This window comes from Dasypus novemcinctus, chromosome 14 (assembly GCF_030445035.2).
Source record: "Dasypus novemcinctus isolate mDasNov1 chromosome 14, mDasNov1.1.hap2, whole genome shotgun sequence".
In the NCBI taxonomy this organism is placed as follows: domain Eukaryota; kingdom Metazoa; phylum Chordata; class Mammalia; order Cingulata; family Dasypodidae; genus Dasypus; species Dasypus novemcinctus.
Window position 1 is genome coordinate 60,896,523 of NC_080686.1, and position 576,716 is coordinate 61,473,238.

The following is a 576,716-nucleotide window of genomic DNA, read 5'->3' on the forward strand; positions in this document are numbered from 1 at the left end:
AGCATTTGGGACAAAGCCTGAGCCTGTGTGACTCCCTTCCTTGTGGATGGCACACTGCCCAAAGGAAGATGTGACCTGACCTGTAAGTCACTGTTCATTAAGGAGAGCCCCAGCTGCACAGAATTTCAAACCAACTCACCTTCAAGGCTGGCTTCCCTTATGCCTGGCCTACCTTTGGTTGTCTTTAATTTGGGTCCAATTTAATTCATAGTCCAATTTGAGCCAAGTAACAGAGCTAATTTTACTGGATGCTTTTGGTAGGAACTCAGGCAGTTCCACATAGGGAGAGCTTTTTGAGGATGTTTTTCTTACCTGGCTTGCATCTAGATTTCTGGAAAGTCTTAAAAGAAGGAGTAATGCCCTTAACCCCTTCTCTCACCCAGCCACCGGGAGCAAGAATATGATGGAGCTCCTGCAGCCATCTTAGAACATGAGGATGAGATATTCTCAGGAGAGGTAGAGCAGAGAACTTGGAAAAACTGCGCTATTGGTGATTTCATTGAGCTGCCGCCGAACAGACTGTCAACCTCTAGAGTTGTTTTGCATGAGAGAAATAAACCACTGTTATTTGAGTTATCTGTTAAATGCAACTGAACGTTTTCCTCATTGTTATAACCCCACAAATTCCAATTCATCCACATTGACCAATCCTGGGCTCTTTCACCTAAAAACATCATCAGGTGGCTTCCTAACGTGCATCTACCATGAAGTGACTATGTTGGTATTGGTGCCAGGTATTATCTTTTCCAGGAGTGTCAGTGTTTTAAGAGGTATTTTCTAGACACTCATTGCCCTTGACCTAAGTAATTACCTTCCGTGGTGGACACACTTTTCTGTGAAACATTCATTCTCTCTTGCCCGCCAAGTGCCTATTTGTTCTGGTTTCAAGTGTCTAGGGTGAGCTGGGATTCTCATATTCTCTCTCTGTCTCTCTCTCTATGGTTTCTGATATCTCTGCATTTTTCTCTCTCTCCATTTTTCTCTGCACAAATATGCATTTGTGTTCTGTCTGCATATCTGGCCCATTCTTCTTTCCCTGCAGTTCAACTTTCTTAGTTTCCCCTTGCATGTGGCAGAAAATGGCTTTGCCAGAGATCCCCAATTAACTTGCACTCAGTTATAAACACAGAGTCTAGCTTTTTCTGAACCACAATTCTAACTAAATTCCTGGAGAGAGAATCTCTTGGCTTAGCTTTGGTTAGGTGCAGACTGCTGATCCAATCAGTTGCATCTAGGGAGGACTGTGTATCACAAACATGAGAGCTGCTGGGGCCACCTTTGAATATGTGGTTTGGGTGTAACACTCAGGGAAGGGGTGCAGGGATTGGGCAGACACTTCAAGAGGATCTCTATTATAAGCTTGACTGCAGTTGATCTAGCCTGGCTTCCCCATTTCCATGGCTACACTCCCAGGGCTGTGATCTTATTGAGGCTAGGGCCCAGAACGGTTGCTGACTAGCACAGATACCAGAAAAGGGCCTCCACAATTATGTCATCTGGATGGGTAGTTTGATATCCATCAGTGCCACTTGCCAAGTCTTCCTAGCTGTCTGTCTTCTGGGCAGGTAGGATTTCATTTCCCGGACCCCTGAGTTTGGATGGCACCGTGCAGCCAGTTCTGCCAAAGAACTGAGAGCATTTAATTGCAGGCGAAAGGCCTGTCAGGATGGTCTTTTCCTTCTGCCAGGATCACTGACAATGTTCAGAGAGCAGTTGCTCTATCAGCTGGATCCTAGAGTGCATCGTATAATGCGATGGACCGGTGATGGGCATGTAACATAAACGAGCCCGCAATGGACGCGTAATGGAAGCAAAAATAGGTCACTGAGATCCTGGGGGTGTTTGTTACTGCATGCTATCCCATAATGACTGATATCATGGAAACTGGATTGGGATCAGCACCAGTTTTGGAAAAGGCCACATAAGCCTCTAAGTCACAGCACAAAGTCTGTCGCACAGACTCTTCTTTCCTGCTCTGTTCTGGGTCCTCCATGAATGTCTCATCCCCACCTAAGAAACAGAAATGTTATTTCCTAATTGTGAAGCCACCAAGAAATAATGCAGTGGGAGCTTTTCTCTCGCTTGGACACGGTGGTGCCCAGGGGTGTGCACGTGTGGACAGAGTTTAGTTAGGGGAGTTTGGCGTGCAATCCAAACTCAGAAAGGGCTGGGTTTCAGAAGGATAGGGCTCAGGGCGTGGGGTGCAGCACGACCCCAAACCAGCAGGGAAGGATCCTGATATTGTCCCCCTTTCTGCAAGTCATAGAAGAGAGGCCTAGGAGCCTGGAAGGCTGAGCTGAGAGCAGGGGGTGCTCCAGCACACGCAGATCCCAAATGTGGGAATGCTATGTGATGATTTTATGAAATATAAAAGTCAAATGAATTTTTCATGAAGAAGTTATCTTCCCAAGATGCAATAATGGAAAATTCCTTTCAAGAATGGTGTTTAGACCTCACAAAAATGCGCGGCAAATTGCATTGTGATTTATTTGTCAATGTTTTTATAGGTTAGGCGTTACTTTCTACCCCACAGCTGGAGACAATTTTTAATATTTAAAAGTGGAAAGAAAGCAAAACCTAAACACATCCAGAGCTGTCTGTTTTAGATTGAGCCTTTCCCAAACAGGGCTGTTTAGAACTGAACCCTGAGCATGGTCGGTCAGCAGCCAGCTGGCACTTACTTTCTTGCAACATAGAATTAAAATATCTGGGACTGGGCAGATTACATATAAGACCTCCTAAATTGTAGTTGGTGGGTCTGGTACTCATAACCACTTTCAAATGCACGTAGCCTGTCTGCCCTATCAACTGAAGAAGGAAAGAGACTTTGCTTTTTTTTCTGGGTTTCCCATCATGCCCCAGACTAACGGTGCCATGAACTTAATTTTCAAGTCCAGTGGTTTCTTCCCCCTTAGATGGATGGCTTACAAGATGGTCTCCTTTGTGATTTCTAGCACATCCACCAACTACAGAGAAGCAAACTGGCCTCTCTGAACTTTGATGTCCATGGAAGCTAGACTGGGAACTTCCCAGGGCCCATCCTCCTTGGACCTGGAAGTTGGGGTGTCACAGCGAGGATTCAAACCACAAAAAAGACTAAACCTTGAAGTTTAATCCCATAAGTCATTCCCTGGAGCCAAGTCTCTAGACTCTTACGGAGGCCCCGTTATATCAAGTGACAAAGAACTCACGAAGCAAGACTGGGTCTCTGCTCTCGGGAACACCACAGAACAGCATTCATACCCCCGTACACGGCACAGTCACACTTCATGTCCAATTGCCTCCACTGTTTAAGCCTTGAGGCTGGCACAGGCAGTTCCTAAGGCTGCCATGCCTGTACTTACCAACAAAGGATTCTGTAACGCACAACATCTGGAGGGAGGAAAAACAACCCTAATTGGGTCAGGCATAGTCCCTTTGGGTAGCATGGTTGATACCCTTGCAGTGGAGCGGGTGTTTCTCTCTGCCCTCTCCTTCCACTCCCTGCTGATCACTCTATAGCCAAGACCCACAGGAGGAGTTGACCCATTTCCAAATGTGTGCATTGGTCCAGCTGAATCTGCCAGTGGAAGGCCCTTGAGGCTGCTGACAACATCCCCTAGTCAGGCTTTGAGAAGCACCAACCACTTCACAGAGACAAGCTTTGGGTTAAAAGGAGCCTCAGCAAACCATGGGGATGTCAGATGTGCAAGAATTTGGGGCTCATCTTCAGCTACCTGGCCTTTCCCCGAGAAACATGCTCTGGGCCCTGAGCAGGGACACCAGCATCAAGAGAACAGCTTGGGCAGCATCAGCAAACGAAGAGGTAGGGGAGGGCAGCGATTATTCTCCATCCCAAAAGGATTTCTCGCCTCACAAAAAAGGATTGGCCATGGATATCCTTTCCCAAGTGCACACCCGAAACACACTCGCCGTGTGAGTCACTTTAATGCACAAATTTCCAGTAACACACCCATGCATAAAGCCAGGCACACCACCGCGGGCGCTGAGGCTCAGCAGAACTGCAGGCAGAGCTTGTCCCGTGGTTCAGGCTGCCACCACAGGTCCCCTAGTCGCCCACCCATTTCCAAAATAAAAACACGAAGGGGCTTGAAGAGCCCCTTCCAAAAGGACACAGACACCCAGTGGCTTTGTGCTTTACCCCGAAGGCAATGTGGAATCACTAGAGGAGTCTCAAGAGTTGTGAGGAGTTGCAGAGCCATCCTCTTCATCCTCTTTCACCCAAAGCTTCTGACTTCTGGGGGGGCAGATATTCAGAAATGATGTTCCCTGCATTTTCAGATCCTCTCAAAATTCATTACAGTAATAACCCATGATCCAAATACTTTCCAGGGACCAGGAGCAGGTTCAAGCTCAGAGGCATTTCTCAGGAAGTGTTTAGCTTTGTTTTGTCGGGGGCTGGGGGAAAGGAAGCCAAAGTTTAGGGGGAGGGGAAGGAGGTGGGAGGCAGAGATGCTTCAGTGTAGCTCCGAACCTTGAGGCAAGCAGCTTGGCACCGAAAAAGTGCTGTTAGAAAGTTAATGGGCAAGGCCTTCTGAGAAAGGGGCTGGGGAGATAAGCATCAGGAGGAAACGGCACTGTTTTAAGTTTGCCTGGATCCAGGAAACCAAGAAAAGCAGAACCACCCCAAGAGCTGAACTGCAGTGCTCACACGCACACATGCACGGGATCCAAACCCTGTCCAGAGACAGACATCCCACAAGAGCAAACAAAGAGGGACTTTTCTGAAGAAAGAACTGGGGAAATGGTATTTCCTTCCTGTGCTAAGGAACAAAGCCATGATATTCTCAGGCAGAGAGATGAGCTCCAGAGGGCAAGCCCCGGCCACTGTCACATCGTTCCTGTTGAATATTGACTGGACAAGCAAATTTCTTGACTTCAGGAGTTCCAAACGGCAGAGGAACCCAAGGGAAAGGAATGAAAATGAGAAATGAGCCTTCTCTTGAATACTGTATATCAGACGTCGGGCCACTCTGTTCTCCCGCCAGTATGACTGCAGCAGCCTCCTCCTGCGTTCCCTGCCTCCCCTCTCGTTGCCCCTTCCCCGTTCAACCTCCATAGTGCTATCAGAAGGAGCTTTCTAAATCTGATCTGCAAATTTTAGAAGTCTTCAGTGGCTCCCCCTTGCCCTCAGGAGAAAGCCCAGCTCTCAGATATAAATTACAAAACCCTGCACACATCTCTGAGGATAGTCTCTGAATCTCACCTCTTGCCCCTTTCCCTTCTTGCCCTCTCTGCTCTGGACATTCTGAAAAATCTTGTAGCCCTCTGCATGTGCCTTGTTTTCAGTGGCATAGGAAGGGTAAATGGGGTCAGGGACACTGTAAAGTACTCTGTCTCCTCTCTCCTTACATTGCTAGAAATTGCCAAGACTCACATCTTGGAGGGCTCCCATTGCCTGGGACATATGGTCGCTTCTGCTTCCCCTTTGAAGAGTAGTTTTTATTTTGAAACAATCTCAAACTTATAGGAAAGTTGCAAAAATGATTCTGTACTGAGAAATCCAATATAATACCACAGCCCCAGATACCTAGATCCACAAATTTTAACATTTACCTTCCTTGCCTTCTGTCTGTCTGTCCATCCATCATCCATCCATCCATCCATTCATCCATCCATCCATCCATCCATCCATCTTCTGAACATTTGAGAGGAGGTTGCACACATCATATTCCTGAATACCTAATTCTTCCATGCACACTTCCTAGGAACAAGGATATTCACTTATGTAATCACCTTAAATGCAGTTATCAAGTTTAAGAAATTTCACATTGATATAAAACTTAAATTCTATATTCCCTTTTCTTCTTATAATGCCCTTTTGAGCTGTTTTTTCTCCACTCTTAGATCCCAATTGTCATTGTCTCTTTAGTTTCTCTTTCTTTCCTTTTTTAATTGTGGAAACATATATACAACATAAATCTTCCCATCCCAGCCCTTCCCTAGCATACTATTCAGTAGGATTAATCACATTCAAAATGTTGCAGTACCCTCATCATCACCCATTATTAGAATTTTCTCTTCACCCCTAATAGAAACCTTATACTCATTTTGCCTTACCTCCCCATTGCTCCTATCCAACCCCTGGAAACCTGTACTTTACTTTCTGTTTGCATATTCTCTGATTTGTGTGTGTGTGTGTGGTTACCATGGGGATTAAATTTAACATTTTAAATCTGTAACAATCTCATCTGCTTTCTTCCAACTTAACTTCAATAGCATGCATAAACTATGTTCCTATACCCTGCATTCCCCCACCTTTAAGTAGTGTTTGACATGAATTATTATATATACATTATGAATCCAAAACCACTGATTTTTCATTAGTTTATGCAGTTGCCTTTTAGATCCTGTAGGAAGTAAAAAGTAGAGCTACAAATAAAAATTACAATAGTGTTAGTATTTATCTTTACCTGAGATCTTTATTTCTTCATGTGACTTCAGTCAGTTGTCTAGTGCCCTTTCCATTCAGCCTGCAAAACTCCCTTTAGCATTTGTTGTTGGGCTGGTCTAGTGGTAATGAAGTTCTTCAGCTTTTGTTTATCTGGGAATATCTTAATCCCTCCCTTACATATTATATGCTGTTTCTCTCTTGTGGCTTTCAGAATTCTCTCCTTACATTTGGCTTTTAACGTATTGATTATAACATGGCCCAGTGTTGTTCTATTTGTGTTTATCCTGTTTGGAGTTCATTAAACATCTTGGGTGTGTATATTCATGTCTTTAATTAAACTAGGGAAGTTTTCAGTCATTATTTCTTTGAATATTCCCTCTGTGCTTTTCTTTCTTTCTTCTCCTTGTGGAATTTCCACAAGTGTATATTGGCTCTGCAAGCTCTGTTTACTTTTCTTCATTATCTCTTTTCTGCTCCTCAGACTGGATGATTTCAATTGTCTTATTTTCAAGTTCACAGATTCTTTTTTTGCCAGCTCCAATCTGCTGTTGAACTCCTCTAGGGAATTCTGTGGTCTTTGGCTCTGTTTGTTTCCTTTTCATAATTTCCATTTCTCTATTGATAGTCTCTTTGGGTTCATTTATCATTTTCCTGATTTCCTTCAGTTGTCTATGATTTTCTTTAGCTCTTTTAGTATATTTAGGATCATTTTTAAAAGTCTTTGTTCGGAATATCCCAGATCTGATCCTCCTTGTTGATGGTTTAACCTGCTTTACTCTTTTCCTCTTTCTAGGCCATCACTTCCTATCTCTTTGTATGTTTTGTAATCTTTTGCTGAAACCTGGAAATTTTCATATTTTGGTGTGTTATCACTGAAATTTTGACTCTGAGGCATCTGTTCCTTAAGATTGTACCAAGCTAGTGTTATGACAAAGCTTTCTCTGAATGCCAGGAACAAAAAAAAAAAAAAAAAGAAGAAGAAGGAAAAAAAGAAAACACCTTTCTCAGTCTTTGCAGAATGACCTGTGCAAGTGTTCTCCTTCAGAGCTTCTCTATACAAAGAGTTTAGAGAATAGCTCCAGGTCAAACCTTTCTGAGCATATATCTTATTTTGGGCATGTGCCTGTGGCCCTAGGAATTCCCGCACTTACATGGATACAAATGTCCCTCTTCCCTAGGAAACAAGTTTCCTCACTGTCCAGGGCATTGCACTGTTTATCCTATGGCCAGCAATCCCTTGCCATAGGCAGTCACTTGCTGGCTCTCCATAGTGTTCTGTAGGGGAGCTTGGTGAATTGCCTTCTATACGCAGGGCAAGTTCTGAGATAGAAGTCTCTCAGGCCACCACAGACATACACACTCCTGACCGTGCATGAGGGTTGCTCTGCTCGCTCTGGAACCACTATGCCATGGAATCACCATGCCAAGCTGGTGAGAGGTCATGGAAAGGCCAGCCAGGGCACCAGGAGATCCTACTGCTTTTAAGTGACCTTTTTCTTGTTTTAGTGCTTGCCCTATTACTGCAGTCCTTTAACTATTGTATGGCATTTTATGGCGCTTTAAGAAAGATGTTTCTGCTAGTTATTGCTTGTTGTTCAAGCCTTCTTTTGGGGATGGAGATCTGACACTTCTCACTCCACTGTCTGGGTTGGGAAGGGGCTCCCCCTGTGTAGTTTTTATTCTCCCTCTGTGTCTTTGTACATGCCTGGGGAACTCTTTTCATCCCTCCCTCTCCTATTTTGTTTTTCAAATGTTGCATTAGGTATGATTTCATTAAGGAAATCTTTCCTGACCCTCCAAGTCTGGGAGGGGGGTACGATGCCTCCCTCCCTGTGGCTGTCCCTTTTGCAGTGCTTGCACACTCTGAGGGAATTACCTATGATCTGTCCCTTGTCCCTCCCAGGCTGTGAGCTCCACTAAGGTGGGAACTTAGTCACTGCTATGCTCCTGTGTGTAGTCCGAGTCTGTCATTCTGAAGGAGCTCAAATATTTTCTGAAGGAAAACATTCCTTTCTTCCAGACTATCAAAAGGCTACCTTGGTTTTTTGGTCTAAGTTTTTCTGACCAAGTAGGATCTGTTATTAATGATACCTCAGTTTGGCCTGTGAATCCACTGACAGATGCATCTGGCTGCTTTGTTTGTATTATAATGAATATATCTCCTTCCTTGAGAGTTAGTTCTCTTTTGCAGGCACTTCCACTACTTTAATATTTTATTGTGCATCCATTTTGTGGGGGTATAAGGGCTCTGTTTAACTGAATTCAGGGTCAAGGCTGGTGCTTCACTGGGCCTTCCTGCAATTAGAAAGCTTTGTTAAAAGGCCTTTTGAGCTGAGGCTCTGTGATTACATGCTCTCAACTCTACTTTTACGCAAAATGATGTGTGAACACAGAGAGATCAGAGAATACAGGGACATTTTCCAGGTATGGCAGAGGGCCACTACAACAAATGTTCCGTTCCCTCTCTTACACTCTCCACACCTATGAGCAGTCATTATGAGGGTCCCAAGCTCTGCAAGATTCTGAATCCCAAGACCAACATTTTGATCTCATCAGTCTGATAATCTGCTATTGTCTGACTCCTGTAGAATCAAAAACCTGTGGGATGTGTATAACCAGAAGGATGGATTACCCCAAACACACCATTCCCAACCTGACTGGGCAACAGAGAGTTGGAGTGTTTGACTTTAATGAGGACTCTAAGATGGCCAAGACCCTTGAAGGCTGCAGAGCAGCTGCTGGGGAAGGTTCCAGGCCCACACATTCTGCAGCCCAAGCCCAGCCCACAGTGTAGGGGCAGTGACAGCAGAGAGAAGGCTGCCAGGCTTGTTTAAAACAGGCGTGACTCCACATTTATAACAGTGTTTTAAGAGCATAGTCTCCCATGCTAGGCCACCTACCTCTCTTATCAGCTTTGTGAACCTTGGGAAAGTTACCATATGTGTCATTGCCTCAGTTTCCATATCTGTAGAATGGGGATAATAATAATACTTAATTCTCAGGCTCTTGAAGTACTTAGAACAGTGTGTTACACAAAGGAAGCATCACAATAAATGTGAGATGTGATTATATCTTAATGAGAAGTGTGACAGACTTTACTATCTGTTTGAGTTGCCTTAAAGCCATAAGAGTTCAAAATGCCATCTCTAACTCCCCTGTTGTTTGACAACAATGAACAACAAAGCAGCATACATTGTGTGAAAGGTATATATTCCCCTGGGACACCGGGTGCTTTGAGCCTTCCATGCTGGCTGTTAGAAGGGACCTAGGAACGAAGTTGTCTTGCTTGTCTGAGCTACAGGCCAGGCTTCCAGAATGTGGCCCTGCAACTTTAGAGCAAGAGAACTGCAAGGGAATTCTGTTGTTTCCAGGCTCAGTTCACAGAGCATTTTGAGCTCAAGCCAGTCTCAAAGACTTGGTGACCTCAGTTTAGTCCTTGCTGCCAGGCTGAGTCCTCTGTAAACCAGACCTGGCTTCTCAGATGCTGCACAAGTGCCTTAGTGGAGCCAATTAGGTTAGATTTTGGGGAGTGAATGTCCCTCTGCACAGGCTTGGGCAAAACTGTCCCTTCCTTATGGTGTGTTTGAAGGGGGTTGACCCAGGAAAATATGCACTTAGAAGAGAACAAAGGAAAATGATATGAAGAGGATCCAGAGCCCCTCTAACAGTCAGCAGATCCTTTGGGAGAACACTGAGATGAGGTTGGAGGAAGGTAGCTCAGACCAGGGGTGGCAGAGGGGAGATGGAGGGAAATGAACAGGTTTGGGATCTTCTTTGGTGGCAGCACTGATAGGACCTTCTGGAGGATTAGAATTGAGAGGGAAGTGGAAAGGGAGTCAAGGATCACTTCAAGGATTTTAATTTTTTGAGAAACTGAGTGACTGATGGTGCCGTAGTCTGTGCACCCCCTTTCCAGGTTGAGCTAGGGTGGCTGTGACTGCCCTGCCGGTCCCTCCTCCATCATCCTTCTTATCAACCCCACCCCAAACCCCTCCCCATAAGTCAAGGATCCAGGGTGATAGGAGACACTCTGGGGTACTTTTCTCTGGCGTCAAGTCTTCATCCAGTCAGCAAACTCTCTGTGCTCATTCCCCAGGTGACATCCATCCCTCTCCAAATCTAGAGCAGAGGTTGCCCATGGGAGGGGGAGCATCAGTGTCTTCTGCCTCCCACAGAGTTTCCTATACTGGAGTTTTAGAAACTGGGGCAAGAAAGACCAAAAGTGTGGCGTTTCTGCCTGAACTTTCACAGAATCACGGCTAAGCCCAGGGCTGGGCAGGAGAAGCGGCTCTTCTCAATTCCCTGGCTGCACCTGCCCGCCTTGCTTGCTCCTGCAGCTGGACACCTCACCCGAGAAGGATACTCTGCAGGTCTAATTTGGGTTGGCAGATTACTATTTGAAGAAAATAATTTCAGATCTGGCAAGAGTTAGTTATCTGTTTCTAGAAAGCCTCTACACAATCATTATCGGTCTCTCTCACATACAGTTTTGTTTATAGTCTAGGAAAGGCCCAAGCATTCTGAATAAATAATCCACCTTCCCCACAAACCACTGTAAAATTTGAAAAACCTACACAACTTGTAAATAGATCACCCTTAAATGGAGCAAGATCTCTGAATACCCAGTGAGTCATGCAGCTAAAATGTCCCCCAGGGAGCTTGACTTGGCAGCACACATTTTCCTATTAAAAAATGAGTTCAGCGCTTACCGTGGCATCCAGCTCAATGCCAGGAAGAGCCCATCTGAGTTTTTGGGGAAGCCAGCAGTCAGAAACCTGTGAGGCCAAATGTTATGCCCTTCACCTGGTGGAAACGCTTCCCTGAGAAGTCCCTTAGCAGGACAGTGAAGAGACAAGGAGAGTCACACTGTCACAGTAAAAGGTGCAGTGGATGAAGAATTAAGGGACTGAGGTCCCAGTACCGGCTCTGCCCTCACTATGTCCGCAGGGGAAGAAGCCTACTTTGGCTTGGCCTTGGTTTGCTTATCTCTTAAAGGAAGGGAACTGACCACATTAAATTCCCCACAATCACAGAGTACCTGGTATGTGCAAGGAATGTTCTGTGGGAATGCAAAAAAGAACCACATTTGCACTCCCCTTCTCAAGGAGCACAGAGTCTAGTGGATGGATACCATGGTGCTGCATGGTTAGGGCGTGGGGTCCAGACAGGCTGAGTGACAGCCCTTTCCAGAAGGCTGAGGTGGTGCACCTCATCTGAGACCTCCCTGGTTTGAGGAGACTTGGGTTGGGATGAGTGGGAGCCACTACAGAAGGATCAGCCAGAGGAGGCCCCATGGACTCCTTCTCCCCTTCCACTAACAGCCATTGCTGAACTATGGAGCCTCTAAATCTACACACCCCCAGGAGGCACTGGGAAGTGCTGACGTGGGCAGGAGAGGAGTTCAAAAAGACCAGGCCTGGGTTCTGGTCTGTGCTGCCCCTCAGTGCTCTTGTTTCCTGTGTCTCAGGCAGGCAAACAGAGAAGGCCTAGGTGGAGGGAAGTCTTCTTAATGAGCTCATGGGTGTCACTTTGTCCACAGAAGGGCCCCCAGGCTTCCTGGAGGCATCTCTAGTCCACCTGGAGCCTGGTTTATGGTCTTGGAGGCAGATCCTGCAGATGCCGGGTCTCACACCAGGTGCCTTCCCCTCCCACTCATCCGCTTTCCATCAGCTGCCTGCTTCTTTCCACATCTGTGTTGTCACAACCATGGCTACCTACGTGATCCCACATGGAAATGGAAGAAACAGATGAAACTTTACAGCCACTGAACTGCCAGTTCCCTCTGCTCCTACTTTGGGGCCCCCATTGCCATCCTTTTCCTTCCATGCAGGTCTCCTGAGTCCTGCCACCCTCTCTGCCTAGAGGATTCAGCAAGGGCTTAAATTCCAAGCCCCGCGAATTCCCTTTCCTCTCTGGTTTCCACTTCCTTAACAGTGACTGTCTCCCAGGGCAGCCTGGCCCAAGTCCTTGCCTCTCCTTCCGTGCTCCTGACCCGTGTGGCTATCACTCGCTTGACACCAGGACTTGCCATCTCTTAGTCTTGGGCTGGTTCCTTCCCATTTGTACTTCCTCCTCCTCAGATCCGTCCTGGGCCCTGGGAGGCTGACCCCAGTGGACTGCGTCTCCAGAAGCCCTCGTACGTGACTTACACCAGGTTCAGTCCAAGGGAGGCACCCGCAGGAGACCTGAGGCTGGGAGGAGAGAAGTCAGGGAGTCTCTACCACTCCGGCTTGAGGGGCCCCCTCCCAACAGGCGGTCCCTCCTCTGGGTTCCCCCCGTTGGTAGGTCCTGGTCCTTCATTGTCCCCTCTGTGTCCCCCCACCCTCCCCACACCGCTGTAGTCCTTTCATTCACCTCTCAAAGCCTTTTGGGGTGAATTCTGTTTCCTGTTGTGACTATAATCCAATAGTCCTCTAGCTTTTGTTTCAGAGTTTGAACTTTAAAAATATTTTAAATTTCCTAACAGGATAACTTGAGTTGGATGCTTTGTTTTCAGTATCACAACTACTAGAGCTCTAAATAGGCTGGATTCCTTGATAAAGCCATGGGCCCCGGGAAGAAAACGTACTGTCTCGGTGACAAAATCAAAAGTTCTCCCCAAAACGGCAAGAAGTTGCTCCTGTGATTGATGAGACTCCTGGCACTTTACTCTGAGGAAAAGGAGTGAGGGGAGCGCTAGGCTCTGGGAGAAGAGCTCTAATAAGAAGAGTGGCCTCAGGTCTGCTGATTTTTAAGGAAAAACAAACAAAAAAGCCCTGGAAGAATCCAGGAGCCTGTCACCCCTAAAGAACAAATGCTACTTTAAAATGTTACTTTGTCTTCATATAAGGAAACGAGACGTTACAGAGTTAAAACACCCCCAGTTCCTCACCCCAGTCCCATTCCTCCTCTTCTCTTCCCAGAGTCACTATCACCATGTATAACCAGGCCATATTTTTGTACTTTTAAAATTTATACAGTAAATGGTATCATCATATACATAATATTCTGCAACCAACTTTTATCCTTTAAAATTGTGTTTTGTATATCTAGCTCTATTGATACCTACAGATTGGATCTCTGCATTCTAATTGCTGTAGAGTATTGCCTTGTATGGATGCTCCAGGATTTATTCATTTTATTCATACCCTCACTGGTGGGCATTTTGTGGTTTTCAATTTTTGTTGTTGTTGTTGTTCCTATAAGCAACGAAACATGTGCAAGAGTTTCTCTAGGATATATCCTACAAGCGGTATGCTCAGTCATTGGGTATAGCATTTGCAAAAAAAAAAAAAAAGATTTTGCCAAAATTGTTCTCCAAAATGTTTTTACCTATCTGCTAAATTCCTGTTCCCTATGTTTTCTCCAATACTTTGTAATGCCTTCTATTTTTACAAAGTTAAAAATGTGAAATTGAATTTCCTTATTTTCATTGATTATCTGTGCTTACTGGAGAGACCCCGCTTCACGTGCATTTTGGCCATTTGAGTTTCTTTTGTGAATAGTGGATGTATAGTCTTTGCACATTTTCTAGTCAGCTTTCTGTCTTTTTTTTAAAAAAATTGATTTAAAGAACATCCTTATGTATTTTGAATATTGATCTTTTTTCTATAGCTGGTCTTTAACCTTTTCTTTTCTGAAGTTTTAGATTTTGACTTTTCCTTCATGATTTCTATTTTTGTGTCATAAAAAATAAATCCTTCCTATCTCAAAGTCATAAAAACATTCTCCTAAGATTCAGATCTTTAAACCACAATTCTGTCTCTCGAGTGTTGGTGGCACTCCAATTCTATTTTCTAGCTTTCAAGGTCTCCACAGTCTGGTCCCCATGTGAATCTCAGAATCCTTCCATCTGTAAAATGAGAACATAAGTCCCCCTCCTCAGAGAGTTGTCATAGGATTGCATGTGATTATATATGTGAAAGCATTAGCCTAGCACATAGTAGGTACTCAATAAACACCAGTAAATTTGAGAAAGAAGAAGGCAGCAGTTACTAAAGTCTTTCTAAAAATCAAAGTTTACCCCAGCCCTCTTATCCTGGCTTTAGAATCCCAGGGAGTGAGAGAATGATTCCACGGGTAGAAATCATCTGTGCATAGCTTCCCCCTCCACTCTGCTTGCCTGGGGTTAGAGCAGGGTTTCTTAACCAGAGGTCCATGGACCCCTGAGCTTGAACTGAAATTCTGTGAGCTTGAATTGAAAATTCAAAACAACAACAACAAACAAAACCACATTATTCTTGTGGGGACATGTTAGTGTGGGCATGATATATTTATTAAATAATACACAGTATAGTGTGAACTTAGTAAGGAGTCCGTGGTTTCCACCTGACGGGCAAAGGGGTCCGTGGAACAAAAAAAAAGTTAAGAACCCCTGGGTTAAAGGCTCCTGGGAGCAATAGGAAGACAAGACTGGGGAAAGCTGGCGAGGATGGGGTGGCCTGAGAAAGTCTGTTGATTCCCCGCTGAACCCCAGGGCTGAGGGCCAAGAGCTGTACACTCCAGCTCTGGGCTTGCACACCAGGCCTGGCTATCAGATGGGCATCGTGACCAGGTTGTCACATCCCCAGGCACCCAGAGCTAAAGGGAGCCTCATCCTGCACCGCTTGGACTGCCCGGGCTCAGGCTACAGCCGGAGTCCCCATCCCTTCAGTGATTCCCATGGCAACAAGGCAACTGCAGGCCTCTCTCAGGAGAGGCAGGCGAAATATGACAGCCCTTCCCAGGCAGCTCTCTGGCTAATGGGAAACACATTGACGATGGAAGCTGATTGACTTGAAATATCCAGTGCCAGCAAGCGGCTGCCTTTAATGCTGGCGGATTATGGTCACTTGCAATTTTCCTGCTAATTGAAGTTTTCATAGGCAAAGCAAACACTTACATGTACGTGTATGTATGCATTTCTATACCGATTCTATTTCAGAAGCAGTGAGCTGCACGCCTTTGTTACCAACTTTCTTTGACTCCACCACTCACATCTGCACTGTGTCAGTGACAGCTGCAGTCGCAGTCCCAGGACACTCTGCAGAGGTCAGGATAACAGAGGAAAACAGCAGTGGGGCGGACAGTGCCCTCTCTCCCTCATTTATTTTGGAAATCCTGCCTGAGCCTTGCAAGAAGCAATCTGCTGGGTCCTAAAAGAGGTTAGAACATCAGGTTACTAAAAGAGAAACCCAAAAGGGCTGCAGTCTACTTTTTACGTGGTGCAGAGGGAAGGGAAACAGTCAACCTGTTGTGAAGATTGCAGAGCTTTGAAGGAAAGCAGTCCATTTATAAGGATACCAAGGAGCCCGTGTTCCTTGACATGACAACCTGTTAGCACACGGTTCCCACCCTGTATCTGCTATCACACCCACTCACACCCACACCCCAAACACATGGCAGGGGACATTTATATGTACAAAACATTTCCATAGACACATCCAGGATTAGGGCAATTCCAGGGTGTGGCAGCTGCAACCACGCCCGTTTCGCTTGCCTTTGTGAAAGCCTGTCAGAATGCAGGTGAGTCCCAGGGAGGTGCTGGAAAAGGAACTTACTACGTCGTGCTTCATTGTTTGTAACAGGTGATTTGTGAGGCATCAGTTCTGACGGATGGTGCCATCTTGGAAGCAGAAGACCTGATTTCTGGTCTTGGTCGTGGTCCTAGCTTGATGACCTTAGGTAGGGTACTTTTCTTATTTTCTAGACCAAGCTCCTTTTGTACTTTGTGTCACTGGGCATGCCCGAAGTCTGGAAATCCAGGACATACCAGAATTTCCAGATCTCTGACCAAGTCTGCTGGGCCTAGTAACCCTTCGACCATGGAAGTTCCCATTACCCTCTGCCCCTTTGACTACCAAACTTCCTCCTGGTCTCCACTCCCTCCCCTAAAATTCTGCCCTCAGGAAAGGATGTGATTATTGCTCACATACAGGTGGTGGTGAAGGGTTTTGGGGTTATGTAGGGGGGGTGGTATCAATTAGTAAGGGGGGAGGAGAAGTTGCCTTTTAACAGAAGAATGAGACTTTACGCCAAAGGAGTAAAGCTCTAATTGCAGAATTTTAGCTGGAGAGTTGAAGGGGGAGATGTTTGGGAAGGAGGGCCATCCAATTGCTGGTGCCTAAAATTCTACCATTAACAAGTGAGTCCTTTTGCTAAAACTATTGCAGTGAATCCTTTTGCTAAAACTACTGAGGGTCTCTTCACAAAAGCAATGTGTTATAGTTCACAAGAGAATGTTTTCATATTTGTTCTTTTAACCACAGTCCATCTTCTACCACAGGATTCATGTGTTATACAGTCCCATGCTTTGTACAATCCATTTAAAGTGTACACCCAGTGGTTCTCATTTTCGTCACAGAGTTGCACTGTCATCACCTCAGTCAATTTTAGAACATTTTCATTACTCCAAAAGGAAAAATCCCAAACCCTCTCATACCCCTCTATTATTGTCCCTTAGAATTGATATAATATCTTCTTTGCCACTGCTGCAAAAATATTACAATGTTACTGTTAACTGTAGTCCAAAAGTTACATTAGTTATAATTTTCCCTTATGTCACCATACCCTTAACAAGTATATAATATTAATACAGGGTGTCATTAACCAGGTGGATTGGGGGGAAAACACACCAAATGTAAGATTTTGGCTATGGTCAGTAGTAATGTTTTGGTGATGCTCTTTCATAATTTGTATAATTGTTTCACACCAATGCAAGGTGTTGGTGGTGGGGTGATGTAGGGGAGCCCTGTGTGATGATAGACATGTTTGTTTGCAAGTTCATACTTTATACTATACACTTATTATTTACGGATATTAATATATGAATGATAAAGTTAAAAACAAAAAAACTCAGTCTATACCAAAATAGAAACCTCTTTGATTAAAAAAGGAAAGTAATGTGTTAAGCTTCAGCAGTCATTTAGGCCTTGATGAGAAGAGGTTTTTCAGATCCTTTTTTCAGTGCCTTCTTAATAAGTTGGGGGTAGGGGTGGGCAACGAGTGTTGGAGATAGGAGGGAAGGCTAGGAAATGTGGTAGCTAAGGAATGTGAGGGAAAGTCCCAAAGGGAAAAACCCAAAGGATAGGCTTGCGACTCCAGAAAATAAACGTCACAATTTTGCCGAGGGGCTGCCCTGCACAAGGAACACCCCTGAAGGAGAAGGAAGGGAGCCCAATGGAAGCTCCAGAAGAAGGAACTTCAGGTATGTTGCTGTAGCACAGGCCCTGGAAATAAAACAAGAGGCCGTGTTGTAGTCACTCCACAAAAGCAAGATGAATCCCTCCTAAAATTTGGTTCAGCCATCGAGACTGATGATAACCACACATGCACCAAGAGGGTATGAAAAGTTTGTTATTTACATAATGAGTATTTCTGGGATGAGCAGGGAAGGCTCCCAGGCAGATCCAAAAATGGCTTGAGAGGTCAGGGAAAGGAGACTGCTTGGGGCTTTATGGTATTAGGGACAGTGCTAAGGTGAGAATTTTTACGAGAAGGCCAGAGTTTGCATAGTTGGAACTTCCCATCAGTCCCAAAGGAAGGAGCACCCGGGCTGACCCCAGAACCTGGTATGTGGGAAGTCGGTGCTCAACTGCTAAGCCGCATTGGCTCCCCTGAGTTGGCTTTCTCACTTGTTTGCTTGTTGCCTTTTTGTTGTTGTTCTTAGGAGGCACTGGGACCCAAACACGGGACCTCCCATGTGGAAAGCAGGCACTCAACTGCTTGAGCCACATCTGCTCCCTCTGCGTTTCATTGATTCTAGCTTTTGGCACCCAAGGCCTTCTCTTTCAGTTTCTGGGTTCATCTCTGTCTCTGCAGGTTTTTTCTATATCTGTGGCTTTTTTAAAAACATTTATTTATTTATTTTTCCCCTCCCCCTCCCCCCACTCTGCTGGTTTTGCTGTCTGTGCCCATTCACTGTGTGATTGTCTGTATCTATTTTTCTCTTTGTCTTCTCATTTTTCTCCTCTAGGATTCACTGGGATTCAATCCTGGGGACCCCTGATGAGGAGAGAGGTTCCCTGTCACCTGCACCACCTCAGTTCTTGGTCTCTGCTGTGCTTCACTTTGACTCTCCCCTTCGTCTCTCTTTTGTTGTGTCATCATCTTGCTGCGTGACTCACTTGTGCTGGCATTGGCTCACCATGCAGGCACTTGGCTTCCCTGCAGGTACCAGCTCACCACGCCCAGGCACACTTCCTCTTTTTCTTTTTCATCAAGAGTCCCCAGGAATTGAACCCAGGTCCTCCCCTATGGTAGGCGGAAGCCCTATCACCTGAGCCACATCTGCTTCCCTCCATGACTTTTATTACTCTGTTTATAAAGGACTCTAGTAAGAGGATTCAGACCACTCTGGGTCACACAATCTAATCAAAGGTCCTTAATGGAAGCAATTTAATCAAAAGTTCCCACCCTCGATAGGTTCACACTCACAGGAATGGATTCACTTTAAGAACAGGATTTTCTGGGGTCCGCAAAAACGTCCAACTACCACCTAGGTCTTCAGCACTCAAAAGGAGCTGAAAAGATGTTCGCATTCTCAGGCCAGTAGACCAGGAATTTTCATTCCTTGAAGAGTTAGATATTGTCTGACTCCACAGATCTCCCGGGCCTGCAGCAGGCATGTGTGTGTCTTTAGAGAATATGCCTTAACACTGACCGCAGGCTCCAAGTCTTATATGATGAAATGACTGGGCGTCAGTCAGAACGGTCTCAGTGTGTGCTCAGGGCTTGAAATATGCCCCAAGAGGACAGGATGGCAGCTCCAAGGCAAAGTCTGCCACCTCAGAGCCGTGTGTAAACACACGTCATCCAGAGTGAGTCTGAGGAACACCAGGCGGACGTGCCGGAGTGTGCACTCAAGTGTGTGCCATCTGCTGGGATTGAATCGTGTTCCCCACATCTTAACCCAGGCTCCTGTGGCTGTAAACCCATTTGTAAATGGGACCTCTTAAAGATATTGTTAGTTAAGATGTGACCAAACTGAATGAGGGCAGGTCTTAATTTGTGTGACGGGAGGCCTGATAAAGAAAGGACATTCAGACACAGTCAGGGAAAACCACAGGAAGAAGCCAGGAGTCAAAAGAAGCTAGAGAGGAGAACGAGATCGCCACTGAGGGAGCACACCACTGCCAGAACGCCACTGATGCTGACAGAAAGCACGGCCTTGCCGACATCTTGATCTAGGACTTCTGGCCTCCGAACTGTGAGCCGATAAATTCTTGTTGTTTAATTCAGCCCTTTGTGTGGTATTTGTCATGACAGCCCCAGAAAACTAAGGCACGTCCTTCCAAGAAGGGCTCGAAGGGGCCACACACCATCCAGAAATGCTGACACTGCCTCTCTTGCTCTTGAAACCAGCTCCCTTTTGGGTGAGGCTTTAGATCCAGATTAAAATTAACCTTGTTCCTTTAGAGCCACAGTTTTAAAATGGTAACTGGTAACCATCAGAGACTAGGTCTTTGGATCCAAATAGGCCTGGGTAAATCTCACCTGCAAGATTTTCCTTGGTTTCTTCACATGTGGGCCTCAGTTTCCTGATCTGCTGTGTGGGGATGCTAAGACCATACAGAATGTAGTAAGAATTAGGGTTGCTACATGTAAAGGACCTTGCATAAAGTAGGACTTAATACTTACTATATTTTCACTTGGTTGTGGGTTCCTAGAGGACAGGAATTGATCTTATTATTCGTTCTATCCCCAGAGCCCCACACAAAGCTAGATGTCTATGGGAAGCTCAGTAAGCATTTGTTAAGTTGAACTGGGGAAGTGGTAACTGGTATATCCATCCCTCTGATCCCACCTAGGTAAGGACAGGGAAAGGAAGGAAATGAAAGTTTATTGAACCCTTATTATATGCACTTCCTTTTACATTGTATCGTTTAATTCTCACAACTCCTGAGGTAAGCCCTGATGGCCCCATTTTGACAGATGAGGCAAACTGAAGCAAAACGAGGTGAAATAGTAGTCCTGATGTTAAACAGAGAGTGAGCGAGGAGCTGGGCTTTTACTTAAAAGCCTGTGTTCTCTCCACACTGCCAGACCACAGCAGGCAGTGCAAGGACCAGGCACCAGAGAGGAGCGGCCAGGCGGGACTACTACTTGGACTTTTTTTTCCCCAAACTTTTAACTCTCCTCAACAAAAACACTTCCCAGATGTTTCTAGATCCTGGCACGTCTTCAGTCACAAAGCAAGGTTTGGCCTCCCCACCTGCAGGAGAACAGAACTATATAGCTCAGCCTCTCTACATCATGCTTTTTAATTTGTCCAATGACCACTGCGTGGTACCCTTGTCTCAGATGCACTGAGGCAGCAAGCCTACCCTACCCAAGTGCTAGGCCGTGGTGGGATCTTCCGGGCAGCCTCCACATTCCAGAGCCTGGCACTTCAGCCCTCAGCTGGGGAGGCCTTTAGGTCCCACCAGCCAGGACACCATGGCTACCCGGCCCTCTTACCCCCATCCCCTGAGACCGGACACTTCTCGCCTGCGGAATTTTTACTCCTCAGCTTTTGGTTCAGAACATTCTTCATGGATTTGAGAAATAATACAAACAATTTTCTGTTAATGTAACATCTTTGCTACTGTTTATAGACATACCCAGAGTATTGATCTGCCAAAGGGGAGCCGATGCAAAAAAACCCAGAAATCTGTTGGTTTTTATGAAGGGGGTTTATTTGGAATAAAAGCTTCCAGTTCCAAGGCTGTAAAAAGCCCATCTCAAGGCACCATAAGAGGTGCTTTCTCACCAAAGGCAGTTGCCACATGTTGAAGCAAGATGGCCGCCAATCTCTGGCTGGTCTCTGCCTCCCCCTCCAGGCTCACCCTTTTCTCTTGAGTTTTGTGGGTCCAGGCTCTTGAGGCTTCATGCTTCAGTGATCCTGTAGTCCTCTGTCTCCTGGCACAGGGCTTGTTTCTTTCCAGGCTTTTTATATGTCTCAGCTGTCCTGCTCGCTTCCCAATCTCAGCTGTAAGCTATCAGGCAAATGGCTCATCCCCAGGCCCTCTCTGTTTGAGCCTCCTCCTTTCTGTCATATGGCAGGATAAAAAATGACAGAGCTTTCTCTTCTTGTGTCTGTGTGAGCATCCGTTTAAATCAGACCCAGCAAGGGGTGGGGACTCAACCTGAGTCATGCCCATTGACATAGTTGAATCAAAAGCCCAAAGCGATCTTATCGAATAATCTAATCCAAGGCTCTGGTCCCTACTAGCTGTGTGACTTCAAGGAAGCCACTTAATTCCCAAGTCTTGAGGTCCCCATGTATAAGATAAACAATACCCACACCGTGGAGTTACAGTGAGGATTACATGAGATAATGCATGTACTGGCTGATGTATAGAAAGTGACTGATAGATATTATTACTATTTTTTTCACTCTTTCCATTTATTTAGGTCTTCTTTAATTTCTTTCAATTATGATTTTTAGTAAATTTATTACTATTACTTTAATCTCATTGTTATTATTTCATCTTTATTATAAGCTTCTCTGAAATGGAATAGCCTACACCATGAATTACAGCATTATAAGAAAGGAGAGGAGAGTCAGAAATGAGCCGAAGGAAATTGATTGAGTTGGCCATCCAGCTCATACTCCCGTTTTCGAAGAACTGTCCCTCCACCATAGTTGCTGCTCAGTAAATGGCAGTTAGTATTATTACTTTTTATTATTGTTTTGTATGAGGTCACATGTCTGAGCCAGATTCATGCCCTCAAGAGCTCCTTCCTCACCCCAGCTAGGGTCAAAGTCATCGCCGCCTGGGGTAGGTTGGACCATCACTTCCAGCCTTCACTCCCCTGTAGTAGGAATACATGTCCTTTCCCACTTGATTTGCATTTCCTGCCACTGTGGCAGGAATATGCTTTTCACAGGACCTGCTTTGACTGGTGCAATGTCAGCAGGCGTGACCTCAACAGAGGCTTACTGCCTGCCTTATGGGCTTGTACTCCTGAGCATCTCTATCAAACACTTTGCTGGATACTGTTTTAAGCTCTTTACCTGCATTATCCTATTGAATCCTCACAATTTGTAAGGTGGGTATGATTTTTGTCCCAATTCTTACAGATAAGAGAACTGAGACCCAGAGTAGTTAAGTAACTTGTTTAAACTCACACAGCTATGACGCACCATTGAACTCAGGTCATGTGGCATGCTTGGTCTCTACATTACACTGTGCCACCTCCTAACCCTAAGAAGGCAGTGGCAGGCGCTTCCATCACAATGTGCTAGACACCGTGCTATGTGCTCAATGTACCTTGTCCCTTCATCCCTGGGTTTTAGAGATGAGGAAACTGAGGCTCAGAGACTGAAGTGACTTGCCCAAATCACAGAGCTAGTAAGCAGCAGAGTTGAGATTTGATACCAGTTCTTGAATGTCTGACCCTGTGGTAGTCTGGTATTATTTATGAACTCCAAAAATAGATATTGGATGGTGTTTGTAAACTGGTTGGTTCCTCTGGCATAAGAACCTTTTTTAAAAAAATTAACTTATTTTTTTATTTTAGTAAATTTTTTATTGTCTTTTTTTAAAAGATATGTAGATCACACAAAATGTTACCTTAAAAAATATGAGAGGTTCCCATATACTCCACACACACCCCCCACTCCTCCCACATCAACAACCTCTTTCATCATTGTGGCACATTCATTGCATTTGGTGAATACATTTTGGAGCACTGCTACACCACATGGATTACACTTTCAATTGTAGTTTACACTCTCCCCCAGAGAGTTATGGGTTATGGCAGAATATATATTGTCCTGCATCTGTCCCTGCAATATCATCCAGGACAACTCCAAGTCCCGAAAATGCCCCATATCACACCTCTTCTTTCCTCTCCCTGACCTCAGCAACTGCCGTGACCACTGTCTCCACATCAATGATACAATTTCTTCCATTGCTAGAGTCACAATAGTTCTACAGTAGAATATCAGTAATTCCATTCCAATCCATATTTTATTCCTCTGTCCTGTGGACCCTGGGATGGTGATATCCAGTCCACCTCTATGCTGAGAGGAGGCTTAGATTCCACATGGCTGATGGATGCAATTCTCTTGCTTGCAGTTGTAGACTCTCTCGGTTCCCTGGTGTAGTGGTTGACCATCCTTGCCTCCTTGTTAGCTGACCTGGGTAAGTCCAATGAACTGGAGAGCAGGTGCTACAACTCTGCTAAGGCTCAGCACCCAGCTGGCACATTGAACAATCCAGAGATTCAAGTCTCCTGAGCATTCACCCACCCCAGCGCCAACCACAGGTTCAGTAAAAATGACAGAAGAGGCACGTGTAGAGAGGTCGCATCTGAGATTCAGCTAAGACGTCTGATCAAATTATTTTAAGATTAGGGCTCTGATGCAATGAAGTCATTAGAGTATGGCACAGTGTTGAGTCCCAGCTCCCTTGGGGATAAAATAGACATTCACATGGAAGTAAACACACAGAGAAGGAGAATACAGAGAAAGAGAGACAACTCATTAGAAGGATCTTGTGGCCCTGGGAAGAAAGATGACCTTGTGAAGAGAATAGAGAAGTTGAGCCTGGAAAGAAATGAGCCCCAGGAAGAAAGATGAGTCTTATGCCAGCTACAGCAGAGATCAGAAGAAGCTGAGACCATAAAGCTTTAAGAGGAAAGAAGGCTGAACCCTCACAGACATTGCCTGCCATCTTGCATCAACACGTAGCAACAGACTTTGGGTGAGAAAGTACCTCTTATGGTTAACTTGAGTTGGACTCTTCAGGGCCTTGTGACTGTAAGCTTCTACCCTAGATAAACATCCTTTATAAAAGCCAACAGGTTTCTGGTATTTTGCATCAGCACCATTACCTAACTAATACAGACCCCCAAATCTGGGACTTTTTCCATTTTCCCACTATACCACATCGTGTCCTCCCTGAGCATCTAAGTTACGGTACCTAAAGTGGACCACTCAGGCTAGAATCTATAATCCAGGTCCTTCAGCCATATTAGAGGAGTGTAGTGAGAGAAGCAGCAATTGCGTCTAGGCTCACTCAAGTGTTTGTTAACCGAAAGTTTGTTTTGTATTTTTCAAATACATGGGTAATTTTCAAATACATGGGTAATTTTCAAATACATGGGTAATTTTCAAATACATGGGTAATTTTCTGGGATATGGGAACAATTAACAAGTCTTAGGCAGGGCAGAGGGTTGAAGATAATGAAGACTAAGCGTTGAAATTAAAATGCATCCTGGAGAGAAGTATGTCAAGGAGATGTGGACATGTGCTGTGCCCAACAATGGAGTCAGGGCTGAGGAGCCAAGGTGTCCTGGCCGTGGTACAGGGAAGTCTGTCTAAGCCAGGTGCCAGCCTTGGTATCTCATGGCTTCACAGAATGGACAGCCAGGGCCCATGGGGGTACCTGAATTCCCTACCAACTCTCACTAAAATGAAGCTATTTATTCTGCAAATATGTCCCAGATAAGCCAGATAATCTGAGACAGTAGCAGTTAGAATCTGAGCATTTATTGTTGGCAGTAGCTAAGCCTTGGCACAGTAGCTAAGCTTTGTGTACCGTGTACCTGGCTCAACATTTCAGCAAATGAACCATTTCTGTCCCTTGGGTGCAGTCAATTTTGAGGACAAATCCTTCTTCCTCAAGGACTTTGCATACAATAAGTGAAAACCATCAGCTAAACTGAATCTAAGGCTGCAACTAAGCCTTTTCCCAAAATTTAGGAGCCAAAAGGCAGCTCTCCAAGTGCCCATATGGGAAGAGCCCCAGGATATATTGTTTGGTACGGTATAGACTATAAATAGTAATGCTTCTATGAGAAAGGAGGGGAAAACAAAAATTATATTCACATTTGCTTATATTTACATAAAGAAACTCTGGAAGAATTCATGAGGAACTAGTGACAGTGGATATTTCTGGAAAAGGGGAAGGGTAGGAACGAGGTAGAAGGAGATGGGATGGGAGGGAGACTTTTCATTATATACTTTAAAATCTTTTGGTTTTAAATTATTACACAGTAAAATTCACTCTTTTTTGAGAACTTTTTGTATAGTTCTATAAAACTTTGATGCATGTGTAGATTCATATAATACTCTCATAATCGGCGGCAGACTTGGCCCAGTGGTTAGGGCGTCCGTCTACCACATGGGAGGTCCGCGGTTCAAACTCTGGGCCTCCTTGACCCGTATGGAGCTGGCCCATGCGCAGTGCTGATGCACGCAAGGAGTGCCGTGACACACCAGGGGTGCTCCCCCTGTAGGGGAGCCCCACTGCAAGGAATATGCCCCATAAGGAGAGCCACCCAGCATGAAAGAAAGTGCAGCCTGCCCAGGAATGGCACCACACACACGGAGAGCTGACAAAACAAGATGACGCAACGAAAAGAAACACAGATTCTCGTGCTGCTGACAACAACAGAAGCAGACAAAGAAGACACACCAAAGAGACACAGAGAACAGACAACCGGGGTGGGGGGAAGAAGGGGAGAGAAATAAATAAATAAATAAATAAATCCAAAAAAAAGAGAGAAAAACTTAAAAAAAAATACTATCATAATCAGGATACTGAACAGTCACACCACCCAAAAGAACTCTCTTGTGCTATTCCTTCTAAGTTACTGCCTCTTCCTACTCACAAATCTGGGCAACCACTGATCTGTTCTCCATCCTTACAGTTTTGTCTTTTCGACAATATTATATAGATGACATCATGTAATAGATGACATCATGCAGTATGTAACCTTTGAGATTAGTTTCTCTCACTCAAGTTAATATCTTTGGGATTCATCCAAGTTGTTATGTGAATCACGTTCATTCTTTATTGTTGAGTGCTATCCACTGTGTGGCTGTAACACAGATCTCTACCCTCTCCCCTCCCCTCCCCACTCACCTACCGAAGAATATGCCAGTTGCTTCTGGTTTTTCAACAATCATAAATAGAGCTGTTATAAATATCATGTACAGGTTTTGTGTGGATATTTGTTTTCATTTCTGTGGGATGGATATGTAGGGGCAGGATTTTGGGGCACAGTGAATATTTAACTTAATAAAAATCTTTGAAAAATGTTCACTGAGGCTCTGCGTTTTGCATTTCCATCAGCAATGTATGAGAGTTTTATAGCTTCATTTCCTCCCAACACTTGGTATTGGCAGTAATTTTAGGCTATTCTAACAGGTGTGTAGTGATATCTTATCATGGTTTTATTTTATTTGCATTTTCCTAATAGCTAATGATTTTTTGACATCTTTCCACGTGCTTATTTGCCATCCTTATGTCCACTATGATGAAATGTCTGTTCAAGTCTTTTGTCCATTTTTAAAGTGGGTTGTTTGTTTTATTATGGTTGAGTTTTGAGAATTCTTTCTATATATTGGATACAATCCTTTTGTCAGATATGTGATTTGCAAATATTTTCTCTAGTCTGTAGTTTCTCTTTTCATTGTCTTACCAGTGTTTTGCTCAGGGAAAATTTTTGAAAGTTTTGATGAAGTCCAATTTATCTTTATTTTTTAATGGATTGTGCTTTTAGTACCATATCTAAGGACTTATCACCAAACCCAAGGCCATTATAGCTTTTCTCCTGGGTTTTCTTCTAAGAGTTTATTAGTTTTATACTTTTAATATAAATCTGCAATCCATTTTGAATTAATCTTTGTTTAAAGTTTAAGGTTTAGTTTGAGGTTCATTTTTTTTTTTTTTTTTTGCATATGGATTTCCATGTTGTCTAATTCTTCCAACACTATTTGTCGAACAGACTATCCTTTCACTAATGAATTACTGCTGAACCTTTGTGAAAAAAAGTCATTTGGCTCATTTGTGAGTGTCTGTTTATGAACTTTTCTATTCTGTTGCATAGTCTTCACTTCTACCCCTTTGCCAGTGCTACATTGTCTGGATCATTATACAGTAAGTCTTGAAGTTGGTAGTGCAATGTCTCCAAATTTATTTTTCTTTTTCAAATTTGCTCTAGCTTCTCCAGATTCTTGGCCTTTCCACATATATTTTGGAATCAGTTTGTATATATCTACAAAAAAGTTCTGGTAAGGTTTTTATAGGAATGGTATTAAATCTATAGATTATTTGGGCAGAATTGCCATCTTTATTATGTTGAGTCTTCCAAAACAGTATGTTCATCAATTTATTTAGATCTTTGATTTCTTTCATCATCATTTTGTTATTTTTGGCATGTAGATCCTGTACATGTTTTTTTTTTATTATCACCCCCTGCAGCTTTTTTGTGCTGTCTGCTCTCTGTGTCCATTCACTGTGCGTTCTTCTGTGTCTGTATGTATTTTTATTTATTCCCCCCCCCCACCCTTGTGGCTTGTTTGCTGACTGCTCTCTGTGTCCGTTGGTTGTGTGCTCTTCCTGCGTTTTTGCTTGTCTTCCTTTTTTTGTTGTGTCACCTTGCTGAGTCAGCTCTCCATGGCACTTGCAGGCCCAGAGCTGCAGCGTGTGGGCAAGCCTGCCTTCACAAGGAGGCCCTGGACGCGAACCCAGGGCCTCCCATATGGTAGGTGGGAGCCCAACTGATTGAGCCACAGATGCATCCCCCATACATATTTTTGTTAAATTTATACCTAGCATTTCATTCATTGGAGTGATTTTAAATGGAACTATTTTAAATGTTAATGTTTCCCTAATTTCAGTTTCCTGTTGTACATTGCTAATGTATTACCATACAGTAATATACAGTTTTCTTCTTTAAATGTTGACTTTCTACCCTGCAACCTTGCTAAACTCACATATTAGTTCTAGATTATGTGTGTATTCCTTGGGATTTTCTAGGTAAATAATTATGTCATCTGTGAACAGGGAGAGTTTTAGTTCTTCTTTTCCAATACATATGACCTTTACTTTTATTTATTTTTCTTGTACTAGCCAAGACTTCCAGTACTATGTTGAATAGGATTGAAAGTGAACCTTCTTGCCTATTTTCAACCTTAGGGGGAAAGAACTCAGTCTTGTACCATTAACTATATTTTAGCTAGAGGGTTTTTTGTAGAGCCCTTTATTAGGTTGAGGAAGTTCCTTTCTGTTATATTTTGGATGAGTAGATACCATATTTTGTGAATTTATTTTCCACTCCTATTGATACGATGATGTGGCTTCTTTAGACTGTTTATATGGTGGATGTTCAGTGTTCAGATATCAAGCCAGACTTGCATTCCAAGGATAAATACCTCTTGGTCTTGGTGTGTTATTCTTTCTATATATTGCTGGATTTAATTTGTTAATATTTTGTTGATGATTTTTGCATCTATGTTCATGAAAGATACTGGTCTATAGTTTTCTTTTGACTGGCTTTAGTATCAGAGTAGTCGCTGGCCTCAAAAAATGATTGAGAGTGTTCTTTCTTCTATATTATGGAAAAGATGTGTAGAATCATTGTTATTTCTCTTTAAATGATTGGCAAAATTTTCTAGTGAAACCATCTGGACCTGGAGATTTCTTTTTTGGAAAGATTTTAACTACAAATTCAAGTTCTTTCATTGTTATAGGACTCTACATATTCTCTCTTTCTTCTTCAGTATATTTTAGTAGTTAGTGCTTTCAGGGAATTGGTCCATTTCATCTAAGTTGTTAGAATTTATGAGCACAGAGTTGTATGTGCTATGCCCTTATTATCCTTTTAATGTCTGCATGGTCTATAGTGGTATCTCCATTTTCATTTCTGATATTTGTAACTTGTGTCTTCTTTCTTTTTCTTTGTTAGTCTTTGTAAGGATAGTCAGGTGTGGCAAGGATGAGTGACACCAGAGAAGTATGAAAGGAAAGTTTACAGGTCCTAGAACTGAGAAGAATAGCATGCCTCATAGGATTGCACTGGGAAACATGTCAGGAGCATAGGCTCAACCCAGCAAGTGGGGGGCAGACGTTATAGTGGACCTGGAGACTGTACTTCTATAATGTTACATGGGTAGAGCTGTTGGTTAAGCAAGAGTAGAGAATGGGGAGTTTATATTTGACTCCTTTGGGGGTGTAAACCTGGGAAGAACTCAGGGTGGAGAGGGAGATGCTGTTTATTTTATATAAGCAGGTGTCAGGAGAGGTCACTGAGGGCCTAACAACAGGGTTTAAGATGTTCAGCATTATACAACTGAGCAGAGTCAGAGAGACAGATAAAGCAGATACAACCCCCAGATATTGGTTCCTTTGAGGGCTAAAGAGACCCATGGGAGTTATGGTCATGGCCGATGGGGTTAACTACCAGGGCAGATGGCCCCTCTTTGGAAATGGTGTTTATGTGTGATGAATCTGGACTCAGATGGGATCTCCCTTCATAAGACTTTCATGCTAATGTGCTGGAGGTGCAGTTAATGTTGGGGTTTAAGATATATTTAGGGGATTTGAATCTCTGGACTGACAATGTGATAGCCAGATCCTGAGCCTCAACAGACTCCAGCACCTACAATCTGATTTATTGGACTTACCACACTCAGCTAAGATGGAGGTGAAGAAGGACAACCACCACACCATGGAGCCTAGAGTGATTACAACTGAAAATGGGAGGATTGCATCCAGCATCCAGGTGGAATCTGAGCCTCCTCTTGACATAAAGGTGCAATGGACACAACCAATCCAGTGTCCACATAGAAGAGGTGGCATTGGATTGGGAAAAGTGGACATAATGGACAAAGGGTATGGGGAAAGGCAGGAAGAGATGAGAGGTGGAGGCGTCTTCGGGACATGGAGCTGCCCTGGATGGTGCTTCAGAGGTAATCACCGGACATTGTAAATCCTCACAGGGCCTACATGATGGAATAGAGGAGAGTATGGGCCATGATGTGAACCAATGTATATGAGGTGCAGAGGTGCCCAAAGATGTACTTACCAAATCCAATGGATGTGTCATGATGATGGGAACGAGTGTTGTTGGGGGGGGGGGAGAGGGGGGGTGGGGGGGTGGGGTTGAATGGGACCTCACATATATATTTTTAATGTAATATTATTACAAAGTCAATAAAAAATAAAAAAATTAAAAAAAAAAAAAAAGATGTTCAGCATTATAATAGTGCAAGAGCTGCTATGTTACTATTAACAGGGCCAGAGATGCCCAGGCATCGTGACACATGAAAAGTCTTTATTTTATTTTAATTCACCACAGTATCATGAGAATTTTTTCAATTTTAATGATTCTTGCAAAGGACCTTTTAGTTTTACTGATTTTCTCTATTTTTTTACTGTTTTTTATCTTATTGATTTCTACTCTCATCTTTATTTCCTTCCTCTACTTGATTTGAGCTAATTTTCTCTTTCTAGTTTCTTAAGATGAATGCTTAGGTTACTGAGTTGAGACCTTTTTTCTTTTAGAGCATAGGTATTTAAAACTATAACATTTCCTCCAAGCATTGCTTTAGCTGCACCCACAAATTTTGAAGTATTATAGTTTTATTTCATTCAATTCAAAACATTTTAAAATTTCTCTTGAGAGTCCCACTTTGATAGATAACTTAATTGTGTGCTATTTAATTTCCAAGTGTTTTGAAATTTTCTTGTTATCTTTCTTTTATTAATTTATAGTTTAATTCTAATTATATTCTGAGAACATATTTTATATAATTAAACTATCTTTAATTGGTTAAAGTTTGTTTTATGGCAAAGGATATGGTGTATCTTGGTGAACATCTTATGTGCCCTTGAAAAGAATGTGTATTATGCTGTTGCTGGATGTAATATTCTATAAATAGCCTTTAGATTCATTTGGTTGATGTTGTTGTTCAGTTTTTCCATCTCTTTAATGATGTTCTGTTTGTTCTATTGATTTCTGAGAGAAGAGTGTTAAGTCTCCAAGTATAATTGCAGATTATTTCTCCTTTCATTTCTATCAGTTTTTCTTCACATATTTTGCAGCTCTGTTTTCTGATATACCTACTGTGGTTGGCTTGGAGCTATGTACCCTGGGAAAACATGTTCATAATCTTAATCCATTCCTGTGGGAACAAACGTATTGTAAATAGAACCCTTTGATGAGGTTACTTCAGTTAAGTTGTGGTCCTCCTGAATCAGGATGGGCCTTAATCCTATTAAGGAGGTTTTATAGAGAGGGCTACAGAAGAGAAGTCACAGGGAGCAGCAAGAAACTGGAAGTTAAAAAACCTGGAGGGGAAAGAAGACTCCACTATATGCATTGCCATGTGACAGAAAAGCCAAGGAACCCAAAGATTGCCAGCCAGCTAGAAGACAACCACCCTAGGAGAAAATTAACCTTCTAACCTCTGAAATGTTGAACAAAAAAATGCTTGTTGAAACCAATCCTTTGAATGATATTTGTTTTAGCAGCTGGGAATCTAAAACACCTACATTTAGGATTTTATGTCTTCTTGGTGAATTTACCCTTTAATCATTATCTAATGTCCCTCTTTATCTCTACTAATTTTCTTTGCTTTGAAATCTACTTTGTCCAATATTAATATAGCCACTCCAGCTTTCTTTTTGATTAGTACAGTAGGAACTTTTTTTATGGGAGTTCAACACATACAAATTCACTCATATGTGATTGGCAATTGACAAAAATAAAGGCAGAGAGAATTAAAAATTTTTTCCATATAATGAACTTTATTATTAAAGTAGTTTTAGATTGCAGAAAAGGTATGTAGAAAGTATAAGTGATTCCCATATACTTTACACCTTTCCCCCTCACATTTTCCCCTAATAATAACGTCTTATGTTAGTGTGATATATTTGTTACAATTGATGAAAAAATATTGAAGCATTGTTACTAACCAAGGTCTATAGTTTACATTATAGTTTACACTTTCCACCATACAATTTTATAGGTTTTGACAAAATGTGTTAATGGCCTGTATCTGTCATTGCAAAGTGTAGAACAATTTGAATGCTCTAAAAATGTCCTATGTTCTACCTATTCTTTCCTTCCTCTCCACTCAGAATCTCTGGTAACCACTAACTTTGTATCAATGTTACAAGTTCTTCTGTTGCTACTATAATAATAAGTCTACTTTGATTCATGGTTGCATTCCCTCCTTTTGTCTGTTCAATCCTCAGTCTTAAGGATTCCAGGATAGTGATGCCTTCTCTACTTCAGATTGAGAGGGGCTTAGATCTTATGGGGCAGATGGAAGGAACTGTTTTGCTTGCAATTGTAGGTATTTTTGTTTTTTGGAATGGGAGTTGTCCATTAACACCATTTTGTTTGTTGTCCTGGGCAACTCAGATGAACTGGAGAGTAGATGTTGGTTGCAACTTTGCTGAGATTCAGGGCTCAAATGGCATTTGAACACACTGAAGATTTAAGTTTCTGGGACATATATTTAAATAGTGTAGTGCTAATTATAGGTTCAATAAAAGGGGTGGAAGAATCACATATAGAGCAATTATAAATGAGTTTGACTGTTATATTAGGGAAATAGGTTGTCATATATTCCAAGGTAAGGTCCACCAACAGGGTACTGATTTCACTGGGTTGTGTGCCTTGCCTACAGTGTCCAGATGTCTCTAGAGCGCTCAGGAGCACCCCCATTTTAGGCTTTGTTTACTGTGGCAGTCAATGAGATCTGCCTGAGATGTACATAAGTGTAACCTCTGGAATGACCTCCCAAATCACTTTGAAATTTCATAGTCATGAAAACTCTTTTGTATTTAATGTGCCCCCCTGTAGCAGTTTGGTGTAGTTATGAATTCCAAAAATAGATATTGGATTATGATTGTAAACTGGGCTGTACCTGGGCATGATTAAATTAGGATTTTGATTGGGCCATGTCAGTAGGGTATTGAGTCCCTGCTCCTTTGTGAGTGGGGACTCATAGTTAAAAGGCATGGCAAAGGGCAGAGTTGGAGGCTTTTTGATGCTGGAGTTTTAATGCTGGAGTTTTATGCTGAAGTCTTAAGCTGGAGTTCCGGGAAGTAAGCACACAGAGGAAAGAGAAGCAAGCCCTGGGAAGAGAGCAACCCTGAGCCCAGAGAGAAGCAAGACCCAGGAAGAGAGGAATCCTGAACCCTCGCAGAAGTTGGCAGCTGTCTTGCTCCAACACGTGAAAATAGACTTTGGTGAGGGAAGTAATTTATGCTTTATGGCCTGGTATCTGTAAGCTCCTACCCTAATTAAATACCCTTTACAAAAGCCAAAAGACTTCTGGTATTCTGCATCAGCACCACTTTGGCCGACTAATACACCCCCTTTTTGGTCAAGGTTGGTGCTTGATATTAATCCCTCGGTGCCAGCGAGGCTCATCCCTGGTAGTTACGTCCTTTGCTGGGGGGGAAAGGTAGTGAGTTTATTTGCTGAGTTTGTCTTAGAGAGGGGCCACATTTGAGTAACAAGGAGGTTTTCAGGAGGTAACTCTTAGGCAATAGTTAGACTAAGTTTCAATTTTACAGGAATAAGGTTCATAAGTACAAGCATCAGTAGTGAGGGTTTGGCATATTGGTCTGTTTTCCTTTATTAGACACTGTCTATATACTCCAGAGATTCTTGCCACTCTATCTGAGAACATAGAAGGACTCCTCAGGATGGGAATTTAATATCTTGTTGGTTATTGTGTGGATCTCCACCCACTAAGATAATATCCTGTGGTCGCATGAACACATTCATATTCCATAGAAGCAGAGAAGTGCACCCTTCCCCACACATCCCACCACCACCAACCCCCTGGACCAGACCCTCCCCTGTCATAGTTGCCAAAAGAACACTCCCACAATTGTATCCTCAACCACAGCCTCCCCAGAGTTCAGCTGTCCTCCCCAGCCCTCTCCCAAGCTCTATGGAGAGCCCCCCCAATTGCACTCACACTCACACTCCAGCATTGTAAACCCCACTCACATGGTTGCTCAACCATCACCCCCATCCACTGCCAAACCACCCCCACCCACCTTATCATAGATTCTGCCCAGATTGAGCATTGGCTTACCACTCTACTCTCTTTCTCTCTCCTGGTAACTTATCTTTCAGAGTCTACCTCGTGAGTTTGCTTAATATCCTTAGTTCATATTGGTGAGATCATGCAATACTTGCCCATTAGTGACTGACTTACTTCACTCAACATAAGGTCTTCAAGATTCATCCGTGTTGTTGTATGTGTCAACACTTCAGTCCTTTGTACAGCTGAGTAATATTCTATCATAAGTATATATCACATTTTGTTTATCCATTCATCTGCTGAGGGACACTTGGGTCATTTCCAGCTTTTGGCAATTGTGAATAATTTTGTGATGAACACTGGTGTGCATATATCTGTTCACATCCCTGCTTTCGATTCCTCTGGGTATATTCCTGGTAGTGGAATTCCTGGATCATATGGCAATTCTCTACTGAGCTTCCTGAGAAACTGCCAAACTGTTCTCCATAATGACTGCACCATGATAATTCCCACCAGCAGTGGATGCTCCCTTTCCTACACATCCTCTTCAAACCTTGTAGTTTTCTGTTGTTTTTTTAAAAGAGCAGACAGTCTCCTAGGTGTAAGATGATATCTGATTGTAATTTTGATTTGCATTTCCTAATAGCTAAAATTTATTTATATGATTAATTTTGTTTACTTATTGTTACTAGAGTGTTCATTTGCCTTATTTATAAAAAATGTGGGAGCAGATATGGCTCAAGCAGTTGAGCTCTCACTTCCCACATGGGAGGTCCCATGTTCAGTTCCTGGTGCCTCCTAAAGAAAAAACAAAGCAGACAATGTGCAAAAATACAATGAGCAGACAATGAGCACAACCAACAAGCAAAAACAACAAGCAAAGAGACAAGAGAGCCATCTTAGGGGGTGGGGGAGAAGTGTGTGATAGGTAGGTTCATATAAGAAATATTTATTAAATAATGGGGTTTAATTTTATGCACAATTTTCCATTTACACAAATTATCTTGGAAGATATTGGTTGCATAAAATGAGGTCCTACTGTATTTGCCTGGTAAATCTTCTTCCGTCCTTCTACTTTTTATTTTTTATTTTTATTTTTATTTTTAAGGAAGCTTTAGATTATATAAATATTACATAAAAATATAGGGGGTTCCCATAGGCCCAATTCCCTCCCCCTCCACACTTTCCCACATTAACAACATCCTTCACTAGTGTGGTACATTTGTTTCAATTAGTGAACACATATTGAAGCATTGTTACTAACCGCAGACTATAGTTTATATTATAATTTACACTCTATCCCACATAATTTTGTAGGTTATGACAAAATATATAATGGCCTGTATCCATCATTGCAATATCATGCGGGACAATTCCAATGCACTGAAAATGCCCCCATATTACACCTATTCTTCCCTCTGTCTACACCAGGACCTCTGGTGACCACTGTCTTTATATAAATGATAAAAGTTCTTCCATTACTAGAATAATAATAAGTCTATAATAGAATAATGGTACGTCTACTTTAGTCCATTGTTCATTCCCCAATCTTGAGGATTTGGGGATGGTGATGCCCACTCTTTCTAATTGAGGGGGGACTTAGATCCCATGGGGGCAGATGGATGGAACTATCTCTGTTCCTTGGGATGGGCTTTGTCCATCATTATCTCCTTGTCAGTTATCCCTGGGTCGAGTCCAATGAACTAGAGCATAGGTGTTGCAACTCTGCTGATATTCAGGGCTCAACTGGCACATGAATACACCTAAGATTTAAGTCTCAGGGACATCTATTAACAAGTATAATGCTAATTATAGGTTCAAATAAAAGGGCCGCAAGAGCCATGTGTAGGGAAATTAAAATGAGCCTAAGTCTGTTACACTGGGGAGCATTCTTTTAATTTAAAAAAAATTTTTTATCCCCCCCCCCACCTTTGTGGCTTTTTGCTTGCTGTCTGCTCTCTGTGTCCATTTGCTGTGCATTATTCTTCATCTATATTTATTTATTTTATTTCCTCTCCCCCCTTGCAACTTGCTTGCTGTCTGCTCTCTGTGTCCATTTGCTGTATGCTCTTCTGTGGGTTTTTTTTGTTTGTTTGTTTCCCTTTTTTGTGTGTGTCACCTTGCTGAGTCAGCTCTACAGTGCTTGCAGGCTGGGCAGCCCTCCACAGCATGCGGGCGGGCCTGCCTTCACAAGGAGACCCTGGGATATGAACCCAGGGCCTCACACATGGTACATGGGAGCCCAACTGATTGAGCCACAGCCGCTTCCCCATCCTTTTACTTTTAACCAACCTATGCCATTATAATGAAGTGAGTTTCTTATAGATGGCTACTTTAGCTTCCTGGTTTGCTTAAGAGTTTGAGACCGTGAAAATGTCCAAATTCAGACATCATCAAGGCTTTCCTCCTGAAGCCCAGCTGCTGGTGATCCTTGGCTCTCCTCTGCAATACGGCAAGACACACGGTGGTGTCTGCTGGTTTCTCCTTCTCTGTCAGGTTTCAATGTTTTTAGCTTCTTGTTTCTGTGGTTCTCTCTCTTTCTGTTTATTCTATTAATAAAGGATTCCTTTAAGATGATTAAGACCCATCCTGATTGAGGTGGATCTCATCTCATCAAAAGGCCCCACTTACAATGGGTTTCCATCCACAGGAATGGATTATATTTAAGAACATGTTTTGGGGGGGATACATACAACTTCAAATCATCAGGACAGCACATAGTTGGGTCGTTTCTTTTTATCCTTTCTGGCCATCTTTGTCTTTCAATAGTCATGTTAAAACAACTTGCACTTAATGTAATTGTTGATATGTTTTGTTTTAGGTCTGCCATTTTATTATTTGTTTTCTGTTTGTTCCCTCTGCTTTTTGTTCCTCTGTTTCCCTTCCCTGCTTTCTTTTGGATTATTTGAACTTTTTTAGTATTCCATTTTAATTTATCTATTTGATTTTGACTATATCTCTTTATAATTCATTTTGAGGTATCTCTAGGGATTACAAAGAATGTACTTAACATTTTATTTAACACATTATAAATCTTTTTACCTATGCTCCTTTATGCTTATTATGTTTTTTGTATTACATCAACACCCACTGGAAACTCATCAGACAGTGTTATAGTTATTTGCCTTCAACTGCCAAATATATTTTAAAGAACTCAAGAGTAGAAGAATAGTATACTATATTTACCTAGATATTTAACATTCCTGTTGTTCTTCCTTCATTTCTTGGTGTTTCAAGTTTCCTTCTGGCATCACCTCCCTTCTGTCCAAAGGGCTTCCTTTAGCAATTTTTTTTAGAGCAGGTCAACTAGCGATGAATTTCTAGTTTTCCTTCATCTGGGAATGCCTTTATTTCACCTACATTTCTGAAGAATATTTTCATCAAACACAGAATTCTGAGTTAACACTTCTTTTCTTTCAACATTTAAAAATGTTGCAGGTATTCCTTCTGGCCTCTATGGTTGTTTTGTTTTGTTTTTAATGTCAAGTATCTTCTGTATGTTCTTTAATTGTCATCATATTCTTTGCATCAAGATACAAAGCAATGATAGGAGCTTTGTTATTAAAGCTTAGTATTAAATATTAAATATCTTTACTCTGCTAAAAAAAAAAAAAAGGAAATTAAAGTTCTAGTTATTTGAAGCGTAGACATACTTCTGTGATTAGCCAGGTGTGTAAAAGTTGGTGGCTTTGTTCTTGCCACTGTGTTTGTAGATCCAGGCCCTAGAAAGATGGGACCAGGTTATAACTGTTTTTGAAAAGGTTGATACAAAAATCGGTGGTCTGTTATAAGCTAGGCTACAGAGTAAGGACAGGAGTAAGGGAGGGACATTTTCTTTCAGAAACCATTTCTGAAGACTCTCAGATCATCATTTTTTTTCCCAAAGTGTTTTGAGGAGAGGGTAAAATCTCAACATGAGCTCCGTTTCATAGCTGCCTTGCTGAGGAGGGGCCTGGCCAAGCTAGCACATCCCCTCCCTCCCCAGCTAGGGAAATGCAGATGGAAAGCTTGTTGCCCGCTGGGTGTGAAAGTGGGCTGAAACTTCGTTGGCGTAGAATTCTCTAAGGTTTCTTCTAGAAACAGACAACTCAGACTCTTTCTCTCCCTTCAGCAAAGAAGCACTTGGGAAGCCCCTTGGCCACCCCTCTGGTGGGAAGTCTTGGAGAAGGGAGTCACCAGTACACCCACCTTCTTCCTTTGCCTGGTCCTCTAGCCAGTACTAAAGAGAGTCTCTCAAACTCTCTCTGCTCAACAGTGCTCACTTCTGGGTTTCTGGATGCTTTGAGTTTAAGTCATAGGATACCAGAGGTAAAAAACAGGGTGAACTCACCACCAATTTGGTGGTACTTTGAATTTGGTGTGTCTTTCTTAATCTGCCAGCTGCCATTTACTTCTCAGGTTTTATAGTTGCATTCAGTGGGACAAAGGGGGAAGCACACTGACTTCATCTCACTTGAAACTGGAACTCATTATACATATATACATACATCATTTGAATATAGTGCTTGCTCAAAATTTAAATTTAAAAAATAGTCGAACCATTAAAAACAACAACAACTTCTTCACAATTTATGTATGCTGTTAAATCAACAGGCATTATGAGAACTGAAAGGTGATTTATGAGTCCCTGTGGCCCATTCCCTCTTGTGGGCCAAGAGGCTTAGGAGCCTACACTCCACCTCACTGTCCTGAGATAGCGTCTTCCCTTGCCGAGCTGGAAGCTGCTCTAGCATCTTACCCATGGGTAACCAGTGGGAACATTGGCTAGGTCTGGGCCTCAGGGTGCTTACAGCCTCAGCCACTCACTCACAGTTGAGGCTTTGCAAAATGTGTACCTGCAACCTCAGAGGATTGTGTCTGGGGGTGGGAGGGGGAGGGAAGTCATTGACTCACAAGTGGAAGCGTGGAGCCAGCTGCCAGTTTACTTCCCAAGAGGAATCTTATGTAGCAGGACCACATAAAACCACCCAACTCCTCCAGATCCTGAGAAAAAACAGAGAGGCCACGGGCTCAAGAATGAGCTGCCTTCTCTGAGCAGAGTAATTCCAGAAAAGGAAATGTAGCGTATGAAGAGGCCAATGGGAGACGATGGGCCGAGCACCAAATCATACCCAGCTGAGGCATCTGCCCAGAACTGTCCATTGGCTTGCAAATGGGTCCACTTGCTCTGCAGCCAAGGGCTGAACAAAGACCTCCACTCTTGGTATCCTAAAGCTAATTTGCATTTTTATAAATGTCAGAGTTAGAGAGCTTGGGTCCCAGAGTCTAACAGACCTGGATTCATATTTTAACTCTGCCACGTACTACCTGTGTGACTCTGGCAAGTTATTTATAATTCCTACACCTCAGTTTCCTAACCTACAAAATGGAGAGAAGAGTAGTGCTTGGGTTGTGAGGATTATATTAGGTATTGCGTATAAAGCACTTAGCCTACTGCCTGATGCGTGGTGCATGTGCTCAGTCAGCGGTCACTATCTTTGTCGTTGTCATCATCATCATTATGGTTTATTTCAGGCTCCAGCTTCCTTAGCTGGCCTATTTAGCCTTGGGAGGACCCAGGCTGGGAAAACCATGGACTGGGGACCAACTGCAAATATTGATTGCAACTCTACAAAGGACAATCCTCCACAAAACCCCCTCTCTGCAGGGTGGGGCACCCCTCCACCCGATGGGCTGTGGCCTCTTTGACCCCGCTGGCCTTTGGCTATCCTTTCAAAACATAGAGGTTGGTTAGGAGCACTGCAGAGTTTTGGGGTGGGGTGGGGTGGGATGGGAAAAGGAAGGAGCTGGGGCTCAGGTCTGGTTCACTGGGTACTGGCCTCAGCTAGTCTGCTCCTCGCCTTGCTCAGGCAGGGGCTTGGGGGAAAGCATGACTTGGACAAACCAAGTTGCTCAGGAATTAACATTTGAGGAGCCTCTAGAAGCATTAGAGGGTGTGGGTTCTCAGCAGCTGAAAAGCTCCTACCCAGAAAAATATACTTCATGAAAATATGTTCAACTCAAAAGTCAATTTGGGGTTTCCCCAACAATGGACTGATCTGTTTTAATAACTTATTTAAATGCAGCCACTATGTTACATCAGCACTAATTGGCCTTTAATAGTTTGCTTAGAACTACTACTAGCTTAAAAATTACCCTTAGGCTCTGTAATATTAGATAATGCAATCACTCTACGCAAAAATTTTGTTCTTTAATAGTGTTACCTCAAGTCAGCCAAATACCTTCACCAGACCTGGCCTCCTTGGTTGGCATTGGCAGTGACCTGCGGTGCCACTGGAATCTGCCCCCACCTCCTTCCTCCTTCAAGTGCTCCAGAACTCGTCACCTGGAAGCAACAGCTCCCAAAGTCACCATTCATATTTTGGTGTCCTCTACCTTTATATATATATATATATTTAAAGATTTATTTATTTCTCTCCCCTTCCCCCCTACCCCAGTTGTCTGTTCTCTGTGTTTCTTTGCTGCATCTTCTTTGTCTGCTTCTGTTGTTGTCATCTGCACGGGAATCTGTGTTTCTTTTTGTTGCATCATCTTGTTGTGTCAGCTCTCTGTGTGTGCTGGCACCATTCCTGGGCAGGCTGCACTTTCTTTCATGCTGGGCTGCTCTCCTTACGGGGCGCATTCCTTGCGCGTGGGGCTCCCCTACACGGGGGACACCCCTGTGTGGCACAGCACTCCTTGCGCACATCAGCACTGCACATGGGCCAGCTCCACATGGGTCAAGGAGGCCCATGTGGTAGATGGACACGCTAACCACTGGACCAAATCCGCTTCCCTTGTGTGATTCCTGATCCTTCATTTCTGAATTATCTGTCTATGTCTATTTTCCATTTTTCCATGGGATATTCATCTTCTAGACTTATAAAGGGCACAGCATATAATAAGGAAGTCAAAGCTGTATCTGTCATATAAGTTGCAAAAGTTTCTCTCAGATTGTTGTATGTGTTTCAATTTTATTATCTTTTTGACCCACATTTTTTTTACCCCAGGGTTGGGCTCCTACTTGTTCCAGTGCCATCTGTAGATTGGCTTCACTGATCTCTAAATAGCTCTGGGTCGGTTTCCATTTCCATGTCCAGTCCATGCATTCACGAAGGCACATGGCATATCTGGGCTGGGTGCTAAAGTGTATCCCGGGAGGCTGAGGAGAAACCATGTGGTAAGAACTAGTATTTAGTGAATGTCTGCAGCATGCCAGGCTCTGTGCTGGGCATTGTCTACTTTTTGTATATTGCAGATGAGTCTATGGCGGCCCAAGGCTTTCCTAACATCACCCAGTAGGTAAGCAGCAGACCGGCATCTTTGTCTGAAGCCAAAGCCCATGCTTTCTGCCCGCTTCTACACAGGCTCTGTGGAAGGTGCCCTTCACAGGGCAGGCGGGTGAGGTGGGTTGTGCAAGTGCAGGGTCAGGTGCCGCCTTTATGTAAAATGTGGATGTCGCATAAGCCCAAATGCCACAGGATTTTTTTTCATCATGGATTTTTGGCATTAATTTTGATTTTTAAAAAATACTGCCTTAAAATATTATTTATCTTGATTATTGAATTTTTCAGCCCTCCTTAAATTTTGTGCACAAGTGAGGGCCTTGCTTACTTCACCCTAAAGGGAAGAAACTCCATCCTTTTCTACAAAAGAACGGGGGGGATCTGGAGAGGGGTGAGACTGTGAATTGAGCACCGCCTGGCGCCAGGGGCCTGGGCTCGAAGCCGCTCCACTGTGGCTCTGTGTGGCTGTGAGTGACAGACCCGGCTTTGCTGTGCCTCTCGGGCTGTTGGCTGCGGGTAGCTTCTCCCTATCTCAAAAGCATGACTGGAACATGACCGCGGTGCCCGTGTACCCGCTCTTAGAGTCCCTGAGAGGAAACATGCTCCACATAAACACACATGATTCTAACATTTGGTGATGAGCAGCATTATACCTCATCCCTGTATACTTTTCATTTTGTCTAAAAGGCACACTTCCTTTGCAGCCCAGGCCCCTGAGAGGCAGGGGAGGTCAGACGAGGGGCTTCCCGGCCCAGGGAGTTAAGGGAAAAAGGCCTCCGACTTCAGGCCTTCCTCCTCTAGTCCAGAAACCAGCCTTCCCCGAGGGGTCTGTGTTTCTAAGGCTGGAGGGAGAAGGGTCTGGCTGGGGTTGGGGCAGGAATCAAGGGGAGGCTGCTTCTCGCTTCTCTGTCCTGAGAGGCCTCCTCGAGCTGCTGGCTGAGGCGGGGTCTGCCCGGGTCACCCAGGGCTCCCCACGACCCACTCATGCCCTACAGTGCTTCCTGTCTGAGACTCACTCCCATTCCCGCTGCCTGGAAGGCCATCTGACAGCTTATCACATTCCTGCCTGCTTTGCCCACTGCAGCAGCCCCAGGTCTGAGGGGAAATGGCAAGAAACAAGACTCCTGAACCTGGGCCCAACTGATAGGGGCCAGTTCCTGTAATCACAGCAGAGAGGTGGCCGGCTGGCTGGAGGGGGAGGCAGGTGGCCTTCCCAGGGCTTGGGCTCCATCCTGCATGGCGGGATTTCAAAGTCCACGCAGGCCACCACTGGGCTGCCGGCATCCCGGAGAAGGGTGAAAAGAAATCCAGTCCCCCAGGGAGCCTGCCCCAGCCCACAGCCAGCAGGCTCTGTTTGCTCCAGACTTCCAGGGCAATCCCTCCTCTCCTTCAGGGTACATTCCACCAGATCAGAACTGTTTGTGCGCCTGCTTGCTGGTCAGCGGGGAAATGGTCTTACTCATCATTACTAGTCATAGCGGCCACTTGCTAAGCCATTCCTGTGCATTACCTTATTTGGTCCCCACCTTGGGACGCAGGCACTATTGCCATCACCATTCGACGGATGGGTGAGTGGAGGCTTCTGGAGAGGACCTTGTCCAGGATCACCGGTAGGTGGCAGAGTCAAGATTTGACCTGCGCCTGTTTATTCCAAAACCCGTACTTTGAATCACCAAGACAGGAGTTTCAGATGCCAAGGTCCACAGGGGTAGACCAGAAGCGTAAATGAGAGAGGTGGGGCGGGAGGGGTCCCTCATAAACTCAGAGGCGCGTGTCCATCTGAGGAAGCAGGCTCTCCACCTCTCCAGCCGATTTGGCCATGTGGGAAAGCCAGCCCTAGGTGGCCAAGTGGAGTTTTCAAGAAAAGCTTGAAATCCATATTTTTAAGTGAAATTTCCTGAGTTTTAAATTTTGGCAACTGCTTAAAATTAGTTAAAATTTTAGCTAATCTAAAATTAGTTAAAATTAGCTTAAATTTTAAGCTGGTTGAAATTAAAGCAAAATAAAACAAAATACTCTCTGCAGGCTAAGCAATAGAAATCATTGGGCCTGCTACAGCCCGTGAGTTAGCTCTTTACAGCTTCTGTACCACACAGTTGCAACACACAGGACTCTGCACATGGGACACGTGTAATAACTCTTTTTCACATTAAATGGAAAGCAAACCGGCCCTACCTTTAGGGCAGCTGTATCTGCAGGGGATGGGAGAAGTTGGGGGTGTGGGGTGGAGAGTAGAATCTCAGATATACCTAAAGATGCACAACATCAAATGACGTAGCTCAGGTGTTGCCTGCTGGGAGAGCAGGGGGACAGTAATATGCACGTATAGACCAAGCTGGTAGAAGCTCTGAAAGTGATCCTTCTCCCAGGCATCCAGGGTGAGATAAAAAGGGACATGTTTACACGTTGCTTGGCTCTGCAAAGACTTGACCTCTTTTTTTCCCTTTCTCCCACATGTGGAAGCATCCAAAGACTCAGCCCTGAGACTTCAGCAATTCTCTCCAAATCGTCTTCCAGAAAGAAGGGATCTCAGCCTCTCACTTGACTTTGACTGTCACCTCTACAACTCACCCAAATCTAAAGCCAAGCTCACTATCTTTCTCCCAGAATCAGCATGCCATTCTTCCAGCTGGCCCCATTTCAGGCATTTGCACTATCATTCTTCTGCCTAGGCAGCTCCAAATTCCAGCCTCATTCTTGAATCCTTTCTCCTTCTCTCCTTCATCCATCAGTCCCAGACCCTCGGCCAATATCTCATTCCATCTCTCAGCACAGAGCACCAGGGTCATTTTTCCATGCTCCGAAGTATTGTAATTGGGATAAGTTTTTGAGATATTAACAGAGGTAGCCCCCTACTTTTTCTCCTGTTTAGAAGCACACACCACCATTTATGAAGTATTCCTCCAAAAATAAACCTGAATGGAATCAAGCCTCAAGATCTAAGTACCTACCAGTGTCCAGTAAATACAGGAGACAAAGAAGCACATTAAATGACAATATTGCGACAAAGTCTGCAAAATCCAGATGCTGTAAATAAGCTGCTAGGGGGGAAATGGGGAGTGAAGAGAACCTATAGCTTAAAAGACCTAAAGGATGTATCAGCTAAATTCAGTGTCTAAACCTCATGCTTAGGACTTCCCCTCCAAACCCTCTTTTCTCAGACTGCCCCATAATTAACTTATCTAACCCCTTGGGATCCAGGGATCCCTATAGAAACTGGAGGTTGGATATTATCTGAGGGAACATAATAAAAGTTTCTACCCCTTCCATCTGACTGAGAACAGGACTCGTCTCCTGGACAGGGTAGATCTGTCTGCTGGGTGGGCTCTCCATCCCTACTCCTGTCCCTGAAACCAAGTGTCTCTTCTTGGGTTTTCTCTAGGAGGTGAGGAACAGATACTGACTTCAGCTGCATATGTGGAAGGCGATCTGATCCTTTTCTATTACCTCTGGGGCTCCCCTTTTCAGTTTAGATGTAGGGCCAGAATGAGCCTTGATCACAGAAAAGTCAGGATGAACCCAGCACCTGGGGCAGTCAGGGCAGGGCAGTGCCAGCCTCAAGCAGAGCCCAGGGCAGCCATAAACAACCGTGGACCTCTTCTGTTTGCTCTTTTCTTCTGGTTCCTCCTCTCTTTTTCCCCTTCCTCCTCTTCATTCTTTCCTCCTTCTTATTCTTTCCTCTCCTTCCACTCCTTCTGCCCTGCTTTTCTTCCTCCCTCTCTTTTTCAGTCATACTCAAGAGGCACAGAATGCAGCCATATCCTGAGGGGAAGTGCACACAGGAGCAACTGGCTTGCTTTTGGCAGTCCTGGGGATGTAACCTCAGCCAGTGGGAAACTAGGAAGGAGAGAGCTGCTCAGGAGGATTCTAGAAGAGCCCCCATTTCCTGATAAACTTGAGCAGCCACATCGAGGCCCCTTCACATTCCTTGGGCTCAAGTTGAATTTAGACTGTGTTCCCTAGTTCAGGCATGTCTGAACATGGCTCAAGGTCCACAGACCAGAAATGGGGGCAGAGGTGATTTCTGAGTGAGCCTGGACCTTTCAGGGGACCCCTGGTCCCCATGGACTCCCACCTTAATTCTAAGAAGTGGTGGAGAGTTACAAAACGGCTACAGCCCTTTACTCCTCCTATATCCATACCCTTTCCATTGTGACTTTGTAGCTCCTCCCATTAAGAGGTGGAGTCTATTTCCCATTTGCTTGGTTTTGGGCTGATCCTGCAGCTTTATTTGGCTAACAGAATGTAGTTTAAGAAATGTTGCCATTTCTGAGCCCAGGTCTTAAGGGCTTTTACACACTTCTGCCCTTTTCCTTAGGAATTTTGCTTCATCTATGAACAAACCGGAGCTAGCCTGCTAAAGAATAAGAGACCATGTGGACCAGAACTAGCCAGCCCAGTTAGCCCAACTGAGGCACATATGAAAGAAACTAGACAAGTTTGGCCCTCACCTGGCTGTAGACATGTAAAGAGCTATTTCTCTACCTTTTCTTGGGACATTGGGAGTGCAAGGTTTTAGTGGTAGCACTCAGCTGACAGAGAAAGGAAAGGATGGGTGTGATGGCTAGCAAATGTACAAATATGTTTGGGACACTGCTGCTGTTTCTGAACTCAGCGGTAGCAGGAATAGCCAGAGAAGGAAGAGGGTAGAATAAGCAGGAGCCTAAGGGGCCAGCCAAAGAAGTACTCTTAAAATTATCTCCAGGGTTCCAGAAATATTTCTGAGACATATGAGGGGGCTGGAGGTCTTACAGAATAGATGTGGTTGGAGCTAGAGAGAATAAATTCAAATATTATTTATTAGGAAACTCTTGTTGAAATTTTTTTTATGTCAAATAAGAAATTTTCACTTTCTAAAAGATTTTTAGGAATAAGATATTTTCCTAAATTTATACCCATGAGTTCTTCCATACAGTGAAAAGAATCACTAGATCATGATTATTTTATTATTTCTTAAAGGAGTCTATATTTTTTTCTATATTGCCAACTCTTTGGGAATGTGAAGAATGAGAAATGAGAAATGTGTACGAAGACTGGCAGCATTTATCATATATTCTTTGTAAATAAACCTGGAGAAGAAAAAGTGCACAATAACAAATACCAGTTATTGTGACAGAGAAGATAGTGTTCACCTATATTTGGTTCTCTTCTCTTTCTAGGCAAGCATGAGGATTTTATGTCTCTGCTCGTCTTGCAATTGGCCACACGAATAGTTCCGGCTACTGAGTGGTGAAAAGAAGTGATCATGTCATTTCTGAGCTGAAACGTTTACTTTCTGGTACAAGGCCTTCCACCATTCTTGCTTGCCACATTGACTGAGGAGGCTGCAGGTTCCGGTGGTAAAGCTATAGAACAGTGAAGCATCTGTCAGCCTGGAATGCTGGGTCACCCATGGAGAGGAGCTGCCCTAGAAATCACTCAGATCCGCAGTGGATTTTGCATGAATGTGAAATCAATTCTTGTTGTGTTAAGCCATGGAGATCTTGGAATCATTTGTTATTGAAACATTACCTGGCCTATTCTGGCTAATACAGTATTGAAAAATTGAAATCTGGTTTTTAAAAAACTGTCAATGCTACAAATAAATTCTAAAAATGAGAAAAATTTGTTGTTTAAAGCCGATTATACATGGTTTAATTTTTGATAAACAAGATCTAGTGCTCAGAGGAGCATCCAAGAAACTTTATGAGCATGAACACAATAATGGGAATTTTATCCATTTGGCAGAATGCAGAGCAAAATTTGATAATACTATGGCAGAGCATTTATGCATAATATAAATATTGACACCAAATATCTTTGTACTATTTAAGGGGATGAAATGCAAAACTAAATAATTAAAAGTACAGCAGATACAATGAATGAAATCAGACTAAAGTAGGAAGAGCTAATAACTCTTTTTAATATTTGATATATATAGAACAGATAACAATTTTGTTAGATTTGTGAATCCCAAAATGCAAATATTTCTATATGTAAACATTTTGGGGGAATTTTTCCAGTATATGACACAACTGGAAAAGGATTATAAACAGTAGATCACTTACAAAAACAAACTAGAAAAAAATAATTTGAGGGACCATGGATATCACAATGTTGCAAATATGTGTGGAAAATAAGATTAAAACGCATGATTGTAAAAAATCATTCTAGGGCATTTTTATCTTCCTTGATTGTGGATTTTTCAATCTTGGTAGTGAATGGTGCAGCAAACATCTCTATTATAGACACCACTGAATTTTTTTATACCATCCAGTTTCTATACAACAGCTTTTCAGCTTCAGTGAAACATTGTTGTGTATTAAAAACACATTTACCAAACATAAATTTGAAACATTGTCAAGTGCATGATAGGAAAGTTGACTTGATGCCATAATGGAACTAAAAACTCAATTAGAGACTCCATGCAATTCTTTTTTAGAAAATTTTGGTATATTAATAAAGGCTTACATTGCGGGATTCTAGCCAAAAGTAAGCTTTTGAAAACACCCACCACTGAATTTATTTGCTTGGGACTAATTTGGCAAGATGTTTTAAGTAAAATTAATGCTATATCCAAAATAATATAGGAGCTGAAGTTCAATGTATTTCCCTAGGAAGCATCCAAAGAAGTTGAGTACCTGCAGCGGCTTGTGATATTGCCTGGGAGCTGGGAGAAAGTGTGGGAGTTTCCTCCTGCTGGCCCTAGGGCAGGTTGTTGGGGTGCAGAGGGGGTGAGCCTGCCTTGCAGCATGTAGGCAGGAGCACAACCAGTTGGGGTCCTTGTCGAAGGGCCTTTGTCATTGGGTTCCTGGAATTTTCACGTCTGATGTCCAGTGGTCGGTGTGCTTTCCTGCACAGACCTTCAGCCAGTTCAGACCTTCAATAAAACTTTGTCAAACTCCACATCCTCCACTTGAGTTGACACTCAAAGCAAGAAGCGCAGCTTGTCCATATCAACCTAGGAGGCAGTGACCAGGCAGCAAGGAAGAATGAGAGATGCAGTGAGGTGAAGTGGGAACCGCTGGAGGAGGTGACGAGCAACCACAGTTCTTAGAGTAGAGCTTCCCATGGTTTGAGATTCTGGTGAAAATAAAGAACTTGGGACACTTTCTTACTAGGCAATGTAATATCTGTTTGACTTAGCCATTTTATTCCCGCTTCATACAAATCAAAATAATATTTTTGAGTATTTACTATGTGCCAGGCACTATTAAAAATTCTTTATGTGCATGAATTAATTTCATCCTCACAGGCAGCATATCATTGTGCCCATTTTGCAGATTAAAAAACTGAGGCCCAGAGTGTTTACAATACTAACCAAAGTAAACTTAAATGGCAGCCAGCTTCTTAACCCAGGTCGTCTGGCTCCAGAATCTACACTCCTAACCAACTTGTGGTTATATAACCAAAGGGGTCATTCAGTACAGTGTTGTGAATTTTTACCCCTAAAAAGGAAAAAAAGAAACCCTTTTCTTTTCCCCAGAAATAAATCCAAAACCTGCTGCTGGCTTAAAACTAGCTTGAATACCATTGGGAGTTTTGACGTCCAGCCTCAGAAGCCCCCACTCCAAAGCGTCACACGGGCCTTCCAATGACAGCTGCTACTGCTTCTAGTCTGTCTCCCCACGCAGATTGGGTCCTCCAGATGAGGGCTGCTCTACCTCTCAGGGTGGACTAAGAGCCTGTCAACAACGGGCAGGAAAGCTGCTACTACCCCCTTAGCAGAGAGAGGAGGGCACAGTGTACACAGGAAGCCTTCCCTGTCTTCCTTCCGTGTGGCAGGACTTCTGACCATCCCTTCACTCTTCCAGTGGCCTTGGAGGCTGGGGAATCTTTCTTCCCAGGACCTGAGGCTCTGCAGCAGCTGCTTGGAAAGAAAGAGTTCAACTCCCATCCCAACCCAAAGCTCTGGCTTACACCTTAAGGCCTGACTTGCCAAAGTCAAGGGACACCAAAGTTAGGGTGACCAACTTGTCCTGGTTTGCCCAAGACTTTCCCCACTTTAGCATGGAAACTCTCTCACCCCAGAAGCCCCCTCAGTACCGAGAAAACCCAGATGGTTGGTCACCCTGACCAAAGTTAGAAATCAAGGGAAACTCTTTCCGCCTTGCCTTTGAGCCTGGAAACACAAAGCCCCACATTTCTCCTGTCCCACGGAAGCCAGGAGGCCCCCAAACCTTCACCAAGGGGCTACAGACTGGTCCTTACTTCCCTTAGTTCATGGCGACTTGACATGTCCTCAGAGAGTTGAAACAAGGCATTGAGGACACAGGCTCAAATTCCATCTGCATGTTCCTACCTCCCCAGGGGCTGCAAGAAATTGGACACACTGGGAGTAGTAGATGTTTGGCGGCTGGAGTCACTCCCAGCCTCGGGCATATTTTCCAGTCTTTTCCATCTTTGGATGAGATGGCAGTATTCCCCCATCATTTCAGATCCACATGGCCTGGTATCAAAGATTCAGGGAGTTGGCCAAAATGCCTTTCTCTGTGATAAAAAGACCACAGAGTCCTATCCCATGAATTAATCTACAGGTAACAAAACACTTCACCGGATTTGGTCTGGACCAAAAAGAAGCCATGACTATTTCCAAGGTGTTTCCTTTCCCTAATTGACTTGCCAATGAGGTCTTAATCTTCATCGCAGCTACAGACTTTCATTGTATATAATCCAGACCCCATCTGATGATATAAGTAAATAAACCCTGAAAATTCAGAGAAAACAAATCACCAATCCATCAAAATACTTCGGGTAAATTAGTTCAGCAGACTGGACCAGAGACATGCTCCATGACTCACCCTCACCCAGAGTAAATAAGTAAAGATTAAGGCAACTTGATTGAATCATGCTGAAGCTTGGCATAGCTCAACAAACAGATCAGCCTGAAATCTCACATTAGGAACACATAATCTCATAAAATTTATGACTGTTATTGCTCACCACATATGTTTCTGGGTTACTGTGTGCTGGGCTCAGAGCAAGCTGCATTGCTGGGGTCTTGAGGGGCCTGCCTGCTGATCCATAACGTATTTCAAGAAAGAAGACACATTCCTGGTTGACACCCTTTGGCACGCTCTTCGGCATGGCCTGGCCACTGCAAGGAAGGGGACCGGAGGGAGGAGACTGGCGAGGGGAAAGCAGTTTGCATTATGCCCCCAGTAGGCCCCTTTTCAAGCTTTATTTGAGCTGCTGGTGGGATTGGAAGGCAAATCTTGTTCCCCCTTTCTAGGCCTCAGTTTCCTCATTTGTAAAATAAGAGAGTAGAATTAGATCATCTCTAAGGCCTTCTCAAGACTTCATGTTAGAAGCATCTATGAAAGCAGGTCAACGGGACAGAAGAGAAAGCAAGAGGAAAAGTGCTGATCCACTGCTCCTCACTCCACAGGAGCCAGAACAAAATGAATTGGCTGATTGAGATGTGTGGAGTCTGAAGGTGTTAAGAGACGTGGATATGGCTTATTAAAGGTAGGCATGGGTAAAAGGAGGTTATGAAATGCTAGCTCCAAAAATCTGGGAGGAAAGTTTAGATGACCAACTGTTTTAAGAGGTTTGCCCTTGATCTTGCTGCCCAGAGCCAAGAAGGGTCAGGAAATTTTCTGAACTTATTTCAACACTCTGTCTACCACTTGATCGAGGCCTTCTGTCCCTCGAGCCCGAATGCAACTTCATGATCAGGAAAGCCACAGCCCACCCGTCAGATCCAGCGGGTGAGAGAGCTGTTTTCTAACTTGAATGACCCAAAGCTTTCTCCAAGATGCGGGATGAAGGATTCAGGGTCTGACTCTAGTGACTAAGGAGGCAGAGCCAGAGAACACTAGAGCAACGTGCGAGGGAGTGATTGCCCCATGGGGAAGGGCCTGTCTTTGCAGGAGAGGGTCGCTGAGGTCAGAGCCCAGGGACTCCAGAGATGTAAGAAGCCTAGTGTTCATCAATACCAACCCTTAAGCCCTTGACTCACTTGCTGGAGCCCCAGTGTGGCAGGGGACTCTTGGGCCCTGGAGGCCATGCCACCCGGGAGCCACCACTGGGGCAGATGTGTGGAGATGAGTAGGTGCCTGAGTTGAGGTTCTTCTCCCTCGTCTCTTCCCTCCCCGGCCACCCCGGGCACTGTCCAGTTCATTTCATCTCAGCAAACTCTATCACACTGATCTCGTACTCCCTGCCAAGAGCTAAGGTCCAACCCTCCTGACCCTTGGGCCTTCTTCCAGGCTTTTCTTGTTCAATTTTCAGCACTGCTAGCTCCATCCAGAAAGAGTTTTGAACAAGAAAAGCAACACATTTCTTTCTGGGTCCTTCATTTTCCTTACGATTTTCACAGCCAATTCCAGTAAATCTGTTATAATAAAAGTCCCTATGCATCATCCGTGTTCTAAATACTCCTAGATTTGGTTTGAAGTCTACTTCTGTTAATACTTTGCCCTTTTTTCTTTCCAAAAAAAGAAAAAACAAAGAAAGAAAAATAGTTTTATTGTTTTTTTCCTGATTATAACTCAGATATCAGCTGGGAGTCATACTTCCCCTCAAGATCTTTGAAACGTTTTGTGGCAGATTGTATTTTCCAAAAACGGCCACAACAGTATTCTCCATCCCACAAGTTTCTCCAGAACCTGGCCACTCCCATCAAAATTTGGAGTCAAGGGAGCAGGTGTAGCCCACATATGAGGTCCCGAGTTCAAACCCTGGTACCTCCTGAAAAAAAAAAAAGAGAGAGATGGAGTCGGTGTTGCCTCCCCTTGAAACCAGGTGGGCCTTTGAGTGCTTTAACTAATAGTTAGTGGAAGTGACTCTGTGTTACTTCCAAAGCAGAGTCCTCAAAGACTTAGAACTTCCACTTGGTTTTTTCTCTGAACACATGCCTTTGGAGCCATGAACAACCATGTAAGAAGTCCAGTTACCCTGACACTGCTGTGCCAGACACCAGGCAGAGAGGCCCATGGAGATAGAAAGAAATTCCCAAAGACCCCAGCTGGGCCCAGATGCCTGCCATGTGAGTAGGGGGGACTTTACTTGGACTCCTCCTGAAACCACCATCTGACTACAACCACATGAGGGACCCCAAGTGAGAACCACCTAGGCGAGCCCAGTCAACCCCCAGAACCACGAGGGATCATTATAAATGATTGTTGTTGTTTTATGCCACTAAGTTTGGGATATTTTGTTAAGCAGCAATAGATACCCAGGACAATTTGGATCCAGCTCTGGCAATTCTATGCCCCACGGAACTCAAAAGTCTTCCCAAGATTTCTGCTCATTCCTAGAGGAATAGAATGGATTGTCCATTTAAGGATTGTGTATCTTCATGTGCTTCTTCTGTCCTAGCCCACATTAACTCTTATATGAAGTTTCTCACCGATTTCAGTTCCTACAACAAAAATCACTCATACCAAGCACTTGTGGGGAGCAGGAGACATCACAGGAAATTTGAGATCACAGTGCTGACCACACAAGTTTCTGTCAACTTGTCGGGTCTTTGTCCTCACCTTGTCCTTTTCTCACTCTGCCTCTCAGGTTGTTCTGGGAAATGCAAGTCTTATACCACTGTAACCTGGCCCTGCATATCCTGAGCCAGATCCCGCACCTGACTACCATTTCCTCTTTGGGAGGGCCAAAGACTCAGAACTCCCTAGACCCCATGGTCAGCACGCTCTCCTCCCTCTCTCTGCCAATGTCTCCCCTATTCCATTTGTCTGTGTGTGGGTGTGTGTGGGTGTTTCTCTCAGTAGGCAGGGCCTTAGCTGATGCACGAAGAGCTATATTATTTGGAAAGCTCTGGGCAGCAAGTTACAGAAAACTCCACCCTAACTGGCTTTGCAGGGCAGTAATCTATTATTTCATGTTATAGGAAGTCCAGAGGTGGGCAGGGCGAGACGGGGTGCAGCCAGGAGTCCGGTTCCATTTCCCTGAGCTTTTCCTGGCTCTGCGCCTACTCCGCCTATTGGCCCAGGCTACGCCCCGCGTGCCTGGATGACTGCAGGGGTGTCAGGCTTAACATTTAGACACGACCACAGGGGTGGAAGGTGGGCAATCGGGTCTTACATTTAAGACTGAGGGAAATGTCCCTGCAGCTCCTCACAGAATTTCTCTCACATTTCGAAGAACTGGATTATATCATTTGTTGATGCCTAATGCAATCACTGGCAAGGGGAAGGAAATACCCTGATTCACCCGCAGTCGTTACGTCCTACCTATGGGGCCTAGGACTGGGCAGCCCCGATGGATCCCACAGCCAGTTGGTGGAGGGTGGAGACCTTTGCAAAAGGGGAAAGAGAAAGAGAAAGGGGGCAGGGGATGGATACCGATGGATACTGGGAGGCAGCCATTAGTGTCTCCTACAGCAAAGATGAAAAAAAATTATCCTAACAGCTGACACTGTAATTCCTTTTAGAGAAGAAATTTATTTTTGTTGGAAAAATGTCTTAATAATCCTGTAGGAATTGATGTTAGCATGTTCCTACTAACAGGGGAATAGAGGGAGGTAGCTGCTCTTTATGTGGAACACGGGAAGAAATCTGTTGTTTTGCTCCAGGAAGGCAGGCAGAAGAGAATGGAAAGAGAGAGGAATCAGTGAGCTGGAGGAGGCCTCGACCGGTGAGGACAGGAGCAGCGAGAGTCCCCACAGGTGGAGGGATTAGAAAAATGGCCATCGGGCGTTGTTACTGTCGCCTCTATGTAAACCCTTGCCCAGCTTTCATCTCAGGTCTTAAGAAATGTCCACGAGACTCAGAGCTGCTGGGATTTGGGGTGTGAAGTTGGTTTTTCATCCAGGATACAGTGGAAAGGGATAGAGAAAGCCCTGAGAGGTCGTACCCAGCGGGAAGATGACCTCCTGCGATTCGCAGAAATCTTGGCAAGGGTTTGCCCTTCCTTGAGCAATGGATTTGGTAAAGTCCCGGGGAGTCCAAAGCCCAGCTCTCACCTGGTCCCAGGCTCATTGGATTGACCCACTTTGGGGGTACAGAGGACTTTGGGCTCATTTGCCCAGGGGGGCTGAATCTCTGGGAGGAAGGGAAGGTCTGAGCCCCACGTGATGGGGGCAGAGGTGAGCCAGATAAGCTGCTCGAGAGGCCTGCACTCCCTCCATGTCTGTCGAATCGAGAGGCTCCTGCTGGCCTTAGCATCTGGGGACAGCCTCCAGTCAGCTCAGCATGAGTGTCATCTGCCTCTCCCTCCCCAGGAGCATTTGTCTTGAGTCATGAGGATGCATCTGTGCAGGGCCAGCTGGGTGAGGAGGACATGCCTTGAGGGCAGCCTTTGCTTATTCCCTTTGCCAGGTGGGACTTGATCTTCCTCAAGAAGGCACACAGTGTGTTCTCTGTCAGGTTCACTGAGCAGCACATTTTCGCAGCAGAGCCCTGGGAGATGAACATCTGCTCTGTCCTGTCCCACAGGGAACCTGGGCTGGCGGCTGAGCTAGGAGACCGCATGCTGAGTGTGCTGTCATCCTGGAACAGGAGCAACCGCCTCCAGGGAGGGCCTGACCTTGCCTTTGACAGCTCTCTCGGGCCTGGACTTAATTGTGAAGGAGAACTCAAAACTATCAATCTGTCCCCCAGCTGTTTCCCACAGCAGCTGACACTCGGGGGAGGTTCAGGGCAGTGAGCCTAACCTATCCTCTGAGCTCACGCAGCCCTCTTCCTTGCTGGGGGCCCCCTTTGACTCCAGAGGCCATCAGACACTCAGGTCAGAGCGGGAACTAAGAAGCCAGGCTTTGGATCCAGAAGCCCCAGGTTCAAATCCTGCCTGCCCACTTACCAACTGGTCGATCCTGGACAATTTGCTTAACTTCGTGGAGCGTGGGATTCCCCGCCTTTTTTATTTGGTTCCTGTGCCTCAAGACGCACACCCTGAGACATGAATTCTAGTGCAAGTAGCTTAAGTGGGAGGTGAGCCTAAGGAACCAGTAGGAAGAGGAGAAACGAAACAAGGGAGTGAAGTGAGATGATGAAAGATGCGGTAACAAGCAAGCTTCCACTGCAGGCAAACTTAAAGCATAATCCCTCTGGGGAACTTGCAGAAAGGGTGTACAGCAAATGTCCCAGAATTACTGCCACCACTCTCAGGGTGTTCAATTCTCATCAGTCTTTGCTTGAGGGCTGCTCTGGGAAGGGGGTCAGGGACAATAATTCTGTGGCTCTCTGGTCTGCCCCACGCACAGACTGAGTAGCCTCCAGCAGCCGAAGAAAGCCGTTCGGGAGAGTCCCAGGTCCTGGCAGGCAGGATATGGTAGGTGCCAAGGGGGTTAGGGCAGGGCACTGACAGCCTCTGCAACCACCTCGCAAATGACGGAAATGACACCGACCGCTCAGGGTGGTTGCATCGACGTTGGGTACTTCGCCAAGGCACGCAGTAAGTCCTCAGCGGATGGTAGCCAGCATCATTAAATGAAAGGTCAAGGTAAGGCCACACTTCTTTTTTATGGCACAAGCCTCACTCCTTAATAGCTAGAAACAACCACTCACAGTGAGACCCCTACCAAAGCAAATGCTCTGAACCTGGCAGCTGGGGTCCCCACGAGGCAGCCGCCATGCTCTTCCTCTCCCTCTGCTGCTTCCGCCTTTACCCACACACCATTGCCAGAGAAGCGACACCATTTTCACTATTCTTTGTAAGAACCCCAATGGCTACGCTGCAGGCAATGATTGAGCAGTACTGGAGGACTAGGTTCCACGCAGAGTGGTAAAAATCTCTTCCTTCCCACTTGGTGCAGCATTTTTTTTTTTGGAAGAAAAGGGAGTGTTTTTATTCTCAATCATCTAAGGGTTTACAAACTTAAAAAGTGACAGGGCAATACCGGTGGCCTGAGAGAGGGTCGTGGGCCAGTGGGCTGGGCCCAGGCCACCCCAGGCCCCTGCCTGCCCAGTCCACCCTCTGCCCAGATGAGAGGGATGGCTGGTGATGGAGAGGGGAGGATGTGGGAGAGGCAGGGATGTAGGGGAGGCTCCTCCAAGGCTCCCACTTTACACTGAGGGTGGAGGGGCAGGAGGACACACAAAACAGAAAATAAAGTTAAATAAAAGTGAAATCAGGCAGCTCGGCGTCGGGCCTGTGCTGACCCTGGGACCAGCCAAGCAACCTTCCAGCTACCTGCAAAAGCCCCATGGCTGGAGGGCAGTGCGGGTGGGAGAGGGGGAAGACATGGTAGTCCCCACCCCGTCCCTGTCCCCTCACAAAGGGGACACAGGGGCAACCCCCTGGGGAAGAAGATGACTTGTAGGACTTTTAAAACATGTGGCATTTCGAGAAAAGTGTAACGACTGAGTACGATAGAGGACACAGCAACACCTGAGCCTGTGTTGCTTCAGCTACAGCTAGCCAGGTTCCTCACCTTTGGTGTTGGTTGGTTGGTTGTTTTTTCCTTTTTCTCTCATCATCTTGTTTCTTTGTTCACTTGATTTGCATGCATCATGGACAAAAGGAAATACCCCCCTTCCTGCTCTGGCCAGAGCAGCAGGTTCCGAAGGGCACCACAGCCTGGCCTCATCTGGGTTGGGGGCTGGCCAGCTCTGAGTGCATTGGGGGCTCTCTGGGGGCATACCTGCCTCCCACTCCCACCACCCCACCGCGGCCTGGCCTCCCCACTTTTGCTCGCCTGCCCCTCCTCTGTCCCTGCTGCACATCCTCAAACCGCTGCATCCCCTGCCAGTATCCTCAGTCCCCGGACTCCTCCAAGCCCCTCCTTCATTGGTGCAGCAATGTCACAGAACACACTTGTCACAGAACACAGTGCCATCAGTGCCTGTCCTCTCCTCTATTCACAGGAGCGCAAACTTCAGCCAGAGAGCTGGATATCTCATCCCATCAAGCCATCCTCCTCTGTTCTCCTGCTCACTCTGTAGTCCATACAATCTAGCTACTACTCCTACTACTCTAGCTCCCTATTGCTAAAGTTTTTTGTTGTTTCTAATGTCTTGCTACTACAAGCAATGCTATAGAAATTACACTTAAACATATGTTTTTGCATACTCATGTGAACATATTCTTAAGAAAAATTCCTGGCCATGAAATTGCTGTATTATAGAATCTGTGCACTTTTCTGCTCTTCATTATTTCTATCTTTCTACTTATTTTTGGCTTACATTGCCTTCTTTTTATAGTTTCTTAACATGGAAACTTAGGTCATTGAATTTAGACCTTTTTTCTTTTCTAAAATAGTCGTTTTAAAGCTATAAATTTCCCTCTGAGCACTGCTTTAGTTGCATCCTTCAAATTCTGATATATTTTCACGATTATTCAGTTCAAAATATTTTCTAGTTTACCTAGAATTTCCTCTTTGAACCATGCATTTTTAAAAAAATTTTATTTACTCCCCCCCTTGCAGCTTGCTTGCTGTTTGTGCTCTGTGTCCCTTCATTGTGCGTTCTGTGTCTGCTCGTCTCCCTTTTGTTGCTTCATCTTGCTATCCCAGCTTTCTGCGGGCACAGGCCACCAGCTCTTCACAGGCGTGGGCCAGCTTGCCTTCACAGAGAGGCCCTGGGATGCAAACCCAGGGCCTCCCATATGGTAGATGGTAGCCCAATCAATTGAGCCACAGCTGCTTCCCTGAACCATGGATTTTTCAGAAATCTGTTGTTTTCCAAATTTTGAGATTTTTCTAGATATCTTGTTATTGATTTCTAATTTAATTTAGTTTTGCTCAGAAAACATACTCAACATGATTTCATCTTTTAAAATCCATTGAGACTTATTTCATGGCCCCACATATGGTCTATGTTAGTGAACATACTATGTACATTTGAAAAGAATATGTATGTTGAAGTTGTATGCTTTATAAATATTAGTTTGGTCAAGGTGTTGTTAGTGTTATTTAGATCTTCTAGTTAATTTAATGTTATTTTAAAAAGGCTGTTAAAACCTCGAGCTATGAATGTGAGATTTTCTGTCAATTTTTGCATCTGTATTTTGTAGCCCTACTATTGTGAACATACTCATTAATGATTGTTATGTCTTCCCGATGAATTGACCTTTTTATCATTAAGAATTGGCCTCTTTATCTCCAGTAATACACTTCACTTAAAAGCCCATTGATCTGATATTCACATGGCCACTCCAGCCTTCTTTTCTTTTTTAAGATTTATTTATTTATTTCTCTCCCTTCCCCCTCCCCAGTTGTCTGCTCTTTGTGTCCATTCGCTGTGTGTTTTTCTGTGTCTGCTTGTATTCTTGTCAGTGGCACTGGGAATCTTTTTATTGAGTCATCTTGCTGCGTCAGCTCTCTGTGTGTGCAGCGCCTCTCCTGGGCAGGCTGCACTTTTCTCGTGCAGGGTGGCTCTCCTCATAGAGCACACTCCTTGTGCATGGGGCTCCCCTATGGGGGGACACCCCTGTGTGGCACGGCACTCCTTGCGTGCATCAGCACTGTGTGTGGGCCAGCTCACCACACAGGTCAGAAGGCCCTGGGTTTGAACCTTGGACCTCCCATGTGGTAGGCGGACGCTCTATGTGTTGAGCCAAATCCACTTCCCGTCCAGCCTTCTTATGGTTACTGTTTGCATGGTCTTTTTATTTTGTACATGCACTTGAAAGTTTATGTTCAAACAGTCTCTTGTAGGCATTATATGGTTTAGTCTTTGTTTGTTGTTTTAAATTATTTTGATAATCACTTTTTTTTTAAAGATTTATTTTATTTATTTCTTTCCCCTTCCCTCGCCCCAACCCGGTTGTCTGTTCTCTGTGTCCATTTGCTGCGTGTTCCTGCTTTTGTCCGCTTCTGTTGTTGTCAGTGGCACAGGAATCTGTGTTTCTTTTTTGTTGTGTCATCTTGTTGTGTCAGCTCTCCGTGTGTGCAGCACCATTCTCGGGCAGGCTGCACTTTCTTTCACGCTGGGTGGCTCTCCTTACAGGGTGCACTCCTTGCGTGTGGGACTCCCCTACGTGGGGACACCCCTACATGGCACGGCACTCCTTGCACCTATCAGCACTGCGCATGGGCCAGCTCCACACGGGTCAAGGAGGCTGGGGTTTGAACTACAGACCTCCCATGTGGTAGACGGACACCCTATTCACTGGGCCAAGTCTGCTTCCCTGATAATCACTTTTGATTGAAGTGGTTAGTCCATTAACATTTAAAGTAAAAATTGATATGGTAGGATTTTGGTCTACTGTATTACTGTTTGTTTTCTGTTTATCCTCTCTGATTTGTTTGTTTCTCTGTTCCTATCTTCTTTTGGACTATTTGAATATTTAAAACATTTGTTTTTAATTTAACTATTGCCTTTTTAGCTGTACCTCTTTGCACTATATTTTTAGAGGTTTCTCTGGGGATTACAATATATATTTTCAATTTTACGCAGTTCACCTGGAGTTAATATTGTATTGTCTCGTAAATTGTAAAAGCGTTGGGTCCATTTACAAACCCCTCCCCATCCTTTATGCTGTGGTTGTCAAATATATTACACACATATATGTTATGAACCTCATAAAATGTTACAAATTTAGTTTTAAACAGACATCTATGTTTTAACTAAACCAAGAGGAAAAAAATTAGTCTTTTATATTTACCCAGATATTTATCATTTCTGCTGTTCTTCTTTGCTTCCTAAAGATACAGGTTTTCTATCTGGTGTTATTTCTCTTTAAGCTGAGGAACTGTTAGCATTTCTTATAGTGCAGGTCTTCCGCTGTGAATTCTCTTGGTTTATGTTTATCAGAAAATGTCTCTATTTCACTTTCACTCTTAAGGGATATGTTCACTGTATATCTAATTCTGGGTTGACAGGCTTTTTTCTTTTTTAGAACTTTTAAGACATTTTTCCACTGTCACCAAACTTCCATTGTTTCTGATGAGAAGTCAGTATTAATTGTGTTATTTTTCTCTGGCTGCTTTCAAGTTTTCTTTATCTCTGGTTTCAACAGTGTGACAATAATGTGTCTAAGTGTGGGCATTTATCCAGGTTGGCGTTTGCTCAGCTTTCTGAATCTGTACATTTATGTCTTTCATAAAATTTGGAAATTTGGGGTCTTTATTTCTTCAAATATTTCCCTGTCCCATGCTTTCTCTTCTCTGCTGGAACTCCAGTTACATGTATGATAGATGTTTTGACACTGAACTACAAGTCCTTGAGGCTCTGTTCATTGTTTTTCAAAAATTTTTTCCCTTTGTTCTTCAGATTGGATAAATACTATTGATCAATCTTCAAGTTGAGTGACATTTTCCTCTGTCATCTCCAGTCTATTCAGTGAATTTTTTTCAGATATTTTTCAATTCTAGAATTTTCAATTAGGTCTTCTTCATAGTTTCTATTTCTCTGCTGACATTTCCTATCTTTTTGTTTATTGTGAATATGTTTTCCTTATGTCACTGTATTAGCTTTATATTGCTGCTATAAAAAATAACCACAAACTTAGTGGTTTGAAACAACACGAATTTATTCTCTTATAGACCTGGGAGGTCAGAAGTCTTAAATGTGTCTTAGGGGCCTAAAATCAGGGTGTTGGTAAAGTTAGTTCCTTTTAGAGGCTCTGGGGAGATGTGTTTCTTGCCTCTTCCATCTTCTGGAGGTTACTTGTGGCCTCTTCTTCCACCTTCAAAGCCACCTGGGTAGCATCTTCTCTTCTCTCTCTGACCTCATGCCTCCCTCTTGTGAGGACTGTTGTGATTACTTTGACCCACTTGGATGATCTCAAATGATCTCTGCATCAAGATCATTAAATTAATCACATATACAAAGTCTCTTTTATATTCTAAGGTAATATATTCACAGATTCCAAGGGTTAAGATGTAAACATCATTATGGAGTGTGTGTTATTCAGTCTACGACAGACAGTAAGTGTAGTTACAATACTACTTTAACATTCTTGCCTGCTAATTCCAGCATATGGGTCATCACAGGACTAATCTCTGTCTCTGTTGATTGTCTTTTTGTCTTGAGAATGGGTCATCATTTTATGTTTCTTTGCATACTGCATAATATCTTGGATATTGTGAATAGTATGTTTTACTGACTCTGTTTTCTGATATAGTCCTTTAGCAGGCAACTAACTTGGTTGAACTCAAACTGCACACCATGTCTCTAGGTGGCAGCTCAAATCCCTGCACGTGCATGGTTCAGGAGCAGTCAGAGATTTGGGCAGGGTTCATATGCCGTATTTGGGGCTTACCCTCTCTTGGTTGTTTCTTTCAAGGATGTCCCTTCCATTTCCAGTGATTATAGTTGTCTAAAACACTATCTTTTTGCTAGGAAGACTATATTTTTTTTCTCAGAGTTCTAGCCACCCCTAATGGCACAGTAAATAGACTTGCTTATAATGCTCCTACTAGTGGTTAAAGTTGACCGTGAGTGTGCATTCTGCTTAGACAATAGGCTGGATAAATAAGCACTCGTAACAGTGTTTAGAGATCTAATAATATAAAACCTGCAATCAAGTTAAGGACCAGTCCTGAATTCAGATAATCTATCCCATTGCTCAACCATATGAATGTTCAGCTTTGAAAAAATATATATCCCATTTCTTTTTTTTTTTAAAGATTTATTCATTTATTATTTCTCTCCCCTTTCTCCCCCCCTGCCCCCAACCCCAGTTGTCTGTTCTCTGTGTCTATTTGCTGCGCATTCTTTGTCCACTTCTGTTGTTGTCAGCGGCACGGGAATCTGTGTTTCTTTTTTTTTGCTGCGTCATCTTGTGTCATTTCTCCGTGTGGTTGGCGCCAATCTTAGGCAGGCTGCACCTTCTTTGGCGCTGGGTGGCTTTCCCCACGGGGCGCGCAATCCCTGCGGGTGGGGCTCCCCCATCGTGGGGGACACCCCTGCATGGCAGGGCACTCCCTGCGCGCATCAGCACTGCGCATGGGCCAGCTCCACACGGGTCAAGGAGGCCTGGGGTTTGAACCGTGGACCTCCCATGTGGCAGACGAACGCCCCAACCACTGGGCCAAGTCCACCGCCTATCCCCTGTTTCTATGTGGTGTTTCTGTATTGTGACCTTTCCTAGATATCAATACCCTAGGGTTCTTTTTTCTCATCACAATTTCCTCATACAAGAACTCTTGTCACTAGAAAGTCTACTAACCCCATAAATTTATCCCATTTCTCTTACCCAGCAAAACTTTCTGAGACTCCATAGCTGATGGTGCCCCTAGGAGAATGCTGATCATTTTAGATGAGGGAGGCAGATGCTATCTTACAGAATTGTTATAAGGATTAAATGAGCTAATATATGTCTGGCACACAGTCAGCCCTTGGAGAGTGGTGGCAGCGGCAGTGGTGATAATGAGCGCTTTACTTCTTGGTTATAAACTTCATGAGCATAAAATAGGAACTCAATCACTATGTGTGGACTTTGACTTAAATTGAAAGACCTCCGCATGAGGTATGCCCTCAGTCATAGCCCAGAACTCAGAGCCTAAGCAGCAGTGAGTCAGACAACACAATGCCCGTCACGAAGATGGTGATAATAGGGTGCTCAGCTCAGTGTCGTCTCCACCAGGAGGCCTTCCTTTTCGTTTGAATTCAGAGTCTTCCTCTGTATGCCCATTGCATATTATTCTTGTTCCACAATAGCCTGTAGGCCATGAGCAACCAAGTATTTGTCTTCACTCTCTGTACCTCCAGTGCCTGACAGTAAACAGACCAGAAGTGTTTGCTAACTGAATGTTTGCTTACTTATCTGCCTCCCCTGCTAACCTGGGTCTTAAGTGTTTTAGTGTTTTGTGTGGTGCCTTCCCCACAGTCGGGGCTTAGAGGTTTGTTACCTCTAAGTATAAAGAGCATGGAGGGGTATATGGGAATCCCCCTATGTTTTTGATGTAACATTTATGTAATCTAAAGCTTCTTTAAAAATTAATTTTTTAAAAAAATTTAGAAACATGGTATGTAAAATGAGAATACAAGCATCTTTAGAGGACTTTGCTATATTTATTGATCTAACTAAAATTGTTCAAACTCCCTCCAAAAAGGGGGGCATGGATTTACTTTATTACATATAGGTGAAAGAAACCTACTTTATTCCCTCTAAATCTAATTAAATCTGACTTTAGGCCTCACATGCCTAAGGGAGAACTGATTTATTCCACACCCAATTCTAACCACCTTCTCTTTTATCTGCTTCTGCTATAAAGGCTAGAAAAACTAAAATACTCTTTTTTCCCAGCATCCCTTGCAGTTAGGTGTGGCCATGTGACACAGTATGGGCAAATGAGATGTAAGCAAATGTTTTCTAGCAATGTTTCCCTTTTCCTTCTTCTTCCAGTCTGATACACAAACAATATCTGGAGATGCAGCAGTCCTCTTGAGACCACGAGGTAACTGTTCAAGGAAAGTCACAAAAGCATCACTGAAACAATCACAGAGAAGTCAGTCTTGGTTTCCCTGAGCCGCAGACCAGGGCCTGCAGATATCTACCTTCAAGCGATTTGTTAACATGACTTCAGTTATGTCCGCTGGTGTTTGCAACTGAATCAATTCCTCACGGAAACAAGATGGAGTGCCTTTACCTCTTTCCTCAGCAGCCTGCTGATAGGTAAATAAGCATGTTTAGCTAGCTATCTGGCCAGTAATGAAAACAGTTCTCTCAGGTAGCTTAAATCCAGAATTTATCCTTCCGCAAGGGGAAGGGTTGGACCAGGTAATGACAAAGGGCCTGTGAATCCCAGCCTGTTCCTGTACTGCATTTCTCTCAGGCGACTGTGGCATCTTCCATCAAACTTTCAGCAAAAGGGCCACTGGATAGGAGGTGAGACCCCTCACACACCCTTCAGAGTCGGTCCTTGGCAATGGAGGAGGCAGAAAGCTGCCTCAGTCAACAGGCACACGTGAGAACCAACTGGAAATGAAAGCCCAGGACTTGAGTGGGTTAGAAGGTTTAGGTCTGAAGACGGTTTGCCATGAATGGGGGGAGGCAGTAGGAGGGGAGGTTTAAGCTGCTTTTACCGACCTGAACAGTAACAGATGGGAAAGAGAGGTCTTGGGGCCTTCCTTTTAACCTGCTGTAGATGTGAAACTCAGAGAGGAGCTGGGGGGCAAGTGGATGTGTGGACGTGTGTGTGTGTGTTTGTGCGTGCACGTGCACGTGGTGACAGCTGGCCTCTTGCCCTCCAGGCTGGTTAAGGGGAAAGCTTTAGGCTCTCACATCTCCACCCCAGTGGGATTCAGACCTTCCCACAATCACTGAGAGGTACGAGGAAAAGGGGAACAGCGAAGCACCACCACATGTCAAGTGCTGTGCTGGCCCCCACGTATACATCATACTCACGGCAAACCTGCAAGGTAAAAATCATCAAACCTACTTTACAGACTGGCAGAGTCACGTATCCCACTTTCTACTGCTTTCCACTGAACCAGCAGCAGGGCTCAACATGAAAGAAGAAATAAGGAGAGACCCAGTCGGGACTCCCCTAAATCACCCCTCAGTGGGACCTGCTGATATTTCAAGGAAAGCAGCACCAGGGTGGTCTGTCCTTAAGTACTTATTGGTACTTACAGAAAGCTGAGGTTACCTGGCCACAGGTAGTGAGACGGCCAGACGTTCACTTGAGCATGTCTGCCACGAGGTAGCTGCAGCTCTTCGTAAGTTTGTTTCCCTAATACTTAAGGACGGACCACCCTGGCAGTTAGTGCCCCTTTCCTCAGAATCTCCACAGGCCCCACTTGTTGGGCAGTTTGGGGCTGTCCTGGCTGGGTCTGTCCCTATTTCTTCTTTTGGGGTGAGTCCCGTTGCTGGTTCAGTGGGATGCAACGCTTTTGCCTCATGACCATAGGCAAAGCACCTAACATCTAAGAAGCTCGATTTACCCATCATTTGTATTATGCCACTCTGCTTAGTTCTCAGTGTTAGAGTCAGGATGAAATTAAATCACACTGGTGATTCTTTTAAAAATCGTCAAACGCCATGACAATTAATGGATTGTAATTATTTTCCACAACAATAATAATAATCTAAATTTGATTCTGGCATAAAAAGGCAAATAGCTGAAATTCAATGACACAGAACAGATTACTTTAGGAAAAATTGTACTCCATCTACATTTCACAAAGCTAGTAGAAATGTACATTGCCTCAGCCATGAGGAGGACCAGAAGAAGAGACAGGGTCATTAATTCAGTACGTCTACCCAGTTCCTGTTGACTCAAAGGCACACAATTTATTCATGAATAACTCTGCCCAGCTTTGGGGAAGACTCAAAGATTAAAATACATTCTGAAAGCCTTTAAAAGAGTTTAAGCAATCATTCGTATTCTAAATAAGTCTCAACTGACACAACCACCTTAAAACGTTAGATCATGAAAAATCCAAAGCCGGAGACTGGCAGGCAATGCTCCTGCTGGTATTTTAAAGTCGACTGTGGATTCCCATTCTGCTAAAAACGATAGGCGGGATACGTAAGCACACATAACCAGAGTTTAGGGATTCTAATCAAATGAAACCTTCAATCAAGTTAATCTGACACTGGTGTTTTAGTTTCTTTGGCTGCTCAATCATACAATATGCGACATCAGCATAAACAATGGGCATTTATTAGCTCACAGTTCTGAAGCTAAGACGGAAGTCCAAATCCAGGCATCATCAAGGCTATGCTTTCTCCCTGAAGACTGCGGCACTGAGGCTGACAGCCTGGGATCCTTTGTCCTTAGCTTGTCACACAGCAAGGCACAGGGCAGCATCTCCTGGTCTCTCTCTTCTCTTCTTGGTTGTGCTGATGTTCAGTGTGATGGTTTGAAGCTATATCGACCCCAGTACAGTTAATCCAGTCCTGGGAGTGTGGACCTATTGTAAGAAGGATCTTTTGGTGAGTAGGATCTTAACTTAAGATGTGACCCACCTCATGCTGGATGAGTCTTAATCCTCTTACTGGATTCCTTTATATGAGAAAGAAATTCAGACAAAGAGAGAGAAAGTTACAGAAGCAAGAAGCTGGAAGCTACAAAGAGAAGGGAGAGACCAACAGATGCTGCCATGTGCCTTGCCATGTGACAGAGGAGCCCACGATCACCTGCAGTTCGTCTTCAGGAAGAAGGTATCATCCTGATGATGCCTTGATCTAGATATTTTTACAGCCTCTGAACTGTAAGCTTGTAAGCTAATAAATCTCCATTGTAAAAACCAACCTATTTCTGGTATACTGCTTTTGGCAGCCTAGCAAACTAGAACATTCAGCGTCTGGCTGCTCCCTCTGTGGCTTTCTCTCTGTGTTTGACTTTCATTCCATTTATAAAGTACTCCAGTAATTGGATTAAGACCCATCCTAAGTCACCTCATCAAAAGGTCCAGCTTACAATGGGTTCACACCCACAGGAATAGATTAAGTTTAAGAATATGTTTTTCAGAGGGTGCAAACAGCTTCAAACCACCACACACTGCTTTGACATTTTTTCTGGGACATTCCTGAATTCAGATAATCTGTCCTATTATCTGACCGTGTCTCCCACCATATGACCCAGTTTTTAATTTAGAAGAAAATGTCCCCTGCTGCGATGTGGTCTTTTATTATTTTTGTAACACAGCTTGACCTTTTCAAGCCTCATAAACACCAATTGCCTGAGACTTTCTCTTATTGCCCTCATTTTCTCACATAGGACTCCTCATCTCTATGTCTACTAAGCCTCATGCCCTGTTCACTCTGCTGAAGCTTTTTAGTAATCCACTGCTGATGATGCCCCCTAGAGAATGCTGATGATTTGAAGCTTCCGAGGTTGCCAGCCCATGAGATGCAAGTGCAGTGTTGAGTAGAAGAATGGTGTCTCCCAACTCTGGCCCATGTTTTGTCCCCAAGCTCCAAACAGCCCAGCCTGTGCACAGAGTCTCCTCAACTTCTTCATGAAAACAGCCCCTTTGGCTTTCCTTCTAAACCTTGTCTGTACTGGGCTGGGGGCAGTGAGGGACTGACTGCCTGCCATTCCTTCTATCCTTCAGCCTCCCCCTTCTCCCCAAGGCCCCTGTGCCCTCCAGTCAACAAAGGCCCTGTGTGTATCACTTCGTGGAAACAGGGATCCAGGATTTCACAGATGGACCATCAGGTCAATGCACAGCAAACTTCCTAACCCTGCTTTGGACTCTTCTATAACACCCTGCAACATGTATTTTCTGATTCCAGATTTTCTGTCTTATTGTAACCAGTGTGTCATACCATGTGTTTCCATTTTAAGACTTGAAAAATATGGTCAACATGACTCTAGGGCCTTGTACTGCCCTTAAGTCCCTTCTGACTCATTCTCAGATGTCTTCAGGCTCAGGACAATCTCCCACACCTTCCCTGCCAAATGCCTTCCAGGCTTGGATGGATGATAGAAGGAAGGTCTTTATCTCACAAACACCTTCAGTGGTCCCTTTCCTCAGCCAGAGGCCCATGCATTCAGGAGTAAGGAACTGACCCAAGTCAGAGCCCAGAAGTCAGATTTTGTTTAGGGTATAAAGCTATTGAATCAGTCTTATTTATTTTCTTTGCACTTGTGTTTCCTAAGTTTTTCCACATTATTTCTAATTTGGGATACTAGAATGGGGAAAAATTAAAAAACTACTGATCTAGAGATAATGGAATATCTTGGTGATTATTGCATTAAACACCAGCCAGCTAAATGGGTCTGGAAGATCTTAGAAGGTAATATGTGACTCAAACTGTACAAGTCAAGGCCGGGAGAGGCCACCGGCCACAGAGCAGCTGAAATCACAGAAGGAACTGCCTCATTCCCTATGAAAACACATGTGACAGCATGTGAATGCTGTCCTCCCTCCTCCATCTCCTCTGAAATCATGAGATATACAGGTTGGACTGCCCTTTGGATTAGGGACCCCAGATATCTCTAACACAGAGAACTACATCTGTCTTTTATCTGTCTATCTTGCTCAAAGCTGTATTTCCTGAGTATATAGTAAGGCATTAATGAAAATCTGCTGAATAAATGAGTAAGTGGAGGAAGGTGGAATTGGGTAGAACACACTTCAGCTACCTCAAATGCTTTTTTGGAGATTCAGGCATGCATGCATGAATGGACAGATGTCTGGATAAATAAATAAATGAACAATCAAATTGTCACTCATTGAGTGAGATGGATGATGAGAATGCCCATACCATTTATAGTTCTCACTCTCTCTGTTTTCTGACTACATATCATTGAATTAATCGTGGGTTTTTTTGGTTTATTTTTTATTTTCAGAAGTTACCAGGGAATGAACCCAGGGCCTCGTACATGGGAAGCAGGTGCCCAAACACTTGAGCTACATCTGCTCTCCAATACTGGTAAATGAGTCTCTGACATGACTCCTCTCTTCTCTTTTCTACCATCCCCCCTACATCTTACCTCACCGCCAATATAAGCCCCTTACAAACACACACCCCTATCAAAACAAAACCATTATTTTCAAATGGGACAGGTGCTAGGAGGAAGAAGGAAGACAGTGAGTGGAGTCTAAGTGCTTCTTTTCACTTAGCAATTTACACCAAGCTGCATAGGCACTTTGGTTCATCTCAAATTTCTAAGACTGGGAACAATTTCCAGTGGCATATTCTTTACAACAACATTTCATTATCACAATGAAATAAGTGCTGACAAAGTACCGACCCACTCCAAAAAGGAAAAAAAAAAAGTTTGGCTAATTGGTTTTAATACTTAGATGAGACTTATTTTCAATTGGCCATATCCATTTGTGTATGAACAATCAATGTGCCTTATAATGTAACCTGCATAAATTTGAGTGCCCTTATGGCCCTCTCTGAGCTTTCATGTCAAAAGAAATAAGTGTTCAATCTGAAATCCTTGAAGAATAACCATGATTTGGGGATGGGTTTTCTGGATGCAGTGTTCTCAGGAGAAGTGTGCCTGACCTATGCTCCATTCCTTTGGAATTCAATTCCATAAAATCCTTCATCTTCTTACAACTTTTCCAAAGCCAACAAATTGCACAGCTTCCTTTGAGAAGTAAGTAAAAGAAGCCGAAATATAATATTGACTTGTGGCCAATGAGTCCCCTCCTCACATTCCACCCTCTGATGCAACCCAGATTCTCCTTTCTTCTTTCACTCTTAGGCAGTGTGGAGACACTGGGGTTTCAGGTGTGGGCATGCTGTACTCACAGTAACTCCTCAGCCCACCCCAGCCTCACCCGCCACACCACATTTCCTCACACAGTTATTAGCTAAAATGTTTCCTGCCGCAAATAAAACACACACGTCACTTTCTCCAATGTTCAGGGCAGTCTGGGGGTTCCACAGTCTCACTCATGCTGGGGTCTGAGAAATGCCTTACATGTGGCCAACATGGCCTGGCTAGGAGAAAATTAGGGGGCCCGGCTTCAACCCGAGCCCCAGGCTGGATCTAGGCAAGCTGCGCTCCCATCTGCCTTGCTTCTCAGGCTGAGATGCGTTGGCCCACAGATCCTCCCTGGCTGTCCTGGTCTGAACTCCATCACCCAGTCTTGCCTCTTTCTGCCCTCAGGATTGGTTGGCTGCACCAGCAGAGGGAATTCAGGGGTCCCCACCAGTTTAAGGTCAGGTCTCTAACTGCTCAGCCACACATCACTAAAGTTGCTGATCTTTCTCCCGCAACCATCAATCCAGATGTTTCATGTTATCCACACTAGCTTTTATCACTTTTTCGGGTTGCATTGCTCCTCCTGCCCCAACATAAGACAACATTTGTGCTCAGTGGTGGATTCTGAGCTATGAATTCAATATTCAAACCCAACTACTCTCCACCCTACCCTCTACTTCTAAAGCAATGAGGAGGTCTGAATCTGACCTCTGGTGGCACTGGGGTGGCAAATAACCTTCACCATTTGGTACCTTATCTGACAAGGCCTTTTCTCTGATTCTAGTGCTTGCCATCCCTGAACTCCTCTAGCAGTAGCACTAACCCAACTCAAAGCTCTTTCCATCGCTTCCTTGCAAGGAACTTTCTTTGAATGTCTTGGGTTTCTAGTAGCACGCAGCTTGCATGTACACTTTCAAAGCTGACTTACTTGCAAGTCTCACAATAGCAGTCATGTTCCAGGGGAGCTGGTTTCAGCTAGAACAAGGCAACCATTTTGAACTAGTCTACGTGTGCTTAGCATTGGCACATATAAGATTCTTATTTCTTAAAGTTAGATGTCTCTGACGGCTGGATTAAACTTGAATGTCCCATTTGCAACCTCAAGAGAGAGTTTTTGTAGGCATCCTCAATTTAATCACCTTGCTAGGACCTTGTGTTGGTTTGATTTTCTCTGTGATACAACCTGCCCTAAAAACCACATTTCCTCTAAAATCGTCATTGTTGATGTCATAGTAGGTCCTGCCATTTCTTACAGGCTTTGTAGCACCATTCAGAGTTTATCCCTGATTCGCCTGTCCTTGTTTGTATTATAATTTCAACAATTTGGCAATACCCGGGGAGGTATACTGTGGCTCAGCCCTGCGATTATTATTTTCACCTATGAAGCAGAAAAGTGTGTCTTAGGCAAAATTCCACTCAGGCCCTCCAAATATAACCCACATAAGCTAAGTCTGCTTGTGGCTTTCTGTATGGAGTTACATTCTACAAGCTGGATCAAACTCAATTTTAAAGAATGGAGACCTTTAGAGATGCCAACTGGCTAGCTGTTCACCAGCCCGACTCCTCTCCTTCGCGGCCACCCAGCTGGATGACATTTCCCAGGCTCCCTTGCTGGATGGCCATGTGACTGATTCTGACTAGTGCAATACTAATGGCTCTCCTGAACCACTTCCAGACTTAGGCTATAAAAACATCCATGCCCATTCTCCACCCTCTTTCCCCTGCTCTTGGCTTGATGTAGATGAGCTCTGCAACACTGGAAGGATGTGTTGAAGATGGGAAGGAGCCCAATTCTCTGAATCACCACTTGTAGGAGAGCTGCCCACCAATTTAGAACAAATATTTTGGACTTTGTATGAATAAGAAATAAACTTCTACCATGTTTGAACCATAATATATTTGTTGATTATAGCAGATGGCATTACCTTAACTAATACAACTTAAGGAGGGTTCTTTTTTTTTTTTGGATGGGGTTACACATCACACAGCAAAACTTCTAAAAATTCTTTTTCAGACATCTCATCAGCTTCCTCTTCTCCTAACCTACCACTCAACCACTTTCCCCTTCTAAAAATCTGTTTTCCACCCATGAAGCTGCCCACACCCCAAACCTATTGAGAGAGGTAATCTAGCTCTCTTTCTGACCACTTTTCTTTTTTTTTTTTTTTGCATTTTTATTTTTATTTTTATTTTTTTTATTGACTTTGTAATAATATTACATTAAAAAAATATATATGAGGTCCCATTCAACCCCACCCCCCCCACCCCACCTCTCCCCCCCCAGCAACACTCATTCCCATCATCATGACACATCCATTGGATTTGGTAAGTACATCTTTGGGCACCTCTGCACCTCATTGACCATTTTTCTTTTGAGGGACTGCCTTTCCCCCTACCCTGGAACTTGGGTGACTTGAAAAACCTTCCTGTTGACACACAAGTCTTGCTTAAATAGGTTAAATAAATTCTCTAATGATCTTGTTTAGATGCAGCAATAGTAAAGTTCATCCCGTTCCAGGCTGAACTTGACAAATGATTCTTGAAATTCCAAAATAACCTAATACAAAATAATTAAAATAATGTGATTTTATTGTGCAATGATAATGAGTATTAATCAGGATAGGAGACACTCTGCTGTCTTCCAGCGATGAAGCTCAAGCAAATTCTCTCTCTCAAACCCACAAACTCCATTTCAGATCCAGGTCACTCCAGGGCAGCTGTGCCACACGTGGTAGCTCAGCAAGACAGGTGACTTCCATCTTGTGGCACTATCATCTCAACATCTACTTCCACAGCTGGGGAAGAGCTGACTGGAGGCTCTCACACTAGCCAAGGCTCTGGCCAGATGTGACATATCATCTCCAGTTATAGCCCACTGGCCAGAACAAATCACAAGGTCCCTCCAGATTTGGAGAGGGAGGGGAATTGTAATTCTTCCATATGTCCTGTGGAAAAAGGGGTGGCTATGGGTATATGTAAGCCACAGAAAGACTCTACCTTGACACCTTTGCTATTGGCTGCTTATTATTTATTCCATGAACTGCAGGTAGGTCCAAATGTTTCTCAAAAATAATCCTATAAACAAAAAAATTTTTTTTTCACTAGGTCATTTGGACTTTCCCTTTACAGCCCTGTTAGTTAGAAGTAGTTTAAGGAAACCTTTCTCCTTTCATAAAAACAAAAGCAAAGGAAATCACAATTCCACAAGAGGATTGCACCTTCTCTCAGGAGACGTGCTCAGCGGGGCAGGCTGGGAGACAAGTGGGCTGGGAGATGGCCAGGGGAGGAGGCGCTCGTAGAACATCACGGTCCCACTTCTGCTTTTCCCAAATCATGCAGCTTTCTACCACGATAAAAATATCTGGAGCCTCTGTCATTTTAGCAAGATTTAATTAAAACTGCCCTAAATTAAGAAAATCTAGTCATTGTTTGCATTCCTAGATGCCTATGTTTAGTTGAATCGCACGTAAGCAGAGAAATGAAAAATTAGCTTAATTTTTTGGCTGCAGGGCAGAGTGTGAATTGGTTTTCTGTCACTTGGGGGAACATCTTGTGTCTTCCCTCAGGGTTTCTCTGACGGGATTGATTTTCCCACCCTCCTGAATGGCTGAGGACAAGCTGGAGTTTGGCTCTGACCTAGGGAAACTACAGAGCCCACAGGCAGACCAGCTCCGGGTGGCCAGAGCTGGGGTTCCTCCTGAGAACAGCTGGGACCACCCAGTCCTCTGAGCAGCTTCGGGGGGGCCCAGTGTGGAAAGGGGGGAGGGGTTCTGCTTGTGTATGGGCATTTGTCACCCTAGAGCAGAGATGAGTGCTGAGAGGTGTTCAGGAATCTCCTGTCTTGAAAAAGTGAGCCAGGGAATCATTCGGGAATCCCCGGGTAGAGGAACGGCTGCAGAGAGGTCAAGCACACAGGCTTGCGCACACGGCCTAGGGAGTCAGCGCATCTTGCTTGGAGCCCAGCTCTGCCACTGACTAGCTTTGAAATGCTGAAGGCATTCCTGGACCTTTCTGAGCCTGTTTCCCCCTCAGGTAATCTTAGTTTGTACCCTACAGGGTTGCTGTGAGAATTAGCCTAGTTAATAGAGGTTAAGTCCTTGGAAGAGAGTCTGATGTACAGTGAGCGCCCAATATCTGTTACCTTTTGTTATTATTACAAAGGGTCGCTCCCTCCCAAGTACCTCCCTACCTTTGGAAACTCCCATTTTGTTTCCTACTGCAGCCTCCCAGCTATTTGCCTTCTAAAGTGCCTCTTTGCCTAAATCCTGGAGAGTTGGGGATTATATTTCAAATCCAGGAAGCTGATGACTCTGATCAACTACAGCTGGGGGTTGGGAGAGTGGTAAGAAGGCGGGACCCCACATTCAACCCAGAGACTGAGTCCAGCAGCAAGTCTGTCATAGGGAAGAGCCTGGCGCTGGAGAATCTTTCAGCAACCCCCAAGCAGACTCAGGCCCTGAAAGTAACCATGGAAACAGGAGCCCACAGCCGCATCCAGGGTGTGGGATGGGTAGGTGGGTGGATCGATGGGCAAGAGATGGTTAGATGGGTGGGTGGATGTCACCTCCACAGCAGAAGGGGGCATCAGCGTGAGCACCTCCAAGCTGGGGGAGGCTTGGGGAGCTGGGAATGTGTCTTGGGGTGGACAGCTGGGCATGAAAAAGGAAAAATGGGTTAAGGCAGAAATCTTTCTCTGAGCAATTTCCCCCAAGTTCCCACCCTAGGAAAGGTCAAGAAGGGAAGTAAGTTTTTAGAGCAGGGTTCCTGTGCTTCTATGCTATGTCCATGTGGATTCTGCCTCACCTAGACCTCGGCACATTATGCTCCACCTGCTCACTTCCTGCCACCAACTACTAACCCAGCATTCCCAAGCCACTATCTCAGGCCCCACTCCAACACAGCCTGGAGTCACAGCTGAAGCATGAAATGCAAGTCCCGCCACTGAATATGGCAGCTCCCAGGCGCCCCTCCCACCTGCCATTGGTGCCCACTGGGTGTACTGCCCAACACTGTGGGACTGGAGCACCCTGCTGTGGGCAGTGTGAGAGTCCTGCCTCTGCAGTTTCCAAATCTGGTTTCTGGTCTCAAGAGTATGTGAGCTACCCAATAGCCTTTGTTACAATCTTCTTCTGCCAAATTCCCTGCTGCTTACACCTAGAACCTGGATTGACACCCTTCTTCAGACATGCAATGTGAGTAAGTTCAGAGCTGAAACCATTGTTCTGTGGAAAGGGAAACAAAGCCCCTTCCAAGGCTGAGAGGCCATCCTTTGGTTCCAGCTCCAGGGAATCCTGGCCTGTGTTTCTGGAGTTAAGCCCTTCCGGCTGGGATATCTTCAGTCAACTCATGGCAACTGGGGACTTTCCTCTGCTCCTCTTCCCCCACCTTGGGAAAAATGGATTCAGGATGTCTACCAGCCTCTGCTCATTCAACCATTGACAGCAGGTAATGTTGGTACACCCAATTTTTGTGATCCTCTTCTTCTATACCGCCTCCCATAGCCCAGTGGTTACACGGGGCCAAAGAAGTGTGGGTTGAGGTCTGGCCAAAGAAGTGTGGGTAAAAGTGAAGTCTGCCACTACTTCACCTGGCCTTGAAAGCATCTCACTCCTTCTTTCTCTTCCTTCATCTCCTAGCTTGATGCACAGGATCCCAAGGGAAGGTTCCGAAGTTCTAGAAGCTGGAAGAGCTCTAGATGGAAGGAACCTGGATCCTGGAACCATCATGTGGAAGGCTGTTCCCAAACACCCAATCAGACCGTAACATGGGTGAGAAATAATCCTTTTATTATGTTAAGACATTGGGGTTTAGGGGTCTGTTACAGTGATTAGGCCACCCTGATTAGTACTGCACCTACCTGAGATAGATAAGGCAGATTTGGGAACCAGGGAAACATATTTGAGTCTAAGAACCCCACTTGATGGACACTGGTAAAATGAGGTAGATGATAGCACCCTAGTGAGAGCAAGAAGCAAGCAGAGAGCTTAGCACAAGGGTGAGCAACATCATAAGTGCTCAATAAGTGTTACTAGTCACGGTTAGCAGTTTAAGCACTTACCATGTGCCAGGCCTTGGTATAAGCTCCTTAATGCTTCTTCTAATCCTCACAACAACCTTATGAGTTAGAGATGATCCTAGGTTTTACAACTGAGGAAACAAGGCACAGAGAGAGCAAGTATTTTGGCCAAGGCTGGAGAGCTGGATGGGGGCCCAGGTGCTCTGGCTGCAGGGCACACACCCAGCCAGCGACTTTCCTCTTCTTCACTCTGCTTCATTCTCTCCTCCACCTTTACCTTCCCCCGCCACCTGCCCTGGTGGAGGGCTGCCGAGGCTCTGCCCTTCCTGAAGACAGGTGAGAGCTTTGAGGTGGAATGTCCTGATCTAGGTGACCTGCTGGGCCCAGTGGGAGGGCCAGGGGCTTCTGTTCAGACACTCACCAAGAGACAGTCTGGAGACTGGAGGCAGCAGAAGTCAGAGGTCAGTCCTGAGGCAGATGGAGAGCGAGCTCCTGGGCCTCTGGGCCTCACACGCCACACTTTGGGCTTGAAGGAAGGCCTGTGGTAGAGGGGAAATATAGCCAGGCCCCTGAGGCAGGTGAGGTGAGGCTGGAAGGGGCCTCGGGAGGGCGGCGGCTGCCTCTGCTTAATGAGCCATGATGTTCTCTTGTTCTTTTCCTTGTGGGGTCCCTAAGTTTAAATTTAATCAAGTTTCTTTAAAGAGTTCCAACGTCACCCCAGGGTGTTAGAGGGAATTAAGTGGAGGGCCCCAAGGGAGCAGTGCCCAGTGGGGCTGGCTGGGTGGCTCGCCAAGAAGAAGGCACTTGGAACAGAAGGCACAAAAGGTCAGATCGCGAGAGTCTCCCAGTCTCTATGCATACCCATGGGGAAGATCTGGTCTTCCTTCCTTTCTTCCTTCCTTCCTCCCTCCCTCCCTCCCTCCCTTTGATTTCTTTCTTTTCTTTGACTTCTTTCTTTTCTTTCTTTCCTCCCCCCTTTTTATTAAGGACTCAGAGAGGTTCTTTATGGACTCTCAGGGACCCCTTGAGAAACAACACTTTCTCTACATTTTCAACCTCCAGGGGGCACTTAGAGATGGGGAGAGACTTGTAGTAGCAGAGCAGGGTGACCTCTGAGATGAAGCTGGTGAGCCGAAGACTCACAGACAAAAAAATTCAGTCTGGTCTCCAGAAACAGTGCAAAATATATTTAAATGTTTATGTCAGCCTTTTGAGAAAACATTTAATAAGGGCTTTAACTCATAATGTGCCTAAAGACTTCGTAAAATTCACTGTCTCCCAATTTCTCTCTCAAGCTCTCCCCAGAGTCTCATACCTCCCCAACCCCACACCTTATCTTCCCAAGGCTCAAACCCAGTTTCCCTGGGCTCAGGACACCTATGCCCTCATCTCTTGAGCCTGCCTCTGTCCCTGGAAGCTTCTCTGTGCCTCTTCTATCATAAATCCATCCAAACAGCACTGCTATACCTCCCTCGCCCTTGTATCCACTATCACTGTCAACATAATGAAGGCCCAGGAACTGACCTTCCAAAGAAAGAGAAGAAATGGAATATTCTTCAACAGAAATCTGTTTCAAAGGTAAGTGATTTTGAGGGGGAGAAGGTACAAGGCACCCTTCAGGAAGTCAGGGATTGAGGAGAAGCGAATGACCAAGGCACCAAGCCTTTATGAGGCTCCAGCTCTGGGTAGGTGCCCAAGGGTTGGGGGGGGGAGGGAAGGTGTATCAAGTAGAGTAGAGGTTCTTAACCAGGGGCTCATGGACCAAAGTAGAGCAGGGGTCTGTGAGCTTGAATTGAAAATTCAAAAAAATATTACTCTACTGGGGATCTGTTGGTGAGGGTGTGATACATTTATTAGCTAATACACATTATAGTGCGTACACCTCACTGGCAAAGGGGTCGTGTAACAAAAACAAAAAAACAAAACCCTGAAGTAGAGACGGTTCCGCCCCTGTCCTTGGTGCTGACTTCAGGGCTGCAGATCCAGAGGCAGAGTTCCATGTCTGCACTCCCCAAAACAGGCTGCTCAGGTCCCAGACTTGGACTCCACATTGGAATCAGTTAGGCAGCTTCAGAAAAACACTCATGCCCAGGCTCAATACCGGATATTCTGATTTTGTTGGTCTGCAGTAAGGCCCAAGCCATCTAGGGGCATTGGCAGTTTTAAATGCATCCAAGTGAATCTAGCATGCTGCTAGCAATGGGATCCTTAAGGCTGAACAATCACTCAGGCTAGCACCCCAGAGCCTGGGGGTCTCTGAGTAACAGCCCCAGGCACAGCCCGCCCCAACTCACTCCTAGATCTACCAGGAGGAAGAAGAGGTCAGGCCAAGACCCTGGCTAGCACAGAATAACTTAAGATAGCAGCAGGAGCCTCATGCCTTCATTTCAACCATGTATCCAGTAACTAATATAAGTTCTGTGAAGAAAATGATGGAAACTGGGCACCTCAGAGGGAGTGACATTTCTACTGATACCTGAGTGAAATGAAGAAACCTGGCAGGGGAAGCTGCCATGACAAGCAGACAGAAGAGGAAGCACAAAGGCTCTGCAGAGGAGTAAGGTTGGCATGTGGCTGGAGCGTAAGTGATGGAGGGGAGAGGGGAATGGGATGGAGTCTGTGAGATGGGCAAGAGCCCGTCATGGATGGTCTTGTGGGGAGGGTCGGGATAACATTCTTAGGGCGATGGCAAGCCACAGGGGAATGGCCGGATTTGTGGGGATTTTTAAGGCTGTGGTAGGAGCGTGGCAGGATGAGTAGTCCACTCCATCGGGTGGGCGGGCATCCCCGTGTCCACATCCCCAGGGGAAGGACGAAGACTCAGCTCTTCCCTGCCATGGGAAATGTAGGTCAGGCAGCCTGGTTCCCTCAGCCAAGCCGCTGATGCAGCCCCCTCGCCTGTCAGAGGAAAAAAAGCCAAGTCTGAGATGTGTGGGCTCAGCTGAGAGATCAGCGTTGGCAGGGAAGGCAGAGCTAATAGTCGCCCAGGTGCAGAGATCTGGGACACCACCTGGGGTCCCTTCATTCCCCTTCCCAGGGTGCCTTACCCCCTACCCCTGTGATCCCTAAGATCTCATGAGCGTGTCAGGCTAGCTCAGGGACAGGCCTCAACATGTGCCTGGAGCAGGTGGATATATTTTAAGATCAGGGCTCAGACCTTGAAATAGACAATAAACAAAGCCATCTTCCCCAGGACAGAAGGAGGGAAATGGCTCCATTTCTTTTCAGTGCAGGCTCTGGGAAATAAACAAGTGGCTCAGCCTGTCACATACACTTAACCCTCGGCAAAGGCATCTGTCAGACCTCCAGCACTTCTGCCTCAGCCTTTCCAAGAAATAAGTGACGTGTCCCCAAATCAGGCTTCTTCCTGTGGGTCCCATGTTCACCATTCCCTTCAAGGAGAGGCAGGCCTGGGGTCTTATCCCTGGCACCAGCTTCACGGGAACAGCTAGCAAAGGGCAGTTCCAGCCACCAGTTCCAGCATGGCCAGGGGCATGTTGGCACAGCTCTCTCAACTGGAACAGGGAACAAGGGAGAGAGAAAAGAAGGGATAGTGAAAGGAAAGGTGGAGAGGGATTTGCAGGAACAGGGGGCAGAGCTGAGTGAGGCATGGAGTGGCCCCTCTTAGAGAGATGGAGAGAGGTGAGGGGCTCTGGAGCCTGAGCAGGGCCCTGGCAGTGTGGGAGAAACAACAAAGAGAAACAGAAGGCAGAGGGGCGCTCCGTCACTATGGGTGAAATCTCCCACAAACACAAAGGAAGAAGGAATGAGCAAGAACAAAAACAGACAGGAACAGAAGGCGACAGGCTGATAAATAAAGCAGGCGAGGGAAGAAAATCCCAGAGTCATCAAATCCAAGCATTTCTTGGGGGAGGAACTAGTTCAGTGTCAGGGGTCCCTCCAAACATAGAAGGAAAAGGTGACTGATGCCTGAGCTAAACCAGAAGAAGCGTCAGGAGCTGAGGCCGAAGGAAGGGGAGTGGCTGGGAATGGCGGGCAGAAGCCTCACAGACATGTGGCAGTGAAACAAGAGGAGGACTGTGAGCGAGAGGATGGAGTAAAGGGGAAGAAAGAGCCACAGGACCCATGAAGCCTGCCCCGCAGCTGCTGCTGCTCAGGACACCTGCAGCAGGGAGACTCCAGCCTCCCCCTCCCCCGAAGAGGTGGGGAGGATGCTGGAAAAGAGTGAGAGAGGCAGCAACACAGGGCTTATGCACGCACTCACTCACAAACACACGCACACAGCCAAGGCTGGTGCACTCTTGGCAGCACTCCCATGGGGATAAAGGAGACCCAGGGGCCCCCGAATGGCCGGCCAGCCAGGTGTGGGAGACCCCCAGACTTCAAATGATAGGTCCAGCAGCCCTAAACGGGACTGAGGGGAGCCTACTCAGCCAAAACACAGACCCTGAAAGAAATGGGGATGGAGATAAAGACAATAAATACTGGATTCCCGGAGTCCCCCCTCACATACCCACACACACAAAACCCTTTTCAAAAAGGAAGCCAATGTACCCTCAACCTTTACTCCTGTTTCCCTGGAATTCCCTGCATCTTGCAGAGGCCTGCAGTGGCATGGGTGGGAGCCTTCTGAGCAAGCACACCTGCCCACCCACCCACCCACATAACCAGAGGCAGGCAGCTGGCACAGGGATGGGTCTCCTCTAAGGAAAGCCTGGCCTGGATCCAGGAGCCCTCATGAAACCAAATCAAGTATCCTCCCCGGGCCTCCAAGGGGGACCAAAAGACTCTAGAGCCAGGCAGAGGGCCCGTTCAGCTGGGGTGGCACTGCCAGGGCCATGTAAAGTAGAGATGTACTTCCCACCATGCCTGTGGGGGCTGCTTCATGAGTCCAAAGCCACCCCATCAGGGCTTTCTCAGGACTTCTGCCCAAAACATGGGGCCCACTGGCTCCCTGCTAAGTGCACACGCGTAATGGTGTTCCAGCCATTCTTAGCAAATGGGGGCCAAGGGGCTGAGACAACAGAGGGAGGGGACTCACCAGGGAATGTGGGTCGATTCCCAGCTCAGCCCAGCAGGCAGAGTCTTGAGGACAGTCCTAGGAAACCAATAGCTCAGATCTGGTCCATAAGGAGGACACAGGCACTAGCACATCTGTGCCAGACTCACACCCCACAGAACCCCCTCTGACCCCATGTGCATGGTTATCTTCATCTGCACACACTGTCACTCTGGCACAGTGTCGCGAGCACCACACTGTACACAGCACATTGCACAAGCAGCTTGCAGCTGTATCCCCACACCACACTGTCCCCTGTACTGTCACACTGTACTCATCCGGCCGCCCCGAAGAGGTCCCATTTTATGCACACCAACACTGAAGATTCTTCCTGCACTCCCTACACACGCGCACGCAAACACACAGAGCTCCATGCAGCCTGCACACCACACGGGCCTGTGCACACACGGCGCCCACACAGAGCTCCCAAACAGAACTCCGTGACTCTCTTCCGCGCCAGTGGGCCTGCTCCCGCCCTGCCCCTCCCCCCGCAGGCTAAGCTGAGCTCGACGTCAGGCTTCTCCTGCCCCCTCTTCTCCCCCCCCCCCCTTTCCTCGAGGACCCCCAGGCTTCAGGAAACTTTTCATCTGGTCCCTAAAAGGGGAAACCGGGAATTCCTTGCGCCCTGCCCTTCCCCCGGACCTGTGCAAGCCACCCCCCATTCTCCAGCCTGGCTCCGGCGCCAGAAACCCAGAGGGAAAAAGTCACCGTAGGCAGCCTGCACCCTGGGGATAGCAGCCGTAACAGCTGGCCTCGGGAGGCCCGTGTGGGGTTGGGAAAGGTGTCGGCCCCGCGCCTATCCGGGGGCGCCAGGGGGTCTCCGTGACCCGCCGGAGGAGTGCTGAGAGGCCGCCGTGGCGGTGGCAGCCGCGGCAGTGGCAGCAGTATCTTCGGAGTCCCGGGCTGCGGCCGCGCCCGGCGGCGGGGCTCGCGGAGCTGTCCGTTCAGCACCACAGAGCCGCGCCCCGCGGAGGGCCCGAGCCAAGGCGCTCCGGCTCCGCGGGCGCTCCCAATTCCGCAGGCGCCTATGGCGCGGGTTCCTGCCCCTCTCCCCGGCTGAGGGGCAAGCGATCGAAAGAGGGGGCGTGGGAGGAGCTCCGCGAGCCTCGGGGTCACGCAGCCACCTGTGAGCCACCTACAACTGCGGGCGGCCGCGGTGTCCCCAGCCGGAGACAAGAGGAGACGCTCGGCGGACCCCGCCCGCCGGCCGCCCGGGCGCACACACAGGCGCACACACACTCGCACCCGCGCGCACACGCACAGCCAGCCGACAGCGGCGGCCGCCGCGATGCTCGCCAGCTGGTCGGGGAAGTTTCCCGCCGGCCTCGGCCGCGGGCCCCCGCGCTCCCAGGTAAGCGCTTCCAGAACGCGCAGGGCGAGCCCCGGCCGCTCGGCTGGATAAGGCGCGGCGCACGCGGCTCCGGGGCGCCGCGCCAGGCGGGCGGGGAGGCTCGGGGCGGGGAGCTAGGGGGCTCCAGTCGAGGTGGCTGGACGCAGGGGACGTCAGGCCGGCCCCCATCCCCCCAGCCGGGGCTTACAAACCCGAGCGGTGAATTTCCCCGCCCCCCCCCCCTTTCCGAAAGCTACGCGCCCCCCATCTCCGCCCAGCCCTGCCCGTGCGCATCCCAGCTCGGGTCCCGCCTGTCTGCGGCGAGCGGGCGGGGGCGTCTCCTCCGCCCGCCCACGGGCAAGGTTAGTCCGCAGCTCCTGGGCTCTCAGAGTCACGTGGGAGCGACCCGGGTAAGCGTAAAACGACTGCCAGGACCCCCGGGGTGGGGGCGGGCTCGGCTATCCTAATGGAAGCATACTCTCCCCCATGGAAGCCCGTCCCTGGAGACGTCCAAACCCCACAGACCCGCCCTCTCCCCTACCCCCCCCCACCTCCGTGCTCCTCAGCACCCGGAGGCCCGCCCGGAGAAGTCTGGGTCTGCCCGAGGCAGGTGCGGAGGAAAAGAGCGGCGTCCCGGCCCTGAGCGCCGGGCGCCCAAGCCGACCCGTTTGCCTTTGCCTCTAGGTGTAGCTCCCCCGCGCGGTGCGGGCGGCTGGGCGGGTCCAGGATGACCGGCCAGAGCCTGTGTGACTCGTCGGAGGCCGACGTCGAGGATGGGGAGATCCGCATCAACGTGGGCGGCTTCAAGAGGCGGCTGCGCTCGCACACGCTGCTGCGCTTCCCCGAGACGCGCCTGGGCCGCCTGCTGCTCTGCCACTCGCGCGAGGCCATTCTGGAGCTCTGCGACGACTACGACGACGTCCAGCGTGAGTTCTACTTCGACCGCAACCCCGAGCTCTTCCCCTACGTGCTGCATTTCTACCACACAGGCAAGCTGCACGTCATGGCCGAGCTGTGCGTCTTCTCCTTCAGCCAGGAAATCGAGTACTGGGGTATCAACGAGTTCTTCATCGACTCGTGCTGCAGCTACAGCTACCACGGCCGCAAAGTGGAGCCCGAGCAGGAGAAGTGGGACGAGCAGAGCGACCAGGAGAGCACCACGTCCTCCTTCGATGAGATCCTGGCCTTCTACAATGACGCCTCCAAGTTCGATGGGCAGCCCCTGGGCAACTTGCGCAGACAGCTGTGGCTGGCTCTGGACAATCCCGGCTACTCCGTCCTGAGCAGGGTCTTTAGCATCCTGTCCATCCTGGTGGTGTTGGGGTCCATCATCACCATGTGCCTCAATAGCCTGCCAGACTTCCAGATCCCTGACAGCCAGGGCAACCCCGCTGAGGACCCCAGATTTGAAGTCGTGGAGCACTTTGGCATCGCGTGGTTCACGTTTGAGCTGGTGGCCAGGTTCGCCGTGGCCCCCGACTTCCTCAAGTTCTTCAAGAATGCCCTAAACCTTATCGACCTCATGTCCATTGTCCCTTTTTACATCACGCTGGTGGTGAACCTGGTGGTGGAGAGCACACCCACCCTGGCCAACTTGGGCAGGGTGGCCCAGGTCCTGAGGCTGATGCGGATTTTCCGCATCTTAAAGCTGGCCAGACACTCCACTGGCCTCCGCTCCCTGGGGGCCACCTTGAAGTACAGCTACAAAGAAGTAGGGCTGCTCTTGCTCTACCTCTCCGTGGGGATTTCCATCTTCTCCGTGGTGGCCTACACCATCGAAAAAGAAGAGAATGAGGGCCTGGCCACCATCCCCGCCTGCTGGTGGTGGGCCACCGTCAGTATGACCACTGTGGGGTATGGGGATGTGGTCCCAGGGACCACGGCAGGGAAGCTGACTGCATCTGCCTGCATCCTGGCAGGTATCCTAGTGGTGGTGCTGCCCATCACCCTGATCTTCAATAAGTTCTCCCACTTTTATCGGCGCCAAAAGCAACTGGAGAGTGCCATGCGCAGCTGTGACTTTGGGGATGGAATGAAGGAGGTTCCTTCGGTTAATTTAAGGGATTATTATGCCCATAAAGTTAAATCCCTCATGGCAAGCCTGACAAACATGAGCAGGAGCTCACCGAGTGAACTAAGTTTAAATGATTCCTTACATTAGCCGGGAGGACTTGACATCCTCAAACCCACATTGCTAAGCTGCCTCATGTGTCTCTCGCACAGCCCAGGCACCTTAGGGTTTTGGTGTAAAGGGTATACCCAACCTCAAAGGGGAGAGATGTATGGGATATGGGCCCGGGTAGCTGTTACAGCATTTAGAATTGTTTTTAGAGGGTGGTGTGTCTGACACTGTGTCTTTGCACCTTTCAATGAAACGACACTCACTGGTTTTTGGATCATGGGCATAAAATGTTCCTTTCTGCCAGATGACCACCACCCAGAATGCTAATTTCCTGTTCATTGTGTTCACTCTTCTTGTGCTCGTAGTCCAGTGCTGTCTGTGAGTTGTTTGTGCTTCTGTTATTGAGGTTGTCATGTGAATTCTGTACAAAAAGCCTCCGTAAGTCTGTCCAGTGGAAACACATCTGTACAGTCAGCATGGATATAACGAGATTTTGCTCACAGTCATGTGAAAACAAAATCTCAGGTCTTTATCCATGGCCTTCATTAGTTTTAACTCAATGCAAAGCGAGTGTGATGTGAAGTACATATCACCAGCACAAGTCTGTGAGTTGTTCTTATAAATGATCTGTTGCCATGTGGCTTGCATGGGTGCACTAATCACCTTCAGAATGAAGTATGCTGATACTCATCTTGTAAATGTGGCTCCTTAGAAAATGTTACTCAGTTAAACACACAGTGAAATTTGAAATTTTTTTCCCTGAGAACAGATGCTTTTAGGACAGGGGGTGCAGCTAACAAAGGCCTAATCCCAGGATGCTTAAAGCAGAGTCAGCCCCAGCTGCACCCTTTCCTGCAAGGGGCCATAGAGACATTTATTTCTGACCGAGACTCCTGGTCTAGGTCATTTGATCAAACTTTGCTTCGTCTTAAATATTGGCATGTTTTTAAAGTTATTTATTTTTAAGATGTCTAGGAATAAGGTTGTGTTGTCTTTCTTAACTAAAAAGACGTTTGCTGTTGTATTGTCTCTCTTGGGTAAATGTTGTTGAATTGTTATCGAGGGCAGTAGCTTAAAAACTTTTGCTGCCAGCCCTGAAAGCTCATATAATGGGAATATTTTTCTTTCTAAGCAGAATTTACTTAGGTAATTTTGCTTCTAGTCTATAGTACGTTTGATATGCTGCTATGATAGCCCTGGATTTCCTGCTGTGATGTGGATATCTGGTGGCATGGAAGCATGTACTCAAAGTATAGAAATGCATGAAGGCTGAGTGGTTTGTCCAGGATGGAAGCACTACAGTTCTTATTTCCACTTCATCTGCCTTTTGTTGGTGGGAAGGGGGTAGAGGTCAGGAGAAAGGAAAGAACTGTCAAACAAAAAATTAAGACTTCATAAAATGTCATAAATAATTGCAAACTTCTCAAAAAGTTTCATGCTATTTAGAAGACCTTTAAACTTCTAGGCCTGTGTTGAAGGGAGAGAATTATTTCCTTCCCCAATGTGTTCTCCCTCCTCTTCTCCAGTTCCCTAACTCAGAGAATTACGCAAGGGAGCCTCGGTCTCTTTGTCAGATGGTTCTTCACCATCATCTTCTAGGCAGTCAAGTGCTTTCCCAGGTGGCTTCCATTATTGTTCAGTTTTTGAAAAAGCTGCAGAATCAGGGATCTAAGCGTGGAGCTAGCAAGGTTTTCTATCCAGGGCTCAGGCCTCTCCTAGAGATGTCCGTTTTGTGTCTTAGTTGGTGGTGGATAATACATGTCTCCTGGCAGTGTGGTGAGGACCTAGTCAGAGAGTAGGTCTACGTGTAGTTGCCAATGGCTACTACTGCACAGACGATTTGTTGGATGAATGCACTGGTCACTTATGCCCTTGAGTCCTCACTTCAAATGCTCCCACCGTGCTAGAGCCTCGTAGGGGACAGGGAGGCAGCCACCTCTTAGTGCCTGGTGGTCTATGCCTGTTTCTCAGCAACATCAGGACAGGTGAGATGACTTAGAGGAAACAGGTCACGAAGAGAGAGGAACAGGGGTATTTTTCAGAATTTGCACATGGGACATGTGACCTTGATTGCTGTTTCCAGCACTGGAAGGCTGAGAATTTACAAAACCTCCCCTGCAGGCAGGCAGTGGTACACACTCGCAAGGGCTGTACACTTTGCCAAGGCTGAAGGTCTGGGGTCACTGAGCGGGGGGTTCCTGGTCACTGACCCGGAAGCCTACGAAGAGTAGCAACAAGGAAGGAAGCAGGATAACGCAGCCACTGTCACGAGTGTTTTCTAAACAAGGCAGGTTTTAGCACACACAAAAGAGGTGCCCCTAGTGGCCACCCGTTGCAGATGTGAAAGCTGGAAAACTTGACGTTTCATTTTGGTAATGACTTGTTTTTATCTGGTGCCTTTTATTGGGGGAATCCCAAAGTGCTTTAGAGACTGTGTTTTAAGCATCTCTTGTACATACATATACTTGTAGAAAGTATTACTTGCCCATCCTGGAACTTCACAGTCACTTCTGGGCATAAGAATGGCCTAATCACTTTGAGTTTTCCAAGTGGTGATTTCAGACAAGAGGGAGAGAGAACAACCCAGCTGCCTTGAACCATGGAGTTAATTCCCACAAAGGATGGAAACTGAACTGTGACCCAGGGAAAAGTAATCTTCCTCCCTCTACATCACCCCCCAAAATAGAACCACCTAAGTATTAAGTTCTCATATACTCTCAAGTGGGTCTTCAACTGACCCTACTAAAGAGCATCTTCTGTAGCAATTTCCTCCAATCCCTGAAGCTAAAAGGAGGTCTGGAGTGAAGAGCAGTATGAGGTGACATCGTTGGCCACCCAGGCCATCAGACTGACCACACACCTCTTTTAGGGGGACACAGCAGAAGCTGGAGATCACTTATCTCAGGCTGTTCATTTGGGGACAGCCTCACTCCCAGCATTTGAAGGTTGCATTTTTCAATGCCACTGGGACAAATATTTGGGCTAAGTTTCTCTCACAATATGCACAATGAACGTTTTGAAAGTGCTGGGTCTGGAAGTGACACCATGTCTTTATTGCATGGGTTCATATTGGCTATAGGTTTGTGTTTTCCACCAAACCCCCACATTTCCTGGGTTTGCTGCTGAGGAGGGGCATGTTGTAATGCCGAGCTGATTTGTAGCTCATAAGGTAGTAATTGCTGTTTAATATTTGAATTTGTTATTTCTACTTAGCTTATTTACTCAAATAATTGAGCTACCTGCTAATCTTGCTTCATTTCAAAGAAAATGATTTGCTATGCACTTTGGGATAGCAGTGATCTGTACAGGATGTGTGTTGTCTACTTGAAGGCTTAACTGGTATTTCTTGTATGTTGTAACAGCATGACTTGTTACAGAGTTGTAATTTTAAAAATTGAGAACGCTGTATTTGCGATGTCAGTTTTAGCTCATTAACACACTACTGCACAAGCACTGGCGCAGCTGTACCGTTATGTCTGATTGCTACACTTCAATCTGCGTGCCTCGACTCAGGAATAAGTAACACCGACACACTCGAGAATCTAGCCTCAAAACGTAGGCAGATTAAATAGATTTTTAAATTATGGAAGCTTCCTTAAAGCACTTCAGTTACAAATGGAGTGGCAAACACAATAAGGACATTCGAAGTTGGGCACCAGACTTTCTGAGAAAGGCTGGGCCATTTGAGCTGTTGTTGGGAAGGGAAAGCTGATATTTATTCTTCGCAGATACATAGAGATGGAATAGAGGTGAAGTCCTCTTCCTCCCTCTCTTCCTTCCATCCTTCCTTCCTTCCCCTCCCCTGGAATTTAGAGCCACCACCCTGCTTGTAGAAGAAATGGTCATTTATTTTTGGAACCCCCATGAAACAGCCTCATCTTGCAGGTGTTTTCTCTTCCGCACTGACTTCCTGAGACCCACTCAGCTCAGCACCTGTCATGGACCTCCTGGCGACCTCCCACCTCTCCCCTTCCCCCGGGATGCCATTTTCCCTGCTGCTGAAGTACCTTCCTGACAGTAAATTAGGTCCTGGGTAGCCCTCAGTGTCCTGGCTTGTTTGGGCATGAATATTGCTGAGGGTTACCAGGAACCAGACCTTAACACCTATCTATCCTGGAAATGAAGGCCACGGGTCAGCGGGAGGGTGGCTGGGCTAATGGGGCCCTGCTCCAGTTTGCCTCTAACCACGTGATCTTAAGCCAACTGCCTGGCCTCTCTGGGCCTCAGTTACCACTGGTGCAAAATGAGAAGGTTGGATTAGATCGTCCTTAAGGCCCTGCCCAGCTCTTCAGGTCACTGGAAGATCCTACTCGTCTCTGACCTCCCTGGAGCAGTACACAATACCCTTGTTTGATTTTAAGCAGGGCAAAGGGACTGCTTACAAACAACCTTCTATCTGGTTTCATTCCCCTCTTCAACAGCCGACCTCAGTGGACAACAGTTTCAGGGACAATAGTGGGGGAGAAACGTCTGGACTGGGATGTAATCCAGGTGAACAGAGTTTTAAAATCGCCCGTGAGTGTCCCCTTTGGGCTTTAAGCTATTTACACCTAATCTAAATTCCTGCTACAAAAATCATTACACGGAGAGGAAAATCACACTGACCCGATTCGGCTTCAGGCCGGGTTCTCGGCCCATTTAAGCTCATTGCCTTCGTGAAGGCTGGCAGAACCCTCGCCCCTTCCCCAAGTCCTGGGGTCCCCAAGAGCGCTAGGGCAGAGGAACGTGCACTTGACTCCCACCGAGGCGTGGGGGCCTGCAGAAGGGTGTGGGGCCTGCGTGCCTTGCCTGTGGGCTCACGAGGTTCCCCTAGGGCTCCGCCTCCCTCCAAGGCTGTGTAGCTTGCTTCCACCCTTGAACTGCTCTCCTTCCGCAGGGGTTAAATGGATGTGCCGAGATATTTTGGGGCCAGGATGCCTTGTATCTTAAAATGAAAAAACAAACACCTCCTCTTGAGGGAAGAGCTTGAGTACTGCACTCACGTGGTTATTATTGCCTCTTATTTTTAGGAGAACTTTTAACTTGCATTTCTACCTAAGGACCCCCTATTGGTGTTACAGCCAATTGATACCGGAGATCTGAAACTCTGCAATGTTTTCCTTCTTCTGAGCCTCACTTATCAATATCATCATCCTCCAGGCTAAATTCCTCAAAGCAAGTGACTGTGCCCACAGCTGACAAGCCCACACGTTCAGAAGAACACAGACGAGGCTCACAGACCTGGCCACAGGGGACAGATTTATACCTGAGGAGGAGGAGAGGACACACAGCAGAAGGGAAAAGGATGGGAAGAAGCCGGGTGAGAGTGGAAGAGAAAAGAGAGAACAGAAGAAGAAAGCAAATAAAGGAAAAGGCAGAGAGGAAAAAAGGGAAGGAGAGCAGAAAGTAAATTGGGGAGAATAAGAGAGGTGACGTTTAAATATTTTATTACCTGACTGTTTAGTTACGTTAGGCCTGTGTTGAATTCATTTTATTTCCAGTCAGCATAGCAGGTTCTTAGCCCACAGCGCCCTCCGAAAAGGTGGCTACTGCTGGAGACAACTCCTGGCCCTGCATTCTCCAGCCCCCCAAGGTTTCACAGACATGTGGCGTCTACTAAAAGTGATTAGGGTGAAGAGGGCAATGGGAACACAAAGAAAGAAGGGGCAAAGGCTTCCTCCAGGAAGGAGGAACTTTTGAGTGGCACAGGAAAGAGGACCAGGTGCTGGCCAGGTGCCAGGCAGAGGATGGCGGCGGGAGTCAGGGACGGAGGAATGACGGGAAGGGAAGGGGACACAACCTCTGTGAGTGGGGCCTGGACCAGTGAGGCCGGGAGGCAGAAGCAGCCCAGCTACGGGGAAACCACGTGGGGTCGGTGTGGGTGAAAAGAAGCCTGGTGTGAAAATGGTCCAGAGCAAAGCCTGGCGGGCCCATGAAAGAACTTGAATTTCACTATTTCACTGTCAGAACATGACTCTGAGCAGCTTGGAGGTGTGTAAGGGGCCAGGCAACCTTTCGGGGGCCTTGCCTCAGTGCGGGCCAGATTTGAAGGGAGTCGGGGTGGAGAGGAAGGGCACAGCAGCCTGCTAGGGAGGTGGACTCCCCTGGACCTGGGCAACCACTGGCTGTGGGGAGGAGGGAGCGGGAGGGGTAGGGTGGCTTCCAGGTTTCTGGCTTGGGTAGGGTCTTAGTTTCCTGGCGCTGCCCTAACAAACTCCCACAAACGGGCTGGCTTAAGGCAGCCAGTATTGCCTCAGAGTTTGGGAGGTCAGAAGTCCAAAATCAAGCTAGCAGCAGGGGAGAGATCTGTAATCTGTGGAGAGAATCCTTCCAGGCCACTTCCGGCTTCTGGTGTTTGCTGGAAATCCTTGGTGTCCCTTGGATTGTAGAAGCTTCTGCCTTCACACAGCCTTCTCCCCTGGGCAGCTCTGGGTCTCTTAGCTTCTTATAAGGATGCCAACCATATAGGAATTAAGGGCCCACCCCATTCCACCTCATCTTAACTAAGTCCCTCTGCAAAGACCCTACTTCCAAGTAAGGTCCCGTTGGGAGGAGCTGGGTGTTAGACTTCAACTTATCTTTTGGAGACTGGGTGGATGGTGGGCCACCAACAGAGACAGCAACTACTCGGATCCCTTCCCAAGGTTTCCCGAAAGCCTGTGATACACACAGATGGAGGTGTGCGGTGAGAGAAGGGGAGCCTGGGGTGGAAGTCACCGCTTAGAGATGGAAGTTGAAGCCATTGTTAAGATCATGCAGGAAGAGCACAGACAGAAATGGAAGAAAGGGAAGGGTGGGCCCTAGCTGAAGACGAGCATCTCAGGCGCAGCCACAGGGATGGGTGAGGCCCAAGACCTTGCTTTTCTCTGCCCATTAACTATCAACTGATTTCTCTCCTTCCCCCTGAGGAATCGTAGGGTGTGTGATGCCTACTAGCAGCCTCTGCTCTGCTCTCCATGATCTTATTTTCTCTCTGTAATCAGCATCTGTTCCTCCCACTCTTTTGAAACTGCCCCCTTGAAGGTCATCACTACTTTCCTAAGACCTAATTCTGTGGCCTTTCCTCAATTCTCAAGTGCCCCCAAATTCTTTGACCCTGTTGACCACCCTCTATGCTCTTTGCACTCCCTCCTCTCTGATGTTTGGACACTACCCATTGCAGGTTCTTCCATGCATCCTGCCTCTCCCTTTAGTCACCCTGCTGGTTCTTCATCCTCCTTCTGACTCTCTTTGTCATGCATTTCCCTCAAGGTTCTGCCCTTAACAGACAGCATGGCCCTTCGGCCAGGCCATAGCCTCAACTAGTGTGCACATGATTCCTTGTCTCCTTGCATGACCCCCTCTCCCCTGAGCCCTGTGCACATGTTACTGCTGCGTTTGGAAGTCAGCATATCTCAAACTGAACTAACCACCCTCACTCCAAACTTGCCTTCCTCCTGATTTCCTCATTTCTGTTCACAGGATCGCAGTGACCTTAGCCCCTCAGGTTGAAATTGCAGTCCTCTGGGAATCATTCCCATTTACATATTGATTCATTTTCACATCATACCAATCATTTCCTGGTAGCTAGCAAGTTGCCAGATATTGTCCTAGGTGTAAGGGAAATAAATTTCAAGGACATTGCTCACAACCCTTAAGCACGAGAAACTTTAGAACCACGCCACTGTGCACCACAATCTTCTAGGCAGCTATGGAATGATGTAGATTTCTGGGCCCCAATCCTTCTATGCAATCAGACTCTTGGGGGTGAGACTCAGGAATATGCATTTTAAAAAGCTCCCTAGTGATTTTTCTTCTCTCTATTTTTAAAAATGTTACATTAAAAAAATATAAGTAGTCCCCATATACTCCCCACACCCCACACCCCACTCCTCCCACATCAACAACTTCTTTCATCATCATGGGACATTCATTGCATTTGGTGAATACATTTTGGAGCACTACTGCACCCCATAGATAATGCTTTACATTATAATTTACACTCTCCCCCAGTCCACCCAGTGGGCCATGGCAGGACATACAATGTCCAGCATCTGTCCCTGCCGTACCACCCAGGACAACTCCAAGTCCTGAAAATGCCCCCACATCATATCTCTTTTTCCTCTTCCTACCCTCAGCAGCTACCGTGGCCACTATCTCCACACCAATGCTACAATTTCTTCCATTACCAATCACAATAGTTCCATAGTACAATATCAGTAAGTTCACTCTAGTCCATACTCTATTCCTCCAGCCTGTGGACCCTGGGATTTTGATGCAAGTGGCTCTCTGACCCCTTGTGGAGAAACACCATCTCAGGGATGCCCCTTGCAATCAGCACATTCTTCCTCATTTCCCACACCCAGTTAACAGGACACCAGATTTTACCTGGTGTTAGTCCTATGCTATCCATTCTAAAGGCTCTCACCCCACTTCAGTCCTTCTTGACTCAGGCTTTGTTAATTCCCAACAGACTCACACTCAGGCTCTCGCCTCCAATCTGTCCTTTTCAGCAACCAACCCACCAGATTCATTTTTCCCTCTTCTTAGAACTCCCGGTGACTTTCTTTGGCCACCGCTGGTGCTTATGCTGGATGCAACCACAAATATGACAGGTTACAGCTGAAGAAGTGACAAAAATCAACCTGGGTTCATTAAGGCTCAAAGACAGGGAAGAGGGCTCATTCAGGAAAGAGTTGCCTATGAATGGGGCAACCAGGGGCAGGCGATAGGGACATAAGAGGTTTATAACAACACACACACTTGAAACATTGACAGCAAGGAGGGCCTGGCTGTCCCTGGCATCCAGCAATGTGGTATAAGGCGGGCAGACTGGGGGAAGATGGTAAGTTCAGAATTGGGGTTCTCAAGGAGTTTTTTCCACTTAAACTCTTTTTGTCGCCTACATCTCTAGACATTTAAAGACTTCTGAGCTATTTTCAGACCTACTATGAAAAGAACTGAGGTGTTAGCAGTCAGACACCCATTTAGCCGTTTCCTGATGGGAGAGCTGCCATGACTCACTTTTGCTCTGTCAGCTTTGTATTGATGCTTCTGGCAAAGTTTGTGGGTCTGAGAAAGGCTGACACCACTGGGAGCGGCTGAATGGTACCCCACTGAGCTCTGGGTCAGTGAGTACAAAGGCCTCTATCACAGGATTATAACCTGAATTTTTTTTGTGGAGAGTGTGGGAAGAGAAGAGGGAAACCACAATGCACAAACCCAAGGGTGTCCCTGGACTGGGCTTTCCCGCTGCTTGTGAAAGAAGCCAGCCTGCCTTCCTCACGCCTCCCCCCGATTCAAGGTCTGAGCACTGCTTCGGGAATGAGGCACTGGTGGGAACCGATGGAGCCCCAGCAGGACAATTCTGGGCTCTTCCTCATGGTGGGTGAAGTCCCCCACTTCCACTCTGCCTTTTGCGCTGCCCTGGGAAACTAGGAGCCAATGATTTGAGGTTCAGAAGGGAATGGTGATGCTTTCCGTGCAGCATTTAAAGATACTGCCCTTTCCCAATATGCATGTTATTTCCCAATTTTAAAGCGTGCAGTCACTGATTATTCAGGAGCTTCCCCATTTTTAAAAAAGCCCTCGTGTTAAAAAATAAAAATTTCCTGTCGAACCAAAATATCCTACTGACCTTGACATTTACCTGAAGGTTTTTTTTCCCTTCCCAGTGGGAATATGTAAATGTGTGCGGAAGGAAGCTTTAGAAGTAGCAGGAAGCGCCTGAGTCCTGACGCTAAGGGACACCTTTGTGCTGGCATTTCAGGGATGAGCTTGGTGCCTGGAGACTGGAGTGTGCAGATGTCACATACGCAGAGAGACGGGCGTGGGGCTCCGTAAACAGTGTCGGACGAGGACCCGGGAGGCAGAACCGAGTCAGCTGGCAGCCGTCATTTCGCAGGGTGCAAAGCCATTGGCAGAACCCTGGGCTGGGTGCAGTGGGAAGGAAGCTCCTCTCTACAGCTCAGCCCCCAGTGCTTTCATATGGGTGCCCCTGGGTGGCAAGGCACCTCAGGAGCAGGTTTGGGATGTCACAGGGGTGTATGTGCCTGTGCATGTGTCTTTGTGCCTGTGTGATGTGAGTGCACGAGTGTGCACCTGCCTGTGTGTGTCTATGGGTGCCTTGTGCCTGCGTGTCTGTGTGTGAATCTGCATGTCCACGCAGAGGTCTCTGTGCCTGTGTGTATGCATGTGGTATGTATATGGGTGTGTTTGTGCCTCTGTGTGTGTGAGGGGTGAAATGAGAGGGGGCAGCCTTACCCTTTGGGAGAAGAAGGAGGTAGAAAAAGCCCCTCCTCTGGGATTCTGATTAGATGTTACTCCCAGTGAGAGGCTTTCTCTGCCCTGACCCCCAATTTCAACTTATGCTTTCCTGCCATTCCGTGTCCTCTTATGTTGTCTTGCAGCATCCTATTTGTTGCATTTTTAGCTCAGACTGAAACATGTCATTTTTGTTTCCTGGGTGATGTCTGTCACTGCCACTCACCTGGAAGCTCCATGAGGGCAAGGGCATTTATGTCCAAAGTCCAACACAGCACCTGAACAGGGTAAATGCTAACAAATAACAAATGAACCGAGGGCAAAGGGGCAGTGTGAAGTGCGGAGTGAAGGCGCTCTCACTGTAAGGGACGCTGGTAAGTCACATGTCCTTGGGGAGCCGATTTGACCTGCCATGTAACTGAAGCAGAAGTCGGGGGGCTCCGTAAAGGAGTTTTATTACATCAACATCCTTGGCAAAGCCTCTGAGGCTGGAGGCCTATGACATGCTGGTTAGACAATGCCACCACCAACAAGATTGGAAGGGACAGTCTCCCTGATTGCCTATTTCTCTATTAGCTCCAGAATCGGGCAGCTAGAGCAGTCCCATTGGGTAATGACTAATGCATGAACCAGTCTGTAGGTGAATGACAACAAAACAGATCATTGGCAGGGGCCAAGCCACTTAAAATATCAGTGCAAAGGTCACCCACATTGCTATGCATTAGGATATGCCAGCTGTTGGGATGGCAGGTCTCAGCTTAACATTAACTACTGCTCCATTGCTGAGCCTCTGGTAAAATAAGGAAAAATCTGATCCCTTCTTCATATTTAACTGTATCTTCTTTGTGGTTAGCCAAGTCGATCACTATCTGCATACTGATTTCGACCTGCGTTTCACCCAGAGAGACTTAGAGGGTGATTCATCACAAGTCAGGCACTGGCTGTGAGATGTTGGGCACAACATGGCACCTCTCTGGCCTTCAGAGAAGAGATGGCATCTGAGCTTGGAGTACTGGTGAGGAGGCCCCATAGAAAGAAGAACACGAGCTCAGATTCCCAGAGGGCAGGATCAGGGTGGGGCTAGCACCAGCAGCAGCTCCAAAAGGTCAAGAGGCACTGGAGGGGGCTGAGGGAGGGGCCTGGAGGCTGCTTCTGGGGCCCCACGCAGCCTGGACAAGGGCTGGGTGGGCAGAGAAGGATGGTGGTGGAGGTGAGGAGAGCTGCAGGAATCCAGTGTGGAGGTCATGGCCAGAGGCTCTGAGACCTTCCAGCTACCTTCCAGCTACCACTCCAACTCCTGGGCTGGTAGTCATAAGGCAAATTTTTCATATTCAGGTTTATATTCGGCTTGTGTGTCTGTGTGTGTTTAACTTACCCAGGGGTATAATGGAAAAACTTGACAATCAGAGCTGGGTTTCAATTCTAGGTAAGACATTTACTAGCTGTGAGAACTTAGCTAAAATATGAGAGTAATGATGATGATGATGTTAGTGTCTAACCTTTGAGCCCTGCTTCAAGAACTTCACATGAATTAACACATTTCATTTTCCCAACAACCCTATAAAATACGTTCTATTACTACTGCCACTTTATAGGTGGGGAACTAAAGCACAGAGAGGTTAAATAACTAGACATGCATAGCATCTACCTTATAGAGAGGGTCGTTGTAAACAAAGTGCCAGACATTGAGAGTTGATGCTCAGAAATGTTGGTTCCTGTTGTCTTTATCAGGAGTCCTGACAGGTATCATGTTTATGGTCAACGTAACAAGAGTTTCCTTAGTGTGAGGACTGCCTCACTTTATTGTCATGATCTCATTTTAGCTTTAATCACAAGACTAGAAGGTAGTTATTTTTATAGTTGTTTTAAAATATGTTAATTTGTAACTGTATAAGCAATAGTTGAATACATTTGTCATTAAAAAAATTGGGCCTTATAGGGTGAGTTCAAAAACTCCCTACACAAGACTCTTCTGTCCTACTTGAACCTATAGTTGGTGCTGGAGTTGGTAGGTATATATGCAAGAGACTTAAATCTTTGGGGTGTCCAAGTGCCAGCTGGATCCTGAATCTCTATGGAGTCGCAACACCTACTCTCCAGTTCACTGATCTCACCCAGGACAACTAACATGGAGGTGATGATGGACATTCACCATACCAAGGAACCAAGAGAGTCTACAACTGCAAGGAAAAGAGTCCCACCCATCAGCTGTATGGGACTGAAGCCCCCTCTCAATTAGAGGTGGAGTGGACAACACCATTCCAGAATCCTCAGGACTAGGGAATGAACAGTGGACTAGAATAGACTTACTGATATTCTACTATAGACTTATTGTGATTCTAGCAATGGAAGAAATTATATCATTGATGTGGAGGTTGTGGCCACTGAAGGTTCTGAGGGCAGGGAGAGGGAAAAACAGGTGTAATATGAGGGCATTTTTGGGACTTGGGAATTGTCCTGAATGACATTGCAATGACAGATAGAGGCCATTATAAATCTTGCCATAACCTACAGAATTGGGTGGGAGAGAGTGTAAGCTACAATGTAAACTTTAATCCATGCTTAGTGGCAATGCTCCAAAATGTGTCCATCAATTGCAATGAATGTACCACACTAATGAAGGATGTTGTTAATGTGGGAAAATGTGGGAGGTGTGGGGAGAGGGGCAAATGGGAATCCCCTATATTTTTTATGTGACATTTGTATAATCTAAGTATCTTTAAAAACACAAATAAAAGCAAACAAACAAACAAAAAAATCACTTGATCACTGCCCTCCAATCTCAGTTCCCTCCCCAGAGTAAATGCTTTTATTGCATTGGAGTATATCCTTCCAGAACTTTCTGTGATCCTACATACAGATCTTTGTACCTGGAGAACTGACGAGGAGTTTTATAAATTGCTCCATTCTGGAAACTCCTCAATAACACTAAAAAATTCTTTTCATGTCAGTTCATAAGGATCAATCTCATTCCTTTTCATCTACTCCCCTATCTGACAACAGAAGACTTCATTTCCAGATCTACCACTCTCATCCAACTGCAGGCTCACATATCTAACTGTATCCAGTTGTCTCAAAGCCATCTAAAACTCAACACAGCCACACCTGAACTCACGTCCTAGCCTTCAAACCCACTCCTATTCCAATGACCTGTATCACTATCCTCTGGTGGCCCAGAGCTATCTTTGACCCCTTCTCTATTTATCCCCTAGATGTATTTAGTCAACCAGTCCCACTGGTTCGATCTCCTAAATAGTTCTTAGATCCAGCCCTTCCTCTCCATCACCACTGCCCTGTCATGTTCAAGCCCTCAGACCCTTCCCTGGAAGAGCACAAACACCTTCCCTCATCCCAGTTCTCCTAGCTCCCAGGGCACTTACCGACTCCTCTGTTAGCTTCATCTCAGAACTCTGATGTCATATGTATATTCCGATTTGAGGCACAGACCATGTTCCAATCCTCTTGATATCTCCGGCACAGAAGCATCAAGAACATGGTTAGTGTCCTGCATGCTTGCTGAGTGAATGTTAGCATCTCTGTGACAGAAATGCTAGAGCAAACCACCAAGAAGCTGTGCTTAAGGTCCTCCACTTTTATAACCCTGGCTTTGGGAAAGAACAGAAATTAGGGTAAAGCAGGATCTCTGACTCCTTCATCTGAATGTGCAGTTGAGCTGACTAGCATTATCTAAATGTTAAAATCAACCCTCAGTTTCGCAATTTAGGAACATTACAAATAACAGGTTTTAAATTACTCCTTTTTCACTGTCTTCGTGTGGTGGTGATTGTTTGTCATCATCCCTTGCATTTTTCATATTAATCATATCTATAACATATTTATAACATAAGAAAATACAGCTGGTAGAAAAATATATATTATTTTTCTAACTTCACTGCATGCAATAAATTTTTTCGTTTTTCAACACATTGACTGAATGTTTATAAAAAGTATAAAGTACTTTTCATACTGTGATTGGTCCTCCTGATTGTAGGAAGCCCTGGGACTCTTCTGAAAAACAAAGATATTCATTACGTTTTGCTCAGATTTCTGTACCAATGACAACAGAAATATAGGAACAAAAATTAAACTGTCTCACAGGTAAAGCAAAAAAGGGGAAGGAGAACATGAATCTCTTTTTCTTGTTTTTGTGAAGCAGATGTGAGTCATCAGTCTGTTTTCTAGGTATTAAAGGATCTAGACATTTTTGAAGAAATCCAGAGATGTGACCATTTTCATTAGATAATGACAGTAAAGGTCATTTCTCTCCCTTTAGAAACAGGGGTGAATGCATTCAGGATTCACAATGTAGTGGGAACCAGAGAATGCAGCTTTGTTTGTTACCTGCATTTTCACCTTCAATTGGGTAATTATTTGTTCAAGGCCAAAACAAATGTTTCCCAAAGTTCCAGGGTTTTGGATACTGAGTAATCTCACTCAGGTGTGGGCAATGACACTGATATAATTTTGTGAATGTCAGGCCTTATTATCAAGCAAGCGTTTTGTTTTCAATCCATTTCACTCCTTTGTTTTTGTTCATTAATTCATTTATCTTTCCATCCAGCAGATATGCTCACCAGAGACAAAACATATCAATTTCCTGACACCATTTACTTCCGGTGGTTACCTTGAGTCTTGACTATTAGAAGCGTCCATAATGGGTCAAATCTTTTATAAACAGATTGTGTATTACGATCTTGCTGCAGCCATAGTGCAGCTCCATGTTAACTCTGCAGACCAAATCATTTGCATCTGGCATCCCTTTACCACCCCATGACATGCGGCTTTTCTGCATCAACTGCAATTGTTAAGAATGTCAATATGCAAGAAGGAATAGAAAACTGATACTGTTTTAAATAATCTGCAATTAAGAAAATTTTTCTTTGAGATACAGTGTACTGTATGTTTCAGATAATTCTAGAACAGAGTATAATAAAACTAGATGTATAATAAATGCTTTAAATCATTGGTAGGTGTACAAGTAGAAGTGAAGCACTTCCTGGACAAAGTAATGGTACTTTAACAGTTGCTTGCTTGTGTGTCACCACGCTGTGTTAAAATTTGCTTCCTTACCTTGCTCTTTGATACATAGTGTTCATCTTTCTGTCACTGTAACTATTATACTGACAAGTTTTCATCTTACTGCACAATCAAAATGGCATTGGTGGAATGAATTCCAGAGGCTGGGCTGGAACAGGGAGGTGGTCGTGCAGGCCTGGTGCCGGTCGTCTGGCCCGCACCTCTCCACTCATGCCCTATCTGTAAAATACATGCTATGCCATTAAATGCTTTTAAACTGAAAAAAAAAAAAAAAAAAAAAGTGACATCAGAGACCCAATTGTGAGCAAAACAGACATGATCCTTGTCCTCATGGAGGCAAGCAAGGGCAGTTAGCACTTAAAAAATTGGGCTCTTTTTAACTATTTGCCTAGATCCAGAAGTTAAATCACATCTTTCACCGGTGACTCATCCACCATCCAACAGACATTTATCCAGCACTGCTATGTTGGACCCATGCCAGTAGTACAGAGGTAAGGAAAATGTGGGCACTCTCCTGGCCATCGGGCAGCGCACAGTCAGTGGGGAAGATAGAACAATACACAACATAATACAATATGGAAATGCAGTGACCTGATCTATGGGCACACAGGGGGGGGTGTCCCTGAGCTGAGCCAACAGGATAAGTAGGAGTTGGTTCCTTCAATTTCTGGAGGGACAGGCCAGAGTTGAGGCAGACATAGGTCACTGGAAAGTGACAAAGAGAGCCCTGAGATGAAAGGAGAGAGGAAGGCAGAGCCTCATCCTAGATTGCCAAGTTTGCTTTGATGAATTTTATCTTGAAATCGATTGCATTTTGGATTCATCGAGCAGATGGGGGAGGTTGGATTTGATGGAGCAGAGGCATCAGTTAAGGGGCTGCTGCAGTCATCCAGCCATGATGAGGCCCTAACAGTGGAGGGGAATGGAGATGAGGACACAGATTTGATGGCTATTTGGAAGGCTGAATGGGCAGAGGGATGGAATGGTGTGCAGGTGAAGGACAGTGAAAAGCCAAGGAAGACACCCAGGTTTCTAGCATTGGTGACTGGAAGGAAGTTAGTGGCACCAACTAGACAGGAAATACAGGGAGGAGAGTGTTTTGGAATAGGGAGAAAAGTGCGGTTCATGTGGGACTTTAAGAATGCCTAGACATGGAGTTTTGAGAAGTCTGGGCTGAAGATGGGAATTTGGGAGTCTTTAGCACATAGATGCTCGCTGAATTGAGTGTGATGCCTTCAGTGAATACTGACAATACTATAAAAGACAGATTGCAAAACTCATCCCTGTGTTTACTCTGAGAATACTGATAACTGAGTAATTGAATATTTATGGTGTGTTTTCTATAAATTTGCCCTTAGAGAGACTTCTTCTAGGTATTAGGGATGATTAGGTTTCTTCTGATTTTTTTCTTTCCCAAAGTTCAAACACTTCTATTCTTATGATTATCAAATAGCTAATTAGAGTGTCCATTTCTTAAAATGTACAATTCAATGTTTTAAATATGTTCACAGAATATATTCAACCATTACCACCATCAGTTTTACATTTTCACCATTCCAAAGAGAAACCCCATACCTACTAGCAGCCACTCCATATTTTCTCCCAGCCCTGAACAACTGCTAATTTACTTCCTGTCTCTACAGATTTGCCTGTTCTGAACATTGCATTTAAATGAAATCATGCAAGATATGGTTGTAATGGCTTCTTTCACTAAGCATGTTTTCAAAGGTTCATTATGTTGTAGCATGTATCATTATTTCATTACTTTTTACTGTCAAATAATATTCCCAGGTATGGATATATCAGATTTTATTTATCCACTCATCAATTGATAGGTACTTTTATCTCATAGACTAGCACGTCTAACAGAAATATAATGTGAGTCACATTAGTAATTTTAAATATTCAAGTAGCCACATTTTTAAAATGTAAAAAGGAAGAGGTGAAAATAATTTTCATAATATACTCTTAACCCTATATATTCAAAATATTATTACTTTAACATGTAATAATAAAAATTGAGATATTTTACATTCTTTTTGGTACTAAGTCTTTGAAACATTATGTCTATTTTACATGTACAGCACATCTCAGCTTTAACTAGCCGCATTTCAGCTACTATAGTTGACAGCATGTTATAGACAATGTGAACTGTTTCGGGTAGCCTTCTTCACTATGGCTTTAAGAAGCTTAGGCCAAATTCACGATAAGTGATTTTTCCATTGCCATTCCTGGTACCAGATTGCTTCCCCACTTTGTTCTACCCTTTGTTTCATCTTTCTCACTCGTTCTTTTTCCCTACTTTTTCTCAATTTATGTTACTTTGTTATTCTTTATGCATCTTCTTTTGTAAATTGCTTTAAAGTTGGAAAACTCTGCTGAAGGCATTCAGAAGAGAACTGCTGACACACACACAAAAAAGATAAATATTCCTCTTAGGGCATTCAGCTAGTGAACTTATTCGAGTAGTTGAATTTAAACCTATTTTCTTAGATACTGCTGCCAATCCTCTACCTCTCTCTCTCTCTGGTCCCTTCACCCCAACACTCAACCTCAGCAAACTGTTCTCTGCAGACATCATTTCTAGACACTTAGTAAATAAAAAAACAGTAATGAGTATGACTGCTTGCAACTGGTAGATATAGGCACCAGGAAACAGACCAGAATATTACTTGGAATTAATTTATCTATAAAACATTCAGTAAATTGAAAAAGAAAAAAACCCACATTATTCTATGACCTCTCCTAAATTGCAGGATAGAGAAAGGAAGCAAGACAAATTACCCTAAATACATTTTCACTAAATGCTTTGTACTTTTCCATCTAGCTGCATTTACATGTGCTGTGCCCCATCTCCACAATGCCCTTTTCCCTCTCCTGCCTCCCTATGTCTCAAGACCCAGTTCAAAGGTCTCTCCAGTGAAGCTTCCTCAATCCCTGCTCCCTAATGCTTTATGTCTTTCTTATTGCATGCCTCACACTAATCTATCTATGCCCTGGACCAGGCTGTGATCACCAGCTCTTGGGCAGGAACAGGTTACCTTCCTTTCTGTATTTTCACACTTAGCATAGAAGCTGGCCTGTTGGTGGTGGTCTTTGCACACCAATGCTCCTAGCAACCCAAGTGTCTGTGAACAGATGAATGGATAAACAGAATGTGGTACATACAGAATATCATTCAGTTGTAAAAAGGAATGAAATCCTCATGCATGCAACAACATGGATGAACCCTGAAGACGTCATGTTGAGTGAAATAAGCCAGACAAAAGGGGAAATATCATATGATCTTACTGATATGAAAGAATTAGAATAAGCAAAGTCATAGAATCAGAAAGTAGAATACAGGTTACTAAGAGCCAGGGTGAGGGTAGGGAATGGGGACCTAATGCTTAAATTGTAGAGTTTCTATCTGGGGTGATGCTGGTGAAGTTACACAACATTGTGAAAGAAATTAACAGCAACAAATTACCTGTTTGAACGTTGCTTAAAGGGGACATTTTAGATTGTATATGTTATTGGAAGGAAAAATTTAAAAAGAAACCATAGGACTGTACAACACAGTCAGTGAACCCTAATATAAAGTATAGTCTAATTCATAGTACAAATATAATATTCTCTCATTAGTTGTAACAAATGCACCACACTAATGCAAGGTGTTAATAATGGGGGGGGGAGGTGTAATATGGGAACTCTGTATGGTTTTTCTGTAAACTTACAACTACTCTAATTTTTTTAAAAGAAGATGTTTGTTGATGAGTAAAGGAAGGGTAAGTGACAGAGCTCATTGCATGCCAAGCATGTGTATCTTCATACGTGCATCTCATATACTTTTCACAGCCCTCTGAGGTTGTCTTCTCTGTTTAATAAAGAAGCTGAAAGTTAGAAGAGGGGTTAAATGCTTCAGCCAAGGCCACACATCAAGTTAGTGACAGAACTGGAAAATACCATTTGAGTTTGAAAAAAAAAGTTTTCTTTTTATAACAACCTTAAGAACTGAAGAAATGAATTCGCTTCGAATTGGACAGAGTAAGGAATAGGTCTTTTCTGACAGGAGTAGTTGTTGTTACCTTTTAGTTAAGGTAGAAATCACTGTCATAGACAAATATTTGCATATATTTGTCTATCACTGTTTTGAGTAAATGTGGGGGGATCACACAAGACATCAGGATTCACCAAACGAGAAGAGAAAACTAACAATGCATTAGGTTTGTGTATAATTAAAATAATTTTGCATTAAGAACTTAAAAAATACTGTTTGGAATTCTATGACTGCCCGTCATTCAAAGTCAAAATATATCCCCCCAAATCACCGCTTGTTAAAGCAACACATTTAATCTCAAAATTGAAGAGCTTTGCTGAAACTTTTTAAGGCCCAGAATCATTAGGCCATTAATATCAGGCCATGATATCAAGTATAATTTTCAAAGATCAGATACTAAGCAGGTAAACCAATTTATGGCCAACAGCTGGTGTGTTTTTTAAGTAAACTGCTATATACTTATGAAAGGTCAATAGAAAATGAACTCCTGAATTTGCACATTGAGTCATTAATAATGAAACAGTTCTACATTTCAGATTCCTCATCTTTTTTTTTTTTTAACATCAAAGACCTCTATTCCAAGTGCTATTATGTCTTCTCATTTGAATATTTTTGCCAAGAATATTTTCTTTTTAAATGGGAAAGAAAGCTGTCATGGAATAAATGGAAAGGCTGAAAAATGCACAGCTGCAGGATTGCCTCCACCAGCACGCTCTGTATACACTGGAACATTAGAAACAGAATATTTAAAAGCTGAGAGCTTTCGTATCAGGTTTTATTTAGCTTCCACTCAACTAATTACAGTTCACCTTGGAAAATTCTACAAAAATTTAAAAGACAACTAGTTGTTTGGTTTAAACCTAGATACTGGATTTCTAGTAAAAAAATTCTACATCTCATTAGCATTTAGTGCTTTCTCATAAAATGGAACAGACTTGCTTTTCTATTGAGGAAATGTGGGATATGACACTATTTTGTAATTTTTGGTTAAAAAATGCCATATCATTCTAAAAAAACCCTGTTTCTTCCTGCTCTCCTCTTTTTCTTTTTCTTTTTTTTCCTGCATATCCTTCTTCCATTGGGAACATGAAGTGGAAAAATAGAAAGAGGTAAAAATAGTTTTTGGGGGTGAATTCTCATATGTTGTCACCCGGCACTGGCAGGTGCATTGTTTGACTAATCAGCCTAAATCAGTTTTTGTGTAAACCTGGTTTGAAGAGGTTACTGAGGGCAGGTTTGAGGGCCAAGGGCAGTGTTCTTCACCTTGGCTCCCTCCAGAGGGGTTATTTCACCCTTTAGGGCCCTCCCACAGAGGTAATACCCTAACAAATCACTGTTCACACTTATTACCATGCATATCTATCTTAAGAACCTGATGAGCAGATATAAGGATTACAAATTATGGGGAACTAGATCTTCCTAAGCAGAGTGGAGTAATCATACCTATAGATAGTTCCTTTTATTTTTTATAATCTTTTCAGTTTTTTATAATTATAGGGCCAGGAAAATATAGACAGGAGATCATAGGCTCATACTAAAATAAATTTGAACTTCCTGCATCCAGAAGTAATTGGGAAATGTAGTCACTTATATAATTCATATTTGTAAAGATCAAGAGAATGCTAAACTTTAGCAAATAAAATAATAGGGAAATAAATTTGGAATTTCCTGATATATCTTCAGAAATGGGGCAACAGATGTTGGTTTTAACAATATGCTTACAACTGAAATAACAGTATTAGAGAGGAAAGTTTAGCTTAACGTAAAAACTTACTTTGCTCTATTAGAAATACAGTAAAAATTGAATATGATAGATTTTCCCTAGTGCAAATCACCGTCTGAGATTTGGAGTCTCCTGGGCTCTAGGAAGTTACATTAACTTAATGTAACATAGAAGTTACATTAAACTTGCTTTCAATGAGGAATAGAGTCTCCTTCTCCTTATTTGTGCCAAGCAATGCACTAAACTGAAACGGTTTAAAACTTTTAAAACCAGTATCCATGAGCCATGTGCCAGGCACTTGGTTAGATACTTTACTTTATTAGGTCATTTGATCTTCACAATAGCTGCTTTATTAAAGATGAGGAAATCAGTACACAGATTGGTTGAATGGTTATCTTGCTGGGATTTGAATGGAAGTACTTTAACTTCCAAGGTTGTCCTCCTTCCATGATGCTGATTAACAGCTCTTTAAAATTCTTTTTATCAAAGAAAAAGCCTTTGGTAACGGAGAAAATGAAACATATTTTAGTTTACAAAAAACAAACAGTTTTCAAGGCACAAAAACTCCACATATTATTGGGATAATGAAGGAAAAATATTTTTGTACAACTCATCTTGGAAGCTTAAGTAATGCACCCTGTATATATATATTTAACATGTAGAAAGGATGCCATTTCAGAAAAAATTAGATTCCACTGAAATGCAAAGAAGGTACAAATCAGCCAACAATCATCCTGTCCCAGTTTTAATTGAAAAGGGAGTAGTTGGTTCCTCTTAGACGGCTTAGCAGACAGGCTTAGCAACCCTGTCCAACATTCTAAAGCCAGGCCTCCCATGTTTACTAAGCAATGTGCTGTGGTGGATTAAAGCATAGATTGTGAGGTCAGATAGACTGGAGTTTAAAGTGCTGACTAGCTGTGTGCCCTCCTTCAATCTCTCCAAGCCTTTGCTTCCTGAGAAAAGGAATATGTACCTTGTGAAGGTTAGAGGTAACCTATCAAAAGTGTATGGCTTTGTAGATGTTCAAAAACCAGTATTATTATTGTTGTTACCCTGATCACCCGGATGCTAAGGAGACAGTCTGTATCACTGATGTGATAATTCCATGTCTGGACTGATTGCATCCAAATGAAACTTTAAATACCAACTTCATCTAATATACTGGTAGGCACTATGGGGAAACAAGATGGATAAACATCAAGTCTCTGTTTTGCTTCTTTTTATAAAGTAGAGAGTTTGGAATCAGTTTGCTTTGGTGGGAGAAAAGGCTCACATAAACCACAGAAATGCAGGTCTTGAATGCCAGGAGGCAGAGTTCATTCTTAATTTGGTAGGCAAAGTTCTGCGAGCAGAAGAGTGACAAAAAAATCAGACTTTAAATTTAGGAAACTGAAACCTGGCTAACGATAGAAGAACATGAACTTTGGAGTGATTTTTCAAAGACAGGAAGAACTGAGTTGTTTCATCTCCATTCTCTCTTCAAGTCTGTAGCAGTTTGATATGGTTCATGAATTCCAAAAATAGATATTGCATTATGTTTGTAAACTGGTCTATTACTGGGCATAATTAAATTATGATTAAGGCTTTGATTGGGCCGTGTCAGTAGGGTGTTGTGTCCCTGCTCCTTGGTGGGTGAACTCAGATAAAAGACATGGCAAAGGAAAAAGTTAAAGAATTTTGATCTGAACTTTTGAGCTGGGGTCTGGGAAATAAACACACAGAAGAAAACACAGAGGAATAGAGACAGCTCCTTAGAGACAGCAGAAGCCCCAGGGAGAGAGACAGAGCCAGTTGCCTGATAGTCTACAGCTGGCTTGTGGAGAGAGGCAAAGCCTAGAGAGCCTCATAATCTACAGCTGACCTTTTGGAGAAAACAGAGGAGCTGAGCCTGGAGAGAAATGAACCCCAGGAAGAGAGGAACCCAGGAAGCCTGAACTCTTGCAGATGTTGGCAGCCATCTTGCTCCAACACGTGGCAAAAGACTTTGGTGAGGGAAATAACTTATGCTTTATGGCCTGGGAACTGTAAGCTTTTATCCCACATAAATGCCCTTTATAAAAGCCAACTGATTTCTGGTATTTTACATCAGCACCCCTTTGGCTGACTAATACAAGGTTCTTTATATCCAAGGAAGCAGCTGGCTGAGGCTGAAGGTATTTTGTGTTGATGTGGAGCAGGGAGAAGCTGACTGACATGCTCGAGTACAAGCCACCAACCACTCAGTGACAAGAGACTACCCAACTAAGGCATACAAAGCTTCCTTGGATCCAGGTCTTATCAGAGCGCTCAAAGAGGAAAGAAAAATAGTTCTCATTAAACCCCAGATACTCAGCCTTTCCTGCCAAAAAAGAGTATCTAGTAATCCAAACTAGCATTTTGATGAAATAGCTCATTAAAAGCCTATGCCTAGTAACAGTTTAGTAAGGCGTTGTAACTCCAATTACTTTTTTTAAATGATGTCCTATTTAGAATGTTATGTCATTAGTATTTTCAGGATTTATTTTAATCGTTAATCTTTAACATACAGGATAGGAAACGAAAATAGCATTTCTATTGAATAACGTGTCAGTAATTTGGAAAGATTTCCTGTGACTAAGTTAAAAGCATCTTATTAATGTATTATATAACTTCCATTTAGAGAAGCTACATATTCTTCAGTGATTATAATAAACTCTGGGGATGTGATTCAGTAAATAAGCAGAGGAAAAAATACATAAGCATGCAAGCAATGGATGTAAGGTTACTTATCACAGTGTCTGACACACATAAGTGCCCCAAATAGTATGTGTTATTATTTTGAAATTCATTTAAATAGTTTATTCTCCAATTTATATTGGCCAAATTAGCTCATATTTTGAACATAAAACTATGTTAAAATAATCTGTTTAAGTGTATTCTAAGCCAGTAGAGATGAATCATCTAAGTTCAGTAAATCAAAGAAAAACTCATCTACAGGACATTTACAATGATGCTGGGGTTTGACTCATTAGCTTCAATTACATTTATAATACTGTATTTATTAAGGGATGGGGATTACAGAAAGTACATTCATCTATTTTTGGAAAGTTTTCAGCATCAAGGTTAAAAAACGTTTCTTTGTAAGCTTGTTAAAATAACTAGAAACTAGAAAACTCTAATTACTAGCTAAAGCTTGAGTAATCAAGGATTGACTAGAAGGTTTCTTTCATAACTTTTGGTTCTTCAAAATTTATCTTAAGTTTCGCTGTTGTTTTTTTTTTTTGATTGGTGCTAGGTAGGGAGTGGGAAAGAAGGACACATTTTAAAGTAGAATGTTTTGGAGCTCCCTAAGGTTCTAAAATAAAACAATGCTGATAGTTCTTAATTTTCTTAAATATCTTTGTGAGTGTGTGTGTATTTTAAAAGAGATATAACCATAGGTTACAAAGTCTATTTAAATAAAAATTGATACAATTGAAACATTCAACATTAACTATTAAAAGGAGGACTTCTGTTGAGACCGAATTAGAAAGAGTGGTTAACAGGCTTCATTGACATAATTTGCATAAATTTTCTAATTGAACAAACTGGAGAGAAATCATCTTCAGAGGTTTCTTGCCCATTTTACACAGGTGGTTTTGCTTGGATGACAGCAAATCGGTCATTTGATTCCATCAAACCACGCAAGGTACTATGCTAATTAGTGAAAAGAAAAACAATTAACAAAGAGAAAAAAAAAGGTGGGGTGTTTTAGTTGATCAACTCATCTGACTCCCAAATAGACCACAATAAAGTTGTAGCTGAAGCAGATATTACAAATTCAATCTTAAAGATTTTTCAATATTTACCACATTTTTACAATCTTGTAATTTGCATCCACTGACACAATTTATTATTCATAAGGACTCAAAAGAACAGAGACAAAGGCCACATCAAGCTACTACATAGGGTACAACTGCCATTTTAAAGAGGAATGGAGGCTTTCCAGGGATGACATACCTTCTGTGGCAGACATCAGTGAACTCACCAGCATTTCCAGCTCTCTCCCCTCCAGACACATGGCAAGGCTGCCCTTCCCTGCCTCCTAGAAACTAGGAGTGGCTACGTGACTGGCTCTGGACACTGGTTGTGGGCAGTCGTGACATGTGCAACTGCTAGCTGGAGCTAGTATGAGACTCTTCCCCTGGCCCCTGCTATGGTGACTACCCATGTTGCAGATGGTAGAGGCTCCATCAGCAGGGTCCCTGGATGACGATTATAGTTGCAGTCATCCTGCCACCCTGGGATGGACATGGAGCAGGAGTGAAAAAATAACTTACATTATGTTAAGTCACTGAAGTTGAGAGTTGTTATCATTGCATTGTCAAGCTTGTCCTACTAGACCTTCTTGCTTGGAAAAGAGTCCAGGTACTAAAACGAAATGTGCTGGAAGGCACAGTAAAATTTATTTGTCTTTATGATTTACATGGAGTAATTAAACACACAAAAGAACAAACATTGTCAAAATGGCCCTATGTAGCTTAGGAAATAACTGGTCCCAGTTTAATCATACAAATGTTCATTAAGCTTAGAAATGAGCTTCTTTTTAATGGTTTTAATCTTTTTTTTTTTTTTCCAGTCCCCAAGGCTTGCACAGTTGAGTAAAAATGTTTTTGCTATTTTGTTATCATCAGGCACATGATGTTTACCAATTTCCCAGGAAATAAACGAAAATCAACACAAAATCCTGTGACAATAGAGCACATTTCTATAGAACCAAATGTGAGAAGCTTATTACAAATTTGATAGCTTTTAGACCTACACATGAAACATGAAACAATATTAATAAGTTACATTTATCTTCAGTTTAATTTCTTTTTAAGTAATTACCACACTTTTTTGTGTATGCAAGGATTCCACTGAATTCTTTGGCTTTGAACATTATAGCTCTGTTTAACCTAAATAAATATAGTTCTATTTGTACCAAACATCCAAAAAAATTAGATAAAATTTCAAAAGGTAAAAATGTAATTATTGCTTCAGTATAAAAACTGTCTGGCCCAGTTGGGTGCTATTGCTATTACTGCTTTGCTTCTACTGGAAAACTATCCTGGAAGTCAAGGACTGTACTCCATAGTTCCCTGGTCCAAGTATAAAGTGGTTATACAGCTATTAAACGTCACCTTCTTTCACCAAAGCTATCCTGATCTTGCCCTTAAAAAAGAAAACAAAGTGAAATAGCATAAATAAATAAGTTTATCTAAGGGGATAAAATAAATAGACTACTATATAGGAATAAAGAGTAAGAGAAAGCCTTTGGTGCTGTACAATTAAACCACAGCTTTGGATTTTCAAGGTCTCTGGATACAGCCTTCATTTGATAATCCAGTTTCATTGCTGGTATGCAGCTGACAGATAAAGAGAAGAATACATTTCTGCTGTTTTCATCATTTCATTTAAAAAATGAAAGCACTGTGGATAAAGCTGTAAATTCTGCCTTTTATGAATTCACCTGGGTATGTACCATTGGTTTCTGACCTTTGCCCCATTGTACAGCCCAAATCTTAGGGATTAAAAACAAAACAAAACATGATATTTCTTCAATTCATAGTGGTTTCTTGGTCTCCAGAATAGCTATATATTTTTAAAAAGGAAGAAATTAAACTCAAAAATTTTGCTGTCTTCTTTTCTTTGCATCCATTGCATCCAGAATGGGCTGTCTTTTTGCAGTGTATCTCTGACGGAGCTCTTCTATTTCTCGTTCCATCATGGGGTCCAATGCTTTTAACCGCATCTGTAGTTCTTCTAAACTTAGATTTTTTAACTGGAGATAGGGTAAAAAAGAAAATATTAATGTAGTGGAATTATTATCTAGTAAGTCTAGTAAGTTTTACCATGACAATTTCTGTAAACTCTTTACATCATCTTTGAAATATGGTTCAAAAGTTTTATACAGGAATTCTTTCATTGAAGAATCCAGAAGCCAAATCTTGCAAGAACCTCAAGTGACTTGTGACATAACAATCAGAAACTTTGCTTTTAAAAAAATGCAAATGAGAAAAAGCTGAAGACCCGTACATTCAAAAAAGACGGAAAGACAAACCCACCACAGCAAACCAGCTTTCAGGGTATGTTCTGGATACATTCACTCTAACCTTTTACAATCTTGCCACTATGGAGAGCTCCAATAATCATGAACACATGCAGTCATCATCCAAGAATTTGACAAGATTGAATGCAGGTTACGTTAACCGTCCTATCCTGCATTTTACTAAATGGTTAAATTTTAAGCCCTCTGTTAACCAGAAAATTCAATTAACCAGAATATTTTTACCCCCAAACATTTAGATAAATTAGGGTTCTTAATTTTTGATGTAAGATCGACCATACCTGATACAAACAAGCTTTTGTAAGGTCTAATGTGGGTTGGGTCAATTTGAAAATGAAATGCCTGTCAAATTTTCATTGTATACATTAGAGTTAACCCCCCAACTGATCATTTTAGCTTCTGCAGACAGTAATAGCATATCCCTTCCTGTTTTTCTGTATGATGGTAGGAGAGAGGCCTCAAGTCATGTGTTCGCTATGGCACCCTAAGCTGCATTTTATTTATTTGTCTGGTAAAACAGCAAGACATGGATTATTTCATGAGAAACATATTTTAGGGATTATCACCTCAGGGCTTATGGGATGCCCTGAAATAAATAAATACACATATACACATTCTGGGCTTTTATTTTATTTACATTAAAATATTAAATTCTGCTTCCTTTATAAAATTTAGCATTAAACCAATGGTGGTATGCACCTGGTTTTAAAAAGTTATGAAATCACAATGATCTACAGGATGTTTTAATATAGTCAGCATCTTGGAAGGTCCTGTAGGGAAAAGCAAAGCAGTACTAACCTATCTTCTTGCCATTACATTTATAAATTAGTGGACCATTGACCATGAGGTGCAGCAGTGCTCAGAGATATATTCACCAAGTGCAATGAATGTCTCATGATGATGGAGAAAGTTATTATGGGGGGAGGAGTGTGAGGGGGGTGGGGGGTATATGGGGACCTCATTTTTTTTAATGTAACATTAAAAAATTAAATAAAGACAAAAAAATAATAAATAAAATGCCTTACAATTTGAAAAAAAAAATTAGTTGGAAGGGTAACATTAACAATTACAAACATTTAAGACTGATGCAAGAATCTACATAATTAAGTCCTGTATTGTGTGGTACAGATTATACTGGGAGGTTCTTTCTTTTTTTTAAAGAGGTACCAGGGATTGAAACTGAGATCTTGTACATGCTAAGCAGGCTGTCAACCACTGAGTGTGTATATCTGCTTCCCTATAGTGAGAAGTTCTACACTCAAGTTCATGAATAAGCATCTCATGTGCAAAATTCTGCCTGTACATGTTCGTGTTCTCCTGGGGAGAGAGTCTGTTATTTTTGTTGTGTTTTTTTAAACAGATTCTCCAAGAAAAGGAAAGGAGTCTCTATATAAATTCAATGCGGATGCAGGGAGAGAAGAGATTCCCTTCAGGAGGTAGGGGCTCTGCTTCCAGAGAGGAGGGTACCTCAGAGCAGTGAGTAGGGCACCCCAAGGAGGAGGCCCCTGCATGTTAAGGAAGAAGGACTAACACCAGAGACCTAAAGGCTCAGAGGAGGACTCTGTGGTGGGGGTGCAGGAAATAAGGCTGGAGAGGCCTGAAGGAGCCCCAAAAGCCAGGCAAAGCAAGTTTGGACTTCAGTGTGGCATGATCAACTCCAGAGCAGGAAAATTATATGCCAAGGTAATCCAGAACTTGGTTTTAAAATGATAAAATATGCATCTTATTTCTTAAGATGGTAACTGTCTTTAGAATTACTTTCTGAGCCAAGCCAGAAACACTCTCATCACTTTACAATCACATCTGAATTTTAACCCAAAATAGCATTTCTCAGCTTGGTCATCCACTTTACTCACCACACCTGGCCCTAAGTGACTTCTGCTTCCAAAAATCAAATCCACTGTCAACAGAAAAGAATTTGTCACCACTGAGCATACTGAAAAGAATGAATCACAGACTCTGAGGGAAATTCAAAAGATACCAGAAATATTTTGAGGAATGGCAGGAAAGAGAACACAGATTTCTACCACTCACTCTGGTGTGTAAGAAATTCTGGTATGTATAAAATCTGCCCTGCTATTTTTTAGTCATATATCACCAAAAGAAATTAGCCTATTATACTATACTATCATATATGTTTACATGTAATACATAGGCTCATATTATACACATTAGTCTTTCTTCACTAATTTTTAAAAAAAGATTTATTTATTTCTCGCCCTCCCTGCCCCCCCCGACCCGGTTGTCTGTGTCTATTTGCTGCGTCATCTTCTTTGTCCACTTCTGTTGTCAGCGGCATGAGAATCTGTTTCTTTTTGGTGTGTCATCTTGTTGTGTCAGCTCTCCGTGTGTGCGGCGCCATTCCTGGGCAGGCTGCACTTTCTTTCACACTGGGTGGCTCTCCTTACAGGGCGCACTCCATGTGCATGGGGCTCCCCTACACGTGGGACACCCCTGCGTGGCAGGGCACTCCTTGCACGCATCAGTACTGCGTGTGAGCCAGCTCTACACGGGTCGAGGCCTGGGGTTTGAACCGCGAACCTCCCATGTGGTAGATGGGTGCCCTAACCACTGGGCCAAGTCTGCTTCCCTCTTCACTAATATTTAGTCCAAGTATTAATCATGCATCTGTTATTTGCTCACTACTGTTCAGATCACTGAGGGGATAAGAATAAACTAACAAGGAACCTCAAAAATTTTCTGAATTGTATAAACAGGGGCTGATGGATTAGAAGGGCCAATGGAGCCCATACAGAGCACCATTCACTTTCCTGAAAACGACCTGCCCAGCCAGTCTACAAAGGATCCAATTCCACTTCTGCATTGTCATGACATCTTCTCTATTTCAACCCATGTTAATCACTTCCATCTCTGAATTTCTATGTAACAGCCATAATTTTAAAAATGTAATTTGGCACCTGGTTATATAATAATGTATTATCTTATAGTTGATTTTTTTGGCATGAATTTCATGCTCTCATTTCAGATATTCAAAAAAAATGTTTAGACTTTAGAGACTACATACATGCCTAAAAACTATTCAACTATACAGCTAAACAGCATGGCATGAAGGTAGGTATTTAGATGGGAATACAGAAGGTGAGGAGAAATAATATCAAACAAAGCAAACAATTATCATTACTTTAAAATTTTTACATTAAGATATTCCTGTAAATATCTTTTACCACCTTATCTGGGGCAAATTGCCAACAGTTCATAAATATTATATTACAGTAACAAACTAAATTCAGGGAAAAAAGCTACTTAGAAGAAAATTTTCCTCCTCTGACAGACCTTTATATTTTCAATATGTAAAATCTGTAAAAGGTCTGTGAATGTTGAGGGACAATTATTTGGTATCATAAGGGAATTAGGTGTTCCACATAAGTGATTTCATGAAGTATCTAAATCATAGTTCTTTAAAGGGATAAAACCATTTCAACCATTTTGAGTGGAAAATACTTAAAAATATTTCACAGAATATGCTGCTTTCTAAAGCAGATAGACCTAAACCAACCTTTCCTTGGTGATGAGTCATCATAAATTTCTATTACTGATCTGTGCTGCATATCAATTTTGTTTCTTCTTTTTAACTTTTTAATCTTAATTTAAGGGGAAGCTGTCAGCTCCTTTCCATGGCTTTCATTGGGCAAATACCCGTCTACCTCTATTAGAGGTTTGCTAATCTGTTGGGAATCACGAAAGAAATTAATCTTTTAAGGCATTGAGTTAAAAATAAATATGTTTTGAGTGAAGGCCTAAGGCTGTTTTTTTTTTTTTAAAGATTTATTTTATTTATTTTCCTCCCTGTCCCCCACTTTTTCTGCTCTCTGTATCCATTCACTGTGTGTTCTTCTGCGTCCACTTGCATTCTTGTCAGCAGCACCGGGAATCTGTGTCTCTTTGTTGCATCATCTTGCTCTGTCAGCTCTCCATGTGTGCGGCGCCATTCCTGAGCAGGCTGCGCTTTTTTCATGCGGGGTAGCTCTCCTTACAGGGTGCACTCCTTGTGCGTGGGGCACCCCTATGCAGGGGATACGCCTGCATGGCACAGCACTCCTTGCGTGCAGCAGCACTGCATGTGGGCCAGCTCACCACATGGGTCAGGAAGCCCTGGGTATCGAACCCTGGACCCTCCATATGGTAGGCAGATGCTCTAAGGGTTGAGCCATGTCTGCTTCCCCTTAAGGCTGTTTTAAGAGCACATTTAAGTGTATGGCTTTAGTGCTGAAGCCTATTATACCTATTCCTATTGCTTATATATTAATTTATTGAAGTATATCACTCATACATAAACATACATAAACAATAACTGTATAATAATAGTTGTGAACTTATAAAACAAACACATATAACATCGTACAGGACTCTCATAACTCACCCTACCACCAATAACTTGCATTGCTGTTAAACCTTTTTAACTAACAATTATTGAGCATTGTCAAAATATTACTACTAAACAAAGTATTTCCCCCCAACCAATCCTATTATCTTTATATCACTTATAAATGAACATACATAAACAATTAAGTATAATAAAAGCTGTGACCTTACAAAGCAAACATGCATAATATCATACAGGGGTCCCTCCACCAATACCTTGCATTGTCATGAGATGTTTGTTACAAATTATGAAAGAATATTATCAAAATCTTACTACTAATCATAGTCCTTATTTTACATTTGGTGTGTTTTCCCCAAACCCACCCTATTATTTTTAAAATATATTTTTTATGACAGAAGTTGTAAACTTATAAAACAATGATGCACATGTGCAGAATTTCCAAACAACACCCCTCCATCAGTATACCACAATGTGGTGTGTCATTTGTTACAGATGAAATAATATCATCTGATTGTTACCATGTCCATAGTGTACATTTGGTTCACATTTTCCATACTGCCTCAGTATCAACACAGTACATCTTTCACATAGATGCAAGAATATTATATTACTACTACTAATCACAGTCCATAAGTCATTCCAGCTGTATTTTTCCCATGCTTCTCCACATTTCACATTCCCAACACCCTGCAGTACTGATATATATTTGCTCTAGGTAACAAAGGACACTCTTGCATCTGTACCATCAACCACAATTCTCATTCACCTCTTGGTTTACCGTGCTATTCAGTTCCTAGATTTATTCTCTAGCAGTCTTTCAATTGGCATTTACATAACTAGACTACTATTTTCAGTCACATCCCCATTTATAAACTAGCTGTTACTCCTACTGTGTGTTACCATCCACTCTATACATTTCCATGCTTTTACAGTAAAGCTAATTAAAACTTCTACATACATTAAACATCAGTAGTCCACTCAGTCCTCCTCTTATCTCCTTTAAGAATCCACCACATACCACAAGGTCTTGAAGATACTTTCCAATAATTTCTTCTAGAAGTTTTATGGTACTTGCTTTTATTTTTAGTTTTTTGATCCATTTTGAGTTAATTTTGGATAAGATGTGAGATAGGGGGCCTCCTTCCTTCTTTTGGCTACAGATATCCAATTCTTTCAGCACCATTTGTTGAATGGATTGTTCTGCCTGAGCTGTGTGAGTTTGACAGGTTAGTCAAGAATCACTTGACCATACCTGTGAGGGTCTGTTTTTGAACCATAAATTTGGTCCCATTTGTCTATGTGTCTGTCTTTATGCCACTACCATGCTGTTTTTACCACTATAGGTAGGTATTATGATTTAAAGTCTGGAGATGAGGGTTCACTTTTCCTTTTTATGATGATTCTGGCTATTCAGGACCCCTTACCCTTCCAAATAAATTTAATAATCGTGTTTTCAATTTTTTCTTTAATGCTGGTGGAATTTTTATCAGGATTACATTGAATGTGTATATCAATTTGAGTAGAATTGACATCTTAATGATATTTAGTCTTCCAACCCATGAGCATGGAATATTCTTCCAGTTATTTAGGGCTTTTTAAAAATTTGTTTTAACATTGAGGTGCAGTTTTCTGAATACAAGTGCCTTACATCAGTGGTTAAGTTTATTCCTATTTGAGTTTTATCTGTCATATTTTATTTTCACCACTCTTTTGACACTTTCAGTTACTTTTATTGATATAATCTTCATTTCTAGACTCTCTTCCAGGCCTGTCTCTCCTGTCTTTTCTTTTCAGGCTCTAGCAGATCCTTTAGTATTTCCTGAAAATCTGTTCTCTTGCTTAGAAATTCTCTCAGTTTCTGTTTACCTGTGAATATTCTAATTTTGCCCTCATTTTTGAAAGACAGTCTTGCTGGATATAAAATTCTTGGCTGGAAGTTTTTCTCATAGTATCTTAAATATATCAGACCACTGCCTTCTTGCCTCCATGGCTTCTGGTGAAAAATTCAGTACTTAATCTTATTGGGTATCCCTTATACATTATGCATTGCTTTTCTCTTGCTGCTCTCAGAATTCTCTCTTTGTCTTTGGCCTTTGATATTCTGATGAATATGTGTCTTGGAGTTGGTTTATTTGGATTTTTTTGGATGTGAGTACGTTGTGCTTCTTGGACAGGGATCTATGTCCTTCAATAGGATTGGGAAATTTTCTACCATTATTTCTTCAAATATTCCTTCTGTCCCTTTTCCCGTCTCTTCTGCTGGAACACCCATTACACATGTTTGCATGCCTTTTGCTGTCATTTAGTTCCCTGAGACCTTGTTCAATTTTTTCCATTCTTTTCTTCATCTCTTCTTTTGTATGTTCAGAGGTCATTTCTTCAAGCTCACCAATCCTTTCTTCTGCCTCCTCAAATCTGCTATTATATGATTCCAATGTTTTTAAAATTTCATTTATTGCACCTTTCTTTCCCATAAGATCTGCCATTTTTCTATGTATGCTTTCAAATTCTTCTTTGTGCTCATCCTTTGTCTTCATAATATCCTTAACCCTTTAGCCATCTCACTGAATTTAAGGAGATTTGTTTGAACATCTATGATTAGTTGTCTCAACTCCTTTATGTCATCTGGAGGTTTATCTTGTTCCTTTAACTGGGCCATAGCTTCTTGTTTCTTGGTGTGGATTATAATCTTTTGTTGGTGTCTTTTCATCTGGTTTACTAGAGTATTTTTTCTGGGTGCAGTTTTTCTCTTTAGTTTAGGGCTTCCTATCCTTTCTCCCTTGCTGGTTGTGCAGTAGGAGCCAAGCATGTAGTTGGTGCTATAAGCTGTGGAGGCTCAAGCTGCCCTCATTGTGCCAGGGACCAATGAAGCTTCTTCCAACTTTCTCCTTTGCCAGGGGTAGGGACAGAGTCACAGCTATGTGGAATAATCCAAGTGCAGGCCTAGACTGTAGTTGCCCAGAGAGACTGATGAAACTTCACATCCCCTTCTCCCCTGCCTGGGGTAGGGATGAAGCTGCAGCTGTGGGCAGCAATCTATGCAGTGCGGGTCCAAGATGACTGCAGTTGCCCTGGTAGACTTCTGATTTTCAGTCTATGGCAGCCAAAGTTACCTGCAGTTATCTGTATGGGCTGGTGCAGGGCTCCTCAGGCTCCTCCCCGCCAGAGGAGGCTAGGCTAGGCTAGGGCTGCAGGCTGATCTGCATGAAAGAAACTCGTTCCTGACGACACTGAGAGTTTCAGTCAGCCCGGCTTCCCCTCAGGCTGGGGGCGGAGTCAAAATAGCAGCTACTGGCCTCTTTCTGACTTGGGTTGGTTCATACCCCAGCTGTTCCCAGGGTTATATCTTAGCCACCCAAGTCTACCAATCAGTAGCTGAAATTGGCAGCCAACCCTCTCCTCCTGTTTCTGGGAAATGGAACTTCCAATTCCAGCCACAAAATAGCTCCTGGGGTGGCTTATGCTGCCAGAGTAGGATAGTCACCAGCCTCTGCAGCTCGACTGGTAATTTCCCAGAGAGGCTGGTGTAGGTCCCCGCAGCTTCCTCCCTGCTGGAGGTGGCACTGGGGCCTAGGCTAGAGCTGCAATATGATCTGGATGGAAAGAAGCCGGTCCCCACCAGCACTGGGATTTTCAGTCTGCCCCGCTTCCCCTCGTGCCAGGTGCAGAATTAAGATGGCGGCTCTCGGACTCTTTCTGACTTGGACAGGCTCTAACTTTAGCTGTTCTCAGAATTATACTGCAGCCCGCTGAATTTACTAATCAGTAGCTGAAACCGGTGCTCAACGGTCTCTTCCTCCCCCATTTTTGGGAAGTGGAGCTTTCAATTCCAGCGGCAGAACAGCTCCCGAGGCAGCTTGTGCCTCCAGTGGAGGATGGGCACCGGCCTCTGGTGCGTGGAGCACTCTATTTAGGAGTGTTCTCTGCAGATGGGCAGTCTTCTCCTTCTATTCCTTCAAAGATGTGGCAGGATGCTCTTTTGGTCTCCTGGAGCCCCCAGACAGGTGCTTCAGCTAGCTCCAGAGAGCTCTGGGTGTTTGCTAACTGCCCTGTAGCAGGAGCTGACTCTAGGAGCTCCTTACTCTGCTGCCATCTTGCTGGTTCTCCCCTATTGCTCATATTTTTAAAAAAAATCCAATTTCAAATTTGTGGCTTTGTAAGGTTGGGATTAGGACCTCTGCCTAAACTACATATATAGCTATTTTTCAGGTGGGCTGCTGGAGAACTACAGAGAATAATACTATGTATTCATTTATTAAAATATTTATTGAGAATGTCTATGGACCAAGCACTATAAATACAGGGATGAATAAAACACTCTTGTCCATCGCAAAGAGTTTATAGGTCCAAGCACTGCTGTCAGTGAAGGATGAATATTCTGAAAAAAAGAGGAGTAGGAGAGAGGAGAGGGAAACAGCAAGAGCAGAAACATACAAGGTACCCAAATGTATGGCATCTTTGGATATGCCTGTCGGACTGCACAAAGGGTCCAGTGGGGTGGAGGGTCAGGAGATGAGGCAGAAAAGAGGAGGTCATGGTGAAATTGCTAAGGGCCTTGAGTATGTTGCTACAAACTTTCTGTTGGCAAGAAAGAAATCCTAGACAATTTTGAATATAAATGGTAACATGATCAGCTATGAGCTTTAGGAAAGTAACTGAAAGCAAGTTTGAAAATGGATTGCCTTGGGGGGAAAATGAGGCGGGGGAAACCCCTCAGTGAGAAGTATGGGGCTTGAACCAGGACAATGGAACAGCAACTGAGGAGACGGGGAAGTTAAGAGATCTGAAAGTAGAACTGATAGGGCTTCCTTAGCTGACTAATTATGAAGGGTCAGGAAGACAAGAGGGTTAAGGATTATTCTGGTTTCAGGTTTAGGTGATGAGTAGATATTTGATACCATTAAGGAAGGTAGTTAATGAAATTAGTTTTAGTCTTGTTCAGTTTAAGATATAAGCAAGACATCAAGATCAAGATATCAGATATTGATATCTTGTGGTAATTTGGGGTACTGGAGCTCAGGAGAGAGTACCAAACTAAAGATACAGATTTAGGGAACCATGAGCAAATAGGCTTTAAGTGGAGCCTTTGATGGATAAGGTCATACAGGGAAAGGCGGCTTTCTTTCTGATCTTACAATCCATTATGGTATTCAACAGAAAAAATTCCTAAACCTTTGCATTTGTGGTTAGAGGTTCTACTCATTTTGTTAATAAAATAATATCAGTAGGTTTCTAAATATCTATAGATTATGGTATTGTATAAACAAAAAGTGAGTGAGGTTAACTGGTAGTATTTTTTATTTTTTACACAGTTAATATGATTTATAGGCATAAATTTCTGGATAGGTGTTGATTTTTGATAAAGTTCTAATAATATATATTTAGCTTTCAGTGTTTTGGTAGCTATCAAACCTCCCACAGGCATGAAAATGGTTTGGGGAGAGAAACATGGCAGAGGCGGCTCTTCTAAATCTCTTGGAAAACAGTACTGCTGCTCAATGGTTTAGTAGCAAAAAGGATTCATAAACCAGATAAAGTTTTATGGAGGCTCACAGTGAGAAAAAAGGCCCTACAATATCATACAATCTATTACCAACCATTTAACATGCTAGTCTAAATTAAAAGTCTTTGTGCTAATAAAGATAATATCAGAAAGAAAAATTGAGCTTCCTGAATTAGTGACGTGTCCTTCATTGCAATCATGTATATTGGTTTCCTGAAAATCTATATAAGGAAAGGAAATCACTTCCAAATCGTTATGTTTACGGATCAACAGAGTTTGTGGTAAATCAACTTGAATTCACATATTTTTAATACAGAAAAGAAATGTTACTTATGAACCATTTTTCTACCATATAAGAAACACCAAAGAGATATATCACCATGGGTATATGTTCCAGGTTATTAATTCCAAATGTAATATGGAGGTAAACTAGGAGTTGGAGTATCCTTTCTTTGATCTACATCTGTCAGAGTTTGTTGTTTGGTAAGTCAAATCAGTAAACAGAAGAATTTTAGAATAATTTAGAATACATTTTAGAATATACTGAATTTAGAATACACTGGAAACAAATGAAGGAAAATGAATAACTCATCTGGAAATGGCTACTATGTTTTAGGCTAATGCTATTTAATAAAATTTAGTTTTGAATGTAACGATAAACTATAACTTGCACAACTAACAATGGTTAAAAAATCTTCAAGCTTAACAATGTCAAAGAAGATTGTAGTTTTAAAATCTTTACAAACATTAAGGACACATACTTGATTAAGTGAATAAATGAACTGATGTGTAGTAAGAATGAATGCAAAGACAGTGGAACACAACTTTGAAAATATATAGTCAAAGTAAGAGATGAATTTCAGAACAGTATAGCTGTATCAACTGAGACTTTTCCCCCTATTTACAAGAAATGTCACATTTCCCATGACAAACATCAGGGTGTGCATGACATATTAATAAAGGTAGAAAATAAAAATCAATTTCCATAAAAGATTTAAATTGAGATAAGGTGAAATTAGTTGTACAGACCTGAAAAAACAGGTTCTGAAATCTACAATTGTTTTAAAACAAAACAAAACAAAACATTGTGTGACTAAATTAAGCTATTTGTTTAACAGAAGCAAAAACTATAAAGTCGGGTTATAAGTTAAGCCTTTCTGGAATCTTAGCATCTTAGTGCAAAAAAGAACCTTAGAATATATGACAAGGGTTTGATTTCCATGTTATATAAAAAGATCACACAACTTAATGACAAAACAATAAGCAACCCAGTTTATAAATGGGCAAAAGACTTCAGAAAAGACATTTTTCTGAAGAGGAAATATGAATAGCCAAAAGGCACATGAAAAGATGCTCAAGGGCGAGCTGTATCCCACTCCGAGAGGAGGCGACCCGGAGGAAGGCACATGCTTACAGCTGGTGGGCCAGGCATGTGAAGCGATACAGGACAACCTAGTAATAATCATCATTAATCAAGATGTAATCAGCATGTGAGCCCACAACCTTTAAAAATGAACCACCCGAAGAGAAAGACTTTGGAAACCCAGGCCTCAGAGGAGTTCGCACAACAACTTTATTTCGAGCTGTGAATCCAGAGCTTTTCATTAAACCTAACAAACCTGTAATGGCTTTTGGATTGATAACCCTTTCACTTTGTGTGGCTTATATTGGTTATCTACATGCAACACAAGAGAATAAAAAGAACCTCTATGAAGCTATTGATAGTGAGGGACACAGTTACATGAGGAGGAAAACATTTAAGTGGAACTAATAGTACTGGTTATTGAAGATGCAGCTTTAATAAGGGCTTGGAAATCTTCAAATGAGACTTCATGAGTGCACAGTATCATGCTTCTTGTTATAGAATATATTACTGAGGAAAGAGACAGCATTTCCAACCAGACCACTGTATTAAATTTTGTCCTTTCAAAGCTGTAGCCGTTATCTCATTCTTTTTCCAGAGTAAGAGTTTCTCAGTATTTTTCTTTTATTAAATTCTCTTGCAAAAATGCCATGAGAATGAACTTTTTTTCTCAAATAATAAAGTGCTGTATAAGAAAAGTAAAAAAAAAATATATATCACTAGCTATTAGGGAACTGCAGATCAAAACTACAATGAGATATTTCACACCATACAGAATACCAATATTAAAATAACAGAAAACTACGGGTGCTGGAGAGGATGTGGAGAAATAGGAACACTCCTTCACTGTTGGTGGGAATGGAGAATGGTGCAGCCTCTGTGGAAGGTTCTTCAGAAAGTGAAATCTACAACTGCTATATGATCTGACAATCTTGCTACTAGAATATATTTGGAAGCTAGGATGTGAACAGTTCTTTGTACACTGATGTTCACAGAGGCCTTGTTTACAATTGCCAAAAGAGGAACCTTGTGGACATTATGTTAAGTGAAATAAGTCAGATACAAAAGGACAAATAATGTATGGTCTTACTGAAATGAATTAAATATGCTGAGTAGATTTATGGAGTGTAGGCTGGTGGGAGATGGAATGTGGATTGAGAATGGGGAGTTGATGCTGGATGTATGTACAATGTTTAATAAGGTCCACTGTAAATATGTGGTAAATGGATAGAGTTGATGGTAGCATATAATAATGAGTATAACAAACACTGCTGATTTGTGATTTGAGGATGTGATGTGGTTGTGGCTGAAATAAGTAGTCTAGGGAGGCTAATGGCAATTGGAGGACAGTTGGAATATTGGGAATGACTAACAGTGATTTTGGTGGTAGCTGAGGATTGTGGTTAATATAAATACAGGGATGTTCTTCTAACACAAAATGTTAAGAATGTGGTGATACCTGGGAAAAACATAACTAATTTAACATACTATAGTTAACAACAATATTGTAATATTTTTGTAGCAAAAGCAAAGAAGGTGTTACATTAATGTTAAAGTTAAAAAAAAAAGAATATGGGGTTTGGTTTTGTGAGAGATGAAGATGATTAAGCATTTTTTTCTTTTTCATTTTCTTCATTAACAATGAATCCTTGATTACGTCATTTATCTAGTATGTATTCATCTCTGTATCGTTCTGAACACTGGAGGAACAAATAAGTTTGGTTTTGGGATTAGATGAGATAAAAGTGCCTTGACAGAATTTTTGGAGTAATGCTTCCAAATGTTGAGCTACCTTTTTTCTGTTATTTTTTTTTTTCAATTCAAAATAAAGTTTGAATTAAAAAAAAAAAAGAACCTTAGAGATAACCTACCCTAACATTCATATTTTAGATGAGGCAATGGGTTAGCTTACTGAAGGTTATACTGCTGGTTAATGGCAGAGACATAACTTCTAGATCAATGTTTTCATTTATTTTTTCTCATTATGCCATATTGTTTATTGGCATTCAATCACTTTATCGTACTAACAAGTTTGGGGGAGAAAATCCTCCACTTACCTTTTCAATTCCCATTTTAAAAATTTGTGTGTACCATTTTTCCCTCTGCTGTCTCACCCTAACCTGCTTTTGTTACTGGCAAAACACTATACTAGCAGTTGGGGCAAGAAAAACAGCAAATTTATTAGCTTCCTACAGTAAAGAGCAAGGCTCTGCATCCTTATGTAAAGAGGGGCACTAGATTTGAACCTCAATGAATTCAAGTCTATGAGCTAGGAAGTTTTAGAAAATAATGTGGTATTTCAGGTACATGACCCTTCTCTCTGGTTCAGAAGGAAAATAAGACCTACCTTCCAGTCTGACTCTTGTATAATCTTTTTTTTTGGGGGGGGGTGATGGTGGAATGGGGTGGCAAGGGGGTGTTCACAATATTCTCATAGTAGCTATTTCTGACTATTAGATTTCATTGATTTAAACTGACAAAATTTTGTTCTTTCATTAAAACCTAATGTTTTCTGGTGGTTTTAAAGCAGGAGAGAGAGAAGAGAATGGAAGGCAGAAGAGAATGCAAACATGGCAACTACTTCTATCAGAAGACAAACATACTCTTACTTCTGCAAGCTCAAATACTTAAGTAATAGTCTAAAAGAAACTTCACTGGAAACTTGATTATGTCTTCAAACAGTAAAAGTTATTTGGATAGAAATCCAAAGTGAGTAAGTCTGATATTCTTAATAGTGTACTGCCAGAGAGTTCAAAATGCTAAATCACCACAAATAGAGTATGGTGCTCAGGAATCCTCAGGCTCTCTAAGCTGAGCTGAAAGGAAAACGGTGTTTAAGTGTTCAGCTCCAAAGGCCAAAGTGACTAGAAAACCTGCATAATATTATCACATTTCATGTGAGAGGTAAAAAGATTACACATCAATATCCAAAAATATTACATTTTTTCTGTATCTTTAAAAATAAGAAAATTCAAGTAAAAGAACTATGCAATTTAATAACTCACTCACTATATCTTAAATAAAACAACAGCACAAACAACTTAGTGATATGAGAAGGTATGATGGAAAATAATACTAATCAACCCTTCACTGATAATTCTGACAGTTCAAACTTTTAATAATTAGAATTATTTCTGAACTCTATGGAAAGTATTGCAAGCATACTTATTACTGATCAGAAGGAAGAGTTGCCAGGAAAGTTAGAACTTTCTTTAAATTTACAAGTATACAAGTTTACAAGTTTAAAGTATATTATGTCCTACAATCTCTCATGTAGAGATTTTAAAAAAAGTTTTAATCTCAAAAAATGGAAAAAATAGGTTTATGAAGTTTTAAAATGAGTAAATGTGACAACATTTTCAGACTTAATGGGTCTATAAGTTGCTGGTACAATCAGTCTGGCAAAATAAATGAGACTCTACCACAATAAGGCAAATGGTCTTATATGTTAATATTAACATATTTAGTCAAATAGTCAATGAAGAAAATCTTGTACAAGTTTGCTGTATTTACTGGGAAAACAAACTCTTCCTAGCAACTGTTTAAATAAATCTCACAGATGCTACAGACCTTATTAATAAGTGGCCTGTGATTAAAAAAATATGGATTGCTAATACTGTATTCTGACTCATCTACTTCCCCATCTGCTAACAATTCTTACAATATGAACTACCTCAACAGAATGGCTAACAACAATAATTTTCTATGGCAATTCTGATGCTGAATTGCCTGTAGCATTTTCTAAGATTTAGCAGTGCATGCTTCAGACTGTCCTGAGTTGTTTGTGGCCTGGAGTATCACACTCTCTTCCCCTTAATATTCCATTTTAGCTCTTACTTTTACTATGCTGAACAGAATCTGGTTTGGTTTTACAAAACATTGTTCAGGAAGGCTGCCACACTCATTTTACTAACAATGAGAGCAGGAAACACACCAAAATACCAGCAAAAATCCAGTTAAGTCCACTCATTAGTTTAGATATTAAAAAACAGGTAAGAGGTCTTCTGCCAATAAGACTAATAGGGAAGTAGATGTGGTTCAGGTAATAGGGCCTCTGCCTGCCATAGGGGAGGATCAGGGTTCAATCTCTGAGGTCTCCTGGTAAAAAAAGGAAGAGAAAGCATGCCTATGTGGCAAGGCAGTTCCTGTGTGGCGAGTTGAGAGCCTGAGCAGTGAGCCAAATGCCCACGCAGTGAGCTGACTGCCTGTGTGGCAAGCTGAGAGCCCATGCAGTGAGACGAGTGTCCATGTGCATGCCTGTGTGGTGAGCTGAGAGCCTGCACAAGTGCCCTCGTGGTGAGCCAGTGCCTGCATGGTGAGCCAGTGCCCATGTGGAGAGCTGAGTGCCTGCGCAAGTGCCTGCGTGGTGAGCTGTGTGCCAGCACCATGAGCCAGTGCCTGCGCAAGTGAGTCATGCAGCAAGATGATGATACAACAAAAGAGAGACAAGTGAAGCGCAGCAGAGACCAGGAACTGAGGGTGCAAATGACAGGGAAGCTCTCTCACCTCACATCAGAGGTGATATAGAAGATCACACAGCAAATGGACAAAGAAAGCGAAAAAAAAAAACAGCAGGACAAGGGACAGGGAGGGAAAGAGAAAGAAAAAAAGACTGAGTAACAGGAACAACAGGAACTACTTAAATTAAAAAAAAGTAAAAATTTCAAAATATTAAGGCATTTCCTAGATTTCATTTTTGGCATTGATAAAACAATAAAAGAGCTTTTAAGCCAATCCAAACTACCACAAAATCTGCTCAAAGAAAACCTTACACATACATTTATAAAACATACATTTTCAAAAATAATGATTTCAGGTACTTGACACATTGTAGGAGAAAAGCTGAATTCCTCACTGTAAATCTCTTAAAAAATGTGCTCTTACAAGTTGCATTAACATCAAATCTACAGGGAAAGTCCTCTTTCCCAATTATACATTATTTACCTATCTGTATGGAGGATTATATGGAACCCTGTTCTGAGCTGAGAGTCCATGTTTTCAGTTGACTGAGTAAATGACTATAAATATTCTAAGATTATAACTGGAAACTGGCAAAGCATTTTCTTTTGGCTGTTTTAAACTTCAGACAATCTAGAGGAAACGTAAGACATTTAGATTTCATTTAGATTCCTCCTAAAGAAAAGGGAGTCATATCCCATTTCTTGTAGATATCAATGGGGGAGAAGAGGAAAGGACTACTTATAGATCCTTTACGCTGTGTTAGATACTCTATTAAGTCCTGGGCTTGAAGTCATTCGATCCTAGCAATCATTGTATAAGATAGCTATTACCAATCCTGTTTTACAGGTGAGGACACCCAGAGAGACTAAGTGACCTACCCTAGGTCACACAGCTGCAGCTGCTTTTGCAGGGATTCAAAGACAATATAAAATCCACTAACTTAAGTTTGGATTGGAGCCTAAGGAGAGCTGTTTTTGAGGTTTCCCAAGAAATACAAAAGCATCTCAAAGTCCAATTATTACATGAAACAATTGCTAACAGACTGTATATAGATTAAAAATAGGGAAATATTCTTTTTTTAAAAAAAAAGTCCCATCTCTCCTCCCAGATTGTACCTGGTGAGGTATTACTAGACATTAATGTACTTTAGCCACAGTGGGCCTTCTGAAATAAGTGCATATATGCTTATTAAACATTATTTCTATTTAAGCAGCTCTAATGTAAAATAGATACATTTCTGCATCTCCCTTTGGTATATATGCCATAATTTTATCAATAACAAAAGATAACCCTTAACAAAACGCTCTTTTCATATAAGAGAGCTTTTCCCAGTTTCTGTTCAGACTGTCCCGTAGTTGATTTGGTGCTTGCTGGTTAATGTAAATATACCAGATGAGTGGAAAGCTGATGAACATAACTACAACTATCTTGTCCTAGAGAAATCTGAGTTTAAAAGTTTCTTGGCTTTTATTGGGGCCTGTTCAAAGTTTCAGTCATAAAAAGTAAAGGTGAAAAATCAATGTAACACTAAATGAAAATTCTAAATTCTTAAAATACGTAGATGAGCTTCTGTGAATTTAGCTAAGAAAAGCAACTTCTAGATTAAAGTTTGAGACAAATAATATAACTACTTATTTAGTATTGCATTTGTTAGGATTTAACCCCACTTGGGAGGGGAGCAACTTAATGTTGGGAGATAAAATTCCTTATTAAATAGTTGAAAGATTGATTATTTAGATTTACAGAGTATTTTCTAGGCATCTCTATGAGGTCATCATAGGGGAATGCTTCTATCTGTAGTTATAGATCTTTGGGTTGACAAGCCTAAATTGAAAGTCTAAAGAACTTGTCGTTTTCATTGTTTATCTGCCCATATGGCCTAGACTCATAAAGACTGGTCCTTTTCTAAGGATGGCACTAGTAATTACATAATGATGTGAATAATATAAATTGTGAATTTAGTGGAAAAAACACTGGATTGTAAGTCAAATGTCTGAATTTGAGGCTTAACTCTGCCACTTAACTAGCTCTGTGACCTTAAGTAAATCCTAGATTCTAAATGAAAACCAAGAAAAAAAAAGGTTTCTTGGCCATTTAAAAAGGAATGATGAAATTTTAGTTGCATTTTTCAATTGCAGTTGAACATCCATTTCCTTCATGCTTCCTGGTATTCTAGTAAGCTAAATATATCAGGAAATATTAATTCATGCAATTCTCTGTTTTATGGTAAGCAGCTCTAAAATTCTAGGCTCAGGTCAATGAAATCTGGATAACTTGAACCTAACAAATAATAAAATCTTTCTGGATATATATTAAGAGGCATATTAACTTTCATTGATATCTTATACTCAGTAATTCTGATTAACACACTTTGAATATTTTATAGCACTGATAGTCATAAATGAGGGATTAACAAATTTAAGTGATTAAATTTCTTTATATATTCCAATTTTCAAAAATATTAACTATTTGACTAATATTGGTTATGAAAGATAAAGATTTTTTTTTAAAAACCCACCTTAAAATATTATCTGTAAGTAGCTTAATGGGCAGCCAAATCTCTGTGGAGTTATTATATAAACGTAAAATAGCTTTACTTTTCTCCACTCACTCTTTTTCAGCCATTCTATGCCAAATTTCTCTTGCACAACCCTTAAGAAATCTTAGGCAGATCTCAATGATTTCTGGACACTTTTAGTTATTCAAAGTCCAGACCAATCATACATTTCAATCTCATATTAAATATAAATCTTGCCCTTCCCCTCAATATATGCTTGTGCAAACTTATAATGGGGGAAGAGTGTATGGTTCTGGATGCCTTCTCCCATCTTTTTTTTAATTTTTATTTTTTTAAAGATTTATTTTTTATTTACTCTCCCCCTCACCCCGTTGTCTGCTCTCTGCATCCATTCGCTGTGTGTGTTCTTCTGCATCCGCTTGGATTCTTGTCAGCAGCACCTGTAATCTGTGTTTCTTTTCGTTGCATCATCTTTCCGTTTGTGCAGCAACACTCCTGGGCAGGCTGTGTTTCTTTTGTGCGGGGCAGCTCTCCTTACGGGGCACACTCCTTGCGCATGGGGTTCCCTATGTGGGGGACACCCCAATGTGGCATGGCATTCCTTGTGTACATCAGCACTGTGCGTGGGGTAGCTCATCACATGGGTCAGGAGGCCCTGAGTTTGAACTCTGGACCTTCCATGTGGTAGGCGGACGCTCTATCCATTGAGCCAAATCCACTTCCCTCCCATCTCTTTTTAAGACCTAACCCCTCCAGTGTTGGGTGCTGGGAAGATGTGGCATCTTACCATATGACTGGTAAACTGTCAGTGGGGGAAAGATTTCCCTGGTTTGATTTCAGCTGGTTTGTGCTCAGAAGCTATGAGTGTGGTGTGGTGGCCTGTACTGTCCTGGTGCCCACTTCTCTTGGAGAGAGGGATAGCCCAGCATCTCCTCCTCTGGGTGGGGGCCTGTCTTATCTGGCCTGGCAGCCACCTGGGCAGCCTTACTACTTCTGACCTCCTCTTTTAAAGCTGTACAGATTGTGGAGCTCTTCAGACTCCCCAAGGAACACCAGGACCCAAGGCAAGAGAGGGGTCCCTATGTTTCTTCTTTCCCAGCACATTCTACACCATTGTCCTTACCTTGTTGGCCTTGGATGCTACCTACAGAAATCTTTGGGAGAGAAGCAGGCATCAGTGTCTATTTTGGCATATCCTCCAAACTCCCAGGAACTTATTCACTGAGCTCTGCTCTAGCAGCAGCCTTAGTGAGTCTAAAGGTTAAATCAGCTCAGAAAGCAGCTGGCTGGATATCACATGCCAGTCTTCTTTCCACCAGTCTCTGTGAATGGGTCTCTTCAAGACCTCTTATTTGACTTTATTCTTGGTAAGAGGAGAACTACCTTTTTTCTCTTCCACTAGATTGAAAATTTCATTAGGGACTTCAGTAAATAGCTGTATCCCCAGGGTCTGACACATAGTAGGTACTTAATAAATATTTACTGAATAAATAAAAATGAATAACGGAAAGAGTTGGGCTCCTAGTAATCCCTGGAGAAGGTGTCTGGCCTCAATGCTGGTGGCTCTTTAGAATGTGGAGAACTCAATGCCTGCTGTTTTTATCTGTGTACTCTAGCACCAATTCTGCAGGCAAGAAGAAAAGTCCCTCTCAATATCTTAATATGGTACATATGTTTGTGTAGGAGCATTTGCAACTAAAGTAAAACAAAAAAGAATATCTGAGAAAATCAGGGCATTTTCCAGAATATTTCATTTATTTCATTAAAAAATAATTCCATACTCCATTATGTTTATTCTGCATGTCTGATACTATATTTATTTTGATCTCCTCATCCATTTCTTAGAAAAAATGGCATCTGTCAAAAAGTCTTCAAAATTATAATAAATGCCACAGTTTACTGCTTGGGAGGGCATAATTCTTACTAATATCACTGAGTATAACCATTCAATCAAAAATTTTTTGAGGTACTGGGGAACAGGGATTGAACCCGGGACCTTGTATGTGGGAAGCCAGTATACTCAATCACTGAGCCGCACCGGCCTCCCCGAGTTGTTTTTTTTTGTCTGCTCTGCTTGTTGTTTGTTTTTCGCTTTTCAGGAGGCACCAGAAACTGAACGTGGGACCTCCCGTGTGGGAGGTGGGTGCCCAACAGCTCGAATCCACATCTACTCCCCATTTGTGTGATTTTTGATTGCAGTGACTTCACAATACTTATTCTGACCATTTAAATTATGACAGTCATCAACATGTTAAAATTTTGCCTTGCCAAATTTACTTTGTCAATTCTATAAAAATAGTTTTGTTTTTTTCCTGAGGTTCCGGGGCTGGGGATTGAACCTGGGACCTTGTATGTAAGAAGCTGGTGCTCAACCACTGGGCCACAGTGGCTCCCCCTGAGTTGGTCTCCTCACTTGTCTGCTTGTTGCCTTGTCTTTAGGAGGCACTAGGAACTGAACCCAGGACCTCCCATGTGGGAAGCAGGCGCTCAACCACTTGAGTCACATCTGCTCCCCCAAAATAGTTTTAAAATAAAATAGAGGTCAGCCGAGAACCACAAATCATGAAACTCAGATTTTAACACAATTTCTTTAATAGTAAAGCAACACCTAGAAATGAACAAGACTACTGATACTTTAGTTTTGAGGCATCTAAATCTGTAGTTCTTTTAAAATATCATAGAATAGAATCATGGTCTGATAGCTATTTATAAAACAATATGAACTCAAAATATGACAAAAAATTTTTTTTAAACTTCAAGAGTGATCAATTTAAATCAAAGTTCTTTATCTTCACTTGCCAGATGAGCTTTAAAAATTAAAATTACCAAAAAGGAAACATTTTAGCATTCTTACTAATTTTAGAACGGTACAGCTTGTGGATGCAACAGTATTTTTAGTTTCCTAGCTATTAAACAACAAATGTACAAATTCAATTAAAATCCTACAAAGAGATTCAGGAACTAAAAAAGACAGCAGGGGGGAAAAAAAAGGATAGGAGGAGCTCCTATGAAAAAGAACAAAACATAAAAATTTATGCCTGCTTTAATAATAAAAAATAAGAACTGTGCAAACTTAGAAGCAAAAACATAAAACTAGCTAATTATTAACTTAAATATATCTTATGGAAGAGGCATCAACTTTCAAACATAAGCATTTCAAACTCTGAACTTTCTGGTTTGGGGACAACAGTGTTTGTAAGTTATGCCATCTTAGACTAGGCAGCTAGTATGTATGAAGTACTGAATATAAAGATGAAAAAATAATATACTAGCAAACCAAATAGCTTACAGTAAAAATTTATCACAAAATAAAAATTCACACTTAGATGACTATAGTAAATGAATACACCTTAAAGGCTCTTTTCTAGGGGAAAGGAGGGAATGAGCTGAGGATGATATCAAATTAATTTTAAAAAACAAATAGTGGTTGATTTCACTTTGTATCTACTGGGAAGTTAGGAGATTGTGGTCATTAGTGGAAACTTATGGATCAGAACTTGAGCTGTGGTTTAAATAATACATATTAATATAAAGTAGTTTTGCTATTAAGTCTCTACATTTCATTTTTCAGGATGAAATTTCAGCTCAGTCTAAAAAAAGCCCATTTAAATAAGGACAAAAGGAAAAAATGCATCTTTAATTACTGACCAAATGAAAGACGTATTTTCGGTTTACCTCCTGTGGAAAAGGTAACAAAAAAGCAATGTGGCTGTTAAATTCAATGTTCCTCTTGAGGAACTTTTCATAAGATGTTGTGACTGACATACACTCTATATTGTTATTCAAAGAGTAGTTTATCCACTAGATAATTATTTTGAAATTATCTTGTATTAACATACAATATCATACAATTCTCAATTCTGAATAAATGATCCAAAAGATCTAGTGTTTACTACCTGGTAACAAAAGATACCACAATCCTCCAAAATATTCTTAAACAAAAACATTGTGTGTGAAATTTCCTTTGCCTTATTAGATTCAGAGTGGAGACGCAATATGGGAAGGATAAACTAATTTTGAAAAATACTACGTACAAAATAATTAACTTCAAACTGATTCAAATACTGCAAGCTGGTCTATACAACACTGCCCATTTCTCAATACCCACAATTTACCACTGCTCTTTTAGCCTAAGTTCCGTTAGAAGTATTCATTTGAATGAAGTTCTTTGTACTACAGTTTTTTTAACCAAAGGACAAAGTACATGATCTTGTAACTCTGTCATGGTCTATCCCCCCTGCCCTGGAGCTACCAACCCACTCACTTCTTTTAATTACCCCCAGCTATGAGAAACAGGCATGGTCTTGATAGCTGTTTTCCTCTCACAGTTATGTCACCGCTTCATCCCATCACCACTGTAGGGCCTTTTTAAGTTGAACACCCTCAATCTCAATGCCCAATTTTACTGTCAGGTGTGTTGGACCATGCTATCAAAAGAAGGGAGAAAGCACCCTTTCAAAACTTTAAAAAATAGATCTTTTTATTCCCCACCCCAGATGGTTCCCTTGTCTGTCTGTCCGTTTGTCTGTGTCTGCTCACTGTCTGTTTATTGTGTGTGCTCATCTTCTTTAGGAGGCACTGGGAGTCAAACCAGGGACCTCCCATGTGAGAGGCAGGTGCCCAACTGCTTGAGCCACATCTCCCTACTTGTGTCTTCTTGTTTGTCAGTTCATTGTATCTGTTTGCCTTTTTTTAAAAAAAGATTTATTTTTAATTTATTTCCTTCCCCCCCCCCAGCTGTCTGCTCTCTGTGTCCATTTGCTTTGTGTTCTTCTGTGACTGCTTCTATTCTTATCAGTGGCACTGGGAATCTGTGTTTCTTTTTGTTGTGTCATCTTGTTGTGTCAGCTCTCCGTGTGTGCTGCACCATTCTTGGGTAGGCTGCACTTTCTTTCATCCTGGGTGGCTCTCCTTACCGGGCACACTCCTTGTGCATGGGGCTCCCCTTCGCGGGGGACACCCCCGCATGGCATGGCACTCCTTGCGTGCATCAGCACTGCGCATGGGTCAGCTCCACATGGGTCAAGAAGGCCTGGGGTTTGAACCGCAGACCTCCCATGTGGTAGGCGGACGCCCTATCCATTGGGCCAAGTCTGTGTCCCTGTTTGCCTTCTTTAGGAGGCACTGGGACCCGAACCTGGGACTTCTCATGTAGGAGGTGAGTGCCAAACTGCCTGAGGCAAATCTGCTCCGCAAAAGTACTCTTAAATATGAGGTGGTTGTAGATTTTGTTAGCCATCTCCCGATTTTTAAATAAATTTCAATCACCAGAAATTGTCACCAGCCTTTCCTCAGTAACATCCAGAATTATTCCAAATAATATTAAAGGGGGTATATTTCCTACTAAGCAGTTCTGCTAGATTAACAGCAGTAGAAATTTCTCCATCCCCTGCAAATCTCTGCTCTGAGTATATATAAAAAAGAATTAGTTTGATTCTTTTTTTTTTTTAATTATAAAAGAGAGACATGGAAATTATCTACATGACGGAAGATTTCAGAACTTCAGTGAACTGGGCAGCTTCATATGACGCCATTTCAAGAGTGAGCTATTTCAGTCTACATATTTCCTAAGAATGTCACTATTTCTAAATAGGAAATAATCCTTGTTATCTAGAACTATTTTGGTGCCTCCATATTCTGGGAAAAGAACTTTATCTCCAACTTCCACATTAACTGGTTGAATATCTCCACCCTTTCCTTTAGATCCTAATCCAACAGCTACTATTGTTGCCTGCAATACCTTCCTTGAGATTTTTCTGGAAGCATAATGCTTCCTTTGGTTACAGTTTTGGCTGTACTCCTTTCAACCAAGACTTGGTCAAAGAGGGAAAGAAACTTTCTAAATGTCTATTCTGCCATGGTTCTGGATGCCATAATTCGTACTCTGCTCCTGTTTGTTGATTCTTAAGAGGTGGTGGGTTTTTAACCTTGCTGAGTGACTAAGTGCTGAATAATTAGTAACTGTTTTGTAAAATCTTTTAAACACCATTAACTTACAGAATACCTCAAAGATTGCAGCAAAAGTGGAACCAGTAGGATAGAATAAAATTATATCATTCTAAGTCAACTGAACTGTAACCAAAGTGGCTTCTGAATCAGCAGGCTTCTTCTGCAAAGAGTGGGGGTAAAGCTGAACAGCTGATTCAGGGAGTCTCCAGTCTATAAAAGATGGGAATGGGTTTCCAGCTTGATTCCTGGTTCCTGAGAAGTCAGGGAGACCAGACATTATCAGATCAATGGTATTTGGGACCAAGAAAATATGAGGCCACTGAGCCCCAGGGAAACAATCTTGAGGGCAAGAGCTCAACCTCCAGGGAGGGTGAGGTAGCCAGCTATCCAGCACCCTCTGGTGGCCAGGTTTGGTCCACAGATTTTTCTCACTTTTAATAACCAGATATTTTCCATTTTTAAGCACAGTACATTTCAAAATATTTTCCAGTTAAGGAAGAAATCACCAACAGCACTTAAGGGCCATGGTTAGGTAGGAAACTACTTATTATGTTTAAATTTGGTACCCAAACAAGTAAGCTGTTATAATGATTCCAAGAGGGAATCCTTTGAATGTATTTAAAATACCACGGGTGAAGCTACTTAAATGAAAAAATCTGGTCAGTACTTAGCTATTTAAAATTTAATTCTTTGCAGGCACTTAGTTTATAGAAAATATTATTTTGTATATGTATTTATATTTCTATAAATACCATACAGATAATATTTAACAGGTATTGAGTGCTTACCACTGTCAGGCACGATGCAAAGTGTTATCTCACTTAAAAGGTAGCAATCTTAGGAACTAGTACTATTAACACTACTATTTTTCAGATTCAACTTTCTAAGGCACTGAGTGTTTAAACAACTTACCTAAGACATTTAGCTAACAAATGGTGTAGCCAGGATTTGAATCCAAGACAAACTTATTTTACAGCTGGCACTTTTAAGCATTACACTATAGAGATAGAAATACATATTTTATTAGACATAATATATATTTTATATATTATATATTATATATATATATATATATATAAAGAAGGGATGAAACTTCCAGCAAACCAGGACAGCAGCATAAGACATCCAGGATACTGTTCCCCCATAGAATCTTGGAACAATTAGCAAAAAAATAGCAGAGCCATATTCTTCAAAACTCCAGAAAGCAGTCAAAGTGTTGCAGTAAATGGGTGTGTGCCAAATCAATAAAATGAAGCTTTCAAAATGGTAGGAGAACCTTACTTTGCTCCTTTCTCACCCCTCCCTGGTACAGTGTGCCCCAGCCTGTGCTCCCATTTTGAGTCTCTGGCTCAGTTCCTATGTGCACACTGGGATGCCTATATGGCAGTGCCAATCTATTGGATGGCAGCTCAAGGACTGAACTAGGAGACTCTTCTCTGCCCCTACCCACCAGCCCAGAACTTGCCCTGCAGGCCAATGTGGCTTAGAGACAACTAAAGCAGTATAAGAAACAATATAAATCCAAGTGGCCTGGGGTTAAAAAAAAAATCACTAGCTTTAAGAAATATGATAGCATACCCAGGAAAGGGGGTGGTGGTGGTATATTTCATTGGGAATAAAAGGGGCATTCATATTCATGTAAATGGAGGAATTTCTAAGGCCAGGAGTGCATGCCCAGAATAAGATGCAGTCTCAGAAAAGACAGAGAGGACCCCAACTTCTGCTTCAGGCTAATCATCTTGGTAGGAAACCTAAACTCCAAAGCAGATTACCAGCCAACACAGCGCTCATTTGCAGACTCTGAAAGGTATCTTTTGCTTTGGTTTCTCTGTTTTTGTTAAGTCCTGGCACTCAAGGAAATCTCTGTCATATCACTAACTGGATACAAATTTAAGGAATAGACAGGTCAGAGACTAAACCCCAGAGTTAACACATTAAAATATGAAAATGTAATCTTGAAAGATTACAAGACAAAGAAATAATTATGGCTCATTCAAGGGAAAAGATAAAAATTCAGAAAGCATCAATGAAGAAGACCAGACTTTGGACATACTAGATAAAGACTTTGAAAAAATAATCTTCAGTATGTTCAAGGTGACAAAGGAAAACATAGAACAAACTAGAGGAAATTAGGGAAATGCCAAATGAACAATATGAGAATCTCAGTAAAGAGAAAAATTTAAAAGGAACCAAAAAAGAAATACTGGAGTTGAAGACCACAGTAACTGAAATGAAAAATTCCCTAAAGGGTTTCAACAGAAGACTGGAGGTTGGCAGAAGAAAGAATCAGTGAACTTGAAGATAAGACGATTGAAATTATTCAGACCGAGGAGCAGAAATTAAAAATAATGAAACAATGTCAACAGAGCCTAAGAGAACTGTGGGACACCATCATGTGTATCAATAAACATATTATGGGAGTACCAGAAGGAGAAGAAGGAAAGGGGCAGAAGGAACATTCAAAGAAATAATGGCAGAAAATTTCCCCAACTAAGCAAAGACTTGAAAATATACAACAAAGAAGCCCAATGAACCCTAAACAGGATAAACTTGAAGAGAACAATGCCCAGATATATAGTAGTGAAACTATCTAGTGCCAAGAGCAGGGAGAGTTCTGGAAGCTGCAAGAGAAAAACAACTTTTGTACAAGGGAATCCCAATAGGTTTAAGTGCCAATTTCTCACCAGAAACCATGGAGAAAAAAGGCAGTGGGGCAAAATACAGTACTCAAAGAAAACAACTTCCAACCAAGAATTTTATATCTGGAGATACTGTCTTTCAAAAATGAAGGAAAGATTTAAAATTCTAAGATAAAAAAATAAGAGGGAGTAGATGTGGCTCAAGCAGTTGAGCAACAGCCTCCCACATGGGAGATCCTGGGGCCTCCTGAAAAAAAAAAAACAAAACAAGCAAAACAAACAAAAAAATCAACTCAGGGAAGCTGATATAGCTCAGTGGTTGGGCACTGGCTTCCCACATACAAGGTCCTGGGTTCTATTTCCAGCCCTGGTACCTCAAAAAAAAAAAAAGGAAGCAAGTGAATATATCACCACTAGACTGGCCCTATAAGCAATGTTTGTTTGTTTGTTTTTAAGGATTTGTTTGTTTATTTACTTATTTCTCTCCTCCCCCCCCCCCCACCCCAGGGGGATTTGCTGTGTCGATTTGCTGAATGTTCTTCTTTGTCCACTATTGTTGTCAGCAGCACGGGAATCTGTGTTTCTTTTTGTTGCATCATCTTGTGTCAGCTCTCCGTGTGTGCAGAGCCATTCCTGGGCAGGCTGCACTTTCTTTTGCACTGGGCGGCTCTCCTTACAGGGCGCATTCCTTGCGTGTGGAGCTCCCCCTTTTCTGGGGACACCTCTGTGTGGCGCGGCACTCCTTGCGCATCAGCGCTGCGCATGGGCCAGCTCCACATGGGTCAAGGAGGCCCAGGGTTTGAACCGTGGACCTCCCATGTGGTAGACAGACGCCCTAACCACTGGGCCAAGTCCGCTTCCCTATAAGCAATGTTCAAGGGAGTTCTTCCAACTGAAAGGAAAGGACACTAGACAGTGGCTCAAAGAGATATAAAGAAATAACGACCCCTGGTAAAGGTAACCATATGGGGAATTACCAAGTCCACTATTACTACATTGCATTTTTTAAATTACGTAACTCCACTTTTTCTTTCAGATTCTAAAATGTAAATGCATTAAAAAAATTTGGGAAATCAATGGTTTTGGAATATTATGTATAAAGATATTATTGGTAACAAGTACAACAGAAAAGTGGGGAGATGGAGTATAGAAACAGTATTTGTTTATCTACTGAATTAAGTTGGTATTAAATCCAACATGACTGTTATATATTGAGGATGTTTAAATTTAAGTTCCATATTAACAACAATGAAAATATATGAAACTATACGCAGAACAAAATGAGAATGGACTCAAAATGGTACACTACCAAAAAAATCAAATAAATATGAAAGTAGGCACTGATGGAAGAACTGAGGGACAAAAAGGGTGTAGACTTACAAAGCCCAAACAGCAAAATGGCATAAGAAAGTTCTGTATTATCAGTAGTTACTTCAAATGTAAATGGCTTAAACTTGCCTATTAAAAGAGATTGGCATAGCAGATTAAAAAAAAAAAAATGTCCCAACGATATGCTGTTTACAAGAGATTCAACTTTTAAATTCAAAGACAAAAGTATGTTGAAAGCGAAAGGATGAGAAAAATATATAGACTATGGAAACAGCAACCAAAAGAGAGCTCGTGAGGTTACAATAAAATCAGATAAAACATACTTTGTGTAAAATTGTTATGAAGGACAAAGTAATTATATACTGAGAAAGGGATCAATTCAACAAGAAGAAGTAATAACTATAAATATATATGGACTTAATGGCAGAACCCCAAAATATATGAAGCATATACTGACAAATTTTAAGTGAGAAACAGAGGGTTCTACATTAATTGTAGGAGACTGTGATACACATTCAATAATGGATAGACCATCTAGACAGAAGATCAATAAGGATACAGAAGACCTGAATACTAAAAATCGTTCAAGTATTATTCAATATTAACAATATCAGCTAGACATGATATATATATGCAAATATTATGAGATTTATTATATTAATGCCCATGGGGGTTGGCAAGTCTAAATTCCATAGGGCAGGCCACAAGTTGGGAACTCAGATGAAGGTTTTGATAAATTCCCCGGGAGAAGCTGGTTGGCTGAAGTAGAGATTGAAATTATTCTTTCTGATTGTTGAAATCATAATTAAGGCTTTCAAATGATTGGATGATACTTCTTTCACTGCTGTAGGCAATCTCCTTTGTTGACTGTAGGTGTAATCAGCCATATATGCAAATCAATTGATTAATGCTTTAAGTCCACAAAATACCCTCACATTAACAATCAGGCCAGTGCTTCTTTTTTTTTTTTTTTTAAAGATTTATTTATTTTATTTAATTTCCCCCCTCTCCCCTGGTTGTCTGTTCTTGGTGTCTATTTGCTGCGTCTTGTTTCTTTGTCAGCTTCTGTTGTCATCAGCGGCACAGGAAGTGTGGGCGGCGCCATTCCTGGGCAGGCTGCTCTTTCTTTTCACGCTGGGCGGTTTTCCTCACGGGCGCACTCCTTGGGCGTGGGGCTCCCCCACGCGGGGGACACCCTTGCGTGGCACGGCACTCCTTGCGCGCATCAGCACTGCGCATGGCCAGCTCCACACGGGTCAAGGAGGTCCGGGGTTTGAACCGCGGACCTCCCATATGGTAGACGGACGCCCTAACCACTGGGCCAAAGTCCGTTTCCCCAGGCCAGTGCTTCTTGACCAAACAACTGGACACCATAACCTAGCCAAGTTGACAAATGAACTTAACTATCACATTAATGATGAAAGGCTGAAAGCTTTCCCTCTAAAATCAGGAACAAGACAAGGATGTTCACTGTCACTATAGTTAATCAACAATGTACTGCAAGTTCTAGTCATTAGGCAAGAAAAAGAAGTAAAAGTCACTGAAATTGGAATAAATGAAGTAAAACTTTCCCTATTTGCAGATGGTCCTATATATAGAAAATCCTGAAAAGTCCACAACAAAGCTCCTAGGGCTAATAAATGAATTCAGCAAAGTGGTCAACATGCAAATAGCAGTAGTGTTTCTATATCCTACTAATGAACAATCTGATGAGGAAATAAAGAAAAAAAATCCCATTCATAATAGCAACTAAAAAAATCAAATATCTAAGTATAAATTTAACCAAGGATGTAAAGGACTTGTACATGGAAAGCTACAAAGCTTTGCTAAAAGAAATCAAAGATGACCTAAATAAATGGAAGGACAAAGTTCTAACAGCCTTCTCTGCAGAAACAGAAAAGCCAAATTCATCAAATTTATATGGAAGAATAAAGGGGCTTGAAAAGCCAAAGCCATATGGAAAAAGAATGAAGTCGGAGGTCTCACACTTCCTGGTTTTAAAATTTATTACAAAATCACATTAATCAAAATAGCATGGTACTGGCACAACAATAGACATATAGTCCAATAGAACTGAATTAAGAGTTCAGAAATCAACCTTCACATTTATGGTCAACTGATCACCCCCCCACACACACACCCCATCCCCACCCCCACTATTTGGATCCTTTATTTTTTTAGTGTGTCTTTTTTTAAGGAGGTACTGGGGATTGAATTCAGGGCCTTGGACATGCAAAGCAGGTGCTCAACCACTGAGCTACACCTGCTCTGCAATGGCCAACTGATTTTTGACAAGGGTGCCAAGCCCACTTAATTGGGAAAGAATAGTCTCTTCAACAAATGCTGCTGGGAAAACTGAATGTCCATATTCAAAAAGGGATGAAGGTGGACCCCTACCTCATACCATATAAAAAATCAGCTCAAAATGGAGCAAACACCTACCTATATGAACCAGAACTGTAAAACTCCTAGAAGAAAACATAGGGAAGCATCTTTAGGCCCTACTGTTAGGCAATGGTATCTTACATTTTGTACCAAAAGCATGAGCAACAAAAGAAAAAATAGATAAATGGAACTTCATCAAAATTTAAAATCTGTGTGAATCAAAGGACTTTATCATGAAAGCAAAAAGACAATCTACAGAATGGGAGAAAATATTTGGAAACCAAATATTTAATATCCAGAATATATAAAGAAACCCTACAATTCAATAGCAAAGAGACAAACAACCCAATTAAAAAACAGGGAAAACACTTGAACAGACATTTCTCCAAAAATATACAAATGGTCAATAAAGCACATGAAAAGATGCTCAACATCATCAGCCATTAGGGAAACTCAAATCAAAATCACAATGCAATACCATTTTTTAAAAAATTAAAGTTAACAGATCACAAGGAATATTACATTAAAAAACATAAAAAACAAAAACATGAGGTTCCCATATATCACACTCCCCACCCCCCACATTTTTGTAAATTGTGTTTTTTTGAAGATATATACATCACACAAAAAAATGTTACACTAAAAAATATAAGAGGTTCCTGTATATCCCCCACCTTCCCACCCCACTCCTTCCACACCAACAACCTCCCTCATCATTGAGGCACATTCATTGCACTCAGTGAACACATTTTGGGGCACTGCTGCACTACACGGATAATAATTTACCCTTAGTTCACAGTCTTCCCCAGTACATTCAGTGGGTTATGGCAAGATTTATAAAGTGCAGCATCTGACCCTGCAATATCATTAAGGACAACTCAAAATCCCAAAAATGCCCCCACATCACATCTCTTCTACCCTCTCCCTGCCCTCAGCAACTACACACACTAGAATGGCTATTATTTAAGGTAAAGCATAAAATTAGTGATGGAGAGAATGTGGAAAAATAGGAACACTTGTTCATTGTTTGTGGCAATGTAAAATGCTGCAGTAGCTGTGGAAATTGTGATTCCTCAAAAACTTAAATATAGAATTACCATATGACCCAGCAATCCCATTTCTATATACCCCAAAGAATTGAATGCAGGGTCTTGAACAGATATTTGCACATGGATGTTCACAGTGGTATTATTCACAATTGCCAGCAAGTACTTACATGTAAATTTTTACTTAAACCATTGGGGGAGAAAAGGCTAATGTTCCATGTGTATTCACATAATAGTGCCTTCTGCTTCTTTTTTTCAGATAATTTGTCAAAACCAGAGGTATGGAAGGAAGGCAAAACTTATATAGTGATTTTCTAACAGCCACGAACACTTAGGAGCACCTTAGTCCAGTGCAGGGAGTTTTATTGCCCTATGACTTGAGTCATAGTAGACTTGAGTATACTGTTAGGTGATGAAAGGTCCAAGGTAATTACTGGACTAATTAGAATTGCAAAGGGAAGTAACATGAAGTCATTGTAATAGGTTTATGCTTTATATTTATCAGCAGTCTTAAATGACTACAGGAAAATGTTCTGGCTGTGTGGCCCCCTGTACCCAGGATTTTCATTCTAACAGAAAATAGGGGAAAAGATTGATTCCAGGTGGGAACACTGTTGACTAAAAAAAAAAAAAATTTTTTTTTTAAATTGAGAACTGACAATTTTATTACCAGCAAATGAAAGTGGCAAATGCATGAATAGATTTTAGTGTTGCAACAAAATAAGAAGTACCAGAAAATCAACAGGGCAGTCTTTTAATGACATGAATAATAGATAGTGGGCAAGTGATGATTATGCATAATTAATTTCATTTCAGAAATAGCCATAACTAAAATTATTTTTATACAAATTCCAATTTCCCCCAAATTCTCTACCATCTAAAAATTAAACAACTGTTGACAGTTTCTCCTACCACTATCCATGGTTTAATAATTTTTACACATACAAGTCCTTTAAAAGGCAAAGGTCTTAACTCCAGTTCCCTAGCAGCCAATGTGTACCCTCAATGTACCCTCAACAATCAACAGTGTGTATAGGGGAGTAGCCCCAGCAACGGATGGTAGTGCGGGGAAGAGAAAGTACAAAGAAAAGGCTCTAGGAGTTTTCTCCAGTGTTTCTCAACCTCAGCACTACTGGCATATTGGACCTGGTAAGTCTTTGCTGAGGTCTTGGGCATAAAAACGTATGGAGTTAAATCAAATACAGCAGAGTGAAGGATGTGCATTCAGACCTCTGAGCTATGTGTGGAAGAAGCTAGGGGCTCTTGGTCACATGCTTCTCTCTCTGCCTGAGCATTACTCAGACAGACTGCTAGCAGCTGGAAGTTCTAAAGTGAGCACAAAGACACAAGTACTAGAGGTCAGAGGAGATGAGAATTTTATAAGGAAGAATTCTAACCCCAAATAATCTGTCCCTCACTGACAAGGTGACCCTCATTTGTCTTCTGCTAAGTACTCATACTCTTGTTTTACAAGGCTCTGGTTTGCAAAGTCCATCAGGAAGCAGATGGGGGCTGAGACTGAGGGGTTGGGGGAATGGGTGAACTAAGGGGTTGGAGAGTGGGGGAGCAGAAGGAGAGAGCAGGGAGTAGCCAACTCTACCAAGGCCAGATGCCTGAGGTTCTTCTTCTGGAAGATGGGAGAACCTAGAAAGACCCTCACCACTCCCCAGTGTTTCCAGAAGGACTCCACACTAAAACTAGCTTTAGGAAAGCAAAATGATATTTTCTTTTCTGCCAGGTCATTTATTCAGCTGTGTGACTTAGAGCAAATCACCTGAGTTCTTTGTTTCAATTTCTGAGCCTCTTAAATACAATGGAAATATTGCAACTCATTACATAGGGTAGTTCTGAAGATTACACGAGACCACTTTTGTTAAAGGGTCCAGCACAAAATTAGGCACAGCTGGCTCACTGCCCTCATAACTCCCCTTCTTATAAAATCCTCTTTCCCTTTCAGCTCATATACATATGCCCACATCTGTGTCAGCTTCCATCTGCTCTAATTTATTTCCCAGATTCTGTCATCATCTTGTTCTGGGATTTCCCTCTCTCCCTATGTTCTTGATGGGGTGGCAGTGGTACTTGTTGCTAAATCATCTCTGGTGACAGAAGAATGTCTATCAGAGGTAGCAATAGGAAGGATGCAGGAAAAAGGATGCCAGTTATGAGGACGGCAAATTCCATCTGTATCAATGTTCTGACCTAGCACCTCTGATCGACTTCACCTGTATAAAAAAATAAGGGGATTTCTTCCTGTGTGGTAATTCAGGCATATAGTTTAGTAGGAAACTGAGAACAGTTACAGGAGAAAGAAGCATCAGGAGTTCAGCTTTTGTAAGCTCTTAATAAACTCTTTCACAGATAATTTTAAACTGTAAACAAAATATAAGAAACAACTATTGAAGGCTCTGGAAAGTGAACAAAAGAAGGCAGATTTGGGAGCAGAGTTGAAGATCAACAAGGAGACCAGTGCAGCTGAAGCAAAGTGAGCAAAAGAGTGGAAGGAAATGAGATCAGAGAGCAGATCAGGGACCAGAACAGGAATGGTATCAATTGGCCATGGTAAAGACCACTGGTTTTATTCTGAAGGTGCTGGTATATTTGAGCAGGGGAGTAGCAGAAATTGTTTTACATTTTAAATTAATGAATCTGGCTCCAATGTGGAGGACAGAGTGTAGGGAAGTAAGAATGGAAGCATGGGGAACAAAGTGCTTGGCAGACAAACTGGCTGTTACCAAATATAACTCATCATAAGAGGAAAATAAATAATTTCTTTTAAATACTCTCCCCCCCAACCCACCTTTAAAGGTAGGAAGACATAAGGATAGGAAGTAAATATTGTACACTTATCAATTACTGAGGCTTAATTACCAGCTCCTGTCAGCCTGGGTAAGGAAGGAAACATTTTCTAAAAAAAATTGTTGGTCAGAATACATTTGGAATTTTTAAAATGATGGTATGAAGTTTTGATGAAATCAAGTTTCTCCTGTACTTATCACTTAGTAACCTTCCATACTAAAAAAACTAAAGTCATTGAAGTATAACATTTATTCAACTGAAGATAGTTCCACACATTTTTCACACAAACCTTGAGCTAGCATCAAAGATTAACTTAAAAGGTCATGAAGGAATTCAAAATTTTTCCTGCCTGCCCCATTTCAGCATTTTAAAATAAATGTAAACATATATTAATGTTATTTCAACTCTAGCCTTCACCTTTCCAAGAAGAAAATACCCTATAGGTGGATTTTTGACATGCAAGTTTTGCAGATAAAATAAATATAGCATTCTTACAGATAAGTTATACACTTTTAAAATATTTTTTCTACTTCAACAAAAATATATCAGAAAAACTGGATCTTAAGTGCAATTAAAGTCAGCTAAAATTTTAAATAATGAGAAATAAGAGACAAATGTGTTATGAATATTTTAATAAAATTATATAAAAATGAAAAGGAAATACACATATAAAATATAATAATTTACAAATAAGAGCAGGGGCTAGAATAAGTAAGGACTCTTTTACTGGCATTTAGATCCTTGCATCCTAAATAAGAGAGTCCCAGGAGTTAAGTCTCAGCATTTGCTTAGCAGCAATTCAATGACCAATATTCAAATAGTCTCCCTGAGAGACTGTGCCTGACCTCTAACTACTTAGTGCCTAACTCTCCACATATGTCAAACAGAGAAAAATAATTGCTAGCTACCTCCCAGCAATTCTGGAAGATTTAATGAGAAAGGGAGCCAGACCTCCATGGTGAGTCAATTATTCCCTGGGTGGATGTTTTATTTGTGAGGTGCTATAACTCTATGGATAACAGAGTATTGTGCAGGCATTACAAAGAGCTATTTCTTAATTCCCCAAAGTGTTTACATTAAAGCTTTCAGAATAATGTACTCACCTGATAACAAATGGTCCAATGTTTTTACAAAAGTTTAAGTTTGAGGGAACGAAATCATCATGCAGATTTCATGTTTCTTCTTTCTCTATTGTTTCTCTTATTTCTTCTATTGATAAGAACTAGGACACCAATCTCTTAGGAGAAATGGGTTTAACGGAATAGATACGTAAGGAGGAAGCTATCTAATGGAATCCAGACCTACAGAAATGGTCTAGTATGAGAACTAAGTATTTCATTAGTCAAGTCCAGAGTCCACTTTAGCTTGCCCATGGCAATGTTAGGATGCTGTGCTTATAAGAAAAGATAAGGATCTGCTGATGATTCAACTCTTATAAAAGAAATGTGGTCTAATATTAACTTTCATGATTAATACACATGAATAAAATAATAACAAATACTTAAATTTGGATTAGAGAAATCACCGGCTCTTTAAACAGTCCACACAGGATTGTTATGCTCTCATAAGTTAAAATGGATAAAACTGATTTTCTACACCAGATTAACCACACAATATTAATCACATAAAAAGTTTCCCTGAAAGTCTTGGCACTAAAATGGGCCAATGTGTTCTGTTGTGGCTATTTTTTTTTTCCAAAGTAAATTTAGATGGGGGAAAAAACTTTAGAAAGCAATCACAAATTTCAAAATCAATAAATTCAAATTGTTTTAAGGCAGTAAATACATAGGCTTACCAAATGCAGCAGGAAATTGATGCACAGTCTGTCTGGCAGCTGGACCATGTGAAAAATCTTTAAGAACGACTTAAAATAACCAACACTCTGAAGCCTCAACAAAACTTGTTTTAGTAAGACCATTTTGCTGGGTCACAAAAACAACAAGGAAGCAAGGAATGGGGTAACCAATTTAATTCAGGGTGTGATTAATTATCTTGGGTATCTTAATTTGGTACTTTCATTTGCGCCTGGGCTCTGAAGAAATGGTTTACTATGGTCATTAAGATAACCAGCTGCTAGGTGGCAGGGATTTAAGCTATCTAACAGAGCCCAGGGGGTGTTTGAAATCAGGGGGTAAGACAGTCTCCAAAAAACTAAGATTGCCACCTCCGTTCAGTGAAAATTAGTTTTACTACTGGCTTTTAAGAGTTGCCTTCATGGATCTGGACTGGAACATTAATTGATGGAATGAGAAGATCTAGTTTTCCAAAACATGTGCTACCATGGCTTAAAGACTTATGACAATTCTACTTGATTTCTAAATCCCACAATTCTTCAAAGGACCAGACCAGGATACCATTAAATAATAAAACTCAAAACAATTTCTTTCCTACAAAAAGTGGGGGTGGGGTAGGGGCAGAAGATGCCACCTTTTATTATTAAAAATAGTTCTGGTTTGATATAAAATATCTTTAACACTTGAGGAGAAGCACTCTCACTATACTATTTTATAGTTTGCTTAAAAATTATAAAAGTAGTATACATTTAATGAAAAATTAGAATAATTCCAATACAAAAAGTATTTAATAATACCTTTACTAACTCTCCATCCCTGAACACCAAATTCACCAGGGAAACCTATTGTGATTTTTTGTATCACATCCAGACCTTTTTTTCTCTCTGTCTCTCCCTCCTCTATTTCACAAATATGCATATACACACCTGAATTGTCTTACAAAATGGAGTAGATTTTTCTGTCCTGTAATTTGCTTTTATTTCACTAGACAGTGTATCAAGACATTCTTCCACATCTGTACATATACATCTAACCCTTTGCTTCAAATGGGTGTGTGGGCATCAAGTTATACATAATTGTAATACTAATATACATAATTGCCAATTTCTTCCATTTGTTCACTCATTATTCATTCCATAAACATTTAGTGAATGTCTACCAGGTTTCAACTACAGTGCTAGACTGGATATGAAAATAAAACAAACCTGCAGATAATCTGAATATGGATGGGAGTGTGTGTGAAGGGGTGGTTCAGGGAAGTTTTCCTCAACAAGGTATACCTAAGATGATCAGTCTTGAAGGGGACATAAGTGTCAGGTAGGTAAAGAAGTGGGGGAAGAGCCCACATTAAATTAGAATATGGTAATGCCAAGTATTTGAACTTTTTATACCAATATATGTACTTTCAAGGTAAACAAAACTATTTCACCATATTTTATTGTTTGTTTTTCTTTCTTCAAAATAAACAAATAAAATAACACTGGAACTAGATTTTCAATAGTGCAGTTAATGATTAGTGCAGAAAAATATTTTATATAATGTACAATATAAGGTTTAAATTTTCAACACCTTTTTTTAATTAAACCACTATATATGCATATGTACAATACATGTGTATATATACACAGACCCACATACACAAACTATATATTATGGCACACTACATATTGCAGAATAAAATAAATTTGGTTCTTTGGTCTTTCTGGTACTCTTGACAAAAGCAAACAGTCATTTGATTTAACTAGAAAAATTTATTTATAACTCCCATGTTTTAGTGGCAGGCCAGGAGACAACCCATAGACAATTAATGAATTTGAATTTTATATAGAACCATTACTGTTACCCTAGAAGTCAGATCCATTTTTAAAGTCATCCACAATTTTGCTGAGTGTATTTTATAGACAAAGCATTGTATCAAGCTCTAGAAAATAGTCAACTGAAGACTGAGCCCTAGCTCTTAAAGAGCTTCCAATGTATTATCAGGGGCATAGACAGTCACAAATAGTTATAATACAAAAGAAGTGCACAGAGAAAAAGATTAATTCCAAATGGGGGGAAATGCAGAAGGTTTAATAGAATAGATAAATTTAAGTTGGATGGGATTTCAACTAGCAAAACAATGATGAAGGTCATGCCTATCTCAGAAAATAGTACAGGTAAAGAAGCAGGATACTGCCATGCACATTTAGAGGATAGTAAATTAGGCAGAGCGAGGCTAGAGTTTAGGGTACGAAGAAAAGGCAAGAGATGGGGATAGATTATGGAGCAGATTAGCTATATGCCCAGAAGTTTAACCTTTATCCTATAGAAACTGAGGAGCCATCAAAAGGGTTTCTCAAGGGGAGTGACATGATCAGGATAGGAAGCATGAGCTAGAACAGATAAAATGACAATAAACGTAGACAAAACAGGCAACTATGTCAGAGCTCTACGGAAGAGGTAATTAAAAGGTGATTAAGGAGGGAAGCAGACTTGACCCAATGGATAGGGCATCGGCCTAGCACATGGGAGGTCCCCAGTTCAAACCCCAGGCCTCCTTGACCCGTGTGGAGCTGGTCCATGCGCAGTGCTGATGTGTGCCAAGGAGTGTCATGCCATGCAGGGGTGTCCCCCGTGTAGGGGAGCCCCACGTGCAAGGAGTGCGCCCCATAAGGACAGCCACCCACCGTGAAACAAAGAGCAGCCTGCCCAAGAATGGCGCTGCACACGTGGAGAGCTGACACAACAAGATGACACAACAAAAAGAAACACAGATTCCCAGTGCCACTGATAAGGATAGAAGTGGTCACAGAAGAACACGCAGTGAATGGACACAGAAGAGCAGACAACTGGTTGTGGGGGGGAGGGGAGAGGAATAAATAAAAAATAAATCTTTGGGGGGAAGGGGAGAAAAAAAAATAAAAAATAAATCTTTAAAAAAAAAGGTGATTAAGGCAAGAAGAAGTGGAAATTGGAAGGAGGCAATGGACAAAAGGACAATTTCTTGAAGCAGAATCGTATAGGGAAAAGAACTTGGGATTCAGGAAGCCCTGGGTTTGAATTCTGGCTCCTTGTTTTCTGTTCTTGGACAAGTAACTTAACTCTTTTAAGTTATAGGATCCTTATATATAAAAAGGGAATATAGGAGCAGACGTGGCTCAAGCAATTGGGTGCCCACCTTCCAAATGGGAGGTTCCAGATTTTGTTCCTGGTGTCTCTGAAAGAAGATGAACAGATGCTGCAACAAACAGACACCAAAACCAGCAGACATCGCAACCAGCAGATGCTGCAAGTGCCGCAACCAGCAGATGTCACAATTAGCAGGGAGTGGAAATAGCTCAAGTGGTTGGGCACTTGCCTCCCACAAGGGAGGTCCTGGGTTTGGTTCCCAGGCCCTCCTAAAGAAAATGAGCAGACCATGAGCAGACAGATGAGGAAGCCATAGGGGCAGAGAGGGAGTTTTAAAAAAAAGGGAATATAAAGGGAATTTGCACATACCTGTGTTTGACTACCTAAGACTGTCAACTGTAAAAAACTAAATGAAAAACATCAATCAGGCCCAGATGATCTGTATTTAACAATATATAATTATACAAAGAAGAATAAAATGTAGCCTTTACCTGGTTGGGAAGACAGATACATACAGCTAATGACAATAACAAAACATGATCAGTGCTATACAAGGAGTAAGATCAAACACAAAAACCCATAGAGAGGTTGTATAAGGATACTAAAGACTGTACAAAGTGGTGAAGGGATTCAAGGAAGTGCTCACAGAGGTGACATTTGAACCAAAATACTCACAGTTTGAGGTGTTTCATTTTCACTTTGGATTACCTGGTTCTCTATCACTTGGTTTCCTACTTCACCATATAAATTACAATATACAACACATCTAAGTCCCTGCTGTGCCATTTGAATTTTAGAGGGTGAAAGAAGAGTCGAGAGAAAGTGGTTGGAAAAAAGGTGGGGTGGTTGGAGAAAAGGGAGAGGAAGAAAGATTAGAGGAATACAAATGAATTTTCAGCAAATACCCTTTTAGAAAACAATAACTGGAAGAAAGCTAGATAATATTTATATACCTAGTGTGATACAATGTCAAGGCAGCAAAATTCAAATGAAAGATTCTAGTAAGTTCCAGGTGATTGTTTAGTGGATTTTATTCAGTAGGTGAAGCTGAGTTGAGGTGGCTACTGTTAGTGTCAATGTTGTTTGAACAAGTTTTAATTTAATTTCAAGCAACAAAAACAGCATCAAATACAGACTTCTGTTTAAACTGCATGCATCTGTCTACTGCCAATAAGATCCAAAATAACCCTTCTACTGAGAAAAGGAGAGGAAAATATGGCTGCAAAAATGTTTATTTTTTAATCTTTTCATGCACTAAGTAATTTTGTTTGGTTTATTCAACACTTATTTACTAAATGCTGATACTATGTAAGTCAGTTGGGCATACAAGAGTGATTATGCCACAGATCTTGCCAAAAAAGTTCAGAGGCTCATAAATAAGTTCACTATAAAGAAGAAAGTAATAAAGTCAACGAGAAGTACCAATAAAACACTACATGGTACAAATGAGAGGAAGGTTAATGTTGAGTTGGGATGTGACAGTGGCATTAAGGCTGAGGGAACTATGCTGTGCTATATTCATTTGACAAACATTTACTGAGCACATACAACATGCAAAGTTCTTGCTTAAATGAAATGAGACTCTGAAGTCATTTAGTCCAACTCCTTTACTTAATTCACTAGGAAATGAAAGACTTAAACAGCTGTAATAATTCAAGGCTCAGGCAGTAGTGAAAGGAGAATTGCTATCTCCAGGCTGCAAGTTCAGTGCTTTCTACTACTTCACTGTCTCCTCTAACACCCTTAAATCTAAGTATTTTGTGATGGACAATCATTATTTCAAAAGGTATCGGTTCCATTTCTGAATTAAGTCTAATTTGTTGTAAAATGCATCCTCTACCACTTTAGGCAAAATCTGCCTTCCTTTCTAACCAACTGATTTCCTATGGAGCTACACAGAACATAACTAATCCTGGTCCATAGGAACAACCCTCACATATATAGAGACAGTTCTTATATCCCCACTAATTTTCTCATATAAGGCAGGAAATACCACCACTCTATTAGAGACTCAGTGTATCACCCTGATTGGGGGAAATAGGCATTGGAATTAGAGACCTAGATTTGAATTCCACCTGATGACCTATGCAGATAAAGCTACTGGCAACCCACAGGGCACAGTTTTATTGAGATAACATATAAGGCACGAATATGCTTTTTTTGTTGTTTTTTTTTTTGGATTATAAAGATTCTGAAGGGTAGATTCAGATATAGTTTTATAACTTGAACGGTGCTTTAAGTGCATTAAAAAACAAAAAAAAATGGTTCAAGGACTAGTCCCTCTATGTTCATAAGTTCTAAAAACAATGCAGTACAAAAAGCTGACTGCTTTTCCTAGTTACTTGGGAAGGGTGGAGAGGGAATGGGAGGGGAGAAAAGCTTCCAAATGTTATAAACCAGCTGGTAATGTTTAGTAGCAATAACCTCATCTACTAGGCACAGCAACTAATTTCCCATATTTGGGTAGGAAAAATGTATCATGTCTCAAAGAATGACATACTGACAGGGAATTTAGTGACTGACACTAAAGGTAGATATGTTGCTCTGGGGTGTAAGAAATTAGCCGAGAAAGGACTCGCCTAGATGATCTAGAGATTGAACACATAGTTTATGAAAGTAGAGACAGAATGAGTCAGTGTTCTTAAAATAAGGACAAAACAAAGAAAAGGGATAAGAAAATGCTGAGGAGGGGTAGTGTGGCAGAAATTGACAGCATCCCCTAATATCTGCTCTACCTTTCTTCCATAGTAATATCATGTTTAGCTGGATATATGGCCATTCAGAATAAAGAAAACATTTTCCAGTTTCTCTTGCAGCTAGGTGTAGCCAGGTGACTAAGTAGCAGCCAATAACTATGGAAGTTCTAGACACCTTCCTCAAGGTGGCTGGGGCATGCCCTTTTGCCACTCTTTTTCATCTCTTTCCATCCTGTTGCCTGGAAGGCAGATGACCCACATTAGATCATGATGAGAGCAGCACCCCAAGGACGGTGTGGTGAGCCTGAAGGAATAGTCACTAAACATATAAATTGTTTCCTATTTTTATAAGAAACAATGGCTTCAAAAATACCCTTAAACTATCTTTTGCACACATTTATTCCTTAGATTACATTCTTGGAAGTGGGTAAAAAGATATGAAAACATTCTCAAGTTTTTGATACACATAGCCAAACTACTCTCTGAAAGTTTAGATTTACATGTGCTGCCTCCTCCCCAGCCCAGTATTATATAAGTGATGCCCTGAACTGTCATCAACTCTTTGCCAATGTACTGCTGGACAATAAAGATGTTTGTTATAATTAGTATTATCTTACTAAGTTGACTTTTTTGTTTCAATATGTTTATAAGACAGATGGCCTTTTGTAGTACTTCTTTAATAAAATATTTGCTGAATTTACCAAGTATTTTTATATTGGGAGTTACTCTTTTTATCATTAATTGGTAAGAGTTCTTTTTCTAGGAAGGGTGTGGGCACCATGTCAGAAGTACTTCTACCTAATTTATCTGCCTTTCAATTTAACTTACTATTTTGTTTTTGTGCAGAAGCTTAAAATCTTTATGTAGTCAGATCAAATTATTTTAAAATGGTTTCTGCCGTTACTATAATACATTAATAAATCTTCCACATCAAGCTTATATACAATGTTCACTATATTTTTTTCTATTACCTTTCTTCTTTCATTTAATCTTTACTCCACATGAAATTTATTTTTCCACACATTTAATGACTGTACCAATACCAGATTCAACACATTCAATAACAGACATTTTTAAATATTATCTTTTCCTAATAATTAAAAATTCTACTTTTATTGTAGCTTTATTTTTTGGAGTTAATAACAGATTGTTTTAATTACTGTGGTTTTAGAAATTGTTTTTTTTTTTTTTAATTTTTTTATTTTTTATTGACTTTGTAATAATATTACATTAAAAATATATATGTGAGGTCCCATTCAACCCCACCCCCCCACCCCCCCTCTCCCCCCCCCAACAACACTCGTTCCCATCATCATGACACATCCATTGGATTTGGTAAGTACATCTTTGGGCACCTCTGCACCTCATATACATTGGTTCACATCATGGCCCATACTCTCCTCTATTCCATCATGTAGGCCCTGTGAGGATTTACAATGTCCGGTGATTACCTCTGAAGCACCATCCAGGGCAGCTCCATGTCCCGAAGACGCCTCCACCTCTCATCTCTTCCTGCCTTTCCCCATACCCTTTGTCCATTATGTCCACTTTTCCCAATCCAATGCCACCTCTTCTATGTGGACACTGGATTGGTTGTGTCCATTGCACCTTTATGTCAAGAGGAGGCTCAGATTCCACCTGGATGCTGGATGCAATCCTCCCATTTTCAGTTGTAATCACTCTAGGCTCCATGGTGTGGTGGTTGTCCTTCTTCACCTCCATCTTAGCTGAGTGTGGTAAGTCCAATAAATCAGATTGTAGGTGCTGGAGTCTGTTGAGGCTCAGGATCTGGCTATCACATTGTCAGTCCAGAGATTCAAATCCCCTAAATATATCTTAAACCCCAACATTAACTGCACCTCCAGCACATTAGCATGAAAGTCTTATGAAGGGAGATCCCATCTGAGTCCAGATTCATCACACATAAACACCATTTCCAAAGAGGGGCCATCTGCCCTGGTAGTTAACCCCATCGGCCATGACCATAACTCCCATGGGTCTCTTTAGCCCTCAAAGGAACCAATATCTGGGGGTTGTATCTGCTTAGAAAATGTTTTAATACCTGTTCTTCCAAGTAGTTCAAATTATTTTTTTGTGTGCAAAAGTCATATTTATTCTTTCAATTGAACTCTAGAAATACTTTATCAAGCTCAGCAAAAAGAAAACAAACTTGAAATTTTCATTGGAATTGTATTAAATTATAGAGAGTAATTGAGAAAGAACGTATGATTTCAAAACATCAATTCTTTCCATGCAAGAACAGGGAATATTTCTCCATTTATTAAAGTCTTTTTTTTATGTTGCTTAGTTAAGCTCTATAGTTTACTTCCTATATATTTATATAATTCTAGGATCTTCAAAACGCATTATTTTTGCTGGTATATAGGAAAGCTATTAATTTTTGTATATTTAATTTATAATTGATCATCCTACTGGTATACTTTTAATAATGCTCATAAATGTTCATTGATTATCTTGGATTTTCTAAGTATAAAATATTTTCAATGTCAAATAATGATGGTTATTTCTTACCTCATTTGCAACAGTTATTCTTCATTTTATTTTTTTATTTTACTGCATTAGATAGAACTTTCAGAACAATGAGAAATAAAAATAGCAATAGCTAGACACACTTAGCTTTTCTTTCAGACTTCTCAGGGCATTTTTCTGTTCACACTACCACTGTCATTCATCCCTATACCCATGCCCAATTATATAGTAAGTTCCTTGAAGGCAAAACTGTGTTCTGCTAACTTTATAATCATTGTAGTACCCAGGCATGGTGACTTGCTAAACTAGTGGTTCTCAAACTGCATGGATCCTTGCAATCCCAAGGAGAGCTTTGAAAAACACCAACTACCAGGTTTCATAAACAATTTTCAAATTGCAGATTCCCCTGTTCAACGGTGAGGGAATCTAGATGTTTCGAGCTCATCTTGGGTGAGCCTAATCATCAACCAGGTTTCAAAAACCACTGGTGTAATATTTTACCATTCCTGGAGATTCTGTTTCTGACCACCAACCTTTTTTGTTGTTGTTGTCGTTATTTTTCAGTTAGGCCAGTAAAAAGAATTTATTTAGACATGGGGGAAAAGAACAGAGCTTGCTGAGAAATGGGAGAGAAAGTTGGAAACATGCACCAGGATTTGATGCAGGCTACTCTAGGCAGAGAGAGCAAGCTTTGGTTTGTGTGGTCACCTTTAAAGCTATTAATTATTCCTCCCCTTGCTAATGCTAAGGGGGAGGTCCCAGCTGTTACTGGTTACCCCACTAATGGTGGGTGCCAATGGTGAGGCCTGTTTGAATATCCAGGGTCTCCCCCTGGCCCAGGAAAGAGTCCCAACTGGGACCTCAAGGTCAAGAGTGACTTGCTTTTTAATAAATCTACCTAGATGATTCTGATAGAGGCAGGTTTGGAGATCACTGATTTAGATGGTTGTATTAGTTTCTTGAATGCTAAAACAAATATCATAAAATGGGTTGGTATAACAGAAATTTACTGACTCACACTTTTGAAGACAGAAAACTCCAAAATTGAGGCATTAGCAAGGCAATGCTTTCTCCTAGAAGATTGGTGTTTTGGGGGTGGCTGATGGCAAATCTTGGTCCTTAATTTTTCCATTGCATGGTAGTGAAGATGGCAGCATCTTCTCCTTTCTCTTCTGGGTTCCACTGATGTCCAGCTTCTTACTTCGATGTCATGCTTCTTACTTCCCGTGTCTAATTTCCTTTGCTTATAAGGACTTCAGTCAAATTGGGTTAAGGTCCAACCTTATTCAGTGTGAGCACACTTCAATTAATAATATCTTTAAAGCTCCTCTTTACAAATGTGTTCACAGCCACAGGACCAAGGGTTGGGACCTCAACATGATTAAATCCCCAACAACAGTAACCCAGAGTAGGGATCAGAGTTTTATTTTTTACTTTATGTTTTTGGTATTTTATATTTTCACATACAAAAGTGAAAAAGTAGAAATATATATAAAGAAAAAGCTAATCCTCTCTCCCACCTCTACCTCCTTAAAGTAACAGTGATAATTGTGTAGCAATATACATCCACACCTTTTCCCTTGCTTATACAAAAGAAACACAAGGGTGCATATGTGTGTAGTTTTCTATTTATTTGTTTGCTTTTACCAAAACAAAATAATATTATATCCATTATTTTTAAACTTGGTAGTATGTTTAAAATACGTTATTTCAAACAAATGATAGCAAACTTTCTCAGGACCATTTAGCATACTTATTAATAAAATTTAAAAAATGTTTTTTCATCTATTATAGACTTAAAAATAGCAATTAGTAGGGAATAATCTTTTTTAATTCTTTGGAAGGCATAAGGACAATTTTGGGAAACTCAGCTAGAAAGTCATAAAACCAGAAAGAAAGTAATATACCAAAGGATATAGGTTGATAGATCAAAATAGCAGCTTAAAAACCATGGGAATGGGTTATATAGGAATGCTAAAAGTGGCACATAAGTCTTTCTTTTCTACACAGATTAAATAAAGTAATTAAAAACTACAAAGAGAAATCCTATTATAGATGCTTCTGATTAGCTATTACTCATCATTTAGATAAAAGCTATTTTTAATATACAAGAGGAACTAAGGTTCAAATGACCTCTACTTGACATGCTTTAACCTAACATAAAAGGTAGCATTCAAATGTATGCCTGAAATAAAATCTTCTAAAATAGAATTGCTAATAAAAGGAAAAACATGAATTATTGGCTAAGACAAAAAGGTTACATTCTAAAAGACTAAGTCATGCATTTGCTGAAATCACATTACTCATTTGTTATTACTGATTTTTATAAAGCTTCTTCTCCAAAGACTCAATGAAACTTACTAATGGCTGTTAAATAGTACAAATGAATTTATCAAAATTCTCCAGTACTGAAAATTAGAAGACAGTGTGGGAGAAGAATGAGAGAGAGAAGTAAAACCAAAAGCACTAAGCAAAATAAGTAAGATATCTTCTCATCAAAATAAATTAAGTTGCAATTTCTGATTGACATCATAAGGGTCTTTCTGGAAAGACAGGAAGTAAAGAGAGTTTTAAGAAAATGGGGTTTGTTAGGAGTATATTCAATTCTGTAAAGTTGGAATGGAAGCGAGAACACAGTGAAAAACTACGTTAAACTAGAAGAGGTGTGAGCTTGGAGAAAAGTCTAAAAATCAAATGCAGGTATGCTGAAAATAATTTTAAAAAGGAAATAGTATTGAGAAAGGAAACAACTTAGTGCAATGGTTAAAGGAAGTGATTGTAAAGCAGTTTTTTATTATTGTTTTGGCAGGAATGGAATGGATTTTGTGGGTAGGGAAATTAGGGAGATCTATAATGGCAGTTTAGATGTGAAGTTGCTACATATTTGGCAGAGGAATGATAAAAGGAGAAGGGAGTAATTATTAGGTAGCAGCTCCAACTGCCACGACATTTATAATCCCCTAGCTCTGCTCTCACTCTAATCTCTAATTCCTCTGACCCAAAATGACACTTCCTCCTCCCATCCAGACTTGGTCTCTATGCTTTGGGTCCCAGCCCCTCCTCTTTGCTTGGGTACTTCATTCTATCCATTAGCTTTAGTCACTCCTTAAACTCCAGGTATTGGCCTTTGTATTTTAGCATATAAAAACCCTACTAAAAGTTTCTTCTGTCTAAAACCAAACCAAAATGAAACAAAATTAAGTTTCCTTAGCATTATATCCTCCTTTAACTATCATATTTCTTTTCTTCTCTTCTTTTCACAAGCAACTCCAAGAACAAAGAGTGTCTACTTCTCCCCTTCGGTTCACTCCTCACCCTGAAGCAATCTGCTGTTAGGCTTTACCAACTTCACTTAAAAGCAACACTGTAACCCTTCTGTGATCCGAAACGTCTTCAAAAGTGAAGTCAATAATATAGCCAAATACAATTAGTAATAAAATGATATAATAACAATGGTTTTAAAAATAAGAAATAAAATACAGAAACATTACAAATTTAAAATTTTTTTAAAAATGGGGGATAATAAAAAAAATAATTTTTTTTAACATTTTGCCTTTCGTCACTGTAAGATCTGTTGTCCTATAGGCACAGTGACATTTTCTTCCATTTATTCCCCCAATGTTTTACTTTTTTCATTTTGTTTGCTTCAAAGAAGTTTTAGGTCACAGCAAAGTCACATACAGAATATAGGGGACTTCCATGTAGCCAACATCCTGCCCCCTTTCCCCCTTCCCGTATTAACATTTTATATGTGGATAGTATATTTGTTACAACTCACCTTGAAGTCTCTTTAGCCATATAAACTCATTTGTCTTTACCTTTTCCCCCTTTTGGTCAAGGTCTTTTCCAATTGCATTGCTAGTTGGTGGTTGGCAGTAACCCTTCAATGACAAGGAGGCTCATCCCTGGGAGTCATGTCCCACGCTGGGGGGAAATTATTACATTTATATGCTGAGTTCAGCTTAGAAAGAGGCCACATTTGAGCAACAAGGAGGTTCTCAGGAGGTAATGCTTAGGCAACCTATAATACTAGGCTAAGTTTCAATTTCAAGAGTAAAGGTACATAAGCATAGTCATCAATATCAAGGGCCTATCAATGGACTATTCTCCTAGTCATTGTCTCTGTACTTGGGGTTTCTTGCTGTTCCATTAGAGAATGTGGCAGAGCTCCCCGGATGGGAATTCAATATACTTCTGGATATTGTGTGACTCTCTACCCACCATGACAATGCCCCATGAACATCTGAACACATTTATATGCCTTGTATGTATGCCCAGGTGAACCTCCTCTCATGTATCCCCCATCACTGACACCTCACACAAATGGTCCTCCTCTGCCACCTTGACCAAAAGGGGGAAAAGGTAAAGACAAATAAGTTATTTGGCTAAGAGACTTCCAAGTGAGGTCGGAGGTCATTCCAGAAGTTATGCTTAGCACATCTAAGCAGGATCTCATTGACTGCCACATTAGACACTACCACAAATAGTGGGGCTCCTACTGGCTCTGGTTAAGACATACAGGCAGATAGCTCATGAGTTTGATGTCTTGCCAGTGGGCCCTACTCTGAGGTTTGTGCTCCCTAATGTAATAGAACTGGACTTAGTTGTGGTTTCCCAACACATGTCTTCTGTCTCTTATATTTGAATCTATAGTTGGTGTTGGAGTTGTTAGGTATATGTCCAAGAGACTTGAATCTTTGAGCTGTCCATGTGCCAGCTGGGACCTGAGCCTTAAAGACTCTCCAGTTCACTGGACTTACCCAGGACAGCTAACAAGGAGGTGATGATGGACAACCACCATACCAAGGAACTGAGAGAGTCTACAATTGCAAGCAAAAGAGTCCCATCCAGGGAAGCGGACTTGGCCCAGTGGTTAGGGCATCCGTCTACCACATGGGAGATCTGCAGTTCAAACTCCGGGCCTCCTTGACTGTGTGGAGCTGGCCCATGCACAGTGCTGATGCATACAAGGAGTGCCCTGCCAGGCAGGGGTGTTCCCCGCATAGGGGAGCCCCACGCACAAGGAGTGCGCCCTATAAGGAGAGCTGCCCAGCGTGAAAGAAAGTGCAGCCTGCCTAAGAATGGCGCTGCCCACACAGAGAGCTAACACAACAAGATGACGCAACAAAAAGAAACACAGATTTCTGTGCCGCTGACAACAACAGAAGCAGACAAAGATGATGCAGCAAATAGACACTGAGAACAGACAACCAGAGTGGGGGGGAAGGGGAGAGAAATAAATAAATCTTTAAAAAATAAATAAACAAGAGTTATAAAAAAATTTTTTTTAAAAAGCCCCCTCTCAATAAGAGGTGGAGGGGGCGTCACCATTCCAGAATCCTCAGGATTGGGGAATGAACTACAGACTAGAGTGGACTTACTGTATTTTACTATGGACTTACTGTGATTCTAGCAATGGAAGAAATTATACCATTGATGTGGAGGCAGTGTGCACTGGAGGTTCTGAAGGCAGGGAGAGGAAAACAGGTGTAATATGGGGGCATTTTTGGGACTTGGGAATTGTCCTGAATGACACTGCAACAACATATACAGGCCATTATATATCTTGCCATAACGTACAGAACTGTGTGGGAGAGAGTATAAACTACAATATAAACTATAATCCAAGCTTAGAGGCAATGCTCCAAAATGTGTTCATCAATTGCAATGAATGTACTACACTAATGAAGGATGCTGTTAACATGGGTAAATGTGGGTGGTGTGGGGAGTGGGACATATAGGAATCCCCTCTATTTTTTATGTAACATTTATGTAATCTAAATATCTTAAAAAAATAAAAAAAGCAACATTGCCTCCTATACACCAAATCCAGTCTCCAACTTTTAGTTCCCATATGATTTAATCTTGCTGAAGGTTTTTACAAAATTCACCTCTTCTTCTCAAAACACTCTTTGCTCAGTGTTTAAGGCATTGCATTCTAAGATACTCTAGCTGATAGTCCAGAAGGATTTGTCCCAGTCCCACTCTGTACTACTCTCCCTCCTATTTAGTACTTCAACCACACCAGTTCCAAATCAACCCACAATTCTGAATCACTAGTTCAGATATATCTGTGGAGCTCAATTTCTAGATATGTTTATGAAACAGCTCTTTCTGAATGTCTAACAGTATGAACATGCCCCACACTGATTCATCATGTTCCCTTTTAAAAAGTCACCATTCCCTAACTCAGTGAATGGAGCCATCACACACCCAGTTATTCAAGTGAAATACCCGGGAATCATCAAAAATTCTTCCCTCACCCTTCTCCTCAGATCCAACACGAAGGACTAGAAAGTCTCTCAACACTGTCCCCTCCTATCTATCCTACAGTCATTGTTCATCTCTCATTTAGACTACAGAATATTATAACAATCTCCTCACTGAGTAATATGCCTTTAATCTCAATCCCCTCCAATTCAGTTTCTACAGGACATTTGTTCATGTAATTTTCCAATGGTTTTCAATTATCTATGAATTCTTTGTATGGTATAAATGCACTGCCTTCTTTGTACGGTATAAATGCACTTCTTTGTATGGTATAAATGCACTGCCTACTCTCCAGTCTCACTCCCACCACTTCTCAACTCAACTTTACCACTTCAGCAAATACGTTTCATGCTTTCCCTTGCCCAACTCTTCTGTACATGCTACACCATTTTCCCACTTGTCTGCCTGGTACATTCTTACTCATTTCTAAATCTCAATTTAAATGCTAACTTTTCTAACAGCATCCCTATAGTCTCTGTCAGATGGATTTAGGTGTTCTATATGCATTCCCAATTGTAGTTTTGAAGATTCTTCCATTAAACCAATAGCTTATTATAACTGTTATCATGGGCATCTTAACTATTTAACTGGTTCAGATTAGGAATTAAAATAGATTTTGCACACCAGATCAGCAGTTATCAAACTACTTAAAAAGTTCTATTACATATTTCAAAAGAAAGCTCTTTTAATTAATTTTAAGCTATTTCAGGTTAAAGAATAGGAGACTCATTATTTTTGTCTTCTCATGGCCTAGTACAGTGCCTAGCACACAGATTTTTAAGAAATGTTTATTGATTTGAACACTGATTTACATTAAAGATCTATACCATTTACCTAAAAAGTATTTCATTATTTCAATATTCCAATTTGAGCAACTACTATGAACCAGAAACTACCCTTACTGCTGGGATACAGTGTTAAACACAATAGTCATGATCTCTCTCCTAGAAGAACTTAAAATGTGGAGAAGACAGACAGTTTAAAAAGTAATTCCAAAAATGTATAATAAGAATTTGATAAGAGACTAACATTTACTGGAAGACCTAACCTAACTTCTTCCCTGGGGAAATCAAGCTTAAACAGTGCCTGGCCGGCAGGCAAGAAGACAAGTAATTGAAAATAAGGGTGGCTGATGGTAGAGAAGTCCAGGGAATCTGGAACACAGATATTGTAAAGGGAAGAACTGTGAGAAGAAGCTTGAGAGGTACCAGTGGCCAAACTATGTAGTGACTTCTAAGGGAAGTTTAAGTTTTACACTCCTTGCAACCAATTAAAATTTTCTCCATGAATCAAACCACTAAATTAAACATGATTTCTAAAAGCTCTACATTCCTATACAATAAAGAGAAAAGAAAATCTTTCAAATGCAATTCTTTCCAGTTTTCCAAAAAGGAGAAGGAGAAGGAGGAGGAGGAGGAGAAAGAGGAAGAGGAGGAAAAGGAGGCGGAGGAGAAGGAAAAGAGGAGGAGGAGGTGGACGAGGAAAAAGAAGAAGGAGGAGGAGGAGGAGGAAGAAGAAAAAGGAGGAGAAACAAAATTCCTTGGCACTCTCTGTTACTAAGCATTGAGGAAATAGATTAAATTAGAAGTGTTTTTTTTGCACATCTCCAGGTGTGTGAAAATAAAAACAATAGAGACTTAAGACTCAAAAGGTATCGCAAAAAACTATAAAAGGTTATCAGAGTTCTAACCATGAACTCAAGAGCACCAAGTAACATATTAAAAGTTCACTTTTCAAACAGAAGGGGTATATTTTTCCTGTTCATTAGGGATAGAAGATTAGATTCTAATCTCTTCTAGTTTTCCATTCAGATGCAGCATGGTAGGGAGATCATACTTCTATATTACAGGTACATTTTTCTGAAAGTCTGTGAATACTTTAATTGAAAAGCCATGGGCAGCAACCTAGAGGAGCTCTGACCATGCAAAATGTTTTATAAATAGTTCCATGTGCACCATTCATCTGGAGTCTCATAGAGATGGATAATGACCTTGTATTTTATACTCATTCACTCTGAATTAGCCAAACCTTCTGTTTTTAATTACATACTTAATTCACCTAACATGGTCTAATTACAGAAAACAAAACATCATTTAAACAAAAGGTGACCTTGAACTTAATCTACCAAAACACCAGTTAGTTTTAAAAGTTTTCAGTTCTTAACAAACTGCCAAGACACGCAAATAGCAATTTTCCAAATGTGATCATACACTTTTATAGCAGATTTACTATGTAATCAAACATCTGCATATACTTTAAAAACTCAATGTGGTGTCTCACTATTAATGTAAAATCTGTTTAAATTTTGGTATTAAATAGATAGGCCTAGAAAATCTCAAAGATGAAGTTTATACTACACAATAATTTTAGATATTCAAGGTCATTTTGTCCTTCAAATGACAAGTTATCATAACCATTGTTACGTTTTTACAAAATGGTCCAGAGCTCTGTATAAGTTCAATGTGGAACGTTCCATAACCCCAATGTGAACTAGCAGCCCATCTCTCTGGGATACCGTAGCACCCTATAGATCTCACAGTATTTATGATGCTGAATTATTATGATTGGTTTAAAGATCTGTCCCCAACTATATTGTATACTTCATGAAAGCAGAGATTCTTCTGAAGCACAGTGCCTAGTACAGAGCAGGTACATATTTGCTTAATTAATGTGTTTAAATCCAATGCTATAAACTCATCTCTAAGAATGACATGATCTTATACTATAAAATCCTAAGGAATTGACTAAAAAAGTATTAAAGGTAATAAACGTGTTCAGCAAAGTTGCAGGATACAAGAGCAATACACAAAAATCTCTATCAAAATCTCAGCTGCCTTGTTTGCAGAAAATAACAAATTGATCCTAAAATCTATATGGAATTTCAAAGAATTCAAATTATTTTTTAAAGATCTTGAAAAAAAGAACAATCAAGTTGGAGGATGCACATTTTCCAATTTCAAAGCCAACCAGAGCTAGAATAGTCCAGGCAGTGTGATACTAGCTAAAGACAGGAATATAGATCAATGGCATAGAATTGAGAGTCCAGAAATAAACCCATACATCTATGACGAACACACTTTCAACAAAGGTACCATGACAAATGAATGAGTGAAAAAATAGTCCTTCACCAAATAGTGATGGGACAACTGGATATGCACACACAAAAGAAAGCAGTTGGACTCCTACTTCATACCATATATAAAATTTAACTCAAAGTGGATCACAGACCTAAATGTAAGAGCTAAAACTATACAACCTTTAAAAGAACACATAGATGTAAATTTTCTTGACTTTGGGTTAGATAGGCAATGATTCCTTAGATATGGCTCCAAAAACACAAGCAGCAAAAAGAAAAATAGAAAAACTGGACTGATGAAAATTAAAAGCCCTGTGATTCAAAGGACACCAATAAGAAAATAAAAAAGATAAGTCACAGAATTGGAGAAAGTATTTGAAAAAAATAGAATTCTTACTACTCAATTAACAATGGGAAAATGATCTAAATAGGTATTTCTCCAAAGAATATAAACAAATGGTCTCTTAAGGATGTGGGGGAAAAAAAGCTTGTTATCATCAGTCTTGGAGAAACACAAATAAAAACCACAATGTAACTCCTGTAATTTACAGACTATGGTTAACAACAGTAATATGTTTTGGTAGCAAAAGCCAAGAAGGTAATATATTATGCTGAAAAACAAACAAACAAAAAGAATATGGGGTTTAGTTTTATAAGATATGAATATGATTGAGCTTTTTTTCTTCTCCAATTTTCTTCATTAACAAGGAGACCTTGATTATGTCATTTAACTAATCTGTGTTCATCTGTGTCTCTTTCTCAACACTGGAGAACAAATGAGTTTAGGTAATAGTCTTCTAACTGGTCAGCTTGCTTCCAACCTTGCCTCACTAAATCAATTCTCAAATGTGGCCAGTGATCTGTAAAAAGTCAGTTATAGATACCATTATTTCTTTACTCAAATCCTTGAAAGGCATCCCATTTCTCTTAGCATAAATGCAAAAATCCCAATTCCTTCAAGGTCTTATAAACTATCCATTTCTCCTACCCTCCCTCCTCTTTGCCTGTATCTTATTCCTTGGATTTCATTTCATTTAGTGTCTCCAAACAAACGTGCTGCTTTGCTGTCTCCTCAACATACTAACGAGAGCTTCTACTTCAGAGATTTTGCAATGAATGGTCCCTCTACTTGGAATGTTCCTCCCCAGATACCCACATGGCTCACTCACTGCTTCATTCTTTATCTCCTTCAAGTCTTTATTCAAATGTTACCTTCTCAGTGAGGTTTCCCCCAACCACTCTATTTAGTAACACAAACCCCTTTCCTCCCCCTAACATTCTCTTCCTTTCTTTATCTGGCTTTTTCTTTCCATAGCATTTCTCATCTTCTATCATACTGTATGATTTATTTATTTATTATATTTTATTAACTGTCTTTCCCAAAAGAATGTAAGCTTTATAAGGGCAGAGATTTTGTCTGACTTATTTACTGACAGTATCTAGGACGAACCCACACAATATGTACAGACTAAACATTTTTTGTTATTCTTAATGCTTTGCAGTTCCATATAAATTTTAGAATCAATGTCAAGTGACACACGAAAAAATCATTGTGACATTGTCGAATGAGCATCTGAACAATGATGTAAGTTCATCACCTCCCTTCTCCCACAAAAACCTATGGCCAAATAGCTACATATGTTAAAATTCCAGTCATTCTGGAAGATTTTCACTGCTTAGAAATATATACAATTAATTCCACATCCCTGTATTTGGAAATACTATGAAGAAAAAGGCATTACAGACAAATTATTTTCAGAAATAACATCTATGTTCTATTTCATCTATTTCATCACCTATGTTCTATTTACATTTTCTTGACAACAGAGGCTTTATTTAATAGCTTGTCCAATTGAGAAAGTAGTTTGGAAAATGGATTAAATTTTTTATTAAATAAGGAAAAAACTCTCAATGAAGTGATATACCATGTGCATGAAGTAGAAGATTCAGAATCCATAAACATGTACATTTTCCCCAAACTGATCTAAAGACTAAATAGATTCCAACCAATTCCCCACAAGACTTTTCATGGAACTTGACATGCTGTTTCTAAAGTCTATAAGGAAGTGTGATGAACAAGAATAGCCAAGAGACTCTGGAAGGAGTTGATATAGGTGGGGAATTTGTCCTACCAGAGAACAAGACTTCTCTAATGAAGCTATAATAATTAAGACAGTATGGTACTGCATATTGCATTAAACAAACAGACTAATGGAGAAGAAGAGGGAACCCTGAAAGATTCTTTCATAAACAGACATTTATCTATGTCAGTGGTAGAATTTCATAAAGTGAAGAAAGGATGGACTTTCAATATGTTATGCTGGGACAAATGGTTATGACATTGGATCCCTGTTACACTCAAAAAATAATGTGAAAGGTAAAACTATAAAATTTTAGAAGTCGACACAAGAAAACATATTTGTCTTAAACATAATTCGGAAAGTGGAAATCTTAAGAAAGAGAATAATGATTTCAACCATATTAAAATTAAAAACTTTCGTCATCAAAAAGACACTACAGTGAAAAGAACAAGCCACAAATAGAAGAGTTGTTAACAAATTATAACTGAAAAATAAAATCAATATCTACATATATATAAATAGTTCCTACAAATCTGTAAGAAAAAGACAACCCCAATAGAAAACATAAAGATTTGGACAGCCACTTCATAGAAAAGGAAATGAGAATGGTCTCCCAAACCACAGGAATCAATGTTCAATCTCATTAGTAATCAGGCAAACATGAACTATAACTATAATGAAACACCATTTGACAGTCACCAATTGAAAATTGAAAGTCTGGCAATAGCAAATATTAGTGAATACTGAGCAATTAGAACTCAGTGTAAACAGGTATGACCACAATGGAAAACAATTTTGCATAATCTAGTAAAGCTGAAGTTGCAAATATCCTACTACTCGGTGATTTCTAAACACTTATTATGAGAATATGCTCTAAAGAAACTCTTGAACTTATACCCTGGGAAACATGTATGAAAATGTTCAATCCTTTAATGGAATAATATATAGCAGTGAAATGGAAGAACTGGTTTCATGCACCACCATGGATGATTCTCACACTGTCGAGCAAAATAATCAAATCATAGACGCATACAACATACATATATAAAGTTTAAAGCCAGCAAGATCAGAGCCCTGTTCCAATGAAGATGACAGAGTGAGACACTTCAGGGTTCCATCCCCCTGTAGAAGCTTTGAAAAACCAGCAAAAACTGGCAGAAACATCTGTTTCAACAAAAGGTTACAAAACACAAAGAAATAGGAAGCTGTGGCCCAGGTAAAGAAGATTAAAGCATTAGAAACTCAACGAGGACCAGAGCTGGGACATTCCTGATAAAGACTTCTTAAAAAATTGTTTTAAATATGTTCAAAGATCTAAAGGACGACATGTGTTAAAAACTAAAGAAAATCAGGAAAATGACAGAGGTACACAAAGATGTTATTAACTTATACTTAGCAAATTCCTAAGTCAAAGAGATGTTAACAGACATCCTGTTATAATCACCTTTCTAGCAAAAAGGTAGAAAACAATGGTTGTATCTCATATATGTATGACTCCATTTATATGACATGTCCAAAACAGACAAATCTATAGAGACAGAAAGTAGATTAATATTTGCGTAGGACTGGGGCAGGGGAAGGGGAACAGTGAAGGGAAATGGACACATACAGGGCTTCTTTTTGGGGTGATGAAAATGTTCTAAAATTGACTGTGATGAGAATTGTATTAGTGTATATAGTAAAAATCATTGAATTGTACACTTTAAATAGGTGAACTGTATGGTATATGAATTATATGAATAAAGGTGTTATAAAAATTCTTAAAAATAGTTGTGGCTGATTGTTTTGATTGATTAAAAACAAACCATAATTTGGAAAGTACTATGGGAAAATGAATTAAAAATAAAGTTCTTAGGAATTTAAAACCAAGAATTACTTCACAATTTCACAGAAATTACTGTGAACAAAATTATTGTTATGTATATGCTATAAAGCTTTCAATACATCTTTAGCTTACAGCCTTTTTCTCTTTTTAAATGAAAAAGAGTTCAGAAAGGTCAAAGTAGAAGTGTGCCCTAGAAAATAAGTAAACAACAAAAGCTCAGGGAAAAAGAAAGGAAGGGAAGGAAGGAGGGAGAGAGAGAGCAAGAAGGAGGGAGGGAGGGAGGCAGGCAGGCAGGCTGGCAGGCAGGCAGGCAAGGGTGGCTTACCAAAACTCATCCTAAATTTGCCTAATCAAGCATACTGGCTTTTCCTAAACATCTATGTCAGACTTTTTATTAATCTAAGAAGTATGTTTAATGATCTAACCTGCCCTAGAGTCAACATATAAGGAAAGGGAGCTTACAGAAAGTAAAATAATTGCAGAACAAAATTCCTGTCCTTAACATGGACAAAATATATTTACACAGGATTAAATAACAATTTCTTGGGTGTTTCTCTAAGGTTTTCTCAAGAACTCTTAAGATTGGTATTTTAATATAAATTCTATTTTACTTTCAAGCTTTTACAAATTATACATGTAATCCATGAGCCCAATACTCCTAATATGCTAACAATAATTTCAAATAAATGTGTGTAAAAATGTATATTTAAAAACCTAGATTCATAGCATCAAAACATGCTACCTTGTAGACAAAAATGTTTCACTTAGATGTCTATTATGCAGATTAATAGGTTGGTAAATTTAATGAAAACAACTTAATGGAATTCTTTTATTAAGGAAAATTAACTTTGATATACATTTAATTTTGATGTGAAAGAATCCTACTTAGTAACTGAATTGGTCTTTTAGCATCAAGGGTACAAAATAAATCATCTCACAAACCTAAACCTAGAGTTCATAGATTAAAACTTTTAAACCTCAAATTTACCACAAATCAAACTACTTACTGGGGAATAAAACAAATACAGAATGAGAAATATGGTGACTAACAAAGAGTCTTATTTTAATAAACTTTAGTAAGTAAACCTAAAGTTTATCAATATTAAATGACTCATCTACACATTAAAATTTTAGCCAGCACTGCATATTCAATTAAAAAAATTCTATTTTTCTACTTCTAGAAGTTAGCTCAATAATAAAATTGTATTTGAAAACTAACAATCCACTTTTTTTTAACACTTACTAAGGTTTTGTTTGAAATATAATCTCTCATGCTCATTAACCCTTTTTCAAACCACATATTTAATTAAAGCAAGTTCTCTACTTTGAAATTTTAGAGTTCAATATTAAAGTTTTTGTTAATGGTAACCTAGAATAGATTCCAAAGAAAGGTTTAAACAAGAAAGGTACTAAGCTTCCAAATGAATCCTATCAATACTGATGTCTAAGTTACCCACAAACATAAATCAGAGCAGAAACTGACAAAATGAAAGAATGACCTTAATACTCATTTCTGACAGTGAATTTCTATGATGAAGAAAGGATTACAAGGAAACCTAGATGTCATTTTCTTACGCTGCTATTAAGTATTATATTGAGTCAAACTCAATTTAATGCCTAACCCAGAGGCACACCAAAAAATGTGCAAGTTGTATTTCTGTCTATGTCAGAAGAGAGTTACGTATGCTATTTTCTCCTCTTCCAATTTCTTAATCAGTTTTGCAAATAATTTTTACCAGGCTAGACATCCCTGCATTCCCATCCCCTATCCACAGACCTTTCTTCTTTTCTTAGCCCCTGTAACATCAGTGGATTTTTTTACTGAAATAAGTCCTAACTAGTTATAAGACTTATTCATAGCTGCTGTCAATGATATCATGAACGAGTATACTTATGAACTGCTAATAATTCATTCAAGATATTTAAATCCAATTTTTCAGAGCCAGAATTCAAATTTCAGGAAACAAGAAAACAACAACCAGACTGAAGGTAAATTTATTACTTTTACAATTCCTTTTACAATTTGTTCTTCGTTAAGTTTTATAAAGGAGCTGGAAATTGTGGGTGATAGGGGGCTGGCAATTTTAGGTGGTGGGGCAATGTTACTTGTTTTAGTTTTGCAAGCATCTGATATGGCTGGCAGGCAAAACTAGATGCCTGTGTTAGACTCTAGCCTAAAAGCTATAAATTGATAAAATAGGAAATCCTGTATTGTGAGTGAGGTGAGAAGATCAGATCATAATATAGGGATATTTTGTAAGTGGTTCCCTTGAAAAAGGAGGTAAAAGGCAAATGAAGGATATTTACAGTGCTTTGGATGAATGATTTAATAAATGCAATATTAAAAACTGAAAAGGGGGGCTAGTTGTTGAAGCATTACTCTAAAAACAACCAGCTAAAACCAGAACATTAAGTATTAATTTATATTCAGCCAAGTAATCTCAAGTAAATCTCAAAATTCAGAATAACATGCTGATCTCAAAGTTAACCTTATAAATATTTTCTCATATTCCAGAAATACACATTAAAACAAAAGTGGCTAATATTGAACAAACGAATGAAATCAGATGAGATAAGCCTTTTTCATATTTGTTATACAGTATGTAGTAATTCGATTTTGTATTTTTTATACATTTTAAATATAACTATGTAAAATACTAAAGTTTAATAAAAGGAAGTAGCTACTGCATATTTTGTATACCCATGGTTATTTTTATTTACTAAAGATGCAAAAAAAATAAGTAAAATGTCATTCTCATCTAAAAATAAAAAAGATCTAATTACAATGTCACATTGAAGTATTTTAGAATATTTTCCCTTGAAGGAGAGTTAATTGATGCTTCCCTAATATAAAAAGCCAAATATATTAAGTACAATAAGAAACTTAGTAAGTGTACGAAGTGCTACATTTCTTGAACGCCTTTTCTTATATTGTTAAAATTTCTTTTTAGAGTTTATCATGAATTAAAATAATAACTCCCTAAAACTGATTCAGGAAAATACATGGGTGCCTAAATATATCCACCTTCCCCTGGAAACATTTTATCAATCTGAACATTATAATAGAGAGGCGCTAGAGTTTTAAAAATACCTCTACGGTAAGAAACTGCTTTTTTGGTTTGTTTTTTAATTAGAGAAGTTGTAAGTTTACAGAAAAATCATGCATAAAATAGAGAGTTCCCATATACCACCATATTAACACCTTCCATTAGTGTGATGCATTTGTTACAATTAAAATGCTAGTTTTTATTACATAGTGCTTGTTTTTCAATATTAATATAAAGCATATTTTCCTTAAATTATTAAATAAAAGTGACTTTAGAGCAATACTCATCTAACATAAAGATATGCATTAAATTGATACTAACAGCCAAATTGATATGATACTATTTTAAATGTTTTAGTTATAAAATAGACACTGGGGAAAATTCCCTATATGTCATATTTAAAAACAGCTTTTAGCTTTTAAGACATAAATATGATTTTTTTAAACTTTCTGAATAATAAAACTATAAATGGAGATGATGGTGTTTGACTCTCCTTGAATTTTTCTAAGTTCCTTTGTATAAATTCTATTTATATTTTCACAGTTAAACAATTTTTATAGAGTAAATAAACCAAAAAGTGATACAACCTTACTTTTAAGGTATAATTTTTAAAAGAAATCTCATTATAATATTCTAGCCCATATGAATCAGAACTAAATATATAAGTCAAATGCAACATGTAGGCAGAACCCACATGTTTTATTGGCATGAAGATAAAATTGGGCACTAAATAAAATATTTTATTGGCATGAAGATTAAAATTTTCTTAGCAAAAAGTTGGTAAAACTAGACTTTACCTTATTATCTTATTTAAATTTCTCTAAATTTAAACTAAATTTTAAATATAAGAATTTTCAGTTTGGACTACATGGTTGCTTATGTATGGTCCTATGTATCCAGGGGCACCAGAAATTCTACACTCTTTACATGAATTCTGCATATTGGTCAGACATTGCTGTTCAGTCAAAAATAATATCAATTACTTTTTAATGCATAGTTTCACATTTATGTTATTTTTGAGGCTATCCATTTCTACTACAATCTGATTTTTCAGACCAGTGGAATCTGGTCAGCTTATCTAAAGGTAAAATAATGAAGAGTGCATATGTCTATCCTTGTCAGCAGTATGGGGACTCCTCTGGGGCAGAAATTTGTTTAAATTACCAGTGCAAGGCACAAAAAAATGTTTACTGTATGAATGATGAATGGAAGAACAAACTAAAATATTTCTGTAGAGATAGAAACATGAAATGTTAGTCAGTAATGTATATTTTTATAAAGGAATGTTGACTGGGAATTTTTTGACTGCCCTTGAATTGAACACTACAGCTCACAATAAAAACCAAAGACCAGAGATGATGCACAGCACCACATTTTTTTTAAAGATTTATTAATGTATTTATTCCAACCTCCCCCCTGCCCCCCCCAGCTTGTGGCTTGTTTTTTGCTGTCTGTTCGCTGTGCATTTTTCTGTGTCTGCTTGTCTCCCTTTGTTGCGTCATCTTGTATCAGCTCTCCCCAGCGCACGGGCCATTAGCTCTCTGCTGTGTGCAGGCCAGCCTGCCTTCACAAGGAGGCCCTGGGACGTGAACCCAGGGCCTCCCATATGGTAGACAGGAGCCCAACTGATTGAGCCACAGCTGCTTCCCAGCACCACACATTTTGAAGACAGCTGTTGACCAAATGGGGGCAAACTGGTCACCCTGGGTTTACTAAGTACTAAGGACTGCAGAATGAGCCCCATGACCCCCAAATTATGTCCCTGGCCTACATAAGGAGATGAAGGAGGGTAAGGATGAATCAGGAGCATCAGGATGCTATGTTTGTCATAAGCACTTCCTCAACAAGTCAAGCTGGGGAGCACAAAGCAATTTAGTCATAGACATTGTAGGTTCCTGAAAGAAGAGGAGACTAGCAGCTCACTTTCCAGCTGGACTGATTACTGAATAGGGATCTGGCAAACTTGCCCTGGTATTGCCACTGGAGTAGAATTTAGCCAAGTAAAGTGTTCTTAGAAGACCCATCATGTGCTCCTGGAAGGGATGGAAAATGGGGAGAAACATATCAACCTAAAAACAGGACTCCTTCTTGCCTAGAGATTTCTGAAGATGGGAGGCTTGTTGGAGGAGCCTGCACCATCAGACCTAACAGAGTCACGGAAATAGCGTACTTGGAAGAAAAGAATACAGAGTATCTCCCACAATCCCCCTACTCAGTCACAAATTCCTTGGGACCTTAGAAATAGAACATCATTAATTCCATGGCTTCAGATGAGGGAACACAGAGATTAGACAAAGAAGCAAAGGGTGCTGGTCAAATGTATCCATGCTCTACTGTGGTAGTTTGAGGCTTTTATGGACCTAGAAAAGATCATGTTCTTAGCGCTAATCCATTTCTGTGGGTGTAAGCTTATTATAGGTGGTGTGATTTGGATGCTACAGTAGATGTGACCCATGGTGGGCCTTAATCCTCTTACTGCAGTCTTTTACAAATGGGATGAACACGGAGAGAGAGAGTAGCAGAGACAGAGAAACCTACAGAAACTGAAAAAGGAAGCCACAGAAACCAGGAAGCTGAAAGTAGAAAGATCCAGAAGAGAAGGGAGATGCTGCATGTAACTTCCCATTTGGCAGAGGAGTTCAGGATTGCCAGCAGCTGGTCTCTGGGGAGAGAGCATCACCTGATGCCTTGATTTGGACATTTTCGTGGCTTCAGAACTGTAAGCTTGCAACCTAATAAATCCCCACTGTAAAAGTCAATCCATTTTTGGTATATTGCTTTTAGCAAACTAAAACACCTACCTATAGAGGGGAGGGGTTTGTACTGGTAGAAGAGGAAATATAGCTGCCTGTGTCTGAAGGGTTCAGTAATAAAGGAGGGCCAGGTGAAACTATCACCCCAAGAAAACCACAGAAACTGTCCACATGAAAATAATGACATTAGCAGACATTCCAGATCATTCAAAACCAGATCAGATCAGAGTAGAACCCACCACCTTCAGATAATGATCTCTTCTTCTCCTGTCCTTTCTTCACCCTCCTCCTCTAGCTCTCCAAGAGCTGGACCCAGGAGAGGAGAAAGTACACCACCACCTGCCTTGGCCCATTCAGCTGGTCTGGCCTGTGAGGTAGGGTAGGGAAGGATCTCATGAGATTTAAATGAATTTTGAAATAAAAATTTTGAATTAGACTTTTACTAACCAAAAGTGGCCAGAAATTTGTGCTATTTGTCCAAGGTACAGTTAAGGGACAGAAATGGGAGATTAGAGAGATCATGGTAAATGTAGGTTTGGAAAAAAAAGCCTTTTAGGTATAAACCCAAAGAGTTTTTAACTGTTTAAAAAGTGCTTTCACATTTACTTATACCCACTACTACCTAGATGATTCCTCAAAAAACTGATAACAAAAAATATGATAACTGAAACTATTCTTTAAGTTCAAGCTGAGGCTAATATACTCCCTTTTCCATCCAACCCGCCACAAAAAGAACAAAATCTTATCCTTGGTAAATTCCCAGGCGACAGCTGTAACTTGCCAGTTATAGCTTAGTTCAATTTATATCCATGACTAGATAAAGCCAGTCTCCTCTGCTTACTGTTACTCCTCTAATTCCACTCTCTGTCTTAATCCACTTTCACAATTTCAACAGTCCTCCTAGGACTCCAATCTCTCCAATTCCTGTCTATGCTTTAATATGACAACGAAAAACAAATTTGATAGATACTCTTCAGATAAGAATTCTGCTCACAAGATTAGGGCTAAATATATGCTGGAAGCCTCAGCTTGGCAGTCAAGGCCTTCACAATAAGTCACTCCAGGAATATATCCCAATACTACTCTGTCCAGTGGGCACCATATCCTTTAGGACCTGTTCCCTGACCCAGGTGGAGAGTGTAGAAAGGCCTTATGTGTCACTGGCTGAGCTAATCTGCTCTGGATCCTGCACATCTGTCCGCCCCATGGCTGAACCCCTGTTTTATTCCAATGGTCTTCAGTTTTGCTTCTATCCAGAGTTTGGATTTTGTACCATGATTTACCCATCTCCTCTCTTTCTTGACTTATAGCTTTATTTTCAGACTCAAGCTAGCCTCCTCCCTAAGAGCTTAATAATAGTGTAATTGTTAAGTAGTATAGGTAGGGTAAACTCTAAAGCCAGATTTCCTGGGTTCAAATAAGCTATAAGCTGTATATGTGATTTTGGCCATCGAATGTAGTCTCTCTGTGCCTTGGTTTCCTCAACTGTAAAAAAGGGATAGTAATAGTACCTTTTGCAAAGGATCATTTTCAGAAAAGTGCTTTGAACAGTGCCCCATATATAGTAAGATGTGTACTAGTCATTATTTTTACTAAAACTTAGTAAAAGACAGAGGCAAAAGTAGAGAAAATTCTGAGCAGTAAAATTTTACATGCAGACAAAATTGCACATATTACTTTGAACTTAAGGAATTCAGTGAGTCAACAATCTCTGGGGCTGAAGTGCCAAACTTAAAGCAGCTTCCTATTGTGGGTCACAACAAAATGTGGTATAATAGCTCAAATTAATGGAAGCTGATAGTTTAAATATGAAATAAAGGAAAAAAAGTTCAAGTGATTATCTTCGTAAGAACTGTCTGTATTTCTGGGAAGAAATTATTTCCACTATTGAGAGACAAAATTACAATACAACAAAAAAACCTGTTTGGTTTTGAATCAAAAAATAACACTAAGGTCAAGGGGCGGGGATACTATAAAATCTTCACAACATGAAGAATCCAATCTAATGAAGGTTTTCTATTTTAATGAGTTCTCACTCATTAATGGAAATTAATTATGAATTAATTAACATATAGTATTGAAATAGGTGGCCAAATTAACGTCAGGACAGTAGAAAAAGGTGTCAGAATTAGTTCCGTCAGGCCCACAATTCTAACATTAAAAAAGAAGGAAAAACTTCTAACTGTAAACATGCTGATGGGGGTCAGTTATGGAAAGGTTTCTGATACTGAACTATATTGTATATTCTCAACACCTAAATTAAATATGGAAGTACAAAAATAATTTCAAAGAACTTTCATTCATGATAAAGCAAAAAATTATTTATCAAAATACAATCTGATATATACATTGCTACTAACATCGATTAATCCTAACAACTTATTTGAAATCTAACAGCTTATCTATTTCAGAAGTAAACACTGTAGGGCACAAGTCTTAAACATCCAAAATGAAGTTATGAACAGAAAGCCCACAGAATTGAAACACTTCCTTAGACATCCACAGTAGTCATAACATATGCTTGGAGTATGATATCTTTGTTTTAAAATGTAAATCAGTCAATTTTTCAATACAATCTTCTAAATAAATGGCATCTTAAGGAGAACAAATTACAATGAGGAAAGTTTGTGCTCTTTAGCACTCTCTTTTTGGTAAGTCATTTTTCTTTTTGCCATGTGCTTTAAATATCTTAATAAATTCCAACATGCTGACAAGAAACCACATACTACACCTGCGCTTTCTATCCTAATTAATCCAGTAAGTACAGGCCTGCTCATATTAATTTGTAAAGGAAATGATGATATAGTGAGTTTTAACTTAGGCTATTAATTACCTAAATTAGTAGAATTAGCTTAATGTTTCAGTAGACCTTGCCAAGATGCACTACCAAATAAAATTTCAAAAATTACTGAGGCCTTAAAACAGCATATTTAGGAATAAGAAAGCAAAATGCTCATTCTACTTCTAGGGGCCAAATGGATTAAGTTACTGAGGGAAAAACCAGTGTACCAGTTCTGGAGACACTAAAGGTTTTGCTGTCATTAACTCCTATAGAATCAACTAAATCCAGTTTAGTTGCCCACTCACTATTTTTTCTACTTGTATATAAACACTTACCTTTGAAGCAGCCCACTCACTTTCAAAATAAAGGTTATGACTATCTAAAATGCTTCAGTAGATTAATGGACAAAATTTTATAAAAATTCTACATGGACCTAGACAATCACATGATAAACTGTGCACACACCACACCATCTGTTGCATACAATTGCCAGCACAGATTTCGTGAGCTGGCAAAGGACTGAAATAGTCAAGAATTCTGCAAGTATTTTAAAGTGCAGGCTTCTCATTAATTTTAATTTCCTGTTGGCTCTACAAGGGAAACATGAGTAGTGAAAGCACAATGTGTCACATACACTCAAGTTCATGCCACATGTACACCTGTAATCATAAACTCTTATCCATTGGAACATTTGGGTATTTGTGTTTATTTCTTCAACTTACAAGAAATAAATCAGAAATATCTACAGTTATCTTTTCATACTTTGTTAATACTCTTGCAAACATCTGGAAATACTTGACAATAATCACTTAATTAATGCAAAGCTAATCGATGACAATATGCTTAAATACTTTATTCAACTGAAGATTTTCCTCAGTCCATAGAACTAAGGACTGAAGAGAACAAGAAGTTCTTTTGAGTAAGGAATGTATTATAAGTAAAACTTTTAGCCAACATTTCTTTAAAAAGCTAAAGATCATCTGTATTTAAACAGATAAAGCAGATCGCTTCATACTGCAACACTGATAAACACTGGTAAATGCAGGGCTAGCCTAAGTTTTTACCTTAAGGCTTTCTACAGAGCTGGTGTTGCTTATGGCTTTCTAAAGGGCTGGCATTGCCATCCTGTCTTCAGCTCCGTTATTACAACTTTACAACTGCTGGCTGTTCAAGGAGGGTGAGAAGATTCTGAGAAAGACACATTTATCCAAAACACGAGAAAATTTCTAAAATGACCATGGTGGCTCTAGCGGCAGGGTTAGTACCTTCTCCACATTTACTGTTTTCTGCATTTTGCAGCAGTGAGTTTTTTCCTATAACCATAATGACATGGCAGCCCAGGAATCAGAGAGGTACTGTAAAAAAACTAGGAAAGCTCCAGGCAAATTTGTACATGGTGAAGGCTTTTTTTTTTTTTTTTTAAATCTCTGCCAGTTATTGAGACTGTCCGCCAGTACTGCCCTGGAGGAATTTTGTGACCTCTAAGCTCAAAAGAACAACACAAGTTGAATTAATATTGAAGAATTATAGTAAGAGATATTAACTTATAGTTCACTTTGAGACAAAAACAAAAATGGCTGATTTACCTAATACATCTGATACTAGTAACTATTGTCAATACATTTAAAAAAAATGGAATCAACATAGTGGGCTAACAGATGGCTTTTAAAGTTTTTGTTCTTATTCCAAAATCTTTATGTTTCCTAAAATATAACTATTTAAATATCATACTGTAATATCGGCAAAACATGATCTACACGCCCTCTTTTTAACACCAAACAATCTGGATTGCTAAGCCTGTTTGGAAATAATTCTAACAAAAACTGAAACATTAGGCTAGTGCTATAATAAACAGATTTGCCTTTTACATTTTGTTTTAGAAATCTTCATAAGCACACCCTAAGCAGATTTTTTTTAGTAGAGTTAAAATAAGTGGTTCAATTTGCTCAAATATATTTACCTCCTTATCTTTATATTGTCCCAAAACTGATGGTATAAATTAGGTTCTCTTATCACCTCATTACACTCAGGAACATATCATGAAACAAACAACAGTTCACAGAAAACAGAAAACACAAATGCTAAAGATTTTAAATAAAATACATAAATTATATAGCATACAGGCTTTAAGATAATGTTTCCTACTCTGCACATCTGTTTAGCAGGTGCCTCTCTGAATAAGTTCCGCCCTTCACTAATCTGCTTTGAATACTACAAAAGACATGGAAGTGTTCTCTTTCATTTATCTTTCTTGAAAGCTGTTTTTTTTTCAAGGCAGAAGGAAAAGCCTTCTATGTTCTGCAAAATGAGATAAAAATAACTAGATTTTGTTTTAAGCAATTTCTATTAAATAGACTCAGAAATCACACAAAATTTAGTTCTCTTGGAAGACAGCCTTGAGATACATCATAAAGAAGAAAGCAACACATAAACCTTAATATACTTTACACTTTGATGAGTCACCTTTTTTAACATTCTATATCTACTATATGATAGAATGAGTAACACCGGATTTCCCTTATCATTACCAGCCGGTGTCTTAAGTGGAAATTTGTCTTTACTTTTAGTCCATTTCCCTACTTGATAAGCAAAGTACTGGTAACCAAACCATTTACACTTCACCCCATCTATGCTTCTTTCCCTATTCTCTCTTTACCCCTCTTCTACACTTTTCCTTGTCTTTTACCACACTCACTATTCTTTAGCAATCCTTTATCTCTATTTCATTCCCATTTACATTCTCCTTTGTGGCTGTTAGAAACATTTTCCTCTTTCCTCAACGTGATGAAAGGGCTGAGCTGTTCCAGTTGACAGGTGTAGTAAATGCTGAAGGAGGAGGAACTGTTTAGTCACTCTGTCCTTTCCCTCAATCCCTTTATAAGGATGCATGCCCTGTGTAAGTCAGGAAAAAAATAATTCTGCAAAAACTGGCTCAAATCATATGGTCCCTTGAAGGCCATTTCTACTAAGGACATTTTCCATTATTTTTTTTACTTTCACCTTGCATCATTTATCACCTTAAACAAAATAGCATTCTTCAATCTGATAAACCCATTATTTCAGTTGATTAATCTTTTCTAATGTTTCTAACATCTATGCCTGTGTTTGTCCATTTTAATTGGTCTATTAATTTAAGTCTGTGTCATATAACTGTTTTTACCTTACCTCTGATCCTTCCCTATCAATCAATCCTGCATGCTACCATCAAGATTATTATTCCTAAAATACTTTTCATGTCATTCTGCAACTTAAAAACCTTCAGTGACTTTTCACTATCCATGAAATAAAAGTTCAAACTCTGAAGTCTTAAACTCAAGGTATCTACCATCTGATCTGGACCTACCTTTCCATTTTAGTTCCTGTATTATTTCAAGTGAACTAAAATACATTTGAAGGTCTCTATTTCATTGTCAACCAATATATCTGCTGCTTTCCTGCCTCTACACACCATTCTTTTTCATGCCTGTCTTCCCTTCTCCTGCTATACATTTTTCAAAGCTTAGACAAAATCCCTTGTCAATTATGATTTCATAAACTACCTTAGCCTTCACGGATCTCCCCTCTAATCCCCAAAACACATGACAATGCCTGTATTATTGCTTTGAACCGCAACTTAACATTTTATTAATAGCTTGTCTTCTTACCTAAATTAGTATGTGCGCGTGTATATATATAATCTTTCACTCAAAATAACTATCACAATGCATATAAGAAAGCAGATACATAAACATGTTAAATTAGTTGAACGTTTTCTAATAAATTTTGTAAATCCCAAATAGGAGGACTCCAGAATCTATGATGGGCAGAAAATGTTACAAATGTTAACTTTATATGAGCAGGCCAATGAAAAAATTAATACTCTGACTCACAAACTAAAATGATCCTAAGAGGGAGAGTGGAAGGCTGCATATCAAGGGTTGTGCATGCATATGTGTTAAAATTAAAGACAGTAGGGCACTGAAATGGTCCTAATCAAACTCACCAATGACCTCCAATTTCCTAAATTCAATATTCTAAGTTCTGCTGAATGTTATCGCAATTTCTTGTACATTGTAATAAGTCATTCCATCCCTGCACACAGAGCCTTGTGCAATGTGACCTATTCTGTACTATTCTTCCCATCATGAAGGCCTATTTCCACATCTCCTGAATCTGGATTGGCCTTGTGATTTGTTTTGACTAAAAGAATATGGCAAAAGTGACATCATACAGATTCTGAGTCTAGGTCTCAAGTGGCCTGGAGACTTCTATTCTCATCCTCTTGGAAGGCTGCTACCACCACTTAAAAAACCCCAGGCTTGCCTGCTAGGGAAGCACTGCCCGGCCAACAACCAGCACAACTGCCAGACACATGAGTGACTAGATGGTCATCTTAAAGAGACCATCTAGTGAGTGACTAGATGGTCATCTTAGAGACCATCTAGTCCCACTCAAGTTGTCAGATGATTGTCATCACTATCAGGTGAAACTAGCACAAGAACCATACAGCTGAACTTACCCAAGCTGACAAACAAAATTATAGCGAACAAAATAGTCATATTAAGTCATTAAGTTTTGGGGTGGGGCAAGAACTGAAACAGAATTAAATCATTTTATTTGCTATTTCTTAACTATAATTATTTATTCATGACCTGGCACCTCATTGCAGATTGTTTTCTAGAGGCTATTAAGATTTATTCCAAGTGAGACAAGACAGTTCTTTGATGCTAAATACTCTTCATTATTTATCATGTTCATTAATGATTTAAAGCTTGAATGTCAGCGGTCTAAATAATTTATACATATATTTTAAAGTAGATAGCTTAAAACAAAATCCTGCTAGAACTACAGAAATAGAGATTTTATGTTTCTAATTCCTAACCTTAAAATTGAAAAACAATAAGCAGATAATACAGTTGTTTTCAGGCTAAAATTGCTAAAATTTGCTAGTAATTAGTGTCTAATCTATTTAGGAGAGATTTTGAAATTTTATTATGATTATTTAAACGCTCAATTTTAATATATGTAGAAAAGTACTTAATAAAACTTAAAATATTTACAATCCCAGAGCATTCAGAGGCATGTTGTCTAAGCAAACATGTCTGAAATTTATTTTATTTATAAACATTTATAAGTATAGCTATAAAGAAATATAGTTGTTTTATGTGGAAAAATCTTAAAGGATAATATGCAAAAGTAACACATTATTATTAAAAACATGCCAATGCAAAAATTTACTCCATAAAAATATTTTACTTTTTCTAAAACAATACTTGCTTTAGAATAGTTCATCTGTACTCTATGTATTCTTTAAAAGAATTACTAAGAAGTATGGCAGAAAATGTAACAAAATAAGCTATACATCTGCAGTTTTATACTGATATTTATATACTAACTAGACATAGAATAAGACTATTTCTTCCGACAAGCCAAGTGGAAATAACATTTACTCAAATAGGAACTAATTCAGTTAACTTTCAAAGTTAAGGTAAATTTCTCAAATCTACATCATAAATCTTCTCATTTATTTGGGGGTTACTAAGTTTAATAACTGTTGTATTTGCATTATTAACAATATCTTTGGAAACAGTTGTCATTTTAGTTTTTAAAAGTCCTAAATATTTCCCTAAATGTGGACTATGATTTATTGTTTATATTATTTACATTAGTCTGAAAGTACATTTCTACAAGCAAAATATAATTTTTGCTATTCACATACCCAAATATGTAGCTAAAATACTGAATATTAATATACAGCCTATAACTTTATATATATACACACACATACATATGAACTATACTTTTCAATGTGACAATAAAATAAAAGAGAAAACAGAAATGAAAGAATTAAAATATACTTACAAAGTCAAAATCTCCGTCTTGAGGAACCTTCCAGTTATCGGGAAAAGCATTTTTGGACATAGGGAAGGGTTCATGAATATTCTGATTACAGTTTTCAGGACTCTTGCTCTTGAAGTCCTGTTTATCAAAGTAGTCCATGAACGATGGTCTTTGTACTTGTGGTGAAGTTGCATTTCCTTAGGTAAACAAAGAACATAAGGAGGGCATAAGCTCTTACATTTAGTATGATCTTTACTGAGCAAGAGAATAAATTTGCACTGGTCAGATTCATGACAACATAATCAATTGCATAGAGAACGAAGGAAAAGAAAATAAAAATGAAAACCAAAATAAAACTATCCATCCAAACAAAATTCAAGGGTCTTTGATATGCAATGGTCCCAAATATCCTTCGATTATAGAAACATTTCAGGGTTTGGGCAGAGTCTTTATCATAATTTCATTAAAAATCATTTGAGATGCATTTCAAATTGGTCAAAGTCAATTTTAAAACCTTAAGTTTTTTTTTTTTTTTAACATGAAGCCTGCATAGTTACTGTCGTGTCCCACCATCTGTAAGGATTTCCTCAGCTTCCTCTTCTCTCTCTTTGTCTGCTTCCTCAAAGTCTTTTAGCTGATTTCACCTCCTCCTCTAACTTCCATGGCTTCAACTATCATGCTTTTAAGAGTCTCCCAACTCTATTACCAGCTCAGATCTTTCTCCTAAATTCTATATCTGACTTTTTAACTGCTTACTACTCCATCTGAGGTGAGTTTGAGTTACCTTAAACTTGACCATTCTAAAGCTAAATAAAAGATCTTTCCCTTCAAACCTCTCACATACCCTATCTCTGCTAAAGTCAGCATTATTTACTCAATCTCCAAAGTTAAACTTGATTATTAACCCAAACCCTTCACTTTCCCAATACCAAATTGATCATTAGGTCTTTTTAAATATATACAAATAAACAGTTCCCCTTCCCTTCTGCACTCATCCCCCGGTAACCTCTAATCTGCTATCTTTGCAAATTTGCTATTTCTAATCATCTCTTAAAAGTGATATACAATATTAGGTGCATTGCTCATTTCACTGAGCATAATGTTTTCAAGGTTCCTTTATATTGCTGTGTGTCTAATTTCATTCTTTCTTACAGCCAAATAATATTCCATTGTGTATATGAACCACATTTTATTTTACCCATTCATTTGTTGATGGACATTTGGGCTGTTTCCACTTTTTGGCTAATGTGAATAATATTGCTATAAACACTACTGTACAAGTACCTATTTGAGACTTTGTTTTTACTTACTTTAGGTGTATATTTAAAAGTGGAATTGTTGGATCATATGGTAATATTTAACTTTTTGAGGAACCACCACATTGCTTTCTACAATGATTATACTATTTTACATTCCCACCACTAGGGTTCCAATTTCTCTATATCCTCCCCAAAACTTGCCTTTTTTTTTTTTTTTTTTTTAAATAATAGCCATCCTTGTGGGTGTCATGTGGCATTTCATTTTGGTTTTAATTTGTATTTCCCTAATGGCTAATGAAGTTGAACACCTTTTTGTGTGCTTACTGGCCATTTGTGTATCTTTTTGGAGAAAAGTCTACTCAAGTTCTTTGCCATTTTGTAATAGGGATGTTTGTCTTTTTGCTTTTGCATTGAAGAAGTTGTTTATATATTCCAGGTATTAAGCCCTTATGAGATATAGGGCTTGCAACAATTTCTCCCATTCTGTTGGTTGTCTTTTCATTCTCCTGATGATTTTCTTTGATGTATAAAAGTTTTAAATTTTTATGAAATCCAATATCTGCTGTTTCTTTTATTGTTTGTGCTTTTGGTATCATATCTAAGAATCCACTGCTGAATTCCAGGTCACGAAAGATTTGCCCCTATGCTATCATCTAAAGGTTTTACAGTTTTACCTCTTATATTTAGGTCCTTAATTCATTTGAGTTGATTTTTGTAATGATGTAAGGTAGGGGTCTAACTTCATTCATTAAGTCTTTTAAATTGTACTATGAAATATAGCTATTTAAACCTAACTCTTTTTCTCTATCCATCATTGTCACTGTCAGTTTAGTTTCTAATCATATCTTGCCTAGGCCACTGTAGCACACTCCAAATTAGTCTCCTTACTTCTAGTCTCCTTGTTTTGATTGTAGTTTCCATACTGTCAACATAGTGACCTAAACACAAATCAGACCATGTCATCCTTCTGCTTATAATCTTTCAACAGCTGCTCATTTTCTATAGAAGGAAAAACAAACTTAAAAATCCATATAAAAATGGATATAAGGTACTTCATGATCTGGCTCCAGCTTCCAATTTCATCTCTTGCCACTCCCCCAAAGATGTATAACTTGACAGACTTACTTGCAGGTCCCATAATGATTCACTTCTTTATGATTCTGCCTATGTTCTTCTCTTCATATAGTATTTCCTTCAAACTCATATCAAGTACTATCTTCTCTGAGTACTTCCTCAGATTGTTCCAGGCAGAATTAGGCCTCCCATGGATATGGAAGACCTCTGACATGCCTCTCATTTAGAATTTATCACACTGAACTGTACACAGGGGTATTCAAGGTTCTCTTTTTTCCCCCACTATTTTGTGTACTCCATAAGGGAAGGGCCATTTTTTTACCATCCTTTTACCTTCAATATCAACAGTATCTTATAAAAAATAAGAAACAATGAGAAAATATACGGAATAAGAGGTAGTTATTAACTTTTGTAAGATATAATTTACTTCTATACAGTTTATCACTTTAAATCAGTTGTTCTTTAAGTTATTATAACACTGAGTGATTAAAGTAAAAATAAATATTCAGAATAATGAGATTTTTAATCTGTCTGGTATTGCCTTGATCAGTGGTTTTCAAACTGGATTCCTGAAAGACCTAGGGTTCCAAATAAATATCCTACAGGCCACCAGGAAGGCATTTCTTATACAATTCTCCAGACAGTAAGTTACTAACCTTTAAAAATTTCTGTGATGGAAAGTACTCCTCTCCACAAAAAGCCTGTTGGATAACTCTAAGTTACAAAAAGTGTTTTTTATGTGAACATAAAATCGGTTTGTCTACAATTTACATTCAGTGTTCCAAATAAATTCTTCTTTCATATACTAGTCCCTCAAATATTTGAGGACAGATATAATGGCTCCTGTTCTAGCTGTCTTTCAGGTGACCATCTCCTATTCCTTTCATGTGACCCGTTTTTAAGACTCATCATCATTTTGTTTACTTGCCTATGGAGGCATTCCAGTCCTTCAATGTTTCTCTAAAATGAAATGTAATCTTCCTAATGGTGATCTGGCCAATCTAAAATGCACTTTGGTATTTGAGGTTCTGGATGCAGTAATGGTATTAATGCAGCTTAAAACTATATTTACTATTATGGCAACTAAGTAACATTGTTGGCTCAGGGTGAGCTAAAGTAATTTTGGTTAAAAGAATGCAATACTAAAACTTTTATTTTTAGTCATTAGAAATATGAGATGAAACTTAACTGATGTCTACTCAATGTGGTGAACTGGCAAGTAGAATTCTCTAAATTAAAAAAAGGGGGCGATGAGGAAGACAAAGCTGTCAGGTAAGAATCCTATCTCTTCTTTCTTTTCTCCAGCTTTCAGGTCTCAGTGTGTATTAGTTGGTGGATTTTGGCTTTTAGGTGAGTTTGTTTTGGTGGAGATACAAAAGGGGGTGTTAACAATCCTGTTTGTTCATTAAAAAAAAAAAAACCTTTTTGAAATGAAATAATTTTCCTGTCAAAACAAAATTTATTTTGACTTCATACTGATTACATCTTCAGCTAACCAATTTTTAAAGTTATCCAAGCTTTTCTCTGTACATGTGCAAGCCTTATTTTGTAAGTGTTTTTAGTTTTTCATTGCTGTTGTTGTGGTTTTTCGGAGGCGCTGGGGCCAGGGATTGAACCTGGGCACTCATATGTTGTAAGTGGCACTCAACCACCAAACCACACTGGCTCCCTTTTTATTTATTTTTTTAAATACCTACTCAGAGGTCTTTTTCACTTTCTTATGGGGATTTTGATGGTCTGGCCTAATCAAAGATCAAATGAATCATTACTATACAATGTAAACACATTACTAAAATAATTATATAATAAAACTAATACATACTTTTATTTTCTTCAGCCTATGAGTTATGTCTTTTAAATATGTTTTTGTCTGTTACCTTTCATTGAACTATAAGTTCCCTAAATGAAGGAACCCAAATTCTTTACCCAAGTAATTTCACAAATAAGAAAATAACTATGGCCATACATGAATGTTTCTGATTGTCTACCCAAATGATCAGTATCAATAGCCAGGAGAGGAACTAGGAAGAGAACATGTGGCCTTCAGCACTATTATTTTTTAATTAGTAGAAGCTATTATTATTCTATTACTAGCAACTATTACTGGTGATGATAAATTTGAGAAATTATAACTACTATGATTATGAAGAATCCATAGAGTCCAAAGGAATCTGATATTCAGAATACGAACACATTGGTGAAAAAATAAAGACTCCTCAATACAACTGTTTATATAAGGACTCTTCCTCCAATTAGAGCTGCTCAGGGTTTACACAGTTTAAAATAAGTACGACAAGACACTTGGGACCCAAATGGTACCCACCCGGCAAACATACTGAAACATTCCATTAAAATTAGAGTAATATAAACACCAATATTCATAGCAAACTTTTAGAACTTAAAACACCTTCATATTCTATGTACAATGCTCACAATAAAGGAACTCGTAAGGGTCAGTTCATTAAGATTAATGGCTAATGTTAACTTTAGCTTCCAGGTCAGAACACTCTTTATTAGTTAAAAATGAACAAAATATAAAGGAGACAAGACAAGGCATATTGTTTCAATGACCAATTAACGTTAAAAATTCTGTGTTTATGGAGTTTTTATCTTCAAGATTCTTCCCTGAAATTTCCTATTGTCAAAAAAGAAATTAGTTAATTTGGCAAGGTTACATTACTGACATCTGGACTCAACACATACATTCCATTAATATTTTCAACAGGTTTTAAGTACCCTTGATTTTTCTCTGGCCCATATCATTACAAGACATCTTCAGAACTGAAATGTGAATCATATAGCAACCTTTTATTTCAAAATAGAGTCCCGGAATTTAATCTCAGTTATTTGCCACCTCTATTTTTATGAGAATAAATAAAATATTTATATATTACAATTTACACAGATCTTCTACATAATACTTGAGTAAATCAAATCATACAGGCAGAGAATGAGAGGGGTGAGACATGATTCTTTAAAAGAATCCTTTGTTGAATATTTTTTCTTTTTTTTCAGAGTGGAATAATTACATAATAGGATTCCATATTTGTTTGTGTTTTAAGTTCCAGTTTTCATCAGATAGCCTTGATAAGAGTAACACTCAAAAAAAAAAAAATTCCCAAAACTTTAACATTTAGTGGGTTATCAATGTTTCTGTGGTAAAGCTGGAATCGGAGGAAAGGAAAAATGTTTTTTTGGGGGAACTAATTCTTAGAAAGTAAGAAACCCATGAAAGATCACCATTATTTATCAACTGCATTTGGTAAATGTATAGAAAATGTTTTGCTGAAGCAAACTTCTAGGTAACATTCTTTAAAAAGTAAGTTTAGTATATATAGGTGCTGTGGTTTTAAAACATCACATTTATGGTACTACTAATCCATTGAAGAAAGCAGCATTCCCAAAGATCCTAATCTCTGACCACTGTTCCTCCCAAATCCTCCTCCTCTCCCTACAGCATATCAGGCCCAGATTACTCTTATTACTTCTCCTTACATTCAGTAGTGGCCTCACTGCAGAGACTCTAGCCAGAGTCTTCTTTCTTCTCACTAGAATCTTTACCAATATTCTTGTGCTATAATGAAACAGTCAAGGACCTTTTGAGATATTGATAACTATCAATATCAATGAGATATTGATAACTATTAACCATAATTCAGACCTTTGTAGCTGAGAAAATTCACCCAAAGCATTCCAGGGACAAATGGAAGGTTAAGTTTTCCTACCAGAAACAATACACAGAGCTGCTACTCTAATACAGCCTACATATTAGGAGGAGCAGAATGCACTGAGAAGGAGAAGGAGAAAAATAAACTTCTAAAGTTGCTATTTCCCTATAGTGAATAAGGTGGGGAAAATTGTATTTATAAAAACTTCCACAACAAAAAGTAAGGCGAGAAGAGAACTTCCTTTAGAGATAGGAAGAGTAAGGAAAGGGTGAAAGACAAATACTATTCTTTCCGTAACAATTCAAAAAGAAATAAAATCCCAATCTCAAATTAGTAGTAGCAGAAAAGAGGGAAAAAGAAGACCGCTGCTTGTGGGTGGCTAAAGGAAATTGGATAGAGGTATCACTCCACTGCAGGAATCTATTCTTCTATCCCATGCCTGCTGCTAATCCCATTCCAATCAGGAGCTTCTATCCCAGGCTGTATGAGCTACCACTAATGTCCTAGTGACCCAAAGCTGTCTGCCTAACATCCAAAATCCCTCCCTTCTTTATATGGGATAAAATGTCGCCTCGCTTGTGTGTAGGATTGGCTATGTGACACAATTTTGGTCAAGAGATACACTAGATGAGGGTTTCTAGGAGAGTTTTGTTTTCTTAATATAGGGACCAACCACCCTTCTGTTTCTTTCTTACTCTTTCCTCCTGCCTTTAACACAGATTTGATGGCTGGGGATTTTGTCATTATTCTGTAAGAAGGAAATGAGAGTAACACCCTAAAGATGGCACCACAGAAAGAATCTCTGATGGCATCATGAAATCACTCTGCCAGTTCAGGACACTCTGCTTCTGGACATCTTATTAATAAATGAGGGGGGAAAAAGAGCCTATTTTGTTTAAGCTGTTGTTATTTGGATTATCTGGTATAGAGAGTCAAATTCAGTCCCTAAGTGATAAACTTCTATTCCCAAATAGAGGATGTAGGAAGAGGGAGAAGGAGAGCAAGTTTAATATTTACTGGAAGAACATCCCAATTTGAAATCTAAAATCCACTATTATGCAGAGTGGTTCAATTTTCATTGCATTTAAGAAACATTATAGTTTTAAGGGCCTTTTTAGGGCTACCCATAAACCGACTGTGTAGTAAAGAAGTGGGCTTAGCCAAAGAGAAGGTCTGGACTTTACTGTTGGCTTCTGGGAGGTAATCTATGGACCCTTGGTACGTTACACCTGATATAAGTGGATTTGTTTGCCTGGGGGCCTTGGGATAGTCTAACAATGCAATTTAGGGCAAGGGTTTGCCATTCCCATATTAGTCTTAGGATGGGGGCATGAGCCATGTGGTATTCAATAAGCCTGGAAACCAAGATCAACTACATGCGCAATCAATCGTTCATACCTATGTAAAGGAACCCAATAAAACTCTGAACACCGAGGATCAGGTGAGCTTCCCTGACTGACAATACTCCATGCATACTGTCACACATTGATGCTGAAAGAATAAGGTGGCCTAACTCCAGGCAGAGAATACTAGGGCAGTTCCACATTTGATAATTCTCTTGGACTCTGTCCTACGCTTTTGTCCTTTTGGCTGATTTTAATCTGTATCCTTTCCCAGTTATAAATTGTAACTGTGAGTATAATAGCTTTCAGTGAATTCCATGACTCCTGTTATCGAACCTGAGGTGGAGAGTTGGTCAGAGAGATCTTGTGAGGACTATATGCCCTCTAGCATCTTTAGAGTTCCTGTTCAAAAATTTGGAAAATAACCCATCCTTAAGTGGGAAATAAATGTTGTTACAGAGAGTTCAGAAAAGCCCAGAAATCAACCTAAATAAAAAAGGCAGTCTATTCCATTATAATTTTCTTTTCAAATGACTTTATAACAATATTTTACATATAATTTTAATTCAAATATGTGTTCTTATATTTCTAAATAATTTTCCTTGCTTAATTTTGAATCCAGCATAACATCTGGAACATATCTTTGTGAAAAAAAGGAAAATTTTAAAAATAATTTTTTTTGTTTAATTCCTAAGGAGAAATACTATGATTGTACTACTACGAACTAAATATATTGTGTAATCTCATGGAGTTAATAACTTGAATATAGGTCACCAGAAAATAGAATGAGATTAGAGAATGGAAAGCTGAGGGTTAACTTGTACAGATTGGTAAAAAGGATGAGTGTTAATCTTTGGAAATGAATAGAAAAGGTGAAAGCCCAACATAATGTTTGTAACTAGCAGTACTATTAGATAGGTATGAAAGTGGTTTGAAGGTAAAGTCTAAGGTCATGCATATCACTAAAAGGAAAGCTGAAAAATATAACATGGGAATATATAGCATAGTAATACCACATGTGAAATATAAATATGGGTAAAATTGCATATATAAGACGGTTTTTCTTTGAAACTGAACTAATATATGTTAATACTACAAGACAAGATGTTAATATCAGACCAAAAAAACATTATGCTAAGTGAAATTATGCTTTGTGTAGACACAAAGTACTATATATTGAATGATCCCATTTATATAAAATGTAAATATAAATCAATTTATAAAGATGAAATTAGATTAGTGGTTATGGAAGGTTGGGGAAGGACAGAGGGATTGAGAGATGACTGCTAAGGAGTATTGGGTTTTTCTTTTTTGGAGTAATGAAACTGTTCTAAAATCTTTTGGGGTGGTGCATGATTATACTACATTATGATTACATAAACATTATGATTATACTAAAAGGCACTGATTGTTATACATATCAGATAGATCAAATGATAAGTGAATATATCTCAATAAAACTGCTTAAAAATAAATAAATACAAGTATGAGAAGAGTCAGAAATAGCAGTTACGTATGGCAGGGGAAGCATATAGAGATTGAGAGGTGAAGAATTTTCTTACTTTTTTCGTCTATTATAGTTGAAATAATGAAAATGCTCTAATAATGATTGAAGTGAATGTACAACTATGTGATTATACCAAATACCACTAATAGTTCACTTTGGATGAATTGTCTGCTTTATTAATATGTATGAAGAGAAGTGATTTGTTTTAAAAAAAAAAAAAGGTTAATGGCAGAGGGCAGCTGTGATTGTCCAATAATGTTTACACAATATCAAACACATGCCTATAGTGTAGTCAAGTCTCCAGGGAGATGCATGCTCACAGAAGTGGGATCAGAGAGGATGATGTTTCTGAATTACAATGTACTGAATGAAGGAAAAAAAGAAAGAGAGAAAGAGAGAAATTAAATAAATAAAATAAATAAATGCTGGGCCCTTCAACAAGAAAGTGAGTGATGAAGAAATCTTAAGATAGTAACCATTGCCATATGTGATTGTGGTTGCTATGGCAAATACTTTTTTTAAACAGAGAAAGAATAATCACATAAAATTGACATCAATTCCTCCAGTGGCAGCTGAATTATGACTCTAGCTTATAAAAAATTATTTTGATAATAAATTTTAATGTTCAAAATGACCGAGTTCAATTTTTCCCCCAATTCTTTCAACTACTTGCTTGAAATGAAAAACTCATTTGCAATAAAGAATGAAATAACCACTACTCAGTCCCATTGTGCATGTAAAATTGTAACAAAAATGGCTGAGCTGTTTGTCCTTTCCTTCATGCATTCCCCAGAACTATGCAAGAATCTAAATTATGTGGAATATAGTACCTAAGGAAAATATGCAGTTGATCCATAATTATTCATAACTTTCTTAATTTGCAAATGAATTCTAAACAGGTGAGAAGTCTTCATGGACAATGAAATACAGAGAAGAATTTTTAAAATGCTTACTTTAACAAAATGTTCATTTTTTACTTTGAATTTTTCAGCATAATTACAACAAATATACTAAAGTGTAGAGAATGAAATAAATCATAACTTCAGCATAACATATTAAACATCAAAGTGGTTTACAAATACTATCTAATTTACTCTTCTATTTAAGAGGTAGATATTCCACCTGATTAATGATCTTGGAAATCTCCTTAAATTGTTGTCAGGAGTATAGTGAATGAATATATGAAAAAACAAAACAGGATGTTAATACAGAAGCTTCTGACATCCAGCTTTTTCTTAACTTCATCAGACTCTATTTTAAAACAAAGGAGGATACAAACAATGTGAAGAAGTTCTAGAGGTTTTTCATTAAAAAGATTAAAAGCTTAGAAAATAACACCCGCACAAAGTTAAAGGGTCTGAAATTGTTTAGCCAGGAAAAGAAAAGTCTGAGGAACAGTTTAATAAGTATCCAAGTATATATGAAAGGTTCTTGCATAGGAAATAGTGACCAGCTCTTTTCCATCTCTAATGAAGGCAAAATAAAAGCTAATAGACAAAGGGAAGCCTGAGTAGTTTAGTCAAATAGAAGGAATGATTTCCTGAGTATTGTAACAACCACTTGTGTGTCCGTGGAAAACCCCTTTCTTCAGAGGTCTTACAAGAAAGACAGATTTCCATTTGTGCAGGGAAGACTAACATTCATATGTTTATCTGTGCTTTGTGCTGGTTAAAGAGGTATACTACAACCAAAGTAACTATACCAACAGGCGCCCGCTGGGTCAGACTTCATTAAACATCCACAAGGCAAGAGCGCTGGGAAGAGCACACCATGCTCAGTGACCAGAGATTAACTCCAAACTACTGCAGCCACACTTTAGCTGGACACCTAGTACTTCTGTACAGGAATATGAAGAGTTCCTAACTGCCCAGAAATTATTATTATTATGGGTATTTGCATCCAATTGCATGAGGGACCTGAAGTTTACTGTTGCTACCTTTATTGTCATATTGTGGGCAAGATTAACCTTGACAAGTTAAGGAAACATCTACTTTTTCATGAAAGAATAGCAAGATGTCTGGAGAAGTGGAGAAATGATGGCCCTACACACCATCCTATCCTTCTTAACTGCTTCTTGGCCTCTGAAATCCTATATTTAGGGATTTATTCCTTTGGTTCAAGGCTTTATAATTTTGGAAAAGATGTAACTATTTCACGGACATTAAACATTATTAGGCATTTTATACCTTGATATGAAAAAGTATCCAATCCTTTTTAAAAATAGGTTTTGGGAGAAAGGAGGTTTATTAGTCAGGCAGCCAAAATGGTGCTGATACAAAATATTGGAAATAGGTTGGTTTTTATAAAGGGTATTTATTTGGGGTAGGAGCTTATAGATAGATACCAGGCCATAAAGCATAAGTTACTTCCCTCACCAAAGTCTATTTTTTACATGTTGGAGCAAGAAGGCTGCCGACGTCTGCAAGGATTCACGCTTCCTGGGTTCCTCTCTTCCTATGGCTCCAGCTTAAGGCTTCAGTAACAAACTCCAACATCAAAAACCCCTCCAGCTCTGTCCTTTGCCATGTCTTTTATCTGTGAGTTTCCACCCACCAAGGGGTGGGGACTGAATGTCCTACTGGCACAAGAGATTTACCTGATTACTTAATCAGATAAACCTCTGAATCCAATATAATCTAATATGCACAGAGGAAAAGATTGGTTCACAAACATAATCCAGTATTTCTCTTTGGAATTCATCAATAATACCAAACTGTTACAGGAGGGAATGGATGTGAACAAAAGCCAGGAGAGGAGGAGAAGTTACTAAGCAAATGACAGGGTAGAGAAGTGGATGCTCAGAGCAAGCTATCTCATACTTTCCATTTTGTCTTGGGACATTACATGAACTAGGGAGTGGGGATACCTAATGGCCAGTCCTCTCTTCTTGGTATTTCTCCTAACCCTTTCTTAATCAGTCTAGTATCTTTTTCTAAGATCTACTCCTAAAAATATGAAATATAACCTAATTTGCATTCTCTTACTAGGTTAGTGAAACTGCACACAAATTCTGTACAAAGTGAAACAATATACTGTGATATCTCTGAAAATCATTATGCACTATATGTATATACAAAGAAGAAATTTTTAAAAATATGTATTCTATTGAAAGAACTTAACCCCACATATAATAAATGTTGAACAGAGTTGTGAAAGGGAGAGATGAGGCAGAGGCCATGAGCCTAACACTTTAGTTAGTTCCTTCTGCTGAGTCATGGAGACAATGGTGTTTTGCATTTTTGTTTGTTTGTTAATACAGCAACATTCCTTCATCTAGTAACCAGCTTCACAGGTGTTGAGGCATGGTAGCAGTAGTTGTAGCTTCCTAATCCCTGACAGCAGGGGCACTTGATCTCAATCTGAATTACTGAACTCAATAATGTCAATAGCAGCCCATGGTTCACTACCTTCCTGATGGTGGCAGTAGTGTTAGTTCCCACATAGGGTTTCAAATTCTTCCTTCCATAAACATCAGGAGTTAATCTTGCTAAATTCTCTGTGACTTTAAAACACAGATTGCCTTCCCTTGGTTTCCAAAAATAGTTTCACCATTTACTTCTAAGGCCTCATAGAAAGTCTCTAATCTAGGCCTTTTCGATCAAGCATCTCACAGTTCCTCCAAAAACTACCCCTTACCGATTTATAAAACTGTTCCAGCATTTTGGTAATTGCAAAAGCACCACCGCAACCCTGGTTCCAGGTTCTCTAAGTCAGCCAAAAGGAGTGCCGATGCAAAATACCAGAAATCTTTTGGCTTTTATAGAGGGTATTTATTTGGGATAGACGCTTACAGTCACAAGGCCCTAAAGAGTGCAGCTCAAGGCACCATAAGAGGTACTCTCTCACCCAAAGTCACTGTCCATGTGTTGAAGCAAGATTGTGGGTGATGTCTCCAAGGGCTCAGTCTTCCTTCTTCCTCTTAAGGCTCTGTGGTCTCAGCTCCTACTGATCTCAGCTGTAGGCTGGCATAAGGCTCCTCTCTCTCCCTGGGACTTCTTTCTGGGCTCAGTGCTCTGGTCTCTTCTCAAGGTCAGCTGTAGACTATCAGGCTCATCTCTCTTCCCTGAACCAAAGGATCCTCTGTGTATCTTCTCTGTGTGCTCCTGTGTCTCTAACTTGCATGTGAGAATCTGTTTTAACAGCCCATAAAAGGAGGTGGGAACTCAGTCCTGCATACCATAATGTGGTCAAATCAAAGCCCTACTCTTGATTTAATAAAGTAAAAGCAAAACCTCTGAATTTAATACAATCAAAGGGTTATCACACCCAGAGGAACAGACCATTTTATGAACATAATCAAGATCTCTTTTCAGAATTCATAAATAATATCAAACGGCCACAGTGCTATGCTACTTATTTTGAAGATGACTGCTCTCTATGGAATCCCTTCTGGCTATCTTACTGAACAAAGAGAGGTAGAGCAATGTCTTAAAGGAAGCAGGGAAGGTGAGAGCAACAGTTTCCCTTGAGAAGGAAAAGGAATAGAGTTGCTCAGTGACTCAGCACCTCTAGTTCCAGGAAGATGAGGCATTTCTCACTGAAGCAGGGCTGGGAAAATCCAGGCCTTTCCAGATGCTCCAGTTTCCGAAGTCATTGGAAAGACAAACTAATAGTGTGGGCAGTTGAAGATTACTCTTTGTAGATCACCTACTATATTTAAAGCACTCTGCTAGGTGCTTTATGCATTTACATAAATTAATCTGCACATACATATAGACACATACACACAAAAACAGCAGGACAAATATACATCACTGAAGCTCAGAAACACCTACTATGAAGTAACACACAGTAAGTGGTCTGAATTCGAGTTCCATGCTCCTTTCCCTAAATCACTTCATTTGCTCAGAAAATATTTAATTTTTAACTATTATTATATGTGCTATTATAAGTCCTATAGTATTGAGACTACAATGGGGAAATAAATAATCACACACAAACAGGCAATTACATTACAGTATGACAGCTGCTATAAGGGTACAAGGGTGAGAAGAGGAACATTTTGGAGGGGTACCCATCACCAACCTGGGTTCAGTGGAGGAAACAACCTCTTAACTGAGCCTGAGAGTAGAGTATGAATACGAATTAGCTAAGGAATCTGGAACACAAACAGAGAGAACAGCATGGCAAAGGCCTAAAGTTAAGAAAGAATACTCTATGAGTTGAGGAACTGGAAGAAGGATAAGAGGGAACAATGAGGCAAGAGAAAAGAAAGGCACTAGACCATATACTGCCTTTTAGGCCATGTTAAGCTTTACCCTAAGAGCTAAAGGGAAGTTAGTGGAGGGCCATATGCAGGAGAGAGATAAGATTTGTATGGTAGGTAGGAGACCAAGATGGGAGGTGGGGGATAAATTCAGAGGTCTATGCTAGGGAAGTGCAAATAAGCAGAGAGATTTAGGAGGCAAAATTGATGAGACTTGATGTTAAGTCAACGAGGGGGTGAGGGAAAAGAAAGGTATTAAAAATGACTCATTCTTTTATCTTATCCCAAAGCCCATGTTTAAGACACCAATTTTCTAGGTTCTAGCGTATTAATATTTAATTTTTTTTCTATAAGCAGGAAGCAAGGTTATCTACTGAAACTGAGGGGAGATGGCAGGAAGGGATTTAGTGAAGGTCTAAAATAGTCACTTTGTAGAATGAGAAGAAGAAGCTGACTAGAGCCAACAGGAAAGTTCTGAGAGCCCAAATAGGGCTGAAGGTCATGAACTGGTGGTCATCATCAGTGCAAATATGAGATTTTTCTCCAGTAGCACTTGGCAGTGAGGGTGAAGATACAGAGATGACAGGCAATTAGACTAGTCCATAGTTAGAGTTCTGCCGGGAGGGGCAAGAGAGAAAGACAAAGAGCTGGGAATTGTGGAAAACTGAGTTACATACTCCAGAAAAAAATATCTTCTTAACCTTAACCCACACTCATGTGTGTTAACCCACTATAAATAGGGCTGACTGAAGTGTTATTTTTAGTTAAGATGTGGCCAACTGCATCAGGATGGGTCTTAATGGAGAGAAAGCAGAGGACATGGCCATGGTAGGAAAGCCAAGGAACCCAAGGATTGCCTGCCAGCCAGAACACTACTAACCACATGAGGAAGCAGGCCTTCAGCTCCCAAAACCATGAGACAATAAATTCCCACTGTTTAAGCCAACCCATTGTGTGGTAATTGTAATCACGGCTTAGCAAAACTCAGTCAGGGATGTTAGTATGAGAATGGCTGAAGCAATGAAACATGGCCTCTAAGCTGAACAGGAAAGTAGAGATTGGGTTTGCTAATAAAAAAAAAGCAAACGGGTCAAAGACTAGACAACATTTGCCAAAATGTGATTCCCAGACACTAATTATAAAGGATGCTAATAGCTGATATGCTCCTCATTAAAAGCTTCCCATGGTTAAGTAAGTTAAGGAAAATCTGGGTTATGTAAGTTTTAAAAATCTGGGTTATATAACTTTTAAACCAGTTTCTTTCTTGCAGTACTCTTAGTATTTAATATGCTAATAATATACACTATACATTAATTCTTCAGTAATTTATCTTCAGGATAAGCATGCATTTCCCAAACACTTTTGATTTTTGTAATTATCTTTCTATATTTAATAGAGAGTCACATTAGATGGGTATCTTAAGCAACACATTTTCAGAAGGTCTTCTCTATTACATTAAAGGAAAAGTAAAATATGTGAAAAGAAAAGTGGTTTGCCATGAGGTACAGCTTACTTTTATGGGCAAGAAGTTTATCTAAGCTTTCTCTTAGCTCTCAAAGCTATGAATATTTAAACCTACTACAAAAGTCAATACTGTAATTTAGTATTCATTCATGAAATCAATATTCCAAGAACATCTACTATTATGCGGCATAGGAGATTTACACAGCATTCTTACCAAGACACCCTCTCAATCTATTTGAGAAATAATACATAAACATATAAAAAATTAAATAACCTGGCTGGAGAAGAATGGCTCTTCCTCAGATACCAAAAGAGGCTATTTTGCCTCACGGCAACTAGAGCTATCAACCTGGTCCCAGCTCTGTAAGACCAGAAAGTTCTACCACAGACTGAGCTAACTGACCAAGATCTGAACCGAATAAGGTAAAGGACCCTAGCATTCTCTCTGCTGAAGCAAGTGTTTTCCCAGAGACTCCCACAATATAATAAAATTACCCCATCAAGTTGATTACAAAGAATGCTTGACATGGTCCTAATCTACTCCCCTTCAGGACAAAGTCCTAAGCATTGAGTTCCTTAATGACAACCAACCAATATCCACCATACATAATTTCAACAGTCATAGACCAGTCTGGGTAAAGGTAATATGTAAGGAAGTAGAAATACATGTATAAATATTTTCTGGTACCAGACCGTGAAAGGCATTAGCTATCAAGGTGAAGCCTGGACACTGCATGGGTTAAGGAGTCCAAGAGTATCTACTGGGAAGAGTGGGAGTGGAGGATAGAAGTTAATGCCATCACTGCTATCAACAGGTTTTGAAAGTTCTTCTTGGGATGTGCTATCAGAGTCCATGGACCACTTTGTGAAACCAATTTTAAAATATTTTTTGCCACTTCTCACCACTTCCCTTCAAATAATTTTTAAACAATTTCGCTTCCTAAACTCAGGTCACTGCATTTTCACAGGTAAGGGAAATAGGTCTGTAATTTCTAGCTTCACAGATAAAGGTATAAAAGAGAAAATACAAACATAATTTACAACTGACAAGAATGTTAAATCAGGCAACTCATTTGAAACTCCCATGGAAAAGGAGATGGAAATCAGAATCTTCAATACACAATAAAACATTCTAGAGACTCTAGAAAACCAAAAATAATATCTTGATGTAATCTTTTTAGGCAGCAAAAATGCTAAAGACACATTTACAAATGAAGCTTTGATTGATGTGACACAAGCTGAGAGTTCATACCAACTAATCTAAGAAGTTTTAAAGAAGATTTAGAGCATGAGCAAAAACAAAACTAAGAATAATTATGTGGTTTCAGGAAAATTAAGTCATGCCTCAATAACTCCTTCACATTCTTTACTATTGCTATACTATACTATGACAATCCCTGGGGGTAACACTAACATTGCTTGATTAAACACTGAAGTACTACCATATTAAAGGATGATGTTAAACTGCAGAAACTTAAAATAAATGGAAAGTTGGCTCAAGGATTTAGAACTTGCTGAAACATATAAAACAAGTACAACTATATAAATCACTATCTAGTCAACTTAAAATGGGCTTTCAATAAAATCTCTGTAACAAAAAAAAAACTGTACTTGCAGCATAAAATTATAACATATGTGGAATGACTTTTCTAGTTGTCAAAACCAAAAGTCACTATATAAAATCTGAAGAAAGCGACACTTTATTTTTAAAGTATGATGTCTGATAAATTATCATTCATGTCTTTTCATCAAATATAACAATCTAACAAGAATTATACCATGATGTGATTTTATGCACTCATTTTTTAAAAACTGGACATATATGCCAATGTTCAACTACATGACCACATGGAAAAAGTTGTTTAAATAGCTTTGTAAGAAACTCAGTAGCTCAACAGAGTTAAAACGAAAGTACTCAGTATCTTACAAAAGATCTACTTAGAATCATGAAGTTTGAGCTGGTAGAAAACAAATGCCACACAATGAAAGGAATGTGTTGTAACTGTCTTATCATAGGGTCTTTTTGATCTACAGTGTATATGACTTTGAGCTTCACCTAGGCTGGCTTTGGAGGCCATAAGAACACCTTATGTGGCTGGGTAAAATGTGCTGTGGGTATAGAAGGCCTATTATGGTCAGAAGGCCAGCTAGGAATTTCAGGAAATCCAAGAGACTTAGGTTACTTCCCTGGGAAAGGCTCAGGAGAGCCACTACTGGTGGGAGATAGAAAAATTCATACCCTGCCCCTCCTTAGGATTAACCATATAGAAATCTGTTTATGATTTTGTGCTTCATTACCTTCCTCTCTAAAAATATACAACCACAACAGGCTATATACTGGAAAATGTGTAGAAGCAGCAGCAGTAAGCCAAATGACTTGAAGCTATGAAGCAGGACACTGCTTATCAAGCAGCCTCACAGGGGGAGTAGCAAAAAGAGAAGAGTAAATAAAAAGAAAATAGGAAGGTTAAAGAAGAAATTCCTCTGTCCATTTTACAGTACCAGTAAATCATCTGATTATTTTTAACTTTCTAGGCTCTACATACTGCCATTGTGACATTTAGAGGCAGTACTGTATGGTGGAAAACAGCCTGGTGCTTACACATTGAAATTAACTGCATATGACTGAAGAGGCAGGGGGCAGAGAAAGGTCATTAAGTATCAAGAGAAATTAATCCATTTTTTTCTTATCACTGTGAAATCACAATGGCCTATACTGTTAAGTACAAGTGTCTTAAAAAGAGGGAGGGAGGGAAGGAAGGAGGGAGGGAGGGAAGGAAAAGAAAGAAAGAGAAAGAGAGAGAAAGAAAGAAATGCTAGCCTGTGAAAATCTATCTTTATTACTCTGTAAGTAACTAAGGTCAGAGAGAATGTCTTGATCATCATTTTAACCCTGGAGCATCTCTGGCACTGTACCTTACACATGGCAAGCAGTAGTAAAGATGCACTGAACTGAATTTTCTGTATGAGGACCCCTGTTCCTTGATCTTTCTTTTTAGTGTTACTTCTTTTCCTACTTCAGTCTTTATTTCTTCCCTTTGCTTGTGCCCCTCTGTCATTGTGGCTTAAGTGATAATTTGGACAACACGAAAATTAGGTTGTATTTATTGGAAGAATTTAAGGTTCACTTTTTTTTTAATTGGAAAAATAAATGTAAGGAATACTATATTTTTCTCTCTAAAATTCTTTACAAATTAAATTATGGGTTGGCCTTCAACAGAAAAAAGTTCTATAACTCTGAGTTAAAGATTTGTTGCTTTCTGCTGAATTAAAATACAAGAAAGTTTATTTGTGCCATATTCTTTTTTTCATTGCTAAACAGAGTCAAGAAACAAATTTTCCATTACTGGCTACAAAGAGTAACACAGACCCATCATCCTAGTTTCTACAAAAGTATACTTCCAAAACAGAAACCCAATATTCAATGGAAAAAAAGCCACATACTTTTCATAGTTCCATCATCTTCTTCTTCATCCTCACTGTTTATAACCATGGTCCCCAAGTCCGATTCTAGCATTGTGCTGTTATGTTCAATCATGGTCTGTGCCCCTTCACTCATTGTGCTTTGGGCCCGCATGGTACCCACACTTTCTGAACTAGTCTTCACCATGGTGTGGGAATCCAGCTCATCTTCATCCTGCAAGTAAAATATGGCAATGAAGGAGGCTCTTCCTAAGACAGCTGGACTTCTTAATTCTTAATAACTGTAAGAGTATATTATACTTTCAATAATGATAAAAACATGACTTTTACTACTACTACTAATTTTAATGTAAGGACAGACATATGTTATCCCAAGAGCTAAAATTATCCAAAATAACCTAAACTTTTAAATAATTCAAGGTCAAGCCAACAGAAAATATCTGATGAAATAGAAGGCTACTAGTTGCTTTTAAAATGAGGATTCAGGTAGGTTAGTTATCAATCAACAAATGCATAACAAGAAATATGGTGACAAAATATTTAAGCATATAAAAGAGCATATTAAGGATATGCTGGTACTTACTATTACAACAGGCATAATGATGTTTGTAATCTTGTGTAACAGCAATTAGCTTTTAAATATGGTTCACAAAATAATCAACTGAAAATTAATGTAAGTATGAACCAAAAAATGCTTTTTAGAACATTCACCAAAACATATGCTGGAATAGAGCCATAAAAATAAAGTAACAAATTCAGTTTGAGAGACCAAACAATCTGCTATTTGGATAACTTGATCACACAGTAAAATTCATTTTTATCTATTCCACTTTTAGTAGAAACTAACCAAAATCTAGACCAGGTAAAGGTGATTGTACAAATGTGGAAAACAAGGAACATCATCGCTGCATCTCAGCAACTTAACTGCTTTGACCTATCAGACAGCTGTCTGATACCCCTCCTGTTCCTAAACACGCAGGGATAAGTCTGAGCATTATCCCCCAAAGTGTTTTACTCTTTTCTCATTACCCTCTGATGTGCTATGGACTCCCAAACACCCTAATTTTTCTATGTCTTTACTTATTCGTTAATTATCCAATGACTTCTAAAACGCAACATTCCCAAATTGGACATCACTTCATTCATCTTCCTAGGCCCTCCTGTTCACCCCTGACACCGCCCCCTCCCCCGGCCCGCCCATCAGCAACAACCACCACCACAAAACACGGAAATCTTCACAGGTTATCAGTGAAGCTTCAATGTCTTAGAGATTTATTCTGTTTCATTCTCCATATACAATCAGTCAATACATTCTTCAAAACACTCTCTAAGCTCTATCTCTTCTATTCTCATTGCTATTACCTAAATCCTTCATTACCTCATACCTGGTGATATACTGGGCTACTGCAGTAATCTAACCTAATCTAGACATAAGATCTGTAGGCACCATGTAAATTTTCTTCTAATGGTGTTATGATGATTAAATGAGAAAAGGTAAGTAAAATGCCTTCATGCATGCTACTTTTAACAAGGTCACTTCCCACCTGCCTCAAAATACACAGTATTGTGATTATTTGTATCACAATATTCTTCCACCAAAAAATCTCCCTCTTCTTGCCTGTGTTAAAATTAAACATTTCTGCCTAGATTTTAATATCCTCCTTGTTTTTACCTTCTTCTATCTGGCCAATCATATCTTTCCATTGTTCACATTAGCCTCTGTCAGGCTGATCTTGACTGAATCTCCCTCAGCCATAAAACCATACCATGGTATGATCACTCTTTGCTCATGTCTTCTCTACCCAGGATGTCCTTCTTACTCTATCCATTTAACTAAATCCTACCTAGTCCCAGATGAAGTATCCATTACCTCTATGGTTAATTCCATCAATAAATTACCGTTCTCCAAACTTCTGTGGCAATTACAACCTATATTACATACATTTGCATTTAAATTTATGCATATTATGAGCAATTGTTTTGTAAAATCTTTTATATATGTAAGTACCTTGTAGACAAGAATGTCTCATAGTACTTCTGAATCCCCTATAGTGTCTCATTCACAATTCAGTGCACAGTAAGTATTCAATACATATTAATTTTTTAAATGGCACTAAAAAAATCATGGATATCTACACTTATAAAAACTCAACACCTCATTTTATATTTTTAAAAAACTGAGGCCATAAAAAGTAAGATTTCCCTAGGTTACAAGCCTACTAAAAAGAGCTGGGACTAAAAACGAATTCTTTTTTATCTTAGTTCATTATTCTACTAAATACATGTACCTTACATTTCAATTTTGATCTATTTCAATGCTCAGGGTAGAGGTCCAGGCTTACAATTATAACTGCTTATGTCACCAGCTCCTATCCTCAAAGAGTATTTTCTTAGTCCAAGCCACCATCTTCTTTCACTTGGACTATTAAAATAGCCTCCAAATTGTTTATACTATTTCCACTCTTGCCACACAACAAGGAAGGCAAGATATTTTTAAAAGATAAATAAGATCGTATTACTCCTCTGCTCAAAATCTTGCATTTGGACTCCCATCACACTTAGAATAAAATCCAAAATCTTTCCCATGGCCAAATGTGATCTGGCTCAGTAACATCTGCCAATCCTATCTCTTCTTGCTCACCAGGCTCCAGTCATGCTAGCCTCCCCTGCTATTTCTTGAGCATTTTAAGCACATTTCTCCTTGACCCTTTAAATTGTGTGATCCCTCAGCCTGGAAGCTTTTCCACAAGATAGCTTAATCTTTTCCTTAACTCAGGTCTCTATTTACATGTCACTTCCCCAAAGAGCCTTTTGCTGACCAATCTAAAATCGAAGCCTCCACTACTCTCTATTCTTTTATCCTTCTGTATTCTTTATAGCACATTTCATTACCTAGCCATATTTTACCTGTATATTTGTTTATTGGTTATCTCTACCACTATAATGTAAATTTGTTTAAGGTGGCAGACTTCCTTTTCACTGCTGAATACCCATTGTTGAGAATGCTTGGAACAAGTGGGTACTTGATATTTGTTTATTGAATCAATTAATTTACATTTTCACTTATTAATTCACTCAAAAGCACTTACTGTACATTGATAATGTGTCAAGGAGTGACCAGGCATCAGAGGTATGAAGATGAATAACTTTCATTCCATTTCATTTAAAGAGCTTGAGGTATAGGAGAAACTGAGTGATATTTAATCAATAAATTGTAAGAGAATTTGTTAAGTTCTACAAGAAGAGTGTTGACAAAGTACAGTAAGAGTATTGCCCTTTAGTTTGGTCTTAAGTATGAGTAGATTATAAAGGTAACATATAACCATAATCAGATCTTGTTAACAGATATATTCCTGGTATCTAGTGCAAAGCTGTGTTCTCATTATATAATCTCTTGAATGAATGCTAAAGTCCTCACTATGAAGTAGTGCTAAAGCAAAGAACCAAGGACAATGCTATGTGAGGTTCTAATGTACAACTTTATTCAAATCAACTTATCAAACATAGAATGGCTGTCAAAGAAACTTTGGAGGGGAAACTAATGCTATTAACTAGAATTATTCTGTTAATCATTCATTTAATAATGACAAAAGAAGTTACCATCAATATAAGCACTATGCTAAAGTATTTTTACAAGCTTACCCTTATGTAATCCTTTTATTAACCCTGTGGGGCATTATTATCCCCACTGTGCAAATGAGGAACCTGAAACTCGAATAGGTTTAATAATTTGTCCAAGGTGCTACAATAAATAAGTGGAGAAGCAAGGATTCTAACAGCCCAGGACCTAATTTCCAATTGTACAAGGCTTTTAAATATCTACCATATATTCCAAGTCTAATTAAGTTTATATTACAGATTAGCTAGAATACATACTGTTTTGCTAACTTAAAAATGAGGGAACTGACATACACATAAATTTACCCTTGGTCATAAAGCTAATTTTTAAAAATAGGATTTATTCTTCCCAGTAGGCCCCACTTGAGAAGGAAGGGGAAAATGTTGATTTTCTATCAGTTTCTCTTTATAAAATCTACTGCTCATTTAATATCTTACATTACCATGATTGTAACAAATTTATCTCTGAAACACTAAACCTAATTTTATATGTGTGAGTCATTTGCCTCTTATCCTTGTAAGATTCAATGCTGTACCTATTACATTTAACAAGAAACATAATATGGGATCAGTGTGAAATAGTACTTTTAGGCTTCCTATATTCTAAACAGGTGGAATCTATAAAGGTATCATGAAGCTTGCACCTCTGCATTCATACAACTGACTCAGTAAGATAATGAGTAAAATTGTAAAAACAGTGACTCAAGTTTGGAAGGAATTACTCTTAATATTATTTTACTTACATACTCACTTTGCTAAAGGATACTAATCTAAATTACAAATTGACACTAAGAAGAAATAGGAATGAAAAAAAGAGAGTGAACACTTAATTCACTATGAGAGGATGGCACCCAAACAGTAACTAATAAAGTACAGATGGAATGAGAACTAGTTCATATGAAATGAGAAAACTAAAACACTAATAATTTGGTGATGCTGTTGAAACTTTTCAGCAACAGTTTAAAAATCATTAACTCTGAAAAATTATTCTTGATATTTTAGATTGCTAAAATTTCACATGACACCTTTTTATAATAAAACATATTTCTTCAAAGTTATATTTCATTTCTATAAAGATTGTTATTCCTTACAAAAGAAAAGCAAAAGAAGAAGATGTTGATACTTTATAGAAAAGGTCTGCACAGCAGATGCTTCCCCACTGCAGAAAGCAGCCAATTCCAGTAAGAAATACAATAGCATTTTCAATCAGAGGCCATCATGTGCCAGGAATGCAAAACAGAGTACTGATGATAATCCAGTTTATGAATCATGAAATCCACAAGGAATACAAATATTTGAAAACATTATTAGGAAATCCTACTCCATTACTAAAACAGACTTACTCTCCCACAGTCTGAGAAATTATCTAAGACTGCAATAGGTATCCTGACATTTCCATTATCTACCACCTTAAAGGATTTTCAAAGTATTCAGTTACTATTTGAATGATTTATTTACAGGAGCATTTTGGAAAGTACTTGTCATCTGTAGCAATAATGACATGTTAAAAAGACTACTCCTTATTAAATAGATGTCCTAATTGGAAATACTCTGATTACTTTTCTTTTTTGAAATGATACTAAATACTTTATTGCTAGTGCAATGATATAATAGTATTAAGTACACAGCAGTGACTTTAAAGGCTTTGATTCAAATTAACAATTTTAACATGTATGCTATTCTACATGAAAACATTTTATTCTTCAGGGTGGAAAATGAATGTGTAAGATATCTAAGTGAACCAACTGTACAAAAGCTTGAAATATTATAATAGTCTGGATATCTTAAAAACTTCCTAGAGGTGTTAATGAAGGGATGGCACTGAAATACCAAATAATATATGTAACTAACTTACTACAAATTCATAACTGAGCTTTCAAGAGAGTAAAGGAAAACCCTAAGAACCCAAAACAGACAGAGTTGGGGGGGCAGGGGGAACTAGAGTGACAAACTAAATCTGACATTAGATCTTAGGGATGCCTTAGGGGCCTATGATGATGACTCATAATAAACAACAAACAACAGAATTAAGACTCCCTTGTGCCTTAGAATTAAGTTAGGCTCCTTAGATAGATGAACCTTGGGATTTTTTAAAAAAGCAGACAGAGGCATTCTAGATTATAGAAAAACAAGCAAGAAAGTACGAACATTCTGGCTACAATGAAAAGCAATAATGAGTGCTGTGTTAAGGAATGGTCTAGAGCTTACCAAGTACTTTAAATACTGGGAGGCAGCTTGGCAGTTGCTTGACAGAGGAATGATAGTAAATCCTGGAAACTAATGGACGACTCCAAAAAGGGAAAGACTAAAGAGACCAAGACAGAAGGCTTTTACTGAAATCCAGAGTTAAGGATTAGAACCTGGTAAAAAAGGGTCCTAAAGAATAAAAAATAAGTTAAATCTGAAAGAAGTCAAGAAAGAAGCATCAGCATGTTCTAGGAACTTTCTAGACAGTCAAATATAATGGATCAAAAATAATTCTAAAGTTCATAACCTAAAGAAACCAAACTGACTTTAAGAGAAAGTTGTGACTCTAATTTGAATGAAGATAGCAAACAAAATCGATAACACAAGTTATTTGTAACCAAAAAGTGAATTCATGGACTTTGCCACTTTATCACATGATAAAGGAATTGAAATCTATTCATTTGTGGTGAAAGAGTCAAAAAAGAAAGCAACAAGGCATGTGCAGTGCAACTGCATAAAGTTAGGCAAGTGTGGCACTTCTCCCTCCGCACATAAATAAATTGAAGGGTTGGTGATTACTCCATGCTAACCTGTGTCAATAAATAAATTTTAATTATTACTTAAATTAGTATGGGTGGAATTAGAAAGTAAGGGAAAAGGCAAAAATTAAAGGGTACTATTGTTGTTTATTGCTTGTATGTCTCACTTCATGGAGTATGCCTCACATGGTAGATGAACCCTATGTACCACTAAACTAAAAAGCACTCTTGCTAGAGCCAGGTGAAACTATTGATGGTCCCCAATAGAGCATTACCTTCAAATTGCTCTTCCAAATATAGTTAAGGAGGACACTGAGCTCTGATCCCATAGTCCCTGTTATCAAGGCACGGTCCTGCATTTCTGTTGAAATGAAGCCAACAGTGGGATCCACTGTTAACCTGGTCTCATTAGTACCATGTTCGACCCAAAAGAGCTAATCACTGAGAAAATATAAAAGTACTCTTCTTCAAATAGCTGCCCTTAAGCATTACTTCTTTTTCTGACAGGCTGAAGAAAGTAATAAATCGCTCTCCACCAGTAAAAAATTACTAAGATTTGCAATAAGTAGGCAGTCCTTCTGTTTCATGGCAAAGACAGCATAATAGCTTATACTGCTGCTGTCTTTGACATACCTGTCTTTAACAAACAGAAACTTCTGCCTGCATTCATCCTAATGTTTTGCATGTTCACAGTCTTGTTTTAAAGTTACATCAAAGCTTTCAGGATCTCCAAAAGTCATAAAAAATTTGTTCATCAGTACAAGTCTAATGGTGAGAAGGCGTGTGGGCAGTACTTCAGAGGTTCCACGATGCAAGACTGTACAAGTTCTTGGCATTATATTAAAAGTTTCCAAACAAAAGATTATCTTCCATCCCTAGTGCACAATACTAAGATACAATAGAATAAATTAAAAAGTAACAGCAACTTTAACCATGACTTTTCTTTTTTCTCTCACAGCCAAGAGCATGTCGAAAGATTAACAAAATATAAAGAAGCTTATAAAATCAAATATTTTAAAATAAGAGTAACATTTTTAAAAACTGTTGTGTTGTTACAAGCAGTTTATAAAAAAATCCACAAGAGGGCACCAAAGACAAGAGACTCAAAGAAATTCTATTAACTGGAGATTGTTACACAGACAAAATACAGATTATTATGTTTATTAAGTGTCGATACCTTTCAGAATAGACTAGTGGCCACTGATATTCTTTTAATTTTTTATTATATTACCAAAATATTTTAAAATGCCAAAACCAGTCATGTCAGAAATTATATTTTTATATAAGCAAGGCTTAGGTTTCTAAAGGACAATGGGTAGCTTCTATATTTGATAACTTCCACAATGACTTGCATATAATAGCAGGAACTCAATGAACAGCTGTTGATTCCACAAAATTGGTAGAAACACATATTAGAAAATAGTAAACATATTACTTTATCACTACATTCTAAATTGGTTTCATATAAAAAGATGTACGACCACCTATCTTATATTCCAAGAACAAAGATAACTAAGGGCTAATTTGTCTTTGAAAAGAATCCCTTTCTCTCTTTGTATTTTCTTTTATTTCTTTCCTGTTCCATAGTGTTAGTATTTAAAAAGCAAACAAGCTTTAATACACACTTATCAGAAGTATCACTTGCACAAACTTAGACATGATATTATGAAATGATTTTAAGAAATTACCTTCCAAAATGTACAATTCAGAAGATATTTGCTTGAAACACACTAAAATAACAATGCTGATTTTAGCATAGAGTTTACATTACTGAAGCTCATATACAAATGAATTTCTGGCGCAGAGGAGTTACAGGGTAGAAAAGAACAAGCCCATATATTTATCACAGATTGGGTTTAAGCATTGCCAAAGAAGTATGCACCAGTATCTATCTTATTTTTAACTGTAAATACATATTCTGTGTTGATAAACTTGTGGCACTGTGCTAAACAATAAGGGCAAAAGTCAGGTAAAAGTTATTATATAAAGCAGATTTATAAATATATTTGTTGATTCAATAAATATTTAATGAAAACTCACTGTGTGTCAGATGGTGTGCTGAGATACAGTCTTTGAAAATTGTACGGTTTAGGTGAGAAAATCAGATTATAGGCAAATAAACACAGGGAGATCAATATTCTCACAAAGCTAAACACAAGACATCATCCTGGGTGCACATACGAACACTCGCCTAACGAAAGCCTGGAGGACCATCATGCAAGGCTCCCTTCTTTCCAGGGAGCAAGTGATGGCTAAGATGACTCCCAAAAGATAGGGAGTTAATCAGGCTAATGGGGAACAAATGAAAAGTACTCCAGGCAGATACAGCAGCCTATGTTTTTCTTTAGACATTTCTTGGGCAATGTCATCTATGCTCACAGTTTAACCACCATCTGTGTAAGTCTGCTGATGCCCTAACAACTGCCTGATTTCTCCTTTCAGGTTCAGACCTGCATATCCAACTCAGGGTAAATTGGACCCATGGACACCTCAAATCAAACAAGTCCTAATGTAATCTCACATTATCCAGAAAGTGAACTTGGAGTGAGCACTCTGGAGAATATTAGAGCCACCATATAAAAAATGGAGAGAGTATGGATGAAATGAAGAAGCAAAGGCTCTATTCTATCACAAACTTAGGCTGTGAATGATTTGTTGCTGATTTCTCCCTGCCCTGAAGCAGACTTGGCCGAGTGGATAGGGCGTCCGCCTATCACATGGAAGGTCCGTGGTTCAAACCCCGGGCCTCCTTGACCCATGTGAAGCTGGCCCATGTGCAGTGCAGATACACACAAGGAGTGCCATGCCACGCAGGGGTGCCCCCCATATAGGGGAGCCCCACACACAAGGAGTGCGCCCCATACGGAGAGCCGCCCAGCGCAAAAGAAAGTGCAGCCTGCCTAAGAATGGTGCCGCACACCCGGGGAGCTGACACAACAAGATGATGCAACAAAAAGAAACACAGATTCCCATGCCGCTGATAGCAATAAAAGTGGACAAAGAAGACGATGCAGCAAATGGACACAGAGAACAGACAACTGGGGAGGGGCCGAGTGGGGAAGAAGGGGAGAGAAATAAATAAACCTTAAAATATATATATATATATAAAATTAAATGTTTGGCTGACAAGAACAGACTCAGAAGAAAGGGATAAGGTGGCTGACTAAAGAGGGTAGCAGAGAAAGGGCCTTAGAGGGAGGTAGGAAGTTTAAAATTGAGGAACAACATAATACTTAACATAAGAATTACTGTCCTCTATATCTCTATTGCAGCACTTGTTACACTGCATTACAATCAGTTCAGTTTACTTGTTGCCTCTCCCATTAGACTGCAGGCAAAGACACTGTCTTATTTTTCTTCTACACCAACAATGCAGGCAAAGATATTTCCTACAGACAAAGATATTTGTCTCATTTTTCTTCTATATCAACATCTGTCAATAGAAAAAAAGATATCTTCACAAAGAGGGAGAAAAGAGAAATTTGGTAAGGATATAGAAACATATTAAAGTTAAAAGTAAATTGAAGTGTAACTAGAGCAATAACAGAAGAATTAAAAAGTATTCAGATTAGAAAGGAAGAAATAAAACTGCCTTGATTCACACATAACTTGCATATGTACGAAATTCCAACAAATCTTTAAAAACAAACAAAACAAAAAAATGACAACAAAAAGCACCTGGAACTTAATTGAGTGTGGCAAGGTCACATGATAAAAGGGCAATATATAAAAGTCACTTGCTGGGGGAGCTGGTGTAGCTCAGTGGTTGAGCACTAGCTTCCCACAGATGAGGTCCCAGGTTCAATACCCAGGCCCAGTCCCTCAAAAAACAAACAAAACAAACAAAAAAAAGTTAATTGCTTTCCTATATATCAGCAATGAACAACTGGAATGTGAATTAACAGCAAAAAAAATCCATAATAAAGCCCTACAACACTTAGTTATGAATATAACAAAATATTTATAGGATCTGTGTGCAATGATGCAATGATGAAAGAAATCAAAGATCTTAATAAATGAAGAGACATTCCATGTTCATGGATTAGAAGACTCATTATTGTTAAGATGTAATTTTCAAGTCCTGAATATGTCCCCGTGTTATACCTGTTTTTCCCTTTCCCTGCCCTCAGAACCTCCAGTGGGCACAACCTCCACATCAATGATATAATTTCTTCCATTGCTAGAATCACAATGTGTATAGTAGAATACCAGTAAGTCTACTTTAGTCCACAGTTCATTCCGTAATCCTGAGGATTCTGGGATGATGATGCTCAATCCACCTCTAATTAAGAGAGGGCTTTGATCCCATACAGCTGATGGATGGAACTTTCTTGCTTGCAGCTGTAGACTCTCTCGGTTCCATGGTATGGTGGTTGTGCATCATTACCTCCTTGTTAGTTATCGTGGGTGAGTTCAATGAAATGGAGAGTATGTGCTGCAACTCAGTTGAGATTCAAGGACCAGGTGGCACATGGACAGCTCAAAGATACTTACTAACTCTAGTACTAATTATAGGTTCAAACAGAAGGGACAGTAGAGCCATGTGTAGGGAAACCACAACTGAATCCAACTCTGTCACTCTGGGGAGCATCAATTCCAAAATAGGTCCCACTGGCAAGGCATCAAATGCCTGAACTATCTGCCTTGACTACAATGTCTGGGTGTCTGCAGTGCCCTAAGGAGTCCTGCTATTTGGGATAGTATGACATTGCAATGACTGATACAGGCCATTACATATCTTGCCATAACCTACAGAATTGTGTGGGAGAGTATGTAAACTACAATGTAAACTATAATCCACGCTTTGTGGCAATACTCCAAAATGTGTTCATCGATTGCAATGAATGTACTACACTAACAAAGGATGTTGTTAATGTGAGAAAATGTGGGACATTCATGTAATCTAAGTATCTTTTTTAAAAATATATATATATAAAATAAAAACAAAAAATTAAAAATTAAAAAGATGTAATTTCCTCCAAACTTGATTTACAGATTAAGAGCAATACCAATAAAAATCCCAGCAAGCTAATTTACAAATACAAACAAAATTATTCTAAAGACTATTTGGAAAGGAAAAGGTCTTGAATAGCCAACAGAATACTGAAGAAGAAAAATATTTAAGTTGGAAGACTCACACTGTTCAATATCAAGATTTATCTATTCGTACTGGAACAAGTGGATATCCGTATGTAAAAAACAAAACAAAACAAAAACCCAGACACAGACTTTACAGCTTTCACAAAAAGTAACATAAAACAGAGATCATAGACCTAAATGCAACATGCAAAACTATAAAACTTCTAGAAGAAAATAAGGAAAAAATCTATTATGATCCATGATCCATTTTAAAAAAAAACCTAATAAGCAGGACTATGTACGGGGGGGATTTATAACAGGTTAATTAGTATACGTATGTGTATCTTCTGATTTTGTCAGTTGAGAGAGCTTAGAAGTAAAGACACCCTGCAGTAGCAACAATCACACTTAGAACCAAGATCTTGTTTTCTAATACCATTCTCCGATGAAAGGAATCAGGCTCTTGATTCTAAGAATGGAGTAGGAAACATACAAGATGAACGTGGAATATCTTGTGGTTGCTAGTAAGGAAGGAAGAGCTAAACACACACATATTGATGATGAGGTATGTCAAAAGGACAAAGGAGCCAAGTGAAAGAGCTCCCAATGGCCAAAGCTGGAACAATCTGAGCAACAAAATAGTGTCGGATTACAGCCCGAATGTAAAGTAAAAAACTCATGACTCAATACTGATATAAATGACTGAATAAATAAATGGGGAGAATAAACTAATTTCCATTCAGAAGAATTCCAAATGATTAATGTAGAGGTCTGCCCTCAAGGAAATGGAGCATAACTCACTGCTCCTTAAGGTGACCTGCATATTGTGACTTCCTTCCAAAAAGTACAACACTGAAAGGGAGAAAGAGTAACTTCACAGTGAAAAAGCCTGACAAACACTCCCAATAGCCAAGTGATCATGGTTAACACCATCAGCATTAAATCATTTTGGTAATACATACACTTGACATGATGTGGTAAGAGTAGCACTTTACCTCTGTGGCCTTCTTCTCCCAAACTCATAAGCCCAATCTCATCATAAGAAGAAAATCAAACAAATACCAATTGACCAACATTCTACAAAATACCTAAACAGTCCTCCTCAAAACTCTCAAAGTTATCAAAAAACAAGGACAGTCTGGGAACAGACTTAAACAGTCAAGAATAGTCAAGAAAAGCTTAAAGAGATACTGTAACTAAATGCAATGAATGGCTCCTGAAACAGAAAAAGGACATTATGCAAAAAGTAAGGATAAATGAAAAGAATATGGAGTTTAGTTAATAGTATGTATCAAAATTGTTTCATTAATTATCACAAATATACCTACTATATAAGATGTTAAACATAGGGGAAGGTGAATATGAAGTATATGAAAATTTTCTGTACTTTTTTGCAATTTTTCTGTAAATCTAAAACCATTAAAAATAAGGTTTATTTTTTTAAAAAGGAAACTCGTCATCTGTTAATATGAACAAATATTTATCGAGTATCTGTTACATCACAAGACCTAATGTTACAACCTACAGGTTAGTGGTTCTTATTCAGTCTACACATCAGAATCACCAAAAACTTTTATAAAAATTCTGATGTCTAGGCACTACATTAGACCAATTAAATAAAAATTTCCAGTAGTGAAAAAGCAAACTTCAAAACTCCCCCAACCCTCTTACTCCCCTGCTCTGCCCAGACTCTCTCAAAGTTCAAATATACAAATTGAGAACTGAATGAGCTAGCCATTTACTAAATATTCTACCAATTAAGTCTCACAAATGCCAAGAAATAATTTTCCATTAGAGGTAACTAAGGCATACAGACTTTAAGTGATTCGGGGATTCAACTTTTTGCACTGACAAGAACCAAAAAACTCTGCATTCCAGTATTTAACCAGAAAAATTTAAGTAGTCTCTTTTCAGAATAAGATACTTAGAAAACATTTAGCAAATTTCAATACGTAGGTATTTTTTAAATGGAATTCACAGAAGTGCATGCATTTTCAAAATGGCATCCTTTATTTGATAAAATATTTTAAACTCTTATATGGCAGAGATGATTTACACAGAGTTGCTTTACACTGTTTGACATTACAATAAATTTCTTGGTAAAACCAAAATGTTGTATTTTAAAATTGTATTGAATAAAAAGAGCAGCTCTGTTAACAGATATTCTTTAACAGGCAAACTTTCCATAGACAATTTAGATGTTTACATTAAATATGAATGAATATAGATGTATTTTGTTAGTCAACTCACACTAAGAATTTGGGAATATATTCCACTCACATTCAGAAAATAAATTCTTTTCTTACTATGTAATACAGTTGACCCATCTCATCATTAACTATATAACATATGCTCAGAAATGCCAAAAAGATCTGTCATGTTTAGCAATGTTTAAACTAACAAACAAAAAACAACAATCCCTTGATATTGGAATTCACCTGTTGCAGAAATTTCTGTTTACAATTTGCTTAATTTTTAAAATCTGCACAATTACCTCAGCACCTATCAAAACATGTCCATTTGTCAAGATGTATTCTCATCAGAAAAGCTTTTTTGTATAATAGGTATAAAAATAAAATCCGTAAGGTACTATTTCCAATCATGTTCCATACCTTTTTTTGAATAAAAGTATTTTGAGAGATTTGTTTGTAAAAGCTATCCAGGATACAAGTGTATAGCACTAAAATTTTTTAAATCAACATATCTTGAAATGGTTATCATACACTATTTCCTTTTCAAAAGTCACATGCAGAGTAGATGGAAATGTCAACTTGTCTTTAGGCCATTAAGTCTTCTCCACCTGTAATAAGGTTATATGAAAGTAAATTAAATTTGGAAGAAAAAAAAAGTTAATATTGGTATTACCCATAAATTCTCTTAAATTTCACTCACTCAGATTGGAAAAAGCAGGATCCGCAATGGGCCCACGTATTAATACTGAATATTGAATGAAAATATCTCTTTTAAAGTAACAAGTCAATATGGGAAATTTCACAGCTCTGGAATTTTGATATCAGAGAGAAGAATTTGATCTACAGTCTCTGAAATTTAGCTTAATGGAATTTGTCAATAGTCCAAATGCCAAACTAGTTCTGTCTCACACTGGTCTAGTCAAACAGTAAAGACCGATCCAGGGTCAAGCCTAAAAATAGCTGCTAAAAGGCTGCCAGACCATATAGTTTCTCTGTGCTAAAAATGAATGCAAAAGAAAAACTCTAACACAGATCCTCCAACATGCTGAAAAGACCTTTCATCTTTGGAAAGAATGAAAAGGGGAGGGAGGGAAGAATGGGAGAAAATCTCATCAAAACAACTGGAATACCAAAATATCCACTCAAAACCTTCTGCCAAGAAATGCAAATGGCAAAGAAACACATGAAAAAATGTTCAACATCACTAGTGATTAGGGAAAAGTAACTCAAAATTATAATGAGATACTGTTTCACACCTACTAAACTGGCCACTATTAAAAAGTTGGAAAACTATAAATGTTGGAGAGGATGTGAAGAGATAGGAACGCTTATTCACTGCTGGTAGAAATGTAGAGTGGTACAGCCACTGTGGAGGACTGTCTTGGCAGTTCTTAAGGAAGCTGAATATGGACTTGCCATGGGACCCGGCAATTATGTTATTAAGTATATACCCCGAAGAACTGAGAGCAGAGACATGAATAGACATCTGCACATGATATTTAAAGTAGCATTATTCATGATAGCCAAAAGCTGATAACAATCCAGGTGTCACCAGCCAATGAAGGTATAAACAAATTATGCTATATACACACTATGGAATTTTATGTAGTGGCAAGAAGAAATGAAATTGTGAAGTATATGACAACATGGATGATCCTGGAGGACATTAGGCTGAGTAAAGCCAGACACAAAAGGACAAATACTGTTTAACTGCACTATTATTAACTAAATATATTGTGTAAACTCATGCTGTTAATAATTAGAATATAGGTACCAGAAAATAGGAGGCGGGTAGAGAATGGAAAGCTGAGGGTTAAACTGTGCAGAACCGGTAAAAAGGTTGTTTGTAAATCTTTGGAAATGAATAGAAATGGTGACAGCACATCATGGTGTTTCTAACTAGCAGCGCTATTACATGGGTATGATGGTGGTTAAAAGGGAAAGTCTAAAGTCATGTGTGTTTCTAGAAGGAAAGCAAAAAACTGTACCATGGAACTGTATAAGATAGTAAAACCTCATGTAAAACACGATTAATAGGTGATATTGAATATATGACTGTTTTTACAAAATATGAATACAAATATACTAGAGTGAAGGAAAAAGAATAGCAGCTATGTATGACGGGAGAGAGATTAAGAGGTGATGAGTTTTGTTTGTTTGCTTTTTATTACTATTCTTTGAATAATGAAAGTGCTCTAAGAATGAAGTGATGAATGCACAAATATATGATTACACTGAATACCACTGATTGTACACTTTGGATGGATTTATGCTTTATTAATATGTACCAATAAAATTTATTTTTAAAAATAAATCTACTTAGAACCAATTTTCAACCAATAAACATAGACAAATCATTACTCCAAAAACAACAACAGCAACAACAACAACCTTCTACCAACTCTTTAGCCATTTAAAATTTGTTTTAAAATCCTTAAGAATAAAATTTGAATATATATTGGTTCAAATCTAACTAGTGGCATTATTTTGGTAGCTCTTAAGATTAGGAAAAGAGTAGCAATGGCAGCAACAACCACCAACAAAGAAAGCAAAAATTAAAACAATAACAAAAAACCTGACTAGTGTTATAATAGTAGCCATAGTTGTGGTATAAGTAGTTACATTAATAGAAATGATGCTAAACTTTATTAAGCGTAAGTGAAAGGTTAAGTAACTTGCCTAAGGATATACAGTTACTGAGGAACAGAATTAGGGTTCATGTTCAAGTAGTCTATCTTACTCTTAGATAAAATCTACCTCACATTTTAACCAACTGGATACATAATAGGGCGCTTGACTGAATTGAGCTGATTGTGGTCCTCTTCTGTTCTTTATCTAGTTCAAATGGTTCCCCGAAAGGTGGACTGATTTGAAACTCCCTACCGTGGGGCGGGAGATGGAGAGAGTGGGATCAAGAAATACTCACATAAGAGGCAATATCACCATCTGTAGGAAAGCGGGTTTGTCAGAGCACCTGGTATTTCTTCCTATACCCACCCTGAAAAATCCTGCTTCAATGAATCACATTTAAAGGGGGGATATGCCATATTCCTCAGACACCAAGGACCACAGCCTGAAAAACTTAGAATTTGGACCATAAAGAAGTCACAAGACAGTCCTCATTGTTTTTCCAAAGATAGGAGCTGTAAGACATAGGTTCAGTCCATAGCTTTCCTTTGAACCAATTGCTAAACTAATATGAAGTAAAATGACACCCTTATTTAAATAAAAGTGAAAATAAAGGACCTGATACATGCACTAAAGTGACACAGTGTCATAGAAGACTAACATCAAGAATTACCCTACTTTTTGCTTAACAATTCATTTAATACAAAATTCTACCATATCCATTCCTTAATTCAACTTCTGGGTTAATATTGTAACCCATATGGGATATGCCTGAGCTCCAGTGACAAAGTAATTCTTTTAAACTCCCGTCAATCTTTAAACCTACTTTAAAGAATGACCACTAGTGAATGGTGCAGTCTATTAAGTCTATACCTTATCTTATAAATTCAATGTACTAACACCATCCACTCTACCAATAACTAACCATCTAAGGGTACCAAGTATTGGGTGCCTGCCTTGTTGTTTTATTTAATCTTGGAAAAATGATTAATTGTTCAACTACCTGAGACTGCATACTGCTTGTGGTATAATTGATAAATTACCAAATACATGCTCACTGCTTGAATGCTATACATAAATTAGTATAATCCAAATGAGAATAAGATATCATATAGGCCAGACAACCAAAATTGATTTTTTAATGACTGAGCAAAATATAAATATAAATTTTTATAATATGAAAGATTATCCTTTAATATACTTCTTTTTGCCTTCTACTGAACATCAAGAGATGTATAATCTATGGGAAACTAGATACTTTATTTTAAAACTATTCTGTAATCTAATTTTAAGTCAATGTATAACGGAATTCCAAAGGAATGTAAAATAAAGGCAAAGTCCTTATTTAGTTAAGATTTGAACTTCAATGTGGAAAATGTGGATAAATATTTCTGAGAGAATGTGACTACTGCCTAAATAATGTGCTGCAAATGAATGTCAGGAAGCAGCTGTAACTCAAGCAACTGAGCTCCCATTTACCATATGAAGGACCCGGGTTCAATCTCCAGGACCTCTTGGTAAAAAAGAAAAAAGGCGTCCCAGACCTGCAAAGTGATGCACCAAAAAGACAATGACACAACCAGAAAGGAAGAATAAAAATAAAAATAAAATAAAATAAAAAAAGAAAGTGAATGGCAATGAAGGAATATACTTTTATTACAGTAAGACTTCAGATCCACTTTGCATCTAATTGTTATAAATGCTTGTATGTATATTATACATGTGTATGTGTGCACACACACACACCCCTACATATGCCTATATATGTTGGGATGGTTTGGAGAGACCAGCAAAACATGTTCTTAAATTAATCTCATCCTGTGGGTGTAAACCCATTGTAACCAAGATGAGGTTTCTTTACTTTGGTTAAGGTGTGGCCACCTCAAGCAGGATGGCTCTTAATCCTATTACTGGAATCCTTTATAAGCAAAATGAAATTCAGACAGACAGAGAGCCATGAAAAGCAAGAAGCTGAAATTCAATGGAACCATGCCAAGAATGGAGAGGCCAGGAGAGGCTGCCATGTGCACGGCCATGTGACAGAGGAACCAAGGACCAAGGATCACCAGAATGTCTGTCTTCACCAAGAAAACATTCCCTTGATTTGTACTTTTGCTTAGCCTCAAAACTGTGAGCTAATAAATTTCCATTGTTCAACTTAACCCACTGCATGGTATTTGCTTGAGCATCACCAAGGAAACAAAAACAGAGGTATATTTCATATTTAGGGGAACAACTGACAAAATGGAAGCTACTAAGAAAGTAATTTATTCATATCTCACCCCAACCCCCCAACTAGAACTTTTTTTTAATATACTTTACTTTTCTTTTTAAGATTTATTTTATTTATTTATCCCCTGCCCCTTTGCAGCTTGCTAGCTGTCTGCTCTCTGTGTCCATCTGCTGCACATTCTTCTGTGTCTGCTTGTCCCCCTGTTGTGTCATCTTGCTGCGCCAGCTCTCCCAGAGCATGGGCCATCAGCTCTCCGTGGGAGTGGGCCATCTTACCTTCACAAGGAGGCCCTGGGAGGCGAACCCTGGGGCCTCTCATATGGTAGACAGGAGCCCAATCGGTTGAGCCAAATCCTGCATGCTCTTCTGCATTTTTGCTTGTCTCCCATTTTGTTGTGCCACCTTGCTGAGTTGGCTCTCTGCAGCGCTTGCAGGCCAGGCAGCACTCTGCAGCACCTGGGTTGGTGGCCCCCGCAGTGTGCGGGCAAGCCTGCCTTCACAAGGAGGCCCTGGGACACGAACCCAGGGCATCCCACATGGTAGATGGAAGCCCAGCTGATTGAGCCACATCCACTTCCCTAGTGACTAGCTTTTAAGGAATATAATGTGACGGGAATGAAAGCTACATAATTTCTGAGACTAGGTCATAAAAAGCACTTATTTTCTCTTCTTTGGATCACTCTTTCTGGGGGAAGCCAGCTGCCATGTCCTGAGGCCCCTTAAGAGAAAAAGCTATCTCTGTTCCTAGCTAGCTATCCTGCCAATAGCTAGCTAGGAACAGATGTCTCCCTCCAACAGACATGTGAGCAAGCCATCATGGAAACAGTTCCTCCAGCCCCATCAAAGCTTTCAGATGACAGCAGCCCTAACCAACATCTAGTTGGCAATCTTTCTGCCCCTTTCTCTCTCTTTTCCTTCTTGGACCCCCATAATACATATGTTGGTACACTTTATGGTGCCCCACAGGTCCCTTAGGCTCTATTCATTTTCCTTCATTCTTACTTTTATGCTCCTCAGGCTGGATAATTTCAGTTGTTGTAGCTTCAAGTTCACTGATTTCTTCTCTTCTGCCTGATCAAATCTGCTATTGCACTCCTCTAGTTCATTATTCATTTTATCTACTATACTTTTTTGCTCCAGAATTTCTACTTGGTTCATTTTTTACAATTTGTATCTCTTTATTGATATTATCTGTTTGTTTATACATCATTTTCCTGTTTGTTTTTTAAAAATTCTTTGTCCATTGTTCCATTTCAGTTCTTTGAGCATATCTGAGGCTGATTTAAAGTCATTGTCTAGCAAGTTCAATGTCTGGGCTCCCTCAGGTATAGTTTCTGTTGGCTTCTTTCTTATCTTGTGAAAGGGCCATAATTTCCCATTTCTTTGTATGTCTTATAATTTAATGGAAAACTGGACATTCTGAATACTATAATGGAATAACTCTGAAAATCGGATTCTGCCCTCTCTCCAAGGATTGCATTTGTTGTTCATTGAGGGCAGCAGTAGTCTGTCTGTTTAGTGACTTTTCCAAACTTTTTGTTTGTTTAGTTTTTCAAAGACTGTATTCTATGTCACGTGTGATCACTGAAGTTTCCTGGAGTCAAAAGAAGGGAGTAGAGAGACCTCATCTAATTGCTGTAGACTGACTCGAAATTGGGTCATTCCTTCAACACGTATCCAGGCCTCCTACAATCTTACTAGCTTTCATCTCCTGCTTGTATAGAACCCAAAGACAGCCAGAGGTGCAAGCCTGAGGTCCCCTTATGTATTTTTTGTTGTTGTTCAAATATTTTTTATAACCATAATATTCTAACTGTAACTTCATTCTACATTTTCAAAAAACCCGTCAGCATAACATCCAAAGTATTTTCAGTCCTTCCTTCTTCACCCCAAAGAGCTACTGAAAATTACACAGAAGGTATGTGTCATAACTAATATGGCTTGATTTACAAAATTCTTTCCCAAGGAAAAGTTCAAAAGGTGCTTATGTGGATATTTAAACAATACTGGAAAAATCTGATATCTTTCACTCATCATTCCTATCATTAATGAATGACTTTGGCTTGCCCAAATGTTATTATGAAATCACACTGTGTAAAATGCACCTGTTATATTTTAAAAGAAGTTAAAACCATATTTATTTCTGGCATTGTTAAACATTGTACAAAACATTCAAGTGGCAAGCAATTATAATACAAGCCCTTGCATAGCAATCCAAGTTTACTGAACTACTGATGTTCAATTATACAAAACTGTACTACTTTCATTAAGGCTTTTAGTTTACATCTGGCCACCACAAAGTATTTGTAACATTAGGTTGGTCAATTTAAAGACTGTGGCTCCCTGATGGATAGACACACAATCTTTTCTTTTTTTAAGATTTTATTTTTTTAATTTATTTCTCTCCCCTCCCTTCCTCCCCCGCCCCAGTTGTCTGTTCTCTGTGTCCATTTGCTGTGTATTCTTTTTGTCCACTTCTGCTGTTATCAGCAGCATGGAAATCTGTGTCTCTGTTGTTGCGTCATCTTGCTGCATCAGCTCTCCGTGTGTGCAGCGCCATTCCTGGGCAGGCTGAACTTCTTTCGTGCTGGGCGGCTCTTCTTACTGGGCGCACTCCTTGCATGTGGGGCTCCCCTATGCGGGAGACACCCCTGTGTGGCACAGCACTCCTTGTGTGCATTAGCACTGCGTGTGGGCCAGCTGCACACGGGTCAAGGAGGCCCAGGGTTTGAACCATGGATGTGGTAGACAGACACCCTACCCACTGGGCCAAGTCTGCTTCCCCTAGACACACAATCTTTACACCCAAATGTTAATGCATTCAAAGCTACAAGACTTTGTTAAATAAAACAGCAATAGTTCTGTAACTTGGGCCTTGTGATCAAAAAACACATGATTAAAATTACTTCCCACATCCATTTCCACAGTACTCATCCACCTTTAACATCTCAACCAAAACATTACACATGTGAAACCATCACTAACAGGCATAAATACTAAACCTGCATATTTGGTATTGCAAATACACTTATGCATGAGTAAGCAAGGCATTCACAGTGAAAATCTACAGCTGGAGAAGCCTGAAAATGAGTTACAAAAATTGTTAAATCATTTAAAAATTGTTTGAAAATATACACTTCCTGTTGTAAACCCCCACTGTACACAAACTATAAACACTGTTCCCTATGTCACCAAAAAAGGAAACATAATAGGAGATTTGAAAGGTCTAAACATTTCCTTCCCAACAGATATTAAAGGCAATGTCTTACAACCAATCCAATGTCCACATAGAAGAGGTGGCATTGGATTGGGAAAAGTGGACATAATGGACAAAGGGTATGGGGAAAGGCAGGAAGAGATGAGAGGTGGAGGCGTCTTAGGGACATGGAGCTGCCCTGGATGGTGCTTCAGAGGTAATCACCGGACATTGTAAATCCTCACAGGGCCCACTTGATGGAATAGAGGAGAGTATGGGCCATGATGTGAACCAATGTATATGAGGTGCAGAGGTGCCCAAAGATGTACTTACCAAATCCAATGGATGTGTCATGATGATGGGAACAAGTGTTGTTGGGGGGGGGGGGGGAGAGGGGGGGGGGTGGGGTTGAATGGGACCTCACATATATATTTTTAATGTAATATTATTACAAAGTCAATAAAAAATAAAAAAATTTAAAAAATAAAATAAAAAATAAAAACACTTAGGTCTCACCTAAAAAATAAAATAAAATAAAAAAATAAAAAGAAAGCTTAAGAAAAAAAATAAAAAATAAAAAAAATAAAGGCAATGTCTTTAATCTAAGACATTTTAACAGAAAGGACTACCACATTTTAAAGACAAGAAAACTGTCTCCATGGGTTTTCAAAAAATTAAAAAATAAATATAGCTGTGTTAATCAAAAAGTGCTTATTTTTGAACAATTTAATGATAATGACCTTGAATTTCTTTTTAAAAAAATACAATAAGCCACAAGTATCTAAGAAGCAAAGTTATCTGGAATAGTCTATACAGGATATCTTTGGGCTCTTTTATTAAGCTAAAATAAGGAAGCGAATTGGCCCCGTAGATAGGGCGTCCATCCACCACATGGGAAGCCCATGGTTCAAACCCCGGGCCTCCCTGACCCATGTAGAGCTGGCCCACGTGCAGTGCTGATGCGCGCAAGGAGTGCCATGCCACGCAGGGGTGTACCCCATGTAGGGGAGCCCCACGCACAAGAATTGTGCCCCGTAAGGAGAGCCGCCCAGCACAAAAGAAAGTTCAGCCTGCCCAGGAATGGCACTGCACACACAGAGAGCTGACACACAAGATGACATAACAAAAAGAAACACAGATTCCCGTGCCGCTGACAACAACAGAAGCGGACAAAGAAGAACACTCAGCAAATAGACAGAGAGAGCAGACAACGGGGGCGGGTGGGGGGGTTACGGAGGCGGTGAGAAATAAATAAAAAATAAATCCTTAAAAAAAAAGAAGCTAAAATAGTAATGCTCTTAGGATTTACATTATTCTACTCTCCAATACAAAGATTATGGAGCATGTTAAAGTATACAATACACCATTTTCATACATGTGCAATATTGGTGGATGAAGAATGTCTCTTAAGTAGTAATACTGGATGTATCCTCTAGTTTTACCAGTTGCATACTCTAGGACTATTACGCAAGTAAAAATCTCTCGTGATACTGGAAAACGATTAGAATGTACAACCTGATGGAACAGCATTCATCCACCTCTTAAAAGGTACCACCACAGGAAAGTGCATTTAAGATGTTGACAGATTTAGCAAGTTGGAATACTGGCACTATTGAATTGGGCAACAATTCTTTAGACTTGGCTTGGAGCTACAATACATTTAGTATATTAAAGCAGCTGACATGTCTTTCTGAAGGCCATCCCAGGCACTGAGTTTTTCTGTTAATTTGCTATACTAGTTCATAAAAGACCTCATTAACATTTATATTTGGTTTTGCAGAAGATTCTAAGAATGCACAGCTATTCCAGTGTCTTGCTAGATTTAGACCTTGCTCCTTTCTTACATCTTTTTCATCCTCAAAGTTACACTTATTACCAACCAGAATCACTGGAACATCTTCAGTCTTTTATTCAAAGAATCCTATTAGATCTTGTAAATCTTTTAATATGGATTGTGCTTGATGAAATAAACTAGTACACAGCCTTATCCACTTATCATGTACAAATCTCTCATCACTGTAAATTGTTCGGTTCCTGAAATATCCAATATTCCAAGCATTATTGTTGTGCATTACTTCAACTTGTGTTCCATAAAAATCTTCTATTGTAGGATTACATTTTTCAACAAAAATTCCTTCAACAAATACACACCCAGAGCAGACTTTCCAATGCTTCCTGAGCCAAGAATGAGTAGCTCATACTCAGAAATGGTGTGAAGTTGTTGTCAAAATATAGTACTTCTTGCATTGGCACCAAGGCTACACAGCCAGCCTTGCACTCCCTCTGGGTCACTTTTCCTGGCGCCAAGGCTGTACTGTCGCTGCCACTGGTCACATGCCTGACTCTGGGTCCCTCTTAGGTCTTTTTTGAGCATAATTCCAGTCCTGCATATGTATGTTGCACACTTTGATTCCACAGTATACACAGTAGCCCTTTAAATTCCTTATTCCCCAAAAAGTTTGTCTTCTGCTTGCCTTTGCTCCAGGTGGCTATAGATGGTATCTGTCTTTAAATGCTTTGAACAGAGACCCCTAGGAAGCCACTACAGTCCAAGCTGGGGGGCAGGGGGGGTGGAAACAAAGGCAGCCTCTACACCAGTCCTTCAGGAAACCACCAGACAGGACAAAATGTACAATCAAAAATTTTTAAGAATAAGATTTATATCCCTATCCCCTGGCCTCTCAATCCTATCCCCTGGCCTCTCAACCCCACCTCAGGACCAACAAGCTGAATGAGGAATTCAAGATGCCATACTGACAGCCACTATTAGGATGGGGAATGGGAAATGGTATGAGGACAAGCAAAAATAACACATTTTCTCATCAAACTTCAGCTGCCTCTTTTCTTCATTAACCACGCCATTTGTTGCTGTACATTTTTAATCACATTCCAGAATTTCAAAAAAGTTGACTTTGTCAATTTTTGCTATTTTAAAGGTTTCTTCCTTGGAGGAACCAATTCTTGGAGTTCTCTACTTCACCATTTTCCATGACCAGTGTCTTGCTTTTAAGAAATAATAATGTGGTGTGAGTGACAGTATGTAACTACCGAGAAGAGATCATAAGAATCATTAAGACGTCCTCTTACCTTTCTCTTTCTCTTTTTGGATCTCTCACTTGGAGAGAAGCCAGCAGTCTTCATGCTGTGAAGACTCTAAAGCAGACCTATGGAGAGACCCACATGGCAAGGAACTGGAGCAGCCTGCTAAAAGCCATATGAGTAACTATCTTGGACTGAATCCTCCAGCCCTCTTCAAGCCTTCCACTAAATGAAGTTCAAACCAACACTTTGACTGCAATCTCATGAGAGGGCCTGAGTTAGACTCGCCCTCTCAAACCTCCCCTGAAATCTTGATCCTACAGATAAAATGAGAAAATAAAGGTATGTTGTTTTAAGCTGTTATGTATTAGGGTATATGATATTTAAAGCTGAGACCTAAAAGATGAGCAGAATCTAGTCACTGAAAGAGTTCTGGAGAAGAAGATTATTTTAAGCAAAGGAAATAGTACATGCAAAGGCTGAAGAAGGAAAAGGTCTTTGGCATGTTAAAAGATGAAAAATCTGAAAGAAGGAACCAATGTGGCTGGAGCACAATGAAGCAGAGAAAAACAGTGGAGAAAGGGATAACCAAAGTGGCAGAAAGTAACCAAAGTAACTGCATCAAGGTCTTAAAAACTAGTAAAAACTAGTAAAACCTAATTAAGTTCTGGAGAAGTCAGCAGTTCTCTATCCACCTAAAAATGGAAACCAGCCTGTAAGTATAGAAAGATTAGAACAAAGCAAAAATAATCACCTGTCCACTGGACAGCAAACTAAAGACAGACTACTAGTTTCAATTTATGAAGGTTGAATAAATCCCATAAAGGCAAAAGAAAAGTAGATGGGTACCAGACTTTTCTGAGAATACAACCCTGTTAGAAATAGCATAACTTTGATAAGCCATCGTTGCTCATTTTTAGAAGCACTAATATATATTTGACTGAAAAGAGAGCATAATGTACTAGTAAGGAAACATGGAAACAAAAGTAAAAAAGCTAGTTTTATTCTTGGTCCCTCACTAGCTTTGTGAACTATGGGAAATCACCCTGATTTCACTCAATTGCAAAATGAAATAATAATATACATGACTGATATTATATTTTTTAAAAATCAAGTGAAATAACACATGATAAAGTATTTTGAAATGCCAAAATGTTATAAACAGACTAATTGGAAAGAGATATGTATCTGAATATCTATCAGCACACAGTAACCCAGTATGAGAACTATAAAACCTCTTGAAACTAAGATCATCCCATATCAGAAACTAAATCGTCCTATATCATATATTTATGTTTGTATGATGAATGCACAATCTCAAGCTTATGAGAAGAACACCTTTAAGAGGAAGCCATTTATAATTTGAAACAATGATTTTATGATTTCACTGGTGAAAATTTTACATCTAGAATACAAAATTTAGATCATCAGTTTCACCTAGTAGTTTACAGTATCTGCTAAATGACTTTGAAGAACTGATGTAGCTATACAGCTAAATAAATTATTATAAATCAGCTCTGCAAGGATGCATATTTCTCCATATCCTGGCTACCATATGGCACAAGGTTTAGAGGCAAAAGAATTTAGAAAAAACTTCTATAGGAAAACACATACGACATCAAAGATATCTTAGTTAAATAAAAAATATCTGTATTTTCAGGCTTCATGACTCTCTTTCAAATGTTCATATCTTTATTTTTATCCAGAAAAATATATATAATCTAAAACACAGGGAAGAATAATTAGAAAGGGGCAGAAGATGCTGTAAAACATGGTCTATAAACACAATTATTTTACTTTGTCATTGAAATGCACTGAAACATTGTTTTAGTTTCCTCATTGCTAAAGCAAATAACATGCAATGGGTTGGCTTAAACAACGGAACTTACTGGCTCACAATTTTAAGGCTAGGAAAAGTCAAAAACTGAAGTGTTTTCAAGGCAATACTTTCTCTTAGGGGCCTTAGCTTTCTGTGGCTGGTTGCTGGCACCCTTGGTCCCTGGCTTTTCTGTCACATGGCATTGCACATGGAGGCTCTCTTGGCTTCTCTGGGTTCTACTGACTTCTTGTTTCTGCCTGTGTTTTTTCTTTCTGACTTTCTCTCTTTATATAGGACTCCAGTCAGTGATCTGGATTAAAGCCCAACCTAATTCATTTGGGCCACACTTTAATGAAGTAACATCTTGAAAAGATTTTATTTACAATGTGTACATACTCACAAGAACACATTGATATTAATTAACTAAATTGAAATTAATTAATTATATTAAAATTAAGATTAATTGATTAGTTTGCCAAAGGGTGCTGATGCAAAGGACCAGAAATGTGTTGGCTTTTATAAAGGGTATTTATTTGGGGTAAGAGCTTATTATAGTCCCAAGGCCATGAAAAGTTCAACTTAAGGCACTATAAGAGGTGTTTTCTCCTAGTCTCTGCCTTTCCCTCCAGGTTGTACTGTCTCCTGGAGCTCAGTTAAGGGCAACCAAGCATAGGGCTTGTCTCTTACTGGGCCTCCTCTCTCAGGCTCAGCTGCTCTGCTTTCTTCCCGACTTCAGCTGCAAACTGAAAAATAGCTCATCTTCTCCCTGGGGCCTCAGTTCCTTGAGCCTCTCCTTTCCATCACATGGCAGATCAAAAGTGGCAGAGCTCTCTCTTCTTGTGTGTCTCAGTTTTTTTATCAGACCCAGCAAAAGGGCAGAGACTCAACCTGAGTCCAGTTGAAAAAGGTCTCACATCCACAGGAGTGGACCAGCTTACGAACATATTCTTACTCTTACTGGGATCCATAAAATAATTTCAAAACTGCCACATTTAAGTACGTGCTTTTCTGGGGTATATAGCTCCAAACCACCACATACATCAAAATAGAAGTGAATGGATTGAACTGGTCTAAAATGGTAGCTCCTTTATGTCCTTCCTGCTTTGTCTAGTACCTATCCTTTACTGTAATGCTCTTTTAAAGTTGGAGCTCAGTTAAAAAGAAAGTTCCAGAAGATATGACACAAACTGGCCACATTCAAGATACTGATTCAACAAATACTAGTGAGCCCTGTGCAAGTCTACTTTATCAGCTTTACATTCTACCAATCACTACTTAAGATATCAGAAAAGGATAGCAGACACTTAACGCAAGAAAAATGTATTTTGAGATCTAATAAAGAAATGTCCCGCTTCGTTAAAAACACTAAGTGCTATTAATATATTTGAGGAAACAAAACAAAATTGTAGAAAAGTGATTCAGAAGACAGAAAATTAACTTTTTGAGGATGATTACAAACCGAATTTTCTTCTTCCTCTTCTAGTTCTCGCTGTTGTTCTTCATGTCTTTTTACTTTGATGTCCATAGCTTCTGTAATCAGGTCTCTTAAAATTGATACAGGTTTTGCATTCTTGATAAAAGGATGCTAGGAAAGAAATCCAATGGTACAAATTCAAGAAATTTCTCTAAACTTTATCTAGCATATGTTAAAACAACATGTAAATGTTAATCAGGATCACAGGCTTCAATAGCTGCTTTTTCATCTGGAATCAAAACCTCAGGCTAAAAAAAGAAAATATTTCATTTGCTTTGGAAGGAAAGATTTTGCTATTGGGTTTACTTGTTTTTTAAAAAACACTATTAAAGAATACACACAAAAATGCAACTAAAAAACAAAACTACATTATCCTTAAAGAAGTAATTGTCCCAAGGAAGTGTAGATTAGGTAGTAAGAAAACAATAGGTTGGTGTTTGTATCATATATGGAAATAAATTTACTCCGGTATTTAGTTACAGAATTTAATTAATCTTAACAAGATGACAGTCAAAATTAGTGGTCAAAAGGAAGGCAACTATTTTGTTACTTCTTATAGGTGGTTTCTATTTTATTATGTCTTGAATAATTGAATCATCTCTAATGGAGACATTTTAAAACAGCAATGAAAAACTAATTTTCAGAAAATGTTGCCTTATACCTAAACTATATATAAAACAACTTTTCATTTCTTTATTTATAATCACCCCAATCTAGCTAAAATATCTGAATTCTCTACAATTCTAACAAGCAGCAGAAGGGAGACTATCAAAATAGACTTGGGTTTTTGTTTGTTTATTTTTGGTAGAGAAGCATGAGAGAAAGTAGGGGGAGAAATTATAGGTATAATTTAAGAGCTAATTCTGAGCAGATAATCCAGCTTCAAAATTTAACTTTCATAATTATATGTCAATAGATACTGTCAGGTAAAAAGTAATCTGAGTTATTTTAATAAGGCTCAACAGAGCAAAAAAATATTCTTAAAGACAAAAAATTTTAGTAGTAAAGACAAAATTAGACATTGAAAGAGATTTTAAGATGATGAACATATTATTTGGGGAAAATTGTAAAAATTTACCACATTACAGAAATACTAGGATTGCTTTCAAAGAAACAAATAAATAAAACAGTTGATCTGATAGGATATCGAGAAGGACTCTGTGACTGATTATATATAACAGAAGACAGAGAGGACCAACACTGCAAAAACTGGGTAATTAGTAGTACATCACTTTGAAAAGGTCTAGAAATCTCTAATTGTTATTGTACTTTATCTTCTCAGGGATAGCTGTGAGCCACCCTCCAAGTCACTGGTTTATTTGCAAGAACTGCCAAAATATAGGTTTGGTTCATCCAGATTACTGCAAACTTGCTTTTGTGCAGTTCACTGTGAACTGACAACTGTGTTATGCTACCATTGGGCTACAGAGCTTAACATTCTTAATCTCAAGCTCTCAGTATGTCTGATTTCATTTGTATTCACATTTTCTCTACAAAACTGCTACAGAAATGATTTTGACCAACAAGGAAATACGAAGTTCAAAGTGAACTTAAAGGACAAGATCTTATTATTTTAGCGTTCTTTATAGTCTGAAAAGGCAAAGTTTATCAGATACACTGCCAGATTTTTAGAGTATATTTTTAAAGGTGTTTTAAAAGTAGCATACAGTAAAATTAAAACTGCAAAATGGCATAAAAAGAATGCAGAAAAAACAAGCTGACAGAAGTAAAGTGAAGAGTGTAAACTACATTGTAAACTATAATCCATGTGGTGTAGGAGTGCTCCAAAATGTATTCACCAAATGCAATGACTGTGCCACAATGATGAAAGAGGTTGTTGATGTGGGAGGAGTGGGGGGATGAGGTGTGGAGTATGTGGGCACCTCTTATATTTTTTAACGTAACATTTTTTGCAATCTATGTACCTTAAAAAAAAGACAACTTAACAAAAGAATAAAAATTAAAAACAGTAAAGTGTACCAATTATTACAGAAAAGTTATATGTAATTCTCCGACCAATGTAAATAAATGGTATTTACTTATTAAATAACATTTTAAATACTAAAATACAAAAGTCTCATTAATTCACAAAAATAAGATAAATTAAACTACATGCTTTCTACATGAAATATACTTAAAATAAATTCAACTCATGTTTATATAAGAGACATATATAACAAAAGAAGTTGGGTTAAAGTTGAATATAGGCAATAAAATACTAGTCAAATGTAAAAAAAAAAATTGCAACATCTTTAAATAGCAGAATTAAGAGAAAAAAAAAAAAAAAACACCAGTATATAATAAGTCATTTAGAGAAGCAGATTTGGCTCAACTGACAGAGCGTCTGCCTACCACATAGGAGGTCCAGGCTTCATTCAAACCCAGGGCCTCCTGACCCGTGTGGTGAGCTGGCCCATGCACAATGCTGATGCGCGCAAGGAGTGCTATGCCACACAGGGGTGTCCCCACGCGAAAGGAGTGTACCACTCAAGGAGAGCTGCCTCATGTGAGAAAAGTGTAGCCTGCCCAGAAACAGCACTGCACATACAGAGAGCTGATGCAGCCAGATGACACAACAAAAAGAGACCAAGATTCCCAGTGCCACTGACAAGAATGCAAGCGGACAAAGAAGAACACACAGTGAATGGACAGAGAGAACAGACAACGGGGTGGGGTAGGGGGGAGTGGGGAAGGGGAGAGAAATTAATTTAAAAAAAATTAAAAATCTTAAAAAAAAAGTCATTTAGGGAAGCAGATGTGGCTCAAGTGATAGAGCTTCCACGTACCACATGGGAGGACCCGGATTCGATCCCTGGGGCCTCCTGGTGAATAAGAAGAAAGAAAGCATGCCTGCGCAGTGAGCCAGTGCCAGCACAAGTGCCCGCATGGCGAGCCAGTGCCCGTGCGAATGCTGTACGGTAAACTAGTGCCCGCATGGTCTGCCAGTGCCCACACAAGTGAGTCATGCAGCAAGATGATGACCCATCAAAAGAGAGACAAGGAGAGCGTCAAGGTGAAGTGCGGCAGAAACCAGGAACTGAGGGGCATAATTTACAAGGACCCCATAGAGGTCTGCAGGATCGAATCCTGGTGAATCCTAGAGGAGAGAAAATGAGAAAAGAAGACAACACAAACAGCAAAAAAACAGTAGGGCAGGAAGGGGGGAAGAGAAAGAAGTAAATAAATCTTTAAAAAAAAGAAAAAGAAGAAAGAAAAGAGGAAGTATACCTAAAAAAAAAGTCATTTAATATTAAAAAAGGATGTAATAGAAAATGAAGATATTATAGTTATAAACTTGATCTATTTATGTAGTAGTATGATATGTAATAAAAACTATTGAGACATTAGAAGAAGTGGACCTAAAAAATAAGACAAGGGAGATTTTGAGTTTCCTTTTACAGACACAGAAATAAAATAGGCAAAAATTAAACAAAGACAAATGATCTGAATAATATCATATGAACAGAAAAATCAAACGTTATACTCAATAAACAGAAGGCCCATCTCTCTGTTAAGTGCCTACAGAAGCATATGGTAGCAGCATTAAGAACAGAGAGAACAATTAGAATACCAAGAAGCTGATTTAAAAATGGGTATTAAAAAACCTAACAATAAGAAAAGGATGAACACATTACATTCTGAAAGGGAACAAAGTTTCACTATTTTTTAATGCATCTAAAGTAAAAACTAAATTAAAAGAGAGTGTGGGGATTCTTAAATATTCTGACCTAATGAAAAAGCAGAAGGCACCCCAAATCAGGCTATCACATTCATGATCATGTATTTTAAAAATTGATGCTGACTAATTTATTTTTTAATATCTGAAATAGTTCCCATTACATTTTGTTCCTATTCTGTATTTACAATTTCTGAACTGACAGATTTCAAGTTAATGACAGTGTATGCAATGAAACTTCAAAAAAACACAAGAGTTTAAAGAGAACTGAAGAAGGGCTTCAGCTTCCAGACAGATGTAACCATACCTATACCTGCCCCTAAGCAGAGCTAAAACTCTGGGCATTATATAAAGCAAATATAAGAAGACTCTGGAAGGTAGAAAGAAGGCAGACTGACTAGGGATCAGGGGGCCTGAGGAAGGATATAGTTGTGCATTCCATCAGTTTTCTTTTTGCCTCAGATACCCCATTCTGGGTAATGGAAAAGCTGGCAACCTGGGAACGCCAATGGGCACAGATTTTAAAAAACGCATAAGAAAGCCTGCTCTCCCTAGCCACAGGACCAGTAAAGAAGCAGCCTAGCAAGAGAGAAAACTTTTAGACAATGATCATTTCACTCCAACCAAATACTTCAGAAAAAACTGTGGTCCCATAGTTTAATTCCACTCATGCTCAGGTTTAAATTGAAAAATCAGGGCGGCAGACTTGGCCCAGTGGTTAGGGCATCCGTCTACCACATGGGAGGTCCGCGGTTCAAACCCCGGGCCTCCTTGACCCGTGTGCAGCTGGCCCATGCGCAGTGCTGATGTGCGCAAGGAGTGCCCTACCACACAGGGGTGTCCCCACATGGGGGAGCCCCAAGCGCAAGGAGTGAGTCCTGTAAGGAGAGCTGCCAGCACGAAAGAAAGTGCAGCCTGCCCAGGAATGGTACCGCACACACGGAGAAGTGACACAACAAAAAGAAACACAGATTCCCCTGCCGCTGACAACAACAGAAGCGGACAAAGAAGATGCAGCAAATAGACACAGAGAATAGATAACTGAGGGGGGGTGGTGGAAGAGAAATAAATAAAATAAAATAAAATAATAAATTGAAAAATCAATCACCTGCCAAGAACCACAAAAACCTCCATTAAATGGGAATAGACAATCAAAAGACACCAACACCAACATGGCAGCTGTTAAAATTATCTGACAAAGATTTGAAAGCAGCCCTCATAAAAATGCTTCAAGTGTGCAATTACAAACTTGCTTGTAAACAAATGAAAAATTAGAAAGTTGTAACAAAGAAACAGAAGATATTAAAAAGAAAGAAATTTTAGAACTCAAAAATATAAAAACCAGAATTTAAAAACTTAATGGATAAGCAGAGATAACAGAGGAAACAATCAGTGAACTGGAAGATAAAACAACAGATATTAACACAATCTGAACAAAGGAGAGAAAACAGACTGAAAAAAAAAAATGAACAGAAACTGAGGGGTCTGTGGGACTAAACTAAAAGATCTAACATTCATATTATAAGTGAGGAGAAAAAGGATGAGGCTGTAAAAGAACTATAAAAAATAAAGGCTGAAGGGAAGCAGCTGTGGTTCCATCAGTTGGGCTCCCATCTAAAATATGGGAGGCTCTGGGTTCACGTCCCAGGGCCTCCTTGTGAAGGCAAAGCTGGCCTGTGCACCAAGGAGAGCCAATGGCCCATGTGCTGCAGAGAGCTGGCACAGCAAGATGACTCAACAAAAGAGAGACAAGCAGATAGAGAAAAAACACCCAGCAAATGGACATAGAGAAGAGACAGCAAAAGAAAAGGAACAAACTGCAAGGGGTGGGAGGAGAAAATAAATAAATAAATAAATAAATCGTTAAAAAAATAAAAAGGCTGAAAATTTCCCAAATTTGACAAGAGACAAAAACCTACAGATTAAGTGGAACAAACCCCAAACAGGATAGACCAATGAAATCCACACCAAGACACATCATAATTAAACTCTGAAACCTGAAAAAAAAGAAAAGGTCTTGAAAACAGTAAGTGAGAAATGACACTTTACTTTCATAGGTAAAACAATTCAAATGGCAGTGGACTTCTTGTAAGAAACCATGATGGCCAGAAGGAAGTAACAGAATATTTTTTCAAGTGCTGAAAGAAAACAGCTGCCAACCCAAAATTCTATATCCAGTGAAAATGTCCTTCACAAATAAAGGAAAAAAAGACATTCTCAGATGAAGGAAAACTAAGAGAATTTGTTGCCAGAAAACCTACCCTAATAATGGGTAAAGGATGTTCTCTAAACAGAAAAAATAAGAGAATTAACTTTGAAACACCAGGAAGAAAGAACAATGGAAAGACCAAAAATATGGGTAAATACAATAGACCTTCTTTCTCCTGTTGAATTTTCTAGATTTCGTTTCATGGTTGAAGCAAAAAGTTTAGCACTGATTTATTATCAACATATACAGAGAAAGTATTTAAGATAATTACATCATATTATAAATGAGAGCGGATAAAGGATGTTAAGGGTGGTATCTTTACTTCACTCAAACTGATGAAGAGTGAGTGAGTCACATGCCATGGGAGATTAGAGTGACCAGTTGATCCAGCCAAGCCCAGGGGGTAGTTCAAATAATGTCTGATCACAGTCAACTTCACCTTCCCATTGGAGACGAGGCTAAGGCAGAAGCAGACTTTCAGGTTCTAGAATGCGCAATGGTAGGTATTAGGATTTTCTTCATATTAGGAACTCTAGTGCCTTTAGACTGAACTATAACCCTGTCCCTTAATATCTCTGGGATAGTAACTTCCTCATCTTTCAAAAATTATGAGTTCAACCCAATGATATCAAAGGATTCTTTTAGTCTAGAAGTCCATCCTTCTTGTAAACTTACACAATTATCTGTGTCATAGAAAATCAATCACCATAAAAATCCAGCATGAAGTTCATTTTTAAAAAACGCTTATTTGTTTATAAGGCTCTGAAAACCAATACAGCATAATTTGTGCACGTAGGCTATAAGCATATGTCCACTAGAACTTGAAATTAAGACTGTCTTCTGAGAGTGAAAGTATAATTTAACTCATAATAGATAAGACATATACAAAACTCCTTTAAGAGACAGAATGGCTTCTCGGCTTCCAGCAAAATAAGACTCAAATGAATATGAGTCTAATGAGACTAAAGATAACATATCTAAGGGAAAAACCTTTAATCAGGACTTTATGTTAAATAAACATATACTGAGTTCAAAGCATGTATATTAAGCAGAAGATACTAGGTGTACAAAAGAGGTTCTCTCTCAAAAGGCATAGTAAGTGGCCTTGCTCTAACCTAGAACAAAGACGTAGAAATAAGTGATTTCATTCCATATGGTAAGCAGGATGCACAAGGTGCTACAGGAAGACAGAGGAAGGACAACCAGCCTAAAGGATGAAGGGAAGGCTTTCTGGAGGAGTATCTAATTTGATTTAGAAACAATCAGAAAATGAGTAAGAGGGAGTAAGCTGAAAAAGAAGCTATGGCGGAGGGCAGAGGGTTAGTGTGAGAAAAGGTACTGAGGACTGAGAAAGCATAATTTATACAAAAAACTAGAAGACTATCATTTCAGTATTATAAAGCAAAAAAATGGGAGGTAGTGAGAGGTCATATAAGAGGCCAGACAAGAAAACCTTATTATGACAGGGGACCTTAAATGGTTAACAAAAGTACAATAGAAAAAGTAAAAATCAAGGAAAGAAAGATTGGCTAAAAAGCACTATATAAAAACAGTTGCAGGGGAAACGGACTTGGCCCAGTGGTTAGGGCGTCCGTCTACCACATGGGAGGTCCGCAGTTCAAACCCCGGGCCTCCTTGACCCGTGTGGAGCTGGCCCATGCGCAGCGCTGATGCGCACAAGGAGTGCCCTGCCATGCAGGGGTGTCCCCCGCGTAGGGGAGCCCCACGCGCAAGGAGTGTGCCCCTAAGGAGAGCCGCCCAGTGCGAAAGAAAGTGCAGCCTGCCCAGGAATGGCGCCGCCCACACTTCTCGTGCGGCTGACAACAACAGAAGCAGACAAAGAAACAAGATGCAGCAAATAGACACAGAGAACAGACAACAGGGGGAGGGGAGGAATTAAATAAATAAATAAATCTTTTAAAAAAAAACAGTTGCTTCCTTGCCCTCATTAGGGAGAAGGATGCTTGAACCAAACCCAACTGGAAGTCAGAGTTAATAGAACTTGTTAATGTAATCCTTACAGGTGGACCTCCTAGGATAGAAGGCAGGGGAAAGAAAGGAGGAAGAGTGGGGCTAAGGAGAAAATGGCAGAATAAACACAATCATTTATTGACTGTGTAGGTCATTATAATTACTTCAGTAAGTGATTTAACCTTTCTGGGCTTCAGGACCCTTATCCACAAAATTAGGGAAATATATAAGAATATTCTAATTGCATCTCCATCCTAAAAACTAAGTTAAAAATAACAGAATTTCAGATCAGGGAGCTGAGGTGGTGCAAGAGAATGATTGCCTCTCTCCCACTCGGGAAGGTCCCAGGATCAGTTCCCAGAGCTGCCTAATGAGAATACAAGCAGACGCAGAAGAACACACAGCGAATGGACACAGAAAGCAGAAAATGGAGGGAGGGGGAAGAAATAAATAAATAAATAAATAAAAACAACCATTTCCTTTCTTAAAGAAAGAACAGAAAAGATTGTGAACAGAAACAATAGAAGTAAATACTGGTTAATTTATCCAAAAATCAGTTACCAGATATTACATTTATTTTTACACGTTAGTTCATATTTGTACATATTTTTCCATAGAGTAAATTCCTAGAAGTCAAATTGCTGGACCAAAGAATACATGGACTTTTATTTTGGACAGATAATCATATATTGCCTTCCATGAAAATTTAATACTAAGATACACTTTTATAACAATAAACATATTTAAGAGCCTGTTTGTTGACACTCCAAACAAATCCTTCTTAAAATGGCACCTGGAAAATCACTTTTTATAAGAACCATGTTTTGAAACCTTTTGTCACTTAACCAAAAAGAACCTTTTTCCACATATTAAGTTTTATTAATGTGAGACACACTTATTATCTCAGAGGTGTGAGCTTTTGGGTCTGTTGGGAAATGAAAGGCTCATAAAAACTTATATATAAGTATTATTTATATTTGCATTAAATTCAAGGCAGATTAAAAAAAAACTTCCTGATACTCTGGATAAAATGTCTACTTGCAAAAGGGATAATAAAACTCTTCATTCACATAATCTTACCAAATATATCATTTTCAAGGAGTTCAGGGATCTTGTATTTATATACCTTAGAGTGGAACAAAGAGTCAAAGGAGAAAAGCCCACTCAAGGAATACATCGGGGGGGAAAAAAACACGAGAAATAGTAACAATGGAGACAAGAATTCATTTCTGAAATGAGAAACTCTGCAAGTTTTCATCAGGGAAAAAAAAAGCTGGAGAAATAATAACAATGGAGACTAGAACTCATTTCTGAAATGAGAAACCTTTGCAAGTTTTGTTTTAAAACAACTTTAAGAGACAAGAGCTAACAAAAACAACCGGTAAGAAAAAAGTAGATTGGGTCTGGAATACAGGAAAGAGAAAACGAGACAAAGAGAATATACATGTATTAGGGTTCTGCAGAGAAACAAAACCAAACTGCTAGGGATTTTATGAATATACATAAGAAAGGTATGTGTATTTATTAATCTGTCGGTCTGTCTGCTTTATTAATCAATACTTCCTGGGGAGGTTTACATCTTAAAAGATCAGCTCTGAAACTCATAGCAATTCTGGTCAATTTAGAAAGCTAAAAGGTAGTGTTGTGGACTGACTCATGCCCCCCACAAAAGGCATGTTCAGGTCCCAACCCCTGATCCTGTGAGTGTGAACCCATCTGTAAATAGAGTTAGCCAAGGTATGCCCAAACTGAGTGAGGGTGGGCCTTAATCCAATACGGCTGAAGTTCTTATAAGCAAAGGAAACTGGACCTGGAAGATGTCACAAGAAGCAGCCAGACCTTGGAAGTCAAAAGATTTGGAAGAGAAAGAAGAACACAATACAAAGTGCACTGCCATATAATGGAAAAACCAAGGACCAAGGATCATATGCAGCAAGTCCTACAATGCAGAGTTTTCAGAAAGAAAACAATGCCTTGATGATGTCTTGATTTTAGACTTTTCCCAGCTACAAAACCATGAGGAGAAAAATTCCCATTATTTGAACTGACCCATTGTATGATTATTTATTTTAAATAGCTGGAAAACTGAAAACAGGTTGGATGAATATATCCTTCCCTTTTAGAGGAACAAGCACTGACCTGTAAAAGTTGTGTCGCAGTAGCTCTCTGCTCAGGATTCTTCACTAGGCACTTTTTAACAAAATCGGTAAAATCATCAGACCAAAGTTCTGGCTTCCTGAATGTTGGTGGCGGATTTGTGGGAATCATAAAAATAGCCTAGTAAAAATGAAATACCCAAAAGACAGTAAGAATCACAATGGCACAACCAAATAAACAAATCACTTTATCTTTTTATCATTATCTAGATCTGAAAAACAAATTTAAGCTGGTCTAGACTTTGTGGTAAAGTCCACCCATCTGCTACTAATGTAATCAGTCACATTAAATTTCCTCTATTTGAACTGCAGTTCATTGGGCACATCATTCTTTATTTTACCTTTTTTTTTTTCAATCAGGCTCCAGTGGAGACTCTGATTTCTGACACTTTTACCAAATTAAGGGAATTTCCCAGCAAGATAGTACTCCAAATTTTGCTATAACAAGGCAATCTTACTCCCCATTTCAATTATATATATCAATAAATACTGCTGCCCAAAATGGCTAGTAGCAGTCCAATTTGCTTCAGCAATCCTGGACACTTAAGAATAAATAAAATAATATTACTTGAGAGCTGACTTTTTTATTTCTCTTTCCAAATATTTGAGTCATGATTCCAAATGAAAAGGTGTAAAGGTAATATACCACTATATTTTTTGAAAAGATAATGCATACAGATAATTCAATATTCAAAAGCTATCAAATCTCCTTCCCATCCTTATACCCCTATCTACCCTGTCACCCTTTTCCAGCAAGACAATTAATCTCTAATGTTCTTAGGAAATTACTGTATGTGATAAATTAATTTCTCTTCTGGGCACCTAAAATAGTTCCTGATAAAATACCACTGAAACATAAATTTTCAATGACTGAAGTGATTAATGTACAGCTATGTGATTATACCAAATACCACTGACTGTATACTTTGTATGAATTGTGTTTATTAATATGTATCAATAAAATTGATTTGTTTAGAAAAAGCAAATTTTCCTTGAAAGTATATGTATTAGTCAGCCAAAGGGTGTTGATGCAAAATACCAGAAATCTGCTGGCCGTTATAAAGAATATTTATTTGGGGTAGGAGCTTACAGATACCAGGCCATAAAGCATAAGTTACCTTCCTCACCAAAGTTTATTTTCATGAGTTGGAGCAAGATGGCTGCCAATGTTTGCAAGGGTTCAGGCTTCCGGGGCTTGCTTCTTCCTGGGCTCAGCATTCCTCTCTTCCCAGGGCTTACTTCTCTTTCCTCTGTGTGCTTACTTCCCAGCACTCCAGCTTAAGGCTTCAGCATCAAACACCAACTTCAAAAACCCTCAAACTCTGTCCTTTGCCATGTCTTTTATCAGTAAGTTCCCACCCACCAAGGGGTGGGGACTCAGTGCACTAATGACGTGGCCCAATCAAAGCCCTAATCGTAACTTAATCATGCCCAGGTACAGACGAGATTACAAATATAATCAGTATCTATTTTTGGAATTCATAACCATATCAAACTGCTACACTCCACCCCCTGAATTCCAAAAAGATATTACAATATTTGAAAAAACCTTAAATCAGCAAAAATGCAAGTACTAAATCATATCACAATTTAAAGAAATACAGTTTGTCTTTGGGCAAAGTCTGCTACAGACCTCTGAAACTTACAAAACAATTTATCTGTTTCCAGTACACAAATGGACAAAGGATAAACATTTTCATTACAATAAGGAGAAATTGGGAGGGAAACATAAGTCATGGGTCCTCTACATTTCAGTAAACCTGGACATGCTTCATTAGATGTCAGTCTGAGAATCATTCTTAAGAAGATGGTTTTTTCTCCTTGGGGCCATATGGGGACCCACTCTTTCCACTGGTTTGCCCAATGGCCATTTTCTTGGTTCCACCTTCACCAGGCATCTTGGTGTCAACCAAACTCTAGACCTTACCCTCTGAGAGCATTGGGGTGATTGCCACACCTTACCCAATCTTTGGGTTAGAGTCTTAACTCCCTAGTACTGTGACATGAAGACAACATTCTCCCTAACTTTTGGCCAATAGGCTCAACCCACTCAGAGCAACAAATTGAACACCTGGCCTTCCCTAACCTTTGGCATGCAGGCTCAACCCTCTCAGAGCAACGAGTTGACCACCTGGCCTTCCCTAATCCACAGGGGACAGGTCCACCCCTCTCAGACCTGTGGGGCAGCAAAACTCTCCCAGAAGATCAGGTGGGAACATCCACCCTCTTCAACTGCTAGTGCAAACTCACCCTCTCTGTCCAATATCTATTTTTGGAACTCAAATTGCTAACAGTTATGGAAGATATTAAAACAAAAACTAGGTCTTTTTGCCTGCAGACTTGTCCTGCCCTCTGTGCACTGTTGTCGCCATTTTTCCTCTGCCATGTGGCCATGCAGGTAACCCTGGGGACTTATAAATTATAATGGGAAATTATAGCTTGTAAATTAGCCCTCTTCATCCCTTTTCATCCCCTTCCTCACTACCTGGGACCCCTGCTCTGTTATTTTCTGTTGTTTTCTCCCATTTCTCTTCCTTCCCTACCTGAATAAATTACTGGCCTAACTCAAAAAAAAAAAAAAAAACAAAAATTTAAATAAATGTATCAAGCACTCAATAAATACTACCTTCATTTCAACATGTTATAAAAAAACAAGGGGCAAACACAGTAATGACAAAAATTTTACAAAGCAAAATTAATTAGAGTATATTGTAACTAACTGTAGTTTAACAGGTAAGTTTACATAATTACGAAATCAACACAGTAGGTGAGATAAGGAAAAAAACAGCTTTCCTGGCCATCTTAATATATGTACATACAACATACAAACATAGTCCTCGCAAAACCATATTCAGGGGTATAGCATCCAAAAAACCCCTTTCTAGACTATGGAATTCTCTGATTTTCTAGAGAAGTGTCTGTCTCTGTTCTCCCCTTACTTTTACACTTGGCTTTTGGCAGTCTTCTCTCCATTTTCAAACAAATTTTTAACATTTATGAATTTCCCCCCCTCTACCCCCCCATTGTCTGCTCCCTGTGTCCATTTGTGTATTCTTCTGCATCCACTTGTATTCTTGTCATGCAGCACCAGCAATCTGTCTCTTTTTGTTGCGTCATCTTGCTGCATTACCTCTCCGTGTGTGTGGTGTCACTCCTGGGGAGGGCTGCATTTTCCTATTTTCTGCATGGGGTGGCTCTCCTTTCAGGGCGTACCTCTTGTGCATGGGGCACCCCTATGCAGGGTGTCCCCTGCGTGGCACAGCACTCCTTGCGCACGGCAGTACTGCGCGTGGGCCAGCTTACCACATGGGCCAGGAGGCCCTGGGTATTGAACCCTGGACCTCCTATATGGTAGGTGGACACTCCATCAGTTGAGCCACATCTGATTTCCATCTATGAATTATTATATCTGTACTCTTTAAATGCATAAAAAATAAAGATGGTAATTACTCAGAAACTAATTTTCTTACCATTGAGACTAATCACAGCTAATTTTAAAACTTGTATTCATATATGAAGAAACAGTAAAACTGTAGACAACATAAAATAATGTATTGCAGAGATTCCAATAAAACTTTATTTACAAAAACAGACAGCTGGCCCTCAGACTGAAGTTTGCTGATTTGCTTAAAATATCACATTAAATATTATTTACCTTGATTAGTGAGCTTTTTGGTGTCCCTTAATTGGGGGGGGGGTTGATCTTTATTTAGACATGGAATTTCCCTCCTTTTCATATAATTTATCTATTTAAAATATTCATCTTGGTAGTTACCACAAAAAAAGTAGCAAAGAAAATTTTATTTACATTTTGGGACCAAAATACAAAATGAAGAGCAGGATGGTACCTTGCTCCTTTCCTGCCCACTTCCCAGAAAGAAAGAGAAAGCCCCAAAGAAACTGCTCATTAAACCAAGGATCACAAAGGGTTAATCTGGAATTTGGTGATTTGTATATAGTGGAACAGGAAAAAAAAAAAACCCACACAAGTTTCCACAAATGAGACTAGAGGTTCAACATCATCCTGTGTCTGCTCTGCTGCCATTTCAATAACCCAGGTGAGGAGGTCATTTAAAAATTAGGTTTTTCCTCTTCCATCCTTACTCTTCTCACCAAATCCCATCCCTGATGTAGACACATTTGAAGGGGGCTGGGGAGTTAAACAAGAAAAGCCATGGCGCTATGTAAACAGGGGTGATCAAAAATCTTTATGTGCTAAAAATTGTTAATAATGTTGACATATGTGTGTCCTTTTCACCCTCCCTGGCTAAAGACTCCTAATAAAGAAACTTAAATCATACACAACTCAATATGAAATATGAAAAACTGGTTTCAAAGCCAAAGACTTAAACACACCGTAAAGAGACCATTCAGGTAGCAGACACTGAGAGGAAGCTATTCTACGCAACAGATATCTGACACCTGACCCAAATCTACATGTGGTTTCAGGTGGGAGGTTTCCTAACATCAGATGTGGGGAGCCGACAAAGGGAAAGAGTTGGAATGATAATATAAACAATCAAGAGAAATAATGCTTTATCCAATTCAAAAGTACACCACATGCAAACACAGTAATATTTGTGTACCACTACAAAAGGCACTTTGCATAGTGACCCACTGAACAATGCAGAGCTTTTGCACTCTTAGAAAACACACTGTAGAGGTTTCCTGGATTGCTCTGGAATCTTCAAAGCAGCCTGAAGACTCCCTCCAGGATGTTAACAAACAGTGGGACCTATACTCTGGGCTGAGAAACATTGTCGAAGGGACTGACTGCCAAGCTCCTAAGACTGTCACACTAACCATCCCCTCAGTTTGCTTCTCAGATATCTTACTAATGCCATCTCAAATTCATAGTGTTCACTTCTACCTGGTCATAACTAGTGAATTCCTACTAGATCAGTGTTCGATAGCCCTCCCATTTCTGTTCTTGCTCGTAAGTCAATTGGAAAGTGAGATCCTGCTTTCCTAAACTTGACGCCCAGTGGTTAGGGCGTCCGTCTACCACATGGGAGGTCCGCGGTTCAAACCCCGGGCCTCCGTGACCCGTGTGGAACGGGCCCATGCACAGTGCTGATGCGCACAAGGAGTGCCGTGCCCTGCAGGGGTGTCCCCGCGTAGTGGAGCCCCATGCACAAGGAGTGCACCCGTAAGGAGAGCCGCCCAGCACGAAAGAAAGTGCAGTATGCCCGAGAATGGCGCCGCACACACGGAGAGCTGACACAACAAGATAACGCAACAAAAAGAAACGCAGATTCCTGTGCCGCTGACAACAACAGAAGCGGACGAAGAAGAACATGCAATGAATAGACACAGAGAACAGACAACTGGGGTGGGGGCAGGGGTGGGGGCGGGGGCAGGAAGGGGAGAGAAATAAATAAATAAATCTTTGAAAAAAGAAGGCATTTGGGGGCAGTTGTATATGCCCAATCATGAGTAATAAAGAGTTCAAACTGAGATAGTATCTACGGAAATGAAATGCAAGAAATGAGGCATGAGATACTTCAAAGGAAGAACCAAGAGTGTGTGCTTCCAATATTGTTTTTGGAAAAAGGAAGAACTAAAAATTACCCCAGAATTCAAGAAATAAAAAACGGACACCTTAATTGCAAGGCACTCAGGTATTCTAAAAATTCACTATATCATTTTTTTAAATGCCCTCAGAACATGTAGCAATTTACTACAATATGTTATTGGTTTCTAACTTGGGAGGTGATCCAAAAGATTTTCCATGAACAAAGCTGTGATTTGACTGTTGATTTTGGGATAAGAGTGAATTTCTTTATCAGTATACACATCTTCTTTCAAATAGGACAAGTCCTTTAACAGATGAGAAAATTCTTAAACAACTTATATCATATTACACATTTTACAGCTAAGATAGTCCTTCAAAAGCAGTATAGCCAGTATTGTGACACACTATACAGCTCTTAATCAAACAAGTATTTATCTAGCAATTTTTGTGTGTTCAGAACTGTGTTCTAATAGAGAAGTAACAAACTGATAGGCCGTGGGCCAAACAGCACCAGTGGATGTATTTTTTTCAGGAGACACAGAGCTTACATTCCTACAAAGTTAAGAACCCAGTGGAACTAGGCTGATTTTACCCAGGATGTGTGTTCTCCTATGCAAGTGCCCTATCTAGCCTGGCCCAATCACCCATTTTACCTGATTGGTTCCTATAGGTAACTCACTGTGAGACCTGCTATTATAGATTTTAAAATAAGATACATATCCCTGACCCACAGAGCTCACAGTCAACTTGGAGAGGTAGGGGGGAAAAAAAACTAACACATATGAAACAAAGAGCAAATAATGGAGTGCCATATATTGAAATACCTTCTATAAATAACGGGATTAATCTCAGGCAGCTCCATAAATGAGGCAGAACCTAGCCTGGCTTTTTAAGGATGGGTAAAATGGGGTTAACAATAGGTGCTAAAAAAGGCACCCAAAACCACCTGCTACTTCAAATTAAAGAATAAAAATAAATTTGAATTCTCTTCTCTTCAAAAAAATTCAAAGCACCTACATAAGCCCATATATAGACTGACCTCAAACTGCCAGCAAATGATACTAGATTGTCTGGATAAATGTTGTTCATCTGCACTTCTGTTACAAATTGATGGAAAACAAGTCAATGAGTTACGTCCTTGAAGCCAATGCTCTCCTTTGAACTTTGAGCCAGTGAGTTGCAGTCTTATCTCAAGATAATCTTAATATATAAGGCTCACCTCAGCAGTAGCTATTAGAAACCAAGGATAAAAAGTTAACTCTAACTCTTATTTACCTAGAGCTATCATAAAGTGAACCTAAAATGTTCATATCCTATTCTCAAACAAGCAATGAACTGTAGCACACAGTTCAAACAAACAAGAAGTCTTAAAACATGATCTACAAAAATGTAGGGAATCTAAATTTTGCAGATAAACCATCACGCCTTTTATTTCCATTTTTTAAGTTCACTAAGCAATTACAAACTAATAGATCTTTTCACAGGCTTAAATTTGGTCAACTAATTAAACAGCCTACTCATTCATCATAGAGGATCCTCTTAAGAATCTCCAAGTTCTGTATGAGCTGATTTTGTTAACCTTAGACTAGCAGTTTGCTCCTTTCCTTGCCACCAAGCAAATCACATGGACACACATTACAACCATATAACTTATCTTATCTCAAACACCATTTTGGTTCAAGAATGTTAGTACAATAAGTGATATGATTATCCTTGTGTTTGTTTCTATACAATGTGTTGCTTAACTACATATTGAACTTCTGATTACGTTTTTTTTAAAAAAACTTCCCTGATCACAAGTAGTCTTAAGTTGTCAAAAAAATGTGTCTCTAAACAACTAATTATCTTCATGCCTGGAATTTCATGCCTTAGACTCCAAGAGCTGGAAAGAGCTGTGGTTGAAAAGCTACAATGCCTGAACTTTATAATCTCAGTAGAATGAGTCAATGTGTATGAATGAATTTCAGACAGTTGGATTTGTGAATATACAGAAGCAGTAGGCTTGCTGGAATTACAAAGAAACCCATGCCCTATTCAAGAACCTAAGGTATATGAGTTAAAGGTTATCTTCATAGCAAATAAATGAGATAAAGGATGAGAAAGCACTTAATAAAACTACAAAGAACTAAACAAACACAGCTATTTCCTGACAGCAAACATAGTACATGGATAGAAAGTTACTAAGTCAAATAAAAGCATATATATATTTTAAAAGGAAATATTGCAATAATTTTCAAAAGACCATTACAAATAAGATAGTGAACATAATGGAATGAAACAAGTACTGGACCCAAGTCAGATAAATAGCCTGAATGCTGCTCTTCAAGCACTTAGGCTCTGCGATGGGCCTTGTTCTTTCATATAAGTTAGGAGGCTGGACTAGATATTTTTCAGGTATCTTTTGTAGTTTAAAATACTATACCACTCTAATTAACTGCCTAGCAATCTAGGTATAAAATCCTAGCTAGACAAGTACTAAATTGATAGGTAGGCTATGGAGGTTAATATAAAAAAGTACAAATCTAGATTTTTAGCACACCTCCCTCAAAAGTGATTCAACATGAGTAGAGGAGATTTTGAAGACATACTAAAATCTAGAGTAACTTTCTCTTAAAATACAGTTTCTACAAAAAGCACAGGGTTAAAGTAATAGTAATATGACTTAACAGGTCATTCCAGTTCTAGTCAAAGGAACTTCAGGAATCATTTATCTGACCTTTATTGGTCAATATGTCTGCCAGGAATGGAAATGGTGGAAGATAGGAGGTAGGGGTGTAGTTGGTGTGCTCACAATGCAGAGAACCAGTTCTATAAGTCAGAGCCAGCTCTAGATGGTACTGGGTGGAATAACTTCTCCATGCCTTTGCTTCCATATCTATAATATGGGAATAATAGCAGTACCTATTTCACAGGGCTGATCTGAAGTTTAAATGGGTTCATACACGTAAAATACTTAGAACAGCACCTGTCAGATTGTAAAAGCTCAATAAGTGTTAGCTATTTCTAACCAAATTCTACCACAGAGGTTATAAGAGTGAACCAGCAGGAGCAGATGTGGCTCAAGTGGATGAACTCCCATCTCCCACAAGGGAGGTCCTGGGTTCTGTTCCTGGTACCTCCTGAAAAGATAAAATGAACAGGAGGCAAAACAAACAAAAAAGTCAATTAGGGAAGCCGATGTGACTCAGTGGTTGAGTACCAGCTTCCCACATACGAGATGCCAGGTTCAATCCCTGGCCCTGGTACCTCAAAAAAAAAAAAAAAAAAAGGTTAACCAGCTTATCTAAGGTCACATATCTAGTACAGTGGCTATCAAAATCAGAACTCAGGTTTCTGACTCACACTACCTTTATGTTTCTACTAAATTTCTGCCACAGCTAATTCTACCGCAAGATAAAGACTCTGTTATACATACTTAGTCTCCAAGGAAAAAAAAAGGAAAGGTACAGAGATATACAGAGATGATTACTACTTTACTTTCTATTAATATAACTGTGGAAAACTATAAACAAAATTGTCAAACACATGTATAACGGCTAAGTAAACTATTGTATATAAATAGTAAGGAGTAAATTACTATATATCAATAAGAACTGACGTGTGAATTTAAAAACCACAAAGAAATGTCTTTTTAATTAGTGAAATTGAGAACATAAATCAGTTTAGAACATTACCTCCACATAAAATTAAGTATGCAGCAATAAAGATTGAAAGATGGTATAGAATCTCAAAATTTCAAAATACCAAATCATAACAAGTATTTACAAGATTGCTTGAGATTCCTTTTAAATTAATGTTTCATTTTGTTTTTTAAATTTTTTAACTTATTTGCCCAATTTAAATCCTGACACCTTTGACTGCCTGAAGTTAAAACAATCATCTTACAGAGCTCCTATCTGGAACGATGGTAATGTTTTGGTAATGGAATGGTGGTGATGGTAGCATAACACTGTGAACGTAATTAACAGCACTGAAATACATATCCAAATGTTGTTAAAAGGGGGAAATGTTAGGTTGTATATATAGTAATAGAATAAAATATTTTTCAAAAATCCACGGAACTGCACTACACAGTGAACCCTAAGTTAAACCATGGACTATAGTGCAATTACAGTTAATAGTACAATTATAAAAATGTGTTTTCATCAATTTTAACTGTATCACACAAATGGAAGGTGTTAATAATAGTATGGTATAAACGAATCCTGTATTATATGCATGGCTGTTCTGTAAACCCACAACTTCTCTACTTAAAAAACAAAAACGATCCTTCAAGGTCGAAATATAATGCTCCCTAATAAAACTTATCAATATTCATAAAAACTTGGTTATAGAAGAAATCAAAGGTAAACAAAACAAGAGTCTGAAACTTCAGGAACTTTATTATTCCATTCTCTCAGATCCCACAAATTAAAATTCCTTAATCAGTTCACCTAACTTTTTTTGTGAGCACATAAAATGTACCCATACTTGAAATATAAAAATTTCTTCAGGAAGCTTAGAGTCTAGTTGGGTAGGGAAATGCATAATAACATCATTACAATAAAATAGTATAAGTGCTAAAAATAGATATGAGCAATGTGCATTATAAAATGACTTATCCCACACAAGTGTTCAAGGAGAAAATGAGACATAAAGAATAAGTGAGTTAGCAAGGCAGAGAAAAGAACCAAAATGTTGAAAGGCACAAAGAAGTCTAAAACCATGTGGTCGGTGAGGGGAACAGAATGAACTACTTCCAGTATGGGGCAAGGAAATTACAAAGTGAACTTGAAGTCTCTAGTTGGCTCATAAAGGAAAGAACCATTCAAAGGCTAATTGGGTTCTTGTCAAAAGAAGTTCAGAGACTGTAGAGCTCAGCCTCACCCCTCAAAGATTCTGATTTAATTGACCTAGAGTGAGGAATCGGAGCAGTACTGTTTATAAGTCTCCTAAGTGATTCTAATGTGCCGGGTGGTATAGAGAACCATTCTTTTAGAGTATAAAATACAAGACAAGTATTATCACTCTATATACCTCAACTTCAGCACTAATATATTTATAAAATTACAAACTAATTCTAAACTCTCTGGTTAACATGGCAGCTACTTAAAGGCACAGTTTATTATAAAGTCTTATATCCCCTACAGCATTAAGCATAATTATTTTTGTAGAGTAAAATCTAAAGTGACATTAAGAATGTTGATACAAAGACTTCCAGTTAATAAATATGGTGACTTGGCCACACTGATTTAAATGAATGCCTTCCCTAAAAATGCTACTAAAGGACAGGAAGAATTGGAGGGGGTGGGAAGTAAGGGGAGAAGACATAAACTCCAAAGAGAGAGGAACAACAGCAAATAAAGATAGCAATTAAATTTTCCTATGCAGATGAATAAATAGTAGCTGACTCAAAAGGGTTGAGAAAACTAAAATCTAAGCCTACAGGGAGAAAAACCAATCAAAGCATGTAAATTCCCAGCATAGAATCTAACAAAAAAAGGCTAAAAAATTGAAAGCGCCCACATACATCTATAGGTAGGGGAAACTTGCAGCAATGAATACACCCGGTACTCAGATGTTGGTTTCTAAATTACCATTTCCCACTAAAAGAAACCTTTGCTCCTTGAAGAAATGGCTTATTTCAGAATGGGGACAGGGAAATTACAAGGTGAGCCTGGGGAATCTCGTCAGATCTCAAAGATTAATGAGATCATGTCCAAAGGACACAGAACTAGTCAGATGTAAGATAATTTCAGCACTAAAACAACAACAATAATGACTATGATTATAATATACTGAATAAAATAAAAATCAACACAACTAGGGAAGCGGATTTGGCTCAGGAGATAGAGCGTCTGCCTACCACATGGGAGGTCAAGGGTTCAACCCAGGGCCTCCTGATCCATGTGGTGAGCTGGCCCACGCACAGTGTTGATACGTGCAAGGAGTGCCCTGCCACACAGGGGTGTCCCCCACATAGGGGAGCTCCATGCGCTAGGAGTGCGCCCCATAAGGAGAGCCGCCCCGTGCAAAAAACGTTCAGCCTGCCCAGGTGTGGTGCTGCAGCACACGGAGAGCTGACATAGCAAGATGATACAACAAAAAAGAGACAAATTCCCAGTGCCACTGACAAGAATAAAAGTGGACACAAGAACACACAGCAAATGGACACAGGGAGCAGACAACTGCGGGGGGGGGTGTGGATAAATTAATTAATTAATTAAAAAACACATTTATAGTGATATTTTTAAAAGGGGGAGTGTTTTTAAAAGCAGTTCTTTATATGAAAATGCCAACTAATAAACATACAATGAATGAAAAAATTAGAATATCACCATTTTTCACCCTGGAAGTAATGTAATGACCAACTGAGACAAGGATCACCAATGGATACTAATACAGGCAAAAGGGAAGAGAAGTGGCTCAAGTGATTGGGCTTCTGCCTACCATATGGGAGGACCCAGGTTCAATCCCTGGGGCCTCCTGGTAAAGGTGTGCCCACGTGGTAAGCCAGTAACCATGCAGGGGGCATGCAAGATGATGACACAATGAAAAGTGAGACGAAGGGGAGAGTCAAAGTGAGACGCAACAGAAACCAGGAACTGAGGTGGCACAGGTGACAGGGAACTTCTCTCCACATTGGAGGTCCCCAGAATCAAATATCAATGAATCCTAGAGGAGAAAATGAAAGAGAAGACAAAAAGAGAAATAGACACAGAAGGTCACACAGCGAATGGACACAGACAGCAAAAGCAGCAGGGCAGGGGGGAGGGGGAGAAAAAAATACAGGCGAAAGGTTATTGGGGAAAGGATACAAAAAGAATTACACAAGAGAAAAATGTATCTTTACAATAGAAAGATATGTTCATTACCTTAACTAAATGATGAAACTTAACAATCACTGAGTGAAATAGCCTGACAATAGTGACATATAGACTGCCACCCATGAAATTCTTCCCCAAAATATATAACCTGAATCTAATTTGTTTACTACTTGAAATGTGGCTAGTGTTAGTAAGGAACTGAATTTTTATTAATTTAAATTGGCACATGTGTCTAGTGGCTATCATACTGGACTGTGCAGATAGTGAACATTTCCATCATCACAAAGTTTTACTGGACAGCTTTGCTCTAGAAATAACTTCCAGAATACAGGAAATACAGGGGATACAAGAAAAAGTTAAATAAAGATCCTATTGAGGAAAAATAAAGCAAATCCATATTACGGGATACTTTATTTTTTAAAAAAGGAGTGTGCTCATCTATTTAAAAAACTAGTGTCATGAAGATGAAAGTACATTAAATCTATGTTTCTTGGGGGGGCAGGGCTGAACTAGATTAAGAGGCCAAATTCAAGGTGTGTCATTTGGTTTTTGAACTAGATTAAGAGACCAAAGACAAGGTGTGTCATGTGAATATGAACTAAATACCAGATGATATTTGAAAATCACTGTAAATGCTCTTAAATGTGATAATAGTACTCTGGTTATGCAAGAGTATGTCCTTATTCTTCAAGGATTCACACAGAAATAAATGTTCAGGGATGAAAAAATGGACGGATGGATGGATGGATGGATGGATGGACGGATGGATGGATGAAGGAAGGAGAAAAAGCTAGAGAGAAGAGGGGGAAAGGGTGGAAGGAAGGCAGGAGGGCAGGAAAGGATAGGTAGCTCGACAGTATGGTAGGCAAAATAAAGGCACTACAAAGTTGCCCATGTCCTAATCCATAGAACCTGTGAATATCTTTGTTTGTCAGGGCTGTTGTGACAAAGTACTACAGACTAGCTGGCTTAAACAGCAAGAATTTCTTATCTCTCAGTATTGGAGGCTAGAAATCCAAAATCAAAATGTCAGCAGGAAAGCAAGATAGCTCCATCCATCTGCCTCATGGTACCTAAGCCCATTCTCAATTAGAAACAGAGTGGGAATCACCATCCCAAAGTCCTCAAGATTGGGGAATGAACAATGAATTAAAGTAGGCATATTATTCTATTACAGACTTATTATTATTCTAGCAATGGAAGAACTTTTATCATTGATATAAAGGCAGTGGCCACCAGAGGTTCTGAGGGATGGGAGTGGGAAGAATAGGTGTAATATGGGGGCATTTTTGGGACATTGGATTTGTCCTGCATGACACTGCAGTGATGGACACAGGTCCACTGTAGAATCTGTTGTAACTTCAAAATTGTGCAGACAAAGTGTAAACTATAATGTAAACTGTAGTCCATGGTTAATAACAATGCTTCAATAGAGGTTCATCAATTTTAACAAATGTACCACACTAATGAAGGATGCTGTTAATGTTGGAAAGTGTAGGAGGAGGAAGGAGGGGAACATATGGGAATCCCTTATGTTTTTTATGTAACATTTATGTGATCTAAAACTTCTTTAAAATGAAAGATTAAAAAAAAAAAAAAGATGTCAGCAGGATCATGCTTTCTCTGAAGTTTATAGCATTCTGGTGGTAGCTTGATGGCAATCCATAACTCCATCTTTGCTTTCATCACACAGCTCTCACTCTCCCTGTTCTGTCTCCTACTATTATGTCCAAGTTTCCTCTGCTTACACTGTTACATTGGATTAAGGCCTGCCCTGATTCAGTTTGGCCTCATCTTCAATGATCCTATTTACAACAGAGTTCACATCCATAAGATCAGGGGTTAGGGCTTGATCATGTCACTGGGGGACATGATTCAACATCTTATACAGCATGATGGTGAGTTTTATGGCTCAACTTAGCAGGGCTTTGGTGCCCAGTTCTTCAATCAAATACAAATTTATGTATTGCTGTGAAGATTTTTTGTAGACTTGGTTAGCATTTACAATCAGGTGATTTGAAGCAAAGGTAATTATCTCAATAATGTGAGCAGGCCTCTTCAATATAAGTGGAAAGCCCTTAAGAGTAAAACTTCAGTTTTCCCTGAGGAAGAAGAAATTTTGCCTCAAAACTGCAACATCAGCTCCAGCAAAAGAGTTTGCAGTCTGCTCATCTGTCCTACAGATTTCAGACTTGCCAGTCCCCACAGTCATGAAAGCCAATTCATGAGATAAATCTCCTTATATATTTGTATGTATTTACATATATTTAGATATGCATGCTTATGTGTATATAATTTCTATTGGTCCTATTTCTCTGGATAACCTGAACTTATACACAAAACAAAAAAGTATTTCACAGATGTGACTGAGTTAAGTACCATGAAGTAGGGAGATTACTTTGGAATATCTCTAGGTGAGCCCAATGTAATCATAAGGGTCCTTAAAAGTGTAAGAGACAGAAAAAGAGAGTTAGAAGGAGATGTAACTATCAAAGAGTGGTCAGAGAGATGTAATATGGCCTTTGTAGATGGGGAAAGGAGGCCAAGAGCTAAGGAATGTGGCTGGCCTCTAGAAGCTGGAATGGCCAAGAAAAAAAAAATTCTCCCCATCTTAGCTTGTCAAAGGGCTGCTGCCAATGCAAAGTATCAAAAAATGGGTTGGCTTTTAGAATGGGAAATTTATTTGGGGAAAAGTTTACAGTTCCAAGGCACCATCAGAGATGCTTTCTCAGGGTCCTGGTGAAGCAAGACAGCCACCAATCTCTGCCAAGGTCCATTCCTTCCCCTCCAGAAGCTACAATCTCCCAGAGCTCAGCTGTGGGCAACCTGGCATAGGGCTTCTCTCTTTCCGGGCCTCCACTCTCAGCCTTGTCTGCTCTGCTTTTATCCCCCAGGTGCAGCTATAAACAATCAGATATATGGTTCATCTCTCCCTTGGCCCTGGCTCCTCTTGGGAGTCCTCTCTCTTACATGGCAGATGAATATAATATAGCATTCTCCCTTTTCCTGTCTCTCTGTCTATGTCTCCATTTATATCAGGCCCAGCAAGATTGGGACAGACCCTTGGTCATTCAAAAGAGTCTCATACCCACAGGAATGAATTAGTTCAAAAACATAATCTTTCTCTTTGGGGGATTCATAAAAGAATTTCAAACTGTCACGCTCCCCTAGCGCCCCCAGAAAAAAAAGCAACAAAGCCAACACTTCAATTTTAGCCCAGTGAGACCCATGTTTGACACCTAACCTATGGAAGTATACAATATTAAATTTGTGTTGTATAAGCCAATAATTTGTAATAATTTCTTACAAGAGAATTAGGAAACTAATCAATATTTTCCAAATATCGATTCACATTATATAATCACTTTTGGGAAAGAGCCACTCAAAGTGGTTCAATGGATTTTAATATAACAAAATAGGAACAGTTTATTACTATGAGTTTAGATTCCAATACCGAAACTAGGCTTTAAGAAATTACCACTTGTTGAGTTTTGCTATAGTATCAATGTGGTGTCTTGGCACTATGTACCCCAGAAAAGCATGTTCTTAAACTTAATCAAATCCTGTGGGTATGAACATTTGTATATAGGACCCTTTGATGAGGTGTGGCCCAACTCCATCAGGATGGGTGTTAATTCAATTACTGGAGGACTTATAACGAAGGCCTCAGAGGATAAAGACACAAGGAACAGCCAGAACCTGGAAGTCAATAGAACCTAGGAGAGAAAGGGGAAACCAGGAAAGGTCACCTTGTGTATAGGTAGCCATGTGACAGAAAAGCCAAGGACCAAGAATCACTGGCAGCCAGCCCCAGAAAGCCAGTTTTCTGGGAGAAAGTATTGCCTTGATGACTCCCTGATTTTATACTTCTCCCATCCTCAAAAAGATAAGTCAGTAAGTTCCCATTTTTAAGCCAACCCACTGCATGGTATTTGTTTTAGCAGCCAGGAAACTAAAACAATCAAAGAAGAATATCTTCAGTTATCAGAAAAACTATTAAAATAACTACTCTCCCTTATCCAAACTACTTATTTGTGTGAAGCTAGATTTTTTTCATATACTTCAATAAAAAATGTTATAAAACATTGAATGCAGAAACAAATAAGAAAACCCAATTGTCTTCAATGAAGCCAAGTATTAAAGAGATTTACAAAAATGTAAAAAGGTTACTCACTACATTCTTTTTGTAATATAATTTTTCATAAGTGTATTATTTATATCATGTAAATTAACAGGCTTGTTACTGTCCTGTTAAAATGAATTAATAATTTTAAATTTTTTTCTCAGTCTGAATTTTTAATATAAGAAATATCAAAAGGTAGACTCTAAATACATAAAAGTTCTTTGGGGTCCCAAATTTTTAAGAGCAGAAAGGGGTTCTGTGACCAAAAAGCCTGAAAAACACTATATACAAAATTACAAAAACTAACTGTATTATGTTCAAACTATCTGACTTACAACAAGAGTAATACACCAAAGTCAAACTTATTTCACTTTCCACTGTGCCCTCCTAATCTGTATTCTCATGCTTAAGTCATTTTATAAATCTGGTATCTTAGGAGCACACTAACACTAAAGAATGTGACTGGTCCTTGCAATACATTCATGAGGTAAACCTGGATGATCACAGCTTGATGAAGAAGCCAGTAAGATCATCCAACTTATTACCTTTTTCTGGTACTACATGTACCTGGCAGCTTTTTGAGGAAACTGTGTTCCTGAGGAAAAGTGACTTCAGGAAGAGAAATTATGATCAACAATTAAGAGATTCCCATTTGCTTGAGAGTTAAATATCTATTTTTAAAGTCATAAACTGGAATTCTGCTTTTTATAGCGGTGAACTTGGTTAATTTCATTCCACCCTGTGAGATAGTTCTATGCTGTTAGATCAGGCTTGAATGATAAATGCTACTCTCTGTGAAGTTGTCTGAATAGACAACTCATCTTCCTCAGAAACACACTACCTAACTAACTGCAAGCCTTATTTTGTGTATACTACATGTATTAGTCAGACAAAGGGGTGCTGATGCAAAGTACCAGGAATTCATTGGCTTTTATAAAGGATATTTATTGGGGGTAGAAGCTTACAGTTACAAGGCCCTAAAGAGTCCAACTCAAGGTCCCATAAGAGGTACGTTCTCACCAAATGGCTGTCGCCATGTGTTGTAGCAAGAGGCTGCCAATATCTGAGAGGGTTCAGCCTTCCTCTTTCCTCTTGAGGCTCCACAGGCCCAGCTTCTTCCAATCTCAGCTGTACGCCGGAAGGCTCATTTTTTTCTGGGCTCAGCAGTTCCTGTCACTTCACAAAGTTAGCTGTAAACTCTCAGGTGAACGGCTCATCTCTCTTCCTGGGCCGCAGGATCAAAGCTCACAAGTTCTTTCCTCTTCCACGTCTATGGATCTTTCTCTCTCTTCCTCTTTGTATCTTCTCTGTGTATTTCCTTCTGTGTTCTTGACGGAGCGTCCGTTTATATAAACCCTGCATACCCTAATGATGTAGTCAAATCAAAGCCCTAATCTTGATTAAATCAGGTAAACATAAAGCCTTTGAATTTAACACAATCAAAGGGTATCACACCCAGAGAAACAGACCAGTTTACAGACACAATTAATATCTCTTTTTGGAATCAATAAATAATATCAAACTGCCACACTACATATCACTAATGACATTGATAAAAGAAGACGGTCCTGCTAATAACAAAGCTGATTAAGTTACATGCTTTAGAATACTGTAATAAGAAATGTTTTTTTCAAGTCAAATCAATTTTATTGATACATATTAATATAGCATATAATTCATTCAAAGTATATAATCAGTGGTATGTGATATAATCACACAGCTGTACATTCATCACTTCAATCATTATTAGAGCATTTTCATTATGTCAGTAATAATAATAAACAAAAAACAGACAAACAAGAAAATTCTTCACCTCTCAATCGCTCTATATTGCCCCTGGTGTATATAGCTGCTATTTCTGGCTGTTGTTGCACAATCATTTATTTACTTATTAAGCAGTTTTACTGAGATATATTCACGTACCATAGGACTATCTAAAGCAGATAATCAATAGCTTTTGTATAATCACAATGTTGTTTATCATCAGAAAAAAGTTTTACCAAGAGTTGTGAGTAAAAATAAATAGTATATACAAATGTTAAGTCTGGAGAAAAGCCCCTTTTACACTTAATTTTAGAGTAAAATTGGGCATTTTAAATGGTCTGGTACCACTTCCAAAAATAGGTATTATTGAGCATTTTAAGTGGTCTGAAACTGCTTCAAAATTGGCTGCTACTTCACCCATTCAATTTTTATTTCAGCTATTTAAGTAGCTGATACTTTACATAAAATATATCACCTGGAATATAGTCAATATGTACTTTACTCTGCATTAACTGCAAAAATAAGGACTGGATCATAAACATTTACACTTTATAAAAGATCAAAATGAAATTAAAACTATGTAGAAAGAATGCTGGAACAACAACTAAAAGCTTGGGGGTAAAAATAGGAAAGCTTCCTCAAAACAAAAACATAAGTAAAAGAGATTAAACAGTAAGGCTGATAACTATTGGCCTGCATGAGTTCAAAAACTTAAGGAAAGATAAAATAATAGATATAACTGGTATAGAGTTACTCAAATTAATCCTATGTATTATCAAAAACAATTTCAGAAGCAAAATGAAATCTAAAGTCTGGAAGATATCTTGATAATAAATGATTGTTGGAATAAAAGAGCAAATTACATCAGAATTTTAAGAGGTAGAAGGAGAAATCGAAACTACTAATGAAAGGAACTGTTTGGAATGTACCAAAATGTTTCAACACAGAACCAAACAATACAATACAAACTGAAGGGAAGGGGAAGCTGATGTGGCTCAACTGATAGTGCAGCCATCTCCCATATGGAGGGTCCAGAGTTCAATCCCCAGGGCCTCCTAACCCATGTGGTAAGCTGATCCACACGCAGTGCTGCTGCCATATGCAAGGAGTGCTGTTCCACGCACGCTCCAAGGAGTGCGCCCGGTAAAGGAGAGCCGCCCCACATGGGGAAAAAAAAAAGCACAACCCACCAAGGAATGGCGCCACACAAAGGAGAGCTGATGGGGCAACAGAGAGCTGATGCAGCAAGATGACGCAAGAAGAAAGAGTTTCCCAGTGCCTCAGGATAATGCAAGCAGATACAGAAGAACACACAGCAAATGGACAGAGAGCACACAATGGGCAGGGAGGGGAGAGGAATAAATAAAATAAATCTTTAAAAAAAAAAAACTGAAGGAAAGTAACAAAAAATCTCACACATAAGATTCATGAAATTAACACTTACCATAGTATTTCACCAGAAAAATAGTGAAATAAATCAATCCTAGTCATTAGTAGCTTTCTATCTTCTGGTAAAAGAGTTCAGGAAATGAAGTTTCCACAACTACGAGATACTATTAAAAGTTTAGAATACTATATGTAACAGCAGTAGTGTCTGCTTTTATTCTACCAAAATGCAACAAAAATTCAAGTCAATCCAACATAAATCAGTAGCATTGATACCTACTGTCAGGCTCACTGCTACCATTTGTGGGGCCCAGGGCAAGAAAACAAAGAACCGTGACCTATGACTTAACTACCGTTTTTTCCCAACTGTGATTCCTGAAATACCCCTGCCTACATATCTTAGCTTCATCCCCGTGCCCTTCTGCCACATGCCACCCCTCCAATATCGTCCCTTATCTACCCATGGCCTACTGCAGTATGCCCTCTCATGAAGACAATCCTAGGAAGAGGTCTGCACAAGCACAGCATGATCTGCATAGAGGAGTCTGATATCCTGGGTACCCAGAGTGTGACGCAGGAGGGAAAAACACCAACTCTGGCACAGAGATGTAGCAGAACCAGAGCAGAGTCAGAGTGGAAGCCCTTTAAGGCACAAGCTGGGTCAAAGTCTCCAGTTACCTAGGTTTAGCATTATCTATGATCAATAAACCATCTTCAAAATCACCATAAGCATAAAATCACCATGCCTAGGGGGAAAAAAAAGTTGCAATTTATCCCTGAAGTGCAAAAACTGGGTTATAGTACCTATGATAGTTAATCAAGTAATCAAAATATAACTGAAATATGAAAAAGTAATACTGATTATAGACAACTCATCACTCAATCTCTAGTCATATCTAATAGAGATTGCGAAACTTCGGCAGTTACTTACATAAAGGCCAATGAACCCAAACAAATGCTAAAAACTAGGTTAAAGCTAAACAAGCAAAGGTCAAAATAGGGCTCTTGTGATTTAATTGAAATAAAACAATAAACTAGTCCTAAGGTTATAAGAGTGTCACGCAATAAATGAGGTTCTGGTCCAAGAAAAGTATAATGCCTGGTATAAATCAATTTTTAAAAAAGTAATCAATATAAAATAGGATTAAGAAAATTAATATTAACAACAAAAGATACATGAAGAACAAAATAAAAATACAATAGAAAATATGGGAAGTCTATAATAAGGAAGAAACAAACCTATTTCCAAATCCATTTTACTGTAAGTACAACTTTGGGACTAGTGTAAAAAACACCATTTTTAGAGGCTAAGAATTCATAAATTGAGGAGAGGGAGAAACTGTAAAAGCTCGTTAATTCAGAGGCCAACTCCAGGCAACACTATGAACATGCGTGTGTAACTCTATTTTGTACTGTTACTACTAAAAAGTCATTGCCATTTAAAAACTGTGTTAACTGCTGCTACCAGAAAGATAGAGTAGATATACTTTTCCCCATTCCACACACTAAGCACAACTGAAAACCATGGACAATACATATAAAACAGACAATACATATAAAACAAACATCAGACTATGAAAGTTAGAAAGAAAACAACAGACTGGCTAGGGACCTCAGAACCCAAAGTATGCTGGTGACAAGTTCCCTGGGTTTTCGTTTTCCTCACAGCTCTCAGTCTTGGAGCTGAAGAAGCCAACAATCTGGAAAAGCCAACAGGTGCAAACAAAAAGGCCCCAACAAAAGCCTGTTCTCTCTAGCCAAAAGTTCAGGAAAGAGATAACCCTGCAAAGGAAAAAAAAAAAACTTTAAGAAAATTTTAAAACTTCAGGCAAACACCACAGAAAAAACTGTGGCCAACCCCACCCATGCCAGCAAAAGTCAAGGTAACAGCCTAAACTTCAATCTTCATGAGACTGAAATGAGACACTGTAACACTTACCAGGGTACCCTTCCCAATAGTCTTCACTTCTACGCTCTTCTCTAAGCCTCTCTGGTCTTTTCTTTTCTGGCTCCCTTTAGAACTCCCTTTAGTGTTTCCTACAGAGCTGGATTCTTGTTTACAAACTCTCTTAGTGACTGTTTTTCTATAAATATTTTAAGCTCACCATCGTATTTGAAGGACAGTTTTGCCAGATAAAGAATTCCTAGCTGGCAGTTTTTCTCTTTCAGTACCGTAATTATTTCATATCGATACCTTCTTGCCTTCATGGTTCCTGAAGAGAAATCCACACTAAGTTTTGTTATTGGCTGTCCCTTGTATGTGGTGTTTTGCTTTTCCATGGCTGCTTTCAGAATTTTCTCTTTATCTTTGGCATTTGGCATTGTGCATATCATGTGTCTTGGGGTAAGTCTATTTGAATTGGAGTACATTGTGCTTCGAGACAAGTATATTCATTCTTCCATAGTTGGGAAATTTTTGGACTTTATTTCCTCAGATACTCTTTCTGCCACCTTTCCCTTCTCATCTCTTTCTGGAATTTCCTTAACATATGTTGGTGCATTTCATGTTATCATTCAACTCCCTGAGCCCCTGCTCAATTTTTGCCATTCTCTTCTCTCTGTTCTTTTCCTTCAATTTCAGTTGTTCTTTCCTTTATGTTGCTGATTCTTTCTTCCATGATTTCAAATCCGCTGTTGTGCGCCTTTATTGTATTTTCAATCTCACTTATTGTGTCTCTCATTCACATAAGCTTTGTTATTTTTCTAGCCAAGATTTTACATTTTTCTTTGTGCTGTCTTCTAAATTTTTTTTTTTAAGATTTATTTTTTACTTATTTCTCTCCCCTTCCCCCCCTCCAGTTGTCTTCTCTCTGTGTCCATTCACTGTGTGTTCTTCCATGACCGCTTCTATCCTTATCAGCAGCACCGGGAATCTGTGTTTCCTTTTGTTGCATCATCTTGTTCTATCAGCTCTCCGTGTGTGCAACGCCATTCTTGGGCAGGCTGCACTTTCTTTCGCGCTGGGCGGCTCTCCTTGTGGGGCGCACTCCTTGCGGGGCTCCCCTACATGGGGGACACCCCTGAGTGGCACAGTACTCCTTGTGCTCATCAGCACTGTGCATGGGCCAGCTCCACACGGGTCAAGGAGGCCTGGGGTTTGAACCGCAGACCTCCCATGTGGTAGGCGGATGCCCTATCCATTGGGCCAAGTCCACTTCCCCCAAATGTTTTTTATTTCTTTTGCCATATTGTCCTTCAACTCCATGATTTGATTTAGAAGAATTTTATGAACCTCATAAGTTAGCTGTTTCAAGACCTGTGTCTCATCTGGAGCTTTGATTTGCTCCTTTGCCTGAGTCATATCTTCCTTTTTCTTTGTATGGCCTGTAATTTTTGGCTGATGTCTGTATCTGATTCCGATGCTGAGTTTACTCTAATGTTCAGTTTCTCTCTCTTACCTAGGGATTTACTGTTAAGTAGCTATGTGCTACCACTATTCTTTGACTCTTGGCTCAACTTGTTCTAGAAATTTAGGTTTGCTCCTATTTTACTGTTCAAACCAGGACTAAGGACCCATTAATGGAGTGCTAGGCCAGTTTCCAAGAGCCTTGAAAAGGGTGGCATTAAAGGTACCTGCTTGCCTCTTTTATTCACTTATTATTTTTACTTTTTCATGCAGTCTCCTGGTCTGGCCAGCAGATGGTGATCTTTGGCAGACCTCTCAGGTCAGACCCCCAGTGTCAGGGGGAACTGCATTCACTATAACTCCTTAAGCAGGGAGGGGATGCAGAAGCAATGTCCTCAGGGCTGGCCAAGCCTCACAAACTTTCTTGGAAGCTGTTCTCTACCTTTGGCCAACCATGACCTACCCTCTCCCTCTGCCTCTTCAGCATTCAACCCAGGGCAGTAGGGTGTTGAGAAGACAAATTATCGTTAGCTCACTGCTGACTCTCAGGGCAAACAATGGGGCAGCCCCATCCAGCCTGGAAGTGTGTGACCCCTCCAATGTAGCAGACCAAGTTTGCTGGCCATTTCCAATTGGTTGGTTCTCTTCAAAATATGGCTAATTGTTCAGGGGGATGGGTGTCTTGGAGTTATATCTATTCAGACAAGGCATCAGAAACCATCTTATCACCTACTAACCCACCCACATCCTTTAGATTTCTTATTACCTTCCTAAACTGTTATTTTTTTTTTAATTCTATGATTCATGACCAGCTTTTTGATTTTCATTGTCTGCTGGCAAATCTTTTTCTTCTCTAATAGCTCTAATTCCAGAAAGATGGCTTTTGCTTTTCCTTATTTATGCTTAGATAAGATCTGACACACAGTAGGTGCTCAATGAATAGTTGTTAAACTAAAGAATGGACATATAAATGGGAAGTAAAGATGGCAGGAAATGAATAAAAGACACCAAATTGCTAAGCACGTTTGGAAAATGCCAAGTAATCTAGCTTGGTGGAGAAAAATAAACAGCCTATATTAGAGGAAATGGCAAGAGCAGACAGGAAATGGATAAGAAAGCAAGAACAGATTTTTAAGGTCCATCAAGAATTTGTACATTGAGATAGTTTTGGTACAGCTTGATGAACTTTAGTGGCAGCTTGTATCAATTCCAACTTCCCCCAATAACAACAGCTTTGTGACTTTGGTTAAATTCTTTCACTTTGAAAATCATCAGGTTCTTCATATACAAAATGAGACTATTACCATCCTTCCACAGGAATTGTTACTGAACATACAAAGACACTGTGATGGTTAGGCTAATGTGTAAACTCAGCCAAGTAACTGTGCCCAGTTGTTTGGTCAAGCAAGCTATGAACTAACTGTAATACAAGGGCACTTATGGACTTAAGTTATCAGTGAGTTTACTGCATAGATGGCCAATTACATCTACGATCAACTGAGGAGACTGATATCAGCAATGAGTGACACTTTATCCAATCAGTTGAATGCTTTAAAAGGGGAAGTGAATACAGCATTCAGAGAGAATTTCCCAGCTCATCTTTGGACAGCCAACATCTTCAGAAACTCATAAAGGACCTTCACTGAACGTTTTGGAGCCCCTGGTTTGCAGCCTGCCAGCAGAACCTGGATTTGTACAGGTTTCTCATGGTCAGGTGAGAGAATCTTATATAAAATCTCTTATTATTGATAAATATCTCTTGTTGATTTTTTTTCCTAGAGAACTCTGACTAAAATAGTTTATTTCACATGGGACATGGTAGTTGCTCAATAAATGTTAGTTCCATTTCCCATACTCATTCCTTTAGTACATGGGCTCAGTAGTGGTCCCATCACCCAGAATCTGAAGGAAAAATCAGAGGAAACTTAATAGGAAACAGTCATTTGCAGTTGTTATTTACCAATTTTTGAGCAGTGAAATAATCCATTTTTCAAATAAAAATCATATATCCATCACAATAGAAATATTTTTTAAATCCACAAGAATTGAAATGGGTGTGGAAGAATTGCAGGCCTTGCAAGTCTATCTTCCTTCCTCTCATATACAGTGATTCACCTAATCAAGTGCAGACAGCCTATTTTTAAAATGAACTTCAAATCAAATATGTGGAACCCCTAACGAAATGCTTCACAATATTGTACAAAAAAAATTTCCTAATCTAGAGACATCTAGGTGAAGTAATACAATTTAAACTCTCCCTTCAGGGAATTAATATGAAAATAATTGGTAGGGAGGAAAAGAAGAGATTGAAACCTAAAGATGGAAACTTGGTCATATTGTAATTGTCCTGATTCCAGATGTGGAGGGCAAAATATACAGTGGTGGTATTATAAAGACAGAAGCCAAGCAAATCTGACACATGGAGGTACAGAGGCAGGTACCCAACAAGCAAGATGATCTGTGATGGTAAAATGTGAGGTAGTAAGAAACAGCCTGGAGATGAAATTTTTCAGTTTTGGAGCTGCTAAGGCAGAATATACTTCACAAGATAAACTGGTAAATATCACATGCAATAATGGTTTCTTTCTTTTCTTTTTGGAGTGAAACACCTTTACTACAGATATGTTTAACTGCATTTTAGATTTTTGTTTTCCACTTGAGAAGTTACAGCCTAGCACAGTGTCACCAAAGATGACAATCAAATGATCCTGCACTGATAAAAATCAAAAACAATAAAAATTAAGCAAGTAAAGTAGAAACTTCCAAGTTAGAAAACACGAGAATGAAGACATGAGAATTTTAATACTGGTTGTATTTAAGTTAAAATTTTGTTTAAACAATTCATTTGATAATGCAAAGATAATATTATGGGGGAAAAAATCCCATTAAGAGTGAGTGGTCTTTTTAAAGGGGTGATGAATACAGAAGAGAATACAACGTTAATACTGTGTGATATTAAAAGTTAACAAGCATTTTTTCCTAAGACCTCAGATGTACTTCTCAAGATGGTTCTTCACTACTAAAAACTAAATTATTAGCTCATTTATTCAACTCTTGATTCCCTCCCCTCACCCTCACACCTAATTTTTTCTACCTCAATGGACTATCATCATTATTCTAGATTTCCTGGCCAAAAACACTAGGCCAAAAAATCCTTGACTCTTTTCTTTGTCTCACATCCCACCCATATCCAGGTAATTAGAAAAAATAAAATATATTTAGAATCTGACTACTTCTCAACACCTCCACCTCTACCATGCTTGTCCAAGACACCATCATCTCTTACCTGAACTACTGGAGAAGTAACCTCCCCACTGCTCCCATCTGTGCCCTACTACAATCAATCCCTTCTCAACAAAGGAGCAAGATGAAACCTTTTAAATCAAACCACAGATCATATCACTTCTTTGCTCAAAACCCCCCAAGGCTTCCTATCTCATTCTGAATAAAAGCTAAAGGCCTAACCTTCAAGATTCTACATTCTCTGGTCCCCTGATACCTCTCTCACCTCATCTCCTACTTCTCTCCCCTTCTCACCCAGCTCCAGCTATATAAACCTGCTCGCTGTTCCTCAAACACCAAAAAACTCCCACATCAGGACTTTGCATTTAAACTGTTTCCTCTGACCTGTATGGCTCCTTTAGATCTCTACTGAAAGTTACTGTAGCACAGACCTTTCTTGACCATCCTATATAAATTAGCACCTACAACCCTCTCATTCTATATCCCTCTACCCTGATATTTCCTCAAAGCACTATCAGCACCTGCTATGTTATCATTTTTGTATGTAACTTACTGTCTCTCTCCATTAGAATATAAGCTCCTAATTGGTTGGAACTTTGTTTCATTCACTGCTATATCTAAGTGCCTAAAACGGAATCAAAGCAAGTACTCAATAAATATGGGATGACAATAAACCACAAACTTCACTTCAGCTTGACTCAGATTTTCAATTTCCAAATTCCAAAATTCCAAAAAGAGTAGAATGGCCTCTAAGACACCTGTGAAGTTTTAAAATCTATAAATCTAGCAGAGGTCGCTAAAGTATAAAAATTAAGCTGGCCTTCTTAAAAAAGACTTGACAGTAAACGACTACCTAAAGAATAAAGTAAAATGAGAGATCGGCAACCGAATGAACTCACCTTGAGAGAATAACAGGTATCTACAAATAAACATATGAAAAACTTTATAATAAAACTATATAATTAAGCACAGAGAACAAGACTATCTTGCCAAGATTTGCTATCATTGGCAAACATCCATATTAAACTCAGCTTCACCAATTCCAGATACAAATGGAATTGTGAATCTGGCAATTCACTGGAGGAAAAAACTTAAGTACAATCTGGGTTCACATTAAAGTTACCTCATTCTTCTCAACTTAGATCTGACCCAGAGGAAAATTTTTAACAGATTCTGTTGGATGCATGCCATACTATACTCAGTAAAGTCCATAATTAGCATTTTAGATGGTAACCTAAAAGGTTTCTATTCTGTTTCCCTAAAACAAAAGTGGACTAAAAGTAAAATATGATGGATTATGAATATAAAATTAATTACTTAAAGAAACATTTGTCAAAGAAAAGGCAAATTATTACATCAGTCCTTCCCTCATATTTCTTTTGATTTCATTCATAAGTGCCTGAACACATGGTAGCACTCAAGCTGTTAACTGTTGAGAGAGAAATAATGCCCTTCTTTCCTTTCAAGGTTAATCCAAATTCAGTAACATACAATATAGATAAACCACCCTTAACCTTCCTAGTTATTAACAAATGCAAATGAAAATTACATACTACAAATTTTATGTAAATGCATTAATCATTTATTTAATACCTACTATACCACAAAGTATGGCATGAGCCACTAGAAACACAAAAGAAAAGTTACATATGCTGCAGCCAATAAATCTATGATCTGAGGAAGACAGACAAACTACAATATAGTGTGTTAAAATTCTATGATCTTGGAGTGCACCGCGTACTAAGGAAGCCCAGAGAAAAGGTTCCTAGGTCAGAATGTGTGGATAAGGGATGGATCCAGGCACAGAGCAGGAACACTGAACAGCGGGACAGAGGTAAGAACCTAAAGGTACCTACAAATCATAGTACAGCTAAAGGAAAGGGTCTATCTCATGAATTAAGACATAGGCAGGGCCTGAGACCCTATAAAACAGTCCTAAGTTCAACCTAGAAACAAAATGAAAGGAGCTGTGTTTTGTTTTATTTTATTTTGTTTTGTTTTGTTTTTAACTGGGGAAGATTTTAAGTAAGGAAGTATTATGATTTGTTTCATTTTAGAATGATCACTCAAGCAGCATCTGAAGGGTAGTTTGGTGGGGTGGGGAGTCTAATGACTATCAGATTAGTTAGAAGGCTGATGTAGAAATCCAGAAGAAAAATTCTAAGGCCTGAAATAAGGATACAAAGATATGGATGGAAAGAAGAGGATATATTTGAGAGCTAATTAAGGAAGATGGGGGAAACTGATGAATGATGAAACCAGTGGCAGTAGAGCTGAACAGAAAGGAAAGGAATTGAGAGACATTTAGAAGCATCAACGGGACTTGGTGATTAGTGCAAGTTTTGACAGAGGGAGGATACTCACCGGATTTTCATGAAAGTGCCATTGGATTGCACTGCAAATAACCAAGACAGAAAATTCAAAGCCAGAAACAATTCTCATGAAAAAACAGTGAAAACCAATTTGGAGACATTGGATTTGAAGTGTCTCATGACAGTATAGAAATGATTTTAAGTAAGGAATTAGAAATGAGTCTAGAACTCAAGAGAGAAAATAAGAAGAGAGAGTCAGGAGAAAGACATATCCTAGAAATCAAAGGACAAAAGAGAATTAAGGAGGAGAGAATGATTATTACTGCCAAATAGGAGTAAAATCCTGAACAATTTCAGTGGAGTGGTGGGGAAGAAACAGCCAAAGTCTGTTCAGGGTTGAATGGGAGGAAAGGGAACAAACACAGGCAGCATGTATCCATTAGCCTTTTTGTTTCTTTGTTTAATTAGGGAAGTTGTAGTTTACAGAAAAATCATGCATAAAATGCAGAGTTCCGATATACCACTCTATTATTAACACCTTGCATTAATGTAGTATATTTGTTATAATTCATGAAAGAACATTTTTATAATTACTATTAACTATAGTACATCATTTTTATCAGGGTTCATTGTGTGTACTAGTCTTTTCATACATAGCTCTGAAAGGAAGGTGCAAGACAGTGCAGAAGGTAGAGAGTAGAAAGAGATCGAAGGAAATTTGTTTCTTACAAGGAAAGGAACCTCAGCACACATATGCCTGTAAAGTTCCATAAAAGAGAGGAGGTAAGTGAAAGGTAGAGGACAGAAGACAAGGGGAGAGGCATATCCTTCCAGTAAAACTAGAAAAAAAGAATAAGCCCTCAAAGTTAAGGCACATAATAACCATTCTACCAGTATTTTTTTTGAATGATGAGGGTTCAGTGCTTAGGCTGCCTTAGCACTGCTTTTTAATTTGTTATTATATAACTTTTGGTTCATGGAAAAGAATTTATGTATTATGTATTAATTGTGTTGTTAATATTATATCTATTCTTTATACAGCACTATGTCCATGGAAATGTATTAAGTAGCTTTATAAAAATTATTTCTTTTTATCCTCACAAAAATCCTGTGAGGAATTATTTCCCCATTTTATATATAGGGAGGTTAAATAACTTGCCCTAGATTATTCAGCTAACAAAGGACAGAGTTAAGCACTGAACCCAGATAAAGTGGCTTCAAAGCTCATCAAGCTATACTGCCTCTCTACAGGCAGATATAGAACACTTTTTATTCACTAAATTAATCTGATGACAAGATATTTTCTAGCAGAAATATTTCTAATTTTGTAACAGACATAAGAGAAAATCGTAGTTTGCTGATCAGAAATTTGCTAGAGTGCAGTTAAGATATTGCAGTGGTTTGAAGCTGTATGCACCTCAGAAAAACATGCTCTTAAATTTAATCCATTCCTGTGGGTGTGCATTTATTCTAAGTAGGACCTTCCGATGAAGCTACTTGAGTTTAAGGCATGACCCACCTAAGTCAGAATGGGTCTTAATCCTTTTATTGGAGTTCTCTATAAGAAAATGAAATTCAAACAAAGAAAAAGAAAGTCACATGGAAGCAAGAAGATGAAATCAACATAACCCAGAAGACAAAGGAGAAACCAGAAGATGCCACCATGTGCCTTTCCATGTGGCAGAGGAGCCAAAGATCGCTGGCAACCAGTCTTCAGGAAGAACAGTATCACCTTGATGATGCCTTGATGTGGACATTTTCCCAACCTCAAAACATAAGCTAACAAATTCCCATTGCTTAAGTCAAACCATTTCATGGCATTTGCCTCAAGCAGCCTAGGAAAACTATTATAAAACAGATTTTAAACAAGAAAACTTAGAGAATAGTAACATAATTCAAAACATCTTACTCTTGACTTAACATCACAAAGCAGTTTATCAAATGCATAAATATATACATACAGCAATGGTTCTTAAATTTTACCAGACATCTGAATTTTGTGGAGGGAAGACACATTGAAATGTAACTTGCTGGGTCCCCTCTTTCTATCTCCATCCCATACCCCGACCCCCAGGTTCAGATTCAATAGGTCTGGGGAGGAGCCAAAGAAATTCCATTTTTAACAAGTTCCCAGTTGATGGTGATGTTGCTAGTCCTAGGACTACACTTTGAGAACTACTACATTACAGTAACTCTGCAAGGATTAAGTGAGATAAATATAAAAACAACTGGCATATAGCAGCATTTAATAACTGCTATTTATAATTATTATTAATAATAACTATCCCATCCTCATCTGCATAATTTCTTAGATTTGTAACAATTTTCACTCAAAGACAATACAAAATTGACATTACATTTTAAGATCATAATAATCTGCCTGTTAGCTCCATCTGCCTTTGGTGTCTTTCCTCCATATTGCTTGCAAATCTGCATATCAAGCTCTAGTTGAAATGAATCTTTCCCCCACCACTTAGAAAATAAAGTACAAACTTCTCAACTTGGTTTACAGAGCTCTTTACCTATGCACTATCTAGTTGTTGTTTTTTCAATATACTTTTAGAACATTACCTATTCCTTGAAGATCTCCCCAATATAACTCTCTCTAATAAAGTCATACATTCTTTCCATGACTCCTAAGCACATCTAAAACTATGAAACAGAATAGCAATGATAATATTGACCACACTTGTGGTACATTTCCCAGTTCACTTTACATGAATTGTCTCATTTAATTGCAACAAATTAGGATAAAGACTATAGTTATTCTCATTTTACATATGGAAAAACCAACATGAGATACAGACAGGCTTAAATAATTTGCCCTAGTGACACAATTAGTAAGTAGCAGAACTTGAATGTTGCCACTACAATATTATATAACAATTACTATTGAACTCTGTCCTAGAGTACTGTTTAGATATTAGACTTTTATAAACAGTTTCCTTATTCATTTTTTCATTTATTTAATCAAAATTCACTGAATGACCACTACACACTAGGCATGGTGCTAGGCATTGAGGAATACCGGGGTTAAAAAAAGGCAAGACATAGTGCCTGCCCTCTTGAGATATAGAATCTAGTGTGGAAGACATAGTAAACAAATAATCACAGAAATATTTTGATGTAATTTGGTGTAAAAGACAAAAAGTAAAAGGTACTCTGGGAATATAATAGGCCTAATCTATTTATAGTTATTGTCTTTGCCTTCAGTATCCTAACGCAAGGGCATAAATTTTGTAGAATATGACTTTCAAACAGTTAAATAACTATTTTAAAAAGACACACTGAAAATCAAATTAAGTGATCTAATTTTAAGATCAAAGTGACACTTTAAGTCCTCAGCTCTTTGTTCCCCTGGCAAATGTAACTATTACCTCTCTGAAAGAGAATGTAATAAATATAAACTATCCAAAACTAATAAAATGGTATTTGAAAGTGTCCTTGCAAAATTAGTCATGATGAAGGTAAAATAATACGCCAAGGTCCTGACAATCCTAATAGGACAGAAAAGTACTTCCACTTTGGACAATGCCAACTTTCTTATGATCGAAAAAAACAACCCATGATTTCATTACAATTCATTTATAAGATTTAAAAGAAAAAAAACAAAAAACCTTCTTTTATAGTTAAGTTTCAAAGGGAAAATCAATATATTTTTTAGAGAGGAAAAATGCCTAGAAGCCCAATTATTGATTTTGCAAAAAGACACAAAAGGTAAAATCAAGTATGAACCAGGTCTGGATCCTTGTATCTTCAGTTTCTATTTATCAAACATAAAAATCTTTCCAACTTTCTCCTTTCCTGTATAAGACCAAAACTATGCGATATTCTGTTTGTATTACAATTACACTAATTCAATGCAGGTCACTTGCTTTTTACTGAGTCCAGATGACATTCAGTAAACTAAACATGGGCCAATTAGTTAAAAAAAAAAAAAAGGGTTTAAAAAAAAGAAAAAGAAAGAAATACATTCTGATTGCCTTTGGGTAGGTAGGTCACACAGTGGCTACAGAGCATCATGGCCTAAACTTTATTTTGCCTAACCCTTCAACGACATGCTAACATTAAGACTAGCAATTTTTTTTTCATTCCTTTCAAATTTCTCATATTTGAATATTCTAATTTAAATACATTTTCTGGCAGAAATTAGAACAGCACTTCTGCTCAATACTAGTTTTCCCCTCCTTCAATTCAATACACTTCCCGTGCCGCTGACGACAACAGAAGCGGACAAAGAAACAAGACGCAGCAAATAGACACAGAGAACAGACAATGGAGGGGGGGAATAAAATAAATAAATAAATCTAAAAAAAAAAAAAAAAATACCTTATATAAGAACTACTAAGAAGGACTCTGCATATTGTCTAAAATGTATAATGATTCATTTGAAACCAGTTGCTTTTTTATTTATCAGAATTATAAACAAGTAAAAGAAACTGGTAATTAGCTAACAATACACACAAAAAAAGAGATGCTCTAAGGCTATGAAGTTCCAACATCAATATCTGTAATCTTAAATCATCCTGAATCAACAATGTAATTAGGCATATGATAAACTGGACAATAAGAAGAAATATTCATAACTAAAAATGTGATAATATTTTAATACCTTATCATAAACTGGGACTCAACATTTTCTAATAGTCATGATATCATGTAAAGAAATTTGGTTTACTATACCTCTTAAATTCTGTTCATTTATATATATTGCTTAAAAATTAAGAAGTTTTAAAAAGTTGTAACACTGTGATTATACTAAAAGTCACAGACTCTATGCTTTGGATAGACTGTGTGGTATGTGAATATATCTCAACAGAACTGCTTTAAAAAATACAAAATAAAGAAATAGATTCACCTAGCAAAAAAAAAGTTAGAATTGTAAACTAAAATGCACACAAATCATAACTGGACACCAGATTGAATTCCTACAAAACACTACATTAATCCCATAATAGTTACAGTTCCATTATTGCCAGTAATTTAAATATAAACCTCTTCACTCACCAGCATTATAAAAATACAAGCCTTCAAATGTTTAAATTACCCCAATTTTAAATTATTATTTGATTTTAGCCTAGTTTTTAAGTTGCATAAATTTAATTGAAGATTATTATATTCCTGTTCATGAACACAAAGATATAGTAATGGAGATGGAAATTATTTACTCTGAAAATTCTAACTGCATGACTGTTAAATCACTTACATACGGCCAAATGATCTACAAGGAAACAGGGAGGTCCTGAAAATGTGTACTCATATCCATTTTCAACTACTGCAGAGGTGACACAATCAATCAAGTCATTACTGAAACAGAATGGGAAGAGAAGGCACTGAGTGAATAAAGGTGACTTCTTTAGTCAAAATGAAAACTAGACTATCACCATCTCTTATTAAAAGCAGCCAACAGCTGTAGATGGATAAAAAGTATTTGCTACTATCGACTCTAAGGTGTTCTCAGTAAGGTGGTTCTAACTTCGGATGCTATCTACATTACATTCAATATACAGAAGAATACAGGAAAAGGCCAGTCTATTATTATATAAAATAATCCAATAATAACAAATCCCCTGAAAATGAAGTTCTTCAACAAAGTTGACCTGGACACAAAGGGAACTGAGTACATTCTGGTCTGCTCTGCAGAGGTTAGGTGGTAATTATGGAGGCAGAAACATTCCTTAGCAATCCATCACTAGCACAGAACTAGAAAAGGTAGGCAAGGGACGATGCCTGCCCCACAGGAAGAGGTCACCAAGTTAACTGATACAGAAAGCAGTGCTCTACATTCTGCTGGAGGAGCAGACACGTGTGGCCCCACGTATGGGTTGGTGAAGTGGATGGTCACCACTCCATCCAGTGTAAGCAAAGAAGGTCAGGAAGCTTATTGTACCTTACCTAGAAAAGTAGGAGGAACATCCTGAACAGAGGTACAATGAAAAAGGAATTTACAGCCTGGAACATCACTCTAAAGTTCCTATCCTTTTTTTACTCATAACAACAAAAGTATGTTATCAGAAACTTTCTCAGTATTCTAAAAATTCTAAAGAAACACAACTGCCTTGGAGTATAAACATTAACACAAAATAGGTCAACATGTTTATTCAATCACTTTGTTCCATTAAGTAAGTCAATGCTATGTATTACCCTAGAAGTGCAATATATCTAGTAGAGCCCCAAGATCATATAACCTTTTCTGCATATTGAATTCACTGTCAACCAAATCACCTAATGTTTTTTGTGGGGTTTTTTTGAGGTACCAGGGCCAGGGATTGAACCCAGGACCTCCTATGTGGGAAGCCAGTATTTGGAGCCACATCAGCTTCCCTGAGTTGATTGGGTTTTTTTGTTTTTTTGTTTTTTTTAGTTTGGTTTTTATTCAGTTGTTTTGCTTGTTGTTTGGGGTTTATTTATTTATTTATTTTTCAGGAGGCACCGGGAACTGAACCAGGACCTCTCATGTGGGAGGTGGGAGCTCAAATACTTGAGCCACATCCACTCCTCTAAATGCTTTGTATACACTCCATTAATCCATGTCTCCACCCAGGCCCGACCTCCCTGCCCATCCTTCTGCACTGGGAAAGAGAGTGAAGGGTAGTCAAACCTGATATATGCTTAATCAATTAACTCAATAATCTTGGATTGAATCTATTGCTCCAACCTGCAATATCTTTCTACATCCTGATTCTGCCATTTAATAATATTTACTATCCCACCATTCATCATTACATATCAAATTCGAAAAGTTGTTTTCTTTGTCTTAATAAGTCATTTATAAAAGATATTCAAGCTCTGAGAGAAAGAATTCAAACCTCCAACAGCCAAATCTATTTACAACAATTGAGGGAAAGACTTCATAAAGAAGCAGATTTTGAACTAAGCTAGGGAAAATGATTACAAACTAGCACAGGGGCAAGAGTGTAATAATACAAACAGAAGAGCAGCAGCAGATATCTACTAATGCTATTCTTATTAAGAAGAGGGAATTGAGATCATCAAAAAGCAGCAGGGTAGAGAAGATTGACACCAGCAAAGACAGAGAGGCAGCAGTGAGCTTCCAGCCTGATTTAAGTATTTCTGATGGGAAAAAATTAGGATAGATTAGGAAGGACATGCCTCTACCACTGGACTGAATATTTATGCATTTAAACTCTTATCAAATAGCCAAAAGAACTGTACATGGAACATGCAAGGGGTAGAGAAAAACATCAGTTTCAGTGAATTATTTATAGGAGAGTCTTTGGTCATAATTTAATTAATAAGCACAACTGCTAGGGATTTCTACTCTAACAGGATCTTTAGCCCTTCATAAAGCAAACTTTCATACTGTTTACTACTTTCGATCAGCTGCATTTCTGCTAATGTTTTGGGGAAAGTTTGCTTTTTTATTTCTTTATTTGTTTTTCAAAACCATAAGTATATAACGGTTCATTATACTTGTATAGTTAGGTTTGATCTGCCATCACTAGTATCTTTGAAATCTTTTTAACTATTTTCCGTGTTAACTGCAGGTTTGTTTATTAATTTCAAATAGCAAGGGATAAAGTTTGTTCATTTTCCAAATTTAGGTTTTTTGTTTTAGAGGATAAAGGATGTTCCCAGCTGAAGGTTTGCAAAAAGTCAAGACTTCTTGACAATCTTTTTTTCAGTTTTCCTGTGTTACTCCATATTCACTTTATCTAAAATTGTAACAAAGTTTCAAGAAAGGTGTTCTTTTGAAATTCTATAATCTTGTGGGGAAAAAATGTGGTATAAAAACTAAAATACTTAACAATGTCCTAATGAAGGTTTCCTGGAATTCACTTCAACAAACTTTGATTTTTATTCTCAATCCATTTTATATCATTTTTCTAACGAACATATTTATTCAACATTTTCATTATTGTCAATAATTGGCATTACAATAATTAATCTGCATTGATTAAAGTATCAAATAAAAAACACCAAAGCACCCATTGAAAGGAACATTCCAATATATTTATTATTATTTCAGTTAATTATTCTTGGTCAATTGCTTATGTTTTTCTCTCTATAAACATACTATACCCAATAAATTCGACATAAAGTTATAAATATTATTGTTTCAAAATTTTTTATTCTCAGAAAACATGTCCTCAATCAAATAATGAAATTTAATTATAAAATCTCACTATTTTCAGGATCACAGAAAAAAACATGAAACAAAAGGGATGTTTAAACTAATTACCAGTCTTAAATATGTAAGAGTAATACTGTAAATTCAGTCTTATAGCATCCGAATACATTTTCTAATTTCCTTCACTTGTTACTTTAACTTAGTTTACAATTCAAAAATTTCCTTGCACTGTACTTTCCCAAAGAGGACTAGGAAAACAAATTTTACTTAAATCACTTAATCATAGGCTGGTTATTGAGTTTGTAAAATATTTAGATCTTTTGTTTCATTTTTATCTGCTTTTAACTGATAACGCTTTGTATTAAGCTAAAGATCAAAATGAATTAAGTTCCTACCCTTTGGACAGATGACTGCAAGTTGTGGTAAAGCATCAATTCTAGACCACTTCATCAAATCTGACCCAATCCAGTACCAGAAGAAGATTTTTAAATATTAAGGTATTTACCTTTGGTATACAAGATTCATTTACTCAACAAGTATTTACTCTGTACCAACTATGTGACCAATTTACCATCCTTGTGCTTCATGAACCCTAGGATAACAAAGTTGAAGACTCTTCTAAAAGATTTAATCTAACTATAGTACCAAAGAAAAAAAAACCTCGATGCAATTTACCAATAATGCTAAAATATCCCTATGTAAATGGTAGTAAAAATACACAAAGTGCCACGGGAGTACAGAGGACAGAGCCTCTATGCAGATGTCACTGAGTACACCATCACAATGACTACAATTCTCTCTACCCACATCAATCAAATACAGGCATTTCATAGACAGAATAGGAAATCCAAGAACAGCGCAAAGCTTTACATCTAAGTCTATGCAAACCTGGATTTCCAGAGGTTAAGGAAAAGTGGGAAAAACTCAAATATCTCCACTTTTCCACATGTTTCTAGCAAAGCAAAGGAAAGGCATGCTCGGTATGACAACTGAAATAATTCCATAAAATTTCTAGGTTAACTGTGGGCCTTAATAATTCCTACTGTTCCTACAGTTTAGTCACAGAAAGACATTAGCTTCTATTTATTGTCTCCAGCATGAGAGCCACTGTGTACACTCTATATACATTGTCTAAGGTTTACATCTTTCAAGGGTAGGTAATTTTATTCCCCCTCTTTGCAGGTAAGAAAACTGAGGGTCAGAGCAATCAGGTAAGTTTCCCAAAGTTGTACAGCTAACAAGTAGTTGGGCTGGGATATGAACTACATCTGTCTGAACACAAAGTCAGGCTTCTGAACACAAAATCAGGGATCTTTTCACTGTACCTCAGAGCCTCCCACATCCACAGAGTCTAATATTGAGGGAATAATTCCTCTTCTATAGTTACTTTTAACCTTTCTATATACAGATACATAAGGGAACTGATCTAAGACAATGTATATCCTTGTTTGAAAATAGGATCACATACGATTAGATGGCTAGCTAACAAGAGAAAGAGAGAGACACAGACAAAATGTCAGTGTTAATAAAAATTGTTTAATTTGACAGTATTCTCAGAAGTTTCCAGTGGCAAGTACATAAGCCATTTGACTGACATTATTCCAAAAAGCACAATTAGAGAAAAAATAAGCACATCTTGAGATCTTGGTAATACCATACAACCTCCACTATCTGATCTATTACTGTCCCTCTGGCTCACTTATCACACTGCTGGCCTCCTAATTAAGCTTCAAAGAGTCAGGCATGTTCTCACCACACAGACTTTGTACTCTCTGTTCCCTCTCCCAGAGAGCTTTTCCCTCAGATATCTACAGGACTCACTCCTTCATGTCCTTCAGACCTTTGCTTAAATACCTCCTACCTATCAAGGCCTCTCCCTGACCACTGGATTTAAAATTACAATCAGACCTTCATATTCCCCACTAGCATTCTCCAAAATACTAACCACCATCTTACATACCATAAAGTTTACTTGTTTTCATTTATTATCTGTCTAACCCAAATGGAATGTAAACACCGTCAAGGCAGGAATTTTTGTTTTATTCAGTACTATATCTCCTGCCCAGAGTACAGTGTCTGGCACTTAATAAACATTTGTTGTATGAACAAATTAACTTTATTATATAGAACCTAAAGACAAACTGTATTAGTTTCATTTCATCACTAAGGAATTCAGTTAAGGCTTCTTCAAACATATACTCCTACATTATTTTGTACATATTGAACTTTCTCTTCTTGCAAAATGTTTACCTCCTTTCCCTTACCCAACAATCTTCTTTTGATTGCTCTTTAAAAACTTAAAGTCAGTGCTTTACTTTTAAAGTCAAAGTTTGAATGAAACCAAACTGGTACAGAAAGAGTAGCTCTCATTTCCATAAACTGTTATTAATAAACAATCTTTTGAGAGCGAAATTCATAGTTCAATAATTAAAATTAAGATTTCACTAATGCTTAATGGCATTTCCTATATTAAATGGACACTAACATCCATTACATTGAATGGATTTGTTTAAAATTTCTAAATCTTTAGAAAACCTCCTGAGAAAATTGAGTTTCTTGTTTTGTACAGGGACCTTCTGTGATCAAATATATAAGACAATCACATTAATAAAATGTCCCTAATACAACAGAAATTTTAATTCCCCATTATACTTAAGCTTTAAATTATCTTTTATGTTTAATAAAAATCTCATATCCAAAAGAACTTATTATATTACTTTAAAATCTTTTTTCCTCAACAATAATCTTTTTCTCTAAAGTAAGTGAAGGCATATGACTCCCAATTATATGACATTTTATTATTTCAATTAAATAATTAACTGATACCAGCATCTTTTAATACTATCCCTACACATTTAGAAGAAGTAAATAACCTAGAGCTCAAAATACATAGTAAAACCATAGGAACAGCAGTTTTTCATTGCCAGCCCTCTCTATATAAACACTGAATGCAATTCTATGGAAGTATGGTTCCACATATTAAGATGAGGAATATGTCTGTTTACATGTGTCTCTTTCCTGCTCTATATACATTGGATCCTGTGTTTGCCTGTGATTAAGATTTACTTGGTATTCATATTAAAGTCCCATTTCCAAGATTTAAGCACACAGCCACAAAGATCTATTATGACAGTTATTAGTACAATCCTTGGTGTACCAAAGATTTGGGAGTTCATAAAATTTGAATCAATTTTTTATAGACAATTATAGGTAGTGAAATGATTTAAAACATTTCAATTTTTGTTGTGCTCTATTGAACCACAGTCTCATTTAAACGAGGGTATCAGGTGCAGAGATTTAAGTATCAACTTACAATAAAAAATCAATACTGATGTCTTAGCAGGGTGGCCATCTTCCTGCTCATTAAAGATTTGGTTAAGATACAGGGACTTTGGAACCATGTTGTTTATTGGGTTCAAGACATTTTTAGAATAAATGTCTAGCAAAAATATGCTAAGCCTGGATATTCAGCTTACAACAACATATAAGGTCCAAGAAATAAGTCCCAGATACTGTGGAATAAGATAAGCACAATTTTAAGTTTATAAAGCTGCAACAGGATAAATTATATAGGCATACTATTTTAGTTTTCTAGACTGTTCTAAGCAAATACAATGAAATGGGTTGGAGTAAACAATGGGAATTTATTCACTGATGGTTTTGATGCTGGGAAAAATGTCCAAATCAAGGCATCATCAAGGTGATGGTTTCTTCTCAAAGACTGGCTGCCGGCAATCCTGGGCTCCTCTGTCACATGGCAAGGCACAAGATGGTGTTTGCTGGTCTCTCCCTTCTCTTTCAGGTTTCATTGCTTTCAGCTCCTTGCCTCCATGGTTTTTTTCTCTCTGTCTGCATTTATTCTCTTATAAAGGACTTCAGTAAGAGCATTAAGAACCATACTGATTGAGATAGGATACACCTTCACTGAAGTAACCTCATCAAAAGGTCCTACTTAAACTGGATTTACACCCACAGAAATGTATTAGATTTAAAAACATGTTTTTCTCAGGTACATACAACTTCAAATCATCACATTCTACCCTTTGAACACCTAAAACATCGTTATTTCTATATACAAAATACATTCATTCCATCACAATATCCAAAAAGTCAGTACAAGTCTCATCAAAATCAGTGTAGGTGTGGTCTGTTCCTAGGGTGGACCTGTGAAGCCTAAAGAAGTTGCCTGCTTCAAATACACAAAGGAAGGACAGGCACAGGATAAATATTACATTCCAGAAAGGAAAAATTGAGGAAAACAGGGGTCCCAAACAATAGTGAAATCTGCAGGGAATACTCCATTAGATTTCAAGGTCAAAGAGTTATCTATGGAACAATGTTTGTCCTTGGGGTGATGGATTGGCAGGCTCACCCCATTACAAATGCTTCTGCAGCAGTCATGTTCTCTTTGAACACTGAGGTGAAGACTCAACCTTCTCCAAACATTGGGATGAGGGCCAGACTCTCCCCAATCCCTGGGACACAGGCTAATCCCTCTCAGAACATTGAGGTCACAGAACTCTTCCTGAACAACGGGGTGGAAGGTCCACCCTCTTCAAGTGATGAGGCAGACTTACCCTTTCCACACCAACTCTCTTGGCCGAAAAGATGTATTCAATTACACTTCAGCTTCCATGGATCCATCCTTGAAGTGATTTTTCCTTCAATATGTCCCTTTTCTGTCTTCTGTGCAAGTCAGGATTAGAGGTGCAGTTATTCAGGAAAGATTTGTGGAAAATTGTTTTGTCTGATGACAACAACAGTTGTCAGTTGTTCCATTCATACAAATCTCACAAAAAACTTCCTGGTCCAAACCATCAGACAAAACAATTTTCCACAAATCTTTCCTGAATAACTGCAACTCTAATCCTGATTTGCACAGAAATTACTAGCTAGTTCCATGTTCAGTTAAACCCTCACATGGAGCACTATTCTCCGGGTATTCACTTTCAGGGAACTCAGAATTTTCCATACATCAATTTCTGGTTTCTTTGTGTCCAGGAGTCCAGTTTTCAGCTTATCCCTTTCCTCTCACAATTTACTATAAGGAGTAAGGGGAAACCAGGCTGCACTTTCTACACTTATCTTGGAAATCTGCTGAGCTAAACATCCAACTTTATCACTCTCAACTTCTGCCTTCAATTCAACATAAAAACTCAATTCTCAATTTTGCCAACTTTAAAACAAGGATCATCTTTCTTCTAGTTTCCAATAACACATTCATCATTTTCTTCTTCTAAGGACTCATCAGAAATACCTTGAGCATCTGTATTTCTATGAACAGTCTCTTCAAAGCAGTGTAGGCTTTTTCTATCAAGCGCCTCATTAATTCTTCCAGTCTCTACCCATTATCCACTTCAAAAACTCTTTGCACATTTTTGGTATCTGCAAAGCAGCATCCCCCTCTCCTGGTACCAAAATCTGTTTTAGTTTCCAAGGCTACTCAAAGCAATACTATGAAATGGGTTGAGTTAAACAGTGGGAATTTATTTGCTTACAGTTTTGAGGCTGGGAAAATGTCCAAATCATGGCATCATCAAGACAAGCTTTCTTCCCAAAGGCTCCTCTATCACATGGCAAGGCACATGGCAGTATCTGCTGATCTCTCCCTTCTCTTCTGGGTTTCACTGATTTCAGCTTCTGAGTGCTCCTTTTGTGGCTCGCTCTGTGTCTGAATTTCATTCTGCTTATAAAGGACTCCAGCAATAGCATTAGGACGCATCCTGATTAAAAGTATCTTTCAAAGGAGAATTTAATGTTGACATTTATTCGCTCATTCAACAAAAAATTTATACTGCACGTGGTAGTTGGGAGCTGTGTGAACCCCAGAAAAACATATTCATGAACTTAATTCTTTTGAGTGTGAACCCACTGTAAATAGTACCTTTTGATAGGGTTACTCCAGTAACTCTAATCCTATTACTGGAGTCCTTCATAAGATAATGAAATTTAGACAGAGAGAAATGGCCACAGAGGGAGAACCCAGAAGCTGAGCATTAACAAGGGCGAGACCAGGAGATGCCACCATGTACCTTGCCATGAGACAAGCGAAGGACCAAGGACTGCGAGCCCCAGAACCCCACAGTATAGTGGGAGAAAGCACACCTTGATGATACCTTGATTTGGACTTTTTCCTAACCTCAAACCCATGAACCATTAAATTCCTACTGTTTAACTCAGCATAGTGCATGGTATTTGCATGAGCTGCCAAGGAAACTAAAACCATGTACTAGACACTGTTTTAGATATTGGGGATATATCATAAAGAAAACAGAGTCCCTGCCTTCAAAGAATGACTATTCCAATTGAGGTAGACAATAAACACATAAATGAACAGATACATAAAATATAAGATTAGGGAAGTGAACTTGGCCCAGTGGTTAGGGCATCCCTCTACCACATGGGAGGTCCACGGTTCAAACCCCAGGCCTCCTTTACCCATGTGCAGCTGGCCCATGTGCAGCGCTGATGCACGCAAGGAGTGCCCTGCCACGCAGGGGTGTCTCCCACGTAGGGGAGCCCCATGCGCAAGGAGTGCGCCCCAGAAGGAGAGCCGCCCAGCGCGAAAGAAAGTTCAGCCTGCCTAAGAATGGTGCCACCCACACGGAGAGCTGACACACCAAGATGACACAACAAAAAGAAACAGATTCCGTGCTGCTGACAACAACAGAAGCGGACAAAGAAGAAGAAAAAAGACGACACAGCAAATAGACATAGAGAACAGACAACCAGGGCGGGGTAGGGGGCAGGGGGGAGAAATAAATAAATCTTTTAAAAAATATATCTATATAAGATTGTTATAAAATCTAAGAGAAAACATAAGGCAGGGAAAGAAGAACAAATTCTATTAGTGCTATTTAATGTATAAAAGTCTGGTCAAACTTCTTTATTGATGAAGATGACAATGATGTTAGTAGTTAATCCTTATAGATTACTGTCGAAGTGCCAGGTACTATCCTAAGTACTGTACATATATTAATTCATTTAATCCTAAAGAATCCTATAAAGCGGTTAATATTAAAATAAAAATTTTCTAACATAGGAATAGAGAGATTGACTTGCCCAAGGTAAAACAGCAAGTAAATGGTAAAGCCAGGCTGTCCAGCTCTTAACCATTATGCTATATGGCCTCTCTGATAAAAAAGCATTTCAGCAGACAATTAAAGGAAATGAGGGAAGGAGGGAGCCATGGGATTATAAAAAAGAACAGGATTCCTAGCAAAAGGAACAGCCAGTACAAAGGTTGTTTATGAACCTACTTATAAACCTGAAGAAGACAAATATACAAATGCATTAAAATATTTGTAGAGTATCACTGGATTCAGCCTTAGAGTATATAATGGACACAATTCACTGAAAAATGGTTTAAATTATATCATTCTTTCAGTCAAGAATTTATCAGATAAAGTACTCAGGATTAAAATAAAAATAGGTACTGAGAGTATCTTAATGTGATAAAGAATTCCCTTCTTAAACTAAGTACTAGAATTACACAAGATGAAGAAACACACATTCTCAAAAATGGAAGTAAGACGAGGACATCTGTATACCATCCTGATGTATTTATATTGTACTGGATCCTTAACACACAATCTCTCTTTTAACCCTTCCATTAAACCTGTGAGGAAAGTATTATTATGTGCATACACACAAGAAAGTGACATTTAAGGTTTAGTATTTTGTCTGAAAGTCACCTAACGTGAAAAAAAGGGAAGAAATAAAACCTATGAATTTGTACAAATGGCATAATTAAAGACATTTATATACAAGAACACCAACTCAAAATTACTACAGGTAATAAATTTTCAGAAAGGCTGTAGGATATAGGAAAAATACAGAAAAGTGATTTCCTATCAATGCTGGAATGTTCAGTGGAAAGAATCGGTCTTGAAGCAAAATATGCCTGATTAAATTCAGGCAAACTAGCCGACCAAGTTAAATGAAAAAAGGAGTGCTGCTGAGTTTAGTGTCTACAGGTTCACTCTTGTAATTACACCCTTGTGGACACACCAGTGGCAGAGTTACTCAGCAACAAGAGCAATCTGAAGCAATCGTAAAATATCTGATCCTTATTCCTGGTTCTCAGACAGAAAAAAAAAACGACCATTCCAAACTATTTAAGAAGTTAAGAATCCTACTCCTATAAGTTCCAATTCTCTTCTCCCTTTGCTAACTACCTTGCTCTTTAGGTTTTGGCTTCCATCTTCTCTATTTGATTCTCTCTCTTCCTGATTCTTCTCTACCCTTTTTCTCCTCTTTTTTTCCATTACCTTAAGCACGTCCTTTCTAAATGCTTTCTCACCTCTCACCACCAGAGTTTTGTTTCAAGAGCATTCACATACCCTCCTTACTTACAAACAAATTTCTATGTTAAAGGCCTTATCTCTTCTTTTCCAATGAATTAGCAAATTAAGGAAAATTTCACAACTCAGCCTGTGTTATAATGTGAAAAATGGTTTGAAAACAGTGACTTCTGCATGTTAAAATATTACATAGCTTTTAAAAACTTATACCCTAAACATAACAGTATATTAAAGATTCTTTCATATTATTTTAAATATTTTTTGATAAAGTTCAAGGATTAAGAATTAACTTACTTAACAAATTTAACAGGTAATCTAAGAGGATTAGTGTCAGAAAGAAATTTATTACTTTAATGTCCCTCAGTAATATATTGCTTTTCCATTTGGACTTAACTAACACCTCTCATATAGAAATGATTCACAAAGGAAAGACAATCATATACAGTTTACTATCGCACAAATCAGAAACCAATTGTCACACAATTCTTTTAAATTCTTATCACATTATTAAAATTTTATCAGAAACAGATGTCACAGCAGCACAATTTTGATGGAATCAGTTAACTTTTCTTTCACTTCTATAACAAATTAAGCATTGCTCAGTTGATAAAAGTTGTAATGTCACAAGCCTTAAGGCAGTGTTAGGTGCTATAATTTAAACCAGTGTAGTGTAGAATTTATATGTTATTAGAAAGCAATTTATTAGCCTTCTTATTGATAATTATTTAACTGGTAAAGTCCAAGGTTCTTTTAAAACTTCCAATTAATTAAATATCTAAAACAACTAATAAAATGACTCAAAGAACTCTAAAAGTTTAATTAATATAGCAATATATAAACTAGCACTATAGCTCCAAAGGATGTGGAAAATATAATCATTAATATAACTTCCAAAGAACAATATAGGGAAATGATTTCTGTCCCTCAATATTGCAAAATGAAGAGATATAAAACTTAATGCATGTAAAGGAAAGATAATCTATACTAAAACAAAATTTAAAAAATAAATTGAAAGTGAAAAATGAAAGATTTGAAGCGCAATTTTTCTTTTGGGGAAAGAAATGACACATTTTGCAGGTAAAACATATTTCTTAAGTATTACAACTTCAAGAAAAGTCAAAGGGTTTTAACATCTGATACCCAATGAATATGATACAGCAACTTTCTCCATATCAATTCTGAGCAGTACTACCAAATTTATTTCTTAGAACCAGGGCCTCAGCCATTCTCGAACAGCCTTCCTCCGAAAAAAGTTCTGAGGTTCCAAGTCAAAACCCTCTCTTTTGAAGCCCTCACCAATATAATCAGTCCCAAACACATAACTTGCCATCTAGGAATGGTAAGATAAGTTCCCACATTAGGTTTTACTTTCTCTCCTCTCTTTTCTTCCCCATGTAGAAATCACCTTGGTGCAGGACTTCCCCGCCCTCCTCAGGAATGAAGGAGACATTGAGACATTCCCAGAAAAACAAAAACTGAGAGACTTCACCCTAGCAGACCTGCCCTACAAGAATACTAAAAGGAGTCCTTCACACTGCAATGAAAAGACACCAGATAGTAACTCAAATCTGCATGATGAAATAAAGTAAAAAAAAAAAAACAAAAAAAACATGTATAAATATAAAAGACTATATATATTTTTGTTCGTAATTTTTTCTCCTCTGATTTAAAAAGCAACTGACTAAAGCAATAATTATAAATCTGTACTAATGGACACCTCAAAAATATTTCCACTTAATATTCTACTTAATATTTTCCAAAGTCTCCCCAAATCTTCATGGGAAAAAAATTTAAATCCCACAGCATAAAACGCAAGGCTTTGTGACATGATCACTACTACTTTCCAGCACTCCATTCCCCATCTACACCCACAGTCCATTCTATAGTCTTGAGAGCTATTTAGGTTCTCAGATTGTTCCATGTTGCCCTTTACACATGCCACTTTCTCTAGATAGAAAAAGCTTACCTTACACAATACTCCCATCTCTATCCCAGTAAAAGACTTTATTCAAGATTCAACATTCGTATCTACTATACTTAACTCCTACCCCCAAAAATACTGAGTTTCATCATCCCAAAGACTCTAGACATAATTACCACAGTACTTAGCAAAATGTACTGTATAAGTATCTGCTTGCTGTCTACCTTTATGTCTTAAAAAAGGAGCATATGTCTGAGCACAGTAATGGTTTTTTAATCCTATTTTTTTATCCCTAGTATACATGCAAAGTGCCTGGCATGGAGTAGGTAGTTAATAAATGTTTGAAAAACAGGTGAAAGGATGAAGCAAGCTGCACAGTAATAGACATCTGGAGAAATCATTCAATTTTTCTATAACCAAAACAAATATCTGAATTGATAATCTAGTAAAACCAAAACACCAAAATAAATCTTTACTAACCCGTAATCTGTAAAAATAAATAAATAACTAATTGTGGTTCTTAATTTTTGCAGTTCATTCTTCAAAACATTTTCTTTAATTACAGTGAAAATATGGAGAATCTCCCCCAAAAGTTTTACTATCAGAAAATGAGTTTCTTTTAATTTTAATCTAGAATCCCCAAGTAACCTTGAAGCAAATTAAGCTACACAACCTATGACTCACCTTACTCTATATACAGAAAAGAGAGAAAAAGATATTAAGCCTTGCTTTATCTTATGGTACAAATTAATAGTATTAGAGGGATTTTTTATATATTATGGATTAAAATGTAAAAACTTGGACTCTTTTTTTAATGGAAAAGTAATGCTTAAATAACAACTTTCAATAGTCTTGCAAATGTGTTAAGAAGCTTTTGTAATAAAAAAAATTTTCAGCATACCTAAAAGAATGTATAATGTGCTATATCCTACACTGTATTTCTAAGGTCAGAAAAGGAAGTCCCATAGTTTATAGTATTTTCCCCTTTAGGTTCAACCTTCCCTCACACAGAAAATGGAACTAATAATAGTACCTCCCCTCCCCCTTATAGGATTGTTGAGAGGACTGGAATTTATTCATGTATTGCACTTAAAGTAATGCCTAGTAGACCCTTAGGTGGTTCATAAGTATGATGGATGGTATTCACATGCTTATGCGAGATGTGCCTCCCTCAAACCTTGTTACGATGTTAGCACATTACCTGTCTGACATGAAAAAATAATAATAATGACTAGTGCCTAATAAAATCCCTGTAAATGTTTATCTATTATTATGAAACTTTTTAAATTAAAGTTAATAGATCACATAGAACGTTACATTAAAAAAAAATAAGAGGTTCCCATATAACCCACACCCCACTCCCCCACCATATCATTTTTGTAAACTGTATTTTTTGGAAGATACATACATCACAAAAAAGATTACATTATAAAAAAACGTAAGAGGTTCCCGTATATGCCCCATCCCCCCACCCCATTCCTCCCACACCAACAACCTCCCCCATCATTGTGGCACATTCATTGCACTCGGCGAACACATTCTGGAACACTGTTGCACCACATGGATAATAGTTTACTCTGTAGTTCACACTCTTCCCGGGTACATTCAGTAGGTTATGGCAGGATATAAAATGTCCAGCATCTGACCCAGCAATATCATTTAGGACAACTCCAAAGTCCCAAAAATGCCACCTCATCACATCTCTTCTTCCCACTCCCTGCCCTCAGCAACTACCGTGGTCACTTTCTCCCCATCAATGACATAATTTCTTCTATTAGTAGTCACAAAAGTTTTACAGTAGAATATCAGTAAGTCCACTCTAATCCATATTTTATTCTCCATTCTGTGGGCCCTGGGATAGTGATGTCCACTCCACCTCTATATTGAGAGGGGGCTTAGATTCCACATGGATGATGGATACAATTCTCCTGCTTGCAGTTGTAGGCACTTTCAGTTCCCTGGTGTGGTGATTATCATCTTCACCTCCCTATTAGCTGACCTGCATAAGTCCAATGAGAGTCGCAACTCTGCTGAGGCTCAGAGCTCAGCTGGCACATGGACAGTCCAGAGATTCAATTCTCCTGGGTATACACCAAAGCTAGTACCAACCAAAAGTTCATTGAAAGTGACAGAAGAGGCATGTGTAGAAAGGTCACATTTGAGTCCAACTCCATCACTCTCAGGGACACAAATTCTAAAGTAGGGCCCACTGACATGGTACTGAGCTCAGAACCATTTGCCATGACCATATCCCTGTGGGCCTCCTTAGCCCTCAAGAGAACCAGTACATGGGGTTGTATCCACTTTGGCTGTTTCTAGGGTCCTCCTGAGGAGTGCGTAAGCGTGACCCCTCTGATGACCTCCTGACTCTTTTGAAGGACTCTTAGCCATATAAACTCATTTGACTTTGTTATTTCCCCCTTTTATTCAAGGTCAAAAAGCAGTTTATAACACATGATCCTACATGTGGGTTGAGATATTCTGCTGGTCTGAGTTGACCCTTTTATTCAAGGTCTTTTTCTATTTACATCACCAACTGGTGCTTGCTAGTAATCCCTTGGTGCCAGGAAGGCTCATCCCCAGGAGTCATGTCCCACACTGGGGGAAAGTAATGCATTTACATGCTGAGGTTGGCTTAGTGAGTGGCCATATTTCAGCAACATGGAGGTTCTCAGGAGGTAACTCTTAGGCACCCTGAAGCTCTAGGCCTAGATCATATTTCAGGCACACAGACTCATAAGCATAGTCATCATTATCAAGGGCTCATTGTTAGAAAATCCTTCTTTGTTGGTCTTTGCCGTTGCTCTTAGGGGATGGTTGCTGTTCCACTGGGGAGTGTGATAGAGGTCCCCTGGCTAGGAACTCAGCACTCCCTCAGCTGTCATTTGTAACTGTTATCTAAACATTTTTATGTCCCCTATATACCTGCCCTAGAGAACTCCCTCCCAACCATGTGCCCCCCCCTTCAATAACACCCCACACCAATGCTCCTCCCCTGCCACAGTCGAACCTCTCTGTGGTCCAAAACTTCTTCAACAAAGCCTAATATATTGCCAAATTCAATTAATAGGAAAATGAAATAGAGTGATGGGTTTAAAGATAAGAACTATACATACTAATTTAAAAAGACTAAGATAAAGTAAAAATAAATTGGTGTATTAATAAAAATGAATAATATTATAAAGATTTGTTTTTAACATTTTGCCTTTCATCATTGCAATAGGTGTTGCTCTTCACATACAGTGGCAAGGCACTTTCTTTCATTTCTTCCTCAGTGTCTATATGCATTCCTTTTCTAAAATTTTTTTCCTAATTTTTAATTTTGTCTTCAAAAAAGTTTTAGATCAAGTAATTCACATATACAATATAGGGGACTCCCATATATCCAATATCAAACCCTTTCCCCATTCCCCAGCAATGATCTTTTTACATGTCCATGTTACATTTGCTACAGCTGATGTACAGATCAGCTGTACACATGCCTCTTTGAAACACAGCTTTCAAACATGGTCCCATTTTGGTTTACATTATGGTTTATATTTTAGATTGTACAAAATTTCTAAATTTTTAGTTTCCTGATGTTTTACTCTATGGTTTACATTTTAGCTTACAAATTTGTATACATTTTTGGTGTACATTAACATTAACATGTCCTATATACATCATGACATGATCTTGTGGTGCACTTCCATTGCCCCCCAGTTGCCCTGCTTCCATCTATTCTTTACCTCTCTCCCCCTCCCCTCAGGGCCCACAGTCACTACTTGAGGGACCAGATTTACAGATACTTGCAACAATGCTGAGGGCTTGACATACTAGACTGCCCTAACCCATTGGGAGCCACTGATTCTCTCAAGGGATACAATTCTTTCCGTTTGAGAACATCAGGTCTCCCCAGGACACGGGTACACCTTCACACTCATTGTATGGTCTCCACCCAATGATTTAACAGACTATGACAAACTGAGCACTCACTCCCTAGCAGCATGCCCCCATGCCAGATGCCCCCCCCTTAAGTACCTTAAACATGTAATCCTTCCTTATTATATTTTCTAAAGAGTTTTCTCAACCTTACAGTTTCAACCATATACCTGAGATTCTCCCATATTCAACTGTTCCCCCCATCCCTCCCCCCAATTCCTTGCAGGGGAGGAATTATATAATTATTATGAAATGTCCAAGTCCCAAAAATGCTACCAGTAGTAAGTTCTTCAAAGAAAAAGAGAAGGTACCAGTCAGATTAATCTATATTTATTATTAATGTCTCTACCAAACCTATCCACACTTCTTTCAACTGATTCTCATTCCACTGAAAAAGGATTTCACTAGTATTATGCTACAAATTCACTATTAAATCACTTCACAAATGAAGTTCAGCACTCTCACACTTCCTTACCTTAACGCATGGTAGAAAAGTACAGTGGTCAAAACAGCAATGGTATTGGCATTTAGACAGACATACTGATCAACGGAATCAAATTGAGACTTCAGAAATAGACCTTCGCCTATATGTTGATATTTTACAAAGCTACCAAATCCATTCAACTGGGACAGAACAGTCTCTTCAACAAATGGTACTAAGAGAACTGGATACCCATAACCGAAAGAATGAAAAAGGACTCCATCTCATTCCCTATGCAACAATCAACTCAAAATGGATCGAAGACCTAAACACAAAAGCCAGGACCACAAAACTCCTACAAGATCATGTAGGAAAACATCTTCAACAGCTGGTGGTAGGAGGCAGGTTCTTAGTCCTTATACACAAAGCATAAACAACAGAAAAAAAAACAGATAAATGGGACCTCCTCAAAAATTAAACACTTTTGTGCTTCAAAGGACTTTGTCAAAAAGGTCAAAAGGCAGCCTATTCAACGGGAGAGACTATTTGTAAATCACTATCTGATAAAGGTTCAATATCCATGACATATAAAAAGATTCTACAACTCAACAATAAAAAACCAAATGACCAGCTTAAAAAATGGCCAAAAGCCCTCAGGGGGTGCCACCCCACACAGGAATGCCGGCCAACACGGCAAGATGACACAACAAAAAGAGACACAGAGGACAGAAAATAAGAGACTTAGCAAACCAAGGAGATGAGGTGGCACAAGAGAATGATTGCCTCTCTCCCATTCCAGAAAGTCCCAGGATCAGTTCCTGAAGGCACCTGTGTCAAGTAGACACAGAAGAACACACAGCAGATGGACAGAGAGAGCAGACAATGAAGGGAGGGGGGAATAAATAAATAAATCTTAAAAAAAAAAATGGGTAAAGAGTTGCACAGACATTTTTCCAAAGAAAAAATACAAATAGCAAAAAAAATAAAAATAAAACATAAAAAGATGTTCAACATCACTAGCTGTTAAGGAAATGGAAATCAAAACTGTAATGAGATATCATTTCATACCTATTAAAATGGTCACTATTAAAAGAGAAAAAGGGGGAGGTATGTCAAGTAGTTGAGCAACCGCTTCCCACATGAGAGGTCCAGGGTTCGGTTCCTGGTGCCTCCTAAAAACAGAAAAACAAACAACAAGCAAACAAATGAAAAAAACAATTCAAAATACCTTAGTAATTCAGGTGCTTTGCAAGCGGAACCACTTCTTCTGCCCTCCTCTCCATTCTGGGGTGGACCCAGGCAGCCACCACTTGGGAATGTAGTTAGTGTGGGCACAAAGCAGGATCAAGTGGCAGTCTGGGTTCCTGCCTGAGAGCAGATGGTCACTCTCCCATAGGGAGAGCAAGCTGACCAGCTTTTCCTTGGGTTCAGGGAGCATCCGGCTAGCTGCAGGGATTCACCTGCCATACCCATACCAATCCTGGTTGGATTCGTTGGCATCACTACCACAGACTTTGCTTTGGGCCATGACCAGGAGAAACAATTTTTGATGTAACAATCCAGATGTAAGAAATCCAGGTACAAGATGTTATATTCTCAGTAATGATATAATTGGTAATTCCACCTTTTCCCTTCAAATTCTTTGTGAACTCTTTGGGATTTGGTGTAGCAGTTTGATATGATTTATGAATTCCGAAAATAGATTTTGGATTATGCTTGTAAACTGGTCTGTACCTGGGCATGATTAAGTTATGATTAGGGCTTTGATTGGGCCACATCATTAGGACTCAAAGATAAAACTACATGGCAGAGCAGAGGAGTTAGTTGCTTAAAAGTTTGAGTTTTGATGCTGAAGTTTTGAGCTGGATCCTGGGAAGTAAGCACACAGAGGAGCAGAGCAGCTGATCCCAGAGAGAATCGAGCCCTGGGGAAAGAGACAGAGCTGGTTGCCTGATAGTCTACAGCCGGCCTTGTGGCAAAGCCTAGAAAGCCTCAGGGCATACAGCTGACCTCGTGGAGAAAACAGAGGAACTGAGCCCAGAGACAAATGAGCCCCAGGAAGAGAGGAACCCAGGAAGCCTGAACCCTGGTAGATGTTGGCAGCCAATCTTGCTCCAATGTGTGGCAAAGACTTTGGTGAGAGAAATAATTTGCACTTTATGACCTGGTAACTATAAGCTTCTACCCCAAATAAATACCCTTTATAAAAACCAAACAGGGAAACAGATGTGGCTCAACCAATTGGGCTCCTGTCTACCATATAGGAGGTCCAGGGTTCTATGTCCAGGGCCTCCTGGTGAAGGTAAGGTGCCCCATTGTGGCAAGCTGGCCCATGTAGAGTGCCGGTCCACGTGGGAATGTGACCTCCACAGGAGCACCACCCTGGGTGGGAATGCTGTCCCGTGCAGGAAAGCCGCCCCGTGCAGGAGTGCTGGCAAACATGGAGAACTGGCACGGCAAGATGACACAACAAGAGACACAGAGGAGAGAAAACAAGAAGATGTAGCAGAACAGGGACCTAAGGTGGCGCAAGAGAGTGATTGCCTCTCTCCCACTCCAGAAAGTCCCAGGATCACTTCCTGGAGCCACCTAATGAGAATACAAGCAACACAGAAGAACACACAGAGCAGACAACAAGGGGAATGGGGGGGGGGGGGAATAAATAATCTTTAGAACAAACAAAAAACAATTTCTGGTATTTTGCATCAGCACCCCTTTGGATGACTAATACACTTGGTATCACACCTAGTGAAAGTAACAGGCTTTCAAGAGGTAATTCATCAAAGAAAAACGGACTTTCCTGGAAGTTTTTTCAGAAAAAGGAAACTAAAAGGGCTTTTGATTTTACAGATTCTCAAGAAAATGAAGAAAAACCTTACAAATACAGAGGATTTGAAATGATCAAGTTGTTCCTGCAGCACAGTCCTCCCCCATAAACTGTGAGAAGAGATAAAACTTGCTACCATTTGTGGGACTGAATAATTTCAGCAGTACTTGTTACCTTAATAGTATACAGCAGATATTATACTTTTGTCCTGATTTTAAATTTGGAGTGAAGCACTTATTATTTCAAGGAAGAAAGATGCCCTAAAGGATGAAGCCAACCAAAAAGTAGATAAGGGAAACTGCAAAGAAGATCCTTTGGCAAGTTATGAACTAATACCCAGTTTACAGTCCTTAACCATTTCAGTCGAACAGCTTCAGGCTAGTGTTTTCTTAAATCCAGAGAAATATACTGATGAACTTGCTAGTCAGCCAAGGCAACTGCTTACCACACTCAGGGAACTCAGCCCTATGTATGGAGGATATCTACAGCATGATACACAGGAAATATTACAATGTATTTTGGGAAACATTCAAGAAACACACCAACTCCTAAAAAAGGAAGAAGTGAGAAATGTGGAAGAATTATCTACTATACTAAGGGAGAAGAAATCCCTCATCAGAAGAAGAAATGAGTGAAATTAACAGCTCAGAGACTGAAATTATAAAGCATTTTGAAGATCGTAAAGAAAAACTCCCAAAAGGAAATGGGAAAAGAAAAAGTGACATTGACTTTGGTAAGATGAAGAAAAAAGCTGAAGTATCCAAGGAATATCAGCCATTGGAAGAGAACCAGAGACAAACTAGATCAAAAAGAAAAGCTACAGGTGATATGTTAGAAATTCCTCCTAAAATAATCCCCAAGCATGCTTCTGAAAAGGAGAGTGCAATGCCCTCACAAAAGAAATCAAGAGTTAAAATAAATTGCTTAAAGTCTGCAAATAAGCAACCCAGCATTCTTTCTAAAGTCTGTAATCTGGGAAAAATAACAACAAACTAAGGACCCAAAGAACAATCTAAAAAAAAAGAATATCATCTTGAAGAAGACTTGGGGAAGTGTGAAAATGGCAACCATTTAAAGGTTAATGGTTGTGAACTTAAATCTCCAGAGAATAATGTTAAATCCATTAATGCTAATGAAGTTAAGTTCAGAAACAAAGTTGTGGAGAAAACTGGTTTTAAACTAGTGGAGAAATTATTTCAAGGTCAGCTGGTATTAAGAACTCCTTGCTTGGAATGTGAAAGTTTAACAGAAAGAAGAGAAGATTTTCAGGACATCAGTGTGCCAGTAAAAGATGAGCTTTCCAAAGTAGAGAAAAGCTCTGAAATTCCTGAAGAATCAAAAACAGAAATGAAGACACTGAGTTGGGCAATTTTGCAATTTGCTTCAGTGGAGAGAACTGTAGGACAGGATAAATATTTCTGTGAAAATTACCATCATTATAATGAAGTTGAATGAAGTCTACTATTTGACAAAATGCCTGAAGTTATAACAATTCAACTGAAGTGCTTTGCTGCTAGTGGCCTGGAGTTTGACTGTTTTGGTCCTGGACTTCACAAGATCAACACTCCTTTATTAACACCCCTTAATTTTTTTTTTTTAATAAAAGTTAATAGATCACAAGGAATGTTACATTAAAAAACATAAAAAAACAGCATGAGGTTCCCATATAACCCACTTCCCACCACATCATTTTTGTAAATTGTGTTTTTTGAAGATATATACATCACAAAAAAAAGTTACACTAAAAAATATAAGAAGTTCCTGTATACCTCCCACTCTCCCACCCCACTCATCCCATACCAATAACCTCCCCTATCATTGCGGCACACTCACCACACTCGGTGAACACATTTTGGGAACTGCTGCACTACACAGATAATAGTTTACCCTATAGTCCGCACTCACCCCCAGTACATTCAATGGGTTATGGCAGGATATATAAAGTCCAGCATCTGACCCTGCAATATCATTAAGGAGAACTCAAAATCCCAAGAATGCCCCCACATCACATCTCTTCTACCCTCTCCCTGCCCTCAGCAACTACTGTGGCCACTTTCTCCACCTCGATGCTAAAATTTCTTCTATTACTCGTCACAATAGTTTTATAGTAGAATATCAGTAAGTCCACTCTAGTCCATATTTTATTCTTCCATTCTATGGACCCTGGGATGAATACCCCTTAAATTGATACTAGAAGAATGGAGCAAAAAGCCAACCAACGACTGCTATATTATTTGCAGTTGTGATGCATAGTGGCATTACAATTACTAGTGGGCATTATACTGCTTCTGTTAAAGTCACTGATCTTAACAGTTTAGAACCAGATAAGGAAAATTTTATGGTTGACCAAATGTGTGAAATAGGTAAGCCAGAACCACGGAATGAGAAGGAAGCACGGGGAGTGACTGAAAATCATGAACAAAGAAGTGTCAATTAGAGTCAGTGGAAATAAACAGTCAAGTAAAGTCTTCAACAACAACAAAAAGGTAGAAGCTATTGGACTTCTTGGAGGACAAAAGAACTAAGCAGATTATGAGCTATACAACAAATCATCTAATCCTAACAAGGCTGCCAGTACAGCATTTGCTAAAAAATAGAAATTCTGAGACTAACAATACTAATGGGGCCCATGAATCTAATATAGAAAAAGAAATTCATTAACCAAACAGGCATTAACATTAGTGGATTTGAGAACAAAATTTTGTATGTAGTACAAAGCTTAAAGGAGTACGAGGGGAAGTGGCTACTTTTTGATGACTAAGAAATGAAAGAAGGAGTTTTTAAATTCTCTTTCCTCTTCTATATCTCCTACATGTATTCCTTACAGGGACAAATATTGGTAAATTTAATTACAGCAAAGAGTCTTCAGCTTATCTTTTGAAGCTAAGGGAATGATTGCTCTCTCGAGGTTTTTATATAAACAGCGACATTTGAACTACTGAAAACCATGTTAATTTTTAGAATTCAATTTCCTTACTGGAGACTAGTGATGCATTAGCTTCTGAGAACAACCATGTATAAGTTCTTAAATGAATTATCCAAGATGGAAGCATTTAAACACCTTGAATTTATACCTATCTTTGTGTTTGCTTTTATTTTAAAAGATTTATTTATTTTTTATTTATTTCTCTCCCCTTCCCACCCCCTCCCCCGGCCCCAGTTGTCTGCTCTTTGTGTCTATTCACTGCATCTTCTTCTGTGTCCGCTTCCATTGTTGTATTGTTGTCAGCGGCATGAAGAATCTATGTCTATTCTTGTTGCGTCATCTTGCTGCGTCAGCTCTCCGTGTGTGCAGCCACCACTCCTGGACAGGCTGCACTTTCTTTCGCGCTGGGGGGCTCTCCTTACAGGGCGCACTCCTTGACCATGGGGCTCCCCTATGTGGGGGACACCCCTGCGTGGCACGGCACTCCTTGCGCACATCAGCACCGTGCATGGGCCAGCTCCACACGGGTCAAGGAGGCCCAGGGTTTGAACCGCAGACCTCCCGTGTGGTAGGTGGACGCCCTATCCGTTGGGCCAAGTCCGCTTCCCTGTGTTTGCTTTTTAAAATAAAGTGCTTGTATTTGTATCCTCCATATTTTGGAGCAATTACCCATATAATGTTTACAGGTCCTGTGTTTTTTCAGCTAAAAAGCAGAATCTGTTCAGTACATTTAGTTCTATAACACAGATGTGAAGCCAAATCTTTGATGGGCTACATTACCAGCATAAAGAATCTAGATGTGTGTATTCACAATGGTCTTTATTTGGTGCCTTGAAATACTTTCAAAAGTGTCTCACTTAACCTAGATAGTCCCCTCCTATCCTTGGAAGAATTTTATATGTATATATGGTGGTTAATGTAGAATGTTGCAGTCACTGTGCAAGACAGTTTGGCAGTTCCTAAGGAAGTTAAATATAAATCTTCCATGTGATCCAACAATCCTAGTACCCAGAAGAACTGAGGGCAGGAACACAAACAGACATTTACACACTGATGTTTATAGTGACATTCACAATTGCCAAAAGACGGAAACAACTCAGGTATCCATCAACTGATGAATGGATCAACAAATTGTGCTATATACATACAACGGAATAATATTCAGCTGTAAGAAGAAATGAAGTCATGAAACATATGGGGATATGGATGAACCTTGAGGATATTATATTGAGTAAAGCAAGCCAGACATAAAAGGACAAATAAGGTATGATTTCACTAACATAACTAATTATAAGGAGCAAACTCATGGAGTTAATAGCTAGAATACAGATCACCAGAATAGAGAATGAGGATACAGAATGAGAAGCTGAGGCTTTGTGCAGAATTTGTAATAAGGTTGATTGTAAAAGTTTAGATATGGTGATGATAGCACATTATAGTGACTGTAATTAGCAGCGCTAATATAAGGATAGCACAGTGATTGAAAGGTAAAGTTTAAGGTCGTATTTACCACTAGAAGGAAAACTAAAGGATGAAACATGTACACGCTCTTGTATGGACAAGTGTGGTTAATAGGTGAAATATAAGAATGATTTCCCATGAAACAGAACAAATATATGTTAATGTTATAAAATGTTAATAATAGGGTGATATTTGGGCAAAAATACAACTAACATAAACTATGGACTGTAGGGAAACGTAATATAATAATACTTCCATCAACTGTTTTAAAAAAAGGAATTATGCTAAATGAAAAAAAAACAGACACAAAGTACTACATATTGTTTGACTCCATCTATACAAAATGTAAATAAAAATAAGTTTATAGAAAAGGAATTAGATTAGTGGTTATGTATGGTAAGGAAGGACAGAGGGATTGAGTGGTGACTACTAAGGGGAAGGGGGCTTTTCTTTTTGGAGTAGTAGAAATGCTTTAATATTGTTATAATGAGTGAACAAATAATTTTGGTTATACCAAAAGCCACTGATTGTACATTTTAGATGGATTGTATGGTTTGTGAATATGTTTAAATAAAATTGATTTAAAAAAAAAAAAAAAAGGAACAGCACTGAACTACAACTCTAGACTCCAATGGAAATGACCCCATATTACCACAGTCCAAACTTCCGCTTCTGTCCAATGGTGATCAGAGTACCTATCCAATCTCACAGCCTAATTGTGAGGTTTAAAGAAAATAATTTATATAGAACTGTTTGTTTAACTTGGGAATATTTCATAAATATAGGTTAATTTTAGTATTGCTGTAAAAAAAGTCAGACTATATTCCATATTTTAAGCACAGATTGTCCTTGCCTCTTTCAAAATCAAGGCTTGACTCAATTTAGCCCAAAGTTATTTGGTTTGAATCAATATATAGATACCTCACATAAGATATTCCCTTTAACAAGACCTTTTATCACTATGCATAAGAAAATTTTTCCATCTTGACTGAAAAGAAATTAAAATGACTTAAGAACTTCAACTAAAGCATAAGTGATTAAAATATAATCACTGGCTTTGGGTTTTTTTCTTAAAGGTATTCCTATAGTTGATATGTTTAACTAAAAACATTCCTAGAAACATGGATACCAAATCCTACCCTAAATCCTACTAGAACACAACATTCTTGTAATTACATTTACACTACTTTCTGGCTAACCATTAAGAAGGCAAATTCATTAAAGTATGAAGAGTTGTAAGGATGAATGTATACTAATATTTATTAACTTCCTACTGTGTGCCAGATGCTATGTAAAGTACCTTTCCCCAGTTTCTACTGCAACTACCCTGAGAGGTATTATTATCCTTTCTTTTTACAGATGATAAAACTGAGGATCAAAGAGGTTATACATCACAGAGATATGGTTTATAGAGGATAGAAAGCTAAACCTAAAGGGATTTTTAAAAGCCCATTCTTTCCATTTCACCACATTATCACCCAAAGAAGCAGGAACCAAAATTTTAAATGCTACCAGGGACTTTAATCACACTGAAATAAGCTGTTATATAAACCACCAGGATTTATATGGAAACTTCAGCACAGGTTCCTCCAGTCCCTTTCAAATGAGAGGACACAGTAAAGAAGTTAATTTCCACTAAGAATTGGTTCATCCAGGAAGAAAATTTACTCCCTATTCAAATAGCGTTCTATTGAAACAGAATTTTCTCCTTTTATCTTGAAATTTGCTCCCTGCCCTGACACATGAATAGTCAAAAGTCATACTGAAAAATTCTGATTCAACCAAAGATAACTTCTATACTAGCCTAGTATATACACAGAGAATAAACTTAGAAGAGAGGGGTGATCCTTGAGCTGCATACTCCTCATTTTTTTTAATGATTTATGTACTAAAAGAATAAGTAAATTTTATAGTAGAGAACAGTAGAATATCATTTTTAATTAAAGATGTCAAAAATTCAGTGTCTTTGTTAGTCATATCTAAAGTTCTACCTAATCAAGTCAGGTTTAGGGGTTCAGTCTCCTATAAATATCTCCATGGCAAGATATAAACCTATATAAAAACACAAGGCAAATTTAAATAAAACAAGATTTGTTGGTCTGTAGACCCAATTCTTTCAAAGTAAACCCAAATTTTCCCATATGAATTTTCCTTTGGAGAACACAGTACTAAGACTAACCTGATGAAGGAAACTGTCATAAGAATACATGTTAATCTTACATGGCTGGCTCAGTTTGCCCATTGTAAGCACTCAATTCTAGTCTCTGGGCACAGAAGATTAATAATTTTCAGACACTTGTTTTACTGCATCTAAGTCTCAATTACCTACAACTAAAACAGAGAGAAACATGACATCCCATGATGTGGCAAACACATTAATCAATGAAGGAACAGGGGAAAAAATGCTGCCCTACTAGAAAAGATAAAATTTGTGTCAGCTCTACCTTTTTCCTGCAAGAGTCTCAATAGTGTAGACCTTAATTCTCATACTGTAACTTCTCAGAACCTTCCAGAAAAAAATAAAAGATCATGCTGGGTTTATTTAGCTCAATTTGTCAATAAGTAAATGAAAGAAGTCATAGCTTTCCAAGACAACTTTCTAAGTCCATATTTCTTTCTTCTAATTTCTTGTCACTGTCAGTTACTTTTCCATTCTTACTTTTTATTTCTAATTCTAGTAAAAAAAAGTTAGCATAACTAAAAAAGACAAACTAAAATTACTCAGGGATTTTTTATGCAAAACTTTCAATTGTGTGTCCTAAACTGTTCTACTCCAAACTAACTTCACAAATTCTGACAGATGTTTTATAGCTCTGTTTAAATATTTAGCCAGTAAAAGGATGAAATTTTAAAAAGCCAGAATGATTTCATTCTTCTCAAAAAACCAGGGTGGTCTAAAGGCAATTTTGGTACCAGTGGTGTTGCCTGGGGAACAAAATGGAAACAGGTGCCATCAAATTCAAATTAAAGATTTAGTTCTATTTTAAACCACCTTAAACAATGTTTCCATAAACTTTCTAACTTATACTACTATAAATTTGACAATATTTTATAACAAGAAAAGGATTATAAATTGTCTGTAGACCATCAAATTTTAACTGTACCAAATTTAGACTGATTGGCAACACTTCCTTGTTAAAAAAAACAAAGTGGTTTCATTAAATTTGCAGCATCATTTTAAAAATGGAATGAATATATAATAAAAGACAAGTCAAAATAAGAAAGCTGAGCAAGTATAGACTTTGATAGGCTTTTTCTTTTTAATTTTACCTTATTTTGAATGTATGCAGCTTAAAATTAAAAATCAAGTACAAAAGAAATTTAAATTCACAATAAAAAAAGGAAAAAGTTATGCAACTGGTAACAATATATAAAGCTTAACTTTTCCCAATAAACCTAATTGTGGGTTTTACTGTTATAAACCGAATGAAATTGCCTCTACAAAAAAATCCAATAACTTTTGCTCTCTTATTTTACTATTAAAAGAAAATGTAAGTACTTGGCTTCTATCATTAAACAGTTCATTTTTTTACTCTTAAAAGAGATGAAGCAAGTGCTTCTTAATATAAAAGTTAATTATTAGACATTTTTCTATTTGTTTCATGTGGTAACTGCCAAAACACTTTGTTCTGTTAAAAAGTCTAAATCTAAGAAATGAGTACATAAGAATTGTTTAGATAAATATTACATATAAACTGATGTTCTTGATAAGACTATAAGAATCTTCAAGAAAAGGTAAAGTAATTTGTTCTCAAATAAGGATTCTAGATATATATGGTAAGATATACATTCTTTGGTATTATTCATTCACATTAGAAAATAATTTCTTTGTTTCAAGTTTGACACCTGGAAAGTTTCTAAACTTATGGGCAATTTAATCTTGCAGTTAGATGACAGTTCTTTTATTCTGATCATAAATAAATTCCTTTGTCATTTCAAATCTTTCAGACAGTTCAAAGTTTTATTTTTAGCAGTGCTCTAGGGAAACACATGCTGGTTCATTTGTGTGGAATAGTAACTTACCCTCAGCTCCATTAGTTGGATTCTTTCCAATCCTTAACCACAGGATGGTTTCACGAGCAAGTTTTTCCAAAAACTTAGTTTTCAATATTAATAGATAAATGTCTTTGAAACTAACATTTGTAGTTTAGAATTTCCCTATTAAATTATATTTGAAAAAAAAAAAATAGAATCTTTTTTGTACATGAGCACTTGTATTTGATACCAAAAAAAGAAAAATACATAGGATTATATAAACTTGATCAATACAAAACTTCCTTTATAGTTATGATAGTTGAGTTTCAAATAATCTCACTTGTATAAAATTATGAAATCACTGTACTAATCTACTGCTTACTTTGGAAGTGATTAATCAAAGTCAAAGAAAGCCAACCATCAAATGAAGTGTGTTTCGAATTTCCTTCTCAGAGACATGTCAAAAAAAGATGAGCCAATTTTACTTTAATTAAAACCTCATTTAGAAATATGAAATAAAATGTTTTCTATTTAATTCCAATTAGATTTCAATTGTGTCCAGCTTTCAAACTACTTCTGCTACTTGATTACACATGCCGAATGAATCTTTTCTTATGATTTTTTTAAAACAGGCTTAAAATCAAAAGACTTGAATATTTGCTTATTCTGGAAGGTATACAATATTTTACATCTTATTCCAAATTAAATGAGGTGTTAATTAACAAAAAATTTAACTACAAACTAGCTTAAATTCATTATTGGTTACCTCTTAAGCAATGTATTAGCTAAGAATATATTTAAATTCTATTCTCTAATTTTCAGAAATATTAGTTTTGAAAAAATTGTCATATTCTCCACTTCTTAAATAAAAGCACAGCAAAACTATTGACCTAGATTTCTAATTCTGAATTGCTTTCCCAGAAGAGTAAGAAGTAACTCTCTCTTCCTACTAAAACCAGTTAAGTTATAGGAACCCAATAATAGAGTATCTTGAGGCTCTGTGACCCAGGGAAGAATCCTCTAACACTAACGACACATAATGCCAAGCCCAAAAACATCTTTAGCTGGGTCTCAGAAGGATGTAATTGGTAGTTCAAGTGCAGGATAACATGCCCTCTGTACATCTTAATTAGTCACACGGCAGTGAAAAGAGATTTATCTAAAATAATTGTTTGACTAAAAAGCAGCAGTCCTCCAAAATTCAATGTGAAAATTTTAGAGCACTGTCTACCATGTGCTCTTAGGGTACTCTACATAGCTAGTCAAGTGACTACCTCAGAAATCAATGAGTAAGTAAGGAAATAGAGGTTCTACAACAAAATGAACAACGTTGCACCACCGATGGTTAGCACAGTACCACTCCCTAACATACCCACGTAGATATCCCACTCCTCCCTTTCTTCCACTTACCTCCTTTCTCCTACACTGTCCTACTTATGGCCTAGCACTTTAAAAGCATTCATGCCTTTCACATGAAAGAAATAACTCATTGATAGAATGGAGAGACATCCAAAGAAGGCTCCAGTTCCTGGCATCCTTGAACCAGAAACTCTTCCTCCTATATCCCTATTAAATACACGACTTAGAGATAACTTTTCATCTCAGGAAAGGGCTTCATTTTGACACATATTTGAAAACCTATATTAACTTCACTGTGATATTACTTTCTATTTAAAAATGTATAGAAAAGGAAAAAAGAAAGTACTAACTCATGAAAAGCAACAATTAGACATAAACAGATATCATTAGGTTTAATATAAAATCTTTAGCCACAATTATAGAAATTCATTAAATCAAAAGCCAGTCAACACTGTGTTTAAATATGAAAGAAAAACTCAAATTGAAGAACATGCATAAAACGCTAAGTACATATATTATTGACAAGGAAAAATGCAATTAGAGAATGTATAATCAAGTTCTCTAGGATGAGAAACTTCTCTTGTAACATTTTGTTCCATTGCCTAACTTTTAGAAACATTACCTATGAAATCAGAGTTTGAAGAGAAGCGAAAACTCCTTTGAAGGGGACTTAACACCTAGAACTACTGTCTGAAGCCATCTGGGGGGAGGGGAAATACTGCTAGGAGAAGCAAAGCAAGGGCACAGTTAATTAGAGGTACATACAAATGAAAATGCCAAGAATTCAATAAAATGTCCTAAGAAATTAATGCATTTATTTCTATACATGCAAAGACAGCAGGAGTTAAAATCTTCTTTTATGTGAGAACAAAATGCTGGAAAACTCACTGATGAGACATTTTTGGATATAAATGTTTTACTGCTTTGGGGAAGACATCTTCCTTAATATCATATATTTGACATTGTAATGAAATTATGGCTAAAGAATTTGTTGTCCGCAAAATTTCTCATCTCCATGTCATCAGGCTAATAATTACTTGGACAATATCGCCATCCCTTCAGCTGGCTCTAGCAAACCAAAAATAAGGGGGTTTGAGTATAGGAATACCTGTAATAATTTCCCAAGTTTTCAAAACAACTGCTTCAGTAAATCAAAAGGATGCTTTCTGCATTAACAAACCGTATAATTTAAGAGTAAAGGGTTACTGAAGATGATTAAACTCTTAAAGAAATAAGTGGACTTCATGGAACATTAGGTGGTAGTTAAGGTTAGTGTCCAGAACTCTGGAAAATTGACAACTTTCGGCACACTCTGAGTATCCAGCATGAGTGGGGTGGGGGAGAGGGAGACACTTTTAAATTGAAGAATTTATTGTGCAGGCTTAAATTTTACATACAGAGAACCCATATTATGACTGTCTTTGGAACATGTTTCGCTCTAAAAATACCAAAGTATTACAAAGATAATGTCTATAAATTGTGTCTGGTCTTATATATTTTATTTATGCCCTCTAAACTTTCTCACAGACCAAACATTCAGCTATATCACCTGAATTTTCCAGTTGCTTCAATGTATAAAATGTTCTTTTCAATTTGGTTTAGTATATACACTTACTGGTAACCTACCTACTTTGTGCAAGGATGAAAAAATCATCATCCTCCATCTTGCTTAGGAGGCCAGGATCTGGAGTCTACTGCCTGGGTTCTAACCCTGGTTCTGTCAATTACTAACTATTTAACCTCTCTATTCCTCACTTTAATCATCTATAAACTATAGATAATAGTGACAACAGCCACTTTGTAGTACTGTTATAAGGATTAAATAAATTAATACACATAAAATACTTAGAATAGTAGACATAAAGGAAAATTTCAATGCCATGATAATTATACATGCCACATGATCTGGTAAATATTTAAGATACTATGTTAGAATCAAATAATATGCCCAGGTTTGGGGTTTTAGGTTTACTTTTAATTATTCATTTTAATAATTTATTTCTTTTAAATTCAACATGAAATCATATCATTCATCTACCACAAAGTCATCTCCCCCCAAAAGTTAACTTGGGTAGAAAATATATATGAAAAATGGCAACTAAAACCTTACTTTGTATATCCAAGTTATAAATGTTTTGTTTTTTTTTTAAGATTTATTTTTATTTATTTAATTCCCCTCCCCTCCCCCATTGTCTGTTTTCTGTGTCTTTTTGCTGCGTCTTGTTTCTGTTTCTTTGTCCACTTCTGTTGTCGTCAGCGGCACAGGAAGTGTGGGCGGCGCCATTCCTGGGCAGGCTGCTCCCTCCTTCGCGCTGGGCGGCTCTCCTTATGGGTGCACTCCTTGCACGTGGGGCTCCCCTACGCCGGGGACACCCCTGTGTGGTACAGCACTCCTTGCCTGCATCGGCACTGCGCATGGGCCAGCTCCACACGGGTCAAGGAGGCCTGGGGTTTGAACCGCGGACCTCCCATGTGGTAGACGGACGCCCTAACCACTGGGCCAAAGTCCGTTTCCCTATAAATGTTATTTTGACATTCAACATATATGTGTCAAACTGGAATAAAAGGAGGTAATCTTGAAGAAAATATACACAAAACGGCAACTAAAGAACTACCTTGTACATTTAACTCCACAAATTATAAACATTATACATGTTTTACACATAATGTGTAAAAATACTACAAAAAGACTCATGCATATATTTATGGACCCAACAAGAAGTTCAATTTGTGATGAATCAGAAAAATTCCGAAAAATTCTTCACAATGGAAGACAAAATGGGAATCAAGAACTGGATCCATAGGAGAAAAGCAAATTTTTTAAAAAATATCATAAGGCTAGAAATTTTAGCTATCAGAGATTACCATTTCATTTTCATTTTTTAAGGCAAAAAACATAGAAGCAGAAGAAATTACTAATATGCCAAACTTAAAGCATTTATCCTATAGTTTAGGAAGCATATGTCAATAAATGAAGAGATCACAATCAGTTCCCAAAACATCAATTATAACAGCCAAGAGTCTAAAACCTCTTTACCACAAATAAAAAGCTACTGGAAGAAACTATGAGGGGCACTTTCTGCTAATACCTCAAAAGAAAAGCCATAAAATACTCCAAAAGCAAGAGAAAAGTTCATATTTTCCATTTCTTTGTCTTAAATATTTATTTTACTATTAGAAGTCTGTCTTTTTGTTTTCTTTATCATGCCTTATGTTTATCTTATAAATGTCCATTAAATGTGTTACAAAAGGTTCCTATGGGGAATGATTACTATATGTCAAGTACACATTTATAACAACAAAAAAGAAAACTGTCATTAATAATTTTAATACGGAATTAAATTACTGGAATAAATGTTTAAATATTATATATTGACAGCACTCAGAGAATGGGGGCATGACATATGTAATCTTTACTGGTTCAAAGGCACGGAGTTTAGGTCAACCTTTTAAAACAGTCAAATGTTTAACAATTGAAGAAAAAGACACAAAGTGCTTTATGAATAAAAATAGTTAAAATGAACATGGTTTGTGGAAAATGCATTCCACAGATTCTACATCACAGACCAAGATTGTTCGTGGATCTACACTGTATGTGCTATGACAAAGAACTTTACAACTAAAGTGTTATTATCCCCCCACACACCCTAAAAAAAATTATCTTTTTCTCTGAAAATCTTTAGGAAAATAAGTCCCCTAGGTTCCTGGAATGATTTAAATATCATTCAGCCTAAACACAGATACATGGTTTTCTTGCATCTCATGAGTTTCACAAATCTATGAATAAAAATATTGTACATTCTATATGCCTTCTAATCTGTATGTCTAATATCAAAAGGGTTGGGTGAAGTGTTTCAGTAATTAGTTTCACTCTCAGTTATTTTTAGAGCAAGTCAGAATACAGTTGTTTAGGAGGTTTCTAAATACTATGTAAGTAAATGAACAAACCACAATAGCTAACCAGCATTCCTATATCAAGTACAGCTCCTTAACCCATACTGGCTCTGCTTAAGTCTGGCAACCACATAAAATCCTTTGTACTTCTTCTGCAACATTAAGTGATCAGCTCCTAAATACAGCATTTGATGTTGGGGGCATGAAAATGCTATAAACAGAATACACCTTAAAACCATTTTCCCCCATGGCTAATGACCGCCTTTACACTCTCATTTCTTTCTACCTTGACTGGGCCCAGTTTCATTATTTATCACCAATGGCTCCATTCCTTACATCTTTAATCTTCTCTGAGTCTTTCATCTCATTCTAAAATCAGATTAAGTCCCTCATACTATTAACACCTTCTCTAAATCCTGATCTCAAATTTTTCCCACAACTTCTCTGCTCCCCTTGACTTCCAAATACCTCAAGTAGTGTCTACTCATGCTGCTTCCATTTCCCTACCTCCCATTCATTCTTTAATCCTTCAGAAATTGGCTCTGCCCCACCACTCAATGAACTATACTCCTAAAAATTAACCATGATCTCCCAATCTGATGACCTCTTCATACTATTCAAACTAAAGGCAAAAAAAAAAAGACAAGCATTTGTAAAAGGTAATCAATCACCTCCTTCTTATAACTCTTTCCCCCCTCTCAGTTGAGATGTGGAGTGGAAATCGCCACCCCAAGGTCCTCAGGATGGAGGAATAAAATATGGATTAGAGTGGACTCACTGGTATTCTACTATAGAATTACTGTGACTCTAGCAATGGAAATTTTTTTTTTATATCATTATTGCGGAGACAATGACCATGGGAGTTGCTGAAGGCAGGGAGAGGGAAAAGGAGGTGTGATATGGGAGCATTTTTGGGACTTGGAGATATCCTGAATGATATTGCAGAGAGAGATGCAGGACCTTATATATCCTGCCATAACCCACATAAATGGACTGGGAAAGAGTGTAAACTACAATCCATGCTGTGTAGCAGTGCTCTAAAATGTATTCATCAATTGCAATGAATGTACCACACTAATGAAAGAAGTTGTTGATGTGGGAAAAGTGGGGGTGTGGGGAGTGGAGCATATGGGAACCTCCTATATTTTTTAATGTAACATTTTGTTTGATCTATGTATCTTTTTAAAATAAATTAAAAATATATTAAAAAAAAAAAAAACTCTTTGCTCCCTTGGCTAAACAACATATTCTCCTAATTCTTCTACTACTGTCTCACAACTCTTTCATCCTTCTCCTGCAAATCCCTAAATATAAGTATTTGCTGTTGTTCTGTCCATCTTTTCCCCATTCCTCCTTGGAGCTTTTCAGATCTTTTCTTCTTGAAAATTTACAAAACTTTTATAAATAGACAATGCCATCAGCTCAAGAGGCACTAGGAGGAGTCAGGTAATTGGAAAACAATTCCACTCAACCCAAAAACTAAGTACCCGGGAATACTCAGAATGCTTCTCTACTGCACATGCATAGAGCAGTGATCAAGGTTAAGAAAACGACATTTGTATTTTTTGGCAGGTGAAATACATTTTAAATGAAAAAAACATTTAGAATGTTTTCTTTTTAGAATGATTGTACTGCTAGAAGGAAGTATCTAACAATCTGTTCATTATTAATTGCATGTTTTCTGATATGGTTAATTAGGCTTGATGCAATCATTCAGCTGGTTAAGACCGCTTACTGATACAAAGTTAAAGATAGGATGTATAAATTGCAATGTAAATATGTTTCTTAAGGCTCAAAACTGATTTCCTCTAATAGAGTTTTAAAAATTCTAGTAGAAATAATATTTGAAGGAGAGAAACACAAAAAAGAAATTCATGAAGAATTAAATTATATATCTATAATTTAAGTTGTCATCAGGGTATTTATATTTTTAAAAGTATAATTTACGATGAAAATAACAAATTATGAAAAATTAAAACCAAGGACATTTTTATACACTTTAGGATTAATGGCTAGTACCAGCTGTTTTACCTAAATGTTTCACCTTAGTTTTAAAGAAACTTTATCAGGTCTAAAACTTTATCATAAAAGCAAAATATATATGAAATTTTTCATATAAGCAATTCTTGTACTTTTTTAAGGCTCAAAAAACTTAAGGGTATGGGGAATGATCAAGATATAGTACTAAATACAAGAATTACAAAATCCCCAATATAATCTCATGATTTTAATTTTGTTTAATAAACAGTAGGTTCTCATTGGTATGGTGGGTATGCAAAGCAAACAGGAAACCTACATACCAAAATGTTAACTGTAAATCTCAAGGTAGTACAATTACAAGTGACTTTTACTTTCTTTATACTTTCCTTTCTTGCTTTACACCTTTTCTTTCTAAAATGAACAAGCATTTCACTTATAGTTGGGCCTCCTGGAAGGCTAAAATCTATATTCCACCAATTTTCTGCCTTCTCTCTTATATTTTGACAGAAGGGAGAAAGGCCATCTTCCAAAGCTGTATCAAGTAGCGTTCTTGCATCATCAATGTCCTCACATACCTGATCCATCAAAAAATACTGTCAATTCTACTTTCAAAACATACCAGAATTGGGAGCAGATGTAGTCCAAATGGTTGAGTGCCTGCTTCCCATTTACAGGGCCCTGGGTTCAATCCCCAGTATCTCCTAAAAGAAAACAACCAAATCCTCACTATCCTCACTGCTACTACCATCCTCACCCAGGTCACCAACATCTCTTGCCTGGATTACTGCAGAAGTCTCCTAACTATCCCATGTGATTCCACCCTTACTACTTTTATATCACTCCTCTACTCAGAAGTCCTCATTTAGAATAAGTCTTCACTGTGACCTGCAAGGTTCTTCAATCTAGATCAGAAGTTGACAAGCACACTCCTACTTCAGGGTTTCTGAACATGCAGTTGCTTCTACCTGCTATATTCTTCACTGAGATAGCCTCACTTCCTTCAAGTTTTTATTTGAGGGTCACCTTCTTAGTGAGGCCTTCGCTGGCAATGCAAAACAAATCATCAACCACCCCACTCCAACCTTGAGATTTCCTATCCTGTTTCCTTGCTTTATTTTTCCCTCCTATAGTTCTGATTCCTATCTATCATACTAGATGTTATATTTATTTCTATTCTTAATTACTTTCTCCCTCAGATTATATGCTCAGTAAAGAGGAATATTCATCTTTTTTTTTTTTTACTACTGCATCCCCAATACCTAAGAAGTTCCTTCCACATAGTAGGTGCTCAGTAAATATCTGCTAAATGAACAAAGAAATGCAATCCCATGAGTCAATAAGCTTAAATTACAGCTTTCCAGTCACAGTAATAGTTGGCTCACCTAATGTCACAAAATAAAGGTAACTCATTTACTCATATTCTGAAAATAAGTACCTACAAATAACTTTACAGAGGCTAGACAGATGGAGAACAGATATGACAAACATTAGTCTATATTTTCTCAAACCTAAAAGGGAGTTTTTAGAATTTTATCTTCAAAATTTAGGATAAAATTATGATTTGCTCTACCAAAGAGACTCTAAAAGATCACATTGCTGTTACTGCTGCTACTAAAAAGTAAGTAGTACTACCCAAAAGCATAGTTACTTTTCTAACTTTTCCAATAGAATATTCATTTCCAGGTTATGAGACTGGATATAAAACCTTCCTTATGAATAAATAAAAATTCAAACTGAATAGTGTACTACTATGCACCTGAGCATCTGTTATCTAAAAGATCTTGGGATATTTCATAAACATCAATCAGTGCTGTGCAAAGAAAGCTAAAGGGGAAAAGGCAATTAGATACTGTGAAAAAATGGGGGCAATCAGAAGAAATACAGTTCATGGTGGTAGTGACACAAGCTAAGCAGGAGGTATGGATAATCTGGGTAAGTGCCATGGAAAAATAAATATCATGATTGGACTTCAGGCAAATGGAAACAGTTCAAATTGGCTTTGTACAGTACTCTGTGGAACATATGATGTCCATATGTCCATTACCAACAAACTGAAACATGGTAAATAACAAAAGCCAATGCTGTGATGGCTATAAGAACACACCCAATGCCAGTTTCCACCACACCACAGCAGCATAACTTACTACAGCTGCCAGGTAAGTTGGCTAAGAAGTCAAAAGCAATAAGAAAATAGAGGGGAAAGACCTAACTAAAGCATTCTCTTACCCTACAGAAGAAATAGCTGGGATCTACAGTAGAAAGTATACTGTGGCCACAATAAAGGGTGAAAAGGAAAGCAAAACTTTTTCCCTGTAGACACTTTCCAAAAGAATATAATACTTTAGAATTAAAGAGGACAGTATTTTATGCAAAACTACAAATGATTTAAGATCCAGAGAACTAAATAAAATAAGAGTGGATAGCCTGGAATAACAACCCACCCACCCCACCATCAAGTACATTTTTTAAAAATGCAAATGTGACCTCTCAAGTTTGAAATACATGATAAAGAACAAAAGCAGACTGACCAAAAGAAGTGATGGGAACCCACTATGTTTTATGTTAGAGCCAACAAGGCTATCAAATTTTCCTTCTGTACTCTCTAACCCCTAAAGTGATTCATCTTGTAGACACAATCATAACTGAGATTAAAAAAAAAAAAAATAGTACTTCAGAAAATGCCATGAAGGACCAATTTACACAGCAAAGCCAAAACTATACTAAACCTATAAAAAGCCATACTTAACATCCTAGAGCCTATCTGGTGGTTCTGACCTTTGCAATCAATCAAAACCATGTCTCCCCAGCCAGGTGAACTATATAAAAATAACCTCAGCTCTAACTCAGAAATATATTGGCTGTCACTCACTTAAAGGCAATATAGTAACAAAATCCAGCAGTTTTTAAATGTATAACTATTTTATAGTAAATATCAATGTCGGTCCTGTTTCAACCTGATTTTCCCATTCAACCCCATAACCCCCAAACTTGAAACTAAGTACAATTTCTTGAGTAGCTAAAGTGTGGTTAAGGAAAGGAAGCTACGCTTGTTTGTATGGAATCTGCCATTTCCTCCCTGCCAAAACACTTGTTTAAAAAGTCATGTAATATTTCTATTAAATTGTAAATGCAGCCGACAAGGAAATGGCCTACTGGCAGTGTATTACCTTTGTGGCAGTGCCAACGGGCCCTACAGCAATATAGTGCACATGATAATTTCAACATGCATTCCCAAGTAACAAAATTTTGTTTTACATAAATACCACAGAACTGGAGCAAGATCCAGAAAAAGCAATGAAAATTTGCCCAAGCTTTCATGCTTGCCTATATCAATTGTATGTCATAACTAAAGCAAAATAGAAAAGCATCTACATATGTCCAAGAAGCTTGTGAAGTTAGATCATATAACTCTGGGAAAACTATTGCAACTTAAATCTGTGTATTTCTTGTTAACCACTGTAACAACTCACTAATAAAAATTAAGAAAAACTGTGGGTATCAAATGAACCAAAATCTACTAACTACATAAAAGTCCTTCAAGACCATAATACAACTTATTAACAGGACCATATGTTCAGTGTAAGCCACAATTGTTATGTTAAATTACTTCTTCCTTTGATGTCATTCATTTGATTATAGAACTTAAGAGATTCACAAGTCTTCCTATTAAAATGGTGACCTTCAGTTTATAAAGCCCTTATTGCAAAGCTTATAAAGTCACCTCTGATCATTTATCCCTTACTTTTCATTATTTAGTACAGCTATATGTAAAAATGCTATTTAAATGATCCCAGAAAAAATGAAAATGATTCTATTCATGTAAAAGTTATACTGAAAATTAAGTTAACATACTCCAGTGTAATTAATGTAGTCCTCTAGGACACCCGAAGACTACTACTCTACAGAAATTTAACTAAAATACAAACTTTTTTTTATGTTGGCTATGTCTTGTTTAACTTCATTCTTTAAAACATGTCTGTCCGGGAATAATTTCAAAAGCCAAACTTGCTAGACATAACATTTACTTCAAAAATATTATGAATTTGTCAGTGTTTTATATACACTTGGAAATGCAGTCAGCAATTGCCTTCAGTATATCTCCCAACCTTTCAATCCCCAAACAAACACCTATTTACGACTTATAAAATAAATGCAAGTAACTTGGGTCTCAAGCCTAAACAGTTACTGAAATGTTTAAAAAAAAAAAAAAACTTAATAGGATCAATATAGTAAATCTACACAATTGTTTTCAAGACATAAATCTTCATCAAGGCTTAACAATTATATCCCATTAGCAAACCAAAGCTGCTGTTCAAAGGCCAACACTAAGGATGTTCACTAGTTCTCTTTCTGATCTCCATCAGTAAGGGAAAAGGATCTAAAGGACTAATATACATATATATATGAATTACAGTAATTTAAAATTTAAATTTTATATAAATAAACTGCTAACTAAAAGTTTGAAAGGTAGCTTATAAACAGTAATAGCGCTTTCAAGTTGTATTTGATTAGCATTTAACTACTTTCATTTTTAGTTTCACTGAATCTTGCTTTAACTTATAAGTACATTTATTATTGTTAGAAAGAAAAATCTGAGCTTGCCAGACGTCAACACTAACACAGCAGAAGTATCTGTGAGGTAGGAAAGGAAATCAAGCGTGTATTCAACAAAAACATATCTTGGATGCTTTTATGTGTTTATGTGTAAGTCACTGTTGCCTCAATTAGACACACAAAGATGAAACATACTTGAATTTAAAACTTACAATGAGCAGAGGAAATAATACAACTACTTAACTAAGAATATAGTAATTTTTAAAGTGCCATGAGAAAATCATAGACAAGGTGATAATGAGAATTCAGACAAAAAAGAGGTATTGCTAATCAGTAGAATGAGGAACTTCTGAGAGTAACTATACTTACATAAAACTAATGTTGCCAGAAGTAAAAAGAGTATAAGGAGTGGGAGGAGACCACAGATCTCATAAACACATATATTTACTGTTTCCATTTTAAAACACAGACGAGGGATATGCTATGATAAAGTAAATAGTAAAAACAATATCCTAAATAGACTATATATTACGAAACCCTCACACTATGGTTCACAATCTTTTGGGGTCAAGGAGCCCTTGTTTCAAGGAACCTATTCCATTTTATGAAAAAAATGGATTCTCACACCAGAAAAATGCATTCTGTACAAACACCCAATATTTAAGTAAAATTTCAGAGGGTCCATGACTACCCGAATTTTTTGTGTTCACCCTCCTCCCCGAAAAGCTCATCTACCCTCTTGTGAATCATGGTGTCCATCACTGGGCTAGTATATAAGTGAATATTTTAAATGAAGAAGTAAAAAATAACACACTGTTTATTACAGTCTGACCTGAGGTTAGAAAAGAAGGAATGCACCTGCATTTCTGTACTAACTGCCTCAGACTTTTCCCTTATCCCCTATTCTTTTTCTTTCCATATTGTTTCCAGTAGAGACTACAGAAGTCATCTCAACAGCCATAAGCAAGGGCTTAAAGCTTTCAGCAATCTCCTCTGACTAACAATAAACTGATACTAGGCAGGTTTAAAATGGCACAAAAATGTTGACTCCTTTGGGTGATGTCTTTGAGCACATAAGATTCCAATACTTCCAATCTTACTCGACATTCTGAAACAATGTGAGTGATAATAAAGCCTGGTTCTTCCCATAGCCATAAGTTCCTCAAGTAACAATGTTAAGTATTATCACGTAGGAACCCTCTGTAAGAACTTGAATGAATTTATAGTCTCAGTGTGCGACCTGAAAAGTAACTTAATAATGCCACCTAAGACAATCCTTAAAGCTCTTTCTTTCCAACCTGGTCCCAGAGGAATGATTTCCACAAAGAAGGGTGGTAAGAAGTAGAATGGCCATTGTGCCATCAATGAGGTGGTGCCCAGGGAGTATACTATCAAAATCCATAAGCACCAAGCTCAGACAAAGCAGTCTGGGCCAAAGGAATAAGGAATGTCCCATACCATTTTCATGTGTGGTTGTCCAGAAAATTTAATGAGGATGAAGATTCACCAAACAAGCTCTATATATTGGTTATCGATATACCTTTCACCATTTTCAAAAACCTATTGACAGTCAATGTGGATGAAAATAACAGCTGGTTATCAAATAAAAGTATGAAACAATTACCATAAAATAATAATGCTACCTCATATTTCCAGTGTTTAATATTTCACAAGTATTGTTCATATACATGATATCAATTGATCTTCACAACAACTCTGAATAGTGGGCAGAGAGGAGACTGTATGGAAAGGGTTAAGTTTAATTTTCACATAAAGGTGAAGCCAGAGCCTGCTCTGCAGTTGGAGGAGGGAGGGAAAGGGTTCTAGAGGCTTTGGCACCAAGAATTTGAAAAGTGGTACCAAAGCAAGGATGGTACCAAAGCAAGGATGGTGCCAAAACGAGGACAGGGCCAAAGCGAGGATGGGGCCAATGGTGGAAAGTGGCGCCGAATTTGAAAAGCCCCACCAGGAGTGAAAGTGGTGGCAAAGCCAGCCAAAATGTAGGGAACAGGTAATGGCGGCTCACAGAGGAAAGCCACGCTGTAACCCCTGAAGTACCCAATCAATGGGGAACAGAGGAGGGACCCACATGTTGGGTTTAGGTTATAAATGTCACTGTTCCTTGCTGTTTGGCGTGCTGGCCACTTTATCCAGATTGCACACCCATTCTTGCAAGATCGTTAATAAAATTCTTTTCTCCTCCACAATCGGGTGAGCTTTGTTCTCTTATAGGTGCAACTTTCTTTCTAACAGAGGCAATTACAACTAATTTACAGATAACAAAACTGATTCAGGAGTCATAACTCTCAAATAGCAAGTCACACCACTTCTATGTAGCAGCAAAGGAAGCATTCCAATATTCAGTCTTCCAAAGCCTGTTTCAGTGATGTTTGCTCTATAAACTGCAAGTTAAAAACCATTACTGGGTCATGAAATCAATTTAATGAATTTGACACCTGTTTTTTAACAAAGGAAGAGAAGAAGAGAGGGGAGTGGAGTGGAGGGGAAGGGAGGAGAGGGGAATATAGAGAAATATTACATTTGTCAATAACCCACATTAAAATCTTAAAAAGATGGATTCTAATGTAATTCTGCCTCAATAATTCTTACTCTAAACAAAACTTAAAGAAACATGTCCCAAAAACTAATTCTTATGTCAGCAGGAAATGATAATTGCTTCCTCAATAGTTACCAAACCAATCATCTCTACGAAGCACTTGGTAATAAGAACAGCAAGGCCTGAATATAAATTAAGAGTGGGAATTCACCTTCCCCATGTAAGCTTAAGGGGCTTAACCAAGAAAAGTTGACATGTGCTTATTCTGTTCTCTCCACTTCTTCTCTTCAGGAATAATAATTCTGACTGGATAGGAATATAAACAAACTGTCATTGTAATAAAACTTAATCCCCAATACAGGGCTGGAATGCCTTCTATTCCCACTGCATTAGGACCACACAGCGGAAGAATGTAGTGAAAAATCCTGTCCTAGAAGAAGAACTGAAATTCTCTAATGATCCAATCTGCCCCACTCCTGTGCATTCTTGTCTACCCCTGACCTGAAAGTCTGATTAATAGAATCAAGGTATTACCTAAAATCAACAGGCAGAAAAATGTATGGAACAGAGAGGAATAAGAAAGAAAGGTAATATGAATAGAAAGAAAAGAACAAAGAAGGAAAGACAAGGATGGCAAGGGGGTGAGTGTGGTGCACATGCATACACAATGACACATGCTGTTAGAAGTAAAAGCAATAGTAGGAAGAGGAGAAAAAGAGGAAGACGAAGATAAGTTCAAGGAAGAAAAGCAAGTGATATATTTAATGATAAAATTCTTATCTATAACCATATGCTGCTGCTACCTAATTTGTAATATACAGACATATGCACAGTTTTATATAATATAGCCTTATACACCAATCAGCTGAACATATATGTTCTCTCTCAAAAAAAAAAAGAAAGCTAAAGAATTTCAGTATGAGACTTTGGTAGCAAGCTGTTTCATTGGGATAGAAAAACACAGTCAGCGAGATAAATAATGCTAGTTATCACTGGAGTGAAAGTTCCAGAAAAATGGAGGACATGTCAGTTCTGCTTCTCATGATGTCCTCAAAGTCCAACTTGTACATGGTAAGTGTGCACTAAATATTATAGAAGAAAATAAAGGAAAGGGAAAAGGAGAAGTCAATAAAAATGAAAAAAGAAAAGGAGATAGTTCCTGAAATTACTTACTATTAATCTTAAATGAGAAAAGAGAACAGATTACAGGGGGGGTTGGTGATTTAATGATGACCCCAAAAAAGGTATATTCATGTCCTAATCCCCAGAATGTGTGATCATGACATGGTGTCACTTGAATGCTCCTGGCCCAGAACCTTGGGAATCTTTGCAGCACTCCCATTAGTGCATCAAAATGTCTGACCAGAGAGAAGCTACACGCTTGCTATCTCAGGCTCTAAGGAAGAGATCTTTGCCAAGGACTTACCTCCAAGGAATTTCAATTCTGTGAACTGACACCATAACCCTTCCTCCATCACACCGCACAACTACTAGTTCTCTACCCCCTCTGATAAATAAGTGTTTGGGAGGAACCGTCCAAAAGGGAATGCCATGCACACACACTAAGAGGACCGAGGTGTCCACCAAGCCACACACAAGCAGGGACTGGGAGATGGAAGATGCAGCAGTATTATTCAACTCCTACCTCAACCCTGGCCCAGCCTTCCAGAATTTCTCAACCAAAACTTATTATTTCACTATTAATTTGGCAGGAAAGAGGATTCATTTTTTTTAGTGGTTTTTTATTATCACTAAAAAATAGTACCTCAGTTTTAACTTTTTAGACATGGACATAACCACCTTTACTGTACATCTTTTTTTTTTTTTCTTAAATTAAATTGGATTAGGAGTATACTTGGTGATGGAAAGAGCTGTGCCATGTGATTTGCAATGGGAGGAAAATCTGTGTTTTATTTTTTAATTTACACTATCAAGAGTGATTTTTAGGGAAGCAGACGTGGCTCAACTGAGAGAGCATCCACCTACCATATGGAGGGTCCAGGGTTCGATACCCAGGGCCTCCCGACCTGTGTGGTGAGCTTGCCCACGTGCAGTGCTGCCGCATGCAAGGACTGCCATGCCTTGCAGGTGCACCCCACACAGGGGAGCCCCACGCGCAACTAATGCACCCAGCAAGGAGAGCTGCCCTGCATGAAAAAAGTGCAGCCCGCCCAGGAGTGGCACTGCACACACAGAGAACTGATGCACCAAGATGAAGCAACAAAAAAAGAGACAGTTTCCCAGTGCCACCTGATAATACAAGCAGATGCAGAAGAATACACAGCAAATGAACACAGAGACCAGACAACAGGGAGGAAACGGAGAGAAATAAAAATTAATCTTTAAAAAAAAAAAACAAAAAAAAAAACAGTGATTTTCCAGGAAGCGGATGTGGCTCAAGCAACTAAGTTCCCGCCTACCACACGGGAGGTCTGTGGTTTGGTTCCTGGTGCCCCCTAAAGAAGACAGCAAACTGGTGCAACAGGTAGGCACAGCAAGCTGACACAACATGATGGTGAAACATGAGACACAAGAAGAAAAACACAATGAGAGACACAACAAAGCAGGGAATGGAGGTGGTTCAAGCAATCAGGTGCCTCCCTCCCACATAATAGGTCCCGGGTTCAGTTTCTGGTGCCTCCTAAAGAAAGAAGACAACGAACAGACACAGCAAGTGCAAACAACAAGGGGGTGGGGAGAAATAAATAAATAAAATAAATCTTTAAAAAAAAAAATCATTTTCCTCTGAAGGTCTGTTTTTACCTTGCATGTGCTACAGTATTTATTTCACCTATTAAAATGTTATTTTTCTCAAATTTAAAAAGGAAAGAAAAAAGGAAGTGGAAGGAGGACAGCAGGGAAAAAACAGATTAAAGAAAAGATTCTTCAGGAAACAAAGATGACATTATTTTTTAAAACAGCATTCATCAAAAATACCCCTTCCATGTTTGGAAATATCTAGAGAGTTCCTTTCTTCATAAATAGGTGGTATGACAGTAAATAAGTCATATATAAAGAGGATTTTTTTACAGTCTAAAATAGTCCCTAATTTATTCTTGATCAGATAATGCCATGTTATATATAAGTGAATTCCAGAAAACTGCCATTTAAGTGCCTCCAGTTATCTCATTAAGTCACATTTGACATAAATATTATATATTTCCACAACTTATTTAAAAAGGGTAATAAACATTCATTATTGTGTTGTAGAGAAATAAGATTCTCAGTTTGATTTTCCTTTTCTTTCCTTCCCTTAATTTCAGCACTGTTCCTTCTGTCCTTAGCCTGACTGTCTACTCTTCTACCATGCTAAGCAACAGATAACTAAACAAAAAAGCTTGTAAAGCAAAACAAAGCAAAAACTGCATTAGAAAAAATCAACATTAAAAAACAAAAACAAAAACACAGAATTGTACAACACAGAGTGAATCTAATGTGAACCACAGACTACAGTTAATAGTATGATTGTAAAAATACTATTTCATCAATTGTAACAAAGGTATCACACTAATGCAAAATGTTAATAGGATAAACTGTGTGTGTGAGGGAGGGGGTCTTAACAAGTAACATAATACCTCTAAACACCCATTTCATCACCTTTAAAATGAAAATTAAAACACATCACAAAGAAAAAAATAATAATAATAATAATAGAATGAGAAAAGAAAACTCCAATGTTTCACTCACTGATTACAGCTTCATATCCTACCAGCTTTCTCATACCTTAACTACCACTTTATCTGCTCTCTAATCTCAATGAGAAGACTGAGACTCTGATTTAATTGGTTTAAGGTAGGGCTCAGGCACCAGAATTTTTTCAAAGCTCCCCAGGTGCCTGCTATGCAGAGGAAGCAGAGAACACTACCCAGCTCCTTGATCCCTCCATGTTCTTAAACTCTCTAATTTCCTTCACATGTATACCCCATTGGTAACCAACCACCTGAACTACTCTCTCATCAGCATTCTCAAGTCTGCATAGGTTCAAGATGCTCGTTCTTTAAACTCAAACCCTGGATCAAGAATAATGTACTCCTCTCCCCTGCTGAGCACTACAAGAAGAAAGTCCACAAACCAGGACTGAGGAAACTACAAATTCTCACTTCAGCTGGGCCCTCAACAATTTTTCTCCTCTCCACCCAACCATTCTAAAACTTGATGAAGCATTAAAAATTATTAATTTTATTAAATTTCCTCCCGAGTACATAATTTGCTCTGTGTTTTATGCTCTGTGTGACAAAATGGGAAACACAAATAATGCACTTCCTCTACACAGAAGGACAATGACTATCTCAAGGAAAAGTACTTGTGTGACTGAGTTGCAAGCTGAAGTAGGCACTTTTTTCAAGGAATACTATCTTTAGGGAACTGTGGTTATTCAGGTTTGGGTGTCTGACAAACAATTTCTCAAGAAGAACTAAGTAAACACATCATTTCAAGGAAAATAATGGACAGTATTTGTTGCCAATGATAAAATTTGAGGCATCATATGAAGACTCAAATTTGGAGAACTTGCACTTGCAACATGAACCTGATGGGATGCCTATATTTGCAGTTCATACTCCAATTTGAAAGATAGTTCGCAAACACTAGAAAAGTGAAATAATAATATAATTTGAAGAGCAACTTAACACTCTATGTGTTAGTAAATGCACAAGGAAATTCTTGATAAACTATCCAAAGAACTGCAGACTCAAGAATTGCTTATATACAAGTTATGGGAAAAAAGAGAAATCCACTTAGGTGGTACCTGACAAGGAAAGCTCTACATGGAAAAAATCTGAGCTGGGACTTGAAAAATGGGTAGGATTTAGATTGGTAGAAAAAAGTGAGCACAACATCCTAGGAAGTTTGCAATGTTGTTTTGTTGTTTTTTTAAGAGAGAGATACTATCTTCAAATATTTTTTATTTACTATGCCATATGTGTTAATTTAAACTCTCAAAGTGAGATTTTAAGATTGTTGAAGGCAGGGGACATGGTTTATAATTCTTTGCTCTCTGCTACAGAGATTAGCAATGGGTTAAATTTAATGTTGAAAAATATGATACTCAAGGAGGAAACAGAAGAAAAATAATCTAATACCTGGGTTAAATCACGGTTCTGAAACTTAGCTAAGTTGCCTTAGAAAACTGAGTTATCTTACTGAAACTGAAATACATCTAGTTTGAGGGTCAACCTAAACACATCTCAACTAAAAGTTCCACAGATAAGTAGCAAAAAGAAAATAAATTAGAATTTATGTTCCTTATTTCATGTGAAAAATGTTATTTTTCATGTTGTTTTTAAATAAATAAGCATTCATGTTACTTGTATTTTTCACTTTAGCGAGAGGAATTCATATGTACAAGGAAGGTGACACATACTGTATATAAGTGAATTACCCAAAGAATTCTCTTGAAAGTTTTTCAATAACGTAGTCAGATTTTTCAATATTTTTAATACAGTACAATTACGTTATATATTATTGAAGTTCACCCAGCAACAGCATTGCAGAGAATTTCATTTCATTCCTTTTCAGATAATCCAAAATATTACAGTCCTATTTCTTTTTCCTCCCATGTATTTCCTTCACACATTTCTCCAGTCACTCTGATACCACCTTCTCTACACACTTGGCATTTCTTCCCTCTTCATTCCTAAATCCTCCCTTCTTTAAGGTGACTACAGCCACTAGAGGGCAATAAGTTTACAAAGATAAAGGTTCTTATCTATTGTGAATTTGAGATTCACATACAAATAAAACTAAGCACTACATCATCACTGCTTTGGGTTGAATTGTGCCTCCTAAAAAGATATATTGAAGCCTAACTCCCAGTTTCTATGAACGTGACCTTATTTGGTCTTTGCATATGTGATGAAGTTCAGATGAGGTCATACTCAATTAGGGTGGGCCCTAATCCAATATGGCTGGTGTCCTTACAAGAAGAGATGCAGATAACAGAGAAGAGAAGAGAACACTATGTGGAGATGAAGAATAAAGGGAGAAGACAACCATATAAAGGCAGTGGTGGCAGAGAGCCACAAGCTAAGGAATGCCTAGGTCCACCAAAAGCTAGGAAGAGGGAAGGAAGGATTCTTCCCTAGAGCCTTCAGAGGGAAGCATGGGCCTGATGATGCCTTGATTTGGGGCTTCTCACCTCCAAAACTGTGGAGAATAAACAACTACTGTCTTAAGTCATCCAGTTTGTGGCATTTTGTTTCAACAGCCCTAGGAAACCAATATGATCACAAAGCCTAAAGTGAAAGCATTTAGACTTGAATGTGCAAGGTATATATTTCAAACTTAAAAATTACTCAAGAAAAGGAGTTTACAGAAGTGTTGAATGCTCAAAAAAGGAATTCCATTTTCTTGCTAGCACTAATTAAAGAAATAAGCCTAACTGTCCTACAGATATGTAGCAATATTAGGAATCAGGATTTTATAATCTCAGTCTCAGTCCAAAGAAAATAAAAGGTAGAAACAACCATAGAAATGCAGAATTTGCAATGTGGAGAGAAAAGTGAGAATTGAAAAAACAATGTACTAAAGAGGGAAACGGACTTTGGCCCAGTGGTTAGGGCGTCCGTCTACCATATGGGAGGTCCGCGGTTCAAACCCCGGGCCTCCTCGACCCGTGTGGAGCTGGCCATGCGCAGTGCTGATGCGCGCAAGGAGTGCCGTGCCACGCAAGGGTGTCCCCCGCGTGGGGGAGCCCCCACCCGCAAGGAGTGCGCCCGTGAGGAAAGCCGCCCAGCGTGAAAAGAAAGAGCAGCCTGCCCAGGAATGGCGCCGCCCACACTTCCCGTGCCGCTGACGACAACAGAAGCGGACAAAGAAACAAAACGCAGCAAATAGACACCAAGAACAGACAACCAGGGGAGGGGGGGAAATTAAATAAATAAATAAATCTTTAAAAAAAAAAAACAAAAAAACAATGTACTAAAGAATATACAAGATTTGCCAACCCTTTCTTCTACTTGAAAAGCAGAGGAAAAATTTACAGATATATTTTTGGGGAGAAGAACAGTGATTATAGAGAGAAAAACCTTCAATTCTTTGCTCACAATTAAGGAAGTGGCCAGGGAGAGAAATTAAGTTACTAATCTTTGACAGATAATTTTTCCAAATTTCTTACAGAATTTCAATGTAAATGAATTTAGTTTTTACTTACACAGACATTGCAAAACTATAACACTTAAAACGTCAACATTTTTAGCAAACTAATTTTCTTACCCTCATTGGATGTATATCAGCATAAGGAGGTTTTCCTTCGGCCATTTCTATGGAAGTGATACCAAGGGACCAGATGTCTGCCACGCAGTTATAGCCAATTTCTTGAATTACCTCAGGAGCCATCCAAAATGGAGTTCCTATCACAGTATTGCGTTTTGCCATTGTATCCTATAATAACATTACACAGATGTGATCACTACTACAAGAGTGCTCATGAAATCTGTATGTCACCATATTCTTTAAAATATATGTTAAAACCTCAAATATCACAGATTATATATGTAATTAGCTATTTTCCTAAAATTTCAACTAGTTATTACATATTTAGGAATTTTAAATTCTGAAATACCCAAGGGTCCACAAGTACCTTATCTCTACTACCTTCATTAAAAAGTCATTAAAGATAGTACAATAAAAGCTACAGAACTGAACCAATGTAGCCTCCCTTCTAAAACGTTTAAGCACTTGGATGACAGGATAAATTTTCGTATTTATTCAATGTCTCTTAAATTGTAAATAAATAATATTCAAATTATGGCCCTTTTCCCACAAGAACCATGAACTTACGCATTTCTTTCTCCCCACCCCCTCACACCCCAAAAACATTATTGAAGATTAGTCACAATGAAACCTGGACACATAAGTTGAAAGTGTTTCCAAAATTACTATACTTACTGTTAACTGACCAGCCACTCCAAAATCTGCCAACTTTGCATGTCCTTCTGTATTAAGGAGAATATTCCCAGCTTTTATATCTCTGTGTATTTTTCTCATAAAGTGTAAATATTCTAGTCCTTTTAATGTAGATTTAAGAATGGTTGCAATTTCATCTTCTGTTAACTGGAAAGCAATATTTTAAAAACCAGACTGAAATACCAAGTTACATAAACTCTTACAAGATAACACTGGTAACAAGTTCTTTTTTCTAGTGGTCATTAAACCTCTAGGAAAAATAACTTCTTTTGCCCCCACGAATTTTCTCTGTCACTCTCCCCACATGCTTACATCATCGTGGTAAAAGGATGATTAAATTTCTCATTTCTCTAAAATTATCAGTGTCATTCCTAAAGCATATACCATATCCTCAAAAATCAGCACAGCCCTGAGAAATCACTGTTTTTCATATCTTCTAACACTGAGTTGGCAATATTGTAGCTATCTGTCCTGAAAAATTAAATTCTGACACTCTTTCCTGTGATTCCTCCAATTCTTAATGAAAATGAAAACCAACAGCTTTACATAAAGGAATGTAAGGAAGGAAGGGAGCCTCCCTAGGTGTCTCCTGCATGAGGTACTTACACCAATGCCAGACCTCCTGCTTCCAGTCAAGTGACTCCTAAATCACCCCAAGCCCTGGATTTCAACTCTAATAAAGACAACTCAGAAAAGAAAATGTCAGAGGAAAACTAGGAAAAGGAAAACACAAACAAAGGTTGTCAGGAAAAACACAAACAAAGGCTGTCAGGGAAGGAAAAAAGGGAGGAGAGAAAAGGGGAAGGTCAAATAGGAGAAGGGAGGGAGGGAAATCTTAGTAATTGTCACAGCAGAACCAGTTCTATCTGCATCAGACATTGTGGTAAGAGTCTTGCATTTAATCCCCCAAAAACCCTATGAAGCAGATACAATTATCATCACCATTTGACAAATGAGGAAGTTATTGCAAAGAGAGGTTACAAGTCATACTAAGAAACAGGAAGACATGGCCCAGACTAATGAAAAACTAAAAAGCAGGAGGAGACACAGAACATGGACCAACTAATAAAGAATATCCAAGCAAATATCATGTATCACCTTAATGAAGTAAAGAAAGAGATAAAGGATATTAAGAAGACACTAGAGGAACACAGAGAAGAAATCATAAACATACATTAAAAATAACATATCTGGGAAGCAGTTGTGGCTCAACTGATAGAGCATCCGCCCTCCATATGGAGGGTCCAGGGTTGGATACCCAGGGCCTCCTGACCCATGTGGTGAGCTGGCCCAATGTGCAGTGTTGCTGCTCACAAGGAGTGCCATGCCATGCAGGGATATCCCCCACGTAGGGGTGCCCCACATGGAAGGAATGCGCCCCGCAAGGAGAGCTGCCCTGCGTGAAGAAAGAGCTGCCTGCCCAGGAGTTGCACCACACACATGGAGAGCTGACAGAAAGATGACGCAATAACACCAAAAAAAAGCGACAGTTTTCTGGCGCTGCATGACAAGAATGCAAGCAGACACAGAGGAACACACAGTAAATGGACAGAGAACAGACGATGGAAGGGGTAGGGGAGAGAAATAAATAAAATAAATCTTAAAAAAAAAACACAATATGGGAAGTGGACTTGGCCCAATGGATAGGGCGTCCGCCTACCATATGGGAGGTCCACGGTTCAAACCCCGGGCCTCCTTGACCCATGTGGAGCTGGCCCATGCACAGTGCTGATGCACACAAGGAGTGCTGTGCCACGCAGGGGTGCCCCCCACGTAGGGGAATCCTACGCGCAAGGAGTGTGCCCCGTAAGGAGAGCCACCCAGCACAAAAGAAAAGTACAGGCTGCCCAAGAATGGCACCGCACACATGGAGAGCTGACACAACAAGATGACACAACAAAAAGAAACACAGATTCCCGGTGCTGCTGATAAGGATAGAAGCAGTCACAGAAGAACACACAGCAAATGGACACAGAGAGCAGACAACTGGGGGGGGGGGGGAGAAATACATTTTTTTTTAAATCTTAAAAAAAATACAATACACATCTTTTAAAAAAGATAATAGATCTGATGGCAATGAAAGGCACAACGTACAAAATTTAAAATATGCTGGAAGCATATAAAGCAGATTTGAACAGGCAGAGGAGAGAATTTGTGGCATCCAAGATAAATATCTGAAATTACACAGACACTAAAAGAGATAGATAAAAAGACAGAAAAAACTCAGCAGGGATTCAGGGGAACCGAATGACAACATGAAATGCACATTCATTTTATAGGCATCTCAGAGGCAGAAGAGAAGGGAAAGGAGTCAGAAGGAGTACTGGAGGAAATAATGGCCAAAAATTTCCCAAGTCTTAGGAGGGACATGGATGTACATGTCCAGGAAGCACAGCACACCCCAAACAGTATAAATCTAAACAGTCTTACCCCGAAACACATACTTATCAGATTGTCAAACACTCAAGACAAAGAGAGAATTCTGGAAGAGCAAGAGAAAAGAGATCATCACTTATAAGGGAGACTTGGTAAGATTAAGCGCTAATTTCTCTTCTGAAACTATGGAGGCGAGAAGGCAGTGATATGACAGAGTTGAAGTGCTAAAAGAAAAAAACTGCCAGCCAAAAATTCTATATGCCACAGGAAATCAGTTACTAGCAGTGCATTTGGAAAAAGTCCTTGACCAAAAGGAGGAAACATCAAATAACAAAAGAGTTTTTACAACTAAGTGGTATCTACAACTACAAGAAGAACAGTTTGTTCCACCTGCCCCAAAAGATCTAAACCCTCTCTCAATCTGAGGCAGAGTGGGCATTACCATCCCAAAATCCTCAATGTTTAGGAGTGAACAAACATAAGGGGGAGTGCAACCATGGTCAAAGTAAACTTATTAATATTGTAGGAATGGAAGACCACATAACATGTTTACAAAGATAGTAGTTACCAGAAGTTCTGAGGGGAGAAAGAGGGAATAATAGGTGGAACACAGGTATAGCAGGTTGAGATGGTTTATGAGTTCCAAAAATAGATATTGGATTATGTTTGTAAACTGGTCTGTACCTGGGTATGATTAAATTATGCTTAGGATTTTGAGTGGGCCACATCAGTAGGGTGTTGAATCCCAGTCCCTTGGGCGGACGGGGGGAAGGGTGGGCGGAACTCACAGATAAAAGAAATGGCAAAGGACAGAGTTGGAGTTTTGATGTTGGAGTTTTGATGCTGGAGTTTTGATGTGGAGCCTGGGGAAGTAAAGACATGGAGAAGGAGGACACAAGGGGGTTTTGAGCTGAAGCCCTAGGAAGTAAGCACACAGAGGAGCTTGATCTTGAGGAAAGTGAAAAAGGCCCCAGGAAGACAAACAAGCCATACACCTGATAGTCTACAGTTGGCTTTGTGGAGATAACAGAGGAGCTGAGCCCAGAGAGAATCAAGCCCCAGGAAGACAGAGGAACCCAGAAGCCTAAATCCTCACAGATGTCGGCAGCCATCTTGCTCTAACACTTGGCAAAAGACTGGTGAGGGAAGTAACTTACACTTTATGGCCTGGTAACTGTAAGCTTCTATCCCACATAAATACCCTTTATAAAAGCCAACAGATTTGTGGTATTCTGCATCTGCACCCCTTTGGCTGACTAATACAACAGGGCATTTTTAGGGCACTAGAATTAAGCGTAAAATAGTTTACAATGTAAACTATAAACCTTGGTTAGTAGCAATGCCTCAAAATTTTCATCAGCTGTAACAAATATACCACATAATTTTAAGATGTTAACAGGTGAAGATATGGGAGGGGGAGGAGTAGGGTATATGGGAATCCCTTATACTTTCGATGTAACTTTTCTGTAATCTAAACCCTCTTTTAAAATAAAGTTTATTATATTTTTAACTATATTTTTAAATAAAATAAGGAAACCATAGGACATTTTTAAAAAGTAAAAAAGAAACAACCTGTACCTTCTTCCTCTAACTTCAGAAGTCCCAACTTCCCCTAATCCTTTTCAAATTTAAAACCACTCTAAAGTATTACTCAACCCTACACTCCTCAGTGTTAGTCTAAGAATCCTATCTAATAAATCTACTCCAGTGCCAGATATCTGATCCAGAATGCCATTTAACTGATTCAATAAATACATATCAAGCTTCAAATATATGCCAGCAATTGCTCAAATGGCTGAGGGACACAGCAGTGAACAATATAAGCAGGGTTCTTGCATCGTGGAGCTTATATTCTATAGGGGAAGAGATAATTTGATGATAATTTGATAGAAAATGAGGAAACTGAAGAAACTGTAAGTGAAATTGCTATGCCGACAATAAAAGAGAGGACAATTGATAAGAATGGAATTATTTTAGACTACACATCATAGACGATCTTACTGAGAAATTTCTGCTAGTACCAAAATGATTTAAGGGAGCCAACCATGTGATTTCACTATCAAGGGATACAACACTTCTTACATAGGGAACAAGAGATAAAAACACCTTTGTACAAGAAAAAGCTTGACACATTTCAGTTGGAAAAAGAAGGCTGAAATTTCATGAGCCAGGAACTGCCAGTTCTGGATGGCATCCAAGAGACAGGCAAAGGCCAGATCATATAAGGCTTTATGAGCAGTGGTAAGGAGTCTAGATTATTTAAAGATTCTGATAATTCCAGACACTTCCTCTGTACCTTGGTCAAGAATGGTCTAACTTAACAGTCTACAGAAAGTAAGCACTATTCTCTAAAGGCTGTGCTATCTATTACAGCAGTGTATTAGTCAGCCAAAGGGGGGCTAATGCAAAATACCAGAAATTGGTTGGTTTTCATAAAGGGTGTTTATTTGGGGTAGGAACTTACAGATACCAGGCCATAAGGTATAAGTTACTTCCCTCTCCAAAGGCTATTTTCACATGTTGGAACAAGATGGCTGCCGACGGCTGCAAGGGTTCATGCTTCTTGGGTTCCTCCTTTCCAGAGTCTTGCTTCTCTCTGAGTTCAAGGTTCCTTCCTTCCCAGGGCTTGCTTCCTCCTGGGATCAGGGTTCCTCTCTTCCTGGGGCTGGCTTCTCTTTCCTCTGTGAGCTTACTTTCCGGGGCTCCAGGCTTAAGGCTTAGCATCAAACTCCAACATCAAAACTTAAACATCAAAAGCCCTCAACTCTACCCTTTGCCATGCCTTTTATCTGTGAGTCCTAATCATAACTCAATCATGCCCAGGTACAGATCAGTTTACAAACATAATCCAATATCTATTTTTGGAATTCATAACCATATCAAACTGCTACTAGTAGCCACTAACCACATGTGGCTACTGTGCAACTGAAACATGACTGTCCAAACTGAGATACGCTATAAATGAAAGACACACACCAATGTTCAAGACTTAGTACAAAAAAAAAAAACATAGGTTATCTCATTATTTTATGTTAATTATATGTTGAAATTTTTATATACTTGTTAAATATGACATATTATTAAAATTAATCTCACAGTTTCTTTTAACTCTAAATGTGGACACTAGAAAATATACAAATACATATTTGTATTATCAGGATCTAAAACAAAAATATGTCATCAGTACAAGGTTTTAATAATAAGGTGGTATATGCGGGGGAAATGTACCTAAAGCAAATATGGACTATAGTTAACAGTAACATTTTAACATTATTACATCAGATAAAACAGAGGTACCATACCAACGTTAAATGTCAACAATAAGAGAGGCTTGGGAATGTTGATACTTTAGTATTAGAAAAATGTTATATGTTACAGTAATTACCAAATATCCCTGTAAGTTATACTGTTTGAAACGGTCAGGTGTCTAGAAAGGACCTTTTTAAACAGCCTGAAGGCAACATAGCTGTACACTTCTATGGGATATGACCGTATCCTTGTTGTAATAGGTATGTTTTCTAGATACAGGCCCATCCAGTAGCTTACAAAATATTAAACTTCCCTCCTGGGGAAGTCCTACTACTTTCTCAAATAAGATGGCCAGAAGCTCTGCAATATATACGCCTTGCCTGATAAAGGAAAACAGGCTAACAAGCAAAGACCTCACTCTTAATGACTGCATTTATGAACCTTATTCCTATAATAATGAAACTAAGCCTAATTATAATTAATGTCTAGAGTTGCCTCCTGAAAATGTACTTGTTACTCAAATGTGGCCTCTCTCTAAACCAAACACTGCAAATAAACTCAATACCATTCCCCCTGATGTGAGACATGACTCCCAAGGATAAGCCTCCCTGGTACCAAGGTATTACCACCAAGAGTTAATTAGCAATGCATGTGAAGAAAGAACTTAATCAAAAGGGGGAAATATTCAATAAATCACAGTTTTTATGGCTAAGAGATTTTAAAATGAGTCAGGATATTATTCCAGAGGTTAGGCTTATGCAGGTCTTTTCCAGATTTCACAAAATACAACAGTAAACAAAGCTACAAACAAGTGCTCCTGAAGGCCCCCAAGATATCCAAGTACCACAGAAAAGCCACATGGCCACATGAAATCAACACCCTCTTGGGGGGCTCTATCTGGGAATTTATGAAAAGCTATTTCTCCAATATAACATTGTTTTACTCATTTATAAATCCCCTAATCATGAGTCTCCTACTTCTTTAATCTGAACCTATTACTTTCAATTAACTTGTTAAGTATACTTCTCAGAGACTTAAAGCTTTCAGATTGTTCTTATGTTGGTTGGGTCTTAAATGGCAGTAGATATGTGGCCAGCTCCTACTCTCCAGTTCTTTGTCCTGCCCTGGACAACTAACAAAACAATGGTGATGGACCAGCCCACCCAAAAGGAAGGAGTATCTTCAACTGCAAGCAAAACAAGTCCATTCCTCTACCCCATAATATCTAAGACCCTTTTAGACTGAAGCAGTGACGGTGGACACCGTACCTATCCCACAAGATTGAGGAATGAACCAAAATAAGGGGGAATATAACTCTTGATTAAAGCAGATTTATTGTTATTAAAGTAATAATCTTGTGTTAACTAACATGTAACATTGATATAAAAAAAATAAATTTTTTTTAATGAAAAAAACTATTACATGTGATTCTCACAACACCTCAGTTAAGTAAACAGAGATACTTACCAACCCCATTTTATAGATTGAGGCAACAAATTTAGAGAAATTAAGTGACCTGCTCAATGTCACACAACTATTTAGTGGCACAGCCCATATGTGAATCTATGTCTTTTGACTCTACAGTCAATACTCCTATCAAACCACTGCTAGATGTTACAAACATTAATGTATGATCTGGTGCCAATATAACAGGGTGTTCCATAGCCTGTTCCAGTCGTGATATATGAAATATTTGACAATCAATAAAGACAGGGAAACCGACTTTGGCCCAGTGGTTAGGGCGTCCGTCTACCACATGGGAGGTCCGCGGTTCAAGCCCCGGGCCTCCTTGACTCGTGTGGAGCTGGCCCATGCGCAGTGCTGATGCGCGCAAGGAGTGCCGTGCCACACAGGGGTGTCCCCCGCGTAGGGGAGCCCCACGCGCAAGGAGTGCACCCATAGGGAGAGCCGCCCAGCACGAAGGAGGGAGCAGCCTGCCAAGGAATGGCGCCGCCCACACTTCCCATGCCGCTGATGGACGACAAAAGAAGCGGACAAAGAAACAAGACGCAGCAAAAAGACACAGAAAACAGACAACCGGGGGAAGGGAGGGGAATTAAATAAATAAAAATTTAAAAAATCTTTTAAAAAAATAAATAAATAAATAAAGACAATGACTAATCAGAATAGCTATCAATCACAAATAAGCAGTTTAGCTCAATACCAGCCCTGTTGTGTCATCTGGAAAACGCCTGCTCCTCCTCAGCATGCAAATTTACATTTAGTTTAAATGGTATGCCAGCCAAATAACACATATATACCTATTAATGAACCCTGAAAGTAAGCAGACTCACCTGAACCTAAAAGTAGCCCTGAGTACATTATAGGTGGTTCCATTAGTATTTTATTTAAAATATTTAGATGCGTAATCCCACTAAAACAAATCTATGGATCAATAATTTAAATATTTAAAATACTTAAATAAAAGCTAGAAGAAAATTAAAGCAAGTATCAAAGGCAGGAAGAATAGTTCCTAATCAAAAAAAAAAAAAAAAAGGGCAAGCAAAAGCCATGGGAAATTATTAGCTTTGCCTACATAAAAACTGTACGCTTAAAATACAGAAAAATATTTATTTGCAGCATATACACAGTAAGATACTTAGTGTATAAAAGTATTTAGAACCATAAAGAACTCACATAAATCCTTCAAGAACACAATAAAGTCTCACTAAGTAAGTGGGAAAAAGAAAGGGATACACAATTCACACAACACTGAAAATAGAGCTGATGTATTCATTTCCTGGCTGCTAGATAAATACCATACAATGACTGGTGTAACAACAGGAATTTATTATCTAGCAGGGTGAGAAGCTAGAAGGCTTGCTTCCTCACAGAGTTGGTATCTTCTAGCTGGCCAGCAATCTTCAGATTCCTTGGCTTCTCTGTCACATAGCAATGCACATGGCGGCGGCTTCTTTTTCCTCTTCTGAAATCCACTGACTTGGTTTCTGGCTGTTCCCTATCCAATTTCCTTTATTTATAAGGACTTCAGCTATATTGGATTAAGGCCCACCCTCATTCAGTTTGGGCACACCTGTACTAATAACACCTTCAAAGGTCTTATTTACAAATGAGTTCGTACCTACAGGACTAGTGATTGGGACTTGAACATACATTTTGTGGGGGACAAGATTCAATCCTCAATAGCTGGTTAATATACGTGGAAAACATTAAACTGTATTGTTTTAGTAAATTAAAGTAAAGTAAAACAATGAGGTACCAATTTAAAAATCATCCCATATGAGTCACACTGTTGCTGAGGAAAACAGCACATGTGACAAACAAGAACAGTAGAAGTCAAGTGTAAACGCGATCTAAGAATGCGAAGTATTTTCCCCAAAAGGTCTAGAAAATACTCATTCACTGAAAAAGCAGATACTGAGCACTTGCTCTATGTTGAGTAAGAAAATCTCTAACCTAATCTCATGAGGTTCCAAACTAGCATGAATGACAAACTTTAAACTTATTATTAAATGACTGTAAAAAGCATTTTCAAAAAGAAATGGAAACACGGAGAGTAATTAATTAGGGAAGGAAAAGAGGAAGCGCAAGTAAAATTAGGTTTTGAGTAAGGAAAATAGTTCGTCATCCATGGAAAGGAAAGACTATCAATGCAGTAACTCAAAAAATTAAATGAAGAATATCAATCAATGTAAGCACTTAGGAAACCAACTAAGAATCATTTTTCTTCCTTCCATTAAAATGAGGAAAATGGTGGAAAGTGATGGACCAAAATCTTAGCAAATTTAGAGGAATAAATGTTTACCTGGTCTCTTTTAAATATCAATGTCATCAAACGAACTTTGGACAAAAGGATTTAAGTCACTCTACCAGTACTGTTTATCAGTAATGGAGAAGGAGATAGAAACGTACAATTACTTAATGGACACTATGCAGCAGTCCTTGACCTATATGGTTATATCATGTTTATTTCATGTCCTTTAAACACATGTTGCTATTTTTTATTATTAAAAAGTAAATAAAGAAGTTGGCAGTCATTTTCTTAGATGGTTTCTGTTTTTAAACAATCTTTAAACATTTTAAATTTATATTGACATAAAAACACAGCCAATTACCAAAAGTAACTAGGATACCTTCTCATTACCTTATAAAATTTATAGTGGATTTTTTTTTCCATGTCTATAATCAAAACATTTCAACATTCAGATAGGTCTTTACCTATTTCAAAATAATCAGGTTTATACTGGAAACCTTACAAAAAAAAAAAAATACAGAAGACAGGATTTGCTTCATATAGAAGACGGTAATGTAAGGTTTCAATTCTAAGATGGAAAACTCTTAGTTCCATTCTCTACCTATAAGCCAACACTACTTTTATTAGAATTTCTAAAGTTCCCTTCAAATGAAAAATTTCAGTAGGAAAGTATTTTATTTGTAGATTTCATTAGGCTATCTTCAATACATTACAGATTTACTTTCATTTCTGTCACAATGCAAATGGGGCAATGTCATTTTAAAATAATTTGAATCACATTTTATAATGTTTACCAAAAAAAGAAATGAGGGTGTGAGAGAACGAACCATGAATGAAAGTCAGCAATCAGGGTGGAAACAAGATTTTTATAGCTGAGCTAATACATTAAAAGACGGAAGTCTACATCTGGTTTCAATATTGGCATGAATTCACTGGCAAATTTTAAAAGAATCTCATTGCACAAAAACAAAAAGATGGTTTTGATAGGTTTTAGACCTCTGGTTGCTTTTGTTTCTAGAGTCACATGATTAGAATAATAATATGATACATTTAATATGTCACTGTGTATATGGTTTTGATAAAAATGCACCCACCAACTTGTCTCAAGGGCACATGCAGAAACTGTCTTAAAATACACACACTGCTTTAATGTTTTTGTAAGTTCATACAAAATTAAGAATTTTAACTTTCTAATAAATCTTTGACAATCACAGGCAACCCCTGGCTTTTTAACATAATTTTCAATGCATTTAAATAGTGCATTCAATCCTACATTTAGTAATTATTGAAATCTAAGAACAAAAATTATGGGACAGGGAAGCAGATGTGGCTCAATCAATTGGGCTCCCGTCTACCATATGGAAGGCCCTGGGTTCACCTCCCAGAGAGCTGATGGCCTGTGCTTGCGGAGAGCTGGTACAGCAAGATGACACAACAAAGGGAGACACGCGGACACAGAAGAACATGCAGCAAATGGACACAGAGAGCAGACAGCAAGCAAGCGGCAAGGGGGGAGGGTAAATAAATAAAATAAATCTTTAAAAAAAAACTATGGGACAGAGTCCCCCCTTTCAAGTGTCATAGATAAACAACTACAAATATTTCATTACAAAATTTTAAGTTTCAACTTTCACAGCAACTTTCTATAAGGTCTTGAAAGTCTTTTGGCAAACATTCACCAATATAAGTTTTAGAGTTTTTTGGGCCTAAACCAAATCTTATGGTTTCAGGAAATCACCCTATAATCCCCAAATCAGAATTTATCTATCCAGTGACAATGATGATTATAACAACAACAGCGTATACATTTTGAGTTCTTACTATACCAATCACTCTACAAGTATCATTTAATATCCCAAAAAATCGTCTCTCAATAAACATTTATTGAGAGGCTGTTACATTATCCATGATTTCATGGTGCTCAGAATTTAGTGGAAAGGAAAAAGCAAAGGAACAAATAATTACAGTACAAATGATGCCTGTGACAACTAATTTAGTCACAGGAGCACTCTAGGACAGGAGCTCCCAACGTTGATTATGCATCAGAACCAGTGCTCTTAAAATAAAATCCAAACTTTCAAGGCCTTGAATAATGTAATTTTTTTTTTTAGATTTTTTTCTCTCTCCCTTTACTCCCCCAATCCTCCCCCCCATTGTCTGCTCTCTGTGTCCATTTGCTGTTGTGTTTTGTGACCGCTTCTATCCTTATAAGCAGCACCAGGAATCTGTGTTTCTTTTTGTTGCATCATCTTGTTGTGTCAGCTCTCTGGGTGCAGCACCATTCTTGAGCAGGCTGCACTTCCTTTCGCACTTGGCGGCTCTCCTTACGGGGCGCACTCCTTACGCGTGGGACTCCCCAACGCGGGGGGGCACCCCTGTGTGGCACGGCACTCCTTGTGCACATCGGCACTGCGCATGGGCCAGCTCCACACAGGTCAAGGAGGCCCAGGGTTCAAACCGCAGACCTCCCATGTGGTAGGCAGACACCCTATCCATTGGGCCAAGTCGGCGTCAGAATAATGTTAATTTTTGTCAGCCTTGACAATTTCACCTCACCATTCTCCCCACTCCAAGAAGGCTTCTTGGAGAAGATGACTTTTAGTTGACTCTTGTGGAAGAAAGAATAAAGTTTGTCAAATGAACAAAGAGGAAGGAAATACTAAGCACATGCAAAGGCAACAGAGCATAAAATATATGAAGTCTGGTACCAGTGAATGGTTCTTTGTGTTTCAGTGAAAAATGTATGGGAAAATTGCATAAAATGAAATTGGAATGGTAGGCTGGAGCCAAACTCTGTTTTAAGCACAAACAAATTTTTACATGGAAAGTTAATGTTATAGTATCTTAACTTTTAGAAAGAAAACTCTGACAACAGTGAGTCAGAGACTAGAAGTAGGAAAATTAGTATGGAGAATATAATAATAGTACTAGTACTAGTAGTTATAGTCATAGTCGTAGCTAACAACCATGGTTAACCTGCTTAAAATTCCAAGGCTGATTTTTATGGTAGAACTGAAAATGAACACTCAAGTGAAATTAGACAAAATCAGGAAGGATGAAGAAGAATCAAGAGCATACAGTGCAGAAGGAAGGCAGCAAAAGCTAAATTCTTATCATTTATAGTTTAGAAAGATTCAGTCCTGAAGCCTATCTACAGTCTTTCCACAACTAAAATTGCCGTAGCACTAAAAACTTACATATGGCTTAGGTAGTTTAGCAGCCTCCCAGCGCCCTGCCCCACCCCCTCCAAATTGTTACTAAAAATGACCATGACCTTTGAGACTCAGTAATTCCATCTCTCGGGATGTGTTCAATGAGCATAAAAACACAAGAATGACAATACATATGTACAAAAGTCCTGCAGCTTTGTTTATAACAGGAAAACAAAAACAAAAACACACAGAAAAGTTGGAACGTAATTTCACCAAGGGTCTGAAAAAAGTACATATGCACCAGTATGGGAAGATCTCTAAGATTAAAAACAGAAAAAAGGCAAGATCTAGAATACCACTCATAGTATGAATCCTTTGAGGAAAACAAAATATGCATACACATATGGTGAAAGAACCCATGAGAAATTGTTAACTACCATTACCTTAGGGAAATCAAATTGAGGGGTGGATATGGAAATTAACTTCTACTTTTATAGCCTTTTGTACTGTGCAGTTTTTACCATGTACTCATATTTTTTCCTTTATTTATAGAATTAAAAGGGATGGAAATTAACACATTCTGGATAAAAATATAGAGAACTTAATAAAAAATTGCTAAAATTAGAGATTTGCCACCGAAAAGAGTCCAATTTCTATTTTCTAGAAACTTAACCTCTGGGTACTTCCTTATTTCCTAAGATTCAATAAGGCTCTACTCTTTTTCTAAAGCTAGAGAGTATCCACTAACTATTTCAACAAATATCACAAAATTCTTAAATCATTAGCAATTAAAAACTAAAACCATTTTTTAAATTTCTTGCCTTTACAGCAACAAAAATAGCAATTTACACTTACATAGAACTTTTCAGCTTACAAAATGCTCTGACACTCATCATCTTTTGTTCCTCACAAGAAAACAGTGAGGTAGGTAAAACAAGTAATACGATACTAGATTCATTTTAGGATTAGGAATCTGAAGTTTAGAAGAGTTACACAATGTTCCCAGGGTCACACAGCTAGTAAGTAACAACCCAGGCACTACAGCCTTGGTCTTGGGGCTCCTACTGCATTCAGGGGTCCTCCCACCAACCTACAACACCCCAAAATAACCATCATACTATGCTATAGGCCAGGCTTATGACAGGGATGAAGGGCTTACTACAGATCTGCCAGTGACAGGCAGTCTGCCCAGAGAGAAATGTACAATATAAACATAAAGTGTAAGGTTGGGCCTGACTGACGAAAGGGAAATAGAACTGGGAGAAATGCCAAAAGAACCAGCAACTGAGGTAAAGACTGGGCAATTTACCAATAAGGTAAGCCAAGGAAATACCTTTATAAACTTAATTTACTTAGTTAACGTGGAAGGGAAAGTCTATTTGGGAGGCTACATTGTAATATGGAAAAAATCAAAAAGAAAAGCGCTTATAATCCAATCAAAAGATTTACAAAAGATGTAATGGAGCATGATGTGTACAATGTATTTAATCAGAGATTAAGATGTAGCCCATAAATGTTATGAAAAATTCCAATGGACTAATCCTAAAATGCATGGTCATGGTAATGCTGAGGGGCTTCAGAGTTTAAGAGGCAAGCGTAAAGTACATTCAGAACTCAATCTCACTCCATGGAAACACCAAGTAAGGAGCAAGAAGTATCACTTTCTACAAAAAAGGACTTATTCTCCTAAGATTCTAGTATAGCGGTATACAGTAGTACCTGCTCAGAGTGAGGAAATCTTAAGAAACGGGGCCAGGAACACCAGAACTAACACCAAGGTCAGGCCACCCTCCTCTAAAGGGAATGATGGGTCTTTAGCCTTGATGAGTAGACTCTCCAGCAGAATTCTTACAGCAAACATTTCCTGCTGATGTAGCAAAAACAGTCTCCTTGAAAAACACCTACCTTATCAAAACTCCCCTCCTTATGACAGAAAGCAGCAAGATTTGGGGATTCAACAGCTTTGACTCTCAATGTCACCAGATACTTCTTCCAGTTTCACATTCATTTTGAGATCTATTTTAGGTGGGGTTTTTTTTGTTTGTTTTTGTTTTGTTTTGCTTTTAAGTTAGGTAAATTAGATATCTGTTATTTGTGCCATCTAGCAAACCTATCCTGCTAACACACTCTGATTTCCCTTTAGCAAACAACTACCTCCCCATTTTCAGAACATGTATTTCTAATATCAACTCCATCCTAGCTCAGGATTGGAAGACATGATCTAGATCTAAACCAATCAGTAAACCACATTATAATGGCCACACTAATTTGCTCAGAGAAAGGCACGTGGCCCAGTCACAAGCAAAGAGGCCAGACTCTGGCCAGGAATTCTAAGTCAAGACTATCACTCTCTCCTGCTAAACTCCAACTAGAAAGGGTATATAGTACATGGAGATGCTGGCAGCCATCTTGTAACAATAAGGGGAGAGTCTGAGAAAGAATGTAATCAATATAGAGAAATAAGAATGAAGAGATGACTTCAATTTGTACCTTTTTCCTGAATCAAGCCATGCATGAAAATATCTCTGCAAAGACTTTGCAGTTATGTGAGAGAAAAACAAAAATTCCTCTTTAGGCTTAAGGCTTAGATTGAGCTGAAACTAACCTAAGAGTTGAAATTGATGTGGTAAACTTGAAGTTTATACCAATAGGAGGGAAAATTCCTGGAAAAGAGGTCTGTAGAAAGGTACTGAACAACTCCAGAAATGATAGAGGTTATTCCAGACATATAACAGCATGAGATCTCTGAAGCTGATTTCTATTTCTGCCCCCAAATAAAAAGGATAAGATAATTGGAGAGGAGGGGAAGTAGGATAAACACGTCTTTTTAAAGGATCATGCACACTTAAAAAAACAAAAAGTCATTTTTTTGCCTCCATTTTCCTAGTACCACATTCTTCTAATAAATGTTTACTTCAAATTGCATTTAGATTTCTCATTTTATAGAATTCCTTAAATGTTTCAATTTCCATTACTTGTCTTGTATTTTAGTCATTTGGGCAATTCAAAGTGAACATCCCCATCCACTGACTCTAAGGTAACATAGAATTGGTGATAAATCTGAACACTTTTAACTCTTAAATGCCACATTATAGACCATTCCATTCATTTTCATAACATACATGACATAATCACACACTAGCGTGGGTGACCAAAAATGCCTTGTTGAAAATCAAGCATTGAGAAATAAGTAGCTATCTGAAAAGTCTATTAATTTATCTGAACATCCACCAAGTTTCACATTCAACTCTATAGAATCAATATTTCTCTCCCTCTCTCTTCTGTCTTGAGAAAAAGAATACATGCACTTAGTGGGGTTCTCAAGAATTCAGGTTGAGGGAAACACTCTGAGAAAAAGAGCACAGCAACTGAGTAACTCTCTTCCACCCTCACCACTCCATCTCATCCCACCAATCCCAAAAAAGAGGAACTAAGAGTCTAAAATATTCAAAGTATTAAAGAACAAAAATGGGAAGCGGATTTGGCCCAATGGATAGGGCATCCGCCTACCACCTGGGAGGTTCAAGGTTCAAACCCAGGGCCTCCTGACCCGTGTAATGAGCTGGCCCACGCACAGTGCTGATATGCACAAGGAGTGCCGTGCCACGCAGGGGTGTCTCCCATGTAGGAGAGCCCTACGTGCAAGGAGTACACCCCATAAGGAGAGCCACCCAACACAAAAGAAGTGCAGCCTACCCAGGAATAGCGCCACACAAACGGAGAGCTGATGCAGCAAGATGATGCAATAAAAAGAGACAAAGATTCCAGTTGCCACTGAAAAGAATACAGGTGGACACAGAAGAACACACAGCAAATGGACACAGAGAGCAGACAACTGGGGGGAGGGGAAGGGGAGAGAAATTAAAAAAAATAAATCTTTAAAAAAAAAAAAGAATAAAAATGTATGGGGGAAGCAGATGTGGCTCAAGCAATTGGGCTCCTGCCTACCAGATGGAAGGTCCAGTATTCAATTCCTGGGGCCTCCTGGTGATGACAAGCTGGCTTGCACAGTGAGCTGGCCCGCGCAGAGTGCTGGCCCACACAGGAGTGCTGGTCCACACAGCAAGCTGGCCTGAGTAGAGAGCTGGCACAACAAGATGACACAACAAAAAGAAACACAGAGGAGACACAATAAGAGACTAGCAGACCAGGAAGCTGAGGGAGCACAAGAGATTAAGCACCTCTCTCCCACTCTGGAAGGTCCCACGATTGGTTCCCAGTGCTGCCTAAAGAGAAGACAAGCAGACAAAGAAGAATGCACAGCAAATGGACACAGAAAGCAGACAACAAGGGGATAGGGGAGAAATAAATAAATGAATCTTTGAAAAAAATGTATGGGATTCTTCTATAAAAATACAAATTTTCTGTTCAACACAAAGTACATACATTAGGAAAAATAACTAGAATATTTTAGCCATTATTATATACAAAAGGTTGTCTTTCATGAAATCTGGATTACATATGCCTGGCAAAAAATATATATATATATTAAAAATCTATCAGAAAAATCCCACAATGACTGATTTAAAATGAAAGCTTTTACTTCTTATACCATCTACCATATCTATGTATATATTTACATATATATATGAACATTGCTTATAATCTGTGATCTGCAGGGAAAAAGAACTGATAAGTCTACTTTGAATGGTCACTAGATAGAAATTTAAAATCCTTTCCCACATTAAAAGATTCCTGAAAAAGAGATAAGAAGACAACAGAAAAGCACTCAATATATATGAAATTTTAAATCCTGTATGAACTAGTATCTATTACACATAGGAGAAATATGCAACAAAGTGACTGGGAAAGTCAAACATGAATTAGTTCAATAATGCAGAAACAAACACAAACCCCAAAAATACTTTACGGAATAGGAATTTACACATACCAAAAATATGCCTATTATAACATAATTAACATCAAGGCAGAATAATTTTTTTTAAATACAAAAACTCAAATGTTTACTAAAAAGGCTGTTGTATTCAAGGCATTAATTCTAAGGGCATTAAGATCAAATATCCTAATATATTTTGAGTAGCCACTGCCTACTTCTATTAAAACATTCACTGTAGCTATGTAATCTCTATCTTATGGAGTACATACCCACTTCATCAACAAAGATAATTCAAAGTACCAATGATGAATGCTTAGATCTGTCCTTGGTTCCATGGTTCTACTCCTCTACCCAAACACGTCTCATAGACAATGTCCAAAATATAAAGACACTCCCATTAGTAATCATAACACATTTCCAAATGGCTCAATTCCCAGTGATATAAGTGAGGTAAGATGATGCAGACAATGACAGCAGTAAGTATATATTGTGCATTTTATGTGCCAGGTGCTGTTTTTTAGCACATTACAGTCATACTCTTCAAAAAACTCAATGCTTAGAGGAAGACAAGCTTCTCACTTCTACTTTGCCACTACTCTCATCCCTGTACATGCAGATTACATGCACTCTGGCATTTACTCCCAGGCCAAAAATGGGGAGGGTGTTTCTTCTCTAAAGCAATTGAACTGCCTCTGTGTACCCTTCCCCCTAAAAGCCTACTCCCAACCCATTCACACCCTAACATGCATGTCAACTGAAAAGCATTATCCCAATGTTTCCAAGGAGAGCTAGTCAGCCTTACCAAGAGCAAGAACAGGATAAATAAATGAAGTGGAACAATAATCCCAGAGAAAACAGATGATTCAGGAGACAGAAAATATTTTTTTTTAAATCTTCTATTCTTAAAGAGTGATTTGAAAAGCTGTTGCATCCATATATCAGTCTCCAGATGCTATAAAAAAGGATGAAAAAAGAAAGTTATTGAAATTAAAATATGACAGCAGAAACAAAAACTTCAGTTAGAAGAGCTGAAAATGAATAGAAGAAATCCACCCACCCTCCTCCAAAAAAGGCAGAAAGACAGACAAAAAATCTAAGAGAAATCTAAAGAAACAAAGAGATCAATTCAGGAGGTTCAATGATCCAATGGAAAAAGGAGATAAGAAAATTATTTTTTTAATGAGAGAACCTTTTTCAAAGCTGAAGACAGACACAACTATTTGTATTTAAAGGAACTATTGAGCATAACTATTGAAAGGACTCACGCCAACTTCTGGGAAGATGGCATTGGAACAGTTAGGCAAGGCTCAACTATCTCAGAAAAACAATGGAGAAAGGGCAAAGAGTTATCCAAGGGACCTGCTTTGGAGCCTTTTCAGACCAGAAGAGTACTGTGTGTGCCCCCAGGAATGCAAGAGACAGAGAGACAAAGAAGCCAAAATAGAAATCATGAGTTACTAATCACTGCTGCTAGGAATGGCACCCATCACCCACCCTCAAGGCAAACAACCTGGAAAAAAACCTGTGGCTCACAGCAGCCAAGTGAGAGGCAAACAGATGCCATCCTCCCTGAGAAGAGCAAGGGTATGGCACAGGACAGAGAATGACTTCTCTCCAGTGAATTTGGCAACCTAGAGCCCACTTTGAATCTCGGCTCTGGCCAGACCAAAACAAAGGAAAACCAAGAGAGATACACTTCAGTGGAAAGGTGCACTAATGAGCGCCATCTGCTGGCAAGTCTGGAAAATACATGGACAAAAACTGTTTTTAGAGCTCCCTTTACCCGACCCCTGGAAGAGAGTCTGCTCCCTATTAGTGAGTACCTGCCATGATTTTGATAACTTAAGCTGGGCAATCTTAAAGACCTAGCATAAGCTGAACCAAATTTCAAAGAAGAGCTGTGAAAAAAATAATAACAACAGGCAAGAGAGAGAAATTGGCCTTCAGAGCAAATTCACCAACATATCAGATGCCTAGACATCAGCAAGAAGACACTGGGTGAACATAAAGAGAAAACTGAAAGCCTACAAAGAAAAGTAAAAGAACATATGAGAATGAAAGACACAATGGAGTTTAGAGGTATATAAAAGCAGATTTGAGTTGACTGAGGACAGAATTAGTGAAATTGAGGACAGACCATCTGAACTCGAAAAGACAGGAAAACAGAAAAGAGAAAAGAATGGAAAAAAGGGAACAGGGTTTCATGGAATTGAATGACAATGTGAAACACACAAACATATGCATTATTAGTGTTCCAGAAGAGAATGGAAAAGAGGCAGAAAGAATATTTGAGGACATAATGACTGAAAACTTCCCAACCCTTATGAAAGACAAATATATCAATATCTAAGGATAATGCACCCCAAACAAAATACATTCAAATAGAACTACTCTGAAACACCTACTATTCAGAATGACAAATACAAGAGATAAAGAGGATTCTGAAAGTAGCAAGAGAAATGCAAAGCGTCACATACAAGGAAACATAACAGTAATTTGGATAGTGGATGAAGATTGTGGTTAGTAGTATATATATAAGAATGTAATTCTTTCTTTACAAAATATAAAGAATATGGTGATACACAGGAGAATTACAACTAACAAAACATATGAACAATATAGTTAACAGTAATAATGTAATATTTTCACAGAAATGGCAAAGAAAATACTATATCAATTCTAAGAGTTAACTATAGGGGGTATAATAGGGTATAGGATTTTTCCTTTTGGAGTAATAAAAATATTCTAACATGACTAAAGTGATGACAGCACAACTCTATGATAAAAAGGAGAATCAATGAGCGCCACTGAGTGTACACTTTGAATGGACATAAAACATGTGGTTGCACAACACAGGAGATCCAGTGATGGACTGTGGTTACAGGACAAATGTGAGAACATTCTCTCATGAACTATAACAAATGTATAATACTAATACAGGGTGTTAATCAGATGGGCTGGGGGGGGAAATAGATCAAATATAAAATATGGACTATAGTTAGTAATATTTTGACGAAGCCATTTCAGTTTGTAACAAATGTTTGACAATAATGCAAGGTGGTGGTGGTGGGGTGATGTATGTGAGCCATGTATGTTTGTTTTGTGAGTTCACAACTTTCACTATACACTTATTGCTCATGTATGTTCATGTATGAATGATATACTTGAATAAAATTTTATTTTTAAAAAAAGGACTCACACCTACATATATCCTTGTGAAATACCATAACCAAAGGTTAAGAGTTAAGAAATAATTATATTTACTGAATCATTATATAGATACCTTTTACATTGAGGATATTATAAGATTATATAATCTTATATAAAGATTATATAAAGTTATATAATCTGAAATTCCTGAAACTGGCCAGAACAAACTCTTCCTTTGTATATGGTCATTTCCAGCTAAAAACCTGCCCTTGTGATGATTATTCCAGACAGCTATTATCCCCCTATATGAACATTCCTATTTAAAGGATAACCACTCCACCCTCCCGTTTGAAATTCTCAACATAAATCTTGTGACTGACCCCCGTTCTGTAACCCCATCAGCAGATGCCTTGATATCTGAAGATTGTTTTGTGATGGTAATAACCTTCCAACTCACCCCCATTTTGTACCCACTCCCCACTCTGTTCAGCCCCTTAATGTTTTTTTAATGAAAGAACCTGAGTCAGCCCAACCCCAAATACTCATTACCATAAACTGTTAAGCCTGAATATTATAAAACCATCTGGATTACTGCAGTTCTGGGAGGCAGTTTTTGGGCCATTAGGCCATTTGTACTCCTTTGCTATGTGCAAGCAAATAAACTCTTTCTCTCTGTGAAACACCAATGTTTCAGGAATTGGTCATTAATGAAATGCATTGGGCTGGTACCCACTTTTGCTCAGGATCAATTTCTTGTTCCTTGTGAAATATCACTATAAAGGGAAAAGTCTAAAACTTCAAAAGGGGGAAAACTTACAAATAAAAAAGACTATGATGGGTGCCAGACATAATATTAGTCACACTGGATGCTAGAAGATAGTGGAGCAAAGCTCTCAAAGCTCAAAGAGAAACTTATTTTCAATGTAAAATTCTACATAGGCTAACTATCAACCAAGTGTGAAAGCAAAATAAAAAGATATTTTCAGAACAAGAAATTAGGAAGCTCTGAAGAATGTCTTCTCAAAGAAGAACAGCATAAATTCCAGGAAACAGATTAAGAACTGGAAGACATTAGCAAAATGATAAAGATGGCATATGCTGCACTTTTGTCCATATGAAAAATAAACATATAGAGAACACTCCAGGGGAAAAAAAAAATGGTTTAACAATATCATGATCCTAACCTAGATCCATCAAACCAAAAATTGGCAATAATTCTGAGCATTTGATTAAGTACGAGAAAAGCAAATCCATTTAAACCTAAAGAACATTCTCCCTCAGGTGTAGGGATCACCTAGGAGTATGAAAATGGACCTTAAAAGACCCAAGCATGTATATATAGTAGTATATTATAAAAACACAGTTTCTGCATATTGTTTCCTCTTCCAAACACTGTTTGTCCTTTCTTCACTGACTCACTTTTTTATTCATTCATCCTTTCAGCAAATATTACTGACCATCCTATATGAAAGGCACTATCCTAGGGGCTGGAGATAACAATGAAAAAAAGACAAAAACTCTGGCCTCATGTATTATATTTTAATGATCAAACTCTTTCCTATAAAGCTTTCTCTGAAATTCTGTTATTAAAAGCTTCTCCCTTTTTTGTTCATAAAGAACTCTAACTAGACCTTCACAAACGTGAATTTAGCTGTTTTACATGCCTATTACTTCAACTAGTGCTCAAAAACTGAAAAAAACTACAACATTTCTTAGAATTATTTTTACTTCCAGTATAGGGCACTGGTGAACTTTTCTACTCGACTGAAAAGAAAAAGGAAAATGTAAAGCACTATACAAATCTATACAAATGTTATTTATTATTTTACAAATGAGATAACCAAAGACTTGACAATTAAATTATTTGCTCCAAACCTAAAAAACTAGTTTGGGGAAGAGCTAAAACTAAAATCCATAAAGCTAAGGTCCCACACTCATGTTATTTCTACTACACTAAGTTGAATTAAAACAAGTGATCAAAATAAACCAAAAAAATAAAAACAGGAAAAAAAAAATGATCATATAAAAAGGTAAGCCTAAATGGTAAGAGAATATCGCAGAAATTTTCTTAGAATGTTTCCAAGTATACAATTAATGTCTAAGACATAGATTCTATTTCTTCCATGTATCAAGGCATAGCTTTACATTTATGTAAAGATCACTAAAAATATAATCTTTTAAAAGACTTCAATTTCACAGAGCTGTACTTTGCTGTATTGCAGCATATAATACTTGAAATGCCTAGTGTTTAGGAATATTAAATGCATTTAATATAAAATAATATAAATTGGGCTTTTAAAAAAATTATTATTTTTCCTGCCAGCTAATTTCTCCACAAAGAAACCTTCAAAATTATGCCTAGGGAATTACGGGAAGGTGGCAGAGCTGGATCAGTCCTTCCACCAGGACAAATATTAAACAGGCAGGTACTCTCTGAGTCTAGTAGACACTGTCAGCATACAGGGAAGAGTGGGAAGAAGAGGCTGGTAAACCATGGTACCAGTGAACTGCACTCCCCAGACAGCGGCTACCATCGCCCATATTCCAGCAGTGCAGCAGGTAGCAGTGAAGTACTCAGTCCTGGACCATGGTGAAGCTTACTGGGGCCATGGTGGGATACAAAGACTGAGTTCCCCACAATCCAAGTATGTGCATTCCAAAACCTGATCACTACTTTTGATTAGCTGCTAGGGTGCCTTGCTTTGAGGGAGGCTATTTTAACAACCCTCCACAGATGAAAGGTGCACAGAGCCATACAGAATCTTGCTCAAAACTACGGAAAACAGTTAAAATGATGCATTTACTGGGAAAGTGCCAAATCAAGAAAACACGGCTTGAAAGACTCATGGGAGAAGCTCCTTGCACGATTTCTGGGCCTTCCCTCACCCCCTCCCCAGGGCAGGGTGGAGCTGGCCAGCACTCCATTTCTGAGTCCCAGGCCTCCTTCCAGCTGGGAAAGACAGAACAAGGAAACACTTCTCCAATTCACACACTCCTCCCAGAATTTGTCCTCTAGACAAAAGCAGCTTGAGACAATGAAAGCAGTGTAAGAAGAAATTCAGTCAGATGGCCTGGGGAAAAGGTTTACCTGCTTTAGGACCTGCAATAGAGCATACTAGAGAGGAAAAAAGTTCTGTTTCCTGGGGGGTTGATAGAGGAAGTTCTAAGGCCACTAGCAACCACAAGTCCATGGCAAAACACAAGCCCCCCCAAAAAAAGACAGGGAGGACTATATACTTTGCATTCACCTCAGGATGATCTTCCTGACAGTAGGGCTAAACCCTGAGGGAAAGCACCAACAAAGGCAAAGGCAATTTACCAACACTGTGAAAGGCATTTTTTGCAATAGTTTAGCCATAGACACTCAAGAAAATCTCTGCCATCACTAGCTGGATACAAACTCAAAAAACAGTTCTGGAACTAAATCAAATAGTTATTATTATTGAATATTAAAATGTACACTGTACAACAAAAGAATACAGGATAAACAAAGAAACATGAACAGGTCAAAGAAATAGGTCCATCCAAAGGAAGAGGATAAAATCTAAAACCATCAACAAAGGTCAGACTGTAGACATACAAGAAAAAGACTTTAAAAATGATGTTCAATAAACTCATGGAAATGAAAGAAAATACAGAGAAAGATCTAAATGCTATCAGGAAAATATAGAGTAATATGAGAATCTGAATAAAGAAATAGAAATTTGAATGAGAAACAAACTGGATTTGATGACCACAAAATAACTGAGGAGAATTTAAATAGCAGATGGGATCTGGCAGAAGAAATAATCAATGAACTTGAAGACAAAACAATCAAAATGACTCAGTCTAAAAAGCAGAAAGAAAAAAAGAATTAGAAACAGCAAAAACAACCTAAGAGACCTGTGAGACACCATCAAGAGTACCAATACATACATCACAAGAATTCCAGAGGGAGAACAAGTAGCAAAAAAGTCTCAATAAGTTCAAAGCTACTGAAATAAAAGAGTGTTTCTTCTCTAACCATACCTGAATGAAACTAGAAATGAATAAAAGAGAAATGGAAAATTCAAAAATATGTTAATATTAAACAAAGTACTCTTAAACAACCAATGGATCAAAGAAGAAACCACAAGAGAAATTAGGAAGTTTCTTGAGGCAAATAAAAAGGAGATAGAGCAAAGGCAATGCTGAGAGAGAAATTTATAGCTCTAAATGCTTACATTAAAAAGAAAGAAAGATGCTGGTTGAGTCCTGAAACCCAGCAGATATACAGCCATCTCCTACTCTCCAGTTCTCTGAGAAGAGGGCAATGAACAAAATGATGATGATGGACCAGCCCCAATCCAAAAGCAAGGAGTATCTTTCAATTGTAAGCAAAACAATTCCATTCCTCGGCCCCATAATATCTGCATTCCTTCTCATCCTGAAGCAGTCAGAATGGATATAGCCCTAAATCCCTCAAGATTGAGGAATGAACAAAAATAAGGAGAGGGTAACCACTGACATAAGCAGACATTGTTACTGTAGTTATTAACTTACGTTAAACTAACTTGTAACATTGATAAAAATAAATTATAAAATAAAAAAAGGAAGAAAGTTTTCAAATCGAAGACCTAATGTCATATCTGGAGAATCTAGAAAAAAAGAAGAGTAAACTAAAGCCAAAGCAAATATAAAAAGAAAATGAAGATTCTGCAGAGATAAATGAAACCAAGAATTCAAAAAACAATAAAATCAATAAAATCAAAAGTTCATTCTTTGAAGTCAATAAAAGTGACAAACCTTTACCTAGAATGACAAAGAAAAAAAGAAAGGACACAAACAACCAAAATCAGAAATGGAAGGGCAGACATTACTAAAAACCCCACAGAAATAAAAAGGACTTTAAGAGGATACTATGAACAACTGTATGCCAAGGAATTAGATAACCTAGATGAAAGGGATAAACTCATAGAAACACACAAACTACTTACACTGACTTAAGAAGAAATAGAAGTTCTCAACAAATCAATTACCAGCAAAGAGAATAAATCAGTTGTCGAAAATCTCCCAACAAAGCCCAGGGCCCGAAGGCTTCACAAGGGATTTTTACCAAACATTCCAAGGAGAATTAACACCAATCCTGCACAAATTCTCCCAAAATATTGAAAAGGAGGGAACACTCCCTAATTCATTTTACAAGGCAACATCACCCTCTTACCAAAGCCAGATATAGATACCACAAGAAAATTACAGACCACTCTCTCTTGTGAACACATATGCAAAAATTCTAAACAAAATATGAGCAAACCAAATACAGCAGCAATTAAAAGAATTGTACACCATGATCAAGTGGGATTTATCCCAGGCACACAAGGGTGGTCCAACATAAGAAATAATAAACCACATTAACAGAACAAAAGGAAAAAAAAAATAACACATGATGCAAATGTTTTCTTGACAAAAACTTTTAGAAAACTAGAAATAAAGTTCCTCAACAACAAAAAGGGCATATATGAGAATCCACAACCAACATCATATTTAATGGTGAAAGACTGAAAGATAAAAATATATCTGTAAAGATAAGCAAAAAAAATTATTTAGACACACATCTGTATAACTTCTGAAAAACCATGGAATTGGTACAACAGATCCTAGTATTTCATACATCCCAGGGTACAAGAATAAGAATAATTGTTATGGCCTTTCTTTTGTATATGACCATAAGTGTTCAATAACTCACACTGACATATGGAAAAATATACACCAAATACCAAATGTATGCTATGGACCATAGTGGTAATAGCTGGATGATGTTGTTTCATAATCTGTACAAATGTTTCATAATAATGCAAGGTGTTGGTGGAGGGGTGATGTATGGGAATTCCACACATTATGCATGATTGTTTTGCAAGCTCACAACTTATCTAATATAAAAAATATATATTTCAAAAAATAAATAAATAAACCACAGTGCCAGTTCTTATACTGGGAGCCAGTTCTTATAAGGCTGGAATCTCAAGTGCCTAACGAAGCAGTGACAAGTTATGAAACTGTACACATAGTAGAGTGACAAGATACAGTCTTAAGCTGCAAGCTAAAAAGATTCATTCAAATTTTTAAGAAGTTTTTAAGGATATACAACAATCAGATTTGCTTTTGCCTACGCCTTTAATTTTCAAGGAAACATTTGATCAAAAACAGGCAACGGTGGATAATTAAAAATCATGAACCCTCACTCTTGATGAGATTTTTCTCAAAGACAAGGATAATTCCACAAAAAATGCTACTTAGTTAATTTTCCAAAAGTTCATCTTCTTCTTAAAACTAATTAAAGGATCTAAAAGACCCACTGGAAGTAATCTTTTTTTAAATTCAGATAAAATGATTAAATATTTATAATGCCCAGGAATTTTTAAAAACTGGTAATGATAATCCTTATATTGCTAATCTTAACAACAGTGGCACTTTTTTAGACAACACAAATGAAGGAAAATGTCTTCATGCTAGAAAAGAAGGGAACACATATTCTTGAGATTTAACACAGACTGGTATCAAGGCCTCACTCAGAAACAGCATACCTACAGCTCTAATCATAATTATCCATCTCTTGCACAGCTCTGAGTTCTTTTTCATATATGGAATCAAACTTTTCTGTACCGGCCGAGGACCAAAGATACTGTTCTGTATGGATTAACAATTAGACTACTCTCCAAATACATGACTCCCCAACATGCTCAGTGGACTCTTCACAAAGAACATGAAGGAATAAGAACTTTTCTTTGATTCCAAAGATACTGAGCCCTCCATAACTACCTTTTGTAATATAGTATATCTTCACAATTTTTAATTATGCAACAAGAAATAAACCACTTAGATCAAATAATTTCTATCTACTTAAAATGGTAACAACAACATATAAAATCAAGAAAATAGAGACTCAAATTTTTCAATTTCACACACTTTCATTCCATATTCCTTTTTTGGTATTTTAAAATACTGAAAGCACTAAATTTAGCTCTAATATAGTTTTAAAACACTTTGAAACAGAATATCATTGTAGTCAATTAAAGCACTGTTCTGCCATTTAAGAGTTATCTAATTTACAAAAATGCTAAACACTACAGAAATTCTAAAATACATAATTATAATGCCACAGATCACTTAATCCATTCTATCAAAACAGGGATTATTTTAACTTATGTTTCACTACCTTTTTTTAAAATCCTATGCACTTCATTTCTCTAATAGAAAAAAAATTAGGCTGATAAACTTACAACATACTTCCCCAAGAAACTTTAAAATGATCCAGTAAACCACAAATTGACTCAAGCAGTAAAGTATTTTTCTGAATGCATCTTACTGAAATGTATCTGACAACATATTATAACATCATAAAGTAATCGGATTACTCTTCTATAGCATTACAAATTAGTTCACTGATTATTCTTCTTAGTCATTTATAGGTAAAAAGGTCAGTTTTGTTCTTAAATATTATTCAAATAAATGAGATGCACTGCTAGTCTAAAGTAACAAATTTATAAACAGCTCTTTTATTAGGGTTAAAACATAACATAAAAGGGTTTTGTTAAATAACATATCACTAAGGGGAACTCACAAAAAAATTTTTTTAAATTATAATCTAGCTCTATCACTTTCAAACATCCTGACAATATTTGGGAAAATAAATACAAAATTTCTTATTTCAATTATTTTTAAAAATTTAAAGCTTCTTCAATTATTTACTAAACTTAATAATATCAAGCACTTAAGATAAAGAAATGCTATGGCTATTATGAAATTTACAAAAAATTCTTGGCATAATTTATTTTCATATTAATATACAGCACACACACTGATTCAATGAAGAAGAGGTGAGTACCATCGCAGTTTCTGGTGACTTATCAAAAATTACTCTAATAAATAAATTAAGCAATCAGGTGGCTCCTAAATTTGCCAGATATGTGGCTAGCTCTCACACCTCATACCAGATCCTTTTAGACCCTAAAATCTTTTCTTTCCTTACCCCTGATACTGCCTTTGTAACAATAAACTACACCCAGATTCTAAACATGAATCTTTAGAAATGAAATTGGCAAAACAATTTAAAAATACTTACTGTCTTATTTCGTAATCTAATTATGTCCGAGACAGAGCCAGCTCCACAGTACTCCATAACAATCCAGAGGTCAGTGTTTTTAAAGTAACTGCCATAGTACTTTACAACATATGGACTAAAAGTAAACACAAAGACAATTAAATTTAGTTACTCCCAAAGAAAATATTTTTCTTATTCCCAAAAAAAACTATTTTTAACATTTCATAATGCTTCAATAAGTAAAAGTAAGAAATAAACATCTATTGTATGTCGAATAATCTTTATCTAGGGTTCACCAACTGTGCATAATTACACTTTAATTCATGGATGAAATTTATTAATAACAGGATTACAAAACAGAGAAGTTCCAATTGTTTTGAGTGATTCCCAAAAAAATAAGGTGTACTCTGGCAAACAATTTACTTCATTTAACGTAACGGACAAATGAAAATATTTTTTTTTAACTAAAGCATTTTAAATGTAAATCTTCTAAAGGATTTTGCATTCAGTCAAATACTAACACTCAACTTTAAAATATGCTATTACAGGGAAGCGGACTTGGCCCAATGGATAGGGCATCCATCTACCACAAGGGAGATCCACGGTTCAAACCCTGGGCCTCCTTGACCCGTGTGGAGCTGGCCCATGCACAGTGCTGATGCGTGCAAGGAGTGCCCTGCCACGCAGGGGTGCCCCCCACATAGGGGAGCCCCATGCACAAGGAGAGCCGCCCAGCGCTAAAGAAAGTTCAGCCTGCCCAGGAACAGCGTCGCACACACGGAGAACTGACACAGCAAGATGACGCAACAAAAAGAGACACAGATTCCCGTGCTGCTAACAATAGAAGTGGGCAAAGAAGAACACGCAGCAAATGGACACAGAGAACAGACAACTGGGGGGGGGGAAGGGGGGAGAAATAAAATAAATAAATACATAAATAAAATATGCTATTTCAATGAGGTCTACAGATTTAATTCTCTTCCAATTTAGCCTTTGAAAATTCCAAAAATTTTTTCTCTAAGTTTAGATAATTTAAATTAATAACTATTTAAAGTATTTCTGAACAGAGGTTTTATGTCTTCAAGAGCAGAATATACACTGTTTACAGCTAAGTTGTTTTCAGGAAGACTTATAAAGGGGCAAATGACCATGAACATTGATATTTATTAAGGGCCTGCTATATATGCTGATATATAAAACAACTTGCCCAAGTCAAAGAGGCAGAGTATCTATATTCACAGAATACATCAAAAAGATGGAAAAAAATTAAGTAGCATAAACTAGTACACAGCTTAAACGCTACAAGAGCTTAAAGGAGAAAGTGGCCAAGATGAAGCTATTAGAGAGAACATCATGGAGTGGATGAGACTTGAACTATGAAAGGGTTAAAACTTCAAAATATGGGTGAAGAAGAGTAAAAAGAACATTCCAGAAAGGAATGGCTTTGTATCAAAGCTAGACTATAGGAAAGCAAACATGGATGCAGGGAGAACAGTTTAAAAAGACTATGTTAGTAAGTGCATAAAGGAGATACTAGTGGCTTCTGTGTTTTATCCACTAAGCAATCAATTGCATATTGAACATACATTTAAGACTGGCAACTTAAAGATTAAATTTTAAAGCTGTCATTTTAAAAAAAACTTATAAAATAACACAAACAACCAAAAGCTTCAGAGATTTCAAGGCCTTGGACTTCTAACTTAATTTGTTTCCACTGACACAGATGTCATTCATTCAAATGCATTATCATTCATTTTTTAATTAATTCAATCAATATTCACTGAACAAAAAATATGACCTAATGCTAGATGCTGATGAAAAAAATGGGTAGACTTCAGACTAGTTACAAAGAAGACAGGGTAGTCTAAGTCATAGGGAACCCTTGAAGGAGTTTATGAAAGGAAGTACAGTTAAATACCATCTAGGAACATCAACTTTTGAGGGTTTATCCGGTACAAAGGATGATACCGGTTTCTTCTAGTCTGCAATTTAACTAACTAAACAATTATTTAGATGTTCTAACATCTATTTCCCAAACACCACACTGATTATTAAAAGTCAAACCACTAGCCCAGTGTTATTTATATAATTTTAAGCAATTGCAGTTTTACATCGATTATAATTGAATTTTATATATAATGATTAGGAGTATTGACTAAATCACTGTATGGACTTGCAGGTTGTATCATAATCCAACAATACTATATATTCTCCACACTGTTAAATGAGGGTAAGCAGCTATACTTTGAAACTTCCATTGAGTAGAGGGACAAGGTAGACATTAGTCAAATTACAATTTATACCAAGAAACAGTAAAGCGAATGTGGCTCAAGTGACTGAGCTCCCATCTACCATATGGAGGCCCTGGGTTTGATTCCCGGGACCTCCTGGTGAAGGTAAGTTGGCCCGCACAGCAGAAAGCTGATGCAGCAAGATGATGCAACAAAGGAATGTGCAGAAGAGAGACAGTGAGAGAAGCAGCAGATCAGGGAACTGAAGTGGTTTAAGTGACTGAGTGCCTCTCTCCCACGTCGGAGGTCCCAGGATCAGTTCCCGGGGCCCCCTAAAGAGAACACAAGTAGAGAGAGAAGAACAAGCAGACACACAAGAACACACAGCGAATGGACACAGAAAGCAAACAGCAAGCGCAGGTGGTGGGGGGTGAGGGGTGGGGGGTGAAGGGTGGGGGTGAACACAAATAAATCTTTTTTTAAAAAAAGAAACAAAGGTAATACGTGCAGCCTTAATAATGGGTGACAATTATGAGCCATATCCATATTCTACAGCTTTCTCCTGTGCCACCTTCCTGCAACCCCCCCCTACTACTTTTCATTCTCCTCTTCCATTCAATTTAACCTCCTTCCCCTATTTAACACCTTCAGTCCAACGAAAACACATATCATCTTTTCATCTCTCCTTCTGTTATCTTTTCTGGGTTTTTTTTGGCTTCCTTTCATTTCATGACTAATGATCATATCCTTTCCACTCTACTGTCCCCACTGCACAGTTCCCCTATACTCTTTATCCTAATTTGTCTTTCCCTAGCATCACAATGCAAAACAGAAATAGTATAAAAAGATAAGTGAGCAAAACCAGAACGGAAAAATGGAAAAAGACACTACACACTCTTCTCATCTATTTGCACCTTATAAACATGTATATAAATTCAGGTTATAAGTTATATACTGTATCATTCTTCATATGGTAATTTTTACTTCTTAAACCTGACATTTTTCATATTAATATGAATTTCATCTTAACTGAAGAAAACCATGTATTGCTCAGGGTATATTTATTAAAATCTTATTATGAACATGTGTTAATTAAAATACTAAAGAAATGGCTATTTTTCATTACATAATTTTGAACAACATCCTAATGCAACTTTAATAGTGTTTCACATTTTAAGAGGGGTAAGATAAATAATGTTTTTACAAAGAAAGTGTTTTTACAAAGGCAATGTGACTATGCTCCTAGGAAAACTGAATTGTTTCCAATATAAATCTAAATCATAGCAATTTATTTTTTGGCCCACCCAAAAATGAATAAACATATACATAATCTGATACCAACTGTCAAAGTTCAGCACTAATCCACCAATATGGTGGTTTTCAAACTTTTTTTTTTTTTTTTTTTGCCTCAGAGCCAATATTGAAATGGACTCTATTCAAAACATGAGCAAATAGAAAAGAGCTGCTCTAGTGGAAGCCAGAGCGCTCAGCACCTCTCAAGCAAGCCAGCTGGAAACGCTCTATTCCTGTCACGAGTTTCACCTCCTCCCTCCTCTCCTCCTCACCCAGCAAATCTAACTCATCCTTCAGGTTGGGAATGACTTTCTCAGGGAAGCTTTTCCAGAATGCCCGAGGGTGAGGTATTCAAACCTGCAGAGTTCCCCAAGTTTACCCCATCATAGCTCTTCTCACATTGTACTAAAATGGTTGTCTAGTCCTGTGTCTCTTCCACCTGACCAAAGTTCCTTTAGTATAAAGGCTGAAACTCATTCACTGTTATTTATCTTATATGCAGCACATAAGGGGTAGTACTCAACAGTACAATAGTTAAGTAAATAAATGAGTAATTGTGTGCAGGATACATATTGTTCTTGGGTTAGATATAAGAATTTCCTTCTCTAGAGTGTAATCACCAGAAGGGTAGTGCCTGCATCAACATTACAGGGCACAAAGCAGTCACAAGCATTGCTATCTAGCTCTTGCCTCCACCCACAGCAATGCCTAGAGAGTGCTTCACTTTGAACTTTGGAATCTTTTTGGAGTCAGTAAACTAGGTTCTTATCACACAGCAGTGATTAAGTAACTGCATAATCATGGGCAATTCATTTAAAACTTCTAGGTCTCAATTCTCTAAAACAAATTGTTAAATACTTTTTAAATATGCCTTAGTACCAGAAGCCATTTCTTCAAATGAACTTTTACAGTAAGCCCCAAAGCATAAAAAAGATACACACAACGTTTCCCCATCAGGTTAAATCTTCACTGTTTGAAGAAAATAAAACAGGAAACATCTCCTCAGACCAAAGCACAATTTGAAAAACACTGAACAAGCTGACCCACAAGGTATACTAAAGCATTAACATTCTATGATTTATCCATTCAACAAATATGTATTAAATGCCTACCATTAAATATCCAAGAACTGGACAAGACATTGATAAATCAACAATAAACAAAGCAGGTAGGCTCCCTGAAACATTTATACCAAATTGCAGTGTTAAGCATACGTTTAATATTCACTCTAATATTCAGTAAAATGAGTGAAAAGGGAGAAAAAACTTCCTCTAGTCTTTTTACAAAGAGTAAAAAACCAAGACAAACTTGTCAAGTCAATTTGCTAAATGCCCAAACAGCTGACCAGGGTTATGAAAACATTTAAATTCCAAAAATGCGTCTCATTTTCTTTAAGCAAATGTTCAGTGTTTTATGTGGGAATTTTTCAGTTTGTACTGTTTTTTTCCACATCATGTCAGTTGACCAATTCACCAACAGTACATCCACATTAACACTACCAACAGTTGCTAAAAGGTAGTATTTGCTACTGTCTCTTCCTAGTTCACTTTTTGCCTTATTTACCATTTTTAGGATCAGATTTTTTCAATCCTTGACAATGTCATACTTAGAATTGAAATAAATCAAATAAAAATAATTTTTATCAATATTTGTGTCACCATTCATTTCCTTCAACAGATATTTGAGAAGTACCTATTATGAGCAAGGTATTATGCTATAGAGTGGTACAAAAGCTCTAGAAGTCTATTAACACTTCTTCTGTTTTTATTTTTAATTTTCCTTCCACTCAAAAATTTAAAGTGCAGTCAGGAGTGGATATCTTGGGGCTGTGCTGTGCAAGAAGCTCCACAAAGCCGGAAAGGTACCAGCTGCTGCATAAGGAGGAGGCTGAGGCCACAGCTTGAGGGAGTTGAGGGAGGCCCCAGCCCCTCTGCACCTGTGTCTGGCAGAGCCAGTGTGAGACAAAGACAGACTCCTTCCCTACCACCCTGATAAACGAGAGCGTTGGTGAAACCTTTGAATGCACACCGAGATAATACAGACCTAGAGAAAAAGGAGAGACTATGGTGCTGAAGTGAATTAATAAGGAACTGAAGTGATTTGGCCCGTGACTCCCCAGCATAATGTTCTGCAGGTCCAACTGGGGATACGTTTCATTGGAAAGGTACAATTATGGGACCTAATGACAGCCCATATCAAGGCAATATATTCTTTTTGACAATTCATTTTCCTACAGACTACCCCTTCAAACCACCTAAGGTTGCATTTACAACAAGAATTTATGATCCAAATATTAACAGTAATGGCAGCATTCATCTCAATATTCTAAGAGCACAATGGTCTCCTGCTTTAACTATTTCTGGATTTTTTTATCTATTTGTTCATTGTTATGTGATCCAAACCCAAATGACCCCTTAGTGCCAGAGATAGCACTGATCTATAAAACAGACAGAAATAAGTACAAAAGAATATCTTGGGAACGGACTCAGAACTATGTCATGTGATGCTACCTTAAAGTCAGAATAACCTGCATTATAACTGGAATGAACTTTAAATGACTGTGAAAAAAAAATTAAGCACATAAAGAGAACAAGAACTTACTTTGCTTAAGGTTCTCTCAACCAATAATGCTCTACTCAATGACACTCACACATATCTATCCATTCATGCATGCAACAAAAATGGACAAGTCTATAGACTACAATGAGTGCTAACGAAATTAAGATTCCTTCGCTGAGAAATGGAGAAAAGCATAAAGATAGTGAAGACATTTCAGAAGGAAAATCTATGAGGTTTAGTGTGATCAGAATTATTAGGACAAAGAATAATGATGACTCTGTTTTGTAGTTGAAAGATTAAGTAGATGATGATGCCATTAACAGTACAAGGAATTTGAGAGGTTTGTCTGGAACAATTAAAATTTATTTTAGGACCAAGATGGTGGTACAATACAGTTCAGAGTAATGCTCACCCACAAGTATCTTTGAACAACTAGCAAAACCGGGTAGAGCCCCTTTTGTAAAACTCCAGAAAACATTAAAGGGATGCAGTAACTTGGTGTGTGCTGAGACACAGATAAAGCAGTATAAAAAACAAATCCAAGTGCCTTGTACATAAATATCACCAGTGTAAAGAAACACGCTTTTGGGGAAACGGACTTGGCCCAGTGGTTAGGGCGTCCGTCTACCACATGGGAGGTCCGCGGTTCAAACCCCGGGCCTCCTTGAACCGTGTGGAGCTGGCTGATGCGCACAAGGAGTGCCGCCCCACGCAGGGCTGTCCCCTGCGTAGGGGAGCCCCACGCGCAAGGAGTGCACCCATAAGGAGAGCCGCCCAGCGCAAAAGAAAGTGCAGCCTGCCCAGGAATGGCACCGCCCACACTTCCCATGCTGCTGACAACAACAGAAGCGGACAAAGAAACAAGACGCAGCAAATAGACACAGAGAACAGACAACCGGGGGAGGGGGGAATTAAATAAATAAATAAATCTTTAAAAAAAAACAAACACGGTTTTAAGGGGTCTATTTCATAAGGAATAGAAGCGGCATTCAGATTTCTGCAAGTAGGAGAATTCTGAAGGGCAGGAATGCATGCAAAGAACAAGACGCAGGCTTAAGAACAACAGAGAGGACTCCACAGTTTTATTTTGGATTATTCTTCTTGGTAGGAGTGCTGAAATCTAAAAATTACCAGCCAGACCTATTTGTAAAGACTATGAAAGGTATTTCTTGCTTTGATTTCTTTGTTTTTGTTAGCTCATGGCACTCAAGGAAATATACACCATCTCTATCTGAATACAAACTTAAGGAAGAGACAAATCACGGACTAAATCCCAGAATTAACACACAAAAAAAATTAAAATGTACAGTGCACAACAAGATTACAAAGACAGAAAATGATAGCCAACCTAAAGTAACAAAATAACAGTTCAAAAATCATCAATGAAGAAGACAGACTTTCAAAATACCAAGGACTTAAAAAATGATCAACATATTCCAGGAAATAAAGGAAAACAGAGAAAGAACCAACGAATATCAAGAAAATGATGAGTGAACAATATGGGAATCCCAATAGATAGATATTTTAAAAAGGAAACAAACAGAAATAGTGGATTTGAAGACCATAATAACCCAAATTAAAAATTCCCCAAAGGGTTTCAACAGCAGATTAGAGCTGCCAAAAGAAAGGATCAGTGAACTCAAAGATACAACAATTGAAATCATTCAGGCTGTGACCAGAAAGAAAAAAATAATTTTAAAAAGTGGACAGTCTAAGACACCTATGAGTCAAATTAAGCATACAATAAATGCATTATTGGCATTCCAGAAGGGGAAGAAACAGAGAGGCAAAAGGAATATTCTAAAAAATAATGGCTAAAAACTTCCCAAATTTAACATAACACAGAATATATACATCCAAGTAGCTCAACAAACTTCAAAAAGGATAAACTCAAATAGGCCCATACCTTACCAGGTTACAATTAAACTGGTTACAATTAAACTGCTGAATACCAAAGATAAAGAATTCTGAAAGCCCCAAGAGAGAAGCAAAGTACCACATACAAGTGAGCCTCAATAAGATTAATTGTGAATATCTCATTGAAGACCATGGTGGCAAGAAAGTAGTGGAATGACATATTTAAAGTGCTGAAAGCAAAAAACAGCAAAATAAATATCTTTCAAAAATAAAGGAGAGATGAAGACATTCCCAAATAAACAAAAGCTGAGTTTGTCACCACTAGACCAGCCTTACAGAAGATGCTAAAGACAGTTGTTCAGGTTGAAAGGAAAGGACAACAGACACAGAACAAAGCTGCATGAAGAAATAAATATCTGCATAAGGAGTAAAAATAAATGCCAGTACTATGGTTCGCAATTCCACATTTTACTTCCTACAGGGTCTAAAAGAAAAATGCATGAAATGTAATGAAATATTAATATATAATTGGTTTTGGACTCAAAATGTATAAAGATGTCATCTGTAACAAGAACTTAAAAAGGCAGGTACAAAGGGGTGTAAGAACAGAGTATGATTATACTATTGAAATTAAATTGGTTTCAAATCAAACATGATGGTTATAGATTTAAGATGTTAAATCTACAACTATAACTCATAGTAGCTACAAAGAAACTATCAGAGAATATGCAGTCAAGTTGCCAGGGATGGCAGGCAGAGGGAATGCTCAGTTAATGATAAATGGGTATAGGGATTCTTTCTGGGGAGATGAGAAAGTTTTAGTAATGGAAGGTGGTGAGGCTACCACAACACTGTGAACATGATTAATCCAAATGAATGACATACTTAAAACAGCAGAAACGTGAAGTTTATGATATCTATATATTCACAATGAAAAGCGGAGGGGAGGGGAGGAAAAGGGAAGGAAGGAAGGGAGGAGGAGCGGATGGGGAAGGGAAGAGGGAGAGAAGAGGGGAGCAGGCACCACTCCTCCTCCAGAAACTGTGAGAAGGTAGGCAAGTTTACCTGGCAGAAGGGAAGCCAAGGAACAGCAGGGGCAACCAGAGAGGGGGGACCCACTTCGCCATGGGACAGGGAAGCTATGGGAGATAGGGTAGGCAAGACAAGATAGAGCCAGCTCAGAGGGAAAGGGGAAGTGATTTCGCTGAAAGACCAGCACTCAGATGCCTGCAAGAGTGAGGAGAGTCACCAAGAAACCAGGGGTGCAGCCTAGCAGGCTCTTGAAGTGGGGAGTTGCAGGGCAAAAAGGTATGGAGACCAGCTCCCAGCCAGCTCAGGGAGAGAAAGGAATAGGATAGGGGAGATAGGGCAGGTGGACCAGACCTCAGCCAGTTCCTGGGAAACGGAAAGACGCCAGACAATGCTGAAGCAGCTCCAGGGAGAAGGGAGGGGGCAGCTGAAAAGGTGGGATGTCACACCACCCACCCTGGAAAAGAGAGGAACTGGATTGGTGAGGGGGTGGGCTGACAGGGACCTACCAGGCTGGGTGAGAGGGGAGCCAGGAAAGGCCATCAGAGGTCCAAACAGTCTGAGGGAAAGGGGGCAGGGAGAGGCAGCTTCAGACACCCAACCAGTCAGAAGAGAAGGGAGCCAGGGAGCAATCCAGCAGGTTGTCAGGAACCCAGTCAGCTCCCGGGGAGAGGGAAGTTGCAGGACAAACAGCCTAACCACAAGAAACGTAGACTGAGATTTTTTTTGAGGGTTTTTTATTTTTTATTTTTTATTTTTATTCTTTATTGTTTCCTCTACACTTAGCTAACTTACTTGCAGAGGGCAGGCTGTAGGGTGATGGACTGGTGAGCACTGGCAATCTGAGAAGGTTGTTCGTGGCCTGAGAGGGAGGTCTGTTTCTTCTATCTTTTTCTTTGTTTTTTATTCTTTTCCATTTTTGTCCTTATTTTCTTTATTTCTTTTCTTTCTTTCATTTTCCCCTCTTCCTTTTCATTTCTTTTGTTCCACTTCCCTTGTTCGGTCTTCATTTTCTTTCCTCTCTTCTCATCTCTCTTGTGTTTTACTTTTTTTTCCCTTCATTTTTTCAGTCCACCTATTTTTTTCTTATTCATTCTTATTCTTAGAAAAAAATATTTTTGTAAAAAATAAAAATTTCATTCTTACCCATTTTTATTTTTTATGATTTTTGCTCTTAGCACTTCTTTTTTTCCCTGGCTCTTCTATGTTTCCACCTTTTTTAGTATAATTGTTCTTTTTACCTTTTTTTTTCTTTCCTTTTTTATGGCCTTAATATTTTGGGGAGGGGGAACATGGACAACCACAACGATATGGAATAAGTGGAACCAAGTGTCAAAGAGGACCCTTAACACAAAACAAAATGAAATAAAATCCAAGTATAGAAAGAGAAGCCAACTAATGAATAAGCCCATCATGATAAACAGATGCCAAGACACCAGCAAATAATTACAAGCCATAATAAGAAACAGGAAGACATAGCCCTGTCCAATGAGCAAATTGAAATCCAGGAGGAGATGCAGAACATGGAACTAATCAAGGAGGTCCAAACAAGTATCATGAACAAACTTAATGAAGTGAAGGAAGAGATAAAGGATATTAAGAAGACACTGGAGGAACATACAGAAGAAGTCATAAACATGCATAAAAAGATAGCAGATCTGATGGTGATAAAAGGAACCATGCAAGAAATTAAAAATACGCTAGAAGCACATAACGGCAGATTTGAACAGGCAGAGGAGGGAGTGACGTTGAAGAAAGAACATCTGAAATCGCACGGGCAGCGGAACAGATTTAAAAAATAGAAAAGATTCAGCAGGGATTTAGGGAATTGAATGACAATATAAAATGCACAAACATACACATTATAGGCATCCCAGAGGGAGAAGAGAAGGGAAAGGGGGTAGAAGGAGAATTGGAGGAAATAATGGCCAAACATTTCCCAACTCTTAGGAGAGACATGGATGTACATGTCCAGGAAGCACAGCACACTCCAAAGAGTATAAATCCAAACAGGTCTACCCTGAGACACATACTTATCCAACTGTCAAATGCTCAAGACAGAGAATTCTGGAATCAGCAAGATAAAGAGATCACATATAAGGGAAGCTCAATAAGATTAAAAGATGATTTCTTATCTGAAACCATGGAGGTGAGAAGGTAGTGGTATGACATAGTTAATGTGCTAAAAGAAAAAAACTGCCAGCCAAGAAGTCTATACCCATCAAAGCTGGCATTCAAATATGAGGGAGAGTTCAAAATATTCAAAGATAAACAGAAATTGAGAGAGTCTGTCAAGAAGAATCTTGCCCTTCAAGAAATACTAAAACGAGTCCTGCAGGTTGAAGTTAAAAACAGGAGAGAGAAAGTTGGAGGAGAGTGTAGAAAGGAAGATTATTCATAAGAGTAACTAAATGGATAAAAAGAGAAATAAAAACAAAATATGACATATATAATCCTAAAGAAAAAATGGCTAATGTAGGTACTGCCTTGACAGTAATAACACTGAACGTTAGAGTGGAGTAAACCCTCCAAATGAAAGGACATGTTTGGGATATATGAAAATACTGGACTAAAGACTGTAAGCATTATATCAATATTAAATTTCTTAAACTTAATAACTGCACTTATTATGGTGGATACATAAGTGAATATCCCTGTTCTTGGGAAGTATACACGGCCGTATTAAGTGTTCAAGAAGCATGGTATCTACAACCTACACTCAACTGTTATAAAATGGATTGATAAACAGACAAACAGGTAGATGGATAGATTGATAGAATGATGATTGATGGATAGATAGAAGGATACAGAAAATGTGGCAAAATTCTAAAATTGGAGGATCTGGGTATCAGTGCAGATAGGACTATGTTTGTGTTCTCTATATGGGGTTTGTATTATTTTTTTAACTGTCCTGTAAGTTTGAAAGTATATAAAAATAAAAGGTTTATGTTTTTTGAAAAAAATCAATATAACACATCACATTAATAAAATTCATTAATGGTCATCTCAATCAACACAGCAAAAGCATTTGACAAAATCTAGTACCTTTATTGATTCAAAAACACTCATAAAACTAGGGATAGAAGGACAATTCCTCGACATGATAAAGGACATAGATGGAAAAACCCACAGCTAACATCATACTCAATGACAACGAAGAGAAAGCTTTCCTTCTAAGATCAGGAACAAGACAAGGATACCCACTGTCACCACTGTTATTCAACACTGTACTGGAAGTTCTTGCAAAGCACGTAGTCAAAAAAAAGAAATAAAAGGCATCCAAGTTAGAAAGAAGCAAAACTTTCCCTATTTACAGATAACATGATCCTATTTATATAATCTGGTAAAATCCACAACAAAGCTACTAAAGTCAATAAAATAATTCAGCAAAGTAGAGGAGTACAAGATGAACACGTAAAAATCAGCAGTTCCTCTATTCACTAATACAATCTGAAGAGGAAATCAAGAAAAAAAACTCCACTTACAATAGCAACTAAAAGAATCAATAATCTAGGGATGAATTTGATAGAGGATGTCAAGGACTTATATGCAGAAAACTATAAAATATTGCTAAAAAGAAATCAAGGAAAACAGATATAAATGAAAAGATATTTGATGCTCATTGACCGAAAGACTATTAATACTGTTAAGACATCAATACTACCCAAAACAATTTACTGATTCAACACAATACCAAAGTTCCAATGGCCTTCTTTGCAGAAAAGTCAACAAATTTATATGGAAGGGTAAGGGGCCCTAAATAGCCAAAACCACCTTGAAAAAGAAGAACTAAGTCAAAGGACTCAAATTTCTCGATTTAAAAATTTATTACAAAGCTACAATAATCAAAACAAGATAATGGCACAAGGGCAAGCACAACATCCAGCAGAATCAAACTGAGAGTTCAGAAATAAACCCTCACATCTTTATCCAATTGACTTTTCACCTGAGAGTCAAGTACACTCAATGGTGAAAGAGCAGTCTCTTCAACAAACAAATGGTGCTAGGAAAACTGGATGCCCACTTGCAAAAGAATAAAGGTGGGCCTCTACTTCACACCATAAACAAAAATCAACTCAAAATGGATTAAACATCTAAATATAAAAATCAGAACTATAAAACTCCTAGAAGAAAACATGGGGAAGCATCTTCACAAACTTATGTTAGGCAATGATATCTTAAACTTTATATCAAAAGCACTAGAAACAAAAGAAAAAATAAATAAAAGAGACCTCATCAAAATTTAAATTTGTGTACATCAAGGGACTTCATAATGACAACAAAAAGACAGCCTATAGAATAGGAGAAAATAATTTAGAAACCACATATATGATAAGGCTTTAATATCTAGAATATAAAAAGAAATTTACAGCTCAACAACAAAAAGAAACTTACATGAAATAATAAGAATATGCAAATTCATAGAAACTAAAATACAGGTTATCAGGGGTTGGGATGGGGGTAGGGAAAGGTAAGTTCATGCTAATGGTTATAGAATTTCTGTTTAGGGTTGTACTAACCAGCCAAAGGGGTGCTGATGCAAAGTACCAGAAATTGGTTGGCTTTTATAAAGGGTATTTATTTGGGGTAGAAGCTCATAATTACCAGGCCATAAAGCATAAGTTACTTCCCTCACCAAAGTCTGTTGCCACATGTTGGAGCAAGATGGCTGCCAGCCTCTGCAAGGGTTCAGGCTTCCCCCTCCTCCTCCTCCCAAGGCTTCGTGGTCCTAGCTTCTTCCAATCTCAGCGGCAGGCTGGGACTCTCCCAGGCTCATTTCTCTCCAAGCTCAGCTGCTCTGCTCTCATCACAAGGCAAGCTGTAAACTGTCAGGTGAAAAGTTCATCTTTCTTCCATGTCTAATGAAGTCTTCCTTGTGTGTTTTACTTCCCAAACTCCAGGATCAAAACTCTAACTTTCTCCTCCGCCATGTCATTTTCTCTGTGATTCCCCACCCACCAAGGGGGTGGTGATTCAACATCCTACTGACATGGCCCAATCAAAGCCTTAATCGTTTTTCAATCAAGTAAAAGTGAAATCTCTGAATCCAATCCAATCTAATATGCCCAGAGGAACAGACCAGATAACAAACATAATCCAATATCTACTTTGGGAATTCATAAACAAAATCAAACTGCTACAGAAGTGGTGAAAAAGTTTTGGTAATGGATGGTAGTGATGATAGCACAATAGTATGAATGTAATTAACACCACTGAATTATATATTTGAAGGTGGTTAAAATGCGAAAATTTAAGCTATATAAATATTACTAGAATAAAAATGTTTGAAATCCATAGAACTAGAGAAAACAAACAGTGAACCCTAATACAAACTATGGCCTAGTTAACAGTATAATTATAATAATGTTGTTTTATCAATTGTAACAAAAGTACCACACTAATACAAAATGTTAATAATACAGCATGTGTAGATGAGGTATATGTGAACTCTGTATTTTCTACATGATTTTTTGTAAAACTACAACTTCTCTTATATAAATAAATAAATATAGGCGTTTTAAAATTAATTAAATGTGAAGTTCCTTCTAGACATAATGGTTTAATTTTCCAAGCAGGAATTACAGATACTAGTCAATATTTCAATAACCACTATATGGTGGGACCCAAGAACATTGAGAAGATAAAATAGCCAACCTCAAGGAATTAAAAGGTGACACAGAATACAAGTAAACAGTCTCTTAAAAGAGAAACTCAGGTAAGAGAGAAGACTAGATGCATAATCAATGGCCAGATCATAAAGCATCTTATATGTCATTCTTAAGAGACTGGATTTAACTTGCGTAATGGGAAACTACATTCTCATCAAGCTACCGAAAGTAGGATCTAGTAAAAATGTGCAATTATATACTTTAATCTGGGCACAGAGGAATGTATTACTTTTTTCCATAACCACTTGAATTTCAAGTTACTGTGACTTTCTGAAAAATATGTAACATAATCTAAATATATAACCAACTCTAAAGAAAAGCAAAATTGAAAAGATCCAATCAGCAAAGTTCTTCGAGGTTTATGTACTCCCTTCATTAGTCAAAAAGCTTATAATATACAATACAGTATGTTAGAAGAGAAAGTTTTCCATGGGTCTCTTGCACTCTTCACATCTCACAGGATATTCCAAGAATGCAAGGCCCACACCTCTCTTTCCCTGGACCATTTCTCAGGGTAGTACTTGCAGGAAGCAGTCTTGATGAGTGAAGCAGTGTCTTCCTCTGGAACAAAGGTAGACCTGCTTATTGCTTGCTATAAAATGACAGGTTCCCAGGCTCAGTGCTCCTCAGCTGCAACACAAACCCACTGAATGCAGAGCATTCTTCTGGGCCGTTCATATCACCCCCACAGAACTTGAGCACAAAAGGAATCAATGCAACTTTGTTCTGAGTCATCTCTCTCTGACTTAGGAGTCAAGTTTTCTGCCAGCATCTATGAAATATTAACTGGCTAATCTATTAGCTTATTGTAAGTATGGTAAAATACCAGACCTTTCACAATTCTTCATATATATACCATAAAGTAAACAGAACAGAAGCACATCTGGAATAAAAGACTTTCCTTTAAGAAAATATTGCACGCACTTCTTTCACACTTAATCTTTCAAACTGTCAACAAAAGCAGAACATCTGATCATAGGTGCCATGATAGACAAAGCTTCTAAAATGATTAGGACCAAAATCACAAAACAACTTTGCAGATCAAAGTAATAATTCTAAGTCACACACAGAAATGAAAAGTGTATGTATCATCATCTAAGCACAGATGTTTAATACTTTAACATAAGTAAACAGAATAAAAACTGGAATTTTTTTTTTTAAATGACAGAGTTCAAAATAAAAAATTCAACTCCTCAGCTATGCAAGCGATGGTTGTTCATTACACACTAGAACCCCTAGGCGGAGCTCAAGTCCTGCTCAACAGCCCTCCATGGAGAATTCTGCAATGGGTCCCAGACACAATTGGGCCTAAAAAGCATAAAGTGGCACCTCCTATGAGAATAGCTTGCTTGCTTCTGTGGAAAGTGCCCTATACAGAATCTCTCTCTTGGATTTTTTCCTCTCAATCTGTCTCCATGGGAAAATCCATGTAGCTAGGGGCTAAGGGCTGCACTCTTTAGAAAACAAAAAGGAAATCCAAGCAGGGGTTCTTAATCTTTTTTTTTTAAGATTTATTTTATTTATTTATTTCTCCCTACCCCCTAATTGTTTGCATCTGCTATGTCTGCTTGTTGTGTGCTGGTCTTCTTTTTAGGAGGCACCGGGAACCAAACCCAGGGCTTCCCATATGGGAAGGAGGTGCCCAATCACTTGAGCCACCTCTGCTCCCTGTTTTGTTGAGTCATTCATTGTGCTTTCCTCCTTGTGTCTCTTGTTGTGTCATCTTGTAGCATCATCCTGTTCCATTAGCTCGCCACAACAGCCTGCAAAGTCAGCCAGTCGTGTCAGGTTGCTGTCCTGCTCATCCTCTTCAGGAGGCACCAGAAACTGCACCCAGGTCCTCCAGGTGGTAGGCAGGAGCTCAATCACTTGAGCCACATCCACTTCCCTCTTAATCATTTTTGTTCCACAGACCCCTTTGCCAGTCGGATAAAAACCACAGAATTCTACTACAATTTATTGCATACGTTCATAGATGAAGGGAGTGATAGATTTCAGTTAAAGGTCAGAGAAATTGAAGATAATAATTTGATTTTTTTCAATTCAAGCTCTCAGACCCCCTGAAATCTTTCCACAGATCCCTTGGGAGTTCATGGGCCTCTGGTTAAGAACCCCTGGTCAAGTGGAAAGAAGGAAAGACAGAAGGAGCAAGGCTTAAGCCTGCCCTTAACACAGACAAATCAGGAATCCTAATGGTTCACACATGGTTAATTATGGAACGCCAAAGTAGAAAACCACGTAAGACTTCCAGGCAGGCTTTTATGCTATTAGGAATGAATCAATAGAGAGGAAATAATAGATATTGATAAAAGGAAGTTCTTGAGTAGGAAAGAGGACCTGGAATCCAGGTACAAGTGAACCGCTAAGCCTTAGAGTAAGTAAGCAAGTTCAACAGAAGATTAGAACTTAAAAGATCACTGAACATGAAGATATACAATTGGAATTATCTAGTCAAACAGCAGGGGAGGGAAAGAATAAAGAAAAGTGACCAAGGTAGGGAATGAATAACACAGTAAATCCAGAGATGGATGAAAACTCTAGTTAATAGTACAAATGCAAGACTGTCCTGTGAACTAGAACAGATATACATCACTATTGCAGGGTGGTGGGAATGTGGAGAAGAATGGGAAAAACACAATTAATGTAATCTATAGACTATAGTTAACAGCAATACTATAATATACTTACATCAGTGCCAAAGATGTACTGTGTTAATAATAGTGGGATATGGGAAGCGGACTTGGTCAAGTAGATAGGGCGTCCGTCTACCACATGGGGAGGTCCGTGGTTCAAACCCTGGGCCTCCTTGACTCGTGTGGAGCTGGCCCATGTGCAGTGCTGATGCGTGTAAGGAGTGCCGTGACACATAGGGGTACCCCGCGTAGGGGAGCCCCATGCACAAGGAGTGCACCCAGCATGAAAGAAAGTGCAGCCTGCCCAACAATGGCACTGCACACACAGAGAGCTGACACAATAAGATGATGTAACAAAAAGAAATGCAGATTCCCGTGCCACTGACAACAACAGAAGCAAACAAACACAGCAAATGGACACAGAGAAAAGACAACTGGGGGAGGGGGGTAGAGGAGAGAAATAAATAAAAATACATCTTTAAAAAAATAAATAAAATAATAGTGGGGTATGGAAAAATATGCCAAATGTATGCCATGGACCATAGTTAGTGATAAGAGTCTGATGATATACTATAAATCTCATAATCTGTAACTAACATTCAACAACAGTGTAATATGTTGGTGAAGGGGTGTTGTATGGGATTCTACACAAGTGCAAGATTGTTTTGTAAGTTTACAACTTCTGTAATAAAAACATAAAAAAAAAAAAAAAACAAGAGACCAAGGCCTGAGAGATCTGTGGGACATGGTTAAGCATACCAATATACATATTATGTGAGCATCAGAAGGACAAGAAAAAGAGAAAGGGGCAGAAAGAACTTCAAAGGAATAACAGCTGAAAACTTGTAAAATTTAGCAGAAGACGTAAATACACATTTGCAAGACACTCAACAAACTCCAAACAGGATAAAGCCAAAAAGACCAACACCCAGACACATTATAATCAAACTGTCAAATGCAAAAAGACAAGGAAAATCCGGAAAGCCACAAGATGGAAGCAACACGTCACACAAGTAAATCTTAGTAAGATTAAGTGTGATTTCTCCTCAGAAACTATGGAGGAAAGAATGCAGTGGGATGACATATTTAAAGTGTTAAAAGTGAAATTGCCAACCAAGAATTCTGTATCCAACAAAACTGTCTTAAAAATAAGGGAGAGGGAAGCAGCCGTGGCTCAAGCAATTGAGCTCCCATTTACCATATGGAGGAACCAGGTTCGATCCCCAGGACCTACTGGTAAAAAAAGAAAAAAGGCATCCCAGACCTGCGTGGTGCTGAGAGGCACCAAAAAGACAATGACACAACCAGATTTAAAAAAAAAAAAAAAAGAGGGAGAAATTAAGACATTTCCAGATAAACCAAAGTTTAGGGACTTTGTCACTACTAAATCAGCTCTAAAAGAAATGCTAACAGAATTGCTGCAGGCTGAAATGAAAGAACAAAAGATAACTGACTGAACCACATAAAGAAATAAAAATCTCTGGTGAAGATAATGACATGGGTAAATATTAATACCAGTACTAATGTATTTGATTTGTAACTCCACTTTTTATTTCCAACAGGATGTAAAAGCAAATGTATAAAATGTAATGATAAATCAATCGTTTGGGACTCATAATAAATAGACATGTAACTTGTGATAAGAAGTGCATGAAGTTGGAGGCTAGAGTTTATGTATGCTATTAAAGTTAAGTTGGGGGAAGCAGATTTGCTAAATGGACAGAGCATCCGCCTACCACATAGGAGGTCCAGGGTTCAAACTCAAGGCCTCCTGACCCGTGTGATGAGCTGGCCCACGCGCCACGCTGATGTGTGCAAGAAGTGCTGTGTCATGCAGGGGTCTCCCCCGTGTAGGGGAGGCCCACGTGCAAGGAGTGCACCCCATGAGGAGAGCCGCCCAGCATGAAAAAATAAAGGACAGTCTGCCCAGGAGCGGTGCCTCACACACAGAGCGCTAACACAGCAAAATGATGCAACAAAAAGAGACACAGATTCCCAGTGCTGCTGACAAGAATACAAACGGACAAAGCAAATGGACACAGAGAGCAGACAACTGGGGGGGGGGGGGCCAGGAAAGAGGAGAGAAATAAAAACAATAAATAAATAAATCTCAAAAAAAAATAAAGTTAAGTTGGTATCAAAGCAAACAAGAGCGTGCTAGATTTAGGAAGCTAAATTTAAGCCTCACTGTAAGCATAAAGAAAATATCAGAAAATGAGCAAACATACACAGAAAGTAGAATATATGTTATTGGGTGGGGAGGAAACAGGAACAATGGGGAGTTACTGCAAAATTTGCGTAGAGTTTCTCTTTGGGGTGCAGAAAAAGTGACAGTAATGGATGGTGGTGAGGATACTACAATATTGTGAATGTTACTAATCCCACTGAATTACGGTATGCTTGGGAGGAATCAGGATGGGAAGATTTGTGTTGTGTGTTTCCACGATAAAAAAAAAAAGAGAGAGAGAGAGAAACTAAAGAGATAGTCACAATTAAATGTAATATATAATACTGAAGGGATCCAAAAGGTTCAAAAGACATTACTGGAACATAAGAAAAACTTGGAAAATAGAATGCAAGCTTTGTATCAACTCTAAATATTTGAACTTGATAACTGCACGTAAGTGAAAATCCCTGTTCATAAGAAATGTACATGAAAGTATTAGGTGTTCAGGGAATATGCTGTGTACAACCTGTTCTCAAATATTCAGAAAATAGATAGGTAGAAAAATAGATAGAAGGAAGGAAGGAAAGAAGGGAGGAGGGAGGGAGAGAGGGAGCGCAGGCGTGGCAAAAGCAGCAAGATACTAAAATTGGTGGATCCGAGTATCTGGGCAGCAGAGGTATATGTTGGAGTTTTCTGTATGGCATTTGTTATTATTTTTCCAACTGTCATGCAATTTTTAAATTATTTCAAAATAAAAAGTTTCTTTAAAAAAGACAAATAATCCAACTAAAATGTGTTCAAAGGACTTGAATAGACATTTCTCCAAAGAAGATACATAAATATCCAATAAACACATGAAATGATGTTCAACATTATTAGCTATCAGCCATTGGGAAAATGCAAATCAAAACCACAGTGAGATACTACTTCATACCCACTAGAATGGCTATTAAAAAATGGAAAATAACAAATGCTGGAGAGGATGCAGAGATATGGGAATACTCCTTCACTTGTGATGGGAACATAAAATGGTGCAGCCACTGTAGAAAACATAATTTGGCAATTCCTCAGAATGTTAAACATAGAATTACCATAACATCCAGCAATCCCACTTCTAAGTATTATATCCAAAGAACTGAAAGCAGAGACTCAAACAGATCTTTGTACGCCAATGTTCACTACAGTATTACTCACAAGAGCCAAAAAGTGGAAGCAATCCAAATGTCCATCAACAGATGAAAGGATAAACAAATGTGGTATATACATACAATGGAATATCATTCATCCATAAAAAGGAATGAAGCTGATACATGCTACAACATGGATAAACACTGAAAACATCAAGGTGAATGAAATAAACCAGACATGAAAGGACAGGCTATTTTATGATCTCACTTATGAAATTACTAGAATATGCAAATTCATAAAATGGAAAGTAAACTACAGAGGTGGGGAGTAGAGAGTGGAAGTTAACGCTTAGTGGGCACAAGGTGATGGAAAAATGTTGGTAATGGATGATGATGATGACAGCACAACACTGTTAATGTAATTAATACCACTGAATTATATATTTGAAGGTGATTAAAAATGGAAAATTTTAAGTTATATATATGATACCAGAATAAAATGTTTTAAAACCACAGAACTGTACAACACGAAGAGTGAACCCTAATCACACTAAGGACAATAGTTAATAGTATAATTATAGCTGACAGAGCAGGGATAGCAGCGACAGGTGGTGCTGCTGGAGAACAAGCAGGTACTCAGATCTGTTCCTGACAGAGCTGACCAGGCTCTTCCAGAAGTGCTGGTTGTTGGGCAGTGTGTTCATCACCCCAAAGTAGTATGATGGATCAACTAAACCCATTCCAATGAAAGATTCCGTGCTGGGCTTTGAGCCCTCTGACAATAAGTACCTGTTAAGAGCTACTGATGGGAAAAGATCAGCACTGTGGTAAGCTCCAAAGAAGCCGTAAGTTTCAAATGGCTTATCCAAGCCTACTGAGACCCAATGTGAATGGGCTGAACAAGAGGAACAAAAAAACATGCATAAGAGAGCAAAGCAGTCCAGTGAAGGGTACCTGACTACCTGCTTTCACCTACTAACACCAGTGAATTATTTTTCCTTTGGTTTTTCAAAATTTTGGCCACCCACACAGTTAAGATTTCTGGTTTCCCCACAGTGGCTTTTTTCATGCGAGATATAGTGTCTTTCTGGAGGGAAGAGGGGGAGAAGAAGGGCGGTAGTGTTTACACTGCAGGGTAGTTGTGGTAAGAAGCCAGGTTATTCTAGACCTGGCTAACTGGTCTGTGTTGCATGGTTGTATATTCCTGGATTATCGTTTAAAGTCTTTTTTTTTTTTTTTAAAGATTTATTTATTTAATTCCCCCCCCCCCCGGTTGTCTGTTCTCTGTGTCTATTTGCTGTGTCTTGTTTCTTTGTCCGCTTCTGTTGTCGTCAGCGGCACAGGAAGTGGCGCCATTCATGGGCAGGCTGCACTTTCTTTCGCGCTGGGCGGCTCTCCTTACGGGTGGCACTCCTTGCACATGGGGCTCCCCTACGCAGGGGACAGCCCTGCGTGGGGCGGCACTCCTTGCGCGCATCAGCACTGCGCATGGCCAGCTCCACACGGGTCAAGGAGGCCTGGGGTTTGAACCGCGGACCTCCCATGTGGTAGACGGACGCCCTAACCACTGGGCCAAGTCCGTTTCCCTCGTTTAAAGTCTTTTAGTCTTCTCTGTGAAGAGCTATGTATCATTAAATGCATCTTTTTATACGCAAATATATATATATATAATTATCATAATGCTGTTGGTCAGTTGTAACAAAAGTACACCACACTAATACAAAGTGTTAATAATAAGGAAGGGGGAAGAAGGGGAATATGGGAACTCTGTATTATCTGCATAATTTTTCTATAAACCTACAACTGCTCTTTAAAAAAAGTATTTTTTACATAAATACAAGTGCAAGATGGTGGTAAAAGTTATGAGAGGAGGAGGAGGAGACAGTTTTTTGGCTTGGAGTAGGAGAGAATATTTCCTAGGAAAATGTCAAAGGAATACTGACAACCTTAGGGCTCACTTCAGGGGTGTGATCATGTTTTTTTTGGTTGTTTTTTTTTTAAAGGAGGCATTAGTGATTGAACCCAGGACCCTGTACATGGGAAGCAAGCACTTAACCAACTGAGCTACACCTGCTCCCCTGATCATGTATTTTTAAAGGATGTTTACTGTTTCTGGGAAGGAGAGAAGGAGAAGTAATCTCTCGTCCAGACTCACATAAAATATTCCTAACTGGTTTCTTTTTTTTTTAAAGATTTATTTTATTTATTTCTCTCCCCGTCCTGCCATTATCTGCTCTCTGTGTCCATTTGCTGTGTATTCTTCTGCGTCCGCTGGCATTATCCAGTGGCGCTGGGAAACTGTGTTTCTTTTTGTTGCATCATCTTTCTGCATTAGCTCTGTGTGTGTGCAGTTGCCACTCCTGGCGGGCTACGCTTTTTTCACATGGGGTGGCTCTCCTTACGGGGCTCACTCCTTGCGCGGGGGGCACCCCTACACAGGGGACACCCCTGAGTAGCATGGCGCTCCTTGCATGCAGCAGCACTGCGTGTGGGCCAGCTTACCACATGGGTCAGGAGGCCCTGGGGATCAAACCCTGGACCCTCCACATGGTATGACGGACACTCTATCAGTTGAGCCATGTCCAGTTCCCCCTAACTGGTTTCTTCACTTCAATTCTTATTCCATAACAATCTATTCTTCTCAGAGGAGACAGCATAATCCTTTAAAAAGATAAAATAGCTGTGCCTCAATCGAATGGGCTCCCATCTACCATATGGGAGGCCGTGGGTTCACGTCCCAGGGCGTCCTTGTGAAGGCAAGCTGGCCTGTGCCGGGGGAGAGCTGACAGTCTGTGCCCACACCGGCGAAGAGTTGACAGCCCGCACCTGCAGAAAGCTGGCGCAGCAAGATGACGCAACAAAGGAAGACAAGCAGACACAGAGAAACATGAAGCGAACGGACACAGAGAGCAGACAGCAAGCAAGCCACAAGGGGGGGGATAAATAAATTTTAAAAATAAATCTTAAAAAAAAAAGATAAACTAGACCATGTTCTCCTTTGCTTAAAACCTTCCAACTGCTCTCTCCAACACTTAGAACTCTTTTGGCTTACAAAGCCCATTTGGCCCATGTCTTCCTCTCCCATCATTTTGGGCCCAAAATTCTTATATTTCTAAATAAGTCCCCAAATATGTGGATTCATCCTAGGTTAAAGGTACTATTGGTGACAATGTGTTTAATGAGAAGCCCTGAGAGTGAATAATCTTGAAAATTCAAAGACCTGTGCTCCTCATTACTCTTCTCATCCAAATAAGGGAGAAAAAGATGGAGAATATTTGCTTTCCAGTGACCACAAAAGCACACACACACACAAAAAGAGCACTGGCCAGGTAGAGCAATCATCTTATGTGAGAATTAAAGTCTCTGTGTACTGTTTCTTGTTATCATGAATCACAATTCATCCACCATGCTAACTCAAAAGAGAAAAAAGCACTCTGAAAAACACAACAGTTTACAATGTTTCCTCTCCTATGAATTTAATCTTTTCAGTATAAGGCTATGATGAAAAAGCTTATATCAGGAAGCAGTTGTGGCTCAAGCAACTGAGCTCCTGTTTACTATACAGAGGACCTGGGTTTGATCCCTGGGATCTCCTAGTAAAATACAGAAAAAAGGCGTCCCAGACCTACGCAGTGGGCTCCCGTGTGGAGCAATGGGCTCCCGTGTGGCATGGAGAGGCTCAGGCCCCCGCAAGGCAGGATCGTTACAAGGAATAGTTATTCGTTAGAACATGTTACAGAAATTTTAATTAGCTCACACTTAAAACAGAAAGTTAACTAATCAGCCTTGAGATAATTAACCTACTACCATTCTGTAAATGAATTCACTACCCTATGCTAGCTTATCTTACCCTGTGTTTATGGTATGGGGTCCTTTTTTAAGTCAGAAAGCATTAAGACACAGGCCTATAAGGAGCAAGCCAATATGTACTTGAAATAAGTAACATTTCCAAGCAGAGTCAAAAACAAGGACAACACAAGCCTTAATTCTTTCACATGTACTGCCTTCCTTATCTCTCACATTTGAGCTTTACTGGACTCCTTACAATTCCTTGAGCAAACCAATCAATTTCACATTTCAGGATTTTTGCATATGCAAAACAGGAAGACCTCCCTGTTTGGAAGACTCCAACCTTATAAGGAGCAGATCTCAGCTTAAATGTCCTCTCTTCAAATAACCCCTCTCAAAATGTTCTCTACCACTGCACCCTCTTCTTTTCCTTTATAGCTCTTATCAATAATTTTAATAATTATATATATATTTTTAAAGAGTTTATTTATTTTCTCCCCTTCCCCTCCTCCCGCCCTACTGTTTTTGCTGTCTGTGTTGTCTTCTCTTCTCATTTTCTCTCCTCTAGGATTCCCTGGGATTCGATCCTGGAGACCTCTATGGAGAGAAAGGTTCCCTGTCAATTGTGCCACCTCAGTTCCTGGTTTCTGCTGCACTTCACCTTGACTCTCCCCTTGTCTCTCTTTTGATGCGTCACAATCTTGCTGCGTGACTCACTTGTGTAGGTCACTGGCTCACACGTGGGCACTAGCTCACTATGCAGGCACTCATGCTGGCACTGGCTTGCCACACAGGCACACTTTCTTTTCTTATTTTTCACCAGGAGGCCCCAGGGATCGAAGCCAGGTCCTCCCATATGGTAGACAAAAGCTCTATCACTTGAGCCACATCCACTTCCCAATAATATATTTATTTTATTTAAATATCTATGTTCTCTCTCCCCAACTAGTCTATGAGTTCAATAAGGCCAGGCTTTTTGTTCACTGTTTTATATCTAGTACCTAGTAACATACGGTGCTGGCACATAATGGTTACTCAATATTTACTGGATAAATGATAAAATGAATAAATAAATAAATAAGTGGTCTTAGCATCCATAATTCAGGTGCCACTATTCATCCGGTGGCAACTCTACAACTCTTGGATGGATAAAGAAAGTAAGTGCTCATTAATTTTAAATAAATCCATTTGCAATGTGAATGACTGATCTGGATAATTTTCTAGCTTTGACAGTGTATGTCTTAAATTCCAAATCAAAAGCAATAATGTTTTGTTTTGCTTTGTTAAGATTTATTTTTTATTTATTTCTCTCCCCTTCGCCACCTCATCCCCATTGTCTGCTCTCTGTGTCCATTTGCTGTATGTTCTTCTGTATCCGCTTGCATTCTTGTCAGTGGCACAGGAAATCTGTGTCTCTTTTTGTGGCATCATCTTGCTGCGTCAGCTCTCCATGTGTGCAGTGCCACTCCCGGGTAGTTGTGCTTTTCTTGAGCAGGGCAGCTCTCCTTGCGGGGGTGCACTCCTTGAACATGTGGCTCCCCTATGCAGGGGACACCCCTAAGTGGCACAGCACTCCTTGCATGCATCAGCATTGCATGTGGGCCAGCTCATCACACGGGTCAGGAGGTCCTGGGTTTGAACCCTGGGCCTCCCATATGGTAGGCAATAGCTCTATCAGTTGAGCCAAATCCACTTCCCAAGAGCAATAATGTTTTAATGCGTTACTTCATTATCTATCACAAGAGTAACCCATCTAAAATACAAATATGACCATACCAATTTCCTACATAAAAGTCTTTGATCCCTGTGGCACTCACTGCTAGATGTCTACCAATGTTTTTTCCCTCCTTTCTTACTATTAGAGCCTTGATTTGATTTGGGGTGACAGTGTATTCAGATTCCCCTGTAGCTCTAAATCACCATGTGACACAATAAGACATAAGGTGAGAGTTTCTGGGAAAGCCCCTTTCATCTTCTTTCCTTCTTCCTCCTGCTTGGAATGTGGACATAGCTGGGACTGGTTTTACTAATTAAAAACAGTCATGTTTTATGCAAACCTAATTCATTCAACAAACATTTACTGAGCATCCCCAGTGAGTCAGGTACTGTGCCAAGATCTAGGAACACCAGAATAACTAAGATCCTTAGTTATCTTAACCATGAGATAATAAGCAGGAGGACAAAGGCCACAGGCTAAGGATGAAAGAGTTCAAGAATCCTGAGACAAAGATGTTACTTTGTTGCTGCTGATCAGCCCTATCTCTAGATCTTTTAAATGAGAGCAATAAATCTCCCTTTGATAAAGTAACTATAGGCTAAAAGATAGTCCTAATGTATACACTCTGCATCCCTTACAGCATAAAGACCAGGCTATTTAACATGGCATATAAGATCTTCCATAATCATCTCCATTTACGTATTCAACCTCACTTCACAACCATCTCTGTCTCACACTTACCACTCCAGCAATTCTAAGCCCTGTCAGAACACATATCAGTGAGCTGTTTTTCAATTCTCTATCTAGAACTCTTGTTACTCTCTCATCTCTCCACTTCTTTACCATATCAACTCCTCTTCAGCATTCCAGACTTCTTGACTCCCCTGCCCAGGCTCTTTGTTTTCACATTACTCCATGCACCACTCAGTACAGTAACTGTGCTATATTATAACTATTTGTGTACCTGTCTCCCTAACTAGATTGCCAGCTCAAGAAGAAAACAGGATCTTAGTTATCTTGGTATTCCTAAATTCTGGCAGAGTACCTGACCCACTGGGGATGCTCAGTAAATGTTTACTGGAAGAATTAGACTTGTGTAAAACATGATTTTTAACTAGTAAAAACAATCATAAAAGTGACCCCCTTAATATAAAAAAACATGTTCACCCATAATTCGTCCTGAAAATAGGAAAATTGCTTGAGTGTTTTCTATCACCACATATTCTTTGATGTTATAAAATCTTTCCTGTTTTATAAGCAAAGAACGGTAAGTCTTAACCCTAAATACCTGTCCTCATCTTCCTTGAAAAATTAGTCTCATTTCCAATAGAAAATAGGAAAAGAAAACCAAACAGATAACCAAAGAACATATTTTCTTAAACATTACAAGCAAAATTGATCAGAATGAAGGTAAACAAAGAAAATCTCTTCATACCTGTCACATTGCTGCATTATGGAAATTTCTTTGATTATTTCCTGAAGATCTGATTCAACAGGTACTTGTTTAATTGCCACAACTTGACCAGATTCCTTATGTATTGCTTTAAATACACTTCCATAAGATCTAAAAGAACCAAGACATTTATTTATTTTATTTTTTCCTTTTAAATAGGATTACTAGTAAGAGAAAAACAGTCTATTATGAGCCTTTGTGTTGTAATCTTTTCTAGTTTAAAGAACTATTTAAATGGTGAAAACCAAAGTAAACAATAAAGTTCATGAATTATATCTTAGCTTTACTGCTTTAATTACAGAATTAAAATCTATAATTATCAATTTAATATATTAAGATTTGCTTCTATTTTTCTTATGAAAGAAAACTTACAGTTTGTCAACTCAAACAAACACAGCATTGAAAAGATATAACTGGAAATTTTAAAAATGAAACGTAGATTAAAAACAGCCAAAGTCTCAAATTAGGAAAAAAAGCTGACCACCTTAAGCAAGTAATCCCCAGAATATAAAAGTCCCATCCCTAGTTCAGAGTATTTAAGAGGAATTGAAACACTCAGCTGGGGGCCCGATAACACCAAAATTACAGAAGCAGGGAAACTCAGCTATCTGATTTCCTCTGGGTTGCAGATCCAAGGTCCCTTCAAATGCTTCTTTCACTACCTTCTTCTCCTCAAGAGTAAGACCACACACTTACAGGTAAACAGAATGAGTGCTAGGACTCAACCACTTTTCCAAAACCTGTCTCTACAACAACTCTTGAAATTTTGCCAAATAAATTTTTTGTTTTAAACAGCCAAAAACAAAGGAGGAAGTCATTTGCACCTTAGTATGAATTAGAAGACAAGGTAAGAACCACTACCTTTTACTGAATGCTTACTATAAGCCAGTAATATACTAGGTGTTTTACTTGCATTTTAAGTCTAACCCTTTCAATTGTTAGGTAAAACAGCACTGCCATTTAAAAATTAGAAAACAAATGTTGAAGAACCAGTTAACTAAGAAGGTCAGAATTCAAACACAGCCTGACTCCAAAAATCATGCTCTTACCACTCTAATATTTCTACAGAAGGGAACAAAGACCAAGCCATGGAAAGACTTGGAATGCTTTCTAATATTAGGAATCTATGCAAGGTAACTTTTAAACTTATAATCTTTCAAAATAAATGGAAAAGCATAAAGCAGCAACTTTAACAAAATGAATTTTATATTATTTCCTGTTCTTTGGGCTTTCTGAAGTAATTTTATTCAGTTTTATACCCAAAGTCACATTCAGGATATATATACATAAGCTAACATATAATTCTGTGCTATAAATTTCAGTTAAGCAACACTATCACTCCCTTCTAAAGTCTCCTTGGCAATACAAAAGAGAAGCTGGGAACTATGTTTCCCAGAATCCCCTTCCCTAAATGGTTCCCAGTTAAGAGTTTGCCACTGAGAAGAACATGCGTGAAGTAAAAAAAGTAACAGTTAAAGGAAAAGCATCACTCTCCAGAAGGGGTTGCAGCAGCTGCCTTGGCAGAAGTGAAATACACAGTGACTTCCTATTGAGCTTTTTGGTAACTACCACAATGCTGCTACAGACTGAGAGAGTTGGTGGGAGTTTCTCAAAGATTCTTGAGAATTCCAGCAGCTTCCCAGGGACCTTTTGAGAACCAAATACTTCAGTGCTTCAAGCATCTTCAGTGTTGGCTTCTCCAACCTCTGGCAGCAACTTCCATGACCTCTGCATCTCTGGCCCTTCCACAAGTTATTTGAGTTCCCACCTTAATATTAAACTCTTTATATGCAGAATAGAGTAGCTTCTGTTTTCCTGACCAAACCTTGATGTCAATACAGTTTTTTATATAGAAAGCGGCATCAAGGAAGGGGGAAAAGATGGGAATCCTGAGTTAGTTCTCTCTGACAGTAATGACTGCAATGCTAATGACAAATAGTAAGTATACTGGTAGTCCATGGCATTTGGTGGCAAAATAGTTACTTATCACCCTTAGTTGCCTGCAGTCTAGGCAAAACTTTAGGAGACAAAGTAGTTTTAGCAACAAAAAATAAGGTGAAAACAAAGTACAAGGACTTTAGCGTGGGCTTGCTTCCTATGCCTGCACTGGAAAAATTATAGAATAAATATAACAAGCTCAGGGCTTAAATTCCCAACTCAAACTTGGAAAACTAGAAAATCTGTGAATGCCCCAAATGAATTTCTTAATTCTTGTAGGCACAGGGTTAAGATTTCTGAAAACTAAAGGCAAAGTCTGATCTTGATGAGAACCAAATTACATTGCAAATGGAATTCACAATATCATTAGGTCTATTATGTTACAGTTAAGGCATTTAACAGTAAAGAGAGTTACTGGAGAATTGGTACAGGGTCACTTAGCTTATTAATCTGAGTATTGTGAACACCCAAATCTCTCCAAGGGTCCCTTACCAGCAAAAGCAAACCAGACCCCTTGTCTGAGAAGATAAGCATCATAATGCCTGAAGTCTCCGTAAGAGACCTCACCTGAGGCAGTTATCTTTCAGGGGAATGTAGATTCCCCTCCACACCCATCCCACCATTACCTCTCATTGCTCCCAGGCCCAGAATTATACTCAAATTCCCACAGATACTACACACATAAGCATAAAATTTGATCCAAGAGTAGCTACCATTCACACCAAAAAAAAAAAAAAAATTGGTAGATTTCATCAGTTTATATCAGCAGAACACTAACAGAACACTTTTGAGGATAGATTCCAGGGAAAAAAGAAATTTATTGATATAGATGCACAGACCAGAAACTCCAGACTACATGTATTAGTTCGAAGAGTTGTGAGTATCCCTAACAGCTTTACTCGGCTGGTTGACTGAAACCTGGGCTCAACAGTAGCCTACAGTAAGTGAGATGGTGGTCAAAGGCTCAAGTAGATGGAATGCTGGAATAAATATATCATATGTGAGTTGCTAACCCACCCCTTAACTGTGTTCCCTGAGACAGTCCAGAGATAGTACTTTCACCAAGGGAATGGGAGCATGAGCAGTCCAAGGATAAAACCTGGAGATGCCAACAATGGAATGGGCTCCCTGAATTCAAGAGATAATGAGATACTGAGATCCCACAACAAGAGAAGACAAATGGCAACATCTCTCCACCTGAGAGCTACTTGGCTACTACATAACAAATAGCAAAGTGATGCTGAATTAGTTTTCTTTTTCTGGTACACCTGTGCTTTGATATTTAAGTTTGATATATAGTTACCTATATGGCCTACTTCTCTGAGAAACACCATCACTGGATCTAGCATAAGCTGCCCTTTACAAATCCATATTGACTGCTACAGTTTATCTTCACTTTAATTACTATTATTAGTCAAGTCAAACAAAGGTCCCCTAGTTGGATGATTAAAATCATACACCTTTTTTTTTTTAACTGTTATGTCATTACTTGAATAGAACATTTACATTTTTTGTACTTACCCCTCTCCAAGTTTCTCTAACACATCAAAAACTTCCTCAGGCTGCTTAGTCAAACTGTCTTCACTCAGCTTTTTTAGCTTACTGATAAGAAAAAAAGAAAATATTTTTCCTTATGACCTTTTATAAAATTTTTTACTTGATTTTAATAGGCAATACATTCAGATTGTTCAAACATCAAACAATATGTAAAACAGTTTCATTCCAACCCTGGTTTCTTATCTGCCCAGCTCCACCCCAGGTATAATCACTTTTGTTAGCTTCTTGGGAACCTTCATGCAAATATGAACTCATATTCTTTTCTCCCCTCCTTTATCATACACAAAATAGCATTTTATACAATAATGCACTTTGGTGTTTTCACTTACTGTATAACCTACATCTGGAATCTTTACAACAGTGGTACAGAGAAACCATCCTCATTCTTTTTCACAGCTGCATCCTATTCTATTGCAACACTACAGCATTTCTTACTTGTCCAAATCCTTACTGATGGACAATGATGCTGCTTGAAAACTTACATATGTCAATTTAGACATATGCTAGCATATCTGTAGGATAAATTACTGGAAGTGAAACTGTGAAGTCAAAAGAATACACACACACAAGCACACATACATACATATATAGATGTAGATATGTTGATAACAATCTATATTATAAATATGTCAATTAATATATTTTTAATAATGTAATATAACAATATTATAACTATAACATGCAATAAATTAAATTGCTGATTACATTTGTTATATATTATCCACTATGGTTGTATGTTAGATATATGTTTACTGAGAGATATGAGTAGTTTACTATCCATAGACCTCATACCAATTTATTCTTTGACCAGTTTCTCCAACAGGATATTTAACCAAATGATTGGATTTCAGTCAATCTTAGGTAAAAACTTGTAACTCAAAATAGATTTAATTTGCATTTCTCTTTTTATGAGTAAAGCTGAGCATCTTTTCATATAATTATGAAACTGAACCACCTATTCATGTTCTTTGCTCATTTTTCTACTGGGTTTTGGTATTTTGCTTACCTGTATACAAGGGAAATTAGGTGTTTGGGGGTTGCAAATATTTTTCACTTGTATTTTGACTGTGCTTATGGATTTTTAGTTTTGTGTCTGACTGCCACACAAAAAGGGTCTTTCCTGTTTGGTTTTTCAATTGCCCACCATTGGTACAGCTGGTACCAATATTTGGAAGCAAGAAATGAGAGATTATGCATTGTATGTTTGGCAAACCAAAAACAATTCAGACACAGCAAGTGTAGCTCAATAGTTGAGTACCTGCTTCGCACGTATGAAGTGCCAGATTCAATCCCTGGTACCTTCCAAAAAAAAAAAAAAATAGAGTATGACTAAAGCATAAAGTTAAGTAACCAGCCACATAAAGGTAAGCAGGGTCAGATTAAAAGGACCTTTTAAACCATGTTAAGGAACTCTATTTTTAAAAGATCACTTTCCTTGTAATGTAGAGAAAGAATTTGCTGTGAGCATGGGTGGACAAAGGAAACCAGTTAGGAAGTTATTCAAAATATGGAAGCATGGAATGTAGTACTGGCAGTTAGAATGGCAAGAAGATTGGCTATTCAAGATACAAAGAGACAGAATCAACAGGAAGTGGCTATGATTAAATATGGGGTAATAAAGGAAAGAGAAAAGTAAAGGATGACTCTTAATTTTATCTTAATTAGCCATTTACTAAGCTAGGGAACACTAGAAAAAAGAAGTTTGGGGGAAATATGATGTTTGATTTTAGCATATAAAAGTAGGTTTCCAGGGAAGCAGACTTGGCCCAGTGGTTAGGGCGTCTGTCTACCACATGGGAGGTCCGCGGTTCAAACCCCAGGCCTCCTTGACCCCTGTGGAGCTGGCCCATGCGCAGTGCTGATGCACCCAAGGAGTGCCCTGCCACGCAGGGGTGTCCCCTGTGTAGGGGAGCCCCACACGCAAGGAGTGCACCCCTTAAGGAGAGCTGCCCAGCGCCAAAGAAAGTGCAGCCTGCCCAGGAATGGCGCTGCACACACGGAGAGCTAACACAACAAGATGACGCAACAAAAAGAAACACAGATTCCTGTGCCGCTGACAACAACAGAAAAGGAAAAAAGAACACGCAGCAAATGGACACAGAGAACAGACAACGGGGGGAGGTAAGGGGAGAGAAATAAATACAATAAATAAATCTTTAAAAACAAAAAAAGTAGGTTTCCAGTAAGCAACTGACTATACGAATCCCAAGAGAGAGATATTGTAGTGTCATAAGCAAATAGATGGAGCCTGAAGACATCTCTGAAAAGGGACAAAATCATCGAGAAAATGTCTAAAGAGAAATAAGGGCGAAAGACTGAATAGATCCCAGGAACACACAAATATTTAAGAAGAGAACTTATGAATGACAAAGAGGGAGCATCCAACCATGTCAAAAGCTACTGGAAGTTCAAATAACAAAGATTTGAAAGTGTCCATTGTGAAACATCCACTTCTGACTACCAGAGAGTAACAGAATCCCTAGGTTACCTGTCTAAGTAAGCAACTTAAAAACTCAACAAAATATAGGAAACAGCTATTTTCAGACATTGGGCACGAAACAGTGTAGGACTGAGATCTCTGAATCAAAAGAAAGAAATATGATGAGCCCTACCATCACTTAGGCTTTCCAGCCAAAAGAAATCTCCCCACTGTGGCACAGGGAAAGGAGAATACAAACAGAGCCCAGCAATCTTGCTGATGAAGAAAGAGACTGAGTTTAAGGAGACCAAGGCAACTAGAATTTGCATTACAGGATACCTGAGAAAAAGGAGTTATGCAGAGAAAGAGGTCCAGCAATCTCCCTAGGAGATCCCTTGAGTATTTATTTGGCTGAATACCAAGTCACACAAGCTTGCCTGGCAAGCACTATTTCCTAAGGGGAAAAAAAGGACCAAGGAGGTAAAGAGAACAATCCCCAGAGGTCTGAGAATCTCTTTCACCAGCGAGAGTAGACAGAGTTCACTGAATACAAGGTCATTAGATAGATCCCCCAAAAGGGTATTGTTTTTATATGTAAGGCTGTTTAAAGAATTAATTGTAATACCAAAATATTCCAACTATAATATCTATAGATGTAATATATATGACAATAACACAAAGGAGGGGAGAGAAAATGGAGCTATATTGACACAAATTCACCGTATACAAAAAAAATTAAGTCAGTATTAGCCTGAAGTTGATTGTAATAAAGATGCATATTGTAATCCATAGAACGACCACCAGAAAATTTTTCAAAAAAATAAAATGAAGTTAACCAAACTGTATTGGTAATTACATTAAATACATACATTCAAAATCACCCCAATAAAAAGAGAAAGATGATGAGACTAGATTTAAAAAGTAAGACCCAACTACATGCTATCTACAAGAAATTCACCTTAAGTATAAAGACACAAAGGTTAAAAGTGAAAGGATGGAAAAAGATACACATACTAAACTATTCAAAACAATAGTATGGCTATCACTAATATCAGGGAAAGAAGACTGGAGAAAAATGAATATAACTTGGGATAAAGAGGAGGTTTCACAATGATAAAGGGTCAATGTATTGAGAAGACATAAAAGGGGAGAGGATGTGGCTCATGCGGTTGAGTGCCTGCTTCATGTATGGGAGGTCCCGGGTTCAGTTCCCCACACCTCCTAAAAAAAAACAAAACAACAAGTGAAGCAGGTAATAAGATAGGAAATTAATAGACAGAGCTGGAACCTGGCAGAGAGTCCACGTGGACTTCAGTAACCCCCAGGGTCACTGCTGAAAGACTCCCATTCCCAGGTTTCTGCAATCCAGAACAAAGACTTTTTCTGGATACAAAGAAAAGCCCAGATGTTCCCTAGGGACTTTATCATTGGGTCCTCACTAGGGGACTGATAGGTAATCAATCAAAACAGCAAACAGCTGGAACCCCTACCCCACCATTAGCAAAGGGCTGGAATAATTAATAGTTTATAAAGGAGACCACAAGGCCTGAGCTCTCTCTTGCCCTGCTCTCTTGCTTCTGGACATGTTCTTGACATCTATGTGCTGTTCTCACCACTTTTCCTCGGCCATGTGGTCACACAAGTAAACCTGGGGATTTATAATCTATAATGGGGAAATTGTAGCTTGTAAATCAATCCTCTTTATCCCTTTCCACCCTCTTCCTCTCTACCTGGGACCCCTGCTCTGTTATTTTCTCCCATTTCTCTTCCCCCCCTACCTGAATAAATTACCAACCTAATTCACCCAGCGTGCTCTTGAAATTCATTTCTGCAGCATAGCCAAGAACCTAGATAAAATCCGGTAACACAAGCAAAACAAACAAAAAAAACAACTCAGGGAGCCAATGTGGCTCAGCGGTTGAGTACCGGCTTCCCACATATAAGGTCCCAGGTTTAATCCCTGTCCCCCAGTACTTAAAAAAAAAAAAAAGATTTAACAATTCTAAATGTGTAAGCACACTAAAACAGCTTAAAAATCATACAGATCCAAGACATTATTTATCCTGCCTAACCCACTGAACAGAGGAAGACTGTACTACAATGTAAACTATAATCCATGCAGTATAGCAGTGCTCCAAAATCTATTCATCAAATGCAATTAATGTGCCACACTGATGAGAGGTTGTTGATATGGGAGGAGGGACGGGAGTGGGATATATGGGAACCTCTTATATTTTTTTAATGCAACATTTTGTGTGATCTATATATCTTTAAAAAAAAAAAAGACAATAAAAATAAATTTTTTAAAAATCATACAGCAAGAACTGAAAGAATAAAAAGGACAAAAAGACAAACCCAAAATAATACTTGGCGATTTCAACACTCCTCTCTCAGTAATTGATACAAAAAGTTTGCAGAAAATCGGTAATACAGAAGACTTAATACTATCAACCAAACTGAATCCTTCATTTCTTATTTTGTACTTTTTTATTTCTAGCATTTCAGTTTGACTCAATTTTATAATTTCCGTCACTCTGCTAAACTGCCCATTCTGTTTACACATGAAGCCCATCCACCAAACATTTTAAATATTTTAGTCATTACAACTTTAAAGTTCCTGTATGATAGCTCCAATATCTGTATTATCCCATTTATATGAAATATACAAAAGAGGCAAATCCATAGAGACAGAAAGCCAATTCATGGTTGCCAGGGGCTGGGGGGAGTGGGGAGTAGGGGGTGACTGCATAACAGACAGGATTTCTGGTTGGAATGATGAAAAATTTCTGGAACTAGACAGGAGTAATTGGTTGTGTAATATTGCAAATGTATTTAATGCCACTGAATTGCATACTTTAAAATGGTTAAAATGGTAAGTTTTATGTTACATGTATTTTTCCACAATAAAAAATACAAACATGTATTATCTATTCCAAGTGACTTCGGAGAGAAGGATCACATATGAGATAGAGGAAGTATAACTAGAATATATAAAAGAACTCTTACGACCAATAAAACAAAAACTCAATATAAAAATGGGCAAAACATTTGTACAGACACTTCACCAAAGATATACAGCAATTAATAAGCATATGAAAAGATGCTTAACATCTTTAGTCATCAGATGAAAATAGAACCACACACTAAATACCACTATATACCCTAAAATTAAAACACAAACAAAACATAGTATTGGCAAGGATGTAAAACAAGGGGATCGCTCATACAATGCTGTTGCAAGTGCAAAATTACAGTCACTTTAGAAAACAATTTGGCAGTTCTTATAAAATTAAACATATACTTATCCAATTCAGCTATTTCCACTACTCCCTCCTAGGTATTTACCCAAGAAAAATTAAAATATATGTCCACCAAAGACCTGTACACAAATGTTCACAGCAGCCTTATTCAAAATTACACCCAAACACTGAAAGAAAAAAAAAAAAATTCAAATGCCCTACCAATGAATAAAAAAATCATGGCAAATCCATATAAGAGAATGTTATTCAGTAATAAAAATAGACTACATTCAAAATCACAGACAAATCTCAAAATCATTATTGTTGAGCAAAAAAGGCCAGGTCAAATGAGGTAAAATGTTGAAAGTTGGTGGATATGGGTATGTGGGTGGGGGGATACGTTGGAGTTCGATGAATGGACTTTGTATTATTTTTGCAAATGTCCTGTAAGTTTGAAATTATTTCAAAACAAAAAGTTTTTAAAAGCCAGGCCAAAATTCCATTTTATTGGATATAAATTATACCTCAATAAAATCAATTTACAAAAAAGTGTCCACTAAATTTAGTGGTAAGAAAATTATTCGTAGTTACAGCAAGAGTAATTTAATGAAACAATACAGGCCAAAGCCAGACTGCAACAGTTTGAGATAATGGGATAAAATGAAGAAGCAGGAAAAAACAATTACGGTTCACTCCTCACTTGAAGTTTCTAGAAAGGATAAGAGATTAGAGACATGAGTTTGAAAAAGAAGACAAAGGAAAAAGAAACAAAAACCTATGGAAAATACTTGAACAGGTTTATTTATTGTTTGGGATGAATTAGTGAAAATAAGGAAAAATTGGAGGGGGGGAAAAAAACAGGAGACAAGAAGAGACAATTACTAAAGGATGTCCTTGAAAAGGTTGGAAGGGATGGGATCCAAAGCACATGTGGATGGGTTTGCCTTAATCATGGGGAATTGGAGACTTATCTTGCAATATATGAGGAGAGAAAAAAAGAAGAAAGGATGGGCAGAATTACAGGTAAGGTTATATAGGTTGGTGGCAGAAAGCTGAGAAAGTTCTCATGTATCAGTTTCTATGTGCTCTATGAATAAAAGGGTAAGTCACCTGCTGAGAGTGAGGAAGTTAAAAATGAAATTTTAAGATATTTTACTAAATTTGAAATGGAGAGAGTAGATAATAACAAAAAATTTAAAAAAAGAAATATGACTAAATTACTAGGCAACGCTGGAGGGCTTGTTGAGGTTAGAGAACATGAATTTAAAATGGCCATATTTAAGGTTACACATTTTCTCCAGCCCTGATGAGAAGTCTGAAGATAGGCAAGAAGGCAGAGTAGAACTCATCCAGAGTTAGCATTTTGACAGGCAGATACCATAGAAGAGATGAGACAAGAGAGTTAAAGACATTTACAAAAGAATGAAGATGAATGACATTGCAACAACAAAGATATAGACCATTATATATCCTGCCATAACCTACAGAATTGCGTGTGATAGAGTGTAAACGACAATGTAAACTATAATCTGTGCTTAGTGACAATACTCCAAATGTGTTCATCAATTGCAGTGAATGTACCACACTAATGAAAGAAGTTGTTAATGTGCTAAAGGAAGGGTGGCAGGTGTGCGGAGTGGGGCATATAGCAATCCCTTATATTTTTTTTGTGTAACATTTTGTGTAATCTATCTTTTTAAAAAAATAAAAAATATATTTTTTAAAAAGTAAAAGGATAATAAAGGCACAAAAATGTTTTTTAAAAAGTAAAAGGATAGAAAAGATACTCCATGTGAACAGCAACCATAAGAAATTTGAAATCATTATACTATATCACACAAAATAGACTTTAACAACAACAAAATGTTACTGGAGATAAAGAGGGACATTTTATAAAAGGGTCAATTCATCAGGAAGGAGTAACAACTATACACATATATATGTCTAACAAAATACCCCAAAATACATGAAGCATAAAACTGACAGCACTGAAGGACAACTGAATATTAATAGAGGCTTCAGTTCTTCACTTTCAATAATGAACAGAAAAACTAGGCAGAATATCAACAAGGAAATACAAGACTTGAACAGCAGTAGAACCAACTAGACCTATTAGACATCAACCCAACAACAGAATACAGATTCTTCTCAAGCATCTATGGAACATTCTTTAGGACAGACTATATACTTAGGCCATAAAACAAGCCTTAAGAGCATGAGGAATCTTGTTGAATGGAACATACATTTTAAATCTTTTATCAATATATGACTATTCTTAAAAAAAAAGAATGTTTGGGGAAGCGAATTTGGCTCAACAGAGCATCCGCCTACGACATGGGAGATCCAGGGTTCAAACCCAGGGCCTCCTGACCAATGTGGTGAGCTGAACCACACGCAGTGCTGATGTGCACAACGAGTGCCCTGCCACGCAAGGGTGTCCCTGCATAGGGGAGCCCCACATGCAAGGAGTGCGCCCCATAAGGAGAGCCACCCAGTGCGGGGGAAAAAAAAAAGGGCAGCCTGCCGAGGAGTGGTGCTGCACACACGGAGAGCTGACGCAGCAAGATGATGCAACAAAATGAGACACAGATTCCTGGCACCGCTGACAAGAATCCAAGCAGACAAAGAAAAACACACAGTGCATGGACACTGAGAGCAGAAAACAGGGGCGGGGGGAAGGGGCGAGAAATAAATAAAAAATAAATCTTTAAAAAAAAAAAAAAGAATGTTTGAAGAAAGGACCTGACAGAGGAGACTTGCAGGAAGACGGCGGATTACAAAGACATGGGAATCTCATCTCTTCCAAAAACTAGCTAGAGGACAGGCAGAAATAGCCTGGGGAAAAAGTAGTCCTAGAGTTTAGGACACCAGGGAAAGCCTGGACACCACTCAAAAGAGAGGGACACAGGAAAAAATTCTCAACAGAAAGACAGTGAGTAGAAGCTGCAGCTGCAGCCACTGGCACTCTTCCCCCACCCTACAACAATTTTTGAATTCTCAGGCCTCGAGCCAGTGGCTACAGAGAGAGGGGACCACAGGGATGCCCTCTGGAGAGGGAAGGATAAAGCCTAGGGCTGACTCAGTTTCTGACCCACAAATTCGGTCTGCTGTGTCCCAGAATCCTTCCAGGCCAGAAAGGGCCAGGCCATTGTTTGCCCTGGAAGCCAGCAAGGGACTAAAGAGACTCAACGCTCTCAGTCACCCTCCCTACTGACCGAACTGGTTACTAAGAAAACGGAGGGGAGTGGAATTATTTCCTACCCTGGAAAATGGAGAGGGCTGCCAACAAAGGTTGGAGAACAGCCTCTTAGAAAGGCTGAACTGCTAGGTTCTGAATACCCTTCAGGAAGGATCCTCTGTCACACTGTTGCGGTCAGTGTTGCAGCAAACACATTTCCACCAGGCCTTGGACTGAGCAGCCTGCCAAAGAGTGTCATCTGCTGGCGGACCAAGAAAGTGCATACAAGGAAATTAAAAGTGAATATGTGACGCTTCATTGGCCTTTACAACCTTCCTCCCTAAGGGCCTTGGAAGCGGGTCTCCAACCCATTACTGGGTCCTTGGCCCAGATATGAGCAACTAACAGGGATAACCCTAAAGATCTAGATCAGGTTAAACCAAGAATCAAAGAAGGGCAGTAACACACAGCCTCCTGCCATTAAATCCCTACGAAAGAGAAACAGCATCAGAGTAAACCCACCATCATAATCAGATGTCTAGACATCAGCAAAAAATTACAAGCCATACTAAGAAAATGGAAGAAATGACCCAAGCAAAGGAATATATAAGAATCCCAGATGAGATACAGAATTTGAGACAACTAAATCAACAAGATTCATACAGATTTCCAATATCAAATTAATTAACTGAAAGACGAAATGGCTAAAAAGATAAAGGATATCAAGAGGTCACTGATCAAGCACAAAGAAGAACGTGAAATCCTGAATAGAAAAGGAACAGAGTTCATGGGAATGAAAGACACAATAGGTGAGAACAAAAACGACATTAGAGGCAAAAAAGAGCAGACTCAAAATGATAGAGGAAGGAATAAGAGATACAGTACGAAACAGATGAAAGTGAAGAGAGAAAAGAACAGAAAGAAAAAAATGGAAAATACTGAGTAGAAGCTCAGGGAGTTGAATAACACAAAGCACAACATCATACATGTGATGATGGGTGTTCCAGAAGGAGAAGAGAAGGGAAAAGGGGCAAAAAAGAGTAACTGAGGAAATTACAGCTGAAAATTTCCCAACTCTCATGAAAGAAATGAATTTACATGTCCAAGAAGCACAGTGTACCCCAATCAGAATAAATCCAAATAGACCTAAACACATACTACTAAGAATGTCAAAGAGAAAGAGAAAATTCTGAGGGCAGCAAGGGAGAAGCAAACCATCATATACAAGGGATGCCCATTAAGACTCAATGCAGATTTCTCAAAAGAAACCAGGAGGCAAGAAGACAGTGGTATGACATAATTAGGATACTAAAAGAGAAAAACTGCCAACCAAGAATACTTTATCTAGCAAAATTGTCCTTTAAATATGAAAGTAAGTTAAAATATTCATAAACAAATAGAAACTGGGAGAGTTAGTAAAAAAGAATCTCCCATTGCAGTAAGTACTAAAGACAGCCTTACATCCCGAAAGAAAAAGTCAGGAAAGACGTGTGGAAAAAGTATAGCAGGCAAGAATAGCAGAAAGGATAACCAAAAGAGTAAAAAGACAGATGAAAATAAGATATGACATATGGAAACCAAAGAATAAATGAGGGAGTTAAATAAAGCATTTACAATAACATCATTGAATATGAATGGATTAAACTCCCAATCAAAAAATACGGGCCAACAAAATGGATTAAAGAAAAAAATAAGCCATACATACGCTGACTACAAGAGACTAACCTTAAACCCAGAGATACAAACCCGCTAAAAGTGACAAGTTGGAAAAAGATACTCCACACAAACAGTAACCAAAAAAGAGCAAAGGTAGTTATACTAATATTGGACAGATATTAAATGCAAAAAAGTGAAAAGAGACATAGAAAGCAATTATATATTAATATAAGGAACAATCCACCAGGAAGAAATAACAGTCATAAATAGGGTGTCCCAAAATACATGAGGCAAACTCTGGCAAAACTGAAGGGAAAAACAGACAGCTCTTCAATAATAGCTGGAGAAGTCAACACACCTTTATCTAGTATTCTGTTATCCACTAAAAAAATGTTGCTTGTATACTGTAAGACCAGCATGATCTGCCTCTTATTGTTCCTTAGACTATAACTCCTGCAAACTAGACAGCATGTAATACCTTGTTGGCATGGCAGAATACAACCCAATGACAAGTTTGGAACAAGACCTTCTCAATGTATAATGTTTAATGTTGTGCATATACTCCCGATCACTCTCATAATGTCGCACAAGCTTTAAGTCCTATGTAAGAGCATATAAGTCATACTGATAAATTAACTATTGAGTCCCTGTCTAATTAGCTTAACTCCCTCTCTTGGACTTAGAGAAATATCTTTATAAGTTTACTAGATTTTTGTGGAGGATTCTTATTTTCCAGGATATTCTGTACATAAGATATCATCTGTAAATAGGGCACATTTTTACCTCATCCTTTCCAACTTGAATACCTTTTATTTTTCTTGCCTAATTGTTCTGGCAAGAACTTCCAGTACAATGGTGAATATCACAGAGGTGATAACTGGCATCCTTGACTTGTTCCTGATCTTAGACTGAAAGCTTTCAGTCTTTCACCATTAAGTAGGATGTTAGCCTGTGGGCTTTTCATTTACATCCTTTCTCTTGTTGAGGAAGTTTCTTTTTATTCCTAGTGTTGTTTTTACCACGAAAGGGTGCTGGATTTTGTCAATGCGTTTTCTGCATCAATTGAGATCATCATGTGTTTTTTTCCCTTCATTCTGTTATGCACATTAATTATATTAATTGATTTTCTTATATTGAACCACCCTTGCCTAAAAGGCTGATAAATCCCATTTGATCATGGTGTAAAATTCTTTTAATATGCTGTTGAATTCGGTTTGCTAGTATTTTGTTGAAGATTCTGCCATCTATATATATTAGAAATATTGGTCTGTAGTCTTCTTTTCCTATGGTATCTTTATTCAACTTTGGTATGAGAGTGATGTTGGCCTCATGGAATGAGTCAGGGAGTATTCCCTCCTCTTCAATTTTTTGGAAGAGTTTGAGCACAATCGGAGATAAATTTTCATGGAATGTTTGGTAGAACTCCCCTATGAAACCATCTAGTCCCGGGCTTTTCTTGGTTGGGAGATTTTTAATCACTGATTCAATCTCTTTATCAGTAATTTGTTTACTGAGATTATCTATTTCTTCTTAAGTCAATGCAAATAGTTTGCACTTCTAAGAATTTGTCCATTTCATCTAGCTTATCTAATTTATTGGCATACAGCTATTCAGTTATCCTCTTATACTCCTTTTTATTTCAGCAGGGTCAGTAGTAATGTCCCCCTGTCCTACTGTTTTTAAAGCTACATTTTCTTGATTCAGTACTCCCCTAGTTAGTGCAATACTTTGTTTTCTAGAGTTTAAAGAAAAATGGTTTTGCCAGTTTTTGCTAGTTGTTCAAAGATTCTGTGAGGGAAGAGCACTATGGAGATGCTCACACCACCATCATGGCCAACTAGAGGTCCTACAACCTGCTTCTAATATTCTGCTTTTTCTTTCCAGTAAACTCTTTTTATTTGAGCTTATTTAATAGGTTTCTGTTCCTTATTATTAAAAATACCCCAAGACATATCTAAAAGGGACAGAGATACACAAAATACTTTTCTGGAAGGACTAAATTTGAAAATCACCATCTCATGCTATCCTATGTTCTGGCTCTTCTAAATTGCCTTTAACTTTTTTTTTTCTTTTTTTTTAAAGATGTATTTTTTATTTATTTCTCCCCTCCCCAAGTTCCCCGTTGTCTGCTCTCTGTGTCCATTTGCTGTTGTGTTCTTCTGTATCTGCTTGCAGTCTCATTAGGCAGCTCCAGGAACCGATCCTAGGACCTTCCAGAGTGGAAGGGATGTGATTATTCTCTTGCACTCCCTCAACTCCCTCTTCTATGTCTTCTTAGATTTAATTTTATTTATTTCTCTCCCATTCCCTCCCAACCCCCTCCTCCAGTGTCTGCTCTTGTGTCCATTCGCTATGTGCTCTTCTGTGTCCACTTGCATTCTCAGCAGCACCAGGAATCTGTCTCTTTTTGTTGCATCATCTTGCATCAGCCCTCCGTGTGTGCAGCACCACTCCTAGGCAGGCTGCACTTTTTTCACGGGGGGGGTTCTCCTTGCAGGGCACACTCCTTGCACATGGGGCTCCCCTATGCGGGGGCGCCCCTGCATGGCATGGCACTCCTTGCACACAGCAGCACAGGACATGGGCCAGGAGGACAGCACAGAACATGGGCCACACCACATGGGCCAGGAGGCCCTGGTTTAGAACCCTGGACCTCCCACGTGGTAGACGGCTGCTCTATCAGTTAAGCCACACCCGCTTCTCTGCTATGTCTTCTTATTTTCTCTCTTCTGCGTCTCTTGCTGCATCATCTTGCTGCACCAGCTCTCAGTGTTGGTCGGCACTCCTGCACCGGGTAGCTTTCCCGTGTGGGCGGCATTCCCAAGCAGGGGGACTCTCCTGCACAGGGCAGCATTCCAGCGTGTGCCAGCTTGCCACATGGGCTAGCTTGCCCTCACCAGGAGACCCCGGCATCAAACCCTAGACCTCCGATATGGTAGACAGGAGCCCCAAATTGGTTGAGCCACATCTGTTTTCCTTGCCTTTAACTTTTGAATTTCCAAAGCCCAACACAGTGGCCAGCTCACAGGAGTCCACAATAAATGTTTATTATTTAGAAGGAATATCTAAGCATTTTCAAATGCTGAAGCAGAATTTAAGCTACAAACCCCAATGATATGACATTTTGTCAAATATCTTTTAAAGCATGCCCTGTAAAAATTATTCATCCAGACTTTCATGTCAGAGAAACCATCCCCAAGAGCTCTAGTTTACAACTGTTTCTGAGTCCCACTGTCCTCAGTATGTTTTCCTCAAATATATTAAAAATTTTATATAAATTACAAAGTTAGAAAAAAAAATTTGGTAATTACAAATTACAAAAAAAAATTACAAAGAAAAATAATTTTAACTTTCATGTCTTTTCAACTATAGGATTCTAAGTCCCATGATTTCAGAAAACAAAAAAAATCCTAAAGATGAAAAGATTATCGAAACAAAGAAGAATATTCTACATTTTGAATACAGGAACTAACCCATCCTTGGAATCTCAAATGCTTAACAATTTCCCCAATTATTTAAATATATGTATGCATGTATGTATGTATGTATACATGTGTATATCAAAACAGCTGGAAACATGTGAAAACTTAGCTCAGTTTCACTTCTTCACTAAGATGTCTGTTATCACATAAACTGTATAGACAAATTCAGAATCCACAATACCACCTCTTGTGCATCTATCCTAATTAATTATAATTGATGCTAACAATTTTCAATAATTCTCATTTAGCTATAAGGTCATTTTTCAAGACCTTTCTTTTGATACAGGTTTATGAAGTTCAAAAAATCTGACACTTGGGAAGCGGACTTGGCCCAATGGATAGGGCATCTGCCTACCCCATGGGAGGTCGGCAGTTCAAACCCCGGGCCTCCTTGACCCGTGTGGAGCTGGCCCACGTGCAGTACTGATGCGCACAAGGAGTGCCGTGCCACGCAGGGGTGTCCCCCGCGTAGGGGAGCCCCATGCGCAAGGAGTGCGCCCTGTAAGGAGAGCCGCCCAGCGTGAAAGAAAGTGCAGCCTGCCCAAGAATGGCACCGCACACATGGAGAGCTGACACAACAAGATGATGCAACAAAAAGAAACACAGATTCCCGGTGCCACTGGTAAGGACAGAAGTGGTCACAGAAGAACACAAAGCAAATGGACACAGAGAGCAGACAACTGGGTGGGGGGGAGGAAGGGGAGAGAAATAAATAAAAAAATAAATCTTTAAAAAAAAAATCTGCCCCTTAATATCCATGGCATTCAAACAATGATCTCATTTTCAATATTTATATATGTCGGCTTACTTATCTGCTACTTTCATTTATTCAACTTGAGAGTCTATGGAGAAAAAACGTAATAAGACATTTTAAATTTAGACTCTTTGCTCTAAGAGCTAAAAGCTTCTTAAAATTAGAAATCCCAACACATATGGCAATTCAAATAAAATTACAACAAAATGAAGCCTGGGGAAAGGCTAAAAAGTTTCAATCAGTAGCATAAATTTTCTCTTAAGAGAAAGACCTTTGGTATTTAGAGAGGGTGGAACTAGTAGGCAGTAAGAAACTGAGGTCATCAAAATTATAGCTGGAGGAGTAGATGTAGCTCAAGCAGCTGAGTGCCTGACATGGGAGGTCACAGGATGAATCCCCAGTGCCTCCTAAAAAACAAAAAAAAAACAAGCAAACAAACAAAAAACCCAACTCAGGGGAGCCAATGTGGCTCATTGGTTGAGTGCCAGTTTCCCACATACGAAGTCCTGGGTTCAATTCCGACCATGATACCTTAGGAAAAAAAAAATTATAGCTGAATGTTTCCTATGCACCGGGTCAGTTTACACCAGAAGGCAAATGAACCCCTGCCTTCTTCATGCATTACATTTTCCTTTGTAAACTCCATCAGACATCACAGTCATTTTGCATTTTCCCATACTTAGTACATAAAATATTCAGAATACAGTAGTGTTTAAACAGTAGTTTCTTCTCTCTCCTTTGCTTCTTCCCTTTTCTAGAATCATAAAAAACATCTCTACAGTATGAATAGGTTTGTTACAATAACACCACTCTGGATTCCTCTGGCAATGCCATCATCACTTATAAGTATCAGGATGGATTTGAAAATGAAATCTGTTTCCTGACTGTCACCATGTATATGCCAACAGTGTTTTTTCAAACTGCAGATCTTAAACATTAGTGGGTCATAAAAATAATTCTGTGGATTATGGCCAATATTTTTAATCAAATAAAACAGATTATCAGAAAAATATCAAAAAACATTGCACACAGTACATTTCATGAACTTCTGTTTGAGTTTTATGTATATATGGGTCTGCACTCAGTCTCAGATAAAATATATTTATTACCTGTCAGGAATGTTAAAAAAAAAAAATGAGAGTCACTAACATACAATGGCCTGCAATGAAAGTACCTCAAGTTCACCACAGATCTCTTTGAAATCAAAAAAATGAAATTCTTCATAAATTCTGAGCACTTTTTTCTCCTTCAGATCCAAACAAGAAGTGTTCAATTTGAACCTTTTATTAAAATTTTACTAATACATATTTCTGGAATGAGCATTTAGTTTACTTCGGAAAAACGGGGAAGCGGATATGGCTCAAGTGATAAGGCCTACGCCTACCACATAGGAGGACCCAGGATAGATCCCTGAAGCCTCCTGGTGAAAAAGAAGAAGCAAAAGGGTGCCTGCACAGCGAACCAGTGCCCGCACGCGCAGTGAGTCGAGTGCCCACATGGTGAGCCAAGTGCCCACGTGGCGAGCTGAGTGTTCATGCGCGTGCCCACATGGCGAGCCAAGGGCCCATGTGGTGAGCCAAGTGCCCACATGAGCACCCACATGGCTAGCTGAGTACCTATGTGAGTGCCAATGTGGTGAGCCACTGCTGCATGGCAAGCCGAGTGCCTGTGCAGGCAGCCGAGTGCCCACACAGTGAGCCAGTGCCCGTGCAAGTGAGTTACACATCAAGATGATGACTCAACAAAAGAGTGACAACGGGGAGAGGTCAAGGTGAAACACAGCAAAAACCAGGAACTGAGGTGGCATAATTGACAGGAAACCTCTCTCCACATCAGATGTTCCCAGGATTGAATTCCACTGAATCCTAAAGAAGAAAGACAAGAAGAGAAAACAAAAAGAGAAATAGATACAAAAGATCACACAGCAAATGGACACAGACAGCAAAAACAGCAGGGTGGGGGAGGGGAAGAGAAAAAAATTTTTTAAAGAAAAATTTCAAGCTAGCTTGTGTGCTGCACATATTATTTATGCTTTTTCTTTACATTTCTAACAAATTCTTTAGTACTAGTATATATCTCAGACTTTAAGGAACAATGGATAAATTAATCACTGCCTAGATTGGCTTAAAATTGAGTTTCTCTGCTACGTGCAACTGAAGTTTGCTCACCAGGACCTGCTCCAGATTTTAAGTCTCACACCACTCTACAGGAAGGAAGTGCCAATCAAGTGTTCCCATCTACAGGACCCAAACCAATTCTAACGGATTTGGTGCCACCCCAAATTAACCAAGAAAAGCTGAAGGGAGAGCAGTATGCACTTTAGGGACCAGGTTCTTAATGCAAGATGATCCTGTTTGCTCAGTTCTTTTTCCTTTGGACTACTTAGAACACCCTGTTGTCCACCTTCCTGCCTCTACTGCTGAGAACCTTTCCCAGGCCCTCCTCCTGTTTTCTTAAGAGTTCTTAGAGTTAATCTTCTCAAAGACATCTCCACTTAGTGCATCTCTCCAAGAGTAAGCATATAAGAATTTCATTTTCTAACATTCCTAGGATACGTGAATTAGGAATAGAAACAAAAATGAAATCCACTCCTCATTACAACATCTTCACAATTTTTCTGGTATTCGACTCATCTGGTTCATCGATTTGTCCAACCCTCCTCAACTCCTGAGGGTTGAGAATTCCCTGCTATCTGTTTATATTCATTCACAATTTCTGGTCTAAGGTCACAGCTACAATGCTACAGGTTGATGTGGGTTCTTCATGCTGAGGGCTGTATTAATTTTCATTTACCGTTTTATATCCTCATCTCTTTACCTTTGATTTTTCATTCCATAATTATCTTCCAACTGATAATCTGTCCATTCAGAGAAAGACTTTCTCTTATGAAGTAACAGTTTTCTTACCATCACTTTTCATTTATGACTTTCCCCCACAAAATTTCAAATCGAAGAATCCTCCTCATCTATCTTGGGAATAAGCTTTGGTGGCTTACTCCCTTGTTTTTATTACTCTCCCAGTGTTCTCACTGTTCCATACCACCTTTTTCTTCCAGTTATACCTTGTCAACAAATTTTAAGTAATTACTAATCCTGTAATTTATTTGAGGAATAAGGCCTGTCCAATAAAGCGTATGTGTATGTATATATGTGGGTATATATATGTGTGTGTATGTGTATATCTCTAGGAATGATATCCCATCCTCTCTTTGACAAGCAGGTAACTATCTTCCCTCCAGCAACTAGAGTTCTCGTGCAGCCCACCTGTCTATCATAGAGACCTATCTCCCCTTCTATGAGTGTCCTACACAGTATATAGGCCATATTCTAGGCCTTTCTACCTACCAAAATTTAATTATTCTGTGTCCATTTTTCTCTCAGATAGCTATTCCCCTACAAAGAAATCTGATAATAATTAGTACCTTACCAAAATGCTAATAGCCATTTAATGGATTTCTCTGCCCAGAAGATTTTAATCAGGACTTCTGAAGATCTCTATGACAGACCTGTTAAGGATATTTGGGGAATCAAAAAGCCATTCTGGTACCTCAAGTCAGTGACATGGGTGACATCTATTGCCTGTTTAAGACAAGCCAGTTGAGGAGAACAAATCAATGAATGTGAGGATGAGAGCGGCCTTACAGATGGTCTAGAATTCTAGTCATGATTCTCAGTCCCATCTGCACATTGGCATCTCCAACTCCCAGAAAAGGAGAGGAATGATACACAGAGAACTAAATTTCAAAGTCAGTCACAATGTTAGGCCTCACTTCCAAGCCTCTGCCACTACAACAGAGTGCTATACATATGAACAACATGCTACAAGAATAAAGACATGAAGAGAAGGATAAATACTCCATTGAGGACAGTGATTACCCTTTGGGGGATGGGAGGGAAAGCAACTGAGAAGAGATCTTCATAGGGGGCTTCAAATGTATTGGTAATATTTTATTTCTTACACTGGGTGATGACATGGAAGTATTTACTAAACTTGCCCCATTATCTTTTGTATGTCAAAAATTTCATAATAAAAAAAGAACAAGGTGAAGATAGCATATAATCAAATGGCTATGATATTAAGAATAGAAATATATTGGATTAGAAAGTACTAAGAAGATACTTTTTAAAGCAGGCCTTGCAGGAAGACTAAAAGATTACTAGCAAAAAATGCAAACATTTCTAAAGGAAAAGCTTGAACAAAGATAAAGTTTAGGGTACCCAAAAGGCTATAACCTAAAAACAAACAATAAACTTCATGAGGACAGATGTACACGGAGAATAGTAAAAGAATGCCAGAGTGAAGGTTGAGACCAAGAGATGAAGGCCTTGGATACTAAGTAGATAAGTGTGTGCCCCTAATCCAAAAATAGGAGTAGCATAATGAAGTGATGTTTACACAAAATAAATCCAGGATTTATTAAATTTATTAAATTTAATTTGTTAAATTAAATTGCACGATGAACTAAGCAAAGTGTGTTATATGGAACATTAGGAGGTTTTATTGGACAAGGGGGGGAAAGGAAAGACTTAAGAGACTGGGAACCAGGTTCTGGTGCCATATTCCCACATCAAATAGAGCCCATCTGCTGTTAAAATGCCTTTGAAAACCTCTGGACTAAAGTGCCCAGTTAAAAGGCACTGATATAATTCAAGCATGAGGCAGTGTTGGGAATGAAAAGGAAATATTGGGAATGAAAAGGAAAAAAGTGAATCTGCAGGCTTTTGATGGGAAATTTGACAGGCTCTAGTGACAAAGAGATGGGATAATGCAAGAATAGATCTGCATGAGAAAATAAAAAATACCAACTGAGAAGCAGCTACTGGTCATACAGACTTCAACACGAGCAGCATAGACATGACATGTAAAGGAAGTACTAGTCAAAGCAGAAAAACAAGGTGGCATTCTTATAGGAATTATGAAGAGAGCAAGCAAAAGGAACCTGAAGAGTATATAAAAAGGTAACCCCCACATCATGGAACAGTAAGAAAACAAGTGAGTTTCAAAAAGAGGCACTGCTGTACATGATGAGAAGATACACAGCCTTCACAGGCAATAGGACCCAATGTTCAGGCTCCACTGCCATTTTGACCAAGTTATTCTATTTCTCTGAGCCTCATTTAATATGGAAAACATAAAATAACAGCAAGCATTACTGAATCCATTAGGGAGCACTGTGCTAACTGCTTTACATATATCTCATTTAATCATCACAACAGAAGAAGAAACAAATTTAGAACTACCAAGTGGCAGAGCCAGGGATTCCTACTTCTCAGGACAATTAGATAAAGGAATGTATATATAAACTTCCTGTTAAACAGGGTGCCCTCAAAAATAATGGCTACATTTTATTAGAAGGTAATGATCAAAGGGGCAACACAAAACTTCACTGTCAGTAATCCCAGTCATAGCATTCCATGTGGCAAACTGCAAACTCTCTTAGTGCCCTTATCTATAATACGGCATATTAATACCTAAAATCCAAACTACCCACTAGAACTGCTGTAAGGATTAAATGAGACTATGAATATGAAAATACTACAAAAAATTTTAAGGGATATTCAAATATAAGAAATTAACATCACTTTTATCTTATATACTTCAGAAATGCTCTCCTAAATAAACCTAAGTCTCTCTGAAGAAAGCTAAAACTAAGTCTGTTAAATGTGCAACCACCACTCTGAAAAGTATAAATCACCATGGAATCACCATCCACCTCCCCCTGACTCCTCCAGAATTTTCTAATGCTTCTCAAGGGTTCTTTCACCTATAATGAAACTCTCAAAAGAGTAGAACTACTCAATGGGGAGCTTCAACTTCAATTCAGAGTTGTTCAAAATGCATTCCCACAAATGGAAAGTGAAGGTAAGAAAACAATCACTTCATAAGGGAAAATCTTGCCGTCAATGGATGGTTAACACTTAGAAGATAGATTATGCATGGCCTTGTGGCACCATATCAGAGGTGCCTCTTCAGTCGTTCATAAACAGAAAAGAAAAAAAAAGTTCCAATATTCTTCTATAGTATTAAAACGGAGTACCCAATCAGTCAGTAGTAGAATATTCCAGCTTTACAAAATGCTGGAAAAGAATCTATCAATGGGTTTGCTTTAAGCCTTAAAGTTTAAGGACTCTGACTAATACAAGGTCCCTTCTGGAAATCCCTCCACAATTGCCCCTTTTTTTCACCTGAACAGATGGTTTCCAGGCCTTAAGGCTCACATGTCTAATCAAACACTTCACAATAGCTCCTGAAGTTCCTACCTTTTTAATTATTCCATGTTCTTGAATACAGCTCCTTTCATCTAAGGATCTCTTAAGTAACGAAACACATGAACTCTTTATCACAACAGCACTATCTGAGAGATTAGTACCCTTACTCTATAAATTAAAAATGAAAGACTGAAGTTAAATGCTTTATCCAATATCAATTAGTTGATTCATTCTTGAGGGGAAAATGCATATTATGAACTTTATATCAATGAACCTTTATTTAGATCATCTCAAATATTAATTCAAACTGCACACTCTTAGATTTCCAACACAACATCACTGATTAAATACAAACTAACAGTGAATATCAAAGCATCACTATTTCTACATGCTGGAAGAAAAACAAAAAACTATATGGGGGTGGTTCTAATTTAAGATTCCTCCTGTCCTGCATCCATAAATATTTTTTAACTGGGGGAGGGGGGGAACACCTGTCAATGCAGCAAATCCACAAGTTTTACAGATTTGTAGCTATTAATATAATTCCTTAAACTGTAAATAACCAACCTTCTTTAAAAAAATTTTTAAGTGTTATTTAGAACATTTAACAAGAACGCCTACAAGACCGGCAGAAGTTCAGTAATTTCCTACTTTCCGTCTCGTAGCCTTCGTGAACTTGCCACGAGGGGAAAACGCGACCTGCCCGGAGCCTGAGGAGGTCGGGCCGCCGGGAGGCCGGCGCTGCGGGGCACCGACTCGGGGCCCCCTCTGGTCCCCGCGCCTCGTGGACGGGCGGGGCCGGGGCACTCGGAACTGCCTCCGGACCCTCTGCGCGCCGGCTCCGGACCCGGAAGGCGGGGAGGGGGTCGCGACCAGGCCGGGCCTAGCCGCCCCCGCCCCGCGGCCGCCCGCGACGCGTCCCTCCTCCTCCCGGCTGCCCCTGTGGTTACCTCTTGGGCGCCGGCGGCTGCTCCATGGCGGCCCGGGTCAGAAGGAGGGAGTTGGTGGGCGGCGAAGGCTGGAGGAAAAGAGTTGGAACACCCGCCGGCAGGGCCCGGGGAGCCAGAGAGAGAAACTCCAGGAACTCGGACCAACTTCCCAGGAACTCCGCGGCGGATCCTCCCGCCGCCTCGGAGCGCGGCTCCTCCCAGCGCCTGGGCCGCCCGGAGCGGCGCCGGGAGGTGGGCGGGGCCGGGAGCAGGGGGAGTGGGCGGGGCCGGGAGCAGGGGGAGTGGGCGGGGCCGGCCGCCAGGCCCGCGAGCGTGTGGGCCCCGAGAGCCGGGAAGGGGCGGCCCCGGCGCAGGGAAGCGAAAGAGGGAGCGGCGGGCTGCAGGAGCGTCCAATCGAGGCAACCTAGAGCTGTTCCAGGCCGGTGAGGGGTACGACCCTTCGAGCTGTGAGTTTCAGGGCTGCCAGGTTTCACTTCCCTTCACTGTGTTTGTCCCAAAACGGTTTGACTCATTTCTCTCCATTTCCCAACGCGGTACAGGCCAAGCATCTTGTGAAGCCGTTTGAAGTACTACTGACTGCCGAGGCTTCCCTCTCTAATTCTGTATATAATTATTGCTTATGTTTTCCCCCAGCGATTTGACATTTGTAGCTCAAGGATCCTTCTGGAACTTCTTGTTTGATTTTGATTGTGGGCAGCTCCTTACTACATTTCAAAATAATTGTATCTAATTACAGAGAAAATAATTACTGCTGTGAGATCGCTCAGTGCTCAAATGTAGCGCGCTCGGGTCTTGCGGCTATTTCAATCCGGTAACCAAGCAAACCTAGCAAATTATGGTGCCTAGGAAAGCACTCATGAAAAGTTTGTTTTCTTCCCTCTTCGCGCCCTTTTCCCCCAACATGGTCCTAACATGCTCGCCCCACTAATTTTACTCCCTCATGTATCCACATTGTGTGAATCCTGTTTAACCTAAATTCCATACATAGATATCTTTCTTATGACTGATACAACAGCTATGTAAAGAGTTTTCTTGTTCTAAGAAATTGTCAAGATGTAGAGCCCTGTAGGGTTTTCTCAGAGGGTGGAACAATAAATATGAAGAGAATGTTGAATAAAAGACCTTTATGAACATTAGCCTCAATTATCTATGGGTTGGCTTAACAACAGGAATTTATTGGCTCTCGGTTTGGAAGACCAGGAACGGAGATTAAAATAAGATTGCATCCACCAACCACGTGGGATCTAAGCCTCCTCTGGATATAGAGGTGGAGTGGACATCCCAGGGTCCACAGGATGGAGGAATAAAATATGGATTAGAGTGGACTTACTGGTATTACTATAGAAATATTGTGACTAGTAATGGAAGAAATTGTGGCATTGATGTGAAGACAGTGGCCGCGGTAGTTGCTGAGGGCAGGGAGAGGGAAGAAGAGATATGATGGGGCATTTTCGGGACTTGGAGTTGTCCTAAATGATATTGCAGGAACAGATGCTGGACATTATATATCCTGCCGTAACCCACTGAATGGACTGGGGGAGAGTGTAAACTACAATGTAAACTATGATCCATGCAGTGCAGCAGTGCTCCAAAATGTATTCACAAACTGCAATGAATATGCAACAATGATGAAAGAGATTGTTGATGTGGGAGGAGTGGGGTGGGGTATGGGGTATATGGGAACCTTATATTTTTTAATGTAACATTTTTTGTGATCTATGTATCTTCAAAAAAAACAATTAAAAAATAAATTTTTTAAAAAAGTATATGCCTGGTGTTGGAGTACATAATTCAATCCACCACAACAATTATTCCCCCTTTTGAATTTTTAAATTCTACTATGTAACAAGATTACACAATTTATTTTCAAACCATCATATCCCCCAAAACTTTATTTTAAATATAAGGCCATTCATTATTGAATTCTAAAGTCAAATTTTGTGGATGAGATTATTTATTGAAGACCCACAGTAGCAAGACAACAAAAAACTAAAGTGTTTAAAAAAAGTTAACACTTTAAAATTATCCCATTCTAGGAAGTGGATGTGGCTCAAGTGATTGAGCTCCTGCCCATCACATGGAAGGCCCGGTTCTCCAAGCCTTCTAAAAAGAGGAGCACACAATGAACAGACAGAGAAAGCAGACAGCCAGCACAAGCAACGAGGGGGGGGGAGAATAAATAAAATAAATCTTTAAAAAAAAATTACCCCTTCTACCTCTCACTCTCATTCTCAATTCCAAGCCCAGCTACCATCTTTTTGTATTTCATCAAAAAAGTCATCTTTCATAAAAATTGTCATACTTTACAATGGGCTCTGAATTATTTCACCAGCCTTAACGTCCAGGTAAGCCATCCCAGTCGATCTCCAACCCTGTTACCTCCACTGCACTACCTCCCACGTAAATTCAAGTTGTGAAAGAGACAACCTGAAATGCCCATAGCACTCTGGTGGCTTTTGTGTGGCGCTTATCACATTTTGCTGAAGTTCTCCACCCTGATGTCTCCCTGCGGACTTACCTGTATAGGCTCCCATCAATGGGTTCCCAAGCCCTCAGGGTTCTGGTTGGTTCTAATCATAGGGAAACCCTGCAGGATCACCTGAGGGAAAAAGGAGTATGAGATCAGACTATTTATGAGGTCTCCTAGGACTAGCTGTGCTCCAGGGAGCCAGCACAGAACTTCTCAAGGCAAATCACTTTCCCCAATTCTCCATTTCCCTTGTCCCTTTGGGCACTGAACTCTCAAAAAATAATGAGATCTACTAAATCTCTGGTTGTGCTCCTGAAGTTAAAAGGAACTATGTTGCAGTTTCAAACTCCTGCAGCAGCCAATGATGGCTCGGTACAGCCAAATGTACAATGGATATCACTTCCAGACTGGCATTGTTTCATAGTGCCAAAGAGCGCTATGCACCAGACCAGTATAATACTGGAAACTACCTTCTTAGCTTCTCTCCAGGATCAGCGATGCTGGGGCTTGCTCGCTGTGTGAAAGACATACCAAGTGGAGCCATAATCACCAGAGAACTGTGAGTAGAACTTAAAACACAATTGGCATTATTGTGGAGAGATAACATGTAAGGTATTGCAAACCTGAAACTGGAATCTATAATTGCAGCTCAAAGAAAAACTTATGCATTGAGTAATACCTTAATTATTATCAAGTATTGTACCTATATCCTATTCTAGATTTATGTCTGATGATTATGGTGATATTTCTATTAGATCATGTACAGAAGAACAATGAACATGTTAAAAGTCCTGATAATCTTCATTTTCTAAGTAGTTCATGAACATGCTTAATCTAGGTCTCCCTCCTAATCCTTATTAAAGTTAAAGGAATTTCCAACTTGGTGCACTAATCCTGACTGAAGCCAGCTGACCAAGAAAGTGCCAGCTCACCTGAAGCACCTAATGGGATGTACAAATGCCAGTCATTGGACAGCCTGAAATACCTCTTTAAGAGAAAAAGCTAAGTAGTGGCTGTGTCAAAATCAGCTGTTCCCTCTAACTCTAGCCCATATGCCTATTGCTAGAGGGAGAATAAACCAGACATCCCTTTAAGAAACTTTGTCTGTTTTCATCTCCTATAACTTAACTAAAAAGGGCAATGCCTCTTCCCATTCTACTAAGAGAAAAATATTCTTTCCCATCAACTTTGGAAAAATTTTGCAGACACCTAACCTTTCCTACTTCTGTGCTCCAGTACCTCTTAATGGGACCATATATTCTCAAAATTCTAATCAAATTTATTTCTTCCAGAATCAACATCTTGTTAGCCATATGGGAACTTGATCCATCTTGGCCCAAGATGCCAGATCCATCTTCCTTTGAGATAGAATAGCAAGAGAGTTCTACACCTTGTCAGGTAGGACCCACAGCCCCTAACCAGCAGGAAATAGCTACAGAAAAAAAGATTAAATGTGTAAAACTCTCTGAGTGGGGAATGAAGCAGGTTAGTAAGACACAGAACTAATAGATGGATCTGGAACCTGGCAAGAAGTCCACGTGGATATCAGCAATCCCAAGATGGCTGCTGGAAGACCCTCCCCCAAGATTCTGCTATTCAGAAGAAGACTTCCTCTGGAACCAGAGGTAGCCCCAGATATTCCCCCAAGGACTTTAATATTGGGCCCTCCTGGGAGACTGATGGGGGAAATAAGCAATCAAAGTGGTGAACAGCTGGAACTCCTCCCCTGCCATTAGCAAAGGGGTGGAATAATTGGCAGTTTAAAAAGCAGCGGCCGGGCCAAGTTCGCCTTCTTGTGCCCTCTTGCCTCTGGACCTGGGCTCCAGCTGCTTTTACCCCACTTGGACCACCACGCAAGTAAAACCTGGGCATTTATAACCTATAATGGGAAACTGTCGCCTGTAAATCAGCCCTCTTTATCACTTTTCAGCCTCTTCCTCTCTACCGGGGACCCCTGCTCTGGTATTTTCTCCCATTTCTCTTCCCTCCCTACCTGAATAAATTACTGGCCTAACTCACCCGATGTGCTCTTGAAATTCATTTCTCCAGCATAGTCAAAGAACCTAACCAAAATCCAGTAACAATATGACCAACCATGTTTTGAAATAGTGCATGCTCAGCAAAGACCCACCTCCTGCCCCACATTAATCTCACTCCATCTACCTCATTATACTAAACCAGGTTCCACAAAACCTCATAAAAATCAGCACAGCTTTCAGCTTGGAGATACTGGTCTGAGGAAATTACTGTCCTTCAGTCTCTGCTGGGCTAGCCCTTGCTAGTATAATTTTTCTTTCCTCAAAATCCTGATGACATTATATTGGCATTGTGCACATCAGGCACAGACTCTCTTGAATGATTTCACCCTCCTCAAATAATCCTTTGTAAATTAAACCCTCCTCAGATAATTCTAATTTGAGTATATCTTCAAAAGGATTTTTTGTTGAGATCCTGACTGATACACCCAAAATAAAAATTTTGAAAGGAAGGAGGAATAGTGGTAGCGGAATTCTCTGGATCCTGGGCTTCTAGGTTCTTGGCTTATGTCGCATAGAAGAATTTAAGGACACGCCATAGGTTAAGCAAGGGGTTGAAGAGTTTATTAAGAATACATTAAAAAATAATAAATGTGAAATCACTACGTTGATTACTTTTGAAACTCAAAAAAAGTTTATTAAGGAACAAGAAAAAAACAGCATACAATCTGAGACATAGATTGTGGGAGTGCTGTAGGGGAAGATGTGTGCCCCTTAGGCCCCGGGTTAGGCCTTTTTTGAACCTTTACTCCTCCCCCTCCATAATGTTGGGCAGGGACCCAGCGTTTGCTGTTCTGATTGGTTGTTTAACATCCCACTGGTTAGCTCTCAGAGGCCCAATGAGAAGGCCTGGGGTAATCCAGGGCTTCTCCTTGACCCCAGAAAGAGTTCCAAATGGGACCTCGGAGCCGAGTGTCAGGGGATCTTTCCAGCAGCCTTCCCTGCGGAGATTTCCTGGCAGGGTCTCACGCCCATGCTGTCTGCCAGCCGTTTTGTCTGCGGGGCACGTTCTCTGCTGGGTCTCAGCCACCTTCCTGTTTCCTATACTAATCTGCCTCAGTAGTATCAGAAAATAAATCTCTGATGTCTCCCCTCTATTTGGAAAGAGAGAATACTAACAATTGTTGTATGACTCCAACAGGATCAGACTCCAACAGTTTATATCATTAAACTCTTCAAACTACCTTGTGAAGTGATTATCATTTCCATTTTATGGGTGAGGAAATTGAAATTCAGAAGGCTAACTTTCTTCATCCTAGTTGGGGAAACACACAATACAATGAAATAAAAACGTAACAGGTAATATTAGAAATTGAAAACTGCAAAGGAAGAAAAATATAATGGGGAAGGGGAATATGAAGTGGAGGAGGATGCCTAAATTTAGATAGAATGGCCAGAAGGTCAATGAGAGGTCGACGGAGGAAGTGAGGGAGTGAAGTAAGGAAGTGAGGGAATGAGCCCTGCAGATAACTTGAGGAAGAGAATTTGAGGCCAAGAGAACAATAAGGCCCCAAGATGGAGAGTGAGCCTGGTATGTTATGTGTTACTGAATAAAAGGAATTGTTTTCTCATGAATTACTCAGGGGGGAAAAAAAAGTGCCTCTAACTTCTCTTTTAATTTGGCAGTGGAAGCCCAAACTGAAGACTCAAAAAAACTGAAAGCATAGAAATCATCTCTGCAAATAAGAGGTGGCAACACCTCAAATTTAAGCTGTAGGAAAATATGACGTAGAGATAAGGGTCATTCAGCTTCATTTAACTATGAAAGCAAGATATCTATTTCTGCTTCTAACCATTCCAATTGAATTGAGATTAAGTACTTTACTTATGCTAACAAACAGCTAACTAGAATTCCCAACTGAGTGCTCTAAGAGAAACATTGAGAGAAATCTACAATTTAGGACCCAGTTTCTCTGAACAACATGAGTGCATTTTTTGTCACTGAATACCATGTTTTAGGAGTAGAATTTTTTTTTTAAGATTTTTTTATTTATTTCTCTCCCCTCCCCCAACCCCGTTGTCTGTTCCCTGTGTCTATATTCTGCGTCTTCTTTGTCCACTTCTGTTGTTGTCAGTGGCACCGGAACCTGTTTTGTGTCAGCTCTGTGTGTGTGTGTGGCACCATTCCTGGGCAGGCTGCACTTTCTTTCGCGCTGGGAGACTCTCCTTACAGGGCGCACTACTTGCGTGTGGGGCTCCCCTACGCGGGGACACCCCTGCGTGGCCCGGCACTCCTTGCACGCATCAGCACTGAGCATGGGCCAGCTCCACACGGGTCAAGGAGGCCTGGGGTTTGAACCGCGGACCTCCTATGTGGTAGACGGACGCCCTAACCACTGGGCCAAGTTCGCCACCAATATTATTTTTTTTTTAAGATTTATTTTTAATTTATTTCTCTCCCCTTCCCCCCTGTCTGTTCTGTGTCCATTTGTTGTGTATTCTGTGTCCACTTGCATTGTCAGGTGGCACTGGAAAACTGCCTCTCTTTTTGTTGCGTCACTTGCTACGTCAGCTCTCCATGTGTGCAGCACCACTCCTGGGCAGGCTGTTTTTTTCATGTGGGGTGGCTCTTCTTGTGGGGCGTATTCCTCACTCCTATGTAAGGATGCCCCTGCATGACACGGCACTCCTCGCGTGCAGCAGCACTGCACATGGGCCAGCTCACCACACAGGTCAGGAGGTCCTAGATATCGAACCCTGGACCCTCCATATGGTAGTCGGATGCTCTATTATTGAGCCATGTCCACTTCCCATAGCATATTATTAAGAGAAAACTATATTTACTATTCAATTAAACTATAATACAAGTTTGTATTTACCTTTTTTTCTCATTTTTACATTTGTTTGAAAGTTAACATTGACTAACAAATGCTAATTTATCTTTTCTACTATTATCAGGCAGAGTTTGGAGCAAAGAGAATGCTCTAATCAAATATATTACATTATGTAATTGTTTATTTGCAAGGAAATTTTAAAGTGATTTCTTAAAGAGGCACTTATTAAAGCATTTTTGCTCTTCCTATTTCTCTTTTCTAACTTAATTCATAGTTAGCCTGGAACTAGTGTGTTGCATTTGAGTTCAGCAACCATCCAATTTCATCACAGCAATTCTTAAACGTTTATTCCACTTATTTGTTTCTCTGACTAGACTGTAAGACTCCAGTCTGTAAGATAAGAACAATATCTTATTCATATTTGTCATCTCAAGAGTCTTGCATATCATTTAGCTACAAGCAACAACTCAAAATGATTTTTAAAACAAGAAATCTAACGGTAGATGGTTCCAGGTTTTGACGCAGATTAGTATAGGGAAGGGAAGACTTGGGTCACAGCTGAATACATGGCAGATCACATGGCCAGCAGACCACATGGCCGGGAGACCCCACCAGGAAACCTCCTGAGGGATCCCATGAGACCCTGGTCATGAGAATCCTATTTGGAATAAGAATTTTATTCAGAGTCAAGGGAAAGCCCGGGATACCCTCAAAAGGCCTACTGTTGGCCCCCTGAGAACTGGCAGGTAGGGTAACCAATCAGAACAGCAAACCGCTGGGGCTCCTCCCCCAACAGTATAGAGGGGGAGGAGGAAAGACTTTATTTCCCCTCTCTCAAGTCCCAAGATGGCTGCCAAGTTTCCAGATACCACATCCAGACATGAAAATGCCCAGCAGCAGAAAAGAATTATATCTTTCTGAAAACTGCTTTTTAAGATGGAAATAAAACCTATTCTAAAAGCCCCTCTGCAGACTTCCCCTCATGTCGTACTGGCCAAAAATATTTTGCAGACCCATCACCAAAACATGCTTAAATGGATTGTGATTCACTCCCTAGAGCTGGGCTAGAGCTGAGGCTGAGATGATTTTTCCCTGAGGCTCATGGCAAGGAGAAGTATACAGAGAAGAAGAAATTTGGGATTCCATTCTTTAGGAAGAATGGAAAATTGTAATAGACAAGAAGCCTACAATATCTGTTACCGATAACTGTCTAGAACATTACAAACACTGAAAAAAATGTTTGTTAAATGAATGAATGGATTACCATATAAAGAAAGCATCAAGAATTTAAAAGGGGAAGCAGATGTGGTTCAAGCAGTTGGTCACCCGCCTACCACATGGGAGGTCCCGGGTTCGGTTCCCAGTGCCTCCTAAAGAAGACAAGCAAGACAGTAAGCTGATACAATGGGATAGTGTGGCAAATTGATGCAACAAGATGACACAACGAGATGATGTAATAAGATGATGGAACAAGATAATGTACAAGAAGACACAATGAGGAAATACAATGAGAGACACAAACAGGGAGCAGATGTGACTCAAGCAGTTAGGTGCCTCTAAGGAGATACTGGGTTTGGTTCCCAGTACCTCCTAAAAAAGAAGATGCGCAGACACAGCGAGTGCAAGCACTGAAGGGAGGGGGAGAAATAAATAAAACAAATCTTAAAAAATAAAGGAATTTTTCCCAAAGTTAAAAAAAAAAAAGAATTTAAAGGGACAGAGTTAATTCATAAACCATATATTAAGGGAAAATGAGTGGGCCAGTTATCATTTTATTTTCTCTCAGCTCCAAATTTATGCTTCATTGCCTGTTCTGTGAAATCAGAGGTAGACCCTACAAATGTTTTTCTTTTACCACCTGCTATGATATTAAATTTTTTCAATAGCGGATGCTGGAGAGAGATTGCAGAAGAAAAGGATTTTCCTTCTTAGTTTGGAGGGACTCTCTTGACAGACTTCTGTCAGCAAGACAAGCCAGCAGCTGCTTGTCTCACCTCTGGATCTTGCAGCAGAGGTGGCTTCAAAAATGTTCAGCTCCTCAGCACTTGCAGTTTCTCCAGCACACGCAGTTTCTCCAGCACGTGGATTCTGCAGTGCAGGGCAGCAGCAGCAGCACCCAGCAGCCAACAATTTACCTCTCCATCCCTCTACACCACCACCCCCATCCCCATATGTCCCTCATGCAGTTTTGCAGTGGAGTGCCTCCAGTGAAACACCACCCACAAACTGATATTCCTGGCACCCTACAGGAAGGATTTCCAGCAAGTTCCACCAGCATGGCACCACAGCAACTTCCCTGCTATTCAGGGAGGCTCAGGTCCGACAAAGTCCTCTTCTACAAGGTCTGAATCTCTCAACCTAGAGTGGGCCTGTTCCTTTGGTGCTCTATCTCAGTCTTAGGGGGAGTACTGCTCCTTTTATATGCTATTCCTGGATTCTTTAGAGTTCTCTTAACTTCTTTTATTTATTTTTTGAATGCTTAGTCATTGTTGACATTGTTTCTCTTATTAACCAATCCTTCATTACACCAATCCCCTGTTATAGTTAATAATTCTTTATACGAATTTTTCCTTGTTTAAATTACTGTGGGTTTTTTCTGTCTCTTGTGTTTTCTTTTTTTTTTTTTTTTAAAGATTTATTTATTTATTTAATTTCCCCCCCTCCCCTGGTTGTCTGTTCTTGGTGTCTATTTGCTGCGTCTTGTTTCTTTGTCCACTTCTGTTTGTCGTCAGCGGCACGGGAAGTGTGGGCGGCGCCATTCCTGGGCAGGCTGCACTTTCTTTTCACACTGGGCGGCTCTCCTCACGGGCACACTCCTTGCGCGTGGGGCTCCCCCACGCAGGGGACACCCTTGCGTGGCACGGCACTCCTTGCGCGCATCAGCACTGCGCACGGCCAGCTCCACACGGGTCAAGGAGGCCCAGGGTTTGAACCGCGGACCTCCCATATGGTAGACGGACGCCCTAACCACTGGGCCAAAGTCCGTTTCCCTGTCTCTTGTGTTTTCTACATCAGATTGGCTATGAACTGATACAGAGAATAATAGTCCAGAATCTCAGACTCCACTGAAAACCCAGAAAATAATTGATTATATCAGACTATGGTAGTTTGAAGCTGTATGTACCCCCAGAAAAACATGTCCTTAAATCTAACCCATTACTATAGGTATAAACACATTGTAAGTAGGATCTTTTGATGAGGCTACTTCAGTTAAGATGTGACCCATCTCATTCAGGATTGGTCTTAATCCTCTTACCGGAGCCCTTTATAAGAGAATGAAACAGATGGAGAGAGAAAGCCATGGAAGCAAGAAGCTGAAAGCAACAAAACGTGAAAGACAAGGGAGAGACCAGCAGACATTTCCATGTGTGTTACCATGTGACAGGAAAACCCAGGATTGCCAGCAGCAGGTCTTTGGGAAGAAAACATCACCTTGGTGATGCCTTGATTTGGACATTTTCACAACCTCAAAACTATAAGCTTATAAGCTAATGATTCCCATTGTTCAAGCTGAACCATTTTGCAGTATCTGCTTTAAGAACCTCTGATGGCCACTGCCTTTACATCAATAAGAGTCCTTCTGTTTGTAGAATAATAGTAAGTCTACAGTAGAATAATAATAAGTCTACTTTAGTCCATTGTTCATTCCCCAGTCTTGAGGATTTAGGGATGGTGATGCCCACTCTGCTTGTAATTGAGAGGGGCTTAGCTCCCCTGGGGCAGATGGTTGGAACTATCTTGCTTGTAGTTGCAGACACTCTGTTCCTTGGGATGGGTGTTGTCCATCATCATCTCCTTGTTAGTGGTCCTGGGTGAGTCCAATTTACTGGAGAGTAGGTGTTGCAACTCTGCTGAAATTCAGGGCTCAACTGGCACATGAAAGACCAAAGATTTAAGTCTCTGGCACATATATTTACCAAGTGTAGTGCTAATTATGGGATCAAATAAAAGGGGGAAGAACCATGTGTAGAGAACCTATAAATGAGTTTAAATGTGTTACACAGGAAGCATAAATTCCAAAGTAAGACCCACTGACAGGATGTCGAATTCCTGAGCTATCTGCTCTGCTTATCATTTCTGGATATCTCTAGAGCCAGATGTAGCTCAAGTGGTAGAGCAGGTGTTAAACCACTTGAGCTATATCTGCTCCCCTGAAAAAATTTTAAAACACAAGAATACACAAGCACACACTCTATCATCAAAGCAAACGCATCATCACATTCATGTAGCATCTCTAGAACTCTACTGTATACTTGTAAGATAATAAGAGTAAAAAAGGCAAATAACATCTTAGTATTGCTGTGAAAATTGTTTTGACTTTGTGGACCTATGTAAAGGGTCACAGATGTACCAAGATCATGCTCCGAGAATACCTAATCTATACTACCTTCCTATAAACGCAACAACTAAGAAATATGGAGGAAGAGATATAGAAGATATGGTCCCCATGCCCTCTAAGAACACAGTGTGATTGAAATAATAGAATATATATTCATAAAAGATTAAAATAATGATTCAAGCTGTATATAATTATCAATTAGTGCTGTTGTTCAGAAAAGTGTTGTAGTACACGTTGATATGGGCTGGTGTACATGGAAATCTTAATGGAAAAATGTACCTTCAACTGGGAATTGAAAGGATTTGGGTCAAGAATTGAAAGGATTTAGGGCAACCAGAATAAGGAAGTAGTATTAGGAAATCTCCCCAAACAGGAATGGGTAGGACCTGGACCCAGGAAAATGGGGAGATAGGGAGTACACAATGGAATATAAGTGTGGCCATGAAAAGCACTTAAAGTCAAATCTGAAGAGATGGTAAGGAAAGCATTATGAAGAGTTTGAAGACAAAGTGATTTGGATTCAAATCCTTCCTATGCTATTTGCTTATAGTGCCTGTGATTTTTAATTTCATGTGTTGACTTGTTTAGGTTGTGTTGTCCAGTTGTTTGTTCAAACACTGGCCTGCCTACCTTTGCTTTGAAGGTATTTTGTAGATGGGATTTACATCTATAATCAGTTGATTACAATCAACAAAAGAAATTCTTATCCAATCAGTTGGACGTCTTAAAAGCCAGAACTGAGGGTTTCAGAGGTCAGAAGAATTTCTGCCTCAACTTCAACATTGGCTGTTTTTTTTTTAAGATTTGTTTTATTTATTTATTTCTCCCCACCCGACCCCCTTGTTGCTTGCTCTTGCTGTTTCTGTTTGTCTTCCTTGTTTCTTTAAGAGGCACCAGTAACTGAACCCAGAACTTCCGATGTGGAAGGGAGGCACTTAATTTCTTGAGCCACCTCTATCCCTGCTCTGTTGTGTCTCTCATTACAATTTTTCTTCTTCTGTCTCATGCTGCATCAGCTTGCTGCACCTGCCCATTGCGTTGGCTCAGTCTTACTTGTCTTCTATAGGAGGCACAAGGAACCTCTGCTCCCTCCTTTGTTGTGTCTCTCATTATGTTTTTCTTCTTGTATCTCTTGCTGCATTATCTTGTATTGTCAACTTGCACCAGCGGCTCTTGCCAGAATTTCCTGCCAGAAAGATTCCCCTGGGGAACTCAGACTAAGGATTTCAATATTATGTTTATTAGAGTTTCCAACCTGCAGCCCACCCTATGAAGTTCAGACTTGTCAGCCCACACAATAATGTGAGCTAATTCCCTATAATAAATCTCTTTAGGGAAACGGACTTTGGCCCAGTGGTTAGGGCGTCCGTCTACCATATGGGAGGTCCGCGGTTCAAACCCCGGGCCTCCTTGACCCGTGTGGAGCTGGCCATGCGCAGTGCTGATGCGCGCAAGGAGTGCCGTGCCACGCAAGGGTGTCCCCCGCGTGGGGGAGCCCCACGCGCAAGGAGTGCGCCCGTGAGGAAAGCCGCCCAGCGTGAAAAGAAAGTGCAGCCTGCCCAGGAATGGCGCCGCCCACACTTCCCATGCGGCTGACGACAACAGAAGCGGACAAAGAAACAAGACGCAGCGAATAGACACCAAGAACAGACAACCAGGGGAGGGGGGGAAATTAAATAAATAAATAAATCTTTAAAAAATAAAAAATAAAAAAATAAATCTCTTTATATACTGTTGGATATAACAGATACAAAACATATAGACTGTTGGTTCTGTTTTGTTGGAGAACTCTGACTAATAAAATGTCATTGGACAAGGGGCAAGTTAGTTAGCCCATGAAAGGAGAATTAAAATATCTGCCACCTTTAGGCTTATCATAACATTTACATGAAATAACATATGAGAAGGAGCCTAGAGTTTCTCTTTCCCTTTGAAAGCCACTTTGTTTATTCTGAGAGAAAGGGAAATTCAATGAATTGCCAATTCCAATTTTATATAATAGAATAACCTGTAGTATTTTAGATTAATCCTTATGATAATATAGATTGATTTAAGTAGGTTTAGGCAAAGAGAGAAAGATACCCAAGTAAAAACAATAGTGAAGCACTAAAATGAAATGTTAAGTTAGCAAACAAGGTATACCCATTGCTCATGGAGAAGCTTTTTGCTAGAATGTAGCTATTACAATAATGACATACTTGTCTTACCTAGTGTATAAGTCAGCCAAAGGTGTGCTGATGCAAAGTAAGAGATATCTGTTGGGTTTTTTTTTTAAAGATTTATTTATTTATTTCTCTCCCCTTCCCCCCCAACCCCCTCCCCGCGCCCTGTTTGTCTGTTCTCTGTGTCTATTTGCTGCGTCTTTTTCTTTGTCTGCTTCTGTTGTTGTCAGCTGCATGGGAATCTATGTTTCTTTCTGTTGCGTCATCTTGTTGTGTCAGCTCTCTGTGTGAGCAGTGCCATTCTTAGGCAGGCTGCACTTTCTTTTGTGCTGGGCGGCTCTCCTTACAGGGCGCACTCCTTGTGCGTGGGGCTCCCCTACACGGGGGACACCCCTGCATGGCAGGGCACTCCTTACACGCATCAGCACTGCACATGGGCCAGCTCCATATGGGTCAAGGAGGCCCGGGGTTTGAACTGCGGACCCCCCATTTGGTAGGCAGATGCCCTAACCACTGGGCCAAGTCTGCTTCCCCTGTTGGTTTTTATAAAGGGTATTTATTTGGGGTAAAAGCTTACTGTTACAAGGCTCTAAAGAGTCTGGCTCAAAACTGCTTTCTTACCAAAGTCAGTTGCCGCGTGTTCAAGCAAGGTGGCAGGTGATCTCCGCCTGTTCTTTCCTTCCTTCTTCCCCTTAAGTCTCCATAGTCCCAGCTTCTTCTGATCTCAGCTGTAACTGGCATAGGGCTCATTTCCTTCCGGGCCCTCTCAGCTCCTCAGTTGTAAAAACTATCAGGTGAATGACTAATCTCTCTCCGGGCCCCCAGGATCAAACATGACAGAGCTATCTCCTCTTCCATGTCTTCTTCTGTGTATCTTCCTGAGTGTCATTTTTATAGCTCACCAAGGGGGTGTAGACTCAACCAGAGTCATGCCCTACTGACATGGTCCAATCAAAGCCCTAAACATAATTTAATCAAAGAGGGAAGTGGACTTGGCCCAGTGGTTAGGGCGTCTGTCTACCACATGGGAGGTCCGCGGTTCAAATCCCAGGCCTCCTTGACCCGTGTGGAGCTGGCCCATGCGCAGTGCTGATGCGCGCAAGGAGTGCCCTGCCATGCAGGGGTGTCCCCTGTGTAGGGGAGCCCCACGCGCAAGGAGCGCTCCCTGTAAGGAGAGCCGCCCAGCGCGAAAGAAAGTGCAGCCTGTCCAAGAATGGTGCCGCACACATGGAGAACTGACACAACAAGATGGCACAAAGAAAAGAAACACAGATTCCCATGCCGCTGACAACAGAAGCGGACAAAGAAGAACACGCAGCGAATAGACACAGAGAACAGACAACCGGGGTTGGGGGGGAGGGAAGAGAAATAAATAAATACATCTTTTTTTTTTTTTAATGTAATCAAATACATCTCAGCTGAATCTAATACAATCAAAGAGTATCACACCCAGAGTAATAGATTAGTTTACAAATCTAATCTCTTTTTCGGGGATTCATAAATAATCTTAAACTGCCACACCTAGTGAGCTACATCCACTCCCCTATAGTTTGTTCATCTTACTACTAGTTAGTTCTTCACTTTCAAAATTTTGGTAGATAAAAGGGTTGGTGAGCATTAATTCCAGAAAACTCATTATTTTTTAATCTGACATTATTAAAGAACTAAAACTATGAGGTGTATTTTCAGAATCCTTTCATTGTAAGGAGCAGGAATTCATCCATGTTAACTATCCCTCCCCCCCAAAAAAAGGGGGGGGGGGAGGAGAAGTTTTTCTTAAAAGTATTCATTTTCTTATTATTTTTATTTGGTTATTTTCTTAGCTTCATTTTTGGAGATATTTTGCCTCACAGAAGGGTCACAACTGTGGCAGCAGAGGATCATTGGTGCAGGGTGTTGGTGATGGGGGAATGCATGGGAGAAGATTCATCTGGGGTATACCTCTGAGGCATGTGAGTGTGCTCTACTGCTCATGGGGCATTGTCACAGTGGGTAGAGATCCACAAAATAACCAAAATTATATTGAATTCCCATCCTGGGGAGTTCTGCTATATTCTCTAATGGTAAAGCAAGAATCCCCCAAGTACAGGGGCAGTACCTAGTGAAGGAGGATGGACCATTGCACTGGGCCCTTGATATTGATAATTGTACTTATGAACCTTTTCTTTTGAAATTGAAACTTAGCCTAGTATTATATATTGCCTAAGACTTACCTCCTGAAAGCCTCCTTGTTGCTCAAGTGTGGACTCTCTGTAAGCCAAACTCAGCATATAAATGTATTACCCTCCCCCTGGAATAGGACATGACTCCTGGGGATGAGCCTCCCTGGTACCAAGGATTACTACCAAGTACCAACTAGCAATGCACCTGGAAAAAGACTTTGATCACAAGGGAGAAATGGTAAATACAAATGAGTTTTTATGGCTCAGAGATTTCAAAGCAAGTCAGGAGGTCATTCCAGAGGTTTTGCTTATGCACATCTCAGCAGGCTCTCATTGATTGCCCTAATAAATAGTAACTTAAATAGTGGGGCTCCTGAGGGTTCTAGAGACATCCAGACACTATAGGCAGGGCAGTCAGCTCAAGAGTTTGGCACCCTACCAATGGGCCTTGCCTTGGAATTTATGCTCCCCAGTGTGGCAGAGTTGGACACATATGGTTTCCCTATACATCGCTCTTCTGCCCCATATTTGAACCTATAGTTAGTACTATACTTGATAGGTGTATGTCCAAGAGATTTAAATGTTTGGTCCATCCATGTGTCAGTTGGGCCCTGAATCTCAGCAAAGATGCAACACCTACTCTCCAGTTCATTGGACTCACCCAGGACAACTAGCAAGGTGATGATGATAGAAACACCCATCCAAGGAACAGAGAGAGCCTGCCACTGCAAGCAAGATAGTTCCAACCATCTGCCCCATGGGATCTAAGCCCTTCTCAATTAGAAGCAGAGTGAGCATCACCACCCCAAAATCCTCAAGACTGGGGAATGAACAATGGACTAAAGTAGACTTCAATATGGGTTTACCAATTGTAACAAATGTACCACACTAATGAAGGATATTATTAATGTAGGAAAGTGTGGGAGGGAGAGGGAGTGGGGACATATGGGAATCCCCTATATTTTTAATGTAACATTTATGTAATCTAATGTTTCTTTAAAATAAATAATTAAAAATATATGTGATTCTTCCATAACCTAATTATAAAAAGTACAGGTGACCTTTTTATATCTTTTCCATTCTCATCTTTGTAGAGGCATATTCTCTGCAAAACTCACCCATAAATTCAGCTTGCTCTGACCATGTTGGACTTCCATCCCAAGCTACATGGTCATAACTGCCAGTAGGTAACTGGTTCAGTCTTTGGTATTTCTTTCTTCAAATCCCCAGTAAAGAGATCCTAATTGACTTATCTTCAGTCACATTTCTATTCCTGGGTTGATCTGTCATGGGAAAAAATATCAGGGTCAGCTATTATGAACAGGGCTCCCTAAACTCAACTCTATAGCAGAAGCTATGCATTGCTTCTGATTTTTTTAAATAGGGAAATAAGAGGAAACAAAATCAGAATAGTAAAACCAAAAGAAGGGATGAACTTTTGTTTTTCTTTATTAAAGAAGTTGTAGTTTATAGAACAATCGTTATAAAATATAGGATTCCCATATACCACCCTATTATTAACATTTTGCTTTGGTGTGGAGCACTTGTTACTGATGGAAGTACACTTTTATAATTGTACTATTAACTATAGCATGTGGTTTAACTTAAGATTCACTGTTTGTGTTGTGCAGGTCCACAGATATTTTTAAAATCTTTATTCTAGTACCAGATATACAACCTAACATTTCCCTTTTTAACCATATTCAGATATATATTTCAGTGCTGTTAATTACATTCACAATGTTGTGCTCTCATCACCCATTACCAAAACATTTCCATTGTGCCAAATAGGAACCCTATACATTTTAAGTCTTAACTTTACATTCCCTATCCCCACTCATCCCTTTGTAACTTATATTTTTGAGTTTGCTTATTTTATTTATTTATTTTTCCCCACCCCCTTGTTGTTTTTCAATTGCTGTGTCTGTTCATCTTCTTTGTTTCTTTAGGAGGCACCAGGAGCTGAACCCAGGACCTCTGATCTGGGAGGGAGGTGCCTAATCACTTGAGCCACCTCCACTCCCATGTTTGCTTATTCTAATTGTTTCAGACCAGTGAGATCATACAATTGTTGTCTTTTTGTGTCTGTGTTATTCCACTCAACATGATGTCTTTAAGGTTCATCTATGTTGCATTTATCAGAACGTCATTCCTTTTTATAGCTGAATAATATTCCATTGCATGTATATACCACATTTTGTTTATCCATTCATCTATTGATGGACACTTGGGTTGTTTCCATCTTTTGGCAATTGCAAATAATGCTGCTATGAACATCAGCATGCAAACATCTGTTCAAATCAAGATACAGTCTTTTGAATACATTTTTAAGCAAACAGAAGTTTCTTAATTTAAGAAACCCTTAGCCTCCTGGGTTGAGAATCTCCACAAGGGATGTGTCAGCTGGACCATATAGCTTAGACTTTTGTTCCTCTTAGATCTGCCTTCTCCCTCGCTGATTACCACTCTTACCAGTGGGCTAACCTCAAAGCATTGCCCCCCCTTAATTGTTTTTCTTAACCAGCAGTCCACAAGTTTATCCTTAATTTTGTTTTTAGCACAGTTAAGTCTGAGGGCACACTTGAGACTACCAGAGGCTCAGGATTGCCAACAGTGAAATAGAAAGAGAACAGAACAGAACAGACAACTAGATAACCTGAATTATAAAGTATAGCTTTCTCCTCTTTAGCTGGTGTTCCTCTGTTCAAGGTGTTGCCCAATCTGGCTCCTGGTTTGTCCCCATGGCAGAGACTTGTTGTAACACTATCATCCACCAAACCCTAGGAGCATATGAAGACCTCTTGAAGTTCAGACATAAGAGAGCTTGATCCAAAAAGAAGCAAATATCCCCTTTCCCCAGTCTCTGGCTTACTTTCCAGGTTCTGTTTCCCTATCTTAAAACAAGATTTTTAAAAACAAAACCAAAAAACTTGGAGATGTTTACCTTTCCACAGCAAAACCCTCCTAGGATTCAAAGAGGTTTCCCAGGGCAGCCTTTTTCAACCTAGGAAAGACTTGCCAGACTTAGGGAAAAAAAAAAACAACTCACACATTTAAATTGGAATTCCAGATAAGCAGCAAATAATTTTTAGTGTATCCCATGCAATATTTGGTATATACTTATACTAAGAAATTACATACTGTGTATCTGAAATTTAAATTTGACTGGGCATCCTGTATTTTATCTGGCAATTCCAGGTTAAGGTCATGTCTCATCAGTGAGCAGTACAGTCAATTTAGTGAGTCATGAGTAGGATTTTTTTTCTAAAATTAAATAGAATAAGACTGATGAACTATAACAATTATGTAATACTAATACAGGGTGTTAATAATAAGGTGGATTTGGGGAAAATAAACCAAATGTAAGAAATGAACTATAGTTAGTAATATTTTGACTATGCTCTTTTATCATTTGCAAAAAATGTTCCACAACAATGCAGAGTGTTTGTGGGGTGATGTATGGGACTCCTTTTGTAAGTTCACAACTTTTACTATACCCTTATTATTTAAGTATGTTCGTATATGAATGATATCCTAAGGCGGTTAGTATAGTGAAAGGGGGAAGGCAGCTGGCCTGGCAAACAACATGGTTGACAGTCAACATTGCTGATAGACCACATGGCTGTGAGACCCCACCCAGATATTTCCTGAGAAGAAGACTGCTGGAGAGATACTGCGAGATCCTGGTCATGAAAATCTCATTTGGAATGAGAGGGAAAGCCCCAGATATTCTCAAAAGGCCTCACCATTGGCCCCCTGAGAAATGACAGGTGGGCAACCAAACAGAACAGCAAATAGCTGGGGCCCTGCCCCAACATTATGAAGGGGAAGGAAGAAAGACTTTAAAAAGACCTGACCTGCAGTACACCCGCGGTCCATGCCTCAGACTGCGTACCTTTCTCGTTTTCTTATTTCTTAATAAACTCTTTACTGCCTTATCTACCCTATGGCATGTCCTTAAATTCTTTTATGTGACATAGCCAAGAATCTAGAAGTCCAGAAACCAGAGCCATCCAGTAGCAATACTTTAATAAAAAATGTTTAAATGAAAAGAAAAAAAAAGAATAAGACAGAAAATACCAAAGTTAACCATACTTTTTAAAGCAAGGAAATCAATAGAGTGGTGGTTAAGAATATGACCTCAGAAAATGAGGAACCTAAAATGAAACTTCATCTTTTTTACATCAACAACCTCAAAAAAAGCCAAATGACAAAATAGTGCATGAGAATTTTAGGGGTTAATGAAAAGCCAGAAGTCCTGAAAGGAAACAATTGTATGCTCAAAGCAAGTTGGGTTGAAGAGAATGGAATGAAGGAAATAATTACAAATGTGTGGGCAGAGTTATGGCAAACCAGCAAGAGATGGTGAAACAACCCAAGGCTAGCAATGGCAGAAAGCCATTACCACTCCAGTCCTGAAGAGGAAAGTGGACGGAGAGTCTATCCTGCAGGAGTTGTGGCCTTGGGTAGTAAAACACAACCACTGCCAACAGTGGTAAGAATTCAGAGAAATAAATACCCTGACCTTTCTTTCTCCTGCCCTCCAACCTCCTGTAAGTGACCTCATTGGTTGAACTCAACCAGATGCCCAAGGGCTCACAGAGCCAGATAAACTACATAGAGCCAGAGGCCAGCCTTCAGGGCCATATGATCCCATAGAAAAGGAAAGAAAAAAGAATAGAGGGGCAACCAGAGAGTATCCCTAACACCCATCAACCCCTCAATCATCATGACATCAAAATACAATCAAGGGCTGCTTTGGCAGCACATATACTAAAATTGGAATGACACAGAGAAGATTAGCATGGCCCTTCCACAAGGATGACCTGCGAATTAATGAAGACTTTCATATTTTTTGTAAAACTTAGTTTGTCTTTGGATTCAATGTTTATCTTTTGTTTTACAAAGTCACTTGTATTTTCAGCATTTTAAACATAACATGGTAAAATGCAGAGCATTTGTGATGCCTCAATAAAATGAGTTAATTTCCTGATTGAAAAAACAACAACCAAGAAGGCTATTACAAAAGGTGGGAGGGAAGGTTGGAATTTAGAGAAAAATGGGAGAATGAAATTTAGGTAGAGAAGGCAATTTCCTGTTTAGCCAAGAGACAACAAAAGGGAGACAAACAGTGACCAGAGACCATAGATTGACGGCTAGGTAAGACTAACCCAGATCAATGGGTGAAATCTCCCACCTTCACAAATGGGTAGAACCTATTCAAACAACTAGCCAGTGAATATGATTCAGTCAAATCTCATTATTTAAGAAAAACACTGGTCACAAAAAGAATTCCAGTGACCCAGATCCAGAGACCTGCAGAATAAGTTTGAAGTTGTCTTCCAAGCCAATATAGGCATGAAGCCCAAAGTAAGATGATGATGATAATGATGATAATGATGATGAGGAGGAGGAAGGCTAACATTTATTGAGCTCTTGTTGTGAGCCTGCTATTGTTCTAAGCACTTTTATGTGTTTTAATAATTTCACTTTCACCATAGTCTAGGAAGTAGACAGTCACAGAAAGATTAAGGAATCACAGAGAGGTTAAATAACTTGACGGAGATTTCAGGGTGGTAAATAAAAGAGTTGGAATGAGCCACCCACACCAGGAAACTATAGTTCAGAATAAGAACTAAAGGATCCAGGGTAGCTATAAATTGAAATGCTACTAAACCCCAAGGCCAGAAGGGATATTTAAGGAAAGGAAGAGAGAGAGGGAGGGAGGAAGGAAGGTAAGGTAAAACAGGTATCTGCTGGGATCTCCCAGACTGGATAATACAATTTAGACCTTCATTCCACAGGTTGTTGTGTCCACAGATCTCTAAAAGACTACTGTGAATTCCCAGCAGGAATGGATGACATATTCATGATTACTTTTGCCCTAGACCACCTCATTCTAGGCATGTTTTACTGTTCAGCAAGGTAACAATCCAGACCTGAAACAGCCCCTTCTTCATTTGTCATGAAAATAATCGCACTCGCAAAACAGGAAGGAGTGAGGGGAAATGAAGGACTGGGTTTGCATCTTATTAACACAAAAAATTTTAGAGGGACATGGATGTGGCTCAAGCAATTGGGCACCAGCCTCCCATATGGGAGGTCCCGGTTCCATTCCTGGTGGCTCCTAAAGAAGTAAGCAGTCACCACAACCAGCAACAGCAGACGTGGGAGTTTGGTTCCCGGTGCCTCCTAAAGCAGACAACAAGCAGACAGATGAGGGAGTCATGGTGGTGGTGGTGATGGTGGGGGGGGGGGTATAAATATTTAAAAAAATTTTTTTAGAGTATTAGGCATCTCTATTTTTAACTGTCTTGCAACTATTTTCGCTATAAATAATTGCCACTAGGCCTTCATCCCAAATTGTTCCTAGCCTCACTACGTCATGATCTCCATTTCATCCTCCCATCTTTCCTCTTCTCACTCCTAGCCTGCTAAACTACCCCAGAGACTCTTAACTCTTCCTTTATTAGGCAGAATAATGCAATAATTCCTGGCTTTTATTCCTAAACTTATCATAGAACTCAGGAAAAAAATGAAAAACCTTCCATTTTATAAAATCTACCTTCCTAATACATCAATTATAAGCAGGAAAAAAAAAAGTTTCTGTTATGTATGAAGATAAATTCCAGAACAAGCTGAAGGGCTCTTCAAACACGGCAATGTGTTTGGTCAAGACCATGAACACAGGACCAGAACTAAGGAAAAGAAAAGAACCTGTACCAGGACCCCAGCACACTCCTTCAGTTGAACCCCTTCCATGGCTGAACTTTAATCATATTAATATAAGGAATCTAAACTCTATATAAAGTAATCTGTTCTATGCTTTCATAATATCTTTTATTTTTTATTTTTTTAAAGATACATAGATCTCACAAAATGTTACATTAAAAAATGTAAGAGGGAAGCAGACTTGGCCCAGTGGTTAGGGCATCCGCCTACCACATGGGAGGTCTGCGGTTCAAACCCCGGGCCTCCTTGACCCATGTGGAGCTGGCCCATATGCAGTGCTGATGCGCGCAAGGAGTGCCCTGCCACTCAGGGGTGTCCCCGCGTAGGGGAGCCCCACGTGCAAGGAGTGCGCCCCATAAGGAGAGCTGCCCAGTGTGAAAGAAAGTGCAGCCTGCCCAGGAATGGTGCCACCCACACGGAGAGGTGACACAACAAGATGACGCAACAAAAAGAAACACAGATTCCTGTGCTGCTGACAACAACAGAAGCGGACAAAGAAGACGCAGCAAATAGACACAGAGAACAGACAACCGAGGGTGGGGGGGGGAAGGGGAGAGAAATAAATAAATTTAAAAATCTTTAAAAAAAAGAAATGTAAGAGGCTCCCATATACCCCACTCCTCATACCCCCCACCCTCCCACATCGACGTCTTTCATTAGTGTGATACATTCATTGCATTTGATGAATATCTCTTTTTATATTTTTGTTTTTAAATTTTCTTATTATTTCCTGCCTGTGTTCTCTATGAATAATTTCTAATTTGTCTTGACTGAACTAAATGGAAAGGTGAAATTTTTTACTCCCAGACCAGGGAGTATACAGACAAAAATGTAGCTGATGCAGTGAGGAAAGAAAGAGGTAGGAGAAGAGAGATAACTCAGTAGCAGAGGAGGACCAACTGAAAATTACCATCAGATAATACCTAACAGCAGTGGAAAACCACACACACACACACACACACACACACACACACACACACACACAGCCCCCAAGGCCAGGTGTACCTGCCCAGGGCCTAGTGCCCAAGGCCTAATGCCAGAAGATAACAGATAGCAAAAGGCCCACCCATCACCTGACCACCACATCCTTCACTGACCCCTCCCCTGGACAGTTCCCACTCTGGCAGGAATACAGAGCCAGTAAAAAGGTGTGGTCTCCAATTCCTCTTTTGCATAAGACAGACCAATGAAACTTGAAAGGGGGAGGCCCAGCCTTAATAAAGCAGCACCCCAGTAGGCACGACTGGTGTGACTCCTGCAAACACGCCCAAGCCTACACTCCCTTCTTGACCGTCAACTTTCACTTTACATTAAATTCTCTTGCTACTGCATGACAGGTCCTTGAATTCTTTCTTGCGACTGTGTCAAGAACTTCCTACCCCAGGCTGAGCCCTTCTCCAAGACCTCCCAGGGTGTCACCGACATCACAGCAGTGAGTGCTGCTGGAAAACTGGGTGATGAGACCTAGGACAGGAGACAAAAGGGGGTGGGAAGCATTTGGGAGACAGAAAGACGCTGAACTACTATAGAGCCACTCCTAGGCCAGTCTTAGTATGGGTGATAACAGTCAAATCAAGCATAAATCCAAAGTGTGGAAAGATGCAGATCTTTGCTAACAGCCTCATGGGAATGCTGAAGAAGGATTCTATAGGACATTAACTCAGCAAAACTTTCTAAAATCCCCCTTTACCTGTCTTTCTCCTTTAAGTTTTCATTAGAGCTTTCCAAAATTTGTTTCCCTCTCCTCACACTCACCCAAACTTCCTCTCCTTTCCCTCCTACAGTTTACCTCTTTTTGCTGTTACTCCAAGCCCTTTCTTACAGGGAAAAATTAAAACTCCCTTTCTTCAATTCTGTAGCTCATATAGCTTCTACTTATCTTCAATAACACAACATAGATATGGGAGACAAAAAAGAAATGAAGCCTAAAGAAATGAAGCCTCCTTCCTTATGGGGTTGGGGAAAGTAGGAGGGGGAAATGCTGTCAATATTCAAACATTAAGATCTTTGTCCCTACCATTCTTACAATAGACATTTATCTATGGTGCCCACTAGCTGCCAGGCACAAGGAATGAGGAATGGTCTCAAACCTAAAGCCGGGGTTTTCCCACTGCAACTTTCCCCTTTCTCTTTCTTTTAGATTCTTTTCAGAGGGAGTGATTCTCACATAAAAGGTTATTTTGTTTGATGAAATGATTCTTTTATAAAAATTATGTACATATCTTTACATGGCTAATTTCCCTCAAGCATTTAAATTGTGATTTCAATTTATACCTCTCTTTACTGAGAAACAGAGTAGGATTACTGTGGTTCTAAATTTCCTTTTGAAACAAATAGTCAAGGGTATTAAAAACAGTTGTCTTAAGGGCACATTGTTAATAAATTATCCAAGGGTATTAAATAACTCAAAGGTGAAAAAAATGAATTTGTTATTGTAAAGAACCATTTACAAAGAACTGTTTGATTATCTCTTTACATTTGGCCACAAAAATTGGGAACGACTAATAGAGGACTTTCTGAACAACCCAGAGTTATGCTTGGTAAACTAATTTAAAAATTTAACATTGGTAGTAAGAGCATTGAAAACCTAACATTGATTCCTGTTTGCATTAGTTATCTATTGCTGCATAGCAAATTTTCCCAAAACATAATGACCTAAGACAACATACAAGTATTATCTTATAGTTCTATAAGTCAGGAATCCAAGTGCAACTTAGTGGTAGCCTCCAATTCAGGATCTCTCAAAAGGCCACAATCAGGGGTCAGTCCAGGATCCCTCACAAAGTTGCACGTAAGCTGTTGGCCAGGGCCACAGTTATCTGCAAACAAGACTCAGTTCCTCATGGGCTCGTGGACTGAGGACCTCTGTTCCCTATTAGCAATTAACCAAAGGCCATTCAGGTCCCTGCCATGTGGGCCTCTCTCCTTAGGGCTCACATGTACTTCACAACATGGAAGGTGGCTTCATCAAAGTGAGTAAGTGAGACGAGGCAAGACAGACGGTAAATAAAATGGGAGTCACTGTCTTTTGCTATCTCATCACAGCTTCACATTTTTTCCTGTATTCTGTGTTAGAAGCAAGTTACTAGGTCCAGTTCATGCTCCAGGAGAGGGGATTGCACAAGAGCGTGAATAAAAAGAGGCAAAGACCATTAGGAACCATATGGAAGCTCCCTACAACATTGTCAGAAATTGTGTATTAGAAATATATGAAAGGACAGATAACTATGCTGATATTCCGGAACAGTATTGGAGAGGTTCCATGCCAAAAATTGCATTTGAAACGCAAGTTAACATATAATTGGAAGAATGTTTAGTGATTATTATGAAAAGACAATAGAACTGCAATAAGCAGGCACTTCTCTGAATAAAGAAATATGAACAGTGAAGTCCCAAAGTTCTAAGAGGATTGCACATTAAAATTTCCAAAATATCTGATACACAAAAGTCATTCCAAGTAGTAAAATTCTAAGCAAATAATAATAATAAGAAAGACAGGAAGACCTCAGTAGCAGTTTGATATAACTATGAATTCCAAAAATAGATATTGGATTATATTTGTAAACTGGCCTGTACCTGGCATGATTAAATTATGATTAGGGCTTTGATTGGGCCATGTCAGTAGGGTGTAGATAAAAGGCATGGCAAATGACAGAGTTGGAGCTTTTTGATGTTGGAATTTTGATTTGGAGATTGATGCTAGAGTCTTGAGCTGAAGTCCTGGGAAGTAAGCACACAGAGGAAAGAGAAGCAAACCCCAGGAAGAGAGGACCTGAGCCAGGAGAAGAACACAGAGGAATAGAGACAGCTCCTTAGACATGGCAGAAACCCTGGGGAGAGAGACAGAGCTGTTCACCTGATAGCCTACAGCTGACCTTGTGTAGAAAGGGAAAGCCTAGAGAGCCTCATAGTCTACAGCTGACCTTGTGGAGAAAACAGAGGACCCGAGCCCAGAGAGAAGCTAGACCTGGGAAAAAAGGAACACAGGAAGGCTGAACCCTGGCAGACGTTGGCAGCCATCTTGCTCCAACATGTGGAAATAGACTTTGTTGAGGGAAGTAACTTTGCTTTATGGCCTGCTATCTGTAAGCGCCTACCCCAAATAAATAACCTTTATAAAAGCCAGCAGGCTTCTGGGGTTTTGCATCAGCACCCCTTTGGCTGACCAATACAACCTCACCGTGTATAAATAAAGTGGTAAATAAACTTGATTGTGATCAGATAAGAAGAACTATATTTGTAGAACAAAGTATAAACAACAAATAGGATAATGGCTGCTGAAATATTTGTTCTGAGTCTGGAAAGTGCTATTGTAGTTCTATAGACTTTGTCTTTATCCCTAAATACATTGGTTAATTCTGCTGTTAAGACCCCAAAGTCTAATAATGGCATCACCCAAATTATAGTTTATAATAAAGAAAGCATTAATTTAACATGATTATTGACAAAAGTTATCAACAAACTAAAAATAGAAAACTTCATCAACCTGGTAAAGGCATTTACAGGAACTTAAAATTAACATCATACTCAATGAAAGACTGAATGCTTTCTCCTTAAGATCAGAAATAAGACAAGGTTATCGACTCTCACCACTCGCATTCAAAATTGTGCTGGACGATATAGCCAGTGCAATAAGGAAGAAAATAAATAAAAGTTGTCCAGAATGAAAAGGAAGAAGTGAAACTTCCTTTATTCACATACAACATGAATGCCTATAGACAGAATCTGATGGAATCTACAAAAAAAGCTACTAGAACTAGTAAGTGAATTTGACAAGGTCGCCATAATCAAGATCTAAGCACAAAACTCAATTACATTTCCATATACTAGTGACAAGCAATAAGACATGGAGGGAAGCGGATGTGGCTCAACTGATAGAACATCCACCTACCATATGGGAAGTCCAGGGTTCAAACCCAGGGCCTCCTGACCCATGTGATGAGCTGGCCCATGTGCAGTGCTGATGTGCACAAGGAGTGCCATGCCATGCAGGGGTGTCCCCCACATAGCAGAGCCCCACACACAAGGAGTGCGCCCCGTGTTGAACCACCCCACACACCTAGGAGTGGCGCCGCACACATGGAGAGCTGACACAGCAAGATGACATAACAAAAAGAGACACAGATTCCCAGTGCCGCCTAGAATGCAAGCGGACACAGAAGAACACACAGCGAATGGACACAGAGAGAAGGCAATGGGGGGGGGGGGGGGAGAAATAAAGTTAAAAAAAAAAAAGAAATAGAAAAAATATATACAATAGCATCAATAATATGAAATACTTAAGAATAAATCTGGGGGGGGCATATGGGGACCTCATATTTTTTTAATGTAACATTAAAAAATAAAGAAAAAAATAAAAAATAAAAAAAGAATAAATCTGTGAAAAGATGTGCAAGACCTGTATACTCTAAACTACAAAATATTGCAGAGATAAAGTAAAGATTTAAATAAATGGAGACATATTTTGTATTCATGGGTCAGAGAGTCAATGACAGTTAAATAGCAGTTCTTCCCAAATAGGTGTATAGATTCAATTCAATCCCAACCAAAAGCCCACTGGGTTTTGTTTTAGAAATTGGTAAACTGATTCTAGAATTCATATGGAAATGCAAAGGACCTAGAATAGTTTAAAAAAAGAAACTTGGAAAAGAACAAAATTGGAAGACCAATAATACATAATTTATAATAAGATTTGTTATAAAGCTATAGTAATCAAGAGAATGTGGTACTAGTGTCAAGATAGAAAAATAAATCAATGGAACAGAATAGGGTCTAGAAACAGATCTACCCATATATGGAAAACTGATTTTTTATAAAGATGCAAAGACAATTCAATGGAGAAAGGATAACCTTTTCAACAAATGATAATGGAACAATTAGATATTTATATGCAAAAAAAAACTTTCATCAAAACCTCATGCCACACATAAAAACTAAGTCAAAATGGATCATAGAACTAAATGAGGTACCTAATATAAAACTTCTAGAAAAAAAACATTGAAAAATATCTTCATGACTTCAAATTCGCAAAAAGATTTCTGAGGTACGACATAATCACAATCTGTAAAAGAAAAAAAATTGTAAGATTGGACTTAAAAATTTAAAATATTAAAAAATAGGTAAAACAATGGAAAAACAAGCCACAGACTGCATGACATATTTGCAAATAATACATCTGAAAAGGTCTTGTATTCAGATTATATATAGGATGCTCAAAACTCTACAATAAAATAACCCAAATTTTTTAAAAAGGGCTAAAGATTTTAATGTACTTCACAAAAGAAGACATACAAGTGCCAAATAAGTATGTGAAAAGAAACTCAATATCAAAAGTAAGTAGGGAAATAAATATATAAACCACAATGAGATACTACAATTAAATAGCTAAAATAAAAAAGACTGGCTATAACAACTGTTGAAAATAATGTAAAGGACCTGGGCATTTCACATACTGCTAGTGTGAATGTAATACTGTACAACCACTTTGGAAAACAGTTCGGCAATTTCTTTAAGAGTTAAATATTCAGAGACATGACCCAAACAAGATTGCAGAATGAGACTCTTCAGTGTTTTGTCTCTGACACCCACCCCCAAAGCTTTCAACCATCACCAAGAACTTGCTGAAAGAGCTTTCTCAAAGCTCCAACACCAAGTTAAAAGACTACAGGGTAAGCACCCAATAAAAAAAATTCTCAAAAGCTGTAATCTTATGGCACCATGGCTGGCCCCTCTCCCACCTGTCACAGGTTTAGCTTAGAGTCAGCCCATGCTCCCAGAAATTATCCCTGGTACCAAAGAGAGCAGAATAACCTTCATGCACAACCAGAAGTATATATGCCTGGTCCAGTGTATCTGGTAGTGGCCTGAGTAACTCATCATCCCAGAATTTGCACTGCAGGTAGAAAGGAGCTCACAGAGCTCTCCTATAGAATGCTGTGGGAAAGTGGTAGGTCATGCTGCCTGGGACAAGGAATCGCTGGCTGTAGGACATACCGTACAGTGCCTGGGACCATGAGGAAACTGTTTCTTGGAGAAGAGAGGACATTTGGAACAGTATGATGGAGAATTATTAGGGCCACACTCACATCACAAAACAAGACACGTGAGCAAAAAAAGCATCAAGCATCGGGGAAGCCCTACGCTTTGTCCTGGAGCTATCCTTTACACTCATCGAATGGATAAATTCTGAAGGAAAGCTCTCCTACAGGTCAATCTGCAAAGAGAGGAAAAGGTGTTTTCTCCTTCTCCTCCTCCTCCTCTTCCTCCTCCTCCTTCTCCTTCTTTATTGTCTTCTTCTTATTAGCTCCTAACATTCAAAGAAAGTTCTATCATAACACTAGCTGGATACAAGCTTAAAGAATGGATGCCCCAGAGTCTAAATTCTAGTGATAACACTTAAAATACCAAAATGTCCAAGTTTCAACAAAATATTATAAAACATATAAAGAAATAGAAGTGATGACCCAAGTAAAGGAAATGCTTAAAGCATTAGGAACCATCAATGAGGAGGACTAGATCTGGAACACAAAACAAAGACTTTAAAAGACAAAGATTTTTTTAAAATTATCAAAGAGCTAAAGGAAGCATGGACAAAGAACTAAATTAAATCAGGAAAATGATAGAACACAAAAAGAATATCAACAGAATAACGTATAGTATGGAAAGGAACCAAACAGACCTTAAGACCATAGTAACAGAAATTAAAAATTCCCTAGAGGGATTTTTAAACAATTGAATTCATCCATGCTGAGAAGCAGAAGGAAAAAAAAATGAAGAAAGGTGAATAGAATTTGAGGAACCCTTGTGGGACAAATATATGCATTGTGGGACTCCCTGAAGGAGCAAAGAGGAAGTGCCAGGCTATATAGATCCATGCCACAGTATATTACAATTATACTCTTGAATGCCGAAGATAAAAAGAGAATTCTGAAAGCCACAAGGGGAAAAAAATGTGACATAAAAGGGAGGTTCAAAAATGTTTTCCTCATTGGAAAACATGGAGGCAAGAAGGCAGTAGGATGACAGCAAAAAAACCTGCCAAACAAGAATTCTATATCTGGCAAAACTGTCCTTCAAAAACAAGGGAGAGATTAAGACTTTCCCAGCTAAGCAAAAGTGAAGGACTTCATCACCAATAGACCAGCCCTAAAGGAGAAACTAAAGAGAGATCTTCAGGGTGAAAGGAAAGGACAATAGACAATACATAGAAGCTTCTTGGAGATATAAAGATCTCTGGGTAGGGTAACTATATGGGTAAATATAAATGCTGGTACTGTTGTATTTTTGGTTTGTAACTCCACTTTTTACTTCCTACAGGATCTAAAAGTCAAATACATAAGATATAATGATAAATCAGTAATTTTGGACTCAGTATATAAAACAAATAATTTTTGACATGAACTACATGAAGATGAGAGGATGGAGGAGTATAGGAACATAGTTTGTGTACACCATTGAAGTTAAGTTTGTATCTAAGCAAATAAGACTTGTAGATTTTGGGTGTTAAATGTAAGCCCCATGGTAACTACAAAGAAAATATTGGAGAATATGCAAGCTCATAGAGACAGAAACTAGAGTATGGATTGCCAGGGATGGGAGTAGGGGAAATGGTTCTACAATGCAAAATGGGTATAGAGTTTCTGTTTGGAGTGTTGGAAAGTTTTAGTAATGGAAGGTGGTAAGGGTAGCATAACATAGTGAATGTGATCAATCCCACTGAATGGTACGCTTGCAAGTAGTTTAGATGGGAAAGTTTACATTGTATATATGTTCCCACAATAAAAAAGAAAGAAAGAAAGAGGGAGAGAGGAAGGGAGGAAGAAAGAACAACGAAAGAGACAATTACAGTTAAATGCAATACTTGATCCTCGATGGGATCTAGCAATGGAGGAGAAAAGGCTCAAAGGAACTTTGGTGGACATACGAAAAAAATCAGAATATTGACAGTAAGCTTTATATCAATGTTAAGTTTCTTGAACTTGATAATTGCACTTAAAGTGGTTAAATATGCAATTATCCTTATCTTAGAAAATGTGCATGGCAGTATTAAGTGTCCAAGGAGCATGATGTATATAGTCTACACTCAAGTGTTCAAAAAATGCATTAATAAATTATAGAAAGAAATGAGAGAGAGAGAGAAAGATAAGGTAGGGAAGCAGATGTGGCTCAACTGATAGAGCATCTGTCTACCATATGGAACGTCCAGGGTTTGATACCCAGGGCCTCCTGACCCATGTGGTGAGCTGGCCCATGCACAGTGTTGCTGTGTGCAAGGAGTGCCCTGCCATGCAGGGGCACCCCCGCGTAAGGGAGCCCCACGTGCAAAGAGTGTGCCCCTCAAGGAGAGCTGCTCTGCATGAAATAAGCGCAGCCTGCCCAGGAGTGGCACCACATGCACAGAGAGCTGATGCAGCAAGATGACACAACAAAAAAGAGACACAGTTTTCTGGTGCTGCCTAACAATGAAAGCAGACGCAGAAGAACACACAGTGAATGGACACAGAGAACAGACAAGAGGGGGGAAGGAGAAAGAAAGAAATAAAATAAATCTTTAGATTAAAAAAAAAGATTGGGAAATGGACTTTGGCCCAGTGGTTAGGGCGTCCGTCTACCACATGGGAGGTCCGCGGTTCAAACCCCGGGCCTCCTTGACCCGTGTGGAGCTGGCCATGCGCAGCGCTGATGCGCGCAAGGAGTGCCGTGCCACGCAGGGGTGTCCCCCGTGTGGGGGAGCCCCACGCGCAAGGAGTGCACCCGTGAGGAAAAGCCGCCCAGCGTGAAAAGAAAGAGCAGCCTGCCCAGGAATTGCGCCGCCCACACTTCCCGTGCTGCTGATGACAACAGAAGCGGACAAAGAAACAAGACGCAGCAAATAGACACCAAGAACAGACAACCAGGGGAGGGGGGAAAATTAAATAAATAAATAAATCTTTAAAAAAATAATAATAATAAGATAAATGTAACAAAATGTTGAAATTGGTGGATCTGTGTATTGGGGAGGGTGGAGAGGAAATGCTGAGGTTCTGTCTTTGGGGTTTGCATTATTTGTGTAACTCTACTATAAGTCTGAAATTATTCAAAACAAAAAGTTAAAAAAATCTCAAGGGAAACATAACAATACTTGACGTCTCTCAGATACCACACAAATTTATGTATATTATTTTTTTAAGAAGCTACTAAATTACATTTATTAAGTTGTTTGGACCTAATTACTTAATAAACAGAACTTTCAAGTAAAAAAAAAGTTAAGCATTCCTCTACCGTATGACTCTGTCATCCCACTCCTACTTATTTACCCAGAAGAAATAAAAGCATATGTCCATCAAAGGTTTGTACACAAATGTTCCCCAACAGCTTTATTTATAATAGCTAAAAAATGCAAACCCAAACAACTCAAATGTCCATCAAGAGGTGAATGGTTGAACAAATTGTAGTATATCCATACAATGGAATACTAATCGGTAAATAAAAAGGAATGAAATATTGATACATGCAGCAACATAGGCAGATCTCAAAATTATTATGCTGAATGAAAGCAGCAAGACAGAAAATGAGTATATAGAATAGGATTCCATTTATGCAAAGTTCTAGACAATGTCGAGTAATCTATATGACAGAAAGCAGATCAGCAGTTGCCTGGTAAAAAAGGTGCAATATTTTAGGGAAGACCTGAAGGGAGATGGATTACCAAAAGACATAAGGGCATCATTTGGAGGTGATGTATATGTTCATTATCTTGATTGTGGTCATGGTTTCACAAGTGTCTATTTGCATAAAAACATATCAAATTGCACACTTGACCAAATGCCCAGATTATTTTAAGTCAATTTATTAATAAAGTTGTTCTATTTAGAAAAACCATTCATTACCTTATCTGTGTGCAAAACTGAGATTCTTTAAAGCATCAAATAATTCCATCATTTTGTTTATTTAATCTAATTAATCTATAATTTCACCTTAAGAAATAAAAAAGTACAAAATGTCTACTGATAAACAGAACTTCAACAAGACGGGAAAGCTAGGTTATCATTCTAGTACAGTGGCTCTCAAAACTTTAGCGTGCATTAAAATTAGCTAGAGACAAATACTGTAGGATTACATTACTATGAACCAAATATATCGTGTAACATATACTATGATTTTAAAAAATTTATATGTATCCAGTGTAAAAAAAAAAAAAAAGTAAGAAAAAGAAAGAAAGACTAAGACTGAAGAGCTGTTTCAAATTCAAGGAGATACAACATCTAAATGTAATGCTGGAGCCTGGACTTGACCTGGAACAGAAAAAGAACATTAGTGGGAAACAGATGAAATGTGAGTAAGGTTTGGACATTAGTAAGCAGAACTGTGTCAATGTTAAATTCCTGGTTTTGACCACTTGCTGTGTGGCTACATAAGATACTTAACATCTGGGGAAGCAGGGTAAAGAGTATGTGGAATTCTTTGTGCTATTTTTGCAACTTTTTTGTAAGTCTGAATTTATTTCAAAATGATAAGTTAATAAACTAAAAGATGTAAAACAAAACAAAAATTAGCTGACAATTTTCCAGGTGATGCTATTGCTACTGGTTTAGCGACCACATTTTGAGAACCCCTCTTACAGTTCATCGCAACAATCAATCAGAAATTGTGAAAGAGAAAAAGACAACATTCATAAAAACAAAATAGCAAACCCACAAAATACTTTGGAATAAGCATAATGAGAAATGTGCAGGACCTACATGAGTAAAAACCTAAAAATGTTAACTGAAGGATATATGGGAAACTATGAGTAAAAGATACTAGTGTTCCTAAATGAGAGGTTTGATATTTTAAATTCTTAAATTCTCTTCGAATTAATCTAAAAATATAGTATAATCCCGATTTTAAGAATATCAAAAGCACTTTCTATGGAATTTCCCAAGCTAATTCTCAAGTTCAAATAGAAAGGAGAATATGAATTTTAAAGAAAGGAACAAGGACAGACTTGCCCTACCTAGCAAAATATATGGTGGGAGCAGATGTGCTCAAGGGGTTGAGTGCCTGCTTCCCACATAGGAGGTCCCAGGTTCAGTTCCAAGTGCTTCTGAGAAAAAACAAAAACAAACAACAAGCAAAACAAAGGAAAAAACCAACTCAGTGGAGCTGGTGTGGCTCAGTGGTTGAGCGCCAGCTTCCCACACACAAGGCCCTAGGTTCAATCCCAGGCCTCTCTCTCTCTATATATATATATATGGTAAGTAATACAGCGTGGTATTTAGGAATAGATAAATCAATATATGTAATGTATAACAATAACAGAACACAGAATAGAACCATCTTTTTTAGTATGTACTGGGGCTTGAAAGTGGGTCTTCATACATGGGAAACAGAAGCTCAACCACTGAGCTACATCCACTCCCCCAGAAGCATTTTTACATGGAAAACTTTTTAACAAATCAATTTTATTCATACATATTAATAAAGAATGCAATTAATCCAAAGTGTACAATCAGTAGTATTTGGTATAATCACATAGTTGCACATTCATCACTTCAATCATTATTAGGGTGTTTTCATTATTTCAATAATAATAACAATAATAAACAAAAAACAGACAAGAAAACTCTTCACCTCTCAATCTGTTTCCCCTGCTGTACATAGCTGCTACTTCTGGCTATTCTTGCACAATTATTTACTTATTTATAAGCAGTTTTATTGAGCTGTATTCACATACCATACAATCTAATTAAAGTATATAATCAATGACTTTTAGTATAACCACAGTATTGTGCATTCATCATCACAAAAAACTTTGGAATTATTTCATTATTCCAACAAGAACAACTTCACACCTTTCAGCATGCCTTCCCCAGCTCTGCATAACCACTAACTAAATTTCATCTTTATAAATTGATTTATATTTACATTTTATATAAATGGAATCATACAATATGTTACTCAAAATATTTAGTACATAGTAATGCAATAATACAGTATTTATCCTTTTGTTTCTGGCTTGCTTCACTCAACATAATGTCCTCCAGGTTCATTCGTATTGTTATATGCTTTATGATTTCATTTCTTCTTACAGCTGTATACTATTCCATCATGTGAATACACCACGGTTCGTTTATCTATTCAACGGTTGATGGACACCTGAGTAGAGCTGTTTCTAACTTTTGGCAATCATGAATAACACTGCTATGAACATAGGTGTGCAAATGTCTATTTGCATTACTGCTCTCAGTTCTTCTTGGTATATACCCAGTAGTGGTATTGCAGGGACATGTGACAAATCCATATTCAACTTCTTTAGGAAATGCCAAACAGTCCTCCACAGTGGCTGTACCATTCTGCATTCCCACCAGCAGTGAATAAATGTTCCTATCTCTCCACATCCTCTTCAACACTTGTAGTTCCCTATCTTTTTAATAGTGGCCATTCTGATAGGTATGAAGTGATATCTCATTGTAGTTTTAATTTTCGTTTCCCTAATCATCAGTGAGGTTGAACATTTTTTTTTTTTTAAGATTTATTTATTTATTTAATCCCCCCCCTGGTTGTCTGTTCTTGGTGTCTATTTGCTGCGTCTTGTTTCTTTGTCCGCTTCTGTTGTCGTCAGCAGCACGGGAAGTGTGGGCGGCGCCATACCTGGGCAGGCTGCTCTTTCTTTTCACGCTGGGCGGCTTTCCTCACGGGCGCACTCCTTGCGCGTGGGGCTCCCTCACGCGGGGGACACCCTTGCGTGGCTCGGCACTCCTTGCGCGCATCAGCGCTGCGCATGGCCAGCTCCACACGGGTCAAGGAGGCCCGGGGTTTGAACCTCGGACCTCCTATGTGGTAGACGGACGCCCTAACCACTGGGCCAAAGTCCGTTTCCCTGAACATTTTTTCATGTGTGTTTTTTTTTTTGCATTTGAGTTTCTTCTTTGCACAAATGTCTGTATGTCTATTCAAGTCTTTGGCCTCCTTTTTTTTGAGGTCCCAGGAGCTGAGGGTTGTATGGAACTTCTTATGTAGGAAGCCTGCTTCTCTGAGCTGTTTTTTTTTTTTCATTTGATTGTTTATTTTTATGTTTGTTTATTTGTTTTTTCAGGAGGCACTAAGAATCAAACCCAGGACCTCCCTGTGGGAGGCAGGAGCTCAACTGCTTGAGCCATATATGCTCCCCCCATTTTTTAATTGGGTCATTTGTCTTTTTATTGTTGAGTTGTAACATCTCTTTATATATCACAGATATTAAGCCCTTATCGGATATGTGATTTCCATATATTTTCTCCCATTGAGTTGGTTGTCTTTTTTTCCTTTTGACAAAGTCCTTTGAGGTGCAAAAGTGTTTAATTTTGAGGAGGTCCCATTTATCTATTTTTTTTTCCTTTATTTTGTGTGCTTTGGGTGTAAGGTCCAAGAAACCACCACCTCCCACAAGGTCTTTAAAATGTTCCCCTAGATTTTCTTCTAGTAGTTTTATGGTCCTGGTTGTTATATTTAGGTCATTGATCAATTTTGAGTTGATTCTTATATAAGGAGTGAAATAGGGGTCCTCTTTCATTTTTTTTTTAAGATTTATTTTTCTTTATTTCTCTCTCTCACACACACACACACACATACACACACATCCACCTGCCGTCTCATTGTTTGCACTTGCTGCCTGCTCTCTGTGTCCATTCTTTGTGTGCTCATCTTCTTTTAGGAGGCACAAGGAACCAAACCCAGGACCTCCCATGTGGGAGGGAGGCACTGCATTGCTTGGGCCACAAACGCTCCCCCTCTTTCATTCTTTTGGTTATGGATATCCAGTTCTCACACCACCATTTGTTGAAGAGACTGTTTTGTACCATGAACATGGACTTGGTAGGTTGTCAAAAACAAGTTGGTCATGGAGGTGAGGGTTTATTTCTAGATTCTCAATTCTTTTCCATTGATCGATGTATCTATCTTTATGCCAGTACCATGCTGTTTTGACACTGTAGGTTTGTAATATGTTTCAAAGTCAGGCAGTGAAATTCCTCCCACATTACTCTTATTTTTTAGAATATTTTTGGCTATTCAGGTGTACTTCCCCTTGTATTTCTGTAAAGTGTTGGTATTTTGATTGGTATTACATTGAATCATAAATCAATTTGGGTAGAATTGACATCTTCACAATACTTATTCTTATATATTGGTATATTCCTATACCAATCCATGAACACAGAATGCCTTTCCATTTGTTTAGGTCTTCATTGATTTCTTTTAGCATTGTTTTGTAATTTTCTTCATATAGGTCTTGTACTTCTTTGGTTAAATTGATTCCTAGGTATTTGAGTCTTTTTGTTGTTATTGTAAATGGAATTTCCCCCCTGATTTCCTTGTCAGATTGTTCAATATTAGTGTACAAAATCATTACTGATTTTTACATTGATCTTGTATCCTGCCATTTTCCTGAACTCATTTATTAGCTCAAGTAGCTTTGTGGTAGATATTTCAGAATTTTCTAAATATAGGATTAGATTATCCACAAACAGTGAGAGTTTTATTTCCTCTTTTCCTATTTGGATGCCATTATTATTTTTTTCTTGTCTAATTGCTCTAGCTAGAACTTCTAGTACAATGTTGAATAATAATGGTGACAGTGGGTATCCTTGTGTTGTTCCTAATCTTAAAGGGAAAACTTTAAACCTTTCCTCTTTGAGCACAATGTTGGCTGTGAGTTTTTTGTATATGCCTTTTTGTCATATTGAGGAATTTTTCCTCTATTCCTATGTTTTGAAGTGTTTTTATCAAGAAAGGATGCTGGATTTTGTAGAATGCCTTTTCTACATTGATTGAGATGATCATGTGGGGTTTTTTTCCCCTTCAAATTGTTAATGTGGTGCATTACGCTGATTGATTTTCTTTTCTTTTTTTTTTTAAGATTTATTTTTATTTATTTAATTCTCCTCCCCTCCCCCGGTTGTCTGTTTTCTGTGTCTTTCTGCTGCGTCTTGTTTCTTTGTCCGCTTCTGTTGTCGTCAGCGGCACGGGAAGTGTGGGCGGCGCCATTCCTCGGCAGGCTGCTCCCTCCTTCGCGCTGGGCGGCTCTCCTTATGGGTGCACTCCTTGCGCGTGGGGCTCCCCTACGCGGGGGACACCCCTGTGTGGCACGGCACTCCTTGCGCGCATCAGCACTGTGCATGGGCCAGCTCCACACGGGTCAAGGAGGCCCAGGGCTTGAACCGCGGACCTCCCATGTGGTAGACGGACGCCCTAACCACTGGGCCAAAGTCCGTTTCCCTGATTTTCTTATGTTGAATCACCCTTGCATACCAGGAATAAATCCCACTTGGTCCTCATGTATAAGTCTTTTGAGATGATGTTGGATTCTGTTTGCAATTATTTTGTTGAGAACTTTGTATCTATGTTCATTAGAGAGATTGGTCTGTAATTTTCTTTTCTTGTAGTATCTTTATTTGGCTTTGGTTTTAGGGTGATGTTGGCTTCATAAAATGTGTTGGGTAATTTTCCCTCCTCTTTAATTTTTCAAAGAATTTAAACAAGATTGGTGTTAATTCTTTTTTGAAATGCTTGGTAGAATTCACCTGTGAAGCCATCTGGTCCTGGACTTTTCTTTGTTGGGGGATTTTTTATGATGAATTCAGTCTCTTTAAATGTGATTGGTTTGTTAAGTTGCATTTCTTGTAGTGTCAGTGTAGGTTGTTTTTGCATTTCTAGGAATTTATCCAAGTCATCTGGGTTGTCTAGTTTGTTGGCATAAAGTTTCTTATAATATCCTCTTATGAGCCTTATTATTTCTGTGGGGTCAATTCATTTCTGATTGTATTTATTCACATCTTCTCTCTCTTTTTTTTTTTTTTTCCTTTGTTATTCTAGCTAGGGGTTTGTCAGTTTTATTGATCTTCTCAAAGAACCAGTTTTTGGTTTTGTTGATTTTCTCTGTTTTGTTTTGTTTTGTTTTGTTGTTCCCAAGTTCATTTATTACTGCTCTAATCTTTATTATTATTTCTTTACTTCTGCTGCTTTGGGAAGGTTTGCTGTTCTTTTTCTAGTTTCTCTAGTTGTTCAGTTAAATATTTGCACTTAGCCCTTTCTTCTTTTTTAACATAGACCTTTAGGGCTATAAATTTTCCTCTCAAGATTGCCTTTGCTGTATCCCATACGTTTAGGTAAGTTGTGTTCTCATTTTCATTTGTCTCAATATATTTACTGATTTCACTTGCAATTTCTTCTTTGACCCACAGATTATTTAGGAGTGTGTTGTTTAGCCTCCACACATTTGTGGATTTACCTTTTTCCTGTCTATTATTAATATTCAATTATGATCTGAGGGGGTGCTTTGTATAACTTCAGTCTTTTTATATTTATTGAGAGCTGCATTGTGCCTTAACATGTGGTCTATCCTGGAGAAAGACCCATGGACATTTGAGAAGAATGTATAACCTGCTGAGTTTGGATGCAATATTCTGTATATGTGTGCTGGGTCTAACTCATTTATCATATTGTTCAAGTTCTCTGTTTCCTTGTTGATCTTCTGCTTAGTTCTATCTAATGGTGTGAGTGGTGCACCATTGGTTATCTTTTCTACTGTTCTTTCTTCTATACTCTCCTCTAAACCTCTCACTCCTGTTTTTCTTTCAGGCTATAAGGCTTCCTTTAATATTTCCTGCAAAGGCAGATTCTTTTTTTATGAACTTTCTTTGTTTCTGTTTGTTTGTGAATATTTTATACTCACTTTCATATCTGAAGGACAATTTTAATTTTGCTGGATAAAGAATTCTCATAGGAAGCCGATATGGCTCAAGTGATTAAACTCCAGCCTACCACATGGGAGGTCCCAGATTAGGTTCCCAGTGCCTCCTAAAGAAGACAAGCAAGACAGTGAGCTGACACGAAGGCTGGCACAGCAAGCTGATGCCACAAGAGACACAAAGAGGAAAACATAATGTTGTCAAAGCAGGGAGTGGAGGTGCTCAAGCAATTAAGTGCCTCCTTCCCACATGGGAGGCCCTGGGTTTGGTTCCCAGTGACTCAAAAAAAAAAGGAAGATGAGCACACAAAGAATAGACAGCAAGCACAGACAATGAGAGGGTACAGAGAAATAAATAAATAAAAATAAATCTTTAAAAAAATTCTCAGCTGGCAGTTTTTCTCAGTTCATTTCTTTTGTGAGAGTTGGAAATTTTTAGCTATTATTTCCTCAAATACTTTTTCTGCCCCTTTCCCTTCTCTCCTTCTGGAGCTCCCATGGCACATATGTTGCTGTGTTTCATGTTGTCACTCAACTCCCTGAGCCCCTGCTCAGTTGTTTCCATTCCTTTCTCTCTCTCTTCTTTTCTCTCTTGAATTTCAGCTGTTCTGCCTTTGGTATCACTTACACTTTCTTCTATCCTTTTGAGTCTGCTATTGTATTCCTCAATGTATATTTTATCTCACCTATTGTCGTCAAACTCATGAGCTTTGTTACTTTTCTATTCAGGATTTCAAATTCTTCTTTGCACTCACTCAGTGTCTTCTTTATGTCATTTATTTCTTTAGCCATATTGTCTTTCTACTCATTAACTTGATTTTTTTTTAAAAGATTTATTTTTATTAATTTCTCTCCCTTTTCCCTCCCCCTCATTGTCTGCTCTCTGTGTCCATTCCCGTGTGTTCGTCTGTGTCTGCTTGCATTCTTGTCAGGCAGCACCAGGAATCTGTGTCTCCTTTTGTTGTGTCATCTTGCTGTGTCAGCTCTCTGTGTGTGCAGAGCCACTCTGGGTGGGCTGCGTTTTTTGCACAGGGCGGCTCTCTTTGTGGAGCACACTCCTTGAGCGTGGGGCACCCCTACGCAGGGGGCATCCCTATGAGGCATGGCACTCCTTGTGTGCGGCAGCACTGCATATAGGCCGGGTCACCACATGGGCCAGGAGACCCTGGGTTCAAACCCTGGGCCTCCTATATGGTAGACAGATGCTCTATCAGTTGAGCCACATCTACTTCCCCATTAATTTGATTTTGGAAATTTATGTGCATCTTGTTAATCAGTTTTCTCAAATCCTGCATCTCTTCTGGGGCTTTATATATTCCTTTTCTTGGGCCATGCCTTCCATTTTCTTGTTTGGCTTGTAACTTTTTGCTGATGTTTAGGCATCTAATTAGGATGGTAGTTTACTCAAATGCTCAATTTCTTTCTCTTTCATTGGGATTTAGTGGTGGGAGACTGTTTACTGCTGCTCTTTGATTCTTGATTTGACCTGGATCATTAGGATTGTCCCTATTAGTTGCTCAAAACTGGGCTCTGGGCCCAGTAATGAGTTGCAGACCTGTGACCTAAGGCCTTGGGAAGAGAGGCTATAAAGGCCAGAAAAAGCCTCTCTACTTATTTTTAATTTTCTCACATGCATTTCCTTGGTCTGTCAGCAGACAGTGCTCTTTGGCAGCGCTCAGTTCAGTGCCTGGTCAGCATGTATTTGTTGCAAAATAGACCACATCAGTGTCATAGAGGTCCCTGACTGGAGGTTAAGAGCCTTGAAATTCAAACTTTTTCAGAGATAGTTCTCCATCCTTCTCTGGCAGCCCTCTCCCTTTCCCTAATTGGGAAGGTTATATATCTTTAGTCCTTTGCTGGAGCCCAAGACAAGCAATGATGCAGCTGCAACCAGCCTGGAAGGGTTCTCCAGACCAAATTTTTAGGTAAGAAGCTAAGTCAGCCTTCGACTCTGTCCCTCTCTCTCCCCTGTCCTGGGGCAGTGGATCCCTGCAGCCGCCTCTGTGTGTAGCTGTCTCAGTAGCCTGAGAATTCTAAAACTCAGAAGCCTGAGAATTCTAAACTGTCTTCAGTGCGGGGGACAATGCCAGCAGTAGCAGCTGCTGGTTTCAATGCACAATTTTGCCGTCGCGATTCCCCTCCTTTGTCCCTCTCTCTTCTGGGTGCTTTCCAGCCTTCCCCTGATGTCCCAAACCCTAGAAAATCTTTTTCCAGGCTGTTTCAGCCTGTCCTCTAGCTATTTTTTCTGGAAGAGAAGAGTCCCATATCTTTCTAGTCTGCCATCTTCACAGAATTCCCTATATGGAAATTTTGCTTATGGACAGTGACATTTTGAATCACAGAAGAAAGAATGGATGAGTCAGTAAATCATTTAGAACAGTCATCTATTTTGGGGAAAAAAATTGTTAGAACTCTGTTTATATACTCTCATATATAATAGATGAAGGATCCTAATCTAGAATAAAGAAATAAAAATAACTAATAAGTAAAAGTCAATTGGGTGAAGAATCTATACCAACAAATTCACAGAAGAAATACAAATGATTAGTAAACAAGAAAAGATGTTTATCCTCACAAATAATCAGGAAATTAAACGCATAGTAATGTTCTCAAGTCACTAGTTGGGAAAAAAAAAATTGAATCCTTTGCAATGACTTTACCACCACAAGGAGTAAAAAGAAAAGAAAAGAAAGCAAATAGAAGAAATACACTTTTGACATTGGGGAGCAATTTCTGTTTATCAATTTTAAAAATGTATAGCTGCTTCAAGATTTCAGGAGGCCTATGAAAATCAAGTTGTAAACCATGCTCCAAAGAGTAGTGGGATGAAAACATTTGCTATCTTTGTTTAGGAAAATATCTTGATAAGTTCATTTGTGTTAGGAAGGTGGCACCCCAAAGGCTTGCTCTAGCCATAGTGAGGCAATACGTTATCAAAGAGAGCTAGAATGAGAAATAGAAATGTATATGAGTCCCAAACATCTTTAGCCTCTAGGAAGAGACGGAATGAAGTGCTAGATAGGAACATTTAGATTTGACTATCATACCATTGATGTGTATTCAGGGAGACACCAAATGGCTTTAAGGAGAGACATGTTTTAAAATTTGTGTTAATTTGATCCTTTTTAAAAAATTAAGTGCTGGTAATTAGTGGCTTGTTAATATGTACTCCATATTTCAGGAGTGGTTATTTTTTATAGGAAAAAGTATAACGTTGTGGAAAAGTTTAGGCTTTAAGCCTTGGTTCCCCATAGCCGAAGGAAGCTTAGCTTTTGGCGTAGAGCCATGTCCAAGCTCAACATTTACCTGGGGGCACCAAATTCTAGGCATGGTGCCTAGTTGTAAATAAATAGCCTCATGTGTTTTAACTTAAAAAGTCATGGCAAGCATCAAATATGGATAGGGTCAATTTAAACTTTGTTGCAAATATAAGAACCTAAGCAGGAGAGGCTACCCCTTCAAACTTCACAGAGGCAATATTTGATAATTACTAAAAGAATTCAACTGTTTTATTTCAGGAATTTACTACTCAAACAATCATACAAGTTGAAAATATGAACAGATTTAAGAAGAGTTTGAGTATTGTTATTATCATAAATATTTCTACTATGATCGCTGTATTTATGGATCCATCTTAAGTTGTTTTTTGTTTCTTAAGGAGAAGGAAATTCCAAGAATACTCCAAATATTTTGAAATTGTCGTAATGGAGAATAACCACTTTCTTCCACAAAGCCCCATTTTTCTCTTGAAGCCTTCTCCTTCTCCACGATCAGCAGCCTCACCCTCCTGACCACCGTTGTCAGCTGCACTTACTGTACGCTCACTCTATGCTAAGAGCTTTCCATGCATTTCCTTATTTAAATGTCTGAACTTTTAAAAATGTAAATAATTCTGGATCCTATTATCAGTTTACACACGGCAGCAATCATAAAGTAATATCTTTTGGGAAGAGAACCTAGAATATAAAACCTTGGAGGATGAAGGGATGGTGGCATGAAAGGTGGACAACAAAAACAAGTTTTCCTCACTTCACAATTTTGCTTAACCTGGGAACTATATGAATGCATCTCAGTAGGGTGAGAACAGGATGTTTGCTATATTATTTATACATATATTTTATATGTTTTTGTTTTTGCTTGTTGTCTGCTCATTGTTTTTTCTTAAGGAGGCATCAGGACCCGAACCCAGGACCTCCTATGTGGGAAGTAGATACTCAATTGTTTGAGCCATATCCACTCCCTGCTCATGGTTTTTGCTCATTATCTTTGCTTGTTACTTTTTGCTTGTTGTCTGCTCATTGTTTTTTTGCTCTTTGTCTGCTTGTTGTCTGTTTTCTTTAGGAGGCATCAGGAACCAAACTAGGACTTCCTATGGGAGAGATAGGTGCTCAACTGCCTGTGCCATATCTGCCCCCCTGTTATATCATAATTTTAATTGACTTCTGTTTTTAAAATTCCTTAAGGATAATCATCAAAGAATCTATTGAATATCTAATAACTGCAGAATCATCTCCTAGTTGCTATGATTCAATGTTTTTTTCTTACTAGAAAAGTATAGTGATTATTACAAAAAATAAAACAAAACTGGGAAGTATAGAAAGTAGTAAGATAAGAAAAAAAATGGTACGAATAGGTACATATCCAACACACAACTGTTTTTAACATTTTGATGAAATGTTTTAACATTTTGTTTAAACTTTTAAATCTTGCCATTTGCAGTAACATTGTATCTTAACCATTTTTCATGCTATTAAATAGTTTTTGTAATCATTTTAATTGCTGCACAGTGCTTTATTATCATTTACTTGTTCTATTTTTAAAATTTAGGTTGTATACAGGTTTTTACTATTATTTGTGAAATTAATAATATTTCTAAATAACTTATTTCATATTTAGAATTATTTTCTGTCCATATGAAAAATTATTAGGACAAAGAGCATGAACAATTTAAAACTTGTTATATATTATTATCAAACCTCACTTTTCAAAAAATACTCTTATATATTCATTTTGGAAATATACATTTTAAAGTATAAACATAAAGCCTTTTGGGAGGATAATTTTATAGTAGTTTTCAAACTAGAAAGGCATATATACTTTGAGTCAGCAATTCCACTTCTAGAAATCTTTCCTACAAAAATACTCACATATATACACAAATATGGATGTATAACAGTTTCATTTTAGCATAATTTGAATTAGAAAGAAAATTGAAAAATACCTAAAGGAAAATGGCCACATAAATTGTGATATGGCTATATTATAAAAATATAAAGTTGTTAAGCTGAGTGAAGTGGCTCTACATATTTTAACTTTGGGAGATCTCTTAGGGTTAAGTAGATAATAAAAGCAAATAGATGAACAATCAGATAAAAGGTTTCAGTTAAAAAAAATACGTAGCTATGCACATTTGAATATGAATTTTAAAATGAATAGAATTATACCCCTTTGGCTGAGTCTACTAGTTGTCCCTCCAAATCCATTCTCTCTTTTTCCGTGGTAATGGAATTCCAGATTTTAGCTGGGCACATTTACCAGCCTCCCTCACAGTTGGAATTGGCTATGTGGCTAAAGTCTGACCAATAAGGTATAAGCAGAAGTGTTTGTGGCGGTTATTGGGAATCTTCCTTAAAAATAGCTAAAACCTTTCATTGACTAATTCTCAATAGCTTGAAACAACAATTATTTATTCTCATGAATCTACAGACCAGCTGGGACAGCCTGCTCCAGGTGCATTTACCCTGGGGCTCAGGCTGAAGGAGCAACTCACTAAGAAAAGCTCTTCTCAAGACAACAGCAGAGGTTCGGGAGGGGAAACAGAACTGTGGAGGCTCTTAAGGCCTGGAACAAAACACTTACTTCCAACCCACATGCCACTGACCAAAAAAGTCACACAGCCAAGCACACAGCCAAAAGGCAGGGAATTATACTCCTGTCCATGAGGGCACCATGGAAAAAATGTGACTGTGTATGTGCATGCTGGGGGTGAGGCGGTGGTGGCATGGATTCGTTAGAATTAAGGTCTATAACACGCATTGTGGCTTAAAGATAATAGGTTAATTGCCTAAGATTACAAAGCTAGCTTGTGTCAGAGCTAGGAATTTAAACTTAAGTCTAATGGCTCCAAAGTCCTTGTTGTACTGATCGCACACTATACATTTTTGTATTTTATTCTCTGTTTTAATTCTGCTAGGATAAATTATCCCCTCATTACTTTCTAATTTTTTTCTTTACCATTATAGTGTATTTATTTTTTCCAAATGAACTTAGAATCATTTGCCAAATTTCCAGAAATCAGACAAATAGGAAAACAAACTAGTTAACTATTGAAACTAGAAGTAAACCTATAAATTAATTTTGGAAGTACTGACATCTTTAAAATGATTAGTTTTGGGAAGCTGCTGTGGCTCAAGCAGTTGGGTGCCCACCTACTGTATGGGAGATCCTGGGTTCAGTTCCTGATGCCTCCTGAAGAAGACAAGCAAGACAGCGAGTGATGCAACAGGCTGGAGTGGCGAGCTAATGCATCAAAATGATGCATTGAGATGACGCAATGAAGAGACACAATGAAGAAACACAGTGAGACACAAGAGGGAGCAGAAGGTGGCTCAGGACTTTGGGCACTTCCCTCCCACATGGGAGGTCCCAGGTTAGTTTCTCTGTGCCTCCTAAAAAAAGAATATGAGCACACAATGAACAGACACACAGAGCAGACAGCAAGCACAAACAATGGAGAGTGAAGAGAAATAAATAAAATAGATTTTTTAAAAAGTTAATTTCCCCTAAAAGGAATATTTGTCTATTAGACCCATTTTATTTATGATGGCCTATTTTGTTAATATTGTTCAAAATTCTTTTGGGTTTCCTAGATATTCAATTATTTTATCCACAAAAATATTGGTAATATTGTCACTAACTATTTTTTAAATATATTTTTTATTTATTTTTAAAAGTTATTTAGATTACATAAAATGTTACATAAAAAAATAAAAGGGATTCCCACATGCCCCTCTCCCCACACACTCCCCACACCTTCCACTTTTCCCTACATTAACAACTTCTTTCATTACTGTGGCACTTTCATTGCAATTGATGAACACATTTTGGAGCACTGTCACTAAGCATGGATTATAATTTACCTTTTAGTTTACACTCTCTCCCACTCTATTCTGTAGGTCATGGCTTGATATATAATGGCCTGTATCAGACATTGCAATGTCATTCAGGACAATTCCAAGTCCTGAAAATGCCCCTATAATATTACACCTCTTTTTCCCTCTCCCTGACTTCACACCTCCAGTGGCCACTGTCTCCACATCAATGATATAATTTCTTCCATTGCTAGAATCACAATAAGTCTATAGTAGAATGCCAGTGAGTCCACTCTAGCCCATATTTTATCCCCCAATCCTGAGGATTCTGAGATGGTGATGCCCACTCTACCTCTAACTTAGAGAGGCCTTCGGTCTTATATGGCTGATAGATGGGACTCTCTTGCTTGCAGTTGTAGACTCTCTCAGTTCCTTGGTATGGTGGTTGTCCATCCTCACCTCCTTGTTATCTGTTCTGGGTAAGTCCAACGAACTGGAGACTAGATGTTGTGATTCCACTGAGGCTCAGGGCCCAGCTGGCACATGAACAGCCCAAAGATTCAAGTCTCTTGGGCATATACCTACCAACTCCAGGACCAACTCTAGACTCAAATAAAAGGGACAGAAGAGGCATGTTTAGAGAAGTCATATCTGAGTCCAACTCTGTCACATTCAGAAGCACAAACTCCAAAGTAGGGCCCACTGGCAAGGCACCAAACTCCTGAGCAATCTGCCATGACCGTAGGACCTGGGTGTCTCCAGAGCCCTCAGGAGCCCCACTATTTGGGATAGTATCTACTTTGGCAGTCTACGAAATCCTGCTAAGACTTGCATAAGGAGGTTATCTCTCTGATGACCTCCTGACTCACTTTGAAGTCTCTTAGCCATATAAACTCATTTGTCTTTACCTGTCCCCCTTTTATTCAAGGTCTTTTTCCAGTTGCATCACCAGTTGGTGCTTAATAGTAGTCCCTTGGTGCCAGGCAGGCTGATACCCGGAAGTCATGTCCCATGCTGGGGGGAAGGTAATGCATTTATATGCTGAGTTCGGCTTAGAGAGAGGCCACATTAGAGCAACAAGGAGGCTCTCAAGAGGTAACTCTTAGGAGGCACCCTACAACGCTAGGCTAAGTTGCAATTTCAAGACCAAAGTCTCGAAAGCATAGTCATCAATACCAAGGGCCCATCAATGGGCCATCCTTCTTTACTAGTCATTGCCCTTGTACTTGAGGCATTCTTGGTATTCCATTAGAGAATGTGGCAGAGCTCCCCAGGATAGAAATTCGATATTCTTTCGGTTGTTGTGTGAATCTCTACCAACTGTGGCAATGCCCAATGAACATTTGAATGTATTTATATACTTATATGTATGCCCAGGTGAATTTCTTCCCATGTATCCCCCGTCACTGATACCCCACACCAATGATCCTCCCCTGCCATAGCTGCAACCCTTCTGTGATCCAAATCGTCTTCAAAAATGAAGCCAAGAATATCGCCAAATACAATTAATAGGAAAATGAAATAATAATGATAGGTTTAAACATAATAAATAAAATACATAGTAATTTAGAAAAATTAAAACTAAAATAAAGTTTAAAAATTGGGATATTAAAAAAATAATGAAAAATACTAAAAAAATTTTTTTTTGACATTTTGCCTTTCATCACTGTAATATCTGTTGTCCTGTATGTACACTGGCATTTTCTTCCGTTTTCCCCCTAGGATCTCACTTTTTTTCATTTTGTTTTCAAAGACTTAGGTCACAGTAAACTCACAGAATACAGGGGACTCACGTATACCCAATATCCTTCCCCCATTCCCCCTTCCTATACTAATAACCTTTTTACATGTGGATGGTACATTTGTTACAACTGATATAAAAATATTGAAACATAGCTACTAACCATGGTAAATGGTTTACATTTATTTATTTATTTATTTATCTCCCCGTTCCCCCCCACCCCGATTGTTCTGTTCTCTGTGTCTACTTGCGGCATCTTCTTTGTCCGCTTCTGTTGTCAGCAGCACCATAATCTGTGTTTCTTTTTGTTGCGCCATCTTGTTGTGTCAGCTCTCCGTGTGTGCGGCACCATTCCTGGGCAGTCTGCACTTTATTTCACACTGGACGGCTCTCCTTACGGGGTGCACTCCTTGCGTGTGGGGCTCCCCTGCATGGGGACACCCCTGCATGGCACAGCACTCCTTGTGCGCATCAGTACTGCGCATGGGCCAGCTCCACACGGGTCAAGGAAGCCCAGGGTTTGAACCACGGACCTCCCGTGTGGTAGATAGATGCCCTAACCAGTGGGCCAAGTCCGCCGCCCTGGTTTACATTTTAGACCATGTATTTTATAAATTTTTGATGAAATTTAACATGGCCTTTATCCATCATTGCCAGATCATGCAGAACACTTCCATTGCCCCCTAACTTCCCCCTCTTCTATCTATTATATTCCTCCCTCGCCCTCCCTTTGGGGTCCACAGTGACCACCAGGCTTCAGTCCTTGAAAGACAAGATTCACAGATACTTGCAACAACACTGTGGGCTTGACACACTAGTCTACTCTCTGCTATTAGTAACCACCCATGCTCTCAAGAAACATCCTCCCATCTGTTTGAGAAGATATAGGGCCTTCCCAGGATGGGAGTCCAACTCCTTCTCATTATGTGGGTCTCCACCCACTGTTGCAACTCACTATGACAAAATGATCACTCACACATTCTCTAAAAGACTGCCCCAGGTGCACCCTTGACCCAAATGTCCCCCATCCAACACCCTAAACCAGTAACCCTTCCTTGTCATATTGCCAAAAGAGCTTTCTCAACATTTTAATTTCAGCCATGTACCCACCAATCCCCAGTGTTCACCTTCTCTGTTTCCCAACCCTCCCCCTCAGTTCCATGGACTGTCCAAGCCATCCTCCCCACCCTGCCCCTGTTAAGCTTGCACCACCCAACCCAATAGTATCCCTATACCCTGCCATATCCCTTCACTGCACAACTACTCACTTCTACCTTATAGATTTCTCCCCTATGGGCATTGGCTTGCAAACTTCTCCCTTTCTATTTCCTGTAAACCTATCTTCCAGACTCTAGCTCTCTTTGTCTGCTTGATTTGCTTAATTCATATCAGAGCGGTCATGTAGTATTTGACCTTCAAAACCTGGCTTGCCTCAATCAATATCAGGTCCTCAAGATTCATCCATATTATCCTGTGTGTTACTACTGTATTCCTTCTTACAGCTGAGCAATATTCCATTGTATGTATATACCATATTTTGTTTATCCATTCATCTGTTGATGGGCATTTGGGTTGATTCCAACTTTTGGCAACAGTGAATAATGCTGCTATGAATATATATATGTTCATATGGTATGCATATATCTGTTTGTGTGCATATGTCTGTTTGTGTCCTTGATTTCAATTCTTCTGGGTATATACCTAGCAGTGGGATTGCTGGGTCATATGGCAGATCTAGAGTTAATTTTTTGAGGAACCGCCGAACTGTCCTCCACAATGGCTGGACCATTTTACATTCCCACCAGGAGTGGATGAGGGTTCCCTTTCCTCCACATCCTCTCCAACACTTGCAGTCCTCTGTTTTTTTTAATGGTCACCAGTCTATGTGTGTAAGATGGTATCTCACTGTAGTTTTGATTTGCATTTCCCTAATAGCTTGTGATGTTGAGCATTTTTTCATATACTTTTTAGTCATTTTAATTTCTTTGGAGAAGTTCTGTTCAAATCCTTTGCCCATTTTTAAAATGGTTTTATTTTGTTTTTATTTTTGAGATACAGGATTTCTTTATATTCTGGATATTAGGCTCCTATCAGATATATGGTTACCAAATATTTTCTCCCTTTGGGTAGGCTGTCTTTTCACATTCTTGACAAACTCCTCTGAGGTGCAAAAAGGTTTTAATTTTGAGGAGGCCCCATTTATCTATTTTATCTTTCACTGCTCATGCTTTGGGTGTGAAGTTCATGAAGCCATTTCCTATTACAAGGTCCTGTAGATGCTTCCCTACTTAATCTTCCAAGGTCTTTATGGTCTTGGCTCTTATATTTAGATCTTTGATTTTGTATAAGGTGTGAGATGGTATTCCTCTGTCATTTCTTTGAGTATGGATATCCAGTTCTCCAAGCACCATTTGTTGAAGAGGCCATTCTCTCCCAGGTTAGTGGGCATGGTGGCTTTGTCAAATATCAGATGACTGCATATATGAGGATCTATATCAGAACCCTCAATTTGGTTCCATTGGTCGGTATTTCTATCCTTGTGCCAATACCATGCTGTTTTGACCACTGTATCTTTGTAGTATGTTTTAAAGTGAGGTAGTGTGATTCCTCCAATTTCATTTTTCTTTTTCAATATGTCTTTGGCTATTCAGGATCTCTTGCCCTTCCAAATAAATTCATAGTTAGTTTTTCCAATTCAGTTAAAATGTTGTATTGATTTTTATTGGAATTGCATTAAATCTGTAGATTAGTTTGGTTAGGATCGACATCTTAATGATATTTAGTCTTTCTATCTATGAACAGGGAATATTCTTCCGTTTACTTAAGTCTTCTTTGATTTCCTTTAACAGTGCTGTGTAGTTTTCTGTGTATAAGTCATTTATGTCTTTTTTTAAATTTATTTCTCTCCCCTTTCTCCCCGTTATCCACTCTCTGTGTCCATTCGCTGTGTGTTCTTCTGCGTCCGCGTGCATTGTCAGGTGACACAGGAAAACTGTGTCTCTTTTTTGTTGTGTCATCTTGCTACGGCAGCTCTCTGTGTGTGCAGTGCCACTCCTGGGCAGGCTGCACTTTTTTCACACAGGGCAGCTCTTCTTGCAGGGTGCACTCCTTGTTTGTGGGGGCACCCCTACATGGGGGCTCCCCTGTGTGGCATGGCACTCTTGCACACAGCAGCACTGCATGTGGGCCAGCTTACCACATAGGTCAGGAGGCCCTGGATGTCGAACCCTGGACCCTCCATATGGTAGGCAGATGCTCTATCAGTTGAGCCACATCCACTTCCCTCATTTATGTCTTTACTTAAATTTATTTTTAGGTATTTGATTTTTTTAGTTACTGTTGCAGATGGTATTTTTTTTCTTGATTTCCTCCTCAGATTGCTTATTACCGGTGTACAGAAATGCTATTGAATTTTGCACATTGATCTTATAACCTGCAACTTTATAGAACTCATTTGTAAGTTCTAGAAGTTTTGTTGTAGATTTATCAGGGCTTTCTATGTATAGGATCATGTCATCTGCAAATAGTGAAATTTTGACTTCTTCCTTTCCAATTTGGATGCCTTTTATATCTTTTTCTTGCCTCAGTGCATGAACAAGTACTTCTAACACAATGTCAAACAGAAGCAGTAATAGCAGGCATCCTTGTCTTGTTTCAGAGAAAGCTTTTAGGATTTCACCATTGTATATGATGTTAGCTGTGGGTTTTTCATATATATCCTTTATCATGTTCAGAAAGTTTCCTTGCAGTGTTTTATCAGGAAAGGGTGCTGTATTTTGTCAAATGCTTTTTCTGCATCTATAGATATGATCATGTGATTTTTTTCTTTCAATCTGTTTATGTGGGGTATTGCATTGATTGACTTTCTTATGTTGAATTATCCTTGCACACCCGAGATGAAACCCACTTGGTGATGGTGTATAATTCATTTGATGTGTTGTTGAATACAATTAGCAAGTATTTTGTTGAGGGTTTTAGCATCTAGGTTCATTAGAGAGATTGGTCTGTAATTTTCTTTCGGCGTTGTTGTTTGACTTTGGTATTAGGGTAGTGCTGACATCATAGAATGAGTTAAGCAGTGTTCCTTCTACTTCTACAGAAATAAAAACCAGAAAAACTGAGGACTAAACAAAGAGAGGAGGAATGTAAGAACAACAAAAAGCAAAAGCTAGAAAGATGAAGGAAGGAAAACAGCGTTGGTAGACAAAATCAGTATACACAGACAAGGTGAAATCAAGGAAGAGGAAACACAGCAAGCAAACAAGAAACAGCCAGTAGCACCTAATTTAAAAAAAGGGAGGAGGGAGAAAGAGGAAAGAAAACAAATAAACACACAAGCAAGCAGTCCAAAAGAAAAAAAAAAATAGGGAAAAACAGCTTTGCCTCTTAGGCCTCTGAGTAGCTTCTCAGGATGCCAGTGTTCATCAGTCAATTACCCTGCAGCCTGCCCTCTGGAGTTTTAAAGTGGGTTTTAGTGAGTAAACTAAGTTAATTTTTTTTTTTTTTAAAGTAACCTTTGTTTCAGAAAAATTAAGAGACCCAAGAGAAACTAATACAAAAATTATGTCTGTTTTTCCTGTCATAAAGTATCAACTGGATGTTTGATATCCCAGTGGATCACTACTCTAAGAGTAGGCAGGACTTGAACAAGGGGCCTTGTATATCCAGGGGAAGAGCTTTCCCACCAAGCTAAACTTCCTTATTGGTTCTGCTAGCTCTTCAGAAAGTTTCCAGTCACTTTCCCTCAGCAGCTTTGCTGTTGGGTAGATTCCTGCTGATTAGGAGTCTGTCCCTGCCCCCTTTCTATCTTATTGCTTTCTCTCCCAGGGCAGCAGGACAATAGTTGTGTGAGCAGATCCCTCCTCACCTCTCCCCGACAGGTTGAGTTCTCTTTTGAAATTTGAAATTCAAATGTCACCCTGGTGACTGACCTTGTCACAGAAAAATTTCTCTCACCCCTCTTCCAGACCACCTCTTCCTCCCCAGGGACCCTAAATAGGCTCTTGGAAGTTTGTTTGGTGCTTCCTACTGCTGGCCTCCCTTAGGGGAGTTGAAATTTTGAGTTTTCAGCACAGGACTAGTCAATTGCCTGACTCCACCCTCTCCCAGGCCAAGTTTCTCTATCCCAGGGCAGTTAGGTAAATCAGGCTGCCTCAGCAGATTCGCCTCACCCTTCTTCCTGGCGCCATCTCGAGCCAGCTTGCATGCTCCCCGAAGCTCAAAGGGTGTCCAGGCAATAAAACCCATAGAAAGGAAACCCCTTCCCACCCTTCGCCAGAATCCCCCTACTCTCAGAGAATGCGCTCTTCCAATGGGTGGCCGGCGGGAGTTCAGGCTCCCAGCATCTTTTTGCCTTGAGGGTGGGGCTTAGCGGTCCACAGTTTCCAGCCTCAGGGGCAAGAAACTCAGTTTTACCTTGAGCAATTTATCACTTTGTCCAGCTTCCTCCAGATCAATGCCCTGAAGCCTCCTGCTTCATGGGTTCCCAAAACAGCTCACGCAGGCAGGATCTTGCCCCTACTCAGCCTTTTTTGCAAGAGAGATGGTGAGTGCCCACTTAGACCGACGCCATCTTGCCCTGTCTCCTCTCTCACTCTCATGTGTTCTACCTTTTATAGTGAACAAAGTTTCCAGGGGAGCAGATGTAGCTCAGTGGTTAAGCACCTGCTTCCCATGTACAAGGCCCTAGGTTCAATCCCTGCTACCTCCTAAAAGCAACAACTACAACTAAAGCCAGTAGTAAGATAGGGAATCAATAGATGGATCTGGAACCTGGCAGGAAGTCCACATGGACATCAAAACCCCAAGACGGCTGCTGGAAGACCCTCTACAAGATCTTGCCATTCAGTATAAGATTCCTCCAGATGCCGGAAGCCCCAGATATTACCCAAGGACTTTCTTATCATTGGGCCCTCCTGGGCGATTGATGGGGGGTTATCAGTCAAAAGAGCAAACAACTGGAACTCCTCCTATGCCATTAGCAAACGGGTGGAATCATTAATGGTTCAAAAAGCAAACACAAAGCCTGAGCGTTCTCTTACCTGTGGACCCCTGTTGCTGCCCTCTGTTGACTGCTCTCGCTGTTTTTCTTCTGCCATGTGGCCACGCAAGTAAAACCTGGGCATTTATAATCTATAATGGGGAACTGAAGTCTGTAAATCAGTCTGCTTGACCACTTTTCAGCCCCTTCCTCTCTACCTGGGACCCATGATCTGTTATTTCCTCCCATTTCTCTTCCCTCCCTACCTTAATAAATTATTGGCCTAACTCACCTGACATGCTCTTGAAATTCATTTCTGCAGCATAGTCAAGGACGTAGACAAAATCTGATAACCCAATAATAACAACAACAACAACAAAATTTCCAGAAAAATGTTAAATGGTGGCTATTATGGGTTTTCCCACCATAAACTATTATGATGACTGTATAAAATTAAATCACAGTATCAAAGTATGATTTTTTATACTTTTTAAAGGTTTTTTTCCTCACAGAAACTAGTGTTTATCAGATATTCAAAAGCCATCAAGTGATCTTTTTTTTTCTTATTATCCTTCAGATTTCCTAATAACTTTCCTAATATGGAACCACTCTTCGATTCTTAGGACAAATGTTAATTGATGAGTGTGGACTATTATTTTAGCATATAGTTAGATTTTATCTCCTTGCCTCTATTTAGAATTTTCAATTCTGTTTAACCTAGATGTCAGTTGTTATAGTCTCAGGCTTTAAGATCTAGTAAAGGTCATTTTGAACTTCCACTTCATGGTTTGAAGAAGAAGAGCCCTCTTAATAATTTCTACAAATTCCCTGGTAGGTTTACATTCTCATGGTCTCCCCAATCTTCAGATGCCTGCATTTGCTCAGTTGGATCAGGGGGTGGATGGACTTGGCATGGCTGGTTTTTGTTCCTTCTGTTCTGAACAGTTAACCCTAATGTGGAACTCAGTCCTTTTCTTAGATTCCCACCAAACACACTGATATACAGTATATATAGGTAGTATACTTAGCTAAAATGGAAACAATATAAATTTCCAAGTTAGATATCCCTGGTCTAAAAGCTTTTTTAAAAACATTTTTCAGATCTTTAGTTTCCTGCTTCATAGTTTAGACCTCTGCTTTCTCCATTTTATTTCCCTAGCCAATCCCCATCCCCTACCACCAGATAAACGAAGCTTTCCCACTTTATTATACAACTAGAAATTTGGCTCTCTCTAGTTTATATCCTTAAACTCAAGTTTTGAGGTTGCTTTACCTATCTAGCCAAACCCATCAGTGCTTAATAAAAGAAAAGATTATTTCATGTATATTAGTCAGATTTGCTGAAGTTAACCCTGAAACCTCTATAGCATCCCAAAACAAGCATTTATTTCTTGCTCATGGTACCAGTCAGTGGCTGCAATTCTATTCTTTTTTTTTTTTAAGATTTATTTTATTTATTTATTTCTCCCCACCCCCTCATTGTTTGCACTTGCTGTGTCTGTTGTCTTCCTTGTTTCTTTAGAAGGCACTGGGAACTGAGCTTGGGACCTCTGATGTGAGAGGGAGGCACCTAATTACTTGAGCCACCCCTATTCTGCTTTGTTACGTCTCTCATTATGGTTTTCCTTCTTGTGTCTCATTGTGTCAGCTTTTTGTGTCAGCTTCCCACACCTGCCTGTAGTGTCAGCTCACTGTCTTGTTCATTTTTTGTTTAGGAGGTGCGGCGGCTTGCTCGGTCGGTAGAGGTGGGGTCTGGCTGCGGATGAGGGGTTGGTCCAGCTCTGGACGAGGGGTCGGTCCCGCTTGGGACGAGGGGTCGGTCCCACTTGGGACGAGGGGTCGGTCCGGCAGCAGACGAGGGATCGGTCTCACAAGGGGTTGCGCGGTTCGGCTGACGGGGTCGCCTGGCGAAGCCAGCGACGAAGGGGTCGCCCAGAGAAGCAGGTGATGAACTGGGGACAAGGGAGGCCAGGCCCTTGTCGGGGGCTCTCAGGACTGAACGGCGCACGGCAGAAGAACTACCGCGGAGACAAGGTAAACATGCAAGTCCACTTTATTGAGAGAGAGGCAACAGTTTTATAGGGGCTGGGGAATGCTGATTGGTCGAAGCCACGTCCTGTTCTGATTGGTTGCCGGGGAAAGGTCAGTGGGCGGTACTGGACGGGGGAGGGGTGGTGGTTAGGGATTGGCTGTCGCTGTTGCTGGGGGAAGGGGCAGGGTTTAGGGATTGGTGGCTGCTGTTGCTGGGGTGGAGGGCAGACTTGAGTTTCCCGCCCACGCCTGGCTGTTGCTGCTGTCGGGGGGAGGGAAAAGGGCAGACTGGATTTTTCCGCCCACGCCTGGCTGTTGCTGCTGTCGGGGGAGGGGAAAAGGGCAGACTGGAATTTTCCGCCCTGCACCTGCGCAGGGAGAAAGAAGAAGGGTGCCACCCCACAGGCATCTTGTGGCGCCATCCGGGAGGAGGGGCGGCCGCAGAAGCATGGCTGCCGAGAAGGGGAGACCCGAGGGCACTCTGCGCCCATGCTGAGCTTCCTTCAGGGGTGGCGGTGAGTCCGACCAGCCACCCTATTATGGGGCCAGCGGCTTGGCCTGCCGCGGCTGCTTCCCCGCCAGGCCAGCAAACCACACTTCAGCCCGAGGGGTGACCGCAAGGAGGCACCAGGAAACTCTGCTCCCTGCTTTGTTGGGTCCCTCATTATGTTTTTCTTCTTGTATCTCTTATTGTATCATCTTATTGTGTCAGCTTGCCATGCCTGCCCATCACCCCAGCTTGCTGTCTTCTTTAGGAGGCACAGGGAACCGAACCATGGACTTCCCGTATGGTAGGTGGGAGTTCAGTCACTTGAGTCACATTGCTTCCCTGCACCTCTATTCTATGTGTCCTCCCGTTCTAGGAACCAGGCTGAAGGAGAAGCCACAATTAGGAATATCCTCCTCAGAGTAGAGGGAAAAAAAAACAAGCAAAACTGCAGAAACAGAACAATGCCTCCTAAAGCGTCTGCTTAGAACTGACACATTGCCACTTCCTCTTGTTGTCCATCCACCCAAGTCATGTGACTAACCCAGAAAATGGGATAGGAAAATATACTTCATCTATCATCTTACAGAGATGAGGAAAGCTGGAAACATTGATGCAATTTATTATAATGTAAAAAAAGTCACATTCCTTACAATTAATTTAAAATGGCAACTGCTTCCCCTGTATTAGTCAAAGGGGTGCTGATGCAAAATACCAGAAATTGGTTGGTTGTTTAAAGGGTATTTATTTGGGATAGGAGCTTACAGATACCAGGCCATAAAACATAAGTTACTTCCCTCACCAAAGTCTATTCACATATCGGAACAAGATGGATGCCGACGTCTGCGAGGCCTCAGGCTTCCTGGTTCCTCTCTTCCCAGGTCTCCAGCTTAAGGCTTCAGCATCAAACTCCAACATCAAAACTCCAACATCAAAAACCCCTAAATCTGTCCTTTGCCATGCCTTTTTTTCTGTGAGTCCTCACTCACCAAAGGGTGGGGACTCAACGCCCTTCTGGCAAAAGAGGTTTACATAATTACTTAATCAAGTAAACCTATGAATCCAATATAATCTAATATGCCCAGAGGAAAAGATCAGTTTACAAACATAATCCAATATTTCTTTTTGGAATTCATCAATAATATCAATCTGCTACACCCTCCCTTGTACTATATTCATGACTAAGATGAGTTTGTAGCAGTGGTTCTGGGGGTAATGGATTGTGTGTGAGAAGGTCTATTAAAAGTCCAGAGGGCTTTTCCAATATGCATGGCCTTCCTACCCTTAATTTCATCACCCATTCTGAAATGCCCCCAGAGGTAGGGCAGGAATGTACATTTTGTAAAGACTGCTCAAGTGATTTTGACATTGCCCATTCTCAACATTTTTGAGAACCACTGGAATATGGATTTTAGAGGGATGCTCTTATCAGATTTTGTCCACACCATTCTTGGCACTTTAAATACAATAGGTCCTCTAATTCACCGGACTGCCACAAGCACACAGGAATAAGAATAGACAAAAACATCTGCCTCAGAAATTTGGCCAGGGCTATCCTTATGCTAAGAGAAGGTTTTTACACTGCAAGGGTTGCAGGGTCTCCAACTTTAAATAAACAAACTGTTGGCAGAATTTTTGTGGGAATATATTTTGAAAGCACTCAACCAAGAAGAGAGAAACAATTTTAGATTGGCTTGAATTTGTCAATATGGATGTACTTACCAGAAGTGCTGCCTGCAAAGTGCTAGTTCAAGCAGTTGGGTGCCTAACTGTTTGCTGGGTTGGATAAGACAAATCTGACTCCCACACTGACCCTCGTTAAAGGAAGTTAAGATGCCAAAAATCCCTTGGCATATATACAGGAAGGAAATCAAGGATTCTTTGGGATAGGAATACTGGAACAGATCCATTGCAAGCGTCTTGCTTACATGCTCCCAGGAAGGACTAGAATGAGTAGTCCTTCCCCTGGCCTTTTTTTTTTTTTTTAATTTTTTAAAATATAAATTGTCTTTTTCTTTTAAAGATACATAAATCACAAAATATGTTACATCTTCCCACTTACTCCACATACCCCACAACCCTTCCCCCCTCTTCCCCAGGCCTTGAGACCTGCTCTGCTGAAGGAAATTCCAGCATCTTAAAAAAGAACATCATTAATTATTTTCTGAATATTCGAAATGCTGGTGAAAAATGCTGCAATTGAAATGTGCTCTCTCAACTGGGCTGGGACAGCCTTAGGGTTACAGAGGTGAGATAGCCTCTCTCAACAATCAGAGGCAAAGTGTGTGTGATTCCAATAGGCTGAAAGGCCAGCTTGGGAAGCAGAATTGTCTCACCCTCAGAGATCTCTGGCTATATCTATTTGAGCATAGGGTTCCCATTAAAGTCTTTCTTGATTAGTGTAAACAGAATACCCTAGATGTGTTGAATATAGATCTTACCTGAGCCAAGACAATAGAGTCATAACCCCTCATCCAGTTCCCAGAGCTGAATCAGATTACAGATCCACAGCATCATGCTTGAAGGGAAGACTAGCTACTCCGCTATTCTTTGACTATTACTCCTAGATATTTCTAAAGGTCATTTAATAAGATAACTGTATCCTTGTTTTTCCCTTCCCACTCTCCCTGCCCTGCTGTTTTTGCTGACTGTGTCCATTTGCTGTGTGATCTTCTGTATCTATTTCTCTTTTTATCTTCTCTTCTCATCTTTCTCCTCTAGGATTCACTGGGATTTGGTCCTGGGACTCTCTGATGTGGAGAGAGGGTCCCTGTCAATTGTGCCACCTCAGTTCCTGGTCTCAGCTGTGCTATTCCTTGACTCTCCCCTTCGTCTCTCTTTGTTGTGTCTTCATCTTGCTGAGTGACTCGCTTGCGCAGGCACTTGGCTTGCCACACGGGCACTCGCACGGGCACTTGGCTCATTGTGTGGGCACTGGCTCACTGTGCAGGCACTCACATGGGCACTCAGCTCATCACATGGGCACATGGCTCTCCTCACAGGCACGCTTTTCTCTTCATTTTTACCAGGAGGCCCCAGGGATCAAACCCGGGTCCTCCCATACAGTAGGCCGAAGCCTTATCACTTGAGCCACATCTGTTTCCCATATAACTGTGTCCTTGAAGGAAAGAAATAATTGAGCCTTTTTAGAATCTTTTATATACCAGCTCTGAACTAGTAGTGATTTCTGGCATACAGAAAGCCATTGAGACCCACCTATCAGAGTGAGGACTTACCTGAGTTAGGTAAAATAAATGAAAGTTGACTCAGTCTAACTCTAAAACCATTCATTCTGTTGATTTTTTCCCCAGTTCCTGTGTTGGGTAGAATATTCTCAATAACTGGTAAAAATTCCCATGCTTGTTCACCAGATATGGAATAAGGAGTATAATGGTATGAAGAACCACAGGGAAGTACCCTCTCCCTACTAACATAGTAAATCCAAGCAATACTATATCCTTGGGGGGGATTTCAGATATTAACGCTGCTGTTTGTTACCTACACAACAGCTGTTTTTACTTGCTAACAAAACTCCTTTTTAATTTTAAACTTATAAAATAACCATTTGCTTCAAGGTGATTGAACTCCTCCCTGGATCCCAAGGGTGAATCTTAAATAGCCTAAGTCCAAATCTGAATAATCCCATTCTCCTTGCATAAATTGGTTTAGGAATAGGAATATGGTGCTATTACGGACAATGAGCTGTGAGGGGCTGGAAGTATCCTGACACAGTCTTGAATGACAATAGATTATTGCCTGCATGGTCAGATGGTGATTCCAATCACAGCTGCTGCTCTGGATAAGTAATGGTGCAAAATACTATAGCCCCAGCAACTGGTATACAGCTATGGAGCTATGAAATGAGCTTTTACACATTCTAATAAGGAGAGAACACCAAGGACACCTTGCTTTCGCCTGGCAAATGCCAACAGTTGGAGCAGAACCTGTACATGAGATTGTCTAATAGTTCCTTCTGATTCCCTGGACTTGCCCTGTGTGGCAGTTTGAAGTTTGTGTGGACCCCAGAAAATCATGTCCTTAGTTATTCCATTCCTATGCATGTAAACCTATTGTAGGTGGGACTCTTATTTTTTTAAATCATAATAATAAATTACTCCAGTTAAGGGCCTTTGACTAGATTGCATGACCCATAATGGGTCTTAATCTTCTCACTGGAGTCCTTACACACAGAGGAATAACAAGTCACAGATACAGAAAAAGCTGTAGAGACAGAGAGGGGCCCAGAAGCTGAAATCAATGGAACACAGAAGCTGAGAGGAGGACACTTTAGCCAGAAGCTGAAAGCAGCGAGGCCGGGGAGAAAGGGAAGAGTGGAACAGATGCACCTCTGTGCATGATTGCCCATAGCAGCAGCTCAGGGAGGAAGGATCTCCTGATGATGCCTTGATTTGGACATTTTCATGACCTCAGAACTGTAAGCTTTTAATCTAATAAGTTCCCCTTGTAAAAACCAACCCATTTCTGGTAAAAAGCTCCCAGCAGCTTTTAGCAAACTAAAATATCCTTGTTCCTATCCTTTCTGAGACGTGATTCTTCAGTTTTTGTTTTGAATCTGTGGTTACCCCATAGTCCTCTGATAAATTTCATTTCTTACCCAAGTTAGTCAGAGTTCATTTCTATTGTATACAAAAGACCCTAATAGATATATCTTCCTATTTTTAAAAACCCCACATATTTCTTTCCCAATTAGTTTTGTTTGCATTCCATTTTATAATATATTTATAATTTTATATGTTAATTTGTTTTGTTGCATGCCAGCTGTTCTTTTCTAACACAATTCCCCTATTTTTAACTCTTTAATTTTGAAAACTCAATGTAATAGAACCCATCTTTGAAAACTGTTTACAGGAAGGCACATTGTCTAATTCTGAGACTCTTTGTATCTGAGAATGCCATTCTTTTGACATCACACATAAATAACAGCATTCTTGCCCTAAAGTCTCTATGAATATAACTTTATTATTTTGTGATATTTGATGTTTCATAGACGTCTGAGGCCAGTCTAACTTTTTACCTCTGAAGGTAATCCTTTTTCTGTGTTCCTTTATGTAGCAGTTTGGCACGGTTTATGAACTCCAAAAAGAGATATTGGATTATGTTTAGGAAATGGTCTGTTCCTCTGGGCATATTAGATTTTATTGGATTCAGGGAGATTTCACTTTTACTTGATTAAATAATGATTAAGACTTTGATTGGCCCACATCAGCAGGATATTGAGTCCCGGCCCCCTTGGTGGGTGGGGACTCACAGAGAAAACAACATGGCAGAAGATGTCCCCAAATGTGGAGTCTGACAAAGTAAAGACACAGAGGAGGAGGACACAGGGGAGTTTTAATGCTGGAGCCCTGGGAAGTAAATACACAGAGAAGCAGATATGTGAGGAAAGAGAGAAGTCTCTTAGACATAGCAGAGGCCCTGGGAAGAGACCCAAGCCGTTCTCCTGACAGTCTACAGCTGACCTTGTGGAGAGAACAGAGCCTGGAGAGAAACAAAGCCCGGGAGAGAGGGGAGACTTATCCCAGCCTACAGCTGATATTGGAAGAAGCTGGGACCATGGAGGCTTAAGAGGACGAGGAAGGGGAAGCGGACATGGCTCAACTGATAGAGCATCCATCTACCATATGGAGGGTTCAGGGTTCGATCCCCAGGGCCTCCTGACCTGTGTGGTAAGTTGGCCTATGCACAGTGCAGCCACACACAAGGAGCGCCGTGCCACTCAGGGGTGCCCCACGTGCTAGGAGTGTGCCCCTCATGGAGAGCCGCCCAGCATGAAAAAAGCGCAGCCCACCCAGGAGTGGTGCCACACACACAGAGAGCTGACACAGCAAGATGATGCACCAAAAAAGAGATGCAGTTTCCTAGTGCCACCAGATAGTACAAGCTGATGCAGATGATCACACAGCGAATGGACACAGAAAGCAGACAACAGGGGCAAAGGGGAGGGAAAGAATAAAATAAATATTAAAAAAAAAAAAAGAAGAGGAAGAGGAAGCCTGAACCCTTGCAGATGTTGGCAGGCATCTTGCTCCAACATGAGGCAACAGACTTTGGTGAGGGAAGCAACTTACACTTCATGACCTGGTAACTGTAAGCTTCTACCACACATAAATACCCTTTGTAAAAGCCAGCAGATTTTTGGTATTTTGCATCAGCACCCCTTTGGCTGACTAATACAGTATACTTGGAAGATTTCTCATATATTTAGTTTAGTTTTATTTTGTTTTTCCTGCATTTGTTCATCGTACCTTTAGAAATTCTACAAAGTTAGTCTGGACTCTTCTAGTTGCTACTGACAGAAAATCAACTGAAATTAGTTATATTGGTCAGAGTTCAATTGCAGACAACAGAATTTGTGCTAGCCAGTTTCCACAGGGAGGTATTTACTACAACATATTAACTTGAGCAGCAGTCTGGAATTTCAGGAACAATTCTGGAGTTACATAGAAAAACCTGCTTTAGCAAAGTTGCTGCTCCTGCTGTTGCACTGCTGTTATTAATGCTGCTAAGAACCATGCTGTTAAAAAGCACAAGAAAATATGCTCAAAATCACTAGCTATTAGGGAAATGCTAATCAAAACTACAATGAGATAACCATCTTACTCCAGTAAGACTGGCGGCTATCAAAAAACAAGACTGCAAGGGCTGGAGAGAATGTGGAGGAAAGGGAACCCTCATCCGCTGCTGGTGGAAGTGCAGAAGGATCCAGCCATTCTGGAGGACAGTTTGGCGGTTTCTCAAAAAACTAGCTATAGATTTGCCATATGAGGCAGCAATTCCACCGCTGGGTATATACTCAGAAGAACTGAAAACAAGGACACAAACTGATATATGCACACCAATGTTCAAAGCGGCATTATTATTCACTTTTTTTTTCTTTTCTCAAGAATTAAACTAATTTGGCTATAAAACACCAATTAAACATATATACCTTAGCTGCATTGATGAAACAGTTTTGTAAATGCCTCCCCAAAACCAGAAAATTTTCTGCAGCTGATACAAGTAATTCATTGTAAAATTCCTCTGCATCTTTTCCTGGTTCCAAGCCCACACGGCAATGGCTTAATATCTGTGTAAACTGGGAAACTGTAGTCCAACCACCCTGGATTCGAGAACAACCTTGACTGACTACCAAGAGGCAATATTGAATGAGGTCATAACAGTATATATCTTGTTTGATTTTCTTCAACTCTGAGCTTCCTAAAGATGTGCTGTTTATTATTTCTTTTAATTTCAACAATATAACAGGAACATTCTGCTCGGGGGGTTTTGCAACTTCAGCAGCTAGAGATAATATTCTTGGATCTGTACCAGTTGGTTTCATTTCTCATATCACCCTGTTGCCTGTGCACCAGCTTGAGCCTCAGCCCTGATGCTTTGGGAATCACGTCTCACTGTCCTTGCTGTTATTGCCTCAGTGGATCGCCCCTCCTCACTTTGTGTTCCTCCACCAAAATCTGCTTCTTCAGCTACGCGCCTCAGCTGTGCGGCCCTACCCCAGCAGGGCATGTCCCTACCACGACATTACTCACTATTGCCAAAAGTTGGAATCAACCCAAATGCCCATCAACAGATGAATGGATAAACAAAATGTGGTATATGCATACAGTGGAATACTACTCAGCTATAAGAAGGAATACAGCATAAACACATGGGATAACATGGATGAATCTTGAGGACCTTATGTTGAGTGAAGCAAGCCAGGCATTGAAGGACAAATACTACATGATCTCTCTGATATGAAATAAGCAAACTAAGCTGTCTCAGAGAGCTAGAGCCTGGATGATAGGCTTACAAGAAAATGGTGGGGCGAGGAAGGTTGTGAGCTGACACCTACATGGGTGAAATCTATGATAAAGGGGAGGGAAGTATTTGTACAGGGAGGGGATCAGATGGGGGTATAGGGATATTTTGGATGGGGCTTTGCAGGCTTGAGGGTGGCTAGGGTTGGGAGGATGGGTCAGATGGACCATGAATTGGGGGGAGGGTTGGGGGGAACAGTTGAACATGGGTGATTGTTGGGTGTGTGGTTGAAAATATAATCTTGAGAAAACTTTTTAGAAAATATAATACGGAAGTGTTACCTGTTTAAGGTGCTTAAGTGGAGGGGGTGCATCTGGCACAGGGGCAGGCTGCTAGGGAGTGTGTGAGTGCTCATTTTGTCATAGTGGGTTATATCATTGGGTGGAGACCCATACAATGAGAGTGAAGGTGTACCCACATCCTGGGGAGGCCTGATGTTCTCAAACAGAGGGAATTGTGTCTCTCGAGAGAATTGGTGGCTTCCAACGGGGAAGGACAGTCTAGTATGTCAAACCCTCAGCGTTGTTGCAAGTATCTGTGAATCTGGACATCGGAGCTGTGAAGCTTGGTTGTCACTGTGGGCCCTGAGGAGAGGGGAGAGAGGAATAGAATAGATGGAAGCAGAGTAAGTGGGGGGCAACAGAAGTGTTCACAAGATCATGCAGTGATGGATATAGGACATGTTAAATTTCACCAAAAATGTATAAAAGTCTATAGGCTAAAATGTAAACCATAATGTAAACCATAAGGTAACTAAAAATTTAGAAATTTATACAGTCTAAAATATAAACTATAATGTAAACCAAAATGGAACCATGTTTGGCAGCTATGTTTCAATATCTGTACATCAGCTGCAGCAAATATAACATGAACATGTAAAAAGATCATTTCTGGGGAAGGGGGAAAAGGGTTTGATGTTGGATATATGGGAGTCCCTTATATTGTATATGTGACTTTATTGTGATCTAAAACTTTTTTGAAGCCAAAATTAAAAATTAAATTTAAAAAAATGTAGACAGTGAGGAAGAAATTAAAGAAATTACCTTGCCACTGTACATACAGGGCAACACCTATTACAATGATGAAAGGCAAAACATAGAAAACAAAATTTTATGCTATTTTCCTTTTTTAAAAAAAAAAATTTTATTTTATGTCTCTCTTCTCCCCCGCCCTTCACCCCGTTGTCCGCTCTCTGTGTCCATTCATTGTGTGTGCTTCCGCATCTGCTTGCATTATCCGGCGGCACTGGGAAACTGTTTCTCTTTTTTGTTGTATCATCTTACGTCAGCTCTCCTTGTGTGCAGTACCACTCTTGGGCAGGCTGCGCTTTTTTCACGTAGTGTGGTTCTCCTTGCAGGGTGCACACCTTGTGCGTGGGGCACCCCTACACGGGAGCGCCTCTGCATGGCACGGCACTCCTTGCATGCAGCAGCACTGCGCACAGGCCCGCTCACCACACGGGTCTGGAGGCCCTGGGGATAGAACCCTGAACCCTCCATATGGCACATGGATGCTCTATCAGTTGAGCCACGTCTGCTTCCCTTTTCCATTTTTTAATACCCCAATTTATTTTTACTTTAATTTAGTTTTTCTAGATTAGTATGTATTCTATTTCTAATCTTAAAACTATCATTACTAATTCATTTTTCTATTAATTGAATTTAACAATATAATAGGCTTCATTTTTTAAGAAGTTTTAGACCACAGGGGTTCAACTATGGCAGGGAGGAATGCTGGTGTGGGTTGTTATTGATGGAGGACACATGGTTGGGAGAGAGTTATCCAAGGCATATATATAGGGTGTATAAAAATGTTCAGATATTTCTTGGGTATTTTCATAGTAATTACAGTTACAAATGACAATTGAGTGAGTGCTGAGCTCCTAGCCAGGGGAACTCTGTCACATTCCCCAATGGAACAGCAACAATCCCCCAAGTGCAAGGTCAAAGACCAGTGAAAAGAGGAATGGTCCAGTGATGAACACTTGCTACTGATGACTATGCTTAAGAAACTGTGTGCCTGAAATTTCAACTAGGCCTAGAGCTGCAGGGTGCCTAAGAGTTACCTCCTGAGAGACCCCATGTTACTCAAATATGGCCACTCTCTAAGCCAAACTCAGCATGTAAATGCATTACCTTCCCCACCAGAGTGGGACATGACTCCCAGGGATGAGCCTCCCTGGTGCCAAGGGATTACTACCAATCACTAACTGGTGATTAAACTAGAAAAAGACCTTGAATAAAAGAGGGAAATGGTAAAGACAAATGAGTTTATATGACTAAGATCCTTCAAAAAAGAGTCAGGAGATCATCAGTGGGGTCATGCTTACATATGCCTCAGGAAGAGCCCAGAGACAGCCATAGTAGATGAAACCCTAGGTACTGGTGTTCCTGAGGGCTACAGAGACACATAGTTTCTATGGTCATGGCAGATGGCTCTGGAGTACAGCACCTGGTCAGTGGACCCTACTTTGTAATTTGTGTTCCTGAGAGCGATGGAGTTGGACTCAGATGGAACCTTTCTACACATGCCTCTTCTCTCACTTTTACTGAACCTGTGGTTGGTGCTGGAGTTGTTGAATGCTCAGGAGACTTGAATCTCTGGACTGGCCATGTGCCAGCTGGGCCCTGAGCCTCAGCAGACTTGCAACTCCTACTCTCTGGTTTGTTGAACTTAACCCAGGTCAGCTAACAAGGAGGTGAAGATGGTCAACCACCACACCAGGGAACTGAGAGTGCCTATAACTCCAAGCAGGAGAATTGTATCCATCAACCATGTGGGATCTAAGCCCCCTCTCGATATAGAGGTGTAGTGGACATCACCATCCCAGGGGCCACGGAATGGAGGAATAAAATATGGATCAGAGTGGACTTACTGGTATTTTACTGTAGAACTATTGTGACTAGTAATGGAAGAAATTGTAGCATTGATGTGGAGAAAGTGGCCACGGTAATTGCTGAGGGCAGGGAGAGGGAAGAAGAGATGTGATATGGGTTCATTTTCAGGACTTGGAGTTGTCCTAAATGATATTGCAGGACAGATGCTAGACATTATACATCCTGCCATAACCTACTGAAAGTATTGGGGGAGAGTGTATACTACAATGTAAACCATAATCCATGCAGTGCAGCAGTGCTCCAAAATGTATTCACCAAATGCAATGAATATGCCACAATGCTGAAAGAAGTTGTTGATGTGGGAAGAGTGGGGGAGTGGGGGGTGGGGTATATGGGAATCTCTTATATATATATATTTTAAAGATTTATTTATTTATTTCTCTCCCCTGACCTCCCACCCTGGTTGTCTGTTCTCTGTGTCTATTTGCTGAGTCGTCTTCTATGTCCACTTCAGCAGCATGGGAATCTGTGTTTCTTTTTGTTGCGTCATCTTGTGTCAGCTCTCCGTGTGGGCGGCGCCATTCTTAGGCAGGCTGCACTTTCTTTCGCGCTGGGCGGCTCTCCTCATGGGGTGCACTCCTTGCACGTGGGGCTCCCCTGCGCTGGGGACACCCCTGTGTGGCACGGCACTCCTTGCGCACATCAGCGCTGCACGTGGGCCAGCTCCACATGGGTCAAGGAGGCCCGGGGTTTGAACCGCGGACCTCCCATATGGTAGACGGACGCCCTAACCACTGGGCCAAGTCCGCTTCCCTCTTATATTTTTTAATGTCACATTTTTTGTGATCTATGTATCTTCAAAAAAACAAAAATTTTTTTCAAATTAATTTTTAAAAAAAAGAGTAATGCTGCTACTTCCATGGTGAAGGAATCTGCCAAATCATGAAATATCTGCTATCATTGCTGATCCTCCCCTAAACTAGCCAGCATTCTAGACACACACGCACATACACATACTTATTCCATGCATTCATTTTAAAAAGTGTTCCTCCCTACGACAATGAAAACTTTTCTTCTAAAAATGAAAATATGTTCTCTTTCTTCCCAGAAGAATAAATACCAAAACTCATCCAGTCATCAATTTGGGCTCACTATTAGTCAGCCAAAGGGGTGCTGATGCAAAATACCTGAAATCAGTTATAGATTTATAATGCAGATTTATAATATAAAGAGTATTTATTTGGGGTAGAAGCTTAGAATTACCAGGCCATAAAGCATAAGTTACTTCCCTCACCCAGGTCTGTTGCCACGTGTTGGAGCAACATGGCTGCGGACTTCTGCCAGGGTTCAGACTTGCTGGGTTCCTCTCTTCCTGGGGCTCATTACTCTCCAGGCTCAATCTTCAGTTTTCTTCACAAGGTCAGCTATAGACTATCAGGCAACTGGCTCTGTCTCTCTTCCCCTGGGGCTTCTGCTGTGTCTAAGGAGCTGTCTCTATTCCTGTGTTCTTCTCCTGTGTATTCACTTCCCAGGCTCCAACTCAAAACTACAGCATTAAAACTTCAACTCTGTCCTTTGCATTGTCTTTTATCTGTGAGTCCGTGCCCCGTGACTCAGCACCTTATCGATGTGGCCCAATCAAAGCTCTAATCATAATTTAATCACACCCAGGTACAGACCAGTTTACAAACATAATCCAATATCTATTTTTGGAATTCATGAAACATATCAAACCACTTCAGGCTCTAACGTCCAGTTCAGGATTTCAGGTCCCATGTGATGTTTCGTCTTCTAGAAACCTATGGATAAAGAAGAAATACAATTACCTCCAACATAGTCATTATTTCCATACATTGGCCACAATGGAAAATTCTAGAGGAAAAAGGAAAGCCACTTACACTGGCCCCGGCCTATAGCATATACAAATTCTGCTGGAAGAAAGAGCAAGATTCTTGCCCTGGCAGCAGAGTGAGTTCTTTTACTTGTCAACTCCATGGGCTTGTAATCAAAGCCAATGTAATCAAAGTGAACCCCTCAGGCAAGTGGCATTTTCTCTTTGTCACAGATCTTGATGCTCTCCCCATTCCCAAGCCCTGGGTTTAACTGTATTCCTCCTGACCTCTGCCATTAAATGTGACCCAAAAGCCCAAGACCTAATAATCTTTCTCTGGACCACATCCCAATAACTGTCTCTTAGTAGTGGAATTACATTATCTTTGTCCCACAGAGAAGAGCAGGAGTTTCCTGGGCAAGGCCCAGGGGCTCTAGCTTCCACCAATGCTAGTCTTATCTCCCACCAGATGCCACCTGCCTGTCTTTCCTCACATTACCTTTAGCTTCAGCTTTAAGTATAGAATATGCTTATTCTTACACCCCTCCAAATACACACGCTATTATCTGACTCTCAGGTGTCCTAGATTGCAGTTTATAGACAAAAGGGTCTTCTTAACAAAGCTATATGCCATTTCGTTTCTGCTTGCTGTTTGGGCTAAAACCTGTATTTTTAAAATGAGTCTTTATTCTATTTATTAGGGTATTGATCTTTCTTGGGAAGTTAATTGAAAAGATCTAAGAAATTAGCCATAGTTAAGAAAACACGTTCAGGAGAGCGTTGCTGCCGAGGGATGTTGGGTCTCCATGTTGACTTGGGCTGGGTTTGCCCAAGCTCCCTACAACAGAAACCAGGGCGCTCCTCAGGTGACAAAGGACCAGCTACCAGCTGGAGGAAGTTTTGAGTTTTCAAATCTGAGCAACCTAGTTTAAGCCTGCATTTTAAAAGTTTTATTGCGATATAATTCACATATCATACTATTCACCCATTTAAAGTGTACAATTGAAGGGAAATGGACTTTGGCCCAGTGGTTAGGGCGTCCGTCTACCATATGGGAGGTCCGCGGTTCAAACCCCGGGCCTCCTTGACCCGTGTGGAGCTGGCCATGCGCAGCGCTGATGCGCGCAAGGAGTGCTGTGCCACGCAAGGGTGTCCCCCACGTGGGGGAGTCCCACGCACAAGGAGTGCGCCCGTGAGGAAAGCCGCCCAGCGTGAAAAAGAAAGAGCAGCCTGCCCAGGAATGGTGCTGCCCACACTTCCCGTGCCGCTGACAACAACAGAAGCGGACAAAGAAACAAGATGCAGCAAATAGACACCAAGAACAGACAACCAGGGGAGGGGGGGGAATTAAATAAATAAATCTTTTTAAAAAATAAAAAAATAAAAATAAAAATAAAGTGTACAATTGAATGGCTTTTAGTATACTCAAGAGTTGTACATCTATCACCACAATCAATTTTTAAACATTTTCATCACTCCAAAAGGAAACCCTACTCCCCTTTGCTATCAACCCCCAAGACCCAATTCTTCCAGCCATGGGCAACCACTAATCTACCTTCTGTCTCTATAGATTTTCCAATTCTGGACATTTCATATACATGGAATCATAAAATAGGTGTTACTTTATGATTGGTTCTTTCAATTAACATACAGTTTTCAAGGTTTAGCCATGCTGTAGCAGATATCAATACTTCGTTCCTTTTTATGGCTGAATAGTATTCCACTGTATAGATATACTGCATTTTGTTTATTCATCAGTTGATGGACACTTAGGTTGTTACCACTTTTTTACTTTTATGAACAATACTGCTATAAACAAGTTTTGTATGTCCTGATGCTTTAACTTCTTTTGGGTATATACCTTGTAGTGGAATTGGTGGGCCACATATCAATTCTGTATTTAACCCTTTGATGAAAACTATATTTTTCTTGACATTATTAAAAGCATCAAAAAATCATTAACTCGTTCCAATATCTTGACATATTCTACAATCTACTAAAGCACTAATCACAGTAGGCACATGATTTTATTTCCAAACTACAACAGGTTCCTGTCTAATTGGTGGCTACCTTATAACCCTGTAGGTCCAGTTCTCAGATGAGGACAGAATCCTCATTACCACTTACCATGCCTCAGCTCAGTCAATTCTACATTTTAGGCCTGTCACTTGCTATATTCTACTTCAGTTGCCAATTTTAACCTTAGGATTGCAAGTGAACAAAAAAATTATGACTCACATAACTTGGAAGTTTGATTTTAGGCTCTGACTACAGGTACAGCTGGGTGAGACTTTCAAACTATAAACCAGATAGCATTTCTCTACTTTTCAGTAATCTTTTTTTCACTTTAGATCAATTCTCAGTCAGGCTTGCTCCACTTGGCAGCAAAAACAGCCCCTGGGATCTATGATTAGAGATCCCAAAGGGATCTCTAGCAGTCCTTTCATAAAAATGCTAATTAGTTCAATTTCTACCTCCAAGGAAATAGGGAGGCCAGCCTGGGTATCAGGCTTAAGACAGGAGTGGGAGGGTCAAGTGATTGAAACCCCCCAGGTGTGGAAGGGAGGTTCCTGGAAGGAAAACATCTGGAAGACAAAAGAGAAATAACTGTCCAATACACTTTCTGTCTCTATTACATTAATTCTCATTTTCATTTTCATCTCTTTATCATTTTACTCTGTGTTCTATGAAATGTTTCTCAAATTTTCTCTGTACATAATATATTCAGTTTTCTGAAAGATTAAGTATATACTTTGATTCCTGCACTTTTGGTTTCTTTGTAGTTTTAAAAATCTCATTTATATAGTTACAATATTTACTGTGGACCTACTGTGCCCTGGCTATTATGCTAGGACAGAGACCCTTCAAGGAGATTATTATCTAGCAGAGGAAACAGCAAATAAACAGAAAATACAACAGAGGTGAGCTCAGGGTGCTTGGGGGTGCATAGCCCAGGCAGCCAATCCTGCCTATGAGGATTCAAAGTTTCCCTAAAGGAGGCCACATCTCTTGAGAATGAGTATTTGGTAGACAGGGAATGAGGAACAAAAAAGGAAGGGAATTTCAGGCCAAGAAACAGTGCATGCAAAGGCAGGAAGATGTAAAAGGCAAAGGCATGGAAGAGAAGCATCGATTAGTTCATTGTGACCAGGCTGCAAGGTGAGGGTGGCAAAAATGAGGGGGCCAGGTCATAAACTGCTTGGAAGCTGTGTGCCTGGGGGTTTGGATTTTATCCTGGGGACAATGGGTTTAAACAGGAGAGTGTCATGATCAAAGTTGCATTTTAGAAAGGCAACTCTAGTGGTAGTAGGGAAAGATTCCTTCCCAAATGAAAGGAGATTGTTCAAGAGGTCACTGCAGCCACCTAGGTAAGAGATGGCTAGGGTCTTAATAAGAAGAGTGCAGCAGTAGTGTTTCAGTGTCCAGCTCCTTTTTGTGATTAATACAGAAGCTCAGCTGTCACTCCCTAAGAGATTTTCCCAGCCCTCCTGGAGAATGATCTTCATATGACTAAATCTTCCTCATGGTTAAGGTAGCAGCTCAGATATCAAAGAGGTCTTCACTGGCCACTTTAAGGAAGCAACACTCTCAACATACACTCAACTGTAGTTTCTATGCGAGCAAGGACTTCATCCATCTTATCAATCTTTGTCCCCCAGAGCTGACACATCATAGGGGCTTAAGCACATGTGTTTAGTGGATGACTTTGGATGAACTACAACCATTCTCATCCTCAGGTAATGTACAGAAGCCCCTCAGGCCCAGGCCTTGTGATGAAGTCAAGGTTGGGAAGACAAAGGTCACAGAGTCAGAGGGATTTTCAGGAATGGCCTTTCTCCGGACCCCTTATCCTGCCTTCCATGTTACTGCAGTTCTACTGGCTTGACCTATATTTTTTAGTTCTTTAATTTAATCAGATTTGAAAACCTATTTTTGTCAGAGGCTATCTTCCCCAGTCAAATGGAAGAATCCATCTGCAGAACAAAGCAACATGGAGTAAAGAAGAAGAGGAGGTGTAGGATGACAAGAAGGAACGAAAGAGAAGGTATAGAAGGAGGAAGAGAAGAAGGAGGCAGAGTCAAGAGGTGGAAAGAGCAAAAAAGTGACAGAATACATCCACCTACACCCCATCCCTTTTACATTGCAATGATGTGTCAATGTCAAAAGTTTAGAGCTAAGCTAATTTGTGTTGGCTTTTTGAACTTTCAGTTGAAAGAGTCCTGACCCAGCTAATAAAAAATCTAGTAATGACTCTACCTTTATATCTATCTATTAATATTTATTTTTGGTTTAAATAGCTCACAAATTCACTCATTTGGTTTTTCCCTTTATCTTTTTCTACTTTTCTAGGAGTTCTCATCTTCCTTCCTTTCCTTAAGATTTTAAGAGCCAGAGAGTGGAAAAAACTTTGTAGGGGTTATTCTCACAGTTTATTTTTGTTGTGTTTCTCTCAAATCTTCTTACATGTTTATGTTAGATACTACTGTGGGTCTCATGTTATCCACAGAATCTTAAAAGGGATTATTAGCATAGCTGTGGCCGTCTCCCTTCAAAATAAACTCCATCTTACTTGGAACTTGTATTCCTCAAGGGGTTGTCTTTTTCCAGATACACATTACACTAAATGTTTTAATGAAATATGTGATCAAAAATATTTTCCATTTTACTTCTTTTATTTATTTAATGGGTTCATGTTACCCATTGTTTTGGAAGGGAATTAATTTGGAATAAAGAAGCAGCCTTTATATTCCAAATATGAGAAAATAATTTCTTGTTTCTTGGACATATAAAATGTCAGTCTAATTGTGCATGTTTGGTATAGTCACGTATAACTCAAGAATGGATGTAAAAATATATATGTTAATATTGAATTAAATGAAATTAATTGTTCCCTTTGTGATGTCTCTGTCAGAGTTAAGGGGTTGGGTTTTAGAGTATGTCATGAGCAGGTTCTACAGATCCTTTTAAATTTCTCCCATTATTTCAAGAACTGCCCAATTCTCTACCTTGTTCCCCAATGTCTGCGTCTTTAAATTCCAGGGTACTGAGCTTAGGAAGTGATTCCTGCCTTCAACACAAGCTCAGAAAAGCTCCTGGGTTGAGATGATACTAGGCATTAAGCTCTGTTCTCACTGCTCATCTCTAATTTTCCTACCTAGACCCTTTTATGCCTTTTTTCATTTATTCCTGGTATCCTTTCCCAGGCTTCCACATGTCCGGGTTCTTCTTCTAGAGACTGGTCTCCCACTGGCTCTGATTCACAGCTGGTCCTGACACCTCTGCTAATGCAGGTGCTGGCTTCTGTTGCCTCACAGGTTGCTGACCCTTGACTGCTTCTTATGCCTTCCAAGTCTTGTAGCCAGCCACACTCATTTGTACTCCACAAGCTTGGTGTTGATTCATCACATCTGCTGCTCAATACTTAGAAACAATTGATTGGGACAGCTCAGGGAAAGAATCAGGAACCAAGAGGTTACCTCTCCATATATTCTCCAGAATTCTTGTGTATGTATTTAAACCAAGAGAAGAATCATGCCCTTGAAAAGTAATGGAAACCCTTAGTGACAGGAAATGTTTCCATGGTTTCTCAAGAGGGGCACTAATGGTGTTTGCATCCAGACAGTTCCATGTTTTGCAAGATTGTTGTCTTCACTGCCCCTTGCCCACTAAATGTCAGTATTACCCCATAGTCATTGTGGCAATCTAAAGCTTTGTAATGTTTTGAGAGGTAATCAAATATAACCAAAGATTTCCAAACATCCCAGGAAGATGGATCCACTTTCCTTGCTTCCAACTGAGACCACCTCAAAACAAAGCATACTTTGCTTCAGGCTCCTTCTATCATTCTCAGAGATTTCTCTACCTCCCTAAGGAGTAAAATTGCACTGTGATGGAAGAAGATTAAGCAAAACTCCATTCATTGAGGGAAGGTCTTCATAGAACAGGAACTAAGGTGGGAACACCTTAGTCAGTATCATGTCTGTTAACTTTTTTTTTTTTGAGGTAGTGGGGCCAGGGATTGAACCTAGGGCCCTCATGTGGGAAGCCAGCACTCAACCACTGAGCCACGTCCACTCTCCTGAGTTGTTTTTGTTTGTTTGCTTGTTTGCTTGCTTGTTGTCTGTTTTTTTGTTGTTTTTAGGAGGCACTGGGACACCAACCCAGGACTTCCCATGTGGGAAGCAGGGGCTCAACCACTCGAGCCATATCTGCTCCCTCCGTTAACGCTTCAATAGGCAAGAATGCTGTATTCTGGAGACACCAAGACCATGCCTCCACGCCATGAATTTTAACCAGAAATCTTTCCCAATCTCACAGAGGAACCATTGATTCTACTTCTGAAAATGAACATGGATTTCCTTAGAAACTTCAACATTAGACTTTAAAACAATAACCCCATCCACCCGGAGTAGTATTTGATGACTTCTTAAAACATTAAAAAGCTTTGAATGGCCCAGTCCGTATCCTGATCAAGATGGCAGAGTGAGACGCTTCATGGCTTCATACCCCCACAGAAGCTTTGAACAATCAGCAAGAACTTCCAGAAACATCTTTCTGAAAGCTCCAGAAAACAGTTAAAGGACTGCAGTAACAGTGCAAATGCCAGATCAAGAAAAAGACTATTTATAAGATATAGTAGGTGGCAGACTTGGCCCAGTGGTTAGGGCGTCCGTCTACCACATGGGAGGTCCGTGGTTCAAACCCCGGGCCTCCTTGACCCGTGTGGAGCTGGCCCATGCGAAGTGCTGATGCACGCAAGGAGTGCCGTGCCACGCAGGGGTGTCCCCCGCGTAGGGGAGCCCCACACGCAAGGAGTGCACCCCATAAGGAGAGCCCCCCAGTGCAAAACAAAGTGCAGCCTGCCCAGGAATGGCGCCACCTACACGGAGAGCTGACACAAGATGACGCAACAAGAAAAGAGACACAGATTCCCGTGCCGCTGACAACAACAGAAGCGGATGAAGAAACAAGGCACAGCAAATAGACACAGAGAACAGACAACCGGGGTGGGGGGGAGGGGAGAGAAATAAAGAAATCTTAAAAAAAAAAAGATAGTATCTGATGGCGATCTGCCTGGCGCTTCCCCACCTCTCACTAGTTTGACACAGGGGTGGCACTCCCACTGCAGATCCCTGATCCTTATTCTGAAGAAAGCAGAATTACCCTCATGCGCTACAGGGAGTATGTTTCTCTAGTCCTATATTTCTGGTGGTGGCCTGAGGGACTCGACGTCCCAGAGCTTGCCCTGCATGCCAAGGCAGCTCACCAAGTTCTCCTACAGAATGCAGGGGAGAGCAGTAAAGTCATGCTTCCTGGGGCAAGGAATTGCTGGCTGTAGGCTATATAGTGCAGTATCCAGAACCATGAGGAAACTTTCCTAGGAAAGAAGGAATATTTGGAACCATGTAAATGAGGATATTCCTAGGGCCACTCTTGCATCATAAGACAAGACACATGAGCAAAAGGATCAGGGAGGACCCTACGCTTTGGCCTGGCTTAGTCTCTAAACTCACTGAATGGTTAAGCTCTGAAGGAGAGCTCTCCCACAGGTCAATCTGCAAAGAGTGGGAAAGGTGTTTTCTTCTTCTTCTTCTCCTCTTCTACTTCCTTCTCCTCCTCTTCCATATCCTCTTCCTCCTCTTCCTCTTCCTCCTTCTTCTTTTGAGATATCTTGACATTCAAGGAAAGCTCTGTCATAACGTTAGCTGGATATAAGCCTAAGCAACAGATGCCTCAGAGTCTAAGTTCTAGCAATAACACATTAAAATATTAAAATGTCCAGGTTTCAATAAAAGGTTAAAAAATAGACAAAGAAACAGGAAATGAAGGTCCAAGCAAAGAAGAATGTTAAGGCATTGGAAACTATGAAGAGGAGAACCAGACCTCGGACATACCAAACAAAGACTTTTTAAAAAATCCTCAATTTGCTCAAACAGCTAAAGGAAAACATGGGCAAAGAACTAAAAAGAAATCAGGAAAATGATGAGCACAGAAATATAAATAGAGACATATAAATTGTGGGAAAAAAACAAATAGAGCTGAAGACCAGTAACAGAAATTAAAAATTCCAAGGGAGCAGATGTGACTCAAGCAGTTGAGCACCCACCTCCCACATGGGAGGTCCTGGGTTCAGTTCCTGGTGCCTCCTAAAGAAGACAAACAAACAATGAGCAGACAACAGACAATGAGCAATGAAAAATAATGAGCACAAACAACGAGCAAAGAAAACAACAAGCAAACAGACAAGGGAACCATCTTCGGGGAGGAGGAGAGGGAAATTCCTAGTGGGATTCAGCAGTCGATTGGAGTTGATGGAAACAAAAATCAGAGACCTTAAAGATATTGCTATTGAAATCATCCCCTCTAAAGAGCAAAGAAAAAAAGAATGAAGAAAAGTAAACAGAGCCTGAGGAACCTGTGGAACATCATCAAGTACACAAATACATGCATTGTGCAGGTCTCTGAAGAAGAGAAAGAAAAGGTCAGAGAGAATATTTGAAAAAATAATGGCTGAAAACTTCCCAAATTTAACATAAGATATGAATATAGGGAAGCGGATTTGGCCCAACGGATAGGGCGTCCACCTACCACATGGGGGTTGAGGGCTCAAACCCAGGGCCTCCTTGACCCATGTAATGAGCTAGCTCATGTGCAGCGCTGTTGCACGCAAGGAGTGCTGTGACATGCAGGGGTGTCCCCTGTGTAGGAGAGCTCCACGTGCAAGGAGTGTGCCCCGTAAGGAGAGCTGCCCAGTGCAAAACAGTGCAGCCTACCCAGGAATGGCGCCACACACACACAGAGTTGATGCAGCAAGATGCAACAAAATGAGACACAGATTCCTGATGCTGCTGACAAGAATACAAGCGGACACAGAAGAACACACAGTGAATGGACACAGAGAGCAGACAACTGGGAGGAAGGGGAGGAGGGGAGAGAAATTTTTTTAAAAAGATATGAATATACATCCAAGATGTTCAATGAACTCCAAGCAAGATAATCCCAAATAAACCTAAGTCATGGAATATTAAACTATGTCAAGGGGCCTGCATGGGGGCCTGAGAGGAGTGAGCACAGCCACTGAGATTCTTGCCTGCTGGCAACAGGAATTGAGGAAAGGAATGTTTCCCTTTAGTTCTTCCCTTTGGTCCTCAGAGTGAGAGACTAATGCCCAGGTTATTGAGGTAAAAAACAGATTTAGGACATGTGGGGTCCTCCCCTCACCTGGAATCACTCAGGCACACCAAGGGCAGTCCTTGTGGGGTTCTTGTGGCCAGCAAAGATGACTGCCCCCTTACGGAAGCACCGGTCTGGCACTGGGCCTGTGAGGGAATGTCCTAGAGCTTCTAGGTCTAACCCAGGTTAGGTGGAACCACTATGGCCCCCTGAATACCAGAATCCCCAGATTGACAAGGAATGTGCTACCACAAGCCCTTGACTGAGCTGACTGAGGAGAAGTATGAGTGGGAGCTCAGGAAGACTCAGCTCATCAAAGCTGCCCCAGCAATGAAATCAAGCTCTGTGTTTGAAGACCCAGTGATCAGTAAATTCGTCAGCATGATGATGGAAGGAGACAAAATCCTGGTCAGATCCTTCATGACGCAGACTCTGGGAGCTGTGAAAAAGAAGCAGTTTGAAAAGTACCATGCTGCTTCTTCAGAAGAACAGGTGACCATCCACGGTAATCCCTACACTACCTTCCACCAGGCACTGAAAAACTTTGAACTTGTGTTTGGGCTAGTACTCATCCTCAAGGGTGGCCACAGTGCTCCTAGCTGACAGGCATTGCTGTTCCTGGCCATGAAGTGGATGAATAGTGAGTGCCAGCAGAAGCACCAGTGATGCCAGAGAAGCTGTCACTCAAGCTGCTGCAGGCTTTCCACCACCAGGGCCCTATGATCAAGAGGAACCATGACATGCACAAGAAGGCCAAGGCCAACCATGCCCTGACCCACTACCACTGGTGGTAGCAGGAGCAGGGGAGAGGCTCCAGGGAGAGCCCTGGCCTTTCTGCTGCAAGAAACAATATGAGCCATTGCTACCTTGAAAAATACCTGTGGGTTAAGGATGTCATTCCTTCTTAATGGCAGATCTTTCAAGAAGGATGGAGCGGCATGTTTGTTGCGCTTAATCCTTTCTTTGGGGGCTAGAACTTGCCCCCCCTGCTCCATCTACTTGCAAAGAGAGAACATGAAGATTTGGGGGTTTCCCCCACAAGTAAGTCAGGGCACATTTGGCCTTCTCTTCCCTCAGTTTGGTGTGGACCTTCAGTGGATGTGAAAGGTATAGTATCAGAAAATATTTATTAGAAAATTCTCACCCTGAACTGGTAGTGTAGAATGTGATTTATTAAAACTGGAGGAAAAACTAAAACTAAAACAACATACAAAAAATCAAACTGCAAGTGCCAAAGATAAAGGGAGAATTCTGAAACCCACAAAAGAAAAGCAACATGTTATGTAGAAGGTAGCCTAAGTAAAAATAAGTGCCAATTTCTCCTCAGAAACCAGGAAGGCAAGAAGGCGAGGAGATGACATATTTAAAGTACTGAAAGCAAATAAGTGCCAACCAAGAATTTTATATCTTGCAAAACTGTCTTCCAAAAATGAGGGAAGGATTAAAACATTCCCAGATAAACAAAAGCTGAGGGAATTTGTAGTGCCACCAGGCTGGCACGACAAGAGATGCTGAAGCGAGTTCTACAGGTTGAAAGGAAAGGCCAATAGACACCAGATCAAAGCTGCATGAAGAAATGAACCTCTCAGGTGAGGGTAACAACATGGTAAATATACATGCCAGTATTATTGTATTTTTGGTTTGTAATTCCACTTATATTTTTACTTCCTAAAGGATGTAAAAGGCAAATAAATAAATGTAATGAGAAATCAGTGATTTTACACTCATAATGTATAAACATGTAATTTGTAACAATTACTATATAATGGTGGGGGTCAGATGGGTATAGGAACCTAGTTCGTGTGGACTATTGAAGTTTTTAAATGGGATCAAAGCAAACAAAAGTGTTACAGATTTACAATGTTAAATTTAAGCCCCATGGTAACTACAAGGAAAATGTCAGAGACTCTGCAAGCTCCTAGAGACATAAATTAGAGTGCAGGCTGCAAGAGGCAGGGGCAAGGGGAATAAAGAGTTAAAGCACAATGGGTGTAGGGTTTCTGTTGGCTGCTCCAAGAAAATACCATGAAATGGGTTGGCTTAAATAATGGGAATTTATTAGCTTACAATTTTGAGGCCCTGACAATGTCCAAATCAAAGTATCATCAAATCAATGCTTTCATCCTGAAAAACAACTTTCAGTGTTCCTTGGCTCCTCTGCCACATGGCAAGGCACATGGTGGCATCTCCTGGCCTCTTCCTTCTTTTCTGGGTTCTGTGTCAGCTTCTTGCTTCCTGTGGCTTTCTCTTTCTTTGTCTGAATTTCATTCTCTTATACAGGACTCCAGCCATAGGATTAAGACCCTTCCTGACCGAGGTGGGCCACACCTTGACTGAAGTAGCCTCATCAAAAGGTCCTACTGAAAATGGGTTCACACCCATGGAAATGGATTAGATTTGAGAATGTGTTTTTCTGGGGTACATATAGTTTCTATATAGGGAGATGGGAAAGTTTTAGTATGAATGGTGATGAGGGGACCAAAATATTGTGAATGTGATTAATCCCATCGAATGGCTGAAATGGGAAAGTTGAGTGGTTGAAATGGGAAAGTTTATGTCATATATATGTCCCCACAATTTTAAAAAAGAGAACTAAAGAGACAATGACAATGAAATGCATGCATGATCCTGGATAGTGTTTAGCAAGGGAGGAAAAAAGACTCAAGAGGACACTACTGGGACACATGAAAAAATTGAAATATGAATTGTAAGCTTTCTATCGATATTCTTGAACTTGATAACTATATTTAAGCTAGTTACGTAAGTGAATATTCTCATTCTTTGGAAATGTAAATGGCAATATTTAGTGTTCAAGTAACATGATGTATAGAACCTATACTCAAGTGTTCAGAAAATGAATGTATTAATAGATAGATAAATGAATGGATGGAAAAATAGAATGAGACAGCAAATGTGACAAAACATTGAAGCTGGTGAATCTGAGTATTTGGGGGGTAGAGGTATGTTAGAGGTCTCTGGATGGAGTTTATATTATTTTTGTAACTCTCCTATATGTTTGAAATGTTTGAAAGTATACCAAAATAAAAAGTTACAAAAATCTTTGAACAGCTAGTGCAGATTTCTGAAGTTTTAGCTGCAAGAATGTGTTTATTTTGCAATGAATGAAGGTGAAAGGAGCATTCTCAAAATTGATACTTGGGAGCTTAGGCTCTGAGCACAAGAACAGTTTCCACTACATCTTTCAAAGTAAGACTTATTTACCTTATTAACAAATCAAGAGTACTGAGTTTCTATGAAGGAGAGCAGAATAAAAAGAAAGGATTAAATGGTTTATTTGCTCAGATTGTTTACAGAGGTATGCTAGTGGATAATAGATGTATTTGAACATATTTTAGAGTTAATAGCACTTAAAGTTGTTTTAAAGTTCTTTAAAAAAGAATAACACATTAAAGTCCATTTAAAATTGCAAAAATGACATCAATGACCAGAAAGTAGAGGCTGAATGAGTACTTCAAGTTAAAATTAATTACCAGAGCAACTACTGGCCATAAGCAATGAAACTAAATACAGAGATGGAGATAAAAGGAAAAGAAAATGATAAAGCCTGAGGAAGGAGTTATATCTGGATGGGAGGATGATAACAAATTTAATTAGGGGGCAAAACAACAAAGAAGAAAAAAGGAAAAGAAAAGGATATGTGAAATATTTTCATTGGTCCCAGAAATCTAATGATTTTAATTAGATCTTTTTGAAATTCATATTTCCTACATGCCTACCAATGGCTGAAGGTGATGCAGAAATAATTTTTATCATATAATAAAATAATTTTATAACAATAAGGTAGACCTGGTAATTTTTTTAATGGTCACATGACCCTACTTCCTATGTTTAGCAAAGAAAGGGTGAAATTGAGGTTCTAGACTTAATCATTATTTTCCCAGCCTAAAATAGTGGGAGGGGATCAAGCCTCTCAAAAGGAGGCATCTGCCCATTAGTGGAAAAGCAAATGAAGAATAGGATTACTGAATGTATTAGCCTAAGGGGTGCTGATGCAAAATACCAGAAATTGGTTGGTTTTTATAAAGGGTATTTATTTTGGGTAGGAGCTTACTGATAGCAGGCCATAAAGCATAAGTTACTTCCCTCACTAAAGTCTATTTCCAAAGTGTTGGAGCAAGATGGCTGCCGACGTCTGCCAGGGTTCAGTCTTCCTGGGTTCCTCTGGGCTCAGATCCTCTGTTTTCTCCACAAGGTCAGCTGTAAACTATGAGACTCTCTAGGCTTTTGCCTGTCTCCACAAGGTCAGCTGTGGACTATGAGGCTCTCTAGACTTTCCCTCCCTCCACAAGGTCAGCTGTAGACTATCAGGCAAACGGCGCTGTCTTTCTCCCTGGAGCTCCAGCTTCAACATCAAACTCCAACATGAAAACTCCAACATTAAAAGCCCTCCAACTCTGTCTTTTACCATGCCTTTTATCTGTGAGTCCCCACCCACCAAGTGGGGGACTCAAAGCCCTACTGGCACAAGAGGTTTACCTGATTAATTAATCAAGTAAATCTCTGAATCCAATATAATCTAATATGCCCAGAGGAAAAGATCCATTGACAAACATAATTCAATATTTCTTTTGGAATTCATCAATAATATCAAACTGCTACACTGAATAAATGTCATTTAGAGGAAAGACAACTCAGTTTCTACAAGAAGAAATCATGCTTGATTAATTTATAAAAGTTCTTTCAGAAGGAAAATAGATTTGTGGAGAAGGGGGAAATGAATGTATTGTGAATATAATTAATTCCTTAAAAAATCTTTGAAAAATATTCATACCAATAGCTATTTCTTAATTGAGTTCTTTTAAGATTATGCAGAGTGCTTCATTATGGGTAAATAATTGGAATCAAGAAAGTAGGGCAGGAATATTAATAAACAGAAAAGTATAAACTATGGTGTTTCCTTAGGAATGAGCCCTTAGGCCAAACTTTTTTTAATGGTTTATTATGTTTTGGAAAAGAGAATACACAGTAATATAATTTGAAAATTATATTAAAATTTAATAAGGAGTGATATACCAAAATGACAGGGATAAACTATGTAAAATGGAAATGACAGATGAATTCTGGCCTAAGTATGAGTTAGCAAACACATTAATGGAAAAATAATCCAAGCTCTAGTTATAGATGGCTTGATTACTAAATCAAAATCAGGCCCAGGAATCTAGGCGTCACTGAGGCTGTTTTTAAAGATATCTTATGTGTTACTAATGTTTAAAAGGTCAGCACATGGTTACTGAAACAAGAAAACTACCACTGTTGATTATTCTACCCATGAGCATTACTGTGCTGTCAGGACTATTCTCCACACATTCGATTCTGAGACCCAGGAAGCGTGAGTAGAAGGAGCTGGCTGTTCAGGGCATGCTTCTCCACCCTGTGCAATAATATCACACAGCATGAACACGCTTATCCACAAAGAATTCTGGGTTGGCTGCTGTTTTAGTTTCCTTTTTACGAAAGCAAATACCAAGCAATGGACTGACTTAAACAATAGGAATTTTTTGGCTTACAGTTTTGAAACTAGAAGTCCAAATCAAGTCATCATCAAGGTGATGCTTTCTTCCCTAACTGGCATTCTGGGGCCTCTGCCAGGGATCCTCAGTCCTTGGCTCCTTTGTCACATGGTAATGCACATAGTGACCTCTCCTGACCACGCCCTTCTCTTCCAGGTTCTCTTGACTTTCAGCTTATGATGGTTTCCTCTGTGGCTTTCTCTTTAGGTGTCTTAATTTTATTCTCTTATGAAAGTCTCAGTAATAGGATTAAGACCCATCCTGATTGAGTTGTGCCATACCTTATTTGAGGTAACATCAAAATGTCCTACTTACAATGGATTTACACCCATAGGAATGGATTAAGTTTAAGAACATATTTTCCTGGGGTACATAGCTCCAAATCACTACCACTGCATCATTGGTAAGAACCCAAATGACATTTCTTGGGTTCTGTTAGACATCAAAAAAAGCTAGGAGTGACTCAGACATTTACTGAGGACCTACAGTGTGAAAGGCACTCTACTGGGTGCTATGGTCTTCCCAGATAAATACGACAGGATCACTGCCTACTTGTGCTCCAAATCTAAGGGGAGTAAGTTAACTGCAATTCAGGGGATCAGATAGCCATCATGCTATATGAAAGTACAGATAAGGAATGTAGGTGCTCAGAGGAAGGAGAAACCAAATTTCACCATTAATTTGTCCATTCATTCAACTAACATTTATTAAGTACTACTCTTCATTCATGTATTCCACCAATATTATTGAGTGCTCACCATGTGCCAGCCACTACTGGAATATAGCAGTGAATGGAGGTAAGATAGATTTTCTTTTAAAACATGACCAAAATAAATATAACATCAGAAAGAGAAGTGATATGGAGAAAACAAAGCAAATGGATATGATGGTGTGGCTGAGGGTTGATGACTTCTTTATATGGGTTGTCAGGTGAGAGTGGATCTGAAACTGTTGATGAGCAAGAGCCTGCCATCTGAAGATGTGGAGGAAGAGCTTCTGGGCAGAGGGCCATTTTCTTGGTTCCACCCTCATCAAGCATCTGGGTGTTGACCAAGCTCCAGACCTCTCTCTCCAAGAGTGTTGGGGTGATTGCCATACCTTACCTAATCTTTGGGTTAGAGTCTTAACCCCCTAGTACAGTGCTGTGAAGACAACATTCCCCTTAACCTTCAGCACACAGGCTCAACCCTCTCAGAGCAATGAGTTGACCACCTGGCCTTCCCAAACCTTTGGGGGACATGTCCACCCCTCTCAGACAAGTGGGGTGCTGATCTTAACTGCCCTAATCCTTGGGGAATGTGCTTCACCCTCCCTGTACCCTGGGGCAGCAAAACTCTCCCAGAACATCAGACAGGAGCATCCACCCTCTTCAACTGCTGGGGCAAACTCACCTCTCTGTAAACATGGGTGGGGTTCCTCTCTTGGCCCAAGATGATGTCCAAATTCCAGATCTCAGCTTCCATAGTTTTCCTCTTAAAGCTGTTTCTCCTTCAGTGTCTCCTTTCCACATCCTTTTTATTCCAGGTTGACAGTGGTTTTGTTCATACAGCTCTCTCAAAAACCTTGTTGATTTGGCATGCAGGAAGCAGAGGTCCAAGTCATCAGATGTTAAGACTTTCCTTAAGTCTTTCCGACATAACTGCATCTTCCATCCTGATTTACAAGTTCCAAGTTTAGTTAAGTCCTCCAATGGGGCACTTTCATCTGGAAGCCAGATTTCCAGAGGCTTGGAATTTCCAGAGTCAGTTTCTGTTTTCTTTGTGCCCAACAATTCAGTTCTCAGCTTATCTCGCTCATCTAGCATTTTGCTATAAGCTGCAAGCAGAAGCCAAGCCACATTCTCCGGGTTTACTTTGGAAATTTCTTCAGCTAAATGCCTAGGCTCGCCATTTTCAAATTCTGCCTTCCATAAAACACCAGGAGTTAATCTTGCTAAGTTTTCTGCAACTTTAAAACGCGAATTGCCTTTCCTTCAGTTTCCAGTAATAGTTTCATCTTTTACTTCCAAGGCATCATAAAAAGTCTCTTTAGCATCCATATTGCTATCAACAGTCTTTTCAAAGCACTGTAGGTCTTCTCTTTCAAGCATCTCACAATTCCTCCAAAAAATACCCTTTACCCATTTATAAAACCATTCCAGCATTTCAGTAATTGCAAAAGTACTTCCTCACTCCTCGGTACCAAATTCTGTATTAGTCAACCAAAGGGGTGCTGATGCAAAATACCAGAAATTGGTTAAATTGGCTGGTTTTTATAAAGGGTATTTATTTGGGGTAGGAGCTTACAGATACCAGGCCATAAAGCATGAGTTACTTCCCTCACCAAAGTCTAATTGGAGCAATATGACTGACGACGTCTGCGAGGGTACAGGCTTCCTTGGTTCCTACGTTCCTGGGGCTTGTTTTTCTCTGGCTTCAAGCTTCCTTCCTTCCTGGGGCTGGCCTCTCTTTCCTCTGCATGCTCACGTCCCAGGGCTCCAGTTTATGTCTTCAACATCAAACTCCAACATTAAAAGCCCTCAACTATGTTCTTCGCCATGCCTTTTATCTGTGAGTCCCCACCCATCAAGCGGTGGGGACTCAACACTCTAATCATAACTCGATCATGCCCAGGTACAGATCAGATTACAAGCATAATCCAGTATTTCTTTTTGTAATTCATCGAGTATATCGAATTGCTACAGATGCTAGTAGACACAAGGAAGTCCAGACACCAGAGTAAGATCAAGCTTCCTGTGGGGGCAGAAGCAGCAGCAAGGGTGGGCAGGGGAGTGCTGTTTGGGGCTTTGTGTGGGGGGCAGGAGGGTTGACCTATGCAGTAGGATTTGAGTGACACTTGGAAAGGTCAATCAAGCACACCCAATTGGCCACTGGAGAAGTGGTAGAGTTTCATTCGTTTGATTTGAACTTTTGTCCACTTGAAATGCAAAGAACCCTGGGAGAGAAACACTTTACATTAATTACCTTGCATTCTGTTATCAATGCTTCATTTCTTTGGATTTTTAATCTTCAAGGGGTCTCTGTTAAAGATAGAATGGTTGCACCTTGATATGAATTTGCATAGATGATTATAGTTCTTCCATCTTTATAATTTGGTAGGAGATAGTGATGAGTTATTTCCGTTTTTGAAGCAGAATAGAATAAAGAGATGGTTTCTTTGCCAAGAAAGCCATATGAATCCGGGTTCAAAGTCCATGGACAGGTTTCACTGTGGGACCTGAGAAAAGTACTTAAGTTTTTGGAATTCAGTTTCCTCGTCTGTCATATTGCCATCCCAAAAGATTGGCTGTGGAGATTTAATTGGATAATTTAACTGAAAATGCCTGCAAGTTTCAGTAAATGTTCAAATTCTCTTTTTCCTCACTCAATGCTGTGACCCAAATTTGGGGGCATCCTTGGGTGTTCAGGGAGGTCCAGCATGAATGGACACAGGAAAGGCATGGAGACTGAGGAGGAAAGGGAAACAAGGCAAAATCACTGGATGAAGCTCATACTTTTTAGTAAGCAAAGGATCAGAGAGAGAAGATGTGTTAAAAAGTGAAATACAGCTTCATGCCAGAAAGGATTCTGAGTAGAAAAACTATGGAATTCCTGGAGTTAAAAATACATTTTCTCCCTTCTTAGTGTAGGAAGCTAACATAGACATTGGTTTCAACAGTGTTAAAATAAGTACAGCTATAATCATTTATTGCCAGGATTTTTATAACAAAATCCAAACCTAAGAACCACCAACCCACTTGCCAGGATTTAACCTCAAATCAATCCATAGTACATCCAAAGAGGGAAAACAATTTTTGCCCTGCCTGCCCTTTTAATCTAACAAACAACCTTCAGTTACGTAAATTCATAGGTCCCTTTAATACCACATTTGTCTCAGCTCACATCAATTGTTTCTTGCAAGGAAAATGGGTTTTAAAATGGGTTTCCATTTGGGGATGGCACAATGCCAGGCTGAGCAGGGCTTTATGGAGGCATTGGAACCCTCAAATGTCACCAGTCACAGTTGACGCAATTTCAATTTATGTGATTTTACTTAATGCAATCATTTAAAGAAATGAGAAGGCAGAAATGAGGATGCTGGCATCAGAGGGAACACAAAATCCACTGCAGTGGCATCTACTGAAGAAGGAGTCAGGTGACTTACGTCAGGCTCTTGGTTCTATTAATAAACTGAATGTGGGACTTTATTGGGTAATGTGACAGATGTCTAATATTTTTTCATACTTATGTACACAGAACAGGTTCAAACCAGCCTAGCAGAGAGTCAGGCACTCACCCTGTAGATTGGCCAATTTAGTCTGAGGAGAGGAGACACTCCCAAACATACCAGACTCCTTGGAAATATGTTAAGTGGTACTGATGATGGCCAGGGCTGCAAGGATGTCAAATGCGTTTAAAAGTGAGCAGAGCCCAGGCCTGCTGCCCCCTGGGTAGGGACACAGTTGATTTCAGGAGAGCATAGCTCCTTTCCAGTGGTGTGTGCTGGAAACCTCCAGCCAAGAATCTCACCCGACACAGAGCACTTTGAGATCACAGGAAAGATGCTAAAGATGTAGCTCTTGTCTTTTTTTCTTTGTGAAAATAGTGAGAATGCTGTCATCGTTGATATTAGCGTAATTTGCCTTCTCTTTTTATTCTCTTTGTTTAATTCCCTTTAGGAGGGGCAGTACAACATTGAGGTGAAGAACAGACTTTCAGCAAAATGCCCTGGGTTTGAATACAGGCTCTGCCACTTGCTAAATGAGTAGCACTGGGTAAGTAATTTAACTTCCCTATGCCTCTGTTTCAGTATTTATGTAATGGAGATAATAGTAGTACCTACTTTAAGGATTTGTCTTGAAAAAGTCATAAGTATATCTAAACTGTTTCTAGCAGGCCTACCATGTGGTAAGTAATCAATAGTTAGCTATTATTATATTTCTCTGTGTGTGATTGCAACAATAATACATGTTTATTACAAAACAATACACAAACATTTTAAAATATGAAAACAATCCATCACCATCCATATTCTTACTATCCACAAGCAGTGGAAACATTTTTGGGAGGGGAGCAGATTTGGCTCAACTGATAGAGCATCCGCCTACCACATAGGAGGTCCAGGGTTCAAACCCAGGGCCTCCTGACTCATGTGGTGAGCTGGCCCACGCACAGTGCTGATGTGTGCAAGGAGTGCTGTGCCACACAGGGGTGTCCCCCACGTAGGGGAGCACTCCCCACCTGAAAAAAGCACAGCCTGCCCAGGAGTGGCCACACACATGGAGAGCTGATGCAGCAAGATGACTCAACAAAAAGAGACAGATTCCCGGTGCTGCTAACAAGAACGGGAGTGGGCACAGAAGAACACACAGTGAATGGACACAGAGAGCAGACAATGGAGGGGGAGGGGGGAAAAGGGAGAGAAATAAATCTTTAAAAAAAAAAGATAGGCCACTGATTCATGACTTTTGACACTGTGCTCCTCCGTGGCAGTGAGACGTGGGGTTGCTAAAGTTTGATGAGGCAGAGGTAGTCAGAGGCACAGGAGCTCTCAAGGGTGTTAAGACATTAGAGTGGGAAGTCTGTGAGGAGAGAAGGAGCACTAAGTGAATGTGAACTATGTGTAAGAAGCTATTTATGTTAACAGTTGTAGGTCTAGGAATGAAGGGATGCAGATTTGAGGGTAGAAGATTTGTTGGGAAGTGCTCTCAGCACCAACACCTGAGAGAGTGGGGGAAGCAGGAGTGGGCAGAGGGAGCCTCCAATGTTGACACAGTTGCAGCAGCGGCCTCTGCCTATCCAGCAGGAAGCCTCTAGAGCTGGGATGGTCCCGAGGTGAGGTCAGGGGACAGGACGTTTGTGCCCCACGCCCTCCGCACACACATATGCAAGTGATAAGTCATGCCAGCTACCCCCAGGGGAGGAGGCATACTATTTTGGGTCTGACTCCCCTCAGGTGAAGGCAATTTCTGGGAGGGGCTCGGCCATAAACTGTCAACAGGCAACTCTCCGCACCTGAGGCCAGGGAGGGAGGGCAAGAGGGTCTTGGTTCTGTAAAGTGGTCTGGGCAGCTCACCACAGCGTTCACGTCCATTATGTTATTTAATCCACCAACAAGCCTATGAAGGAGCTGTTAGAATCATTTTAAAATGAGGAGACTGTTTTGGTAATGGATGGTGGTGATGGTAGTGCAATGCTGTGAATGTAACAGCACTGAGTTATACATTTGCATGTGGTTAAAGGGGGAAATTCTGGGTTTTATATATGTTACTAGAATAAAAATTTTAAAGAAGAATCTATAGGACAGTGCAACACAAACAGCAAACCCTAAGGTGAGCCATGAGCTATATAGTTAAAAGGACAATTGTAAAAATGTTCTTTCATCTGTTGTTTTCAACAGTTGCAAAATATTAATAATAGGGTGGTACATGGGAACTCTGTATTTTGTGAGTAATTTTTTCTGTAAACCTACAACTTCTCTAATTTTAAAAAATCTAGAAAAATTAAAAATAAAAATAAAATGAGAAAATGGAGGCTCAGAGAGGTTATCCAACCCATCACAGCAAGGATTTGAACCCAGGTTAGACTAATTTTAAAAACCCATAAGCAGTCTACTACACCATTCTCCCTCAGAAGAGCAAGGAGAAGGAGAGAAGGGATAGAAGAATGCTGGAGACAACCTCACCCACTTGACAGTTTTGTCAGAAATGGAGTAGGACATGCAGGAGAACAAAATGGTTTAAGAGTACCAACTCTGCAGCTACTCTGATTTTCTCTGAATTCCAGCTTCATAGCTTGGGTAAGTGTTTAACCTCTCTGTGCCTCAGTTTCCTCCTTTGTAAAATGGAGATAATAATACCATGTACATCACAGTGTGGCTATAAAATTTAAATCAAAGACTAAATAGAGTACGTGCCCAGGGCCTCGCATTGTGCCAGGCCTATAAGAACACCTGATAAATGTTAGCTGCTACTATAACTTTCCCATTTATGGGAACTCTTTTGACAGTGTTGAGCCATATGTGTCATTTCCAAAGAACAAGGCCTCTCCCTGGGCACCAGACACAGGCTCCTCACCAGTGAAGGTGCTAGATGCTCCATGGGTCTGGTTGTTTGAAGAAGGCAGCCCTTAGATAGTCAGGGTAACTCCAGAAATCTGAAAGAGAACCCAATGCTAACCACTCCTCAGTCTTCAATGCATAATCCTGGAGGTTGAATAGATAAAAGAGAACTGTTAAAATAGCTCTTTATTGTCTGCCAAACAAAATAACCTTTAATTGAAGTCAGCATTTTAGAAATCTTGGACAGTGGCTAAATGGAGGCTAGCTCAAGTCTCAAAGAAGCTTCAGTTGTATTTTGTAATCCAAACTCCACAGCCTGGGGAGAAAGGTCATTAATTCTATTCCTGCAATTCTACCATCACTTCCTCTGGATAGCAAAGGGAGCACAGGGAGCTAAACCCTCAGTGCATATTCCTCAGGTGTGTGGCCAGTATTTTATTACCACATATGCCCCTGGAGCCATCCAGGGAGTCAAAGTGAGTTCTGCCTTCAGCTCGGTTCTGCCCATCATTATCACCAAATGAAAAACAGGCTCAGACAGTTAAATCAGCCACTCTTTTTTAAGAACTCCAAAATTACTTAGCCAAATATAATGGTTGGAGTAGCGGTGCCCACCACCCAAAAAAAAAAAAAAATTCTGCTCAGAGCTTGTGAATGTGAAAAAACGGTCTTTGTAGATGCAATTAAGTTAAGAGTCTTGAGATGAGCTCATCCTGGATTATCTGTGCAGGTCCTAAATCCAAAGACACATGTCCTTAAAAAAGAAAGGCAGAGGGAGATTTGAGACACGTAGAAGAAAGGCCATGTAAAGATGGAGTCAGAGATTGGAGTTATGTAGCCACAAACCAAGGAATGTCTAGAGCTCCCAAGAGTTGAAAGAAGCAAGGAAAGATTCTCCCCCAGATTCTTCAGAAGGAGCATGGACCTGGTGACACCTTGATTTCAAACTTAAGGCTTCCAAGAGACTAATTACTGTTGTTTTAAACCACCAAGTTTGTGGTAATTTGTTATGGCAGTGAAAGGAGATTAACACACCAAGCGGGAAACGGACTTGGCCCAGTGGTTAGGGCGTCCGTCTACCACATGGGAGGTCCGCGGTTCAAACCCCAGGCCTCCTTGACCCGTGTGGAGCTGGCCCATGCGCAGTGCTGATGCGCGCAAGGAGTGCCCAGCCACGCAGGGGTGTCCCCACATAGGGGAGCCCCACGTGCAAGGAGTACGCCCCCGTAAGGAGAGCTGCTCAGAGCAAAAGAAAGTGCAGCCTGCCCAGGAATGGCACCGCCCACACTTCCCGTGCCGACAACAGAAGCGGACAAAGAAACAAGACACAGCAAATAGACACAGAGAACACACAACCGGGGGAGGGGGGGAATTAAACAAATAAAATCTTTTAAAAAAAAAACACACACACCAAGCTTGGCAGATCCAAATTCTTGCTTCATGGTTTCCTGTCTAACCCACAAGTACCTGTGCATTAGCCATCAAGATATTTATGATTCTCTTATACATTTAACAAATAAAAAATACTAGTATTAGGCAATCTGATCTAGCTTTTATTTTCGAAACAATACATGAAAACTATCCATTATCCAAAGAGTGTTTGCCCTACATATTTGTCAGAATAAAGACTTAGAAGGATTTATACCCAAACATGGATAGGCCCCAGACTTTTTCCTTCTGTCCAGACTTGAGTAAACCATTTCTAGAATTGGGCCTATCCTCCCCATGATCTGTAAACAGCCAGCTCTTTTCCACTCCCACTCCCCAGACAAAAAGAAGACAAAACTCAAATGCCTATATGGCCAGACAGATATATTCTTTAATGAAATAAGCAACATAGAAGATATTTGGGCATACTGGCTACTGTGGCAAACTGGGGAGAGCATTCTTTTTCGAGGATGTGCTTATTGTCACAGAGGAAGGAAACAAGCCGAATGTTACCATATTTTCTGATTGTCTAAGAGACTAGAAATTTGGATTTTTATATGAACTCTTCTGATTTTTAAATGTGGGCATCTAATTCAAATTCTCGTGCAACATTTTTCAGTCTGAACAAAACGCAGCAGCTTAGACCTCTAGATTTCCACCTCTGAGTTAGACCTAAATAAGTAAAGGTCATTTCACACTTCCCAATGCATAAGAGAAATGTAGGCTTAAGAATATAATGTTCAGGCTCCTTTCTGAGAGGATAATGGGAAAATTCCTCTCATTCTTTGGTGATGAACCTACAGCCTTAAACACAAGATATAGTTAATTTTGTAATCCAGTTATTCTGCCATACGAAATTTTTCATAAATTGTCCTGCTAAACAAACACTGTGCTAGGCATAAAGTAAATGATCAATAAATAGAAATGATAATTATCATCATTGATCTGGTGACTGTGAATTTTCCCCTTCTCCCTTGGATAGCCCATGAGTAGGAATAAGGGTAGGATTACATGGAGAACCCAAAAAACTGTGGAAAAGTTTTTACCTCTCAGGCCATAAGGGCGGTAGCTGAGATGCTCACTGACCAATCCTGCAGGGTCTGTTTAAAGCAGTAGTTCTTAACAAGGGGTTAATGAGTATGAATTTAAATTTTTAAAAAATTATTCTTGTGGGGATGTGTTGGTGCAGGTGTGATATATTTATTAAATAACACACAGTATAGTATGGACTTCGTAAGGGGCCCATGGGGGGGGGGGGTTCACCTGACTGAAAAGGAGTCTGTGGAACAAAAAAGTTTAAGAACACCTGGTTTAAAGGCAGGTAGTTCTATTCCCTCCATTCCCTCAGTGCCAAGCAAAATCATAGGAATCATCTATAATGGCACCAAAGACCAATGTTATTAGAGTTCAGTCTCATCACCCAACACCTCTGCTTTCCAGCCCCATTAAAAATCCAGTCCTAAATGAGGAAGGAAACCACCAGTTATATCACTGAAAAACAGCTATATGCAAAAGGGGGCTGCAATAAAGAAAAAGAGAAACAAAAAGATATAAGACATATAAAAAAGCAAAAGACGAAATGGCTAAATATCCTGCATTGTCAGCAATAACACTGAATGTGAAATGGATTAAACACCCCGATCAAAAGATGCAGATTGGCAGAATGGGTTTAAAAAGCATACTCTTACTACATGTTATTTATAAGAGATTTACCTTAAACCCAAGCTCACAAATAGGTTGAAAGTGAAAAGATGGAAAAAATATTCCATGCAAAAAGCAAACAAAAGAGAACTGGGGTAGCTAAATTACTATTAGACAAAATGGACTTTAAATTAAAAAACTGTTACAAGATAATGGGGAAAATGTAGGCTAAATGGAAATCCCCTATATTTTTGATGTAACACTTAAATAATCTAAACCTTCTTTAAAAAAATTTTTTTAAACTATTACAAATATACAGGGCTCTATATATTGTTTAAATGATCAATACAACAAGAAGAAATAACAATCATAAACATTTATGCGGGAAGCAGATGTGGCTCAAGTGATTGAATGCCCACCTACAATATCGGAGGTCTCTGTTTTGATTCCGGGTGCTACCTAAAGAAGACAGTAGTTGGGAGGAGAAGTTCCCAGTGTCTCCTAAAGAAGAAGAGGAAGAGAGTGAGCTGACATATTGGGCAGGTGCAGCAACCTGACACAACAAGATGATGCAGCAAGAGGCACAAGAAGAAAAACATGGGAAACGGACTTTGGCCCAGTGGTTAGGGCGTCCATCTACCACATGGGAGGTCCACGGTTCAAGCCCCGGGCCTCCTTGACCCGTGTGGAGCTGGCCCATGAGCAGTGCTGATGCGCGCAAGGAGTGCCGTGCTACACAGGGGTGTCCCCCGCGTAGGGGAGCCCCACGCGCAAGGAGTGCACCCATAAGGAGAGCCGCCCAGCGCAAAGGAGGGAGCAGCCTGCCCAGGAATGGCGCCGCCCACACTTCCCGTGCCGCTGACGACAACAGAAGCAGACAAAGAAACAAGACGCAGCAAAAAGACACAGAAAACAGACAACCAGGGGAGGGGAGGGGAATTAAATAAATAAAAAATAAATCTTTAAAAAAAAAAAAAGAAGAAGAAAAACATAATGAGAGACACAACAAAGCAGGGAACAGAGGTGGCTCAAGTGATTAGGCATCTCCCTCCCACATTGGAAGTCCTAGGTTCAGTTCCTGGTACCTCCTAAAAAGAAACAAGAAAGACAGACATAGCAAGTGCAAACAATGCAGGGGTGGGGAGAAATAAATAAATAAAATAAATCTTTAAAGAAAAAAAGCAAAAAACATTTATACACCTAACCACAGTGCCCCAAAATATATGAGGCAAACACCAACAAAACTGAAGAGAGAAACAGACACATCTACAATAATAGTTGGAGACTTCAATATATTTTCATCAATGGATAAGACTTCTAGACAGAAGATCAATAAAGAAAAGGAGAACTTGAACAATATGATAAAGAAACTAGATGTAACAGACAAATACAGAACATTATACCATAAAACAGCAGAATACATATTCTTCTCACGTGCATATGGGTCATTCTCCAGGATAGACCACATATTAATTCACAAAACAAGTTTCAATAAATTTTTAAAGACAGAAATTATACAAGGTATTTTCTCTGACCACAATGGAGTGAAGTTAGAAACAAATAACAGGCTAAGAACTGGAAAATTCACAAATATATTGAATCAAAACAACACACTCAAACAATCAATGGATCAAAGCAGAAATCACAAGGGAAATCAGGAAATATATGAGACAAATAAAAATGAGAACAGAACATACCAAAATTTATGGGATGCAGTGAAGGCAGTGCTCAGAGGGAAATGTATAGCCCTAGTTTTAAAAAAAAAGAAGAAAGAGCTCAAATCAGAAACCTAAATAACTTGGAAGAACTACAGAAAGAACATCAAACTAAACAAGGAAGCAAGCAGAAAGAAAGAAATAACAAAGATTGGGGCAGAAATAAATGAAATAGAGAAAAAAACAATAGAGAGAATTAACAAAAGCAAAAGTTGACTCTTGGAAAAGATGAATACAATTGACCAAACTTTAGCTAGATTGACAAAAAAAAGAGAGAGAAGACACAAATAATTAAAATCAGAAATGAAAGGGGGAAAATTACTACCAACTCCACTGAAATTAAGAGGGCTAAAAAAGGATATTTATGAATAACTATATGCCAACAAATTAGATACCTAGTTGAAGTGGACAAATTCAGGGACACATACTAACTACCTACACTGATTCAAAAAGAACTAGAAGATCTCAACAAACCAATAACTAATAAAGAGATTGAATCAGTCCATCAAAAATCTCCCCAAAAAGAAAAGCCCAAGATCAGATGGCTTCTCAGGAGAATTTTATAAACATTCCAAGAAGAACTAATACCAATCCTGCACAAACTCTTCCATAATATTGAAGAGGAGGGAACACTCCCTAATTAATTCTTCACAGCCAACATTACCCACATACCAAAATCACATAAAGATCCCATAAGGAATGAAAATTACAAATCAATATCTCTAATGAGTATAGATGCAAAGATCCTCAACAAAATAATAGCAAATTGAATCCAAAAGTACATTAAAATAATTATGCCTTATGATCAAGAGGTACTTCTCCCAGGTATGCAAGGATGATTTCAATGTAAGAAGATAATTTAATGTAATATACCACATTGACAGAATGAAGGAAAACACACACACGATCATCTCAATAGATGCAGAAAAGGCATTTGACAAAATCCAGCACCACTTTTTTTTTTAAGAGTTATTTATTTCTCCACCACCCCACCCCACCCCATTGTCTGCTCTCTGTCTCCATTTGCGGTGCACCCTTCTGTGTCTGCTTGTCTTCTCTTTAGGCAGCACCAAGAACCAATCCTGGCACCTTCCAGAGTGGGAGAGAGAGATGCTCAAGCTCTTGCACCACCACATTTCCCTGGCCTGCTGCATCTCTTTTTGTCTCTCCTCTGTGTCTCTTTTTGTTGCATCATCTTACCACACCAGCTCTCTGCTCAGGCCAGCTTGCCGCATGGGCCAGCACTCCTGCGTGAGCCAGCATTCTGCATGGGCCACTTCTCCACTCCAGCCAACTTGCCTTCACCAGGAGGCCCTGGGAATCAAATCCTGGACCTCCCATATGGTAGACAGGAGCCCAGTCGCTTGAGCTACATCCACTTTCCCATCACCACTTCTTGATAAAAACACTTGTAATACTAGGAATAGAAGAAAATTTACTCAACATGATAACAAAGGTCATATATTTAAAAATCTTAGCTAGCATCCTACTCAATGGTGAAATACTGAAAGCTTTCCCTTCAATATCAGGAACAATATCAGGAACTGTTACCATTGTTACTCAACATTGTATTGGGAGTTCTTCCAAGAGCAATTAGGCAAGAAAAAGAAATAAAAGGCATCCAAATAGGAAAGGAGGAAGTAAAACTTCCCTTGTTTGCAGATTATATGATCCTATGTACAGAAAATCCTGAAAAATCCACAACAAAGCAACTACAGCTAATAAATAAATTCAGCAAAGTGCTGGGGTACAATATCTACTCTCAAAATTGGTAGTGTTTCTATATATTAGTAATGAACAATTAGAAGAAGAAATCAAGAAAAGAAACTCATTTACAGTACCAACTAAAAGAGTCAAATATCCAGGAATGAATCAAACAAAGGATGTAAAGGACTTGTACACAGAAAACTATAAAACATTGCTAAATCAGATAAGATCTAAATAAATGGAAGGACTTTCCATGTTCATGGATTGGAAGACTAAACATTGTTAAAATGTCAATTCTATTCAAAATGATTTACAGATTCAATGTGATCCTAATTAAAATTCCAACGACTTCCTTTGCAGAAATGGAAAAGTCAATCATCCACTTTATGTGGAAGGTAAGGGGTCCCAAATAGTCAAAACCATCTTGGCAAAGAAGAACAAAGTTGGAGGACTAGTGCTTCCTGATCTTAAAACTTATTACAAAGCTACTGTAATCAAAACCAGTATGGTACTGGTACAAGGACAGACATATAGACCAATGAAATCAAAGTGAGAATTCAGAAATAAACTCTCACACCTTTGGCACACCCATTTTTGACAAAGGTGCCAAGTCCATTCAGTGAGGAAGGAATAGTCACTTCAACAAATGGGCTTGGAGAACTGGATAGCCATATGCAAAAGATTGAGGGTGGACCCATACTTCACACTATCTACAAAAATTAACTTAAAATGGACAAAAGACCTAAATGTAAGAACTATAAGACTCTATAAGAAAACATAGGGAAACATCTTCAGGACCTTGTGTTAGGAGGTGGTTTAGACTTTATACCAAAAGCATGAGCAACAAAAGAAAAAAGAGATAAATGGGAGTACATCAAAATTTAAAACTTTTGTGCAAAAAGGACTTTATGAAGAAAGGAAAGGAGAGGAAAGGAGAGGAAAGGAGAGGAAAGGAGAGGAGAGGAGAGGAAAGGAAAGGAGAGGAGAGGAGAGGAAAGGAAAGGAAAGGAAAGGAAAGGAAAGGAAAGGAAAGGAAAGGAAAGGAAAGGAAAGGAAAGGAAAGGAAAGGAAAGGAAAGGAAAGGAAAGGAAAGGAAAGGAAAGGAAAGGAAAGGAAAGGAAAGGAAAGGAAAGGAAAGGAGAGGAAAGGAGAGGAAAGAAAAGGAAAGGAGGAAAGGAAGAAAGGAAAGGAAGAAAAGAAAGGAAGAGAAGAAAGAAAGAAAGAGAAAGAAAATGTAAATGCATGTTGTTGCTGGTAATGTAAAATGGTGCAGCCACTGTGGAAAACAATATGGCAATCCTCAGAAAGTCAAGTATAGAATTACCACATGACCAGGCAATCCCACTTATGGGTATATACCCAAAAGAATTGAAAGCAGGGACTCAAACAGATATTTGCACACCAATGTTCCTAGTGGCATTATTCACAATTGCAAAAGGTAGACCAAAGTGTCCATCAGCAGGTGAACGGATAAATAAAATGTGGTATATATGTACAATGGATTATCATTTGGCTATAAAAAGGAATGAAATTATGATGCACGCTACAATTTAGATGAACCTTTTAGACATCATATTAAATGAAGTAACCCAGACACAGATGAAAACTGTATGATCTTATTTATATGAAATAAGCAGAAGAAGCATATTCATGAAGTCATAAACTAGAATATAGGTTACCAGGGGACAAGAGGGGGACAGGAATGGGGAGTTAATATTTAATTGGTATGAAATTTCTGTTTGGGATTCTTTTAGTTTGCTAAAAGTTGCTGGGAGCAATATACCAGAAAATGGATTGGCTTTAACAATGGGACGTATTACAGTTCTGAAGCTGTGAAAAGGTCCAAATTAGGGTTTCATCAGGAGATGCTTTTCTCCCCGAGACGTGCTGCTGTGGTCCTGGATTCCGCTCATGTGGCAGGGCACAGAGGCAGCATCTGCTGGTCTCGGTCTCTGTCTTCTCCACCTGGCCTTGTTACTTTCAACTTCTTGCTCTTGTGGTATTCTCTCTCCTGGTTTCCTCTCTGTCTCTGCAGGGTTTTTCTGTATCCACAGCTTTTTATTCCCTCATTTATAAAGGACTCCAGTGAGAGAGTTAAGATCGATCCTGGGTCCCACAATCTAATAATCAAAGGCCCTCAACTAAAGTAATTTATCAAAAGGTCCCACCTACAATTGGTTTACACTCACAGGAATGGATTAGCTTTAAGAAAAGAATTTTCTGGGGTCCATTAAAGCTTCAGACTGCCAAAGGGGTGATGGAAAAGTTTGGGCAATGGATGATGGGAACACAACTTTGCATATGTAATTAACACCATTGAATTGTTTATTCCAAAAGGGAGAAATGGGAAATTTAAGTAGTATATAAGTTACCACACACACAAAACTCCATTGAACTGTACAACACAATATAAACAGTGTTCTAAAGTTAATAGCATAGGGCGTGGATGTGGCTCAAGTGGTTGAGTGCCTGCTTCCCACATGGGAGGTCCCAGGTTCAGTTCTCAGTGCCTCCTCAAAAACAAGCAACAAGCAAACAAACAATAAAACCAGCTTAGGGGAGCCGATGTGGCTCAGTGTTTGAGTACCAGCTTCCCAAGTATGAGGTCCTGGGTTCAATCCCCAGCCCCTGGTACCTAAAAAAAAAAAAGTTAATAGTGTAATTATAATATTGTCTTATGAATTGTAACAAAGGTTTCACACTAATGCAAAATGCTAATAATAGAGAACACTGTGTGGGATAGGGAGAGGGGATTATGTGCGAAGTCTGTGCTGCCTGAGTGATGTTTCTGTAAACCTACAATGGCTCTAATAGAAGAGAAAAAAAAAACCCAGTCCCTTCTGGGGCATAACGTGGAATAGTTGGTCCACTTAGCCCCCTTCAATCCTTAGGGTCCCTCTGTCTCTTGGACAACCTGGTTCTAACACGTCTAGGAACCTAGAGTTTGGGAAGTTGAGTAAGGAAGAAGCTTTTAATCTGCCCAGGAACAAAAGCAGGACCACCACCCAGGCTTGCTCGGCTGTTGGAGGAGTGGGTCAAGGACCAATAGGGAGAAATTCCTCTAATTTATTTCATGTTCCCTTACTGCAAGAATCATAACAGAAATTAATATCTCAATGGATCAAACAGCCATATTATCATATTAGGCAGAAATGCCCCTGAAAAGTCAAACTTTGCGCTCTGTGCAAGAGTCAGAAATCAATGATCTCTGGCTGCCGTTAGCTAAGCTAGCAGGCCAAGTGGTGCCCAGGGATGTTAACAACAGACAAGAGACACTTACACAAGGAGGGGCTATGGGAACACTCTCGCCTCGCTGGGGCTCTCAAAGTTCTGAACTCTTGGGTCTACAGGAAAGTCTCTTGGGGTCAGGATATCTGGCGTCCAGGCCTGAGACAATGACTTGCTCCGAGCAGGACTCAGTAAAATTTGTTACATGATTGTCTCTAAGAAGTTGTATGAATGCTAAAAAGGCTTGCCTCCCTTCATTCCAGCTACTTCTCTAAAATGTGACTAACTAACATGTCTATTGCAAAGAATTGTTGTGAAGATCAAAAGAAGAAAAAATGGAGGCAATATGCTTGTAAATTTGCATTTTGAAAAGTTAGAAATGCCCTTGAGTAATCTGCCAACTCCTCACAGAAAAGATAAAGGAAGCTTTATTCTGCCCAAAACAAAAAGATCCGTGCTATCCCATTTAAACTCTAACATAGCCTTGTAGTGTTATCTAAGAATTTGCTACACATTTCTTAAACTTTGTTTACTAGCTGACTCCGATTAGATGATCTCTGAGTTTTCACAGCTTGAAAATTCTGTAACTGTGATTTAGAATTTATGACATTTGTTTCAAAAGGTTTTTGAAACAGCATTCATTATCATATATTATAACTAGAGGTTCAAAGTAAATATTTCTTCTAAGATTTAAGAATACTGGAAGCAAGGAGGCTATTTAATGATCACGCTGCCCATAATTACTTACAAAAGGGCATTTTTAAAACAAAGCAGTATTATTTAGTACTTATCATGCCATTATAATTCTATGAACTGTCTGTTGGGAATTCAAAATAATGGCTGAGCTGGAATCCCCTGTACTGTCTCTGTCCTAGCTCAGGAAACTACGATCTACTTTTTAAATTCCAGAGCTTAAGATATTAGAGAAATACATTCAACTGATTGTTTTTAGATTTTTCTCTCTAAGGCTCACTTAAAAATTAGCAATAACACCATGTTAATAAATTCAGTCATTCCATATTTTGTGGAAAAAGTAACTTGAAATGATATTGGAATAACCATATAGTATTTTTAAAATGTTTACCAAACACTTTTAAAACACAAGAGTAGGGAAAGGATGTGGCTCAAGCATTTGGGCTCCCATTTACCATATAGGAGGTCCAGGGTTCGATGCCCAGGGCCTTCTGGTGAAGGCAAGCTGACCCATGTGCCAAACTGGCCCACATGGAGTGTCAGTCCACACAGGAGTGCCGCCCTGTGCAGGCGTGCCACCCCATGCAGAAGTGCCGGCTGATGTGGCGAGCTGGTACAGCAAGATGACACAACAAGAGACACAGAGGAGAGACAATAAGAAGACGTAGCAGAACAGGGAGCTGAGGAGGTGCAAGAGAATGATCGCCTCTCTCCCACTCCAGAAGGTCCCAGGATCGGTTCCCAGAGCCACCTAAGGAGAATACAAGCAGACACAGAAGAACACACAGGGAATGGACACAGAGAGCAGACAATGGGGTTGTGGGAATAAATAAATAAATAAATCTTTTTTTAAAAAATCACACACACACTCAAGAGTAACACAATTATAAGGGACCTAAAAGAACTAGTTGATTTTCTCATTCTACAGATGAAGAAACTGGGTCCAGATATCTAGGGGAACTGACCTGCCCAATCTGGTATTACAAATTTATAAAGAAAAATATTACAAGAAAGTTTATTGAAAGAGATTTTAGAAAGACAGCTATAATAAATTTGTTGATTTGTGTGGGTAGGTTATTTGTTATAGGATCTGCATAATATGATTAAGGAATTGATACACTTGAATCTTCAATAAGTGAATGGTTTAGTTTGCTAAAGGCTGCCAAGGCAATATGCCAGAAATTGGCACATTGGCTTTTACATTGGGGATTTGTTAGCTTATAAGCTTACAGTTCTGAGGCCATGAAAGTGTCCAAATCAAGGCATCATCAGGAGATGCTTGTGTCCCCAAGGACTGGCTGCTGGTCCTGGATTCCTCTCTCATATGGGAAGGGACATGGCGACGCCTGCCATTGTTTGCCTCCTCTCCTAGTTTCTGTTGCCCACAGCTTCTTTCTTCATCTCTCCCAGGTTCCATTGATTTCAGCTTCTTGTTCTCATGGCATTCTCTCTGTCTCTGCAGCCCCGTTTCTCCATATTCATCCTATTTATGAAGGATTCCAGTAGGAAGAGTAAGACCCACCTTGGGTCACACCCTACTAAAGTAGTCTAATCAAAGGACCTTAACTGAAGTGATCTAATAAAAAGGTTCAAACCCACAGGAATGGATTAATTTAAGAATATAATTTTCTGGAGTCTACAAAAGCCTCACACTACCACAGTGAAACTGAAGATCTGCTCCCTGACTGTATAGACTGAAGCAATGGGAATCTAATTAGAATGGGCCATCACAGAATGTTCTAGAAATGGGTACAGCCAACTTAAGACCCAGACTCTAGTCTTCCGTCTCAGAATCACCTACGACAGTGGTATTGAAGGTTTCTTTGCTCATAAAACCCTAAAAGAATTTTTCGTCATAGGTCTGTATACTTGAAATAGATACAATTTTTGGCATATTGTAAATATAGAAATTTTAAAATAAAATTGTCACATCTTATATCAAATTTAAATGTATCTAAAATAATATAGGGAAGCAGATACAGCTCAAGCAATTGTGTTTCTGCCTACCACATAGGAGGTCCCAGGTTCATTTCCTGGTGCCTCCTGGAGGAAGCAAGCTGGCGTGGTAGGCAGGTGTGGTGAGGTGATGCAATAAGATGATGCACAAAAGAGACACAAAGAGGTAAGATAATGAGAGACACAACAAACCAGGGTGCTGAGGTGGCTCAGGTGATTGAGCACCTCTCTTCCACGTGGGTGGTCCTGAGTTCGGTTCCCGGTACCTCTTAAAGAGAAGATGAGCAGACATAAAGAGCACACAGCAAATGGATACAGAGAACAGACAGTGACTGCAAATAACAAGGAGGGGATAAATTTAAAAAATAAATATTTTTAAAAATAAAATAATATAAATAGCACAATGATTGGTTGCCATTATACATCATGCATTAAGAACAAAAATCAGAACAATCCCATCTTTAACGTTTGAAAAGTACGTCATTGTTTTTTCTCCTAATTCTTCCACAGAATCTTATCCTATTATAGTATTTTTTTTCTTTCTTAAAACTCTTTTGTTGGGGTCCGGATGTAACTCAAGTGGTTGAGTGCCTGCTTCCCATGCATGAGGTCCCAGGTTCAATCCTTGGTACCTCCTAAAAACAAAACAAGCAAAGAAACCACTTCTCATTGGGGAGCAGATGTAGCTCAGTGGTTGAGTACCTGCTTCCCATGTACAAGGGCCTGGGTTAAATCCCCAGTACCTGCCAAAAAAAAAAAAAACACAAGAAAACTCTTTTATTACTCACCCTATTATACTTCTCTGCAATTAAAATATAGATATAAGTTGAATGGCAAATTTTTAAATTTCCTGTGACCACAAGTCTCTAGGTATTAATGTTGTTCTTCTGATTTGATTTTTGTTATAATTCTTATTTACATACAATATATTGTAATGCCTGATTAAAATCACTGAAAATAAAAAATAATTTTTAATAGAAATGATCATCTCTCTTAATGAAATGAGTGGGACTTATTTTTTCAATTAGTTCATGTATCCATGGATTATTATGGCATATTGCTAGAATAACTGAGTTCCATATCACCTATATTCTTATTTTTTAATTGTATAAATGTAAACAATGAGAAATCTTTTCTCATTAAAAATCTTTTCCATCTCATTAGATGGAACGTAAGGAATTTTGTTACTGCAGTGTCAAGTTTTGATTTCTTTCCAATTTATATTTCAAAAACTGCATGGTAATTTGTCATAAAAATTTATGTTTAATGACCTGTCAGCTGACAGATTAGCTCCTCCTTCAGACTACTGAAAGAATAGAATCGGAAACCTCCTAACTTATAAAACGGTTTGTTATTCAGTCACTAGAGTCAGTCATATTCTATTTCTGGGAAGTCTACCAAAAAAGCTTTACCAAGTTTCATTAAATGACCATTAATTATACTTGCTACTCATTCACTTAAAGACATCATGTCTAATCCTGTAGATTTAGACAGGGTTAGGAAAATTGTGTCAATCTTAATTGCATTACACTTTTACCAATTCAATTTTTTCTCAATAAAATGTTTTTAATCCACCACATGCTTTAAATATATTTTTTCAAAAGTTGAAGTTGCAGAAATAGTGCATGCAATTTATGGAAAATATCTGCCAAATAGCTTAAAGAGCCAGTCCTCTTTGTCTAAACTTTTTCACTTTCAGAAAAAGCCTGACTTCATTTTTCAATTCAAATTAAAGTATTAATTGATATTTAAAATATTATTAAAAAGCCATTGAGAAATGGCTTCAGGAAAGCACCAAATAAGATTATTTTTTGTCTTTATTTATTTATTTAATATTACATTAAAAAAAATATGAGGTCCCCAAAAACCCCCACCCCCCTCACCTCACTCCTCCCCCCATAACAACAATCTCCTCCATCATCATGCGACATTCATTGCATTTGGTGAATACATCTCTGAGCACTAGTGCACCTCATGGTTAATGGTCCACATCATATAAGATTATTTTTAAAAATTAAATTGATATAACCATAATATAATTAGTTCTATATCACATTTATTTTATTTTATTTTTAAAGATTTATCTTTTATTTATTTTTCTCCCCCTCCCTCCCTCCCAGTTGTCTGCTCTCTGTGTCCATTCGCTGTCTGTTCTTCTGTGACCGCTTCTATCCTTATCAGCACACCGGGAATCAGTGTTTCTTTTTGTTGCGTCATCTTGCTGTGTCAGCTCTCCGTGTGTGTGGTGCCATTCCTGGGCAGGCTGCACTTTCTTTCGTGCTGGGCAGCTCTCCTTACAGGGCACACTCCTTGCGCGTGAGGCTCCCCTATGCAGGGGACACCCCTCCATGGCACAGCACTCCTTGCGCACATCAGCACTGCGCATGGGCCAGCTCCACATGGGTCAAGGAGGCCCGGGGTTTGAACCACGGACCTCCCATGTGGTAGGCAGATGACCTATCCATTGGGCCAAGTCTACTTCCCTATAACATGTTTAAAAACAAAATAAACAAAATAATTAATTTTCAGTTCCTCATTACTTAATTTGTAAAAATGTAATATATGTTACTACATTTTTAGGTCATCTGTGAAGTAAGTAGTATAAATGACTTGAAGTCCTCTGGTAAATGTGTTTGTACCAAACTCTAGTATTCATTTTTCATGAAAAAAATAAACAAGAATCAAATAAAAATTAAACTCTATTAATTTTGTTAAAAAACATCATCAATATTGAATATATGAATTAATGAAAGAAGAATGTATGCATTTCTAAAAATTCATGAATCCAACATCTAGCATATAATTTCTTGCTAATTAGGAGAAAAAATATTATATATTTGATAAGATAAAGATGAAAATTGATCATAACTGGAATAAATATTTTATGATATGATCTAATAAATTTTAACTACATACATTATTGAATAATCCACAGCAAATCCAAAATAAATCAATAAGTTTTATCCACAGGTTCATCCTAAAAAATTAGGTACTTCTAAAAACATTCAAAAGAATCAGAATCACTTACCTATACCACTTTAGCTGTTCATAGTTTTTTCCTTTCTAATCAATGACACATCCTAGAATTGAATAATGTGAATAGCTAAAAATAATTGACATTTAAATATACTCACAGTCACTATATCTTAGCATTAATCTCTTTTTTTGCTCATGGTGTCATTCATTCTTTAAAAATAGCCTTATCTGAAGGAACCACTAGAACAGGGAATGCTCAGATCAAAGAAGGAAGTTGTTAAACAAAAATTATCAATACCATTTGGCCCCAGTCATGATGGCAGAAGCTTTGAAAACCAGCAATAACTGGCAGATGCATCTGTCTCAAAACTCCAGACAACAGTTAAAGGACTGTAGGAACAAGGCAAGTGCCAAATCAAGAAAAAAGCCACTTAAAAGTGGTAGGTTCTCCTGGTTCCTGGTTAGCCCTTCCCTCAACCCTCCAGCTTGGCATGATCTGGCCTGCCCTCCCAGTGCATAGATCCCTGGTCCCAGTCTGGAAGGAGCAGAGTAAACATTATGCACACACTGGGAAGTTGTACATCTGGCCTAATCTCTTGGTGGCCTGAGGGACTGCCATCAGAGAACTTGCCTTGCACATTAAAGGAGGCTCACTGAGTCCTGCAACAGAGAACTACAGAAAAAGGAGTTTTTGTTTTCTTTTGTTTGGCTAGCTCCTATCATTCAAGAAAAACTCTGTTATAACACTAGCTGGATGCAAGCTTAAGGAACATATGTCTAAGACTTTAAATTGCAATGATAACACATTTAAATATCAAAATATCCAGGTTTCAACAAAAGCCTACAAAACATACAAAGAAACAGGAAGCAATGACCAAGTAAAAGGAGAATATTGAAGATTAGAAGCCATCAATCAGGAGGACCAGATCTGGGACATATCAGACAAAGACTTTTAAACAATAGTCCTAATTATGCTCAATGAGCTAAAGGAATACATGGACAAAGAACTAAAGGAAATCAGGAAAATTATGTATGAACACAAAGAGACTATCAATAGAGAGATGGAATTTATGAAAAGGAACTAAACAGAACTAAGACCTCAATAATAGAAATTTAAAATTTCCTAGAGGGAAACAGATTTCCAACAGCAGATTGGAGTTGTCAGAAGATAGAATCAGTGAACTTGAAGATAAGACAATTGAAATCACCAAGTCTGAGGAGTAGAAGGAAGAAAGAATGAAGTAAGCAGATCCTGAGGAACCTGTGGGATACCTTCAACCACACCAATATCCACATCATAGGAGTCACAGAAGAAAAGAAAAGGAGAAAGGGGAAGAGAGAATATTTAAAGAAATAATGACTGAAACTTCCCCAATTTAAAAAAAGACGTGGGGAAACGGACTTTGGCCCAGTGGTTAGGGCATCCGTCTACCACATGAGAGGTCCGCGGTTCAAGCCCCGGGCCTCCTTGACCCGTGTGGAGCTGGCCCATGCGCAGTGCTGATGTGCGCAAGGAGTGCTGTGCTACACAGGGGTGTCCCCCGCGTAGGGGAGCCCCACGCACAAGGAGTGCACCCATAAGGAGAGCCGCCCAGCGCGAAGGAGGGAGCAGCCTGCCGAGGAATGGCGCCGCCCACACTTTCCATGCCGCTGACAACAACAGAAGCGGACAGAGAAACAAGACACAGCAAAAAGACACAGAAAACAGACAACCGGGGGAGGGGAGGGGAATTAAATAAAATAAATCTTTAAAAAAAATAAAAAATAAAAAATAAAAATAAAAAAAGACGTGACTGTACACATCAAGAAACTCAATGCACTCCAAACAGGTTAAATCCAAATAGATATATACCATAGCATATTATAATCAAACTGTCAAATGTCAAAGATAAAGAGAGAGTTCTGAAAGTCACAAGAGAGAAGCAATATATCATGTACAAAGGAGCTTCAATAAGATTAAGTGCCAAATTCCCATCAGAAACCATGAAGGCAAGAAGGCAGTGTGATGACATTGAAGTACTGAAAGCAAACAACTACCAAAAAGAATTCTATATTTGGCAAAATGGTCCTTCAAAAATGAGGGAGAAATTAAGATAACCCCATATAAACAAAAATTGAGGGAGTCAATCAACACTAAACCAGCCCTATAAGAGATGCTAAAGAGAATTCTGCAGGTTGAAGAAAAGGACAATAGATGAGAGATCAAAGCTGCATGAAGAAATAAAGATCTCAAGTAAGTGTAACAATTTGGTTATATAAAAATGCTAGTACTATTGTATTTTTTGCTTTTAACTCCACTTCTTACTTCCTAAGAGATAATTTAGATGGTTTAGGTGGTTTGGATATCATTTGGTAATATGCTGTACTTTTCATTCTGAGCAGTCCATAAGTATTGTCAGGGATGATAGAGACTGACCTCATGAAGCCTAAAATGTGAATTGCTTGGAAGTTTCCAAATTGGGTTAATTATTAGAATCACCTGGTGACACTTTTTGAAAATAGGGATTCTGTTGGTATATGTGCTTGGCCGAGGAGCCAATGGGGCAAAGCTATCATCTTTGGGATTATGACTCTAAGTCAGAATCCCGCCAGGCAGAACAATACAGCAGCGCCATGGAGCCTCAGTTGGCCTCAGATAGCTGGTACCCCACTGTCCCCACTGGCGGGCCAGTGTGCGCACCTGTGCATGTGCTGCCCCCTGTCGTGCGATGGTACCAGGGTCTGGTACAGAGAGCCCCTAGTTCCAGGAAACAGGGAGTGGCTGGAAAGAGGGCCACCCCCTCACCCATCACACACAGCATGTTCGTGGGGAACCTGGTGCTAAACCACTTGTAGAGGACCTGCTTCTGGGTTGGGGTTTTCTAGGTAGCAGAGCAGCCCCCTTGCTGCGAGCTATTGAAAGTCAGCCCTAGACGCAAGGGTTTGTAAAAAAAAATTAAAAAGATGAAAGAGATTTTTAAAATTCTTTTTAAAAACTAAAGAAGAAAAAAGTAAAAAAAATAAATAAATAAAATAAAGAAAGAAAAAATGTATCCTGGGTCCCTTCTCCCATCTCCAGGTATGGAATCAGAGATAAAGAGGGGGTGGGGGAGGGGCCGGCCAGGGCACTATGTGATCCTACCAAAAATTTTTTTTAATTCCCCCCTCCCCCCATCATTGTTTGAGCTGTCTGCTCTCTGTTCATTTTCTTTTCAAGAGGGACTGGGAACCGAACCCAGGACCTCCCATGTGGGAGGGAGTCACCCAATCACTTGAGCCACCTCTGCTCCCTGCTTGTTGGGTCTCTCATTGTGTTCCCTCACTGTGTCTTTTGTTGTGTCAACTCGCTGTGTCATATTGTTGCATCATCGTGTTGTATCAGTTCTCTGCGCCAGCCCATTGCATCAGCTCACTGTCTTGCTCATCTTCTCTAGGAGGCACCAGGAACTGAACCCAGGACCTCCCACATGATAGGCAGGTGCCCAAATGCTTGAGCCACATCAGCAACCCAGATGCTACCACTTTTAAGTGGCCATTTTCTTGATATGGCACTTGCCCTGTTACTGCAGTCCTTTTAACTATTTTTTGGAGATTTGAGAAGGATGTTTCTGTCTATTCTTGGTCATTGTTTAAAGCTTCTCTGTAGGGTGGAGCCCTGAAGTGTTTCACATGCCACCTTGATCAGAGTGGGGCCTGTATTTTTTTTCTTTTAATTTTAAAGTAATTATAGATTCATAGAACATTGTGAAAAATAATACAGAGAAGCCTCATGTATGCTTTCCCCAGTTTTCCTCAGTGGTAATATCTTACAATACTACAGTATAATATCAAAACCAGGAAACTGACATTGTTACAACCCCCATACCTCATTCAGATTTCACCAGTTTTACATGCCGTCATGTGTACGTATAGTTCTATGAAATGTTATCGTATGTGTAGATTCATGTAACTACTACTGCAGTCAAGATACAGAAATATTCTATCACTACAACCACCCCTTGTGCAACCACTTTATAATGACACCCACCCGCCCCCACTTCTTCCAACCCCTGGAAATCACTACTCTGGTTTCCAAATCTATAATTTCATCATTTTGACAATGTCATATAAGTGGAATCATGTATGTAATCCTATTTTTTTAAGGAGGTACTCACTAAGATATATCTGCTCCCTAAGGAGACTTGTTTTTTGTCATCTCTTAGTTTGTTTTTAGGAGGTACTGAGTATTGAACCCAGGATATCGTACATGGGAACCAGGCACTCAACCACATGAGCTACATCCGCTCCCCATATGTAATCTTTTGATGTTGGCTTTTTCACTCAGCATACTTCTTTTGAGATCCATCCAAGTTATTTTGTATATCAATAGTTTTTCCCTTTATATTATTAAATTGTTTTCTGTGAAATAGATATACAATACTTAGTTTAACCATTTGTCAAACTTAAATTGTTTCTAATTTTTGGCTCTTTAAAAATAAACATATTGCTTTTCTAATTAAAAAGAAACAACAGCCTAAAAATATAACTACAGAAGTTGAAGATAACACCATCTTCACTATTAAAAGAGAGAAAAAATGGACTTTTCATTACTAGTCACTGGTGAAAAATTATTTGTCTGAAGCCTCCTTTACTCACCTCTAAATATGAACTGTGCCCTCCTGAAATCAGTCATCTCTATGTTGGGCCAAGGAAACAGGCCTGTTCTTGGTTCAGTTAATTACCCAGTGATTTTACATCCTTGGCACAGCTAGATTCTGGTATATTATATTATGAGAAGCTTGTTAAAGTCCCTAAGGCCATTCTCCATAATAATGTGGCCAGTTACAGCTGAGTTATAAGTGATTTGTCCAACACATTCCTCATTGTTAATAGGGTAGTTCAATTGTTTGCAATTTACTTAATCTTTTTTACAAAACCATGCCCAGCCACACAGGACTTGGCAGCTGATATCATAATATTGTTTAAGTTTTCAGGAAAAAACAATTCTTTCAAAAAATGGTTCCCAGAATCACAAATTTTTTTAAAGGATTCTTTCATTCATTTGCTTAAGTATTCATATTATGTACCAGATACTATTTTAGACTCTGGGAACACAGCACCAATTAGTGGCCCAAAAAATGACATGATCACTGCCCTCATGGAATTCACATTCCAAGTGGGGAGACAAATTAATCAAAAAATCACATGAAAAAAATGTGAGGTTACAATTGGGTTAAGTTCTACAGAGGAGAGGTACATGGTGCTATGAAATGTATATCTTGTTGCTGTTGGTTGTGGAAGGGGAAGAGGATAATCAGAAAGTTTCCCCAAGAAAATGAACATTGAGCTGCAATTTGAAGGATGAACAAGAATTTGTACCAGTCAGGGATCAGACAAGAAAATGGAACCCATCCCAGGTAATTTACTAGGGGGGTATTTAATTAAGAAAACTAATTACAAGCATGTGATGAGCAAAGGGGATGTGAGATAACTCAGATATAAGCAACAGAAGGAAGCTACAGCCACCCTAGGACTTGGGGGCCAAAGGGAAGTCATATTACAGAGCCTAGGAACCAGGACTCGTGAGAGCTGGGTACATGAGGAAGGTGCTGTCCACAGATCCTGGAAACATAAAGGTGACACCAACATGGCCAGAGACGCTTTGCAAGGGGAGGCGAGGATACCTGGGTTTCTCCTTTCCTCCTGCCCTCTAATTTCTTGCCAGTGCTTTCTATTGGCAAACATAGCTAGACACCAATTGGAAAGGGACCCTGGAAAATGAAGTTTGCTTGGGTCTGCCCCCTATATGTAGAGCAGAGCAGAGCAGGAGAGAGGCGGGAAATGGATCTGAGCAATGACTGGTGCAAAGTCAGTGGGGGGAAGAAGTAGAGGGAACAGGAGGGAGTAGCTTTCTCGGCAGCAGGGTGACCTGTGCACAGGTCCTATGGCTGGCTGCAGAGGGCACTGCTCAATTGAGGGACATGGCCCTAGGCAGCAAGCAAGAAAGAGGGGTAGAAGATGAAACTGAGAGCGGGTAAAGTCAGACCACGCAGGGCACAGGAGGGCATGTTAAATTTGAGTTTAACCTAAAAGCAATGAGATGCAAATAATGCATTTTAAGATGGGGCCACTATAACTGACAACTGTACTTGCAATACAAAAGTGATTATCAGCCATTCTGCAGAGCTGAGATTATATACCATCAACAGGAAAATGTTATGAACACTAAGAACTTGATTAGTAAGGTAGAACAGAAAGCTACAAGTGAACCCACTGATCACCACGGTGAGAAATCACATCCAACTTGCATATAGACAGATTGAGGCCCATATAACATGCCTGCAGCTCTAATCTCTGGAACAATGGTTGTAGCATTTTTGACCACTTACTACGCACTAAGGAAGAGGCTCAAGGAAGAGAGACAAAAATGAGTGTTTTTTGAATGCTCTTATATGGCAAGTAATACTAAGATATACCCAAACTCTCTCTCTCTCTCATTTTATTTTTACAATTATGCTTTGGGATAGGTATTATCACCCCCAAGCTATAGATGAGCAATCTAAAACTCAAAAGGATTTAGTAATTTGTCCTAGGTCACCCGGCTAGGAGGTAATAGAGTCAGGAAAAGAATACGAGGCTTTCCTGATTTCAAGGCCTAACTTTTTGTTGTGAATAGTAAACCTAGACCATTCTTGGACTTCCAGTTTCTTAAGCAATTCATCAGTGGCACTGATAAGCCATCCTCAATGCCAAAATTCAAGACAATTCCATCCAGGTTGAGGAGTTAAAATATTTGACTTTGTACACTGAAGCAATTCTCACTCTATGGGCTCCACAAGTTTGATGGGCAATAAACAGAAGCATGACACCCAAGTGGTTGCTATTTCCTTATTAGAAATAGGACCACTGCACAACTGATGGAACTAAAACCTTCTAAGTCCACACTGACTCAATTGCTGGCCAAAGCCTGGCAGTGGGCTTCTCCGAAACTGTCTAGCAGAAATGACTCCCTAGCAAGGAGCAGTCATCGCGCGGGACTCCCTCCAGGACAAGAGCACTAAGAACACCAGAATACCAGTGGTGCTCTGTCGTGGTCCCTAGGGGAGCAGCGACAGTCTCCCAGGTGCAGAGGCGGGGACCGGGAGGGAGTGAGGGTTCAACAGTGAGCCCCCGACGCTAATGACTATGCTTGTGAGCTGATAAGCCTAAAATAAGAACAAGGCCTAGAGCAGCATTGTGCCTGGGAATTTCCTCCTGTCAGCCTTCATGTTACTCAAATGTGGCCAGTCTCGAAGCCAAACTCAGCATGTAAATGCAATGCCTTCCCCCCAGCGTGGGACATGACACCCGGGGATGAGCCTCCCTGGCACCGAGGGACCACTATCAACTACCAACTGATGATGCAACTGGAAAATGACCTTATACGAAAGGTTCAACGCGGATCAGCAGAATATCCCTGTCTACATAAAATAACATGACTTTAAAATGCTGTTTGACCTAATGTAAGGGGGAAATGGAAAGGAGAAATGAGTTTATATGGCTACGAGTCTCTAAAAAAGAGTCTGGAGGCTGTCAGAAGGATTGCCCTTATGCACAACTGAGCAGAGTCTGAGAGACAGATAAAGCAGATACAACCCCCAGGTATTGGTTCCTTTGAGGGCCAAAGAGACCCATGGGAGTTATGGTCAAGGCCAGTGGGGTTAACTACCAGGTCAGATGGCCCCTCTTTGGAACTGATGTTTATGTGTGACGAATCTGGACTCAGATGGGAGCTCTCTTCATAAGACTTTCATGCTAATGTGCTGGAGGTGCAGTTAGTGTTGGGGTTTAAGATATATTTAGGGGATTTGAATCTCTGGACTGACAATGTGATAGCCAGGTTCTGAGCCTCAACAGACTCCAGCACCTACAATCTGATTTATTGGACTCACCACACCCAGCTAAGATGGAGTTGAAGAAGGACAACCACCACACCATGGAGCCTAGAGTGACTACAACTGAAAGTGGGAGGATTGCATCCAGCATCCATGTGGAATCTGAGCCTCCTCTTGACATAGAGGTGCAATGGACACAACCAATCCAATGTCCACATAGAAAAGGTGGCATTGGATTGGGAAAAGTGGACATGACGGCTGATGGGTATGGGGAAAGGCAGGAAGAGATGAGAGGTGGAGGTGTCTTTGGGACATGGAGCTGCCCTAGATGGTGCTTCAGAGGCAATCACCGGACATTGTAAATCCTCACAGGGCCCACTGGATGGAATGGGGGAGAGTATGGGCCATGATGTGGACCATTGACCATGAGGTGCAGAGGTGCCCAAAGATGTACTTGCCAAATGCAATGGATGTGTCATGATGATGGGAAGGAGTGTTGCTGGGGGGGGAGAGGTGGGGTGGGGGTGGTGGGGTTGAATGGGACCTCATATATATATATATTTTAATGTAATATTATTACAAAGTCAATAAAAAATAAATTAAAAAAAAAACATAAAAAAAAAAAAAAGAACACCAGAATGAGGATGCAGACATGGTTCAACTGACAGAGTGTCCACCTGCCATATGGAAGGTCCAGTCTTCAAACCCAGGGCCTCCTGACCCGTGTGGAGCTGGCCCACACAAAGTGCTGATGCGTACAAAGAGTGCCGTGCCACGTAGGGATGTTCCCTGAGTAGGGGAGCCCCACGCACAAGGAGTGCACCCCGTAAGGAAAGCCACCCAGCGTGAAAGAAAGCGCAGCCTGCCCAGGAATGGCACCGCACACCCAGAGAACTGACACAACAAGATGACGCAACAAAAAGAAACACAGATTCCTGGTGCCACTGACAAGAATATAAGTGAACACAGAAGAACACACAACTAATGCACACAGAAAACAGACACCTGGAGGGGAAGGGGAGAGAAATAAAATAAATAAATAAAATCTTTTTTAAAAAAAAGAACACCAGAGTGCACTCACGTGGGTGAGCCACCACCTAGCCAAGCTCCACGGAGACTTTGTGGCTCATGAGGCCTCCCTGGCCCCCCTGTCTAGGAGGCAAGTGCTAGAGGCCAAGCAGTTAGAGACCAGCGTGAGATGGACATGGGAAGCCTTTCCTGAGAACTGAGTGTGTGGCCCGGGGGAGGATGAGGGTGATGGCTGAACCAGGGAATAGGGATGGGTCTGAAGTCTGACCTCATAAGCAAAGGCGAGTAGAGAGCACAGGGGTGAGGAAGGATGGTGGTCTCCAGGGCCTGTTCCGTGCATGGACTAACCTGATTTATAGGTCAGGGGTGGGGTGGGCAGTCCTAGTCTAAACCAGTAGTTGTCAAACTTTTTAAAGTAGTGGGACATTTTTTCCAAAGGAAACCTTAAGTGGAAGCGTAATTAACCAAAACAAATAGAGCCGCTATACTGATGCTCCAATTGAAGCCAGAGTTAGGGATCTAAGTCCTCCCAGGTGGGGCCTGCCTCTGCTGTCCCAGTCCTCCCAATAGTCCCACCCCCAGCTGTAGAAGCAAAAAGAAATTCATAAATGCAGTAATAATTTTCTCTCTTGAAAAGTTAGACTTGAACGTGATTTATAAGTATGCAAATTAACTTAAATGTCTCAGGTGTCCATTGGATGGAATTCCTAAAGGGAAACTTTGAATTAGCACAATGGTATCATTTTCAGTCTACTCTCTCTGCCATTCCCCTGTCCCCAGTAATTTAGCTGGCTGAACCTTTCCTCGGGCCATACAGCTAAACTTGAGCCAGGTAGATTTAAACACAAAAAATAATTCAGAGTTGACTGTCCAAAGATGAGAGAAGAAGTTTGCCAGCATCTTCTGCTTGTCCACACAAGGTTCCCAAGGGCAGAATTCAGCCCCCACTCCCTCTCTCCCTACAGACACACAGAGGAGAGGCCAGCCCAGTATAACTTAAAACAGAGCAACGCTGCAGCCCTCTCAGACAAATTACACCAAAGCCAGCCCAGTGAATGCAACCGTCTTTTCCTACAGGAACGGCCTGGGAACCATTCCTTTTCAGACCTAATTATAAAGTCAGTTTTGGATTACAGAACAAGATGGTATGAAAGCCAGTTTTCAACAAGCAGAACAAACAAACATGCGAAGATAAAATGCAGTGAGTGGGCTTTCACCCGTGGACTGCTGCCAGCCACAGCAGAAATGGCTGTCTTTCAGCCAAGCCTGGGGTGCCCTGGAGAACTTCATACCTCTCCAGGGAGACAGCTCCCAGAACTCCCCTTTACAAAGCACCCCTGTAATAAATAAACAAACTACATTTCCCAGAATGCTAGGGCTATATTTTAAACCACCTCGAAGTTGCTTCCCCCAAAAGCAGAAACGTTTGAAGGTGACAAACTTTTTGATACATAGAATTGATTCAGCTTATTTCAAATCTCATCTTTATCACCAGCGCTCTTAGGCATTTTCAATAAGACCATACTGTTAGGCTATGCCAGTATCAGCAAAGCTTGAAAAAGCATGTATCCAGTGCTTTTCACACTCAAGCATATGCGTTACAGCTCATTTAGATCAGGGGTTTTCAGACTTAGTGTGCATCAGAATCATCTGGACCTCACCCCCAGATTCTCTGATTCAGTCGATCTGGGATATGGTCCTAGAATGTGCATTTCTTACAAGCTCCAGGCGATGCCAATTCCCCTGGCCTGGAGATCACACTTTGAGAACCACTGATTTAGATGGTTCTCATGGCCTATTATTCCAAATCTATGGGAAAAGCAGGCACACAGTTACTGGTTTCCATTTACTTTGATTTTGAAGCAGCAACTTCCACAGGAGAGAAGGCACTCACCTTTCCAGCAGTGCTAGGAGGGGTAAAAGGCAGATCCAAGAGATCCAGAAAGTGACATTGTCTGGTCCCACACTGATTTTCCCAGTGCGGAAATTGAGGCTTCGAGAGATTCAGCGTGCTTCAAGGCTCACATTGACTCCGTGGTCATGCTGGGCTGAAGTGCACAGATGTTGTGGCTCGCTCACCAGTGCTCTTGCTGCCACTAGGGTAAAATGAGACCAGGTTGCCTGGCAAGGAGCAGGAAAAACACCATGATCTGTTTCACACCCTTTTCTCCGTTGGCTCTCACCGTGTGGTTTTCTCTGCTTTGGCTGAGGTTTAATTCCTCTGCCCAAATCCCCTACTTAGAAATTCCTCCCCTGCCTTCTTCCTAAAACAGGCAGACAAAATTGGGTAGCCAAATAGCCACAGCAGCTTTTAGTTACAATATTTGGGGGATGGATTAATGAATGGTAGAGCCATTTCTTTACTTTTCTATCTACTTTGTCCACATGACAGCAAGCAATGATAGAATCTTAGGGAACTACTCTGTTACTATAAAGAATTAGCTCTTAAGAATTGTTTGGGCACACCAAATACTCCCGCCAGCCACCGGGGGTCACATAAATAGAAGCTTTTATCAGGCCTTTCTAACTCACAAACCTACCAACTTCTTCCACAGGCCTTGGCATGACACATAATTCAGCAACTAGAGACACTTGAAGAAGAAAAGAAAACACAGTACTAGTCTTTTTCTAATTGCAGAGATGTGAAACCCTGTAGGAGTTGGTCTCCATGTGAACAAGCCAGGGTTCACAACGGTCCATCATCTGAAACCACAGATATAGAGATAAACCGTTATTTTGGTAAACATACATCTTCTAAATACCCTCGCCTCAGCATTGTGTTAGTCCTTGAATTGAAGAATGATCGTGTTTTATTGTCTTAGCCTTGAGCATGGTTATCGATGCCAGGAACCTAATCGGAACGATGGCCTTGGTGTCCAACTTGCAAATGTTTTTTATTCAGTTAACAGGGACTTGCTGAAAGCACATGGGCTCATACACAACATACACAAGTAAAAAATCTGACTTCCCAGCAATTCTTAAAGGTGCCAGCTATGAGCTTCTGAACACCAGTCGGCCAGGGCTGGGGCAGCAACCACAGCCACGCGCTGAGCCTTTTGCAGCTCAGAACCGCATGGTGCAGCTGTTGTATTGGCCAGGAAAAGTGCTGGCAGGCCTGGGAGAAACAGAGACTTAATTCATTTACAGGAACTTTCCTGAAAGAGTCTTTTAAAAAGCATGTAAGGCAGACCAGGTGCACTTATTATTATTATTTTTGATCCCATTGCTTTCTCTTTTATAGCTCTAATACTCTTTTTGTCAATATTAACCATCCTTTGTTGCATTATAAATTAAAACGAGATCTCATAAAATATTTTTAATGATAGTTAATGATTCCTAGGTAGATTTCTTTAGATATATAACATTATAGCAATCTGGATATTCATAGAATGGATTGCTATTTGAGTTGCCTGAAGTTTTGTTAGAGGCTTTGTAAACCATGCAAACTTTTTTTTATAAAACCATTTGTGTGTGTGTGTAAAAGAGAGAGAAAGAGAAATACACATTGCTCAGATATAAACAGTAGTAAAAGTAAGCTGATTCAATTCAATATGTCATGCTGTTAAAAGATTTCCAGCTGTCAACTGCTTCCACTATAAACAGGAGGTGGGGAAAACGAGATCCAGAGTGAAAAGAGATTGCATAAAGGTAAAATTTCATCATGTGAGGGGCCAGAAATTGGACTCCAGTCATCATTTAGGTGAAAATTGCTAAGAACCTGAATAATTCTAGGGAATATTCTCCATGCTCTTTCTCTGTACTTTGCAAGCATTCAGACCGCAAATACTCCCAGTCCTGACACGACAAAAGACCTCCCATGCCAGTAAGTAAAAATGCATGCCAGAGTTATCCTTAAAGGTAAATATTTGGGGTAGGCAGCTGTTTGCATAATGTGATTTTAAGTGTGACAAGCATGCACCCCACCCAAAAAATATCTATGGTACAGACCCGTGTCACGGATGCCAGCAATTCTGCCATTAGGGAGTATTTCCATCCCAGTCAGTAACTTGGAAATCATTCTTGACTCCTGTCTCTCCTTCTCTGACCCCATTCAATCAATCACACATTCCTCCTACCCAGCTTTTCACTCTGTCCCTTTATCTTCATTCCCACTGACAGTAGATAGTTCAGGTCACTGTCAGCTCCTGCCAGGGTGACTGCAGTTGGCCTCCTGACTTTTCTCTGTACCTCCAGACTGTTCTCCGTACTGCAACTAATATGATCTTTCTAAGATGCAAATCTGGTCTTGACAATCCCCAGCTAAGAACCACTAGGTAACTTCTTGTGGCCCTCAGATTCCTTAGCAAAGGGCTTGCAAGGCCCTCAGGGTCTGGTGACTGGTGACCGCTCCAGGCCCATCTCCTGCCACTGTCCCCCTGTGGTGTGCGCATACTCTCCTTGCTGCTTTTCTTTTTTCTGGCCTTCAGACCTGGACATGTGCTGGCCCCTCAGCTTGGGCTATTCCCTGCCCTTCTTTCCTTCTCCCCCAAACTACATACCCCAGAATTTAGCCCTATTTTAGCACTTTCATATTATACTACGTAAACTTTACCTATTTCATTTTTCTCCCCAATTACACTATGTATTTCATGAAAGTCAAACTGTCATTTATTCACCACTGTATTTCCAGGCCTAGTGCAGAGCCTGTCATATAATAGTCACTCAAAATATTTGTTGAATAGATGAACACATGAACTACAGTAATTAGCATACCTTCTCTGAATGTACAAATGTTGGTAATTCACACTTGAGTGTGATTTTTCCTTACTAAGGCTCTCTGAGAATTTGTTTTGAGAAGGTTAATGAAAGAAAGGCAGAAATGGCCCTGGACAACAAGGGCACAGCATAAAAGCTATGGTTAGCCAAGAGAGAAAGGAACAGGCAAAACAAAGTGCAGAAAGGAACAAAGAGTACTCTGAGGAGAGATTAGGAGGGCCCTGGGGGAAAAGAAAAGAGCAGCCAGAACTGTCTACTTGGGTTTTGTCCCTAATTGCATCCCTGAGGCCACCACCAATGACAGGTCAGTTCCGTGGTGTGGGTTGAAGAGCCAGGTACCAGCACTTGGCCCAGTGGCCTCACCCATGACTGGCCCCACAGCTATGCCCTATTCCCAGGCCTGTTATTCTAAGTAAAAAAGATAGACAGTCACTTCCCTTATGAAGCTTATACTTTAGAAGATAATTTCATAAAATCCAAATTAATGAGAGTCACTTTTCATTTATAGACGTATGTGTGTATGTGTTTCCTTGGATGAGGAATCCTCCCTCTCTGGCTCTGGCTCTGAAATGATTCTTATTCATCATCTCTTGCCCTGATACAACTGTGCTAATCCTAAATCAGACCTTTGTCTCCTTACAATTGAGAATTACAACAGTACCCTAACTAATATCCTTCTCTGATCCCATCTACAAACTAGTACCCAATCAGTTTTCCTAAAGCATCAATTTTACATGATGAAAACCTCCAGAGACCCTTCATTGCTTATAGCAGTGATTTTTCAAGCTTTTTTTTTTAAAGCAAGAACCTTTTCTTCAAAAGGCAAAAAATTATCTTATATAAAATCCCAACATATGAAATAGATAAGCCAGTGTTGTACTGCAGATGTGGAGAGAAGTAAAGGGCTACCAGAGTCTCACCTGCACCCCCACTCCACCCCTGGGACTTCATCTCACATGGTTTAACAAACATTGGTCTTGTCGTTGCGCAACCACTGGCCTTGTCATTAGATAAAATCAGAACTTTCACTTGTCGTTCAGAACCCTCTATTATCTATCCTGCCCTACTCATCCAATTGTAATCTCCCCCCACTCCGCCCTACTCTTGACTCAGCCAGAGCCATCTCCCCATTATCCTTCAGACATACATTTACGAGGCTATTTCTTGCTCTTGCAACATCTCCTGTCCACCTAGGTGTCTATGCAAAACTGATCTACCTTCATAAGGACCTGACTACAACACAGGACCCAGGGCAGGCCTTGCCAATCACAAGCCATCAGGCATTCTTTCCTCTGAGCCTGGTAGCTCCACAACCCTCTTCCCTGTGTCACATCAGTCAACTGCTATTAAGCCAATGATTTGGTACTCCGAATGAAATGCCCTTTTCAACCCCTGTAGTAAACAAAGCTCTCATTCTGTCATCCTATAGAGTGACATTGTCACTTAACTAAAATAGTTTAATGACTGTGGTTTCTCAGATTTTAAATCTGACTAAAGTGGAAGGCCTGTGTTTCCTCTTCCTTTCCCCCTCAGCTGCTAGCTCAGTTATAGTCATTTAGCAAGTACTAAATAATACACATCAAATGGCTGAATATGAAGGTACGTATCAATCGATCTCTTCTAGAGCTTGCTTATGGGATCACCCCAGTGGGTCGAGACATGAGGCAGCACTGTGGCTTAACCAACATGCATGAGGAATCGGGAAGACTGCGTTCCTCTCCCAGGAGGGCTACTAACTACGTAGCCATTTTGTCTCTGGACCTCAGTTTTCTTCATCTAGAAGAAGACACAAGATTAGTTATTCCGAGGGTCAATATGAGGGCACTCTCAAGTGTGCTGGAAGAAGCAGCACTCAGATTAGCAGATTGCCTGTGGGAACGGGGTTCATTGGGAGGATGTGGGTCAACCGCCGTGTCCCTGGCTGTGCTCGGGGTTCCTGGGCTTCCAAGCCGTGGCCGTATGCCAGACCTCACAGGGTACTGGAACGACAGCCGCTGACGCAGCCCCGGCGTGACTGACTGCGCACCTCACCCTCAGTTTATCTCTGTCCACCATGGATGCCTCAACAGGGCAGAGCTCCTGAGCAAGCTCTGTCAAAAGCAGTTAACCTCCTGTCTACTCAGCTCACACATGATTTTCTTTGGCTTGGGCCCTAATCCCTGGTCTAATTGGCTGGGGCCAAGCTATGAGAGTTGGTTTCACTCAGGGACTACTCCAGCAACTTTATGTACGAGAGACCTGGTTTGGGCTGCCATTCTCAGAAAAGGGGGCTTTAAGTACAGCACAAACCCAACGCTCCATTAACTCTTCTCTGATGTTTTATGTTATTTAACCAAAGACTGCCAATCATCATAAAAATCATTAAGAAATATACATTATGACTGAAATATTACATTATTTGCTTAGTGGTAACTTACACTTCCTGCACAGTTGAAGAGCAGGCTTAGAGAAGAGGCAAACTACACAAAATGCATAAAACCAATCCCCTTAAAGACTTTTTGGAATCCAAAGACCTTAAGCATAATACAGTATTCATTACTTTTTAAAAAAAATAACCACACACACATTTTAAAGAGGAAACAGGATGGAAGTGTTTCACAACCTTCTGACATGTAGCTAATTCAAATACTACCTGCCTGGTACACGCTCAAACACAGCCAGTGATGAAATCTGCAGTTTGTAGACCCTCTCCCACACCTCTGTCCTGGGGGCCCCCTCCTCCCACACAACAACAGTGTTTTCTGGAAGCGCTTAGAGTATGCCTACCTGTGTACCTCTCCTTGTACAGAGAGATGAGCTGCTGGCCCAGGAGCCCAGGGCCTTTGGCAATGGACAACTTTTTATAAATAGAAAAATATAAAAAAATATGTGACTGCTTTTCGACCATCATTTCAGAAGCAGAGCTGAAAATGTTAGTATCATAAACCATTAGGCCTGGAAGATAGCACTACAGAATCTCCCAGACAGCACCTCCCGGGGAAAGGAGCCTAGACTTTGTCCCCATAAAGCCTTAGGATTAAATTCCTATTTTGTCACTTCCCAGTTTGCAAAGCTTTTTCCAAGTTCCTTAATATTAATGATGGTCCCTGACCACCAAGTGCTTTACTCTGTGCCAAGGGCATGATAAACATAATCATCTTTACTACTCACAAGGACCCTGGAAAGTAGAGATCGTTGAGACTCAGATAGTAACTTTACCATAGTCAACCAGCCTGTAAGAGGAAACCAGGATTCAAAACCAGGCCTGACTGAGGCTTTCTACTGCCTTTCCTATTTATCCTCACTGAGCCTTAATGTCCTCATCTATAGAATGGCTACAATTATACCTCCTTTGAGAACTGTGGGGAGATATACATTTTGTACCATTTGTAATGTGCATGGAATAGCTGCTCAATAAATGATGGCTAGTAAAATAATTTAACACATGAAAAACAGGAGTCCAGAGACCTGTCACAAGAGAACCACTGGCCAAAAACCGGTTTCCTCTGATCTAATATGTCATTCCTTTTTTTGCATTTTAAAAAATGTCAAATTTAGAAACATTACCAAAAGTTCAGAATATAGGAGAATATAAAATCACCGATAATCCCATTATATATACATAGGTTTGCTATATTTGCTTCTGCTATTTCCTCATATTTATTTACATTGTTATAGTTTTATACTCTGATTTTTTCACTGAATATTGTCATCAATCTTTTTCTGTTGCTACCTAGTATTCATATTTATCATCTTTAATGGCACCCTGATGAGGCATTACAAATAGACGTACCAATATGGAATCCTTTTCTCAACCACACAGTCATGAGAAGGTACAGCATGGCCATGAAAACATGGACTTAGTGTGAGAGAAAGCTAGAAGAGAATTCTTGCTCCAACATTTTATCACCATGTAACTGTAGAAAAGTTTCTTAAGCCTTTAAGCATCTATTTATTTGGAAAATGGAGGTAATGATTGCTCCATCATAGGAATATTGTGAGGACTAAACGATATCATATATAGAAAGTCCCTATGCTTTCATGATTATTAACTGTACACTTTTATTACTAACTATAAACTTCCCTTCCTTCCCCATCCAAATAGCCTTACTTCACACTTTCAGTTAATCAGTGGCTTTACAGAAATATGTTTAGAGATTAGGTCGGTTTAAGGGAGGGAAAGGAGAAAGAGGAGAGAAAAAGAGCAAGCGGACAGCCGGGAGGCTCTGCAGAGCTCTGGCTGCACATCAGGCCGGCCTCGGCCCAACTCTTTGCAACCGCAGGAGCAGCAGGAGTTCCCAGGCTGAAATTCCATTCCCAGGTAGCTCACAGGGCAGATCTGGTCACTGCTCGGATGTGTGGGCTGTGCCCACCTGCTCCTCCATGGCAGCCTCATTCCATGCTGGCTCCCTCGGGATGGCCAAAGCTGCTGGGGCCTGGGATGCAGGCAGCTGGGAAGGGCAGGGCAGCTTTATGGTTCTGTGAGAGCTTCTCAGTTGTCTGAAATACTCAGCCTTTCAAAGTAGGGCTGATCCCTACATAGAAATGTGAAACTGCTGTGAGTCAAATAAATCATTAATAGGCAAGCTGGGAAAGAATGGGCAGTAAAGAGGACAAAAGGTCAACCCTAGCTCTTCTCAAAAGGTTTGACTTCACATGTGCTCTCCACTTCCTCACTCCATTCACCCTTCCACTCACAGGATGATTTTTGCACACACCACTCCACTGAACCTGCTTCTTCCTGGGGCTGTGCCAGGAAGAATCTCGAAGCATTCCATACAGTTGAGCACTCCCTGGATCTTGAAATAGTCTATGCTCTTGGCTTCCATGACGACATCCTCTCCTGGGCTTTCTCCTACTTCTCTGGATGGATCTCACTCTCCTTCGTCAGCCCTTTCTCCTCTACTTGACCTGTAAACTTGGGAGTTCCTTAGGGCATGAACCTAAGCCCCTGTTCTCTTTTTGAACTTTCCCTCTTGCTAGATGACCTCATCTATTTATATGATTTGAAATATCATCTGCATCTTGCGACTCCTAAATTTGTATCTCCACCTCAGACCTCTCTTCTAAGCTCCAGATCTATTTATCCAATATCCTTGGATATACAATTCTCAACTTGGGTGTCTCAAAAATCTTCTGCAACTGAACATGTCCAAAACGTAACACTTGATCTTAACATCCCAACACCCCGACACACACTCTCCAGAATGCATGGCCTGAGTCTCAAGAGTCATCCCTGACTCCTCCCTCTTTCCTCACCACACCCATTCAATTTATCACAAATTCCTTTCAATTCCTTCTCTACAATATCTTTTGCATCCCCCCCGCTATCATCATCCTGATCCAAGCCTTCCCTTCCAATAGCCAGCTAGCTAATCTCCCTGCACCCTCCACTTGGCAACCAGAGGGATTGTTTGAAAACACAATAAATGGGATCATGTCACTATGCTCCACAAAACATTCCAACGCTTCTCATTGCACTTAATAGCAGCCAATGCATTAGGCACTGTGCAAAGAACCCTACACACATTATCGCAATTAATCCTCACTACCCAGTGATTAACATCCTGTTTTACAGACAAGGAAACCCAGGCTTGGAGAGATTAAATAATTTGCCCCCAATTACAGAAAGAGGTAGAGCTAGGATTTGAACTCAGTCTCTTAAATCACTGCTCCCCTGCCTTTCACTTAAGATGAACTCCGAACTCCCTAATGTTTTGCCTAAGTTCCTAGGCAATCTGGCCTCTGTCTGTGTCACCAGCACCATCTCCATTATCTGTTAGTTGTTGTGTTCCAGCCACTCTGAACTTCTTTCAGCACCTCTAATACATTAAACTCTTTCCTGCCTCAGGGCCTTTGCACATATGGTTTCCTCTGTCTGTAACACTTTTCCATGTGTGTAACCTAACTCTACCTCATCCTTTAGGATGAAACTTAAATGTCACTTTCTCATCAAGAGAACTTTTCATAACTCTGATCTAATTTTTTTCATATGCAATGCTTTCTCTTTGCAGCCTGTACTTTTCCTTCAGAGGACTTTCCAAAGTTCATTATATATATACATCTATATTAGTTAATTTTTCTTTCTCCCCTAAACATAAGTTCCATGAGATCAGAGATCACATGACTTTTTCATCACTGTATACCTAGTTTAGCATATTAGTAGATGCTCAATTAATATTAAATAAACTTATTTATCTTTATGAGATAAATTATGCACAAAAGTAAGAAAAGCATTATATTTCCCAGGGCACAAATAGATAAATGATACCAATGAACAAAATTGGAAATAAAACAAATAAACGGGGGGTATATTCTAACTTATTGAGTAGTTGGATAAGTTGAAACAGAAATGAGATATAATTTTTCACCTATTTTAATAGCCAAAGTGAAAAAATTAAATAAAACGTTTTAATGCTGATAATCAAATTGGCCTTTTCATATTTTGGTGGTGAAAGTTTCATTGGTTAAAAAAATTTTTTATCAAAAAACAATTTGGCAAATATCGAGAATCTTAAAATATTTATACCCTTTTATGGCTCTACTTCAGGAACTCTACTGTGAGGAAATAATACCAAGACAGATTGCTTTTATATAGAAATACTTTATATCAGCATGTTTATAATAGTGAAAAATAAATTGCAATCAAACTTCAACAAATAAACTTTAGTATATCCACTGTATTATGTAGCCATTAAAATTATGTTTACCATAAGAACCCTATAGCATGTGGTAATGTGTAGGCTATAACACTGAATGAAAATGCATAATTGTCTATATTATGTATCCCTAAAATAAGGCAACTTTCAACATTAGGCAATTCCTATTTCCCTAATGAGAATTTTACATATAGGGTTTTAGGGGGTCAGGGAGAGGGAAATGGAACATATAAAGTTTAAAATAAAGCAATAAAACTGAAATAGTTAAATATCTTATAATATTTAATTTACTAATTTAGTTTACAATACTTGTACAATGGGAAGCAGATATGACTCAACTGATAGGGCATCTACCTACCATATAGTAGGTCCACCCCATTGGCCCGTGTGGTGAGCTGGTCCACGTACAGTGCTGCCGTGCGCAAGGAGTGCGTGCCACACAGGAGTGTCCCCCGCGTAGGAATGCCCCACACACAAGGAGTACATCCCGCAAGGAAAGCCACCTTGTGAGAAAAACGGGCATCCCACCTAGGAGTGGCTCCGCACACACAGAGAGCTGACACAGCAAGATGACACAACAAAAAGACAGATTCCCGGTGCCACCTGACAAGAATACAGGCAGACCCAGAAGAACACACAGCGAATGAACACAGAGAGCAGACAATGGGGGGAGAGGGTGAGGGAGAGAAAACATGAAAAAAAATCTTGAAAAAAAAAAGAATAAAATACTTGTACAAAATCATACGTATAAAATAATATACTTTTTTTTAGGAGGTCCTGGGGATCAAACTCAGGACCTCATGCATGGAAAGCAAGTATTCACCCACTGAAGCTATATCTGATCTCCTATACTTTTTTTTTAATATTTATTTTTTAAAATTTATTTCTCTCCCCATCCCTCCCCCCCCCCCACCGCCAAGTTGTCTGCTCTCTCTGTCCACTCGCTGCGTGTTCTTCTGTGACCCCTTCTATCCTTATCAGCTGCACGGGAATCTGTGTTTCCTTTTGCCACATCATCTTCCTGCGCCAGCTCTCCGTGTTTGCGGCGCCATTCCTGGGCAGGCTGCACTTTCTTTCACGCTGGGTGGCTCTCCTTATGGGTGCACTCCTTGCGCGTGGGGCTCCCCTACGCCGGATGCGCGCATCAGCACTGCGCATGGGCCAGCTCCACACGGGTCAAGGAGGCCCAGGATTCAAACCACGGACCTCCCTTGTGGTAGGCGGACGCCCTATCCATTGGGCCAAGTCTGCTTCCCTCCTATACTATTTTTTAATATTGTTTTTTTTCCATTCTTATATTTCATGAAAAAAATTTTATTCAAACTCTTCCCAAGCATTCCTGACATCAGTGTCTGTATCATCTTTAAAGAGATTTTGTCTACAATTTTCCAGGCACCTCTTTTTCACCCCTATTCTAAAGTGTTTATAATGTAGGGTTTGGGGGTTTTTAAACTTTGTATCATAGAAAATTTCAAACATAAACTGAAGTATATAGAAACTTCAGCAATTATCAACTCTTTGCCAATGTTGCTTTTTATAATCTCCCATGCTCTCCCTCCTGTTTTTAACCAAATCCCAGATGTCAGACATCATTTCATTCCATCCATAAGCATTTCAGAATGTATCCCTAATATAAAAGTCTTTAAATAAATATCCACAAGATCATTATAACACCTAAAAATTAACAATAATTCCTTCACATGATTTAAATGTCTCCATTTGTCCCCTAAAGTTGTTTAAATCAGGATGTAAACTGGTCCATATAGTGCATTCGATTGATAGGTTTTCAATTCTCTTCTAATCTATAGGTTTCCCCTTTCTGCTCACTCCTTTTTCCTTTTCATACAATTTCTTTGTTGATTGGTACTTTAGAGTTTCCCACATCTGGAATTTTGCTGAGTGCATCTCTGTGGTGTCACATAGCATGTTCCTCCTATTCCCTTTTTTCTGTGCTAACTAGTAGTTAGCTCTAAAGGCTCTTAAAAATCAGGTTCTGTTTGTTTAGTTGCAAGAATAATTCATACCTGGCATTGAATACTTTCATCAGAAGGCATGTAATATTGGTTGTCTTTTTTTGTGTGATATTACAACTATTAATCATCATTGCCTAAATCCACTATTTCGTTAGGGGTGCAAAATAGTGATATTCTAATTATTCTATTCCTTCTCCATTTATTGTCTGGAATACTTCTATAAAGAGAAATTTTCCGGGAAGCAGATTTGGTCCAACAGATAGGGCGTCTGCCTGCCACATGGGAAGCCCAAGTTTCAAACCCAGGGCCTCCTGCCCCGTGTGATGAGCTGGCCCATGTGCAGTGCTGATGTGTACAAGGAGTGCTGTGCCACGGAGGGGTGTCCCCCATGTAGGGGAGCCCCACGTGCAAGGAGTGCGCCCCATAAGGAGAGTCACCCAGCATGAAAAAAGTGCAGCCTGTCCTGGAATGTCTCCACACACGGAGAGCTGACACAGCAAGATAACACAACAAAAAGAGAAACAGATTCCTGGTGTCACTGACAAGAATATAAGCGTACGCAGAAGAACACGCAGCAAATGGACACAGAGAGCAGACAACTGCGGGGGCGGGGGGAAGGGGAGAGAAATAAATTTAAAAAAATAAATCTTTAAAAAAAAAAAGAAATTTCCTTCATCAACTTTTTTTTTTTAAAGATTTATTTATTTATTTAATTTCCCCCCCTCCCCTGGTTGTCTGTTCTTGGTGTCTATTTGCTGCGTCTTGTTTCTTTGTCCGCTTCTGTTGTCTTCAGCGGCACGGGAAGTGTGGGCGGCGCCATTCCTGGGCAGGCTGCTCTTTCTTTTCACGCTGGGTAGCTTTCCTCACAGGCGCACTCCTTGCGCGTGGGGCTCCCCCACGCGGGGGACACCCTTGCGTGGCAGGGCACTCCTTGCGCGCATCAGCACTGCGCATGGCCAGCTCCACACGGGTCAAGGAAGCCCGGGGTTTGAACCGCGGACCTCCCATATGGTAGACGGACGCCCCAACCACTGGGCCAAAGTCCGTTTCCCCTCATCAACTTTTTTGATCACCCTAAGGTGCAGTCTTCAGGACAGGCAAAATAAATGCTTGATTCTTTTTTTTTTTTTTTTCCTAATTTTTTGTCTTTATTTTTTTAATGTTACATTCAAAAAATATGAGGTCCCCATATACCCCCCACCCCCAATGCTTGATTCTTTGTTTGTTTATTAGCTTTCAGAGTTATTTGGTTTCTTAGCATCCAACAAAAGTGACCTTTGAGGTTTGCGTGTGTGTTAGTTTTTTTGTTGTTGTTTTGGCTTGTTTTTGACATACTACTTGTTTAATCTATAAATGTTGCTGACCATGGAATCTTATTACAAGTTACAAATAAACAGTTGTTGAATATTGAGACAGTTGATTTTTTAAATTTGCCTTAAAGATATGTACTCGGCAATGCTTATTAATGTAACCACTTCTTGCTGTTTTTTAAATTAATCTTTAAAAGTCTTTCTTGTAAATATAACCAGCACTTACAACTGTGTGGTCAATACAAGAAACCATTGACTATGTATTAAATTTTTCGGTACCTTTTAAAGATTCTGGCAGGTGAACTCAATAAACATGGAAAACTAGCATTGATAGAACTTTTTTCCAGTCTCATATATATATATATTCCCCAAACAATACATTGTTATTCAAAATAAAGTAATTGAGAAAGAGACTCCTATAGATAGACTTTGTTAGGACTTGTACATATGGCCACTCTTTTCTGAGGAATAATTTTCGGAAACCCCGTCTTTTATTTTGATATATACAGCACATAATTTAAAATTGTGTTTCTATTTTGTTTTAGTTCTTATTACGGTAACATATATATAACACAAATTCTGTCATTTTAATCATTTTAAGTCATACAATTTAGTGGCTTTAATTACTTTCACAATGGTGTGCTACCATCACCACCATCTATTACCACAACTTTTTCATAACCCCAAAGAGAAATTCTGAATCCATTAAGGAATAATGCCCACATTCTTCCATACCTCTGACCCGTGACAACCTCTAATCTACTTTCTGTCTCTATGAATTTGCTTATTCTAGATATTTTATATAAGTAGAATCATATAATATTTGTCCATCTGTGTTTTATTTCACTCAGCAAAATGTTTTCATGATCATCCATATTACAGCATGTATCCAGTCCTTTATATGGCTGACTAATATTTCACTGCATGTATATACCACATTTTATTTATCCATTCATCTGTTGACGGACCTTTGTTTCTCCCTCTTGGCTATTATGAGTATGCCATTATGACCGTTGATATGCAAATATCTGCTTGAATTCCTGTTTTCTATTCTTTGGGGTATACCTAGAAGTGAATTTCCCAGTCATATGATAGTTCTATGTTTAACTTTTTGAGGAACTGCTGTTTTCCATAGCAGCAGCACCATCTTGCATTACCATCAGCAACGCACAATGGTTCCAATTTCTCCATACCCTCACCAACATTTGTTATTTTCCATTTTTTAAATAATAGCCATCCTAGTGGGTGTGAAATGGTATCTCATTGTGGTTTTGATTTTCATTTCCCTAATAGTTACAGCCATGTTTTAAAATAAATCCCTATCTCCATGCAGCCCATGTTACTGGATGCTTCATCATTAGCCTCTCATAGTCGCTGCTGGGTGGTGTGAGATATGCTGTGTAAAATCATATTACATAGAAAGTGTTCCTAAGCATATGTTTCTGCATGTGAGGGATCCTTCTTCAACTCAGACTCCATCCTGGGAGTAGTCAATCATAGATCTGCAGCTTCCTTTACAAAATTGCTAAGGCAGCTACAAGAGTGTGTTACTCAGAAAATATTTTTAAAGCAATATACCAAAACATTGGTTTCAGTATATTTTGAGTGGTGGTCTTATAAGAGTATTTATCCTACCTTTTTCATTTTCCAAATTTACTTCATGGACATTTTTTTTGAATGAAAATTAATAACAAAATAAAAACAATGTTTAATCCTAACTCATCTGCATCTGTTACAGTGTATAATAGTTCTTATCCATCCTTGAATTATTCCCACTCCAAAAAGAGTTATAGAAAAACATTTGCTAAGAATTTGCCTTTGGAGCATCATACCTGATGAGGTTTTTAGAGGGCTATCCCCTGTCTTTCTTCCCCTCCTGAATTTGCAAACAGCAGAGAGGTTGATACAAGAGTCAGACAGTTGAAGATCAAATCTTTAGCTTGATTACTGGTGAGGCTGGGTTGAAAAATATGACTTTAGATCTGTGACCACAATGGACTCCTACTTTGCCCCCAAATTAAACTTACACACCTGGTCACTATAGAGCTTTCCCCCCAAGGCTGGAAGGGCCCTGCTCACAGCAGACCAGAGAAAGTGTTCTCTTCAGGGGGCAGGACCCACAGGAAAGGGAAGTCCACAGACTTCTAAGCCCAAACACAACCAGGTAGGTCACCTGAGCAGAGGGGTAGGGAGATAACAGGAGTCTTCCCTTAAGGGAAGTCCTCTGTACAGAGAGGAAAAGAAGAATCCCACCCCACCTGCAATGATGAGAAAGGGTTAACCTTCACTCAGATAGCCAGGACTATACGATCCTATGAAATAGTTTTGATTTTTTTTAAAACCAAATTGATAAAAAATGTTGGTGCTATGTAAATGCCAAAAAGCAATCATTAAATAGAGAAATCTCTTGTGTTTTAAAAAACGAACAAGAGCTTTCTTTTTAAAATGTACATTCATATATTCACTTGATTTATGCCTCTTTCATATTCCACAAATTGTCTTGAAAATCAAATCTAAAATGAGAAAAATATTGACATGCCTAATAGAATTCTCTCTCCCATCCCAAACACGACTTAGCCAGAAACAGAGAAGTAAAAATCGAAAATTTAAAGAGAGTAAAGGAACTGTTGTTTGTTTTTAAAAAGTTAATCCAGTGTGTAAAGCTGGTAACGAAAGCCTATCCCTTAGCGGGAGTTGCAAAATCTTCAAAGAAGCGCCACTGGAAGAGTCACAACCAGAAATGTTGACTCAACACCCACACTAGCTGTGCAAGATTCCTAGCCTTCGTCCAGACTCCTTGGGATGAGATGTCCACACGCTAGTGAGTACTGCCAAGCAGATGCCAGGCTCGGAGACTTTCACAGAGGTATTTCAGTGTTCGTCCTACTTGTCCCGTATTTGCCCACTGAGGCATTAAATTAAACCCCTTTCCACACCGCAGTGTGACTGAACCTGGAGAAAAGAATCTTCCACATCAGGCACAAATGAAAATCTCTGTTAGGAAGAAACAGAAGTCCTGGAGTGGGACAGAGTTCTCCACAGCAGTCGCCACTGGCAGTCACAGAGCGAGGGGCAGGGATCTCTGCCTGACATTATTGAGACACCCTGAGCCTCTTTCAGCCCCTTTTGAGCCTCTTTCAGCCTCTGTTTCAAAAATACAGTGGTTGGATTTATTAGGCTGTAACTGTCTTGGTATTCTGATTCTTCAGTTTCTTACTCTCCAGACGTTCTTATGATAAACTAATAAACTAAGTTGAAAACTACTCTACTGATTGATTATGCAGGCGATGTCAATTAAAAGAAAAAATCGGTTTGTATGGCAGGCACACACACTCACAAAGTAAGGGGCTTAGATTATTGCAATGGTGTTTTCACAGGCCCAAATTGCACAGCTTTGCTCTTCAATAGTTGCCACAACTGACATGTTAATTGTACCTGGTTGTTTTTAATCCTTTCAAACTGTCCTCATTTCTCTTTAAGCAGAATAGATTTATAAACATGGGTCCTCAGAACAGGACGGTTGAGTCAACACCAGATGCCCAGGGGCATGTAAGAACTAAATGTACTGATATGCTAAATATGTGCCTGAAAGATGGCTGTGACACAAGGACAATAAATATTGGTTGATTGCAAGAAAAAAATCCTGAAAAATTGAAGGTGAATATATCTTTCATTAAACGGATTCATGTTTTATGTGTTATAGACAATCCTTTTTTAGGACTACATTTTTAAAAGAATTCTGCATTTAGGTCCAAATTTTTATCTGCCAGTTACTGCAAAACTTTGGGCAACATCCCTAAACACTCTTTCTCTGAGACTTAGCTTCCGCTCTGAAAAGTATAAATATTTCATACAACACCCACCTCAAAGGATGGTTGTGAGGAGACTGTATGTAAAAGGGCCTGACATAATACTTAATACCCTCAAAAATTAGTTGGATAATAAAATAATTATTTTATCATTTGAGGAATCTTTTTGAAATGCAAATAATAATCAACACTGACTCTGTATGTACATGTGTCTCATTTTAAAGACTGGATCTTATTTTTAAAATGTCCTCAGGTTGGGGTATATTCATTGTCAGACAAAACGTCCTACCATCTGAAAGATATTACACACACCTATAATTTATCCCCAAACAGCAGTCCCCCTACCTCTCTGCCATGCCAATGTTACCTCATTCCTTTTCTAGTGAGATTTAAAAAATCAAAGATTAAGGGGTCATTTTATCCATCCTTCTATTTTAGGATAGCTTTTCCAGACATTTTTTAAAAAGATTTATTTATTTCTCTCCCCCTCATCCCTGTAGTCTGCCCTTTGTGTCCATTCACCGTGTGTTCTTCTGTGTCTGCTTCTATTCTCATCAGGTGGCACTGGGGATCTGTGTCTCTTTTTGTTCCACCATCTTGCTGCGTCAGCTCTCCACATGTGTGGCACCACTCCTGGGCAGGCTGCAGTTTCGTGCGGGGCAGTTCCCCTTGTGGGGTGCACTCCTTGCACAGGGGGCACCCTTACATAGGGGCATCTCTGCGTTGGCCAGCACTCCTTGCACGCAGCAGCACTGCACGTGGGCCAGCTCACCACACGAGCCAGGAGGCCCTGGGTATAGAATCCTTGGACTTCCTATATGGTAGGCAATGCTCTATCTGTTGAGCCACATCTGCTTCCCTCCAGACACTATTAAAGGTAGGAGAAAATTCCCCCTGTATGAAAGACCTACAAAGAAGCAGTAGATGCAGCCCCTCCGTCAAGGAATCTGCAAGGTGCCTTTTTCACTGTTTCAAATATACTCCCCCCCGCCCCGCTGTCGCATAAGCCTGCACAAGCTCCCAGGCGGCCAGCTTCCTCAAAATAAAGGCAGTGTTAAATAGCCAGCTTCCAGCCTCCTGTTGGACATGCAATAAAGGATGCAAAAAAAATTTTAAGAGGGGAAAAGCACAGTGTTTCCACCACTGAGACTAAGTTTCTCTTTCTGACAGTTAAGTTTAACTGCCCTCTCTATCTCTCTCAACAAAACCCAGAGTGGCAACAAAGTATTACCTAATGGAATATATTGTTATTAACCATCATACTTTAGCTAAATATTAATTGATCACTGTTCTCAACTCTGTGAATATATCATTACATAAATAGACCAAGGTCTCTGCCTCCCCTGCAACTTTATAAATAATCATAAAATAATTTCAGTTTGAGCTTAGTACTGTGTGGGAAATAAACAGGGCAATCTGATTTAAAACAAAACAAACAAACAAAACCACAACAGGGTGGAGATTGGGAGTGGTTCTACTTAGATAGGCCTCTCTCAGGATGAGATTTGGGAGCTGAGGCCTGAGAAATGAGAAGGAACCAGGCACGAGCAGATCCAGGGGAGGACTATTCCAGGCTAGGAAGAGCATTGGCACAGATTCTGAGATGGACCTGAGCTTGATGTGTCAATGAAATAGGAAGACAATCAGTGTGGCTGAAAGATGGTGAACAAATGGGAGGGGGACGAAGGACAGAAGAAGAGGGCAGAAAAATAGATGGAAACCAGGTCATCGAAGTCATTGTAAGGATTATTTCAGAGACCTACAGAAAGCCACGCATTTCTCAACACCTGTTCAATTGCCTCAACACAGGGTCTTCATATTTGGACTAATAGATTTCCTACAGACATAATGCTTTAGATAAATCCATCATTCAACAACCATCTAATTGACCAGAACACTGAGTAACTGGCAGATGTACTAGCATTAGCATAGCATAGTAGTGCAGATGGCATTTCAGGGCCTAGAACCCAGATGCCGGCTTCTTACCTGTCTTGGCAGAAACTTCTCCTCCTATCCCACTCTAGACCCAGAGTCTACCAACCCTCTGCCAAAGAGCAGGAGCTGAGCCTGAAGCAGTGACATGTTTTCAAGGCCTGAGGGCTCAGAAACCATCTCTGGAGGCAGTTCCATAGGGCAAAGACCACCAGCTCAGGATGCCCTGCTCTGAACCCTTACTAGCTATGCAACCTTGAAAGAATGACTTACCTAATAATAATAAAAGTAAACATTCATGTCATGTTTTCTATGTGCCAGGCACTGTTCTAAGGATCTTATACAAATGTTAATTCATTTACTCTTCAGCTTCATCATCTGTAAAGAGGAGATAATAATAGTGCCTACTTCATAGCCTAGGATGTTAGGCATATAATTTGTACACAATAAATATTTGCTCCCTCCCCCCTCTCTTCTCTGAAAACTAAAATGGCTGCTTTCAAAAGCATTAGAAAAAATAAAGTATATAAAGCTCCTGGCTCACAGCTCCATACATCACAACTATGGTAATGTCAAGTCTTCCCTAATGACGCCAAGTCCTAGTTTATCAAAAGGGTTAAAACCCTGCTGAGTAGGGAATTGTATTTAGCTCAAAGGATAGAGCATCCACGCACCACACGGGAGGTCCAGGGTTCAAACCCAGGGCCTCCTTGACCCATGAGGAGCTGGCCCATGTGCAGTGCTGATGCGCGCAAGGAGTGCCATGCCACGCAGGGGTGTCCCCTGTGCAGAGGAGCCCCATGCACAAGGAGTGCACCCTGTAAGGAGAGCTGCCCAGTGCAAAAAAAGTGCAGCCTGCCCAGGAGTGGCGCCACACACACACAGAGCTGATGTGGCAAGATGATGCAACAAAAAGAGACACAGATTCCCAGTGCCGCTGACAAGAATCCAAGACACAGAAGAACACACAGTGAATAGATACAGAGAGTAGACAACTGGCGGGGAGGGGGAGGGAGAGGGCAAGAGCTAGGGGGAGGAGGGAGAGGGAGAGAAATAAATTTTTAAAAAATTCCTGCTGAGTGACTTACAGAGGCAGCTATTTGTAGGTGCATCTTGTTGCTAACTTGTTCTAGAGGCCAATTAAGACCCTGACACATAACAGATGCTCAGCAAATATTCATTCTTCTCTGTTGAGGCACGGTTTTAAGATCAGACTAGAAAATAACTAAACAGTAGCTGTCCTTCCGCAGAAAGAACAACTTATCAACTGGAGAGAAAAATCTAAACCCATGTTTTCAGTGGGCATTCTTCAATGTCAAAACTATGCTTCAGGGAAGCGGACTTGGCCCAGTGGTTAGGGCGTCTGCCTACCACATGGGAGGTCTGCGGTTCAAACCCCGCGCCTCCTTGACCTGTGTGGAGCTGGCCCACGCACAGTGCTGATGCACACAAGGAGTGCTGTGCCACACAGGGGTGTCCCCCGCATAGGGGAGCCCACACGCAAGGAGTGCACCCCATAAGGAGAGCTGCCCAGCACGAAAGAAAGTGCAGCCTGCCCAGGAATGGTGCCGCACACACGGTAGAGTTGACACAGCAAGATGATGCAACAAAAAGAAACACAGATTCCCGGTGCCGCTGATAAGAATAGAAGCGGTCACAGAAGAACACACAGCAAATGGACACAGAGAGCAGACAACTGGGGCAGGGGAAGGGGAGAGAAAAAAAACAACAACAAAAAACTATGCTTCAGGAGAGAGGTTGAACGTGAGGAGGAGGCGTCCATCAGCCATGTCAGGAACTGCCTCAGAGTATGAGGTCAGTAACAGTGCCACAGCCAAGCAGAAGAAGGGATCAAGGAAGCTTGGTTCAGGCAGATGGGCCAAAAACAGAAGAATAAGCCCTGGGAATTGTAGAAGAAATAGGGAATGTTAATAAGCCAAGATTTCTCAAGCAAGAACTGTGTATAGCTGTGTAGATCCTATACTCTCCACCCCGCCCCACCCTCACCCTCAGGGCTGGCACCACACACAACAGGCCCTGAGGAACACGAGTTGAGCCACCCTTCCAATACCTCCCCAGACCCCAAACCAGCCCCAAGACCTCACTTTGGAAGAGGGTCCCTTTGGGTCTATTGTCTCTCTCTCCAAAGGCCTCTGTGAAATGCCACGATTTGAGTGGAAAAGGGTACAATCCATTCTTTAGCACCTACCAGGAGATGAGGGCGTATTGTCTCAGCAGATAAGCCAGCTCTTGTATTAGGAAACTGAGAGTAGAGTTCAAAGACAGGACACAGATCAGAAAATCTGTCCGTTCTAAAACAAGAACGACACCCCCCCAAAAAAGAAAATCTACCGTTAAAAAAAAAAAGTCAGAACAAAGGTTGCAGGGGGAGGGTGGAAAGTTGACTGGAAAGGCATATGACAGAACTTCCTGGAGACCTGGAAATTTTATATGGTAATAGGGGTGTAGGTTATCTGGGCGTATCCATTTGCCAAACTTGTATAGCTAAAATCCGTGCATTTCAATACATGTGAATTTTACCTTAAAAAACAAAAAGAAAAATAATAATAGAATTGGGAGGGCATGGGTGACAGAATGTAACAGGTACATGGGAGTTCAGTATACTATTCAATTTACTTTGTACAGTATATGTTTAGAATTTTCCGTATTAAAAAGCTAAGAAAAGTCTTTGTCAGGAGCAGAGGAAGGTGGTATCCGGGGCCAGAAAGGGTCTATGTGACCTGAGGGCCCACACAGTGGAAGAGCAGAATGGGGAACAGACCAAAAGTGCCCAGGGAAGGCTTTGCCTCCTGAATATTTCTTGTAAATGTAACCCTACATATTATGTATTGTTTTGGTTGTGACTATGAATCAGATCTTTTTCCACTGAATTTTCTAACTGTATAAAAGAAAGCTAATATTTCTGTTTATGTATATATCCCACTTAATAGTTACAAGCATTCTAAGGGGAGGGCAAGTAGAAGCTACACCTTGTTTAAATGTGTCCCAAGCTAACCCTTTTCACACCCTGAGAAACTTCAGAGGAGAGGGACCCATAAACCCAAATAAAATTCCTTAAGAAACATCCACATGAGGATTTTTGTATTCTCAGAAATGATTCTCATCAAATAAGAAGTTGGGGGGTGAGGAGAGGTTACTGAATAGGCTTCATGTATAGACAGATTTCTCCACCAGGGGATGGGGTTGACAGAACAAGGCCTGCAAACTCATGGAAATTAGCAGTAATGAGACATAAACAGTCAAACCTCAAAATAACATCTCGGCCTTTAGAATCAACACAGCTCTCCTGTCAGCCTGCACCTGGCCCAGCCGGCTGGGTCCAGGAGCCAGTGGGGTTTTAGGCCCCTTTTAAGAGCTGCCAAGAGCACATTACTCATGGCCGAGATGCTGGCTTTTTATGTTGCCACAAGTGGCCCAGCCGTTGTTTGGGCCTGGCTGGGCCCATTGACGGTTTTTCTCAGAGCTGGGACTTTGCGCTTTGATTTTTCCAGCAGCTCCAGTTTGTCCAGACGTTACCAGTGTACACTGAGAAAACCCCCCAGGCTCCTGTGCTGGCCTGCAGCCATGCTCACGGCTGTCCACATCCTCGGGCCCCTGGAGAGAAGAGACAAAAGGCTGAAGTTAGAACAGCAGAGGCTACACCTCACCCGAGAAACTGTTTGATCTGCCATGTGGGTGCCTGGGATTCTAACATAGTGTAAACAGCTGAGAGGTGCCCAGTGAACACAAAAAGTTCCTGCCAAGGGCATACCTGTGAAATTGTGCAAAAAAGCTTCATTGTAATACTTGTGTTTGAAATATACCCTTGAAATGGGTTGATTGGTTGAGTGGATGGTGAATAGATGGAGTTGAAAGGGTCCTTTTTCTGGGTTTCTAAGTTGCAGAACAATGGGCCTGGTACAATTGGATTGGAGTTATATCCTGAAGGGTATCTAATGATGAAAAACTCCACATATTTTACTGTAATTATTTGTTTACTGTCTGTTTTCCTTGATAGACTTGAAGCTCTTCAAGGGTGAGAGTTGTGTCTGCCTTATTCACTGTTACATCTTCAATTCCTGGCCCAGAGAAAGTCCTCAAATAAATCTTAATTGAATAAATGAATATGTTGAATCTCTAAGTTGCTACAGCCTTTGAGGGTCCAGAGATATTTCATGATGCACTAGTTCACTTGTAGCAGATATTGTTAGTTGGGTATCTAGAAGCTATTCTCAACTCCTCCTACAGAGGGTGGGAAGCCTCCTTGCAGCTAAGGGTAGCCATATGTGGCAGTTTGAAGTTGGGTAGCTCTCAGAAGATCATGTCCATAGAGCTAGTCCATTCTTGTGCATGGAAACCTATTGTAGATGGACTCTTGATCAGGTCACTTCAGTAGGGCATGGTCCAGGGTGGGTCTTTTTTTTTTTTTTTTCTTTTGAGGTACTGGGGCCAGGGATTGAAACCCAGATCTTGTCTGTGGTATGCTAGCACTCAACCACTGAGCCCCATCAGCTCCCCCAAGGCAGTTTTTTGTTTGTTTGTTTTTATCCATTTGTTTTGCTTGTACTTGATTTTTGTTTTTAGGAAGCACTAGGAATTGAACCTGGGACCTCCCAAGTGGGAAGTAAGTGCTCAGCTACTTGAGCTACATCCACTTTCTCCCCAGGGTAGGTCTTAATCCTTTTACTGGAGTCCATTATAAATGGAGGAATAAAAGCCTCAGACACAGGGAAAAAGCTGCAGAGTCAAAGAAACCCACAGAGGCTGAAAGAGAGGTCCAAGAGGCTGGATGTTGGAATAAGTCGAGCACAGAGGCACAGAAAGTGGCCCCCAAGAAGCTAAAAGAGAGGGGAGGAGAGGGGAAAAACAAGCCATATGCCTGATTGCCCACAGTGGCAACTTGGTGAGACAAAATCTTTTGATGATGCCTTGATTTGGGCACTTCCAGGGCCTCAGAACTGTAAGCTTTCAACCTAATAAATTCCTACTATATAAGCCTACTATTGTATTTCTGGGAAAGATATACACTGTGATAGTCATCTTGCAAATAATATGAAAAGCATGAGGAAAATCCAACAGCTAAGGACTGTAGAGCAGAAACAAAAATAAGATGTGTAATTGATGTTTCTATTACCTGCCCTGCATTCAAATGCTTCATAACCGATACACTGTTCTATCTTCCACACTAGAGGCAGGACAGAAACCGTGTTTGATTCAACTTGTTATTCTCAAGCACAAAGCTCAGACTCTGGTACATAGCAAGAGCCCAATAAGTATTGAATGAATGAATGAGTGAATGATTCATTAACAAATGAATAATAAATGAATAAATGATGATGAATCAAGAAACAAGTATTTGGTATCCAGAGCTGCTTTAGATAATAAGCATTTATTGAGCTTTCACTATATGTGAGAGACACTGCTGGTTGCTGGGTGAAGGTTGTTAAAAAATTTATTATTTAGCTGCATATTTTATACCTATAGTACTTATAAGGTATTGGTTACAAACTGGTAGAATACTTGGTTCTTATTCTTTGATTTATATATTATAAATATGTTATATATTCTATATTTATATATTATGGCTTCTCAAAGTACATGTTATTTGATTATTTTCTTAAGGCACACATACTCATACTTGACGTTTAAAGAAAAGTAACTTTCTGTGTTTATTAGGGGGATCCATTTTATGAAATATGGAAACTATTTTCTCCTTTGAAATTAGCTAAAATTGGTTCCACTGAGGATTGTCAAAACCTTGCCTGTTTGCTGACATCAGTTCATTTAGAGCACGAGGATATGCACTATCCAAGGGTTTTCAAAATGTTTGGTGTTTGGAACTTTTAAATTAAAAAAAAATGTGGAGCCTTGATCAAATGGAAAGGTTTTAAATATCTAATGCAAATTGTGATGATGCAAAATGACCCAATTAGAAGTCTGAAATTTAAAAGTACAGTAATAATGCAAATTATGTTACTAAGTCTGGGGATTTAGTTTACAGGAATTAAAATAAAATTTCTCTTTTCCTTCCAGGCTACTTTTCATCAGGGCCCAAGTGAAACAAATGTAATTAATGTCCCATCAGCAGGTGGCAACACTTGTATTGTTTGCTTTTTAAAGTGGGCCTTAATTGCACTTCAGAACAAATGCACTGAAAGATAGTGAAGATTAATATATTTTTTAAGCAACCAGTTCTAGAAATAATATCTTCAAAAAATGTAAAATGTGACAGCAGAAATTAATTTAAACAAATAAAAAGGGAAAATCTTGCACTACTTGCAAATATGGTCCAAGAAACCCCAGGGGCATTTCTTCCAATGCAAATGGGCTGAAACAAATCAAAGGCCCAGAGTAAGGAGATGAATGGTCATGAAAATGAGGTTTGTGAACAAGATGGAACACTCTAGAGCCATTAAAAATTTCAAGTTCCAAGACCTGACGAAGACATGGAAATATACGTACATGGAATAAGGCGCAGTGAAGAAAGAGCGTGAAACTGTGTATACACACAGATTACAGCTATGCAAAAACATGTGTGCATATGTTGACCGCAATGGGAGAGAATTTGGAGGCATGTTGATGGTTTTATGTAGAGCCAGTCAGTTCTTTTTATTTTTATTTGTTTATTTTTATTTTGGAAATTGTTTAGATTCATGATATAAGAAAAAGAAAAATCCCTGCACTAAAACCATCCCTGATATCCTCAGGCCTTCCTGAAGGGCCTCTTGGAGGTCTGAGGTCTTGGAGAGCCCATGTCAAGGCATCAGAAGAGCATGAAAAAGGGATCCCATTGTTGCCCCTGAAAACTTTGTCGAGAGTGTTCCCCCCTTTTGGCAGGCCTCCCTCCTCTTGTTTCTTCAAGCTGCAGTTTGGACAGCAGCTTATTAAACCCTTGTCTGTTTAATAAGTTTGTGAACAAAGGCTGATTGCTTCTCTTGTCAATAAACAAACATTATCTGCTTCTGTTTCTCTGCTAAATTGAGTTTCTGCTTACCCCAACGGGTTATATAAAGACTTTATGTACATAGGGAAAAAAAAGAAATGACAGTTCCTATAAGCAGGCAGCCCTGCATAGAGTTGTGAAGCCAGTACAATTTATTTCTTGGAGTTTCTTGTTTCTTGTTTATGCACACTCTTCCTCTTTCAAAGGCCCAGGCAGCTCATGTTGCCCTATTTTCATCCCTCATCCATCTATTGAAGGTTCAATAGATTTCTTCCCAGGATTCTTCAATTTTTAAAAGAAGACCATGAGTAAGGGCACAAATAAAGGAAAGAATCACTAAAGGCTGAATTCTGGGCATGGAGGCAGGGTTTATATTTGGGAATGAGAACCTAAAATCACACCATGTAGGAAACAGTCTTTGTAAAAGCCAGAACTGAGGAACAAAGAGTTAAGCTTCCCGACTCAAGGTCAAACAACTGAAAAGAGGGAAAGTTAGGATTAGAATTTCAGGTCTGCAGAGAGCAATAGGTACAAAGAGAGGCTGTGAGAGTTCAGAGCAACAGGGATGAACCTAACTTTCCACATAGGGGCGTGGACTCTGGGATCATTGCTGCCAAAGGATGGATACTGTGCCATCAAATGCCACAGCATTGCTGCTGGTGTGTGACACAATATGGTGCTAATCAGACACAACACAGGTCCTCTGATTCCATGACAGGACAGGGAGGAACAAGGGAAGAGAGCAAGAGGGACACTACCAAACCAAATATAAAAAGCTGCTAGGTCCCTCTGGAAAGCTGTCCTGCAATGAGGGTGTGGTGTCCAAGCATTCCCCCTGGTAGCCACAAGAGTTGGCTGGATGGAGTGGGTGCACTGGTGCCCACTGGCTCTCCGAAGTCTTCCGTCAACTTCTGATTGCCATCTCTCTATATACACCAGGTTGAAGCAGCTCTCCTGACAAGCTCTAAGACAATTTTTTTAGCCTTCCTTTGGTTCAATAAACCTAATTTTTCTGGCATGTTTAGTGGTTGTTTTATTTTTCAATTAACAAACTACAAAATAAGGCAATCAGATATGTAGTATCACAAGGCAAGAAAGGACACAATGAAAATCCAAAGAGAGTGACATGAATATTCTGCAAAAAGTTCAGTAGTTCTCCCAAAATCTTGGAGCAGATTGGCAGCAGAACTGAAGGGAAATTGTTTTCCCTGTATGTCTCACTCACTCATTTGTCTGACGAACCCAGGTTTTGAGGAAATTGTAATACAAACTCCTTAGCATTTTATGGTATAGAACGTAGCCCCGTAGTCTCCAGTGTTGAGAATCTAAACTCGTTCAAATGCCTCTAATTTTAAATATTTTTTTCAGTTCCTTTTTCCATCTGAAATTTGTATTGTTGTTGGCCCAAACACCACTTTTTGATTGCCCTTGCTGAGAATGCAGTCTCTAAGGCACTCAGTTTAATCTTTAAATCAGCTCAGGAAGATGGAATTACCATCCCTGGAAAACTGCAGTTTAGTTTCAAGGAACTTTCTGCAGCTGCAACAATAAGATGGAAATGTGACTGGTTTGGAGGAGGCAAGGATTAAAGGTATGGGATTAAGAGAGCCTTTCTTGCCCCAGTGAGTAGAATGATCACATAAATCACAGGCTAACCTTGGCTCCAGTCAGCCCATATTAAAATACGTAGCATCACAACCTCCCTGTAACCAGGATTTGTCATCTTCAGCATCATTTTGGAAGACACAGATGCCAAAGAAGGGCCGGAGGGAAAACAGAGGAAGAAAAGGAAATGAATAATTTTGGTGACAGTGACTACTATTTTGATAGGAACCAGAATGTCTGCAGTATTTCAAGAGCCATGTATAAGGGCAAGAACTGTTGGAAGTGTGCCTTTCCACTTCATAATGTGCCTGACCATAAGAACGCTGATAAGCATTGGGGGAGGGGGGAGGCAGCAGCTGGAACTCCCTGGGCTGCTTGTGTTTCCTTTCTTGATATTTATTCCTAGATCACATTTGCAGCTGCTTTTATCTGTTCTTTAGATGTTCTTGTATTTGGGGAGTCATTATTTGTCAAGTAAATACCTACTCTCTGACATGGAAATGCAATTTGTTAGCCAGCTACAGAACGGGTTGTCTGTGAATGCATACGTGGTAACCATGGAACTTTCCACTTGACCCAAGATACTATTTATAGAGATTCAAGTTTATCACACCCCATGTTGCCCCCCATACTAGTGCTGCGGTAAAGACATTGAAACTAATGCTCTCTTCAAGAGAAAATAAAAACAATGCTACCCAGTAATATGGAGGGGGAGATGGAAAGAAGTCTTTTAATTAGAACCAGAGGTTGAAAAAATGCCTAGCAGCATGCAAGCACAGTTGCAAAAGCAAGGACATTGAGAAATAAGGAGTTGCCTGGTCTTGTTAAAACCAGGCCAACCCATGTTGGGATCTTGGACAACACAAAAGCAAGTTAGGGCAGGGCAGAGGTAAAGCCACCAGGAAACTGACCTCAAAATATCTAAGACACAATGTCTCAGGATGCAGCAGGCTTAGGTGTGGTTCAATATCATCTGGTCCAAACCAGTGGGTAAGACAAGTTGTTCAGAGGTTCCAGGCAGCAGCTGTGGGTAATAGTGTGGGTGTCGGTCAGAACTGTAGAGACCATGTGGACAGAACCTTGTCAAGCAAAATGAGGTTCACAGTGTGTCCCAGCTACATATAGAGCCAGGAGTTCTAGGCTGGGTAACTAGGAGCTATGAAGCCGGAATGAAGACTGCTAGATGGGCCCAGTTCTGACAGGGTGAGAGTGGTGATGCTTCTACTTCAGCGCTGTGTTAGGTCCAAGGCTCAAGCTCTGAATATCAGATCATGCTGGTAATCTAACTGCATTCCAGCTCACACAGAAATCAGGGCTTAGGCTACCTATCTCCTTCCTGTCCTAGTAAGGATTGGACCATGCGTTGGCCCTGTCATGGAAATACCTTATTTGTCAGCCCAACAGTCCTTCCTATGGGAAGGACTTCTTTATGATTGACTATGGTTAGGATATTGTACACAGGAGTGAAAATCTGTCTCAAGTCTGGCCAATAGATCATTCTGCTGCCTGACCCACAGTGATTCATCCAACGATAGGCATATCACACAAACTGAGCCAACTCTTCTATTGAAGGTCTTCTACTGCTATTATTACTACTAACAGTTACTGGGTGCTTACCATGTGCTGAGTAACTGCTCTAAATGTTTCATATATGTTAACTCACTTAAACCTTATAACAATTTGATAAGGAAATGCTATTATTATCTCCACTTTACAATTGAAGGAACTCAGAAAAAGACAGATTGAGTAACCTATCCAAGATCAGTTTGTAAGTGGTAAAGACAGGCTTTATAATTAGGCAGTCTCATCTCAGATCCTGATGTATTAACTTTTATACATCAGGAAAGACACACTTTCTTCCTCTGGAATTGTAAGCTATAAGGATAATGTAAGCTGGAGCTACCAATGGCCATCTTCCTGGGCCACAGAATGGGAGTTGTCTACAGTAGAGAAGAAGGAGGCCACATGTTATGAAAAAGAGAGGAGAGAAAGAGAGAGAGACCTGGGGTTCCTGGGTCTAGGTATGCCTGAAGTCACTCAACCCATAGATTTTTCAGCTGCATAGACCAGAAAATTCCTTTTATTACTTAAGCTAGAATTGGGTTTTTGTCACTTGCAAACAAAAGTCCTGACTATTATAGGCTTTCTGTAAGGTGTTTTGGTATTCACTGTAGGACTGGGAAAATGAGAGCCGAAGAAATAAGTCAGGGTGTGTAAAAAACTAGTTGTCCTATGGCCTGTGTATAATCATCATGGCATTCCACAACTCTAGTTGTCCTCACATTATCATTGTTTCCTACTTCTATGATGGTCTGTGAATACACTACTGTCCCTCCATTATCACAGTCCACTGGCCACTGTCAAGAAGTCTGAAGTTAAAGCAATTCAGAGCTATCTCATCAGAAGAAAATGTTTGATCTGCATTATCAGTGTCTGGTTTTATAGCACACTGCAAATAACCTGGAGAATGTTAGTTGAGCACAAAAAGGTCAGACGACCCGTGAAACTGTGAGAAGCAAGATAATTGCAATGTTTGTGCTTGAAATACACATACATCCTCCTTTACAAGGTTGAGTAATTAGGTGACTGGTTGGTTGGTTGGTCCCTCAGGAATAGCTAAGTAGATTTAATACTCGTTCCACCTTGACTAGTTAAAAAACATCCTTCCTAGGTTCCTTGGCTGCAGAGCAGTGGGGTTTGGTGTTAATGCAAATGAAGTTCTTAAAACAGTGTCTTGCACCTAGTAAATGTTAACCAAACACCATTCTTTTCCTCTCTTCATGGTTTTCCAATGATTCTATATTACTAGGATTACTTTTCTAATTAAAATATCAATTGTAGTGGAGCAGGCATAGTTTAGTGGTTGAGTGCCTGCTTTGCATGTACAAGGTCCCAGATTCAATCCCCAGTATCTCCTTTAAAACAAAAAAATCAATTATAAACTGCTGACTATCCGAAGAGGAGGCACAAACTCTTTACTTGGAAATAGTTCCTATAAAACCTGGCTTTATGGACAAGAGCACAATTTTCAAACCTACTTAGAGATTCTGTGGTGGGAGGAGTAAGAAAGGGTTTAACAAATGAATGAAATACTGGAAAAATCTCCAGTCAATATTCTCACACATGAATAAGTGTAGAGTGGAAAGGATTTTTAATTTAAAGGTCAAAACTGAAGAAACCAAGGCCAAGCGAATGCCCAAGGTCACAAAGATGATAAGTAACTGAACTGCAATTAAAAGATTCAGGTAGCACAATTAAATTGTGCCAGGCTCTAACTCTGCATTGACAAATAACGAGAATAAATTCCTAACTTAAAAAAGTAATTTATTTATTTTTAATTGTGGTAAAATATATAGACATAAAAATTATTTTAACCTTGGACAATTCTTGGACATTAAGTACATTGACTATACTGTGTAATTTCACCAATGTATCCAGGCTATTTTCATCATCCCAACCAAAACCCATACTTATTTAGCAATAACTGGCCATATTCCCCTCCCCCATCCCTTTTAACAACTGTTCTGATTTCTGTCTCTATGAATTTGCTTATTCTAAGTATTTCATATAAGAGAAATCATAAAGTATTTGTCCCTTTATGTGTGACTTATTTTATTCAACATATCTTCAAGGTTCACCCATGTGGTAGCATGTACCAGTACATTACTTTATTTTGTGGCTGAATAATATTGTATTGTATGAATGTAACACATTTTGTTTATCCATTCATCTGTTGACTGACACTTGGGTTACTTCTACCTTTTGGCCATTATGAATAACCCTGCAATGAACACTGGTGTACAAAAACTGTCTAAGTCTGCTTTCATTTTGGGGGGATACATCTAGGAATGGAATTGCCAGATCATACGGTAATTCTGTTTAACTTTCTGAGGAAACCACTACCATGTTTTCTACAGTGGCTGTACCATTTATACTTCCAACAACAATGTATGAGGATTCCTCTTTCTAAGCATCCTGGCAAGGCTTTTTTTTCCTCCAGTCAGGCTGTTTTGCTTATTTAAAGGGAAAACAATCGATGCTCTTAATCATGTGATTTTTTAATAAAAAAAAGAAAAACCCTCTTAATATGTTACTTTGTGTTCCATAACAAAGAAAGCAAAGTGGCTGAATAGAGGTGTACTGGACAAGTCAAAAAAACTGGCCAGAAAAAAAAAAATTAAGAGCCGGGAAATAAAAAATAGATCCCCAAGCCCAACAGAGCTCAAAGGAAAGCAGAAGAGCTGGGAGGAAATAGAGGGAAGGCAGCAGATAGTACCAGTGGCTAAGGCCAATCCTATTCCTAGGGGAGATATGGGGTGGTGGGGAGGAGAGAAAAGACACAGCCTGGGAAAATTTCCCAGCCCCAAGTAATGGAACAGCTTTGGGCCTGTTGCATGGGGAAAGCTGTACAGAGAACAAACTTTTAAGAAAGGATGCACTGGGTGCTTTTGGGGTTGGGAGTGGTGGAAGGTCCGGTTCTGGAAAAGGAAGGGAAAAATACGTGTGTATGTGTGTGTGTGTGTGTGTGTTTTGGGACCATGAGAACTAAGGTTGTCTCTGGAAAAGGACAAGAATTGAGGCCTAAGTGGACGTGTTATTTTCAGTTTTTTAAAATAATAACCACCCTAGTGGGTATGAGTGGTATCTCATCACAGTTTCAGTTGTTATTTCTTTTTTAGGTAATGATGTTGAGCATCTTTACATATACTTATTGGCCACTCAACATCTTCTTTGGAGAAATGTCTACTCAGATCATTGGTCTTTTTGTTGTTGAGTTGTGGGAGTTTTTTTAATATTCTGGATATTAAATCTATATCAGATATATGGTTTCCAAATATGTCCTACCATTCTGTGCCTTTTCCCTTTCTTGACAATGTCCTTTGATGCACAGAAATTTTTAAATTTTATGAAGTCGATTTAATCTATTTTTTCCTTTGATTGTGCTTTTGGAGTAAAATCTGAAAATCCATTGCCTACTACAAGGTCCTGAAATATTTCTCTATGTTTTCTTGTGAGAGTTTTATAGTATTAGCTCTTATATTTAGTTCACTAATCCATTTTGAATTGATTTGTTTATTAGGGGAGAGATAGGGATCTACATTCATTCTTTTGCATGGAGATTTCCGGCTGTCTCAACAGTTGTTGAACAGAAAATTATTTCCTCCCTTGTCAAAAATCAACTGGCCATAGGGAAGCAGCTGTGGATCAATCAGTTGGGCTCCCGTCTACCATGTGGGAGGCCCTGGGTTCACAACCCGGGGCTCCTTGTGAAGGCAGGATCACCCATGCGCCATGGAGAGCCGCACAGCCGCAAGCACTACAGAGTGCCATCCAGCCTGCAAGCGCCATGGAGAGCCAACTCAGCAAGGTGACGCAACAAAAAAGGGAGACAACTAAAAACACAGAAGAGTGCTCAGCGAACGGACACAGAAAGCAGACAAGAAGCAAGCTGCAAGCAGGGGGGATAAATAAAAAAATAAATACAGATACACAGAAAGAACGCACAGCGAATGGACTCAGAGAGCAGAGAGCAAGCAAGCTGCAGGGGGAGGGGTGTGAAGAAAAAATCAATTAGCCATAGATGTGTGGTTTTAACTGTGGACTCTCAGTTCAATTCCATTGTCTATCCCTATGCCAGTAACACTCTGTTTTAATTACAGTAGCGTTGTAGTAAGTTTTGAAGTCAGGAAGCGTGAGTTCTCCAACTTTGTTCTTTTTCTTCAAGATTGTTTGGCTATTTGGAGCCCTTAGCAATTTCATATGAATTTGATAATTGGCTTTTCCATTTCTGCAAAAAAGGTGCTAGAATTTTGATAGGGATTGCATTGAATTTGTAGATTGCTTTAAGCAACATTGACACATTAACAATTTTAAGTCTTCTAATCTATGAACATAGATTGTTTTTCCATTATTTAGGTCTTCTTTTGATGTGGGCTATGGGTGGAAGGCTCTTTGTCTCTTCAGAGATAACTAAGTTGTTTGACTTGTGGGTGTGAAACGGTAAGAGGCTGCAGTCCTGCTCTTAGGGACCAGCAGGCTCCAGTCCCAGGAAATGTTTAACAAAGCAAGGGCTATAAACTTTAAGTATTTAGGGGAAATGCAAAAACCAAGGCTTATCTAAAATGTCTGGAGTCCTTGCTAAAAGCTTACCTAAGATGTGGAAGAGATATATGCTAATTGAAGCCTATTGAGAACTGAAACAAAGGGATGATTTGGCCTTTCCTCTCTGTATAAAAGACGTTTGAAAATCTTGTTCCGGGCTCGGGATTCAAACAGAAAGCTCCCGAGTCCGGCCGGCCGTCAATAAACCATTTTTTCCTTCTCAAAATCATTCCTGAGTCCTGGCCTCTCTATACTCGAATAATTGAACTTCTCTTAAATTCCACAACATTAATGGCGACCACGAAGGGACAATAAATGAAGGCCAGAGACGGTAGCATTTTGCTGCCCCTTCCAAATCCCCGAGGAAGCCGGGAGGACTCGGGTGAACCCCAAATCTGGGCGCCCCTGGATTAAATTTAATCCAGAAAAGATGTGGGCTCCACCAGAATCTTCCCGACAAAATCAAGGGGCAATGGAAGGTCTGAAGAGAAAGATTCTGGGAACGAAAAAGAGCTCCGAACAGGGAAGAAGGTAAGACTCCCCGGGTGAGCAGAGTCTGGAAGGCCCTAGCTTTAATTGCTAGGAAGGGGAGGCTGATCACCTCCCGAGAGAACCCTAGTAGCCCCAGAAGGCTGGGGGGAAGCCGTTCTCTCTAGGCTTGGGAAAAGGAGGAAAACCAGGGAAAAGCCCTGGTGTTTTGGGTTTGTCTAACTGCATGTTAGAATCTGGTACTGGTCTTATATCCACTAAAGGAGTGGAGTCTCGATTTTAATAGGAAGGGTATTTATAGGTTCGAGTCCTAATATCCTGGAAATTGGTCTAGATTAAGGAAAACAAAACTTGGTTACAGGAAAATGGATCGGCTTTTCTGGTGGAGCTTGGTCTGGGTGTAAAGTTTAAACAGTGGAAAAGTCTAGCTGAAATCTTTTGTTATGGTGCTAATTTGTGAATGAATTTGCTTTATACCAAATGTTAAGTGTTCTGAGGTTTGTGATGGCTGTGGGGGCAGCCGTGGTGAAAATAAATATATAAACTTGTGAGTCAGATTAGTGACCTTTGTGCTTCTGTCTGTGTCAGCTCAATGTTAGTGTTGGAGTTGTGTCCTTACATGAAGTAGAATTACAGCTGAGCTGGAGCCCTCCCTTGCCATTGGCAAGGGGGTGAAATGATTCTGGGGCAAAAGCTGAGGAGTCTAGATGTTTGTGCATGTTCTGGTGTCTTGTCTCTGGTCTGGCCCTTTGCCGGGGCTTGGAGGCCATCTGTGTCCGCGCCAAGCACCCAAGTCTGTTGGGAATGTCCCAGTCAGGGCGGCTGGGTCCCTGGGAGAGTTGCCAAATTTGAGTAGGTTCTGTCTGCCCATTTTGGCTGAAAGCTGGAAAGGGGGGAGCGGCTTGCCCCTTTCCAGTGAGTCCACCCTTCTATTCATAAGCTGCATTCCTGTTTGTTGTGCACCCGACTGCCTGGAAGGGGGGGAAGTGAAGGAGGTGAAAAGCAGAATCAGAATAAATGCAGTAAAGTTCCCTCCTTAGGGTGTCAAAGCCAAAATACGTTTGCATTCTGCTCAGGTTCTTAGAAGGTATTGTAGTAACCTTAAGTAAGAGAATGTTCTGTGAAGGTAAAATTTGTGTTAAGGGTATAAATATAAAAGTTTTACAAAGCATTGTTTAAGGTATTTAAGTGGCTAATTGCAGAAAGTCATTATTTAACAAAACTGAATTGATAATAATAATAATAAAAGGCAATTTTATAACAAACTTATTTGGCAGCCAATCTCCCCTGCCAACTTGCTTCCAAAAAAACTGTTTCTGGTATTACATGCTACTAAGTATTTAAAGTGAAGAAAAGTTCATTATTTTAACAAACTTGGTTAGTATTAATGGCAATTATATGTTGCAAGACGTTTGCCTGGTAACTTAGTATGTGGGATATATGGAGTGTGTTTTTATTGTTAAGGAAACAGAAGATGATTTTGTCCTAAGATTGGAAAGAGTAGAGTGTGGGACAGAACCTGAATGAATACTGAAAGTGTAGAAGGTTTGTGGAAGGGATATTTTTATGATTAAATTGAGTAAGATCAATATACAAAGAAAATATTTTATCAATAGCTTCTTGTGCTTTAACCTCATCATATCCTCAATGTTTGAAGAAGAGTTCTTTTAAAAGAACATTTTATGTTCTAGAAATCAAATCCTGAAAAGTAGCCTTTTATTTCAAACTAACTGCAAGAGATTTATTCTTTCACTTTAAAGGAAAAATTAAAGTAATGGTTAAGTTCATTTAATATGTTATAAGTTGAATGAAAGGTATTTAAAGGTGTTATAAAATTAATAGGTTTTAAAAAATTAATAAAAACTGTAACTAAGAGTTAAAATCATTTATAAATGCATTTATATTGTAAAACAGTGGAAAGACAATAACTGAGATTATAGCTGGGTGAATTTAGCCTGAAACTATTATTTAAGTGTAAATTCTACACTAACCTTTCCTTTGTTTATGGTTGCTTCAGGCCTAACCTCGCCCTTTGCCTTTGCCTGTGGTTATTTCATAATTGAGAAGAGCTGGGACATCACTGTCTCCTCTTCTGGTATTAGTAACCCTTTCTCTCATGAATTCAAGTGTAAACTAAATAAATTGCTGCCTGATAGAATAAGGTTAAATGACCACTGGAGTTTTATTATCTCCAAAATCAAAAAGGGGGGTGGAGGGGGAGAAGTCTCCTGCCTTGACGGTCAGTGTTCCTAAGAGTGGCAATTCATGAGAGAAAGCAGTCTGTCTCCCTGAGGCTTCAAATAGCCTCAGTAAATATATATAAAGTTAATCTTGTGGCTTATCCAAAATTCTGCTAATTTCAAAGTAAAATATAAAGTTCTAAAACAATGGTGCTAAGGCATTGAGAACATTTTGGTTATTACAATCCATTAAGTAAGAAAGAAAATTCTTGTGGTAAACTGCATGGTCATAGTGCAAATTAAGAAGAGTTTCAAAAGTCTTTGAAAAGTTTAAAGTAACTAAAGTCATGTTGTTGTGTCAAACTATTCATGTCTGCCTATTTGCTCAATTGTTGAGGTTAAATATGCAGTTATATAAGTAATATGTATTTCTGGACCCCTAATTAATTAAGTTAAACAGTATATAAAATAATGCAAATTACAAGTAATATCAATGAGTTGTGTTTGTGTCTAACTCTTTGTGTCTGCCCATTTTTAAAAAAAAGCTCAATGTATGTCTTCATACATCAGGATAATATCAAATTAACAAATAAAAATTCTTAAAAGAGGTCTATTCAAATTGTTAAAAATTAAATATGCAGTTATATTTATAAATATTCTTAAAGCCCAAATTGAACTAAACAGGATGAAAAAGTCATAGAAATCTGATTATGGAAACAATTGGGAAAGGGCCTCCTCTTTGCAAGAGCTTTTAAGGCAAGACTAGGTGTGGCAGATTAAACCTATCTACTAGGCTAGGGAATTAAGAATCAGTTTGCCTGGTAATTTCCCAGTTTAAACCTTTGTCAGCCATAAATTGAAAAAAAAAAAAAAAACCCAAAGATTAGGTTAATTTTCACATAAGAAAAATGTTGATGTAACCCGGCGGCCTGCTGCCTCAGTCTCCCACTCCCGGGTTGGACAGCAGTGGAGGAGACCAGTTTAGGCCAGTCCTATGGGCAGTGGAAGGATGCCCAAGAAGGAGCTAACTAAGTCGGTGCCATTTCAGCACTAAATTCTATTCCTTATTTGACAAAGGGGGGAGCAGGTAAAAACTAAAATGGTTGGAATGTGATAGAAGAAGCAGTTAAATCAAACTTTTGCGTGGGAAAGTTAAATCTCAGATAAGCTGTAACTTCTGAAGTATCCAATCTATGGAAAACAGAGGAAGAGCTTGCATGCTAGGCTTAGGGGTATAAATTGTGTCATTTTTCTTTGTTTGGGGCACCAGCCATATCTGGCTCTGCGCCCCTTCTTGCAAGACTGAGAATAAATTATTTTCTTCTCCACAATCTGGTGAGCCTTATTTTCTTCCAGAAGATTTCTTTCCAACAAAATAAGGTAATTAGTGGCTCTATTAACAAATTTCAGTAAGTAAAGGAAAGTCCATAAAAACTATGGAGAGATCTTTCCTGGGTTATGATTTTAAAAAATTAAGTAATTGTGTAATGTGTTTTGAAACCTGGAAGTCAGTATGCATGTGTTTTAAAACCTGGTAGTCAGTTATGCTTTTAAATTAATAATTTTCATAACTTAAAGAAAAGAAGTTTTTAGCTTCCTGTAAGGGAAAAAGAGAACATTCCTTGCATAAACTATTATGGTTTCAATTTTATTTAACTTGAGTGTAATCTCCCATAGTTAATTTATAAACTAAATTAACATATGTACAAAATCTTTACAGTAATGAAAATTGTAAGTGAAAATTGTAAGTTCACATTGGTGAAATTAGGCTAAAGGGAAAAGATTGTAGATATGCTCTCTTAAATAGAGAGTAAATTTCTTTCATTGGTAATTGTAATTTAGTAAGTTTATTTAAACATGAGGTGTCTAGTCAATGCGGTTATAGTCAATTATAAAGAGTTTGTAAAACATCTTCCAAACTGAAAATGTTTAAATAATTCTAGTTGTAGAAGTCATTGTTAACTAAAGAAACTTAGATTGGTATTGGTAGCAGAAATAACTTCATGATAATAAACCTGTCTGAAGGCCACTGCAAAATACACATTTAAGTAAATGGTAATAAAAAGTTGTCTTGATTCTATTGGAAATATTCTGTTTTCATTCTAACAATGAAAAGTATTTTTCCTCTATTACTAAAGTAAAGTACCTACTGTTATCTTCATAGTAAAATTGTGTAAGTAAATAGTCATTTGATATATGTATTGCGTTAAGTTGTTTAAAATATATATAAAACAAGGAATAAACTTTAACATTGTCAAACTCTTGTGCATTCGAACCAGGCCTTGTATACATTACAGGTGGCCTCTCCATGTGAGTTATTGGCTAGGCTGGTCACTGACCCCTCAATTAAAATTATGTGCTATATCAGTCTCTGGTTCTGCTCCTGAAGTTGATGGAAACTATATTGCAGTTTCAAGCTCCTGCAGCCAATAATGACTCGGTACAGCCAAGTGTACAATGGATATCGCCTCCAGACTGGCACTGTTCCATGGTGCCAGAGAGCACTATGCACCAGGCTAGTAGAATACTGGAAAATCTCTGGAATACTGGAAGGATGCTGCAACTTGCTCACTGCATTGAAGAACATGCTGAGTGGAGCCATGATACCAGGAGACTGTAAGTAAAACTTGAGCACAATTGGCATTATGGCCTGCTCTCATGGAGAGATAACATGTAAAGTATTACAAACCTGAAACTCAAAACTAATAATGGCAACTCTGAATCCTTATGCATTAAGTAATACATTAGTTAATATTAAGTGCTGTACTTTTATCCTGTACTAAATATATGCCTAATAATTGAAATGTTATCTTTTCTATTTTGGATCAAGTGCAGAAGTATATTAGACATGTTAAATTCCTGGTAAAATCATTTTCTAAACAGTTAATAACATGTCTATAGAATAAGGTGGCAGTCTCAGCCAGTCTCAGTTAGCAAAAGTGAGGCTTGCTTGCTGATGGTGAGTCACCTATTGAACAAGTCAAAATTGCTAGAAATTGTACAATGAAAACCAAGGTGTAAAAATCTTTATTCTGTAGTTCTGATCACTCCCACAGGTGAAAACTAAGAGTATTTCCAAATTAGTGTTCTAATCCTGAGTGAAGCCAGTTGCCCAAGGAGTGCCAGTTCACCAGGAGCATCTGACAGAGCGAATGAGTGTCAATCATTGAACAGCTTGGAATGTGTCTTCAGACAAAGCTAAGTGTCTGTTGCAATTTCTCTCTAAAGATGGATAACTTAAAAAAGAATATATATGCTGTTCCCACCAGCTTTTAAGGAATGCCATCTTTATAGGCATCTAATCTTGTCTATCTCTGTAATCCAATGTGTCCTCTTTTAAAAACGGGTATTCCAAATTTTTAATTAAGTTTGTTTCTTTCAGAGTGAACATCTTATTAACCATATGAAAACTTCATCCAACTTCGTACAGAATGCCAGATCCATCTTCCTCCAGTTAGAATAAATTAAAGAGTTTTTACACCTTATTAGGCAATGACTACAGCCCATGGCCAGCAGGAAGCAGTTACAGAAAAGAGATCGTCTCCCTTCAGCACCCCTTTTAAATTAAAGGTGTAAACTCTTTAAGAGTAAAATAAAAGTAATAGATGGATCTGGAACCTGACTGGAAATCCACGTGAGTGCCAGTGGCAGCAGAATAACTGCGGGAGGCCCCTGCCCAAGATTCTGCTGTCCAGAATGAAAAGTTCTAAACTTCTAAAAACGGTCCTGGATGCTGTACTAAAGACTGATAAATAATCAGTCAAGACAACAAACAGTCATCCACCTCATAGCTACAACAATAATTATGCCAAAGCTTAGCAAGTAAACTTTGACAAAGGGGGGGAATGATGTGGGCTATGGGTGGAAGGCTCTTTGTCTCTTCAGAGATAACTAAGTTGTTTGACTTGTGGGTGTGAAACGGTAAGAGGCTGCAGTCCTGCTCTTAGGGACCAGCAGGCTCCAGTCCCAGGAAATGTTTAACAAAGCAAGGGCTATAAACTTTAAGTATTTAGGGGAAATGCAAAAACCAAGGCTTATCTAAAATGTCTGGAGTCCTTGCTAAAAGCTTACCTAAGATGTGGAAGAGATATATGCTAATTGAAGCCTATTGAGAACTGAAACAAAGGGATGATTTGGCCTTTCCTCTCTGTATAAAAGACGTTTGAAAATCTTGTTCCGGGCTCGGGATTCAAACAGAAAGCTCCCGAGTCCGGCCGGCCGTCAATAAACCATTTTTTCCTTCTCAAAATCATTCCTGAGTCCTGGCCTCTCTATACTCGAATAATTGAACTTCTCTTAAATTCCACAACACTTTAATTTCTTTAAGCAATATTTTATAGTTTTCAGTGTACAGTATTTCACCTCCTTGGTTCAATTTATTCCTAGGTATTTTATTTTTTTAGATGTTTTTGTAAATAAAATTGTTTTCTTGCTTTTCTTGTCAGATTGTTCATTACTGGTATAAAGAAATCTAACTGACTTCTGCAGGTTTATCTTTTTTTTTTCCCCTTTTCCCTCCCTCTCCCCTATACTCTCTTCCTGTCCCCCTCCTTTCCCCCCTGTTTTTTGTTTTTGGGGTTGTTTTTTTTTTTTTGCTGTGTCCATGGCTGTGTGATCTTCTGTGTCTATTTCTCTTTTTATCTTCTCTTCTCATTTTTCTCCTCTAGGATTCACTAGGATTCAATCCTGGGGACCTCTGATGTGGAGAGAGGTTCCCTGTCACTTATGCCATCTCAGTTCCTGGTTTCTGTTGTGTCTTGCCTTGACTCTCCCCTGCGTCTCTCTTTTTGTGTGCCATCATCCTGCTGCGTGACTCACTTGCACAGGCACGGCTCACCACACAGGCACTCAGCTCACCACAGGGGTACTGGCTAGCCGCATGGGCACGGTTTTTTTTTTTTTTTACCAGGAGGTGCCTGGGATTAAACCCGAGTCCTTCCATATGGTAGGCAGAAGCCCAACCACTTAAGCCACATCTGCCTCCCTGCAGATGTGTACCCTGCAACTTTGCTGCATTTGTTTATCTTGTACCATGCAACTTTGTTGAATTTGTTTATCAGTGCTTATAGCTTTTTGTGGATTTTGTGGGATTTTCTATATATTTGGATCATGTCATCTGCCAATAGGGACGATTTTACTTCTTCCTTTCCAATTTGGATGACTTTTATTTCTTTCTCTTTCCTGACTGCTCTGGCTAAGACTTCCAGTACAATGTTGAATGGCAGTGGTGACAGCAGTCGTCCTTGTCTTGTTTCTGATCATGGGGTGAAGTAAATCCCTAAATTTTTGCATGTGTTATAATCCAGTTTTTTATATCTAAATAAATTATCACAATTTTCTCTGTCACCAGATAAACTAGCTTGAAAAGCGGGAAGTTTGGGCAGCAAAACCCCGTAGAACTTTGTGGCTGGAAGGAACTCTTAAAATCAAACAGGGGTGGGGAAGACTGGATTAAACAGATTTCTTTACTATAGGACTTCTCAGAGCCTTGGTTGATGTGCATACTGATTCTCCAGTAGGGAATATGGCATGCAACCTTTCTCAAACTTATGTGATCATCAAATCTCTTTTTCCTCAGCAAACTTATTAAAATCTTGAGATGTCCTGAGCACCATCTAGGAAACCATGAAGTAGTTGTCTAGGGTCCCTGCCTGGGCTCACATTTTATTCTATAAGTCCTAATTGGGTTCCTGCTAGCTGAGGCCCCAAAGGACAGATCCTTCATTTTCTGCTCAGCACACCTCAACTCCCCTCACTACTGGGTTCCTACTGGGACCTCTAGTTTCTCTTCTCTCCAATGCTCTCAGTTTGTAAGGGAGAAGCCAGAAACTGCAGCTGCTGCCCCAGGCCCCAAGCTCCACTCCCAGAGCTGCAGCTTTGAATCTTTCCCCCACCCCACCCTGCGTGTAATTATAAAGCATGTGTTCAGTTATTTACTTTCCCTGTTCCATGCAGAGTGTGTTACTGAATAACACAGTTCACAAAGAAGCCCAGCTTTTCTGCTGCAAGGTCTGAATTAAAAAGATTACAACCCTCTATCATTCCAGTTTAAAAAGAAACCACTACTTTATGTAGCTTAAAAAGAAAAAAAAAAAAAGAGGAAACAATGATTCTCTGTCCTGTCAGAAATGCAAGCAAAATTGTGGAATTAAGATGTTTACATGGATCTTGTTGTTTCTGATGGCCCCCAAATTGCCTCATTTAGAAAGGTAGAAAATAAAATGCCTATGTTTCTTCAGTTTCCAGGAACCTAGTCTGGCAGCTGGTTCACTGTTGTCTTCTAGAGTTTGAAGCAAGAAAAATTACAACCAGAGTGGTGTCAATTTGCTCTCTTTATCTTGGGAATTAACTTTAAAGCTTAATTTTCAGAGACAGTGACCTCTAAACTCATGAAAATCCCCAAGGAATTACAAGAGCAGACTACTGGAGTGGAATGTGAATGTCATGCTGGGGTGAATGGGCCTGTGCAATGCCTGAAGGAAAATGCTTAGAGAAAGAAGGATGGAGCTGACCCCCGCAGGCTTCTGTACTTTATTTCTCAACCCTCACGTGGGATTCCTAGCGAACCGCTTTCTGATCCTTGCTTCTGCCTAGGTGCTGGTCAGAGAATTTCCGGGGGCATGCCTTGCCACAGAATGTTGAGGTATCATTGAAATGAGCTAAGTTGGGGTCTACATGACCCAGGTGAGTCCCAGAATGCCCCTGAGGAGATGGTACAGGGACCCGGGGATGGGTCGGTGAAGTCCTGCTCGTGTAGGAAACCTCCCTGGCAGGGTTTTGTCTGGAAACTTCCCCTCAATCTGGCAGAATTTGGAACACATGTTTGGTGAAGCCATGCACTATCAAATTTATAGAACAAGTCAGAAAACAAAAATGCAATCCTACAGCTCATAAAGTCTACTTTATGGAAGTAGTACACTGTGGAGTAACTACCCCTACCCCATGCCCACCCTGCCCCAGCCAGATCTATTCTTTTCTTTTTTCCCTGAGATGATTCCCTCCTCTCCCTGCTTGTTGTCTCGTCTCCCTGGGTCAATTGTCTTGACCTCCCTGGAGGCACTAGGAACCAAACCCGGGACCTCCCAGGTGGGAGGCAGGCACCCAACTGCTTAAGCCTCATGTGCTCTCCCTGGATCTATTCAGCACATATTTAACTTAAAAAAAAAAAAAAGGAGAAGAAAATCATTTGAGCAAATAACGTCCAGACATCTGCTGTGGTCAGTGGTAAACCCAGATACTCAAGAGATAACATCAGTGTTGTAATGAGGTTAACAGTGAACAGCCAGGAGAGACTACAGCACTTTGGAAAAGACTTTTTTACATACAAAAAACTTTGTTGACTAGCCCCACCCTAAATGATTGCCTTGTAATTAAGGAGTCAGTCAGAATAAAAACCATAACGGTGAACTAGATTACTTACTGGTATAAAATCTCCTGTCCTGGAATCTGTTGGCTCAAGTTAAGAGTTGAGAGCAATAGCTAAGAACTCTTCCTTTTACTTAAAAAGAAAATAGACCTCATTAATTAGCCTTGACTAATGAACAGTCCTCTCTCTGGGTAGGTTGTTCTCTTTTAACAATGCTTCAAAACTTGAGAAGGGACTTTAATGGAATGATTTAGTAAGTGGAGATTTGCACTTGGCAAAACAATTTACCCAAATCAATCTTGGTGTGTTTTAGTTTGCCGAAGGGCTGCCGATACAAAGTACCAGAAATGGTTTGGCTTTTATAAAGTGGATTTATTTGGGGTAAAAGCTTACAGTTCCAAGGCTGTGAAAAGTCCAAACCGAGGCACCATCAGAGATGCTTTCTCACCAAAGTCAGCGGCCCCATGGTGAAGAAGGCTGCTGATCTCTACCAAGGTATCTGCCTTCCCATCCAGAATCTTCTGTTTCTCAAACCCCAGCTGGTGGAACTCAGCTGTCGGTTATCAGGCATAGGTCTTGTTCCTTGAGCTGCTCTGTGGGCCCAGCCTCTTGGGGACTTCCTGCTTAAGTGACTGTCTAGTCCTCTCTCACATGGGCAGCTCAAATATGGCGGAGCTTCCCTTTCCTGTGTCTGTGTCTCTAGGTTTACAGGAGACCCAGTAAGGGGGTGGAGACTCAACTTGAGTCACACCTCACTGATGTAATCCAGTCAAAATTGTCTCACACCCACAGGAATGTATTAGTTCTCTTCTGGGGATTCATAAAAGAATTTCAAACTGCCACAGGGTGATCAATAGAATGACAGATATTGCAGCCAAATTAACCTCATGCCCAGATCTCCCACTGATCTTAATGGGTCCCTAGAATAGTTGGTTCCTTTTGGAAATAATGATTAAGAGGTGGGAGTGGAAGAGGAAATTTGGAAATCATGCAGAAGTTATCTTCTCAAATTGGGAGTTAGTGAGAAGTCAGTGAAAGGTGAAGGAATAAAAGAGAAAATACAATCAATATAAAAACAACTGTAATGATTTAATATCTGAGAAAAACAAGGCAGCAAAAAGTGGTTCTGGTTGCCGAGGTTTACCTATTAGTTATTTCAGAGCAACATTTTGGGTCTACAGTTTTCAAACAGCCAATTTAAGGACCCATGAAGGTTAGTTACCAGGGAGGTCTTTAAATAGCCAGAATATTTGATCCACATACAGAGAAAGTCTAGTATTTTGCTACCCAGGATGATTAGTGGATAGATTAGAACTGGACTTCCAGAACATTCCTATAGGAACAGGTAAGTATGGGAGCCATTATAAGTTCTTAAAGCAACAAAGCAAAATGATTAAACCGGTCTTTGAGGAAACAACCTGACAGCAGAGGCACAGTGGCCTGGAGCAGTTCTTCCCAAATTGAATCTACTTGCAAATTTCCTGGGATCTTATTAAAATTTAGATTCTTATTCAGTAGGTCTAGAATGGAGCCTGAGATTCTGCATTTCTCACCAGCCACCTGTTGAGACCAGTGCTGCTGTCCTCCAACCTCATTTTGAAAAGCAGAGTACTGGAAGACAGCTGAGGCTTGATTTCAGGAGCTAGGAAGCTCTCGGTGTGGTGCAGCAGGCTGTTGGGATCAAGGCAACCTATTTTTCTGGAGCCAAATTCCAGCTTGAATCTCGGTGAGGCAAAACAGAAAGTGTCCTCACCTGAAATCAGAAGTCCCAGCTCCGTGCAAACTAGCTGTGGAAAAGTCAACTAGCTTGAGAAAATTACTTCTCTCCTTGAGCCACATAGATAAAATAAGATTGTATCATCTCTAATATATTTTCTCATTCCTCTAACCCCCAGCACATGGAATACGGTCAGGCCAACTCCGACGGCCTTTTCTAACTCTGTAGATTATTAGTTACTGTATTTTAAAGAATCAGCTTGAGTATTTTACATCCCTCTGGTATGTTAGCTGTAAAACACACATGTCCTTCCTATCCATCAATTGTATACATTACTATTTAGACATGTAATTACACCCTAAAAAGGGAAAATACATTTGTATGTGGGGGGTTGATAAAAGAAAATGCTATTGTATACAGATGGAAAAACATTATACTTTATTTTTAAAATATTGTAAGGGCTGGCGTAAACAAGTCATAGCTTACAGATGTGTGTAAGAGCTGCACAAATTTGTGCACATTTACTATTTGTAGGAAAATAACTTTGTTTTAAAAATTGTTTGGACTATATGTTCTTTTCCTTTACAGCACGGTGGGGAGTCAAAGGAATCGAATTACAGGATAGAATATAAAATACCTCCTTTAAGGAAATATATGTGTAATAGGAACTATCTAGCCAGTTCTCTCAGGAATGGGATTCCCCTAGGACTCGTGTAAATGTATATAAGAATGTCCTCAGTGTCGCTCCAGATGTTTCTGCAGGGAAGGAATCCTTATCCCCGCACATTGGCATTAATGGCCTGCATATAACCTCCATGCTTAGCTTGAGTGACCCCAGGTGAGACTGGGGAGCCGCGGGCCCTTCTGCTCCCACCCTAACCTCTCCCTCTACCCCCGGGAGGTCATGTTGCTAAGTATACTCCCGTCTTGAAGGGGAGAATTTAACACAGGGTAAGACTCTGGAGCAAAGTTAAGTCACCAGCCACAGAGGTCAGGTCAGGACAACTTGAAATGGTAATTCAGTCTCTCCCCACTTATCTTTGGAGGTTGTCCTTGGACTCCAGCTGAGGCCCCGCCATGTGGGGGGTCTGCCTGCATTTTGACTCTGTCCCTCAGAGGCTCTGGCTACAGAGACTCTGAGAAGGCAGCTCCTCACTTCCACAGTTTTCCGCCAAGCCTTTTCTACTACAGGTCTTTTTCAATACAGCTACTTTTCCACAAGTGTACTGGCTCCTTTCTCATTGTCTTCCAAGGGAAGCTGAAGTGCTTCTGTAGACCACTCGCTCAGCCCACCTGACACCCCAGGATGTGTCCCACAAAGGGAGTGCTCCCACATGGTGCAAGTAGCACTTCCCACAATCCACGACCAGAGCTACCCCAGCCAGGTTCCTGACATCTCTTCTCTCCCAGCCCGACACACCTCCCCACTCTAAGCAAGAAAGTCACATATCAGGAGCCACAAAGAAGAGTGAACAAGAAAGAGGGAAATGGTGGCAATATGCTTGGGGGTTCCAAGACAGAACCCTAATCCTGCCACCTCATGTAATGCTTAAAACCCTTAAAAGCAGCAACAGGGACCTCTAGAACCAACAACCATGTGTTTTAGTTTGCTAAGACTGCCGAAAGCAATATACCACCAATGGGTCAGCTTAACAATGGGTATTTTGAGGCTGAGAAAAATATCCAAATCAAGGCCTGATAAGGGGATGCTTTCTCCCTGGAAGACTGGCTGCCAGTAAGGGCGAGGCACATGGTGGCATCTGCTGGTGTCTTCCTTTTCCCCGTTTTCTTGCTTTCAGCTTCTGGCTTGGGTGGCTTTCTCTTAGCTCCCGTGGCTTTCTCTGATTATGGTGCTAACCTCTATGAAATAGCAAATATCAAGAACCAAGCAGCAGGCCTAGACATCTGTGGGAGAGACTGCTGGTTGTCCCCCAATATCCATTATTCTCCTCTTCTGTAGTAATAGAATCCTGGCTTTTAGCTGAGCACATGGCCTCCCAGAATAAAGACTACATATTCCAGTCTCAGTGTAGCTAAGTATGGCTATGCAATTAAGTTCTGGTTCCCATGGGGTCTCTTTAAAGAGAAGGGGCTTGCTCTTCTTGATGCCTTCTTCCTTCAGACTGGCTGGACCATAAAGTGAGATATGTCTTAAGGTGCAGCAACAAGATAGGAGCATGAGTGCCTGATAATTGAGAAGCCAGCCAGCATATTGACTCTAGCTTGTCTCTTTATGTGAGAGAGAAATCAACTCCTTTTTGTTCAAACCCATGTTATTTTGGATTTTCTGATACTTAGAGCTCACCTGTATTCTAACTTCCCCTTAAGGCCTCATATATCAATGACATTCCAGAGTTAATTGCATTATTGTTTCCTAAGAGAATGCCATACAAAATTTAAATTTTGAAGTCTACATATTCATCATAGGTCTACTCTACGTATTCTCTAATCTAATTGTAATAAAATAAAACCACCAAGTATAATGGAATATAATACATAGTACAGTATTCCTACTTTTCAGTAAACTAGGAAATAGAGACAATTTCTGCTGATGAAAGTCTTACTGTCAAAGTAGATGACTCCTTTTTCTTTAAAAATACTTGTCACAGTGACTTAATTTGTAGACCCTTGATAACTAGATACTAGGCACCATGTCACATTTCATCCCTTCAGTCTCTACTCCAAGTCCTTGTAGGAATGAAAGAGTAATTATGTGCTGACAAGGTCACTTCATGCTTATGGGTGAGAAAGAATCAATCATAACTGTTAATAGTATCAATTTGCATCCATGTCAGTAAGCCTTCATTTGCCAATTCAAAAACTGAGGCTCCCACAGGTGGCACAACTTGCCCAAGAGACTAGAGCTATTAACTGGGGACTTTGGCTCCAGGTTTTTCTGATTCATACTGTGTCAAATTGCTTATTTACTTGTCTGTCTCTCTGCAACTGCATAGCTCCTTATTCACTGTATTCCCAACACCCAGCACAGGGCCTACCATACTGAACATCCTCAATAAATAAATGTGTTGAATGAATTAACAAATCCAAAATCTCTCTCTGCCATTGCTCCTTTGTTCTGCAAGGTACAAGTCAATGATCTTGACGTATTCCAGGTCACTCCCAGACCATATGGTCTGTCAAGAGAATGTGGTCAAAGATGAGACAGAGGGGAGCAGGACTTGTGAACACACCCATATGACACACTCGTGTTCTCCACCATACTCTCCAGGGTCTGGGCGGGCCTACCACGTAGGGCATTTGGATGTGTGCCTCATGGCTTGGGAGACAACTTGCACTTTGTGTACTTTTCCAGGGAAAGGAAAGGGCAGCCATGCTCTTGCACATACTAGAAATGCTGCTGCGAGGTATCTTGACATCATAGCATCCACCCAGTTGGATTCCTGGAGGCAGGCCCACTTGCCAGCCATGAACAGAGAAGGTTGTAGGAGAAGAAGACATGAGGAAATGGAGTATGTTGCTGAGACCTGTAGTGAAACCAAGCATTATAACATAGAGCATAGGGTCGGAGTGGAATGGGGTCTCTCCGCCTCTCAGAGCAGTGTGGCTCCAGCTCTATTGTAATCGTCTGTGTTTGGGGCTTGAAGGCAAGGAAGGATAATAAAAGCTCTTCATGTCTTATAAGACCTGGATTCTTTGAAGCTGGGGTCTGAGCTTAATCTTACTCCAAATTCTTCCAAGGAACAATGAGGATGGAGCCAGATGCTACTTACTTTACCTCCCACCCCTCCAGCAAGGAGGACAGAGAAAAGGGGATTTTTTTTTTCCTTCTGTGGTTCTCTACAGAGTCAGGAGGTGAAAACACACTTGAGTGAGCTATGGTCACCAATCACAGGAATCTACCACTAAATTATCAACCTGGCATGATGAAAATAACATTATTATAAAATGTCATGGTATTAAGGTCTTCCAGTTGGAAAGCCAAAAGTTAAGCCTGAACTGGCATTCACTTTCCAATAAATGAGCTGGCTAATACACTGACTTTTTCTCCTAAACTTGTAAAAAATGACCTAAAAATGTAAGAGTTCAAAAAATGTTTTAAAGATTGCTAATAAGTACAAATAGTTTAACAATTTAACAAAACCTGGGTAGCCAACCTTAAAATTCCACCTTCTTTGCATAACCCCCACCTCAAGTCAGAACAAATGTTCAGGATCTCAAACAATAATTCAATTACCTAGTACCTGTTACATAGTAGACACTCAAAAATATTTGTTGACAAGGGATTGCATGAGCCTCATGAATTGGTGCTGTTTTTAGAGAGTTGGTTGACTTGGATTGGGTTCAAGAATAGTGTATTAATCCTCTGGGGAATATTCACAGGCAACAGCTATGGGGATATACATTTTCCTTTGTTAAAACTTGTATCTTGGCATTTCCTAACTAAGGGCTGGCTGCTTTGAATATTACCATGTCAAACCATCTGCCCTGGGAAGCAAAATCCTGTTAAGAAATACGATCACTGGTTGTAAAGAGATTATCATGTTCCTGACCATTATACATTTTATATTTTGAAAATCCCCATAAGAAAAGGTCAATTTAAAATAGCAAATCTGTCAAAATGGAGCTGAGCACTTTTATAAAATTTATGACTAGAGTCAATATGAAAATTCATTTTTATTTGTGTACATTTTCAGTGGTTTCCCTGCACTAAAATGAAATTTTTTTAAATATGAAAATAGATGACAAGAGACTTTTAGTTAGACCCGATTTTTAAGGGACTTGCCACTGGGTACAAGGCAAAGCCCCTTCTACTTGCTCCCACTGCCCACAACCAGAAAATCGGAGGGAACCAAATGGTTCAATTGGAGGCGCCTGTTTGACTGACTCTGGACAGAAATTCGACTCAAGATCTTTGAGCCGAAGTGCAGAGTGAAAGTTTAAAGTGATTAATTAGGCAAAAGAAGACCAGAAAGTGAGAGGTTCACTCGGGTTTTAGTTGGGGGTAGGGGGTGGGGGAGTTAATTCCTGGGCTCCCAAACGAAAGGTAAGGGAATAAGACCAAATCTTAAGGTGACAAATTTGTGGGGTCGAGAGTCACGGCATCCACGCCCGGATACACCCGGCCTCCGTGAGCTGGGCAGTTCGGTGTAACAGAACACAGGACGCCAGAGGCGGGCGCCAGCGCGCAGAGTCGGTGAGCTGAACGTGAGCGTCGGTTTCAGGGGTCCTGAGAGCCTCCTGCGCGGGCAGACCCAGGTAAATAGAGGCTCTGGGTCAGGGTAAGAGGCCGCGCTTAGCCCAGCTCTACACACGTTCCCGGAGGATTGTGACACTTCCTCACCCACCGCGCCACGCACTCCGACCCAGTGGAGGGAGGGGCAGGCAGGGTGTAGGCAGGGAGTGTCAGGTGTGTGTGTGTGTGCAAGTGTGTGCAGCCAACATTCAGTATCCCTAGGACATGATGGAAATAGAGAAGAATGTCAACTTGGGAGAGGACAGGAGGTGATGGTCCCAAAAGATCAGAGACATAATGAGATGCGAAGCTTTTGCTCGATCCCTAAAGGTACATTTCCTGAAATCAAATCAACAAAATAATAATCAACAAAAAACTGGCCATGAAAGGAGACACTCCTACTGCTTCTCTCCCACGCTCGTCCTCGCACATCCAGACTCGACTTCTTGCTGGGAGGGGTCGTGCCGCATTCATCTGAGAATCTTCATCACGTTTCCCGTACAGTTAAATGAATGAGTGAGCAAGAGAATGAATGAATGAGTGAAGGAATGACTAAGCTGTTCTAGACCAGATGTTTATGCGTGCATTCTCTAGGCGGGAGGAAGAAATGGAGGGGGGCGGGGGGAAGAGAGAGGGTGGAAGGAAAGGGGAGCGAAAGCCCGAAAGGTAAATACAAGCATATACAATAGTGCACGGGCGTCAGCGATTTCCCCCAAATACCAATTAGAGCTAGGTCAGTGGCTCTCAAACTGCAGCGTGCCTCAGAAACACCTGGAGCGCGTGATCAAACACAGATTGTTGGGCCCCACTTCTGATTCAGTAGACCGGGCCGGGAATTTGCATTTCTAACTTGTTTCAGGCGTGGCTGGTGCTTATGAACCACACTTTGTGAGCCGCTACTCTTAAGACGTAACTTTGGACGGATCCCAAAGTTCCAGAGAAACGACCCCTGCAGCTAAGAGTTGGAAACTCCAAGGCGTTCGAGGGTTCGACAATTTAAAACAAACCAAGGGCGACCCCAGAGCAGAGCTGCTCAGCTAGCTCCAGCCAGTTCACTGCCGTGTAGGAAGGAAGCTCACTGGGAATCAAGATTTTCGTTTGGATTTTCCCAATTTTAAGAGTTGGCAATTAGGTTGTTTGGCTTTTAAGTGAAAAAAACTAATAAAAACACAGGTTTGCTGCCTTTTCTGAGGATCTTTTCGGAGCGCATGCGAGTCAGTCTCTCGCTGGGCAAGTGGGGCTGCCTGGGGAAGGAAACCCTTCGCTGGGCGCTCCCTCCTGGGAAGCGTCTCAGTCTTGCTCTCCGCTGAGATTGTCTCCCGTAAACCTCGCCTCCAAGCGATGGACTCCGTTGTAAAAAAATGCCATGAATTTGAAGCTGTTCTTTGATCCGATAGTTTAAGAGGTGATCCGACGCTCCCCAGGGAAAGCAAACGGCGCGAAAGCGCGGCCCATCCCCACATGCCCTGGGAGCTCGCGTGGGTGGCTGCACCCTGGAAGGATGCAGCGAGCCTCGGGACTGCCGAGCCTGGTCGGCGCCCAGAACGTGCCGGAGCCAGCCCGCCGCATCTCTCTCGCTCCCAGAGAACGCGTGGGACTCTGCGCGCCCGGGCGCTCTCACCTTCCTGGGCCGCGGCGGCACAATGCGACTCGCTAGGGGCTGAGGGATAGCCCGGGCAGCCTCATTAGCGGCTCTGGGCCTCGCGGCTGCGGCGGCCCTCACCCGGAAAATTCAAACCCGTGCTGGACCCGGGCTCACGGAGGCTTGCTCACCCCCCAGCTATGGCCCAGAACTTCCCCTCCGACCTCCCAGCACTGCTCCCGCAGCCCAGGGGCTCGGCACCCCGCAGTGCTGGGGGCGGGAAAGCGCCCACCACTGCCTCCTGCGGAAAGAAGCTGAGCGGGGGGCGCCCTGGACCCAACACATTCTTACCTTCTCCCCGCCCCTAGAAACAGGCCTACAAGGTTGGCCCAACCCCGGAGGTGTGTGGAAGGACCCTTAGGTCTTGCAGCGCGACGCAGGTCTCACGCGACGCGTGCGCCCAGCGACGCGCCACTTCCCGCTCCCAGGGTTCGGGATCCATTCCCCACAGGGCTTCAAATGCTGGGGTGGGTTGACGGGTAAGTCGCGGGGAGCAGAACGGTCTTTCCGAATGAGGTCCTTAAAAAATTCATCTTTCCTCTCCCGACCGGGGAAATGTCTTGGGCCTTGCAGCTGCTAGAATCTGAGCTGACCGGGACCGCCCCGCCCGCGCTCTCCCTGCGCGGGGGTCAGAACCATTGTCTTCCCCTTGCCCTTCGGAAGTCAAGGCTGCCCGGAGCTCCGTTGTGGCTCTGAAGTTCCCCTTAGAAGCCCACCAGCAGAGGAATCGTTGGGAGTGTGGGGGATACTGCGCCAGGTCCCCCAAAATCCTATGCAGTAGGCGTAGAACGACTTATTGGCCCCGCCAAGAGGCCCAGGCCTTCTACCCAGCATCCCTACCGCGCACACGACCCTCTTTCCGCAGCAAAGGGGCGGGAGTCGAGGTGAAGGGAGCCGAACGCAGTGGGGTCGCTGGCTCCCGCGCGCTCACACCCGGGAGCCGGTGGCCGCAGTGGCGGCCCCCGGCGCCCGCGCCATGTAGTGAGCGGCCCGCGCCTCCA

General features: G+C 39.7%; 2 protein-coding genes, 2 long non-coding RNA genes, 2 other non-coding genes and 2 pseudogenes across 10 annotated transcripts; 6 read left to right on the forward strand and 2 right to left on the reverse strand.

Moving 5' to 3' along the window:
- Positions 1-81,027: 81,027 nt before the first annotated feature.
- On the forward strand, positions 81,028-87,286 carry KCNS2 (potassium voltage-gated channel modifier subfamily S member 2). 2 transcript variants are annotated; one of them, XM_004457065.3, is made up of 2 exons: positions 81,028-81,732; positions 82,396-87,286. In XM_004457065.3, the coding sequence occupies exon 2, from the start codon at positions 82,439-82,441 to the stop codon at positions 83,870-83,872; it is 1,434 nt and encodes a 477-aa protein (XP_004457122.2). In that variant the 5' UTR covers positions 81,028-81,732; positions 82,396-82,438; the 3' UTR covers positions 83,873-87,286. The 2 variants fall into 2 exon arrangements, with proteins under 2 accessions (XP_004457122.2, XP_058131753.1); XM_058275770.1 differs by lacking the exon at positions 81,028-81,732 and adding an exon at positions 81,864-82,121.
- Positions 87,287-97,027: 9,741 nt separating this feature from the next.
- Positions 97,028-99,269, reverse strand: LOC131273290 (uncharacterized). The gene is made up of 3 exons (XR_009180474.2): positions 99,125-99,269; positions 98,013-98,062; positions 97,028-97,659 (listed from the first exon to the last, which is right to left on the reverse strand). It is a non-coding gene; the product is annotated as an uncharacterized lncRNA (long non-coding RNA).
- Positions 99,270-99,419: 150 nt separating this feature from the next.
- LOC131273291 (uncharacterized) lies at positions 99,420-174,381 on the forward strand. Of its 2 annotated transcripts, none has more exons than XR_009180475.1 (5): positions 99,420-99,582; positions 124,638-124,819; positions 132,661-132,778; positions 170,516-170,564; positions 174,104-174,381. It is a non-coding gene; the product is annotated as an uncharacterized lncRNA (long non-coding RNA). The 2 variants fall into 2 exon arrangements; XR_009180476.1 differs by having other exon boundaries at positions 124,641-124,819.
- On the reverse strand, positions 109,235-406,202 carry STK3 (serine/threonine kinase 3). 3 transcript variants are annotated; one of them, XM_058275772.2, is made up of 11 exons: positions 405,972-406,202; positions 384,049-384,129; positions 380,572-380,700; positions 353,087-353,201; positions 324,510-324,674; positions 323,835-324,002; positions 239,920-240,057; positions 229,910-230,035; positions 201,943-202,135; positions 182,999-183,174; positions 109,235-110,614 (listed from the first exon to the last, which is right to left on the reverse strand). In XM_058275772.2, the coding sequence occupies exons 1-11, from the start codon at positions 405,995-405,997 to the stop codon at positions 110,456-110,458; spliced, it is 1,476 nt and encodes a 491-aa protein (XP_058131755.1). In that variant the 5' UTR covers positions 405,998-406,202; the 3' UTR covers positions 109,235-110,455. The 3 variants fall into 3 exon arrangements, with proteins under 3 accessions (XP_058131755.1, XP_058131756.1, XP_071064035.1); XM_071207934.1 differs by lacking the exon at positions 109,235-110,614 and adding an exon at positions 173,067-173,294 and having other exon boundaries at positions 405,972-406,197; XM_058275773.2 differs by lacking the exons at positions 323,835-324,002; positions 324,510-324,674.
- LOC111763825 (small nucleolar RNA U13) lies at positions 287,856-287,958 on the forward strand. The gene has a single exon (XR_002796592.2). It is a non-coding gene; the product is annotated as a small nucleolar RNA U13 (small nucleolar RNA).
- Positions 293,810-296,759, forward strand: LOC139436463 (ubiquitin carboxyl-terminal hydrolase 1 pseudogene; annotated as a pseudogene).
- Positions 406,203-426,667: 20,465 nt separating the features above from the next.
- LOC111763822 (U6 spliceosomal RNA) lies at positions 426,668-426,770 on the forward strand. Its single transcript, XR_002796589.1, has one exon. It is a non-coding gene; the product is annotated as a U6 spliceosomal RNA (small nuclear RNA).
- Positions 426,771-484,537: 57,767 nt separating this feature from the next.
- LOC101419902 (small ribosomal subunit protein uS7m pseudogene) lies at positions 484,538-486,119 on the forward strand (annotated as a pseudogene).
- Positions 486,120-576,716: the final 90,597 nt, after the last annotated feature.

Bases quoted from the DNA above. Each gene is read 5' to 3' on its own strand.
- STK3 (XM_071207934.1), bottom strand. From the start codon at position 405,997: ATGGAGCAGCCGCCGGCGCCCAAGAG. The intron at 230,036-239,919 runs GTCAGTGCTTGT...TTTCTTTCCTAG, and splicing joins CTGCGACACAACTTTTACAG to CATCCTTTTATCAAGAATGC. The intron at 173,295-182,998 runs GTAAGTATATTT...TTTGGTCAACAG, and splicing joins AAGACGGAGATTTTGACTTT to CTGTCTTCAAAATGTGTGGT.
- KCNS2 (XM_004457065.3), top strand. From the start codon at position 82,439: ATGACCGGCCAGAGCCTGTGTGACTCGTCGGAGGCCGACGTCGAGGAT.